Genomic DNA, 560,789 nt, shown 5'->3' with positions numbered 1-560,789 from the left:
AATTTTCTATAGGAGAAATAGATATCTTCTTTCCAGGGACAGATATGTTATCTGTTATCCTGTGCCCTTCCCAGTTTTGAGATACCCAGGAAACTAAGTCCTAGAGCCATTGGGATAAGTGCTCTGTGCTGGTGACGTGAGCATCTCACCCTGCAGTGAGTAGTGTTAGAAAACAGTATTCAACTGAGTAAACTTTGAAGATCTTGTTGGCTTTATTCAACAATTCATGGAGCAGGCAGCATCCCATGTAGCAGATAGAAAGGCATTCCAATGAGCTGTACAAAATGAAAAACATTTATAGGAGGGAATGGGGGCAAGGAAGTTATACTAGCAAAAAGTGGATTGGCTGTGGCAAGGACACTTTCCTTTAGGGGACGGCAGGGCTCTAATGAACAGATTACCTCACTAGTGCTGACCAAGTAGTTCCTGGTTGACTGGTTTAAGATTCCATTTCGGGGAGAGCTGAAACTATAATTAAGTTAAATATTAAGTCCCGGTTTGGTGATGTGTGGTTAGCATAAGTGACTCCATTTGGGGCCTGTTGTCTTGTTTTAAACAACTGGAACAAGGAAAAGGACTCGGGGCTTTACAAAGCAATCACCTGAGGGGAGGCCACAGTGCTATCTGTGGTTTCTAAAAAAAACCAAACAAACAAAATACTGAAAGAGTAGGGACATCTGTTTCCCCTTCATTCACACCTCTTTTTTTGTGTGAAAAAAAAATTCAAGACTGCCTTTGAGGGGCTTCCCTGGTGGCGCAGTGGTTAAGAATCCACCTGCCAATGCAGGGGACACAGGTTCAAGCCCTGGTCCGGGAAGATCCCACATGCCACGGAGCAACTAAGCCCATGTGCCACAACTACTGAGCCTGCGCTGCAGAGCCCACGAGCCACAACTACTGAAGGCTGCGTGCCTAGAGCCCGTGCTCTGCAACAAGAGAAGCCACTTTAGTGAGAAGCCCATGCACCACAACGAATAGCCCCTGCTCGGCACAACTAGAGAAAGCCCACGTGCAGCAACAAAGACCCAACACAGCCAAAAATAAATAAATAAATAAGTTAAAAAAAAAAAAATACAGGGCTTCCCTGGTGGCGCAGTGGTTGAGAGTCCGCAGGCTGATGCAGGGAACATGGGTTCGTGCCCCGGTCCGGGAGGATCCCACATGCTGCGGAGCGGCTGGGCCCGTGAGCCATGGCCGCTGAGCCTGCGCGTCTGGAGCCTGTGCTCCGCAACGGGAGAGGCCACAACGGTGAGAGGCCTGCGTACCGCAAAAAAAAAAAACAAAAAAAACAATATCTAACAAGATATTTTTTTAAAAAGACTGCCTTTGATATCCATTTTAAGTCGTTCACCTAGATATAACTTTGTTCCTGTATCTTCTTAAGAGATGGCCTTGAAGAAACCAAATTTGAAAACTCAAAAGGGTGTTGAAGTGTCTAAAATAAGGATAAAAAGGATTGCATGTTCATTTTCCCTTATCTCATATACATATAATACATGTTCATTGTGGGAAAATTAGAAGATAGTTATGCATAAAAATAAAAGCTATCCATGCTCCCACACCCAGAGATAAACACTTCACATTTAACATATATCCATTCAAATATCATGCACACATATAATAAAAATGGAACCACACTACAATGCTAATTTATAATTTATTTTATCCACTTAGTACAGTAAGAACACCTTTCCATGCAATTAAATATATTTCTACAGAAGCTTCTTAAAGGCTACACTTTTGTAAAAAATTGTAAAAAATTTTGTATTGTAAAAAATTACTATAACTTATTTAATCTTATAATCCTCAATAGTTATAATTTGATTCTAAGCTTGACTTTTACAAACAACACTGCAGTGACCATCCTTTTATATAACACCGTTGAGTACCCAACCAGTTATTTCCTTAGGCTAAATAGGCATTGGAAGATTTACAGAAAATTTCATTTAAGCTCTGATAGTACCTGAGGAATTATCTCTGCTCTATTACAAAATAATATATTTCTTAAAAATTGATATTTGTGGGACTTCCCTGGTGGTCCAGTGGTTGGGACTCCTCGCTCCCAATGCAGGGGGACCAGGTTCGATCCCTGGTCAGGGAACTAGATCCTGCATGCTGCAACTAAAAAAAAGAGATCCCAAACGCGGCAGCAAGGATCCCACATGCCGCAGCTAAGACCTGGCATAGGCAAATATTTTTTTTAATTATTAAAAAAATTGATATTTGTATCCACTAGATAATACATCTTACCCTTGGGGCTGCCTATAAGCTAACTTTTTTTTTTTTTTTCCTGGCCGGCTGCTCTGCCCAGCTTGCAGGATCTTAGTCCTCCGACCAGGGACTGAACCTGGGCCCCTGGCAGTGAGAGCACCAAGTCCTAATCACTGGACCACCATGGAATTCCCAAGAAATTCTTTTTAATAAAGAGACAAAACTAGTGTTTATGTTAAGAGCCTGGGGTGGGAGAAGAAATGGTATCTCGAGCTTTTTAATGGGTCCATCTTTTGGACACCCTATCTTGAAGTTTTTATGTGCTTGGCACTTTACATACATTTTCATGAAATGCCCCTGCAAGGCAGGCATTATTTTCCCCATTTCACAGAGGAAGAAGCAGGCTTGGGTAATATTTGACAAGGTCACATAGCCAGCAAAAAAGGGGAAGACCTGAGATTCAAACCCAGATTTACAGGATATCCAGTATCCAAGCTCTTGGGGCATGCTGCTCTGGATGGGGGAGAGGAAAAAGAGCGATTCTTCTGGAAAAGGAGGCAACTGGCAGAAATCGAGGGTTCATTCCTCACCTGAAAACCCAGAGAGAAGCACATTTCCTTGGATTATGAAGGCAAAGTCACTTCACTGGCTAAAGTCTGGGAAAGCCCAAAGCCAACTCCATGGGATTTCCAATACAGGTGCTCTCTGTTCTTCTGATTCAGACAGGAGAAGGATACCCACTCCAGCATCCCCCTGGGGGAGGGCCTCAATGGGAAAAATCTCAGGAGCAGGGGTGACCGGCCAGGGCGGCTCTAAGGCTGAGTCGCCTTCTGGGTGGACACTTTCCCCACCTCATCCAGCCAGAGGAACTTCAGTCTCTTATATCTGAATAGCATGATTTAGGCTTCCATTTTGTCATGAGTTTAACAAATATTTACTGAGCTCCTGTGTTAGCCTAGAAACTCCATGTAACACCCATTCTCTGCTCTCCATCACCCAGGTTCTGTCTCCCCTCCCCAGGATTCTCCTCCTGTGTCTGGCCGGCCCCCCAGGGTCTGGGAAGGTCACGTTCTTGCTCTGAAACTACACTCTTCGCCTTGACCAGCAACCAGCCCCAACCCCACCCCGTCTCTCATTTTAGTGTCGGTGTGGGTGACATCTGCTTCATGTATTTTGAAGATGTATATTAGGTACATACACATTCATGACTGTTAAGACTTTCTAATGGAATTGGTATTTTATCATTGTGAAGCGTCTCCGTCTGTCTGCTGATACTCTTTTTCTTAAAGCCCATTTTGTCTGATATCAATATGGCCACACCAGCTATATAGTGCTTATTGTTTTGTTCGTATGGTAGATCTTTTTCCATTTTGTTATCTTCAACCTATCTGTGTCTTTATTTAAAGTTTCTCTTATAGACAGTATAAGTGGAGGGGGGAGAGGAAGGCTGCATTTGTGAGAAAATTTAAATTACCATCAATCAGTTTAAAACATTTATGTCTTGCGTGGAATCTTCTACTTGGAACTTCTGGTATCATTTGCCCCACGCTGTGGACTGCCACACGGGAACACTTTGCTGTCACTTATCAGAGGCACAGCCCTCCTAAGGGGGATACTATTCTTCTTCAGCCAACTGGCCAACCACCCCTCAGAGAGCAGTGGTTCCCAGGGTAGCAAAGCAAGGGGAGGGGCATGGCTGTGAATGCGGACACTCAGGAGCAGAATTAAGGGAGGGCAGGACACAGGAGACAGGGAGCAGCATCTGGGATCTTCCCTCTGCCTGAGAAGCATCCTGTCCAACACACGTTCAGAAAGGTGAGCAAGAAACAGGCAAGAGATGTAAGCTTTTGTGACTGATGACCTTTGGGTAGCTTTTAAATTGTTTCTCCCCAAACTATTTTGCCCTTTTTATTGAATCTATAGAACAATAAAGGACCTTCCAAATACGAGAAATAATTGTAAGTAAGTAAATTTATACTGAATGTACTTTGCCCTGTGTTTAGACTGGTTGTTTTCTCGACTTGGGATTTTTCCATGACCTCCTTCCCACATACTCATTAACCCTCTTCAACGAAGGCTGTCTTTTTTCTGTTCTGGCACGTCTCATCTTGTTTACTAGCTCTGTCTCCTCTTCTGGGCTAATGAACTCAGCAGTAAGAATGGGGTGGGACATGCCTCACGTCTCTGTGTCCCCTGCACTCAGCATGTAGGTCTGCTGAACTAGTGAATGAGTGGGAGGGGCGCAGCATACAAGGCAAAACAAGCAAACAAATAATAGCCAAGCACACTTTTACTTATGAAAGCCAGCCAGGCCTGCCTACCCTAGCTCTCACTGTACCCAGCAGGCCAAAAGAAAGCCCATCCAGCTTCTGCAGGCAACTCCTCACACAGGAATTCTCCCTGAAACTGCAAGGAAGGGGGGAGGTAAGAATGGTAGAATGGTTACGGTGGAATGCTGGCCAGTGCTGTCTCCTCTTGCATCCCTTCCCCAATCCCAAGGTGGGCCCTCCTCCCTAGCCCCTTCCCCACGGGCTTGGTCCTGAGAATCATTTCCTTGAGATTGAGAGGCAAGCAGCAGGAGTCACTGTGTCCCTGTCTGCAGCTGGGCCCTAATCAGTCAGATCTCTGCTTCTACCAGGAGTGTCTCTGAGCCGCCCTACCATCCTCACCTCTCCCCTTTGTTAGGAAGGAAAAGCGCTGACACTGCAGAGATCTGAGTCAACTGATTAATCCCAGAAACCACCAACTTCAGCCCTGAGGGGAATGGCAGAGGAGGGTTTTTTTTTTTTCTTTTTTTTCTGTGTAAATAACCCAAACTGGAGATCATAGGTAAGATATTATCTCAGAGATCCTCTAATCCAACCCCATCATTTTTCTGATGAGGACAGAGAAGCCCAGAGAGGCAGTTCAACTTGCCCACAGTCACTGCTAACAACCAGTTAGTAGCAGAAGGTGGTTGGGACACAGCTCTGGTCCCAAACTCTGATTGAGGGGCAGAGAGTGCCTGGTTCAGCTTCTTCTGAAGGCCAGGTGAACTCTCTCACGGGAATAGCCATTTCCTTGCCTGGAGGGGGGAGTTTTTTCTTTTCCACTTGAGGAGGGATGAGGTGCTGGGGACACAGCCACAGGTATCTATCAGCCAGTGAATGAATGAACAAATTGTGGTATATTCCAAACAATGAATTCCTATTCAGCAATAAAAAAGAATAAACTATTGATACACGAATCAACATGGATAAATCGCAGAATAATTATATTGAATGGAATAAGCCAGACGCCCTCCCAAAAGACCATATTGTTTGATTGTTTATATAAAATTCTAGAAAACTCGAATTAATTTATGTGACATAAAGCAGATTAGTGAGGTAGTGGGTTGAATGGTGATCTCCAAAAATCACCACTGGTGATTGGTGACGTCCTAATTTCTGGAACCTGTGAATGTTACTTTACTTAGAAAAAGCGTCTTTGCAAATGTAATTAAGGATATTGAGATGAGATCATTGTCTTGGATTATCCTGGTGGGCCTTAAATCCAGTGTCAAGTGTCCTTATGAGAGGATACCAATACAAGTAGTCCCTGGAAATGGGAAAGAGGTGGAGAGAGGGGAGAGGTGGGAAGGAGAGATTACAAAGGTGTAAGAGTAAACTTTTGGGAATGATAAATATTTTCATTATCATGATTGTGATGATGTTTCATGGATGGAGACGTATGTCAAAACTTGTCAAATTGTATACTTTAAGTCCATTATACATTAACAAAACTGTTAAAAAGATGAAAGATCCATGGGTCTAAAACAAGATTCCACTCGCAATATTCTGGCTTTTTGGAAGTAGTCCACATAACGTTGATATGTGGTGCATTCTCAGAAAACTGATCATGAGATGAAACACCAACATATGAAGAACAGCTGAATAACCCCAGAATATTAAAATTCGGATAACTGATATATATATTAATATATAAAGTAATCAAATATATTAAGTATTGCAATGTACAAAACATTCTCATCTTATATGGACTTCATTAGAACTGAGACCAATTACATCCTTGTAGTGAGATAGATTTTGATGCCCCTCTTTGACTTCTTCTGTTGGATCTTCTGTTTTTCATGATATCTTATCTTCTCCAATTCCTGTTGTTGTTGCTTTTTTTCTCCCTCTTCTTATGTTTTGCTGGAGCATGTACTTTAATAGCTTCCAGAAAAGGAAATGCTGGCATAAACGTTTTTTGAAATCTTGCATGTCAGATTTGTCTTTTGGCTGGGGACAAAATGCTAGGCAAAATTGCTCTTTTGTCTTTTAGCTTTCAGGGATATTATTGAGAAGGCTGATGCCATTCTCTTTTTAGAATCTTCTCTTTATCTCTAGTGTTATGAAATTTCACCATGATGTGCTTTGGCTCGGGCTTTTATTTTTTCTCTGTTGTGCAGGGTATTCATGGCATTTCAAATGGATTCACATCATTTACTCTGGGAAATTTTCATAAATATATACATACACATCATACACACATATACATATATCAAAATAGTATCATCCCTTCCATTGGTTTTCTTTCCCTGGAATCCCCACTAGTTACATGTCAAGACTTCCTGGATTGCTTCTCTCATTTCCGTAGCATTTCTCTCCTTTCGTCCATTGTTCATTCTTTTGTTCTGTTTGCTGAGAGCTTTTTCTCACTTAACTTCTAGACCATGTATTGAGTATTTAATTTGAACTATCATATTTTAAATTTCCAAGACCTGTGCTTGTTCTCTGAACAGTCCATTTTAAAAATAGCATTTTGTTCATGTTTCGTGGAAACAATATCATCTCATCTGCCTGAAGATTTAATTTTTTCTGAAGTTACTTCCCCTGACTTCCTGAATTATCTGCTTCCTCTAATTTCTTTTCTCCTGTTTGTTTTGATCTCTCTTTTATTCATGTTGGAAGCTTTCCTCAAATGTCTGCTGATCCTTAGCTATTAAAACGAGCCATGATATGTTGTCTATATATACAGTGTGGTGGACGATGGATATGTGTAACGTATTGGTGAGAGGGTGGAGGAACTGCTGACTTGGCTGCTGACTTGGCTTTACTGTAAAGTACTTAACAGGGTTGTCAGCTGAGCTTTTTGCTGGTGGACCCTTCAAATATATTGTAGGACTTTTTTTTTTCTGGAGTTGTTCTCCTAAAAGGGATCTGTTAATCTCTCGCCTAAGGGTATAAGCCTGACTGCCAATATTTTGGGAATGGGATAGGGGAAGGGGCTGAAAGATCTGAATTGGTTCAATCAGAACCAATTTGTTCTGGTTCAATCTCTCCAGAGTCTCTTGTAGGGTGGAACAAGGGTTAGTCACCTGGATGCATTGTTTGGGGCTTCTTATGCAGACTTTGAACCAACCCTGTTGTTTTCAGCTCACTGCTCAACTCTGCCTTCCACATTACCTAGGTACACTGATGCTTTTCTGGGATTTGGAAAGACCAATAGCCTTGCCTGTGTCAACATCCCATTCTCAGGAATTAAGTTTTAGCTTCTTCCCTCATCCAAGTCTCTGAGGATAGGGAGAGTATTTGCCACATCAGAGTCCAATGCACCACCCAGCCCCAAAGGAATACTCAGCAGATATCTGTTGAATGAATGAAGGTCTAGCTAAGTGACTTGAAGTGAGCGCTAAACTTTCTGAGCAATAATTTCTTCATCTGTAAAGTTTGAACAGCCATCCGTGACTTTCCAATTTCACAGGGCTGTTGTGGAGTGAAGGGACTCAATACTTTTCTTCTTCTTCTTCTTATTTTTGGCGACAAGTAGGTATTAGAGGTGATGTTGGTTACAACTTGCAGAATTCAGTGAATCAATATGTAGATCCCATACCTTTCCCAAAACACAATCTAAAGGGCAGAATTTTCTCTCCTTTTCACTTCTAGTCTTGGACTTCTTAACATACAATTCCTAATAGCCAGAAGGAAAGTGTACATTTAAAACTTTGGCCCAAAAGAGAGAGATACAATTGCTACAAAGACTTGTTTCCCTGGCCAAATATTAACAAGGTGTAGATTAAAAAACAAAACGAAACAAAAACAAAAACAAAAACCAGAAAAGGCCTGTACCTTTTGTTAAGTGAATAAGCTGCAGCAGATGTCAAGAAGAGGACAAGGTAAAACAGTTACCCTAAAGTGGTATTATTTCACTCCTGTCAAGGGGGGGAGATTTCAATTACTCAGAAATGTACTTTTAATAAGAATTAAAAAAAATCATATTTCAGTAATTCTTAAAATGGTTCAAAAATTCAAAGAAATAAATGGGCATTCAAACGGTTCAAAGAACAAAACAAAAACCTCTAGTTTCATTTTATATTCTTGCTCTATTTCCAGTTTATTTAAAAGTCGTAAAATTATAACATTTTAATTTTAAAAAATTGTTATTAAATTTACTCCCTTATTTCCCTAAGAGATTCCTGAAGGTAAGGATTTAAAATCAATGTCCTTCTCGAATGAACAGGGCAATAACTCCGCTAAATATAAACTTTCTATTTCTCTCCATTCACAAAACAGACAAAGGCATCATTGTTCTCTAGTTTTATTATTTCTTAATCTTCCCAACACATGAACTATAACTCATTTTGAGATTTTTCAGTGCATTTCACAGCAAAAATGAACAGGGGAATCATTAAAATGGTTGTACATTAACCAATTATCTTCTTATAATTTACAATTTGTTGAAAAAAATTATTATTTTGCTGTTTTCATCCTATTAGCCCCCTTCAATAAAACACAGTTTATCAGAGCACAAAGCTTAAGCTTCTTATGATGATGCAACAGATACAGCCACTTACAATGGCTGATGAATAACAGGTATATGTTACACACACCGATTGGAAGACCACATCAGAAGAAACAGAGTAAGGCACCACTCTTGGAAAATTAAGGTAGCTTGAAGTAACAAGTGTTGAGCACCATAAGTAGGTGCTAAATAAATACTTGAATGAATGACGAAAGCCATAATTAGCACTATTCTTTTAATTGCCAGCAATTCTTCAACCTCAATAAAATACTTATTTAAAAAAAAGACTGTACCTGAATATAACTTCCTGATATCTTTTTTCCTGACACCTTTTTATTTCATACTGTTTCTTCAGCATTTGCGTTTCCTTGAAAAAACAAAACATACCATACATGCACTTAGTCACATATATAACTTCTGAATTACTGACAAATATGAATAGTTGTTTTAAATTTTGAGTGAACAGAGGTAAGATAAAGCATACTTATCCAGAGGGATAGCACGTAATATTGAATATTAACCTACAAGTGAAAAAAAGGTAAGGAAAACAGTAAGTCTTATTTTTTAATATTTGCTTGTTCTTTAATGCCTCAGTTCTTGAGAAGGGCCAAAATCTCATCATACTGACATGACCACATTTTAAAAAACTGTCTCTCAAGTATAATATTTAATAAAACTAGGTATTGAAAAATGCTCTGAAATTTTTCAAGTCAATGTTGTTTTCAAGTATATTAAAATGCTCAGAAGAAAAAATTCTCCATGGTTATAATTCTAATCAATTTATAAATATACTTTTTAAAAGAGAGTTCTAACAGAGGTGGATAATGGATAAGTTCCTCAGACACAGGCACACAGTCTCTTTGAAGGAACAGAATGCCTTGTTATGACAACCTGGTTGACTTTTTTTTTAACACTGATTTCAGGCACAATGGCTGAAGCCACTTCTGGGTCATCTTCTTCCTCCTCTTGATTTGTTGTAAGAGTAGTGAATACTTCAGTTACTGACAGAAAGCAAAGCACAAACTCTGAAAGAGACTTCAATTTTCACTACAAAGAAATCAAAATCACTGAGTTCTCACTGTTGTGTTTATCTGCTGCCCCCATGCAAAAAGAGGGGATTCAAACTTAGCTTTTGGAGAAGGAACTGGATAAAAGATTAATCATCTAATAATTCAGGTGAAAGGGCTTCAGATGATATTGCTCACATCACATGAACGGCTTGGTGAGAGGTCCATCGTGCTTCTTCAACACTTTGGTCTTGCTGCAGTTCTATGGTGTCCTAATTGGTACATTCGTGTGTAGTTAGTTTCAGTCTGTGCAATCAGGAAGCAGGTCACTCAGTGCAATGACTCCATTCTGAGAGAGTTTAGGGTAAATAGAGAAGTTCATTTGGTCGAGTCTTAGATAGTGTGTGTCACTCTGCGGGTTGTACTGTTGGAATTATTTTCCAAAGCGGTTTGTGATAAACCCAGGCATCTCCCTGAAACAAGTAGAAAAATAAATTACAGAACCATTCCTTTATTATTTTCAGAATCAGTAACCAAAACTAGATGCAATGCCTTCATTGAAATGGAATTCTGTTCTCACATTTAAAAACAAGAGTTTGTGAAGAAAAAGCCTCGGTGCTTAAGACACCAAAAAATATGTGTGGTTTAGCTAGGATTAGGTGAGAAGTTCTGGTCTGGGAAGACCTAGTTTGTGCTCCACGAATATTTTACTTTGCAGAAGTCATTTGTAGCAATTCTGCCAATTTTGCCAAGATGCTGCAGATTGAGCCCCACTGATGGAGTGACAGGCAGCAGGTGGAGCATAGGAAATGGTCACCAAGGTACGAACTGTTCTCTGCATCTCAGCTGGCATCTCTAGGATCTGAGTATTGTTTCCTAGTTCTTTTCTGACTCTACCCTATTAGTTTTCCCTGGTTCCTGTGAATAGAAGGATACCAAAAGGAGATAAAGTCAGTCAAAGAGTGAAAGAAAGACAGGAGAAGACCAAGTGAGGAAAAAAGTGCTGCAGCAAATGCATGAAGCAGCATACTGGGGTGAGATCTTGGCAGAGCTGAGGTCACAGTAGCTAAGACTGTAGTTCGGTGTTTATGTGACTAGGTGAAGGAAGTCAGATTTGAACCTCTGTCTGTAACCCCTATATCGCCCTCAATTTATTTGCATTAAAAAAATTTTTTTAGGGACTTCCCTGGTGGTCCAGTGGTTAAGACTTCACCTTCCAATGTAGGGGGTGTGGGTTCAATCCCTGGTCAGGGAGCTAAGATCCCACATGCTTCATGGCCAAAAAACCAAAACATAAAACAGAAGCAATATTGTAACAAATTCAATAAAGACTTTAAAAATGGTCCACATCAAAAAAAAAAAACTTCAAATAAATATTTAAAAATATATATTTACCCTACCTTACTCCAAAAATGGCTTACACCCAGCAATTATGTGGGTCATAGTGACGAGGACTCTCTCCTTGACCAAACTTTAAAAGTTAGACTCCTCTGTCTCTCTTCTTGACTAAGCCTCATCCTAGGCCTGCTAAACTCAGTTTTAGCAAAAAAAAATCCTGATGAACTAGTTTATCAAGAATTCTCTCATCTTTGATATCCAATGAAACTCTTCTCCTCACACTTTTGATCTAATCATGTGCCTCCCCCGACCCACCATCCTTGACATCTGACCAAGTTCCTCTTAGTAATCTTCCATCTACTCTCTCATCCTGCCCATTGGCTATAAATTCCCACTTATCAACACATTCAGAGTTGAATTCAATCTTTTTCCTCTACTGCAATATTCTTGAACAAAGTCTTCCTTTTCATTTTTAATAAGTGTCAGAATAATTTCTCTTTAACAACAGAAACCATTATGTTGTTTAAATTAAATCACCTGGTTGATAATTATCACAAAACACACAAGATGTCTCCTAACCACATTACAGAATGCTAGGTTTAGAAGTTAAGACGTGCCACCTGACCATCTCACTTCACAGATGAAGAAACTGAGGCTCCGAGAAGTGAAATGAGTTGTCCAACTTCACCCAGGAAGGGGCAGAGTTCTTTTCAGTGCACCTTCTATATAATTACCTACATTTTACAGATGAGGCAACCGAAGTTAGAAGTGGTACATAAACTATCCAAGGAATGACTGAGGTTCAGGCTTAGCACATCTGACTCCAATGTGGTCCACTATTCTGCAAGAGCCTTCCTGCTTGCATTTATACACATCTGAAGCAATTTTAAACATCCACTCAAGAGGATATGACCAATAGATCCTGATGGACCAATTATCCTGATGGATAATCGCAAAAGGGAGGAAATGGAAGATCTAATAAATTAAACGTCAATGAGAAATGGTCAGGAAAAGAAGGTAGGTATTATCAAATGATACTAGAAACACTTTAAGTTCATCTATACTTTCTCAGGTTACTCTACCTCCTCTTTTTATATCAAGTGACTCTACTCCTCCATCTAACTAAAGCCAACTCCAAACTGGTCTGTTGGTTTGACAGCAATAATGAAAGTACCAAACAAGTGGAAAAGCTCTTGTCACTCATAACAGTATGTATGAAATATCTACTAAGTGCCCAGCACTGTGTTTAGGACCACAGGGGAGACAAAATTGACTTTTCAATAACATATGATTCTTCTTAGCAAAGAGCCATACCTGATGGCAATAGCGCCAAAGTTGTTATGAACTTCGTGGTACCAGTGTCAGCTAACTACCATCCTCGTCAGCCTCACCTCTACTCTGTAGTGCTTCTTACAGCACAGTCCATGGTCCTGTCACATACAGGATGTGACGCGACAGCCCCATGGGCTTAGACAATCAGCATGTGACACAAACCCATCTATTGTTGTACCACTGTGTCATGGCACACCATTTAGAAAGCCATCTTACATCTTACCAACTAAAGAGGCCCAAACCTGAGCCAGCATCTCCAATCTACTGTTTCATCAGGCAGTTAGTGAAGACTATCTAGGCAGAAAGGAATTCACTACTTTATTAGACAACTGCTCTATCTTGCTATCACTTTCTACATCTGTCTATCCAACATCACAAAGTATAATAAAGGGATTAAGTGGTATGTTCTTAATAATATCTGTCAAATACATGAGAAGTAGCATGTTTACATGTCATGTTAATTGCAAGAACCAGGAGGCCTATCTTTTAAAATCGGTTGCATCTTTTACCCATTACAGCTTCTTGCTCTCAGCCCCTAGAGTTCATTTTTAATGATTTATAGAAGGCTTCCCTTAGAAAAATTCTCCTCGTTAGAATCTGCTTCTGGTATACTATCTTAGTGAGCTTGAAATGAAAAAAACCTAAGGTTACAAGACTATAATTTTGCATAGTAGTTACAAAGGTTTATCTTTTCATATAAAAATGAAGAGATGTAAAGTATTTTTCCTTGAATTCCTATCCATTTAAACATTTGGGGGACTTCCCTGGTGGTGCAGTGGTTAAGAATCCACCTGCCAATGCAGGCGACACGTGTTTAAGCCGTGGTCCGGGAAGATCCCACATGCCGCGGAGCAACTAAGCCCGTGCACCACAACTACTGAGCCTGTGCTCCAGAGCCCGTGAGCCACAACTACTGAAGCCCGTGCGCCTAGAGCCCATGCTCCACAACAAGAGAAGCCATCGCAATAAGAAGCCCATGCACCACAACAAAGAGTAGCCCCCACTCACTACAACTAGAGAAAGCCCGCATGCAGCAATGAAGACCCAATGCAGCCAAAAAGAAAGAAAGAAAGAAAGAAAGAAAGGAGGGAGGGAGGGAGGGAGGGAAGGAAGGAAGAAAGAAAACAGTTGGCATTTATATTTCATACCCAAAGATGAGAAAAATTAAAGCAATGAAACTACTACAATAAACTGTGGGCTTTTAAGAGTAATAACTATGCAAAATTCACAAACTGTTTTTCTAGATTCTTCCTGACAGACCAATATTAAAATTCAATGAGTTTCCTTAGACTTGGCTATGGACAAGAAAACTTTTCTTGGCATCAGCTCTGGTCCATTATTCACCTTACTCTGAATTCTACCAGAAATTAATAAACAAAATAAAACAAAACCTTTAAATTTAGAAAAGACTTTAGGAATCATTTTGTCTTACCTGCAAAACTAGTGAATTAAATGCTTCTACATAAGCCATGGTCTCTTACATGAGTCTAGCGATGGGGAACACATTACTATAAATGTACACTTGTCATTATTGGATTATTTATTTATTTATTTATTTATTTACAGTACGCAGGCCTCTGTTGTGGCCTCTTCCGTTGCAGAGCACAGGCTCTGGACGCGCAGGCTCAGCGGCCATGGCTCACGGGCCTAGCCGCTCCGTGGCATGTGGGATCTTCCCGGACCGGGGCACGAACCCGTGTCCCCTGCATCGGCCGGCGGACTCTCAACCACTGCGCCACCAGGGAAGCCCGATTATTGGATACTTTTTATTGTTATACATTCCTTCTTATGTTAAGCTCAAAATGCTTCCTGGTAGTCTGGGCCTAGCTCAAGTCTGCTATTGGAGCTGATAAGAAACTTCTATGTGATAAGCCTAACCTATATTTGAAGAAAGTTATAATGAATGGCTCCAATTATCTGTTTTCCAGCCTAAGTACCCCCCACATCACTCTTTTTTCCTTAAACAATGCAAAGATTCTAGTCACTTCTCACTATCCTCTGTGTAGCCATTTAAGTTTTTCATGCATCCTTAAAATGTGGTCTCTGGAAGTGAACAAAGAGTTTCACTGTGGTACAAAAACAACAAATTGTCAATTGCATATTCTGTTATTGAGATTAAAGATTAATGTCGGTATTTTGTGGCCAATCTAAATCCCCAAATCTATTTCATCTGAACTGCTGGTAAACTATTCTACTTTGACAAACTGTGAAAAGCTCATGAAAAAGCTCATGGTTAAGCTGGACTATTTTTAGAAATAAAGCTATATAAGTGATAATTCAAGAAAGCCTACTAAGCTAAAGTTCTCACTAAGTAGATAATGAGTTTTAGTCTGAAGACATGTAGGACATGTACCTCTTTAATAAAATATTTGGTTTTCCAAGGTGTGCCTGTTTCAGTACGATGCCTTTCTTCAGTCCTCTGGCGTTCTTCCAGGGTACGTTTATGCTCTGTGGCCTTATCAATATCAGATTCCCTCAGAGAGTCTGTCACATTTCTCCACAATCGCCTGAAATCCGAAAACCACACATTTTACATTCTTCAAAAAAGATAATTAAATAGAACTGATACCCTCAAAATTAACAGTAATCTTAATAAATTACATTTCCTGAATCAGATCTAGAATTTCATGCCTATGAGTTACAAGAATGCTGACACTATGTTGCTGATGTTAATGTCCAAGATGCTGCTGCTTCTACTTCTTTTTAAATTAAAAATAATTTATATTTTCCCAAGTTATATAACCAAGATTTTTATTTTTAAGAAACTTAGGAAACAATACGCAAAAGGAGAAATAAATTTTTTTAAAATAAATTTATTTATTTATTTTTGGCTGTGCTGGGTCTTCGTTTCTGTGCGAGGGCTTTCTCCAGTTGTGGCGAGCAGGGGCCACTCTTCATCGCAGTGAGCGGGGCTCTCACTGTCGTGGCCTCTCCCGTTGCGGAGCACAGGCTCCAGACGCACAGGCTCAGTAGTTGTGGCTCATGGGCTTAGTGGTTCCGCGGCATGTGGGATCTTCCCAGACCAGGGCTCAAACCCGTGTCCCCTGCATTGGCAGGCAGATTCCCAACCACTGCGCCACCAGGGAAGCCCGAGAAATAAATTTTTAAAAAGCTGAAATAGAAGAGACCACTTGTGCTTCTGGACGTGATTAAATAATGGGCACCAGATTTACCCTCCTGCTTTTAATCAACTATAGAACCAGACAAAATATAATGAAACAATGGTTTTCAGATGTCAAACAAAAGGCAGCACAGGACAGTGACTCCTGAGAGCAGGCAAACAAATGAGGGGGTACTATGAGTGCTCCAACTGATGAGTTAGAGAGCTTGCAGGCACAGCACGGGGGCAGGGTGGGGGGAGCTCAACAAACTCCAAGCCAAAGAAATCTGCCAAGACAATTCTTTGGGGGAAGTATAGTCTGTTCAACAAATGGTGCTGGGACAGCTGGATATCCACGTGCAAAAAGGTGACTTTAGGCTCTCACCTCACAATAAAACTTAGAAGATAAAAAAACACTGATAATCTCACCTCATCAAATAAAAACTGATCACTGAAATAAACACCATTAAGAAAATGAAAAGATGAGCAAGAGACCAGGAGACAATATTTACGAAACACATACCCAATAAAGGATCTGTGTCCAGAATTTACAAAGAACTCCTATAACACAATAAGACAACAAACAATTCAATTTAAAAAATGGGTGAAATTTATAAGCAAACATTTTAACAAAGAAGATATACAAATGGCTAATTAGAACATAAAAACATGCTCAACATCACTAGCCATTAGGGAAATGCAAATTAAAATCACAATGAGATACTATTTCACACCAGCTAGAATGGGCATACTAAATAAGACAGGCAATAACAAATGTTGATGAAGATGAAGAGAACTGGAACCTTCATAGGTTTCTGGCAGGAATGTAAAATGGTGCAGCCAGTTTTGAAAATAGTTTGGCAGTTTCTTGAAAAGTTAGACATAAAACTACCACACAAACCAGGAATTCCATTCGTAGGTATTTACCCAAGGGAAGTGAAAACATGTCCACACAAAGATCTGCACAAGAATGTTCACTGCAGTATTAATCATCATAGTCCAATACTGCAAATGTCCATCAGTTGGTGAAGGGATAGACAAAATGTAGTATCACATAATGGAGTACTATTCAGTAATAAAAAGGAATGAAATATTGATACATGTTGTACCACGAATGAACCTCAAAAACGTGCTAAGTGAAAAAAGCTAGGCATAAGAGATCACATACTGTATGATTCCATTTATCTGAAATGTCCAAAGTAAAATTATAGAGACAGAAAGTAGGTTCCCTGGGACTGGGGGCAGGAACAGGGATTAACTATCAATGGGCATGAAGGATCTTATGGGAAGATCAAAGGATTCTAAAACTAATTAATGGTAAAAACTGTACCACTAAGGAAAGCTACCAAAATCACTGAATTGTGATTTTAAAACAGGTGAATTTTATGATATGTAAAATATATCTCAATAATATTTTTAAGTGGCAATTTTAATATTAAAGTAGAATTCAAAGCAAGAACTATGACCACGGATGGAGGATCATCTCATAATGGCCAAGGGCTGGGGGCAATGCAGCAAGAGGATGTGCAATCTTTTCAGGGTCAGCATTCTGGAGAAACAGAGTGTGGTTCCTATTTGCCAGGAAGCTTGAGGATGTTTCCAACAACTGTGTTACCATTCCTGAGAAAAGGACATATAATCTTAAATGTGTATGGCCCAAACAACAGAGGTCCAAATAACATGGCACAAAAACTTATCGAACTATAAAGAGAAATATTCCATTAAAATTGGTAATTTCAGTAACTGATCTCAATACCTCTTCTCAACTGATAGAGTGCACAGAAAATCAGTAAAGATACAGAGGACTAGAAAAATATGATTAATCCACTTGATCTAATTGACATTTACAGAATACTCTCACCTAACATCAACAGAATACACATTCCTGTCAAGTGCACACAAAACATTTACCAAGATAGAATGCATTCAGTGCTATAAAACAGATCTCAATAAATTTAAAGGATTAAAACCACACAAAGCACATTCTTTTACCAAAATGAAATTAAATTAGAAATGAATACTGAGAAGATATCTGGAAAAGCTCCAAATATTTGGAAATTAAACAACACATTACTAAATAAGTTCAAGTCCAAAAAAAAAAAAAAGAGAGAGAAGAAAAACCCACAAGGGAAATCAGAAAACACATATCAAAAAGTTCAAAAGGTAGAGGCCAGATCAAGACGGCAGAATAGAAGGACATGGAGGTCACCTCCCCCAACAAAGACATCAAAAATACACCTATATGTGGAAAATTTCTCACAAAATACCTGCTGAATGCTGGCAGAGATCTCATACAACCAAAGCTGCAAAAAAGATCACTAAGTAGTTGGGATTGACATGTATACACTGATGTGTATAAAACTGATGACTAATAAGAAACTGCTGTATAAAAAAATAAAATTAAATTAAAAAATTAAAAAAAAAAAAGATCACTAAGTAACTGGGCAGGATGAAAGGAAAAAAAAAAAAAAAAGGAATCAGGACAAGACCTGTGCCCCTGGGAGGGAGTTGTGAAAGAGGAAATGTTCCCTCACCCTGGGAAACTTCTTCACTGGCAGGGAGATCAGCCGGGATGGAAAGAGTGTTTCAGAGGCTTGAAGGAGAGGGCAGTAGCCAGCTTGTGGCATGCAGAATAGAGAGAGACCTGCACAGAAGGTCCTGGCCAACTCCATGGACTCCCTAGCCCAAGACACATGGCTGCTGGTGTGTGCAGGGGCTGGGTGCTGAAACTCAGGCTTCAGAGGACAGACCGGGGGAGCGGATTGCGGATGGCTACACGGAGACAGCGTGAAGGGGCAGGAGTGAGGCCCAAGCCACAACCAGGGGTGTGCAGAGGAAAGAGCCTGGGTCTGCCACTGAAGCCCCATTGTTAACATATGCGTGCAAAGGAAGGGATGGGGCCTGTCATAGCAGCCTCATTCTCAGTGTGCTCACAGCAGGATGGATCTGCCTCTATGAGTCCTGGGAGCACATAACCACACAAGGAGGTGGGGCTGAAATCCGAGCCAATCCCCAGGGACTGCATGACTTTAGAAGCAGGGCTGAGATCTGAGCGCCCCAGCAGCTGTGCGATCTGCAGATTTACGTGCTATGGGTGGCTTTGTAAACTCAGTGCCTGTGGGACATCTGAGAAGATTACTGGTGCACCCATGGCCAGGGTAGGTCTGGTGATAGCAGTTGCAGGCTCTGCAGGTACACACCAGGGGTGGGGCCAGGGATCTGGGCTGACTCAGTAGCTCCCACGGTGGGTCTAGGTGTGCGACTATGGCAGTGCTGGTGCCTGACTTCAGCAGTTCTGCACCAATGGGTCTGTGCTAGTGGCTTTGTGAGCACAGAGCCTGAGGGACCGACTGGCCTGGATGGCCGACTGCCTGAATTCCCATGGTTGAGGCAGGGCTTGAGGGCAGTGCCAGAAACAGTGTACTCTGTGAGCCTGCACAATGGGTGACAGGCAACACCACAGAGCTCACTTCCTAGGGGACAGCTCCAACGGAGGAATACTCCGTGGCTCCTCTCCCAGAGGAAGCGCTCTAGTCCTTCCTACCTCATACCACAGATCAGAAACAGATCTGGGGGTGTCTACTCCAACAACTGGGGAGCAGGCTCTGCCCCCAACAGGGCTGTGACAAAGAGGAGACCCTGCTCAACATCCATTGCAGGCTCTGATCACCACAACAATCACACACCCTATCAATGGGAAACAGCCAACACACACTGAGGAAAGACGTGGCAGTCATACATACTAAAGACAGCCCTTATCCCCAAAATATTAGACTCACAGAGGCTACACCAGGACACTCCCACATAAAAACAGCCCTTCAAGACCACAGTTGATTAAGTGTTTCTCCTAAACTCACAGTCAGAGAAATACAAGTAAAATGAAGAAGCAGAGGAACCGCTCTCAATTAAAAGATCAAGGGAATTCCCCTAAAGATGACCGACATCTCCAGTATACCCGATTCTGAATTCAAAAAGGAGATAATGAAAATACTGAAGGAATTAAGAAAGGCTATAGATAGAAGTGCAGATTACTGTAAAAAGCAACTAGAAACTATTAAAGAGGTACCAATTAAAATTAGAAAACTCAAAAAAAAATTAGAAAACTCATTTGCCAAGACAAAAGTTGAGCTTAAAGGCAATAAATAGCAAACTGGATAACTCAGAAGAACGAATAAGTGATCTGGAGGGTAGAATAATGGAAATCACCCAATCAGGATAGCAGACAGAAAGACAAATTAAAAAAAAAATGAAAGCAATATACGAGACCTATAGGATAATATAAAGCATGCCAATCTACGCATAATAAGGATCCCAGAAGGAGAAGAAAGAGAAAAGGGGATCAAAAATGTACTTGAAGAAATTATGGGACTTCCCTGTTGGCGCAGTGGTTGAGAGTCCGCCTGCCGATGCAGGGGACGTGAGTTCGTGCCCTGATCTGGGAAGATCCCACATGCTGCGGAGCAGCTGGGCCCGTGAGCCATGGCCGCTAAGCCTGCACATCCGGAGACTGTGCTCCGCAACGGGAGAGGCCACAACAGTGAGAGGCCTGCGTACAGCAAAAAAAAAAAAAAAAGAAATTATGGCTGAAAACTTCCCTAATCTAAAGAAGGAAACAGTTGTCGAGGTACAGGAAGCACAGAGGGTCCCAAACAAGATGAACCCAATCAGACCTACACCAAGACATATTATAATTAAAATGGGAAAATTTAAAGAGAGGATTCTAAAGGCAGCAAGAGAAAAACAAACAGTTAAATTAACAAGGGAACCTCTATAAGGTTATCAGCTGATTTCTTTACAGAAACACTGCGCGCCAGAAGACAGTAGCAAGATATATTCAAAGTCTTGAAAGGGAAAAAGGTGCAACCTAGGATACTCTACCCAGAAAGATTATCATTTAGAATAGAAGGAGAGATAAAGAATTTCTTAGACAATCAAAAACAAAAAGAATACAGTAATATTAAACCTATCCTAAAATAACTATTGAAAGATCGTCTCCAAATAGAAAAGCAGCAAGAATCTACAGTAAAGAGAAAAGCACAATTGGAAAGTAAATCACTTAAATAAGCCAGTACACAGATTAAAAAAAATTTTTTTTGGAAAGCGATGACAACTACAATGAACAGCAAAAGGATAAACATGAAGATGTAAAAGAGGACATCAAAATCATAATATATGGGAGAGAAGAGTAAGAAAATGCAGACTTTTTTTTTTTAAAGACTGTGTTTGGGCCTATATGACTACCAGTCTAAAGCAAGCAGATATAGTAATAGGCTAACATACTTCAAAACCAGGGTAACCACAAATCAAAAACATACAATATATTCACAAAAGCCAAAAAGAAGAGAACACAAGCATAATACAAAAGAAAACCACCAAACCACAAAAATAAAAAGGAACAAAGAAGAAATACAACATCAACTGGAACACAAGGTTCAAAATGGCAATAAACACATATCTATCAATAATTATCTTGAATGTTAATGGACTAAATGCTCCAATTAAAAGACACAATGGGGATTTTGCTGTCGATCCAGTGGTTAAGACTCCGCACTCCCACTGCAGAGCGTGCGGGTTCAATCCCTGGTTAGGGAACTAATATCCCACAGGCTGCACAGTGCAGGAAAAAAAAAAAAAAAAAAAGGACAGAGTGGGGAAAAAAAAAGACAGAGTGGCAGATTGGATAAAAAAATAAGAGCCTATAATATGCTGCCTACAAGAGACCCCCTTTAGGGCAAAGGACACACATAGATTGAAAGTGAGGGGATGGAAAAAATAATTCATGTAAATGGAAATGACAAGAAAGCGGGGAGAGCAATACTCAGACAAAAAAGACTCGGACTTCCCTGGTGGAGCAGTGGTTAAGGATCCGCCTGCCAATGCAGGGAACATGGGTTCAAGCCCTGGTCCAGGAAGATCCCACATGCCGCGGAGCAACTAAGCCCGTGAACAACAACTACTGAGCCTACACTCTACAGCCTGCGAGCCACAACTACTGAGCCCATGGGCCACAACTACTGAAGCCCATTGCCTAGAGCCCGTGCTCCACAGCAAGAGAAGCCACCACAATGAGAAGCCTGCACACCACAACGAAGAGTAGCCCCCGCTCACCACAACTAGATAAAGCCCACACACAGCAACGAAGACCCAATGCAACCAAAAATAAATAAATAAATAAGTAAATTTATTTTTAAAAAAGAAGACTTTAAAACAAAGGCCATAAAAAAACAAAAAGGACACTATATAATGGTAAAATGATCAATACAAGAAGAGGATATTAAACTTGTTAACATATATGCACGTGACATAGGAGCACCTAAATACAAAAAACAAATATTAACAGAAATAAAGGGAGAAACTGATGGGAATAAAATAATAGTAGGAGACTTTAACACCTCATTCACATCAGTGGACAGATCTTCCAGACAGAAAATTAATAACGTAACAGAGATCCTAAATGATACAATAGAACGGTTAGACTTAATTGATATTTTCATCCAAAAAAAACCAGAATACACATTCTTTTCAAGTGCACATGGAACATTCTCTAGGATTGACCACATACTAGGAAACAAAACAAACCTCAACAAATTTGAGTAAAGAAATTATTTGAAGGACTTCGCTTGTGGCACAGTGGTTAAGAATCTGCCTACGAATGCAGAGGACACGGGTTCGAGCCCTGGTCCGGGAAGATCCCACATGCCGCAGAGCAACTAAGCCTGTGTGCCACAACTACTGAGCGTGTGCTCTAGAACCCAAGAGCCACAACTACTGAGCCCACGGGCCAGAACTACTGAAGCCCATGCACCTAGAGCCTGTGCTGTGCAACAAGAGAAGCCTGCACACTGCAACAAAGAGTAGCCCCGGCTTGCCATAACTAGAGAAAGCCCACGTGCAGCAACGAAGATCCAACGCAGCCAATAAATAAATAAATTTACAAGCAAATAAATAAATAATTTCAAGCATGTTTTCTCACCACAACATCATGAAACTAGAAATCAACCACAGAAAGAGAAATGAGAAAAAACAAGAGGTTACATGGAGATTAAATAACATGCTACTAAGAAACCAGTAAGTCAGGGCAGAGTCAAAGATGGTGGCAGGGGAGGATGCAGAGTTTGCATCTCCCCACAACTAGGGTGCCTGGCAGATGCTGGTGGGGGACCTCGACACCCAAGGACACGGGAGGAACCCGAGTGACCAGGTAGGATGAGGGGAGGAGTAAGGGGGGAGGAAAAGTGGAGGCTAGACAGCACCGGGCACCTGAGGGGTTCCTACTCCTGCAAGGACACTTGGGGGCTCGGAGGATCGGGGCAGGGAGCATGCCTAGCATGCTGCCCAATCAGGACCTGGGAAGCCTGCAGGGCTCCCAGGCAGGGTCCTCGGCCCTCCCAGGCCCCTTCCGGGCCGTGTTGGTCCTAGGGGTGCAGGAGAGAGGTGGGGGAGAAGAGGAGAGGTGGGTGGGAGGGGCCCTCCAAGACCGGAGGATCAGGGGAGGCGCAGAGGGTGTTTCCCCCACCCACTCTGGCCCTGGGAAGCCTGCTGGGCTCCCAGGCCTGGTCCTCTGCCCTCCAAGGCCCCTTCTGGCTGCAGGGGTCCTAGGGGCGTAGGAGAGAGGGAGGAGGGGGGAAGAGGAGAGGCAGATGTGGGGGACCATCTGACGCCAGGGGATTAGGGGAGGGGCCATGGGAGTTTCCCTGCCCAATTGGCCCTGGGAAGCCTGTTGGGCTTTCGGGTCTGGTCCCCTGCCTTCCAGGGTCCCCTCTGGCTGTGTGGGTCGCAGGGATATAGGAGGGAGGGAGGGGGGAGAAGAAGAAGAGATGCCAATGAGAAGGGGGCCACCTGGATTGGAGGATCAGGGGAAACACGCCTAGCATTTCCCCCACCCACTCAGGCCCAGTGAGCCTGCTGGGATCCTAGACCTGGTCCTCTGCCCTCCAAAGCCAGAGGCATGCCTAAGCCCCACCCCTATCCCCTCAGGGTCTTTTCCTAAGCACAGGCCCCACCTACCACCTAAACCCCACCCCTGCCTAAGCCCCACCCGCCTGAGCCAAGGCCTTCTTAGGCTTTTTTTTTCTTCTTTTTCTCCTCTTTTTTTTTTTTTACTATTGTGGTTCTTTTTTACGTTCAGTTCATTGTTTCATCTATATTTTTATTTTTTTATTCTTTCTAACATCTGTTAGTTTTCTAATCTAATTTTATTTTTTACTCTTTGTTATTGTTCTGCTCCATTTTTTCTTTTCTGTTTTTTTTCTTTTTCCTTTTTTTTGGCACCCCACATGGCTTGCAGGATCTTGGTTCATGAGCCGGGGGTTGGGACAGAGCTCCTGTGGTGGGAGCTCCGAGTCCAAACCACTGGAATAACAAAGAACCTCAGACCCCAGGGAATATGCATCGGAGTGAGGTCCCCCAGAGGTCCTCATCTCAACACCAAGACACAGCTGTACCCAACAGCATACAAACTCCAGTGCTGGAAGCCTCAGACCAAACAACCATTAAGACAGGAACACAATCCCACCCATCAAAAACAACAACAAAAAAAGAAAAGAGACAACAAAAAAAATATGTCACAGATGAAGGAGCAAGGTAAAAACCTACAAGACCAAATAAATGAAGAGGAAATAGGCAACCTACCTGAAAAAGAATTCAGAGTAATGATAGTAAAGATGATCCAGAATCTCGGAAATAGAATGGAGGCACAGACTGAGAAAATACAATAAATGTTTAACAGAGATCTAGAAGAACTAAAGAACAAACAAACAGAAATGAACAACACAATAACTGAAATGAAAAATACACTAGAAGAAGACAATAACAGAATAACTGAGGCAGAAGAATGAATAAGTGAGCTGGAAGACAGAAGGGTGGAAATAACTGCCGAGGAGCAGAAAAAAAGAAAAAAGAATGAAAAGAATTGAAGACACTCTCAGAGACCTCTGGGACAACACTGAACGCACCAACATTCGAAATATAGGGGTCCCAGAAGAAGAAAAGAAAAAGAAAGGGTCTGAGAAAATATTTGAAGAGATTATAGTGGAAAACTTCCCTAACATGGCAAAGGAAATAGTCACCCAAGTTCAGGAAGCACAGAGAGTCCCATACAGGATAAACCCTAGGAGAAACACACCAAATCACATATTAATCAAACTAACAAAAATTAAATTCAAAGAAAAAATATTAAAAGCAGCAAGGGAAAAGCAAAAAATAACATACAAAGGAACCCCATGAGGTTATCAGCTGATTTTTCAGCAGAAACTCTGCAGGCCAGAAGGGAGGGGCAGGATATAATTAAAGTGATGAAAGAGGGGCTTCCCTGGTGGCACAGTGGTTAAGAATCCGCCTGCCAATACAAGGGACACAGGATCGAGCTCTGGTCCAGGAAGATCCTACATGCCGTGGTGCAACTAAGCCCATGCGCCACAACTACTAAGCTTGTGCTCTAGAGCCTGCAAGCCACAACTACTGAAGCCTGCACACTTAGAGACCATGCTCCACAACAAGAGAAGGCACCACAATGAGAAGCCTGCACACCACAATGAAGAGTAGCCCCTACTCACTGCAACTAGAGAAAGCCTGCGCAGAGCAACAAAGACCCAACTCAGCCATAGACAAACAAACAAATAAATAAAACTAAAAACTGATGAAAGAGAAAGCCATAAAAGCAAGATTACTCTACCCAGCAAGGATCTCATTCAGATTCAAAAGAGAAATCAAAAGCTTTTCAGACAAGCAAAAGCTAAGAGAATTCAGCACCACCAAACCAGCTTTACAACAAATGTTAAAGGAAATTCTCTAGGCAGGAAACACAAGAGAAGAAAAAGACCCATAAAAGCAAACCCAAAACAATTAGAAAATGACAATAGGAACATACATGTCAATTATAACCTTGAATGTAAAAAGATTAAGTGCTCAAACCAAGACACAGACTGGCTAAACGGATATAAAAACAAGACCCATATACATGCTGTCTACAATAAAGACACTTCAGACCTAGGGACACATACAGACTGAAAGCGAAGGAATAGAAAAAGATATTCCATGCAAATGGAAATCAAAATAAAGGGAGAATAGCGATACTCATATCAGATAAAATAGACTTGAAAATAAAGACAGCTACAAGAGATAAGGAAGGACACTACATAATGATCAAGGGATCAATCCAAGAAGAAGATTATATAATTATAATAATAAATATTTATATTATAAATAATATTTATGCACCCAACAAAGGAGCACCTCAATACATAAGGCAAATGCTAACAACCATAAAAGTGGAAATCAACAGTAACACAATAAGAGTAGGTGACTTTAACACCCCACTTACACCAATGGACAGAGCATCCAAACAGAAAATAAATAAGGAAACACAAGCTTTAAATGACATAATAGACCAGATAGATTTAATGTATATATATAGGACACTCCACCCAAAAGTGGCAGAATACACTTTCTTCTCAAGTGCACACAGAACATTCTCCAGGCTAGATCACATCATGGGTCATAACTCAAGCCTTGGAAAATTTAAGAAAATTGAAATCATTCCAAGCATCTTTTCTGACCACAATGCTATGAGACTGGAAATGAATTACAGGAAAAAAAACTGTAAAAAACACAAATACATGGAGGCTAAACAGTGTACTACTACATAACCAAGAGATCACTGAAGAAATCAAAGAAGAAATTAAAAAATACATAGAAACAAATGACAACAAAAACAGGATGACCCAAAACCTATGAAACACAGCAAAAGCAGTTCTAAGAGGGAAGTTTATAGCAATTCAATCTCATCTCAAGAAGCAAGAAAAATCTCAAATAAACAATCTAAACTTACACCTAAAGCAACTGGAGAAAGAAGGACAAAGAAAACCCAAAGTCAGTAGAAGGAATGATATCATAAAGATCAGAGTAGAAATAAATGAAATAGAAATGAAGAAAACAATAGCAAAGATCAATACAACTAAAAGTTGGTTCTTTGAGAAGATAAACAAAATTGATAAACCTTTAGCTAGACTCATCAAGAAAAAAAGAGAGTGGATGCAAATTGATAGAATTAGAAATGAAAAAGGAGAAATCACAACAGACACCACAGAAATACAAAGGATTATAAGAGACTACTACAAACAACTATATGCCAATAAAATGGACAACCACGAAGAAATGGACAAATTCTAAGAAAGGTACAATTTTCTAAGACTGAACCAGGAAGAATTAGAAATATAAACAGGCCAATCACAAGTAATGAAATTGAAACTGTATTAAAAATCTTCCAACAAACAAAAGTCCAGGACCAAATGGCTTCACAGGCGAATTCTATCAAACATTTAGAGAAGAGCTAACAGCAATCCTTCTCAAACTCTTCCAAAAATTTGAAGGAGGAACACTCCCAAATTCATTCTATGAAGCCACCATCACCCTCATAGCAAAACCAGACAAAGATATTACAAAAAAAGAAAATTACAGACCAATATCACTGAAGAACATAGATGCAAAAATTCTCAACAAAATACTAGCAAACAGAATCCAACAACACATTAAAAGGATCATACACCATGATTAAGTGGGATTTATCCCAGGAATGCAAGGATTCTTCAGTATACACAAATCAATGTGATACACCATATTAACAAATTAAGGAATAAAAACCATATGATCACCTCAATAGATGCAGAAAAAGCTTTTCACACAATTCAACACCAAGTTACGATAAAAACTCTCCAGAAAATGGGCATAGAGGGGACCTACCTCAACATAATAAGGGCCATATATGACAAACGCACAGCAAACATCATACTCAATGGTGAAAAACCAAAATCATTTCCACTAAGATCAGGAACAGGACAAGGATGTTCACTCTCACAACTCTTATTCAACATAGTTTTGGAAGACCTAACCACGGCACTCAGAGAAGAAAAAGAAATAAAAGGAATACAAATTGGAAAAGAAGAAGTAAAACTGTCACTGTTTGCAGATGACATGATACTATGCATAGAAAATCCTAAAGATGCCACCAGAAAACTACTAGAACTAATCAATGAACTTGGTAAGGTTGCAGGATGCAAAATTAATGCACAGAAATCTCTGGCATTCCTATACACTAACAATGAAAAATCAGAAAGAGAAATTAAGGAAACAATCCCATTTACCACTGCAACAAAAAGAATAAAATACCTAGGAATAAATCTACCTATGGAGGCAAAAGACTTGTACTTAGGAAACTATAAAACACTGATGAAAGAAATCAAAGGTGACATAAACAGATGGAGAGATATACCATGTCCTTGGACTGGAAGAATCAATATTGTGAAAATGACTATACTACCCAAAGCAATCTACAGATTCAGTGCAATCCCTATCAAACTACCAATGGCATTTTTCACAGAACTAGAACAAAAAACTTTACAATTCGTATGGAAACACAAAAGACCCCAAATAGCCAAAGCAATTTTGAGAAAGAAAAACGGAGCTGGAGGAATCAGGCTACCTGACTTCAAACTATATTACAAAGCTACAGTAATCAAGACAATATGATATTGGCACAAAAACAGAAATATAGATCAATGGTACAGGATAGAAAGTCCAGAGATAAACCCATGCACATATGGTCACCTAATTTATGACAAATGAGGCAAGAACATACAATGGAGAAAAGACAGCCTCTTCAATAAGTGATGTTGGGGGACTTCCCTGGTGGCACAGTGGTTAAGAATCTGCCTGCCAATGCAGGGGACATGGGTTCGAGCCTTGGTCCGGGAAGATCCCACATGTCATGGAGCAACTAAGCCCGTGAGCCACAACTACTGAGCCTGCGCTCTAGAGCCCACGAGCCACAAGTACTGGGCCTGTGTGCTGCACCTACTGAAACCCGTGCGCCTAGAGCCCGTGCTCCACAACAAGACAAGCCACCGCAATGAGAAGCCTGTGCACTGCAATGAAGAGTAGGCCCTGCTTGCCACAACTAGATAAAGCCCGTGCACATAAATGAAGCCCCAACGCAGCCAAAAAAAAAAAAAAGTGGTGCTGGACAAGCTGGGCAGCTACATGTAAAAGAATGAAATTAGAACACCACTTAACACCACACACAAAAATAAACTCCAAATGGACTAAAGACCTAAATGTAAGACTGGACACTATAAAACTCTTAGAGGAAAACAGGAAAAATACTCGTTGACATAAACCACAGCAAGATCTTTTTTGACCCACCTCTTAATGAAAATAAAACCAAAAATAAACAAATGGGATCTAATTAAACTTAAAAGCTTTTGCAGAGCAAAGGAAACCATAAACAAGATGAAAAGACAGCCCTCAGAGTGGGAGAAAATATTTGCAAATAAAGCAATGGACAAAGGATTAATCTCCAAAATATACAAACAGCTCATGGAGCACAATATCAAAACAACAAACAACCCAATTAAAAAATGGGCAGAAGACCTAAATAGACATTTCACCAAAGAAGAAATACAGATGGCTAAGAAGCACATGAAAAGACGCTCAGCATCACTAATTATTAGAGAACTGTAAATCAAAACTACAACGAGGTATCACCTCACACTGGTCAGAATGCCCATCAAGAAAAAAATCTACAAACAGGACTTCCCTGGTGGAGCAGTGGTTAAAAATCTGCTTGCCAATGCAGGGGACATGGGTTTGATCCCTGGTCCGGGAATATCCCACATGCTGTGGAGCAGTCAAGTCTGTGCACCACAACTACCACGCCTGAGCTCTAGAGCCCACGAGCCAAAACTACTGAGCGCACATGTCACAACTACTGAAGCCCGCGCACCTAGAGCCCATGCTCCGCAACAAGAGAAGCCACTGCAATGAGAAGCCTGCACACTGCAACAAAGAGTAGCCCTTGCTCACTGCAACTAGAGAAAGCCTGCATGCAGCAACGAAGACCAAACGCAGCCAAAAATAAATAAATAAATTTCTTTAAAAAAAATCTACAAACAATAAATGCTGGAGAGGGTGTGGAGGAAAGTGAACCATTCTGCACTGTTGGAGGGAATATAAATTGATACAGCCATTATGGAGAACAGTATGGACGTTCCTTAAAAAACTACAAATAGAACTACCATATGACCCAGCAATCCCACTACTGGGCATATACCCTAAGAAAACCATAATTCAAAGGGACACATGTACCCCAATGTTCACTGCAGCACTATTTACAATAACCAGGACATGGAAACAACCTAAATGTCCAACAGTAGATGAATGGATAAAGAAGATGTGCTACATATATACAGTAGAGTATTACTCAGCCATAAAGAGGAGTGAAATTGGGTCATTTGTAGAGATGTGGATGGACAAAGAGTCTGTCATAGAGAGTGAAGTAAGCCAGAAAGAAAAACGAATGTTGTATATTAACACATATATGTGGAATCTAGAAAAATGGTACAGATGAACCTATTTTTAGGGCAGGAATAGAGACAGAGATGTAGAGAATGGACATGTGGACACAGTGGGGGAAGGGGAGGGTAGGACAAACTGGGAGATTAGGTTTGACATAAATACACTACCATGTGCAAAATAGATAGCTAGTGGGAACCTGCTGTAAAGCACAGGGAGCCCAGCTCAGTGCTCTGTGATGACCTAGATGTGGAGGAAGACGGGGACGGAGGTCCAAGAGGGAGGGGATATAGGTAGTACATATAGCTGATTCACTTCATTGTACAGCAGAAACTAACACAACATTGTAAAGCAATTTTACTCCAATAAAAAAGAAAAAGAAAAAAGAAACCACTGGGTCAATGATGAAATCAGAGAGGAAATTAAAAAACACCTTGAGACAAATGACAATAAAAACACAACCATACAAAATCTATGGGACGCAGCAAAAGCAGTTCTTAGAGGGAAGTTCACAGTAATAGAGGACTTCCTCAAAAAACAAGAAAAATCTCAAATAAATAACCTAACCTACTATCTAAAGAATTAGAAAAAGAACAAACAAAACCTAAAATCAGCAGAAGGAAGGAAATAATAAAGGTCAGAGCAGAAATAAACAAAATAGAGATTAAAAAAACAATAGAGAAAAATCAATAAAACCAAGAGCTGGCTCTTTGAAAGGGCAAACAAAATCGACAATCCTCTGGCCAGGCTCACCAAGAAGAAAAGAGAGAGGACCCAAATAAACAAAATAAGAAATGAAAGAGGAGAAATAACAACTGATACCACAGAAATAAAAAAAACCATAAGAGAATACCATAAATAATTATATGCCAACAAATTGGACAACCTAGAAAAAACAGACAAGTTTCTTTTTTTTTTATTCAAACAGAAAGTCACAAAAATTATAATCATCCTCATCAGTTCACTCAGTCCCATGTAATTAATTTTTTTTTCATTTTGATGTTTTGTTAGCACTTTTATGAATTCATCAGTTTTCCATTAGAGTTCTGAAAATGCTTATTCATTCAGTTCAGCAGTATCAGACAAGTTTCTAAAAACATTCAGCCCACCAAAACTGAATCGAGAAACAGATAATTTGAACACAGCAATCACTAGAAGTAAAATAGAGTCTGTAATTAAAAAAAAAAAATCCCAGCAAACGAAAGTCCAGGACCAGATGGCTTCACTAGGAAATTCCACCACACATACAAAGAAGAACTTATACTGATCCTTCGCAAACTCTTCCAAAAGACGGAAGAGGAGGGAACACTCCCAGTCATTCTATGAAGCCACCATCACCCTGATACCAAAACCAGACAAAAATAACAAAAAAGAAAATTACAAGTCAGGCCAGTATCTTTGATGAAGACCTAAACAGACATTTCTCCAAAGACAAACAGATGGCCAATAGGGACATGAAAAGATGCTCAACATCCCTAATTATTAGAGAAATGAAAATCAAAACTACAATGAGGTATCACCTCACACCGGTCAGAATGGCCATCATCAAAAAGTCTACAAATAATAAATGTTGGAGAGGGTGTAGAGAAAAGGGAACCCTCCTATACTGTTGGTCGGAATGTAAACTGGTGCTGCAACTATGGAAAACAATATCAAGGGTTTTTTTTATGTGGACCATTTTTAAAGTCTTTATTGAATTTGTTACAATATTGCTTCTGTTTTATGTTTTGGTTTTTTGGCCCCAAGGCACGTGGGATATTAGCTCCCTGACCAGGGATCGAACCTGTGCCCCCTGCATTGGAATGCGAAGTCTTACCACTAGACCACCAGGGAAGTCCCCTGAGATCTTAAAAAACAAAAAATAGAGTTGTCATATGTTCCAGCAATCTTACTCCTGGGCATATATCCAGAGAAAACTATAATTCAAAAATTGGATGCACTCCAATGTTCATAGCAGCACTATATACAGTAGCCAAGACATGGAAGCAGGGGACTTCCCTGGCGGTCCAGTGGTTAAGACTCCATGCTCCCAGTGCAGGGGGCACGGGTTCAATTCCTGGTCGGGGATCTAAGATCCCGCATGCCACAGGGCATGGCCAAAAAACAAAAAAACCCACAAGTGTGAATAAAAAAAAAAAAAAGACATGGAAGCAACTTAAATGTACATCTACAGATGAATGGATAAAGAAGATGTGGTATGTATATACAATGGAATACTACTTAGCCATAAAAAGAATGAAATAATGCCATTTGCAACAACATGGATGGGCCTAGAGATTATCATACTAAGTGAAACAAGTCAGAAAGAGAAAGACAAATATCACATGGTATCACTTATACATGGAATCTAAATAAAAAATGATACAAATGAACTTATTTACAAAACAGAAACAGACTCACAAACTTAGAGAACTACTTATGGTTACCAAAGGGGAAAAGGAATGGAGGAGGGATAAATTAAGAGTTTGGGATTAGCAGATGAAACTAATATATAGGGCTTCCCTGCTGGCACAGTGGTTGGGAGTCCGCCTGCCGATGCAGGGGACGCGGGTTTGTGCCCCGGTCCGGGAGGATCCCACATGACGCAGAGCCAGCCATGGCCGCTGGGCCTGTGCGTCCGGAGCCTGTGCTCCGCAGCGGGGGAGGCCACAGCGGTGAGAGGCCCGCGTACCGCAAAAAAAAAAAAAAACAAAAAAACAAAAAAACAGAAAAAACCCTAATATATATAAGATAGATACAAGGTCCTACTGTCTAGCACAGGGAACTATATTTGATATCCTGTAATAATCCATAATGGAGAAAAATATGAAAAACAATATGTATATACTATATGTATAAACTGAATCACTCTGCTGTACACCAGAAACTAACACAACACCGTATATCAACTATACTTCAATAAACAAATAAATAAATAAATGTTCAAAAGTTGCAGGATATAGATAAAGCAGACCTAGAGGGAAATATATAGCATTAAACATTTATATTATGAATGAAGAAAAATCAGTGATGTAAACCAGGGGTCAAACTATGGTCCGATGCTCATTTTTGTAAATAGGCTTTTATTTTAATATAGCAACATCTATCCGTTTCCTGTCTGGCTGTTTTCACATTACAAAGGCTGAATTGAGTAGCTGTGGTAGAGACTATCTGGCCCATTAAGCTTAAGATATTTATTCTCTGGCCTTTTACAAAAAGAAGTTTGCTGACCCTGACCTAACTTCTATTTTAAATTTGTTTATTTTGGGCTGTGTTGAGTCTTTGCTGCTGAGCGTGGGCTTTCTCTAGTTGCGATTAGCAGGGGCTACTCTTTGTTGTGTTGCACAGGCTTCTCATTGTGGTGGCTTCTCTTGTTGCGGAGCACGGGCTCTAGGTATGCAGGCTTCAGTAGTTGTGGCACGCGGGCTCAAGAGCACAGGCTCAGTAGTTGTGGCGCACAGGCTTAGTTGTTCTGCGGCATGTGGGATCTTCCCGGACCAGGAATCGAACCCGTGTCCCTGCACTGGCAGGCGGATTCTTAACCACTGTGCCACCAGGGAAGTCCCTAACTGCTATTTTAAGAAACTAGAGGAAGGAATAGCAAATGATGCAAAAAATAAGCAGAGAAAAGGAATTAAGAACAGAAATCAATGGAAAAGAAAACAGAAATATAGAGAAAAGTCAATGAAACCAAAAACTAGTTCTTTAAGTAAAATTAATAAACCTTTAATCACACTGATCAGGAAAAGAAGTTATCACCAATACAAGGAATGAGTGTGGGGCCACTACAGATCCTACACATATTAAAAGAATAAGGAAATATTATGAAATACACACCAATAAATTTGAAAAATTAAAGGAACCAACTCCTTGAAAGACACAAACTACCAAAACTTGCTCAAGAAGAAACGGATAGGGCTTCCCTGGTGGCACAGTGGTTAAGAATCTGCCTGCCAACGCAGGGGACACGGGTTCGAGCCCTGGTCCGGGAAGATCCCACATGCCGCGGAGCAATTAAGCCCATGTGCCACAACTACTGAGTCTGTGCTCTAGAGCCTGCGAGCCACAACTACTGAGCCTGTGTGCCAAGAGCCCGCACACTGCAACGAAGAGTAGCCCCCGCTCGCCGCAACTAGAGAAAGCCCGCGTGCAGCAACAAAGACCCAACGCAGCCAAAAATAAATAAATAAAATAAATAAATTTATTTAAAAAAAAAAGAAGAAGAAACCGATAACATCAATAGCCCTAGGTACTACAGATACTAAATTTGTGGTTAAAAACTTTCTTCCAAAGAAAACAAAAGACCAATAACCCCCAGGAATGTAGACAAAAATCTATAATAAAAGTTTAGCAAAGAGAATACAGCAGCATCTCTTAAACATCTGATTCAATAATAGCCAGATTCTTATATCTGCTTCTACATTCAATCTATTGTGATACATATTGTTTTAGTTAAAGTATATAAGGAAAATATGGCTTCACACAGACATACAGCTGGAAAATGGAAGAATATTTTAATAGATATTTCAAATAACTCAGTTCTTTGATACCATATTAAAACTCAGCAAATGGTAGTTTTTAAAAGACTAGCTGCAATGTGGAAACTGAAAAATGTCAATGAATTTTTCATGCTCTGCGACATGGAAATCCATTGGTCTAATTTGCACCTTGAATGGAATTTTTACCCATGCATAATTTTGTAATAACATGCATTGGTCATCTGAAAAATGATCTTCCAGATGTTGACATATTTTATCATATTTTAAAGATCACATTACAGATACAAGTTTTCCAAAATTTTGATTTCTGTCTTTAAACCTCCACTTTTTTCTCCAGTTTTTTTTTTTTTTGGGCCGCGTCAGGTGGCACTTGAGATCTTAGCTTCCCAACCGGGGATTGAACCCGCACCCCCTTGCATTGGAAGCGCAGAGTCCTAACCTCTGGACCTCTGGACCACCAGTGAAGTCTCTTTTTCTCCAGTTTTACTGAGATATAATCGACATACAGCTCTGTGTAAGTTTCAGGTGTACAGCATAATGACCTGACTTACATATATTGTGAAATGATTACCACAGTAAGTTTAGTTAATCATCATTCATCCTCTCATATAGATGCAAGATTAAAGAAATAGAAAAAAAACTTCTTTTCCTTGTGATGAGAACTCTTAAGATCTACTCCCTCAACAAATTTCAAACATACCATACAGTAGTGTTAACTACAATCATCATGTTGTACATTACAACCCCAGTACTTATTTATCTTATAACTGGAAGTTCATTCAATTCCTTCACTCCTTACCCCACACTTCTGGTAACCACATTCCGATCTCCTTTTCTGTGAATTTTTTAAATTAATTTTTTTGTTAAGGTATAGTTGACACGTAACATTATATTAGTTTCAGGTGTACAACATAATGATTTAATATTTGTATTACTGTGAAATGATCATCACAGTAAGACTAGTCAACATCCATCACCGTACGTAATTACCAAAAAAGTTCTTTTTCTTGTGATGAAGAATTTTAAGAACTACTCTCTGAGCAACTTTCAATTATGCAATACAGTAGTATTAACTATAGCCACCATGCTGTACATTACATCCCCATGACATTTATTTTAAAACTGGAAGTCTGCACCTTTTGACCTACTTCATTCATTTCACCCACTCCCCAGCTGCCCACCTCTGGCATTTCAGAAATACACCAATCTCTGTTCTCTGTATCTATGAGCTGTTTGGTTTTGGTTTTGGTTTTTTTAAGATTCCACATATAAGTGAGATCATACAGTATTTGTCTTTATCTGTCTGACTTAATTCACTTGGCATAATGCTCTCAAGGTCCATCCATGTTGTCTCAAATGGCAAGATTTCATTCTTTTTATGGCTGAGTAATATTCCATTGTGTGTGTGTATATATATATATATATGACATTTCCTTTATTCATTAATCCATTTATGGACACTTAGGTTGTTTCCATATCTTGGCTATTATAAATAATGCTGCAGTGAACATAGGAGTACATAGTTTTTTGAGGAACCTCCATACTATTTTCCATAGCAGCTGCACCAATTTATATTCCCATCAACAGTGCAGTGTTTTTTATTTTTCCCTTGGATTCCATATGTAAATGAGATCATACAGTATTTGTTCTTTCTCTGAGACTTGACTTCACATAAAGCATCCATCCATGTTATCACAAATGGCAGGATTTCCATCTTTTTTTTTTTTTTTTTTTGCGGTACGCGGGCCTCTCTCTGTTGTGGCCTTTCCCTTTGCGGAGCACAGGCTCCGGACGTGCAGGCCCAGCGGCCATGGCTCATGGGCCTAGCTGCTCCGCAGCATGTGGGATCTTCCCGGACCAGGGCACGAACCCGTGTCCCCTGCATCGGCAGGCGGACTCTCAACCACTGTGCCACCAGGGAAGCCCAGGATTTCCATCTTTTTAAGGACTGGATAATAGTCCATTATACATATATATATATATAAAATATATACCTCACAACTTCCTTATCCATTTATCTGTGAATGGGCACTTAGGTTGTTTCCGTTTAAATTTTATTATTAGCAAAAACTACTGCCAGGCTTCCCTGGTGACGCAGTGGTTGAGAATCTGCCTGCTAATGCAGGGGACACGGGTTCGAGCCCTGGTCTGGGAGGATCCCACATGCCGCGGAGCAACTAAGCCCGTGAGCCACAACGACTGAGCCTGCGCGTCTGGAGCCTGTGCTCTGCAACAAGAGAGGCCGCGATGGTGAGAGGACCGCGCACCACGATGAAGAGTGGTCCCTGCTTGCCACAACTAGAGAAAGCACTTGCACAGAAACGAAAGACGCAGCACAGCAAAAATAAATAAATTAATTAATAAACTCCTACCCCCAACATCTTAGAAAAAAAAAATACTGCCAATTGTTTTCCTTGAAGTGCCATGTTCACATCGTTCATTTATAAGGAAAATGTCTGCCCAATATTAAAATTAGGACAGCCTTACTTTGTCGATCATTTAAGTAAAAATAGTGTTTCAAGAAAGGGTAATTTGCTTGTAACTCAAACAACTGAACAAGTGCTCTTCCTCCAGATAACCACTGTACTTCTTTATTATCTAACACAAGTGCTTTATGTATACTCCAAATCTGTCATGCAGAATATTAAAAAAGACAGGTAATCAATGTTCCAGATTTAATAAAACTAATAATCTGTACTGCTTTTCAAGCAGATTTTTAAAAGAAAATGGTATTTAAAAAAATTGCAAGGCCGAAAAGAAAAAAATTGCATGGCAGTGAGGAATACCACGACTACTTGTACAGTTTGGTGCCACTGCTTGATTGGTGCTAAGGCCCAGCAGTGCCACCCACCATTGCTTTTGTATCACCAATGCACGTGCAAACAGAGAGAAAAAGACAAATAATATCTTAGCATTATTATGAAAGTTTTTTCAACTTGAAGACCCCCTGTACAGGTCTCAAGGGCCCCAGGGGTCCACAGACCAAACCTTGACAAACTCTCCTAAATAAATCCTAAATACACCCATAGAAGAATTTTTTTCAATCATTGCTGTTTTATTTCTTGACTGAACCTGAGTTTTTGGTTAAAAGGTATTAAATCCCTTTACACATCTACTTATAAATTGTTTGGTTTCATTTATGTGTTCTTAAGATGTTTAATGCTTCCTTGTATTTGATACAGTAATACTTCCATGTGACATAAAATTTAAACAGTACAAAAGGGCATTCTGTGAAGAGTAAGTCTCTTTGTTTTTTTTTTGCGGTACGCAGGCCTCTCACTGTTGTGGCCTCTCCCACTGCGGAGCACAGGCTCCGGACGCGCAGGCTCAGCGGCCATGGCTCATGGGCCCAGCTGCTCTGCGGCATGTGGGATCTTCCCGGACCGGGGCACGAACCCGTGTCCCCTGCATCGGCAGGCGGACTCTTAACCACTGCGCCACCAGGGAAGCCCGTTAAGTCTCTTTCTTATCCCAGACCCCAGTATTCCTCTCTGGAAGCAACCACTGCCAATACATTTTGGAGACTACCTTGTTAACACATATAGATCCACTTCATTTACTTTTAAAGACCTATGACATATATTGACAAAATACCCTCTAGGAAGGCTGTAGCAATTTACCTCTCTAACCAGCAATGTGAAAATGTCTATTCGCTCATACTTTTTCCAAAAGAGATACCATTTTAAAAAATGAATTTGTCTTATTGTTTAATTTACATTTCTTTAAATTCTAATTACACTAAACAATTTTTCATTTTCTTAGTGGGCATTTCTTTTTTTCTATTTTTGTGAACTACCTCTTTGTGTCTTTGCCTATTTTTCTACTGGGGTACCCATCTTTTTGTTAATAATTTGGAAGAGTTTTTATGATAAGGATAGTAATCCTTTGACTACAAAATGTTAATATTTTTGCCCAGTTAATGTTTTATTTTTACTAAAATGTGACTATGTATCACATAATGTCATAGCTGGTACGGGGTTTAAGAGCATCAGATCAGACCAATACTTTCAATTTATAGATGAGGAAGCTGATGCAAAGCAGTGAAGTGACTTGCCCAGGGCTGGAAGTTAGTGAAAAGGCTTAGATTAAGATCCAGAGTTTCTGACTCTTTCCTGGATGGATGCAAGGATGACATACCTGGATTCAAATGGGTCCTGCTTCTCCAGAGGTCTTACTCTTTTCTTTGTCACTGCCAATTTAGTCAAGTCCACACACTTTGTCTCTCCATTGCTGTAAGTGAACTCAAGAACACTATTCCATTCCCCTTGTACTCTGCATACAACAGTGTTGGTGATGTTGTGCTTTACTTCACCTGTAACCCTAGAAGCAGACAGAAAAAAAAAAAGATATGCTCTAGTAAGTAATATTGCTTATTTCTTAGGAATTCTGAAACCCAGAATGTACTTTGTGAATTCTGTTTAAATTAGTTACACATATCACTTCAATTTGTCAGCGCCAAATTCAGTTACAATTACAAGTCAATTTGTCAGTTACAAAGTCTTTGTAAATCCCTGGTAGTTTCTTAGATAATTTTTTCAAATAACATCAATTTAATCTGAGAAAGAATACTAGGAATCAAACTGGAGACTCAGTTACCATATGTGATCACAAAGTGTGGTATTTTAAATGCTTGCTATAAACAACCATTATAATATTAAAACTAGGAATATGAAAAATATTAACATTTCTTTTTTATTACAGAATAAAAATGTTACAACACTACAGTCTATTCAACTTTTTTTTCAAACTAGTCCTATTTAAAAGTTTAGAGTCCCTATATTTTAAATTCTGGATATACAGATTCTGTATAAAACCACATAAGCTTAATTTTAAATTAAATATAGAAACCAGACAAATCAGTAAGAGGTAGAAAAAAATAAAAGATACATTAAACATTTGTTAATTCTCTTGACAAAAAGAGCACTGGTATACAAAAATTATCACTATCTACACAAAACTCAGAGAACTCAAGCACTAATGTTGTTGAAAGTTTAATGAAGAGTTATCTGGCTGGACACAGACAGGATGCAGCTCAAATGAAGGCTGGAATAGAAACAGGTCTAATTATTTTTAATGAAGTACTTTATGTTCACTGTCGGACACAAGCAACAACAGGGTCAGATTCGACAGAGGTTCAGAACTCAAAGAATAGTGGGCAAATGTTAGGTTCTGGTCAGTGTGCCAGAGATTACGGTTTATCTGGATTCAAAAGAGAATCCAGGGACTTCCCTGGTAGTCCAGTGGGTAAGACTCCATGCTCTCAATGCAAGGGACCCAGGTTCGATACTTGGTCAGGGAACTAGATCCCACCCACATGCAAGCCGCAACTAAGAAGTCCGCATGCCACAACTAAAACGAGGCTCAGCCAAAATAAAAATGAATGAATGAATATTTAAAAAGCTGGGGGGGGAATCCAAAGGACCAAAGCCCAGGTTCAGGTGACAGCTCAGGAACCATAAATAGCATTTGCCAGATATAAGCCAAGGGCCTGGGAACCAGAAGGTTGTAGTTGAATTTAGGGAGTCCGTAGTTTTTAAGCAGGAGAAGTGAATGGTCTACAAATTCAGAGTTCAAGGCAGAGGTGTAGGAGCCAATAAGCAAATGAGCCAGATCTTAAAGATCAAGGTGTACGAGGGTTTGGAATCAAGAGCACACCAAACATCCCAAATTAAACATTAGGCATAATTGTAGCTCACTGGACACAAAGAACAGCGTGACTACAAGTCTGCTTGATTACAGCAGGAGTGGGAACTCTAGGTTATACCTCAAAGCGTTTGAACTTAAATAACTACACTGCTAAGGGTTTTTGCCTGACTGAATGTTTTTTGTGACATCCATGTTTCCTCTCTGATCCCACTTGCCAACATTGTTTCCTTCCTTGAAAATTTATCTGTAACCAAACATGATATGAAGAGATGACACTGAACACTTACCTCTTCCATCTTCCAACCACATATACCCAGAACTATATTCTGTGAACTGAGGAATAATAATCCGTTTCTCACTTGATCTTTCTTTTACTGCCACAATCTCTCAAGTTATCATTATCTCCTTCACAAGCCTTTCCACTTAAAAAGTAACAAACCCTAGGTCCCTGTCCATGCATGCTGGGTTACACGGGGTCTTTGCTGCTTAGTGCAGCTACACACAGCAAGAGCATCGTGATGAGAACTGGGGCAGGGAACAAGAATTGCACATGCTAGAGGCAGGCCATGAGGAACTTGCAAAAGGAGCATAAGGAGGAAGAAGGGCCTCGCCTCATTTGCTTATAACAATTCTTCTTAACAGTCTAATGCAGGGTTAGTGAACGTCTATAAAGGACCAGAAAGTAAATATCTTAGGATTCGTGGGCCAGGCTGTCTCTGTCACAACTTGACTCTTTCACTGTAGCAGGAAAGCAATCACAGACAATATGTAAATGAATATCTAAATATCTAAAGCATATAAATCTAGGTCTTGTATCAAATAATGATATGGAATACGCTGCCTTTAAAATACTTACCAAAGAGTTAAATTTTAAGTTGCCATCCTACTCATCTCTAAAGTGAGGATAACTGATAACCGATAAGGCATTTACTGTCTCACTTTCTAAGAATGACATCAAGTTTTTTTTTTTTCCATATTTACTTATTTATTTGGCTACGCAAAGTAAGTCCCAGTTGCAGCACGCAGGATCTTTGTTGCCGCGTGCAGGATCTTCGTTTCGACATGCAGGATCTAGTTCCCTGACTAGGGATCGAACCTGGGCCCCCTGCATAGGGAGCGTGGAGTCTATCCACTGGACCACGAGGGAAGTCCTCAAGTTGACTTTTTAGATTATCTAGACCCTGTCTCTATAGCTATTTAGAATACCAGAAAATCACTGGATATATTAACTTGGCTTCATACAGAAAAATTTTATTTAAAGATTGAAAGTTAAGACTTCAGCTTTGGATTTTACTGATGTATATGTAAGAAATACCACATGAAGGGAATTACATCTTATGCAGAACTAAAGACATTGTTCTATTATGTTACTCAATGCCACTACATAAGAATACTTGATACAAATCCCTTCAAAATTTAATACCAGGAAAGTAGTTTCTCTCTCCTGAAAAAAGTCATAGGCGTCCTTTATCAGACAATAAGAAGTACGTTGAGTATCATGTTGCTCTTTTTACTTTAGCAGAAGAGTATTTTCGGGTACAATAATTACCTAATCCCAGGTTCACAGCATTATTGTCCTTTTCCATCACTATGGTTACTATAATAACAGACTTTATTTTTAATTGTCTATTATACATGAGTTTTTCCTAAAAGCCTTATAAATGCTTTCCAAAGATAGGGTCCTGCATTCTAATATTAGACTAAAACCTTAGGCAGAGATCGTCTTTTTACTTTTCTATATCTTCAGTGTGCAGAAAAGTATGCCACTTAGCAGTTAGTTAACATAAATCTTAATGACATTATACTGCTACATATATTTAAAAAATCACCATCCTAAAGTGAGTGTGGAAAATGGGATCAGGAGATGGACAAGGACATGAGGAATAGTTAACTAGGCCTGTTTGGCTCCATCAGAGAGAGTTGTGGAAAATGAGGGAGTAAGGAAAGACAAGTGGAAGATAATATATTTATATCAAATGCAGACAGCAGATAATGTGTCTGGCTTGATTGCAGACAGCAGTGGAAAAACTAGGCTATGTCTGAGGAGGGAGGCATGGTTATTAATAAAGACATGAAAGAGAGTCTTAGTTAAAATATTCTGTAAAATTGAAAAAGAAAAGATATCAAAATAGAGAAGTCTGTTTCAAATATGAATCTTTTAAACGAGAAATTAGGTAAAACCATTGGTCTTAAGGGAAATCAGAGTGGAAAAAATGAGGAAACTTTGGAGTCAACCAAAAGTATACTTCCAAGTAACAAAAAGATCCAATACTTGTGGCCTTATGGATAGGTAAAAAAGTATGAAGGGAGAAAAGAAGCCAATTTAAATAAGAAATTCAAAGAAATAAGATGGCAAATATAATGACTGATCACTAACAAACCAAGGATATCTATCTAAAATTATTAGGAGTCTTAAAAAAGTCAAAGTATGAAAACCAAGAGAAAATTTCTATGCAGGATATTTGCAGCAAGGAACCATCTAAATGTCATGGCAACGGTAAGATTTGGAGGATGAATTTTGATTCTCTAAATTAAGGTAGTCCTGGCAGTATGATAAATTATAGCTTATATTTATTATTATAATTTAAGGCAAGATAAAGCACTGATTCAGGACAAAGGTTTGGATATTTTGCATTTGACAAAAAAATTAACCTGAGCTCAAAACTATAATGAGCTTTTATAAAAGGACATTTGAAACTTAATCAAGACTTAAAAATTAATCAGAATAGCTATCATATAGTTGAGCTGTTACAAAATTTGAAGAAAATTCTGAACATGCAAGTGAGGTAACATTATGTGTACTAGATACGAAATAGGTGTTAACTGAAAACTCAGAAAATTCATATGTAGAAATACAAATGAACGTTATGTGGGAAAGCCTTTAACAGCCTCTTATTTCCTTCTCGGTAGCAAAGATTTAATAATGGAAAGGAACCCACTGAATCATAATAAATATGGGAAAGTTCCCACTCATGGCTCAACATGTGATAACGCATATGGATAGAATAAATATGGGAAATCCTTAAAAGGGATTTTATCTCTTAATCAACCCAAGAAAGTTCACAGAGGAGAGGAACCTTATGATGAATAATAATGATTTCAAAAAAGTCCACAGTCGTGGACTTCCCTGGTGGCCCAGTGGGTAAGACTCCAAGCTCCCAATGCAGGGGGCCAAGGTTTGATCCCTGGTTGGGGAACTAGATCCTACGTGCATGCTGCAACTAAGAGTTTGCATGCCACAACTAAGAGTCTGCATGACGCAACGAAGATCCCACATGCCACAACTAAGACCCGGAGCAGCCAAATAAATAAATATATATATATATATTTTTTTTTTAAAAAAAAGATGTGATATATATCTTTAAAAAACAGAATATTACTCAGCCATAAAAAAGAATGAAATATTTCCATTTGCAACAACATGGATGGACCTAGAGAATATTACGCTTAGTGAAGTAAGTCAGATAAAGACCAATACTATATGATATCACTTATATGTGGAATCTAAGAAATAATATAAATGAATGTATATGCAAAACAGAAACAAGACTCACAGATATAGAAAACAAACTTGTAGTTAAAAGGGAGAAGGAGGGGGGAGGGGCAAATTAGGGGTATGGGATTAACAAACTATTGATACTACATATAAAATAGATAAGCAACAAAGATATATTATATAGCACAGGGAATTATACCCATTATCTTGTAATAACCTATAACGGAATATAATCTGCAAAAATACTGAATTACTATGCTATATAGCTGAAACACAATATTGTAAATCAAATATACTTCATTTAAAAAAAAGAAAAGAAATTCATCAATATCATTGTCAATAAAAAGTGCTGGACTTGGCAAATTTTTCACTGTAGTTGTGTCCCCTAAGCATTTGACTCAATTATATACTTTGAAGAATGGTTTCACCAATGCAGGAATGTTACAGGGATATAGATTTCAACTTTAACTTCATATAAATAAGGGGTGTCTGAAAATGGAATAGGCTGCCTCATGCATTATGAGTTCTGTACTAATGATAAGGTACCAACACAATGAACAAATCAGTTATCGGGTATGATGCAAAAGGATTTAGACACCTAGCAAATGTTGGTGTAGTGACTTCTAAAGTCCCTTCTAAATGTAAAGTTTGAATCCTGTGATCACTATGGTGAGAGGAGTAAGTAGAAGCACATATAACAAAGTGTGAACCATATTAAAACCTTCTCTAAGGATAAAAGGCGACTATTCTGACAATCTCCAGTGATTCTGTTTGGGTGATCTGTAATTTTTTTTTTAATTCTCTGCTTCAGTGTTTTTGAAATCTGTGTTTTTTAAGGCCATTCAATGCCTGGGAGCCAATAAATCTTTCTTTCCACTTCTATGATTGTTGAGTAGTTGTCCGGTGAAGAAGTAAAATAGCTATATGCACTGAAAGTCTCATACGTGACTGAAGAGAGTGCATTTTGGTATAACCACGTAAGAAAACTGTTTGGCAGTAATAAAGTTAAAGTTTCATTCCCTACAGCCCAGCAATTCCACTCCTAGGTATCTACCAAACAGAAATTCATACATACATTCACAATGTTCTAGCAGCGCTATTTGAAATGGCCCCAAATCAACTTCTATACTTTTGTATGTATGTTATTCTTCAATAAAAGCTCTGTAGAAAAAGAAAACTATCCCTACTTCAGGACAGACAGAATAGACATCAAAAGCTTAAGGAAAGAGTCAGTATCCTTTTGAGGATCCCATTAGAAAACTTATCTTCATGGAGTTGGGTGATCTGGACGAGTGCTGAAAAGACCAACAAGCCACTAAAGGGGTATAATAACTGGCCGATTCATAGATGGAATTAGAACAAAGCCACATTCAATACTGGTGCCTAAAGATATTGGCTTCCATCATTGTGCTTCTTGAACTATTTCTTAATGATTAGATGTATTTTCATCCTAACTTGTAGCGACACTACCTCTACTGAGGTCTGGATCCAAGTCTGAGTCCCTTTAAAGGCAGAAATTGGGCCAGAAGCTACATGTCCATTTGTTAGGAGTTCTAGTTTACAAGAGAAGATAGATCTGTCACTATTTTAAAACCAGATCGTGATTTCCAGAATGCCTTCAAAGATCAAATATATTAAACAAAAAATAAACATGAATAAAAATCCAATCCCATTTCACATAAAACAAAGCAGAAAAAGAATAAAGAGTTATAATACAAGATCAAACTGATAGAATAAGAGCCAGGTATCACTAAAATATTCTTACCGGTGCAGTTTGCCACCATAAAATGGCTTAGTATGAAAAGTGATGCTGGCTGAATACCCAGTTTTTGCACAGTTGACACTGACTTTGCCACCCAGTTCTACCCAAGGAACAGTTAAAATTGACCGGGCATATGCACAAGGTAGAGAAAACGTATACTCTTCTCCATGCTCTAGTAGACTGAGGATTCCTGAATGTGAAAACATAAAAGTGGTTAATATCTTTAAAAAAAAAAAAAAAGACAGCTATGAAAAATCCATATTAAGTTTTTCTCCTGCCTGGTAAATGAACATCATAATTTTGCTTAATTTTCTTTTAGCTTTGGATGAAATTGGCTTCATTTACAATTGTATTTGACAACAATTCCTAGTAATAGTGAATCGAGGGTACTTTCATTATGACTTTATTATCCCTTTGGGGTTCATGGGACCAGAAAATGTTGCAGTGGAAACTGTTTAAGAGTTCTCTCTAATGCTCCTAAAAGTAAAATAAAACCTTAAGTCAGAATTTAAGTCCATGCTATACTGTATCATCATAAGATCTGATCATTAGTTAGTACTAATAATTTAAGCAGTTTTTGGAATAACTAAATACCTAACATTATAGAGTCACAGACCTTAATCTCAGATGGTATGATGGGGGGGCGAGGGCGGGGAGAAAGTGTTCTTCATTCTATTCTATGCATATTAAGAAAGAAAAAAAGTAATTTTATGATATAAACTAAGGTCCTCATAATAATTTTGTTTGCCAAATTCTGAAGTATTTAAGGTGAAGCTACAAGAGTTAGAAGTGGTAGTTTTCAAACAAATATTATTCTAATGGGGCTTGTTCCACATTAAGTGATGCTATAAAGATGGCTTTAAAAAACATATAAAAAAGGGAATTACAAAAAAAAGGGGAATTACATAAATGAGTAATCAATCTATCCTAGATAATTAAGAGACATTAAGGAGACTTGAGCTACATTACTAACCTAACTAAGCTCATTACCTAGTTCACCATAAAAACAAATACCGAACTGGATGTGTACTACTAGTCTGAACTATGATGGCATGTCTCTCTTAATGAATGCTCGTTAACTACTGTGTTCTTAATGTTCACAAATAAGGGCAAAAATTATGATAAATATTTTAATATAGTCTACTTTTAGGATAAACAAATAGACAGACTGAGATTCTAAAGTAGTCTACTTTACATAAAGCAACGCCAACTATTAATTTGTATTGCCCTTAACAGTTTTCACAACGGGCAACAATTAATATTGAGCCATTTGAAAAGGAACATGGCTCTGTATGTGATATATTTATATATAATGGGAGCTGTCAGAAGACATACATAACATACTTGGTTATATTTCAAGTATTTAATAATAACTGTTGATTAATTCTAAGTTGGAAAGGATATCACATACTTTTCTAAAAACATTTGGCCTTATAAACTAGATTCATGATCTTTGATTTCTAGGAAGATAGTTAACATAAGTAATATTCACTATGGAATTTAACGTCTAATAAATATATAATCAGTTTCTACTGAATGGGAAAATAAGACTAGTTAGGATAACTGAGATTCAAAGTATTCTAAAATCTCATTTATCTGATAATTAAACAGAATTTTCCCCTACTTTTCAATAAAAACATGGCTGCTGAAAGAAGCAAAATAAACTCTCAGAAGTTCCATTCTCTGATTTAATTTACTTTCTGTTGAGAGTGTCAATAGCAATTTAATTTAAAAAAGACAAATCCATGAATATATAACTAGCAAATCAAAAAATAACTACCATATACATCCTTCTCAATGCATGGTTAAGATATTAATGCTTTTCCTCATTTCTTGAGGTATTTCCTTTCTTGGAGTGGGAGAGGATACTATCACCAGATATTCTCTGTTCCATGAACTGTTAAGAGTAACTGTCCTCAGGGAGAGTGTGTCAAAGAATGAGGGTCTAAATCCGACTATGCCTTAACCTCTATGATCCTGGACACATCCCATCACCTCTAGGCTTCAGGTTTTTCATTTCTAAAGTAAGTAAACTGATTTGTGAAGAGCCTAGGGTTAATGTGATGCAGCTTATAACTGGAGATAACAAACTTTTTTTTTTTAACTAATAAAATATCTTCTAATGTTATAAAAGTTTTGATTAGTTTGAAATATTTGGAAATTGGTAAGACAGCACAACAGGAGTTAAAGATGAGGAAAGCTTAAAAAGGGGATAATATATTTTCTTCAAGGCTAAAATAACACAATTTCAAAATGTTAGGGTCATAAGCTTAATTATGCCATGCTTACACTGTAAGTTTATATTTAGAACAAATTTTCCTATGCACGAGAGTGTTCCTTAACATTAAAATGGCAGACCATTATATTTTCATTAACTCTGCAATGATTTCTGTGGAGATATTTTTGTTATTGTTAATTTGTTTTTTCTATTCTTAGCCAAAAAATATTGTATTTCCTTAAATTGTTTTTTCATAATCATTTGCTGGAGTAGATATAAAGTTTGGCAATATATTTTAAAATATTCTATGAATATCTCCTATGAAATACAAAAGATGTAGATATAGATTTACCTAGAAAATATTTCTTGAGTGCTGTTTATAATAACAAAAACATGTTTTAAAGCATTATTAATAACTTGGGAAAATGAATATTCAGTGCAAAAAAGGAGGACAAAAAACTACATAGAGAGAATCCTAATTTTATAAAACTAAAAGTATGAACATACACACATAGAAAAAATACAAAATACTAGTTAAATTTATCTATCTCTGGATGAAGGGATTAGAGATACTTGTAGTTTCTCCTTGATACTTCTAAGTTTTCTAAATTTTCTATAATAAAAATAATTTACATTTAAAATCAGAAAAAAAAGTTAAAAAAAAAGAATTCATATTTGTTGACAGATATGCCCCCTCCCCCCGCCACCAGTATTCTGAAACATACTAGGAGTTGGGGAAAAAAAGTAGTACACATAGCAGTTCAAATTTATAACTAATATTTCTCTAGCTTCCCCAAATTTAAGGTTATAGTTTGATATTAAAAATTGGAGAATAATTTTTCTACTTACCTTCCCCAACCATTGTCACACCTATCGACATGCCTAAGAATTTGCTCTTAGTCCAGACGTGCACATTTACACACATCTTCTTCTCTGCACATTCTGCATAAAATCCTGAGACTGGAGGATGATGGGAAACCTGCTCAGCAACAAATCTGACTGTGTAACAGTCTGATCCCACCTGGCTCAAAGCCTCCTCTGATGGAGGAGCATGATTTGTGACAGCCTGGGTGGAAGAGCTGCTAATGACACTGGATGCTACATCGCGTTTTGGTATCCTCCAGGAACAGTGAAACGTTTCTCCAATGATAGGATTGTACGGTTTCTTAGCAATGGCTCCCTTACGGCCTTCATGAAATGAGGTAAGGTAGTATTCAACAAAACGAATCATTCTGTCCTCAGCTGTAGCTCCATTAGAGACGGCTATAAACAGGTCTGGATGAGACATAAAGTCTGCATACATTTCCAACAGGGAACGCTTCTCTAGGATAAATGTAGGCAGCACCACCTAAAACAACAACCACAACAACAACAACAAATCAACCAGAGAGAGCAATACAAAAAAACAGTAATTAGTATCTTCAGATAATTGAGGGGCTACTCTTTGTTTCGGTGCACAGGCTTCTCATTGCGGTGGCTTCTCTTGTGGTGGAGCACGGACTCTAGGCACACGGGCTTCAGTAGTTGTGGCACGTGGGCTCAGCAGTTGTGGCTCACAGGCTCTAGAGCGCAGGCTCAGTAGTTGCAGCACACGGGCTTTGTTGCTCCGCGGCATGTGGGATCTTCCCAGACCAGGGATTAAACCTGTGTCCCCTGCATTAACAGGGGAATTCTTAACCACTGCATCACCAGGGAAGTCCCTATAATATTACTTTTAAAAGAACAAAATAATGGGGAAAATGGCTATTACTTATTCACAACATGCAAGCCAGGACCACAATTACCTTCTTGGTTGCTGTAGCCCCAGCACCTAGCACAGTGTCTGGAATATAAGAGGGGCTTAATAAACATCTGTTGTATCAGTGTCATTGTTAGACAGGAGGTATATGTGACTGCAGTTTAGTCACCAGGTTCTTAAATGTTGCTCAGAAAGTACCATTCTTTTAAATGTTATACGGCTGTTCATAATTTGTGATCAGTTAATGCTAATGATTTTATATATAAACACAATACATATGTATTTCTTCAATTAACAATGCACAAATGTGGGGAAACGATATTAAATTCATTATTCATGTCAAGAGAGACTTTACCATCTGGATTATTATCACAGAACATTCTTTTCAAATGTTCTTATGCCTCATAAACCCCAACACTGTTCTTATGCCTTACAAACCTAAATCTACTAAGGGACAGCAAATACCATAATAACCAAATAAACTCCTTACCTGACTGCTCATTTTAACCTATTTTACAACTAATAGTCTTTTCTGAACCACTAATATAAAAAATATTTCTAGAATAAAAATGATACCTGGGCTTCCCTGGTGGCGTCCGCCTGCCGATGCAGGGGACACGGGTTCGTGTCCCAGTCTGGGAAGATCCCACATGCCACGGAGCGGCTGGGCCCATGAGCCATGGCCGCTAAGCCCGCGCATCCGGAGCCTGTGCTCCGCAACGGGAGAGGCCACAACAGTGAGAAGCCCACGTACCGCAAAAAAAAAAAAAAGATACCCAGTTGAATACTAAGTTTAGATGAAATATGAATGTTTAAATGGGTTTCTTTATTCCTAAAACGTCTGCTTCTTAGTAGGCTATTAATTCAATCAATTTACTTAAAAACCCTCCTATAATTACTATAAGTCAAAGTAAAGAAAGAACTGTGTTTTTGATTTTGAAATGCTTCAAAGTGAATGCTAAAGGAAAAATGCTTTCTATATTTAAGTTGCATTTTCAGGTGAGTAACTCACTGGAATCAAACAACCTTTTAATATACACTTCCACTACCTTCAAAAACCTCAATTTGAAATATACCTTGTGAAGTCAATTTTGAAATCCCACACTAATGCAAAGTAGTGTCAATAGTAACTCAAAGTATGTAATTCCACAGTAGTAAATGTTTGACATACATAGGTTTTAAACCTTACTGGCTTTTTAAATCAATGTCATAGATTAATTGTTAAAACAAATTAAGGCACACTAATTTGATAAACTGGGAATGGAGAGGATGGGCCTAAAATTAAAAACTATAGATCAGTGCTTCTCAAACTTTAATGTATATATACATATTACTGAAATGAAGATTCTGGTTCTCTAACTTTGAGATTGGGGGCCGAGATTATGCGTTTCTAACAAGTTCTCAGGTGATGGTGATGCTACTGATCTTCAGACCACACTTTTTTCTTCTTTCAGTTTTATTAAGGCATAATTGACAAATAAAACTAAGATATTTAAAGTGTACACTGTAGTGATTTGATATACACATATATAGTGAAAGGGCTCTCACTATCAAATTAATTCAGGCCACACTTTTAAAGTAGCAAGGCTGTAGACCAGGGGTTTGCAAACTATGGCCTTTGGGCCAAATCTGGCATCCTGTTTGTGTAAATAAACTTTTGCTGAAATACATCCATGCCCATCCAACATATTATCTATGGCTGCTTTCACACTACAAAGGCTGAGTTGAGTACTGCTGATCCTTAAACAATATGGGTTTGAACTGCAGGTCCACTTATACATGGATTTTTTCCAATAAATATACAAAAATATACATGTAGAACATCATGTGCAAGACTTGTATTGAAGTGGATAGTCTATTCTTACACAGGATTAAGGTGAGTAGTATGTAATATAAAATGAATAATATGTTAGTTTTCTTACTGTTTTATAACCTCGTTTTCTTACTGTTTTATAACCTCGCTCTCAAAGAATTACATTAAAGTACCGTACCTCTCTCACAATGAGAGAAAAACTGTGTATTATCACAGGTATGTGGGTTTTTTTAAAAAATGTAACAATGTTTCCAATATTGTTTTATGAATATGACTGCAATACTGTATGTCATAAAAATTTTATAACAATTCATTCATTAGTGTATAGGCTAGGCTACCATGAAGCTGATTACACTAGGCTACCATAAAGCAATCATATTGCTGCTTCTTCATTATCAATGCATGAATCATTATATCTGTAAAAAAATTTTTTTCACATTATCTTTTCATTTTTGATATCTAGTATATACTAATAATACATATACATAGAAACAAAAATTGCATTAATTGAGTGTTTATGTTATTGGTAAGGCTTCCAGTCAACAACAGGTTATTAGTAGTTAAGTTTTGGGGGAGTCAAAAGTAATATGCGGATTTTCAACTACATGGGGGGTTGGCTACCCTAACCCCTACATTGTTCAAGAGTCAAGTATAGTTCCAACAGAGATCTATGTCCACATAGCTAAAAATATCTACTATCTGGTCCTTTACAGAAAATGTTTGCTGATCTCTGTTATAGATTAATACCCAAAACACTATCCAAAATGGGAAGTAAGAATAAAGTAGAAGTATCAATGACTTTAATGGTTTTGTGGGATTATATCCTTTTCTTTAGATTTTCCAATTCTGTATCCCAATGGATCCCTTTTATTTTGTACAGAAACAAGACTATAGGTCTTTATTTGCCATGTGACTTAATGTTGCACAAAAAACCTATCACATTTTTTATGAAAATAAATGCTGATCAAGCAACTAAGAAACCAACTCATAAAGATTAAAAAGCCCTGACAACATTAACAATCATAGGTATAGTCCTAATCGAATGATCTCCTTAGACTGTTTATCCCATTACTTACTCTTGTTAAGTCCATGCCCAGCTTGAGCTGTGATAAGAGATGTAGAATAACACTGCGTTGCTCTTCCACAGCTCCCAGGTCATCCTCCTTGTTGTCACAAGTATCCTGCACCTCATCATCTGCATTTATTTCTTCAGGTTCCTTGATGCAAAATAAAGCAAAAGTCTATTGTTACTAGTACTTATTGAGAGAGTTGCATGGACATATATACACTACCAAATGTAAAATAGATAGCTAGTGGGAAGCAGCCACATAGCACAGGCAGATCAGCTCGGTGCTTTGTGACCACCTGGAGGGGTGGGATAGGGAGGGTGGGAGGGAGACGCAAGAGGGAAGAGATATGGGAACATATGTATATGTATAACTGATTCACTTTGTTATAAAGCAGAAACTAACACACCATTGTAAAGCAATTATACTCCAATAATGATGTTAAAAAAAGAATAAAAGTATGAACATCAGATGAAGACATTTATATTGGGCCTAAATGAATCTGAGAACAGACAAAAATCTTTCTGAAAATACAACTTCCATCACTTGGCCATGGAACAGATTTCCTTCAATGAACCCATTATCACTGACATTGAACATATTGTGGTTTTGTCATAAATATCACACATAAAACACACAATATTTTGTGAAAACAGGATTTTTCAGAAAGAGTGAAAATGTCTCACCTGAAACTTAGGCTTTGCAGGCTTTGACTACCTGCCAGGGGACCCTACCACTACCTATATTTAAGATGTTTTGAGAATTAAATATTTGCCCTATTTCTAAGCTAACACTATAAAAGTAAAATTTTAAAGTGACTATACATGTCAAGTCTAACTTCTGTAATCTATATTTAGATATTCACGCATCCTTGGAGTTGTCAGGAAGAAACTTTGGGGATGAAGAGAATTCTAGGTGCAGGTACAGAAAACTTGTAGTTGTTTATGCAGTCTTAATGCCACAAAATGTTCTCTGCATAGTTCTTCAATCAATAAAACAACTCCTTGATAAACCAAAAATGTTTACTCTCATCTCAATAGGGTCTTCGCTCCAAATAACTGGTTAAGAGAAACCTAATTTCTTATTTCTATTTAAGCAACAAATAAAAGTTTCAAATCCCAAGATTCTATAATCTTATCAGATGTCACTTTCTGGGCTTCCCTGGTGGCGCAGTGGTTGAGAGTCCACCCGCCGATGCAGGGGACGCGGGTTTGTGCCCCGGTCCGGGAGGATCCCACATGCCGTGGAGCGGCTGGGCCCGTGAGCCATGGCCGCTGAGCCTGCGCGTCCGGAGACTGCGCGTCCGAGCCTGTGCTCCGCGGCGGGAGAGGCCACAGCAGTGAGAGGCCCGCGTACCGCAAAAAAAAAAAAAAAAAAGATGTCACTTTCCATGTTTATGTGGGGATGGTGTCCCATCTCTCTCAGTGGTACCTCTTTTCATTACCTTTGTGCAAGACAGACTTCATGAGTATATTATCTTTGGTATTGTATTAAATTTTAAGTTATGAGGATTTTAAAAAGAAAATGATTCTTCTAATGTCTCTGCCTTTAACTTTCTCTTCCCATAACCAAATCCTGTCAAACAAGAAGCCCATCTGTTCTATATAGCTAGGCAAAGAAAACCAATCCTAATCAGGTATAAAATCAAGAACTTAATGTTCTCAAAATATTAAAAACAAAGTACAAAACTTGGTGACACAGTTAAAGAATAATGGGTTTCTGGTTATTCTTTTGCCTTTGTTTTTCTCCTTTTTCTTCTCTCTCCTTCGAACAAAGAAATCTTTACTAGCTCAAATTCTGATAAATCAATTAATGGTCTAGTTCATTTCTTCAGAGACCAAACACAACAACTGTGTATATCAGAATTATTTCTGTTTTTATGACCTTGAAGAAAGATCCCAAAGGCAAGTTTTTCAATTCCCCTTTTCAATGGCTAGTAAGTCTGTCAGGAACTATTTCCTGTTTTCTACCCTAAGTCAGATGCACAATATAGTTTAAGTATACCAGTGAATGTTTACTCATTATGAAACAGGGGAAAACCTGATCATCCCTCTTTATATATATGAATTCCAAATATAACAATTTTTCATTTGAGAAATGTTGAGGGGAAAAAAACTAACAGATCTTAATTAAATAATGTTCTCCAACCTTCTGAAAGGTACCATTACATTTGAGGTCAGAACCTAGGACACAGATTAATAATGCAAATACAGCCTTAAATATTATTATACACAAAGTTATACACAAAGTTTACTTTGTGGTTTCCTCTAATGAAAATAATATTAAACTAATGAGATAAAATATAATCTGGTATGGGGATGTATGTATATGTATAGCTGATTCACTTTGTTAAAAAGCAGAAACTAACACACCATTGTAAAGCAATTATACTCCAATAAAGATGTTAAAAAAAAATCTGGTAGAAAAACTGAAAGAATACAGTTTTTGTTGTTTTTATAAAAATAGTCAAACCACTTACTAAAATAGAAAAAAAAGGAATTCTATTCACGATTAAATACTGATTCTAAAGCATGATGTGAATGGAAGAATTTGGAAGCTCTCTTTTCTTTTTGAAATGGCCCTCCTTAGAGATTGTCATACCTTTCTTAAAGAAAAGCTTAAGGTTAGGGCTTCCCTGGTGGCGCAGTGGTTGAGAATCTGCCTGCTAATGCAGGGGACATGGGTTCAAGCCCTGGTCTGGGAGGATCTCACATGCCGCGGAGCAACTAGGCCCATGAGCCACAACTACTGAGCCTGCGCGTCTGGAGCCTGTGCTCCGCAACAAGAGAGGCCGCGATAGTGACAGGCCCGTGCCCCACGATGAAGAGTGGCCCCCGCATGCTACAACTAGAGAAAGCCCTCACACAGAAATGAAGACCCAACACAGCAGAAATTAAGTAATTAATTAATAAACTCCTACCCCCAACATCTTCTTAAAAAAAAAAAATCTGGCAGAAAAACTAAAAGAATAGTTTTTGTTGTTTTTATAAAAATAGTCAAACCACTTACTAAAATAGAAAAAAAAGGAATTCTATTCACGATTAAATACTGATTCTAAAGCATGATGTGAACGGAAGAATTTGGAAGCTCTCTTTTCTTTTTGAAATGGCCCTTCTTAGAGATTGTCATGCCTTTCTTAAAGAAAAGCTTAATAAGGTAGGGCTTCCCTGGCGGCGCAGTGGTTAAGAATCTGCCTGCCAATGCAGGGGACACAGGTTCGAGCCCTGATCTGGGAAGATCCCACATGCCGCAAAGCAACTAAGCCGGTGTGCCACAACTACTGAGCCTGCGCTCTAGAGCCCGTGAGCCACAACTACTGAGCCCACGTGCCACAACTACTGAAGCCCGCTCCTAGAGCCTGTGCTCCGCAACAAAAGAAGACACCGCAATGAGAAGCCTGTGCACCACAACGAAGAGTAGCCCCCGCTCACCACGACTATAGAAAGCCCATGTGCAGCAATGAAGACCCAATGCAGCCAAAAATAAATAAAATATAAAATAAAATAAGGAAAGCTTAAGGTTAAAAAAAAAGCATTACAAAAATTCAAATAAACATGCTCAAACATATAAAATCCCTAAAAACCCAGAATGGTTAGCAAATACAGTGGCAAGGCCTGTTGAATTTCTAGGAATTCATACTATTTGGAGATTGCATGGCAGAGGGAAACCCCAATATTCTGCAAAACTCATACTAATCCCATTTTTTTGTCTTCCTGATTTCTGACTTGGACACTAAGGAACTGTGAGCTTCATTCTAGCCTCACTGAGGTTTACCTCCTCTATCACTTGACAGCAAAATTTCCACTACTGTAATGTACGTTTCGAGCTTGCATTGACACTCATATTCCAAAGAAGGCATATGTGAAATTTTTGAAAAATTCAGGTCTTTTCTGGTATGCTTGAGTGGAGTCTAATGTCTTTTGTAATTTAAAAAATAAAAAAATCTATGCACTTATTTTTTTCTATTTACACTAGGTCATATACTTGGTCTACTCAACATTTCAAAAGATTTGGAAATTCAACGATCTTCTCCTCCCCACCTCTGTGCCCCATCTCTAACATATGCCTCTATCCTGACCTCCAACATGCTTTGTACTCTCATTTAGAAGTATGAAAATGTTGGAGTGTATGACCTATAGTTTATAACTTTTCACTTGTAAATTACATCTCTAGTCCTGATCTCTCTCCAAAGCTTTGGTTACATCATTTCCAGTTGCTTTTCATATACATTAACAATCATATGTCCTCTTCTCAAATAAAATTCAACATGTTCATAAACCATACTAAACCTTTTCTTGCAAAAAGCTCTTTCTTCCTAATTTTGCTAGCTTTGCGAATGGCACCACAATTTTAATCATTTAGTCTCAAAAACTTGGAGTCATCTTTGATCCAACCCTATATCCAGTCAATCACAAGCTCAATTGATTTTTCGTTTGAAATGCACATTACCTATTCATTTGTCTTCATTTCTACTTCCATAGCTTTCTATCCACACTTTAATTCCAAGTCATATCTATAACAATCTTTTTAAACATATCGCATCCCTCTCCATGCTCATGATCTCATTATGTATCACATTAAGACTAAATTCTTCTGCATGGGTTTTATGTTCCTTGGGGGCACAGTTTACACTGTATTCTATGGAGCAGTGCTCAGGGGATTATCATTCCACATAGCATGCAACATGAATGGTCATTTGGATTTGTAAAATCCAACAACCCTGGGGTCATTTTCCATAAACCCGGTACTCTGCTGAATTTATTTTATCTAAATAACAATCTTATAAGGTATTACTACCCCTGCTTTACAGATGAGGAAGCTAAGCATGGTTAATCAATTGGCCCACATGTTAGTAAATGACAGGACCTGGGTTCAAAATCATCAGGCAAGCCTTTTCTGCAATAAGTACACACGCCTTAGTATCCCTGCTTGTGTTACTCCCCCATCTTGAGATTCCCTTACTACTATTCTTCTCTTCAAACCTTGTCTCCTTTCAAAGCCCAGTTTCAATTCCACTTTCTCTCCAAAGCATTCCTCATCCACTCTACTCATATACCTCTCTTCTTTCCCTGAATGCCCACATCCCAAGAATCTAAGTGATATCTATTAAGATGAAAAAAAATAAAAAATACTGCTTTATGTTATCATCTCATTGTTTCAGTATATATGTGTTATGACTCTAAATAGATTTTAAGTCTCTTCAGTGAAAGAACTGTCTTCTATTTTTGTGTCTCCTCTAATTCTTAATGTTGGACTTGTCACATATTAGCTAACTTAATGAATACTTACTAACTTCTTGACTCCACAGATGAATTAGTCAAAAAGCTATAGGAAAAAAAGGATTTTTTTTCTTTCTTCTCCCCCACCCACCCTACTGCTACTGCCTGCCTCACTGAGTCAAGACCTTTGCCAGCTTTGGAAGTCCCTGTGTCATATGTTTCTCTTAAGAAGTAATTTGCTGTTATAAAAATAACCATAAACCGTGCATTACTCTTGACTCAGTAATTCTAGTTGGGAATATAACCTAAAGAAATAATCCAAATAAAGGGGAGAAAAAAAAATAAAGCAGTAGACAAAATGATAGAGCATTATTTATAAGAACAAAAAATAACAAACAACCTAGACATTCAATAGCCTACTTCAACCTAAAAACTTTTATTATATAGGCCAGAATAACATATAAGAATACCTATGAGAAGTAGCAAGTAAAAAGAGCTTAAAACAAAACTATCTATGTAATTATGATAACCATAAATATAACAGATGTAAACTCAAAAGGCAAAAAACCAGTATGATTTGTTACAGTGGTGGAACTATGAATAGAAGAAAACATTGTTTAGCTTCTGAGAAATGTGGACTTAATATTACTTTATAAAAATATTAAACCCTAAGACTGTGTGCTATTTTAAGTAGACTAACACTTTTAAAAATTGGTTTGGTAAAGTGCTTACTATCAACAAAACCTTAATGTTAAACTTTTAAACTTATGAACTTAATAGTAAACACCTAGTAAATAATGTTAAATTAAGAAATGTAAGAGATAAATATCATGCGAATAATTTTCTATTAGAAAAGCGATTTTCCAGAAAAAGAAAAACATGCAAATTTCATTTTTTAAATACATTTATATGAAGCAAAAGTAAACTACAACTAAAAAGGCCACATAATTTAACCTGGAAAACTATGTACAAGTTTTACACAATAGACCCCTTCCAAAGCCAGTGCAGTTTAAAGTAGAACAACGTCTAGAGTATGCTCTCATTATGTTGATTTACATGTCCTGACAATGAAAAGATGCTTTTCAGTGATTTCTAATTTTTACTCCAAAACTCTATGTTCATATTACCTTACCCTTGCTAATAGTCCAGATTCTGCAACGCACTGCTCTTCTGGGACTGCCACTGGTTTACTCTGCTCAGTTGCAAAGGGCTGGTCAGCTCCATTTTTATAGTGGTTTGATAAAGGTATCTTTGGTTCTAACCACTCGATTGTCGTTCCTGATGAAGTAAGAGAAAACTTTCGCTGAAACTTGCTCATAATCTGGAAAGTTCAGCAAATGTGGATTTTATTAAACAATTTTCTTTTGAGCCTACAAGACTAAAAGCAATTCAACCTGTTAAGAGACGCTGCAAGACAGTGACTTGTAGCTCATTAGCATGAGCATCACGATTGGGTATTTCACAACACAGCAACCTGCAACTTGAAATCAGATACCATTTAAATGAATCAACCCTGAATAGGACTAAACTCACTTCTTATGCAAATCTATGAATCATAAAGTGTATTCCTACCCTAACAGTTGATTTGCTGGCCTTTCTGCATGAACCCTGTCCCTCCAGTATGACTACGCAGTTAGGCTAAAGGAAGTCACAATTACAGGAGGAACCTGGGACTGTGAAACAATAAAATCTGCTTCAATTTGGGGTTGAACCTTACTCTCAGTAGCAATTTTCTAACTAATCAAGATCTTGATCTAATTTAAGAATTGCAAATACATGCCCATTATGTTTTTTCCAATCATATAAAAAAGCTCCATATACTTTTAAACTGAAAGGCTCTCCTACTGAATAAATAATAGCTGACCTAGTGAAAGATAGTGGTCACATTTAGAGACCTGTCATCTTCTCAATTAATGACTCAATGTCTCTTATTACCCTCAACTAGTTTAACAAAGTGGATTCTATGCCTAATCAATAATGGAAAATGTTCCATTTGATTTCAGAGGCTGATCTAGGTTTCACAGGAAACTTGGTTATATAGTGCTACATTAAGGGATGCTCAGACTACCACAGCAGAAATTAAAAGAAGTATGGAATTTACTTAGTCTATAACAAAATCCCAGACTTGAGTAGAGGAATTAATTACAAAGTACCTATCAGGCTACCAGAGCATCTTGCCTTGCCACTCAGTTCAGTTTCACTTGGCACTGGCGGGGGGATTCATAATTAGGGGAATGCCCTCATGGGGTCTCTTTCAAAATTCCAAAGAAATGAAACCACTTTGTTCCTACCTTGAAATGTTTTTTTTTTTTTTTTTTTTTTGCAGTATGCGGGCCTCTCACTGCTGTGGCCTCTCCCATTGCAGAGCATAGGCTCCGGACGCACAGGCTCAGTGGCCATGGCTCACGGGCCCAGCCGCTCCGCGGCACGTGGGATCCTCCCAGACCGGGGCACGAACCCGTGTCCCCTGCATCGGCAGGCGGACTCTCAACCACTACGCCACCAGGGAAGCCCGAAATGTTTATTTTTAATATCAATATCTAGATTTCCTTACTTCTCGAAATAAAATGCACACAAACACCAGACTTAAGAGATCTGTTTTAAGAGATCACTCAACTGATAAACCATAACAAAACTCTTAATCAAACCAATCATTTGGTCTCAGGACCCTTCTACATCAATAATCACTGCTGTGCTTTTGTATAATACACATTAAGACCTCATGGGACTAAACACTAATTTTTATTCAGATTTCATTGCTTGGATCATTTCAAAATTTGAGTGGGAAGGTAATTCAGTTTTTTTTCTTCACAGTTTTATCTTCATTCTCAACTGACAAGAATAAATTTCTACCTACTTAATTTGGAAAATATGACAATTTATGGTGAGAAATACCAGTATTAGTTAATTCTCTCAAATACCCATAAATCTGTGCTCCAAAAAATAGTGATATGGGAGAATACCTTTTACTTCAAACACTTCTATAAAGTTTACAGTGTGTTTCGCATTTTTAATTAAAAAAATACAAATTTATATTGGGCATGCTTCATTAATCACAAAGCAATCATTTAAAAAATAAGACTATTAATTTAAACTACACAAATGAAATTCTAAGAATTTTAAAAATTACACAGTATTTAATTAATCAAGTATTTATTTATTTTTTTAACTGAAGTATAGTTGATTTACAATATTATATTAGTTTCAGGTGTACAGCATAGTGATTCAGTATTTTTATAGCTTATACTCCATTAAGAGTCATTATAAGATAATGGCTATAATTCCCTGTGCTATACAATATATCCTTGTTGGTTATCTATTTTACAAACACCTACCTTCAAACAACTATGAGGTAAAACAAAAATTAAAAAGAAAGAAAGAAAAGCCTGGTGGGGAATGTACTAATATATTGACGGGGGCAACTTCTGCTTGGTAAGATAACATATGATTTTTCTTTCAATTGCATGGTAGTTTCTAAATTTTTTATAATGAGTGCTTTATAACAGGAGAAAATTTATATTAGACTGCTTAGAATTCCTCTAAGACAACAGTCCATGCTCACAATGCACAATTTAGGCTTTTCTATCTCTTTGGAATGCCCTCTCCCCTACCTCCCACTCCTGAACTAATTGGTTTTCTTAGCTTTTCTGTGCCTTTCCCAGACTTTTTTCCTACCAGAAGTGTTAGTCCATTCACATGTTCTCCCACAGTACTTTGTTCCCATTGTAAGTGGCACTTTACATATTATAGTTAACTATTTACATGTTTCTTCCCCAAGTGGACCATGACTTCCTTAAGTGGAACATACATAACTTATTGGCCTCTGTAATACTGCCCTGACCTATATCTATAATTGCCATTAGCTTGTTATTATTAGCTTGAAATATTGAATTTAGGCACACATGAGGATGGGATTCATACCCTATCCATATCAAGATCTGACTTGGTAAACTTTTTCCTGCACAAAGTCTCAACATCTTCCTCAAATATCTTTCTTCCACAAGCAAGGGGAGTTCCTTGGATAAGAAAACAATGAGTATTGGGAAATACTAAGTTACTACTATTAATACAATGTGATGGGAGTGGGGGAGTTGGGGAGATGTTGTTAAAAGGGTACAAACCTGCAACTAGAAGATGAATAAGTCCTGGAGATCTAATGCACAGCACAGAGAATGTAGTCAACAATATTATATTAAATATTTCAAAGCTGCTAAGAGACTAGATCCTAAATGTTCTCACTACAAAAATGACAGGAAATTCCCTGGTGGTCCAGTGGTTAGAACTTGGCACTTTTACTGCCCAGCCCTGGGAAACTAAGGTCCCGCAAGCTTCACAACATGGCCAAGGAAAAAAAGGAAGAAATAAATAACAATTATGCGATGTGACTGAGGCATTAGCTAACACTTTGGTGGTACACAAATATATAAATGTATTAAATCAACATTTTGGGGTTTTTTTGTTTGTTTGTTTTTGCGGTACGTGGGCCTCTCACTGTTGTGTTCTCTCCCTTTGCGGAGCACAGGCTCCGGACGCGCAGGCCCAGCGGCCATGGCTCATCAGACCAGCCGCTCTGCGGCATGTGGGATCCTCCCGGACCGGGGCACGAACCCGTGTCCCCTGCATCGGCAGGCGGACCCTCAACCACTGTGCCACCAGGGAAGCCCTAAATCAACATTTTAAATTTACACAATGTTATATGTCAATTATATCTCAATTTTTTAAATGATGAGCTTATTCATCTCATTTAATAGAAAAACTCATTTTTTGTTATTCCATGCAATAACATTCTTTTCCCCAGTAAATTAATTTCAACAAATAGGTGCTCTCAAATACTAGATGTACATCTTATTTTTCAAACTGAAAGGTAACTGATAGACTTTATTTTTAAAAATTATTTATTTATTTTTGGCTGCGTTGGGTCTTCGTTGCTGTGCGCAGGCTTCTCACTGCGGTGGTTTCTCTTGTTGCAGAGCATGGGCTCTAGGCGTGTGGGCTTCAGTAGTTGTGTCTCACAGGCTCTAGAGCGCAGGCTCAGTAGTTGTGGCACACGTGCTTAGCTGCTCTGCGGCATGTGGGATCTTCCCGGACCAGGGCTTGAACCCGTGTCCCCTGCATTGGCAGGTGGATTCTTAACCACTGTGCCACCAGGGAAGTTCTAGACTTTAATATATATATATCTCAATATGGAAATAATGAATAGTGGACTAAAGCAAAACTCAAGGAATCATTCCAACGTTTCTACTTTGATCGTCGAGAGAGAGTGATGCCACCAACTTTAACAGAAATATAGAAGACGTGAGTTTTGAGTTCAGTTTTTGACATGTTGAGTTTGAGGTTTCTAAAGGGATATGTAATTATATGAGACCTAAAATGGTTTTAGATTTGAAAAAGGACACAGTTAAAAAGACTTTGTATAACATTAGTGATAATTAAAAACCCAAGAGGCTTGCTGGTTTTCTATTCGTTTCGTTTTGATTAAGATTTTCTGGAGTAGAATTACAAAGGATACAGTTGGTCCTTTCCATGTTTTGACCTGCAATGTTAAGTCCTACCTTTAAGCAATAACTTACCTGAAGGCAATGAGCCCTTCTGATGTGATGCATGCTGCAACTGGAGAATATGAAAGCAGTCGTTTAAGCAGTTCATAGTTGCCATGGAAGTAGCCTTGAGCATTAAGAGATCCTGGTCCAAGGAACTAAGATGGCCAGAAGCAGGAAGGCATTCAATTCCTCTAATTAAGTCTCTTTGTTGTCCTTCCGCATGAGACATCATCTAAGGAAAACAACAATTCTGTGTGTCCCACTCAATTTCTGTGTAACATGTATACATACAGTTGCCATTTTAATAACAATATTCTGTATAACATGTAAACATACAGTTGCCATTTTTAGGGCATATTACGCCTAGAAATCTATTTTCAATTTGTTTGGCTATTCTCAATAAGCATTTAATAGTGCTTCTCAAAAGACGGTAACTTTTGTTGGCAGCTACACTTTTTCTTTGGCAGAAACAAAGATCAAAAGACTTCCACCTTTATATAAATTTCTTTAAGAGTATACATTTATATAAGTCATCAGAAAGAACATTCCAGATCATTTTTCATGGCAGCATTAGATATTTCACTCCAAAGTAAAAATAATTCCCAGTCTGGGCTCTCAACCACTTTATTCACAGCACATCTGGACAGGCTCAATTTGAACCTACAGTGAAATCATGATAGTTTACATGCTTCTGCTTTCCCAGTCTAACTTTCTGGTCCCATTAGGTTGATTTTAAGCAAATACTGGATATAAGCTTTTCAAGTTAAAAGAGTTCAATACGCTTTTTGATTAGGAGGCCTATCTATACAGTTCCTAACAGAGTCAGTGGAATAACAACGACGATGAGCAACCCAATTTTTAAAAATGAAAATTGAATTTAGGGGCTTCCCTGGTGGTCCAGTGGTTACGATTCCATGCTTCCACTGCAGGGGGTTCAGGTTTGATCCCTGGTGGGGGAACTAAGATCCCGCATGCTGCCACATGGTGCGGCAAAACAAACAAACAAAACCCCGGAATTTATTATGCTTAATTATTTTCAATTGTGAGCAGAAGGTTCTCAGATTATCCACCCTTTGGAAATTGTTTTAACTCACAAAGAAACTCAATAGTGGAGAGACTCCTTTAGATTTCAGAGACTCTGTTCCAGACAATTTTTAATACAGTTCATTGGAGGGCTAGTGAAAGAGAGATGTGAAATGATCCTACCAAGAATATTAAGTGTGTCATACATGAAACAGCCCCTGAAAACACATGCGTAATACTGGATCAAACAGTCACCCTTACCAGAAAAAAGGGTTGTTAAATGAAAAGTGTGGGTATGAAGGTATCTATACAGATCTTCCTCCACTTACAATGGCGTTACACCCCAATAAACCCATTATTAAGTTGAAAATATTGTAAGTTGAAAATATCTTAAGTCAAAAATACATTTAATACACTTAACCTACAGAACATCATAGCTTAGCCTCGCCTAGCCTACCTTAAGTATGCTCAGAACTTTTACATTAGTCTACAGTTGGGCAAAATCATCTAACATAAAGCCTATTTTATAATAAAGTCTTCAATATCTCATTTAATTTATTGACTATTGTGCTGAAAGTGAAAAACGAATGGCTGTATGGGTACAGGAAGGTTACAAGTGTATTAGTTATTTACCCTCATGATCACGTGGCTGATGGAGAGCTGTGGCTTGCTGCCTAGCATCAGGAGACAATATCGTACCACACATCACTAGCCCAAGAAAAGATCAAAATTCAAAGACCGGTTTCTACCGAATGTGTATCACTTTCGCACCATTGTAAAGTCAAAAAATCGTATGTTGAACTGTGGTAAGTTGGGGACTGTTTGTGTGTGTGTAAATGTTTTTGTATATAAATGCTAGGACTAACTCCCAATAATCCAAAATTATGAATAAGTACAAACACTTTGGAAAACAGTTTGGTAATATCTACTAGAGTTAAATATATAGAGCTAAATAAATATAATCCATGATCCAACATTCTTAGTTACATAACCAACAGATATGTATGTATATATGTTCATCAACTCAAATGTCTATCAACACTGGAACGAATTAAAAATATTAAAGTATATCCATATAATAAATACCGTGCAGCAGTGAAAAGAAAGGAACTGCTACACTCAATACGTAAGTAAATCTCCAACATATGCTGACTAAAAAGAAGTCATACCCAAAGGAGCACATACTTTTTTTTTTTCCATCTTTTTTTCATCTTTATTTTTCATCTTCATCATTTATTGGAGTACAATTGCCTTACAATGGTGTGCTAGTTTCTGCTTTATAACAAAGTGAATCAGCTATACATATACACATGTTCCCATATCTCTTCCCTCTTGCATCTCCCTCCCTCCCACCCTCCCCATCCCACACCTCCAGGCGGTCACAAAGCACCGAGCTGATCTCCCTGTGCCATGAGGAGCACATACTTTTTGATTCCAGTTTTAGAAATTACAAAAATGGGCAAAATAAATCTATGGTATTAGAAGTCAGGATAGTGAGGAGGATGTAATGATGGAGAGGCATGAGAGGGTCTTCTAGGGTGTTGGTAATATTTAATTTTTTGATCCAGGAGGTAGTTACATGAAAATTACAAGATGCACACTTGTGTGTCAGGTTCTTTTATACATGGATACATACTTAGAAGGTTAATTAAGAACTGGGATGAAGATCAAGGGAAGGGGGTCAAACAGATCCATTAGGTTTACCTCTGGTCTAATGAAAAGAACTTCTATGGCTAATTAAACAGAGCAGAGGGGCTTCCCTGGTGGCGCAGTGGTTGAGAGTCCGCCTGCCGATGCAGGGGACACGGGTTCGTGCCCCAGTCCGGGAAGATCCCACACGCCGCGGAGCGGCTGGGCCCGTGAGCCATGGCCGCTGAGCCTGCGCATCCGGAGCCTGTGCTCTGCAGCGGGAGAGGCCACAGCAGTGAGAGGCCCGCGTACCGCCAAAAAAAAAAACAGAGCAGAAAGCCAGATAAGAAACTGTAGACAAAATTCTATAATTAGTTGAGGCATAAGCTCCAAATTTCTAGAGACAGTCCTGGTTTATGCTTAGAGTCCGCTGTAATTATATCTAAACCTGTTCCAGTTTGAAGACCAAATTACATACTTACCCTATTTCTTCATTCTAAAAGAACTTCTTGGTATGTAATTAGAAATGGGAAGCTTGTATTATGCCTCTTTTGTATTTCTCATTGGTCTAGGGGTCTTTAATATAATTGCTCTTCCCCTCTGCTTCTAGCAATGTTATAAGCAAATACTAACTTTTACACTTGTCAGATTTCTTAAACAAGTCACAGTAAGAGCTAGTATTGCTGAGGGAAAAAAATACTGCTCAACTATATCTGAAACCAAACTGAATTTATTACTTTCCAGGCAAGGAAGAACTGTTCTTCCAGAACAAATCAAAGAGCTAATCTTATACAGGTTTTTTGGGGAATTACAACATTCAAGGATGGGTTGACTTTAAAAACAAAAGTAACAGAGTGGAGGAAGTATGGCCTTTAGGGATTAACATTTAGAAGTAAGTATACTAAAACAGGGCTGTTAATGACTGAATTGAGCTGGTTAAACAGGCTCCATGTTACTTGCTAAGAGCTTCAATCTAGAGCCAAACAAGAGGCTGTTTTTTGCTTTCTTTCTTTTTTTTAAAATTATTTATTTATTTTTGGCTGTGTTCGGTCCTCGTTGCTGCGTGTGGGCTTTCTCTAGTTGTGGTGAGTGGGGGCTACTCTTCATTGCAGTGTGTGGGCTTCTCATTGCGGTGGCTTCTCTTGTTGTGGAGCACAGGCTCTAGGCGTGTGGGCATCAGTAGTTGTGGCACGCGGGCTCAGTAGCTGTGGTGCACAGGCTTAGCTGCTCTGCAGCATGTAGGATCTTCCCAGACTAGGGATTGAACCCGTGTCCCCTGCATTGGTAGGCAGATTCTTTTTTTTTTTTTTTTTTTTGCGGTACATGGGCCTCTCACTGTTGTGGCCTCTCCCATTGCGGAGCACAGGCTCCAGACCTGCAGGCTCAGCGGCCATGGCTCACGGGCCTAGCCGCTCCGCAGCATGTGCGATCTTCCCGGACCGGGGCATGAACCTGTGTCCCCTGCATCGGCAGGCGGACTCTCAACCACTGCACCAACAGGGAAGCCCCAGGCAGATTCTTAATCACTGCGCCACCAGGGAAGTCCCCTCACTTTCTTTCTTGAACTTAGAGAATATAACTTCTTATTCTCACCATAAGAAAAACATTTGAAAAACTGGACATTTAAATTAAAAACACCTGTTCACTTGACTACACTCTTCAGAGAGCATAAAGGAAAAAAGAAAAGATGTACACTTATTATCTGTATACTTTTCTATATTATGTTATAAGCCAATAAAAGTTTAATAAAGGAAAAATCATAAGCAGGATACTGACAACATAAATAATCAGCTATCACAACATAACACTTAAGAGAAGAAAGTGTTTCCTTGTGCAAATGGCCCAAAAAAGCCACTTGCTAGTGCTATTAGAAGTCAAGATGCCTAAGAAAGTGATGTTCTCAACTAGAAAAAATAAACTTTAAATTATAATTATAGTGCAAATGTTAAAATTTGGTTATGGTTCTTTCCAAAGCAAACAAATGAGTTGATCATATATTTACAATGAAATAGAACTGACTGTGTGAAGCTGTTTTAGTGATTGTTCCTGACATTATGAAACCAGTTCCTCAAGAAAGAAAAAACGTCAGGAAAGCTGAAAACTTGTTTAATCTGTGTTTTGCAGCTAGATATGGCAAATATGGTGATAGTGTACATCACTTAAGTGCCATCTAGTTTGTCTGAAAACCAGATGAGAATCATGATTTTATTGCTTGTATTTTAAATGTCTGTCTCCCTTACTAGACTGATCATGTTAGCCCCTCCCAGGGTACAGCATAGTACCAGCATGAAGCATGCACTGATTAATGGAGTGATTGATAAACTGTACTAATAATAAACAGTAAATACTAAAATAGATCACTTTAACACTTTAGTAATAAATCTATGTTCAAGCACAAGATGACTCTATTCTCAATAGTCAGTTGCTTTTGCCAACTGTTACTTTAACTATTGCCGGACTTACCCATGGACTTTGATTAAAATACTCCTTTCAAACTCACTTTGAACTATATCTTTGCATTACAACCTCCTGGAGCTGGATCACTCTAGAACAGCATCTCAAACAGTGTTCTGCAGATTCTTGTCGGACTCTTTTCGGGCAGTCTATGGAGTCAAAACTATTTTCACAATAATTTTAGGAAATTAATTTGCCTTTTTCACTTGGTGGCATTTGCACTGATGGTGTGAAAGCAATGGTGGGTAAAACTGCTGGTGTCTTAGTTAGAATGAAGGCAGTGTCATCATCATCAACAGTACTAGTCATCATTGTGTTCTTCACTTCCATGCACTTAAGGGGGGGGCGGGGAGCTGGGGGTGAGCCAGTTTTACTTAAGAATGTTCTTGAAAAATTAGTAAAAATTATTAGTTTTACTATATCTTGACTCTTGAGTACACATTTTTTAATAGTCTATATGAAAAATGAGAAGTACACTTCCGTTGCATATCAAAAAAAGTGCACTTCTGCTGCATACCAAAGTACTGTGGTGGCCTAAGGAAATGCACTTATGAGACTGAGCTGCAAGCTGAACTAGCTGTTTTTTCCACAGATCACCATTCTGACATGAAAGAATCCCACCTCTTCCTGGCACACAGCTCTTAAAACTGTTGTAATTTCCTAAGTGATCAGAGCATAGGGGCATCTTCTGTTACAATATTTGGTTTCCTGTAATAGCTTCAGAGCATAAAGGTGAAACGTGTCCTTTGTTATTAATAACAAACCGCTTTCAACCACAGTAGAGTTAATGGAGTGATTTTTGCAGAATCCCTCGATGGGGGCTGATTGCCAGGGGACTCAACCCTGTAGATTAGAGGGTTGGAACTTTCAGCCCCACCCCCCAACCTCTAGGGAGGAGAGAGGAGCTGAGGTTGAATTAATCACCAATGGCCAGTGATGGAGTCAATCATGTCTAAGTAATAAAGCCTCCATAAAAACCCATAAGGAGGAGGTTCAGAGAGCTTCTGGTTGGTGAACACATGGAGGTACTGGGAGGGTGTGCAACCAGAGAGGGCATGGAAGCTCTGCATCCCCTCCCCAATATCTTGCCCTATGGATCTCCTCCTCTGGCTGTTCCTGAGTTACAGTCCTTTATAATATACTGGTAATATAGAAAGTACACTGTTTTCCCAAGTTCTGTGAGCTGTTTTAGCAAATGACCCAACCTGAAGAAGGGTTAATGGAAACCTCCCATTTATAGGTGGGGTTACAAACACAGGTGACAATCTGGACTTGCGAATAGCATCTGAAGTGGGGTCAGATACTATCTCAGATAAATAGTGTCAGAACTGAATTGAATTGTAGAACACCTAGGTGGAGTCTGCAGAGGGTCAGAGAACTGCTTAGTGTGGAGGAAGCCTCCACACATTTGGTGACTGGAGGACAGAAGTATAGGGTGTTGCAGTAGAAAAGAGGAGAAACACAGGGATGGTCCTCCTTGACATAAATAATGACTGTTAGAAACTATGGCTCTTCAGGCTTGGGGGTATGTGGTTGACATCTCAAATTAAACAAAATGACTTGCCACTTCAAGAAAAACAACTGACAGTATTTGTGGCCAATTATAAAATCTGAGCTTTAAAATGAAATTACAATCTTGGAAAACCTCTCAGTTACCATGAGCTTGACAGGTTTCCCATACTAAAAGCCTTTTCTGATGAGATTAGTGGGGATCTTAATGAATGTGAATTTTTGATATTGTATACCAACATCTGTAAGACCTGCATAACTCTGAACTAATATTTTCCAAATGACTAATGCGTAGTGTTACAAAATGGTGCATAGGTTAAAGATCCATTCAAAGTGCAAGACGAACCAATGTATTTTCATGAAACAGAATATGAAAAGTTCACTGATATATATTAGATTCCACACTGCATCTAACACTTAAGAAACTGCCACTGTCAAGTTTTGGTGGCGTATCAGAGAAGAATAGCCACAATTATCTTAAAAAGCTATTAAAATATTCCTCTTTTTTTCAAAACACGTATCTGTGTGAGGCCAAATTTTTTTTCATATATTTCAAAACTACATATGGCAATAAATTGAGTGCAATTATTTTGTTTGTTTTGGGAAAAAATAGTTGACATAAAAATATGTTATTTATATTAACATGTATGAATTTATTAATTTTTATTTTAAAATAAAACATTTAAAATAAAATTTTAAAACAAGTATTTTTGAAATACCTGTTTTTATGTATAGATAACTAATAAAAAATAATAATAAATAAAATACCTGTTTTAATTTCTAATAAGGTAAATATTGGTAAATTTAACCCATGTAAAACAAAAGCTCTTTGAGGTCCTCAACCATTTTTAAGACTGAAAGGGATCACAAGACCACAAAAAGCTTGAGAACTCTTACCTGGAACCATAGGTCAGCGTGGTATCAAAAGTTTTCTCAATGTCTTTGAAGAGAAAAAGGATCTGCATAGTCTCAAAGTACCTCCCCAAGATATTTATTAACTACAGAGGGAAAGACAGCAACTTTACAGTGGAGAAATCCAGTAGAAGCCACCCTAACGAAGTGATCAAGGCCAACATCACCAGTAATACAACATACTGACATCATGAACTCCTTGATATATGTACTAAGGATACATATCTTCTAGGGTATTTTTCCCAAAAATGTATAATCTCACTCAAATACTAAGAAAACATCAGATAAATGCAAATTTGGGAACATTAACTAAATATAACTGGATCTTCATAGGTGTCAAGGTCATGAAGGATAAGGAAAGACTGAGAAACAATTATAGACAGGAGACTAAGTAGTAATAACAACAACTAAATGCAACATTTTAGGACAGGATCCCAAAACAGAAAAAGAATGCCAGTGGAAAAACTGTTAAAATTTGAATAAGGGTTATAGTTAACAGTATTGTATCTATATAATTTCCTGGTTTTGATACTATGTTATGAAAGATGGTAACATTACAAAAAGTTAGGTGGGGGATATATAGAAACCCAGTACTACTTTTGCAACTTTTCTGTAAATTTAAAATTAGTCCAAAGTAAGCATTTAAAAAGTGTTCTTGGACTTCCCTGGTGGCCCAGTGATTAAGAATCCACCTGCCAATGCAGGGGACATGGGTTCCATCCCTGGTCCGGGAAGATCCCACGTGCTGCGGAGCAACTAAGCCCGTGCGCCACAACTACTGAGCCTGCACTCTAGAGCCCGCAAGCCACAAGTACTGAGCCTGAATGCCACAACTACTGAAGCCCACGCACCTAGAGCCGTGCTCCGCAACAAGAGAAGCCACCACAATGAGAAGCCCACGCAACGCAACGAAGAGTAGCCTCCACTCGCTGCAACTAGAGAAAGCCCGTGCATAGCAACAAAGACCCAATGCAGCCAAAAATAAATAAATAAATTTATTAAAAAATTTTGTCTGAAGGACAAAAAATGGTATAAACTCTCCAAATGCACTATTTTCTCACAAATAGAATTATTCCATTGGAATACAGAATGTTCCTAATAGAGTTATAATTTTATAATTTGACCTGTTGAGTTCTTAAAAGCAAAAACATCAACCTAGTGAAAACACAGACACTCAACTAAAACTTTTTTTTTTTTTTTTATATGTGGCATTGGCACAGAGATGGCCAAACAATGGTCAACCCTCAAATCCTAGGATAGTTACTGGTGCCATAATTCAGGAAATCTGCCATTAAATTAGTCAGTTCTGTAAGTAAATACCTGTCCTTCCTAAAGAGGTAGTTGTGAAAATTTGGGGACACACACTCTCTACATACAAGTGTCAGAGTTACATGCTAAACATTAACATGCTATCACAATGATATGAAAGGTATATTTAAAATCACAGAACATTATAGTGTGGGTACTGTAAGAAATTACCCGAGTGTGAGAATAACAAAAGAACCATTAGAGCAAGAAAGAGAAGCATGGGTGATTAAAGTCATCACAGTAGAAGAGAAGCTGAGATATGACAACAGTCTCAGTACAGCAGGTCCTAAAGATCCAAGCACAGACGAGCAGAGGTCTCCACAGATAGCTAAAATCTCAGATACAAAAAGGTTCCTTTTCCGTGAAAATGTGCACCAAAATTCATGACAACTTCAACTACATGCGTTTTGCTTGTTCTGAACTTTTTACTGAAGTATATATACTGATATACAGGATTACAGATAGAAAAGTACACTTCTCACAAGTATATAGGCTTGATGAATTTTCATAAACCAAACACACCCATGTAACCAACACCCAGATCAAGAAACAGAACATTATCAGCATCGCTGAAGAACCCTCAAGCTCCCATCACTAGCCATGATCAAAGATTTCCAAAAATTTCATGGCAGCCTAATTTTTAAGGGTTAAGGAACATACTATGATACAAGTCTGCCCCTAGATATTTTTCTTTATTCTATCCCTTATCTTAACCACTTTTAATATTTCCTTTTCTTTCACTGTAGATTAATATATCAGTACCTTGATTTCCTTAAGACACAAACACCAATATTTATCAACAGATTGAATATCATCAAAATAAATACTAAAAATGTATTGTTTTATGAAAAAAGGTATTTATAATTGTCACTTATTTATAACAGGACTAGAAAGTGAGTCAAAGCTATTGTTTGTTTATCTCAAGGATGTTACTTCATCTCTTTAAATCTCAATTTCTTCATCTATAAATACAAACCAAAATAACTTGATAGAGGGAACATCCTCCCCAGCTTCCTGCCTTAAATCATTTGGGTGTGATTTATAATATTATTTTCACAGTTCACTACACAGATATTTATAAGCTCTACCAAAATTAACTCAGTAAAATACACCTAGATTATTAAGAACCTAACAACTGCATTCTTTATTAACTAGAATTATTTGGTACTCAGTTTGAAAGAGAATGAAGAAAATGGTGAGATAAGGCAACATCAAGGATTTAACTATTCTATTTTTTTGTGTGTGTGGAATTCTCTATTTACATGTACCAGTTAAAGAAAATAGTCAGTTGCTTGACCATATAGTCTTTCCACTAGGCTTAATAACCCTTTTGATCATAAATTTTACATTAAAGGAGTCTGTACTCTTACTTGAGAAATGAAAGATGCAGACTTTTGAAAGATGACACTGTACACAGAAGCTAGTTGACAGACTTGAGGAAACTTAGGACACCTAAAGAATCAGGGACTCTTTAAGACTTAAACATTGAGGGCCCCAGAAGACACAGGATTTAAAATTTTTGTGTGTCAAAACCAAGCAGTTAAGATTATTTTATGCATTTTAACTTGATTTCAATTCATACTTACTTCTCTGACTTCCACAAGATGGTCTGGAGGTAAGTTAGTTCTTTTGTTCACTGATTGTAGTTTGGAATGTCCAACATTAAAAAAGGAAATGGCATTTTGACTGGGTCTCCTCTGGGATATAGGAGAATTACCACTAGATGCAAGTGAGAAGCTCCGTGATTTCAGAGGAGGATTATTCTATTAGACAAACAAAGAAAATCATTCCTTTTTTAAACTTCAGGTTAACCCTCAACCTATACTAAACTAGAGTCTTTTACACACAGACAGTTTTAAAAATAAATTAACCTCAAAATTCACTACAAGAATAGCTCTGAAGATGATAAAATTTAAATCCTTCAAAGTTTAAGTATTTCACACATCCCATAGTAAACTGGTAACGTAGTTAGAAAATTAATTCCAGGTCTGTGCTGTCAAGAACGTTTTTTATCCACGTTAGAATGTATTAGAATAACAAGAAATTTCTAATTTCAGATCTTTAAACATCACGATTGAAGCAAAAAATATACTCAGCAATACTCAATATAATGTTCTAATGTAACATTCAAGTATCTTTGAAACAAACTAGCACTTTCTGGTCACTGCCAATGCTTAGAATCTTGTAGCACAAATAAAGCTTTTATGCTGGATTTCAGACGATAGGCCTAAATCACAACTTTAAAAAATTTAGCTATGGGGAAAAACCACTAGGAAGAAAAAGAAAAGTAGGTATGGAATCCTTTAACTATGCTTCCCTATATTATCTTTTAGACATTTCTAACCTCAGATTTCAAGTACTGAGACCCTCCTTTTCATCTTAAAAAATAAAACACCCCAAAGGAGATGCACAAATGGTCTATAAGCACATGAAAAGATGCTCAACATTATTAGTCATTAGAGAAATGAAATCAAAACCACAATGAAATTCTACTTCACACTCATTAGGATGGCCATAATAATTGTAAAAAAGGACAGTAACAAGTATTGGTAAGGATGTGGAGAAACTGGAACCCTCATGTATTGCTGGTGAGAACATGAAATAGCTTGACCGCTTTGAAAACCAGTTTGGCAGTTCCTCAAATAGTTAAACAGAGAACTACCATATAACCCAGTAATTCTACTCCTGGGCATAACCTAGAGAACTGAAATCATGTGTTTACACAAAAACTTGAACACAAATGTTCACAGAAGTATTATTCATAACAGCCACAAAATGTAAGCAATCCAGGGAACTCCCTGGCGGTCCAGTGGTTAGGACTTGGCGCTTTCACTGCCATGGGCCCGGGTTCAATCCCTGGTTGGGGAACTAAGATCCCGCAAGCCACTGGGCACGGCCAAAAAAAAATAAAACAGGGCTTCCCTGGTGGCGCAGTGGTTGAGAGTCCACCTGCCGATGCAGGGGACACGGGTTTGTGCCCCAGTCCGGGAAGATCCCACATGACACGGAGCGGCTGGGCCCGTGAGCCATGGCCGCTGAGCCTGCACGTCTGGAGCCTGTGCTCCGCAACAGGAGAGGCCACAACAGTGAGAGGCCCACGTACCGCAAAAAAAATAAAATAAAATAAAATAAAACAATCCAAATGTCCATCAACTGATGCATAAACAAAATGTGGTACATCCATACAACAGAGTATTATTTGGCCTTAAAAAGGAATAAAGTATGATACATGCAATGACATGGATGAACCTTGAAAACATTGTGCTTATTGTAAGAAGCCAGACCAAAAAAGCACATATTGTATGATTCCACTTACATGAAATGTCCAGAATAAACAAATCCACTGAAACAGAAATTATATTAGTGTTTGTCAGGGGGCTGGGAAGAGGGGACTAGGGAGTGACTGTTGACGGATATGGGTTTTCTGGAAGGTGATGAAAACGTTCAGGAATCAGACAGTTGCAACAGTTGTACAATCTTATGAATATACTAAAAACCATGAAATTGTACACTTTAAAAGGATAAATTTTATGGTATGTGACTACTATCTCAATTTTAAAATGTAAAAAAATAAGTTAAAAATCTTTTCCCATTTTTGTGCATTAATATCATATATGAATCCACATACCTTGCCAATAGCTTCAGTGTGGTGTTGTGTACATATCTGAAGTCTGCTAACCCAATGCTGTCGCTCTTTAGCATCTGTGGCTGATAAAAAGTATCTACAAGTTATTCACTTTTATATTTATTTTTAGAATACAATTAATTGCCTATAGCATGAAGAACAGATCACTGAAAATCAGGGATTGGTCTTACTCTCCCGAGAGCAAATGTCCCTGACCAGAGGGAGGTAGGAAAGAGGTCAAAGCATCAACCTTGTTAGGTAACACCATAGCTGGATGTGGATACATTAGAGGATAAATTACATGCAGCTAGGTGGGCATATGACATGTCTTAACTTTCTCATAAAAATATGCTCTTCCTTAAAGAAATAACCTTTATTAAGCATTTAATGTATCCTCAGTATATTCCTTCAGATCTCTAGAAGCATGCTCAATTAGAGTTATCATTATACTTTATATGTATTAATTAAATAAAAACAGAAACTTTATATATACAAATTAAATGTATCTAAACAGAAGTTATACTTTATTTTAATGAATATGAGCATTTTAATAAATCTCAATTATGTACATTAGTCACTAAAAACCACAGAGCATACCAACCAAATCAAGAAAGGGGGTGAAATACAAATCCATGGAAGACATAAAAAAAAATTTAAAGAAGTCTATGTTTTTAGAGTTTTCAGTAATCAGGATTTCCTCTACACAAATTTCTTAGAGGGCCCAATTTTAAACAGACTTGTTCACTGTGCCACTTAAAAAAAGTCATAAATTAAAACAGATTTCATAAATCCTTAAAGCAATTCCAAGGTTTAAAATATTGTATCTATATCATCAATGACAGCAGTTTCTACTTCCAAAACCTAAATGAAAGCAGGGAAGTATACCAACTTCTCAAGGAAGAAGAAAATCACACTATTAATTCTCATATTTCAGTCATACCTCTGAGTTTATACTGTTCCCCACTGGCAGCATTTACAGTGAAGGTGTGAGAGTCCTCATCACTGGGTGATATTACAGCTCCTGCAAGCTGCAAAGTACCTCTGGGTTTTTGATTTCTAGACTGTTCATTCACAAAGTACTCCAATAGCCCAGCTTCATTGTTTAAAACAAAAAACCTGTAATGATTTTTAAAAAGGTCACAATTTTAAAATATTTCCCCTAGTCAAACTAAAGCAAACCAAATTTTAATCACACATTTTTGAGTTTTTGCTATAAATAAAATTCAAAAGCATCTCAAGAAGTACTTGGAAATACTAGATTGAATTTCCTAGCAGTAAATGTTATTGAAAAATTGAATGAGTTTAATAAAAGATATAAAACCTTCAGCTGTGAAAGAGGCATTTAATAGGGAAGAGGCATACTAGACAATGCAAAAAGGAAACAGAGATACAGTATCCTTTCAGAGGAAGATTTCTCTCCAGAATTCATTAACAGGGAGGGTAAGTTGCCCAAGACAAATGGTAGTGCAAATTTTTATTTAAAATTCACTGGAAACAAATCAAAGCCATGAGCTCTGAAGTTAACAAATGCTAGGTAAGAAATGAATCTGATTTAAGATTTAATCAGTGAAATAAACAATAAGAATAATGCCAAGGTATTAAGATTTTGTGAACATAACATTAAATAGGTCACAACTAAAGATTACTTATCCTCTTTAAAAATGAAAAAGCTGCAACTGGAGATGCAGAAACAAGGAACTTGAAACTAAATGATGAAATACTGATACACTTTGGAAAAGAATTTGATGTTCTGATTTGGTTTTAGATTAACTACTTTAGGAAATATGTTAATTCGGATTCCAATTTAAGTAGTGCAATAGTTCTTTTCTTTAGGGAAAAAAACCTAAAAAGTTTCTATTTCAAAAAGTTAATGTTTGGGTTTAGAGCAATTTGGCATTCGACATGTTAGTGTGTTCTGTAATAGAACCAGGTAGACAATTTAATCCAGTTCAAGTTCCTAGAAGATACTGTCTTAAGCAACATGGCAACCATATCAACCATACCAAACTGGAAGAGAATGGGATCAGCCTTTTATTCAGGGAAAGAAAAAGAAACAATGAGAAGAAAATACAAGTCGAAAGCGGATGCCTGAAAAGGGAGATGGGAAAGCAAGACTATTTCTCATTCGTCTTTTAGCATGCTTGTGATTTTAAAAATTATGTTCACATATTCTGATGATATTTGATAAATTAATTTTAATATTTTTGAGAGCTTTAAACCTCCATTTCTTTAATTACTAGAGGAGTGAAACATTTTTCAATGTGTTTATTGACCATCTGTAGTTCTACTTAGTGAACTGCCCCTCATATTTCTGCCTATTTTTAAAAGGGTTGTTTAACATTATTTTCCCTAAGAGTTGAAGAGATTATTTTAATTAACACAAAAATAGCCACTGAAATCATCTTAAATTCCTAAAACATATGAAGTGTCCTTAGTAATCTGCCATGGTCTGAATGTGTCCCTGCCAAAATTCACATGTGGAAATCCTAACTGCTAAGGTAATGATATTAAGAGATGGGGCCTTTGAGAAGAGATCAGGTCATAAGGGTGTAACACCCTCATGAATGGGATCAGTGCCTTTATAAAAGAGACCCAAGGGACTTCCCTGGTGGTCCAGCAGTTAGGACTCCGGTGCTTTCACTGCCATGGGCAGGGGTTCAGTCACTGGTTGGGGAACTAAGATCCCCACAAGCCACGCAGTGAGGCCAGAAAACAAGAAAAAGAGAGAGACCCAAGAGAGCTCCCTTGGCCCTTTACAGCCATGTGAGAATACAATGTGAAGTCTGCGATCCAAAAGAGGATCCTTTCCTGACCATGCTGGCACCATAATCATGGACTTCCAACCTCTGGAACTGTGAGAAATAAATTTCTGTTGTTTATAAGCTATCCAGTTGGTGACATTTTGTTATAGCAGCCTGAACAGACTAAGTCATGAATCTACTACAAAAAATTCAGCAAGCAAATGGAAGGGGTCTGTTAGCAAGAAAGCAGTCTCTTGAATATACTAAAAATCATTGAGTTGTACACTTCAAATGGACACTACATCTCAATAAAGCTGTGAACAAAGGAACAAATGAACAAACGAACAAGCAATAAGGAAAGGAACAAAGGAAGGAAACCAGAAAAGAAAGAAATCTCTTCTGACTGCTCTAAGCAATAAGCACAATTCATTTCAAACAGTCAAAGGAAAAAGACTGGTCTCTTCTCTTACAAGCAGTCACTTCAAAGAAAATTTAGAGAATAACATGTTTGGAAATCTCAAGTTTGCTGTGAACACATATTTCTTATCCCAAAAGCATTACCGTAAATTTACAACATGGGAGGTACTCACCTAGATATACAAAAGGAGAGATTGGTAAAATGATAGAAATGAGCCAATAACTGAATACCTTTCTAACACCAAGATGATGTTATGGACCCACTGGCAATAACAGAGCCCTTTGGGCTGTCTTTCATCATACATGAATTAATTCAAATGTTCTTCCTTCACCACTTCTCTGGAGATATTTTACAAGATGTATAGATTGGGGACAGAGAGACAATCCACATAGTGAGGAAACTTAATAAAGCTATTTTGCCCAGAAGGGTACGAGACTCTTGATTATAGTATTTTTATCAAGTTGGCCTAACCAAAAAGCTAAAGAAATGCAGAAACAAAGACTTAAGATTCAGCATCTATCTTTACATGCAGAAAAGTCACCTACGTTGTTAAAAGGAAAATTAAATAATTGTTTATTTTTTGCAACTTCAAAACAACAGACTGTCAGTTTGAGAAAATGACTAATCTTCAGAATAGCCCACAACTTAAGGTGAAGTATCATCAAACGGAACTTTAATCTAAAAAATATTCTGACTTGGAAGTATGTCTTATGATGGCAAAAATCAACTTTAGTGAAGATTCTGGATGGAAGGGCACCCATGTGCTTTGCTCTGACCATCCTAGACTTCAGTGCTGAGCATGTATAAAACTCCTAAGCCAACTGGGAAGTGATCTCATCTTCAGGAATTAGAGCTGAAAGTGAAAGGAAGTGGGTTCAAGAGAGGGTCTTGCTCATTCCTAGGGCACTACATTCCAAAGCAAGCAGTTATTTATAGAGTACGCCCATGCTGGATTTCTCCAAGCTGCTCTAAGTTGCCCTTAGTCAAACAGAAATGGATTGCAGGGAAACTGCCTTGAATATCTGGCACAGGTGCAGTGCTTTTGTTACTTAAGCTTTATCTGCAGCACAGGTACAAAGTGGCTAGGCCTGCCAAAGGAACTGAGCTCTAAGCCTAAGGCCCTTTAACATGGTCTTAAACTTTCTGTTCCTCTTTTATCATTCAATCTGCACATTCCAGCCTGAGAACCCAGTATATCTCTGCTGTGCCACAAGTCTCCAGCCAGGTTGGCAGAAAATGGAAGTTTTTTCTAAAGTGGTCTTGCAGCAATCAAGTTGACAAGCTGAGACCTCTCTGATGGGGCAAGTTGGTAAAAGATTCTGTGTTCTCAGTGGCAAACAGGGATGGGTTGTCTTCATCCCCACTTCCTGCTGCTGCTAAAACTGGCCTTTTAGACAGCTGGAGGGATCACATGGGCAGAGGCAGTGCCCCTCCCTAAACTGGAACTTTGGCTTGGATCTCTTAGCTAACTCCTCAGGCAACCAGTGGCCAATGGATCTTTTTGGAAGGCTCCCTCATGTAATGACACAAACATCTGCCCCTTCTCCCCATGGTCTCAAGTTGCCACTGACCTGAAATGCCATCATTAACATATATTAAATCTTATAAGCTTGGGTATATTTTGGAGCTTTCTTACTCTGTTCCACTTCTGAGACTTTCTCAATGATATAATATGAATGAAAGTTGTTGAATGTCATGGGGGAGAAAAGTTAACCTATTTCCCTTTTTAAAAAGAGAACAAAGAATAGTGCTAAAAGCAGAGTGACATAATTTTTTTAAAATATATATTTTATATGTCATTTAAATGTATAAGCTTTTAAAAAATTACATAAAAACTGAGGTGGGAAAATGCAAAATGAAAAGGCTCCCTTGACTTTGCTCTTTTTTAAAAAAAAAAAAAACTGAGAACCTTAGGGAACTACCCTTTTCACTTCAACAGGAATGATTCCCTTCTATGTGTTCACATCCAGCTTTGACCTCTCATATGACCTCCAACTTCCTGCATATCACTCCTATTTGAAAGCCCTACTGTTACTTCAAACTAAACATGGCCCAAACTGCCTTCTCTTTTAATAAATCACATGTTCATCACAGCGCTTCAACTATTTTTTTGAAAGTCTGAAAACCATTCTTTCATATACTATGTCCCATTTTCTAGTTGTTTAAGGTAAAATGCAAATTCAGCTCCAGTTATTCCATCATGCTTTTGACCTAGCCGAAAGCAGAGGTCTCCAAATGACATGTGAATAAGAAGCAGCATGTTATAATGCCAAGAACATAGACTTCAGAGTCAGAACTATTTGGGTTCAAATTCTAGCTTTAACATTTGTAAATTTAAAATCCACAATGAGATACCACTTAACACCCATTAGGATGGCTATTATTAAAAAAACAAAACAAAACAAAAAAACCCACAGAAAACAGAAAGTAACAAGTGTTGGGAAGATGTACAGAAATTGCAAGTCCTGTGCATTGCTGGTGGGAATGTAAAATGGTGCAGCTGCTATGGAAAACAACATGGAGATTCGCCAAAAAGTTAAACACAGAATTACCATGTGATCCAGCAATTCTATTTCTGGGTATATACACAAAAGAATGAGAGCAGGAACTCCAACAGATATTTTGTACACCAATGCTCACAGCAACATTATTCACGATTAGCCAAAAGGTAGAAGTAACCCAAATGTCCACTGACAGATAACTGGATAAACAAAATGTGGTATATACATACAAGGGACTACAATTCAGCCCTAAAAAGCTAGGAATCCTGACACACGCTACATAGGTGAAACTTGAGGACATTATACTAAGTGAAATAAGCCCATCACAAAAGGACAAATATTGTATGATTCCACTTTCATAAGGTACCTGGAGTAGTCAAATTCATAGAGAGAGAAAGTAGAATAATGGTTGCCAAGGACTCAGGGCAGGGGGAAATGTGGAATTATTGTTTAATGGATACAGAGTTTTAGTCTGAGAAGATGCAAAAAGTTCTGAGACGAATGAAAGTGATAGCTGCATAACAATGTGCATGTATTTAATGCCACTGAACTGTATACTAAAAAATGTTTAAAATGGTAAATTTTATGTTATGTTTATTTTACCACAATAAAAAAAAAGGTTTAATACCCTGCCCTACAACTACCAATTCCACACAGTATTTAAGATAGCTGGCTTTGCTACTTATTGAGTGCTTGTCTGACCTTCGGCTGGTTATTTAAACTCTCCAAGGTCCCAGAGGACTTTTGAGAATCCTGAACAGGCACCTAATACAAATCTCTTTGCCGTCTCCAAACCACCCTAAAAGCCTCACCACTGCAAGTATGCATAAGGCAAGTGGACAAATGATCCTAACTTCTGAGGCATTTGGAGGCTGCAATTTGGACAGATGTTAACTCCTCCTACCCCTTAAAAAGGAGAAGAAAGTCATTAGACTTTTAGAAAAAACATGGTAAATCTTTCTCTAACATGTTTCCCAGCCATATTTGTACTGAAGTAATATCAGAATATAAAATTATCAGCCCCATTTCTGGTCTCTTGGGAGAGAGATGTGACAGAATAATCACACTTACCTGTACTGCCACCCAGTGACAAGGTTGGTGTACTTCATTAAATAGCCATACACACTTTCCATGTGATCACTGTTTCAAAAATATCAGAAAGGGCCAAAGTCAGTGAAAATTAGAAGAAATTCCAGGAAGTTAACTGTACAGTTTAAAAAATAGCTGTAGGGACTTGCCTGGTGGCACAGTGGTTAAGAATCTGCCAGACAATGCAGGGGACATGGGTTTGAGCCCTGGTCTGGGAAGATCCCACATGCCATGGAGCAACTAAGCACGTGCGCCACAACTACTGAGCCTACGCTCTAGAGTCCGTGAGCCACAGCTACTGGGCCTCAGCGCCACAACTACTGAAGCCCACGTGCTTAGAGCCCATGCTCTGCAACAAGAGAAGCCACTGCAATGAGAAGCCCACGCACTGCAACCAAGAGTAGCCCCCGCTCACCGCAACTAGAGAAAGCCTGCGCGCAGCAACGAAGACCCAATGCAGCCAAAAGTAAATAAATAAATTAATTAATTAAAGAAAAAAAGCTGTAGACACATACTTTTCTACAAATACTTCAAACTTACTTCAGAAGTAAAATTTATAGGTTAACAAATAGAGCTATTTAATCCCCCATATTTCATACCCATAGGACTTTACCAGAGTTCTTCAAAGCAAGTGTAATCCCCCATAAATCACTATACAATATTCATATATAAAGTCATTATATACGTATAAAATTACATAAATATGAAACAAATCTACTATACATATAATTATAAATAAAAATATTTTATAACTTAATTCAATACTAAACAAAGAAAATCCAGTTTTATGGTTCTAGAATAAACTAAAGAAGGTTTCCAGGTTGAATAGTTCTTCCTCAATCTGGTGGGACATGTTATGTCTTTGATTCTTTGGGCTTTCAAAATGAAGATCCTGTTTTTGATGAGTATGACACCTCACTCCCACTCCCCCACCCCAGATAGGCATGTGGCAAAGTGCTCATTGCAAGTCTTACCACTGGAAAGATTTATTTGGGACCTGTATCGTTAGCCTTACTGAAAGTGAGTTTCTTTACCTCCTGCCCCCTTTTTCTATTTATCAGAAATGTTCTGTTACAGTGGTTCATAGAAAATGCAGTATCTTATTGATACTTTGTTTCCAATATTTTAAGGTTCCTTATACTTATGAAAAGATATTAAAGCTTCACCTACATTGATGTATCTTTTTGATATATGGGCTTCATTTTTCATTTTGTAACTTACATTAAGAATTCTTTTTAAACTCATCTAAAGTTTTAACTTTAAACTATAAGATGCAAACGATATTAAACATTTATTTTCTCTACTATCCCTGAATCACAGAGCTTACTTGGTAAAATTTCAGCTAACAAGCATCTAGGAAATGGAAAGTATAAGACAACTGGCAACCTTTAAAACATGGATATCAAAAGCAAAATCAAGAGAGAGCTGACACAACCAACAGAATAAAAATTTTTTAAGACTTAGGTTGATCTGAATGACAAATGAAAAGAGATGAAGATAAAGATACTCTCTTACACAAACACACAACAAATGCCCAAACTGACTATAAGATTCTAGTAGCTATTATTACTGGAGAGCAAGTAGGAGAATGCCTCAGGGATAAACTCAATGTTGGGTGCCCTTCTAATCTCATTTCTTCAAAGTGCTTGGAAGTTGGGTGCCCTTCTAATCTCATTTCTTAAAAGTGCTTGGAAATAAAGAACTGATCCCATGACTGAGTATATGTTACTTTTTTTTCTGTATTTTTCTTCCATTCTAAGGCTAGCAAACAACACTGTTTACTAATATTAAGTGAAACGGCTCATGTCCTTTTGGTTTCATACAGTCACTAATCTCAAGAAGACAAAGGCTGTCAACCTCTAAACTGCCAACCCAAAGTTATGATAATGATACATGTATTCTGTCATGTTAAAACTGACAGTACCATTTGAATTCTCATTTCAGTAATTTCTAAAACCCCCATCTAGAGGAAGATTCTTCTCTAGAAACCCAACTCATTGGATTTTTGCCCTACTTCCAGCCCTATGTCACAGCAAAGCTATTTCTTTCAGTTCCACTGGTACTTGAAAAGGCAGAGATTTCTAGTCTGGCACTCATGTTTTCCCCAGGCTTCAGGCTTAAACAGCTTTTGGGGGCCAGAGGAATCCCAATGCCCCTGGACTCTGCCCAAAAATAATTTCCCAAAGAGTTCCTCATCTGTTTTAGATATTTAACATAGAGCTTAGCTGTCTTGAACTGTTCTTGTCCTCAAAACTTATTCCTTCACTTATATATGGAATCTAAAAATAAAAACAAAAAACCCCCAAAACTCATAGAACAGATTAGTGGCTGCCAGTGGTGGGGGTGGGAGGTGAACAAAATGGGTGAAGGTGATCAAAAGACACAAACTTGCAGTTATAAAATAAGTCAGTCCTGGGAATGTTATTTATAGCATGGTGACTATAGTTGATAATATTGTATATTTGAAAGTTGCTAAGAGAATAGATCTTAAAAGTTCTCATCATAAGAAAAACAAAGTGTAACTGTGTAGTGATGAATGTTTTTTAAAATTTTTATTTATCTTTTATTTATTTGTTTTCGGCTACGTTGGGTCTTCATTGCTGTGCACAGGCTTTCTATAGTTGCGGCGAGCAGAGGCTATTCTTCGTTGCAGTGTGCGGCCCTCTCACTGCAGTGGCTTCTCTTGTTGCAGAGCACGGGCTCTAGGTGCGCAGGCTTCAGTAGCTGTGGCACGTGGTCTTGGTAGTTGTGGCTCGTGAGCTCTAGAGCGCAGGCTCAGTAGTTGTGGCGCATGGGCTTAGTTGCTCCACGGCATGTGGGATCTTCCGGGACCAGGGCTCGAACCCGTGTCCTCTGCATTGGCAGGCGGATTCTTAACCACTGCGCCACCAGAGAAGCCCAGTGATGCATGTTAACTAGACTTATTGTGATCATTTTGCAACATATAAAAAAAATTATATTGTGCACCTAAAACTAATGTTATATATCAATAATATCTAAATTTTTAAAAAACCTTATTCTTGGTCTATTTTGTCCTGTAGCTTCATAACCTGAATATTTATTTACACTCTGTACCAATCCACAAAAGGCCTAGGGTGCCACATAACCTAAATTAAATATTTCCCCAAAGTACCCAGATATTCCATAATTCAGCATTTTTAATTTTCCCCTTTAATCTAGGTTCTCTACACCAAGCTTTCATTCCTAGATAAGAATCATTTCATAGCTATTAGCATGCTATAAAAACATTACAACTCAGCTATAGTTCAATTCCTCTGGTTCTAGGACTGTATATATTCTTCAAATGGATATGTGAACTGTGCAGAGAATGTTTATTAAACTTCAAATAAACTATCTACAACTGAGAAAAACAAAATCTTCATTTCAAAGCAATCAAAGATTATGCCTCATGTCCCTTATTTTTGTTTAGTCCCTCATATTATTAAAGGTATTCCTCATTTTGGTCATATCTAAGTTATTTATATCAGTCATTTAATGACTATCAATGAATTTTTAAGAGTATAATTTCAGTAGTATCATTCATTAAATAAAATGAACGTGTATCCTCATATTCCACAGTACAGTAATGTTTTATGTTTAATTTTTAGTGTTTTAATATTTTTGATACTTGCATCTAAAGAGTTAACCTTCTCACAAAAATCACAAGAGGGATACTGACATGGTTCATTTGGTAGTAGCATAAAGCCAGCTTCAAAAGAAACAAATTCAAATATGTACTTATAAACTGCTGGCCTGCTTTTACTACAGAAAACAGACATCTGAGGTTACAAAGAACCAACTGAAGAGCAATCCATTCTTGGAACAGCTGGTTGCACTGTCCCTCTCTCATCCTTCCCCTTCTCTAGTCAGTGCAACCAGCTGATGTGGAACCACTGTGCCATCTGGTGGCCAGCATAAAAAGCTCTGTGAGTGAACATCTTTCGTTCCCTCTCCTTTCTTCTCTCTACTTCCTTATAGTTATTATGTAGTACTTCTAACACTCATGCTTTGCTCCTATTTAAAATGTGTAAATTCAATAGAAGATTTACCTGTTAATATGAATAAAACCTAGTTGTTAAAGTGGGAATATACCATATATCTGATTATATCATACTAATATTCTGTGTTCTATGAATTAGAGATGACGGTCCAAAAGACTAATACACAGAAAAATAAGCTATGAAAAAGCTAATTTCTTCTTCAGTCCTTCAGCAACTCCACCACTCAACAAATTGCGTATATTCTGATCTTGTTAACATTTTATTGAAATTAGCGGTAGAAACTGATAGTCTATAAATACAGTTGATTAACTGAACTATACGCCAAGTGGCATTATTCTGTTTAATTTGAGGTTCATCACCTCCTAGGTATCTTAACAGTGACTGCTTCAATTCCTAACTCTTCATTACTATAACACACATTTCTTAACCCTTCTTTATCAGACTTAAGGAAGATATGCAGAAGCTTTTAAAATTAAACTACTTTTTCACCAACATTGAATTCAGTTAAAAACGTCTGTTTCCATGGTTAGACCCCGGTAGACTAAACCCTGTATTTTGAGAACAGAGGTTCCAATCAATATTATATGTAGAGAAACGGCAAGAACCTTGGAAGCCACAGAGACTGTTCTATTCTTCACTGATTTTCTTTCTTCATTTATTTTTAAATGTTAAGCATTTATTTGTATTTTAATAAAAACAAAATTAAATAATATATAAAATTAAATATGTGAAAATTAAACATAGTTTTAAAATGAAAAAATAAAATAAAATTAAGCCACTTTTTTTTAACAGTTTCACATCCTTTTATTTCAGTTCAACACTATTGCTCAGTACCTTCTAAATGAAAAGCACTCTGAAAATCCACAGAAAAGGATGGGGAAGTAAAAAAGGCGATTCCTCTCCATCCCAAATCCATTACCTAATATAAAAAAAATGTACCTCCTTGAAGAAAAAGACAATGACCCACTGGGACTCTCTGCTTTTAGCTGTCATACAAATGAAAAGGGTAGTTTTTCATTTGTAGAAAGGGTAGAATCCTGTGTTAAAGACACAGGATTCATTAAACAAAGACACAGGATTCAATAGTGATTAGGTTGAAACGATGGACGGGACTTGACTTATCAGATGTGGAATGAGAGTGAGAGAGAAGGGACAAGGGGAACACCCAGATTTCCAGCTGGCACAACTGTGTAGATACGAACAAACGCCTTTATGGGGATCATAAAGGAAGTTTTGGATTTGTTCCAATTTAACATGTTGAATTTAAGGGACCTGTGGGACATAACACAGGGAGATATGCAATAAGGTAGCACAATTTGGACTGAACATACAGATTTTGGTAGTGATCAGCATATAAGCATGTAACTGGTATTTGAAACGATGAGAGTAAAGAAAATCACCTAGGAAATATTATAAAATGACAAGAGAAGGGACAGAGTCTAAGAGAGAACCCTAAGGAAAAGTTTTAAAGCAAGAGGAGTACAGAGAGGAGATAAGTAGATAAGTGGTAGAAAGAAAATCAGGAATATTTCAAGTAAGTTTTTGGTCAAGAATGTTTAATACTATTGAGGGGTGAAGGAAGATGAAGATTGAGAAGTTTCTATTAGAGTTAACAACCAAGGGAATCCCCTGGCAGTCCAGAGGTTGGGACTCAGTGCTTTCACTGCTGTGGCCCCTAGGACCCCACAAGCCGTGAGGCACAGCCAAAAAAAAAAAAAAAAAAAAGATTTAACAACCAAGAGATAACAGTTCCAATTTAATGATGAAGGCAGAGCCAGATGGCAATAACTGAAGAGAGACTGGGAGAAAGAGAAGTGGTTAAGGTGATATTATGGGCTTAAGGCAACGGTAGCTGTAAGTGCCTGACAGGCAGGATATAGTAACGAGAAAAAGGCTCACCACAACTCAGGAGAGTGATAGAGGGAAATGGGGGAGAGGTGGGCTCCAGAGACCAGGTAGAGGAATTAGAGATGGATACCTTAAGGCATTTAATTACAGGCAGAAATTTATGCAAGCTGTAGTAAAGGAGGTGCCAGTCAAGCCACAGTTCAAAATTCCTACTTTCTACTAGGCAAGAACTATCCTCCAAAAAGGCTTAGTTTTGGTTCATTACCTTGTAACATAAATAGCATGAAGGGAGGGAGCAGTCTGCTTAGCTGAGGAAAAAGCAACTGACAACAGATGGGAATGACTGCAACACATGTACCTCCTGGCGTTGTAAAAAGATATTCCACAGAGCAGTGACTGCTTCTTACTCATCCTAGCAGTCCACGCAGCACCTAGTGTATAGCCTGGGATATAAACAGGTGCTCAATACATCTCCACTGAATGAATTAGGCAATGGGAAGACAGAAGCAGAATTTTTCTATAAAACCACAAGACAACTGAGTAGCCTGCAAAAAAAACCAAAACAACAAAAAAACAAAAAACAGCAACAACAACTCAATTCACAGCCTGTATACTCAAATAAATCCCAGCTAAAACTAATTCTAATTTCAACTGTGTCTTAATCTATACCAAAAAGTATACAAGTCAAGGGAGACTCCCTCCCTTCTGCTAAGAGTCTTAAAAATGTTAATGCTCTTTGGTCCAAGAACTTCACTTCTAGGTATCCAGACAGACGATTAGAAATGTAGACAAACATAATATGCAAACATGTCCAATGTAGCACTATTTATAATAGTAAAAAAAATTAAGTGGAGAGACAAGGAAATGAATGGAGAGGAAAGGAAGAAAAACAAATAAGCTAAATGAATGGCATTAAGAAAATGATTAAGAAATATGATAGAATGGTATTCACCAATTAAAATGTTTATGAGTTTCTAACAACATAGGGAAACGCTTATTAATAGCACTAAAAGTACAGGTTACAGAATTTTATATAGTGTGTAAAATATATGCACAGAACAAAAGTACACAAAACAGTTAACTGTGGTTATCACTGGATGGAAGAATTATGAATGATTTAATTTGCTCCCTTTACTGTTTCACATTTTCCAATTTTAATATATTATTTTTATAATCAAAACATTTTTTAAATGTTCAATTACATTGACTAGGTGGGACAGTCCAGGCACAGAGCTATTTACACTTATTAATAGGTATGGATTAAATTTTTTAAAACTTTCCCATGTGACTATATGAGCATTGCTCTTTTGGGATGTAGAACTGTGTTTTCTAAAAACCCTTACTTCTCAAATTAGGTTACACATATCCAAAACTGGGCTAGATGGCTAGGAGAACAGGGTAAAACTAGACTATCTTTCTAAAGCAAATTTACTTGACTATAAGAAGTTAAAGGCTTTTTAATGTCAAAACTCACATAAATGTTAAGAAACTTGCTCCCTCCTCACATATTTCCATGAGGAGGACTTCTCCAGAGAGCTCCTGTCCTTCTCTCCCCAGCCTTCCCCTCACTCTTTCCATAGCTGGGTATGAATGAATGGCTCAGCCCGTTCTGGGCTCTCTTCTTTGTATCTGCCTGCCTACCCAGAGAAGATATTTTCATCTGCTCTGATGGAAATAAGACCTGAGTATTCCAAGCTGCTTGTGACGAGGTAGATAGGCATGACTAATTACAGGGTGAAATATTAGCTAACCTATTTAACCCATGTTAAAGGCACTTTCTTCAGTGAGTTTTTCCAGTAATAAAACAATTTCTTCACACCCATTAGTATGGCTATTATCAAAACCAAAACCAAACAAAACAAAACAAAACAGAAAATAACAAGTGTTGGTAAAGATGTAGAGAAATTAGAACTCTTGTGTATTGCCGGTGCAACTGTAAAATGGTGCTGCCACTGTGGAGAACAGCATCATGGTTCCTCAAAAAGTTAAACATAGAACTACTATATGATCCAGCAATTCCAATTCTGGGTATATACACAAAAGAATGAAAGCAAGAACTCCAACAGATAAAAATGTTCACAGAAACATTATTCACAACAGCCAAAAGGTAGAAACAACACTGGATAGTCCCATGTAAATCAATGAAGCTAGAACACACCCTCACACCATACACACAAATAAACTCAAAATGGCTTAAAGACTTAAATATAACACAAGACACCATAAAACTCCTAGAAGAGAACATAGGCTAAACATTCTGATATAAATTATACCAATGTTTCCTTAGGTCAGTCTCCCAAGGCAACAGAAATAAAAGCAAAAACAAACAAATGGGACCTAATCAAACTTACAAGCTTTTGCACAGCAAAGGAAACCATAAGCAGACTGCTCCCTCCCTTCATGCTATTTATGTTACAAGGTAAGGAACCCAAACTAAGCCTTTTTGGAGGATAGTTCTTGACTAGTAGACAACCTACGGACTGGGAGAAAATACTTGCAAATGACACAAATGACGAGGGCTTAATTTCCAAAATATACAAACAGCTCCTACAATTCAATAACAAAGAAATAAACAACCCAATCAAAAAATGGGCAGAAGACCTAAAAAGACATTTGTCCAAAGAAAACATACAGATGGCCAATAAGCACATGAAAAGATGCTCATCATCGCTAATTATTAGAGAAATGCAAATCAAAACACCACTTCATACCAGTCAGAACGGACATCAGCAAAAAGTCTACAAATAATAAATGCTGAAGAGGGTGTGGAGAAAAGGGAACCCTTTTACACTGTTAGTGGGAATGTAAATTGGTGCTGCCACTATGGAAAACAGTACAGTGGTTCCTCAAAAAACTAAAAATAGAGTTGTCATATGATCCAGCAATCCCACTCCTGGGCATATATCCAGAGAAAACTATAATTCGAAAAGATACATGCACCCCTTATGTTCTCTTTCTCAACTGGTCCTGAACTCATGATATTATTTATAGACCTCTGAAAAACCCAATAACAAATATATTACAGAGTAGAATATAAAATCCTCATGAATTTTGAAGATACTACAGATAACTCCCAAGAAAGTGATATCAGCCATGGACTGCTTTAAATCACAAACTGCATCCACTGGGGGTACCTACTGTCTTATGCAGTTAAGAGAGATTTCATGAAGAAAGTTCGAGAAGCACAGCTGTAAAATGGTTGCCTATACAGACCAAAAACAGAAGAAGTCCAATATATAATCTGATTGTTACAGACAACTAAATTTGAGAAATCTCTCATGCAGATAATTGGCCATGTGAAGATGGGACAGAAGAAACTTCTACATGGAAAAGCAGAAAGTCAATTCTAACGCTTCCAGAAAGTTAGGAAGTGGTTTATTATAATGGGAAAAGCATGAGCTTAACACACACACAGGTTTGAATCCCAGTGTGACTTTACGCAAGTAACACATCCGGTCCTATGTGTCTTTATCTGTAAATGCGGATAAGAACATCTAACTTCAGATTTATAATGAGGAAATAGGAAGAGATAATATATTTCAACCCAAATATATTTGAAGTATCTTTCAACATGGTAAATGCTCAGCAAGTATTGGTTTTCTCCCACTCCAGGGAGTCGATTCCTCTGTGGGGAAAGGGCTCATTTTCTAGATCAGTTCTTTAGATCTCTCTTACCTTGTCAGCCTGACATTTTCAAGTCAGAATGATGGGACCTAAAAAGCCCTGAGTCTCCCACTTCTTTATTTAAAAAAATAATTATTGTATTTTTCCAGTAAGTATTTTGTCAAGAACTATGAAGGGTCTGAGATGTCACCTATTTGTAAGCTAACAAGTTAGCTTGCCAGTTTCACGGATGCTGGCAGGATACATGAAACTCGTAAGTCAGAGACAAAAGACTTCAGTAGTCACAGCAATATCAGCAGACAGATCATAAGCCCAATCACACAGGGCAATGCAGAGAGGGCAGGAGATGCCTGCACATGTGGTAGGTTGTGGTACAGAAAAGGAACCCTGAGTGTAGGGAACCCAAATCTTTTAAGGACAGTAAGTCTACCTGACCTCCATGGCAAGGAGACATTATGTTTATTATATCGGACAGTAAACAAACTTGACTTTTGCCCAGGAGGGAAATACTATCTCTAACCTTCAAGACTGTTTGCTATACAAATATTTTGGAAAAAAACAGTAAAGAACAAAGGAGAGTCAGTACCTCTGCTAACAACACAGGCAGAAACATGAGAGACCCATTAAGAACTGTCTCCTAATGAGTATTACATACATATACTGAAAAGTTTCTTTCCTTTTTTTCCAATAAATTTATTTATTTATTTATTTTGGCTGCATTGGGTCTGAGTTGCTGTGCATGGATTTTCTCTCGTTGCAGCAAGTGGAGGCTACTCTTCGTTGTGGTGCACAGGCTTCTCACTGCGGTGGCTTCTCTTGTTGCAGAGCACAGGCTCTAGGTGCACAGGCTTCAGCAGTTGTGGCATGCAGGCTCAGTGGTTGTGGCTCGCAGGCTCTAGGCACGCGGGCTTCAGTAATTGTGGTGCACGGGCTTAGTTGCCAGGGAAGTCCCTACAGTCAAAAGTTTCTTATCCAACCTTGTCTTCCAGCCACCAGTTCCCCTCCTCAGAGACAAGCACTTCTCTCAACTTTTTATGTATCTCTTCAGAGATATTCTATGTACCTACAAGTGTGGACGTGCGCACACGAGCACACACACACACATTTTTTTTTTAATGGTTGTGATTAGGGACTTCCCTGGTGGTCCAGTGGCTAAGACTCCGTGCTCCCAAAGCAGGGGGCCCAGGTTTGATACCTGGTCAGGGAACTAGATCGCACATGCCGCAGTAAGAGTTCACATGCCTCAACTGAAGATCCTACACGCTTCAACAAAGATCCCACGTGCTGCAACTAAGACCCGGGTCAGCCAAAAAAAAAAAAATGGTTGAGATTACATACACTGTACCTTGCTTTTTTCAGTTTTCTTAGGGATGATTTCATTTTGGTCTAATTCATTCTAGCATCTGCATAGTAATCCACTGCAAAGCAGTATTACTAGTCCCCCTAGTGATGGACATTTGCTTCCAGGCTTTTATTATTACAAACAATACTGTAACAAAACAAGTTACACATATATCTTTGAGTACATCTGTGAAAAATGAAATTGCTAGGTGAAAAGTACATGCATTTTTAATATTTATAGATATTGCCAACCTGCTCTCCAAAGGCTACAACTAATATAACTCCCACCTTTCAATATAAAAAAAGGGCCAGTTTTCTCATACCAGCCTATAGGACCATTGTTGGCCAACAAAAATAGGGTGAATTTTTACCTATAAACAGGACTTCCAGACATTACTAGTGGACTTTTCAATACCGCTTATGTTCAAAATTAAGTTTCTAAAGCTTAAGTGTGAGGTAGTGTTATACTGTGGAATGCACACCTAAAAGGGATGGATAAAGGACCTAGTTCTGACTTTCCCACTGACTAACACCATGAATGAGGCTGACCAAATCACTTAATTTCTCTGGGCCTCAGTTTTCTCATGCTTTAGTTAGATGACCTTTTAAATCTAAAATGTGTGTACATTACTCATTACTCAAAATTCTAAAGGTTTTTTTCTCAAAAGAAAATTATTTCAAAAGGAAAGTTTGCAAATAAGAACAACATCATATTTCACATTTAAAATTTTTAGAGAAAAGTAGGACATTTTTTCTTGTTCACATAGCAGCATTTACTTATCCCCCATATACTCTCAGAAGGTCTTCGCAGTAAGCCATTTCAATGAGACCAAGACAGCACAGACCAAGCGAACAGCAGGGTACTAAAGTCCACTGCCACCCTCCCTATCTGTATGTCTGTTTTCTCTTTCTCTTTTTGTATGTACCTCTCTCTGGTTTTAAACCATACTTGGTTCCAAAAACACATTTAGAGTAACATTTAATTTCTGTATAATTCAAGAAAGAATGTTTTCTTCCCTTGTGCTAATTCTTTCAAAATTGAAAGTATAAAGAAAAAGCAGAAAACCATTTCCCTTCCTCCACATTTGAATAAAAAAGGGTGAAAAAAGGTGACAATCACACAAGAAGCACCAAGCAATGTTTATTTTCATATATATATACATATATATATATAACCTGACTAAAGAGTTGATTCTTCTTTTGAAAATTTTACACTTATTGCCTAAGTAACAACAAATTCAAACGCTCAAGTTTTTTTCCTTAAAGAACCTATAAATATTAATTATTCAAAAAACAACACAAAATTTTAAAAGTTCATTCTACTACTTAAATAAAAGAAAAATCTGGGCATTCCCTGGCAGTTCAGTGGTTAGGACTCTGCGCTCTCACTGCCAAGGGCCCAGGCTCGACCCCTGGTCAGGGATCTAAGATCCTGCATGTTGCCTGGTACAACCAAAAAGCTAAATAAATAATCTTTTTAAATAATAGTTTCATCGTAATTTTTGGTGGAGATACACACACATATATATATATAATCTTCAAACTCTCTATTACTACTAGGAAGTGGATTACCTCCCAATTACAAATCTGTATAATCAAATGATTCCATATCTTATATAACTATAAAATCACATGAAATTTTAAAAATATGACTTCAAAACATACAATGTATACTCTAAGATGAAGCCATGTCTCTGAGCTACCAAGAGTATAATAAGAAAAAAAATTTTAAAGGCATAAGTATATTTTGTATAGACTTTTCCCAATTGCTGATTTAAACTAATTCATGACTTACCATGATAGCAAAACAGGATAAAATCCCACTCAGAGGCCGTCGCTCTCCAACACCAGTGCCAGCTCTAGCTTGTTGAGCACCAGCCAAAGGAGAAGGTGGGTAAGTAAGAGGTCTCTATACCATGGCTCATACAAAGCTGCCTGCCTGCAAATCCAGCAGTGGTAAAGCACCCAGGAAGCAGGGCTACAAAAGCCGCTCGCAAGAGTGCGCCCTCTACTGGAGGTGTGAAGAAACCTCATCGTTACAAGCCTGGTACCGTGGCACTCAGTGAAATCAGACATTATCTGATGTCCAGTGAACTTCTGATGGGCAAACTTCCCTTCCAGCCTCTGGTGCGGGAAATTGCTCAGGACTTCAAAGCAGATCTGCACTTCCAGAGTGCAGCTACTGGTGCTTTGCAGGAGGCAAGTTAGGCCTATCTGGTTGGCCTTTTTGGAAACACAAACCTGTGTGCTATCCATGCCATAACGATTATGCCAAAAGACATCCAGGGCTTCCCTGGTGGCACAGTGGTTAAGAATCCACCTGCCAATGCAGGGGACATGGGTTCGAGCCCTGGTCCGGGAAGATCCCACATGCCCGGGAGCAACTAAGCCCGTGTGCCACAACTACTGAGCCTGCGCTCTAGAGCCTGTGAGCCACAACTACAGAACCTTGCGTGCATAGAGCCCATGCTCCGCAACAAGAGAAGCCACTGCAATGAGAAGCCCGCTCACAGCAAGGAAGACCCAACACAGTCAAAAATAAAATAAATTTATTTAAAAAAAAAAACTTAGCTGTTAATTGCAGAAAGGATTTATTCATTAAAAAAAAAAAAAGACATCCAGCTAGCATGCCGCATATATGGAGAATACATGCTTAAGAATTCACTATGATGGGAAACCTTTCATTCTTCTAAAAAAAAGAAATCTTCTTCTTCCTGTCACTGGTAGTTCTGAACATTAGATATTTTTTTCCCATGGGGTCCAAAGGTACTTAAGTATATGATTGCTAGTGGAAAAATAGGGGACAGTAATCAGGTATTGGCAGTTTTTCCATTTTCATTTGTGTGTGATTTTTTTTAATGATTTAATTTTATTTATTTCTGGCTGCATTGGGTCTTCGTTGCTGCACACAGGCTTTCTCTATTTGTGGCGACCAGGGGGGCTACTCTTTGTTGTGGTGGGCGGGCTTCTCCTTGCAGTGGCTTCTGTTGTGGAGCATGGGCTCTAGGCGTGTGGCCTTCAGTAGTTGTGGCACATGGGCACTAGAGTACAGGCTCAGTAGTTGTGGCACGAGGGCTCAATAGTCGTGGCTGACGGGCTCTAGAATGCAGGCTCAGTAGTTGCAGCGCATGGGCTTAGTTGCCCCACTGCATGTGGGATCTTCCCAGACCAGGGCTCGAACCCATGTACCCTGCATTGGCAGGCGGATTCTCATCCACTGAGCCACCAGGGAAGTCCCTGAATTTTTAATATAAATGTGGGGACATAAAAATGCAACTCAGAATGTTTCAGTGAACAAGTTTCAGCAGTTCAACTTTATTATAATCATAAATAAACCTGTTAAATTTTTCTGCAAAAAAAATCTCATTCAGAATTTAATACTAAAACCTCACTCATAATAAAAAAAAAGAATCAAAATAAAACTACACTGAAGTACCATTTTTTTTTTTTTCTTGTTGAATTTACTTTTTATTCCTTATCAGAGTAACTTTGATTACAATGTTGTATTTGTTCTAGGTGTACAGAATCTGGTTCATTCATACGTATACATATATCTAAACAGGTTTAGATTATTTCCCAGGTTGGTTATTAGAGAGAGTTGAGTAGACCTCCCTTGGCATCCAGTAGGTCCTTCTTGATTATATATTTTATATGAATTATTAAATGCATGTTAACCCCAACATCCTAATTTCTCCATTCCTTTCACCTTTTTCAAAGTCTGTATGGGTCATTCTCAGTGGAAATATGCTCATGGGTATCAGTTTTTAGATTACACTAGTAAATGACATCATCGGATATTTGTCTTTCTGTGACTTACTTTACATAGTATGATTACCCCCAGGTTCATCAGTGGTGCTGCAAAAGGCATTGTTTCATCTTTTCCATGGCTAATATTCGATTGTGTACATGTACCACTTCTTTGTCCATTCATCTGTACTTGGACATTTTGCTTGCATCCATATCTGGCTATTGTAAGTATCGCTGAAGAGCACTTTTGGTTACCTGTGTCTTTCTCAATTCTGGTGTTCTCGGGTTACAGGCCCATTAGTGGTTTGGCAGGATCACATAGTAGCTCAATTGTTAACTTTTTTTTTTTTTTTTTTGGTTTTGTGTGAGTTTTATTGAACTTTGAAGAACAATCACTCTCTAATATAAATTGTTTAAGAAGGAAAAAAAGTAAAGCTATCAAACTAACATTATTAGGATTGTGTAATCTTCATAATAAAATTGGAAAAGGGAAACATAAGATTAAAAAATTTCAGACTGATTTTACTTTTGAACATAGATACAAAATGCAAAAAAAAAAAAATGTTAGCTATCTTATTTTGGGATACCCCAGAAACAGACCCTAAGATAAGGATTGATGGGCAATGATTTATTTGGAAGGTGACTCTAGGAAACACCAGTAAGTGAGTGAAGTAAGAGAATGAAAGAAGGAAACAAGTACATTTTCAAGCAAGTTATCATTATGAGCAACTTGTGTTTAATCCATTAGGTTAGACTGGGAGCCAATGTAGAACACATGTCTCAGTTTTATCCTTCCCAAGGGGCATGGAAACTAGGTCCTTTATCCTCTCAATTTCATCAGTTATTGGCTGAGGGCTGCCCCTGGGATGGGAGAAGTGTTCATTCTCTGGTACTTGCAGCCTGACCTTTTTCCATCCCCTTACTTTCAGTCTGTATGTGTCTCTAGGTCTGAAGTGGGTCTCTTGTAGACAGCAAATATATGGGTCTTGTTTTTGTATCCATTCAGCCAATCTGTGTCTTTTGGTGGGAGCATTTAGTCCATTTACATTTAAGGTAATTATCGATATGTGTGTTCCCATTTTCTTAATTGTTTTGGGTTTGTTATTGTAGGTCTTTTCCTTCTTTTGTGTTTCTTGCCTAGAGAAGTTCCTTTAGCAGTTGTTGTAGAGCTGGTTTGGTGGTGCTGAACTCTCTCAGCTTTTGCTTGTCTGTAAAGGTTTTAATTTCTCCATCAAATCTGAATGAGATCCTTGCTGGGTAGAGTAATCTTGGTTGCAGGTTTTTCTCCTTCAACACTTTCAATATGTCCTGCCACTCCCTTCTGGCTTGCAGAGTTTCTGCTGAAAGATCAGCTGTTAACCTTATGGGGATTCCCTTGTGTGTTATTTGTTGTTTTTCCCTTGCTGCTTTTAATATGTTTTCTTTGTATTTAATTTTTGACAGTTTGATTAATATGTGTCTTGGCATATTTCTCCTTGGATTTATCCTGTATGGGACTCTCTGTGCTTCCTGGACTTGATTAACTATTTCCTTTCCCATATTAGGGAAGTTTTCAACTATAATCTCTTCAAATATTTTCTCAGTCCCTTTCTTTTTCTCTTCTTCTTCTGGAACCCCTATAATTCGAATGTTGGTGCGTTTAATGTTGTCCCAGAGGTCTCTGAGACTGTCCTCAGTTCTTTTCATTCTTTTTTCTTTATTCTGCTCTGCAGTAGTTATTTCCACTATTTTATCTTCCAGGTCACTTATCCGTTCTTCTGCCTCAGTTATTCTGCTATTGATCCCATCTAGAGTACTTTTAATTTCATTTATTGTGTTGTTCATCGTTGCTTGTTTCATCTTTAGTTCTTCTAGGTCCTTGTTAACTGATTCTTGCATTTTGTCCATTCTATTGTCCATTCTATCTCCAAGATTTCGGATCAACCTTACTATCATTATTCTGAATTCTTTTTCCAGTAGACTGCCTATTTCCTCTTCATTTGTTAGGTCTGGTGGGTTTTTATCTTGCTCCTTCATCTGCTGTGTGTTTTTCTGTCTTTTCATTTTGCTTATCTTACTGTGTTTGTGGTCTCCTTTTTTGCAGGCTGAAGGTTCGTAGTTCCTGTTGTTTTTTGTGTCTGTTCCCAGTGGCTAAGGTTGGTTCAGTGGGTTGTGTCGGCTTCCTGGTGGAGGGTACTAGTGCCTGTGTTCTGGTGGATGAGGCTGGATCTTGTCTTTCTGGTGGGCAGGTCCACGTCTGGTGGTGTGTTTTGGGGTGTCTGTAGACTTATTATGATTTTGGGCAGCCTCTCTGCTAATGGGTGGGGTTGTGTTCCTGTCTTGCTAGTTGTTTGGCATAGGATGTCCAGCACTGTAGCTTGCTGGTCGTTGAGTGAAGCTGGGTGCTGGCGTTGAGATGGAGATCTCTCGGAGATTTTTGCTGTTTGATATTATGTGCAGCTGGGAGGCCTCTTGTGGACCAGTGTCCTGAAGTTGGCTCTCCCACCTCAGAGGCACAGCACTGACTCCTGGCTGCAGCACCAAGAGCCTTTCATCCACAGGGCTCCTTAATTTGGGATGATTCGTTGACTATTCAGGTATTCCACAGATGCAGGGTATATCAAGTTGATTGTGGAGCTTTAATCCGCTGCTTCTGAGGCTGCTGGGAGAGATTTCCCTTTCTCTTCTTTGTTCTCACAGCTCCCAGGGGCTCAGCTTTGGATTTGGCCCCGCCTGTGCGTGTAGGTCGCCGGAGGGCGTCTGTTCTTTGCTCAGACAGGACGGGGTTAAAGGAGCCGCTGATTCGGAGGCTCTGGCTCACTCAGGCCGGGGGGTAGAGAGGGGCACGGAGTGTGGGGCGGGCCTGCAGCGGCAGAGGCCGGCGTGACGTTGCAGCCTGAGGCGCGCCGTGCGTTCTCCCGGGGGAGTTGTCCCTGGATCCCGGGACCCTGGCAGTGGCGGGTTGCACAGGCTCCCCGGAAGGGCGTGTGGCTAGTGACCCGTGTTCGCACACAGGCCTCCTGGTGGCGGCAGCAGCGGCCTTAGCGTCTCATGTCTGTCTCTGGGCTCCGCACTTTTAGCTGCGGCTCGCGCCCGTCCCTGGAGCTCTCTCAAGCAGCGTTCTTAATCCCCTCTCCTCGTGCACCAGGAAACAAAGAGGGACGTAAAAGTCTCTTGCCTCTTCGGCAGGTCCAGACTTTTCCCCGGACTCTCTCCCGGCTAGCCGCGGTGCACTAACGCCCTGCAGGCTGTGTTCAGGCCGCCAACCTCAGTCCTCTCCCGGCGCTCCGACAAAAGCCGGAGCCTCAGCTCCCAGTCCCGCCCGCCCCGGCGGGCGAGCAGACAAGCCTCTCGGCTGGTGAGTTCCGGTCGGCCCGATCCTCTGCGCTGGAATCTGTCCGCTTTGCCCTCTGCACCCCTGTTGCTGTGCTCTCCTCCGCGGCTCCCAAGCTCCCCCACTCCGCCTCCCGAAGTCTCCACCCACGAAGGGGCTTCCTAGTGTGTGGACACTTTTCCTCCTTCACAGCTCTCTCCCGCTGGTGCAGGACCCGTCCCTATCCTTTTGTCTCTGTTTAGTTTTTTCTTTTGCCCTAACCAGGTACGTGGGGGGTTCCTTGCCTTTTGGGAGGTCTGAGGTCTTCTGCCAGCGTTCAGTAGGTGCTCCGTAGGAGTTGTTCCACGCGTAGATGTATTTCTGGTGTATCTGTGGGGAGGAAGATGATCTCCGCGTCTTACTCTTCCACCATCTTCCCGGGAGTCTGAAGTACCATTTTTTAACCTATTAAACTTTTAGATTTTTGCCAATCTAATAACACATTACACTGAAGAGGCTGATGGGAAATAAGGACTCAATCATTGCCACTGTACACCCCAATGAGGAGAAATCTGATGATAACTACTATCAAAATTACAAATTGACTCAGTAATTCCAACGCCTGGGTATTTTTCCCACAGATATATTCATACGCTTGTGAAATGTGCAGAAGGTTATTCACTGCATCATTATTTATAATAGCAAAATTTTGGAAACAAATTAAATGTCCATAGATAGGGAACTTATTAAAGGTGGACTGAATTGTGTCCCTACAAAATTCATATGTTGAAGTCCTGACGCCCAATGTGATGGTATTTAGAGATGGGGCCTTTGGGAGATGCTTAGGTACAGACTGGGGCCCTTATGATGAGATGTGCCCTTACAAGAAAAACCAGAGAGCTCTCTCACACCTCTCTCTCAACCTCTCTCACACCTCTCTCTCAACCTCTCTCTCTCTCCCCCACGTTCCCCCCACCGCCGTGTGAGCCCACAGTGAGAAGCCCCCCCAGCCCACCCCTCTGCCATGTGAGGATACAGTGAAAAGAAGGTCATCTGCACACCTGGAAGACACCCTCATCAGAACCTGACAATGCTGGCACCCTGATCTCAAAACTTCCAGCCTCCACAACTGTTGAGAAAATAAATTTGTTGTTTAAGCCATCCAGAGTACAGTAGTTATGGCAGCCTGAACTAATATTACATACATATATGTGTGTGTGTATGTATGTATATACATACATACACACACACACATAGTATGATATCATTTGTGATATAGTTAAAAGTGGGGCAAATGTATACTGTATTTACTTAATTCTTTTTAAAAAAATCTCTGAAAGCACACACAGGAAGCCAAGAGTGTGTACCCTCTATTTTTAGGTGGAAGGAGTCCTGAGCAGGTGGAGGATCGGGTGGAAGGAAGATTTTCATTACACACCTTTTAATATTTTTTTGGATCAAGTGAACATATTACCTATTCCCCAAAATTAAATTAAAAATACTTTTCATTTATGTTGGTTATAATGTGAAACATCTACAAAATTGTTAAACAAGTAATTCTTTATAGAATTGAGGGTATAGGCTCAGGCAGTATATTAAAAAGGCCTCTATCAAGGTTAGGAAACCTGTTCCAGAAGCAACATTGGTGGCATTTCATCTCACCATTTATATCATTTTCATTCTGTCCCTTTCTTCCCTCCCTCACTCCCTCTCTCTCCCTCTGTCTCTCTTTGCTATGCCCTTTTTCTGTCCCTGTTTTCCCTCCTGTTCCTTTTCTTTTTCTCTCCCTTCGATCCCTCTGACTAAGGTTTCCAGCTACAGCCAGTAGCAACCATAGACTTCAGTCTACCCCTCCAGGGACCTTCCAGCCAACCTCAATAGTAGCAATGGAAGCAAACCGCAATGGCAGCCAAACTCAAGTACAGGGAAACTCCAGGTGGGAAATCATGTTTTGTTACAATACCTTATTAACCAAAAAGAAAATCCTTTCTTTCACCAGCAAACTAAACTACTCTATAAATTGTCCTAAAACCCAGATGGTAATGCCAAAACACTAATGTGACTGTTTAATCAGGCAATTTAGTTTTAAGTTAAACCTGAACAAGTCTGGACACAAATCATTTTATTAAACAAAATCAGTACAGTGGAAGATTCTTAGCTAGGAAAGATTTTCCCTCTCTCAAAGTAGTATAATTTACATCAAGAATATTCTCCACTATTTCCAGAGTTCAGAGTGCTAACCATTACACCATGGGCCCTGCTATCTCTACTATATTCAAAACCAAAAACAAAAGACATAATTTCCCACAAGTCTATTTGATGGACAATTACCTCTGGGACCTAAATTACGTGACTTATTCAGAAAATACTAAAAAAAACCCTAATTTGTATGTTCTAACATTAAGTTGTTTGCATAGTTTTTTGTTTTTTTAAATATTTATTTATTTAGGCTGCACATGGGATCTTCATTGCAGCATGTGGGATCTTTTAGTTGTGGGCATGCGGACTCCTTAGTTGCGACATGCATGTGGGACCTAGTTCCCCAACCAGGGATCGAACCCGGGCCCCATGGATTGGGAGCGCGGAGTCTTACCCACTGGACCACGAGGGACACCCCTCTTTGTATAGTTTTAATACAGTATCACTTCTAGGAAAATATGAACTCAAATGGATTATATTTAAACTCGTAAAGCAAAAATATAAGAAATCACAGTATACCATAACAAACCAAAATCTTGTTCAAGGCTTGGTAGAGTTCTCACTAGATTTCTGGAACAGTATTTTACTGTTTTCAGTTTCATGCCTGTAAGTTGTCTTTCCCTTGTTTTTATTATCATCTGTAGCAGATTTCAGATAGGAAAACAAAATCTAGGGTACAGAAATATATATCCAACTTCCCTTTAACCCCTACAGAGAAAAAAGCAAACATTTACGACTTTTTCTTCAAATCAACCTCAAAAGAAGTGGTAAAATCTCAAAGACAGCAAACATTAGGTTATATTTAGGCAAATGTCATTTCCCCATTTGCAAATGGGTACTTTTCCCTGTAACAGAGTATTTAGAGTGGAAGATACCAGGTCTGACCACAAAAATTATTTCTATACTATACATTTGCAGACTTCTACCCATTTACTGAAATGCATACTATCTGATGATGAGGAAAAGAGATCTGTCTGTTTGTTAACAGAGGTTAGCTAGCACAGAGCCCCAAACAGGAAAAAGCAGGCCCATCATACACCCCAATTTGCTTCCCGGTTCCTCCTCTGGGTAGTTCTCATCTGTCCATTTTAAATAAACAAGTGGCAGATTTGCAGATCTGAAAATTTTTCTGAAAGCTGACATGAAGAAAAATAATGGAAACACACACATTTTATAAACTTTGAACGTTACTATGAAAAAGGAAGGAAGGATCTAGAATTAAGGAATCTAAAAAGAAAAAGAAATCTTTTTTTTTTTTTTTTTTTTTTTTGCGGTATGTGGGCCTCTCACTGTTGTGGCCTCTCCCGTTGCGGAGCACAGGCTCTGGACCTGCAGGCTCAGCGGCCATGGCTCACAGGCCCAGCCGCTCCGCGGTATGTGGGATCTTCCCAGACCGGGGCACGAACCCGTGTCCCCTGCATCGGCAGGCGGACTCTCAACCACTGCGCCACCAGGGAAGCCCAAGAAATCTATTTTTATTTTAAACGGTGACTATAAATCGTATGAGTATAAATTAGTCTGGAAAGAAGAAAATGTAAGGCTAATCTAATAAATTCACATCTCAGCTTTGGTTTTTAAAAAGTCTGTCATGACATATTTTGTAAATGTAGTTGAGGCTCTTCCCTTTTCTGATTCTTTTTCATGACCCTCCCAAACCAAGCCTTGGGGTCCCTACTTTCATTGTTCTGAGAGCACACGTTAATTTGGAATTAACTAACAGAGGGCTTCACACATGGTAAACGCTCAAAAGTATTTGCTGCATGAGTTAAAACACTAGTAAATGATGAAACCACCATGTTCTAAACTAATTATTTATCAATAATTATTCATTCCTTTAGAGAGCTCATCTATTTTTAATACCTTTATGCAAATAACTACCTAGGAATAAAAGTTCTTTCACTTACTAGGTATATAACCCTGGCCAACTCATTTTGATTTCCATTTTCTTCAACTGTAAAATGGGGATAACAACACCCTAGATGCCCTGCCTTCGTCCAAGAGGATTAAATGTGATAACAGAAGTGAAAACATTCTGGATACTACAAAGGCAATTATCTACATTTCTAATGCACCATATCTCTAAGGTCACTTAAACATTCTGGCAACTTAAGCTGAACATACCTAAAAGCAAATGCATCATTTGACTCCCCCAAATCTGTTTCTCCTTCAGACTTTTCAAAGTTTTATATCTGGATAACTGAAGTCAATTTTTACTTCCTTCCCTCACTACTACCTTCTACCCAATCACCTAATCAACCACCAAGGTCTGTCACTCTTCCTCTAATGATTTCCTTCTTTTCCAGCCTACTAACACCTTCCCTTTATTAGCTCATGTCTAGGTCACTGCAACTAATCTCCAAGTAGCTCCTCTTATTCCCCAACAGTCAAATTCAGCCTCCAACTCTCAGCTTTACTTCCAACTGTGTACTTGTCAAATCTATCTCAATCATAGACGACAATCTTGAGTCCATTCATACTAACATTTACAACGGGCGCCTTCTTGCATGGCTTGCATTGATCCCTACCTGCTGGTATTCACACCTTTGTGTGGGCTGAACCTCATCTTTCTTCTAATGATTAGTGAAAAGTGATGTGACTTCACTTCCATGCCTAGGTTACGAAATACTGTGACTTCCTTCTTGCTAGCACTCTCTTCTCACTTCCTCACTCTGAGGAAGCAAGCTGCCAAGTAGTAAGATGCTATGTGGAGAGGCCCATGTGGCCAGGAACCAAAGGAGGCCACCAGTGGTCAGTTCATAAGGAACTGAGGTCTGTTTCCAACAGGCCAAAAGAACTGAATTGTGCCAAGAGCCACAAGAATGAGCCAGGAAGTGGATCCTTCCCAGCTGAGCCTCAAGATGACTGTAGCCTTGTGGAAGACCCAGAGCCAGACCACCCAGCAATGCTGCACAGACATTACTGACCCACAGACACTGTGAGACAAAAAAAAACGCTGCTGTTTAATTTGGGGATAATTTGTAACACAATAATAGATAACACACTATCGCATATATTTCTAAATAAACTCCAGGTGTATTAAAATTAAACATAATTAAACATAAATTAAACATAAAAACCACTAAATCATCTTAAAACTAAATGAAAACAAATATTCATAAAAATAATTTTCTATTATTTCTAATATTTTATATTATTCTGTGCTGAAAGTAATTTCATCAAGAAATTGAAAAGATGGGAGTTCCCTGGCAGCCCAGTGGTTAGGACTCAGTGCTTTCACTGCCATGGGCCCGGGTTCAATCCCTGGTTGGGGAACTAAGATCCGGCAAACCACGTGGCATGGCAAAAAAAAAAAAAAGTGAAAAGACAACCCACAGAACAGGAGAAAATATTTGCAAATCATATATCTGATAAGGAAATTGTATGCAGAATACATAAAGAACCCTTACAACTCAAAAAAAACCCCCAAAATCCAAATTAAACATGGCCAAAGGACATCAACAAAAAGTCTACAAATAATAAATGCTGGAGAGGGTGTGGAGAAAAGGGAACTACACTGTTGGTGGCAATGTACGTTGGTGTAGCAACTATGGAGTACAGTACAGAGGTTCCTTAAAAAACTGAAAATAGGGGCTTCCCTGGTAGCACGGTGGTTAAGAATCCACCTGCTGGGACTTCCCTGGTGGTGCAGTGGTTAAGAATCCATCTGCCTCCTGGGTTTCGGCACCAAAAAAACAAAAAAAGAATCCGCCTGCCAAGGCAGGGGACACGGGTTCGAGCCCTGGCCTGGGAAGATCCCACATACTATGGAGCAACTAAGCCCGTGTGCTACAACTACTGGGCCTGTGCTCTACAGCCCGCGAGCCACAACTACTGAACCCACATGCCACAACTACTGAAGTCCATGCACCTAGAGCCTGTGCTCCGCAACAAGAGAAGCCACCGCAATGAAAAGCCCGCGCACCACAACGAAGAGTAGCCCCCACTCGCCACAACTAGAGAAAGCCCGCGCACAACAACAAAGACCCAACACAGCCAAAAATAAATAAAAATAAAATAAAATAAATTTATTTTTTAAAAAACTAAAAGTAGAGTTATCATATGATCCAGCAATTTCACTCCTGTGCATATATCCGGAAAAGACAAAACTCTAACTCAAAAAGATACATGCATCCCAATGTTCACAGCAGCACTATTTACAATAGCCAAGACATGGATGCAACCTAAATGTTCATCAACAGATGAATGGATAAAGAAGATGTGGTATATATATGCAATGGAATACTACTCAGCCATAGCCATACAAAAAAATAATGCCATTTGCAGCAACATGGATGGACCTAGAGATTATCATACTAAGTGAAGTAAGTCAGGCAGAGAAGAACAAATATCATATGATATCACTTATATGTGAAATCTAAAAAAAGATACAAATTAACTTATTTACAAAACAGAAATAGACTCACAGACATAGAAAACAAATTTATGATTCTCAAAGGGGAAGTGGGTAGGGATAAATTAGGAGTTTGGGATTAACAGATACAAATTACTATATATAAAATAAACAACAAGGACCTACTGCATAGCACAGGGAACTATATTCAATGTTTTGTAATAACCTATAATGGAAAAGAATCTGATATATATATATATATATATGATATATATATATATATATGACATTTGCTGTATACCTGAAACTAGCACAATATTGTAAACCAACTATAGTTCAATTAAAAAAAAAATGGCTAAAACCTCTGAACAGACATTTCTCCAAAGAAGATAAGACAAATGACCAATAAGTACATGAAGATACTCAACATTATTATTCATCAGGGAAATGCAATTCAAAACCACAATGCACCACCACCACCATTTCATACCCACTAGGATGGCTAAAACCAAAAAGACAGACAATAACAAGTGTTGATGAGAAGGTGAAGAGATTAAAACCCTAACACACTGCTGATAAGAAGGTAAAATGGTGCAGCAGCTTTGGAAGATGGTCTGACAGTTCCTCAAAAAGTTAAACAGGGGCTTCCCTGGTGGCGCAGTGGTTGGGAATCCGCCTGCCAATGCAGGGGACACGGGTTTGAGCTCTGGTCCAGGAAGATCCCACATGTCATGGAGCGACTAAGCCTGTGCACCACAACTGCCAAGCCTACGCTCTAGAGCCCATCAGCCACGACTGCTGAGCCCATGTGCCACAACTACTGAGGCCTGCATACCTAGAGCCTATGCTCCACAACAAGAGAAGCCACCTCAATGAGAAGCCCGCGCACAGCAACGAAGAGTATCCCCCGCTCACCGCAACCAGAGAAAAGCCTGCGTGCAGCAACAAAGACCCCAAAATAAAATAAATTAAAAAAAAAAAAGTTAAACGGTTACCATATGACCCAGCAATTCCACTCCCAGGTATATATCCAAGAGAAATGAAAACACATGTCCACACAAAACTAGAACACAAATGTTCAAAGCAGCATTATTCATAATAACCACAAAATGGAAACAACCCAAATGTTCATCAACTGATGAAGAGATAAGCAAAACATGGTATATACATAAGTGGAGTATTATTCAGCCACAAAAAGGAATAAAGTAACGATATATGTGACATTTATAAACCTTGAAAACATTATGCTAATTAATTTTCTAAGTCTGCAAAGCCAAAGCCCAGGGTTTGAACCACAGTCGTTACTAAATTTCAACCACTCCCTAAGACATAACCTGAAATCTCCATTTTTTAAAACAGGATAGTAGAAAATTACAGGTAAGCAGTTGAATTTACAGCTCTCAAGTTCCAGAGAGAGCTGCTGAGGCCATGGAAAAGACTGAGATAACAAACAGAAAACATGAGCTTAAGAACAGAAGATGATGAAGTATCACACCAGCTTCTAAAGGAAAAGAGCCAACCAAAGAAATGAAAAAGGAGCAATTAGACGAAGAGCAATAAAGGAGAAACCAAGAGAAAGTAATGTCCAAAAAGTCAAGAAAAGAATAATAACAGATACACTTACAGAGGTATCAACTGGAATAGGAATCTAAAAACATTCATCATTTTTTACTCATATCCTTGGTAAGGACAGAGCCAACTGTCATGGGTTGAGCAATAAATGAGGGCTAAGGAAATGGAGGCAGTTTGAGTGTAAACTGTTTTTAAGGGGAAAGGATTTAGGTTAGTTTTCATTATTGTTGTTGCTTTTAAAGTCTAGAGCTTTGGGCCTCACAGGAAAAAGCCAGGGAAGAAGGAGCAATGCAGGACAATGGATAAAATTGTTTGATCAGTGTCATAGAGGACAAGGGGATAAATTCGATTGAGAGGTAGGCTGAAGGATTAGCTTCGAACAAGCCTCATTTAAGTAAAGAGATATGTCAGTATGTAAATGCAGTAATGCGTTATATATCTGCATCCTTGGGGAAGAGTTCCACATAACTGAATTTTCCAGATACTTAAGCATTTAAAAAAAACTTTTAGCTATTTTCCTTGAAATTGTTCACCACTGTATCTTACAGTTCTTTGCTTAAACAGACTGTGCTTTCCTGGATGACTTAAGGTCATTGTAACTATGATTATATTACTAGGAAGTAATACAGCTTAGTCTGCATGTTAACTTTTCAAACCTTTGACTGTCCTATGCTGTCAGTTGCCATTTCCTGTTACACTTCCCCTGATAACTTTTTTCATTTGTGCGTCCAACAGATTCTAGTTTGAAAATTATATAACCAGTAAATAATACCCTAAGTAAGGGATAATAGGGTCCTGAATCAAAGTATAGGAGTAAAGTATATGGCTTTATGACAGTGTTAAGAAACCTGTTTCACTTTTTAATTCAATTAAGACTGGGTTTCAAAGAGTTGAGGATGTCAGAAGACTCACCTCTGGCTACATGAAATATTATTTTATCTTGCTTCCTTAAGTCATATCAAAATAACCCTGCTAAGTTATTGATAATTTTATATGGTTAGTCTTAAACCACAAAAGAAAAAGCATCATGCATTCCAAAAGTGAGCCTAGACATCTCACAGTAACTAAATATACTTTCCTGTCATATAATCACTTATCAATAAAAAGTTATAATCTTCTACACTTTGTTTCTGTGTGTTAATATAGTCCTGCATATTTCACATATATGGATATTATTTGTGATAAATGTATATCCTTCATGAAATCTTGACTTTAATCCCTTTCAAATTTCACAACTACAAACAGCACAAAAGCTAAAAAGAACCGAGAGCTAAGCACACAGGCAGTCAGTTAACCAAAATTTAAGAATTCATTCCTATAGTTCCAATACCATGAGATATTCCAATTTCATTCATTCTTAAGATTCTGAATAATCCAGCAATTCCACTTCCAGGTATTTATCTGAAGGAAAGGAAAACACTAACTCAAAAAGATATCTGGACCCCCATGTTCATTGCAGTGTTATTTACAATAGCCAAAACATGGAAGCAACCTAAGTGTCCATCAGATGGACAGTGATCATTGGACAAAGAAAATGTGGTATATATACACAATGGAGTATTATCCAGTCATAAAAAAAGAAGGAAATCTAGCCATGTGCACCAACATGGATGAACTTTGAGAACATTATGCTAAGTGAAATAAGTCACAGAGAAGAGACAAATACTGTGTTATCTCTCTTACATATGGGATCTAAAAAACAAAACAAAACTCATAAATATAGAGAACAGATTGAGGGTAGCCAGAGGGAGGGGTGGGTGAAATGGGTGAAGGTGATGAAAAGGTACAAACTTCCAGTTATAAAATAAATAAGTCCTGGAAATGTAATGTACAGCATGGTGACTACAGATACCATATAGATACCGTATACTATATCAAACATTTGAAAGTTGCTGGGACTTCCTGGTGGTCCAGTGGTAAAGAATCCACCTTACAACGCAGGGGACGCGGGTTCGATTCCTGGTCAGGGAACTAAGATCCCACATGCCGTGTGGCAACTAAGCCCACATGCCACAACTACTGAGCTGGTGTGCCTCAACTAGAGAGCCTGCGTGCTGCAAACTACAGAGCCCACGCACTCTGGAACCCACACACCACAACTACAGAGCCCATGCGCCCTGGAGCCTGCGCACCACAACTAGAGAAAGGAAGCCCCACGCACCACAACTAGAGAGAAGCCTGTGTGCTGCAACGAAGAGCCCGCACGCCTCAATGAAGGCCCCGCGTGCTGCAACTAAGACCCGACGCAGACAAAAATAAATAAAATAATAAATAAATATTTTTTAAAAATAAGAAAGTTGCTAAGAGAATTCTCATTAAAAAAAAAATTAACTCCGTGTGGTGACAGATGTTAACTAGATCTATTGGGGTGATCATTCCACAATACATACAAATATCAAATATTTATGTTATACACCTGAACCTAATATGTTACATGTCAAATATTTCTCAATTTGGAAAAAAAGATTCTGGATGGTTATACCCACCTATCCTTTACATATCAAAAACAAAAAATAAAACTGCCATTGCTTCTCCAGTACTCACTTTCTGTTCCTTCAGTTTTTCATTCATATCAATAAAAATTAATAAACGTAGAATCTCTCAAAGACAGAGAGGTGTGAGTGGCCTGATCGAGTCAAACTGAAACATCTCACTAGTTTAGAGTTTCGGAGGCACTAGCAGTTGTACTTTTGCCTCTGTATTCAGATTATTTATGTACATCTCTCCTTCTAAATCGCAAACACCATGAGGGCAAGAATCTTTTCTGACTGAATGATTCCATCCATCACTGGATAAACATGTTTTGAGCACCTAGCATTTGCTAGCCTCCGGAGAGAGCTGAGTTCAACAGTCCCTACCCTCAACAAGCAAGGGAGGCAGACTTATTGTAAACAAATTACAATATAGGAAAAACAGAAGTGAGTATAGAATCAAATCAGAGAAAAAATTAGCTCTAGAGTCGTGGAGGAAGTTCAGGGATACATTTATGTGTTCTCCAAAAGGCCTTCAATAAATACCTGTTGAATGAATGGACAAATGAATGAATTAAATATTGCTAATAAAGATGAGACCACAGGTCCAAATGAAATGTTATTAGTTACTTCTGAAGTTAGTGAAAAAACGTCATCCTTCAGCAACTGTAGGAATGCAGACTCCAGCACACCCCGACCTCAGGCTATCACCGTGGAGAAAGAGCCGTACCTGTACTGCCAGCCTTTGGCACTGCCGCCTCGGCTGCTGCCGCTGCTGCTGTTTCCACCCCCACAGCTGCTGTTGCTGCTGCTCTTGTTCGGGGTCACCGCGGTGGCCAGGCCCTCCAGCCTTCCTTCGCTCTCGGAGACTTTCATTGTTGACACTGGTTCACCCCCCTGCATCTTAACTCCAAGGTCCATTTGCCCTTCTTGGGCGGGAGAGAACAACTCTGTAATTTTGTAAGTGATAAGATTTAAGATCTGATCTGAAGGTGATCCCAGTTGCTAAACCAGACGGCGGCTGGAGTAGTAATCATCAAATGGTCCAGGGGAGGAATGCAAGCATTCCCCCTGAAGGAAAACTTTTAAGAGGAGAAGGGTAGCGATGAGGACAGATGTCCTTTCAATATATATCTCCTTCCGGGCAAAAGCAAGGAGAAAAAAAATCACCCTGCCAGAGGATTTGGTGGCATGCTCAAAGGAGAAGCAGGAGCAGCGTGGGGAGGTCGCGGACTCTAGCCAGGAGTGCTGGGCGAAGGACGGACCACGGACGGGTACCCGCGGCCTGACCTCTGCGCTGACGGACTGACCCGCCGCGCTCCCTCTGCTCCTCCGGCCGGTCCTCAGCGGGAGGGTTCGGTGCAGCCCGCTCGGCGGTTCCCACCACAGCCCTCGAGAAAGAGCTGGAGCCGCCCGCGGGCAGCCCGGGAGGAGGGTCGGAGAAGGAGGCCGCCGAGGGCGGGACGCCGGCTCCCAGTGTCGCCTAGCCTCCAGGTAGAGGCGAGCTGCTCGGGGCGACTTCCTCCAACGCCCCCGGGCCTGGGCCCTCGACTGGGTTCCCGGGGTCGGGACGAGTCCCTTGCCCTCGCTCTAGCCCGAATGTGAAAGCCACAGCTGCAGCCACCACCCCACCCACTGCCCCCCGTCTGGTCACCCGCCCGGCTGCTCTCTCCCCCCCACTTCCCTTCCGGAGTAGCGTGAGCTCACTTCCCCCAGAGCAGAAGCCCCTGGCGCCATCTTGGAGCAGGGCACGGGGCCCTGAAGGGGGCGGAGCCTCGGCGATGGCTGTACTGGGGCGGCGGACTTCGAAGAAAGGGAGGCGGTGGGCAGCAGAGGGAGGAGGCGGTGGGACAACCAAGGAGGGAGAAACAAAGGAGTTAGTGCCCTACTGGAGGGTGACTTCCGGCCTTCCTAACCCGGGCCAGGCCGTCCATTTGAGGGCCCATTTCAGTCATTTTAGGAAGAAAGCTTAGTAAAATAATATCATTTCTATAAGGAATTACAAAACCATTTCTTCATTTTAGTTATTTCGAAAAAAAAAAAAAAGCATGATATTGGCATAAGGCAAATCAGTGTTATAAATGAAAAAGAAACTGTCCTGGAAATTAGAGCTCTCGGTATCAAAGTATCGAAGTATTCCTTCTAACCTCAGACAACTCATTCACCCTCCTTAGACCTAGATTTTTGCATTTGTAAAATAAGAGTGTTTAGGTGATTTCTAAAGTCCCTTCTAATTGTAAATAATAGTTTCTAACAATTGAATGTACACCATATGTGAAACACTATGGCAGAGGCAAAGAAGTATTACTCAAAGAAAGTAAATAAAGTAATAAAGTAGATACAGATATATAGGTAATTAAGGCCATGAGGAAAATAAAAGGAGATGATATAGAAAATAAGCAAGATGGAACAGAGAACTTACTTTAGAAAGAACAGTTGAGGAAAGTCATCTATGAGGAGATGGCATTTAAAGTGAGAGAATAAAGAAACGTGAGGAAGCTAAGGGAATAGCAAGCTTTACTTATTTTGGGAGATGAGAGACCTGGGACCTGGAGCATGGTGAATAAGAGAGTGGTGTGAAATGAAAGTGAAGAGATAGGCAGAGAAATTTGGATTTTATTGTAAGTGCAATGGAAAATCATTGAAAATTTTAATAAAGGAGAATTGTGATCTGACCTATTTTTTTTTTTTTTTTTTTGACCTATGTTTTTAAAAGATCTCTCTGTTCTTTTCAGCAGATGGTGCTGGGACACTGGCTATTCACATACAGAAGAATGAAATTGGACCCCTACCTCACACCATACACAAAAGTTAACTCCAAGTGTATGAAAGACATAAATGTAAGAGCTAAAACAATAAAACCCTTAAAAGAAAAACATAGGTGTAAATGTCCACAACCTGGGGTCAGGCAAAGCCTTTTGAATACAACATCAAAGCATAAAAGAAAAAATAGATTGGGTTTCATGAAAATTAAAAACATTTGTTCTGTAAACCATACCATCAAGGAAGTAAAAAGGCAATCCATAAAATGGGAGAAAAATATTTGCAAACCATATATTTGACAAGCGACTTATATCCAGAATATGTAAAGAGCTCTTACAACTCATTAATAAAAAGATAAATAACTAAATTTTAAAATGGACAATGGAACTGAATAAATATTTCTCCAAAGAAGATATAGCAAAGGTCAATAACTACATTAAGAAGTTCTTAACATAGTTACTAACCAAGGAAACAGAGGTCAAAACCACAATGAGGTCTTCCCTGGTGGCGCAGTGGTTGAGAGTCCGCCTGCCGATGAAGGGGACACGGGTTCGTGCCCCGGTCCAGGAAGATCCCACGTGCCGCAGAGCGGCTGGGCACGTGAGCCATGGCCGCTGAGACTGCACGTCCGGAGCCTGTGCTCCACAGCGGGAGAGCCCACAGCAGTGAGAGGCCTGCGTACCGCAAAACAAACAAACAAACAAACAAAAAAACCACAATGAAAGAGAGCTTCACACCCACTAGGATGGCTACAATCACAAAGGTAGAGAAGGGAATTCCCTGGCAGTCCCATGGTTAGGACTCGTGCTTTCACTGCCGAGGGTGCGGGTTCAATCCCTGGTCGGGGAATTAAGATCCTGTAAGCCATGTGCTGTGGCAAAAAAAAAAAAAAAAAATATATATATATATATATATATTATATGTGTGTGTGTGTGTGTATGTATATATACCTTTTACATATATAAATATATACCATTTATATATATAAATTTATATACATAAAAGGTAGAGAACAACCAAACCAATGTTGATGAGGGATGTGGAGAAATTGGACCCCTCATACACTGCTAGTGGAAATGTAAAATGCGGTTATATCCACACAATGGAATATTGGTTGGCTATAAAAGGAATGGAGTGCTAACATATGCTACAACAAAGATTGACTTCAAAAGCATTATGCTAAGTGAGAGAAGCAAGAAAGCAAAAGCCACATATTGTGTGATTCCATTTATATGAAATGTCCAGAATAGGCAAATCTGTAGAGGCAGAAGGTAGATTAGTGGTTGCCAGGCCTGGGAGGAAGGAGGAATTGGGAGTGACTGCTAATGTGTATGAGGTTTTTGAGGGGTAATAAAAATGTTTTAAAATTAGATTAGTGGTGATGGTTGCACAATCTTGTGAATATACTAAGACCCATTTAACTGTACACTTTATTTTTTTTAAATATTTATTTGGCTGCACTGGGTCTTAGTTGTGGCATGCGGGATCTTTAGTTGCAGCATGCGGACTCTTAGTTGCAGCATGTGGGATCTAGTTCCCTGACCAGGGATTGAACCTGGGCCCCCTGCATTGGGAGTCTTAGCCACTGGACCACCAGGGAAATCCCTAGCTGTATGCTTTAAACAGGTAAATTCATGGTAGGTGAATTAAATCAAAATAAAGGTATGTTTTAAAAAACAAACTCTCTGGGCTTCCCTGGTGGCGCAGTGGTTGAGAGTCCGCCTGCCGATGCAGGGGACACGGGTTCGTGCCCCGGTCCGGGAAGATCCCACATGCCGCGGAGCGGCTGGGCCCGTGAGCCATGGCCGCTGGGCCTGCGCGTCCGGAGCCTATGCTCCGCAACGGGAGAGGCCACAACAGTGAGAGGCCCGCGTACAGCAAAAAAAAAAAAAAAACAAACAAACTCTCTACCTGCCACATAAAGAATTAATTTTAGTGGGAGAAAAAGAGGAAGTAGGGAGACTAGTCAGGAGGCTATTACAGGAAATGAAGTGAGAAGCGATGCTAGTGATAAGACTAGGGTGATGGCAGTCAGGATAGAAAAAAGTAAGTCCATCTAAACTGTATGGAGGTAGGAGTGGCTACGGTGCTGTAAATAGATTGGATTTGCAAAGGTGCAGTAATATTCTTACAGGTCTTTCCAATTCTGGTCTTTTCTACACTTTTCACAGATCACAACTCTGATCATCCCCCTTTGAAACTCAGAACCTTCCAAAGACTTTTCATTATTTATGGAATAAATTCCAAACTCCTCTATCCAAGAAAAAAATAGCATGAAGGTTGTTGTAATAGCTATAGGATTTAAAGTTATCCTTTTATAGTCCAATACTGACTGAGATAAAGATGTCTAAATAAGAAATAAATTCAGCCAGCTATAGAAGTAAGCCACACTTGGACTCCCCTGGTGGCACAGTGGTTAAGAATCCACCTGTCAACGAAGGAACACGGTTCAATCCCTGGTCCGGGAAGAACCCACATGCCGCGGAGCAACTAAGCCCGTGCACCACAACTACTAAACCTGCGCCCTAGAGCCCGCATGCCGCAACTACTGAGCCTGCGTGCTGCAACTACTGAGTCCCATGTGCCTAGAGCCAGTGCTCTGCAACAAGAGAAGCTACCGCAATGAGAAGCCTGTGCACCGCAACGAAGAGGAGCCCCCGCTCGCCGCAACTAGAGAAAGCCCACGAGCAGCAACGAAGACCCAATGCAGCCAAAATTTAAAAAAATAAAAAAGAATTAACTAATTCCACTACTGATGAAATAAACAAATCCTGAAATAATTTATTAAAAAAAAAAAAAGTAAGCCACCCTCGACCAAGATCATCCAGGCTCCAATCAAGGAAAAGAATCCTTATGAGTGTTACACCTTCACTGGAGAAATGGCAGGTGTGAAGGATGAACATGCCAACCCAAGGATAAGGGACAACATAGAGTCTGGAAAAGGCCTCAGCTTTAGAGAACCAGAAACTATTTTGTCATTGCTCCCAGTGGTGATGAGACTTGGGGACTAGCCCATGCTAACCAAATGCACAACAGACTGATGTGTAGCAACTGCAAAGATAAGTGTTACTTAATATTGAAAAATACAGTACAGAGTACTCAAGTTTGGTGTCAGCACTTTCCATGCAAGAAACTCAACAGGATAAGCTAAATTATTACCAGAAGTTTACATGACGGTCATGGAATCAGAGCCAGGAGAGTTGATTGATAGATGGGGGTTTTTTTGTTTGTTTTGGTTTGGTTTTTTTGGCGGTACGCAGGCCTCTCACTGTTGTGGCTTCTTCCGTTGCAGAGCACAGGCTCCGGATGCGCAGGCTCGGCGGCCATGGCTCATGGGCCCAGCCGCTCCGCAGCATGTGGGATCTTCCCGGACCGGGGCACGAACCCGTGTCCCTTGCATCGGCAGGCGGACTCTCAACCACTGCGCCACCAGGGAAGCCCCCATTTAAAAAAAATTTTTTTTTAAGTAAAAACTTTTTGTTGTTGTACAGTAGGGTCTGAGTCTGACTTTCATTCAATGTCTAAGGAGAAAAGAGGGCATACAATTTGAACAAGGGAAATAAAGAAAGGCACTTTTTTTTAATGCCTTCAAAGAAGGATATGTTCATCTTTTTGAAGAGTTTAACGTGCATTCCCCGGTATTCCAGCTGGATGATGGATCAATGCATCCTTCCACATGGAAAGAAACTGCATAGCATAGTGGTCAAGAACATGGGCTTATGTGTCCATGCACATGGATACTGATTGCATGCATGTGACCTTAGGCAAGTTACCTAAACTCTTAGTACTTGTTTCCTTGCCTGAAAATGGGAGTAATAACATTTCTGCTATGGATTGAATTGTGTCTCCCGAAAATTCATCTAATCTCCAATCAATGTGATGATATTCAGAGATGGGACCTTAGGAGATAATTAGGTTTTGATGAGGTCATGAGCTTGGGGCCCCCATGATGAGATTAATACCCTTGTAAGAAGAGACACTAGAGTGCTCTCTCTCTCTCTCTCTCTCTCACAGCCCCCTGCCATGTGAGGACACAGGGAGAAAAAGGCCATCTGCAAGCCTAGAAGACAGTTCTCACCAGAAACTGGTGAGTTTGATCTTGGACTTCTAGCTTTCAGAACTGAGAAAATCAATGTCTGTTGTTTAAGCCATCCAGTCTATGGTATTTTGTTATGACAGCTGAAGGTAAGACAATCTCCCTTTTGAGTGATTATCAGCATTAAATGAAATGACACATGTAAAGTCTGACACATGACATGCTACGTGCTTAGCAAGTGTTAGCCATGTTTACTAGAAGAATAGGGTTTACCAAGTAAAATGAATGGTTGTGTTTGGTGAGGGCACCTTTCCCCTGGACATCTGAAGACATCCGACATATTTCTATGGTAGAATACCAGCTTTGCCTCCCAGATGAAATGGAGTTTTCCAGAGGTAACAAAAGAGATCTGTCAGGGTCAGGATACGTAAATGAAGAGTCCTAAGAACGTTGCCTGGAATCACCAGCTTGTGGGTGTCTGGGTGAAAACGCAGGTGCACAGGGTGATCCCTGCTTCAGTGTCACCCCCTCACAGAGGCCTTCCCTGACCACTCACTCTGTACAGAGTAGCAGCCCTCCCCATTTCTCCACACTTTTACCCTGCTTTAGTTTTCTTAAAAGCACCTGACATTATATGATTTGTTGTGTATTTTTTGTCTGCTCACTAGAATGTAAGCTGCACAAGGAAAGAGTCAATTCTTTTTTTTTTTTTTTGAAAGAGTCGATTCTTTTTTCCCCACCTCTGTCTGCCCAGTACTCAAACATCGCCTGGTACACGTGTTGAATGAATGAATGAATTTATGATAGTGGTTAAGGACACGAAACTTGGCATCAGTCTTCAAATCTTGGCTCTGTCACTTACGACATGTGATCTTGGGCAAGTTACTTACCTTGATGAACCTGAGTTTTCTCATCTGTAAAATGGAAATAGGATGAAATAAGAAAATATATAGAAAGTGCTTAGCACAGTGCCTGGCATCTAGTTAGCACTGAACCAATGCTGGCCACGTTTTCTCTTTCTCACCCTGATGGGCAGAGGAGGGAAGAGTAATTTATTTCCCTGAAGCACAGGAGACCTGCTTTCTCTATGAGCCTGCAGCTGTGGCAGCTGGAATGAAGAGCTGGACAGGCTGCAGAGAAACTGGAGACAGGAGGGGAGTGGGAAGCAGTACTTAATCCCATGAGAGCTGCTGTGAGAATAGGGCTGTGGACCCGCAATTTCTATTTTTTAAAAAATGAAGGAAGGAAAAGAGAAAAACAGAAATTCTGAGAAGACAAAATGTTCACATTCACAGCAGATGTTACTACTACTGTGGTGAAACAGAATTTCAATGAACCAGGAGCCCCATCCTCCCTGCTTCCAGCTTAGACTGAAATCCTTAGCCATTTCCCAGTCCAATGGGGTGATTCAGCCGAAGGGCTCTAAGCTAGCGAGTGTTTCACTGGAAACACTCCCCTGCCAAGCTCAAGGCTCCTTGTGGGAGTAAAAGAAGCAGACACTCTCAGGGCTTTTGTTTGAGAGGAGGAAGGAAACTTGACAAAGAGAGACTGGAGCTGTGCTCAGAGTTTGATAAAATGATTTTTTTCCCTCCCTTTCTTTGCCTCCCCCAGCACCTCTCCCCTGAATCCCTATTGAACCTGAAAGTATTTTGCTTAAATAAACAGTAGACAGTGACATTAGCTCTTCAAACTGTTACAAAATGAGAACACGTGTTCCTTCAATGTGATGTGCTCAGGCTGTCTGTTTTTAGACTCATTTGGCTATAGTGCAGGTAGTGTTTTGCTGACAGAAGCCCATAAAAATGCAAAGTCAATGGGAGCCACATGACCTTTCCATTATCAACTGGTGAATACCCTCGGAAAGGAGAGAAAGGAAAGCCAGCTAATGCTTTATCATGAAACCACATGGGTGTGAATTCTGGGGGTCAGCATGCGAATTTACTGTTCTCATCAAGTAAGTCAGCTGACAAGAGAACATTGATTTACTTCACAGGATATGTGCCAACGTCTCTTTTGAAAACACCACATCCCATCACCAAAACAACAACAACAAAGTAAATACTAGGGTAGCATTTTTCAATGTGTGCTCCATACAGTATTGCAGGATATTAATAGGTGTTACTTGATTTAAATTTTTTCTTGCTGTGATTAGATACATTTGAAAAACACTGATTTTTTTTTTTTTTTTACACCGGTTCCTTTATTGCAGGACTTCTTGGAGGATATAATATGCTGATGTACATCATATATCTTTCTAAGAGAGATAGAAGGTGCACTATTTCCCAAAATTATTTGACCACAGAACTCCTTTTACATAGAACATCTCCCAGGAAGAGTATCCACAAAGTTTATAGGTTGGGATACCCCTAGAAAGCAAGTAGAATCTTATGAGAAAAGCCATCCAGATTAAATTTACCTTATTTTGCAAGTTTTAGCATCATTTCTCTCCACAACCTCCCCTGATTCTGCATGGCTTAGAATTCTTAGCATGAGAATAGTTCCCCTGGGTGGTGATTTTAGGATCAAGGTCTCAGATGCAGCCATAAAGCCCCTGGCAGGGAAAGAGTTGCAACTTCAAGGCTCTAAGCATTGAAAAGATGGTGTTTCTCATATATAATTCCAAATAAAAATAATACTAACCTGTGAAACAAATGAAAAAGAGCCCAACAAAGTTTGGATTTCCCCCATCAAACTCTGGAAATACTTGGAAGGGCGGGGCTTTATGGTGTGCCAAGCAGCTAGCTACCTAGTCTGCTCATTGGGTGGCCCAGCACTGCCCTGGAGAGACGCCCTCCCGCCTGGGAGAAGGGAGATAGATCCTAAGGATCCTCTTACTGGTCTACCCTTGTACAAATGGACTTAATTCAATCTCTTTCCCATCTGTGAAAGGAGACTCAGGAAGGTGAAGTGGTAGAAAGCTTGTAACAGGAAGGGAGCTAGAGATATCAGCCCACTGACAGGCCTGGGGCAACAGGGAATTGGTCCTAGTTCAGCTAAGTGGATAGTGGATTGTGTATTGGATGGTTTTGCCTTGGGCCTTCTTTTTTTGTCTTTTTTAAAATTTTTTCGGTCTTTTTTTAGTCTTTTGGTCTGAATAACTACCATGGATTCTACACTTAAGGTCTCTGTGGGGCTATGTTTGCATTTACATGAAGTCTTTAATGTAAATCTTTGATAAGCAAGAACAGACATAATCTCTTTCATATAAGAACTCCTCCATTCCCACCCCCCCCCCAGACTGTGAGCACCTCGAGGGCAGATTGCTAGATCCTGAGCACTTATGGTATATTAACGAATATATGTGGAATCTAGAAAAATGGTACAGATGAACTGGTTTGCAAGGCAGAAATAGAGACACAGATGTAGAGAACAAGCGTATGGATGCCAAGGGGGGAAAGCAGGGGTGTGGGGTGGTGGTGGGATGAATTGGGAGATTGGGACTGACATATATACACTAATATGTATAAAATAGATAACTAATAAGAACCTGCTGTATAAAAAAATAAAATAAAATTCAAAAAAAAATAGTGATGGTTTCTCTTTTTCCTCATCTTCTTGACCTAAAATGAGGCCTGCCTAGAGAAAAGGAGATTAAATGGTCTCAGATTTTCAAAGCCAATGAATATTGTTTCTTATTTCTTCTCTGAAAGCCTTCATTATAGTCACTAATTGAACAAATATTCATTGCACATGAATTATATACCAGGTACTCTGCTAATTGCAAAGGTAACAACCATAAATAAGACATAGTTTCTGCCCCCAAAGTCTATGTATAGAACTGGGAAGGCAGATCTTAAACAAGAAATTTAAAATAAGTGAGAAGTGTCAAGATAGATGTATCAGGACTTCCCTGGTGGCACAGTGGTTAAGAATCCGCCTGCCAATGCAGGGGACACGTGTTCAAGCCCTGGTCCGGGAAGATCTCACATGCCATGGAGCAACTAAGCCCGTGCGCCACAACTACTGAGCCTGTGCTCTAGAGCCTGTGAGCCACAACTACTGAGCCCGTGTGCCACAACTACTGAAGCCTGTGCGCCTAGAGCCCGTGCTCCGCAACAAAAGACGCCACTGCAATGAGAAGCCCACGCACCGCAACAAAGAGTAGCCCCCGCTCACCGTAACTAGAGAAAGCCCGTGTGCAGCAATGAAGACCCAAAGCAGCCAAAAAATAAATTTAAAAAAAAAAACAACTCACTTACTTAACAACAACAACAACAAAAAAAGATAGATGTATCAATAGTATGGAGTCTGAGGAGAAATAGATTGGTGGGTGGGTGGGTTTTTTTTTAACCTAATGTAGCAATCAGAGAACGGCTTCTTTTTTTTTTTTTTAATATATTTATTTATTTATTTAATTTTTGGCTGTGTTGGGTCTTCGTTGCTGCGTGCAGGCTTTCTCTACCTGCGGCGATCGGGGGCTACTCTTTGTTGCAGTGCGCGGGCTTCTCATTGCGGTGGCTTCTCTTGTTGCAGAGCATGGGCTCTAGGTGCGTGGGCTTCAGTAGTTGTGGCACATGGGATTAGTTGCTCCGCAGCCTGTGGGATCTTCCCAGACCAGGGCTCGAACCCGTGTCCCCTGTATTGGCAGGAGGATTCTTAACCACTGTGCCACCAGGGAAGTCCCAGAGAAGGCTTTCTTGAGAAAAGTGATATGTAAGCTTATAACTGGAAGGATGAATTGAAGACAGAGTGAAGCAATATGCCGGGTAGAGAGAAGAACATGTTCAAAGATGAGAGGGAAGAGATATAAGAGGAACTTAAAGGCCAGGATGGCCAGGTATCAAAAGGAATATAACAGAAGATGAGTCTAGGGAGGTAGTGAAGGATCAGATGCCAGGCCAAGGAGAAATCTGGACTTTTTCTAAAACACAAGAGGAGCCATTGAATGATTCCAAGCAAAAGAATTAATTACATGATGAGATTTAGATTGTTTAATATAGAATAACATTCTTCCTAGACCTATCTTCTACTTGGACCTAAGTACACCCTTGCCCTGAATTAGGTTCTTAGGAAGGCTTCTGTTCCCATTCATTGCTGGATTTTAAGTAGAAAAATGACACCTGGCTCCACTGCCAGGTCTTGCAAGCCATAAGATACAAAAATTCCAGCAAGGAAGTCTTCTTCCCCAGATGACTGTGAGAGAGGTAAGTGATGGATCTTTACTACCTGTTTGCATTTCTCTATTTTCTGACTCTCATTTGGCCAGAAAAAAGGCATGAGAATTCTCTCCTAATTGTCCCTTTCCTTTCCTCCTACCATCGCTATAGATTTTCAAGTGGTATTGGGCAACCATACAACCCTGTGAAAAGTTGCTCAACAGCATCAAGGGACATTCTGCTCCTTCTTTCCATCTTTCAAAACAACTCTGGCTTTGTCATAAGCCGTACTTTTTATGGCAATTATAGTTGTTGATGACACTTTCACCGGCAACAAAACCTATTTTAGCTTTTCTGAACCATTCCAAATGTTTTAGAATTTAACTGATCAGATCTTAAACCAAGTTCTCATCTGTTCTCAGAACAGAACAGGTTGAAGGCATTTCACACAGACCGCAGTCCAATAGTATCAATTCATCTCAAAGAAGCATAGCAGAGAGACAGTGTCCTCAGCCATGCAAGATGTCTGATTCAATGTGCTTTCAATCCTGCAGAGCTTGTGGCAACAATTTCCTTGTTGTTCTCGGCAATTTAAGTTACCCTTTGTGAAATCAGTAGTGTTGGTAGGCCACGCTGCTAATTATTTGGAGTGCCTGGTCAGGCTTCCAGAGGCCAAGATCAGCTAGTTCTCTAATCTGTCTCCAGCCCTCCCTAAGCCTGAGCTCTTCAGGCTTCTATGATCCTTTCTCACTGCACCATGTTATTTCATGCTCAGCTTTTTTTTTTTTTTTTTTTTGCGGTACGCAGGCTCCGGACACGCAGGCTTAGCGGCCATGGCTCACGGGCCCAGTCGCTCTGCGGCATGTGGGATCTTCCCGGACCGGGGCACGAATCCATGTCCCCTGCATCGGCAGGCAGACTCTCAACCACTGCACCACCAGGGAAGCCCTCGTGCTCAGCTTTTAATCAAGATCCAAAGAGCCAAACATGATATAGGTTTTGCTAGTTGAACAAAAGGCAAAGAAAATATCACACTTGGAATTGTATGTATCTTGCTATTGAGGGCAAATTCTGTGATGATTCTCTGCAGGGTAGAGAGTAACAGATTTTTTTTTTTTTTTTTTTTGGCCTTTTTAGTTAACAAGAGTCACAGACACAGATGCTGAACAGGGTCAGATAAATGAATTCAGTAGGCCAGGTGGAGACTGTAGTAAGTGGGGAGTGTGTGCCCCACCTAAGGAGAGGAGCACTACTTCATTCCAACAGACTGTTGCCAGAAAGGCCCAGTGAAGCAAAATCTTCTGATTTTCTAAGAGAAGCCAGAAATATGAGCTTTAATGTGAAAGCCCCTCAAGTTTTACATGTTCACCACTATTTCAAAAAATTGTTTAATATGTAGGAATCAAAACAAAAAGTGTTTGTGACCAGATTCGACCCATAGGCCACCAGTTTGGCTTCATGTCCTTTGCAGATTCATCAGGTTGTCACCTGTACTCATTCAAGTCATGGGCAAAATTTTGACCAGGACAGAGCCTGGTAGAGTCTTCCCTCTGGATTCACATGTATCCAATCAATCAGAACCGTTTGGTGTGGTGGAGTCCCTCCATTCTCACCCAGCTTATATTTCTCCACCTAATTTGAAAGGCTGTTATAAAAGAGATTTGGCTGAAATCCTGTGGCTACAGCATTTCTCTATCCTATGTTCTAGCAGCCTTAATCTTAAAGAATTACCCAAATTAAAAAAGAAAAAAAGGGCTTCCCTGGTGGCGCAGTGGTTGAGAGTCTGCCTGCCGATGCAGGGGACACGGGTTCGTGCCCTGGTCCGGGAGGATCCCACATGCCGCGGAGTGGCTGGGCCCGTGGGCCATGGCCGCTGAGCCTGCGCATCCGGAGCCTGTGCTCCGCAACGGGAGAGGCCACAACAGTGAGAGGCCCGCGTACCGCAAAAAAAAAAAAATTATCCAACAAGTTAGTGGCTGAGCTGAAACAGTGTGGTCTCTGCTATCCCAAATCTCCCAATCTATTTGGAGACATGAGAACACACACCTGAAACACAGTCAAGAGGACTGGGCTCTTCTCTTCTCCAACAGTAGAGAGAAAATGGGATAAGACAAGGGAGGGCCTTAGAGGGACCCATCCACGACCCAAACTTAATAACAGAGCTGCAGGTAGGTAAAAACCTCTTTGGCTGAATCTACTTTGACCATGTCATGTGCTTTCCTGTGACTTTTCCCTTCTGCAAATTGGAGGAAATGAAATTTTCTTTAAGTGTGGGCTGTTAGTCATTTGAAACAGTTTTCCTCAGCGTTTGTGGAAACTCCTTCTTACAAAAGGTTGTTATAGTTGGCACAGACTGGCTGTAAGGAAGATCTGGCAGGAGATCTGGGCCAGATGGTAATTATAGTCCCTATAGCCATAATTCTTTAGCAATGAGGACCAAGAAGGAAGGCATTTGTTTCAAGTATCCATGACGAGGAAAATTTCATACTTAAGTGTTGCTTGGTCCCAGGTCAAAGAGGTTCCAGCCACATCTCCCCAACTTATGCCTGTGTCGTGCTTTCACATCACTTGTGTGTAGCTTAAGAAGTGAGGAAAGGGACGTCCCTGGCAGTCCAGTGGTTGGGACTTCACCTTCCAGTGTGGGGGGGTGAGGGTTGGATGCCTGGTTGGGGAGCTGGGAGCCTCAGGGTCAAGGAACCAAGGCATAGAACAGGAGCAATATTGTGACAAATTCAATAAAGACTTTGAAGATGGTCTACAACAAAAAAAATCTTTAAAAAAAAAAAGGGCAGAAAAGAGAATTCAAAAATGGATCCACCACTACAGTTTTAAGACACTTCTTAGGAATCCTTTGTTCTCTCGAGTGAAATAATTTTTTACTATATGACTAAAGAACTAACCATTATTAAATCTGCACATACTCAGAGCTTCAGATAGTTTAGCCTAGAGCAGTGCTCAAAAGCTTCTCTGCCCATCTTGAGTTCCAGCCTCCTGTGATGCCATAACTCTAATATCACAACTGACCTCCTGTCCTCATCCTTGTTTCTAAAATCTCAACAAAGAACCCTGAGCTCGGCTTTAGGTGGGAGACATGGGGTGTCTCCCTGACTATGAAAGTATGGGAGACCCTGAGATGAGTCTACAGGGAAGATACTGGGAAATTTTGATCCTTGCAGGGCTTTCAGCAAAGAATTAACACCGATCTGTTAGGTACAGAAACTGAGGAAGATGTGACCCCAAACAAACCTGACCCAGACCTTGGAAGGGTTTCAGTTGTTTCGAGTGTTAACAAGAAGCCACTAGGAAGAGAGTTGCCACAGAGAGGGAAAAGTGGAGAGTACTTGTTTTAAGCCTCAAATGTCCAAATGACCTTCCAGGACCCAGTGGGACACTACCTCCTGGGTGCTGCGTGGTCCATCAGCTTCATGTGTGAGCTCTGAAAAGTCTCTTCCATTCAGCCCAATTTCTCCCCTTTGTCACCAGCTTCTTCTTTAGGTCCAGGCCTCAGAGGAAAAATAAATCACATTTTCATCCTATTCACCTTTGCTTCCCAAGCATGTCCATGAGAGCTGTCTTAGTCTGTCTGGACTGCTATAACAAAAATACCATAGACTGGGTGGCTTAAACAACAAACATTTATTTCTCACAGTTCTAGAGGCTGGAAGTCCAAGATTCAGTGTCTGGTGAGAGCTCTCTTCCTGGTTCATAGACACCAGCTTCTTTCTTGGTGTGCCCTCACATGGTGGAAAGGGCAAGAGAGCTCTGCAGTCCCTTTTATAAAGACACTAATCCCATTCATGAGGGCTCCATCCTCAAGACCTAATCACCTCCCAAAGGCCCAGCCTCCTAATATCATCACAGTGGGGGTCAGGATTTAAACATATGAATTTGAGGAAGACACAAGCATTCAGACCAGAATCAGAGCTGTGAGAGTTCTTCCCTACATCAAACTGGATTCTGATGGACTGAGTATTGTTCTCCATAATCCTGGTCTCAGTCCTGAAGTAATCTTAAAGAGTTACCTTACCATCTTAAACATCCCTTAACTCCTGGAAAAATCAATTTAGCCATGACAAGATGATGGTTATCTAGCTTTTTAAAGACACAGTGTTTTTCATAAGCAATTTATTGAACAACTATCTGTACAAGCATGTTCATAGTTTATAATAAGAAAATTAGTAACAGCCTAAATATCCATTAGTAGGATAATGTGTTGTTCCTGGAAGAGCTTCTGTATCATTTAAATTTTTGAGAATGAAAATGCTTTCATATTACTTGTGTCAAGTCATTGCTTTAGCCTTCTAAGTGGTCCCCTACCTTTGTTCTTGCCCTTTGTAATCGTTCTCACTGCTTCTTCAGTGATCTATTAAAATGCAAATGTGACTGTGGAACTCCTGGGCTTAAACATTTCTTACGGTTTGTGCCTCTTTGTCTACCCATCACGTGCCGAGCTCCTCAGTGTAAGAGCCCTCATGATCTGTCCCTGCTCTCCTCTGCAGCCTTGGCTCCTGTGCCTGTGCTCTGCTTTTCCTACCACACATGACTTGTCGCCATCCCTGAACGCATCAGTTTCTTTCACAGCTACATGGCTTTGCACTTACTCTTGCTCTTTTTTAAAAAATAAATTTATTTATTTTATTTATTTATTTTTTTGGCTGTGTTGGGTCTTCGTTGCTGTGCATGGGCTTTCTCTAGTTGCCGCGAGCGGGTGCCACTCTTCGTTGCGGTGCGTGTGCTTCTCATTGCGGTGGCTTCTCTTGCTGCGGAGCACGGGCTCTAGGCGCGCAGACTTCAGTAGTTGTGGTGCACGGGCTTAGTTGCTCCGTGGCGTGTGGGATCTTCCCGGACCAGGGGTCTAACCCATGTCCCCTGCCTTGGCAGGCAGATTCTTAACCACTGTGCCACCAGGGAAGTCCCTCTGCTCTCTGCTTTTAGTACCTTCCTCCTCCTTCTCCAAAATCAAATTCTAACATAACGTCCTGCTCTACTCTCAGAAAAAGAAGCCCACCTGTTCCAACAGCCACTATGGGCTCTTAGCTCGCTCTGCACAAAGTGTCCGTGTTCACGATTCGCCTGCCCCTCTAGAGTGCGTGCTCTTGGGAGCTGAGAGGTGTGTTCATCTCATATTCCCCACTGAAGCACAGGCCCTGTTGGACGCTAAATATTGAATGAATGAAGACATTAATGAATGAACAAGTGTATGATTCTTCTAGTGCTTATATCTATTAATTCCTGGTGTTTGTTTTAGGCTATACCCAATTATTTAAATCATGTTCACATATATAAAAGTATTGGGCTGGGGAAAGAGAGGTCCCATGCAAAGTGTTCATTCTCAGCCTCAAACCCTCTGACAGATGGCCCTGCTCACAACAAGAAAGCTCATTTGTGATCCTTAGCTACCCAAAATCTTCTGTGACACTTGGAACACATCTGGGGACTTAGCTGGGATACACTATGTCTTTGGGGGGATCAGAATCATCTTAGGATTTGAGCCAAACTTAGCCTACGCCACTCATTTGGTTTTTTTGTGCCAGGACAGCACAGGTATGGGGGTCCTTTTTTTTCTTTGGCCACGCCTTGAGGCTTGCAGGATCTTAGTTCCCAGACTAGGATTGAACCCGTACCCTCAGCAGTGAAAGTGTGGAGTCCTAACCATTGGACCTCCAGGGAATTCCCTAGGGGTGTTTATTGTCTAAACCTGTTGCCAGAACAATTTTGAAGTCTGAAAGTATTCCAAACATAGTTAAAATGAATTCCCCAAGATGGCTTATTTGCATATGTGTGTGAATTTGCCTTAGGAATAATTGCTGACACTGACAAAAGCACTGACCTCTCAAAGCACCCCACGCTTGTAGTACAGCACTTATAGTGCACTTAACGATTGGTCCTCTACAGCCTCACTGGAAAGGAAGTTCCACAGGGCAAGTAGGTTCATTTTTTCCATAATTATTGATACACAGAAAAGAATATATATAACATACATGTAAGTTATGGAGCATAGCACTATTTCTTATCTTTCTATCCCTACTGCCTAGAAAAATGCTTGGTACAATAAATGTATGTTGCATAAACAAATGATTCTTCTATGAATAAGTGAACCAGATAGAACAGCATCTCCCAGATTAAATACCCATCAGTTGTCAGATAGCTAAAGGCATTATTCCAAGGTGGACTTAACTCCCTACTATATGTATGAGAACCAAATTTTACTTTCCAGACTGATCCTCTTCCTGTCTACCGTTGGCAAGTTCGGTAGTGTGAGATCTCTATCATAGGGCTACACGGTGGAGACAACATAGCATGATTAAAAGACCACTGACTAAAGGCAGACAATTCTTTAGCCAGAGCTCTACCATTTTATAGTTGTATGACCTTGGGCAAACTATACACCATCCCTAGGAATCAGTTCTTTAACCTATTAACAGTGGGTTATTAATACTTACCTGCTGGAGTTTCAGGGAGTGTAAATGAAATAACATCTGATGTTAATTACCTTCTCACATTATTTCAGGTAAAGAAACCTGTCTAAATATTTCTAGACAGAAATCATTGACCTCTGCTATTGATGGTGTACTGGAAAGTAGCTTAAAAGCTGTATTTACAGAGTTGCCATCAACCTGGGGGTTTCTGCTTCCCTCTTAAATTCATGGGCCATATCGGACTTCCTCCTTATTACCTTGCAGTTGCATCTTTCCTTGGTGGCTTTATATTGCTTTTTGCCCTTCGTGGTAGCTAAATCCTACACACGGCATCCATGGAGTTTTTGTCTTTCACATATTCTTGAGGAGTCACTTTGGTTTTTTTCCCCTTGATTTAACCTTAGAGACAAATCAATAGGTAACTATGGTTCTCTCCTGAACAGTAAAAGAAAATGGAAAAAAAAAAAAAAAAAAAAGAGAGAGAGAGCGAGAGAGAAAGAAAAGGGAATTTTCTGTGCGGTAATTCTCACAGTTTATGGTAATGCCATGGCTTTGTACTTTTTTTTGATGGACACACCATAGTTCAAGCAGTTCGATTTGGTTCTGCATAAGCAGTCCCCTCTTCTGGAATAGGTTATGTATTGTGAAGTGTAATTACAAAGCCAGTCATTTAAAACTCACAATGCCAGTGCCCACAGGAATGAGGTTACCCTGGGTCACTGGGTTCTCAGGGCAGTCCACAAAAGTCTATCTAACCCTGAATGTTGCTGGCCTGGAGCACAAGATGCAGCTACTCCCAATAACTCTGTACGTCCTTGGCTCTGCAAGAGGAGAGAGGGCACTCTGTGTTCCAGCCCCAGGTGCCAGGGACACAGCTCTCCCTTACTCCCTACTTGGCTGGGCCCTCAGCTAGGGGTTGGGCTGTGCCAGGGAGCGGGCTGGGGAGAAGGGCAGAAAACCCTGGGCACCAGCGCCAGAAATTTGACTCTCTTAGAACCTCATTCTAGTCCTTCAATAATAGTAATAATAATGACATTTGTATGGTGCTTTATGATTTACAAACGACATATTTTCATCCTTATATCTCACTGGTCTCATTTGGTTCTTACAAGTCTGTTGAATTTGTAATTGTTATAATTTCATTTAACAAGCAAGAAAACTGAGGTTCAGAAGTGAAAGATTTTTTCTAAGGTCAGTGGGGAAGGGTGTGAAAAAAAGACCAATTGCCAACCAAGCATGGGTGCTTTTGACTAGGTCTTCCTCCACGCCCACGTTTGTATTTCATTTATTTACAAAACACTTCATGTTTACTAGGTGCCAGGCACTGTTCTAGAGTTCTACAAATATCAGCCCACTTAATATGGCTCAGTCCTGAGTTAAGTTTTGCCTTATTTTCTTTTTTACTTTTAAACTTGTGCCTTGATCACCGTGGATTCGTCTTAGAAATGGGTGGTGACTTTAACAATGTTCCCCAGAGGCACATGTTTTAGTCAGATGGGCTTGGACTACTGTGTCAAGTGATCTCTGACTCTCATATTTCTGTTATCAGGTGAATTGTTTTCAAGAGTCAGACTCTGGCACATAGTTTAAATATGACGTGAGCCTTTATATTCGCAAATCCAGCAGGTCTCTCCATCATAGTCTTTTTTATTTGAAGACAAAAGAAGCTGTCTCCAACCAGAGCTAATGTCTCAGCCAATGCAATATTGCCCTTAATAAACCCTCTACTGAATATTTCATCCGAGTCTGGCAGTTCTGTGCTTCTTGGCACCTAGAGAGTATTTGCCCAGCCTAAGAGGAGAGTAGCCCAGCAGCTACCAGAACAGGATCTGAAATAGACCTCTGGCTTTGAATTCTGGCTCTCCTTCTTTCTATTTTTGATCTTCGGCAAGTTATTTACCCTATCTGTGCCTCAGTTTTCTCATCTTTAAAATGGGGACAGTAATAGTGCCAATCTCACAGTGTTGTTGTGAAGCCTGTCCCATTCTACAGATGAGAAAATTGAAGCTCAAGGAACAGTAAGGAATTTTCCCAAGACCACACAATTAGTATGTGCTGGAGCTGGGGTTTGAATTTAGAGTAGCCTGTTTCCAAAGCACATACTTTACCAGCTGTAGGGACAGATTCAACTCCTGGCCAGGTGGTCAATCAGATGTGCTATGTTGAGAACAATTCTGAGACTGCATTGGAGCTGAATGGGAATGAGTGTAGGCACAGGAGGGGAGATGGCATATGTCATTCCCACTCGGCACATCCACTGATAGACCTGGATATCATTTAGGAAGGGGGCCCGAGCCTGGGAGCTCCTGTAGGGCAGGTGCCACATCTTATTGGTATCTGTCTCCCCAGCTCTTAGCACAGTGCCTGGCCCAAAGTAGGTAGCAAATATGCGTTGAATTACATTGAATCAAGCTGTCCAAAGACTTGCACCCTGAGGATAGGTCCTCTGCACTCTGGATTTGGGCAGCTTCCTTCTGTTTGCCTTAAAAAAGGCAAACTTCTAGTCCTAAATGAGACTTGGGGAGGCTCATACGTCCATATGTTAAGACCTTCTATAGCCTCCACCCTTATTTCAAGGGCAAATTTAAGTGTAAAAGTGATACAAACAAGATATGTTGATTTTATTTTACTTCAGTCACTACAGTGAAACAACAGCCAGTTTATCCAGCCAATTTATCTTCCTCTCCACTATGCCTACTCACTCTTCCTCCACTCCCAATTACAAAGGCAAATGGATGCTATCTTAAGTGTGGGAAGTAAGAAGGACTGATGGGTTAGAGTTTGGAAGTAACATCCTATCTGTGGAACATAGTCGGCCTGGGACCATTGATTCTGTTTCATTTTTCCTTCCTGATTTAAAGAGTAGTGGAAGTCTGGAATGTTTATTGTCTCATGAGAGTCTGGGTAAAAGGAGTATTTGACTTGGTTTCATGTGCAAACCCTGCTCATCTACTTAGGTGTGACCCAGGCACAGTGCAGTCTGGAAAACTTGCCCTTCAGAGTGTTGTTCTTTGAAACCCAATCTTGTGTGTATCCCTAGAAGGAGGCATGTGGTTACCATCTTCTTCCTTTAAACTAAAATGGTATTTAGATCCTGCAGCATGAGGAGACAGGCTTAATGAAAGCAAGAAGCTGGAACAGATGACTTCTTCAATCTTCTTTTAGCTTAAAAAATATTATTGGTCACTTCCTCTTAGCCAGGTGCTATGCTAAATGCTTTTATGTACATTATCTCACTTAATTCTCATAACAGCTGTAGGGGGGAGGTATCATTACCTTACTGTACAGATAAAATCTTAGACTCCAGAAGGTTAAGTGATTTGCTAAGATTGCATAGTTCCCAAGTGGTTAAACCTCATTTATTCAGTAAATGTTTGTTGAGCCCCTGCTTGTTGCCAGGCACTGGAATAAACTCTAGAAATACTGAAATGAATAAGAAGTAGCCCTGCACTCAAGAGCTCCCAGTCCAAAGACAAAGATGGATCTCCAAATGGATTATATAATCAAATGTAGTAAAGGAGTGATAACTGTATGGAAAGGGCATCACGGGAGCATAGACAGAGGAACTCGACCAGCCTGGTAGTCAGGAGGGTCTTAGATGATGAAAGAGTAAGCACTGAACTGGTGAAGGAGGGTTAAAAAGGGACAGACTGCATCCCAGGCATTGGGAGGGGGCAGCACAAGCAAAAGCATGGAGATGAGAAACAGCAGTAAGTGTGAGATCCACAAGTGTGGGGATTGCTGGACTAGTGTAGGTGTGGAGATGGGGCTGGCATGGTAAGCAGGGGCCAAGTCAAGGTTGTCCCTGTAGTTTTGCTTTTCCAATGACCTATACTCTTCCCCTTGAAACTTATGCTCTGTGAAGAAGCCTGTCCCCTGCTGAGAATCCAGAAATGGCCCCAGGGACTTCCCTGGCGGTCCAGTGGTTAAAACTCCACACTTCCACTGCAGGGGGCACGGGTTCGATCTCTGGTTGGGGAACTAAGATCCTGCGTGCCGCGCGGTGCAGCCAAAATAAATAAATTAAATTAAGTTAAATTAAAATGGCCCCAAACAGTTACTCTTAGGTGAAAGTTTAAATCAGATAGTCTACTGGGAGGGAGGGTGTTGCTGCAACCCAGAGAATCATTTCTCCTCTAGGAGGCTCCTGGACCATCTCTTAGCAGATCATGTATCTAGCCAGATGAGCAATTGAAGAGCTAGGGACAGAGATTAGAGTCACTGTGTAACAGTGGGTGACTCCTCTGAAGCCCACACCCTCAGTGAATTGTTGCGATGCAGCAGTTAACTTCGACCTCTCCCCTCCCACCCTGGCTTTCTCTTGGTCTCCATCCTCCTACAAACTATCTATACACCTCTGCCCTTTTCCTGTGTTTGTCTTTGCTGTTCCTTCTTTGAGCTTGCATGGGATGCTTGTCATCACTGACATGAACTGAATGTATAAGGCTTGGCCTCCACAACAGCGTTTCCTAACTGAACTGCAGTGCAGTCAAATCAGCGGCATGAATCCTCTGGGACCCAAGATTAAGAGGATGAGATGAAAGCTTCTAAGTGGGAAAAACAACAGCTAGATCAGAGTTTCCCAAAGTGTGGTCTGTGGACCACCTGCATCAGAAGTGTTTCTGTTGAGTGGAGATTAAAGGGTCCCAACCCAGGCCTATCGATTCCAAATACCTTGGAATATAGCCAAGAATTCTGTATTTTTAACAAGCCCACTGGAAGATCCTTTATATATATATGTGTGTGTGTGTGTGTGTGTGTGTGTATGCATATATATATGTGTGTGTGTATATATATAAAACAATTGCCTAGAACAGGAATCACAAAATGGCAGCCATAGATCAAACTCACTTGCAGATCTATCTTGTTTGGCCCTTACCGTGTTTTAAAAATCAGAACATTTTACTCAAAAATCTAGATTTCTGGCTTCTCTCTATAGAGGCAACCTGGAGCCTATATTCACACAATGATCATCTGAAGCTAGCTACGTAAGGACCATCCTGTTTCACTCACCATGCTGTCAGTCCCCAGAGCCACCAGGGCCTCCCATGGCCTAATATCCTCACCTTTGACTTGGGCTCCTCCAGGACAGGTACCAGGTTTTTGTCATCCATGAATCCTCAGTCTCTAAAACCAAATTTACAGAAGAGAGTGAATAAATGATGTTGACTAAATGAATGGGCACAAGCTTGATGAGAAACTCCTCTTGGTTTGGATAACTTAACTGCAAGCTAAAAAAAAAAGCCCTGATCTTGGGTGCAGGACACACAAGTTCTCATCCTGGTTCTACTGCTGATATCTTTGGCTATATCACCTCACTTCTCAGAGTCTAAGTTATCTTAACCATAAAAAGAGCTATAAGGATAGATTTGACTCTAAATTCTTCAATCTCGAACAGCATCTCTAAGTTGTGGGTAGTTTCCGTTTTAAAACTGAGCGTGGTAGAAGAGGATATTGTGAAACTCAGCCCCAGCCAGCGTCTCTCTCTGAAGCTCCACACTCACAATGCCATCTGTTCACAAGGCAGTTTGGAATCTTAGTCTGACCTGAGGAGGTAGCTGACTCTCTGCATAGTCACAGAATGGTCGGTATTTATGGAGAGAGACTGGGCTAACGCCTTCAGTTATGCACAGATGAAGTCCAAACACCTCAGCACAGTGCAGAAGGCTCTTCATACTCAGCTCCCTGCCAGATATCCCTGTGACGCCCCTCCTTTCACCAGCAATACTCAGTTACCTAGCTGCCCCCAAACCCATGTTGTTTCTCCCCTCTCTGCCTTTGTATATAGTCTTTTCCTCACCCCATTCAGCCATCTAGTGAATTCTACTTGGCCTTTAACACCCGGTGGAAAGACCCCTCTGGGAAGTTTTCTAGCCACTGCCCCTGAACCCCATCTCCAGGCCTAACTTCACTCTCTCTCCTCAGTACCTTTAACTTTGCCTTGTACATGTCCCTGTCATTACATCATCACAGTTCTCCTTTATGTGCTGGCTCCCCTACTAGACTGTGATCTCCTTGACAGCAAGGATCTAGGACATGTCTCAGAAGCACAACCAATGCATGTTGAATGGAGGCTCACCAGCCCTAAATCCCATATGCTGGAAGGACTGCACCTCGGTGAAGAGCTGACCATTAGCCCTGGTCTTGCCCACATTCCCCCTCCCCCAACACACACACTTACGCATTTTCAGATGCACAGCTCATGGCTGAGCTTTAGAATGACAGGTGATGTTTGCCACGGGTTGATTATCCTGTGTTTCAGCATCAGTGCTGCATAATGTTAATTGTAGGGATTATGTGTAAATAATTACTTTCTGTAGCACTTAGCAATAACGGCATGGCATAGGTAGCATTTCCTAAATTGTTATGAGGAATCCTCTAATCCTCTTTTGGAGAATGTAAATAGACACTGTATTAAAACAGTAATCCTGGGCTTCCCTGGTGGCGCAGTGGTTGAGAGTCCGCCTGCCGATGCAGGGAACGCGGTTCGTGCCCTGGTCCAGGAAGATCCCACATGCCGCGGAGCGGCTGGGCCCGTGAGCCATGGCTGCTGAGCCTGCGCGTCCTGTGCTCTGCAAAGGGAGAGGCCACAACAGTGAGAGGCCCTGTGTACTGTTGGGAAAGTCTGAAGACTTTATTAGCATATTAAAGGCTCAGATGTCTGGCGATAAAGAACGAAGTTTAATTTTGTTTCACTCAGTGTTTCCAAAGCTCAGTGTTGAGGAATTAATACTGAATTAGAAGTCAGAAGACTTGAGTTCTTATTTCCCCTCTGCCAATAATGCAAACGTGTGATCTTGAACCAGACACTTCCCCTTTTGGAGCCTCAAATTCCTCGTTTGTAAATTGAATGGATTGAAAAAAAAATCTAAAATGACATGTCTGGATTAGATTATTTCTAGCAGCGCTTCTAATCCCCATTTTCTATCCTGCTCAGAAGGGATGAACAACTCTGGTTTTGATACCTTTGCTGGGCTAAAAGGCTTACACAATGAGTACTTAGCTACATGCTTTCAGTTCTGCTCTGCCCCACCCCCCGGAACAGCTGGGCAGGACCTAGGATGTTCCCTTAATGCAGCTGTTTCCTGTGGAAGGCCAGATCTGATGGGAAATTATCTGGCAATTCTGAGCTGGCTGTGCCAACTCCGGGATGACCTTTTTATTTATTTTTTTTCTGGGACAATCTTTAACATTGTAAGAATCAGCCATCCACTTTTCTTCTGCTTTGCAAGGAATTCCCCATTGCAGGAATCATTGCCCCGAATATCCAGAAAACAATAAATTTGATAGTAAAGTGAAACTCTGGGTTAAGGAGGAGCTGGTGGGTAGGAGAGATTTGATAGCAATCATCAACCAGGACCCTAAAAACCCCAAGTACCTGCCAGGAGACCAGATCCCCGAGAATGTAGTGAGGAGAGTAAGGCCCAAAGTTCCCCTGGTCTTGAGAGAAAATATAGCCAAACTGGTTCCGTTTAAAAGTACATCTGGCTGGGCTTCCCTGGTGGTGCAGTAGTTAAGAATCCACCTGCCAGTGCAGGGGACATGGGTTCAAGCCCTGGTCCGGAAAGATCCCACATGCCGCGGAGCAACTAAGCCTGTGCACCACAACTACTGAGCCTGTGCTCTAGAGCCCACGAGCCACAACTACTGAGCCCATGTGCCACAACTACTGAAGCCCGTGTGCCTAGAGCCCGTGCTCCGTAACAAAGAGTAGCCCCCACTTGCCACAACTAGAGAAAGCCCACATGCAGCAGCAAAGACCCAACGCAGCCAAAAATAAATTAATTAAATAAATTTAAAAATAAATAAATAAAAGTACATCTGGCTGAAGTCAGATTTTGGAATCACAGAGTTCATGTGGACAGGGGTCATTGGTATTTCCTGCTGATGGAGGCCCTATTAGCGTGACGTCATGTTCAGAACAGAAAGCCCGCACTTGCTGCTCTGAAGGGTAGCCCCCAAATGGCCACTGTTTAAGACTCACATTACACATAAGCAGAATGGTGGTTCCCTCTGGATATCATCTCGGCAAAGTCAGAAATACCATTACTCAGAATAATCTGTAGCCAGGATTTTCTTCTTTCGTAAGGTACCACCACTCCAAGATCGTTCCTTCTTTCCTTTCCTCTGTCCTAAAAAGTTACAGAGCATTCATCCTAGAGTCATATGACAAAACTAAAACAATTTAGTGTGATGCTCTTTATTCCAGGGAAAGCATGGACTGGGGAAGTACAGGGCCTCACCAGCAGTGGACTGCTCTTCCCAGGGATTTTGGGCAAGAGCAAGTTTTGCATTAGAAGTGGCAACACGAAACAGGGCATGACTGGCTAGGAGGCCCTATTTTCTAGGGTCAGGTAAACCAGCTAAAGCTGAGCTGGAGGACTGAGATTGGTGTTAGGCTTCCTTGACAGTGAGGCATTTCCCGTAAGTGCTGCTGACTTAGGTTTAGATTTGGCGGTGAGGGGCTGGGGTGGGGGTGGGGCGGGCACTGGGCTGCCTCCATTTTGTGGGTCCCGATAGAGGAATTAACTTTATGGCTGTATTACAGATTTTGCACTGGGCACCATGGTATGTCACGGAGCCCGCGTGGGTGTATGTAGTACAACTCTTACAGGGATTGGGTCCAAAAGTTAATGTCTAAGGCACAAATCAAGTATTATCAGAAATACCCTTGAAAATATTTAAAATCATCCCCAAGGGTGGTGAAATGGTCACACTACGAGAAGCACCAGGACAGCTGAGGGACCTGAGTTTAACTGAGGGATTCTGTCATTCATCCCACACTTCTCCAGGCCATTGACTCAGTGTGTGGAATGGTACTAGTTAAATCACAATGTCTCTCTCAGAGTTTTATTTGTTTTGTTCTGTTTTGGCTGAAATTGAACTTGTGTAAGCTACATATGTGTATGTCACTCATTCGGTGAAATACATAGAAAAATACCTACACTCATCCTGCTAAGTAAGGTTACTCCCCAGGAGAGGACTGGGATTGGGGATGCTAAACAAAAAGAGGGTCAAAGAGGACCTCAGGCTTCTCTATAATGTTTTTATTTTTATGTAACACAGAAAATGCATTCACATTTTTCTTGTGTAACATGAAAAGATCCCTGACTACAAGTTGCTCACTATCAGAGGGAGACAGGCATGAAAATAAACAATAAGATAGATAGTTATAAGTGCTATAATAGCATTTATGGGAGGCCACAGGGGAGGGGAGCAATTAATTTTTCCCTGCTACTTAATCTCATCCCTGTCCTTTTATTCTGTGTTCAAGGAAATACAGTTGAAGCCCTGCTTGTCTTGCTTCAAGGTGACCTAGATAAGGCTTGGACATTTTTGCTTGTCTTGCTAGGTCCCTCCCCTGCCCCAGGGAAGGGCAGCTCTTATAGTATGTAGGGCTAGGAGAAGCACATAGACATTAGAGGAGGCATCTGCTTGAGTTTTCTAATCTGCCACGTTTTTTTCTGCCATCACAGGGATCTTGCTAAGGGTGAGAGGGGACCTTGGACATTGGATCTCAGTGTGTTGGCCCACTGGTGGGCTCACTCTTGGCAGTGACTTCTCCTCCTCTTTGTCCTTTGTGAGGTAGAATGGACAAGAATTATTATTTCCTCGTTATGGACTTGGAATCAAAGGCACAGGAATCAGAAGCAGAGATGAGAACCCCACACTGGGTTGCTCCCCAGCCCAAGGCCTTGTCCATCTAACCCTTCACGCTCTCACTGACCACTAAAGAAGGCAGTTATAATAAGCTCTGAAAGTAGAACCCTTGTGAGAATTAATAAAGGGGAACCTCAATAAAATGGAGTTGGGAGGCCAGAAAGGGGAGCTCTTGTGCATGTTCCACTCGACATCAACACAGATCCTAACAGGAAGAGACGTACCTTGCATCTCAGGCAGGAAGTTACACTACTTTAGTACCACCATTAGGAGGAAGATTTTCTCCTTGCATGGCAACAAGTCAGCCAATGAAAAGCCACTATACTTAGAACACCAAGTTTCTTCCAATGGGCTTTTTGTTTTTAATAGTCCCTCTCAACTTCCCTTCTCCTCTATAAAAGAGTTTCCTCTCCTTCGCTTTACAAGACTTACATGTGGTTCACCATAGTTGCATTTCCCAAATTGCAATTCTTTGCTGTTCCTGAATAAACTTGTTTTGCTGGTAAAATAACCAGCGGTTTTATTGTTTTAGGTTAACACCTAGAATCCATAGCAACAGAACCATAGGAAGTCCATTGGATATATGTTCAGAGTACTTTCCTGACACAGGCTATATAGCGTGAGCTCTGTTCCAGACCTAGTGGGAAAACTCTACAACTCTTTTCCTGGGAATGAGGTCCTTCTCAAGTTGTGCTTAGTATACTAAGAATTGCAGACCTGCCACAACTAGGACCTGATGCAATCAAATAAATAAATACATATATATTAAAAAAAATTTTGCAGGCCCTAGACTGAGATGGAATTCACCACATTTTATCTGTGAGATCCTGAACAGATTACTTGACCACCCTGAACCTCAGCTCTCTACCTGTAATATGGGAAAAAACACCACCCTCCTCACTGGATAACTGTGAGGAATGAATAGAAGTCAGATGCCTGGCCCAAGGCAGGCATTCAGCATATTCCCACTCAATCTTTGGATCTTTCCTACAGGGGGTATTGGCTGCACAAACACACGGTAGGACTTGCCTGGTTTGGTGAGTTAGCTTCGTGTGAAAAATCAAACCTAAAAGGTATTTGAAACATTAATGTCTGCACCCATGGAGAGGATCTTCGTTCAAAAGTGCCTCTTTTCAGACTAACTTGGGCCTGAAAGAATAGAGAAAGAAAGAAAGAAGGAAAGAAGGAAAGAAAGAAGGAAGGGAGGAAGGGAAAGAAAGAAAGAAGGAAACTTTGAATGCGTCATTTTTATTGCTTCTTTTTCTTCCACACACAGAGAAATTGAGATCAGTTGGCCAGGGCTGTGGACATCCTGAACTCATCTTATCTCTTTATACATTTCAAGAAGCGATAAAATGCTTTTATCAGTGTTCGATGTTGGTAATGACTGCATTGTGTGGTTTTCCAAAGACTTTCTCTTGGATGAAGGCATTTGATGATGGAGGACATTGGCCATTAAAGTTTTTAGGCTTCTGTCTCAGCAATAAAATAAGATGAGGATGTATGGCAGCATTTATACATGGTTTTCCTCTAGGATTAATTCTAGAGCTCACTGTCCCCAAAGATCTTTACTTTTAAATTAGCTGAAACACTTTGGTTGCCATAACAGAATTCATTTAAAGTTGGCTGAAGGGAAAAGTGAGAAATATATATTAAAAATGATTAAAGAAGACAATTTAGGTGATACAAACAAACCTTATTTAACACTTCATGAAGCAGGCAGCCTCCATTCCCAAGGGTCCAGAGAACTGCAAAACGGGGCAGAAGGCAGATAACTTTCATAGGATAAAGAACAAAGAAGAGAAAAATAGAAAATATCTGATGAACTGGGGCCACACAGTCAACCTTGTTTGGGGTGAGAAGGAAGAAGGAAATAAGTATAGAGCCCAGAGCTGGATTGGCACTTGGGGGTTGGCTGACTGGATATGCTGCATCTGATCACATGGAGCATTCACGGGGCCATGAAAGTTATCTAAATTTCCATTTGCTGACATGGTACCCTGGGAAGCAGTGGCCTAGAAATTTATTTCAATATGTATTTGTATATGCTATATACATGTTCATGGATATGCATATTTATGTATATGTATATTCTATGCATGTACACTATGTATAATGTATAAGGATATGTATAGTCCTTTCTTATGGAATCTGAAGACAGAAATACAGTAAAGCTGTAGAAGACGAAACTGCAGAGGCATTGGGCCATCTTGCATGTCTGTTGAGCTCTTCTCCCCTCCCCCTCCCCTGGTGTTATATAGCTGTTACCACTCTCCTGAGAGAGTGATTGATAGATATGGTTCCAATTAGTTCTGAGTCAGGGCTGATTAGATCACAAATTCTAATTCCTGGCTTGGGTAAGGTGTCCATCCTGGCCAATGAGCTACTACAGGCAGAGAAAATGAGATACCCAGTGCAGAACTGGCTGCTGGAGCCTGTCCTTTATGAGAAGGAAGACACACTCATTACAATTTATGACCAAGGACTGGAGATCAATCTGGACTGTGTATCAACACGGCATAAAGAAAGCAAACATGACCAAATATGAACAAATATAACCAAAATGACCTGAATCATGACTGAGAAGGATAAACAAAACAAGGGCCTGCCTTGTGGGTGGGTTTAGATGGAGAAAAGGAAGCAGGGTTTGATGGCAGTAAAAAAAAAAAAAAAGGGATGAAGAGAATCCTTGTGTATGATACCTGGAGGCAGAGCAGCAGGATAGTGTCACTAAGAGAGAGGAAAAGTGAGCAGGAAGGGCAGCTGGGGCCACTGCCTTGCTCCCTAGAAGAGAATCTCCCCTAATTACCCCCACGTAAGCATTTTGTAATCCCTTCCCCTTCCAACATCCTAATTCTAAATAAGGTCCATGTCTTTGATTTCCCATCTTCTTCCCTAATTAAAGGAAAGCATTTGGGGCTTCCCTGGTGGCACAGTGGTTAAGAGTCCGCCTGCCGATGCAGGGGACACGGGTTCGTGCCCCGGTCTGGGAAGATCCCACATGCCGCGGAGCGGCTGGGCCCGTGAGCCATGGCCGCTGAGACTGCGCGTCCGGAGCCTGTGCTCCGCAACGGGAGAGGCCACAACAGTGAGAGGCCCGCGTACCGCAAAAAAAAAAAAAAAAGGAAAGCATTTAAAAGAAAATAAACAGTGATGGCAAAAATAATAGCTTCCGCTTACTAAGAGCCTACTAAATGCCCACTGTTTTACATAACTTATCTCTACTTCTTACAACAACTTTGTGAGGCAGACATTGCTATCCCCATTTTATAGACATGGAAAATGAGTCTCAGTGTGATAAAGGAACTTTCCCCCAAGTCACACGGCTACTAGACACTGACACGAGTCAGACCCAGGTGTGCTGATTGCTGCCCACCACACCTCAGTGTCCTGTATGGGGGGGGGGGGATGAGGAACTGTGTCAGCTTCCTACTGCTGCTATAACAAATTATCACAAACTTAGTGCCTAGAAAAAGGCAAATCCATTATCTTACAGTTCTAGAAGTCAGAAGTCCTAAAGTCAAGGGGTTGGCAGGACTGCATTCCTTCCAGAGGCTCTGGGAGAATGTGCTTCCTTGCCTTTTCCAGCTTTGATAAGCTACCTTGCATTCCTTGGCTCATGGCCTCTTCTTCCATCTTCAAAGCCAGCAGCATTGTGTCTTCGAATCTCTAACTCTGCTTCCATCTTCTCTCACTCTGATCCTCCTGCCTCTCTCTTCTAAGGACACTTATAATTACACTGGGCCCACCAAGATAATTCAGAATAACCTCTCCACCTCAAAGTCCTTAACTTAATCACATCTGCAAAGTCCCTTTTGCCATGTAAGGTGACATATTTCACAGGTTCCAGGATTAGGATGTGGACAGCTTTGGGGACCATTATCTTGCCTCCCACATGACCCACATCTGTGTCACTGACCACTGTACCCCCAGTACCTAGCACAGTGCTTGTTGCTTATAAAGTGCTCAAGAAATATTTGTTAAACTGATGAATGAGGAACAGTAAAATAGACTAATTTCAAATCCTATCCTCTGCTTCTGTCTGCTTTTATATTTTATTTTTATTTATTTATTTATTTATTGGCCATGCCATGCTGCTTGCAGGATCTTAGTTCCCCGACCAGGGATTGAACCCGGGCCCCCGGCAGTGTAAGCAGAGTCCTAACCACTGGACCACCAGGGAATTCCCTGTTTGTTTTTATTTTAATTTTACTTTTGGTTCATCTATCTTATGATATGATAGGACCAGAGGGACAAACTCTATGGCTGAGTGATCAGTTCCTCCAGTGAGCCCCGAATTTAAAAATGGACAAACCTTGATACCAGAGTCTATCTTCTTAGGTTGCGAGTAACTCTAGGTTGTAAATAAACTCTTCAAAGTGCAGACTGACTGCCTGTGACCTACAGCGGTGAGACCTTCAAAACCCTTAAGTTCAAAATAAACCACAAACAAACAACCCGATTTTAAAATGATCAAAGGACTTGAATAGACATTTCTACAAAGAAGATAGACAAATGACCAATAAATATATGAAAAGATGCTCAACATCATTAGCCATCAAGAAATACAAATCAAAATGTCAATGAGATATCACTTTACACCCATTAGAAGAGCTACAATAAAATTAAAAAAAATAGGGCTTCCCTGGTGGCGCAGTGGTTGAGAGTCCGCCTGCTGATGCAGGGGACATGGGTTCATGCCCCGGTCTGGGAAGATCCCACATGCCGCGGAGCGGCTGGGCCCGTGAGCCATGGCCGCTGAGCCTGCGCGTCCGGAGCCTGTGCTCCGCAACGGGAGAGGCCATGACAGTGAGAGGCCCGCGTACCGCAAAAAAAAAAAAAAATTATAAAAAATAAATGTCAGGGAAGATGTGGAGAAAGTGGAAACCTCATGTATTGCTGGGAATGTAAAATGGTACAGCTGCTGTGGAAAACAGTTTGGCGATTCCTTGAAAAGTTAAACATAGAAGTATCATATGGCCCAGTAATTCCATTCCTAAGTATAAACCCATAAGAATTGAAATCAGGGACTCAGTGCCAATGTTCATAGCAGCATTATTCACAATAGTCAAAACGTAGAAACAATCCAAATGTTCATTAACAAACGAATGGATTAACAAAATGTGATATATACATTTAATGTGATATACAATTAAATATCTTACAGCCATAAAAACGAATGAACTTCTGACACATGCCACAGTATTGGTGAACCTTGAAAACATTATACTAAGTGAAATAAGCCAGACACAAAATAACATATATTGTATGATTTCACTTATATGAAATAACTAGAATAGGCAAATTCATAGAGACAGAAAGTAGATTAGAAGTTACCAGGGGCTGGGGGAGTAGGGAAAGGGAATTACTGTTTAATGGGTACAGAATTTCTTTTTGGAGAGATGAAAAATTTTGGAAACAGATAGTGGTGATGGTTGCACAACATTGTGAATACACTTAATGCCACTGAACTGTACACATAAAAATATTTAAAATGACAAAACTGAGGATATACATATTTTACCACAATTTTTAAAAAAAATAGTAAAAAGGGCTTCCCTGGTGGCACAGTGGTTGGGAGTCTGCCTGCCAATGCAGGGGACACGGGTTCGTGCCCCGGTCTGGGAAGATCCCACATGCCACGGAGCGGCTGGGCCCGTGAGCCATGGCCGCTGAGCTTGCGCGTCCGGAGCCTGTGCTCCGCAACGGGAGAGGCCATGACAGTGAGAGGCCCGCGTACCGCAAAAAAAAAAAAAAAAAGTAAAAAGTAAATACATGAAGAAACCATGAACATTTTCTGTCAGGGAAAGAAGAGCTTTCAGTGAAACAACACTGCCACAGTGTAAAAAGCATCAGTCCTCAGACTTAGAAAACAAAATTATGGTTACCAAAGGGGAAAGGTGACGGGGGAGGGATAAATTAGGAGGTTGTCATTAACATATACACACTACTGTATATAAAATAGATAATCAACAAGGACCTACTGTATAGCACAGGAAACTCTACTCAATACTCTGTAATAACCTATATGGGAAAAGAATCTGAAAAAGAATAGATATATTTATATGTATAACTGAATCACTTTGCTGTACACCTGAAACTAACACAACATTGGAAATCAACTATACTTCAATATAAAATAAAAATTAAAAAAAAGTATAAGGGGACTCCCCTAGTGGTGCAGTGGTTAAGAATCTGCCTGCCAATGCAGGGGACACAGGTTTGATCCCTGGTCTGGGAAAATCCCACACACCGCGGAACAACTAAGCCCGTGCACCTCAACTACTGAGCCTGCACTCTAGAGCCCGTGTGCCACAACTACTGAAGCCTGCACGCCACAACTACTGAAGCCCACACGCCTATAGCCCGTGCTCCGCAACAAGAGAAGCCACCCCAATGAGAAGCACGCGTACTGCAACGAAGAGTAGTCCCTGCTCACCGCAACTAGAGAAAGCCTGCGGGCCACAATGAAGACCTAACGCAGCAACGAAGACCTAATGCAGTCAAAAATAAATAAATTAATTAAAAAGAAAAAAGCATAAGTCCCAAGATTCATAAAGGACAAATGTTTAATTACCGGGGCTTGGGGGAGACAAATACTCTGAGGCCTTTGTAGTATAACATAGGGTGCAGCTAAACTAGTTTTATCAAATCTTATCAGCCTTAGGGAAAGACCTGGGACTGATATATGTGAAGTTGTTTAACAATATGCTGATTTTAGGGTTTAACGAAACAAAGCAGGAAAGACAAGAATTGGCAGGTGTTGTATCTTCCATCTGCCTGGGATTTAAGACAGTGGGAACAGAGTGTACTTGTGATGATAGGACATATTAGAAAGTACAAAGGGGGAATTTTGATGAGGATGTGGCAAAAAGAATCGCAAAGGTCTTTAAGGCAAGCAATAGAACCAATTATATACAGAAAATTTTAATATGTAATCATAAAAGAGTTCAAAGCCATGGAACCACCAGATATATTTGGTCTATGCAGTGTTTAAATTAGTTGCTAATGGGAATTCCCTGGAGGTCCAGTGGTTAGGACTCAGTGCTTTCACTGCCATGGCCCGAGTTCAATCCCCCGTCAGGGAACTAAGGTCCTGCAAGCCACGCGGTGTGGCCAAAAAAAAAAAAGTTGCTAATATTTAAAAATAAAAAGATTTTATATCAAATTATGTTTTATAGCTTCTCTTGAAAAATTGGAAGATCTGTCAAAACTGGGTCCACAGTCTTTCCTGGAAACAGGACTGGTGCTGAGAGGCAGCTGTGCCCTTAGAAGGGTGGGGTGGTCTCCATTTTGTCCCCGGAGCTTCAGCCATACCATGGGCATTGGAATACCACACTGCCTCCAGGACCAGTCCTTTCTGAAATATCTGGTTCTTTAAAATGGAAACTGTGTTTTTGCTCTTATTTCTTTTGCCTTAGGAGATAGAGCCAAAAAAGATCTTGCTGTGATTTATGTCAAAAAGTGTTCTGCCTACGTTTTCTTCTAGGAGTTTTATGGTTTCAGGTCTTACACTTAGATCTTTAATCCATTTTGAGTTTATTTTTGTATATGGTGTGAGGAAATGTTCTGATTTCTTTATTTTTTTTCCTACTCTTATTTTTTTTAATTTTTATTTATTTTTTATACAGCAGGTTCTTATTAGTTATCCATTTTACACACATCAGTGTATACATGTCAATCACAGTCTCCCAATTCATCCCACCACCACCACCCCTCCCACCACTATCCCCCTTTGGTGTCCATACGTTTGTTCTCTACATCTGTGTCTCTATTTATGCTCTGCAAACTGGTTCATCTGTACCATTTTTCTAGGTTCCACATATATGCGTTAATATATAATATGTTTTTCTCTTTCTGACTTACTTCACTCTGTATGACAGTCTCTAGATCCATCCACGTCTCTACAAATGGCCCAATTTCGTTCCTTTTTATGGCTGAGTAATATTCCATTGTATATATGTACCACAACTTCTTTATCCATTCGTCTGTTGATGGGCATGTAGGTTGCTTCCATGACCTGGCTATTGTAAGTAGTGCTGCAATGAACATTGGGGTGCATATGTCTTTTTGAATTATGGTTTTCTCTGGGTATATGCCCAGTAGTGGGATTGCTGGGTCATATGGTAATTCTATTTTTAGGTTTCTTTTGGCTGCGTTGGGTCTTTGTTGCTGCGCGTGGGCTTTCTCTAGTTGCGGCAAGCGGGGGCTACTCATCATTGCAGTACGTGGGCTTCTCATCGTGGTGGCTTCTCTTGTTGTGGAGCACAGGCTCTAGGCATGTGGGCTTCAGTAGTTGTGGCTTAGGGCTCTAGAGCGCGGGCTTAGTAGTTGTGGCGCGTGGGCTTAGTTGCTTCACAGCATGTGGGATCTGACCAGGGCTTGAACCCTTGTCCCCTGCATTGGCAGGCGGATTCTTAACCACTGCGCCACCGGGGATGTCCTTATTTTTAGTTTTTTAAGCAACCACCATACTGTCTTCCATAGTGGCTGTATCAATTTACATTCCTACCAACAGTGCAAGAGGGTTCCCTTTTCTCCTCACCCTCTCCAGCTTTTGTTGTTTGCAGATTTTCTGATGATGTCCATTCTAACTGGTGTGAGGTGATACCTCATTGTAGTTTTGATTTGCATTTCTCTAATAATTAGTGATGTTGAGCAGCTTTTCATGTGCTGCTTGGCCATCTGTATGTCTTCTTTGGAGAAATGCCTATTTAGGTCTTCTGCCCATTTTTGGATTGAGTTGTTTGTTTTTTTAATATTGAGCTGCTTGAGCTGTTTATATATTTTGGAGATTAATCCTTTGTCCATTGATTCATTTGCAAATATTTTCTCCCATTCTGAGGGTTGTCTTTTCATCTTATTTGTAGTTTCCTTTGCTTTACAAAAGCTTTTAAGTTTCATTAGGTCCCATTTGTTTATTTTTGTTTTTAGTTCCATTACTCTAGGAGGTGGACCAAAAAAGATCTTGCTGTGATTTATGTCAAAGAGTGTTCTTCCTACATTTTCCTCTAAGAGTTTTATAGTGTCCGGTCTTACATTTAGGTCTCTAATCCATTTTGAGTTTATTTTTGTATATGGTGTGAGGAAATGTTCTAATTTCATTGTTTTACATGTGGCTGTCCAGTTTTCCCATCACCATTTGTTGAAGAGACTGTCTTTTCTCCATTGTATATCCTTGCCTCCTTTGTCGTAGATTAATTGACCATAGGTGCATGCGTTTTTTTCTGTTCCATTGATCTACATGTGTGTTTCTGTGCCAGTACCATGTGGTTGTTGTTGTTGTTTTTAAATATTTATTTCTTTATTTATCTTTGGCTGCATTGGGTCTTTGTTGCTGTGCTCAGGCTTTCTCTAGTTGCGGCGAGGGGGGGCTACAGGCCACAAATGCTGGCGAGGATGTGGAGGAAAGGGAACATTTGTAAACTGTTGGTGGGAATATAAATCGGTGCAGCCACTATAGAAAATAGTATGGAGTTTCCTCAAAAAACTAGAAATAGAACTACCTTATTACCCAGCAATTCCACTCCTGAGTATATATCTGAAAAAAATGAAAACACTAATTCAAAAAGATATAACCACCTCAATGTTCATAGCAGCATTATTTACAATAGTCAAGATATGGAAGCAACCTAAGTGATGCCCATTAATACAGGAGGAGGGAATGAAAGTACACTGTGGCATGCACTGACTAACCAAAACATTCGTAGGCAAAAGAGAGAAAGCTTGCCCTGAGGGGAAGATGTGTGAAGAAAGAAAAAATTCAGAAGCACTAGGCTTTATGATGGATGCCACTGATTTGGGGGCAGAAGCAAGCAGAGATGAGAAAATTGGGCAGCAATCATGATAGAAACATGTCGGACAAAGAGGTGAACTTTTTGTCTGTGAGACAAGGGGGATTCAGAGATGTGTGACACTCTTACCCAGAGATGAAGTACTTGGAGAAGCAGACTAAAAACAAAAGGGAAAAACTGAAACTCTGAGCTGGACCTAGAACTCACTGCTGACTAAAGAACTGTGGCGAATAATAAGATTTAGTTTTTCCAAGAGGAATTTTGTTTATGTGGGATAAAAAATATAAATCAGTAAAATGATTCCATAAGCTTGTATGTTGTATAAAATATCTCTGGGGATCTCTGGTAATGGAGATATCTAAATGTTTCTCTTGGATTATTTAGCAGTGAGCTGCCAGGAGGTAAGGGGCTGAATGCAATGAGCTTGGAATGGGTTCTGTGATTAAGAACCCTCATAGAGAAGCTGAGGCAGAAGCTCAGTCAATTGAGCACAGTGTACCTGTGACCCTGGCAAGTGAGGAGGTGGGTTCCCAATCCCTAGCCCAACTTCACAGTACCAAGGAAATACTTCCAGCCAGGTTTCATATTGGGGGGCAGGGGGGGATGGGGAAGGGTAACCTGGCAGAAGTCACAGGTAAAGCCTGCTTTTTCTGATTCCAGGAAGCAGGTCCATATGTGTACAAGAACATAGCCGACAGCTATATGCCTGTGTGAATTACATCTGGGCTGTATGCACAGAGCTGAATGATGACTCATGTGAGGCCTGGAGCCTTTGGCAGTCAAGATTTGCTCTTGCTTTGCTAAACTGAGTGGTAACTGTGATTGCACACAATTTTGGTGAGGTGTGTTTTTGGGGACTAGGGAGAGAATGCTGCTTTGCAAACCTTAAGACAACATCAACCCTTCTCCAAAGACTGTTAAGTAAATCCCCATGCCAATTTCTATGTACTTGGTTAGTACCTGCTTTTTGAGCTTCTCAGTGAGATCAGAGGGGAAAATTCCAATGAGAAATCAAAAGACTCTTGGGTAAAAGCATCCTTGGGCAGCTAGGGTGAAACTCTTCATGTCCTCATGCTGGTGCCTTGCCCCTATTCCTAGCTGGTTTATCAAGTCTTACGCTACTGCTTCAGGCCTCGAAACTCAGCCTCCCATGGTTAAGAGAAGATTAAGGAGCTTCCCTGGGGATTAAGGTCTTGGGCACCAGGCTCAGACACAAACAGAATCCTAGGTTCACAGTGGAGTCTTTCCTAGCACCCAGGATGCTCTCAAAAGACTGGACAAGGGGGGTAGATCAATTCTAGAAGGTATTGGTCGTTGAGAACAGGCATCACAAAACAAGAGCATCTTGCTCATTTTTTTTTCCCCCAAAAGTTCAAGACTTATTTATTGAGTATTTACTATTGGCTAGAAATGTTTTCAGCTCTGGAAGACATCAATGAGAATAAAAGAAATCTGTGCCTCAGAGAGCTTACATTCTAATAGGAAGGGGTGAGCCCCATGACATTCTTCACAATGTTTCTGTCTCTGCCTGTCCTGCTACAGAGGTAGAGTGGGAAAAAACATTTGAGACTTGTCATATACTCATTTTGAGCTACCTTGCAGAGCAGGCATATGATGGGGAAGGGCTACTGCGGGTTTGAGATTATCCACAATTGTCTAGCATCCTTTTTTTTTTTTTTTTTACTGCTTGCTGTTCTCATTGACTGAATAGTACTGTTATCACCAAGACTATAACACAAGTTTCACTTTGACTGAGATTAGGGTTTGAGGCATAATATGGCCAACCTTTTACAAGCCTATAGGCCAACTATCACTCCCAGACTTTTTCAGATCACCCTCCTTGCACTTGCAAAGTTGAACCAAGAAATCAGTTCCACAGGGGGCCTTCCTTTCCACACCCACAAGACTCACCCTTGTAATGTTAATAGTTGCCAGAGTCCACCCTGAGAGTCTGCTGCTCACTCCAGAGTGAAGACACAGAACTTAAGGAGAAGAGTTTGGTTAATTTCTGAACTTTCTTGAATAATTATTTATTAATCACTCACTCTGTGCCAAATGCTCTCTAGGTACTAGGGGTGTAAGGGTGAGTTTAAATGGGTAAAGGGTCTGTTGTCATAGAGCTGATAATGCTATTGAGGGTGGAGAGAGGGAGAAAAAAATTAACAATGTCCGTCAATGTCTTCTACACATAGCACTTTTAAAATTTTAATGTGCATTCCCTAAAGGGAAGTTTCTCAGCAAATGGGAATGAGAAGGCATTAACCAATATAAAAATGAAAAGAGGGCTTCCCTGGTGGCGCAGTGGAAGCCAGGTTTCAAACAGGCCCCAAATGGGTAGCATATGATGCCAGTGTGTCTAAAATCATTCAGCAGAGGTGCTGGTATGCACATACTTGAAACTTAGCAAGCTCTTTCCGTAAGATTCTTACAGCAGAAGGTGACTATGTCTTTTTTGCTTAAATCTTCCTCCTCCCCACAGAGAATGGAAGGAGCAAGCAGATGAAACAGAGACAGAGAACCCCAAATGGCCATAACCCACCTCAGTGGCAGAGACTCAAGTCCTCAAAATTTCCTTGTGTTGAGCAGAAATTCACTTCCTATGGATCAGGTCTGTACTTTGAAGCCCACAGAGAAAGAACTTTCTCTTCCCAATGACAACCCTTAGGCTTCTGTTCTAACGGAGGAAGCTCCCTATTTCCTTGATATACATATGTTCATTCTAGTATGCCAGTTTCCAGGCCCCCATCATCATGATCATTTTGTTCTGATTTACTCAAGTTTGCCAATGTACTTTTTTTCATAGTATGATTTTTTAAATGAGGTATAATTGACATATAACATTATATTAGTTTCAGATGATAAAATAATGATTTGATATTTGTATATATTGTGAAATGATCACCACAATAAGTCTAGTTAACATCTGTCACCATACATAGTTACAAAAACATTTTTTTTCTTGTGATAAGAACTTTTAAGATCTACCCTCTTGGCAACAATCAAACATAATTTGCTAATATACTTTTTAAAATATGGCACTAGGAGTTGAAATATTTTTTCTTGGGAAAGAGTAGTTATGCTGCACACGTAATGTCTGACAAGGTAGAAGGAGAGAGAGATGGAGGTAATTTTAAAGAAGTGAGCTCAAGGACCAGAAAGATGGTATTGAAGATGGCACTGATGGTATTTGGTATTGAAAAACTGGGAATAATTGCTCAAGTGTAAGATGATTTGGAGTTGGTTATGCTTCCCGGTGGGAAACAGGAAATACAGATCTAGAGGAAGAATAAGAGATTAGGATTGAAGGTATAGATTAAAAGGTCTTTAGCCTAGACATAGGCAATAGTAGCTAGTCCATTGAGAAAGGTGGAGAACTCCCATTTGGGCATGAAGGCAGAGATGAAGGCGGAGACTCCCATTTGTCTAGGATGATCAGGCTGTGCCAGATGTTCTCCTAGTATTAGCATTACCTAGCTTTACAGTTTTGTAAGGTGGGAATTATTGCCTTCATGGGGAGAGTAAAAGGTGAAGTAACTTGCCCAAGGCCACCCAATTACTAAGTGAAAGGGCTGGGAATCCAACTCAGGTGACTTCTCAGGGAGTGTGATGAGTGCCTCAGGAACTTTTCCCCAAACTAGTGGTGTCAAGGATCAGTCACTGAGCACTAGGGCATGAAGGTTTCCCAGGTGGTCTGTAGACTGAGTGCAGATTTAGTGCTTATGAAATAACAAAGTCCACAGTTTATTGGGAGGCTGGGTAGCACAGAACTTAATGGTTAGGAACACAGGCTTTAGAGAGATCTGGCTTCAATCAAGCTCTGCCCCTTGCTTGATGTATGTTCATGGGAAAATGTCTCCAACCTTAGTTTCTTCACCTATGAAATGGTATTAGTAATACCAATTTTATAGCATTGTTATAAGGACTAAATGAGATCATGTTTGTAATGGATGTATTCACATATCCATGTAAGTAAAATGTGTATAAGGAGTAGTTATAGTGGAATCTAAAAAATAAAACAAACACATGAATATAACAAAACAGAAACAGACTCACAGATATAGACAATAAACTAGTGGTTACCAGATGGGGGAGGGGCAAAATGGGGTAGGGGATTTAGAGGTACAACCTACTAGGTATAAAATAAATAAGATACAAGGGGGCTTCCCTGGTGGTGCAGTGGTTGAGAGTCCGCCTGCTGATGCAGGGGACACGGGTTCGTGCCCCGGTCCGGGAAGATCCCACATGCCGCGGAGCGGCTGGGCCCGTGAGCCATGGCCGCTGAGCCTGCGCGTCCGGAGCCTGTGGTCCGCAACGGGAGAAGCCACAACAGTGAGAGGCCCGCGTAACGCAAAAAAAAAAAAAAAAAAAAAAGATACAAGGATGCATTGTACAACAGAGGGAATATAGCCAATATTGCATAATGACTTTAAATGGAGTATAATCTATAAAAATATCGAATCACTATGTCGCACACCTGAAACTAATATAATATTGTAAATCAACTGTACTTTAATAAAAAAGAGTATGAGAAGTGCTAAAATAGCAAGCATTCGACAAAATGTAGCTATTTCTTTTCTTTTTTTTGGTCTTCTCTTGTACTTTATTATATGTCTTTTCATGATTTTTTATATTTTATGGAGGTAACACTGGTTTATAGCATTACATATTTCATGTATACAACACTGCATTTCGACTTCTGTATTCACTACAGCATGCTCACCACCAAAAATTCAGTTTGCTTCCATCACCATACAGTTGATCCCCTTTATTCATTTTACCTTCCCCCTGGCCTCTTCCTCTCTGGTAACCACTACTTTGTTCTCTATATTCTGTGTGTATTTTTGTTTGGTTTGGTTATTTATTTTTATATTTTAAATATTCCATTTATGAATGAAATCACATGATATTTGTCTTTCTCTATGTGACTTATTTCACTTAGCATAATGCTCTCAAGGTCCCTCCATGTTGTCACAAATGGCAAGATTTCACCTTTCTTAAGCCTGGGTAATATTCCATTTTATATACATCTATATATCACATATTCTTTACCCATTCATCCATTGATGGGTACTTAGGTTGTTTCCATATCTTGGTTATTGTAAATAATGCTGCAATGAACATAAGAGTGCATATATCTTTTCAAATTAGTGTTTTCATATTCTTTGGATAAATACCCAGAAGTGCGATAGCTAGATCATATGGTAGTTCTAGTCTTCGGTTTTTGAGGAGCTTCCATTCTGTACTCCACAGTAGCTGTGCCAATTTATATCCCTACCACCAGTATATGTCACCAATGTCCTTGGGATATTGATAGAGACTACAATGAATCTGTGGATTGCTTTAGGTAATACAGACATTTTAACAATGTTAATTCTTTCAATCTATGAGCACGAAATATTTTTCCATTTATATGTAAGTTGCCTTTTCTCCACATCCTCACCAACACTTGTTATTTCTTGCCTTTTTGATAATAACCATTCTGACAGGTGTGAGGAGATATCTCATTGTGGTTCTGATTTGCATTTGCCTAATGATTAGTGACGTTAAACATCTTTTCATGTTCGTGTTGGTTGTCTGCATGTGTTCTTTGGGAAAATGTCTATTCAGCCCCTCTGCCAGTGCATGTGAAACAGGGAGCACCTTTCTATTTGATTCTAACAATTCAACAGATTAGAAATTAGAGGCCTTTCTTTTCTTTTCCAGTAGGTGGCGCCATAGCACAAGTTTTTGGTTTCTCTTGTCTGAGCTGCCTCAGGTAAGAGACAGAACTTTTCACCCTCCACTGCCTCCATCAGAGGTGTGGGCCCATGTGGTCCTTATCCCTGCTTTTGCCTCCAGGGTTGTTGGTGCCTTTGCTGCTGCCAGTGACCACCTGAAGCACCAGGATGGTGGGTGCTTCCTCTGCAACTCATAAGTTGCAGGCTCTGTGGTTCTCAGCGGAGGGGCAGGGTGGAGAGGGGAGCCAAGGTCATTAAGGCACCTCTGCTGTGTCTGGTGTTAGGTTCCTGGGCTCTGCCACTGCCACTGTGGTGTAGGGTGCTGGAGTCATGGGTGCTTCCACAGCTGGAGGGACAGGGTCCGAGGCCCCACTATCACTGCTGCCCAGTTACCTGTGGCCATGAGTGCCACTGTGGCCAAGAGGCTGGAGTGGTGTGCACTGCCTCTCCTGCTGCTAATGGGTTCTCTGGGGCTTTGGGCTCAACTGCCACAGCCAGAGGGCCAGGACTGTAGGCACTGCCTCTGCTGTTCCCCCAGTTCTACCTCCTCTATGTGTTCCAGTCCACCCACCCTTAGTTGTACAGATGTGTGGAATTCTCTGGCACCCTGGTATGTTGAACAGAGGCACCTTGTTGACTTGTGGATGTTTTACTGGTTGTAGATTGAAGGGGAATGACAAAGACGGTATCTTCTTCTACCATGTTGCTCTCCCAAAGGGTAGCTATTTCTTCCTGGGCAAATTTTCATCTGTCCCTGGCACTTAATATCAAGCCTCTTTCTAAACTGGAGAATGGGCGTGGTGGATTGTAATGTGTCACCTTGGCTAGGTTAAGCTACTTTTCCCAAAATTCCCTTCCCTGTGTATTTCCAGTTAGGATTGTTCACAGAGACATTCTTGCTGGACATTGAGGGCAGAAGTAAAGCAATAGCCATTTTGCAGTTCACATACACTGTTATTTATTTGCTGGCTCACCTTGCTGGTGTGAGGCATCAGCCAGGCCTACAACTGCGCTATCTTCCTTTGGATCCTCCTACAGAATCTCTGGCTTTTGGACCAGGTGTGTGTGTTTAGTTCTGTGATGAAGGGTCCCAGCTTCTCCAGGACATCTGTACCATCAAGGTCAGAGGCAACAAGGACTGACATGGTTTTATTGTGGGCTCCATCCTGTGTTTGCTCTCTTCCACTTTACATCCAGGCTCTCTTTCCAACTACCTGTCTATTGACTATATATATCTCCTAGTTAGGGTTGATAGATTTAGCAAATAAAAATACAAGTTGCTCAGTGAAATGTGAATTTCAGATAAACAACAAATAATTTCTTAGTATATCATTATTTGAAATTAAAATTTGTGTGTCCTGTTTTTGGTTTTTCTTTGCTAATTCTGGCAACCCTAAGGGTGGGAGAGAAAGTGACTAGAGAAAGATAAGATTGCTGTGCAGAACCCACTTGAGTGTACACACATTCAACTGAGTACTTTACCCTAGCAGGGCTCAACTGCCCAGGTATAAGTTAAGGCCAAGGCTGATAACTGAGTTCATCCAAAGTTGGAATTTTACCAAGTGGATCTTGGTAAGAAGCACAAGACAGTTTAGGGCAGTAGTTTGCAAATTTGAGTTTCCAAGAGCATCACTTAGAGGACTTGATAGAACACAGATTGCAGGGCCCTACCCCTAGAGTTGTGGTTTTTTTAAAAAATTAATTTACTAATTTATTTATTTTTGGCTGCGCTGGGTCTTTTTTGCTGCTCATGGGCTTTCTCTAGTTGCACTGAGCAGGGGCTACTCTTCGTGGTAGTGAGCGGGCTTCTCATTGTGGTGGCTTCTTTTGTTTCAGAGTACGGGCTCTAGGCACGTAGGCTTCAGCAGTTGTGGCTCATGGGCTCTAGAGTGCAGGCTCAGTAGTTGCGGCACACAGGCTTAGTTGCACTGCGGCATGTGGGATCTTCCCGGACCAGGGCTCAAACCCGTGTCCCCTACATTGGTAGGCGGATTCTTAACCACTGCGCCACCAGGGAAGCCCCACCCCTAGAGTTTTTGATTCAGGAGATCTAGAATGGGGCCCAAGAATCTGCATTTCTATGGGAATTCCCTGGTGGTCCAGTGGTTAGGATTCCAGGCTTTCACTGCCAGGGGGCCAGGTTTCATCCCTAGTCAGGGAACTATGATCTCCAAGCTGTGAGGCGTGGCCAGAAAAAAAAAAAAAGAATTGCATTTCTCATGAATGCATCTGGTCCAGGGGACCATACTTTGAGATCCACTGCAGTAGACTGAAATGGGAGAACATGAGATCTAATGTAGATAAGGGGGGAGGGTAAGGATGGAGGAGGCTGAGGGGGCACAGAGGGTATAAGAAAGAAAATTTGTATTCCTTGGCTTCACAGTGAGCAGAAGACTGTGATGGCTCCCTCCAAACGGTTAGCTGTTCTACTTCCTTCTAGCTTTTCTTTCCTCTAATTTTGGACTATGTATTGTTCCTGTCTTTCCTCTAATGCTGGCATCTGCCTCCTTTTAACCAGGGAATTTCTGAAAACTCTGGTGTCCAGTCTGATCTATGGGAAGCTGGGCATGAAAACAAATGCACTGATGGAGGCAACACTGCCACAGAGGTGCAGAAGTGAAGGGGAAAAGCCTGTGACTGGTAAAAACTGTTCCAGGGAAAGCATCCAAATTAACTAGTTTTTCTTCCCTCTGAGAAGGTTAGGAATTGGGAAAATCCAAAGAAGGAAAGCTGGGTGAAATGAGGAAAGTAGCTAAGATTTTGTTTCCAGGTGAAGCTCTTCAGGAGCCAAAATATTCCCCACAGGAATCTTCACTACCAAGTCCTTTCTAAATCCTTAGCTATGTCATGGAATAACACATTTTAACCAGCTCTTCAAGGAATGTGGCCTTTAATGAAAAGGATCTAGATTTTAGTAAGTATATACATATATGTAACATGCTGGACTTACAATTTCCAAAATTTACAAATAGCTCATACAACGCAACAACAACAAAATAACCCAATCAAAAAATGGACAGAAGACCCAACTAGACATTTCTCCAAAGAAGATGTACAGATGGCCAACAGGCACATGAAAAGATGCTCAATACTCCTAATTATTAGAGAAATGCAAATCAAAACTACACTGAGACATTCACAGAAAGATAGACAAAATGAAAAGGCAAAAGACTTTGTACCAGATGAAGGAACAAGATAAAACCCCAGAAAAACAACTAAATGAAGTGGAGATAGGCAACCTTCCACAAAAAGAATTCAGAATAATGATAGTGAAGATGATCCAGGACCTCGGAAAAAGAATGGAAGCAAACATCGAGAAAATGCAAGAAATGTTTAACAAAGATCTAGAAGAATTAAAGAACAAACAGAGATAACAATACAATAACTAAAATGAAAAATACACTAGAAGGAATCAATAGCAGAATAACTGAGGCAAAAGAACAGATAAGTGACCTGGAAGACAGAATGGTGGAATTCACTGCTGTGGAACAGAATAAAGAAAAAAGAATGAAAAGAAATGAAGACAGCCTAAGGGACCTCTGGGACAACATTAAACGCAACAACATTCACATTATAGGGGTTCCAGAAGGAGAAGAGAGAGAGAAAGGACTCGAGAAAATATTTGAAGAGATTATAGTCAAAAACTTCCCTAACATGGGTAAGGAAATAGCCACCCAAGTCCAGGAAGTGCAGAGAGTCCCAGGCAGGATAAACCAAAGGAGAAACACGCTGAGACACAAAGTAATCAAACTGACAAAAATTAAAGACAAAGAAAAATTACTGAAAGCAGCCAGGGAAAAATGACAAGTAACATACAAGAGAACTCCCATAAGGTTAACAGCTGATTTCTCAGCAGAAACTCTACAAGTCAGAAGGGAGTGGCACCATATATTTAAAGTGATGAAAGGGAAGAACCTACAACCAAGATTACGCTACCCGGCAAGGATCTCATTTGGATTCGCCAGAAATCAAAAGCTTTACAGACAAGCAAAAGCTAAGAGAAGTGAGCACCACCAAACCAGCTCTACAACAAATGCTAAAGGAACTTCTCTAAGTGGGAAACACAAGAGAAGAAAAAGTCCTACCAAAAACAAACCTATAACAATGAAGAAAATGGTAATAGGAACATAAATATCGATAATTGCCTTACACATGAATGGATTAAATGCTCCAACCAAAAGACACAGGCTTGCTGAATGCATACAGAAACAAGACCCATATGCTGTCTACAAGAGACCCACTTCAGACCAAGGGACACATACAGACTGAAAGCGAGGGGATGGAAAAAGATATTCCATGTAAATGGAAATCAAAAGAAAGCTGGAGTAGCAATACTCGTATCAGATAAAATAGACTTTAAAATAAAGAATGTTACAAGAGACAAGGAAGGACACTACATAATGATCAAGGGAACAATCCAAGAAGAAGATATAACAATTATAAATATATATGCACCCAACATAGGAGCACCTCAATACATAAGGCAACTGCTAACAGCTATAAAAGAGGAAATCAACAGTAACACAATAATAGTGGGGGACATTAACACTTCACTTATACCAATGGACAGATCATCCACACAGAAAATTAATAAGGAAACACAAGCTATAAATGACACAATAGACCAGAGAGATTTAATTGAGATTTACAGTACATTCCATCCAAAAACAGCAGATTACACTTTCTTCTCAAGTGCACACAGAACATTCTCCAGGATAGATCACACCTTGGGTCACAAATCAAGCCTTGGTGAATTTAAGAAAACTGAAATCATATCAAGCATCTTTTCCGACAACAACACTATGAGATTAGAAATCAATTACAGGGAAAAAACCATAAAAAACACAAACACATGGAGGCTAAACAATACGTTACTAAATAACCAAGAGATCACTGAAGAAATCAAAGAGGAAATCAAAAAATACCTAGAGACAAATTACAATGAAAACACAATGATCCAAAACGTATGGAATGCAGCAAAAACAGTCCTAAGAAGGAAGTTTATAGCAAAACAAGCCTACCTCAAGAAACAAGAAAAATCTCAAATAAATAATCTAACCTTACACCTAAAGGAACTAGAGAAAGAAGAACAAACAAAACCCAAAGTTAGCAGAAGGAAAGAAATCATATACATCAGAGCAGAAATAAATGAAATAGAAACAAAGAAAACAATAGCAAAGATCAATAAAACAAAAAGGTAGTTCTGGGCTTCCCTGGTGGCGCAGTGGTTGAGAGTCCGCCTGCCGATGCGGGGGACACGGGTTCGTGCCCCAGTCCGGGAGGATCCCACCTGCCGCGGAGCGGCTGGGCCCGTGAGCCATGGCCGCTGAGCCTGCGCGTCCGGAGCCTGTGCTCCGCAGCGGGAGAGGCCACAACAGTGAGAGGCCCGTGTACCGCAAAAAAAAAAAAAAAAAAAAGGTAGTTCTTTGAGAAGATAAACAAAATTGATAAATCTCTAGCCAGACTCATCAAGAAAAAGAGGGAGAGGACTCGAATCAATAAAATTAGAAATGAAAAAGGAGAAGTTACAGTGGACACCGCATCATAAACAAAGCATCATAACAGACTACTACAAGCAACTCTATGCCAATAAAATGCACAATCTGGAAGAAATGGACAAATTCTTAGAAAGGTATAACCTTCCAAGACTGAACCAGGAAGAAACAGATAATATGAACAGACCAATCACAAGTAATGAAATTGAGACTGTGATTAAAAATCTTCCAACAAACAAAAGTCCAGGACCAAATGGCTTCACAGGTGAATTCTATCAAACATTTAGAGAAGAGCTAATACCCATCCTTCTCAAACTCTTCCAAAAAATTGCTGAGGAAGGAACGCTCCCAAACTCATTCTATGAGGCCATCATCACCCTGATACCGAAACCAGACAAAGATACTACAAAAAAGAAAATTACAGACCAATATCACTGATGAATATAGATGCAAAGATCCTCAACAAAATACTAGCAAATAGAATCCAACAACACATTAAAAGGATCATACACCATGACCAGGTGGGATTTATTCCAGGGATGCAAGGATTCTTCAATATATGCAAATCAATCAATGTGATACACCATTTTAACAAACTAAAGAATAAAAACCATATGATCATCTCAATAGATGCAGAAAAAGCTTTCGACAAAATTCAACACCCGTTTATGATAAAAAACTCTCCAGAAAATGGGAATAGAGGGAAGCTACCTCAACATAATAAAGGCCATATATGACAAACCCACAGCAAACATCATTCTCAATGGTGAAAAACTGAAAGTATTTCCTCTAAGAGCAGGAACAAGACAAGGATGTCCACTCTCACCATTATTATTCAACACATTTTTGGAAGTCCTAGCCACGGCAATCAGAGAAGAAAAAGAAATAAGAGGAATACAAACTGGAAAAGAAGAAGTAAAACTGTCACTGTTTGTAGGTGACATGCTACTATACATAGAGAATCCTAAAGATGCCAACAGAAAACTACTAGAGCTAATCAATGAATTTGGCAGAGTAGAAGGATACAAGATTAATGCACAGAAATCTCTTGCATTCCTATACACTAACAACAAAAGATAAGAAAGAGAAATTAAAGAAACAATCCCATTCACCACTGCAACAGAAAGAATAAAATACCTAGGAATAAACCTACCCAAGGAGACAAAAGACCTGTATAGAAAACTATAAGACACTGATGAAAGAAATTAAAGATGACACAAACAGACAGACAGATATACCATGTTCTTGGATTTGAAGAATCAATATTGTGAAAATGACTCTAGTACCCAAAGCAATCTACAGATTCAATGCAATCCCTATCAAATTACCTGTAGCATATTTTACAGAACTAGAACAAAAAATCATAAAATTTGTATGGAGACACAAAAGACCCTGAATAGCCAAAGCAGTCTTGAGGGAATAAAACAGAGCTGGAGGAATCAGACTCCCTGACTTCAGACTATACTACAAAGCTACAGTAATCAAGACAATATGGTACTGGCACAAAAACAGAAATATAGATCAATGGAACAGGATAGAAAGCTCAGAGAGAAACCCATGCACCTATGGTCAACTAATCTACAACAAAGGAGGCAAGGATAATACAATGGAGAAAAGACAGTCTCTTCAATAAATGGTGATGGGAAAACCAGACAGCTACATGTAAAAGAATGAAATGAGAACACTCCCTAACACCATACACAAAAATAAACTCAAAATGGATTAGAGACCTAAATGTAAGACTGGACACTATAAAACTCTTAGAGGAAAACATAGGAGGAACACTCTTTGACATAAATCACAGCAAGATCTTTTTTGTTCCACCTCCTAGAGTAATGGAAATAAAAACAAAAATAAACAAATGGGACCTAATGAAACTTAAAAGCTTTTGCAAAGCAAAGGAAACTACAAAGAAGATGAAAAGACAACCCTCAGAATGGGAGAAAATATTTGCAAACGAATCAATGGACAAAGGATTAACCTCAAAAATATATAAACAGCTCATGCACCTCAATATTAAGAAAACAAACAACCCAATCCAAAAATGGGCAGAAGACCTAAATAGACATTTCTCCAAAGAAGACATACAAATGGCCAAGCAGCACATGAAAATCTGCTCAACATCACTAATCATTAGAGAAATGCAAATCAAAACTACAATGAGGTATCACCTTACACCTCGGATGGGCATCATCAGAAAATCTACAAGGAAGAAATGCTGGAGAGGGTGTGGAGAAAAGGGAACCCTTTTGCACTGTTGGTGGGAATGTAAATTGATACAGCCACTATGGAGGACAGTATGGAGGTTCCTTAAAAAACTAAAAATAGAATTACCCTATGACCCAGCAATCCCACCATTGGGCATGTACCCTCAGAAAACCATAATTCAAAAAGACACATGCACCCCAATATTCATTGCAGCACTATTTACAATAGCCAGGTCATGGAAGCAACCTAAATGTCCATCGACAGACGAATGGATAAAGAAGATGTGGCATATATATACAATGGAATATTACTCAGACATAAAAAGGAACGAAATTGGGTCATTTGTAGAGATGTGGATGGATCTAGAGACTGTCATACAGAATGAAGTAAGTCAGAAAGAGAAAGACAAATATCGTATATTAACACATATATGTGGAACCTAGAAAAATGGTACAGATGAACCAGCTTGCAGAGCAGAAATAGAGACACAGATGTACAGAAAAAACGTATGGACACCAAGGGGGGAAAGTGGCGGTGAGGGGGTGGTGGTCGGATGAATTGGGAAATTGGGATTGATATGTATACACTAATATGTATAAAATGGACAACTAATAAGAAACTGCTATATAAAATATAAATAAAATTTAAAATTATTTTTAAAAAGAATGTCTCTGTGTATAACTGAGTCACTTTGCTGTACAGCAGAGACTGGCACAACACTGTAAATCAACTACACTTCAATAAAAAAAGGTAATAATAAAATATGGAAACAGAATGCAGTGCTAAAACTGGCCTGAACTCTTACAAAATATAATCAGACAAAAAGGCTGAGCACGGGGCAGAGAATACTCTTCTATATTAAAAGAGGCTAAAAAGACCTAGCAACCAAACATGTGAACCTTGCCTCTGAACTGAAATAAAAATGCTGTAAAGACATTCTTGAGACCAGTAGGGATGACACGACTGAATGGCTGTTTATTTCCTTGGATGTGATGTGGTGCTCTAATGGTGTAGAGTGGGGTCTCTCAGCCTCAACACTTTGGGAGACAGATAATTCTCTCTTCTGGGACTTTAGCAGCATTTCTGGCCCCTGCCCACTAGGTGTTAGGAGCACCACACCTGTTCAGGTGCAACAAGCTGAAAAGTCTGAGACGGTTTAGAATTAGAAACGAAGGGTTGCATCACATCATGAATTTACTAAAGAAACACCTTCAAATGGTTAAATGGTGAATTTTATGCTAGGTGTATTTTTTCTCAATAAAAAAAGTAATTTAAGAAAAAAGGAAACTACAATGAGATACCATTTCACACTGGCCATCATTCAATAATGGCCATCATTAAAAAGTCTACAAATAACAAATGCTAGAGAGGGTTTGGAGAAAAGGGAATGCTCCTACACTGTTGGTGGGAATGTAAATTGGTGCAGCCACTATGGAAAACAATATGGAGGTTCCTCAGGAAACTAAAAATAGAGTTGCCACGTTACTCAGCAATCCCACTCCTGGGCATACACCCGGAGAAAACTATAATTTGAAAAGATACATGCACCCCAATGTTCATTGCAGCGGTTTACAGTAGCCAAGACAAGGAAGCAACCTACATGTCCATCGATGGAGGAATGGATAAACAAGATGTGGTATATATATACAATGAAATATTACTCAACCCTAAAAAAAGAAAAAATAATGCCGCTTGCAGCAACATGGATGGGCCTAGAGTTTATCATACTAAGTGAAGTAAGTCAGACAGAAAGACAAATATATCACTTATATGTGGAATCTAATAAAAAATGATACAAATGAACTTATTTACAAAACAGAAACAGACTCACAGCTCTCGAAATCAAACTTTTGGTTTGATTTCCAAAGGGGAAACATGAGGAGAAGTGATAAATTAGGAAATTAGGATTAACATATACACACTACTATATATAAAATAGATAACTAACAAGGACCAACTGTATGGCACAGGGAACTCTACTCAATATTCTGTAATAACCTATATGGGAAAAGAATCTGAAAAAGAATGGATGGATATATATGACTGATTCACTTTGCTGTACACCTGAAACTAACACAACATTGTAAATCAACTATAACCCAATAAAAATTTTAAAAAAATAAAGGATTAGAGAAAAAGTGATAGTAATTGAGGACAAGCTTATACATAACTGACATTCCTAAAGAGTAAAACTGAAAATAGTAAATTAAGGTAAAATTCGAAAAAATTATTTGAAATGTTTAGACTTGGATCTATGGAATAAAAAGGTACACACTGCCTTCCAGGAAAAATAGACCCAGAACAGTCGTCACCAAAACATATCTGTTTACAGAAGCTTAAACCTTTAATACATTCATCCCTCAGAATCCGCAGGAGGATTGGTTCCAGGATCCCCTGCAGATACCACAATCTGTGGAGGCTCAAGTCCTTTATATAAAATGGCAGAATACAGTAGGCTGTCTGCATCTGCAGTTCCATATCTGCCATTCAACCAACTGGGGATAGAATTTATGCAAATATGGAGGGTCAGGGCCAACTGTGCTCTTCAGATCTCAGACCCTATTCACCTCAGACAATGGTGACTTCCCTTTCAGGACTGGGAACTCAGCGACAGCCACCAAACCTAACAAACGTGCTCCCGCTTCCCTCCATGTCCTACTCACAGTGGAAGGTGCAGTGCATTCCTCGTGCTCTGCTCCCACCTTCTAACCTCTCAGAGCCTGACTTGATTGGGCATCTGTCTTTTATCTTAAGCCTTTGTTCTCTCCACTCTTTCTTATCAGCATGCTATATGTATTATCCCACCAATTTCAAGTCTAAACTTTACTGTAAATAATCGCTTAATTGTCCTCCTCCTTCACTGACTCCAGGACAAAGACCATATCTGTCTGTTTCTTGTGTTCCTATGGCCCAGCAGAGTCCCTGCCACAGATGGTGCTAAATACACGTTGAATATAGTAAGTACGCAACAAATACTTCTTCAGTGTTCAGTCACTAGATTCAGTAGCTCCACTGTGCTAAGTGTCAGAAGGCACTCTGAAGTGCACTTACACCCTGGAGGCAAGTACAAAAGGCAGCCCCTCCCCATCTAGCATTACAAGGTCTGGTCATTCTGCATGCACACTCTTGCTCCCCTGGCCCTTTCTGTCTCCCTCATCTTTGACTCATTTCTTAGTACCCAATTCTTAGGCCTTCATTCTCCCTTGTATTTAGACTTACCTTCACTATCTGTTTCTTCCTCTGGGCACTAATAAGTTCTGGATCTATGCCTTTGGCTTACTTTTAGCAGCTGAATGCCACACCTGGACCGGTGCCTGCCCTCCCTGGAGCTGAACTGCTGCGGTTCCTCAGCTCAACAGACTCCAGTCTGCTCATTTTCACCACCATGCTCCTGGGCCACAGTGCATGGCAGCCACACCAGGCATTGTCATTCCCGACCTGGAATTGAATGGTGGTATGAAAATTATAAAACAGCAGGAGCTGTTATGTAGGGGGAGGGGAGGGGAGTTTCTGTATATGTAGGGGGAGGGGAGTTTCTGCCAAATTAATAAATTAGTGAGAACTACTGGCTCCCTCCCTCCAAATCAATCCTTGAGAAATGGAGGGGTAAGACCCCCTCACCACCACCCCCAGTTAATAATACCACCAAATGGATATGCATATATACTTCAGAAAACTGGGCTGTTTTGAAATGGTAATGGGGAGACAGGAGGAGGAATGGTCAGAGCCTGGGGTGGAGGGCAGCTGTGAGAGGATAAGTTAGAAAAAAAAAAGGAGGAAAAAAACCCATCTATGGAGATCCAGCATGGGGCACACTGCTGGTGCCGGGGTTCTGGGGCAAAATCCCAGAGTGGCAAAGCCACAGACTCACCTCAATCAGGCTGAGGACTGATTTGCCTCAGATATTTCCCTTCTTCACTTTTCTCTTCATCACCATGATGCTTATCCCTAAAGATTATTTAACACCTATATAGCACTTACAGCCTCCCTCTTTACTCCTCTGTCAAACCTATTGTAAGAAATGCAGATTTTACACATTTTATTTACTTAGTAACAAGCATAAAGCTTTACAACTAACCAAATCATTTTAGAACAGTGGCATAACCTGTTTTATCTGACCTCTGTTAAGATTCAAGGCTCTGGGGCTGGTCTGGCAAGCTGTGCTGAGGCGCGCGACATTTGCTCTATTCTCTGTAGCTACCTCACTTCCATTAAATTTTCAGACCCTCAACCAAATATATCAAAGTCTTCACTATGTAAACACTAATGAGCACTCGTGTGTAAGCACATGTGAAATCTCTTTCAGTCAACCTGTAGCCTTCTTAAAATGTCACTAGGAGACCTAATGGGGTGGGGTGAGGGGGGAGCCAGGAGACGTTCAGATATTGTGATTTGAATATTTTCAAATGAGACAATGTCAGAAAGTTGAGTTACTGTTTCTGTTGAAATTGAAAAAATTGTTAGTGGCACTGAGTGTTAAAATGGCATCGAATCTAAGATATACTAATGTCTATAGGCAGAAAAAAATATTTCTATACATATAAAATGAGAATGGGGACTTTCTGGGTGGCACAGTGGTTAAGAATCCACCTGCCAATGCAGTGGACACGGGCTCGAGCCCTGGTCTGGGAGATCACACATGCCACGGAGCAACTAAGCCCGTGTGCCACAACTACTGAGCCTGCACTCTAGAACTCGCAAGCCACAACTATTGAGCCCGCGTGCCACAACTACTGAAGCCCACGCACCTACAGCCCATGCTCCGCAACAAGAGAAATCACCACAATAAGAAGCCCACGTGCCACAACAAAGAGTAGCTCCCGCTCGCTGCAACTAGAGAAAGACCATGCACAGCAATGAAAACCCAACACAGCCTAAAATAAATAAATAAATTTATTAAAAGAAAAAAAAAATGAGAATGGTATTGGTCATCTACCAGAACATCAGATGGTGTATTTGGACTTCTACCTCCAAACAAGTCCAGTTTATTTCAAACATTAAGGAACAAACTTCTGGCAGAACACTAACAAGCTGACTTAAATAAACCGCTCCATTTCAACGTATCTACCAGAGAGTTGTTGACAAAAGACTCGTTTATGTATTGACGCCTATTAAATAAGATATATTCTATGAACATACCAAAAGGTAGTATAAACAGGTAATGTATGAGACATAGACACTTTGTCTTCAGTACAGCGTACAAATAATATTGAATTTATTCAACTACTTGAAGTAATTTATTGTACATAGTTTTAGCTACTTACATGAAATATTTAAAATGTTAAAAAATATAAATATTATCATTAAAATTTCCCACAAAGATCTCAGCTCAGCAAGTAGGTCACAGAAGCTGTGCTCAGTCCATTTCACAGTGCTTGGCTCCAGGCCACAGGGCAGGATGGCTCTGAGTGCACATGGTGAAGGCACGCCCCAGGTACGTTCTCTCAAACTACAGTCAGTTTATGAGGAAGAATCACGCTCCACACTCCACAGCCACAATTTACTTGCTGCTACCAAATGGAGTGTGGTACTTGAATGTGCAGAGCGGTCCTGCGGTGAGACTCCTGGCCCACAGCACAGAACAAATGGGACAGGAATAATCTCCAGCCAGAGACGGCTGCCCTAAATTGTTTTAGTCGGCTGTCTTTCCTGCTTAACTATTTGAGGAGGGTTATTCCCTGTAGCTTTACATAAGACCTGTCCCTATTCTTTAAGTAGGACAATTTTACTCCACTTAAAGTAAAAATTGAATTATGTTTCATAATAAACACCTCATCGTCCCCATATAGAGTGCATGGCTGTGTTTGTATCCCTCATCCAGGTTTAAAAAAATTGATGGTGTTAATTAAGTAAAGAAAAGATGCAGATTAGTTTCCATTTTTATTAAAGCTGTGTTTTTTCTAAGTAATATATTACACTTAAAGTTAAATACCATAAATAAAGATTAGTTCTTAAATCTATTTTATTTATTAAAAATGTAAACAAAAAGAAAATAATTCACCACTCCCTCCCCAATCCTGACTAAATGTGTCAAAAAAAAAAAAAGGTCATCCTTTCAGGTAAGTTCTTTCTTCAGAACGAGTAGCACAGACTTTATTAAAATATGTTAGTCCTCTTGGGCTGCAGGGACATGGCACGGATGACTGGTGCCAACTGTGAAACAGGTCTGTGGGGCTGTGACTGAAGTCCATCTCCTCCTGCCAGGACTACTCAAATGCCCGCAGAAACGGGCTCTTCTCTCTCCATTCAGTGTCCAAGGACAAGGACAGCGCTAAGGCACTGAGCACAGGACACTGTGATGAACATGGTGTGTAAGCTGGCATACTCCAGGAGGTGGGTCAGAGCCAGCAGTGACCTAGAAATTCTGCATGAATTAGTCATGCAGAATATTAGAATATTCTGAATATTCATGAACATTAGTCACAGAATATTAGAGCTGGAAAGATTCTGAGACAGCATCTAGTCATTTTACAGATGGTCTCAATCAGTGAGTCTTCTAATACTAAAGAGAATATTGATAAAATTTTATGGAATACTCTGGTATAATTATGTATGTATCTTCCTAAAACTATTTAAACTTCATTAATGTTTCACTTTCAAATATTGATAAACTCTAAACCAACATATTAGGCTGAAACTAATTTTAAGCATAATTTATAACATTTTTAGAATGCCTAGTTGATCTTAACAAAAATAAGTATCCTTAAGAAATAAGTAAGGGAAAAGGATGTTTTTCAGGAGAATACAGACGGATCTACATTAAGACTACCTAACTGCTTTCCAGTTTCTTTAAAGCTATCAGCTCAAGTCTAGTGACAAGGCTTTTGCTTCCTTCCTGTAAATTCTGTTCTTGAAAACCTGAGAGACAAATTCACTTGTTAATTTTGACATTGGGGGGGGAGGAGGAAGGGTGAGCTGTGACAAAGCGAGAGAGAGGCATGGACATATATACACTACCAAATGTAAGGTAGATAGCTAGTGGGAAGCAGCCGCATAGCACAGGGAGATCAGCTCGGTGCTTTGTGACCACCTGGAGGGGTGGGATAGGGAGGGTGAGAGGGAGGGAGGCGCAAGAGGGAAGAGATATGGGAACATATGTATAACTGATTCACTTTTTTATAAAGCAGAAACTAACACACCATTGTAAAGCCATAGAGATGTTAAAAAAAATAAAATTGATATACTATTTAAATTGAAAAAAATTACTATCAAAATGAACCTAAGTCTGAACTGAAAACTGAGGTAGTCAGTTTTTATAAGGACTTGACCCTTTTGAGTCAGAAAGGGACTTCAGTCTACTATCCTCAAATCAGCTATCCCCATTCCCCTTCCCTGCCCCACCTCACTCCCACCATGGCTGCAGTCTGCATGGTCTCTTTCTCAGTGAACTGGTTTTGTGAACATAAAGAGCATTACCTGCCACAGGATATTGAAATTTAGGTCATCTCAAGTTCTTCAGTTCAAAACTTAATTCTAGCCTGCTAATTCTGCATTGAAATTTCAGATTTTAAAAATCCTTCTTTTTAGAAATTTAGAATTTTATCAGTGGCCTTCTAAATCCTCACTGAGTATACTATGCAGAATCAGTGATAAGCAACCACTTTCAAGACTTGTTGAAGAGGAAGGAAGACACCAGCACTGTTAGTTACCCTCAAAAACTCAAGATTTCTTAACACCATACTTTACCAGGTTCTACGTTTGTGCCGAGAAAACACTGGGCTACCAGATTCCAAGCTTAACAAATATATATATATATAGAAAAAATGTCATCTATAATATTTTCTTCAGAAAGTTATTAGTGCAAATATAATTATATCAATAAAAAGTAAAGCAAAAATATATTTCAAGTATAAAAAGCACCATGCTCAGAAACAATACTACCTAAATGGCATTACTGCACAACAGTCAAAATATAATTGAACCTATCACTGTGAGTCTTAAATATATTATGAATCCATATTATTTTTCGTGAAATTCTTTGTACAACTTTGCAGGATGATTCATAATCACATTGGGTATATAAGTTTAGATTTTTATAACTTTCTTTAAAAATATACTCTACATTTTTCTCTGACTTTTCATGATTTAAAGTATGCAGAACGTAGGCAGAAACACCATTGGTATTAGATTTTCTTCAGCTGAGGCTGGCTATGCTAGAGACCCCCAGCTTTTCACAATGACAAATACCTCCAATTTAAAATTGTAGGCAAATAAGTATTTTAAATGTATGCATTTTTTTTAAAAAAGGTGACTCTCCTCTATGCTGGAGTTGCTGTTTGGCTCCAGTGCCAAACAATAATTTGGAATTACTCCTTAGTAATTATGCTGTTTGTTCACTTAGCAGTTTCTTAAACTGAGTGCTCAATAACTGTATGCTGAATTAAAGGGCCAACCAGTGAATGAATGAATGCATGTCCAAGGGCTATGTTTCTAATGCCACAGGACTTCATTAGCTTTAGAGAGAAAAACTGGGCATCATTCATCATTAAAGATTTTCTAATTGGGTTTACTAAGTAGGGTTGGTCAGCTCTAGTACAAGAGCAGAATTGCTTCTGGGGACCAGAATCTATGGGTGACAGAAAGAGTGTCAAATACAAGAGGTAAAAGACATTACCTCCTTTTAAAGCAAAGGCAACCTTCTGACTTCTGTGGACTAAGCCATACCCTGTGTGGTAAAGTGGACCCTATTGGATAGGCCCTACACGAAACCTACACTTTGCTATAAACAATTCAGATCATCTTGTTTTGACTTATATCTTTTCTTCTTACACATAAAATAATTTTCAGATAGTCAAATTCTTCTGTAACAACTCCTAAGCCCACTTGAAAATACTGCATACCTGTCTATACCAGAATTTCTTTTTATCTTCATTGGTCAAAAAGGAAAGTTCTATTTTTGTTGGATTGCAGTTGTCATAACTATTATCTGGAAAACATACAATTAGGTTTTCTTTTATTTGCATGTCTTCAATGTTTTCACAGGGCAGAGTATTTTTCTCTCTCTGCTTCCCAGTTTTTCAAGTCATTATTAAACTAATAGAGAATACAACTGGAAGCTACTCTCTGAAGATCAATGAGTACAGATACAGCTACCAACACCTAATGGTTCAGCAGGAAACTGCCACACAGCTGGTTTGAAAAGGCTAGCATGGTTAAATCATAAGATTTAGCAAAACATAATTTTAAAAAAAAACAATGAGAACAATGATTTAGGTGTACCATATACAGTCATTAAACTCAAAATAGGTATAACAGTGATGTAGAAATCCCAATTCAAGTTATTTTCTGTAAGTCAAAGGACAATTTATACTTTTGAGGACAGGGTCCACAACTTATAACCTTGCAATGATTAGCTGTTCTTTAAATTATTGCAGCAGTGATGAACCTTCCCATTGTTTTAGGTTAATGAAGATGCTGAGGTATGCAATAACTGAATTTTTCACCTATTATCCCATTTTCAAAGGAAAACTTCAAGAAGAGTATTTATCCTGAAAAATAAAGAGACTTGGTGATTTGGAATTCCTCCTCCTTCTCCAAACTTTGAGGCTGTTGGGTTGCTGATGAGGCGTGATTGCTGTGAAGCTCTGCTTCAAGATCTGATTATGGTCAACACTTCCAAGCCAAAGTCAGGAATGCCACTTCTGCCATCTGTATAGGCTGGCACTCGCCCAGATTTTGTGCTTTGTTCAGAGGAACATGACACAAAGGAATGTCTTCAGAATTCACTTTTCCATTCCTAATGCCATACGCACAGAAGAAATCCAGCCAGCAGAGGAAATAGATTGCCTAGCAGAAGCCAAAGTGTAACCACTGGGCTAGAGGAACAGGAACAGAGATCTAGGGTTGAAAACAAAAAATTGACTTTCCACAGACATTTTTGGAAAAAATTATACCAACAAAATGTTGACAGATGAGTAGAGGTAATTATTAAAAGGTGAGGAAGGACTACCTTGAAGAGTAGAATCAAGAGTGACTTCCTGAAATCCATATATGCAAAGTCTTTTTTTATATTTATAGAAAAAGAACAAAATATTTATGTAGGAGAAAAGAAGATGTACCTACCGTATCAAGGTTCAAAATCAGCACCCAAGAAAAGACAGGGTAGTATCCTGGCAAAGCTAAAGATGCTACACAGGAAAGTAAATGAAATTCTTGGCTATTCTGACATGGGATGCTGGACTCTCTTCTATTCTACCTTGTCCCTTCTAAGTAGGGTGACCCTATAATTTATCATCCCATATCAGGACATTTTGAGATAAGCGTTGAAATAAATTTCTAGTCTTAAGATGGAGCCTCTCCTGCCCATGGCGTCACATCAGCAAATTAAAACTTAGATAACTTTCATGTTTGTGTAAATGCTCCACTTGACCAGAACCACAGAATATCCAGTCAGCCAATCTCCAACCACCGAGCCAGTGTGGGCTGTATACTTATTTCTTTGTTCCTTGATCTTTCTAAATAAGGTTAGATACTTAACCCCGGCCCATCAACCTAAGCTGAGTACTTCTTCCTTGTTTCCTGCTTGTAGCCCTTTTCCCTTATTTTACAGCTCTCTGGACTCCTGAGAGTAGAGACTGCCTGTGTGAAATAAAATTTGCTTTGATCAACTAAATTGTTCTCTTTGATAATTTTAACACAAGGGAATTATTAGTAATCATACCAGGACAATAGGCACGTGGACTGTCCCAGGCAAAACAGGACATACGTTCCCCAATCTCTAAATATCTACCCATCTATCCATATCACCCCAGGCTTGATTTGGAAACAGCAGAAGATTCTATGAGTTTTGGGCAGTAGGAGTATATTTTAATTTATCTAAGAGTTGTTCTAACAGCTAAAACTATTTCCCCCAAACAATTCTCAGAATGGAGTACATTTTTTAGCAGTCAAGAGACCAGGTCAACCTGACTTTATTTCAGGATGAGTTGTCCTTTCTACTATTTTGACCAATAAAGAACCAACCAAGCTTCAAGTCTGACTTGCTTAAAAGGTAAGAAAAAAAGGACTGGTTTTTCAGCTATAGAATTAATAAAATGATAATGTTAAGGCACTGGAGCTTGTTCTTCTGAGAACTATACAGTGTAGAATAAGTATTTTAAAAAATTATTTCACTGTATGTAATACAAGTAAACCATGGAGAACTTATATTGTTCCCCAATGGAACCAGCTGGCAATCGTTAAATGTTAGAAAAATCAATCCTTCTCAAAGTATGGTACCTGAGTCAACAACATCAGCATCACCTGGGAACTTCTCAGGCTCCAACCCAGATCTTCTGAATCAGAAACTCTGGGGGTGAGTCGTAGCAATCTGTGTTTTAACATGATTCTGATGCATGCTAAAGTTTGAGAACTTCTGAGCTCAAGCTGCAATGTCCAATATGGCAGCCATTAGCTATATGTGCTATTTAAATTTAAATTAACCAAAATGAGATGAAATATTTAGTTCCTCTGTCACAGTAGCCACATTTCACATGTTTAATAGTCACATGTGGCTAATGACTATTGTATGGGACAGCACAGATTATACAACATTTCCATCACCCCAGAAAGGTCTACTGGATACGTTCTGGCCTACAACATCAGGTAGAGTGGTCTTGGCTGGAATAAGGAATAGACCCTGGAGTCACTAGTAACACAGGCATATCCCTTTATCTCCCAATTCTCAATTTGGCACAAAGGAAATAGGAGGGGAACTGAACTAACTGTTGTTTATCTACTGTTGGTACTAACATTTAACAAGCTATTAAAATATTAATGGCCGCTCTAGAACATTTGTTGTCCTTCAAAAACACTGCACTTTCTGTGACAGTACTCTTTAAAAAGGAAAGATACAAAGAGCGTGTTTCAAAATGAATCAGAGACGATCAGATCTGGGTTTTGATCTGAACCTCATTAGCTGTGACAGTGAATATATCACTTAATCTCTTTATACCTTAGTTTTCTCATGTGTAAAATGATAATTCCTACCTCATTAGGTTTTGTGATGATTAAATACAATGATATAGACATAAAACACTCAGCAAAGTGTCTAGCATTTAATAAATAGAAACAAAATAACCTCCACAATCTGAAGAGATCAGAAAATTTAGAAATAAATCTTTCATATTCACTAATGGAAATTATGCCTAAAAGGTATCTATTCCTTTTTTTTTTTTTCTAAAAGGCATCTATTCTTGTAATATTTTATACATTTTTCAAAAGTGTGGTAGTGATTCGGAGGTTACAATCCTTTTTTGAGCATGCTTCCTCATAGAACTGGTTAATGGGGAAGAAATCACAACATAGTACCACAGTATCAGAAGGGTGACTACAAAGAGGGAGCTGGATAAGAAGTCAAGTCTAGGGCACAGGTTGGTGGAGGGGGTGGGGTCATTTGCAATCTCTACTCCCACCTCCTTTCAACAGATTCACTTGTCTTTGCCATGCTCCAAGGACAGGAACTAATCCCTTCACAGATCCTTGAACTAGTCTGGCTTTCTCCTCATTTCTACACATTTTTTTACTGTACTCCTAAGATTCTTACCCCTGAACCAGCTGGAGTAACTCTCTCTTTAACTCAACTCTAACTGCTAATGGCTGAATCAATGCTCATCTCTTGGACATTGAAATGATGATATTTCTTATAGTTAACTCTGAGATTAGGCCTGAGCATGGGAACTCCATCAGAACCACCTATTTGTAGACTAGCAGCCCTTTAATTCTAGCCAAAGCAATTTAACAATAACAAAATCAAGTCATCCTATCACTTCATATGAAAGTTAACTAAGAATATTTAACACTACATTTATTATATACCATATCAAAAGGACCTAAGATCTTTTAATTCATTGTGCATTACTATTATAACTGCAGAAAACTCAGCTGGCTCACAGAAGTTAAGTGAAAAGAGTTAACACAGCAGGCCTGAGATGGTCATCATTTGAAAGTCCTGTTTGCAAGGACGGCCTTTAGCTGGTGTCTGGGAAGTGGTTTCTTCCAGACTTCACCTACTGTCCCCTTTCCCTTTGCTGATTCTGCTTTGTATCTTTTTGCTCTAACAAAGCTTAGCCGTAAGTACAACTAGAGGCTGAGTCCTTTGAGTCCTAGAGAGTCATGAAATCTGCGGGTGGTCTTAGGCACCCCTAACACAAGTATTAATCTCCCCAAATTCACCCTCTACTTATAGCCCATGTCTTGATAAAGGACCCAGAATGTGGGAAAGAAAGGGAATTAAATTTTAGAGGTGAAGAAACTTTGAGCTATAAAGTGAATGTAGCCCTTTGTTTTCAACCAGACCGTGGAGCAAGCAAAGGGCTATACAGTTCCATTTAAAAAATACCTCCAGTTGAGAAAATAAAACATGGCCTATTCCAAAATATCAAACTGTCATAAAATCTCATAGGTCATTTAATTAAAATATCATGGACCATAGGTCAAAGCTTTCATTGAGAGTTCATGAGTTCTGCTTTTAAAACTTAGAAATGGGTCATCAGCCTCAGTTTGCACATCTTCATCAACAGGGAATGCACTCTTCTCCTGGTTCTAAAGGATTTTACTGGAATCTGTCTCCCTACAACTTTAATTCATTGTTCTCAGTCCTACTCTCTGGAGTCTCACAGAATGAGTAATATATCTCTCAGTGAAAACCACTGTCTTTGCCAGCCTGTCTTTCTATCTCACTGTGTATATTTGCATCTCCCTGCACCTTTCTCTTCTTTGTGGGCATGTCAATCCCTTCTTTGAGCATCTTTTCCAGTGACTTTCCCGCTCTTTCGCCTCACCTAGTTATAATATAACTAAAATATATTTAATTGCTTTTTGTATTCATGAACAGAATTTTTACTCTTACTTTCAAAATGAATGGCTGAAACATTAACTTTTTGTAACCTTCAATGAATGTTTTTGTGCAAGTCAGAGGTTCTTCACATATCGAAAGTTTCCTCACCCTCACTCTTACTGAAGAGAGGTGTCAAGTCTACCTACCTTCAATTTCTAACCATGGAGGGAAGGCGATCTTCCCATAAAACTGCAATTAGAAGAGAAGATGCGCAACCTGTTTTAGAGCTTCCTTGCAGGGCATTTTCAACATCTTGTAAGAAAAGTGCTTCTCTGTACTCCAACCACAGAGGCTACTCACCTAGGGGTAGAGCTCGGGTCAAGTTAGTAGTTGGAGGATCTGTTTCTGGGGGACAGAGCTCACAGAAGTCCCAACATGATGGGCAGAGCAAGTTTCCATCGTGAATCCAGCCATTCATCTGAATACTGACGGGGAGGACCTGCCCGGCCCGACTACACAAATATGAAGTATCCTGAACCCAAACCTTCAGACCTTGTGGAGAACAAGAAACCTTCAAAAAGTGAAAAAAAAAAAAAAAATCAGATCAGTAAGATTCTAGTATGTGAGCCTTCTCCCTCAACTGTAGGAAAATATGGCAGAATTTACTAAAAATGCTGGCTATAAAAGACAATTTGGAATGTGGGCCTATTTTAATTTCATATAAAGAGGGTTAAGTTATCCATGTTCTAAAAGAATTTCACTCTGTGGTAGTAGTAGTTCTTAGACTTTTTGTCTAGAACCTTTTAAAAAATCTAATGAAAGCTATGGACCCTTCCTGAAAAAAACAAGGTAACATACAGCTTTACATACAATTTGGATTCACAGACCCCTGAAGCCAAGTTATCAATAATAACATTTCTGTAGATTCTAGTATCCTCCTAAAATTCAGGTTAAATGTCTGTCAAAGAGCCATGAATCATGTCACTTTTTCTACAAGTTGCTAAATTTTGTAACTCAAATTTTTTTAGTTGTTTTAAATTATAAAAATAGGGCTTCCCTGGTGGTGCAGTGGTTAAGAATCCGCCTGCTGATGCAAGCGACACAGGTTCGAGTTGTGGTCCGGGAAGATCCCACATGCCGCACCCAACTAAGTGCATCCAACTAAGCCTGCATGCCACAACTACTGAGCCTGCGCTCTAGAGCCCGCGAGCCACAACTACTGAAGCCTGTGTGCCTAGAGTCCGTGCTCTGCAACAAGAGAAGCCACCACAATGAGAAGCCCACACACTGCAACGAAGAGCAGCCTCCGCTCTCCGCAACTAGAAAAAGCCCATGTGTAGCAACGAAGACCCAACGCAGCCAAAAATAAATAAAATAAATTATAAAACAATATATGCTCATTGTAAAAAAAAAAAAGCACACTGTATAGAAATGACATAGTAAAAGTTTGTTATTCATTATCTCTATCCCAGATCCTCTGCTCAGAGATGAAAATGGTCACAGTGATTTTATACAACTGGTAACATCTTTAAAAGCAGGATTCATATCTCATATACAAGGGGTAACTAATGAAATCAATTTTAAAAAACAAACATATTAAAGTTAACTTTAAGAAAATTTATAATGACTGTGTTGTCTTCAAAGTTGTTTTCTTTTTTTAAATAAATTTTATTTATTTATTTATTCATTCATTCATTCATTCTGGCTGAGTTGGGTCCTCGCTCCTGCGCACAGGCTTTCTCTAGTTGCTGAGAATGGGGGCCACTCCTCATCGCAGTGCACAGGCGTCTCATTGTAGTAGCCGCTCCCATTGTGGAACACAGGCTCTAGGTGTGCAGGCCTCAGTAGCTGTGGCATGCGGGCGCAGCAGTTCTGGCTCGTGGGCTCCAGAGTGCAAGCTCAGCAGCTGTGGCGCACAGGCTTAGCCACTCCGTGGCATGTGGGATCCTCCCAGACCAGGGCTTGAACTCTCATCCCTTGCATTGGCAGGTAGACTCCCAACCACTGTGCCACCAGGGAAGCCCTCAAAGTTGTTTTCTAAAAAGACTTTACATTATGCTACTTCACCTTAAATATTTCTGGATCTTCTCTCCTGGAACTATCTTCAAAGAAAGTGCATGGTTCTGAGTATGTTTGATGGTGGCAAATTTTTACTTTGCAAGTAGATGTAATTTTTGGAAATACCCAAAACTTGCCCAGATCCAAGTCTGGTAAAGGCAGTTGACTACACTGGTTAAGACTAGGTCAACACAGGTATGATGTAAAATACTGAAATTGACTGCTTAGATGGCTATTAAACTATCTCTAAAAGTAATTTAAAAAGGAGTTCCAAAAGTGTTTTTCAACGATGGAGTCATTTTAAAAACAACTCTTTTCATCAATTAAGTTTAAATATAACATTCATTTGGAAATTTAAGTTATAATAAGCTATCAAGAAAATAAACAACAAAGTGTAAACTCTTCTATAAGTCTGTCATTCAATGACCCACACCCAGTAAGCATTACCACAGCTGCAATGCAATGTAATCATTCTTTTAAGTGAGAATTGACTGGGTATTGTGCTTGGTGCTGAAAAGGATACCAAAGAAGTCCATGACACAGTGCCTGACCTCTAGCAGCTTTAATTGAGGAGAGAAGGGTAGGATATACAAATTTCCCCCCAAAATTAACAGTGTCAGACTGTTTTATGATAAAGAGGCAATAAATAAGAAAAAGAACAACAAAGATTAGAAAGTTTCATGGAAGAAAGCATTTATATTCTAAAGATGTGCACAGGGTTTGCATCACAGTGAGGGAGACATGTTGTGAGCTGGTGGGCTGTGTCAGAGTCCAAGTAGGTGAGGAGAGTAACCGCGTAGGGGTGGATGAAGATAGAAAGGAGTGGACAGATCAAATAACAAGCATATTAAGGACAAAGAGAGCCAGATTTCTCACTGCTACTGCTTGAAAGAAGAGTTACAAATATGGGAAGGGAGAAAACTAAAATGAATTATTTGGTGTTAAACTGGAATCAAAGATACTGGTACAAACTCATGGTTATATATATGCACATGTACGAGTATATATAAAATTACATACACACATATATTTCCTAGCTCTGTTCACCAAGAAGGCCTGGGGAGCAGCTGTATCCCAACAGCAATGAACAATACATCTAGCACCCAGACTTTATTTTTTAAATAAATTTATTTATTTATTTTTGGCTGCGTTGGGTCTTTGTTGCTGTGCACAGGCTGTCTCTAGATGCGGCAGGTGGGGGCTACTCTTTGTTGTGGTGCTTGGGCTTCTCGTTGAGGTGGGTTCTCTTGTTGCAGAGCATGGGATCTAGGAGCGTGGGCTCCAGTAGTTATGGCATGCAGGCTCAGTAGTTGTGGCTTGTGGCCTCCAGAGCACAGGCTCAGTGGTTGTGGCACAGGGGCTCAGTTGCTCTGCAGCAATGTGGGGTCTTCCCGGACCACGGTTCAAACCCCTGTCCCCTGCATTGGCAGGCGGATTCTTAACCACTGTGCCACGAGGGAAGTCCCTAGCACCCAGACTTTAGTCTCTAAATACCTCACTCCACTAAAAGAAACAAGAGTTCCTTGGAGAAATGATTAATTCCAGGGCTGGGGCAAAGAAAGTGAAGATGAGCCTAGAATATCTTGTGCTAGAAAGCAAGGAAATAGTTAAAAAGATAGGACAGCCAAAAGGACACAGGAACCAACCTGAAGGGCTCCCTCCCTTTGGCTAAATCTGGGGCAACTTAAATATCCAAATAAATAATGATAGTAATGGTAATACCCACTGAATAAAATGCAATCTGTGAGTCAATACAGATTTAAATGCATAAATTAATAAAATGAAGGTATGATAAGAAATAAGTTATCGATATAGTACTTTTCCCCCCAGATACTTACTAATTAAAAAGGGAATTAATTAAAAGAGAAAAACAGTAACTTGACAGTGGAGAAGCCTGGTAGATATCAGCAAGTTAACATGACCAGCAAAGGGACAAATCAAGAGTGCACCACCAGGGACTTCCCTAGTGGTCCAGGGGTTAAGAATTGTCTTGCAATGCAGAGGATGCTGGTTTGATCTCTAGCTGGGGAACTGGGATCCCACATGCCATGGGGCAACTAAGCCCGTGCACCACAACTAGAGAGCCCACGTGCCGCAACTAATGAGCCCGCACACCACAACTAGAGAGAAGCCCATGCACTGCAACGAAAGGTCCTGCGTGCCAAAACTAAGACCTGATGCAGCCAAAATAAATAAATATTAAAAAAAAAAAAAGTGTACCACCAAAAAAACACAAGCATCACTTCTGTGATATTACTGCCCAAAACATATTACATGAATTTAATCATGAGGAAACATCAGACAAACCCAAATGGAGACACATCATAGATAAGAACTGGCTTGTAATCTTTAAAAGTGTCAAGGTTATGAAAGTCAAGAAAAGACTGAGGAACTGTTCCAGATTGAAGGAGACCAGAGATGTGACAACTACTCAATATGTGATATCAGTGCAGATCCTATTACTACACGGACATTATTGGGACAATTGGCAAAACTTGAACGGGGTCCAAGAATTAGATGTATCAGTGTTATTTCCTGATTTTTTTGGTAGTAGTGTGGTCATATAGGAGGATGTCCTTGTTTATAAGGAATAGACATTAAAGTATTTAGGGGTGAAGGGGCAGACTGTCAGCAATTTGCACTTAAATGACCCATATTTTTGTACCATTCTTGCAACTTCTCTGTCAAAATAAGTAAAACAAAGAACAACAGAAAACAAAACAGCTAATCCAAATGCTAATTGTTTGGAAATCATGCACATTTTCCCATATAAATGGTTGTGAGTATTAAATTAGCAAAATTAACTGACAACACTAGGTACTACAGGGAAGCCAAGTACATTCAGTCTTTGTAGATGGTATTACAAATCTACGTAATCCCTTTGTGGTGGTGGTGGCGGTATAGAGAAGACATTAAAACAGGCTGAAATGGTTATCCTCCTATTATAGTTCACACTGTTCCAGCTTTATCCCCTTTATTCTAATAAAAAGGTAAAGGATGTAAATATACTTACAAAAGCATTTTTATATAGTGAAAAGTGAAAATTAATTCAATATCTCACAGGAAAATGACTTCCCTAATTATGATACTTTAAAATGATGCAATGTTCTACAGCTATGAAGAACAGTAAGTATTATTATTGGGAGAACTTGGAAAAGGTATCTTGGTCTGTATAAAAAGTACTAAGTTGGGGCTTCCCTGGTGGTGCAGTGGTTGAGAGTCCGCCTGCCGATGCAGGGGACGCGGGTTCATGCCCCGGTCCGGGAGGATCCCACATGCCATGGAGCGGCTGGGCCCGTGAGCCGTGGCCACTGAGCCTGCGCGTCCAGAGCCTGTACTCCGCAACGGGAGAGGCCACAGCAGTGAGAGGCCCACGTACCGCAAAAAAAAAAAAAAAAAAAGTACTAAGTAAAGTCACTAAAACAAAATTATGTATTCTGATTACAACTAGATCAAAACTATGTATTTAAGTAATACATAATCTTTAATGGAATGAATTCATCAGAAAACGGTTGCTGGATTATAGTTGTCAGATTATAGGATTATAGCTGGAAAGTGTTTATTTTTCATTGTCTTTTATAAGGTTTCAAAGGTAATTTTACATGAATTGTATGGTGTGTGAGTTATACCTCAATAAAGCAGTTACCAAAAACAAGAGTTAATTTTAAAGAAACTTTAAAAATAGTAAGTTAAATTGTCAGCTACATTAGTCCATTTAGCTCTTGTAGGTGAGATGGCACAACAAATTCTTATGTTTCAGTTTTCAGGATCACACTCTCCTCCCTGATGCCCGTTAGTAGGGTATGGAATATTCATTAGGTTTGATGCTCCTAAGTTACAGAATGCCTGTATCTTAGTAAGTTCTATGGTGATGCAGTCATTTAATATCAGACATGCAAATAATAAATTAAGAAAATAGTAGTTTGCTCTCTTTGGATTTCTAATTTCAAAGGAAAAAAATCTACTATTAATCAGTAGTTGATTTATTAATTCTTAAATACATGCTTTCTTCAGATTTTACAAAATAAATTATAGTTTTTTTTCCATTACAAAGTAGTTTTAAAGAACAAAATTACAGAACTTCCCTGGTGGCACAGTGGTTAAGAAACCGCCTGCAATGCAGGGGACATGGGTTTGATCCCTGGTCCGGGAAGATCCCACATGCCGTGGAGCAACTAAGCCTGTGCACCACAACTACTGAACCTGTGTGTCACAACTACTGAAGCCCACTTTGCAACAAGGAGAAGCCACCGCAATAAGAAGCCCACGCACAAGCAGCGAAGACCCAATGCAACCAAAAATAAATAAATAAATAAATGTAAAAAAAAAAGAACAAAATTACATGTTTCCTAACATTTCCTTAGGATCTATGCCCAGAAGCAAAATTGTTATAAAACTTGCTGATATATAGCAACTATATATCATTTTTAAACAGAGAAAGGCAATTTCTCTCAAAGAAATGACAATATTTTGACAAAACACAAATATACAAACTAATATTTACAATGAATAAGTTAAAGTATTAATCAGTAGAAATAAAAGATATAAAATGTATTTGAAAATATAAAAACCATATAATGAGATACAATTATGTAATATTTGGTACAGTTATTAACAATCATATGGTTTACCTGATAGCATCCACTCCCCCAGTCTGGGTAACTCAGCTTCCTTTCACACTTTTCCATGACAAATGCTGATTTCTGAATTAGACAAACTGAATGAGGTCCATACTTTTCAGCACCATAGTTTTTAAAAAGGTCTGAAGCAAACCAGAAAAGTTTTCTTTATTAAAAATTGACTTTGGGCTCAAAGAATAAGAAATTGAAGTATTCCACTCTTATAATTAAAAGTTGCTTTAAAAATAAAACATGTTTCATGGAAATTTTCAATTAAAAAAAATCAAGAGAGAGGGTTCCAAACTCAAACTGGATTCTCAATAAAGCAATTGGTAGGAGAATTATTATATCAGAAACAAGAGATAAAATTGGGCTTAAAGCAACCAAGTTAAATATATAGAGGAAATGGCACTAAGAATCACCTTCAATGGTGTCCTAAATAGGAGTCACTTCCCAAGTGACCCAGATAGATGAGGTCAAGTGATTTATATAATGAAGATTTTTTTGGAGTGCTGCAACTTTTGCAAGACGTTCTTGTATTTTCAACTTATGCCATCTCCTGGAAGTCAATAAATGACAGGTTGAGCTAGTCTTAGACTAAGCACAAACCTGCAGAGGTATGGGGCAAACTAAATGACCCCTAACTAGCTAATGGACAAAGGAGTGAAATCCTTAAAGCCTAGGAATTAAAAAAAAAAAAAAAGCCTAGGAATAATTTCTCTCTACACTTAATACAAGTTTCACCTTTTGAAAGCAGAGTTCAATTAGCCCATTTTGAAATATTATAAAGATAAAAATTTTATGTCAGTTTAAAAAATCTTAATTGTATAAGCTAAGAAAGAAAATGTAAAACAATAAAACAGAACTTTATGTTTCTTTATTTATTAATATTTCAAAGTCTTCAAAACACATAGTGATCATTGTCCAGAAAAAGAAAAGAGGGGTCAGCCAATCCCTCAGGTCAAATCCTGAGAAATACCTGTTTTTATAAAGAAATTTTTATTGGAACACAGCTATACTCATTCACTTACATATTATCTGTAACTGCTTTCACACTTAACAGCAGAGCTGAAAAGTTGCAACAGAGACTGCATGACCCATAAAGCCTAAAATATTTACTATCTTGCTTTTTATAATAAATATTTGCCAACTCCAGCTCTAAAACATTAAAATGTGATATCTTTGGCAAACCCATAATTGACAAATATGTGCATTTCTTTTGCTGTAACATGCAACTGCTGCGTAGTTATGTCATTAGACATTTATTAAGTAGGTAAGTGATGGGGAAAAAAATGACTGTACAAATCCAGTTACATCTGCCAGGTTTAAGAATAAAAGGAAAAAAATTATGGAAATTTTAATTTTAAATGATTTAGTCTGAAATAAAGTATGGAATGGGGGCGAGGAGGAAAGGACCAGGTTGAAAATTTTGATGACCACAGGCAGAAAAACTACTTATTGCTCTTGATTAACAAATCAGATGTGAGAACATTTTGTTTACAAAGGTGGTTAGTATGAGCTATAACTACTATTGCTGAATATCCAATTGCCATACTGTTTATTTCCTTGATGGCCTGTTCATTTAAATATACTAAATGGGAATAAATAAGATGGCAATACATCTTACTAGCCATGGGACAATAGTATTATTCTGATATCTGGAGAATGACACGTTATGTCTAAATTACATAAAATGCACACTCCTCAGGAGAGGAAAGAATAGGATACCTAATACGATTTAATAAAAAGAGTTCTGCATTGGAGGATCTTGCACTGACATCAATTAAACATATTACTTAGTAGCTCTTCCCTCATCTGTGAAATTCGATAATATCTTCTCTATGTCTCTTGTCAGGTTTTTAGAAGAACAAAATGAAATTGATAAAAGTGAAATTGTTTTGCAAATGAAAAGTGTCATGCAAATATAAGGTATTACTAAACGGTAGTGTGTGTACACACATGTGCAAGTGTATCTAATAGCTAACAATCCTTTCTATGTGTCGTAATTCTAAGCACTTACTGTCACAACTCTATGAGACAGGTATTATCTCTTTTGTACAGAGGAGAAAACTGAGGCACAGAGAAGTTACTTTGAACAGGTGGATAGCAGTGGAACCACAACATAAACTCAGACAATCTGGCTCCAGGGTCTGTATCCTTAACCACTATTTTGTATTGCTGATACATACTTTTAATATGTATATAACATTTAATTTCACTAAACTACTAACCTGGTTGATTTTCCAATACTCTACAATCTGAGCTGCGCTGATATTCACCACTTAAATGCCAACTGAATTCCTGACTGAAAGGGCAGTAGTCAGCAATTTCTACTGAACCACCGTAATAAGGCAGATCTTCTGCAGGTACTCCACTGAGTTCATCAAAGTACTACAAAGAAAAAAATATTAGGCAGGCAGGAGAGTAAGAAACATTCTATATAATCAAAACAAAGCCCACAGGCAATTTATAGCAACCAATTAATGCTGTATAACACAAAGAAGATATTAATCTATTTTTTTCATACATAGTACAACACAAAGATAGTTAATATACTACCTGAGGGGTATTTTGCGGTTGTTGTAGTTTTAGAAATAAGCAAGGTAAGTAAATTAGTCTGTTTTTTATTAGATGACAAATTTGACTAATGTTTTAAAAGCACGAATAGGAAGAGTTTTAAGAGCTGACAAAATACAAAACTAATGCATAGAATTAAGATGTTTTAAATTTAATGTACTTCAAGTGTTTTTAGGAGAATTTATATGTTGTTTTGACAAACTTGAAAAAACCATAAGAAAATGAATGAGATCATATATATAAAATACTTTGAACACCAAAGAAACAAGGTACCAGATAAATTTTAAAGATTTCACATTTTAAATTATATTACTAAGAGTAGAAATATACAGTCGCCATCTTCTAGTGTTGAAAGCACTCAGTGTGGTCATAAACGTATGTAGGAAGCTCAAAATTTAGCAACAGTCACTTTAAATTCACTTCTGAGATATCGTTTCTGACTAATGGATCCTTTGTCAATGGCAGGCAGAGCTGAGGCTTTTTTTTAGAAATAGCCACTTCAACAAAAAACTTAAAGGTCAAATCAGAGATTCAGACTGGACACACGGGACCATTTCCTTCACCTTTCAGATCTCATTAGGCAAACTTTTCTAAAGCAGAATTTCCAAGTCTTCTAATTAACTGGACTACAGTACCTTAGTTACTCTATTTTATTTCCTTTTTAAAAATTTTTTTTATTTTATAATGGGTGTAGTTGATTAATAATGTAGTGTTAGTTTCAGGTGTACAGCAAAGTGATTCAGTTATACATGTATCTATTGTTTTTCAAATTCTTTTTCCATTTAGGTCATTACAGAGTATTCAGCAGACTTCCCTGTGATATACAGTATAGGTCTTTATTGGTTATCTATTTTAAATATATCAGTGTGTACATGTCAATCCCAAACTCCCAATCTATCCCTCCCCCTCCCCCTTCCCCCCTGGTAACCATAAGTTCGTTCTCTAAGTCTGTGAGTCTGTTTCTGTTTTGTAAATAAGTTTAGTTATATCATTTTTTAAAGATTCCACATATAAGTGATATATTTGTCTTCTTCGGTTAGTTTCTTTCTTTAAAGAACCTTGTTTTTGATATAAATTAAAGACGAAGACTTTGGAAATAATTAAAAAGAAAATACAAACAATTTATAAAAAATAGATCAAAATAGGAACTTCCCCAGTGGTCTAGTGGTTAAGACTCCACGCTCCCAATGCAGGGAGCCCGAGTTCGAACCCTGGTCAGATCCCACAAGCCACAACTAAGACCCGGTGCAGACAAATAAAAAAAAAAAATATATATATATATATATTTTTAAAATAGATCAAAATAAATATTCTAAATGTCTCTTACCATTACTACAAGACATTGCTAGATATTAATTAATTGCTATCAATTAACACGTTGGTTATAAAGAAATGGAAGAATTCTTTGGTTTTTTCTAACTTACAGAAAACAAATGGGGGCTTATAAATTGAAAAACTTAAGAGAATTCACTCTTGTAATTCAAAATGGAGACTTCTTTTTAAAAGGTTGATTCCTGAAACTGTGCCCCAAACAAGTGTTACCTGGTACTCCTGAGGTAAAGGTTTCGGAAACTTCTGCAAATTACACACTGCAACTGCTCTCTGGTCCTGTCTGCAAGTTAACTGCAATGGATTACTTCTGAGCGTGTTACAGTAAGGGCTCAGCATTTGTCTCCTGTATACAAAGATAAAACACCATGGTATCAAACTCTGAAGAAGATATTATAAGTCTATTCTAGAGTTGTTTTTTCCATTACAATTTCAATATGTTTTAATACCTTAAAACTAATTGCTAAACCAGTTGTAAATTATAAACTTACTTTTCAAAGCATAAAGGAAATGCTTAATGTAGGTGTGAGGATTAATGCTAGATATATGACTATTTCACTGTTATTAAATAAGGTCCTATTTATCTCTTTCTCCACTTTTGCCATAAAATGGAGTCCCAAGGTCCCTAACCAGTCTCCCTTCTTCTCTCTACCTTTCAGAGTCTTCTTACGTTTGCTTTATTTATAATGTCTAGGGGTTTTAGTTGTACTTAGAAGGAGGAATAGGAAAGAGTACATCTACATCTTCCCAGAAATGGAAGCGGGACTTGTATTTTTATATTATTTTAAAAAAAAGTTTTCCCGGGGGAGTTCCCTGATGGCCTAGTGGTTAGGATTCTGGGTTTTCACTGCCATGGTCCGGGTTCAATCCCTGGTCGGGGAACTGAGATCCTGCAAGCTGCACATGGCACCATAAAAAAATTCCCCAGGTGATTGTGATGCATTCAGACTAAGGAAGTATGTTGGGGAATAACATGATGTTGTATCCCGCAGGCTTGCAAGCCTGGTAGATGCCCAGCCTCCAGACTGAAGAAAGAGCGCAGAGACAGTGACAAAGACATCAATGGTTTATTCTTACACATCTGAAACAAAAGCATCCTGGTGTGATACCCCACTGTGCATGGCAGACTGCAGGCGGGACATGGCAGCAATCTTCCCTACTCAGGGGAGAAAGGGGCTACCATTTATGGGGGAACTGATGTCAGGTGGGCTCATCAGTTACCAGGGAAGCCAGCAGCTGGGGTGGGGGCAAGCACGTAGGCAGTTACTGATTAAGCCCTATAATTCAGAGAATTGGATAGTCATGTGAATGAAGCAGGGACTGGTCGAGCAGATGAACAGAGAGCAAGAGGACAGCCATCTTGAGTGGCCTGACCATACACCTTTTATTTGGCATTTTATGATTAATAGAACTTTCAAATAGTATATAATCTCATTATTTCTAAAAGGAACCCTCCAAAGTAGACGTAGTATCTTCATTTTACTGATAAGTAAAAAGTTTGAGACAATTAGCTTGCCCAAGATCATACAGCTGGTGAAGGACAGAGCTGAGACTTCAATCTCTCTCTCCAAGGCCAATGCCTTGCTCATCACAGAAGTACCTGGTGATGGGTACTTGTGTTAAAGATGTTATTCTTATCTTTTGTCATCTGGGCTAGGCCTCAAAGCAGTTTAAATCACTCAGAGTTTCTACTAAGGAGTCTGACGTCTGAGTTATAAGCCTGCTGTGAGAAAAGCTGCTCCTAAGCAGTAGCAGGAAGCACTGCAGTTACTTTGGGGACAGCTGGTTAACTCCAGCACTACAACCTGATCTGCCAGTGTAGCTGTTCCCAAATTTTGCTGCACATTAGAATCATCTAGAGAGATTTTTAAAGTCTCCATGCCCACCTTGCACCCCATACCAATTGAATCAGAATGTCTGAAGGCAGGAATCAGGCATTAGTATGACTCATAAAAGGACAAACTGATAATTTGAAATTCATCAAAATTAAAAAACTTCTGCTCCACAAAAACCATATTAAGAGAACTAAAAGTCATATTGGCATAAGACACGAAGAGACATCTCACCAAAGAGGATACGTAGATAGCAAATAAGTACATGAAAAGATGTTCAACATCATTAGCCATTAGGGAAATGCAAATTAAAACCACAATGATATATCACACTACCTTTCAGAATAGCTTAAATAAAAAACGGTGACGGGGGCAGAGTCAAGATGGCGTACTAGGAGGATGCGGAATTTTCGTCTCCTCTCAACTAGGGCACCTACCAGGCTCCCGTGGGGCACCATGGAGACCTAAGGGTATGGGAAGAAACCCCAGTGACTGGGTAGGATGTGGGGCGTGGGGGGAGTGACGGGGGAGGAGAAGTGGAGGTGGGATGGGACTGGCACCCCTGACGGGCGGCTGGGGAAGGGGAAGGGATTCCCACGCCCCAAGGGGGAAACGGGAACCACTGGGAGGGCAGAGGATCAAAAGGGAGCGTGGCCAGGTTTCCCCTGCCCACCTGGACCCCCAGGAACCTGTTGAGAACCCAGGCCTGATCCTCTGCCCACCTAGGCCCCCTCCAGCCACAAGGGTCCTGAGGGAGTGGGAGGGAGGGAAGGGGGAGCAAAAGTAAAGGCTGGACCTACGGGACGGGCAGCCCTGAGGGGTGGATGGGGGAGGGGAAGGAGTTCCTACACCCAGCGGGACCCACCCACAGTTAGGGGTCCAGCCCGATGGTGGACAGCCTGGGGGAGACAGTGGGGAAGGGGTGCAAAGGAACAGAAGGAACGGGGCCAGTGCTTTCCCTGTCCACTTAGGCACCGGGAAGCCTGCTGGGCTCCCAGGCCTAATCCTCTGCCCTTGGAGCGTCCCTCCTGCCACACAGAGCCCAAGCCCTGCCCCTACACCCCCACCCAGGGCCCCACCTCTACACTCGGAGACCCCCTCTGAGACCCCCTCCAACGGCACTGGGCCTAAACTCCACCCACACACCCTCACGCAGGGCCCGACGTCCAAACTCCGTAACCCCACACTCCAGAGGTCCTCCTTTCGACGTGCTGCCTCTCCCCTTCTGGGCAGGTCCTAAGCAGAGGCCCCGCCCCATGCTCAAATTTCACCCCCCACCTGCCTAGGTCCTGCCCCACTCTAAACCCCGCCTCTGCCTAAGTTCCACCTCCACCCCCCAGCCTAAACTGTGCCCCCATAGCCAAGGCTTTTTTTTTTTCCTCTTTTAGATTGGGGTTCTGTTTTACCTTGTTGATTCACTGTTGTTGATTCTTTTATATTTTTCCTAATAAAGCTTTTATTTTTCTAATTTTATTTTATTCTTTATACTTTGTTAGTGACCTCTCCTTTTGGCTTGTTGCCCCCCTCCCTTTTTCTTCTTTTTTTTTGCTATGTTTTTATTTTACCTTGTTGCAGTTGTTTCAATTATAGTTTTATTTTTCCTGATGTATTTTTATCTTTCTAATTTTATTTTGTATTTTATTCTTTAATATTGTACTGTTCCTTTTTTTCTTTCTTTCTTCCTTTTTTTTTTACTGTGCCATGAAGCTTGCGGGATCTTGGTTCCCAGGCCAGAGGTCGGGTGGGAGCTCTGAGTCCAAACTGCTGGACTAACAGAGAACCTCAGACCCCAGGGAATATCAATCAGAGTGAGGCCTCCAGAAGGTCCTCATCTCAGCACCAAGACCCAGCTCTGTCTAACTGCCTGCAAACTCCAGTGCTGAATGTCTCAGGCCAAACAACCAGTAAGACAGGAATAAGCGCCACCCATCAAAAAAAAAAAGAAACGACAAAAAAAATATGTTACAGACGAAGGAGCAAGGTGAAAACCTACAAGACCAAATAAACGAAGAAGAAATAGGAAACCTACCTGAAAAAGAATTCAGAGTAATGACAGTAAAGATAATCCAAAATCTCAGAAACAGAATGGAGAAAACACAAGAAACATTTATCAAGGATCTAAAAGAACTAAAGAGCAAGCAAACAGTGATGAACAACACAATTACCAAAACTACAAATACTCTAGAAGGAATCAGTAACAGAATAACTGAGGCAGAAGAACGGATAAGTGAGCTGGAAGATAAAATGGTGGAAATAACTGCCAGGGAGCAGAATAAAGAAAACAGAATGAAAAGAATTGAGGACAGTCTCAGAGACCTCTGGGACAACATTAAATGCACCAACATTTGAATTATAGGGGTCCCAGAAGAAGAAGAGAAAAAGAAATGGTCTGAGAAAATATTTGAAGAGATTATAGTCAAAAACTTCCCTAACATGGCAAAGAAATAGTCAATCAAGTCCAGGAAGCACAGAGAGTCCCATACAGGATAAATCCAAGGAGAAACATCCAAGACACATATTAACCAAACTATCAAAAATTAAATACAAAGAAAATATATTAAAAGCAGCAAGGGAAAAGCAACAAATAACATACAAGGGAATCCCCATAAGGTTAACAACTGCTTTTTCAGCAGAAAGTCTGCAAACCAGAAGGGAGTGGCAGGACATATTTAAAGTGATGAAAGGGAAAAACCTACAACCAAGATTACTCTACCCAGCAAGGATCTCATTCAGATTCGATGGAGAAATTAAAACCTTTACAGATAAGCAAAAGTTAAGAGAATTCAGCACCACCAAACGAGCTTTACAACAAGTGTTAAAGGAACTTCTCTAGGCAGGAAACACAAGAGAAGGAAAAGGCCTACAATAACAAACCCAAAACAGTTAAGAAAATGGTAATAGGAACATACATATCGATAATTACCTTAAATGTAAATGGATTATATGCTCCAATGAAAAGACATAGACTGGCTGAATGGATACAAAAACAAGACCCATATATATGCTGTCTACAAGAGACGCACTTCAGACCTAGGGACACATACAGACTGAAAGTGAGGGGATGGAAAAAGATATTCCATGTAAATGGAAATCAAAAGAAAGCTGGAGTAGCAATACTCATATCAGACAAAATAAACTTTAAAATAAAGACTATTACAAGAGACAAAGAAGGACACTACACAATGATCAAGGGATCAATCCAAGAAGAAGCTATAACAATTGTAAATATTTATGCACCCAACATAGGAGCACCTCAATACATAAGGCAAATGCTAACAGCCATAAAAGGGGAAATCGACAGTAACACAATCATAGTAGGGGACTTTAACACCCCACTTTCACCAATGGACAGATCATCCAAAATGAAAATAAATAAGGAAACACAAACTTTAAATGACACATTAAACAAGATGGATTTAATTGATATTTATAGGACATTCCATCCAAAAACAACAGAATACACTTTCTTCTCAAGTGCACATGGAACATTCTCCAGGACAGATCATATCTTGGGTCACAAATCAAGCCTTGGTAAATTTAAGAAAATTGAAATCATATCAAGTATCTTTTCTGACCACAACAATATGAGACTAGACATCAATTACAGGAAAAAAACTGTAAAATATATAAACACATGGAGGCTAAACAATACACTACTAAATAACCAAGTGATCACTGAAGAAATCAAAGAGGAAATCAAAAAATACCTAGAAACAAATGACAATGAAAACACGACAACCCAAAACCTATGGGATGCAGCAAAAGCAGTTCTAAGAGGGGAGTTTATAGCAATACAATCCTACCTTAAGAAACAGGAAACATCTCAAATAAACAACCTAACATTACACCTAAAGCAATTAGAGAAAGAAGAACAAAAAAACCCCAAAGTTAGCAGAAGGAAAGAAATCATAAAGATCAGATCAGAAATAAATGAAAAAGAAATGAAGAAAACGATAGCAAAGATCAACAAAACTAAAAGCTGGTTCTTTGAGAAGATAAACAAAATTGATAAACCATTAGCCAGACTCAGCAAGAAAAAAAGGGGGAAGACTCAAATCAACACAATTAGAAATGAAAAAGAAGTAACAACTGACACTGCAGAAATACAAAGGATCATGAGAGATTATTAAAAGCATATGCCAATAAAATGGACAACCTGGAAGAAATGGACAAATTCTTAGAAAGGTATAACCTTGTAAGACTGAACCAGGAAGAAATAGAAAATATAAAGAGGCCAATCACAAGCACTGAAATTGAGACTGCGATTAAAAATCTTCCAACAAACAAAAGTCCAGGAACAGATGGCTTCACAGGCAAATTCTATCAAACATTCAGAGAAGAGCTAACACCTATCCTTCTCAAACTCTTCCAAAATATAGCAGAGGGAGGAACAGTACCAAACTCATTCTATGAGGCCACCATCACCCTGATACCAAAACCAGCAAAGATGTCACAAAAAAAGAAAACTACAGGGCTTCCCTGGTGGCGCAGTTGTTGAGAGTCTGCCTGCCGATGCAGGGGACACGGGTTCGTGCCCCGGTCCAGGGGGATCCTGTATGCCGCAGAACGGCTGGGCCCGTGAGCCATGGCTGCTCAGCCTGCGCGTCTGGAGCCTATGCTCCGCAACGGGAGAGGCCACAGCAGTGAGAGGCCCGCGTACTGCGAAGAAAAAAAAGAAAAGAAAACTACAGGCCAATACATCGATGCAAAAATCCTCAACAAAATACTAGCAAACAGAATCCAACAGTACATTAATAGGATCATACATCATGATCAAGTGGGGTTTATCCCCGCAATGCAAGGACTCTTCAAGATATGCAAATCAATTAATGTGATATACCATATTAACAAATTGAAGGATAAAAACCATATGATCATCTCAATAGATGCAGAAAAAGCTGTCAACAAAATTCAACACCCATTTATGATAAAAAATCTCCAGAAAGTAGGCATAGAGGGAACCTACTTCAACATAATAAAGGCCATATATGACAGACCCACAGCCAACATCGTTGTCAGTGGTGAAAAACTAAAACCATTTCCTCTAAGATCAGGAAAAAGACAAGGTTGCCTACTCTCACCACTATTATTCAACATAGTTTTGGAAGTTTTAGCCACGGCAATCAGAGAAGAAAAAGAAATAAAAGGAATCCAAATCGGAAAAGAAGAAGTAAAACTGTCACTGTTTGCAGATGACAGGATACCATACACAGAGAATCCTAAAGATGCTACCAGAAAACTACTAGAGCTAATCAATGAATTTGGTAGAGTAGAAGGATACAAAATTAATGCACAGAAATCTTTTGCATTCCTATACACTAATGATGAAAAATCTGAAAGAGAAATTAAGGAAACACTCCTATTTACCACTGCAACAAAAAGAATAAAATACCTAGGAATAAACCTACCAAAGGAGACAAAAGACCTGTATGCAGAAAACTATAAGACACTGATGAAAGAAATTAAAGATGATACAAACAGATGGAGAGATATACTATGTGCCTGGATTGTAAGAATCAATATTGTGAAAATGACTCTACTACCCAAAGCAATCGACAGATTCAATGCAATCCCTATCAAACTACCAATGGCATTTTTCACAGAACTAGAATAAAAAATTACAAAATTTGTATGGAAACACAAAAGACCCCAAATAGCCAAAGCAATCTTGAGAACGAAAAATGGAGCTGGAGGAATCAGGCTCCCTGACTTCAGACTATACTACAAAGCTATAGTAATCAAGACAATATGGTACTGGCACAAAAACAGAAAGATAGATCAATGGAACAGGATAGAAAGCCCAGAGATAAACCCATGCACATATGGTCACCTTATCTTTGATAAAGGAGGCAGGAATGTACAGTGGAGAAAGGACAGCCTCTTCAATAAGTGGTGCTGGGAACCTGGACAGGTACATGTAAAAGTATGAGATTAGATCACTCCCTAACACCATACACAAAAATAAGCTCAAAATGAATTAAAGACCTAAATGTAAGGCCAGAAACTATCAAACTCTTAGAGGAAAACATAGGCAGGACACTATGACATAAATCACAGCAAGATCCTTTTCGACCACCTCCTAGAGAAATGGAAATAAAAACAAAAATAAACAAATGGGACCTAATGAATCTTCAAAGCTTTTGCACAGCAAAGGAAACCATAAACAAGACCAAAAGACAACCCTCAGAATGGCAGAAAATATTTGCAAATGAAGCAACTGAAAAAGGATTAATCTCCAAAATTTATAAGCAGCTCATGCAGCTTAAAAACAAACAACCCAATCCAAAAATGGGCAGAAGACCTAAATAGACATTTCTCTAAAGAAGATATACAGACTGCCAACAAACACATGAAAGAATGCTCAACATCACTAATCATTAGAGAAATGCAAGTCAAAACTACAATGAGATATCATCTCACACCAGTCAGAATGTCCGTCATCAAAAAATCTAGAAACAATAAATGCTGGAGAGGGTGTGGAGAAAAGGGAACCCTCTTGCACTGTTGGTGGGAATGTAAATTGATACAGCCACAGTGGAGAACAGTATGGAGGTTCCTTAAAAAACTACAAATAGAACTACCATATGACCCAGCAATCCCACTACTGGGCATATACCCTGAGAAAACCATAATTCAAAAAGAGTCATGTACCAAAATGTTCATTGCAGCTCTATTTACAATAGCCCGGAGATGGAAACAACCTAAGTGTCCATCATCGGATGAATGGATAAAGAAGATGTGGCACATATATACAATGGAATATTACTCAGCCATAAAAAGAAATGAAATTGAGCTATTTGTAATGAGGTGGAGAGACCTAGAGTCTGTCATACAGAGTGAAGTAAGTCAGAAAGAGAGAGACAAATACCATATGCTAACACATACGTATGGAATTTAAGAAAAAAAAATGTCATGAAGAACCTAGGGGTAAGACAGGAATAAAGACACAGACCTACTAGAGAATGACTTGAGGACATGGGGAGGGGGAAGGGTAAGCTGTGACAAAGCGAGAGAGAGGCATGGACATATGTACACTACCAAATGTAAGGTAGATAGCTAGTGGGAAGCAGCCGCATAGCACAGGGAGATCAGCTCGGTGCTTTGTGATCGCCTGGAGGGGTGGGATAGGGAGGGTGGGAGGGAGGGAGACGCAAGAGGGAAGAGATATGGGAACATATGTATATATATAACTGATTCATTTTGTTGTAAAGCAGAAACTAACACACCACTGTAAAGCAATTATACTCCAATAAAGATGTTAAAAAAAAAACAGAAATATAGATCAGTGGAACAAGATAGAAAGCACAGAGATAAACCCACACACATATGGTCACCTTATTTTTGATAAAGGAGGTAAGAATACACAATGGAGAAAAGACAGTCTCTTCAATAAGTGGTGCTGGGAAAACTGGACAGCTACATGTAAAAGAATGAAATTAGAACACTTCCTAACACCATACACAAAAATAAACTCAAAATGGATTAAAGACCTAAATGTAAGGCCAGACACTGTAAAATTCTTAGAGGAAAACACAGGCAGAACACTCTATGACATAAATCACAGCAAGATCCTTTTTGACCCACCTCCTAGAGAAATGGAAATAAAACCCAAAATAAACAAATGGGACCTAATGAAACTTAAAAGCTTTTGCACAGCAAAGGAAACCATAAACAAGATGAAAGACAACTCTCAGAATGGGAGGAAATATTTGCAAATGAATCAACTGACAAAGGATTAATCTCCAAAATATATAAGCAGCTCATGCAGCTCAATATCCAAAAGCAAACAACCCAATCCAAAAATGGGCAGAAGACCTAAATAGACATTTCTCCAAAGAAGATATACAGATTGCCAACAAACAAGTGAAAAGCTGCTCAACATCACTAATCATTAGAGAAATGCACATCAAAACTACAATGAGGTATCACCTCACACCAGTCAGAATGGCCATCATCAAAAAATCTACAAACAATAAATGCTGGAGAGGGTGTGGAGAAAAGGGAACACTCTTGCACTCTTGGTGGGAATGTAAATTGATACAGCCACTATGGAGAACAATATGGAGGTCCTTAAAAAACTAAAAATAGAACTACCAAATGTCCTAGAAAACCCACTACTGGGCATATACCCTGAGAAAAGCATAATTCAAAAGGAGTCATGTACCACAATGTTCACTGCAGCTCTATTTACAATAGCCAGGACATGGAAGCAACCTAAGTGTCCATCAACAGGTGAATGGATAAAAAGATGTGGCACATATATATAATGGAATATTACTCAAGCCATAAAAAGAAACAAAATTGAGTTATTTGTAGTGAGGTGGACAGACCTAGAGTCTGTCATACAGAGTGAGTCAGAAAGAGAAAAACTAATACCGTATGCTAATACATATATATGGAATCTAAAAAAAAAATGGTTCTGAAGAACCTAGGGGCAGGACAGGAATAAAGACACAGACATAGAGAATGGACTTGAGGACATGGGGAGGGGGAAGGGTAAGCTGGGACGAAGTGAGAGAGCAGCACTGACATATATACACTACCAAATGTAAAACAGATAGCTAGTGGGAAGCAGCCGCATAGCACAGGGAGATCAGCTCGGTGCTTTGTGACCACCTAGAGGGGTGGGATAAGGAGGGTGGGAGGGAGACGCAAGAGGAAGGGAATATGCGGATATATGTATACATATAGCTGATTCACTTTGTTATACAGCAGAAACTAACACAACATTGTAAAGCAATTATACTCCAATAAAGATGTTAAAAAAAAAAAAGACAATACCAAATGCTGGTGAGCATGTGGAGAAACTGTTATTCCTCATACATCGCTGGTTGGAATATAAAATGGTATAGCCATTCTGGAAAAGAGTTTGGCAGTTTCTTACAGCACTAAACTTGCAACTACCGTATTACACAGTGATTGCACTCCTAGGCACTTATTCTAGAAAAATGAAGATTTATGTTCACACAAAACCCTGTACACAAAAGTTTATATCAGCTTTATTCACAATAGCCAAAAACTAGAAACAACCCAGATGTCAACATGTGAATGGTTAAACAAACTGTGGTATATCCATATCATGGAATATTATTCTGACATAAAAATGAGCAAAGTTTTTATATACACAACAACTGGGTGAATCCTCAGAAAATTATGCTGAGTGAAAAAAGCCAGTCTTAAAAGGGTATATACTGTTATGAGTCCATTTATATAACATACTTCGAATGACAAAATTACAGAAATGCAGAACAGATCAGCAGTTTCCAGTGGTGGGAGGGAAGTGGGTATGGTTACAAAAGGTCAATAGGAGGGATCCCGGTGGTGATCCAAATATTTTGTATCTGACTGTATCAATGTCAATATCCTGGGTGTGATATGTACTACAGTTTTGCAAGATGTTACCAATCAAGGAAACTGGATAAAGTACACATGAGATCTCTATTTTTTTCTACAACTGTATATGAATCTACAATTACCTCAAAAAGTTTAAAAATATATACATTTGTAAATAAATGAGTGCATGTGTGTGTGCGTTTCCCCCAAAATTGGAGACTGTATTTTTTAAAAAGCTTGCTAGGTAATTATGAGATGGATCCAGATTAGAGAACCACTATTCAAATGTTGCTTTATGTTTTTGATACTGAATCAATAGTTGCATCTATGTTTATGAGTGCATTCTCTGAAGAAAACAAATAAGAATGCTAGAGTATGCAAAATTTTGCAATATATATATTTATGAATTACAAGGTAAACAGAAATGTTTTATGGCTCTGGCGCTCACACTGTAGATTCTTTTGGTATACACTTTAAAACAATACTGTGGCTACTTATTATGATATTACCATAAAAAACTGTAGATGGTTTTCTACACATTTTGAAATTGAACTGTTTAGACCACATTTTGAAAATAGGGACACTATAGGCTCTGGATAGAGAACAAAATCAGGAATAAACTGTGTCATCAAAGACATTAGGAGGAAATGCATCCTTACTTTTGTCTCTGCTGATCAATCCAGAATTTACAGCTCCTCCTGACAAAGTCACAGCCCAGTCCTCGGCCCCAGTCTAACTTCTCAGCCATGCTGTAATTAGCTTTATACCAGCTGTGGAAATAATTGAAACAAAGCACTTTATATTACTGTCATTTAAAAAACAACTCCAGCATACCAATTACAAATCTCAACAATAAGCAAACTAGAACCTCAAAAACGACTTTGGTGACCATCCCCACAGATGAGCATTTATAAACAAAGTCCTTGCTGCACAGGATCACTGCAGCAGGGACTGTGAAATTTTAGTCTTGAGGAAAACATGAGTACTCGAGGGTGCTTTTACATTTGAAAAAAACCAAACCAAACCAAACCGTGTTCCCATTGTAATTTTCAAAGATGATATAAGTCACAGAGGAGAAAATGATTAAGGTGTGAGACAAGGAGAATAAAGGGCAAAGAAACAAAGAGAATGAGAGAAAAAGAGAAGGGAGTAAATTGAAGAAGAAAAGTAGAATTACTAGTTGTCTAGCCTTTACCTAATCTGATCCAGTTGGCCCTAGTTTCTTGCTTCCCTGGCCTTGAATTTGTGATATTCTATCAATATGGCTCCTGCTTGTGACTAAACATTACACCATTATAATAAGACAAATGAATACTATGGCCAATACATTAAAAATGTTCCAATTTCAGAGAAAAACCACAGTGATTTATCGATACTTTCCTGGCAAAATTAATCAAAGGCAATGAACCTACTTTTAGTTTTTCTTCTTTATTCTTAATGACAAGATTAGTTTACAAGTTATAAAGCTATACAAAATAGCTTCTTTCATGCTTGTATTATATCTTCTCCCCTTAGAATTACCAAAACAGTAATAAATACACAGGCTCAAAAGTTGAGGGAATGATAAGAATCATCCCCTCCACTCTAGCACTTCCCACAAAATCTAACAACAGCAGAAATATGCAACATAGCATCTTTCAAAACCTTCTCCCCTTTCAAAGAACAGAACACTGAGAGAGAAACTGAAGAAATAAAGCCTGGCACTCCAATACCAAAATGCCTGAAACCTCTGCAGCTACAGTGTAAGTCACCTTAATTAGCTAACTTGGTATCACAGCAGGTCAAGCTGCCCGGATAGTAACAGGTGCCCTCAATCTTGCACACTAGCAAGTATTTTAGCAGTGCCTAGGTAAGGAAGTCTTTCTCCCAAAGGATAAAATATAATGTAATTAGATTCCCTTAGGAATTACCATATCTAGTATAGGTTGATGAGTGCAAAGCATAGTATCAACACTGTCATTAAATCATTTGCTAGGCACTCCAGCTACATTTCTTGAAACCTCCTTCATGTTTTCTTTGCAGTTCTTCCTGTACTATTAGTCAACAGTTATTAAGCACTTCTTATGTGCTAGGCACTTTGCTAAGTGTAGCTAAGGCTACAGCAGTGAATAAACACTTTCTGCCCTTGTGAACAATATAATCTAGTGGGGAAGGCAGATACCAAAAAGAAAATTACAAGTGTGATAAGTAGGACAGGGGTTAAGTACAAGGTGATAATAGGAGCACATTGATAGGGAAACCTAAGCTAGTCTGGGGAATTAGGAAAGGTTTTTCTGAGGAAGCAACTTTAAGCTAAACCTAGAAGGGTGAGCACAAGTTAGCTGAGGGAGCAATTAGAAACAAGATTTCTTGGTGGCATTAGTGGGTTGTGAAATCAATTTAGTGGATCTTAATCAACGTTTCTTTCTCTCTCTCTTTTAAAATCAATAGAATACATCTGTAAAAAAAATTACATATTAAAATAAAAGATTAAAAAATAAAATCAATAGAAAAGAGGACTACATTGTAGATAGTAAGGGTAAATATTGTTTCGTGAAACTTTGAATGATTCAGTTTTTGTTGTTTTTAATTAATTAATTTTGGGCTACACTGGGTCTTTCTTGCTACCCGCGGGCTTTCTCTAGTTGTGGTGAGTGGGGGCTACTCTTCATCGTGGTGTGAGGACTTCTCACGGCAGTGGCTTCTCTTGTTGTGGAGCACGGGCTCTAGGCGTGCGGGCTTCAGTAGTTGTGGCGTGCGGGCTTCAGTAGTTGTGGCCTGTGGGCTCAGTAGCTGTGGCTCACGAGCTCTCGAGCGCTAGTTGTGGCGCACAGGCTTAGTTGCTCTGCGGCATGTAGGATCTTCCCGGACCACGGATTGAACCCATGTCCCCTGCATTGGCAGGCAGATTCTCAACCACTGTGCCACCAGGGAAGTCCTGAATGATTCAGTTTTACATGTAATACCTAATACTTAATTGACCCTTATAATGTGCCAAGTACTCTATTAAGGAGTTTACATGTATCAACTCATTCAAGGCTCATAAAACTCTATGAGGTAGATATCACTTTTTATCCCTATTTTATAGAGGAAAGAACTGAGGCAAGGATACAACTAGTAAATGGCAGAGCTGGGATTTGAATCTAGGGTTCTGGCTTCAATGTTTTTGAGCTTTAAAAAAAAATGGAAATATAATTCACATATCATAAAATTTACCCTCATAACGTGTACAATTCAATGTTTTTAGTATATTCACAAGGTTGTGCAACCATTACCACGATCTAATTTCAGAACATTTTCATCACCCCCAAAAAAACTATGTACCCATTAGCAGTCACTCCTTAGTCCCTGGCAACCACTAGTCTATTGCCTGTCTTTGTAGATTAGCGTATTGTGGACCTTTCATAGAAATGGAGTGTGGTCCTTTGCGTCTGGCTTCTTTCACCTGGCATAATATTTTCAAGGTTCATACATCTCGTAGCATGTATTAGTACTTCATTCCTTTTTTAAAACATTTTTAGAGCAGTTTTAGGTACACAGCAAAACTGAGTGGCCAGTACAGAGTTCCCATACACCCCCTGCCCTGCAACACACATACCCTCCCCCTACCATCAATATACTGCAACAGAGTGCTACATTTGTTACAATCAATAAACCTACATTGACACGTCATCATCACCTAAAATCCATAGTTTATATTAGGGTTTACTGTTGGTGTTGTACATTCAATGAGTTTGGACAAATGTATAATGACATGTAGCCATCATTATTCTGTAAAGTATCATACAGAATAATTTCATTGCCCTTAAAACCCTCTGTGGTCTGCTTGTTCATCCCTCCTTTCCCTTAACCCCTGGCAAACACTGATCTTTTTACTCACTCCATAGTTTTGCCTTTTCCAGGATGTCGTATAGTTGGAATCATACAGTATGTAGCCTTTTCAGATTGGCTTCTTTCACTTAGCAATATGCATTTAAGGTTCCTTCATGTCCTTTTATGGCTCGACAGCTCATTTCTTTTTAGCTCTGAATAATATTCCATTGTCTGGATGTACCACAATTTATTTATCCATTCACATATTGAAGGACAACTTGGTTGCTTCCACCTTTTGGCAATTATGAATAAAGCTGCTATAAACCTCTGTATAGAGGTTTTTTTGTAGGCATAAGTTTTTAATCCGTTTGATTAAATACCAAGTAGCATAATTGCTGGGTTGCTATGGTATGAGTATGTCTGGTTTTGTAAATCAATGCCAAACTATTTTCCAAAGTGGCTGTATCATTTTACATTCCCATCAGCAGTGTATGAGGGTTCCAATTTTCCCACATCAATATTTGCCATTGTCTTTTTTTTTTTTTCTTTTTTTGGGCTTGCTGCATGGCTTGTAGGATCTCAGTTCCCTCACCAGGGACTGAACCTGCACCCTCAGCAGTGAAAGCGCGGAGTCCTAACCACTGAATTCCCTGCCATTGTCTTTTTTATTATAGCCATCCTAGTGGGTGTGAAGTAGCACTGTGGTTTTCATTTGCATTTCCCCAATGATGCTGAGAATCATTTCATGTGCTTATTAATCATTTGTATATCTTTAGAGAAATATCTATTGAAATCCCTCACCAATTTTATTTATTTATTTATTTGTTTGTTTGTACGCGGGCCTCTCACTGTTGTGGCCTCTCCCATTGCGGAGCACAGGCTCCAGACGCGCAGGCTCAGCGGCCATGGCTCACGGGCCCAGCCGCTCCACGGCATGTGGGATCTTCCCGGACCGGGGCACGAACCCGTGTCCCCTGCATCGGCAGGTGGACTCTCAACCACTGCACCACCAGGGAAGCCCCCTCACCAATTTTTAAATTGAGTTGTCTTTTTATTTCGAGTTGTAAGAGTTCTTTATATATTCTGGGTACTAGATCCTTATCAGATAGATAATTGGCAAATATTTTCTCCTTTTGTGAGTTCTTTCCACTTTCTTGATAGTGCCCTTTGAAGTACAAGTATTTAATTTTGATGAAGTCCAATTTATCTATTTTTTCTTTGGTTGCTTGTGCTTTTGGTGTCATATCTAAGAAATCACTGCCTAATCTAGTATCATGAAGATTTACACCAATATTTCCTTCTAAGAGTTGTATAGTTTTAGCCTTATATTTAGGTCTTCAATCCATTTTGAGTTAATTTTTATATATCATGTGTGATAGGGGTTCATTCTTTTGTATATGGATATCCAGTTGTCCCAACACCATTTGTTGAAAAAACTATTCTTTCCCCATTAAATGGTTTTGGCACCCTCGTCAACATCTTTACTCTTAACCATTATATATGTATGTGTGTACTTTGGTCGTGATGCATTTCTCACTGTGTGAGACACCATGCCTAAAAAACTTCTAAACAACATTTTGCAGAATGTGTGAAGGGCTTTGGGCAGTAGAAAGGACCACCTGAGATGCAGGGAGACATTAAAAAAAGGCAACTATAGTAATCCAAGGAAAAGATAATGGTGGCCTTGATAAATGTGACCCAAAAAGTAGACAGACTCCTGGGATACTGAAGAGCTGAAAATTAAGCAAGATTTATGATTGATTAGATGTGAGAGGTAGGGAGAGGGAGGTGTCAAGGATGATTCCCAGGTTTCTGGATGGAAACATGATAATGTCTTTTACTGGGAGAAGAAACTTAGCTAATCTACACTGAAGTCTTATGGATTTATGAAAATTAATTTCCACATCTACAATTTAAAAATACTGCCAGATACTTAGAAACATCTGGCTGATTTTTCTCTTGCAACAGAAAAAGGAAGAAATGCTTTAAAATTCACCAGTGCCATGGTTTCACTAGTCACTCACACACTCCACAGTGCTTTTATATCCTACTGGTATCTTAAAGAAACTAGCATTATTTACAGAAGGGCTATAAATAGGTTGTTAAACAGAGCAGCAGGACCACTTTTGTTGGCCATTGCTTGTTAGAGATAAATGGGAAAGAGCTATAATGGCACTAAAAGGAATCCAGCATTTTTTTTTTTCTTTTCAAAACTACTAATTTCCCGGGCTTCCCTGGTGGCGCAGTGGTTGAGAGTCCGCCTGCCGATGCAGGGGACACGAGTTCGTGCCCTGGTCTGGGAAGATCCCACATGCCGCGGAGCGGCTGGGCCCATGAGCCGTGGCCGTTGAGCCTGCGTGTCCGGAGCCTGTGCCCCGCGGCGGGGGAGGCCACGACAGTGGGAGGCCCACATACTGCAAAAAAAAAAAAAAAAAAAATGAATTTCCCTACTTGGTCCACTGAAAATGACGAGAAGCAATGACAACCCAGTAGAAATGAACACAGTCCCTAGACTGTGGTTTCTAAAAGCTATTCTCCATCAAAAGGAACATTCCAGTGCTCCTTGGAAGACTGGCTAATGCCAGATGTAGGATGATACAGGGTATGTGCAGATCAGCCTGGTACATCCTGCTATACCAAAAAGCAAGGAAGCTATCAAAAACTGAGACTTGTTAAAAAAAAAAACCCAGGAACCCACAGTGAAAAAGACTCCCACCGGAGTCATTTAAAAACGGTATTCTATTGCTTTACAAGAAAGTTCTACTGCCTTAAAAACCAGGAATCTATACATAAACCAATTTCACTTACAATTAAAAAAAATTGTTTAGGTAAGCTTTTCCTTCATATCCGCATGGCCTCTACTTATTAAAAAATCTCATTATGCCAGGGATTTATTTCTATTCATTACTATACACCTCAGGGTCTCAAACATTTACTGAATGAATGAATGGAGGTGGTACAGGTAATGGATAGCTAACTGCACAAAATTTTAAAAATAGGTACATTTTACTTCAGTGTAAAATGTCAGTATTTTCTTAAGCTAATGTTTATTTCATCTTAATAGTAATCTTAATATTCATTTCATTTTAATAAACAATTCATATAAAATTCTCACAGCTGTCTTACCCAGTGTCCTCCATTAACGCCAGAGTGATTCGAGAGAGGACTCGGTTCTGGGTGTGAGAACCAGTCATTGCTTCATTCTGAAAATCACCAACAGATTTTAATTAGAAGACTGGACTCCTTGCAAGTCCCAATAATTTCCGTGAGTGCTTTGATGTATATTTAAAATGTTGCAAGTGTGAGGGCTGACAAAATATTGACTTAAAATAGTGGAATACATAAGTCGTCTTTAAGATGACAAGACTGAAGCTTAAAGCAAAATCTACTTTCTGCCTCAAATGTCTATAGTGTATACAATTTCCCTGTAATGATAGATAACTAGCATTTAGAACTCTGTGATAAAAATGAAGATAAATATATGGAAACAGAAATACTGTAAAAACATTACACTATTCAGGCAAAGTAAAGTGGGTGGTTGAGACAGATGCCCAGATAATGGAGTGGGGAATGGAATACTTGCCTGAATTACAAAGAAAATGCTTTTATAACCAACTTTCTATACTTTGCGATCACATATTAATATGCAAAACAAGTATCACAGAATCATAGGATCAAAGGAGTTGCCTGAGGGAACCAAAATATCAAGGTCTACTAACTACCCAATGTCTTTTTTTTTTTTTTTCCAGTGTCTTAATTTCTATAATAAAATTCCTACCAGGAGGTCACCTAATGGTAAGGACTTCACTGTCTCTCAAGGAAGCATATTCTATCTTTGGGAAGCTCTGATTATTCCTTTTTTTGGGCAGGGGGGCGCCTGTACGGCTTGCAGGATCTAAGTTCCCAGACCAGGGATCAAACCCATGATTTGATCAGCAGCGAAAGCACGGAGTCCTAACCACTGGACTCCAGGGAATTCCCGTATTCTGCTAATCTTTATGTTGAACACTGGATGGCCATCTCAAGTACTTTAATATCATCTTTTAAAAAAAATAGTTCAAGGACACAAAGTTGATTTCAGAGGAAAGGCAGCGGTTAATGAAACTAATAAAATGACTACTCTCAAGTTTTCTATTGAAAACTAAGTAAATTTTCATTTCTGGACAATCTACAGCTTTCTAAAGGGAATCACTTGAGAAAACTGCTTAAGGAAAATAAACTTATTCCCATGTGAGAAATAAGTGTACGTGTCTTCCGTAAGTTTTTATCACTGTTACTTTGTGGTCACCTAGATAAGAACAGTCAGCACAAGCATTAATTTCACTCTTTTCATAATTTTGCTAACTTGGATCATGGTGTATGTAACCTGCAACCATTTAATTATTTAAACAGACGTCTAAAAAAAAAATACACACACACACATACACACACACACATATACACCCTTTGACCCAGAAATTCCATTTCCAGGGATTTATCCTTCCTTTTTCTATATAAACAAATCTGATCTTGCATTAACTTTCTAGTTCTGCTCCCCTGGAAACCTAATAAGGGTGGAATGTCAACTGTGCTACTAGGCAACGGGACTTAAGGAAAAAACACCACCTGTTATGCCTCTAGACTTGGGATTACTATAAATGAACATGAATACCTGTTGGTAAACCACAGTTTTGGACTTCTCTGTGTGCAGTGATTCTTATGGGTATGTCCCTTACAGGCATCTGGAAGTTATGTCTATGAAACTGTTAAAAAAAGATGTTGGTTCTTATTTGGGACATGGTACTTCTAAACCAGGCTGGTTCTTGCACCCCTCTATTATGGTCTTATGCTTATGGTATTTGAGTTGGAGGGAGAGGGAGAGAGGCATGGATGACAGCTGTTAGACTACTGTGTAGAGCACTAGAGAAATGCCTGACTCTGACATGCTGGCATGCTGTACTTTCTTTCTTGTATCCTTCTAATGGTTTTTGAATGTGACCTGTTTAGGTCTTATAGGTTTGACTGACTGTTTAGTTGAACCAAAGAACACCTACTGGAATGCCACTCCTGTAAGGCACTGAAGATATAAATAAATTGCTCATTACAACATTTTTAAGACAAAAAATTTAAAACATAATTATTCATTAAAAAGGACTGTTTTTACATTCATATAATATTATGTAGCTGTTTAAAAATAAGTAGATCCATGTATACAGTCTATTCTACTAATGCATGTATTTTTGTAATGTAAATGAGCTCATGTGAGACTAGTAAATAAGGGAATGACATCAGTATAAGATGGAATCATGTTGGTTCATAATGATTCCTCTCTGGATTTTAATGTTTTGTGCAATGGAGCAATAGCAGCTAAATTAATCACTTTGCTGTACACCTGAAACTAATACAACATTGTTAATCAACTATGTTCCAATATAAAATAAAAAACAAACAAAAAACCAAAATACACTAAGAGAGCAGAACACAGCAACAGAGGAGTGCTGTGCTGTGTATGATGCTCATTCACTCCATGTTCTTCCAACTGGCTCAGTATGGCCAGAGGCTTTGTCTTCGAAGTGTTTGTTGCATTGTTCTCTTACCTTTGTACATTTTACTCTTGTCCCCATTATTCAGATTTATAGTCTCCCATCTATCTACCATTGCCTTTTGCTATTGTTTAAGGTAAAGAAATACTAGAGTAAATACAGGAGTTTATTTATTGGAAATATGATGTCTTTTCAGACTGAGCTAGTACTTTTATTACGACTTATTGCTTTTGTTAATAACCTGGTATTTGTGTTTCCTACAATCCTTGTTACTTTTAGTGTTCGATTTTGAAGAAAGAGGTTCCTTAGGAAAGCATACATTGTATGATAGCAGAAGCACTTATACTGCCTTGGAAAGATGTCTAAGATATATTGTTAAATGAAAAAAGTTGCATAAATGTATGAACCTATTAAAAAAAAAACTGTGTGTCAGTGTTTCTGTCTATCTATCTAACATTTCTGGAAGGATATTTAAAAAACTTAAATAGTGATTACATCTGGAAAGTGGATCTGGAAAGCTAAAGGGGAAAGGGACTTTTTAAATTTTTTTACTTTATAACCTATTATATATTTGAATAAGTTGAGTACGAATTCTTTTATTAAAGAAAAAATATGTCTAGTAAAATTCTAAAATAAACTGACCTCTAATAATCGCTTTTCCCAATGGTTGAGCTCAGTGCCCATACCACCTTGATTTTCAAGTTCCATTCCCTCCAGAATTGGACAGTTAAAATGTTTTCGTGCTTCATCCTAATAATCAGAAAAAAATAAGTAAATAAACCCTACAAAAGTACAACATAACGGCAAACTCCTTACCACACTGGATATAATAAAGTAGTCTTTAAAGAATTACTTTGGTGAGAAGAGAGAATGTCTTCTAAAAATATAGTTTTTTTTTGTTTGTTTTTGTTTTTTGCGGTACGCGGGCCTCTCACTGTTGTGGCCTCTCCTGTTGCAGAGCATAGGCTCCGGACACGCAGGCTCAGCGGCCAGGGCTCACGGGCCCAGCCGCTCCACGGCATGTGGGATCTTCCCAGACCGGGGCACGAACCCGTGTCCCCTGCATCGGCAGGCGGACTCTCAACCACTGCGCCACCAGGGAAGCCCTAAAAATATAGTTTTTAATATAATTAAATATTTTGATACTGTCACACTTTTCTTTGCTATTGAACTACTATTTCTCTTAATATTTTTTCCTCTATTTGAAGATTTTGGCTTTAAGTCATATATTTCAAAAAAGTTATAGACTGGTATGATTGCCATTTGTAACTGTTGTGTCAACAATGATTTTAATGCAGGTATAAACTGCTCTTATTATGGATATAGTTTTTGTAAGAAAAATAAGTTGTTCATTAGAAAACAATTTTGTTCATTTGGTTTTGTCTGTCCTTCAGTTAGAGATTTCCAGGGATGGGAAATATCCCAAGAGCAGTGCAAAAGTTCAGAGGTCAGAAGGAGCTGTGTGTAGTCAAGGAAGGGGGAGAAGGGAGAATAGGTTTCTGTCATTAAACAAGAGGGTGTGATGATTAATTTTATGTGTCAACTTGGCTGGGCCACAGATAGCTGATCAAACATTATTCTGAATGTTTCTGTGAAGGTGTTTTTGGATGAGATTAACATTTAAATTAGTGGGCTTTAAGTAAAGCCGATCACTCTGTAACATAAATGGGCCACTCAGTTGAAGGCCTTCATAGAACAAAGGCTGACTTTACCCCTGAGCAAGAAGGAATTTTGCCAGCCGACTTCTTCTGGACTCAAACTACAACTGTTCCCTGAGTCTTCAGGTTGCCAGCCCACCTCATCAGATTTTGGACCAGCCAATTACTTAAAATAAATCTCTTTATCTTTTTCTCTCTCAACACATCCTGTTGGTTCTGTTTTTCTGGAGAACCCTGACTAAAACAGACTCCAAATGAAACGACCAGCAATTATGCATATAGTACCAGGGATCCTAAGAGGTATCACAACAGACCACTGGTATCACAACTTAAAGCAGTGGGTAGAATGCAGCCATAAGAGTCATCGCCAAATTTCTGTTTCCTCAGATTGTGCTTGGCCTGTAGCTTTACTGTACTGCCTTTATATTATGTTTCCTACTACAGGCTTTGAAATTTAATCATTAGATCTTAAACAATAATGATTAGTAAAGAAGGGACTATAATGAACGAAAAGAGCAGATGGCTCATGAGACATGAAGTTCAGTGATACTCACAACAACACGAGGTGTTACTAGAAGATACACAGTGTGAGGAACTCTCTTATTATCTCGAATATCCCACAATCTCTCCACTTTTCGAACTACTTTATCACTCCATTGATATAATCCAAGACTGCAATTAAAGAATAAAAAGACAGTCCTTTTTGCAAATTCACCACCACTTTAAGTGTAAAAGTGTTTATGAATATCAATATGAAATTAAAATATTTGAGCTTACTATACACCAAGTGCAAGCAAAGACTTGATAGCATTTTCTAATTTAATCTTTTCAATAACTTTATGAGATTATCATCACTATTTTGCAGGTAAAGAGACAGAAGCTTAGAGAGATGAAGTAACTTGCTCAAATTCAAATAGCTAATTTTTGGCTAAGATGACAATGAATTACTTCCTCTTAACAAATTTACTGGATAAAACAAAAGCATGTCTAGAGACATATCCTAGTACTGCACATAACAAAACTTAACAAAAGGTGACATTTTAATTTAGTGGGAAAGCATAATTTACTTAATAACTGTGCTGTAAAACTGCTTATCCTACTAGGAAAAACAAAGTTAAATCCCTATTTTACTCCATATACAGAAATAAATTCCAGACAAATGTCAGTAAAAACGGCAGAGTAAGGACCCCTGAACTTTGTGAAAGCAATGGGGAAAGTATCAAAATTGGCCAAATGAACTTTTTCAGAACTCTGGAAATTAACCAAAGGCTTGTAGTAATCCAGGAAGCACTTCTTTAAGAAAAATGGATGAATCTCAGTAAGAATAGCAAGCTTTGTGGCGTTTTCCCATGCCCTCTCTCCAGCTTTGTGGCAGCTTTGAAAACCAACAGCCCACAATCATGGTGAAAATCAGCAATCTGGCAGCCAGAGGGAACAGAAGGGGGTTGACTGGCAGAATGCATTAAAAAAAAAACATGATCCAACTATGTCTACAAGAGACATGGTTCAGAGTCAAGGATACAAATAGGTTGAACGTAAAAGGATTAAATGCCTTTTATGCCCATGCCTTAGAAAGATTATTAATTCCTTTCCTTTTTCTGTGGCAAGGCAATGTTTAAACATAAATAGTGAACAAAGCCAACAAGAAAATAATCAGTTTTTACCTCATTAATAACTCCAATATCCTCTTCATCATTCACATTTCAAGATTAATGGTTTCTCCAAATAAATAGGTTAGGGCCAAATCTGACTCTTTCTATGTCTAACACCTGAATTTCATATTATTATATTATGTCCATTTATACTGTAAGATTTCCTGCTTTTGAGGAATATCCCGAATGTAAGAAAGCACTGCAAATTATCAGCTTAACAATGGTTCTTGTGTGTAGTAATCTCTCTCCTCCTTACCTACATCACTGTGTAGATGTTGCCTATCTCACTATTTATGTGTTTCCCATAAAGACCACAATTCTTAGGAAAGACCAGACTTCTCCCATACCACCAAACGAACACAATCTAGGAAGTAAAACATGTATTTCTACATTAGAGTTGTTTCTTCACATGTACTCTAAAAAAATACTATGATGAATAAAGTACTATCTGTTTTAATATTTACTTCTAGCTACCTAAATGGAGATCTTTGTGTGAGAATTAATTTTGTATTCTACATCCATATACCACTACTCTGATAAAGAGATGAAACAGTGTCAGCACCCCGAGAAGGTTTCTTTATGCCCCCTCTCAATCTGTTCAACTTGTATGGCATTTAATAGCCTGCGGCTTCAAGTAAAACTACTAATCTGTCTTTTACCGTTGACTGTTTTTAAACTCCATACAACTGAACTATGACTTTTTTTTTTTTTTTGGCTGCGTTGGGTCTTTGTTGCTGTGCACGGGCTTTCTCCAGTTGCTACGAATGGGGGCTACTCGTCATTGCGGTGCGCAGGCTTCTCACTGTGGTGGCTTCTCTTGTTGTGGAGCATGGGCTCTAGGTGCGTGGGCTTCAGTAGTTGTGGCACACGGGCTCAGTAGTTGTGGCTCACGGGCTTTAGAGCACAGGCTCAGTAGTTGTGGCACACTGGCTTAGTTGCTCTGCAGCATGAGGGATCTTCCCAGACCAGGGATCGAACCTGTGTCCCCTGCATTAGCAGGTGGATTCTTTTTTTTTTTTTTTTTTGCGGTACGCGGGCCTTTCACTGTTGTGGCCTCTCCCGCTGCGGAGCACAGGCTCCGGACGCGCAGGCTCAGCGGCCATGGCTCACGGGTCTAGCCGCTCCGCGGCATGTGGGATCTTCCCGTACTGGGGCACGAACCCGTGTCCCCTGCATCGGCAGGCGGACTCTCAACCACTGCGCCACCAGGGAAGCCCATGCAGGTGGATTCTTAACCACCGCGCCACCAGGGAAGTCCCTGGACTACGACTTCTTTTATTGAAACTTGTAACTGTGATATTCATGCACTTTACTGCATGCAGCAATAATGTGTTCTTTTTAGTGCCTTGTAGTTTTTGGTTATAGGAATATATCACGATTTATTTATCCATTCTTCTATTGATGGACCTTTGGGTGGTTTCCATTTTTTGTTTATTAATAACAAAACTGCCATGAACATTCATTTTCATGTCTTTTTGTGGACATGTGCTCTTAATTTAGAGATTCATTTTTTATATAAATGCATGCAAATGGTTATAGTTCTGTGACTGATATTCTATATAAAATTCTTGATAATTTTTTTTTAGTAATTCTTGGTATTATTTCTTTTAGGCCCTGAACCTCTAGGTCACTGTTAATATGATGAGCTAAATAAAATACCAGTTAACATGTAAATATTGCCATGTACCGGCAATAATTATTAAAAAACCAAACTATAACCAACCCATATTTTCCCATGGCCTGACTCTCCTATAAAGTAATACAAGCTACAGAGTGGTGGAAAAGAGCTCTGCCTGGCAAAGAGTCCTGGCTCTTTGGATAAATCACTTAAGTTTTCTCCATCTCAATTGTTTCATCTGTAAAATGAAAAGGTGAAGCTAAATGAACTCTTTTTTTTTATTGGAGTATAATTGTTTTATAATGTTGTATTAGTTTCTGCTGTACAATGAAGTGAATCAGCTATGTGTATACATATATCCCATCCCTCTTGGACCTCCCTCCCACCCTGCACCCCCATCCCATCCATCTAGGTCATCACAGAGCACTAAGCTGACCTCCCTGTGCTATACAGCAGGTTCCCACTAGCTAGCTATTTTACACATGGTAGTGTATACATGTCAATCCTAATCTCCCGATTCATCCCACCCTTATATCCTATCTTGTTTTAATAAGATAGGACATACAATCTTCTTAGGCTAGCCATAAAGCCACTATTATTTATGGAACTTAACATGCTATGATTCTCAGCTGCTAGTCTTAGCACTCTCCTAAAAGAGAAGAACAAGAACAAAAAAAACCAAATACCTATAGTTAAAAGGTGGGAGACCATCTGCAAATCTTGAAGTTAGAGGATTTCCATCTTTATCATGGTAGAATGCAAATAGCCCAGCAGAGAAACCCTGTAAGAAAAAGTTCAAAATGTCTTACAGTGAAAAATATCAAATCTGACTATAGATATCACAACATGCCACTATCAAAAGAGAACACTGATACAACCACATAAAAGTGTCAGGCCAATATTTCTACAGGAACTTGCCATATACTGGAATTGGACTGAAATTAAGTGTTTCATATTATGAATTTTAAATTTCAATTACTTGAGATAATTCTAAGTGAGGAAACCAAAAGTAATAGTAACAAAGACATTCTTTGGTTGGTATAGACAATGCATTTATTTGTTTAAAGACGTGTTTATAATAGTTGGTCCTCTTCACATGAACTTACTAACAAACTCTACAATTGCAACCAGGGAAATGTTACTATTAACAACAATTAACAATACAGTTTAGAGCAGGGGGGTGTGCTAGTAAGATCACTCATAAAAATTCAAAGTCTTTGATACCAAAGTCCATATTTAATATATATCTATATCTAAAATAAAAAAGACTATAAATGTGTGTTTATGTGCGGGGGTGTATACTTCGGAAAAAAGATTGGAAACATATATCGAAATGTTAGCTGTGGTTCTTTTGGTGGTAGAGTAATGTGTAAAATCATCTGTATTTCTAAAAGTTTTTTACAATGTGAATTTGTGTGTTTATAATCACATTTTTAGACAGTATTTTAAAGAAGTCTTCAATTTTAATAAGATAGTAGCTACTTCACATAAAGGTATTCAAATTCCCATTCTCTATCCCCTCTCCCAAATAAGATGAGAAAATGGGCAAAAAAAAAAAATTATTGACATTTGATATCTCCTATTTCATTAGTGAGATTTCTTTTCTTACTTTCTTTCCTAACCTAATAACTAAAACAAAGTGCTTTTGTAACTACTAATTTAAGTATGGTTTTTTTTTTTCTTTCTTTTTTTTTTTTGCGGTATACGGGCCTCTCACTGTCGTGGCCTCTCCCGCTGCTGAGCACAGGCTCCGGATGCGCAGGCTCAGCGGCCATGGCTCAGGGGCCCAGCAGCTCCGCGGCATGTGGGATCTTCCCGGATGGGGCACGAACCCGTGTCCCCTGCATCGGCAGGCGGACTCTCAACCACTGTGCCACCAGGGAAGCCCTTAAGCATGTTTTATACACTGAGACTATGCTATAGTTTATATCCAAATAACTAACAATCACAAATGATCACTTAATTAATCTATTTCTTTGGCAAATGTCTTTGCTTACATAACTGTGGCCTGTGTCATTCAAGGCTTGCCAAAATGATTAATGGAATCCAGAGTATTCTTTTATTCCTACATTTCTTCTTTTTTAATCTCTGAAGATGCAAAGAACATTTAATGGAGTCAGGTAAGAAAATCTAAACAGTTTTTAATATACAATTCACTGAAGTTATATAAAGCTTAAAATAGTATGCTGTGCCTCATCTTTCATAATATTCTAAATACACATTTTTTTCCACAATATCAATTTGAAAATTTTTCTAAGCACTCACATTTCAGAAGGCTTATCTCGTATTGAAAGAACCAGGAATGACTGTATTTGATAGCTAGAGCAATATATAACTTTATAGGGAATAAGTGTATTTGTTAAACATTTAATTCTTAGCATCCTCCAGGATGGTTTTTGAGACAAACTAATATTTTAAATTTCCTAGGTTTTTACAATTTTTTAAATAATTCAAATACACAAAAAAGTTTAACAATCTAATAGAAACTTAGGTATACTCCTTAAGAGGATTTAAGATATTCGTTTTGCCAGGTCTTCTTCAGACTTTTTTTTAAGAAATAAAACACTGCAGAATAAATACCGTTGAAGGCCCATTACCTTCACCCTTTCTCTTCCCACTTTTCCCAGGGGTAATCACTACCTTAAAGTCAATGTACATAGTAACTCTCACACATGTTTTTATATTCAATGGTGTCTGACTTTAATTTGAGATTCCCTGATTGCTAAAGTAAATCTGAGTATGTTCTCATATACTTCTTGGCCAATTGGACCTTTTCTTTTGTGACCTGCCTGTTCATAACCTAATTTACCTCATATCTGGGACCTCTGCATTCATGTTCACTTATATACTAGACTTAAAACCTGCTGTTTTTTTCTGGTTCTCTCAACATCAAGTATCTATTGTTTTTGGAGCTTAAAGCTTAAAATGTTACTTAGAATGATGCTTATCTTTCATCACAATAGCAGGTTTAACTTACTTTTTTAATAAAAGGAAAAGAGATGATTCATTTTAGAATCTCCTTACTTGAAGACCAGAAGTGCTATCTGGATACACTAGAGTTTCACTGAATTATCCAAGGTATTTGCTGATTTAAAGACTGAGGTCATACATAATAGCTCATGAAATAAGACTAATAAATGATAGTCACTAATTTTATTATACCTTACTATGTAGAGCATGGTGCTAAGCCATTTATGTTTCGTCTTATTTAATCTTCAAGAAAAAAATCCATTGTAGTATGTACTACTATATTCATTTTATAGATGAAACAGAGGCTTACAAAGGCTAAATAATTTGTAATAGATCCCAAAGATTTTTAGCAGTAAAGCTAAGGAGATTCACACCTAGATCTGCGTGATCCATTCTCTCCCTCTCTCTTTTTTTAAATAATGTACTCTATAGTGGGTGCTACCATTTTAAAAAAAATTTTGTTTTTTATAAATTTATTTATTTATTTTTGGCTGCGTTGGGTCTTCGTTGCTGCATGAGGGCTTTCTCTAGTTGCGGTGAGCGGGGGCTACTCTTCGTTGGGGTGTGCAGGCTTCTCATTGCGGTGGCTTATCTTGTTGTGGAGCACCTGCTCTAGGCACGTGGGCTTCAGTAGTTGTGGCATGTGGGCTCAATAGTTGTGGCTCGCGGGCTCTAGGGCACAGGCTCAGTAGTTGTGGTGCACAGGCTTAGTTGCTCCGTGGCATGTGGGATCTTCCCAGACCAGGGATTGAACCTGTGCCCCCTGCACTGGCAGGCAGATTCTTAACCACTGCACCACCAGGGAAGTCCCATTCTCTCTCTTAATCACTGCATTTTACTCCCATCTATTTTCTAAACACATGAATGACATCAGGAGGACATTTCCTAGGTTTTAGGCAACTTTATTTAATTCCCCAGACATACTGTAAAAGTTTACTACTTTGGACCAATTGGGGAAAAGCAAAGTTCTGAATCAGTTAATATATATAAAATTCAGAAAGTCTAAATAGACCAAGAACACTTTTAGAAATGAGATCTCTGTAAGAGATAAGAAAGATCTATAATTAACATATCAGCTATCATTTTAGATGAAAGTGAATTTTTTTTAATTACTAAGTTTCTTCTTAAGAAGTTTAATCATTTTTTCAAAACTCCTATTTGCCCAATGGATTTACTTGTTTCATTATTTTAGGTAGTATAAGTCAACCGAGCTGCTATCCTCATCATTAAAAACTGTCTACTGGCAGAGGTCTATTCAACTAGGTTTTACTGAACACGATCTAAGAAGCCACAAAATCTTAAATTTTAACATATACATCAAAATGAGAGTATAATCAGAAAATCAAGGCATGAAGGAGAGAACAATAGTTAACAGCAAAATTTACCAGGGCATGAATAATCTCATGTTTCACTGTAGACAGCATCCCAACAAACTCCTGAGGCTGGGTAGAGATCATATTTGGACACAGGTTAGCATATCCTGCAATTGGCCTGTTAAAACAGACATTAAATTTTTAATTATATTCCAGGACAATATGTATTATACTTATTAACCTATATTTTTCTATCAAAAACTGATCAAGGTCAGAAAAATCTTTGTGAAATATCAAATGTCATTTTACAACATAACATCTAACTTTCACTGTCTTTTACTTTCCAGACATATACCTGTGTTCTCCTATGACATTGCTAATCAGCAGCTGTTCCCTCAAGAGGATAGAGTCAGTTAATTATACTTCAGTGTGAATTTGTAAAGTATGTCAATATGTACCAAAAAAGGGAATGAACTAAAAAATTTTAATTATAACACTATTTTTCTTGCAAAATTCATTTCTGACTTCAGCATTTCACTATATATATAGGCACAGGGACAGACAAGTAGGTAGAGAGGCAAAGTAGGTACAAAAGAGGACAATAAGCAAATCATTCAGGTTGCTGCAAGTTGCTGAACCTTCTGATTTCCATTTCACTATTCCCTTTCTCCTGTCCCAATAATGCCTTCATTAACATAATTTTTTTTTAAATTTATTTATTTTTGGCTGTGTTGGGTCTTTGTTGCTGCACATGGGCTTTCTTCTAGTGTCGTGAGCGGGGGTTACTCTTCGCTGCGGTGCGCAGGCTTCTCACTGCGGTGGCTTCTCTTGTTGCAGAGCACGGGCTCTAGGCACGCGGGCTTCAGTAGTTGTGGCTCGTGGGCTCTAGAGCGCAGGCTCAGTAGTTGTGGCGCATGGGTTTAGTCGCTCTGCGGCATGTGGGATCTTCCCGGACCAGGGCTCGAACCCATGTCCCCTGCATTGGCAGGTGGATTCTTAACCACTGCCACCAGGGAAGCCCAACATAAAGTTTTTTATCTTCCTATTATCTTCTTTCATACAGTATTCTATACCTTCTAGAATCTACAGAATTCTATATCTCTTTCTGAGCCTAGAACTTGAGAGTCCAAGAGCTCACGAGGACCCACAGTAATTCAATCAGTTTCACCACGCACCCACCTGCCTTTCAAAAGCTGTGACAAACAGTAAGGAACCCCAAGGTATTTCTCCCAACACTACCTCAACATTTTACCATAGAAATACCACAAACCTCCCCAAATGGTGATGGCCTATTTACAGAGTAACATTTGCCTTATTTAGTTAAAAAAACATACAGTGCACTTTCTTCATACTTGAAAACAACATACTTGCACTTAGAAAAGTATGAGTATAATTCACTCACCAAAATATTGTCACGGTGACCTCTAAGATATAAAATAAACGTCACTATCAGGCTTAAACCCTGTCAGGAACTTCCTACTGCATTTATTATTTTTTTTATTTTTTCCACGGTACGTGGGCCTCTCACCACTGTGGCCTCTCCCGCCGCGGAGCACAGGCTCCGGACGCGCAGGCTCAGTGGCCATGGCTCATGGGCCCAGCCGCTCCGCGGCATGTGGGATCTTCCCGGACCGGGGCACGAACCCGCGTCCCCTGCATCGGCAGGCGGACTCACAACCACTGAGCCACCAGGGAAGCCCCCTACTGCATTTAGAATGAAACAGCCCTGTCTACTTCTCCCTCCAACGCATCCCCTAAAGCTCTCATCCTCAAGCACAGTTTCCACTGGAGTGGCTTCTAAGAGCAACAGGTAGACACAGCATTTTCCTAACATAAGCTCTTTCTCCAGCTCTTTATTTGGCTGAAGCCTATCGATTTTCAGGTTATATCTAAAGTTTCACTTTTTCAAAGAGGCCTTTTTTGCCCAGTTGATCTAAATTATGTTTCCCCCTTTTGTTCTCTTTTATGGTGCAACACCCTGTCTTTTTCTACAAAGTATTTATCATATTTGAAGTCACATGTCTATTTGTATCAGTATTTAACTAACATCTGACTCCCTCTGTAATTTGTAAGTTCCATGAGACAGGTACACGTGTCTATTTTGTTCACCTAGTCTGCTGGCAACATATTAAGCACTCAAATATTTATGGAATGAATTAATGCAATATAGCAGTTTTGAAGGAAAGTTTCACTACTACTAAAAAGATTCAAAAAGAACAACTTAAGATATTGCTCTTCTAACATCAACATTCTCCTCATAAGCAACCAAAATTTTCCCCATGTATGAGAATACATACATGAGTAGCTTCAGATTCACTGACACGAGGAACATTTATTCTTTCAGCTAGTCATTCACACCTAAAGTGAACCAAATGTTCAAGTGCCTTAAAGAAATATAATAGCAGTGAAAAGAAAGTGAGATGCATCTCTGGGCTATGGGATTCTCATCTGTGTGATAACTCCTATGTTGGATTCTCTCCCCAAAAGACAATTAGATACTTTAAGTACCTTCAGTATTATCAGATGCTGAAAGGAGCTGAACTAATCCAGACCCATCTCAGCATGGGATTTTATATCCCTCTCCCTACTTCCCCAGGGAAGCCATTCTGTTCCTAATACATAAGGTTCACTTTAACATGTCTTTTGTTTAAAAAAGTAATTAAAGCTCATTGGAAAAAGCTATATATCCAAACATATAGAAATGTATGAAGAAAAAGGTAAAAATTCCCTATTTTACAAACTACCACCACTAAATTCCACTATCACAGGTAACTGCTATCAACAATTGGGGTGCTTTATTTTTTAGAGTGACCAGCCATCCTGGTTTGCCTAGGACTGAGGGATTTCCCGAGATATGGGACTTTCAGGGCTAAACCAAGGGTACTCCCGAGAAAATTGGGATAGTGGGTAATCCTAATTATTTTTGACTTTTACCTTAGCACATTCAAGTCCATACACAGAATTTTTGTTTGTTTTTTTTGTTTGTTTTTTGCGGTACGCGGGCCTCTCACTGATGTGGCCTCTCCCGTTGCAGAGCACAGGCTCAGGACGCGCAGGCTCAGCTGCCATGGCTCACGGGCCCAGCTGCTCCGCGGCATGTGGGATCCTCCCGGACCGGGGCACGAACCCGTGTCCCCTGCATCGGCAGGCGGACTCACAACCACTGCGCCACCAGGGAAGCCCCATACACAGATTTTTAAAACAAGTATGAAATCGTATTATGTACACTGTTTTGCAATGTTCTTCTGACACTCAACAGTATATTAAAAATGAGATTGTGTGTGTGCACAATCCATATGGTTTAGGTCAAATTAAGATAAAGAGCCATGATTCTGCAGCACTGCTATTATGAAGGTATATTTCTCAAAGACACCTACTTTAAGAAGTATCTCATTTTATCAAGTAACTTGTCATTCATTTAGCACTTCAAATACCATATTTCCTTGATATTGAGACACCAGTAATTATAAAATTTCATAAATTTAATGACAGCGTCTCAGGAAAAAAGGAACAATCTATTAAATACATATATCCTTTTTACTAAACAACAGTACATATACATCTTCAAAACCATATAGCACTTCCTTCTTCAGTAATAAATATTTGACTCGATGCATTCTCAACATTCAGAAGCTAAAGATTTTTGAGTTTATTTCATGGATCAATAATTATATAGTAACATGCTAACAGACTGCTTTCATAATCCATGATGCTGATTTTGACCTCCTTACCACCTTCAGTATTGACAGTATAATTCTGAAGCATATATTAGTGTTTCCTTTGTATTGGATACTTGGTCCTACTAATAATTTCATTTTTTCCTTAAATTAATTAGCTATCAATAGAACTGAAACAGCTCTTTAAAGTCAGCTAGTATTTTGATAGGTAGATGAATGTTCAGGAACTCGGCAACGGTCCTTACATTCACTGGACCATTGAATGTGCTCACATTAACTCTCCTAGATTTGAGAACGTCACATACAAACTATACTGAGACATACCAGTTTCTACTGCCTTTAACTGATTTGTCTGGTGTGTAACAGGCAATCTTCTGTATGCATAACAACTTTATTTCAAGGCTGCTTCACTGAGAAAAAATTTTTGAAATATTTTTTAAATAAAAAAGAGGGAGCGGCTAGGCCTGTGACCCATGGCCGCTGAGCCTGCATGTCCGGAGCCTGTGCTCCGCAACAGGAGAGGTCACAACAGTGAGAGGCCCGCGTACCACAAAAAAAAAAAAAAAAAAAAAAAAAAAGAGTCCTTTTTTTTTTTTTTTTTTGGCCAAGCAACATGTGGGATCTTAGTCCAACCGAGGACTGAAGTGGCTCCTCCTGCAGTGGAAGTGTGGAGACTTAACCACTGGACCGCCAGGGAAGTTCCGGGACTCTAAATTTTTTAGAGATAATTAAGCTAAGTGAAGGACATAATGATATGACAATTAGATGAACAGTTATTTTGAACATCTTACAGTTCAGCACAGAAGTGCTAAAATTAAGGTTCAAATTGTTTCCTTAGAGAGGTGTCATCACTTTCAAAGAAAATTCTATTGACAGTAGACTTTTCCTTTGGAATTGGTACTTATATTACCATATGCATAGCAGTTGTATAACCTGGTTCCCCCACCACACCCCAATCCAGGCAGTATGCCATTTCTTACTACTGGAGGTAATCTCGCAAATGCAAACTTCTTGTACTCTCAACACTTAGAATATGTTTTAAGAGTTCTTATTTTAGATCTTGGGAAATAAGTCTCAGGGGAAAGTTTACCTGTCCATTTTTGCTTCCTGCTGACAATAGGCTGCATAAGAGATGATGTTTTCATGGCTGCACCTCTCAGTGGCCAGAGCACCAACATAAAGAACAAAGTCTGCATCCCGGACTCCCTCTTGGTCTGGCACACCCACTGCTCCACAGGGCCACTTACCCCCACAGCAGACTCTGCATTGCTATGCCCATGGGGGACAACAACGGAAAAACAGACCAGAGATGAGGTTAGCTATCAGGACTTTTAATTTATAATGAATCCAGACTCTAAATATGTATGATTTAATTTTTATTTATTATCCTTCAGCTTTTATCAAAATCCATACCTCTCTCTACTCAATTCCTATCTCTAATTTTAAATTTATTTTATTAAAATTTCTACTTTATATACTATAATCATAAATGTATAATATTAATTAAAACAAACAATTGCTATTTATAAAGGGCATGCAACCAGGGTACAAAAAAGACAGCAATAGAAAAGGTTTTATTAAACCCTGAAACTAGGTGAAAATTACAAGGGACCTTCTTGTACACATTTTTTTTAGCAATTTCCCGTGAATCTATAGTTACTTCAAAACTAATTAATAAAAAACTTTATTTACTGGAAGTATTTTCCTATTATAAGTAATTCATGTATCTTGTTAAAAATTCAGATAATACGAAAGTATATAAGGTAAAAAGTTAAAGTCATCTTGTAATATTACCTTTGTTTCTAGTTTTCTAAGCAAACTTTGCCCTTTTAACATACGTTTTTTAGAGAACTTCTTCTATCAAAGTTCCTAAACAATCATAATCTCCAAATTATAAATAGGAAAATCAGTAAATGGTGTTTTTTTTAAGGCATAGGTGATGCTTGCAGAGAGAGAAAAGACAGAAATTCTCATTTCATTACATTGTTTACTCTTGCTTCTCTAATACATGTATTTATAATTTTAAAATTCAATTACTTTAATCTGTTAATAGTTGATATTAAGAAAAGCTGTGATTTAATAGCATTCTTTACATGATCTCTCATTTATTTAAAAAAAAAAATCAGGACCCCCAAGAAGATAAGTAGAAAGCAGAATTTGAAAAAGCCAAAAGAATTAAAAACAAAAATACCTTAGAAAAAAAAGCAAAGAAATATGCCTTAAAATGTCTACGAAATATCTCTAAATGTCTCAGGAAAAGAGATAAATATGTAATTAACAGGTTGTTTCAATTTTTAAACATGTTCCCCAAACCCTCTATGCTTTCAAGAAATTTGATAAAAGAAATGGAAGCTGAGTAAGTTAGCTGTATTAGTGCCAAAAGCCTTTAGTGAGCTTCAGATACTCTGAGAAAAAAATTATAAAGTAAACTTCAACTATATGCTTAATTTTGCTGACAAAGTCAATGTTTAATAATGTATTCATTTTCTAAAAGTAATGAGAGAACACAGCTCAATAGAGAAAAGCAGCTAAAGCAATAATCATATTTTCCAAAATATAGGTATAAATAAATTGGCTTTCTGGTTTACACATTTAAACTTTTTATATTTTTTCTGATACAAATAATAGATGCTTAATATGAAAAATCAGAACATTACAAAAATGTATAAGTTAACAAATAAAAGCCCTCCATAATCCAACTCAATGAAAACCATTAAAATTTTATGTGTCTCCAGATTTTTTATATATGTATACCTCCAGATTACTTCATAATTTTTTATATGTGTGTATACACTTCTTATTTTTTATGCTTTTATTTCAGCTTTACTGAAAGCTGAATAATTGATGATAATTTTTAATTTTTAAATGAAATAGACTAACTACCCATACTGATTTACAACTTTTTTTTCCATTTAAAAGCTTAACTATCTTTCCAAATCAGTATATAAAGATCTATTTTGTTCTTTTTTTTTTTTAATATTGTTCATTTATTTTGGCTGCACCGGATCTTAGTTGTGGCATGCAGACTCTTAATTGCGGCATGCATGTGGGATCTAGTTCCCCAACCAGGGATTGAACCTGGGCCCCGTGCATTGGGAGCAAAGAGTCTTACCCGCTGGACCACCAGGGAAGTCCTTCTACTTCATTCTTTAACAGCTGTGTAGTGCTCCATTATGTGGTTATGCCATAACTTAAGTAATATTAATATAGGCATATTTATAGTTTTGCAAAGAATATCCTTGAACATATATTACATAGTTATAAGTATTTTTATGGAATACATTTCCAGGTTGGGTTAAAGCATACACATTATTTTTATTTGAAGAGATAATGTTAAATTGCCCTTTAAAAATTCTGAGGTATATAGCTGCTAAAAGATGTTTTGGAGGGCAAAGATAAAGTCCTAAGCAGAAACGATTCAGCAGCCTCAGAGATAAATTGAAAAAAGAAAAAAATAATTAAATTCACTTGAAAACCAATGAAAGAATAAAATCAGCACACCTAACTGTGATTACTTTTGGTAGAGAATGAAGCTTTTGAACTTAAGTCTGTAAAATCTTCTTAGTGACAATCACAGATTGAAAATCTGTCATAAGTTTATCCTAAAGAATAAGAACATTGCTAAGAGCAGGGTGAAATACCTGGAGGTGCTCCTCAGGCACTATAACGGGGCCACATCTTGTATGCTCTGCACATTCCCCAGTACAGCATCTATGGTGATCATTTTCCTTCCGAAGGTATTGGTATTGGTTTGTTGCACATTGTCTTCAGTTCATTCGTACATCAAAGTTTAATTACAAAAAAAAAATAAAGATGAGTTCACAGCAGTTAAAACATTGTAAAAAACTAGTAGCTGCTATGTTTATTTCATTTATAATAGTTACTATTTTAGTTAGAAAAGTAGTCTAATAAAGAATTTTGGTTCCATGGCAAATTCTTCTGATCTGGGTTTTCAAACACTCAAATACTTCAAAAGCCAATACTGTACACATGAAGGAAGGGGATATGGGAAAAAGGGATATGGGAAAAAGCCAATACTGTACACATGAAGGAAGGGGATATGGGAAAAAGGGTACAACTATACCCAAGGAAAAGATCCAGTGGGTCACCTCATAATGGAAAATCGGGAAAAGAATGATTACCCAACAGATGCTCTTTTATTCTTTTTAAATATCTTACAGTTTGGTCTCCAGGAACCAGCATAATAAAATACTCCAGTATAAAACTCACAATTTGCCATACTGACAGAATGGGGTGGGCAGAGTACTAAATACTAAACAACTGAAGAAAATGACCTGTGTGTAATGTGACATACCTACTAAGTAATATGGTGCCCGCAGGTCTACGAACCTGAAAAGTCTTCTCTAAATAAGAAACAGCTTGTGGAAAAAGTTTGGTCTAAATAAAAGTTGGAAAAAAAAAACCAGTCAGAATTACAGCTAAAAGATAAACTATATTTAAAACAAGTAAGCATAGGATATTAATGACTAAGGGGAAAGAAGGAAAAAGCCTTATAATTCTGGAATATAGGTACTAGTCAAAAGTTGTGTGACTAGGGCTAGGGAAAGATTGAGTCTAGGAGCAAAGGAATTTCCTCATTTACTAGTTTAGTTTGGAGGAAAGAACACCAGAAAGTTCCTTCCCTACCCCATTTAAATAGAATATTATAAAACATAAATCACAACTATTAATATTACTTTAAATTTGAGACTGATTTAGATTATTCCAACATGAAGGTAGTTTATGTTAAGAAAATCATATATTTAGAAGATCTACTTTAGCCTCACCCATTTCTGTGACCCCATAATGAAGTGGCTTAATGTGTGTGTGTGCCTCTGTAACAGTTAAAAAACTTATGAGGCTAGCACCTCTATAAATGACCTTGGCATTTCATACTATCAGGCCAATTAATCTTCATGAGAATGAGCATTTCCACCAAGAGAATAGTGTTCTCAATGTTTTTAAAACATCATCTTTTTCATCCTATCTGAAGCATGCTCTGCTCCCCTAAAACTTAAGAGGACAAGTAAAAATATGAGAATGATTTAATATCAAATTATAAAATGAGAAGACTAACTTAATATCAAATATGAACAAAGTTTTGGTGAGTGCATCATAAAAACACCTTGGTGATAATAGAAATACATTCACTACCAACACCTTTTATTCAGTCATTCACAGAATAGTTATGTGTATGTTTTTCATTACTGAAGTAAAATTTACATACAATAAAATGCACCATTTTAAGTGTCCAATTCAAGCTATGAGTATTTATTACATACCTTTACAAGGTGTCTTTTCTCAGGGAGCAACCTGAAAATGATGACATAAAACATAAAGATTGCCATGCTGAGGGCAAACCACTATCTCATTTTTGTTCAGAATACAACTGGCAGGAGTCCCAAGGAATGTTTTGTGGAAGCATGCCATATCAGTCCCTCTAAATCTCAATGAGCATTTAAGAGTTGATCACATACTGTTTCATTCATTTGGGAAGTTAAAGATAGGGAAAGACATCACCTACTCCCAATAGCTCTTCATAAACTACTACAGATTCATAATTTATCTCTTTTCTGGACGCCCTCTTACTCTAAATTAAAAATTAGGCTATATCATCTCTCTGGTTAATAATTTTGTAAATGTTCTTACTATTGTATTAGTATTTTGTCTTATTGTTCCTCCAAGTACTTAAGTGCCTTCCAGGTCTGTTATTGACCACATAAGTAGACATACACTGGTGTGCTTAAATTATTCATGATGTATAGATTTAAATCATATCCCATGGCCTTCATCTTTCTAAACTAAAAAGCATATTTAGCTTAATTCCATTTTGAGGGTACACTAGCATCTACTTCCATTTATAGAACTCCAGGTAACAGATGAAAATATTTTCAATAGTTTGATTCTTAATAAAAAAAGATGACAGGGGCTTCCCTGGTGGCGCAGTGGTTGGGAGTCCGCCTGCCAATGCAGGGGACACGGGTTCGTGCCCCGGTCCGGGAGGATCCCACATGCCGCGGAGCGGCTGGGCCCGTGAGCCATGGCTGCTGGGCCTAAACGTCTGGAGCCTGTGCTCCGCAACAGGAGAGGCCACAACAGTGAGAGGCCTGCGTACTGCAAAAAAAAAAAAAAAAAAAGATGACAAATAATGATGTACTTACTCTTCAATACTTTTATCGTAGACAGTCTTGATTCTTAAATGTTCATTAACATCTCTCTTTATAATATGATTTGCCTTAAGATGGACCTTATTTATGACCTAAAAAAAAGGAACAGATTTGAAAAAAATGTATAGATTAGTTAATTGAGGTCCCAACTTAAAATTAGTAAACTAAATTTCAAGTGTAATACCCAGAAAAAATACAAGAACTAAATAAATTGACAGACAGTTCATGCTCATGGATAGGAAGACTCAAAATTATCAAGATGTCAGTTCTTCCCAACTTCATCTATAGATTCAATGCAATCCCAATCAAAATCCCAGCAAGTTACATTGTGCATATCAACAAACTAATTCCAAAGTTTATATAGATGGCAAAAGACCAAGAATAGCCAACAAAATGTTGAAGAAAAAAACAAAGTTGGAGGACTGACACTACCTGACTTCAAGATTTACTATAAAGTTACATTATCAAGACAGTGTGGTACTGGCAAAAGAAGAAACAAATAGACCAATGGAACAGAATAGAGAGCCCAGAAATAGGCCCACATAAGTATATTCAACAGATCTTTGACAAAGGAAAAAAAGCAATACAATGGAACAAAGATGGTCTTTTCAACAAATGGTGCTGGAACAACTGGATATTCACATGGGAAAAAAAAATGAATCTGGAGACAGACCTTACATCTTTCAGAAAAATTAACTCAAAATGGAATATAGACCTAAAATGTAAAACACGAAACTATATAAAACTCTTAGAAGATACCATAGGAGAAAAACCAGATGTCCTTGGATATAGTGATGACTTTTTAGATATAACACTAAAGGTACGATCCATGAATGAAATAACTGATAATTTCAACTTTATTAAAATTAAAAACTTCTGCTCAATGAGGGTTAACATCAAGAGAATAAGAAGACAAGCCATAGACTGGGAGAAAATATTTGCAAAAGACAAATCTGATAAAGGACTATTATCCAAAATATACAAAGAACTCTTAAAACTCAACAGTAAGAAAATGAGAGACTTCCCTGGCGGTCCAGTGGTTAAGACTCTGCGCTTCCAATGCAGAGGGCCCGGGTTCGATCCCTTTTCGGGGAACTAAGATCCCACATGCCATGCCCAGCGCGGCCAAAAGAAAGAAAAAGAAAATGAACAATCCAAGTAAAACATGGGCCAAAAACCTTAATAGACACCTCACCAAAGAAGGTATATAGACGGCCAATAAACATACAGAGAGACGTTTCACATTATACGTCATCAGGGAAATGCAAATTAAAACAACAAAATATCACTATACACCTATTAGAATGGCCCAAATCTGGAACACATACTATACCAAATGCTGCCAAGGATGTGGAGCAACAGAACTCTCATTCATTGCTGGTGGGAATGCAAAATGTACAGCTACCTTGGAAGACAGTTTGGCAGTTTCTTACAAAACTAAACATACTTTTACCATAACCACCCAGCAATCATGCTCTTTGGTATTTACACAAATGAGTTACAAACTTATATCCAAACAAAAACCTGTTCATGGATGTTTATAGCAGCTTTATTCATAATTGTTACAACTTAGAAGCAGCCAGGATGTTCTTCAAGAGGTGAGTGGATAAATAAACAGTGGTACATCCAGACAATGGAATATTATTCAGAGCTAAAAAGATGAGCTATTAAGCCAGGAAAAGACATGGAGGAACCTTAAATGCATATCAGTAAGTGAAATAAGCCAATCTGAAAAGGTTACATACTATATGATTCCAACTATATGACATTCTGGAAAAGGCAAAACTATGGACACTGTAAAAAGTTCACTGTTTGCCAGGGATAGAGGGGTGAGGGATTAATAGAGCACAGAGGATTTTGAGGGCAGTGGACCTGTATGATACTGTAATGATGGCTACATGTCGTTATACATTTGTATTATACATTTGTCCAAACACATAGAATGTACAACACAAAGAGTAAATCCTAATGTAAACTATGGACTTTGGGTGACTATGATATGTCAATATAGTTTCATCAATTATGACAAACATACCACTCTGGTTGGGGATGTTGATAATAGGGGAGCCTATGCACGTGAGGAGGAACAGAGTATTTGGGAAATCTCTTTACCTTCTTCACAATTTTGCAGTGAATCTAAAACTGCTTTTAAAAAATAGTCTTTAAGGGCTTCCCTGGTGGTGCAGTGGTTAAGAATCTGCCTGCCAATGCAGGGGACACAGGTTCGAGCCCTGGTCCAGGAAGATCCCACATGCTGCGGAGCAACTAAGTCCGTGAGCCACAACTACTGAGCTTGCACTCTAGAGCCCGCAAGCCACAACTACTGAACCCACATGCCACAACTACTGAAGCCCATGTGCCCAGAACCCCTGCTCCACGACAAGAGAAGCCACCACAATGAGAAGCCTGCGCACCTCAATGAAGAGTAGCCCCCACTCGCCACAACTACAGAAAGCCTGTGTGCAGCAACGAAGACCCAACACAGCCAAAATAAATAAATAAATAATAGTCTTTAATTTAAAAAAATGAAGATGAGAAGACAATGGAACAAATAGTTAAAGCACTAAAAGAAAGATATTCAATACTGAAGTGTATCTCCAATGAAACTACCCTTCAAAAATGAAGAGGAAATAAAGATATTTCAGATAAACAAAAATTGAGAGAATTCATCACCAGCAGACCTCCACTACAGGAAACACTAAAGGAAGTTCTTCATGGTAATGGAAATGACACTAGAGGGTAACTTGGATCTTGTCTGCTTCTATAACAGAATACCATAAACTGGGTGGCTAACAAACAACAGAAATTTACTTCTCACAGTTCTGGAGGCTGACAAGTCCAAGATCAAGGCGCCAGAAGACTGGGTGCCTGGTGAAGGCTCACTTCTTGTTTCTTAAGGCCATAGTCTGGTTGTATCCTCTGGCAGAAGGGGCAAGGAGCTCTTTCATAAGGGTATTAATCTCATTCATAAGGGCTCTGCCCTCATGACCTAATCATCTACCAAAGACCCCATCTCCTAACCATTATATTGAGAGTTAGCCTTTCAACATATGAATTTTGAGGGAACACATTCACTATATACAAGATCTGTAGGAAGGAATGTAAAGTGATAAGTGAATGATAAGTAAATATAAAAGTCTATTGTGTAGAAAACAGTTAACATAGCAGGCCTAAGACTACTATCTTTAGAAAGACCTGCTTGCAAGTTTGACTTTTCACTGGTCCCAGAATTTGAATGGTAAACTGTCCCTACACTGACATAAAACTTCCCATAAAAAGCAATAAGGCAGTCTCATTGTGCCCAAACTGTTAACAGAAATACAGTTTATGCTGAACATCTGTTTACTTCTCAGAGTCAGGAATGTTAGTGACTGAAATTGTGCCTACATGAACCGTCTCCAATAAAAACCCTGGACTCCTAGACTCAGACGAGCTTCCCTGTAGACAACAATTTGTGCTTGTTCTTACAAGTTACTGCTAAACGGATTAAGCATGTCCTATGTGACTCCACTAGGAGAGGATTCTTGGAAATGTCAAGAAAAATTCAACTAACAATCAAGTTAAGAAGAGAAAAGGGTATTTAATTTGGGCCAAACTGAGGATTATAACCTGGGAGATAGACTCTCAGAAGTTCTGAGAACTGTTATGCCCGTTAGAAGTCAAAGGCACAGTCATATACATTCTCAAGACAAAGAATCATACATCAAAGTGACATACTGATATTTTACATAAAGTTCACCAAAGATATATAGTCCAGGTAAGCACATACAAAGGCAGAGAACAACAGTAAGTCACTATGGCTCGCTACAGAGTTGGGAAAGAATGGTATTCTTTTAAAAAATTACATTGCTAGTGCCAGAAAAAAGGGGGAAAAAATCGATCTTTATGATCCAGCAGGCATTCCCATCTTTGAGGAGGTCTGGTTAATGTGTAATTCAGATGCACACAAGGAGGGAGGGAGGAGGCCCAAACGGACACAGAGACAGAACTTTATGTTTAAATTTTCTTGTCCTGCCTTAAAATACACATTTTATTTCATCAGAAGCTTGTGTCCGGTTTCCTTCAGTTTTTGCTCCGGGAGCCATTTCTTTTTACTGATTGTGCTTGATATGTATCCTTTCACTGTAATAAATCTTAGCTGTGAGTACAACTATATGCTGAGTCCTATGAGTCCTTCCAGCAAATCACCAAACCTGGGGTGGTTTGGAGACCTTCAACACAATTATACACATATTTCTTTTCTTCTTTTCATTTCTTTAGAGACATTAACTGTTTAAAACTAAAATTATAAAATTGCAATTGTGAGAGTTATATGTAGAGTTATTATATATTATGGTAATAGCAAAAGGACAAGGAAATAGTGACACTATACTGTTGAAAAGTTCCCGTATTTAACATGACTATAAACTTTAAGTAGATGTCATAAATTCAAGATACATATTATAATCAATAGAGCAAACATTCAAAAATATATTGCATTTTACTGTTGGTTAATTACACCTCAATTTAAAAAGTAAAGCAAAGAGATACAGCTAAAAAGTAAACAAAGGAATTAAAATAGAATACTAAAAAACAGAAGGCACAGTCAAGTGAAACAAAGAGAAAAAAATAGCTAAACTGCCAATCCAAACTCAACCATGTCAAAAATCACATTAAATGTAAACATTAAATGTAAAAGGACTGAACATTCTTGTTAGAAAGCAGAGACTGTCAGACTAGAGAGAGCAAGATGCAACTATTTGCTATCTATAAGAAGCCCATTTTAACGATAAAGACACAGAGAAATAGAGAGTATAAGGATGGAAAAACACACATCATGTAAACACTAATCAAAAGAAAGCCAGAGTGGCTATATTAGTATTAGACAAAGTATATTTCAAAACAAGGAGTATTAATTACCAGGAATAAAGAGAGGGGCAGTATGTAATGCTAAATGGGTCAATTCACAAAAAAATAACAATGTAAAATGTGTAAACACCTAACAGCAGAGCTGCAAAATACGTGAAGCAAAAACTGAAAACTGAAAGGAGAAGTAAACAAATCCACAATTATAGCTGGTGACTTCAACATTCCTACTCAGTAATCAACACAAGTAGACAGAAAATCAGTAAGGACATGGGAGACCTGAGCAGCACTATAACTAACTTGACCTAAATGACATTTATAGAACCACCTGCCCCAACATCAGCAGAATGTACATTCTTCTCAAGTACACACAGAACATTAACCTGGTTAGATTTTTGGCTATAAAACATATTTTACTATAAAACAATCCTTAAGAAATACAAAAAACTGAAATCATACAAAGGATGTTTGCTATCCATAACTAAATTAAACTAAAATGCAATTAGGTAAAGATAACTGGGAAATCTCCAAATATTAGAAAATCAAACTTTTTTTTTTTTTTTTGTGCCGCACCATGAGACCTTCGGGACCTTAGTTCCCTGACAAGGGATTCACTGTGCCCCCTGTAGTGAAAACTCAGAGCCATAACCGCCAGGGAATTCCTGAACAACAAACTTTTAAATTATCCTTAGGTTGAAGATGAAGTCACAAAGGAGATCAGAAAATATTTTTAATTGAATGATGATAAGATTATAAGCAATTAATATTTTTTAAAATAAATTTATTTATTTATTTTTGGCTGTGTTGGGTCTTTGTTGCTGCGCGCGGGCTTCCTCTAGTTGCAGCGAGCAGGAGCTACTCTTCTTTGCGGTGCAGGCTTCTCAATGCTGTGGCTTCTCTCATTGTGGAGCATGGGCTCTAGGCACGCGGGCTTCAGTAGTTGCGGCACAAGGGCTCAGTAGTTGTGGCTCATGGGCTCTAGAGCACAGGTTCAGTAGTTGTGGCGCATGGGCTTAGTTGCTCCGCGGCATGTGGGATCTTCCCAGACCAGGGATTGAACCCGTGTCCCCTGCATTGGCAGGCAGATTCTCAACCACTGGGCCACCAGAGAAGCCCAGCAATTAATATTTGTGTAATGTAATTAGTGTTTAGAAATTTATAACTTTAAATACTTATATTAGAAAAAATAATCTCAAATTAATGACTTAAGCTTCCATCTTAAGAAATTAGAAAATGAAGGGCAAATTAAACTCAAAGAAAGCAGAAGAAAGTAAATAATAAAGAACAGAAATCAATTAAAAGGAAAACAGAAAAATGATAGAGAAAAATCAATGAAACCCAGTGGCGGTTCTTTGAGAAGATCAATACAATTGATATATCTCTAAGCAGACTAAGAGAGCAGATACCAATTACCAATATCAAGAATGAAACAGGGCATATCACTATAGACTTTACAGACAGTGATATTGTGATTTATAATAAAAATATATATATTTGGTCTTTGTCGCATTTTTGGAATTTCCTAAGACCTCTGGAATTTCCTAAATGATAAAAGTGATCAGGTGTCTTTTGTCACGTTAATGAGGTAACTTTTGGAAGCACCTAAGGGTGGAGACTGGTTACCAGTGGAGCCAAGTATGTGAATAAAAGATTGGAACTTTCAGTCCTTTCCACCCCCTCTAACCTCTGAGGAGAGGAGAGGGGCTGGAGATCAAGTTCAACCACCAATGCCCAATGATTTAATCAATTATATCTATGTAATGCCTACCTAAAACCCAAAATGATGGGGTTTGGAGAGCTTCCAGGGTGGTGAACACATGGAGATTCCGGGAGAGTGACATGTTCAGAAAGCACAGAAGCTCTGTGCCCTTTCTCCATACGTTGCCCTATACATCTCTTCCACCTGACTGTTCTTGAGCTACATTCTCTTATAATAAACCAGTAATCTAGTAAGTAAACATTTTCTCTGAGCTCTGTGAGCCTCTTTAGCAAATTAATCAGAACCAAAGAGGGAGTTGTTGGAACTTCCGATAGCTGGTTGGTCAGAAGCACAGGTAACCCCCTGGACTCACATTGGATCAAACGGGGGAGAAGGGGCAATGCTGTAGGTCTGAACTCTTAACCTGTGGAATCTGATGCTATCTCTGGGTAGACAGTGTCAGAATTGAGTTGAATTGTGGGACACTCACCTGATGTTGGAGAGTGGCTTGGTGATGTATGGAAAACCCTTGACACATTAGAATTGGTAACTCAGAACCCTTTACAGACATTTAAAAGATCAAATGGGAACATTAAGAAAACTGTATTTCCATAAATTTGACAACTTTGATGAAATGAAATTCTTTGAAAGATATGACTTACCAAAACACAATCAAGAAGAAATAGATAACCTCAATAGTCCAATATCTATTAAAGAAAATAAGTTCATAGTTTATAACACTCCAATAAAGAAAATTCCAGGCTGAGATATCTCCATTCACGAATTCTACTAAACATTTAAGGAAGAAACAATACTGCTTGTACACAAACTCTTTCTGAAAGTAGAAGAGGAAGAAATATTTCCCAATTCATTCTATAAGGCCAGCATTACCCTAATACCAATCCCAACAAAGCTACAGAAGGAAAAAAAAACCAACTACAAACCAATATCCTTAATGAATACATATGCAAAATCATCAAAAAAACACTAGCAAATGAAATCCAGCAAAATGTAAAAAGGGTAATACATCATGATCAAGTGGGGTTTTATCTCAGGGGGATGCAAGCCTAGTTCATCATTCAAAAAATCAATCAATGTAACTCACAATATCAAAAGAATAAAGAAGAAAAGCTACATGATTATAACAATTGATACAGAAAAGACATTTAATAAAATTAAACACCCATTCATGACAAAAACTGTCAGCAGACTAGAAACAAAAAGTAATTTTCTTAACCTGATAAGGCACATCTACCAAAAATCTACAAACTAATACTTTTCTTTGCATTAAAATTTTTTATAGGGACTTCCCTGTGGCGCAGTGGTTAAGAATCCACCTGCCAATACAGGGGACACAGGTTCGATCCCTGGTCCAGGAAGATCCCACATGCTGCGAAGCAACTAAGCCCACGTGCCACAACTACTGAAGCTCATGTGCTGCAACTACTGAACCCACATGCTGCAACTACTGAAGCCCGCGTGCTCTAGGACCCGTGTGCCACAACTACTGAAGCCCGTGCAACTAGAGCCCATGCTCCACAACAAGAGAAGTCACCTCAATGAGAAGCCCGCATACTGCAACGAAGAGTAGTCCCTGCTCACCGCAACTAGAGAAAGCCCACGCGCAGCAGTGAAGACCCAACGCAGCAAAAAAGAAAAAAAAATTTTTAACACAATTTTGAAAGGTTACTTTCAATTTACAATTATTATAAAATATTGGCTATAGTCCCTGTGTTGTACAATACATCCTTAAGCCAATCTTATACTCAGTAGTTTGTAGTTCTCCCCTCTCACCCCCATCACTGGTAACCACTAGTTTGTTCTCTGTATCTGTGAGTCTGTTTTCTTTTTGTTATATTCACTAGTTTGTTGCATTTTCTAGATTCCACATATAAGTGATATCATACAGTATTTGCCTTTCTCTGTCTGACTTATTTCTCTTACCATAATGCCCTCCAAGTTCCTCCATGTTGCTGATAATGAAAAAATTTTGTTCTTTTTTAAAGTGGAGTAGTGTTCCATGCAACTAATACTCTTAATAGTGAAAGACTGAATGTTTTCCCCCTAAGATCAAGAACAATGGAAAGATGTCTACTCTCACCACTTGTATTCAATATTATAATGAAGGTCCTAGTCAGTATGATAAGGCAATATTAACATTAAATATTTGTAATAAGCAAAAGATACATATTGTAATCCCTAAAGCAAACACACACACACACACGCAGCATGCGCACTAACCCCACAGACAAGTGAAATGTATCGATAAAAGGATGGAAAATTCTAATCGTAAGCAAGGTGAAATGGCTATACTAATATCAGCAAAGCAGACTTCAAGACAGAGAGTATCACCAGAAATAAAGAGTAATATTTTATAATAATAAGGGGTTAATACCTCAGAAATACATAATTACAACTGTGAATGTACCTAACAATAGATTCAAAATCCATGAAGCAAAAGCTGACAGAACTAAAGGAAGAAAAAAGACATTTATAATCTTAGAAATTTTTAAAGACTCTCTTAGACAAAACATTTTAAGAATATACAAATCTGTAGCCAATATTTTGTAATAACTGTAAATGGAATATAACCTTTAAAAATTGTATAAAAAAAGAATATAGAAATCTGAAGTGTACCATCAATCGCCTCACCTTTTTGACATGTATAGAAAGCTATACTCAATACCTATAGAATATATATTCTTTACTAGTACACAGAAAAGTTTAGCAGGATAGAGCGTATGCTGAGGTATAAATAAAACAATCTCAAATTTCAAAGAACTGAAATCTTACAGAAGGTACCTCTAAATTAGAAATCGATAACTATAAGATATCTAGAAAAGGACCACATATTTAGAAATTATATTTTAAACATTTTTAATAATCCAGGGATCAAAGAAAAAATTACCAGGGAAAATAAAAATGAATTATCACTTTGAATGAAGTGTTAATTAAAATACAATGTGTCAAAATCTGTGGAATGTAGCTACAGTTGTACTTTGAGAGAAATACAGGTCATTAAATGTTTATGGTAGAGAAGAAAGAAAAGGCTAAAAAACAATGATCTGGGACTTCCCTTGTGGCACAGTGGATAAGACTCCATGCTCCCAATGCAGGGGGCCCAGGTTCGATCCCTCGTCGGGGAACTAGATCCTACATGCATGCTGCAACTAAGAGTTCACCTGCCGTAACTAAGGAGACTGCAAGCTGCAACTAAGAAGCCCACGTGCCACAACTAAGGATCCCAGGAGCCGCAACTAAGGATCCCATGAGTCACAACTAAGGAGCCTGCCTGCCACAACAAAGATCTGGTGCAACCAAATAAATGAATAAATAAATAAACATTAAAAACAAAAAAGACAAACAATGATCTAAGTTTCCACCTAACAATATGAACAAAGTAAATCCACAGTAAGTAGAAAGGAAAAATAATAAAAGAACAGGAAACAATGAAATAGAAAACAATAATTAAAGAAAACTACCAAAGCTAACAGTTGGCTATTTAAAATGATTAATAGGGACTTCCCTGGTGGTGCACAGTGGTTAAGAATCTGCCTGCCAATGCAGAGGACACGGGTTCGAGCCCTGGTCCAGGAATATCCCACATATCGCGGAGCAACTAAGCCCATGAGCCACAACTACTGAGCCCGCGTGCCACAACTACTGAAGCCCGCATGCCTCAAGCCCGTGCTCCACAATAAGAGAGGCCACCGCAATGAGAAGCCCACACACTGCAACAAAGAGTAGCCCCCAGTCACCGCAACTACAGAAAGCCCATGTGCAGAAACGAAGACCCAATGCAGTCAAAAATAAATAAATAAATAAATTTGTAAATAAAATAAAATGATTAATAAACTTAATAAGCCCTTAGAAAGAATGGACTACAATAAAACAGAATAAACCCAAATTACCACATTAGAAATGAAAGCATGCCTATCACTCAGATTCTACAGACAACAAAAGGATAAATTATTATGAACAATTTTATGTCAATACATTTAACAATTCAGATGAAATAAAGTCCTTCAAAAACACAAGTTACCAAGACTGACATAAGATCAAATGGATACTATGAATAGACTTGTATGAGAGAAACTGGATTTATCTATCCCTACACAGTGGTTTCTTGGGGCCAGAGTGAAAGCATGGGTTTTCTGCAAATGAGCACAAGGGATCTTTCTGGGGTGATGGAAATGTTCTAAAACTGGACTGTGGTGATGGTTCTGTAGACTTGTAAATTTATAAAAATCACTTAATTGGACACTTAAGTGGGTGAATTTTATGGCATATAAATTATAGCTCAATAAAAGTATTTAAAAAACAACTCTCTACAAAGCAAACACTAGATCCAGACAGTTTCAGTTATGAATTATACCAGACATTTAAGGAAGAAATTTTCTTTTAGAAAATACATGATAGAATTTCCCAACTCATTATGTAAGACCAGTATAATTCTGCTATTAAAAGTTAACAAAGGGACTTCCCTGGTGGCGCAGTGGTTAAGAACCTGCCTGCCAATGCAGGGGACACGGGTTCAAGCCCTGGTCTGGGAAGATCCCACATGCCGCAGAGCAACTAAGCCCATGAGCCACAACTACTGAGCCTGCGCTCTAGAGCCCGCGAACCACAACTACTGAGGCCCGCATGCCTAGAGCCTGTGCTCTGCAACAGAGAAGCCACAGCAACGATAAGCCCACGCACCACAACGAAAAGTAGCCCCCACTCACAGCAACTAGAGAAAGACTGTGCTCAGTAACAAAGACCCATTCTAGCCAGAGATAGATAGATAGATAGATAGATAAATATTTTTAAAAGCTAACAAAGAAGATGGCAGAGTAGAAGGACGAGCACTCACTCCCTCTTGTGAGAGCACCGGAATCACAAGTAACCACTGAACAATCATCGACAGGAAGACACTGGAACTCACCAAAAAAGATACCCCACATCCGAAGACAAAGGAGAAGCTGCAATGAGACGGTAGGAGGGGCATAATCACAAAAAAAATCAAACCCCATAACTGTTGGGTGGGTGACTCACAAACTGGAGAACACTTATGCCACAGAAGCCCACCAAGTGGAGTGAAGGTTCTGAGCCCTATGTCAGGTTTCCCAACCTGGGGGTACGGCAATGGGAGGAGGAATTCCTAGAGAATCAGACTTTGAAGGCTAGCGGAACTTGACTGCGGGACTTTGACAGGACTGGGGTAAACAAAGACTCCACTCTTGGAGGGCACACACAAAGTAGTGTGTGCATCAGGACCCAGGGGAAGGAGCAGTGACGCCATGGGAGACTAAATGAGACCTACCAGCTAGTGTTGGAGGGTCTCCTGCAGAGGCGGGGTGTGGCTGTGGCTCACCATGGGGACAAGGACACTGGCAGCAGAAGTTCTGGGAAGTACTACTTGGGGTGAGCCCTCCCAGAGTCTGCCATTAGCCCCACCAAAGAGCCGGGTAGGCTCCAGTGCTAGATCGCCTCAGGCCAAACAACCAACAGGGAGGGAACCCAACCCCACCCATCAGCAGACAAGTGGATTAAAGTTTTACTAAGCTCTGCCCACCAGAGCAACAACCAGCTCTACCCACCACCAGTCCCTCCCATCAGGAAGCTTGCACAAGCCTCTTAGATAGGCTCATCCACCAGAGGGCAGACAGCAGAAGCAAGAAGAACTACAATTCTGCAACCTATGGAAGGAAAACCACATTCACAGAAAGATATACAAAATGAAAAGGCAGAGGACTTTGTACCAGATGAAGGAACAAGATAAAACCCCAGAAAAACAACTAAATGAAGTGGAGATAGGCAACCTTCCACAAAAAGAATTCAGAATAATGATAGTGAAGATGATCCAGGACCTTGGAAAAAGAACGGAGGCAAAGATCGAGAAGATGCAGGAAATGTTTAATAAAGACCTAGAAGAATTAAAGAACAAACACCTAGAAGAATTAAAGAACAAACAATCAGAGATGAACAATACAATAACTGAAATGAAAAATACACTAGAAGTAATCGATAGCAAAATAACTGGGGCAGAAGAATGGATAAGTGACCTGGAAGACAGAAGGGTAGAATTCGCTACCGTAGAACAGAATAAAGAAAGAAGAATGAAGACAGCCTAAGACATCTCTGGGACAACATTAAATGCAACAACATTTGCATTATAGGGGTCCCAGAAGGAGAAGAGAGAGAGTAAAGGACCCGAGAAAATATCTGAAGAGATTATAGTTGAAAACATCCCTAACATGGGAAAGGAAATAGCCACCCAAGTCCAGGAAGCACAGAGAGTCCCAGGCAGGGTAAACCCAAGGAGAAACACACAGAGACACACAGTAATCAAACTGACAAAAATTAAAGACAAAGAAAAATTACTGAAAGCAACAAGGGAAAAATGACAAATAACATACAAGGGAACTCCCATAAGGTTAACAGCTGATTTCTTAGCAGAAACTCTACAAGCCAGAAGGGAGTGGCATGATATATTTAAAGTGATGAAAGGGAAGAAACGACAACCAAGATTACGCTACCCGGCAAGGATCTCATTCAGATTCGATGGAGAAATCAAAAGTTTTACAGACAAGCAAAAACTAAGGGAATTCAGCACCACCAAACCAGCTGTACAACAAATGCTAAAGGAACTTCTCTAAGTGGGAAACACAAGAGAAGAAAAGGATCTAAAAAAACAAACCCAAAACAATTAAGAAAATGGTCACAGGAACATACATATCGATAATTACCTTAAACGTAAATGGATTAAATGCTCTGACTAAAAGACACAGGCTCACTGAATGGATACAAATAAGACCCATGTATATGCTGTCTACAAGAGACCCACTTCAGACCCAGGGACACATACAGACTGAAAGTGAGGGGATGGAAAAAGATATTCCATACAAATGGGAATCAAAAGAAAGCTGGGGTAGTAATAGCCATATCATATAAAATTGACTTTAAAATAAAGAATGTTACAAGAGACAAGGAAGGATGCTACATAACGATCAAGGGAACAATCCAAGAAGAAGATATAAGAATTATCAATATATATGCACCCAACATAGGAGCACCTCAATACATAAGGCAACTGCTAACAGCTATAAAAGAGGAAATAGACAGTAACAGAATAATAGTGGGGGACTGTAACACTTCACTTACACCAATGGACAGATCATCCACACAGAAAATTAATAAGGAAACACAAGCTGTAAATGACACAATAGACCAGATAAATTTAATTGATATTTATAGGACATTCCATCCAAAAACAGCAGATTACACTTTCTTCTCAAGTGCACACGGAACATTCTCCAGGATAGATCACACCTTGGGTCACAAATAAAGCCTCAGTAAATTTAAGAAAACTGAAATCATGTCAAGCATCTTTTCTGACAACGCTATGAGATTAGAAATCAATTATAGGGAAAAAAACGTAAAAAACAGAAACACATGGAGGCTAAACAATACGTTACTAAGTAACCAAGAGATCACTGAAGAAATCAAAGAGGAAATCAAAAAATACTTAGAGACAAATGACAATGAAAACACAATGATCCAAAACCTATGGGATGCAGCAAAAGCAGTTCTAAGAGGGAGGTTTATAGCAATACAAGCCTACCTCAAGAAACAAGAACAATCTCAAATAAACAATCTAACCTTACACCTAAAGGAAATAGAGAAAGAAGAACAAACAAAACCCAAAGTTAGTAGAAAGAAAGAAATCATAAACATCAGAGCAGAAATAAATGAAAGAGAAACAAAGAAAACAAGAGCAAAGGTCAAGGAAACTAAAAGCTGGTTCTTTGAGAAGATAAACAAAACTGATAAACCTTTAGCCAGACTCATCAAGAAAAAGAGGGAGAGGACTCATATCAATAAAATTAGAAATGAAAAAGAAGAAGTTACAGTGGACACCGCAGAAATACAAAGCATCATAACAGACTACTACAAGCAACTCTATGCCAATAAAATGCACAATCTGGAAGAAATGGACAAATTGTTAGAAAGATATAACCTTCCAAGACTGAACCAGGAAGAAATAGAAAATATGAACAGACCAATCACAAGTAATGAAATTGAAACTGTGATTAAAAATCTTCCAACAAACAAAAGTCCAGGATCAGATGGCTTCACAGGTGAATTCTATGAAACATTTAGAGAAGAGCTAATACCCATCCTTCTCAAACTCTTCCAAAAAATTGCAGAGGAAGGACCACTCCCAAACTCATTGTATGAGGCCACCACCACCCTGATACCAAAACCAGACAAAGATACTACAAAAAAAGAAAATTTACAGACCAATATCACTGATGAATATAGATGCAAAAATCCTCAATAAAATATAGCACAGAATCTAACAACACATTAAAAGGATCAAACACCATGATCAAGTGGCATTTATCCCAGGGATGCAAGGCATCTTCAATATACGCAAATCAATCAATGTGATACACCATTTTAACAAACTGAAGAATAAAAACCATATGATCACCTCAATAGATGCAGAAAAAGCTTTTGACAAAATTCAACACCATTTATGATAAAAACTCTCCCGAAAGTGGGCATAGAGGCAACCTACCTCAACATCATTAAGGCCATATACGACAAACCCACATCAAACATCATTCTCAATGGTGAAAAACTGAAAGCATTTCCTCTAAGATCAGGAACATGACAAGGATGGCCGCTCTTGTCACTATTATTCAACATAGTTTTGGAAGTCCTAGCCACAGCAATCAGAGAAGAAAAAGAAATAAAAGGAATACAAACTGGAAAAGAAGTAAAACTGTCACTGTTTGCAGGTGACATGATACTATACATAGAGAATCCTAAAGATGCCACCAGAAAACTACTAGAGCTAATCAATGAATTTGGTAAAGTTGCAAGATACAAGATTAATGCACAGAAATCTCTTGCATTTTTATACACTATCAACGAAAGCTCAGAAAGAGAAATTAAAGAAACAGTCCCATTCACCACTGCAACAAAAAGAATAAAATACCTAGGAATAAACCTACCTAAGAAGGTAAAAGACCTGTACTCAGAAACTGCAAGACACTGATGAAAGAAATCAAAGATGACACAAACAAATGGACAGATACACCATGTTCTTGGATTGGAAGAATCAATATTGTGAAGAAGACTATACTACTCAAAGCAATCTACAGATTCAATGCAATTCCTATCAAATTACCAGTGGCATCTTTTACAGAACTAGAACAAAAAATCTTAAAATCTGTATGGAGACACAAAAGACCCTGAATAGCCAAAGTAGTCTTGAGGGAAAAAAACAGAGCTGGAGGAATCAGACTCCCTGACTTCAAACTATAATACAAAGCTACAGTAATCAAGACAATATGGTACTGGCACAAAAACAGAAATATAGATCAATGGAACAGGATAGAAAGCCCAGAGATAAACCCACACACCAATGGTCAACTAATCTATGACAAAGGAGGCAAGGATATACAATAAAGAAAAGACAGTCTCTTCAATAAGTGGTGCTGGGAAAAGTGGACAGCTACATGTAAAAGAATGAAATGAGAACTCTCCCTAACACCATACACAAAAATAAACTCAAAATGGATTAGAGACCTAAATGTAAGACTGGACACTATAAAACTCTTAGAGGGAAACAGGAAGAACACTGACATAAATCACAGCAAGATCTTTTCAGATCCACCTCCTAGAGTAAAGGAAATAAAAATAAACAAATGGGACCTTATGAAACTTAAAAGCTTTTGCAAAGCAAAGGAAACAGCAAACAAGATGAAAAGACAACCCTCAGAATGGGAGAAAATATCTGCAAACAAATCAATGGACAAAGGATTACTCTCCAAAATATATAAACAGGTCAAGCAGCTCAATAATAAAAAAACAAACAACCCAATCCAAAAATGGGCAGAAGACCTAAATAGACATTTCTCCAAAGAAGACATACACATGGCCAAGAAGCTCAACATCACTAATCATTAGAGAAATGCAAATCAAAACTACAATGAGGTATCACCTTACACCAGTCAGAATGGGTACCATCAGAAAATCTACAAACAACAAATGCTGGAGAGGGTGTGGAGAAAAGGGAACCCTCTTGCACTGTTGGTGGGAATGTAAATTAGTACAGCCACTATGGAGAACAGTACGGAGGTTCCTTAAAAAACTAAAATTAGAATTACCATATGACCCAGCAATCCCACTACTGGGCATATACCCAGAGAAAAACATAATTCAAAAAGACACATGCACCCCAGTGTTCATTGCAGCACTATTTACAATAGCCAGGTTATGCAAGCAACCTAAGTGTCCATCAACAGATGAATGAATAAAGAAGATATGGTACATATATACAATGGAATATTACTCAGCCATAAAAAGGAATGGAATTGGGTCATTTGTTGAGATGTGGATGGATCTACAGACTGTTTTACAGAGTGAAGTAAGTCAGAAAGAGAAAACAAATATCGTATATCAATGCGTATATATGGAACCTCGAAAAATGGTACAGATGAACCAGTTTGCAGGGCAGAAATAGAGACACAGATGTAGAGAACAAACGTATGGACACCAAGGGGGGAAAGTGGCAGGGGGTGGGGTGGTGGGATGAATTAGGAGATTGGGATTGACATATATACACTAATATGTATAAAATAGATAACTAATAAGAACCTGCTGTATAAATAAATAAATAAAATTCAAAAATTCAAAAAAAAACTAACAAAAACTTCACTAAGAAAGGAAACTATAAACCAACATCATTCATAAACATAGATGCAAAAGTCCTTAATCTATGAGCAAATTGAATTCGTAAGTGTATTAAAAGGATAATACATAATAACCAAGTAGCGTCTATTCCAAAAATGCAAGATTGATTTACTATTGGAAAATCCAATGTGATATACCATATCACACTACATATTATATAATTCCATTGATATAAGCTTAGTTCTAGAATAGGCAAAACTAATTTGATATGAAATCTAAATCTAATACCAAAAGGAAAAAGGAACAATAGTAGCCTTGGGTGGATGGGAGAGACTGACTGGCACAGGACAGGAAGGAACTTTCTGGAGACTTGAAAATGTTCTATATTGTGATAGAGTTGTGGGTTTTACATGAATATACATGATTGCATTTGCTACATTTCAGTATATATAAACCTTACAAAAAAAATTTTTTAAGTAACAATAACAGTGGGAAGATGGGGAATGGGTAGAAGTATATAAAACAGAATTAAGAGAATACTGGTAAGTGCTGAAGCTGGGTGAAGGGTCATGGGAGTTCATTATACTATTCTGTTTGGGGGTTTGCTTTAATTTACATAATAAAAACAAAACAAAACGTAGAGTTTTTAGTTGAGAAGAAGATATATGAGTCAAAATGTTTCGTAGTTCCTCACCATTACCAATAAAAAGTTACTGTAATTTCCTGTTGCAATTAACAGAGGTACAGTCACTAGTAGTACAATGAATAGTACTTGCTTATACTTTGTGTCCAAGCTAAAGCAAAGAGATTGGTTAGGAGGACTTGCTACTACATACTCTATGAATAACTAGTAAAATTTATTAGGAATATGAACTCTCAAGAACTTAATAGCTTGCTTTGAATATCTGAAGCACTACCACTATTTAGTTTGTTCAATCAAGAGCCATAAATAAAAACAGTGGATGGAAGTTTCAGGAACAGTTATCAGCTCTATATTGTTATCATATCTGGCCGTGTCATGCGGCATGCGGGATCTTAGTTCCCCGCCAGGGACTGAACCCGTGCCCCCTGCAGTGGAAGCTCGGAGTCTTAACCACTGGACCAGCAGGAACGTCTGTATTTTCAGCTCTATAGAAAGAACAATGATCTCTCCAAAAAGCAAAGGGGCTGCCTTTGGAGATAACTTCCCTATTTGTGGAAATGTTCAAATATTAGTAGGAGATTTGTACACTGGCAACAATCACAAGAAGAAAACAGCTATTAAGGTTCCTTCTAGTACAGAGATTTTGCAGTTCTCTGAACTATTTTCTCTTCTTTTGATCTAAATTCAAAGAGAGAAGTGCAGGGCTTTGTGGGAATGTCTTTTAAAAAGAATTCACTAGGTGGGTGGGGGGAACTGAGGAGATGCTTAAGGGTACAAACTTGCAACTAGTAGATAAGTCCCAGATATCTAACGTACAACACAGTGATTATAGACAACAATACTGTATTATAAACTTACAAGTTGCTAAGAGACTAAATAAAATAAAATAAAATAATTCAGCCAGAATGCAGTGTCATGATAAAAGCTGTAATACAGCCACAAACCCCAAACTTAGTATTCTGGCATATATGGTTATGAACAGCATGCATAAAAATTTTTGGAAATTATCACAAAAATGAATGGTCTTAGATTTCTGGGCTGATCTGAAAATTTCTAGATTAATCTTTCTTGTTAAAGTAATAAGACAAATTATAAAATCAATCACAACATGCAGCCCTGACCCAGGTACTGTGTCTTCTTTCCTCAAAGAATACTGATTATTGTGGGCCCTTCTCTGATTTAAGTACTGTGGAGAAATTAAAGTATAAGACACAAACCTTATCCCAAAGAAAATTACAATTTAACTACAAAGGTACAAACCATCACCACACAGCGATACTTGGTTAAGTGCCAGAAGAGAGTACAGATAAGACGTACTGTGAAATGGAAAGAACATTCTACTGGGGGTGGTTTCAGCAGGCTGCCTTGAGGTTAAGGAACTCAGAATGAAAGAATTTAGACAGGAATAAAAATGTAATGGGAGGGAGGCAGGCACTTCCAGGACAGGAGAACAGGGTAAAGCAAGCAATGTGATGAAGTAACTTGAAAATCAACCTGAATTTTGTCTCCAGAGAATCCCCAGTATCCTCTCAATGCCTTTGTCTAGCTCTCCTATCAATTTCTTCTCAAACCTTTAGATCAGTGGTTCCCAAAGTGAGGTCCTTGGACAAGCAGCATCATCAACTATCTGGGAACTTCAACTGCAAATTCTGAGGCCCCATCCCAGATCTAATGAGTCAGAAGTGGGCAGAGGGAGGGAATGGAGCGGCAATCTGTGTTTGAACAAGTCTTTCAGGTGATTCTGACGGCCCGTTCAAGTTTGAAAACGATTGCTCTAGGACTACCTGATAAGCACAACCCTCCGCGCAGGACCTGATGACGTTCTGAGCGCCTAACTGAGCCACTTTGCTGGGTGCAGGAAGGGAGTTGATACCAGGTCCCAGCCCTCTAAGAGTTCAGTCTCTGGCCCAATCTCGCTTTCTCCTCCAGTACCGCTTGTTCCAATCACCATCCTCTATGCCATCGCCTCCCGTATTACTTTACCCTCACAGGGCCCCTCTGTCGCCCTACCTCAGACTCAGAGGGGACGTGGTGCCGGCAGGGAGAAGAACTGCCCAAGGAGACAGGAATAGATGTAGCGCTTGCCCAGAGCCCGCCCAACAGGAGTAAAACGCCTCGGACCCATAAAGAACCGCTCCAGTGCCACCGGCTCGGGCCCCGGCCTGAAGCTGCGGAGCCCGCTCTTCCACCCGTCTCGGCCGCCATCTTCAGGCCGAGCGTCGTTACCATGGAGTACGTGACGCCTCCGCGCCCAGCGCCAGCCCCGCCCCTCGCCTCTCGAGGCAGGTGGAGGGACTTGGCGGTGGAAAGGTGCTTTTTGATTGGCTAGCGTCACCCATAAGAAGTTCACCGCGGAAGACGCTGAGTTGCATCACGTCCATCGCGTCTCATTCGCGCGAAACCAGCCAATAAAAGCCACTTGGCGGCCCACGTGAGCTGAGCTGTGGGAAGACTAGTGGGTGCTGTTGGTAATGGGATGTTGATACGTCGGTGTCCTTACTGAGGCAGTTTTTCACTTTTTAATTCAGTTATTCACCGAAAAGATATGCACTTACTAGGTGCCAGGTGCTTAGACACATGCAAAATCTTTTATGGTTAGCTCTCTGTATAAAAGGTAAGTGGAATGTAATTTTCATTTTTACTTATCCTGAGTCACCAATTCTAGACCTACTTTTTAAAAAAATTTTAGTTGATTTACAATATCGTGTTAGACCCACTTAATGAAAGTCATTTTCTGTAAAATCAAATGTGTTCTTTACTATTCAAGCCCATCCCTTAACTTCTATGAATGTAAGAATTGCAACTGCATTAACCCCGGAGACTAGGTAGATCTTTGCCATTAAGGCAACTACCTTAAAAATTGAGCCGTGAGGAACTATAAGAAATTGTTAAGTTGGGACAAATCTTGTGGCCCACAAAACAAAGAATTAAAACCAGGGACTCAAAGCACCGAGCTGTAACAGTCATTTCAGGAACTGAATATTGTAAATTACTATGCTAGGAACTGTAGTAGAAAAAAAAAAGGACAGAAAATCCCCAGGAATTTACAATTCATTGGTGAAGACAATGTACTTTAAAGAAAAAATGGTTGGGGCATTTTACCAGTAGACTCATTAGATGTGTCTACATTCCAAAACTAGTGGAAGCTGGGATTTCAAACAAAATATATCACTTTATAACGTACTCTCTACACAAAACCACAAAGAAATTGCGGATTGTGAGTAAAGAATGATACCGGTCATCTCAGTTTCCTAGCGGTAAAGGCAGTGTCATGCTGGTGGAGGGGCAGTTTCAATAGTCTAAAGGACAAGCTGCTCGCCGTTTTAAGTTCATTTCTGTGAAACATTCAACTCCTCCAATGTAGCTTTGGCTTGAGGACTGCCTTTGCACTGACCAAACCTCGCCATGGGTTCAGAAAAGCGTAATACAGGCTCTCACTCCCCGCCCCCAACCGTCTCCTAGTCCCCCAACTTTGTAAATGCACTGTTACCCGCTCAGCAACCAAAGCTAGGAAGTTAGTTTTGAAGACTCCTCTCTACAATCAATTGGTTTTAACATTCGGTTAATGTTTAGTCTGCTCTATTAAAGTACTCAAATATCTCAGTTAAGACTGCAAAGCCTACCTGGTTTTCCCTTCCTTCAGTTTATGCTGGGTTGCCACAGGGATATGAAAAATATGAATCTTGTCACCTGTCACTCAAGCTCTCCAGTGACACTCTAATACAAGAATATTGTTAGAACTTCCCTGGCAGTACAGTGGTTAAGACTCAGTGTTTCCAATGCAGGGGGGAAGGGTTCCATCCCTGGTCGGGGAACTAAGATCCCCGACATGTCATGGGCAGTGTAGCCAAAAAAATAAAAATAAAGACTAGGGCTTCCCTGGTGGCGCAGTGGTTGAGAATCTGCCTGCCGATGCAGGGGATGCGGGTTCGTGCCCCGGTCCGGGAAGATCCCACATGCCGCGGAGCGGCTGGGCCCGTGAGCCATGGCCACTGAGCCTGTGCATCCGGAGCCTGTGCTCCGCAATGGGAGAGGCCACAACAGTGAGAGGCCCACGTACTGCTAAAAAGAAAAAAAGACTATTGTCTAAAATCCTGGCACCTGGTAGTTTTCTAGACTTACCTTCCAATTACTTCCAATTGGTTTCAGTCACACTACATAACCCAGTTAAATTGTTCAAGTGCCTTCTGGTTTCGCAATGTTTGTGCCATTTCCCTTTTCTGAAGTACCACCCCCAAGCATCTCTTCCTCTATTCGAAGATTCCCAAGAGTACAGCTATTTAACTGGCACAACAAAGTAGTTAACCTTTAGTTTATGTTGGCTGTTTTTTTTTAAATTATGTTTTGGCTCCGTTGGGTCTTTGTTGCTGCTCACAGTCTTTCTCTAGTTGCAGTGTGCGGTCTTCTCATTGTGGTGGCTTCTCTTGTTGCGGAGCATGAGCTCTAGGCGCACGGGCTTCAGCAGTTGTGGCTCATGGGCTCTAGAGCGCAGGCTCAGTAGTTGTGGCACACGGGCTTAGTTGCTCCGCAGCATATGGGATCTTCCCGATCCAGGGCTTGAACCCATGTCCCCTGCACAGGTAGTCTTAACCACTGTGCAACCAGAGAAGCACCACCACCCCCCTTATTTTTTAATATGTCTTTTGGTTGTGTCGGGTCTTAATGCAGGCTCTTCCTTGTGGTGCACAGGCTTCTCTCTAGTTGTGGCACGCGAGCTTACTTGCCCCGCGGCATGTGTGATCTTAGTTCCGCAACCAGGGATCAAACCTGCATCCCCTGCATTGGTAGGCGTATTCCTTACCACTGGACCATCAGGGAAGTCCCCTAACCAAATTTCAAGTTGTGGGGCCATGAAATGAACTGCTTAGATCCCACGAAGAGAGCATAATTGACCAATGACTCCAAGCTGCTTCTCCTTACCATCCACCTCGTTTGTCTTGAGGCCATGGCTCCTGAGGGTTGCTGCCAGACAAATAAGACTGGCAGTACAAACACAAGCCCCTTTTCGGTGACTTCCAACAGCAATTTTGGCTTCAGGGCCACCATTAAACTAAGCAAACCGTAGAACTGCTGCACGCCTTCATGCTAATAATTTTTTAGAATCTGCTTCTTAGAGAAAACAAATACAATTAAAATCTGTTAAAAGGGGTGCTGTTTGGTAAACTCCCAGTTTTCTGTTGGTATTTTCAGTGGAATGTCAAGATCTGTTGGTTAATAAAAGGAGTACCTGCTACTGCATCAAACACCTAAATCCACCATACTCGAACTGATGCCTTGGTTCAAACTTGTATTCAGCACATTCTGAGATTTAAAAATATTCTGCAGCCCTGCTTAGTTGCCTTTGTATCATGCCAAAACGTCTCAATCCTGCACTTTACTATTAAAACATGGAGTAAAGGACAGCAACCCTGTCCAGGCAATCCTGACCACCCCCCACCAAGATTTTTTAAGGTATGTGGCAATTTAGGGACACTTTCAACTGAGACATTATTTCCAGTCAAGTGTTATATACTGGATGCTTTGTCCAGTCACAAATCCCAAGGATATCTCATCTAAATGAGCTGCCAAATACCATCAATATAATCCTCATTCAAATTTCTCCCAACTACCATTTTTAAGCCCCAAGTTTCCCAACCAATCTATATTAAGCAAGTGCATGCTACTACAAGGTACTTTAGGAAGTTAAGATATTTTCAGTTTCTTTCAATTTAATGAGGGAGGCAGTTACCAGTACCATAGCTGAAATAAGGGGAAAAGTTATAGATCCATTTGATGTGGAAATCTGGAAAAATTTCATGGTGTATATCAATACTGGCTAAAAACTGACTTCTATCCTTCCTGCAGGTATCTCTACTTGTCCAAAAACTTTTCATAGGCTAGGTTCCAGCACTCCATCACTGTAAACCTTCCAAGATACTCCTTTCCACCGTCCCCAAATAAAGCTTACTTGTAACCTTCCCCCCAACATTTAAGGTCTTATATTCAGATACATCCTATCCTCATCAAAACCCTCCTGTTGTCTAAATCTCTGTAATTGCCATATTCTCTGGGCTCCCGTATACTCTGAAAATGCCCGATAACCACCACCATTTAAGCACTTCGCAACTGAATTCAGGGCAAAGAATTTTTCAAGCCGTGTTAACAAAAATACAAGGGAACAAATCCACACTTTTATTTATTTACTTTTCAGTAAGTTTAAATCCTTGAAGGGTACAGCATCTGGTGTGGGGGGAAAGAACATAATGTCATTAAGTGCATGTTATATACAAACAGTTATTGAATACCACAACATGAATAAATCTCCCATTGTCCCATTACCCATCTCTGAAAGGCACCCAATGACTTATAGCCTACTGGGAAGGGAACTAAATTTTTAGAGCCTTCAGTTTCTAGGTGAACATTCTTTAACTAAGAACCAGTACTGGGAACCTGAGAGTCCATTTAATTTTGCTTCCTCTAATGATAGTAAAAACCTCCTCTGATGAGAAATCTCAACTGCTCAGCAGGGTTCAAAAGTACCCTGTGACCCCAAGGATGTAGCCATGTCTATTAAAAATAGATCCTAGGGCTTCCCTGGTGGCGCAGTGGTTGAGAGTCCGCCTGCCGATGCAGGGGACACGGGTTTGTGCCCCGGTGCGGGAAGATCCCACATGCCGCGGAGCGGCTGGGCCCGTGAGCCATGGCCGCTGAGCCTGCGCGTCAGGAGCCTGTGCTCCGCAAAGGGAGAGGCCACAACAGTGAGAGGCCCGCGTACCGCAAAATAAAATAAAATAAAATAGAATAAAAATGGATCCTAACTGAAGAAAACAGGAGCTATCCTGTTAAAAATATCACAGAATCTGTAGTTGAAGTCCTGGGACATGAGCATTGGTTTTCCTCTATAAAATAAAACTAATACCTATTTGAACAAGACTGTCATGATGAAGAGATCGGAAATATTAATTATGCCAGGAAAAGGTATGCTGAATTTTTATTTTCTAGCGATTACTTCAGAGCCCAATAAATATATTTGCCATAAAATTGTTCATTTAAATAGGTGACCCTCGAACAACACAAGTTTGAATTGTGCGGGTCCACTTATATACAGATTTTTCAGTAAATGCATACTGCACAATCCGCAGTTGACTGAATCCACAGATGAAGAGGCCAACTGTAAAGTTGTACGTGGATTTCTCACAGTGCCCCTAACCTCTGCGTTGTTCAAGGGTCAACTGTGCTATTCCCCACCACCCCCAGGCAGCTTTAGCAATTACCTGAAATCTAGGCATAATCCATTTGAACCCTTTGCCTTCACTTTTCTTATAATGCCAAGAAAATGTTCCATAATACACTTACACAGTAGCCCCTAATTTTACAGCATGATCTATTGGTGACATTTTATAATCACAATAGTCCTTAGTAGTCAAAGCCAAACACCGTGAGCTTAGTTTGATTCAAAAGGTGCCACATTGCTAATAATGTACTTACCACACGGATTCTGTGTCCAATGGCCTTAGCAGGAAGGTTGCTTCGGAATTTGGCACGAACCATGCCACTGTTTCCATGAGCACGAGTTATCTTTCCCCAGATTACTCTGGTTTTGTTAGGTTTTCCACCAGGAGTTACTGTATTGCTGATTTTAAAAGAAGATTAAAAAAGGCATGAGAACCCAGACAACCAGTATAGTGTGGTACAAAATCAAGGTGACTTATAGACCAGTTGCCCTCAACCCTAGCTTAAACGGTAATAGCTGTAATATGCGGAGGGGGCAGGGAAGGGGGGGACAAGAAATGTGAGGACATTTTGAGTGTAGGGAGAGAGGAACTTGTTTGTAATTTTAAATAGCCAGGGAAGGCCTTACTAAGAAGCTAACACCAGAAAAAAGACTCGAAGGTAAGGGAACAGCTTGTGTTAAAAACGGAGGTTGTGTCCCTGGCTTGTGGAAAGGCAAACGATGCCAAGAGATGAATCCTAGCTGGGTTAAGAGAGGACAGAGGGAGCCCTGAATGCATAGGGTCTTAGAAGCTCCTTAATGACTTTAGCTTTTACTAAATGAGATGGGGAAGAGTTGGAATTTGAGCAATGTACAGATGATTTGACTTATAATTTTAAAGGATTGGGAAATCCCTGGTGGTCCAGTGATTAAGACTCCACGCTTTCACTGCCAAGGGCCCGGGTTCAATCCCTGGTCAGGGAACTAAAGATCCTGCAAACCACGAGTGGGAAAAAAATTAAAAAATTTAAAGGATCACTCTGGTTGCAGGAGGAAAGGGGGATGGGGGAGATGAAAACATGTTCCCAAAGATCTTTTTAAAACCAATTTAAATACACAATAGTCCACCCATTGCTTCCACCCCCGCCCCCACCTCTATCCCAGAGATTTTAATTGATCTGGAATGGGTTTAAGAACCAATGCTCTAGAGATAACATCTTTAAACATCTATAAAAATTGTAACTTCAAGAGATCAACAAAATGAATTAAGCGATATGAAAAATGCTCTATAAAACCTTAAGATCATAATACAAGGACCTGATGCCATCCTTAAAACAATAGCTGTAATTTTTCTAAGTGCAGAAGACACCTATATCCAACACTAACCATGAATTTCCTTGAACTCCCAAAGTAGAAACCACAACAGTACCATTTACTTAACTAACTTCAAATGAGACCAATCAAGTGAAAATTCAAAAAGCACAATACTATCAACTTACTTCTTTGCTTTGTACACGTAAGCACATCTCTTGCCTAGATAGAATTCAGTTTCATCTCGAGCATATACACCTTCAATTTTCAGGAGAGCTGTGTGCTCCCTCTGGTTCCGTAGACCCCGCTTATAGCCAGCAAAAATGGCCTTGGACCACAGCCTAAGACAAAATATACTGTTAATCATAAGCTGTTAAAAGATCTCACTTAACTTCAACAAACCACAGGTATGATTTGGCTTGTAATGACAACCACCTAGAAGTTACCTATATAGCAAACATCTAAATTTTTTCCCCACCAGTTTTAAACTCACATGTAGGCTCACGCCTAATAAACAAACTACAAGTACAAAGCAATGATATTTAAAACGCATACCTTCCAGACATATTTGTCGTTTTAGAAGTCCTGTTCCCAGCAGGCCTTAAAACAAAAATAAATCAGTTTAAAATCTTGCAACGCTCGTTTCCCACCTAGTCTCCTCTGGAATAGCGCCCCAAACTCAGAGAATACCTGATAACTAAGCAAATTCCAAAAGGAAGACAAAACCTAAAGTAGCAAGACAGTACACTACAGGAAGTAACTCCTAGAAACCCCAAAAGAAAGCCTTAATAAACTTCACGCCACGATCATGGGAAAAAAAAAGATCAAGGAGCCAGAGAAGCACGCAGAGAACAAGACTTTTAAAGACTGAATGGGAAAGAAAAGCTAAGGAAAGACATAGTAAACAGGCAAAGCCAGGTTTGAGGTGGGAGTAAATGAACAAAGAACCCTGCCTAAAAGTGCCACTGCTGCCAGACAAAATGCATCTATTTTATTTTATTCCGCTAGGGACCGCAAGCAACTCCAGTTACCGGAGCACCCATTCTCGGAGGTCAGGGGACCAGCACCATCAGTCCCGTATCTCCTCCATCCTGTCCTCCCTGTTGCTGGAATCCATAGAAATCATTAGCTGGTAGAGCCTCGGAGCCGCACCAGCATCTCATGAGAGGCATATAGCCGAGCCGACCCCACTTATTTGCGCCCAAAGTTCAGCCGCGGAAACGCCACACACCTCCACAGCGTCCAAGATGGCTGAAAAAGAAACAGAAGGCCCCGCCGCGTGGCCTCGTGGGTAAACACCTCTCCGCCCCCCCATTTAGGTATCTCCCGCCACCGCCAAAAAAATAAGCTTCAGAAATCGTCTTCTGACTGAAATAAGCCACGTTCAAGAGCACTCGTACAATTATTTCCCTAAGTCCTTTTATCTTTGTAAACTGCAACATGTACTATATACTTTGGAACAGAGGGAGGCAAAATGGTAGCCAGCTAAAGGAGAAGAACAGGTCCTCCAAAGCTCTGCGTTGCCATAGAAACACCTTAGCTTGGTTCCGGCGGCGTCGGGTGCCGTAGCGGGAAAAGTGAAGCCCGACTGGAGGACTACCCCCGCCTCGAATACCCCAGATTTGATTCGCCAACAAGTGGGTATCTTTCCTTCTTACCACATAGCAGTAGGGCGAACGGAAACTCTCGGATCCTAGCCAGGAAGAGAAAGACTGCGAACACAAAGGCAGGAGAAGAGAGCTCTTCCTTCTCTTTATCTTTTGTCCCCCACCACCCCCATACTCCTTTCCTCCTTCTACTCCTTTCCAGAAATGACTTAAGTTCTTACCGCCAGTCTTCATTTTGACTCCGAGGGTGAACAGCACTGTCCTGAAAAGGCTTTGTTGCCTTCTAAGGAGAAGTCATTCAGCTGCCAAACTCTGGCGGCGCGCAGCACCGTGGTCACGTGCCATAGGTCTTCAGTAAATATTCGTAGACTAGAATGGGATAGCTTAGTGGACGTGAGAGATTTACATTTCCTAACTATTGCACATTTATGTGTTGCCCTATGGATTCATTCCTTTTGTCAGCACTTTGTTGAATGACTGACTACCATGTACGAAATTTTGTTCTTGGCTCGGAGGAGGCTGCAGTAAACAGAACAACAGAAAGCTCTGCCCTCATGGAGCTTACATCCTAGTAGGCGGAGCAAGACAATGAGCGAGTAAAATATATGGCACATTAGAAGGTAATGTGAGAAAAAATTTTCTCTCTGGAGATTGGCTCCAGATGGGGCAAATGGCAGATACCTAGAAATATGCCACTGATTTAAGCTAGTACCTGATGGACCAGTGGTGAAGAGGTAAGGGGAAGAGTCGTTCAACTTGAAAGAATAGCATATGCAAAGACCCTGAGTTGGAAGGGAGCATGATTCCATAGGAGAAAGAAGCCCATTGAAGCTGGATCCATGAGAGCAATAAAAGTGCAGTGCCAGATGGATCTGGAGAGGAAGAGGAGCCCAGATCATGCAGGCCCTATGGTCCAAGTTAAGAATTTTACTTTTTTTCGCAAGTTAGTGAGAAACCATTGAAGGGTTCTAAGGAGAGACATGATGAAATTTTCAACTTTAAAAGATGAGTTCTTCATTTCAAAAAGATCACTTTTAATTTGGAAGCTGTGGGGCTTCCCTGGTGGCGCAGTGGTTAAGATCGGCCTGCCAATGCAGGGGACACGGGTTTGAGCCCTGGTCTGGGAAGATCCCACATGCCACAGAGCAACTAAGCCCATGCGCCGCAACTAGTGAGCCTGCACACCACAACAACTGAAGCCCGTGCACCTAGCGCCCATGCTCTGCAACAAGAGAAGCCACTGCAATGAGAAGCCCACACACTGCAATGAAAACTAGGCCCTGCTCTCTGCAACTAGAGAAAGACCCAATGCAGCCAAAAATAATTAATTAATTTTAAAAAATTTGGAAGCTGTTAGAGTAGTTCAGGCAAGAAACAACAGCTATATTCAGCATGGTGTTGGGGGAGATGGAAATTGAAGGTAAAATCCACAGGACCTCATGGTGGTTTGAATTGGGGGAATGCTGATGTCAGGATGGCAGCAGAAATGACTCCTGAGTTTCTAGTATTGAGGAATGAGAAGCCATAACAGAACGAAAGCACTGGATTCTACATAAGCATAGTCCCATCTTACCTATGTGAGGCACACTTACCTATGCCCCAGGCCTAAAATATGGAAAAATAAAGAAACAACACCACAGCAAAAAACCAAAATCTTAATACCGTGCTATTTCCTCCTAAGACTGTCCTTGAACCAGAAAATTTGGCTAGTTTGGAGTATCTTTTTTTTAGTTTACATAAAGATTCTTTAATTTTTGCATATAAGATGTTTGTTGCATGAGACATACTTGTAACCGCCCTCCTCAGGATCACTTTACTGTGGACAAAATCACACTGGAAACTTACCATTCATTATTCATTCAGTATAGAGCAAGAATCTCCATAGGGTGTTCTCATTGTAAAGCTTATTTAAGCAGAAAGGACTTTGGTTTACTGAGGAAGGGTAACATCTTAACAGCAGTGTTAAACTGATTTTCAGGATAAATACAGTTTTTCTAAGTGCGATATCAGTTGTTTTTCTAAGTCTGGGTGCAATAAATTCTGTTAATCTGGCAGATCAGGGAAATGGAGCCATCAAATTAAATATTTTAGTAATCAGAATAACAAAAGTAAATTTGTTATATAAAGATTACCAATTAATACTCAGAATATAATTAAAAAACATACAAAAGCCATGCTGGACACTAATTTACCTTAAGAAACTCGAAGATTATATTTATCTGCCAATAATTAAGCTGACTACTTAATACACCTGTGCCACACGGTGGCAGTGGTTCTTCCATCTCCGGGACTGCTCTGCTAAGCCAAAAGGGGGGATAAGCCACAGCACTTGTAATTCTTTTTCTCTTAATGGAAGAGTATAGAAATAACTTAAATGTCATTCAACATTCCCTTAAACTAATCTCAATGTTTTCTTCCCACTTTAGGTGACTGCATTTTTGTGAGATTATAAATGTACCAAGGAGGTTAACAAAACTAACTCAAGAAGAATGGAAGAGTATGTTCCAAATTCCAATTTATTATATATTCATATGTATATATATAAAAAATATATATATATATGAAATGCCTTATGTTAAATTTCCGTGTATTGTTTACCTATGGCTGTGTAACAAATTACCCCAAAACTTAGTGATTTAAAATATAAACATTTATTATTTCACACAATTTCTGTGGGTCAGGAATTTAGGCGTAGCTTGGTTGGATGGTTTAAGAATTTGGGAGCAGCTTAACTGTATGGTTCTGTCTGGGGATTTCTCATAAGTCAAAGTTGGCCAATCATCTGAAGAGTTGACTGGGGCTAGAGGATCCACTTCCAAGATGGCTCATTTACAGAGCTGGCAAGTTGATGCTGGCTGTTGGCAAGAGGCCTTAGTTCCTCACCCTCATGAACCTTTTCACAGGGCTCCTTAAGTGTCCTTGTGACAAGGCATCTGGATCCCCACAGAGTGAGAGATATGAGAGAATAATGGAGAAGCTTTAATGTCTCAAATTCACCTAGCCTTGGAAACCACAATATTCTTTTGGTTACATAGGTTAGTCCTATTCAATGTGGGGAAGACTACCAAAGGGCAAGAGTACAAGAAGGTGAGAATCATATGGTCCATCTTGGAGAATGGCTACTACGTTCTATTTTTCACTAACCATGAGACAGTTTTGGTTGGCATCTAAAGATGTTGCTAGAAAAAAGTTTATTTTAGCCCAAGTTCAAATTGGTTAAGCATAGCCAAATAGCCCAGGCTACATATCTTTATTAACCAGTAAGTTGCTTTTCTTTGGAAGGTCAGAATGTTACTGGGAGGTATTTAGCAGAATCATCTGCAAACTACTTTTGTTCATTATCTTGGTTATATTATATGACAAAATGGACTTTGTAGGAGCCAATCTACATGCTGCCTCTGCTTCTGAGTTTAAGTAATTTTTAAACATTTGGTGGCTGACTTATTTTTTCCTCCATTCTTAGAGGTCAGCTGGAAGCCTCAAATCTTCCTCCAAAAATCTGGCATTCTGAGGTGACAGTGTCAGTGACAGGTGAACCACCTACTGCTGTAGAAGAAAATGAAGAAACAGCCAAAGAAACAGCCGTAGAAATCATCCCAGAAGTCATGGAGCCACTCTCCCTTCTAGATGTACTGAGGATCTCTGCAGTTCTGGAGGACACCATAGACCAGCTCTCTATTCTAAACTATATCATGCCAGTTCAGTATGAAAAAAGAAAAAATATCAGCGTGGTATATACATTCAGCATTACTTAATTTTTGCTTTCTTTTCTTTTTATTTCTCCATCATTGTCAGTACCTATGCCATTCAATTTAACTTGGGAAATAGCACCTTCATATCAGATAAAAGGCTACAATAATTATGAGATATGTACTCTCAATTAATGGAGTGAAATAGACATAGCTCAAGGTACATTACCAATCAGAATATCCTTTTCTTCCAATATATTGGCATTATTCTAAAAGGCCTTTAGATAAATCAGTATAAATACAATATATATACTGAGGAGATGGAACAAGTAATTGTGTTGTCTTACCTATCTTGTATTTCTCAGCTGCTAAAAGCTAACTGAACACTAGAGGGAGGAAATTCAACTGGACCCTGTCAATATTGCTTTCATCTAAAATGACTTTGTTATTGCTAAATATCTTGCAATCTGCCTTTTTAAATATCCAGCCACATCATTGTGTCAGCCATTACATTTTCAATGATGTTATGGACTCCTCCTCAAAGGACCACTGAGTTATCAAAAAACTCAGCTTGGTAGTGGGCAAAATCTTTATGAATTCTTAAGCTCTTGTAAGTTTTAATAACTTGGGTTGTAGATATAAAATAGAAACAATTTATAAATACAAATACATATTTATTACGTTTAACAAAATTACATTATATAATTTGTACAGAATATATTCTTATTTCTGATTCTATGATAAATGAAAATTGCTATAAAAATGAGAGGGTAAATTGATTTTCATGTCTAACAGAAAAGAAGTCCATATGTATTGTGATTAGAAAATTAAATTTCCCTTTAATTGCCCCTTACGATTTTAAATTGATTTTATTTTTATTTATTTTTGGCTGTATTGGGTCTTTGTTGCTGCGCGCAGGCTTTCTCTAGTTGCGGCAAGCGGTGGCTACTCTTCGTTGTAGTGCGTGGGCTTTTCATTGCGGTGGCTTCTCTTGTTGCGGAGCATGGGCTCAGGCGTGCGTGCTTCAGTAGTTGTGGCTTGCGGGCTCTAGAGCGCAGGCTCAGCAGTTGTGGCGCACGGGCTTTGCTGCTCCGTGGCATGTGGGATCTTCCCGGACCAGGGCTCAAACCTGTGTCCCCTGCATTGGCTGGCGGATTCTTAACCACTGCGCCACCAGGGAAGCCCGGCCCTTACGATTTTAAAGTTATTATTATTATTATATGTATAACCTGGGTTTATACAGCTTTTATAAAAGTTTATACAAAATTTTAATAGAACACTGGATTTGGAGTTGGGGACCTTTATGGTTTAATTGTGTGCTATGGGCAATTCATTTCGCTTTCTTGGTCTTAGTTTTCTCATTTGTAAATTGTGATAGAGTTTTTTTTTTAATTTTATTTATTTTTTGGCTGTGTTGGATCTTCGTTGCTGTGAGTGGGCTTTCTCTAGTTGCAGCCAGCAGCAAGCAGGGGCTATTTTTTGTTGCAGTGCATGGGCTTCTCATTGCAGTGGCTTCTCTTGTGGAGCACAGGCTCTAGGCACACGGGCTTCAGTAGTGTGATGGAGTTTTAACTAAATGATCCCTTCTAATACTAACATTCTATGAGTTTTGAGGTACTTTTAAGACATTAATGGGTATTATAGGAATTAGTTTCCTTATTAACTTATGAAAAGCAAAGATATTGGAAACCCAAGAACTAAGCCTTTCAATGCTTTTAAAATGAGTCTAATTTTTAAATTAAACTAGTTAACAAATAGTACAAAAGAGACTAGTGTTTCCTTTCTATTGTCTCCTTCAGTAAGAATCAAAAATAAAGAGGGAAGATATTCAGTTAACAAGATAAAGTTTTATCAATGATATTTACTGTCAGGCTTTAAAAAAGGGTAATTTTCCATCATAGAAACTCAACAGAGAAGGAAAAACCCAAATTTATAAACAACATTCAGTAGTGGTCACCACTCCAGTAAACAAAAGAACAAAACTTTTGCAGTTTTATTCTGGTTTATGATCTTCACCCACAAAATTTTCTGACTTAACAGAGGCCCTACTTATGATTTTATAGAAGTATAAAGAGTAATGGTTTGTACTCTTATGTTGATTAATAGCAGCTTAAAAGCCCCTTTCTCAATGTTAGTTCTATAACTTTTAAAAATTGTGACCCTTAAAATAACTTTTTGTTTTTTTACTTTATAGTACTATAGTTGTTCTAACTCATAAATTTTTATAGTACCATTGCCCTATAGGGCATAGGATATATAATTAAAAACCTTAGTATGAATGTGAATGCTTTCTTTCTCCAAAAGCTTCACATTGTTGAGCCTTACAATAACGACCCTGGGATGAAAGTTTAGTTAGCATTATCCCTCTTTCACAACCATTTTTATAGCTAAAGATATTTCCAAAGAGTTTTTCATTCATTAGAATCATGGAATGGAATGATGAAAAATATACTAATGTACCAAGTTCTACCAGAAGTGGGAGTAATTGGTCCAAAGTTTGGAAAGAGCTCCCTTGCCCGGAATACTGTTTTTCTTATCTTTTCCCTTAGGATCTAATACCCTACTGTACAAGGAAGTGAATGGACCAGAATATTTAGCCAGTTCCTTTAAGTTCTCTTCTGAAAATTCATATTTATTTCTGGTAATCAGTACATCAAGCTGTTTAACACGTTTGCTTCCTTTTCCAGATGCCCAAGCACAAAGGTAGAGGAACAATGGTTAGGGTGATCAGAAAAAACAAGCTTTCCAGGCCTTACATTTCCCATTCCCTCCCTAGACAAGCTCTAGAGTAATAACCATCCACGTACTTAACATTTTCCTTATGTACAGATAAGTTTCAGTTTAACTGTTGAAATTCTATGGCGTCTGTTCTCTTTGTAGTCAATCATATAAATTTTAATTTAAAGGAGTATTTTAAAATTTAATTCTTATTTAAGGCAGCATTTTGTTTTGTACTTGCCTACAAATGTTTTCCTCAGATCTGAATCTTTGCTTATGGTTGATATAAGGAAAAATGCTGTTGAGTCTGTGTTTATTAACTTTTATGGATAGTTTTTTCTTTTTTTTTTTTAACATTTCTGGTCTAATTGAAGTTTAGCTAAGGAAGACCTAGGCTTTTTTTTTTTTTGCAGTACGTGGGCCTCTCACTGTTGTGGCCTCTCCCGTTGTGGAGCACAGGCTCCGGACGCACAGGCTCAGCAGCCATGGCTCACGGGGCTAGCCACTCTGTGGCATGTGGGATCTTCCCGGACCGGGGCACGAACCCGTGTCCCCTGCATCAGCAGGCAGACTCTCAACCACTGTGCCACCAGGGAAGCCCAGACCTAGGCTTTTAAGTATCAATATACATATGAATCTCTTCTGTGCATAGGATCAGCACAAGAATTTAAGTAATCATATCAAATGCTGAACTTGCATAGTTCTGTGTACTGTTCTAAATACTTTCTTTGTTTCTTTGTTTCTTTCTTTTCTTTCTTTCTTTCTTTCTTTCTTTCTTTTTCTTTCTCCCTTTCTCTCTTATTTCTCTCCTCCCTCCCTCCCTCCCTCCCTCCCTCCCTTCCTTCCTTCCTCCCTCCCTCCCTTCCTTCCTTCCTTCCATCCTTCCATCCTCATAATAACTACTGGAGGGCAAGTACTATTATTATCCCTATTTTATCAATGGGAAGATGGAGGCATAGAGATGTTAAATAGTTGCCTAAAGTCAATGTGGTTTATCTGTTTAAAGTAACAGATAGGGCCAGGATTTAAACAAGGAAGTCTGGTTTCAGAGTCCATATGCACAGCATAATTGCTGTGTTATATGGCTTCCCATTGGCTCAAGATTTTAGCCACAGATTAAATAGGAATCATCAATTGAAAGACATATCCTGTTCCTATGGTAATGCTTACCCCTTAGTATTCAAGTTTGGGTTTGAAAATTCCCCACATGAACTTCGAAATCTGTATCACACCACTAAATATACTATCAACTCCTACTCTTTGGTATGATTCTCCTTTCATTCTTTATACAGTGGGCCCTCCATATCCGCGGGTTCCACATCTGCGGATTCAAGCAACCATGGATCGAAAATATTCAGAAAAAAATTCCGGAAAGTTCCAAAAAGCAAAACTTGAATTTGCTGTGTGCTGGCAGCTATTTACATAGTATTTACATTGTATTAGTTATTATAAGTAACCTAGAGATGATTTAAAGTACATGAGAGGATGTGCATAGGTTATAAACAAATACTATGCCATTTTATATAAGGGCCATCAGCATCTGTGGATTTTGGTCTCCTTGAGGGGCGGGGGGTATCTGTCCTCCACAGATACCAAGGGACAACTGTATTTAAAATTCATGTGTTCAGTGAACATTTGAGTCTTTACTGTACTGTAGACATTCTTCTAAACAATGGGATTATAAAGATGGCCACATTTATTTAATATCCAATCTTGTTCGAAAAAGAATTTGAGGTGCCCCAAGATCTCTAAGACACTGTCCCTTCCCTCATAGAATTTACAATCTAATGGAGATATTTATACAAATAATTACAAATGGTAAATGTCTGCTAATAGAGATGTTTCACAGAGAACTTTACCTTTGGTCATAAAGTTTACCAGGTTGGGGAATGACAGAGAGTGGGAACGTATAAAGTCAGGAGGACACAAAACAGCAGAGCATGTAGTTTGATGTGGCTGAAGAAAAGGGTAATTTTCTGGTGGTAATATTATAAGAGGTTCAAAATGTAGGCAGAGGCCCTCATATAGCGTTGTTTCTTTATGTTTTAAAAATCTGTCTTAACGTGAAACATCATTTATTGCTTTTAGAAGAATAACAAAGCAATAAATTTAGAAGGAAAAAGCTTAGAAAAACTTTCACCGGTCTCAAAACCCTCAAAACTATCCGGTCCATTCGTACATGAAGAAGAGCCCAAGTTACCAGAAATCAGACAAGGAGGCCAGTTTAACAAAGTGCAAGATCTTATCTTCAAAGAGCCTACAAGGCAGATCATAATGAATACAGAGACACTGAAGAAAATTCAGATTGATAGGTAAGGAACGAGAGCATATTTGGAAATGTGATAATGTATTTCTAGATGGCTGAAGAGTGGGTCAGGGGTGGCTCACTGCTCTCTTCTTTTATGGGTTGGTCATTGTATCCGAGTGACTGCAGATAATAGGATTAGCCAGACTACCTAGGGCAAGTGTGGTACAGTTGAAAGTATGGTGGCTGTGTGGTTGGGCAAGTTATTGAGCCTTTGTTTACAGTTTTTAAAAATGAGAATAATGGGGCTTCCCTGGTGGCGCAGTGGTTAGGAATCTGCCTGCCAGTGCAGGGGACCTGGGTTTGAGCCTGGTCTGGGAAGATCCCACATGCCGCGGAGCAACTAAGCCTGCAAGCCACAACTACTGAGCCCGTGTGCCACAGCTACTGAAGCCCGCGCTCCAAGAGCCCGTGCTCCACAACAAGAGAAGCCACTGCCATGAGAAGCCTTCTGGTGAGGGCCTAAAGCAGGGGTCAGCAAGTTTTTCTGTAAGGGGACAAATAGTAAATATTTTTGGTTTTGCAGGACATAAACTCTCTGTTGAAACCACTCAACTCTGCTGTTATCCCATGAAAACAGCCATAGATGATATGTAAACAAACGGGCAACGTTGTATTCCAATAAAACTTATTTTCAAAAATAGACTACAGGCTGGATTTGGCTAATGGCTCTGGGTAATTGCTACAAACCCTTATTTACCAAAAATTCTTACTGTAAGGTTATACCCTCTCTTAACTTAACAGGCTTCTTTGTCAGCAAGCCAGTTGACAGCAAAAAACTGAATAATGAGACAATGAAAATTGAGACTGCTTTTAAGAAACCCTCAGGATTAAAGCAGTTTAAAATTTGGCTACTTTGACAGTGTCTGTCTCTTACTAATGGATAAAGTACCACAATAGCTACCAATTTGTGTCAAGCATTTGGCTGAACCTTCCTGCTAATACTTACATTAATGTTTTAAAGTTGCTATCATTATTCTCATTTATTTATTTAATAAATTTATTTATTTATTTATTTTTGGCTGTGTTGGGTCTTTGTTGCTGCACACCGTCTTTCTCTAGTTGTGGTGAGCAGGGGCTACTCTTTGTTGCAGTGCATGGGCTTCTCATTGCAGTGGCTTCTCCTTGTGGAGCACAGGCTCTAGGTACGCAGGCTTCAGTAGCTGTGGCATGTGGGCTCAGTAGTTGTGGCTCGTGGGCTCTAGAGCGCAGGCTCAGTAGTTGTGGCGCATGGGCTTAGTTGCTCTGTGGCGTGTGGAATCTTCCCAGACCAGGGCTCAAACCCGTGTCCCCTGCATTGGCAGGCAGATTCTTAACCACTGCGCCACCAGGGAAGTCCCTGTTGTTTGTTTTTAAATGATGTGATGATCATATGGCTTTTTTCTCCTTTTGTCTTTATTAATGTGATGAATTCCATTAGTAGATTTTCTAATACTAAACTATTTTTGCATTCCAAGAATAATTCCATAACTTAGTTATGATGTTCCTTCTGGGTCTTAACTTGTGTGATTTCTGTAGCCCTTTGGGAATGTAGGGAAATATATCTTATTGATTCATCTTTTTTGTTTCTCTTTACAGGCAATTTTTCAGTGATGTAATTACAGAAACCATGCAGGAGTTGCAAGATTCAGGCACTTTCACCAATCTCCTGAAAGCTTTGGGCAAAGAGAGGGAAAACAAAATGCATTTCTATAATATCATTGCCAGGTCAGAGTAATTTTAGTTTTATTTGCTTTGCTGCATTTTAAAATTCGATAAAATTCTTACTGGAAGTCTTAGATTTCTAAAGCAAATCAAATTTTTGCTTTTGAATGAAGATAACTAGAAGTCAGAAATTTGGGTTTTATTCCTAGTTCTGCTGGTAACATAACTCAATTTCTGGGCTTCAGTTATCTGTGTCTACAATACATAAAGTACAATATATGTACTATAAATGGGTAGTGCATAATCTATGGTTTGTTTTGGCAATGACAATCTCAAGATTCTAGTTAAGTTCATGCTTTCTTTTTTTATAAATTTATTTATTTTAGTTATTTATTTTTGACTGCGTTGGGTCTTCATTGCTGCTCACGGGCTTTCTCTAGTTGCGTTGAGCAGGAGCTACTCTTCATTGCAGTACATGGGCTTCTCATTGCAGTGGCTTCTCTTGTTCTAGCACACACAGTGAAGGAGTTCAGAGCCTAGAGCTGGGACCCTTACTTGCTTACATTGCCTGTACTTGGAGGTCGGTGAGGAACATTCTCATGTCCTCCACAGCAAGTTACCTCAGCATTCTACATGCATTTTCCTCATCTGTAAAATAGGGGTAATGATAAAGACTACCACATAAGGTTATTGAGAAGTGCTCAGAATAGAAAGGAGTCTTCTTTTTCCTCTTCTTCTTCCTCTTCTTAGCCTTTTCTCAGCAGCAGCTATTTTAGATATAACACGGTCTTTTTTTAAAGTGTTACTGAAAGTTTGCTCCATGGACCAGCACCATTAGCATCACCTGGGAACTTGGTAGAGAAACAAATTCCAGGGCCCCCAACCCAGACCAAATGAATGAGAATCTCTGGGGTAGAGCCCAGGAATCTCTTTCTTAGCTTCTAGGCGAACCCTGGGCACACTAAAGTTTGAGAAGCACTACTCTAAACACAAATTATTCTTATTTCTCCTAGGGAGAAAAATGGAAGAAAAAAGATAAAATCTCTTCAAAAACAGCTGCTTAATGTCAAAAGAGAAAGGCAAGCTGAAGTACAGGTACGAACTACCCGGGCAACACCAAAAGTTACTGAGCTAAAACAGCTAAACAGAAGTCATCTTTCTCAAGCAAAAAAAAAGAAAGAAGTTATGTGTAGGAAATTGTTGTTTCTCCTGGGGTGCCTAAACTATGAAAAATATAAAGACAGTAATTAGATGTTTGGCCTGGAATGTACAATTATGTCCAGAATCAACCTCTGGGAGACCCTAACCCTCTGGAGCTCTAAGCCTGTTCTTACCCCTCCCAACCGATCCAACCACATGACCCACTCCTTCCCTCCAGGAGACCATGTCTCAGGCAGTCTCTTGTATGCCAAGATCCCAGATGGGAGACTATAGTCCTAGGTAGGACATTAAGCACATTACATACCTCCTTACACCTGATGGTTAGGGTTAATAATGTCATTTGCATTATATTTCAAGTACAGAGTGGATTTATTGAGCTTCTGTGGTCATTAGGGCCTAACCTTATGTCTAATCTCTATAAGAAAATGCATCCTGAGTTTTAAGCAAGTGACTTGCAAAACACTGATTGGGCTACAACCTAGACAGTTAGCAATTAGTACCATTAGGATGACTAACACTATTAGCAGTTTAGAAAGTTACAAAGTACGGCTTAATATCAGCTTTTCACTGCCTAGCTAATTGGACAAGTTTATGCTTCCGATCAGGGAATCTTCATCATTCTCTACATAGAAGTTAGAATAATATTTGAAAAATATATTCGGAAGAATTGTCTAAAAAAGGTCACTAGCCTTTCTTCTGAGATACTATCTTTAGGTCTTCTGACCTAAAGGTCCGTTTATTTGTTCTATTATCTCTCATTTTCTACTATCAATTTTAAACTACCTTTGGTATTGATTTTCACTTCATTATCCTACATTTATAGCCTACATTTTTAGAAAGCCATTTCTTTTTTAATTTTTATTTATTTATTTTTGGCTGCATTGGGTCTTAGTTGCAGCACGAGGGATCTTTGTTGCAGTGCATGGGCTTCTCTCTAATTGTGGTATGTGGGTTTTCTCTTTCTAGTTGTGGGGTGAGGGCTCCAGAGTGCGTGGGCTCTGTAGTTTGCAGCACGTGGGCTCTCTAGTTGTGGCACGCAGGCTCAGTAGTTCTGGCGCACGGGCTTAGTTGCCCTGCGGCATGTGACAACCCGCGTCCTCTGCTTTGGAAGGTGGATTCTTTACCACTGGACCACTGGGGAAGTCCCCTGAAAACCATTTCTGTGCCACCCTCCCCCACAAAGGCTTCATTAAAACTGGTGTGCACTTAGGTTTTCTCTCTAATGAATAGACTTTTTCAGAGGTTTCCTGGCCTTTTTTCCCTCAAAAGTTCTACCATTATTTAAAACTTCCTCTTTTATTTCTTAACTATTAAAAAAGAAGATATTTGTATCAATGTCCTTTTAAGGCTCCAAACCAAATAGTATCAAAAGAGACCTCAGCGTTGGCACTCTGCCAATCAACTCCCCTTTGCTACTATCACAGCCACTGTTTTTCTCTTTCTTTAAACATTTTAAATTATATTGTTGGGGACTTCCCTGGTCGTCCAGTGGTTAAGACTTCCCCTGTGAATGCAGGGGGTGCAGGTTTGATCCCTGGTGGCAGAGCTAGGATCCCACATGCCTCACAGCCAAAAAAACCATGAAACAGAAGCAATATTGTAACAAATTCAATAAAGGCTTTAAAAAATCAATATATTGTTGACAGTATAATTTTCCAGACAACAGGTAGTACTAGGTTGTGAAACTTACCTTCTTGGATTACAGTCCCAGCTGTTACATTCAGACACAGTAAAACTAAAGTAGAATATCACTCAGCTATTTTGATCATCAGAAAAGGAGTAGATAAACCAGAACTAGAAGATGCAAGGCAAACCTTGAATAAAAACCAGCTATCAAGTGCTTCCCTGGTGGCGCAGTGGTTGAGAGTCCGCCTGCTGATGCAGGGGACACGGGTTTGTGCCCCGGTCCGGGGAGATCCCACATGCCGCGGAGCGGCTGGGCCCATGAGCCATGGCCGCTGAGCCTGCACATCTGGAGCCTGTGCTCCGCAACGGGGGAGGCCACAACAGTGAGAGGCCCGCATACCGCCAAAAAAAAAGCTATCAAGATGAAATCAAGTTAAATCCCTAGAGTTACTAAAAAACCAGTGGTCAAGTCAAGATTGGAAAACAAGAAGACAGTTAGGAAGTACATGGATATTAGAGACCTGTGGGTCAGAAAATGATGACAGTAATTAGGATGGCAGGTTTGAGTGTGTGAAAGTATGTCTGGAGATCACTGGAATGTGAGGGAGCAATTGCCTTACGAAGCTTCCTACTGGGTCCCCAGGCAAAACGACAAAGTCACAAAGGAAAAAAATCAGGTTGCTGTTAGACTTCTGAACATCGGTACACGAAGCCAGATAAATGGAGCAGTGTTTTCATGAAACTAAAGGGGAGAAAAGAGAGACCCAAGGTCAATATATAAAAATTAATGTATCTTTTCCATATATCAGCAGCAGACTTAGAAAAAGAGATTGAAATATATATATTTACAATATCATCAAAAATATCAAATATCTAGCAATGAATCCAGTGGCAACAACAAAACGTGCAGGACTTCTTTGCAGAAAACTATAAAACAGTACTGAAAAATTAAATAATATTTAAATAATTGGAGGGATATACTATGTTTATGTTTATGGATTGGAAGACTCCATATTAAAAAGATGTGGATTCTTCCAAAATTGATTGATACATTGAATTCAATCCCAATCAGAATCTTGATTGGATTTAATTTAATTACTTATTTACTCATTTTTGTGAGACTTGACAAACTGATTCTAAAATTTATATTGAAATGCCAAGGACCAAAAATAGTCAAGACACCATTAAAGAGAACTCGCGGGACTTCCCTGGTGGCGCAGCAGCTAAGAGTCTGCCTGCTGGTGCGGGGGACGCTGGTTCAACCCCTGGGCCGGGAGGATCCCACATGCCGCGGAGCAACTGGGCCCATGCGCCACAACTACTGAGCCTGCGCTCTAGAGCCCACATAACACAACTACTGAAGCCCGCACGCCTAGAGCCCGTGCTCTGCAACAAGAGAAGCCACCGCAATGAGAAGCCCGCGCACCACAACCAAGAGTAGCCCCCGCTTGCCGCAACTAGAGAAAGCCTGCGCGCAGCAATGAAGACCCAACGCAACTTAAAAATAATAATAAAAAATAAATAAGTAAAAGAAAAAAGAAGTTATTATATTATGTAACTATTTAAAAGGTTATATAACATTTGTCTTCAATTACCCTGTGCCAAGTCAAAGGCATCTAGTTTTAACGCTATTGCCATGGGCCTCTGATTACTCTGGTTCTTCTCTGTACAGCTGTTCTGCACAAACTTACGGCCTTCCATGTTGACGGTATGGAAACAGAGGAAGATATAAAATGCTTACAGGCTATGATTGTAAAACCATGATTAAGTCATACTAATAAGTGAACCCAAGTGTCATGCCGTTTCTTCATCTTCCAATATGCAACAAAGATCCAGCATAGAAATACTGAGTTATAGGCCAAGGATCTTCAGTTGTATGAATTCCTTTTAAGATTCTCACTAAGAGGAGATCTGCCTTCACCATAACCCATTATCATAACCCTGGTTGTCCATAGTGTCTAGAGCTTTCTCCATGACCAATCATGGACTGATGCAGCATATTTGTGGGTTTTCAAAGCAGACCAAACTTGACTTCCAAATCCCCAAACTGCCTTCAGATCTAGACTTCTGGACTTGTTATTTGAATTCAGAGAAGCTTTAGTAATGGAAAGAAGCTGTCAGCCAATTAGAGTTAATAACGCTCCGATGGCTGCCACAATATTGTGAGCAGAAGTCTTTTTTTTCCCCCAGCCACAGCGTGGGGCTTGTGGGATCTTAGTTCCTCGACCAGGGATCATTGAACCCAGGCCCATGGCAGTTAAAGCACTGAGTCCTAACCACTGGACAGCCAGGGAATTCCCCCAGAGGCTTTTAATGGTAGTGTCTGTTTTCATAATTGAACACAAAGTAGGGAGGAGAGTACTTGGTTCCTGAAATTTTGGGGAGCTGGAGAAGATGGAACTTGTCTTATACCTCAGGCTGCCTCTTTGGTTGGATGGAAAAAGGAAAATAGAAATGTGGTCTATTAAAGTGATAAAAGCCACGGGAAAAAAATAGAGTTCTGTATTAAATTAACATTTATATTTGCCTGTCCGTCTGTAACTAAGAATACTGGCTGATTCTATGAGAGTCTATGAATAAACTGAGTCAAATAGTCTCCCGTTCTAAAATGCAGATGAAGCATGATCCAGTCAGAACTTCTAAAGTTTCAGGCTCCAATTCCACCCACTGCTTTCATTTCCATTTGAACTATTACCTTTCCAATCACACCAATTTCCTCTTTTCTTTCCTTTTGTACTAAAATTTTCGCACACTTCACTGTCTTGGATAATCTCTTCTGAGTAAACTTCTTAAATGTGATAACTATATACTCCAATAAAGATGTTAAAAAAAATGTGATGCCTAAAACTGTACACACTATTATAGATGTCTAACCACAACAGAGGATAGGGGAGAATTTTTTCCCTGTTATATAAACAGTATACAGTGCCACAAATTGCGGTAATATAAACAAAGAGGAAGCACTCCAAATGCTTTTCACAATATTGTATGGCAATATTCTTTCATGATTGTGAAGATTCTGATGACAAACCATTAGAAGAAGCACAGTGAAAGGAAGACTCTGAGAAATCTAAAGAATACAAGGGAAGGGAGGCACCTTTTTACAGTGCTGCTATTACAACAACCAGTGGTGGGGCCCTAACCTCAGGTTCTCATGTTAGAAGCTGGGTAAGCCTCTAATGAAAGTGTTGGAAGACAAGTTAGGTCTTCACAATTCTCAACTTACAAGATTCTTCTGACCAAAATCAGGACTTTACTTTCATCTTTGCTTCTTCTTGGAGTCAGTCCAGAGTTCTAATAATCAACAGGGTTTTGAATTCTAATGTCTCTTATGTATCATATACCAGCTTTGAGTTGTTTGCAAATTTAACAAGCATGTTTTCTATATCTGTATTTAATTCTTTAATCCATTTTGGAGCCTAGAGTTCATCATCATCATGTCAACCTATTCTCTTTGGTACTCTTTCTGGCCCCCCAAAAGGAAATTAGTCATTAAAGAATGCAAAAAGCTGAGGGGATGAGTGAAGAAAAGAGCGAGGTAACATGTGAAAATTAGTAATAGTGTGGCCAGAGAAAACACAAAGTATGGCTTGGAGTGTGGAGCAGTTCAGGGATGTTTTAAGATATCATGCAAAGCTTCCAAGATAGCACAGAGCTTTCCAAAGTGCAGTCAGTGACCATGGATGGCAATGGGGTTGCTGAGTGAAGAACAAAAGGATGAGAAATCGGTAGGACTGTAGTTGATGTCGGGCTACCCAATCTAGACATTCGTGTGAACCCAGGTGTAAGAAACAAATTTTCATGATTAACTCCTGCTAAGGAAGAGGTACAAAATGCTCTTCATCCAGCCGTAGAATAGATGGTCACTATGAGGGTCAAAGGCAAGAGTTTGTACTCAAAATAACTGAGCACCATTAAGAAGATCCCTCTCAATATTGCCGTTAAGATTTTAGGGTTCTAGGACATCCAGCTTGTGGCTTTTGACTCCTTTTATAACCGTTCAAAATGAGTAGGGGCGGGTTCATATCCTTCATGGTTACGGCATCTAACCTCAATAATCATGGCAAAGCTGAGGTAAGTGAAGGACTCTTCTTTAACAGCCGACCTTCTCCTTGAAGGCTCAGGCTTCTAGCTTACATAAGATGTATCTCTATATGTATGTATGTTATCTACCTATCTCTACTTCCAGTTTTCCAGCACTCAAAATTTAAGGGAAATGAGAATCCCTAGGCCCAGTGGGGAAATAACTCCTTCTTGGAATCCTATTCTGAGAACATCTCCCCAGTGCTATATACCTCCGTGGCAGCTCCAGCATTGGAAATGTTTATTATACATGCTGGAGTCAATAGGATGAGGTAAGGGCAAACTGCTTTAAGAAACTCTAGATCAGCATAAAATCAGGCATTATTGCTGCCTCAGGACTTTGGCATACATTTTTCCTTTTTCTTAGAATTCCCCTCGACCCCATTTTTTTTTTTTTAATTTTACTTTATTTTTGGCTGTGTTGGGTCTTCATTGCTGTACGCGGGCTTTCTCTAGTTGCAGCGAGCAGGGGCTACTCTTTTTTTTTCCCATAAGAATTGCCATTTATTCCCGAAGTTGCCAAAATCATCACCAAGGATTCACCGAGGGGTGCATGAGGGGACGAGGAGGCTCAAACACTGACTGAGGGGCCAGTCAGGAGTTGGGAGGGAGGGAGATGGGTGGGGAGACCCCCCCCCATTGTCCCTCCCCCTTCTAATGCCGTGGGCAGGGGTCCCCCTCCGGCCGCATCCCTCCCCATCCCCAGGTCCAGTTTCTCTCCGGGGAGGGAAGCAGGGTCGGGGATGGTGGGGAGAGGGTGTAGTGTGAGTGGGCCCCAGCAGGGGAAAGGACGCTGGGGTGGGGGCAGGGGTCCCCCGCTTCACATGCACTCACAACACTGGTCGCCCAGGGAGCAGGAATGGGGGAAGCCCCCTCCGGCCCTGGATTATAGGAGGAAGGGTTTAGTGTTGGGGGCCAGAGATCCCTGGGGCATCATGGGGGGGCAGGCCAGGGCCCCTGCCAAGGGGAGAGATGTACGTCGGCAGCGCTCCAGTGACCGGGGGCACAGGGCTGAGCCGGAGCTGGTTCAGGGTGAGTGTCGCCGGGGGCGCAGGCTGGAAGGGGTTGGTGATGGAGGGGCCGGTGGCCGGGCCTCCGCTCGGCAGGAAGGGGTTGGAGGCCTTGGCTCCTGGCGGCGTGGGGCCTGGCCGGCTCACCAGCGAGTCCAGGTCCACCAGGGCGGCATTGGGCCCCAGGAACGACTCAGGGGTCTTCCGCGTGGGCGGCATGGGCGTCGGGGAGGCTGCAGGCGGGGGCGCTCCCCACAGCCTCGGCCAGAGAGCCCCCGACCCCGCTCATGTCAAAGGCACCGGGACTGCAAGTGGGTACCTCTCCGGCGAGCAGCTCCAGCTCCCCTCCTCCTGGCCCACGGTCTCCCTCTTGCTCTCCTCTATGGCCATCTGCAGCTGCAGGTCGTCCCCACGGGGGATCCGCTCCTCCTTTTCGTGCTCCTCACGGCTCAAACTAAGGGCCAGCTGGACGTCATGCTCAGGGCCGCAGGACGGGGGCTGGTCAGCCTCCTCCTTGCTCATGGCCAGGGCCAGCTGGAGGTGCAGCTCCTCCTCCCTGCTGCTCTGCGGCCAGGCCTGCTCTGCGTCGGGCGGGGGCCCAGAGCCCACGGCTGCGGAGGAGGCCGTGGCGGTCTGCGCCAGCTTCTCCTTGGTCTTGAGCGTGTGGGCACGCTCCTCCCACAGCAAGTCCTCGTGGCACAGCAGGGCCACCAGCTGCTTGGCCTTCTCGTGCACGTTCACACCCTGGTCCTTGCCATCACGGTCCACGTACTGGAAGTCCTTCAGCGTCTGCACGGTGTACATGTTCTCCTTGCACTGCTCTGACACGCGCTCTGAGCCCGTCTTGATGAGGTACTCCATCAGCGTCATGGCCTTGTAGACGTGCAGCCAGTTCTTGCCGTGGTCGTTGAGCCGCTTCCAGATCATGCTCATGATCTCTGAGAAGGCGACGACATTGTAGGTGAGGTCGGCAATCTCAGACATGAGGGAGCTGGACGGGCCCCAGGGGTCGTTGCTCGTGGCCTCGCGAACCTTGATCTCAGCCTCCGAGTAGTTGTGGACGATGTTCTTCATTTGGCGCCGCAGTGAGGAGGTCGACATGGTGGCTGGCGGTGGGGAGGGGGGGCTGGCCCCCCGGGGCATGCAGAGACGGGGTGGCGGGAGGAGGGAGGCCGCGGCAGGGACTGGCAGGTCACCGCATCTCCGGAGCAGCCCGGTTGCACAGCAGGCTCTGACCACACCGTCTACAACCTTTCCAGCACGCTAGCCACAGGCAGAGACCTACGGAGATCTCCTACAACCTGAGTCCCCGGGGAGGTGGTTGCCTTGAACACAGGAGAGCACGCACTTGGAGACAGATGTGAACAGCTGAAAAGAGATGGCATGGGTGCCAAGACAGACCCAGCCAGACACACTAAGACGAAGAGCTGATCTGACAACTAACAGTAGGAGACTGAAAGGAAAGGGAAAGAGAGAGAAGAAGAAAAAGAGGCACAGAGAGCTGGGCAGACAAAGACAAGAGAAACAGATAAAGAACCATGGGAAGAGAGTGAGGCAGGTGGGCAACGAGAAAAGACGGCAACCCTGAAACGAAAAGAGGCAGTAAAATGGGACAGGGAAATAAGAGACAAGAAAAATGGAGAAGAACACGAAATCTGGGTTTGAGATTCAGTTTGCTCAACTCCGAAATGAAGGAAAAGATTCCACCCGGCACTGTGATTAAATACAATACAACAGTTCCACCCGGAACTGTTGATTAAATACAATGGATACATAAAGTTCTTGGCACTGCCCTCCTTGGGTAGTAGTTCAATAACGTTGGCTACTATTATTGTCAGAGAAAAAACAGAACTATTTCTAAAAGGGTGGCCATCAGAAAATGTGCTATCTTAACACCGTGTGTTTATATTAATGGGCATTAGAGGATATATTCAACCTTCACAGCAAAACTAAAACTTCACAGATACTGCTTAAAACAAGACTACGTTTTTCAAAATTGCTTAGCCCAAAGAGAATTACTAGATCGAATAAAAGACAAATCATACGGCAAAATTTTCCAAGGGGTAGTCAGATATCAAATGATATCAAAGGTCATCTGTGTGGAACAAAAAAATCTACAAATAATAATGGAAACCAGAGCTCCCAGCAGTTAACTACACACTTACTACGCGCCAGGGTTAGGCACTTAAAAGCATCACCTCTGTTATTAGGCAAAGCTGCCCTATTACGCAGGAAACATAAACACACTAATTTTAAAGACTAGGAAACTAAGGTTTGGTGATAAATCACCTGACAAATCTTACAGGCTCGCAAAAAGTGGGCCTCTGATTCCAGAGCCGGGTTCTTCACCAAAACTAACTCAAGAACCTGGGGTAAGGGCAGACCCTAGACCAAGCGACAGACCCGCGGAGAGGGACTCGGGCTTGGAGGACACGGGTACCAGGACAAAAATGAGATGGGAAGACGGCAGGGAGAGATGCACAGAGACTAGAGACACCTGGCGAACGGAGACACCAACATTAATCCTGACGCTCTGACGCCGAAACGTGACAGAAAGGCAGAACGAGACTGGGACAGACACGCGGTGACAAATGCTTTGCAAAAACGCCGAAAGAGACACGGACACGAGCAGAAGGTAGGCCCGCGGGAGGCAGCGGCGCTGACACGCAGACGCGGGAGAGACGGAGAGCCGGGGGCGGCCCAGGCCGGCCGGGAGCAGACACACAAAGGCCGCGGAGACGCCCGAGCGCGCCCGCCTGCCGCGCCCCTGCCAGCGCTCACCTCGGTCCCCTCACGCCGCGCTCCAGGGGGTCATGGCGGGCAGCCCCCTGCTCCCGCTCGGCCTCCGTGTCGCGCGCCGAGCCGCGAGCGGCGGACGCGGGGCCGCCCTCGGGCGCACGCGCGAACGCACTGAGGGCCACAGGCCGACGGCCCTGACGCCCCGGCGCCCGGGAGGGGCGCGGAGAGCAGGGCGGGGGCGGGGGCTACTGTTCATTGCGGTGTGTGGGCTTCTCATTGTGGTGGCCTCTTTTGTTGCGGAGTACAGGCTCTAGGTGCGTGGGCTTCAGTAGTTGTGGCACACGGGCTCAGTAGTTGTGGCTCACGTGCTCAGTAGTTGTGGCACACGGGCTTAGTTGTTCCGCAGCATGTGGGATCTTCCTCGACCAGGGCTCGAACCCGTGTCCCCTGCATTGTCAGGCAGATTCTTATCCACTGCACCACCAGGGAAGCGCAACCCACTTTTCTTACCCTTCAGGTGTCAGAGTAAACATTCCTTTCTCAGAGAATCCTTTCTTGGACTATCCAATCTAACATAGGTCTCTCTTGTTATTTTCTCTCATAACCTTTTCTTTCATAGCATATTGCACATTTTAAAAAGTTTAAAACTAAAAGTTTCCTTTTAGTTACATCTTTCCCACTAGATTGTAAGCTCTATGAGGGCAAGGACCATGTCTATTTAGGCCTTTACTATTTACCTAGAGTCTAGTCCAATGCCTGATACATAATAAATATTTTAAAAATGAATACCAAGGCCATTAAATTGCCAAGCACTTATTATCAAAAAGGCCTGATATTACAAGTGTTGGCAAGGATGTGGAGAAAAGGGAACCCTCGTGTACTGTTTGTGGGAAAGTAAATTGGTGCAGTCACTATGGAAAACAGTATGGAGATTCCTCAAAGAATTAAGAATAAAACTACCATATCATTCATTTATTCCACTTCTGGGTATTTATCCAAAGAACATGAAAACACTAATTCAGAAAGATATACGTACCCCTATGTTCATTGCAGCATTGTCCACAATAGCCAAGATAAGAAAACAACCTAAGTGCCCACTGACAGATGAATGGATAAAGAAGATATGGTGTATATATATATATATATATATATATACACAGTATATATACAATGGAATATTACTCAGCCATAAAAGGATGAAGTCTTGCTATTTGTGACAACATGGATGGACACTGAGATTATCATGATAAGTGAAATAAGTCAGACAGAGAAAGATAAATAACATATAATTTCACTCATGTGGAATCTAAAACAAACAAACAAAACAAAAATACATGAACAAACCAAACAAAAACAAACATGTAGAACAGAGTAGTGGTTACCAGAAGGGGAAAGGATTAGGGGTGGGAAATGGGTAAAGGGGGTCAACTGTATGGTGACAGATGGAAACTAAACTTTTGGTGGTGAGCACATTGTAATGTATACAGAAGTTGAGATATAATGTACACATGAATCTTACATAATATTATAAACCAATGTTAACTCAATTAAAGAAAGAAAAGAAATTGCCAAGCACTTTGGAACCTGTGAAGACTTTTCACACATATTGTCAATTAATCCTTATAATTACTTGCTAAGATATTGCAGGCAGGGTAGATATTAATGTTTCTATTTTAAAGAAGGTAAGACTTAGAGAGTTTAACTGACGCGGCCAAATTCACACAGCTGGTGGGACTTGGGTGGGAAGTTAGGTCTTTTGATCATTTAGTTCAGTGCTCTTTCCACCAAAATGAGATAGTGATGGGAAATTTGTGTGGATACAGAGTACCCAGATAGTGTGCCTAGGAAAGAATCTCACCGTCCTGATGCTGATTATCAATTATACCATCCATGATTATTGGGTAAATTTCCCATAGTGTGATAGCAGAAAAATAGATCCAGTTCCTTGTTGAAATATAAGAACAAAAGGTAGGTTCTCTGTCTAGCTGTGACCGGCTGAGGCTGCACAGCAGCATAGGGCCGGTAGCCTTGCCCGGCTACTGCAGCGCAAGGGTGTCAATTGGTCCCGCCCAGAACACTTCAGTTCTGCCCTGCAAAGATATATTAAATAACTGATTGGTGTGCCCCTTTAATACAAGAAAATGGAAATTGAACAGCCAGAGGAAACCTTTCCCAACACCAAAACCAATGGTGAATTAGGTAAACGCCCCGCTGAAGATATGGAAGACGAACAAGCTTTTAAAAGATCTAGAAACAGGGCTTCCCTGGTGGCGCAGTGGTTGAGAGTCCGCCTGCCGATGCAGGGGACACGGGTTCGTGCCCCGGTCCGGGAAGATCTCACATGCCGCGGAGCGGCTGGGCCCGTGAGCCATGGCCGCTGAGCCTGCGCGTCCGGAGCCTGTGCTCCGCAACGGGAGAGGCCACAACAGTGAGAGGCCCGCGTACCGCAAAAAAAAACAAACAAACCCCCCCCCCCCAAAAAAAAAAAGATCTAGAAACACTGATGTGATGGTTGAATTACGCCTTCTGCTTCAGAGCAAGAATGCTGGGGCAGTGATTGGAAAAGGAGGCAAGAATATTAAGGCTCTCCGTACAGACTACAATGAGTGTTTCAGTTCCAGACAGCAGTGGCCCCGAGTGCATATTGAGTAACAGTGCCGGTACTGAAACAATTGGAGAAATTCTGAAGAAAATCATCCCTATCTTGGAAGAGGGCCTGCAGTTGCCATTACCCACTGCAACCAGCCAGCTCCCACTCGAATCTGATGCTGTGGAATGCTTAAATTACCAACACTATAAAGGAAGCGACTTTGACTGCGAGTTGAGACTGTTGATTCATCAGAGTCTGGCTGGAGGAATTATTGGGGTCAAAGGTGCTAAAATCAAAGAACTTTGAGAGAACACTCAGACAACAATCAAGCTTTTCCAGGAATGTTGTCCTCAATCCACTCTGACAGAGTTGTTCTTATTGGAGGAAAACCTGATAGGGTTGTAGAGTGCATAAAGATCATCCTTGATCTTATATCAGAGTCTCCCATCAAAGGACATGCTCAGCATTATGATCCTAATGTTTACGATGAAACCTATGATTATGGTGGTTTTACAATGATATTTGATGACCGCCGTGGACGTCCCATGGGATTTCCCATGCCGGGAAGAGGTGGTTTGGACAGAATGCCCCCTGGTCGGGGTGGGTGTCCCATGCCTCCATCCAGAAGGGATTATGATGATATGAGCCCTCGTCGAGGACCTCCTCCACCTCCTCCTGGACGAGGGGGCCCGGGTGGTGGCAGAGTTCGGAATCTTCCTCTTCCTCCACCACCACCACCTAGAGGAGGAGAGCTAATGGCCTATGACAGAAGAGGGAGACCTGGAGACCGTTATGATGGTTTGGTTAGTTTCAGTGCTGATGAAATCTGGGACTCTGCAGTAGATACATGGAGCCCGTCAGAGTGGCAGATGGCTTATGAACCACAGGGTGGCTCTGGATATGATTATTCCTATGCAGGGGGTCGTGGCTCATACGGTGATCTTGGTGGACCTATTATTACTACACAAGTAACTATTCCCAAAGATCTGGCTGGATCTATTATTGGCAAAGGTGGTCAGCAGATTAAACAAATCCATCATGAGTCAGGAGCTTCGATCAAAATTGATGAGCCTTTAGAAGGGTCCGAAGATCAGATTATTACCATTACAGGAACACAGGCCCAGATACAGAATGCTCAGTATTTGCTGCAGAACAGTGTGAAGCAGTATTCTGGAAAGTTTTTCTAAGTCTAGTGAAGAACTGAAGGGGTCCTGCATCTTTTTTTCTTTTTTTATCTGCTACTGTTTAAAAAGCCAACATTCCTCTGCTTCATAGGTGTTCTGCATTTGAGGTGTAGTGAAATCTTTGCTGTTCACCAGATGTAATGTTTTAGTTCCTTACAAACAGGCTTGGGGGTTGGGGGAGGGTGTGCAAAAACGAACATTGAAATTTTGAAACAGCAGCAGAGTGAGTGACTTTTTTTTTTTTTTGCGGTACGCAGGCCCCTCACTGTTGTGGCCGCTCGCGTTGCGGAGCACAGGCTCCGGAGGCGCAGGCTCAGCTGCCATAGCTCACGGGCCTAGCCGCTCCGCGGCATGTGGGATCTTCCCGGACCGGGGCACGAACCCGCGTCCCCTGCATCGGCAGGCGGACTCTCAACCACTGCGCCACCAGGGAAGCTCGGTGGTCATTTTTTTTTAAGATGGTCATTTTTTAAATGGCTGAATTCCCCCAACCTGCCCCCAAACTAAACACTAAGTTTAATTTTCACTCCTCTTTTGGATATAAATAAATGCATCTCTTCTTGGACTTAGGCAGATATCTTGACACATTCAGTTCTGGTGATTTCTTAAGTGATTTGAAAGTCCATTGCTTGGGAGGAAATTCCACCACACATTCATGCTTCTAATAAGCTGGAGATTTTTCTTTGTTTTTGCAAATGCTTGCCCCTACTTTGCAACGATTTTCTGTTTGTAGTTGTGAAGAACCAAGGTGGGAAGCAATACAACAGATGGAGTAGTTGGTATAAGTATATACCAGAAGCCTAATGGTGGCAAGTTTTATTAATCAGAATAATACTTGGTTATATAAGTGACTGATGCTAAATAAATTCTGATTATTTTTTATTAGATAATTTCTCACTTATAGACTTAAACTGTCAGCTTGGTAGTGTCTATTAGTTAAACTTTGTAAAAAATATATATATATATTCTTGTTTTTCCATTGTATGCAAATTGAAAGAAAAAATGTACCATTTCTCTGTTGTATGTTGGATTATGTAGGAAATGTTTGTGAACAATTCAAAAAAAGATGAAAAAAGTTCCTGTGGATGTTTTGTGTAGTATCTTGGCATTTGTATTGATAGTTAAAAGTTCACTTCCAAATAAAACTCCCATAATGCTAGATTTGATGTGTGCCCAATTTGAACAAGGGTTGACTGACACCTGTAAAATTTGTTAAAACGTTCCTCTTGTAAGGAAATACAAAATCTTAAATTATATATATAAAAAAAAAGAACAAAAGGTAAGCTTAAGCCACTGACTGAGCTGAATGGAGGTAGAATGTATTTTAATTTAGAAACCTGGTCTTACCTTTACAGAGTCGGCATGAATATATTGCTCACCTTAAGAACGAGTTGCAAGAGATGAAGGCAAAAACCAACATGGAGAATCGCTATATGAAGAGAAACACTGAGCTGCAGATTTCCCAGACCCAGAAAAAATGTAGCAAAACAGAGGAGCTCTTGCTGGAAGAGATTGAGGTAATCACTGTTAATTAGAAATGAATCAGGTAGCTGGCAGTCAAGCTGTCGCTCCTGATTTGCCTCAGCTGACAAAGGAGGAGAGCGAGGGAGACTTTCCCAATCTTTGCTCTCTCTCTCCAGCAACCCTAACATTTGAGGTTAAAAACAAAAAAGGAATGAGGACTTGCTTTTTTGCAGGCAGAGATTCTGATGGGCTGTAGCTTACATCTCCTGGCTTTTTGTAATGACTTTGAAAATTGGTTGTACTTTCTTCTCTTGGTCACTTTATCCTTACTCTATAAAACCACTTGCCATTTCTCCTGGTAATTATAGGGAGAGGGCAAAACAAGATGTTCAGTAACTGCAGGTTTTTGCTACTACTTTTCTCACTCAACCAGTATCTTTCATCCCTCCATTAAGAAATACAAAATCTAGAGGGCTGAACTTCATGCAAACCTACATTTATAGAAATGAGAAGTCACAGTGAAAAATGTCAGGAGAAAGAAACAAGGGTAGACCCTCATTAGAGGAGGAAGACTAAATGGCTAAAAGAACAAGTGGTCGGCGAGAAGGAGCAAACATCAGTAGAGCGTATCACCTGTGTGCAGGAGGCGACTCCTTCCTCTGACTCACTTGAAAGCTTACTTCCCAAGTGTGGCTTAAGACTATGACAGCAAACTTTTTTCTTGCACTCTGGAATTTCCTTCTGTAGGCCTGAGAAGCTTGTGCCCTTGAAGCATTGTTTCTCTCCTTAAATGGACACCAGTTTCCAGGCCACAGGATTATGGCCCTTTTGCTCTGGGCAGCTGCCTGTGTCTAGCACAGTGCCAGACATGGCTCAGCCATGTTGTGAACACGAATTGAGTTGAAGGGAACGGAATTGCTGCTCTGGAGCAATATCTCGGAATCTTAGGATCCCAGCTGGTAGAGAAGACCCGTACTACTGTCACAGCTACACCCCTGATCTTGAGAACTCACTTCCAGCCCCATTGGGAAGAATTCCTGACATTGGTTTGTTGTTCTCACAGAAACTAAGACTGAAAACTGAAGAAGAGAACCGGATTCATGCAGAGATTGAAATATTCCTTAGAAAGGAGCAGCAGGTGGGTCCCCAAAACTTTCTTATCCTCTGACATGTTTGTGTCCTGCTTATAAAATACCAAGGACAGCAAAAAAAATTTAAGGAACGAAAAATCAACCATGATTCTACCAGCCTAATAAATGAGCTGTATAGCCCACTTTTCTTTAAAAGTTATCCATCTGGATAAATATTTTATAAAGCTGTAATTTGAGTACAGGTAAAATTTTGTCTTCTACCTTTATCATTTGGCACTATATAAGAAATTTTTCTTGTTCCTATATTGCTTCATAGTCATAATTTAAAACTAAAATTTCCTGATTTCTTAAAATTATAAAAATAGCATATTCTTAGTTGAGGGAAGATTTTTTAAAAAATTGCCAATTGGGGACTTCCCTGGTGGTGCAGTGGTTAAGAGTCCGCCTGCTAATGCAGGGGACACGGGTTCAAACCCTGGTCTGGGAAGATCCTACGTGCCATGGAGCAACTAAGCCCATGCACCACAACTACTGAACCCACATGCCACAACTACTGAAGCCCGCACGCCTAGAGCCCATGCTCCGCAACAAGAGAAGCCACTGAAATGAGAAGCTTGTGCACTGCAATGAAGAGTAGCCCCCACTCACCACAACTAGAGAAAGCCTGCATGTAGCAATGAAGACCCAACACAGCCAAAAATAAATTAATTAATTTTTTAAAATTTGCCAGTTGGTTTTTTACTCATTTTTCCATTTTATTGCAGTCTCTTCATAAAATAATTTTAAGTGGTTTTATAATGTTCCATTGAATGGTTATTCCATAATTTGTTACTCTTTTGTTTTGGATATTTAGATTATTTCCGAAGTTTCATTATTATAAATAATTCAGTAATGAAAGCTTTGTCCAAATAACTGTTTTATTCATTGCGATTACTTACTAAAAGTAAATCTCAAGCATGAGATTATTAATTCAGAGAGTCTGTTATTTTGTGACTTTTGATAAATAATGCTAGTACTTTCTGTTTTACACTGACATCAGCAATTTATGCAAGCACTAATTTCAAGGTAACCTCAATAGAACTAGCTGTTTTCGATTTTTTTTTTTTTTGTACTTGCAGGATCTGGCTTTAATGAACACAAGGCACAGTCTTCCAGGTGTATGTAAATATATGTCCATTTTAAAATTGCTTTTTGCTTCTTCCATCTCTAATTCTTTTGGACAGGAATGAAAGAATGTTTAAATTCTTTCTTATTCAAGCAAGAACTTCTTTAGCCTAATAGTCTTTTGTTGCCTCCTAGATCTTGGTGAGTTTTCTGTGGTTAAATGATGCTTTTAATTTCTGTATCAACACAAACTGTCTTTGTTGCTTTCTCCAAAATAGTATTTTCTTCCTCTAGTGTGTCATTACAGTCCCTTTTGGCTTTTGTTTCTTCCTCAGGGGATAAATGTGGGTGCTCCGTGCATCCCCTACATACAAAATGCTGGATCCGGGATTCTAATCCTTGGCATTTAGGACGATCCATTATGGGCGTATAAATGCGCATTTTCACTCCTTCTACAAAGGCACTGGTCTGCTTTATGACAGAGGGCTTAACATTCCTCAATTCTATCACTCCATCCATCTTTGGTCCTGTCCCACAGGGTACCGCAATGTTTTAGATATTTTTAAAAGTCTACTAATTTAATGAATTGTCTTATTTTGCATTTTTGCTTACTAATAGAATTGACCATTTTTCCATGTATTTGTTTACTTATTTCATTTCTTCTTGTCTGAATTATATATGACTGAATGGTTTTAATTAGTATTTCCAATACTAATAACAAACCAAGCTGAATGGAACCTTTCAAAATATCCCTGTTGGATGAATAAGGAAAAAATTTCCAGCTTACTCATGATATAGCCTGCCTTTGAGAAACTGGATGAATTTTCAGCAAATAATTCTAAATCTGTGGTTAAAGAAAATAATTTCTAGATGCTATCTCACAGGCCTTTACTGAAAAATACATCAGTAGGCTATTAGAACCTGTACTCCTGTAATTTCAGGATTATGTATCATGTTACCTGTTTCAGATGTTAGAAGTATAGCAGGTATTTGATGACGATCAGATGAGTGGGTGGATAAATGGATGTTGGATGCATGAAGTTAGTGTTCCTCACATCTTCAGCCTAATAACACAAGTGATACACAAATACTTTTTAATGAAAAATTGGAAACAGTACAGAAATACATAGATTTTCAAAAAGCGAAAGCTTTCTTAATCACTTCCTTTTCCAAAGAGTTCTTCCATATTCTTTTCCTTTCATGTACATATTTGTGTATGTACCTAAATACTTGTTTTTAGTATTTATTTATATTTGTTTTTGACATAAATGGGATCATACTATATATGTTTTTCCAGACTCAGTTTTTTAAAAGAATTTACTTTGTCTTTAATGTTTTCTTTTTTTAAAAAATAGATTTATTTATTTATTTTTGGCTGTGTTGGGTCTTCATTGCTACTCATGGGCTTTCTCTAGTTATGGCGAGCGGGGGGCTACTCTTCGTTGCGGTGCACGGGCTTCTCATTGTGGTGGCTTCTCTTGTTGTGGAGCACAAGCTCTAGGCATGTGGGCTTCAGTAGTTGTGGTACGTGGGCTCAGTAGTTGTGGTTCGCAGGCTCTAGAGATCAGGCTTAGTAGTTGTGGCGCACGGGCTTAGTTGCTCTGCGGCATGTGGGATCTTCCCCGGCCAGGGCTCGAACCTGTGTCCCTTGCATTGGCAGGCAGATTCTTTTTTTTTTTTTTTTTGCGGTACGCAGGCCTCTCACTGCCGTGGCCTCTCCCGCCGCGGAGCACAGGTTCTGGACACGCAGGCCCAGAGGCCATGGCCCACGGGCCCAGACGCTCCGCAGCATGCGGGATCCTCCCAGACCAGGGCACGAACCCAAGTCCCCTGCATCGGCAGGCGGACCCCCAACCACTGCTCCACCAGGGAAGCCTGGCAGGCAGATTCTTAACCACTGTACCACCAGGGAAGTCCCTGTCTTTAATGTTTTCTAAGGCAGTACAATTGCTATATAACATGCCATGAGGGGGTTATACCAAAATTTAGGTAACCATCCTTCTGTCAGTGGACATGTCTCTAAGTGCATGGTATATGGAAATTCTATTCATTTTTGTAACATTGTTCTAGATTCCTTATGTCCTCTCATATTAGTTTTAATGGTTTTTCAGTTGATTCATTTGGATATTCTAGGTAGAAAATCTTATTGACTGTAGATAATAACAATTTTATATTTTCCCTTTCATTATTTATATGTCTATTTCCATTTTGTGGCTTATTGTACAGATAGAGTGGCAAGTGTAATGTTTTGTAGTAGTAGTAATAATAATGTGGCACTGTTTTTCTATTCTTGGTTTTAATGATGTTTCAGTCAGTATTACACATGAATTCATAGTCATGCCAAGTTTCTCATGTGCAAGTTAGGGCTCCTTGGGGAAGAATAAGACCCTGCAACTTAGAATGGGAATACCTGGTTGGACTCAGATTTATGTAATTGACAGTCTTGAACCCCCAAGTCACTGTAAGCCTCTCTTGCCAGTGGAATTAGCCTGCCCTCCTATGTCTGAGATTAGTCTTCCTTTTCCTGAAAACCCTGTGATAATAATTTCATCTGAGGCAGATGCCTTGAAAAGGGATGCTCATTCTCAAGACCGACTGCAATCACCCCTTTTGTCCCTGGATCCATCACTAGGGTCAAATCTCAGCAGATTTCAGGTTGATAGGTAACTCAGAAGGAAATAGCTTACACTGCAAAAGAATTACAAGACTTTACTGATATATATTGACGGAAACCCAGGGGATATGTATGGGAATGGATTCTAAGGGTGTTAGACCAAGGAAGGTGGAGCATAGCACTATTACACATGAATTCATAGTCATGCCAAGTTTCTCATGTGCAGGTTAGGGTTCCTTGGTAAAGAATAGGACCCTGCAACTTAGAATGGGAACACCTGGTGGGGATGATGGGCTCATGGAGTGCCAGAGGACATGTGGCAGCACTTAACTACCAAAGCGAAGGTGGACACGATTGCCATGGAGTGCAGCAGAGAGGTACTGGTAATCAGAAAGCCTTTGCCCACAGGGATGTTTGGCAATGACTAATTAATTGTGGTATCTCTAGGAACAAAATTGATGGGCAGCCTGATAAAGCATTACTTGATCTATATAACAGAAAAGGGTCCAAGTCTAGTTGCCAAAAACCTGATTTGAGTCACCACAATGAAGAGTCAAGACCTCTCATCCACTTTACAGACTAAGTAAATTCACAGACCCAGAGCACCTTGATTGAAGGGAGCAGGTCCCCCTGAGGATGAACTCTGCAGCACTGCTGCAAATAATACAAGTGAATCTTCCTCCAAGCCTTACCCAAGGGACATGTGGCTACTTATTAGAGTGACTATGCACTGGAAAAAAGGAAATATCCAGACCTTTTGAGATTACTAAACATTGGCTCTGAATTGATGCTAATTCCTAGGGACTCAAAACAACACTGTGGCCCCTCTTCAAAATGGGGGATTATAGTGGTCAGGTGATAGATGGCGACTTAAGTCTGATTGGCTCTGGGCCCACCTGTTCTGTGGATACACTCTGTGGTTATTTTCCCCAGTTACTGAACATAGGATTGGAATAGACATACTTGATAACAGACAAAATTTCTACATTGGCTCTCCGATTCATGGAGTGAGGGCCTTTATGGTAGTAAGGACCTAGTAGAAGTCTCTGGAACTTCCCATCCCTACCAAGATAGTAAATCATAAGCAGTGCTGTACCACTGGTGTAACTGTAGAAATTAGTGCCAACATCAAAGGCTTCAAGGTGGAGGTAGTGACACTTGTCAGATCCCCTTTTAACTCAGCTGTTTGGCCTGTGCAGTTGAATGATCTTGAAGAGTGACTGTGGACTAATGTAAATGTAATCAGATGGTGATTCAAATTGCAGCTACTGTTCGAGATGTAGTATCTTTACTGGAGAAAATCTTCAATGGCCACTGGCACTTGGTAGGCAGCTATTAACTTGACTAAGGTCCCTGTCTCCAAACTAGTTTCGAAAAAAACTGCAGAAGCAGTTTGCTTTTACCTGACAGGGCCAACAGTACACACTTACAGTCTCGCATCAGGGCTATGTCATTTCTCCTTTCTCTGCCATATTATGGTCTGCAGAGATATTGCCTGCTTTGACTTTCCACAAAACATCATATGTTTCACTGCATTATGCAGTGAAACATATGTTCACTACATTATGTTCACTGCATTATGGTGATTGTATCTGATGAACAGAAGAAGCAAGGATTTTAGATGCCTTAGTCAGACGTGAATTAGAAGGTGGGAAGACAAACTCTATTTTTGGTACTAACTCTATATCATTATGGTCCAGTTAGGTGACAGAAGCCACATCAGTAATTTGAGCAGAGAACACTTAACAAAAGAATTATTAACTGGTAATAAGGAATTGGCTACAAAGGAGGGATAAAAGAGAACTCTAGGGCTAAAGGACAGTATGCAAGGAAGGATGTTTGCTTTGTTGCCCTGGGTCAGAGCTGGTTTACAGCTAGTAGGGTAAAGCTGGCAAGCAGGGAACTGTGGACTGTGTTTGGCAAGCAAGAATCCTTCTGCTGTGTCAGCAAAACTTGGTGAACAAGTGCCACTGAATGTCCCACACCCATGCCACAGTGAGCTGTGCCCCTGAAACAAAAGAGGAAGCACACTGGAACCAAGGAGAGAAGCTCTTCTGTCATGTCCCTCTGGCGCCCTCCACTGACAAAGCTTCACATTTTGCAAGCTTGCAAAACAAATGTTTACTGCAAGCACCAAGTTTCACAAAGTGGGTCAGTGAAGGATGATTTGGAGCTGAGAGGATGGTGATTTGATAATTGGCACAAATGGGGATCGTATGACGTTTGCACTGTAGGTTTATGGGAGGTAAACCTTATCAAGTTAATAAAGTTTCCTTTTAGTTATATATTAAGTTTTTTTTCTCTTCTTAATCGGGAATGAGCATTCAGATTTATGAGATAGATTTTTTTTAATCCATTGAGATGATATGATCTTTTTCTCTTTTAATATGTTAATAAATTAAAACACATTAATACATTTGTTGATGTTGACTCATCTTAAATTTGGGGGATAAATCCTACTTGTTCATAATTTATTATTCTTTTACTAGGCAGTTAGAATTGTAGATTTTTATTTTGTATTTATATATTCTATAAATGAGATTAACCTATAGATTCATTTTTTGGTGCTTCTTTGTTGTATTGTGATCAGTTATGCTAGCTTGGCAGTTTGAATTGGGAAGCTTTTCATCTTTTTATACTCTGAAACCTACAAAATAAAAATAGAACAAAATAGATTACTATTTGTTCCTTGAAACTGGTAAATTCAGTCATAAACAATCTTGCTGGGTATCATTTTAAAGGAGATATTTGGCTCCCTTTTCAATTTTTTTAAATGATTACTGATGTTTTTACTTTAAAAAAAAACCTCTTTTTGAGTCATTTTTCGTAACATATCTTCCTAGAAAATCCATTTCATTAAAACATTCATTTTAAATTTATTAGTATAAATGTGATCTATAGTCTCTTACAATTTAAAATTTTCTCTTATTTCTGAAGTTATCTTTTCCATCCTTTACTTTCAAAAATTTGTGTCTTGTCTCCCATTTTCTTGCTGAGCTTTGTCAAAGGTTTGACCATTTTATTGGTCTTCATAAAATCCATCTTTTGGTTTTATTGAGCAAATCTGTTTTTTTCCCTGTCACATTGGTTTTTGCTTTAATTTTGAGTAATTATGTTCATGTATTATTTATAATTATTTAATTATATAATTCCTATAATTATGTATAATTATTTTCTTTGAGCTTATATTGCTAATCTTTGTCTAGTTTCTTAAATACTCAATTCGTTTATTTTCAAATTTTATTATTTTCTTTTTAAAAATTTTTTGTTTGCGTTGGGTCTTTGTTGCTGCGCACGGGCTTTCTGTAGTTGCAGTGAGCAGGGCTACTCTTCATTGCGGTGCGTGGGCGTCTCATTGCAGTGGCTTCTCTTGTTGTGGAGCACGGGCTGTCGGTGCATGGCTTCAGTAGTTGCAGCACGCAGGCTCAGTAGTTGTGGCTTGCGGGCTTAGTTGCTCCACGGCATATGAGACCTTCCTGGACCAGAGATTGAACCCATGTCCCCTGCATTTGGCAGGCAGATTCTTAACCACTGAGCCACCAGGGAAGTCCCTTATTTTCTTGTAAATGTATATAAACCAACACTTTTCTGAGTACAGTCTGAAGTTTTAATAAATAATGCTTACATTGTCATTCCTTTCCAAATAATTTGAAATTTATTTATTTTTCCCCAACATTTTATTATGAGTGTTTCCAAATATACACAAAGTTGAAAGAATTTTACAGTGAATGCCCCAAAGCCCATCTTCTAGTTATGATTCTACCATTCACATTTTATTATTCTTGCTTTATCACGTCTATACATCCTTCCTCCATTAATCCATCTTACCTTTTTTGGGCCTTTAAAAGTAAATTGTAGGCATCATAATTTTTAGTTTACAATTTGTTATTTCCTTTGGTTGTTGTTATTATTATTTTTTTTGTTATTTCCTTTTTAACCCTATTTAATAGAGTTTTTTTTTTAACATCTTTATTGGAGTATAATGGCTTTACAATGGTGTGTTACTTTCTGCTTTGTAACAAAGTGAATCAGTTATACATATACATATGTCCCCATATCTCTTCCCTCTTGTATCTCCCTCCCTCCCACCCTCCCTATCCCACCCCTCTAGGTGGTCACTAAGCACCGAGCTGATCTCCCTGTGCTATGCGGCTGCTTCCCACTAGCTATCTATTTTACGTTTGGTAGTGTATATATGTCCATGCCACTCTCTCACTTTGTCACAGCTTACCCTTACCCTGACCCCTCCCCTTATTAATAGGGTGTTTTTTAAATGTCCAAGTAGTTAAGGTTGGAGAGGAAAGAGTGTAGGCTGTCTTTCTATTGCTCACAGCAATGCTTTGACCTTTACACTCTTACTGTCTTCCATTATGGTCTAGGAATGTGAAATATAAGATTTATGCTTATTGGAATTTGTAGAGTTCTTACTTGCTTCATATATGCTCACATTATATGAATATTTCATGGGTATTTTAAAAGAATGTTTTCTCTGTTAGGTACAAAGTTGTGGAATTGTCTATTAGTCTATCTGTCAAATTCTTCATATTGTTATATATTTTGGTCTACCTGAGCTATTAATTTCAGAGAGCTGTGATAGTCTCCTAAGATGATTGTGGATCTGTCAATTTCTTACATTTCTAATTTTTTGCTTTATATATTCCAAAAATATGTTATTAGAACACAAAAGTTTATAACTGTAATAGTTTCTTAATAAAGCTTGCCTTTTATCAGTTTAAAATATCCTTTTTTGTCTCATTTAATTATTCTTGGCTTGAGTTCTGTTTTGCCAGATATTAATTGCCAAACCTGCTTGCTTTTTGCTTTGATTTTATTAACTGTGGTTTTTATAAATAGCTCATAGTTGGATTAAAAAATCTGAGAGGTATGTTTTTTGATAGGGGAATTTACTCCAGTTAATTTTATTGTGATTTTTCATTTGTTTATACTTAATGTTTCCATATATATATATATATATATATATTTTTTTTTTTTTTTTTTTTTTTTTTTTTTTGCGGTACGTGGGCCTCTCACTGTTGTGGCCTCTCCTGTTGCGGAGCACAGGCTCTGGATGCGCAGGCTCAGCGGCCATGGCTCACGGGCCTAGCCGCTCCGCGGCATGGGGGATCCTCCCGGACCGGGGCACGAACCCGTGTCCCCCGCATCGACAGGTGGACTTCCAACCACTGCGCCACCAGGGAAGCCCTGTTTCCATATTATTTTATGTTTCCTGCTTTTCAAGCTTTCTAGTTGTTGCTCTCCTTTTTTTAAGTATTATTTTATTTTATTTATTATTTTTTTTGGCTGTGCTGGGTCTTTGTTGTGGCACTTGGGTTCTTCTTGTGTCGTGAGGGCTTCTCTAGTTGTGGTGCATGAGCTACAGAGTACGCGGGCTCAGTAGTTGTGGTGCGCAGGTTTATTTGCCCCACGGCATGTGGGATCTTAGTCCCCCAACCAGGGATCGAACCCGTGTCCCCTACATTGAAAGGCAGATTCTCATCCAATAGTGGAATTGATCGAATTTTTATTTCTTGATTTCCAGCTTTCTAGTGCAGACTTCAATTATTTGCATACCACTTTCCTGGTTTTGTAATATCTGCATACCACCTGTATTACTACTATTTTCTAGTTAGTTATTCACCTAAACAACTATATCAATTTATTTTCAGTTAAGATAATATTATTGCTATAAAAGGAAAGCCAGTATCATTTGCTGTAAATAGAAATTAATGTAAATAGAAGTGCAAGAAATATCAGATGATGTTATTACATTTCAGCCAGCTCCTCTTGCCTGCCTGGAGCCTGTTTCCTTTTTTGATTAAAAGAAAACGAAAGTGTTAAGATTTAGAAAGATGTTAAAGACATGATTGCAGCAAACGGACAGGCTCTAAGTTAATCAGAATCATGGATTGTGATTGATTTTTTTAAAATATCATGTTTACGTACCATATAAAGGCTCCTCTTGATGTCTCATTCTTGAGGTACATGCTTCAGGAGTTTGTCATACATTCTTTTCTTGCAGTGGTAACCCTTAAACATTTAGCTTTGTTCTTTCTATTAAATGTAATCAATATCTCTATCTACTTGCCTTTATTAAGGCAAAGATTTTACTTACCTCTTCTCTTCCTCTCCTACATCCCATGTTGAAATCATTCACTATATACTTCTATTTTACAGATGATAGAACTGAGGCTTTGGAGAGTTGAGTAAACTTGTTTGAGTGCCAAGGTTGGGAGTTGAGCCTAGGCAATCTGCCTTCAGAGCCTGTGTTCTTTCCACTAGACTATACTGCCTAATTTGGGATTTAGTTCCAGATTATGATTTGTTACTAAAAATTTATGACATATAGCTTAAATATACATTTTACTATTTCTTATTCATATCTCTTTCATTTTATTTTGCTAAAATATATCCTTGAGGGACTTCCCTGGTGGTGCAGTGGATAAGCCTGCTTGCTCCCAATGCAGGGGGCCCAGGTTTGATCCCTGGTCAGGGAACTAGATCCCACATGCATGCTACAACTAAGAGTTCACATGCCACAACTAAGGAGCCGGTGAGCTGCAACTAAGCAGGTGGCGAACCTCAACTAAAGAGCCCACAAGCCACAACTAAGACCCGGAGCAACCAAATAAATTATTTAAATAAATATATTTAAAAAATAAAGTATATCCTTGAGTAACTCTTTCAGAAAGACAAGGTATATTTCTTTCTTCCCCTCACATTTGAATGTGAGGCTGGCTAGGAATAGAATCTTAGATTCACTTTTATTGTCTTTTAGAATTTTGAAAACATTGTACACTTCTCGACTATTATTTAGTCTTGGCAATCAAAGAGATGACTGATGCCATTCCTATCCTTCAGAATTTCTACCTACCCTTTATTCCTTTCCTCTTCACTGCAACTTCTCTTATCCAGACACGTGGTAGGCCCTTTTCCCCCGTTTTATTTATTTATTTATTTTATTTTAAAAAATATTTAAATATTTATTTATTTTGCGGCATGCGGGATCTTTAGTTGTGGCATGTGGACTTCTTAGTTGCAGCATGTGCTCTTAGTTGCAGCATGCAAACTCTTAGTTGCGGCATGCATGCAGGATCTAGTTCCTTGGCCAGGTATCAAACCCAGGCCCCCTGCATTAGGAGTGTAGAGTCTTACCCACTGGACCACCAGGGAAGTCCCCTCACCTGTTTTAAAATTGATAATAGCACACACAAAGTACACAAATATTAAGTATATAGTTTGATGAATATGGCTAAGCACCCCTGTAACCACCATCCAGAGAGAGACATAGAGCACATTTACAGCATCCCAGAAGTCTCCCTCCTGCCCCATTCCCAATCAATAAACTAACCCTCCCCCCAAAAGTAACCATTATTCTGACTTCTATCACTATAGAAAAGTTGTGCTTGTTCTTCTACCTTATATAAATGACTTCATACAGTATATACTGTTTTGTGTCTGGTAGAGCCATATTTTAATGTTTTTTTCCAAGTAGAGACTTGAGGAGAAGCTGGAGTTCTGGATGGAGAAATTTGATAAGGACACAGAAATGAAACAGAATGAACTAAATGCTCTCAAAGCTGCTAAGGCCAGTGACTTAGCACACCTTCAAGAACTTGCAAAGACGGTAAGGAAGCAGAGACTTAATACTGTAAGGCAGAGAGCACTGAGGAGTGGGTGGTAGCTAAGCAACAGTACCTGGGGGATACTCTTTTTGGTCACAACGTGGTATGCCTGTAAACCACTAGGATTCTTTCTTGATGATGATGATGACGTCCTCATTGATGGGGACAATAATAGCAGCAGCCGACACTTTATATTGCTTAATGTGTCCCGGGCACTTTTCTAGTATTTTACATGTATAACTTATTTAACCCTCCCCAAACTCCTTGAGCTAGATACTGTTTTTATTTCTACTTTATGACCTCTGAAGATAATTTATAAATGATGATTTATAAAAAGCTTCTGATTGTGGTTTCATCATTGAACAAATGTAGAACTTCTCAAATTTCTCTTTTGAAAGATGGGTGCTATTTGTAGGTATACATTCTATTAGTTTTTTTTAATTAATTGTTTTGATGTCATTAGCCACACATCAAGTTAGTATTTCTTTTTTTTTAAAGAAGAGGGCAATTTTTAAAATTAATTAATTAATTAATTGTTTGTTGCATTGGTCTTCATTGCTGCGTGTGGGCTTTCTCTAGTTGCGGCGAGCAGGGTCCACTCTTCATTGTGGTGCGTGGGTTTCTCATTGCGGTGGCTTCTCTTGTTACACAGCACGGGCTCTAGGCGCGCGGTCTTCAGTAGTTGTGGCGTGCGGACTTCAGTAGTTGTGGCTCATGGGCTGTAGAGCGCAGGCTCAGTAGTTGTGGTGCACGGGCTTAGTTGCTCCGCAGCATGTGGGATCTTCCCCGACCAGGGCTCGAACCTGTGTCCCCTGCATTGGCAGGTGGATTCTTAACAATTATGCCACCAGGGAAGTCCTGGTATGGTTCATTTTAAAGTTTTATATTAAAAATGCAGGGCTGGGGAGTTCCCTGGTGGTCTAGTGGTTAAAATTCCAGGCTTTCACTGCCATGGCTGGGGTTCAATCCCTGGTTGGGAAACAGAGATCCCACAAGTCATGTGGTGCAGACAAAAAAAAGAACACAAAACAACTGGGCTGGCTGGGCCACAGCTTAGTGAGCAAGTCCTGTAACATATGATTGATGTCTACTTTTGCAGATAAGGGAATATGAACAAGTCATCATTGAAGATCGTATAGAAAAGGAGAAGACCCGGAAGAAGATAGAACGGGATCACTTGGAATTAGAGAGCAGCATAAAGGTAGAAAACTGGCACCTTAGTAATTGGCATCTTGGGGCTTTTTCAATTCTGTAGCTGGCCAAACACTGAGGAATGCAGAGCATCTCTCGTTTATTCTCACACGTGGAACAGGAAATCTGTGAGGAAGCATGGCCTAAAAATTGGGCTTTGCCAACACATGGCCTGTGGTGCAGGGAGACAGTTAAGAGAAAAGGACATGCCCCCAATTTTTAATCCAGGAAGGAAGAGGTGGTTAGCAGTGGAAGCAAAACCTATAACTTGCGCCCAGAGGTCAAACTTATGAATACTAGTTCTAACCAAAACATCTCCTAAAGGAATTCTTTTTAATATACTACTACTTCTTAAAATCCTATTTATAAGTCAGTCCAGGCTACCTGCTAGGTTCAGATCAAGAGCTGTTTTCAAAAAAGGTGAAGGTGATTAAGTAGCAGTTCAGAAAAAAAGAGAGAGCGTTTTATATGAACTTGTGTATATTAGTGATGATGAAACTGGCAAGTCAGATTCTGGGAAATATTTTCAAGCAAGAATAACATCAGCTGGACTAAAACTGTAGTTTTGACAATTGCTCTTCTCTCTGAAAGAGGAGTATCTGCTGAGACCCTACAGTGTGCAAGCTGTGGTTTGGGATGTATATTAGGGGGTGTATTAAGACAGTAAACTTTGAAGTACATTCGGGACCAGGTATTTAAACCCAAACTTGAGCTTTCCATTAGGAGTCAGATGTATAGTTAGCAAGTATTTATTGAGCTTCTCTGGTGTTTTCTATTTGTCAGGATTCCTCGATTTAGAGCACAACGGTAAGAGGTAGCTGAAGACCATTTTTGTTTTCTTTTTATTAGTGGATTTGCTCCCAGTCTTTGAAGCTTAATCTGATTTGAAAGTAGACCAGACTGTATTTAGAACGGTTGTGTCTAATGACTAAGATATTCAAGGGAGCTAACTAAATCCTTTTTGAAGGGGAGTTTTGATCCTTTCATCAATCATTAGAGATTGAAATGCACCAGGAAACCTACTGAAATCACTAGATTATCTGCACATTTTTGACTGAGTGCTTGCTTTTGCCTGTGGTCCCGGTAACTAGCATTGCTTTTGGATCAAATGGTTGTTAGATTTGGGGAACTTGGAAGTTCATAAAGAGCAGCAGTATAAGGGACTCAGGTTTCTAAGTGTAAAGGAAAGATAGGCCTAAGCAGATCCCTTTTCTTTAGTTTTACTCCTTGAAAACTTTAGAGTCCAGGGCTTAAGCTCTGAGTCCTGCACAACAGGCAAGCACTGCTCAAGGATAGCATGCTTGGCCACTTCTGTGTCTCAGAGACCATCTTCACAGAAGTTAGTTTATGAAGAAACAATCCCCTTATGTAGAAAGAATGCAGCTTGTCAGGCATACTACAAATTGTACCCCCTTCCCTGTCCTCTTCCAGCTCCAGGCCTGGTGGCGAGGCACTGTGGTGCGGAAGGAAATTGGTGGTTTCAAAATGCCCAAGAAGGGCAAAGATGATGGCAAGGATTCAAAAGGTAAAGGTAAAGGCAAAGACAAGGACAAGCGGAGAGGCAAGAAGTGACCAAGTTATCTTCTGTGTTTTCTGCTGGTGTTTTGGAGGTCGGAAGGAGGACCTGAAGGGAGTAAGAAACATCTTTTACCATCACAGATAACTCATCTACAGGTTGTTTCTTATTTGGACATTCTCAGGTGAGGCCTAGTTATACTAGGTCACCTTGACGGTTATACTAGTTTTCAAACCCCGAATTAGGATTATACTGTGGATTCAGAGCTTCTTCATAACTTGAAAAAAAAATTCCTGGGAAGAAATATTTCTAGAAGTCTTGTGAAGATTCCTCTCACTCTTTCTCACCAGAAAAAAAGTACATAATCCTAGTTATAGTGATACATTAAAACTTCAGTAGTTCCTGTAATGTCTCTGATTCTGACTTTATTCAACTTGCCTATAGTGAAAAATGGCACTTAGGAGCAAAGAGTGTCATAAATGACACTTTTTTTGGCATCTCATTTATTTTTTTATACAGCATGTTCTTATTACTTATCTATTATATATATATTAGTGTATACATGTCAATCCCAACCTCCCAATTCATCACACCACCACCCCCTGCCACTCTCTCCCCTTGGTGTCCATATGTTTGTGCTCTACATCTGTTTCTCTATTTCTGCCCTGCAAACCGGTTCATCTGTACCATTTTTCTAGGTTCCACATATATGCGTTAATATACAATATTTGTTTTTCTCTTTCTGACTTCACTCTGTATGACAGTCTCTAGGTCCATCCACGTCTCCAAAAATGACCCAATTTCATTTCTTTTTATGTCTGAATAATATTCCATTGTATATATGTACCACATCTTCTTTATCCATTTGTCTGTCGATGGGCATTTAGGTTGCTTCCATGTCCTGGCTATTGAAAGTAGTGCTGCAGTGAACACTGGGGTGCATGTGTCTTTTTGAATTATGGTTTTCTCTGGGTATATGCCCAGTAGTGGGATTGCTGGGTCATATGGTAATTCTATTTTTAGTTTTTTAAGGAACCTCCATCCTGTTCTCCATAGTGGCTGTATCAATTTACATTCCCACCAACAGTGCAAGAGTGTTCCCTTTTCTCCACACCCTCTCCAGCATTTGTTGTCTGTAGATTTTCTGATGATGCCCATTCTAACCGGTGTGAGGTGATACCTCACTGTAGTTTTGATTTGCGTTTCTCTAATAATTAGTGATGTTGGGCAGCTTTTCATGTGTTTGTTGGCAATCTGTGTACCTTCTTTGGAGAAATGTCTATTTAGGTCTTCTGCCCATTTTTTGATTTTTTTTTTGTGGTACGCGGGCCTCTCACTGTCATGGCCTCTCCCGTTGCGGAGCAGAGGCTCCAGACGTGCAGGCTCAGTGGCCATGGCTCACGGGCCCAGCCGCTCCTCAGCATGTGGGATCTTCCCAGACCGGGGCACGAACCCGTGTCCCCTGCATTGGCAGGCAGACTCTCAACCACTGTGCCACCAGGGAAGCCCCTGTTTTTTTAATACTGAGCTGCACGAGCTGTTTATACATTTTGGAGATTAATCCTTTGTCCGTTGATTCGTTTTGCAAATATTTTCTCCCATTCTGAGGGTTATCTTTTCTTCTTGTTTATAGTTTCCTTTGCTGTGCAAAAGCTTTTAAGTTTCATTAGGTCCCATTTGTTTATTTGTTTTTATTTCCATTACTCTAGGAGGTGGGTCAAAAAAGATCTTGCTGTGATTTATGTCAAAGAGTGTTCTTCCTATGTTTTCCTCTAAGAGTTTTGTAGTGTCCGGTCTTACATTTAGATCTTTAATCCATTTTGAGTTTATTTTTGTGTATGGTGTTAGGGAGTGTTCTAACTTCATTCTTTTACATGTAGCTGTCCAGTTTTCCCATCACCATTTATTGAAGAGGCTGTTTTCTCTCCACTGTATATCCTTGCCTCCTTTGTCATAGATTAGGTAACCATAGGTGTGTGGGTTTATCTCTGGGCTTTCTATCCTGTTCCATTGATCTATATTTCTGTTTTTGTGCCAGTACCATATGGTCTTAATTACTGTAACTTTGTAGTATAGCCCAAAGTCAGGGAGTCTGATTCCTCCAGCTCCGTTTTTTCCCCTCAAGATTGCTTTAGCTATTCGGGGTTTTTTGTGTCTCCATACAAATTTTAAGATTTTTTGTTCTAGTTCTGTAAAAAATGCCATTGGTAATTTGATAGGGAATCCACTGAATCTGTAGATTGCTTTGAGTAGTATAGTCATTTTCACAATATTGATTCTTCCAATCCGAGAACATGGTATATCTCTCCACCTGTTTGTGTCATCTTTGATTTCTTTCATCAGTGTACAGTTTTCTGAGTACAGGTCTTTTACCTCCTTTGTAGGTTTATTCCTAGATATTTTATTCTTTTTGTTGCAGTGGTGAATGGGATTGTTCCCTTACTTTCTCTTTCTGATCTTTCGTTGTTAGTGTATAGGAATGCAAGAGATTTCTGTGCATTAATTTTGTATCCTGCAACTTTACCAAATTCATTGATTAGCTCTAGTAGTTTTCTAGTGGCATCTTTAGGATTCTCTATGTATGGTATCATGTCATCTGCAGTGACAGTTTTACTTCTTCTTTTCTGACTTGGATTCCTTTTATTTCTTTTTCTTCTCTGATTGCTGTGGCTAAAACTTCCAAAAACTATGTTGAATAATAGTGGTGAGAGTGGACAACCTTGTCTTGTTCCTGATCTTAGTGGAAATGGTTTCAGTTTTTCACCATTGAGAGTGATGTTTGCTGTGGGTTTGTCATATATGGCCTTTATTATGTTCAGGTAGGTTCCCTCTATGCCCACTTTTTGGATAGTTATCATAAATGGGTGTTGAATTTTGTCAAAAGCTTTTTCTGCATCTGTTGAGATGATCATATGGTTTTTATTCTTCAATATGTTAATATGGTGTATCACATTGATTGTGTATATTGAAGAATCCTTGCATCACTGGGATAAATCCCAGTTGGCCATGGTGTATGATCCTTTTAATGTGTTGCTGGACTCTGTTTGCTAGTATTTATTGAGGATTTTTGCATCTATACTCCTCAGTGATATTGGTCTATAATTTTCTCTTTTTGTAGTAGCTTTGTCTGGTTTTGGTATCAGGGTGATGGTAGCTTCATAGAATGAGTTTGGGAGTGTTCCTTCCTTTGCAATTTTTTGGAAGATGGGTGTTAGCTCTTTTCTAAATCTTTGATAGAATTCACCTGTGAAGCCATCTGGTCCTGGACTTCTGTTTGTTGGAGGATTTTTAATCAGAGTTTAAACTTCATTACTTGTGATTGGTCTGTTCATATTTTCTATTTCTTCCTGGTTCAGTCTTGGAAGGTTATACCGTTCTAAGCATTTGTCCATTTCTTCCAGGTTGTCTATTTTATTGGCATAGAGTTGCTTGTAGTAGTCTCTTATGATGCTTTGTATTTCTGCGGTGTCCGTTGTAACTTCTCCTTTTTCATTTCTAATTTTTATTGAGTCCTCTCCCTCTTTTTCTTGATGAGTCTGGCTAAAGCTTTATCAATTTTGTTTATCTTCTCAAAGAACCAGCTTTTAGTTTCATTGATCTTTGCTATTGTTTTGTTTCTATTTCATTTGTTTCTGCTCTGATGTTTATGATTTCTTTCCTTCTACTTACTTTGGGTTTTGTTTGTCCTTCTTTCTCTAGTTCCTTTAGGTGTAAGGTTAGATTATTTTTCTTGTTTATTGAGGTAGGATTGTATTACTATAAACGTACCTCTTATAACTGCTTTTGCTGCATCCCATAGGTTTTGGATTGTGTTTTTGTTGTCATTTGTCTCTAGGTATTTTTTGATTTCCTCTGATTTCTTCAGTGATCTCTTGGTTATTTAGTAACGTATTGTTTAGCCTCCATGTGTTTGTGTTTTTATTGTTTTTTCCCTGTAATTGATTTCTAATCTCATAGCGTTGTGGTCGGAAAAGATGCTTGATATGATTTGTTTTCTTAAATTTACCGAGGCTTGATTTGTGACACAAGGTGTGATCTATCCTGGAGAATGTTCCGTGTGCACTTGAGAAGAAAGTGTAATCTGCTGTTTTTGGATGGAATGTCCTGTAAATATCAATTAAATTTCTCTTGTCTATTGTGTCATTTACAGCTTGTGTTTCCTTATTAATTTTCTGTGTGGATGATCTGTCCATTGGTGTAAGTGAAGTGTTAATGTCCCCCACTATTATTGTGTTACTGTTGATTTCCTCTTTTATAGCTGTTAGCAGTTGCCTTATGTATTGAGGTGCTCCTATGTTGGGTGCATATATATTTGTAATTGTTGTATCTTCTTCTTACATTGATCCCTTGATCATTATATAGTGTCCCTCCTTGTCTCTTGTAACATTCTTTATTTTAAAGTCTATTTTATCTGATACGAGTATTGCTACTCCAGCTTTCTTTTGATTTCCATTTGCATGGAATATCTTTTTCCATCCCCTCGCTTTCAGTCTGTATGTGTCCCTTGGCCTGAAGTGGGTCTCTTGTAGACAGCATATATATGGGTCTTGTTTCTGTATCCATTCAGTGAGCCTGTGTCTTTTGGTTGGAGCATTTAATCCATTCATGTGTAAGGTAATTATCGGTATTTATGTTTCTATTACCATTTTCTTCATTGTTATGGGTTTGTTTTTGGTAGGACATTTTCTTCTCTTGTGTTTCCCACTTAGAGAAGTTTCTTTATCATTTGTTGTAGAGCTGGGTTGGTGGTGCCGAATTCTCTTAGATTTTGCTTGTATGTAAAGCTTTTGCTTTCTCCATCAAATCTGAATGAGATCCTTGCCAGGTAGAGTGATCTTGGTTGTAGGTTCTTCCCTTTCATCACTTTATCATACCACTCCCTTCTGCCTTGTAGTTTCTGCTGAGACATCACCTGTTAACCTTATGGGATTTCCCTTGTTTGTTGTTTTCCCCTTGGTGCTTTTAATAATTTTTGTCAATTTGATTACTGTATGTCCCAGCATGTTTCTCCTTGGGTTTATGCTGCCTGGGACTCTCTGCACTTCCTGGACTTGGGTGGCTATTTCCTTTCCCGTGTTAGGGAAGGTTCCAACTATAATGTCTTCAAATATTTTCTTGGGTCCCTTCTCTCTTTTCTTTCTGGGACTTCTATAATGTGAATTTTGGTGTGTTTAATGTTGTCCCAGAGGTCTCTTAGGCTGTCTTCATTTCTTTTCATTCTTTTTTCTTTATTCTGTTCCATGGCAGTGAATTCCACCATCCTGTTTTCCAGGGCACTTATCCATTCTTCTGTCTCAGTTATTCTGCTATTGATTCCTTCTAGTGTAATAAATGACACTCTTATGAGCAAAAGTAGTGTTCAGTAGGAACTACAAGATGATGTTTATCAAGTGTCTAGAATATTACATACACAATAAAGTTTTAATAAAGGTTGGTTCCTGCCTGCCTTTTAAATTTATTATCACTTTACTGTTTTTATGGGGGGAGGGGGTGTCACATGGAACATGTATCTTATTATAAGCTGCTTCAGCTCCTTTTCTGGGAAGTAGGTAGGGATATAAATGATAAATACAAGATAGAAGTGAGATGTCAGAACATACAGCCCACACATAGGAAAGACAGGGGACACAGGTCACTGGGGAGATGAGTCTGGAGATATTGCTGAGATGTGAGACAGTAGGGCCTATACCTGCTTTGCTTACTCAATAACTCTCACCTTATGGGGTATTAAGACTAAAAGAGGTAAAGCATGTGAAAATACCTAATCTGTGACTGGCACATAAAGCTGATTGTCATTCTCTCTCTCCCGCTAAAAGAGAATGAGCCCATTGGGTCATTCTTGCCTTGATTGATCAGGATAGAATGTCTTGGAATGCTAAAGCTCTCCCTATAGCATAGTTGGTAATTTCTGAGAAAAGTCTTTCAAATGGGTCACATATATTTCAAAATTAAGCCTTATATCTAACTCCAAATACAGGACACTACTGATATGTATACTTCCTTAAAAAAGTATATTTTGATCTCAAGGGACCATTATGAGGACCCAGTTTCTACTGATATTCCATCAAAGAATTTACCCTTTTGTTTTTGCCAAGGAAACCATGCTTTAGGTATGAACATTTTCAAATCAGCCTTTATTTCATGCTATTGAAGTGCTGTCTTTTATTTTAATGTCAATGTGTAAAGTGGCATACAGGCAATTTAAAATTACATGATACTGACATATTTATTCTTAGAACTTATGCATTATATTTACAGACATACAAATATAGGACAATGTTTTACAAAATCTTTTACTAATTACATGTTTACAACATTTTCAGAAATAAAATGAAATCTGCTGTAAACCACCTTACTGCAATATGTATATAAAAACGTTTCTGAATATCCATGTTCTCCTTCATTTCTATAACCATTTAAGCGCTTAGTTTTAAAAAATTCATCATACTCATCAGCGTAGTCATACATCATTAGTCACTGCTGGACTTTTATCAAGTAGAGAAATCAGACTCCTTGATTAGCTCTGAGGCTGTATTTTCAAAAGCTATTAAGGAAAGTGACCTACTACTACTAAGTGTCCTATTCTATTCTAGCCAAATACAAAGGCCCTTTCTCCCATGAGTTGTTTCCAGAGAAAATTGGTTTGGAGTGCTAAACAAGTATGAGATTGAAAGCCCAGAAACCTGCTGACTTAAAATCTCCACCGTTAGCAGGGGCCCTGGTGGGCGGGCACTTAGCCTTTTCTTCATTCACTCTTCAGCGCTGGGAAGGTCACTGCTTCAGTAGGAAGTTCATAAATGGTCAGGTGGAACTGTAACAAAATCATCTTTATCTTATGTTAGAGTCTAGCAAGGCTAAATATTAAATTTTCTTTCCAGTTAAAAAAAAAAAAGGTACATACAAAACACTGAGTACAAAAATTTTCCAACAAAAACATCATGACTTGTTTTGCATCTTGACATAGAAAAGACATTCAATATATTTTTCTTTCATTATCAACCAAAACTGTAAACAAATATTTTCTAACTATTCAAATATAAATTTGAATTAGTCTGATAAAAATATATGAATAAAGTTTCATGCTATGTATAAAATTTGAAATACGTTGAAAATTCCAATTATTCCTACGGGAAAATTAGTCACAAATGTTCCAAATGTTGCATTATGTATGCTGACTGGGATTATTCCTTGCAACTATGTGACAAACAGTCCTGTCCTTTGCTGAGTTTCATTTCAAATGGCTGTCTATAATTTGGAGATTGTACTGAGGTTTAATGTTGACTAGAAGTAAAAATACCTAGAGTTTAAAAATATACACAGCTAAATTCTAAACAAGTCCTATGACTGGTGGGTCTGTTTGGAACTGTAAATATAATGGGGTCTGGCTCTAAGCAGTTTAAACACATTTTACTTTTGTTTCATAAGGACCCTGAAGGATTGGGCTTTGAGCTCAGATGTTTTGTGTTATATAAGTTTAAACCTGTGACAACAAGGAGAAAACATTATTTTGGCCAGATACTCAACATGATTTTATCCAGAGTTACTTTTAGATGCTGCTACATGATAAAACAAGAGAACATTATTCTTAAATGTATGTACTGGTAAAGAAACCCTAGAACAGTTAACAACAGGAAAAAACCTAGATAACTAGTATCTTCACTTACTCTCTTTACTTGGTTTACAAAGGCAGTGAATACCAGAAGGTATCACTGACAACTAAAAAGGTCTCAAAATATAGGGGAAGAAAGACCCAAGTGGCTTAGACTTGAATTAGGGCTCCTGGTTTTGTGCTGTCTGAGCCCTTGGGCCCTTTTACTGCACCCATAATTGAGTAAGTAAGGCACTGGTGGGGGAGCTAGATGGCTAGATGAAAAGACAGCAAGCTGTTTTTAAAATGCCACAAGTGCTTTAACTCAGCTACAGAAATTGGCAGTTAGCTGAAAGAATGTAAGAAGCTTGGCTCTTCCTTTATTTTCATAATGTTCAGTTATTTGGGGAGCTGGAAGTGCATCTGCTGTGACTGGAAGGTGTTCACAGGTGCAGGTATCCCGGGAGCAGCTTGCAGGGGAGAAGGGGTGAGCTCAGTGAAGTCAACACACAGGATGCAGAGTGTCACAAGCTACCAGCCTAAAGATCTGGACCCTGTGTGTAGAGTGCTTGATTATAATATTTAGATAACAGTGGGATGATACATAGAACCATCCTCTAAGTGGTGGTGGACTGGAGCTGGGGGGAGGTCTAGGACACTGGCCTTAAATGCAACAGTATCTGTTTCATTGTTTTACTATGCAAAATCTAGACCTTCTACATTATTTTTATTTTACCTTGGACAGAACAGTCCAAGTAGTCATAATAGAGCTGAAAAACATGGTGAAGTCATTACTCTCCCCAAATTATACAAATATCTAGCTTGGAACAATGGTCTCCACTATATGAAACACCTGGAATGTTTGTTGAAATGCAGATACCCAGGCCTCACTCTAGACCAACCGAGTGAGAATCTGTACTTTAACAAATTCTCCAGGAGCTTCTAATGAACAACCACGTTTAGAAACTAGTGGATTCCAGAGGGCTTGGAAACAGGGAAAGATAACAGCATGGCGGTGCCTTCAAGAGAGACAAATATCCTTCTGAGAAGATAGTCTTCAGTATGTGAAAGAGCCTACTCTCTAGACAAGCACAGCCAGGTTAGGCTTCAGTGTTGGGTTCTCAATAATGACAGAATTAATTTTTATTTGTGAAAACCAACCATGTCTTCATAAACAATTCAATGCAAATGGATATAACCTCCCCTAAAATGGAGAAATGAAGCAAAATATTCCTGTTAGGAATCATGGAAACAGTCCCTTTCAAGAACACATAAGCGCTTTGTTAAGCAGACGGCTCACAGCAGCAGTCACGCTGTCCTGTTTCGTTTTGGCCAGGCCAACGCCCACGGTGCTGGGAGTCCTTACACAGCAGATAACTGGTGCTGCTGCTGCTTGGGCGGGGCAAGTTCCAGGAGAGCCTGGACCGTCAGCGCAACCTGGCTCAAACCTTTCTCTTCTAAAATGTGGAGAGGCAAACATAATTGCTCCTGAAATGGGACAATGTAACATAAAAACAAACAGAAGAGAAAAGAGGATGAACATCACAGAACTGAAAAGAAAAAACAAGCATCTCTTCTCTCCCTCATAATAATGAACTGAGATAAGAGAAGTCAGTACCTGAGAATCTGACCTCTGTTAATATGAGTTACACAGAGATGGTACCTGACACTCGTCACTTTTTTTTTTATTAATACATCTAAAAGTACATCCAGATCATTTTGAATATGAGAAAATGGACAAGTTACATACACTTTTACATACAACAGAAGATAAACATACTACTATGGAGTAAGAGCAGCATCCTTCACCCCTGATAAATAAAAGAGCAACGCAGATCAGTAAAATGAGGCAGGTGAAAATAGAAAAACAGTTCCAAGTTACCGGATGGCTGAAGCCTAAAGATATAACATTGTAGGAGAAAGTGCTTTGGAAATTACAAACCATAAGAATGCAAGATAGTTTCATGCCATAACTCAGACTGCATGAGAGAGGAATGCTCTCTACGTTATAGTCCTGACTATGAAAATCAGGGTTCTCAGACCAGGCAGGGATCATGGGAAGAAACTGAAGTATATCCTTGAGATTTAGAAGTATTTGAGAAAATGTCCCCTACACTGGATAATTCACGGAAGGCCCAGTTTGAATTACTTAAAAACTTGAATTACAGAACTTAAATAAAGAAATCATATTTGAAAAAGTATTTTATATCCTGGTATTTAAGGTATTTAATGGATTAAATTATGCTGGAGAACTATGATGTGAGCTTAGTCAGGAACACATTAATTAACATATATTTGAAAAGCATTTACATGTTTGCTTAAGCAAGTTAAATTACTTCTATCTTGTTTATTACCTCATTAATGTGTTTGGTTAATCCTTTCTTTTAAGACAAAAAGGCATATCATAAGAATAACATCTATCATTGATTAGATGAAAGAAAGAAGAGGTTACTCTTGAATGAAAGTGGAATTCTGGTTCTACTGAAAAAGACTATACATACTTATTAAAGAAGATAACTGGATTTTTCTCAGCTTTTCATTGGCACTTAATTATATTATTAGGAAGTTTTACAAAACCAGTTGCAATAAAAAATATAACAAGTATGTTTTATGAACCGTTATTGGTACTTGTGCTTCTTAATCACTTTCTTTTTAATACTTACCTTGATAAAACAAGGTAAATGGAATCTTTTGATCTTAAGAAACTAGCAACTTTGTATAAATCTTCTGAGTACAACTGAAGTACAGATTAACTATACTTAAAATGAACCTGCAGGGTGTTTTACTCTGGAGGGAGACATATTTCCTCTGAGGCCGATTCCTTGATCTCCGTTTCCAGGGGTGCCCTGCGACCCGTAAGCCCGTGGCTTACACATTCCCTCAGTGGCTTATGCTTTCCAGATGCACATTTACTTTCTAGCTGGCTTAGAGCAAACTCTGTTCTGAAGAGAATGCACCATTACTCCCCCAAAACCACACAAAACACCATGTGTTTTTTTAAAGGGACAGAACTTCACAAAACTGAATGATCTCTGACTCAGAGACATCTTAAAAACAAAAAAAAACCTCCCCCCAACTCCAAAAGGCACTACTGCTGTTTTCAACACAGTGTTCAATGTTTCAGCATTAAAAATAAAAGGTTTTTAATGTGTTAAATAATTTTCCCATTTAATATGAAAGAAAACCAAAGCAATCAGATCCTCAGATTGACTTCTACAACATGATATGGTTCCTCACAATCTTCCTTCATACATGAGTTCAGTTGTCCAATTTTCTTAACAGAGTTCAGAGATTCCTGAATGTTCAGAAACACTATTTATGAGAACCAGAATCTGAATGCAATTATAAAGTACTTTCAAGCATTAAGGCTAGCAGCTAATATACTAAGCATTCTGAAAGAGGCATTCATCACCTTGGGTACAGAACAGAGATTGCTGCCTAATTCTTTACCTGCTACTGTTCAGATAAAATCTCCTCAACAGCCTATCAAATATAAGTTCACCTATTAAGATGGTTCAAATATACTGGAAATTATATAAATTCCAATTTTAAATTCTAAATAGGATTCTAGAAGTGAAGTTAAAGATAACAAACATAATAAATGTGCAGACAGGTGCCTACCCCTGAAAGGTCAGCTCCAGATAATTTGCTGTGTACTGTTTCCAATGTACACAATGGGCTCAGAATAGCAATCTAGGGAACCTACATTATCTTTGGACTGAACATTCTGATCAAATTAAAATTATTAAGATTAAATGGCCAGTGCCTTCCAGATGTCCAGAGAGCAGATGCTTATTAGGTGGACTTGTGCCTACCAATAAAGACAGATTTCAGGATTTCAGGGCACAGCTCAATGCAGAGATCTAAGTGACCAGGTGCTCCCCAGAACAGAAGGGGTGCAACTGTTTCCTCATGAACAGCTGTTGAAAAGTTCAGCAACTCATAATTTTAATACTTCTCACAATTTCAACACTTAAGTTGTATTGAGGCATGGAAAGAAGGCCAGATGGAAATTTTATTATGCCATTTGGAAATAAAGTCCTAAGTCATATTCTAACAACAGGCTCAGGATTGTATTAGTAGACCCTGCTCAGCATTTATGATAAGAGAAACAAGGCCACATATAGGCCAGGAGAATGGACAAATGAGCAGAAGAAAATATACTGGTCTTTCTGCTCTTTGTTAGCAATCATAAATGCTTCCTAATGTGATGAGCTGCTCATCTGGACACACGAGGAAAGAAGTTATCTACTTTATTGGTTAGCTCTTTGATGGCTAACCAATTAAAAAAAAAGCACATATGTAAATACTTTTGAATGAGAAACAAACCTCCTTTACCAAGCACAGGAATGAGGTGGAAAAATCACTGGAATGCACTTTCGGCTAGAGGGGGAAGATCCAGTAATAAAGCATACAGAGAGTTAACATTAGAGTACAATAAAATGCCACAAAACCCAAAAGCTGGATAGATAGAGAGACAAAACTGGATTCTTCTGAATGTGCCCCAAGAGAAAGTAGTGTTTCAACAGTTCTTTTTACGCTGAGGTTTAGCTGAAGGATGTCAGAAGGGGAACAAAGATTGTCCTGTCCAAAGTGTGAGCAGGAAAGGAAAACAGAAAAATAAAGTCAGTGGATCAGAAACACAGATTTGAGTATAGAATTCAATATGATCATCTCAGTCATATTCAAAGAAACATATCCCATAACATTTTTTATTATGATGAATCAAAATGCTGAAAAACAAAACCACAAAGAATCCTCTATGTTCTCAGCTTGATTTTACTACTAAATAGCAGAATAAAATTGTTGGTGATTAGTATGAACATTCAGGATAAAATGAACAGAGGTGGATGCTGACTTAGGGTTATGTGAGGCCTGAGAGTGGTTGAGTGGGTGAGGCAACCTCTTTCTCGACTCATTCTTCTCTATTAACAAAAAATAGGCCAGAAAGCAAGGACAAAACCTGGGGGTGGGCTGAGGAGAGGGAATTTTTTGGAGAAAGCCAGGTGAGTCAAGGAGGTTCAAAGAATGAAGAAAGCATAATAATCAGGGGAAATTTATTACCTGGAAGTCAGGTGTACTGAATGACTTGGTGTTCCTCTAAAAATCAAGTCCATCTTAACTAAGTCTTGTTTACTAATTGTACAAAATAAATCTAAAGTTGTAATGGGCCTTAGAAATCATCCAAACCCTCCAGTTCACAGATTAAGAAATTAAATAAAAGCATTACTGGACTTGATAACAGGAAAATATTCTTTCACACGTAACATATAATAACTCCAGAACATAAGATATTGGATTCAGAAGTTTTTATCACCAACTATAGTTTTTTGACTGTAACATGTATTTAATAAAAGCATAATAATAAAGAGACTATCCATATGCCCAACCTTATTGGAGGTTTTTAACAATCACTTTATTCTTCAGTGTTTCATTCATAATTTAACTTGTAAACATTTAAAAAGTTATACTGAGAAGGGAAATCATTCACCTTTATATATGTTTTCTGGACAGAAGATCTGACAAATTTTTCAATATTAAGTTTTATGTTATCTGTTTTCAAAAGTGATCATTATTACATCCCTGATTTTATTTACAAGTGAAACATAGCAGGTGGTCATGTTTAGGTAAAGGTCATAATGCCCAGAAGTAGGGGAGAACAAAGGAAGAAGAGGTATAGGTTTCTTCTTCCCTTCCATGGCAGAGGGACCTGAGAATGCTAGTTTAAACCTACGAGTTTGTATTTATTCATTTTTCCTTCATTTTGTTTTAGGCAAATGATCAACTGTTTTAGCAGAAGTAGCAGCATAACAGGAACGCATCTAAAAGTGTTAGTGATGGTGGTGGTGAGACTTGGGTGGAAGGCAGGAGTGGAGAAGGAAGAGGTGGCCCACGTGGAATGTCCATTTACTCTTTCTGGTAGGGGGAAAGGGAGGGGAAGGAGGATGTGTCAAGAACTCCAGTCTAAAGCCACCCTGGAAAAATACCCAGTCTTTTTTTTTTTAGTACCTAGTCTTTTAAAATTGTATTTTTTCTATCTCCTGCCTTCAAATAAATACTGTTAACCATTGCTTGGCAAATGGTGGAATAAAATGCATGCTTTAAAAGGCGCACTGTTTTTGATTTTGTTGACTGATGGCGGTTATATTCTAAAAGAATTTCAGTGTATAGACTTTAAATCTGAGACAGATGACAGTTCTGTAAAGCCCAGAGTACATGTACAATGACTGTAAGAAGTCCTTTACAGGTTTGACATAGGCTAAGTGTGCCAGCACGTCTTGCCGTGTGGGGCCGTTTTCAGCACTCTTCTCTCTAGGTATGTGGTGCCTCTTTTTAATCACTCATATTTTTCCTCTGGTCCCATTACCTGCACCAACCCATGCCACATTCTCTTGTTCAAAGACACTGTTATGGAACTGGGGCAGGTACTGGGCATGCTTGTGATGGTCAGGTAGGATCATCTCAAGTAGGCATAAGGGAAACACTGAATGTTAGAGTGTACATGTGAATATTAGAACCTGCCTGTTTAATATGAGAAATGTATGCTATTTATCTAGAAACCTTATTAATGCTCTCAATATGTTTAAAAATGGTTAGTTCTAAAAGAGATGATGAGCCTTCAGAAAACAATATGATATAAAGGCAATACATTTGCTTTGAATTTGTCCACAGGAACAAAAAAGATCCTTGCTAACTACCACTAAATGTAAATTTCAGTTATTTTATAACTCAGCTTAAAAAATGCAAAAGAAAAAAGTAAAAAATAAGTAGTAGAATCACAATCTACTTAATAAAAGGAGAAAAAACACTCATGGGAATTAACACTGGCTAGTGCAGCTGCTCTGTGGAGCTGGGCTCCCTTCCACTTTGTGAAAGAGCTGAAAGGGAAAGGTGTTCATTGGACAAATGATGCTTTGACCTTCTCAACTCATGTTAGCTAAAGAGAGGAATGGTGAACTGGGTAAAATGAGTCATTGTCAGGAAAAGCCCTTGGGACAAGGGCTTAACTTTGAGAGAAATAGTGGACTTGTTGAGTCCAGGGGCCAGTACCGGGTTTCTGACAGCTAATTAAGAAGGTGATAGAAAAGTATCATGTTTTTCTCCTTGAACGCTGGACAGAATATGGTGACAAGAACTGTAATGGTTGTAGTTAATGAAAAAAGTATCAAATGGCACCAGTTTTTATCTCTTTACATTTATCTATATATGTCACTATATATAATATTTTTTAAGAGTGCCACACTTAACATAATTGTTTTTTAAAGGGTAAAAGTTTAACTATTTGTACTATTAAAGGGCAATAAAGCTCTAACTGAGGAATCTGGAGGCAAAAAATCTCAAGAGCGGGACAAGTGACTAGAAATGGCCTCTTGTGTGTTCAGTTCCAAAGAGCTTAGTGGAAAACTGGTAAAGTCTGAATAAAGTCTGCAATTTAGTCAACAGCACTGTCTATGTGTTTATTAGTTTGGATGACATACTATGTTTACATTTATGTTAGATGTTAACAGTCCAGGAACCTAGGTGAAGTGTATACAGTATCTCTCTATGATATTTTTGCAACATTTCTCAAAGCCTAAAATTATTTCAAAATAAACATTTTTTAAAAGTATTAAAGCAAGTGTTAAAAAACTGAAGCCAACTGAAGCATTCTTAGTCTGAGATGCACTTGTTCTGAAGCACAGACTCTACTGTGTATGAAGTTGTACACAAGTCAATCAGCAAGTGGGGATATTTAGGAAAATATCAGAATAACTATTTCTGATTACTTAGCATTAATTACTTACTACAACATATTGAAATTCATGTGTATATGATTTCTTTGCTTGGTCCTTGGAAATAATTAAGGGAAACTGCTCAAAATATAATGACTGACTCTAGTAACACAAAATCATGTTAGTAATTATCAACTTAGCTCAGAACTACCCTGTAAGATTTTAGATACCTGCATTTCTAAAAGATTTTAAGAAAATAATACCCACATTTATTTAGCAACATAAAATATGATAAATTTATTACCTGAGGTACACCAATTTTTCTGCAGGCTTCGAGGAAATTCTCCACATTTCGTCTGCATTTTGCCATTGTTAATTTAGGCTGCAAAGGAGAGAAAACATGGTGTTATTAGCAAAGTTTAAAAAAATTTGCTAACTAAAAACACTCTTGCCAACTGCTTCATAAACTGAATGTTTTAGACCAGAGGGTCAGCAAACTTTTTCTTAAAGAATCAGATAATAAAGATGTTAGGCCTCACGGCCATATGATCTGTTGCAAGTACTCAAACCTGCTAAGAGCTTGAAAGCAACCACAGACAATATATAAACAAATAAGAGTGACTGTGTTCTAATAAAACTTTATTTACAAAAATAGGTACTGGCCTGTGGCCCATAGTTTGCCACCCCCTACTTTAGACATTGGGCTTTGATTTTTGTAAGGCAAGTGCTAAACAGAGAAATTTTAGGAGGATGATTTAATTTTTTTCCACTTTAAAGCAATATACACCAAAGAAAATTTGGAGGAATAACAAGAAAATTAATTACCCACAGCTCAGTCATTCAAATATAATCATAGGTATTAACACTTTGGTTCATTTCCTTTCAGCCTTTTTAAAGAAAACAGTAATAATAATTAAAAAAACAATGGCCTTTGCTCATAAATATGTTGCAGATGCATCATGTCTCTACTCAATGGTTATATTTAAAATTTTTTAAACATCTGAATTTTAAAAGATTGGATTAAAGAACCATTTTCCAAAGGGTGAAAATTTCCCATAGGAAATTTCCCTAGTCACTAACTAGTAAGCTTGCTTTTCTGAAAAGATCTCTGATGACTAGAACATAGTTGTATCACATGACCTAAAGTGATAAAATTTTTTGCCAAGTGGGTTATCATGTAAGAAAGAAATCTGAATCTCATTTCCCAAAGTGATTAACAAACTCAATTGTTCAAATTCATCTGTTGGTTTAAGTATCAGGCATGGAAGCCAAACATTTGCAGGAAATCTGACCTATGGTTTTTACAAAGCAGATGAAAGCCTGTACCATCTCTAGAAAAAAACGGTTTCACTTGTGAATATCTGGGTTTTCTTCAAAGACGGAATATCATACTGTTGCCAAGAAGACGGGAAACAAGATAACTACATAGTAATGGTTGAACGTACTATAATCTTGGCCTGAGAAACCTAGCAGACACTAGGATTGGCTTTATCATAAAAGTTTTATAAAAGGTGACAACTGAGATGGAAGGAGAGTAATAATAATTTTAAAATTTGAAAGTGAAAAGCTTTCAAAATTAAGTCCAGAAAGAAGATAACAGGTTTCCATGGAGAACACCCCTTCTTGCCTATGCCAAGTTCTTCTATAACTGAGGTAAAAAAGTAAAAAAAAAACAAAAAAAAAACCCAAATGTGAAACATAAATAGAATCAGAATCTTCTTAACAGAAGGAGAAGAACAATCATAGGGGTTCACACTTGCTAATTCACGCTGGAGCTGGGCTCCTTCTCTTAGACTTTTTACATGTGAAAGAGCGGGTGTTCACGGTAGGATTGATGCTGTGGTTTTAACTCCTTGCTAGTTAAGAGGGAGGTAAGGTGAATTGAGGCGTAATAGGAAAGTCACTGTGGTGAAGGCTATTGGGACATGGGCTTAACTTTAAGACAAACTGGGCAAAGAAAACACAGGACAACTGCTTTTCACTTAGAAGAATTTTTCATTAGCTAGAAACTCCCTCTCCATATACCAGTAGAAATGGAAGCAGAATCAATGCAACTAGCTTCCCTTATTCTGAAGGGACCTTAGCTAAGCAGACCAGGATCTTGATCTGAGTTTGGGAGAGAAGGCTAGGGGCATCGTGTGCACAGGTGGATCATGAATGTGAGACTCTAACAAAAGAAGGGGACCTGGGCATTTTGTTCTATAAAAGAAGGACCTCTACATTTCTGAAACATCTCCCTTAGATGTTAGAAGGACAGAGTGAAATAGGTCTTACTGCATAGGCAGAAAAACAAGTTTCCTTCTGTGCAAAAGAAAGGATAAAAAGATAGAGTTCGTGTTGCTAAGTAAGAAACTGGTCCAAGAGTCACCACCATCTCAGACAAAAAGAAAAGAAAGCTCAGAAGAGTGATCCTGGTGTCCAACTCAGCATTATCTCTATGAGGAGTACTAGCACCCTAAATGTGTGTGGGTCAGGGGTTAAGGAGTAGAATAAAAAGATTCCTTTGAGATTTCCCCTACAAAGAGCAGATTTCTGACTGATGAAGGGGAAATGGAGTGGGGAACCATCATCTGTCTCCAGTTATTCCTTCTCTTAGCATTTGTCTAAATCCCAGGGATGTAGGTCAGTGTTTCATAATTGGGATACAACTCCTTCTTCCAGTCTGATGAAAGCTGTGAATCTACTCTTTGGAAGAATACACATGCATACAATTTTAGGGAGTTCAACGAGTGCTGGAAGCCCTAGGAGTGCATGAATCCCAGGCTACACATCCCCGCTCTGTATGTGTCCAATGGAATGGCTAGTTAAAAGGACCCAGGGGTGTAGACTCCCTATCACTCTGGAGTGTAGAAGGACTCATGATTTTGCCTTAAGTCAAATATCAGAGGAACCTGCTATCCCCAAAAGCTTTTCCAGAACTTCGGATGACATAAAACATGGTTTTGGATAGCCATGTAGAGCCTGTTTCATTTCTGTAATGTACAGCCCGATCTGAATAAGAAATCTTATGTGGGTTTTTGGGGAAGAAAGTAAATAATTTCAGCAAGAGGAAAGGAACTAGACTGAAAGGAACAAGAAATAAATGATTTTGCTATTTGAAAATTGAAATGATTCAGCATTTTTTCAGGTCATCTTCCTTGGTGATATGGTTCTTTCAATGAGTTGTCACATCACAATATTTGTAATGATTTTTTTATATGATTCAATAGTGCACTTCTAACAATGTGAACTGTACTACTTAAAACCTATGCCTATTGAACAACCAAACAGCAGTTTATCATACATCATAGATCCTCCCCCAATAACAAAGAAAGATGAATTATAACCTAATGGTTACAAGCACAAGTGCCCTTCTGAGTTTCTTTCGAAATACCTGGACTTATGACCTCCCCTTACAATGAGGGACCATTTCTTGAACTGGGGGGGGAAAAAGCCTGGTTCATACAGTACATCATGAAAGTGTTTTTTAAGTTACACTCAGATCTAATTAGCAGGTTTTCAAAGAATTACAATAAATCACTGTGTGTTAATGTAGCCACAAAGAAACTGCTACGGTTTTTCATTTGTATTTGGCTTTAATTTTATATTCTCATCAGGAAAAATCTCTAAGAAAGTAAGTTACAAAGCTCTCTGTATGGGCAGAAGAACAAAATAAGGGGAGAAATAGTCTAATATGAGGGAGAGCAATTCAGTATGAAGGAAAAATAGATAATAAATATTTATACTGAAATCTAGTACTGTAACAGTATCCCCATTAAAGCAATATTGACTTATTCATAATAATCAGTATCATAATTTAAAAGCGAGGGTTTTTTTTTTTTTTGCTTTTAATTAAAATAGTGGATGGTTTTCATCTGGTTGACTCAAAGTCCATTTTTCCACCCCCAAATGTTATAATTTGGGAATTTTTACATACTGAGGTGTTTCTCAACTTTATAGGTCATTTATTAACCCAAAAGATATCCTCTTAAACAATTTTATTTAGTAGGCCTACTTGCTTTTTTTTTTTGCGGTACACGGGCCTCTCACTGTTGTGGCCTCTCCCGTTGTGGAGCACAGGCTCCGGATGCGCAGGCTCAGCGGCCATGGCTCACGGGCCCAGCCACTCCGCGGCATGTGGGATCTTCCCGGACCGGGGCACGAACCCGTGTCCCCTGCATCATCAGGCAGACTCTCAACCACTGCACCACCAGGGAAGCCCCAGGCCTACTTGCTTTTAAGTGTCGAGGATACTATTTCAGGAAAGACCTCTTTTATTTATTTTACTTTTTAAGAGGAATTCATGTTCTTGAGAGAATGGACCACTTGTAACTCATCTCTGTACCTTTCATCCTATTCAGAATGCCCACCACTGACTAGCTGCTCAATAAATATGACTAAATGTTGTTGTTGATTTCATTAGCAAGTTTTAAATGCTCTAATTTCATGTTATATCATGTTTCTTTGACAAGAAGGTCCATGTGTTTTATGTCTCTAAGTGGTTTAACATTGATAAAATAGTTCTATTTTTCCTGTATGTAAATATTTTACATTCTTAAATGAAAGGCACTATGTTTGGTTGATGAAGATAAAGAACCTCAGTCACCCTTGGTCTCATATTCCACTTTCTACATGAGCTCCTTGCTACTTCCTAAGTATTTCCCCTGAAAATGAAGAATGATAGATTTGTCTTTTTTATTACTAAAAAAATTTATTTTTCTTAATTCAGTTGACAGAAACTGGGAAGAATGCAAAGTATGAATAAGCCCTTCCCCTTCTGGCATTGCCAAATAGCATGTCAATTCCTGTTCTCTTAATCACCACCTTTAGGAGCAAAACAAAGTCTTTCAAGTCTTTGGGGGCATAGTTGATTTGGTAGTGCTACTGTTCCTCTCTGCCTTTTCTACACAAAGCTGAATGCCTGCTTTCTGAGGTCACTAAATAAAAAATGGCTACCTATTTTCTTTAGAAGCAAATGCATGACTCTGTTTTTGGATATGCTAGAGGGGAAAGGGCCATATCAGCCTCTTGGGACCTTGGTAACAAAGCAGCTTTTATAATTAGAATCAAAGGTCCTTGGGAGGCTTAAATGATTTGCATCTGGGGAGGCAGCAAGATGAATGTCCAGAGTGGCAATCTATAGGTCTAGATACAACTGCAATTTGAGTGAAGGATTTGCATAGGAAGTATGTGCTAAATAACAACAAATGACCAGAAAATAACATGAGGGCAAAACCTTTGAAAAGGTTAGACACTGCTAAGCATGTTACAGATGCACAATATCCATTCAGACTCATCAAAAGAGCTGTCAGAACATCAGATAATAATCAAATGCAATGTGGAAACCTTGATTACATCCTGTTGTGTGTGCATACGAGCGAGGGGAGAGGAGCAGAGCAGCCATGAAAGATATTCTTGGAACAACTGGGGAAATCTGAATATAACTTGTGGATGCTATTGGCGCCTCACCCAATGTCTCTTTACTTAGCCTGTGCATCCATGCTCATTTCCTACCCTGACTCCCTGCTGGCTGCTAAGGGCTCAGAGCTGTCCCTTCTCAGTTTCAGCCCGATCCCATAGGGAGCCCTGTGAATGAATCACATCACACTCCCACCTTGAGGAACAGGGCTCAGCCACCACATTGTTCCTCCCTGGCTTCAGGCTACGGGTAAGAGCAAGGTGGCCTAGGAAAATTCTCAGAAATATTTAGGGGGTAAGGTGTTATAATATCTCCAACTTTTAAATGGTGCAATTAAAATACACACACACATGAACACGCATAAATATAGACAAAGCAAGATGGCAAGATGCAATGAATGTCAGCTCTAGGTGGAGGCTTTAAGGGTATTCTTTGTGTTATTCTTTCAGTTTTTCTGAAGGTTTGAAATCTTAATAAAAACTTGAAGGTGTGTGCCGCAACTACTGAGCCCACACGCCACAACTAGAAAGAAGCCTGCAATGAAGAGAACCCCTGCCACGATGAAAGAGCTGCCTGCTGCAATAAAGATCTTGCGTGCTGCAACGAAGACCTGATGCAGCCAAATAAATGAATAAAAAAGAATGGAAAAAATATTAAAAATTTTTGAAGAAAGAAAAAGGAGAGTTGTGTCAATCTAAAACTTGCTCTTTCTCTTGTGGGTTGCCATCCTGATACTGATGTCCATATCTAACCAGCAGTCTAAAAAAAACCTGCCAGTCATCTTGAATGCATATTCTGCCTCATTTTCCACCTGAGGTTGGTCCCTCAATCATGTCACTTCTACCCCTGAAATATTCATCATTCTAAACTGCAATTATAATCACATTATTCCTCTCAAATTCTTTCTGTGTTTCCTGATTGTCTACACTAAGATAAACTTCTATCTCCCTGACATGGGACATGAGGCCCTTGTCACATGGCCCTTAGCTTACCTCTCTAGCTACATCCTTTGCCATTTACACCAACACCTTGTGAATGATCTATTCTGAACAACTTAAGAAATCCTTGAATATGCCATGATCTTCCTTAGCTTTTTAGTCTAGAAATACTATGCCCAGAATGCTGTTCTCCCTGTCTGTACTGCTGGCAAATTCCTACTCATACATCAAGAATTAGTTCAAATTTTACCTCCTCTGGGAAGGCTTTCCTGAACTTTCCAGGCACAGTTGAAGTGGCCCCTTTTTCGTATTCCCATAGCACACTTCTTACATACCTCTTTTATAACATCACACACAGCTGTAAGTTATTGTTTACATGCCTACTTTTTCTCTAGTATAAGTGAGACCCGGAAGGCAGGGGCTGGACTCTATTCATATTTGTACCCTTAGCATTCTGCACAGTGCCTGCCTCTGTACTTAACAAATGTCTGATGAAGAGCCAACTTTTTTTTAAGCATTATAAACTTACTACAGCTGGTGAGGGAACGTGAATGCTTGGGACAGATCGAGGCCGCACATGATTGGCCAAATGGCAAAGAACAACACCATCGGTTAGAGCTGCTCCAAGATCACAAGGCAGAGATACTTTTAACCGGTACTCAATATGCTAAAAGAACAGGAAAATGTGAAATATATTAATTCAAGAGTGGCTGACACACAGGACATAATGGAGTCACAATGGAATATTTTTAATTAGAAATCAAGTTAAAAAGCAAATAACTTAAGTACCACAATCTCTATTTTATCTTTCTATCCTAAGTCAATAACTTAAGGAGATCATATATATATATACATATGTATGGCAGCCAGGCGACAGTGCTGCAAAGTTCCACAACAGAATTCATTTACAATTTTCTGACTAAAAAACAAAAACAACTAGATCCAATTTTAAAATAAACACTACGTATGATGTAAGTGTGGTATGTATCAATATATGTATATGTGTACATACATATGAATTATTATTACTCTAACAAGATTTCTTTAAATCATGAGGCAGAAAAAAATTTTAAATGAGTAGGGTCAGGGGTTGAGCTTTATGGAATAACCCATCTCATTTTCCTAGTAAACAAGTGAAAAAATTCATCACACAACGGGCATCACAGCACACAATGGACACTTGTTGATTCTATTAAAAATTATAAGTCAAATGAACAAGTGATGCCAGGATTATGGGCTACACCAGTATCACTGAAAAATGTAATTCAAAGGCAATGTACATACTTTCCGTAGTTGATCTATTAATTCCAGCTCTTCTTCTCTCTGTCTTGAATTCTGTCTTGTTACCGGATCTTTAAAATCAGTTGTAGGTGCAGAAGATGAAAGAAGGGGTGACGCATGACCTAAAAAATATTGGTACGTAAGATAGAAAGTGACTGCCAGTGCTGCAAAAATACTCAGATCCACCTGATCACAGTTTCCTTGAAAGTACAGCACTTTCTACTTCTGGAGTGACCTTTTAAAAAAAGTTTTTATTATGGAAATTTTAAAATATGCACAATAATAGGGAGAATAGTATGAAAAACTACCAAATGTCCATTACCCATTTGGCTCAACTACTTTGTGTGTTTGATTACATCCATTTAAAAACGTTTCTATTGAAAAATATTGCATGCAAAAAATTAGACAAATCATAAGCAAACAGCTGAATAAATTATCATCACAAAGCAGACACAAGCAAGTCAATAAATGCAACATTACCAACACCCAGGAGACCCTCTCATGTTCCCTACCCATCAGTATCAGTACCCAACAGTTATTTCTAGTACCATAGGTTCTAACTATGTACCTCCTGGCTTCTAACACCACAGATTAGTTTTGTCCATTTTTAAACTTTCTACATATAAAACCGTATTATATGTGTGTATGTTTTTATGTTTGGCTTCTTTTGATCAACATTATAAGATTTATCCACGTTGTTATGTATATTAATGTGTTCATTTTCATTGCTTATTTAGTATCCCATTGTACAAATATACACAATTATTTATCCATTCTATTGTTGATGGACATTCAGTTTGGGGCTATTATGAATAATGTTGCTATGAATAATTTGGACATATCTTTTGGTACAGATGTGTACATATTTCAGAAAGCAAAATTACTAGTTATAGGATATACAAGGGTTCACCATTAGCAGATAATGTAAACAGTTTTCCATGCTAATTAACAATCCCACCAGCAGTGCATCTCTGGTTTGAGTTTAAATCTCACTGTGAGTGTATCTATCAGTTATGTTAAAAATAGTTATTTTCGGAGTGAAATGTCTGTTTCCACTTCTAGGTAACTTCTTTGGGGGTCAGGCAGAAATTTGCCACATTAACTAAAAACCATGAGACTAAATAGTTTGGTTTTTTTAAAATTACTGATTCATTTCTTTAACAACACAGAAAACAGCTTTTACCAACAGAAAAATCTGAAAAAGAGCACACTACAGAGAGAAGGGACATTCCCTGAAGCCCTGAAAGAGTAATTTTTTTGTTCAAACACTATAACCTGCTTTTAGGTGGTACTGAGAAACTTTCTGACCAAAATGATTTCAAACAAGATTAAGATTCTCTTCCTTTAATATCAGTGAGATCACAGACAAACGCAGAGTTTAAAACTTTTGCCTTGGTGACATCTCAGGGTAGAAGTTTATTTATTTATTTATTTGTTTGTCTGGCCTCACCGCGCGCGGCTTGCGGGATCTTAGTTCCCTGACTCAGGGTTGAACCAGGGCCCTGGCAGTGACCGCGCAGGGTCCTAACCACTGGCCTGCCAGGGAATTCCCAGGGTAGAAGTTTAAAAGCATGTAATGTATAATGTCATTGTATAACCACCATCCCCCAACCCCCCCCAATGCCCCTTTTAGCACTGCCACCTACCTTTATTTGTTTCTGCCCTGACAGCTCCTCTGAAAAGGAAACTTTCAGGGCGCTGGGCCTGGTTTCTCTGAATAGCAGCAGGAAAAGAATATGCAGGGGAATGATGAACTGAATCAGCATGGAAAAGCAAAATAAGATTAAAGAAGATGGAAAAAATTAAATATAATAACAGACACATGACAAAAGTTCAATAAATGGCAAATGAAGAAAAAAGTTAAATACTGCAATGATATAAAATGATAATTTTGTTTATTAATAGAAAATCTGGTATAGGAAAGTAACCTCCAGGACTTCCCTCTTGAGCTAAAGGTTAAGACTCCACGCTCCCAATGCAGGGGGCCCAGGTTCGATCCCTGGTCAGGGAACTACATCCCGCATGCCACAACTAAAATATCCTGCATACCCCAACTAAAAATCCCACATGCCGCAACTCAGACCCGGAGCAGCCAAATAAATAAATACTTAAAAAAAGAAGAAAAGAAAAGTAACCCTGAAAGTGGGAGGGCTGCTTGTATGTATTTTTATTTTTTTGGGGGCTGGGCTGCACAGCTTGTGGGATCTCAGTTTCCCAACAAGGGATTGAACCTAGGCCATGGCAGTAAAAGCCTGGAATCCTAACCACTACACTACCAGGGAAATCCCTGTTTGTATGTATTTTTAATTGTCATGTTACTTTTGGTATTCAATAAAGGCAAAATGAATGTTAATATATTAAATATAGTCTCTTGCAAACATACAGCCCTGCTAGCTCTTGCTCATTTTTTCATATCAAATGGCTGAGTGGTTGAACGACTAGTTGAATTAAAAAGTGAAAAATGTGCAGAGTTCCCAATTTTGTGCCTGATTTCTCATTTCAGAAAAGGAAGCCACAGCCATCTAAGGAGCAATTTATCAGGAAAATCCTGGTAAAGAATTATAATTGGGAAGTGGTTAATTGCACTTTTGTGTCTATTACCTGTTTCTGTTGTAGGTGAACTTGATATAGCATTAGATCTGTGATCATTCTGTGGAGAAACATAGATACATCAATAATTATTATTCAAGAAGAGGTACTTTCCACATTTATGGAAAGTACATCTTTCCACATTTGGGATTATATCAATAAAAGAAAAAAAACATGCAACTCTCCTCCAAAATTAAGTCTAGAAATGAGAATTTGTATAATAATTCTGAATATTTTTTAAGGCCAAAGTTTTTTTTAAATTAATTTTTATTGGAGTACAGTTACTTTACAATGTCGTGTTAGTTTCTACTGTACAGCAAAGTAAATCAACTATATGTATACATATATCCCCTCTTTTTTGGATTTCCTTCTCATTTAGGTCACCACAAAGCATTGAGTAGAGTTCCCTGTGCTATACAGTAGGTTCTCATTAGTTATCTATTTTATACATAGTATCAATAGTGTATATATGTCAATCCCAATCTCCCAATTCATCCCACCACCCCCCCAAGGCCAAACTTTATTTAGTTCTAGAGAATATAAGATCTATGTAATGCATTCTCTAAAGATAGTCCTATTATATAACAGGCCTTTCCTATGACTGTGAAAAATGAAATCATCCTAAGGCAGAAAATTTTATTGGGGAATGTATAGAAGAGAATAAAATTTTATTTTATAATAGTATTTTTCTGACATACTTTCTAAAGTATTCCTACCCCCCTCCTTGAGTAATGTTTTAAGAAAGAGTGATGAAGGTTTCTTCATTTCAGTTAGGAAATGAGGTATTTAAAGATGATAGTTGTATTTCGAGACTAGTATTTGAATCCAAGATGTTTTTAATTTATTGACCGAAGGAACTGTAAAGAAGGAGGAAGAACTAGCTCAACTGGTATAGAGTGTACCTAAAAAAAGGGAACAGAGTTAAGCTAATTTAAGAGGAAGCGTTGGTTAGCTGGGTTAAAAATATTGAAGACTTGGCAGAGGAGTAGAATCAAGAAAAGCTAGAATAACAACAGGTTTTCAGGCCTTGATAGCTAGTTATATTCAATAACCATTGAGTTGTACTCAATAATTTATGATAACTGAGACACATTTTTGAACAGAATGACTTTAAAACACACACACAAGTACACACACACATACACACTCCCATGTTTTTTTCTCCCTTTTGGTTTTCAATATTTTCAGAAATCTTTTATCTGAAGCTGGAGTTGGGTCAGGTGAGATTAATGATGACAGGAAATTTTAACTGCTATAAATAAGTAAATAAACAGAAGCCATGCTGTTGAGAAAATTCTTGGACTGATCTGAAAGACAATTCTGTGGTAATGTTTCCTTGGTTTGATACTCTTAGACCGAGAATTAAGACTTAAAAAGTAAGCTGCGCTCCTGAGTGAAGCAATGTATTACATCTTCATTAGTGAAAAAGACAACATGTTCATCAAGTTTAAAGATGCCAATAAACTAAGTTTAGGATGCTGAGAAGAAATGAAAATTTAAATAACAAACTTAATTTAAAATAAGAACAACAGGCACTAGTAAAAGGAATAAATGGGCCAATGAGGCAAAAGCTGGATATCTTTTTAAGGAAACAAAATACTATCCTTATTTTCAAGGAAGATGAGGTAGAAGGAGAAAGCTAGGACCAATGGTACAAACAGAAAAACATAAAAAGTAGAGATTATTCCAGATACAGAGGAAAAAAATTTTAAATTTAAAAAGGCCTATTACAGTGAGATAGACTAGAAACTTTAACATATTTAGGAATAAACAATAAAGTTATTAGACAACTCTATTAGATTAGAAGGAAGAGCTGAAACACATTCTACTGAATGGCAGCAAATGTTCTCTACCTCCAGAAATACCAAAAGATAACATACAGTTGGGTGTAATGAAAAACAAAGCCAGAAAACAGGGGACTTACAAAATGGTGATTTTAAAAATATATTTTTATTCAAACTATAAATCTAACTGCTTACATTCTAGGATACTGAAATAATTAGTTCAAATCACGCTGAGGCCATTGACTGGTATATCTGAGAACTTTTGGAGAACTGGAGAGCAAAAAATGGAAACTGATACAAAGTCAACTTTTAGTGCCTAGTTAAGCAACAAAAGAAATAAAATCATGCCTAAATATAGTATATACCTGCTGCAGAGTAACTGAGATACCAAAAAATAAAGAATAAATATTTTTAAACTAATCATTTGACAGTGCAGCAGGTCTGACAGGAAGAATGTTAGACATTACACAACTTCTGGCACATTCAGATTTGGCCTTACTCAACTAAAATTCTAGGGGAGGATAAGCCCCAATGCCCTAAGGTATCCATTGAGTGTAACGAATTAACTTTTCTCCTATATACCTAGAATGGTACTAGTTATATACCTTCCTTGAAAAAATTTTGATAACAGTCCCTCAAATAATTTTCTTTGTAGTTCAAATAACGAACCTAGCTGAGAAAGGCTAGCAAAAGGTTAATATAGAAGAGAATTATAAAGTTTTATCAGGTGTCATCCAGGTATGTGTAGCTTCAATAATAACCAGAGAGAAGGTTTATCAGGTTTACAGATGTTATAAAGTTGGAGTCAGCATTTAGAAGGACATGATGCAAGAATTTGAAAATATTCCGGGAAATCAGAAAATTTTAAATGTTCGAAAAGCAAAATTAAATATTTAGGAAAACAAAAGATACAAAGTTTAGAAATTAATTATCATTTAGGAATATAACTAAAACATCTGAGAATTACAATGGATACACAGCAAAATGAATACCAAAATGGAAAAAGCCAACCTAATGCTCAGCATAAGACGTGAATAACCCTTGTTTCATGCTCAGTACTACGTGGGCTCTAATGAGGGATATATTTCTAGTTGGGAACTGTGAAGCCAAAATGGAGGGCAGAGAACTTGTGAAAGTTCATAAGGACAAACAGGCTAGGAAAGGCACATAAAAGGGCCAAAGCTTATTTACGGAGAAGACACGGGTGGCATCATAACAGTTTTCAAATATAAAGATTCTCCACATAAGGACTGCTAAGTAACTAGAAAATCTCCACTCTGGAAAGAAAAGAAGAAATAGGTGTAAACCACAGGAGGACAGATATAAGTTAGACAAGGAGAGGACCTTGTTGACAGTCAGGATTATGAATCATTTCTTAGGTATCATATGATAATAAGTATGGAATTACCATCCCTAGAGGTCTTTAAAAAATAAAATACCACAGGTTTTTAATTTAGACTTCCAGGCCATGTGATCTCCATTGTAACTATTCCTACTCTGCTTTTAAGTGCAAAAGCAGCCATAGACAAATGGGCGTGGCTGTATGTCACTAAAACTATTTACAGAAACAGGTGGCCTAGGGACCATAGCTTGCTGACCTCTACTGTAATAGGGTTTTGGCAGTGACACTTTGGGGGACTGATACTCAAATTATTTTGCATGCACATTAGACAACAGAGTTAACTCAATATCATATATTAACCAAAGTAACATAGTAACTCATGACAAAAAAACCCCAACCCTTTGATAAGAAAATTAGAAGGACATTTCAAACAAAAATCTCAATATAAAGAATTAACAAAGGCTCTATGTTTCTGGCATAATAAAAGTTCCAAAAAATTTCAAGTGAAATTAATGTTAAACTTAGCTTCATAAGCTTAGTTATATTTCATACAATTCTAGATTTCAGACTGTTGTTAGACCAATCCATTGGGAAATTTAAGATCTCCCGGGCAAATCCCCTCCTCAAAGTTCCTGGTAAATTACAATAACAAGATATACCTTAAGAGGCCTGAAGGCAGAAGAATGAGGCAGGGTAGCAGCACAGCCCACTTGATTCACACCTGACAGCGACTAAATGGCAAAAGAGAAAGAGAAGAAACAGAAGGCAGCATTTATGTTAGCAAAACGTCAGACAGGCAGGCAGGCAGATCTTGTCAGTAAAATTAGCAAAGGAAAGGTCACTGACAAACTTTCAAATGGTTTACTAAGATATTGATTGGGCAGAAAGAGAATAGTTGGGGGGAAAAACCCTATAATTTATTAAACACAGTTTTCCACCTGTTTAATTCAAATTATTTCAATACCTCATACCACATTAATCAAGAAATGAAAGGCATGACTTATTAAACATGATTTTATATAGAAATAAAACTGAGTACATCAAATTTTTTTTAGCAAAATAGCCTTAGAAACAAATGAGTCCTGTGCTGTTCCTATGACAGGGGAAACAAATCCAGTCAAAGAGCTCATTTTAACTGATCAGAATTGGCATAAATAAGAGCAACATCTTTTCAATATTAATCCAAATTAGATTTATTATAATTCAGTTTAATGGCTCTGATGTGAGAAGCCAGGACATGAGGATTTTGCATCACACCTTAAGGATGAACCAGCATTTCATTTCTGCTTCTGTAAAAGTCCAAATGACCTCTGAGAAGTTAAGTACAATTTTCCTTTTCTTTGAATCCTTTATCCTTTCACCAGCCTACATAAAACTAGTTAGATATATTAGAGATACAATTAGAGACAGTAAGTGTTAGAATCCATTGTACAGAATTTTTATTACAGATAAAAGCTGCTCAAAACATGACAATTTTTTCATTTGGTGGGGAGTGGAAATCAGAGAAGACAGAACTTTCACAAAGGGCGTTGAGTAAGATTGTATCTATTAAAAATGCCAAAGGCTTAAAGATATTAAAGTCTTTATAAGTTAAATAATTTTTAAAAATTTAAACTACAATCACAAATATCTGAATCATGGGATAAATGAACAAGAACACATGTGGTGTTTAGGAAAAGGTGAGTAGGATGGTCAATATGATAAATACAACTATATTTTTAATGAGTTGATAGATAGCAATGTCTTTTTCGTGTGTGCAAAACAAAGCATGTAACACACACTGCAACATTATCTTAAGGCAGAAGAAAGTGAGGAAAGAAATGTACCAAAGAACAAGGCTGTGACAGCAGTCTTACATTGTATATGCCTTCACCTGTTTAGATTTCCTGGGCCTCCTTACGATCAAATGGACTTGAATTACAGTCAATCTCAAATATAAAAAGGCTAGGGCTTCCCTGGTGGCGCAGTGGTTGAGAGTCCACCTGCCGATGCAGGGGACACGGGTTCGTGCCCCGGTGTGGGAGGATACCACATGCCGCGAAGCGGCTGGGCCTGTGAGCCATGGCCACTGAGCCTGCGCGCCCGGAACCTGTGCTCCGCAACGGGAGAGGCCACAACAGTGAGAGGCCCACGTACCGCAAAAAAAAAAAAAAAAAAAGGCTAAAAGCCACTATGCTGGCAAAGAAGGAAAAAAGGATGGAAGGAAGAGGAAGTGAAATGAGCCTTTCTAGTGTCTAGAGATGGGATGTAGATACATGTGGGACATATATGAAAGCAACAGAAGCCTGAAGGGCAATCCTAAGAGAATGTTAGTGTAACTGATATTAAACATTACCAACAGTTATTTCAAATCCCATATTTCAAGGTCTTTAAATCAAATCCAACATTTACTTGCTATATCATCAGAACTTATCTTGAAACAATTTTTTTTGAGATTTTTTTTTCTGATTGTGATTTTATTTTTTATTTTTTTATTTTGGCCACACCATACAGCTTGTGGGATCTCAGCTCCCCAACCAGGGATTGAACTGGGGCCACTGCAGTGAAAACGCCGAATCCTAACCACTAGACCACCAGGGAACTCCCCTAATGAGCAATTATTAGATGTACAGAATACATCAGGAATTATTCACTCTCAGGAATTATTTATTAAGCAACTAATATATCCCAGGAATTATGGTAGGGATTGAGTATACATAGGTAAGTGCAACAGAGAATATCCCTGTGCCCATGAAGCTTACGGTCTAGTAGTCTATTGGGGGTGGGGGAGAGGGGGAGATACAAAACAATAAACACCCACCTAAAAGTGCTATGAAGAAAAAAAAAGAACAGTGGAGACAAATTTGATTTGGGGGTAGGGGTGTTGCAGAAAAGCCATTTTAAGGGTGTGATATTTAAGTTGATACCAGATAGATCAGTAGGAATTAACCAACGGGTATATGCAGGGAATGAGAGGCATTGCATGCAGAGGGAGGAGCATTTGCAAAGATCCTGAGGTGGGAAAGGGCTTGCCATATTTTCAGAGCTGAAAAAATGCTGATATAGCATGACCCCAGAGATGAGAGATACATAGTACCCAGAGTACACAGGAGCTTATGGGCCATGTTAAGAAGTTTGGAACCTACTCTAAAGGGTTTGTAGGCTGTGTTAAGAAGTATATGGATTTTGGAACTTCCCTGGTGGTCCAGTGGTAAAGAATCTGCCTTCCAGTGCAGGGGACACTAGTTCAATCCCTGGTCGGGGAACTAAGATCCCACATGCCGCAGGGCAACTAAATCTGCACGCCACAGCTACTGAGCTCACGCACCTCAACAAGAGAGCCTGTGTGCTGCAAACCACAGAGTCCACAGGCTCTGGAACCTGTGCACCACAACTACAGAGCCCATGTGCTCTGGAGTCTGCGCACCACAACTAGAGAAAACGCTCACGCCACAACTAGAGAGAAGCTCACATGCTGCAACTAACACCTGACGCAGCCAAAAAAATAAATAAAATAAATAATACATCTAGAAAAAAAAGTATATGGACTTTATTCTACTATATGAAGCCACTGAAAAGTAGTTTTGAGAAGATCAGAGGTATGATTTAAAAAATGACTATTTTTGTAATACATGTTGGACACTATTTGGCAGGCAAAAATATGTGAGACATGGTTCTTGTTTTTAAAGGCCATCTAATTTAGGCCAGACATGAATACTGTTAAGTAAAATATAAGTGTATGTATTTTGAAAATGGCTGAAATTACAAATTTCACGCTAAGGGGATTTTATTGTTTTTCCAAATTCCACTTTTTCCTTGACAAAAACGCCTGGGCATTCAGCACTTACTATATGTGTTATTAAATCTCATCTTCAGTTTCCTAAAGTGTTTCAAAGTATTTTCAATTACAGTACAGGAGGCAATATAGCACAGTGTTCATGCACGTTCTCAAGTCACTTGGATCTAGATTTGAACCCAGCCTTGTACTTACTAGCTGTGACCTTGGAGAAGTCACATTCTGGACAAAACATTTGGTGCCTCAGTAATCATTTGTAAAATGGTGATAAGTTTAACCTTAACTCTTAAGGCTGCTGTGAGGAGTGAATGAGATAATTCTGGTAAAGTGTCTGGATCACCATAGGCTCTCAATATTTTTCTACATTAAATTGTTATTTGCTTCTCATGCCAATTAACTTTGACTAAAACTCCAGAGGCTTATTTCTTTATAAGACTGCCAGTTAAAATGTGCTATAGCCATCTTAAAGGAAATGATGATTACAGAACACAGAAATTCTGACAATGAAAGTTTATGTAATAGAAATCTCATGCTCAAGTATGCAGTTCATGCAGTAGTATGCACAATGGCGGCAGTTACTAGCTCCTAAGACAGGAATTGCTACAGACAATAGGCTTTTGAATTGCTAGTCTTCAATACTATGGTGAAAAAAATAACATAAAACATGATGGGAAAAGCAATTATGTACATGGTTAGAATTCTCCTGCAAAGCTGACAAAGTAAGACTCTCAATAAAGCTCTGAAGTTATACTCATTTTCAGCTGATGAAACAGGCAATAAAAGTAAACCAGTGTGTTTTAATGTATCTTCTAAATTTGCATGTGTCCAATAAAATCAAATACAAAATTAAAAAAAAAAGTAAACCAATATTAAAAATGATCAGTAGTGGGGCTTCCTTGGTGGTGCAGTGGTTGAGAGTCTGCCTGCCGATGCAGGGGACACGGGTTCGTGCCCTGGTCCGGGAAGATCCCACATGCCGCAGAGTGGCTGGGCCTGTGAGCCGTGGCCGCTGAGCCTGCGCGTCCGGAGCCTCTGCTCCGCAGCGGGAGAGGCCACAACAGTGAGAGGCCCGCGCAAAAAAAAAAAAAAAAAAGATCAGTAGACAGCATTCCAAGTTAATGTTTCCCTGAGTTTAAGATATAAAATGGGTATGGAGGGATAATCTTGAGATCTCAAAGTCTGGGATTTTCAGTAGGTTAAAACAGATAATAAAATAGGATGCCAAATATACATTTGTATAATTAGCATCATGAAGTAAGGGAACCATTCATCATACAGGTGACTTATAAGACAAAACAGTGATTAATAAAGTTCACCTGGAATTAGAAACATTTCAAAAACGAATATATTATTCCCTCTCCTCCAAACACACATACAAAGCCAATATGGTTCTCAATGCAAATGTTTTACTTTTGGAAACACTAACAAAGATATTTGAATCACATCTGCAGAACACTTGGAACACTGGGTAAATCATTAAAAGTAATGTAGGGAGACAGTTCTAGCTATTTGTAAAGCATTTAGTAATGATGCTCATCATGTTTTATGGTATTTAGATCAATTCAGAATGAAAAGTACAGTAGCTATTCCCCAAATCTCTAGACAAAGCAATGTAAAATTCCATTTTGTGCAAGGTTCTTACCACTAACAAGGCACTATCATCAGTGTGCTGAGACCTTCTGGATGGGAAGGGACACTGGAGAGGTGGAGAAAAATGAAGCAATGTCAAAAACAAGCTATGCACACACATGACGAGTTTCACAAATACACAAGCAAAGAGACATATTAACACATACTTGTGAAGATGCTGACATACAGGACCACATTCACAATCATTCAGAGTTCATGCATTAAAATAGCTAATAAGTTGTTTCTGAGTAACGATTTTCTCCCAAAGAACTTAAACAACTGCAAATATGATCTTATTGCATAAAAACTTTCTAAAGCAAGGAGGGGAATAGGAATTATTCTCTGTTCTGAGAAGAGAAAGCTGAAGATGTAGCAGTAACATAAAGAATTTGTGGTCATTTAGTGAGCCAGTGACAAATTTAAAACAATAAACCCAAGAGTCATGATTTCTAGTCTAGGCATCTCTTCATTACCTTTCTCAGACAAAACAAGGGTACAACTGGAAATTTTAAAACTATACATGTTATTTTCCTGAGGAGCTTTAGTTTTCAGATAATGAATTACTCCAGAATGACCAGTAAGGAAATGTTGGGTAAAAAAGAAAGAGTGTATTAACTTATCAAACTTTGACTGCCAAAGGTTTGTACAGAGTTATTACCATGTGAAGAAAAGACAACTGGAAAGTGCTTGAGTGAATCTTTCAGGTACTACACCAATGCATAAGCTCTCAAATAAATAACCAAAAATAGTTATTATATGTCCAATAAGATTAAAAAAAACTTTATAATGGATAATTTAAAACATTTCAAACAATACATCTTACCATTCCAGAAACACTTGTGCTTTGAAAACATTGTGCTGAAGATTGATGCTTGTAAAGCCCCATGTATTAGGTTTTCAAATAACTTATTTTACAAAAATCAAAGTCAACACTCACATGAAATAATGCCTTTATGCATTTTTTAAGGAAGTAATGATCATAAATTGAAAAAATAAGAAGGCAAAGATAAGGGAAAATAGCTAATGAAAAAGCCAAGTACAATAAAATATTCATTTAGTAATAAGCTTCATTTTAACAGGTCAAAATTAGGTACACAGATTTTTAAAAAAATAATGAATCATAAATTTTATTTCAAAATGTAAATGTCACTAAACGTGCACACATGTTAAAACAATAAAATTTACAATCTAGTTTATTTTTTTCTTTTTGCATAGGACATCATTATAATACAGAATCTAGGTGCATAGATTTTTAAAAGGTTAATAATTAATCTTACATGTTACATGTTACTTTGAAACGAAAATGTACTATTTAATATTATAAAACTAATGTGTACAAAGTATAATCAATAATATACACACTTAGGAAATGAGCACTGAAGCTGAAATACTATGTAGAGTTTTTTGTTTAATACCGACACCATTCACGTGTGCCAGATACAGCTCTCAGGACCATCTCTCATTACACAGTAGCTCTGAAAATGGATGAGGGAGATGGTAACTCTGCTGGGGATGGGAGGAGGGAAATAATCTCCAGACGGATGTGTATAGATTTAAAAAACCCCAATCTATAGATTCTGATAAACTTCCTGGCCTGTGTCTTTTTCTCCCTAGTAAGAATTTTGTGAGGGGAAAAAAGAAAATGGCAACATTTTGATCACTGAAAACATATGATAATCACATGCAAAACATTTCATTTTCATTGCAATAATAAAAAGTTCCAAAGAAAGGTGATTATATAAACTTACCTCACCGTCTAAGGGGGAGTGTTGTTTTTGTGGACTTTGTGACGCTTTTTGCTATATAACCCCACACCCCCCAAAAAAGGGAAGCTGGTCAGAATCTAGAACACTGGGAATGAAAAACGCTATTTACTAAAATGATCACTCACATTAATCTCTGTATCTCTCGCGTATGGTGTTTTTCTAGATCTACTGGTTAGAAGACGCTGCCCTTTCCCTTAAATAGCTTACAATTTAAATGAGGAAAAGCAAAAATAAGCTGACAAACAGTATTTTCCTGTGTCTATAAGCATCTATAGAAACAGAAATTTTAAAAAACTATGTTTTTTATATGTACATGGATATAAACACATTCATAGAGAGGTAATCTCTCACTAAATTCTCTCAATGAAATCATCCTCTTTCTTTAATGGCTTCAAATACCACTCTAATGCTAACAGCTTTAGCTCTCTCCTATCAGCCAAATTCCAGGCTCGCATTTTCAAATGCCTGTGGACCCTCTCTACTTAGAAACCCCACTGTCATCTCCTGTTCAACGTAACCAAAAAAACCCCTCAATTTCCCATACTAACTGGGTATTTCTCCCCAATTTGCTAATTTCTGTTATTATGTCAATTAATAATATCACAGTATCTGTATAGTGAGTGTTTTACAATGTGTTCTTATACACAGTATCTCAAGTGATTCTTCTTACTCTGTGAGATAAACAAACATCATAATCATATTCTTTTAAAGATGAGAAACTTGAGGATAGAGAGGTTATATGATATGTGCAAGGTTACAAAGTTAGTAAGTAGCATAATTGAGATCTGCACCTATGCCTTCTGAACCCAAATCCAACATTCTTTCCACAAAGCTAACTCCCATTAAAACCATTCTTTTAGCCTCAAACCCTTGCTTTGGAACCTTTTTTTTTCACTCATTTTCAGTGATTTATTTAACATTCACTACACATCTATGTAAGACATAATGATGCTTCTCTTGAAATCTCTCTTATAGTTAATTTATAAAACCCTTTGTGGTAGTAGGGGGTGCAGCATACACCATACTAGTAAATAGGTGAAGCCATAATAATTCTGAAATAATTAATACTTAATAGTTAAACATTAAACATATGAAGAAAATAAAGGCACAGAATGGCTCAGTAACTTTCCAAAAGTCAAGCACATACCAAGTAGCAAAGCTGGATTCAAATTCAGATATTTCCGATTCTAAGCCCTTACCACAGGACGACACTGCCTTTCCTTAGGAAAATTAGAAATCATCTAGTCTTATGCCTTCATTTTGTACCCTAATCTAATTATTGCAATTACTCTCTATTTCATTTTCCTTCTTTCCTCATCTCGTTCTAACATATTCTAACATGAGTAGATTAGTTTTTCAGAAGTACCTTCCCTGTCTTTTCTCCTGCTTAAGAACTAAAATTGTTCTTTTCTGCCTAATTATTCAAGATCAAACTCTAATTTGACATTTAATCAAGGCTATCTACAATGTAATTATCTCTTACTAGTTATATGACTTCTACAGAAGGCAAGCTAAATGAGTTAATTTATGTAAAATGTATAGAACAACACTTAGGACATAGTATGTGTTAGCCATTATCGTTTACTGAGAGTCAGTATAGCATTCTGGTCATAGACCAGGGTTTGGAGCCAGCCTGTCCTTTTTTTTTTTTTCTTTCCAGTTTTATTGAAATGTAATTGACATACAGCACTGTATAAGTTTAAGGTGTAATAGCATAATGATCTGACTTACATACATGATGAAATGATTACCACAATAAGTTTAGTGAACATCCACCATCTCATAAAGATAACAAAAGAAAAAGAAAAAAAATGATGAAATGATGCGAACTCTTAGGATTTTCTCTCTTAACAACTTTCACATTTAACATATATTTTGTACATTGCATCCCTAACTCTTATTTATCTTATAACTGGAAGTTTGTACCTTTTGGCCACCTTCAGCCAATTCTCCTTCCCCCATGCCCTGTCTCTGGTAACCACAATTCTGACCTCTTTTTCTATTAGCTTGTCTGTTTGTTTGTTTTTGAAGTATAACTGACCTACAACACTATGTTAGTTCCTGGTGCAAAAGACAGTGATTTGATATTTCTATATATTACAAGGTGATCACCATGATAAGTCTAGTTACCATCTAGACTTTTTTTTTTTAAAGAAACTGTTTATTTTCCATCAGCTTTATTTCCATTTTCTGTTCAGCCTGTCTTGATTAGAATCTTTGCTCTGCCACTTACTAGCTGAGTATTTAACCTTAGGAAAATTGTTATCCTCCCTGAGCATCAGAGATCATCATCACAGGCTTGATACATTTGAAAAAATATAAGAGAATTTATTATGTGTATGGTACTTAAAGAAGATATACTTTGGCTAGAGTTATGAAACAAGAGAGAAAGCAGCTAGAAGATGAGTGATTCATTTGTTCAATCATTCATTTAAAAAATATTTATTGAGCTTTACTAGGGGCTAAGACCTGCTTAAATCTAGCGATATAGCAGTGAATAAACATGACAGACATGGTCCCTGTCTTCATGGAGTTTACGGATAAATGGGAGAGACAGATATGTCGTGTGTGTGTGTGTGTGTGTGTGCGTGCGCGCGGGCGCGTGCGTGTGTGTGTATGTTTTTGGCCACACCACGTGGCTTGTGGGATTTTAGTTCCCCGACCAGCGATCAAACCCAGGCCCTTCGCAGTGAGAACGTGGAGTCCTAACCATTGGACCACCAGATAATTCCTGGGAGAGACAGATATTAAACAAGCAAAAATATAAATAATTATTTAACTATAAAGAAAAAATTCCCAAGGTGATTTCAGAACAAAAAGACAAGTAACACAGGCAAAAAATTGAACCAGGTTTAGAGGCAACTACAGAGGCTGATTAAAAAAAGAAGTGTTAACAGGGGTTGTTAATTGAGTAGATGTGGAGAAAACAGAAAGTAAAGAATCAAAGATGACTGAAGTATTAAACCTGTGAGCCTTGCAAATTTTTGGTATTCCCTAGAGGTAAGGAAGTCAGTGATAGGTTCAGATAACAATAGTTTATATTTGCATGGCACTTTACAGTTTACATAAAGCATTTTCACTTTCCTGATACACTAGAGATTTAGGAAATGGCAGCTGGATAGTAAAGTGATATGTCTAATGACAGATAGGTAGTTAAGAGTAGAGACTATCACTGTCCTAAAAGCAAGATCAATCACTTCTGATTGTCCTCAAGCCTATCTACATATGAGGACAATTAATCTAATCACAAGCAGGAGACAGTTATACTATTTACTCGAGAATTCATATAATTAAGATATCAACTCTTTTTTTTTTATTAAGACAATAAAATCTGACATCCTCAGGAAAGCAAATAAGCACTTACTTCTAAGAAACGTTAGGAATATCATTCAATGAATCCAAAGGGCTCACCTTGACAAAGTCCAGGACAGCATCTCTTTGAATCTGCCTGGTCCTTATTTTCTCTTCCTCATACTGTAGGGCAGCAAGTTGTGCCTCTCTCCGAGTACGTTCTATTAATTGTTCTCTTCTCCGATGAAGTTCCAAGTCTGCATGTGAAAACTAGAACAAAAGTATCATTTTGCATATGCAAGTAGCGATAAAGATCAACTTACCAATATTCTTTATCAATTTGGGAAACTACTGTTGACCCAAGCAACTGTTACTTTGCAGTCACCAAGCATTTCTTCAGATGTGTTTATTGCTAATCTTTTCCCATCTTTGCACTGTGTTCTTACATGTATTATAAAGACTTATGTTCTGTCTGGTGTCTAAACACACTGTTACCAGCATAAGTTGCACATATTATATTAACTGTAGACTGAAGAGACAGGTAATGAAATTTACAGATATTTGGCAATTAACTGTAATTTAAGTATTATAAAAGAAGAAAACCATCTTAATTTAAAAAACCCCACAAACTAAAACTGAAAAAAATGTTTTTACCTGATTATGACTTGGTGATAGTGATAAGAGGGAAGATGGCTCAGCTGGAACCCTGACCCAAAAAAGAAAAAAAGGAAAGAAAAAACTCTTTGATAAGACAGACAGATAGATAAAAGACAAGTGGAATTTTATTGTTAATGCAGCTTTCTATTAATCAGCAGGCAAACTGTCTGGTCAGCACTGAAAGACCAACTGCATTTTGTAAACTTGAGCCCAAGTCACTAAATTAAGCTACAGGAACACCTGATGTCTCCAACTCACATTTCACGTGATGATATCACTGATGAAGCTACAGATAGCTAACAACTGTCTATGTCAGTCAGTGCTGACAATACGGTTATTTGAGATCACTTCTCAAACAATATCGTTTCTTTACAGCACACTAAGTACTACAATCTTCTTTACTATCATGACTGAAACAAGATACGTGTAAATGGAGATGGTTTATACACAAAGCCATTTTATCAGCAGAAATCTGGAATACTACAGAACCTGTAACTGCACGTTTAAAGCACTCCTACTCCCATTTTAATTGAAGGAGCAATTTTAACAACAAAAGTAAAGATTTTGTTGATTTTTATCTTTTAGAAAAACATGAAACCTGATTTGATGCTTAAAAAAAAACAGTAAAACTTGCTTCTCAGTTTTATCAGTGCTAACTCTTATACTTTGATATATATTCCCTGTTGTAATTCCTGAATTTTAAAAATATAATATGTAAGAAACCAAAAACTTAAGCTATTCTACTATACTCTTTCATGCCACGATTTTTTCTTATATTCGTTCCAAATCTTTGAAGTTTTCACAAAATTCTTTTTTAAAAAAAATTTCTAGCCATTAAAAAACTTTTGACAGAATAAATTATGTTTATAATTTTTAAAAGGAACAGAATAAATAACTACCAAATAAATTACTTAATAATAACTTCCTATACAAGGTTTAAAATAACGTTAAAGCTAGGGAAAAGCTTCTTTAACTTTCTACTAATCCTTGTCAACCTTTATCCTAGCACTCCTAATCAGTGCGTCCTCAGTCACAAGTCTGACAAGATAAGAGGAGGAGAGTGGGTTGGTAGGGAAGACTTTTAACTGGGATATAACCACTAATGTGAGATGAGTGACTCCAGTACTATATACTAGTCTGGGAGAAAAATAACTGGCATTAACTGCAAATTTGTCCCAAACTACTAATTTCACTGTTAACATTTCCTATAGCTTTTATTGGCCATCTGTAGATAAACTATACCAAAAAACCCAGAAAGGACCATGTAAACCCATCTCAAATGGGTTTATGTGCCCTGATTTGAACACTATGTTTTAATAATGTTTTTCAAGCAAAACCTTTTAATATACACCTTCTTTCTACTCCCATTTCTTTACTCTCTTTTTATACCAAAACCTCTTTAAAAAGCTGGTTAAATCCATTGTTTCTACTTCATTTCATCCCATTTTATTTTGAACCCATACCAATCTGGATCTGTCCTCACAACTTCACTGAAAACTGCTCTCTTCAAGTCTGAGGCTTTACATGTCCAAATCCAATAGTTAATTTCTTAGCCCTCACCTTACTGAACCTACCAGCAGTATGTGTGACACTAACTGCATCAGTCAATAACTGCATGGAACTGAATTCTGCCAGCAACCTATATAAGCCGGGAAGTGGATTCTCCTCCAGGGTTCTCCAGATAAGAATCCAGGCCATCCAAAACCTTGACTTTGGCCTTGTGAAGCCGTAAGCAGAGAAACAAGAGAAGCCTGCCCAGACTTCTATCTCTCACAACTGTAATATAATAAATAGGTATGTTTTAAGCTACTAAATTTGTGGTAATTTGTTATACCAGCACTAGAAAACTAATATATAAGGCAACTGAGCAAAAAGCTGGCTTTCAGTCAGTAAATTTAAGAAAACAGAAATCGTATCAAGTATCTCATCTGACCACAACGCTATGAGACTAGATAGCAATTACAGGAAAAAACTGTAAAAAATACAAACATGTGGAGGCTAAACAATATGCTACTAAATAACCAAGAGATCGCTGAAGAAATCAAAGAGGAAATCAAAAAATACCTAGAAACAAATGACAATGAAAGCACGACGACCCAAAACCTATGGGGTGCAGCAAAAGCAGTTCTAAGAGGGAAGTTTATAGCAATACAATCCTACCTCAAGAAACAAGAAAAATCTCAAATAAACAAACTAACCTTACACCTAAAGCAATTAGAGAAAGAAGAACGAAAAAAACCCAAAGTTAACAGAAGGAAAGAAATCATAAAGATCAGATCAGAAATAAATGAAAAAGAAATGAAGGAAACAATAGCAAAGATCAATAAAACTAAAAGCTGTTCTTTGAGAAGATAAACAAAACTGATAAACCATTAGACAGACTCATCAAGAAAACAAGGAAGACTCAATCAACAGAATCAGAAATGAAAAAGAAGTAACGACACTGCAGAAATACAAAGGATCATGAGAGATGACTACAAACAACTATATGCCAATAAAAATAGGACAACCTGGAAGAAATGGACAAATTCTTAGAAAAGTACAACCTTCCAAGACTGAACAGGAAGAAACAGAAAATATGAAAAGACCAATCACAAACACTAAAATTGAAACTGTGATTAAAAATCTTCCAACAAACAAAAGCTCAGGATGAGATGGCTTCACAGGTGAATTCTATCAAACATTTAGAGAAGAGCTAACACCTATCCTTCTCAAACTCTTCCAAAATATAGCAGAGGGAAGAACACTCTCAGACTCATTCTACGAGGCCACCACCACCCTGATACCAAAACCAGACAAAGATACTACAAAAAAAGAAAATTACAGACCAATAACACTGATGAATATAGATGCAAAAATCCTCAACAAAATACTAGCAAACAGAATCCAACAGCACATTAAAAGGATCATACACCATGATCAAGTGGGGTTTATCCCAGGAATGTAAGGATTCTTCAGTATACACAAATAAATCAATGTGATACACCACATTAACAAATTGATGGATAAAAACCATATGATAAACTCAACAGATGCAGAAAAAGCTTTTCACAAAATTCAACACCCATTTATGATAAAAACTCTCCAGAAGGTGGGCATAGAGGGAAACTACCTCAACATAATACAGGCCATATATGACTAACCCACAGTCAACATCATTCTCAATGGTGAAAAACAAACCATTTCCTCTAAGATCAGGAACAAGACAAGGGTGCCCACTCTCACCACTATTATTCAACATAGCTTGGGAAGTTTTAGCCATGGCAATTAGAGAAGAAAAAGAAATAAAAGTAAAAGTAATCCAAATCAGAAAAGAAGAAGTAAAACTGTCACTTTTGCAGATGACATGATGCTATACATAGAGAATCCTAAAGATGCTACCAGAAAACTACTAGAGCTAATCAATGAATTTGGTAAAGTAGCAGGATACAAAATTAATGCACAGAAATCTCTTGCATTCCTATACACTAACAATGAAAAATCTGAAAGAGAAACTAAGGAAACACTCCAATTTACCATTGCAACAAAAAGAGTAAAATACCTAGGAATAAACCTACCTAAGGAGACAAAAGACGTGTATGCAGAAAACTATAAGACACTGATGAAAGAAATCAAAGACAATACAAACAGTTGGAGAGATATACCATGTTATTGGATTGGAAGAATCAATACTGTGAAAATGACTATACTACCCAAGGCAATCTACAGATTCAGTGCAATCCCTATCAAACTACCAATGGCATTTTTCACAGAACTAGAACAGAAAATTTTACAATTTGTATGGAAACACAAAAGACCCCGAATAGCCAAAGCAATCTTAAGAAAGAAAAACAGAGCTGGAAGAATCAGGCTCCCTGATTTCAGACTATACTACAAAGCTACATTAATTAAGACAGTATGGTAACCAGCACAAAAACAGAAATATAGATCAATGGAACAGGAAAGAAGGCCGAGAGATAAACCCACGCACATATGGTCACCTTATCTTTGACAAAGGAGGAAAGAATATACAATGGAGAAAAGACAGTCTCTTCAATAAATTGTGCTGGGAAAACTGGACAGCTACATGTAAAAGAATGAAATTAGAACACTTCCTAACACCATACACAAAAATAAACTCAAAATGGATTAAAGACCTAAATGTAAGGCCAGACACTATAAAACTCTTAGAGGAAAACATAGGCAGAAGACTCTATGACATAAATCACAGCAAGATCTTTTTTGACCCACATCCTAGAGTAATGGAAATAAAAACAAAAATAAACAAATGGGACCTAATGAAACTTAAAACCTTTTGCAAAGCAAAGGAAACTACAAACAAGACGAAAAGACAACCTTCAGAATGGGAGAAAATATTTGCAAATGAAGCAACTGACAAAAGATTAATCTCCCAAACATACAAGCAGGTCATACAGCTCAATTTCATAAAAACAAAAAGCCCAGTCCAAACATATGCGGAAGACCTAAATAGACATTTCTCCAAAGAAGATATACAGGTTGCCAACAAACACATGAAAGGATGCTCAACATCACTAATCATTAGAGAAATGCAAATCAAAACTACAATGAGGTATCACCTCACACCAGTCAGAATGGCCATTATCAAAAAAAACTACAGGGGCTTCCCTGGTGGTGCAGTGGTTAAGAATACACCTGCCAATGCAGGGGACACGGGTTCGAGCCCTGGTCCAGGAAGATCCCACATGCCGCGGAGAAACTAAGCCCGTGCATCACAACTACTGAGCCTGTGCTCTACAGCGTGCAAGCCACAACTACTGAGCCTGCGTGCCACAACTACTGAAGCCTGCACGCCTATAGCCTGTGCTCTGCAACAAGAGAAGCCATTGCCATGAGAAGCCCACACACTGCAACAAAGAGTAGCCCACACTCGCTGCAACTAGAGAAAGCCCACGTGTAGCAACGAAGACCCAATGCAGCCAAAAATAAATAAATTAAAAAAAAAAAACTACAAACAATAAATGCTGGACAGGGTGTAGAGAAAAGGGAACCCTCTTGCACTGTTGGTGGGAATGTAAATTGATACAGCCACTATGGAGAACAGTAAGGAGGTTCCTTAAAAAACTAAAAAACAGGAATAAAGACGCAGACGTAGAGAATGGACTTGAGGACATGGGGGTTGGGGGGTGGGAAGGGGAAGATGGGACAAAGTGAGAGAGTAGCATTGACACTGACATATATACACTACCAAATGTAAAACAGGTAGCTAGTGGGAAGCAGCTGCATAGCACAGGGAGATCAGCTTGCTGCTTTGTGACCACCTAGAGGGGTGGGATAGGGAGAATGGCAGGGAGATGCAAGAGGGAGGGTATATGGGGATATATGTATATATATAACTGATTCACTTTGTTATATAGCAGAAACTAACACAAAATTGTAAAGCAATTATACTCCAATAAAGATGTTAAAAAAAAAAAGCTGGCTTTCACCTTGAGGGTGGGTGTATCATATCCTGGGAATCTTGGGCTTTACTTATGATGGATACAGGAGGCAGGAAGGACAAAAGATAAAGCTGAGGTCCCCCCACTACAGGGAAATGTAACAAGAAGTCCTTGCGTGACACTGGAATCTCAAATGACCACACTTTCAATATAAGGACACATGGTAACTAAAAAGCTATTTTGAGATAAATTTCAAAGATATGAAATGTAACTAAATCGCCATGAACTAACCAATAAGACTAAAAAGTCCAAGTTATAAGACTTCTTTCATTATTCTCCCTACATTTTCTTTATCCATCTATATTTCAGTCTCCTAAAGAACTTCAATATCCTGTCAAGTGTAAGTAAAGAATGATGTATGACACTATCTACACGGTAAATTTACTGTTGTTTAAGAATAGGCATATCAAGTCTACCACTTTAAGATTTCATAAAAACAGAAAGGAAGCAATAAAACCAAAGGCTGGGAATTTTTCAACTATTGTCATGCAGTTTATGACAAGAAACTTTGGAATTCAAGGATAAGAAGCAGTACTCTTGAAAAAAAAAAGAAGAAGCAGTACTCTAAATGGCCAAGCTAAGTCTAGAAATATTGTGTAAGGCACTAATTGTAGATAAAAGATCACTTCAATTGAGATAGGAATGAGGAATATATTGCTGTCTCTGTCTGTGGCTCTGTTTCTAATCAAAAGTTTAAGTAAAATAATTGCAGGACTCTGGAAATTCACTTAGCCCTCTTTATGCATAAATCCAGACATATCACTACAAAATCTCACTGCTATTAAGTATCTTCAAATCAAATAATTATACAGGTAATGGTTTAGGTGATCTGAATTTAGAATGAATAAATCAATTTTACTTCTTTTTCTATTACATAAGCACAAAGGTATATTTCACTTAGCTCTAAATACACCATATTTAAAACACATAGTATCTAAACATCTTCATTATACATAGATCTACACAAAACCAAAATCATTTCATTACCTAATTACTGAGTTTTAAGACAGAAAGAAATAAGTAGAATTGGTTTTTCAAACCTGTTTTGATGTGAATATCTTCTCGTGTCTTCTGTTTTTTGAAATTCCCTCATGGGTACTGGCTTTACTGGTGAACCCTAGGCCAAAAAAAGAAAAACAGATCAATTTAACACATGTATCCACATGTATCCAGAAAAGTGTAATTACACAGCTCATATTCAACTTGGCATTTAGGGATCTGTATATTACACTAAAAATATTTTAACAGAAACTTCAAATGTGAATTTTCATGTTTAAAAGCATTATAGGCTGTATTACTGCTTTGGTGAAGCACAAAACTGTTCACAATCCAAAAACATTTATTTTAAAAAGAGCAGATTTTCTTCACACTGTATTTTATGAATTATAATGACCACATAGTAATATTTACTAGATGATAAGATGTGAAAGTTGAAAAGGATCTTAGAGATCATCTAGTACAAACTTCCATCTAGAACAGGAATTCCTACCAACCCTACCGTGACTTTTGCTCAGCCTCTCTTGAATATTTCTAGTAATAGGAAGTTCACTGGGGAGATTACATTTCTTTACTTCTTCATCATCATAAATTGTTACTTATGTTAGTCAGACAAATAGTCCTGGGGATGCTGGTGGAATACCAAGATAAAGCAAAAAGTAATTTCTATTTATGGTAAAATATGATATTAAAAGAGAAATAGTGGCAATTTATTTATAAACTGAAGGGTAAAGGTCATTTCAAAAAACATTACCAAAGAAAATTAAACTGGCTTAAGTTATATGGACTATATACTGAAAAGTAAAATTATAAATCAAAGGTAGAGGCTCATGGGATATCACACCACCTATTTTGTCAAATGAGAATCTATAAAAATAATATAATCTTACTTCAACACCAAAAATAATCATCAAAATGGGTATTCTGGAAGGGGGAAAAAAAAACTTATCCAAAAAAAAAAAAACCCTAAAAATCAAATGTAAAACTATTTATAGTCTATCTCCAAGGAATAGGTACATCACAAATAACTAGAAAATCTTCTTTGGTGACTTACTCCAAAGGGCTAAAGCTGACTCCCGTAAAGTCTGGGCATAATGATCGTATTAAATGAGATACAATTCTAGAATCTTGATGAGAGAATAATTACTCTAATTTCAGTGAATATGACTTTTTAAGTGAACAAAAATCTCTCCTAGTATGTTAACATCAGTGACTTATCACCCTGGTTTTACAATACTGCAATCACCTAAAATTATTGCAAGGGGTACATGAAATTTTCATGACAAAATGAATGTAACATTGGTTTAATTTAAAAAATAAATATGTCATAGTCTATAAATATAAGTCATACCTTATTTATCACAGTATCACTGTGTATGTGACAGGCATTATGATAAAATTAAACAATAGCAGAGTGTTTAAAATCTCAAATTGTTTTTAACAACCCATGTTTAGGTAGTATCCAAGAATATAAAAAAGTATTTCTTCACTGGTTATTAAACCATTTAAAATAATACTGCTTTATTTTATTTTTATAGGTGCCAAACTTTAGAAAGCCTTATGACACAGAAGTCATAAAGAGCCTTATGACAGAATCATAAAAACTACTATATATAGTAGGTAGATGGAATCAAAAAACTTATTACAAATTAGCCAATGGATTAAAGAAATGATACTACAATTTTTCATCAGTAGCATAACGTGCATTTTCACTTTTAGTAGAAACACCTCATCTACACAGCCTAATTAACAATAAAATGGTCAAAGAGAAAGACCACAAGAAAAAGGATTCCCTTTTAGATTATAATGTGCATTGTTAACTTAAGCTTTATTGCAAAGTAGTTGCCCTCTGCTCTAGCAGAAGTGCTTATAGCCTGAACCACAAGTAGTTTCATTAATCATAGGTACACACTGCTATCTGTAGGCTGCAGGACTTTGATTTACAGTAGTTCACTTTATCTTCTGGTTTCACTTTTCGAGGTTTCAGTCACCCGCAGTCAACCATGTTCCAAAAATATTAAACGGATAACTTCAGAAATAAACAATTCATAAGTTTTAAATTGCATGCTGTTCTGATGAAATCTCAAGCTGTCCTGCTCCATCCCACCTGGGCTGTAAAGCGTCTCTTTGTCCAGAGTATCCTGCCTGTTAGTCCGTTAGTAGCCGGCTCAGTTAGTCTCTCTTGGTTAACAGATTGACTGTCGCAGTATAGCAGTGCCTATTTTACTAAATAATGGCCCCAAGTGCAAAAGTAGTGATGTTGGCAATTCGAATATGCCAAAGAGAAGTCATAAAGTGCCTCCTTTAAGTGAAAAGGTGAAAGTTCTTGAATTAATAAGGAAAGAAAAGAAATTGTATGCTGAGGTAAGATCTATAGTAAGAAGAAATCTTCTATCTGTGAAATTGTGAAGGAAAAAGACATACATGCTAGTTTTTTTTTTATATAATGTATTTTAATTAATAGTGTAGTACAGTTTTGTTTTTGTTTTTTTGTTTTGTTTTGCGGTACGCGGGCCTCTCACTGTTGTGGCCTCTCCCGTTGCGGAGCACAGGCTCCGGACGCGCAGGCTCAGTGGCTGTGGCTCACGGGCCCAGCCACTCCGCGGCATGTGGGATCTTCCTGGACCGGGGCACGAACCCTTGTCCCCTGTATCGGCAGGCGGACTCTCAACCACTGCACCACCAGGGAAGCCCTATATGCTAGTTTTGCTGTTGCAGCTCAAACTGCAAAAGTTACAGTCACAGCATGTGATAAATGAATGCTTAGTTAGGATGGAAAAGGCATTAAATTTGTACAATGAAATATTTCGAGAGAAACAACATTCATATAACTTGTTACAGTATATTGTTATAATTTTTCTATTTTATTATTAGTTATTATTCTTAATCTCTTACTGTGACTAATTTATAAACTAAACTTTATCATAGGTGTGTATGTATAAGAAAAAAACATAGTACATATAGGGCTCAGTACCATCCGTGGTTTCAGGCAACCATCCACTAGGGGTCTTAGAATGTACACCCTCTGGATATGGAGTGGGGGGAATACTTACTGTACATAACTTTATCCAGCTTTAAATACAAGAATGTCATTTGAACACCAACAAAAAATACTGTGTTCAAAAGCCTTCAGACAGGAAGACCAAGGGTTTTTTTTTTTTTTTTTAAAGAATGATAATAACACTCTATAACATGTCCCACTTGAAGTGACTATTCGCTATTTCTAAAAGACTAAATACATCATTCTCCAAAAAGGCCCCAAGTGTTTCTCAAATAATCCCTGCTCAAAGCCTGGGACCAACTCCAGACATTAACATCACACACACTGAAGTGCAGCCATTTTATTATGCTGACTAGATACACTGAAGAATGCTATTTCTACTTGAGACCCTTGGGGAATTGGCAGAGATTTTGCAGTGGGCTGAATGCTCATTTGTTTTCTAAGGCAACTCAATGCTCCACTATAAGAGACATCCAAGAATTTTAATGGCAAACAATTTATATTCTGTGTGACTTCACATAAAAGCGCCAATATAATTAAGCTCATCATAAAAATTCTATGGTTAAGTTTGTATGTTGCCCCAAAAGTCAGCAGTTTGGTTCAGTTCTTAATTACTGATCAAACTATGATTTACCAGTTAATAACAATAAAAAAACAATAAGAACAACAATGAAAAGCATCATATTCCTCTGCATTTTCTTCCAAGGCATAGGATACTCTTAGGACTTCTTTTATTCCTTCTTCAAAATTCTGAAATCTGTATTTTTATTTGAAAAATAAACCTAAACTTTACTTGAGAGTATTGTCTGATTTTAAGAATAAAGCTGAAAAACTCAGTAATAAAATTAGAACTAAATATAATAAAACAAATAATTAATCCTAAACCAACAAATCACTGACATGACAGAAATTTATACTGTCATAAACTGTTTTTACTAGGGGACAGCAAAAAATTTAAGCTTAAGTGTGTATACTACCTCATGAGAGATTCGCCGTTGTTCAATATATGCCATAAACTGTGAACTGAGGCTGTCTGAGTCCAGGCCCTTGGGTGGTCTCACTTCTTCCTCTTCTTCCTCTGCAGTACAGCTGTCAATATAGTCAATCTGATCCAGATCATGTTCCACTGTTCATACGACACATACACACACAGACATCAGAAAAAACATTCAAATTAGATAGCCAACAAAAACAATGAATTGCATTCTTTCCTTTTCTGTAACATTTTCTATTCTGAAACTGGGAGGAATAAGTTTAAATTTAATAAGCCTTTATTATTTAGTCCATGGCCACTCACAAAAATAGGCTAAAGAAAAAATCTTAGTCCTAATTCACTATAAAGAATGCAGTAATTGATGGTAATTATTGGAAAACAGACCTCTAATATTTCTCTTTTCTTTGGACAGCTCTTGACTATTTTAAACAAGACAGTTTGAGTTTGTGAGACCGATAAGAAGAATAATTTTTTAAAATCGGAAAATATATATTCTTTTATTTATTTTTTTTTTGCATGTTTTAGGTTTGGGGCTTAATCATACCTCTTTAAAGAGCTGGGAGGCAGAAAACCTAACACAATCAACTCAAAATAAAAGTGAAAAGACAGGAGGAAAGTGGACTTGGTGATAAAGAAGTAGATACTGACGACTGTTCCCTGTCCTGTAACTGTTGTCCATAACTAGAAAAAGATTTATTTTCCTATTTAGAAAATTATTTTCTAGAGGTCAGTATTGCAGATATTTTGTAGCAGTTTGTGGATGGAAGGAAATCATTTGAGGAATTTTTGCTTCTCAAAATGCTCTGGGGTGAGGAGAACATAAATAACATATAGCCACATCATTATTTCTTCTAACACAGTTGGGTGCACCCCATTAATTTGTTTTTAAGTTTAAAAAGTAACTTTTTAAAAGCCACTTTAAATGGCACACTAGAAAAAAAAAAAAAAAACTACTAAGACGGTTTCTCCAGAGATGTATTAACTCCCAGCCATTATTGTATGGTGGTCTACAGGCTGCCTAAAAATTGCAGTTGCTGGGAATAGTAAATTTGAAGAAGTCTATTTCTTAATTTAGTTTTCTGACTCAATTATTTCTAAATAATTCCATAACAGCAGTTAATATAAAAATGAATTGACTTACCATAATTATGTAAATAGATAAAAGGCTGAAAAGGTTTTAAGTCTACATCCATGTTAGAAACCAGGTACATAAATGCATTTTTCGAATGTGCTACAACTTGTGTGACTAAATCAACAGTTCATTTTATAACTATCTCCCAAGAAAGCAGCATCACTTTTTCATACTGTCTAGAGCAGTGCTATCCAAGAGAAATAGAATGTAAGCTATGAAAGTGAACCACACATGTAATTTTAAATTATCTAGTAGCCACATAAAAAAGTCAAAAGAAAAGGTGACATTAATTTTAATAATATATTTTACTTTGTTCAATATATTTAAAATATTATTATAACATATAATCAATATAAAGTATTATTGATGTTTTACATTATCTTTCTCATGCAATGGCTTCAAAATCTGATGTGTGTTTTATATTTATAGTACAGCTCAATTCAGAAAAACCACATTTCAAATGCTCAATAACCACATGTGGCTACTGGCACAGATCTAGAGATTATTTTAAGTCCGAAATGAACCAATGGGAAAGATATCTCATACAAAAGCAAGATTAAAATGAAAAGTACTGAAATGGTAAGTGACAGGAGTAAAAAAAGAATATAAGATGGTAAGGAAAAAAAGGCGGGGCAAACCATTTAATTGAACTCATCATTCAGAGATGAAAGGTCTTCTTAGATAATATAATAGATTTCTGGAAAATCAAAGTCATTTCTCCCTTATAGCTGGCCCTTAAAATTTAAACATTAGGATTTGGTAATTCAAACTAAAGCAATATTGAATGGAATGCTAAAATCAAGAGTCTGCTTCAGAAGCACAAGAAAGCAGAAAGAGCTCCGTTTGTTAATGAACTATAAAAATAAATTAAAAAAAATTTTTTTATTTAAATTACAAAATTTAAAATACCAGAATAAGGAAAACTTGGATTCAGATGCCCATGAAGAACACAATTCCAGATGAAAGAAAAGGTAGACATCAAGGAATGCACTGAATTCCTAAAAGAGGACAAATAATGACCACAAAAAGAATCTTTAAAAAGGAGAATAGTAGGGCTTCCCTGGTGGCACAGTGGTTGAGAGTCCGCCTGCCGATGTAAGGGACACGGGTTTGTGCCCCGGTCCGGTAAGATCCCACATGCCGCGGAGCAGCTGGGCCCGTGAGCCATGGCCGCTGAGCCTGCGCGTGCGGAGCCTGTGCTCCGCAATGGGAGAGGCCACAACAGTGAGAGGCCCGCGTACCGCAAAAAAAAAAAAAGAATAGTACTTCAAAGAAGATCATGGTTAAATCAAGATTAAAAAAGATCTATTCCAGGTAAACTGTCTTTAGTAAAGTTTCCTCCCAAAATAAGAATAAGGGAAAAACACTGTATTTTAATTGCAAGTCTGAAACAGAGAAACTGAAATTTAACCCTAATAGAAAACTTTTTTTTTCTAATCAGATGGGAAGAGGAGGGAGGTCTTTAAAGAAAGACTGGAAGAAGCTACAGATACACAGATAAAAGGAGTGGATGTGAAAAGGCCACTTAAAAAGTCAGAGAGATTATAAGGACTTTGGATGTCGTCAGGAATCATGTTTACCTCCACCATTTGTTACTATTATACTGCTGCGATTCTCCTGGTACTGGCTTTCTCTTCGCAGTCTTTGTTCTTTAGTAATTTCTGCTACTCGAAGAGGCAGATCTGAAAATTCATCTGTAGGCTTAAATAAATAGCAGAAACATTAAAATAAATCATTTCAAGTTTTAAGACAACATGGTACTTAAAGCACAGATATAATATAAATTCATTAGAACTTACATTTAAGAAGAAATAGCAAAGTAGTTTTACAGATGCATCTAGAGATGCACATATTATCCAACAATATGAATGTACTTAATGCCACTGAAACCACTCTTAAAAATGGTTAAAATGGTAAATTTTATATGTATTTCACCACAATTTTAAAAAAGAATAGGGTATATATGACTCTATATACATACACATATGAATTTAAAGTATTGACATAAATGTATCTGTATTGATATAGCCACAATCATGTACACACCCACCCACGCACAAATACCAAGCAATTACAAATAACAAATGGGCTGTATTCCAAAATTAATTTGCTTTAGACTCCCAATAAAACAATGTTACAAATGGTACATTACTAGTCTTGCTAAACAAAACCTTAATCATTTAACCTAATTTATAACTAAAATATTATACCTTAGTAATTTAAAAAGAAGAGAGAAAACATAATGCTGATGATTAAAAGAGAAAAATGAGGGACTTCCCTGGTGGTGCAGTGGTTAAGAATCCACCTGCCAATGCAGGGGACATGGGTTCGATCCCTGGTCTGGGAAGATCCCACATGCTGAGGAGCAACTAAGCCCGTGCACCCTAAAGCCTGCATGTCACAACTACTGAGCCCACGTGCTGCAACTACTGAAGCCTGCATGCTGTAGGGCCTGCACACTGCAACTACTGAGCCCGTGTGCTGCAACCACGGAAGCCCGCGCGCCTAGAGCCCGGGCTCTGCAACAAGAGAAGCCACCGCAATAAGAAGCCCATGCACCACAACGAAAACCCAAACACAGCCAAAAAAAAAAGAGAGAGAGAAAAATGATATAATTAGCTGAGAAAGTTACTTATTTATCTTGAGCATGTGGATACTCTTCATTAAGGTTCCCATCTCATTACCCATCAGCCTACAGTTCTACTTTCTCACCTTACAGTACCCTTTCTACCACCTCTGCTCAAGATTATACAGGCCCTCAAGGTTCAGGTCTCAGTTGTAACTGGCTCAGTTCCCATTTGACCGTCCAGGATATAAAATTATTTATACAACACAATGAGGTAACAAACATGTAAAACACACATGGTAAAAGATGGTAAAGAAACATAATATCATTTCTGATGGTAGGACTATGTGGGATTTTTACTCCTCCCTTGGCTATTCTGTATTTTATATAACAAGAAATTGAGTCCAGTTAAGACACTTAACCATTTTCATCATTTTATTTTTCCTTAAGTTATAACATGCAGAATAGAAGAAACACTTACTTCATTCCCTGACCATCTCTTATCACCACTGTCCACACTATTGAAACCTGAATCAAGGGCTCCATAGGGGCGACCTGAGTATAATTCTTCATGGCTGCCAAAAAGAAACTTTAGTTGTTAATGTAAAGTTTGAGATTTTAAAAATTAACATTTGAAATAAATCAGATGCAATTTTACTAATAAACATTTTCATGGCATTCAGGGACTTAACTATTCAGAATGAAATGAATATTCGTTTAACTTTTTAATATGAAAAATTCCAAATTCAAAGAAAGTAGATAGAATAGTATAATGAACTCCCATGTACTCATTATCCAGCTCTAAAAATATCCACATTCTGACTTCATCTATTCCTCCAGCCATTCCCAATGCCCCCCTCAATTATTTTTAACAGTACTCTTTTTCTTAAAGTGAAATTTACATACATTTAAATGCACAAACCTTTGACAAATGAAAACATCTTTGTAACATACATACCTCTCATGATATAGGACATTTCTACTTTGCCAGAAAATTCCCACACATCCCTTCCCAGTCAACTTCCTTTACCTCACCACTATGTGCTCCTAAGAGGCAACTACCATTCAAATTTTTTTCACCTGAATTAGTATAGAACATCCTCAAAGCTGTCCAAGATCTAATTCCTGGAACCCATAAATATGTTACTTTACATTGCAAATGGGAATTAAGGTTGCGGATAGAAGTAAGGTTGCTAATCAGGGGACCTTAAATTAGGGAGATTTTCCTGAATTATCTGAATGGGCTCGATGTAATCACAAGGTTCCTTAAACATGGAAGAGGAAAATAGAAGAGGAGGATTCAATGCTGGCTTGAAGATGGAGGGAGGGGACCAAGAACCAAGGTAAGAAGACAGCCTCTAGAAGTTGAAAAAGGCAAGGAAATACATCCTACTCAAAACCTACAGAAAAGAATGCAGCTCTGCCATCATCTTAATTTTAGCTCAATGAGACCACGATTTAGACTTCTGACCTACACAACCATAAAATAATAAATCTGTGTTGTTTAGGCCTCTAAGTTTGGGGTGGTAACAATAGAAAAGTAATACAATTAGTTCTGCTTATTCCAGAATGCATAAAAATGGTATATGTACTCTTTTTCTACTCAGCATCATGTCAGTGAAATTCTTGATGTTTTTAATACCTTGGAGTAGAATGGATGAATTGTATGGTAAGCATAGGTTTAACTTAAAAAACAAAAACAAAAAAACCCTGCCAACTTGTTTTTGAAAGTAGCTGTATCATTTTGCATCCCCACCAGCAATGTATTGGAGTTCCAGCTGCCAACACTGTATTCCCAGTCATTAATTTTAGTTATTATTCTGATGGGTATAAAATGTGGTGTTAATTTGTATTTCTCTGATGACTAGTGATAATTAACATCAGTGATATTTAATACCTTTGTATGTGCTTATTGGCCGTTCATTTATCTTCTTTTGAGAAATGTCTGTTCAAATCTTTTGCCCATTAAAAAATGCAACATCAATAACCTTAAAAATATTTTGCTAAGTAAAAGAGGCCAGACAAAATGCTACATAATGTTCGATTTCATTTCTATGAAATTCTAGAAAATGCAAAACTATACTGACAGAAAGCAGATCAGTGATTGCCTGGGGCTGAGGGTGATAAAAAAATACATATCGTGATTGTGTTGGTAGTTTTGTGACTGTATTCATGTACTAAAACTCACTGAATTGCACATTAAAATGGGTAAATTTTATTATTTGTAAATTTTATCTCAATAAAGCTGTTAAAAAAAATGTGCCAATCCATTTTTCCAAAATGGATGTTCCAGTTTTACTTTTTACATATTGTATTACATAAGCAATATGAGAGCACTGGTTGTTCCACATTCTAACATTTGGTGTTCTCAGTCTTAATTTTATTCCTTCTTGTAGATGTGCAGTGGTATCTCATTACATTTCGATGATGACTAGTGATAAGCACCTTTTTGTGTGCTTATTAGTTATTTATATATCTTTCTTCGTAAAGTCTATTCAAGCCTTTTGTCCATTTTTCAACGGGGTTGTCTTTTTTTTAAATTAACATCTTTATTGGAATAATTGCTTTACAATGTTGTGTTTCTGCTTTATAACAAAGTGAATCCGTTATACATATACATATATTCCCATATCTTTTCCCTCTTGAGTCTCCCTCCCTCCCACCCTCCCTATCCCACCACTCTAGGTAGTCACAAACCACTGAGCTGATCTCCCTGTGCTATGTGGCTGCTTCTCACTAGCTATATATTTTACGTTTGGTAGTGTATATATGTGATGCCACTCTCTCACTTTATCCCAGCTTACCCTTCCCCCTCCCCATACCCCCAAGTCCATGCTCTAGTAGGTCTGTGTCTTTATTCCCGTCTTACCCATAGGTTCTTCATGACCTTTTTTTTTTTTCTTAGATTCCATATATATGTGTTATCATACGGTATTTGCTTTTCTTTCTGACTGACTTCATTCTGTATGACAGACTCTAGGTCCATCCATCACACTACAAATAACTCAATTTCATTTCTTTTTATGGCTTGAGTAATATTCCACTGTATATATGTGCCACACTTCTTTATCCACTCATCCGTCGATGGACACTTAGGTTGCTTCCATGTCCTGGCTATTGTAAATAGAGCTGCAAAGAATATTTTGGTACATGACTCTTTTTGAATTATGGTTTTCTCAGGGTATATGCCCAGCAGTGGGATTGCTGGGTCGTATGGTAGTTCTATTTTTAGGTTTTTAAGGAACCTCCATACTGTTCTCCATAGTGGCTGTATCAATTTGCATTCCCAACAACAGTGCAAGAGGGTTCCCTTTTCTCCATACCCTCTCCAGCATTTATTGTTTCTAGATTTTTTGATGATGGCCATTCTGACCGGTGTGAGATGATATCTCATTGTAGTTTTGATTTGCATTTCTCTAATGATTAATGATGTCGAGCATTCTTTCATGTGTTTGTTGGCAATCTGTATATCTTCACTGGAGAAATGTCTATTTAGGTCTTCTGCCCATTTTTGGATTGGGTTGTTTGTTTTTCTGTTATTGAGTTGCATGAGCTGCTTGTAAATTTTGGAGATTAATCCTTTGTCAGTTGCTTCATCTGCAAATATTTTCTGCCATTCTGAGGATTGTCTTTTGGTCTTGTTTATGGTTTCCTCTGCTGTGCAAAAGCTCTGAAGTTTAATTAGGTCCCATTTGTTTATTTTTGTTTTTATTTCCATTTCTCTAGGAGGTGGGTCAAAAAGGATCTTGCTGTGATTTATGTCATAGTGTTCTGCCTATGTTTTCCTCTAAAAGTGCGATAGTGTCTGACCTTACATTTAGGTCTTTAATCCATTTTGAGTTTATTTTTGTGTATGGTGTTAGGGAGTGTTCTAATTTCATACTTTTACAAGTACCTGTCCAGTTTTCCCAGCACCACTTATTGAAGAGGCTGTCTTTTCTCCATTGTATATTCTTGCCTCCGTTATCAAAGATAAGGTGTCCATATGTGCGTGGGTTTATCTCTGGGCTTTCTATCCTGTTCCATTGATCTATATTTGTTTTTGTGCCTGTACCATACTGCCTTGATTACTGTAGCTTTGTAGTATAGTCTGAAGTCAGAGAACCTGATTCCTCCAGCTCTGTTTTTCATTCTCAAGATTGCTTTGGCAATTCAGGTTCTTCTGTGTTGCCATACAAATTGTGAAATTTTTTGTTCTAGTTCTGTGAAAAATGCCAGTGGTAGTTTGACAGGGATTGCATTGAATCTGTAGATTGCTTTGGGTAGTGGAGTCATTTTCACAATGTTGATTCTTCCAATCCAAGAACATGGTATATCTCTCCATCTATTTGTATCATCTTTAATTTCTTTCATCAGTGTCTTAGAATTTTCTGCATACAGGTAGGTTTATTCCTAGATATTTTATTCTTTTTTTGCAATGGTAAATGGGAGTGTTTTCTTAATTTCACTTTCAGATTTTTCATCATTAGTGTATAGGATGCCAGAGATTTCTGTGCATTAATTTTGTATCCTGCTACTTTACCAAATTCATTAATTAGCTCTAGTAGTTTTCTGGTAGCATCTTTAGGATTCTCTATGTATAGTATCGTGTCATCTGCAAACAGTGACAGCTTTACTTCTTCTTTGCCGATTTGGATTCCTTTTATTTTTCTTCTCAGACTGCTGTGGCTAAAACTTCCAAAACTATGTGGAATACTAGTGGTAAGAGTGGGCAACCTTATCTTGTTCCTGATCTTAGTGGAAATGGTTACAATTTTTCAACATTGAGGACGATATTGGCTGTGGGTTTGTCATATATGGCCTTTATTATGTTGAGGAAAGTTCCCTCTATGCCTACTCTCTGCAGGGTTTTTATCATAAATGGGTGTTGAATTTTGTTGAAAGCTTTCTCTGCATCTATTGAGATGATCATATGGTTTTTCTCCTTCAATTTGTTATTATGGTGTATCACGTTGATTGATTTGCGTATATTGAAGAATCCTTGCATTCCTGGAATAAACCCCACTTGATCATGGTGTATGATCCTTTTAATGTGCTGTTGGATTCTGTTTGCTAGCATTTTGTTGAGTATTTTTGCATCTATGTTCATCAGTGATATTGGCCTGTAGTTTTCTTTCTTTGTGACATCTTTGTCTGGTTTTGGTATCAGGATGATGGTGGCCTCATAGAATGAGTTTGGGAGTGTTCCTCTGTCTGCTATATTTTGGAAGAGTTTGAGAAGGATAGGTGTTAACTCTTCTCTAAATGTTTGATAGAATTCTCCTGTGAAGCCATCAGGTCCTGGGTTTTTGTTTGCTGGAAGACTTTTAACCACAGTTTCAATTTTAGTGTTTCTGATTGGCCTGTTCATATTTTCTATTTCTTCCTGGTTCAGTCTTGGCAGATTGTGCATTTCTAAGAATTTGTCCATTTTTTCCAGGTTGTCCATTTTATTGGCATAGAGTTGTTTTTAGTAATCTCTCACAATCCTTTGTATTTCTGCAGTGTCAGTTGTTACTTCTTTTTCATTTCTAATTCTATTGATTTGAGCCTTCTCTCTTTTTTTCCTGATGTGTCTGGCTAATGGTTTATCAATTTTGTTTATCTTCTCAAAGAACCAGCTGTTAGTTTTACTGATCTTTGCTATCGTTTCCTTCATTTCTTTTCCATTTATTTCTCATCTGATCTTTATGATTTCTTTCCTTCTGCTAACTTTGGAGTTTTTTTGTTCTTCTTTCTCTAATTGCTTTAGGTGTAAGGTTAGGTTGTTTATTTGAGATGTTTCCTGTTTCTTAAGGTAGGATTGTATTGCTATAAACTTCCCTCTTAGAACTGCTTTTGCTGCATCCCATAGGTTTTGGGTCATCGTGATTTCATTGTCATTTGTTTCTAGGTATTTTTTTATTTCCTCTTTGATTTCTTCAGTGATCTCTTGGTTATTAATGTATTGTTTAGCCTCCATTTGTTTGTATTTTTTACAGATCTTTTCCTGTAATTGATGTCTAGTCTCATAGTGTTGTGGTCGGAAAAGATACTTGATAAGATTTCAATTTTCTTAAATTTACCAAGGCTTGATTTGTAACCCAAGATACGATCTATCCCAGAGAATGTTCCATGAGCACTTGAGAAAAATGTGTATTCTGTTGTTTTTGGATGCAATGTCCTATAAATATCAATTAAGTCCATCTTGTTTAATGTATCATTTAAAGCTTGTGTTTCCTTATTTATTTTCATTTTGGATGATCTGTCCATTGGTGAAAGTGGGGTGTTAAAGTCCCCTACTATGATTGTGTTACTGTCTATTTCCCCTTTTATGGCTGTTAGTATTTTCCTTATGTATTGAGGTGCTCCTATGTTGGGTGCATAAATATTTACAATTGTTATATCTTCTTCTTGGATCGATCCCTTGATCGTTATGTAGTGTCCTTCTTTGTCTCTTGTAATAGTGTTTATTTTAAAGTCTATTTCGTCTGATATGAGAATTGCTACTCCAGCTTTCTTTTGATTTCCATTTGCATGGAATATCTTTTTCCATCCCCTCACTTTCAGTCTGTATGTGTCCCTAGGTCTGAAGTGGGTCTCTTGTAGACAGCATATATACGGTCTTGTTTTTGTATCCGTTCAGCCAGTCTGTGTCTTTTGGTGGGAGCATTTAATCCATTTACATTTAAGGTAATTATCGATATGTATGTTCCTATTCCCATTTTCTTAATTGTTTTGGGTTTGTTATTGTAAGTCTTTTCCTTCTCTTGTGTTTCTTGCCTAGAGAAGTTCCTTTAGCATTTGTTGTAAAGCTGGTTTGGTGGTGCTGAACTCTCTCAGCTTTTGCTTGTCTGTAAAGGTTTTAATTTCTCCATCAAATCTGAATGAGATCCTTGCTGGGTAGAGTAATCTTGGTTGCAGGTTTTTCTCCTTCATCACTTTAAATATGTGCTGCCACTCCCTTCTGGCTTGCAGAGTTTCTGCTGGAAGATCAGCTGTTAACCTTATGGTGATTCCCTTGTGTGTTATGTGTTGTTTTTCCCTTGCTGCTTTTAATATATTTTCTTTGTATTTAATTTTTGATAGTTTGATTAATATGTGTCTTGGCGTGTTTTTCCTTGGATTTATCCTGTATGGGACTCTCTGTGCTTCCTGGACTTGATTAAGTATTTCCTTTCCCATATTAGGGAAGTTTTCAACTATAATCTCTTCAAATATTTTCTCAGTCCGTTTCTTTTTCTCTTCTTCTTCTGGGACCCTTATAATTCGAATGTTGGTTAATGTTGTCCCAGAGGTCTCTGAGACTGTCCTCAGTTCTTTTCATTCTTTTTTCTTTATTCTGCTCTGCAGTAGTTATTTCCACTATTTTATCTTCCAGGTCACTTATCCATTCTTCTGCCTCAGTTATTCTGCTATTGATCCCTTCTAGAGTATTTTTAATTTCATTTATTGTGTTGTTCATCATTGCTTGTTTCCTCTTTAGTTCTTCTAGGTCCTTGTTAAATGTTTCTTGCATCTTCTCTATTCTATTTCCAAGATTTTGGATCATCTTTACTATCATTATTCTAAGTTCTTTTTCAGGTAGACTGCCTACTTCCTCTTCATTTGTTAGGTCTGGTGGGTTTTTATCTTGCTCCTTCATCTGCTGTGTGTTTTCTGTCTTCTCATTTTGCTTAATTTATTGGGTTTGGGGTCTCCTTTTCGCAGGCTGCAGGTTCGTAGTTCCCGTTGTTTTTGGTGTCTGTCCCCAGTGGCTAAGGTTCGTTCAGTGGGCTGTGTAGGCTTCCTGGTGGAGGGGACTAGTGCCTGTGTTCCGGTGGATGAGGCTGGATCTTGTCTTTCTGGTGGACAGGTCCACGTCTAGTGGTGTGTTTTCGGGTGTCTGTGGTCTTATTATGATTTTAGGCAGCCTCTCTCTAATGGATGGGGCTGTGTTCCTGTCTTGCTAGTTGTTTGGCATAGGGTGTCCAGCACTGTAGCTTGCTGGTCGTTGAGGGAAGCTGGGTCTTGGTGTTGAGATGGAGATCTCTGGGAGATTTTCGCTGTTTGATATTACGTGGAGCTGGGAGGTCTCTTGTGGACCAGTGTCCTGAAGTTGGCTCTCCCACCTCAGAGGCACAGCACTGACTCCTGGCTGGAGCACCAAGAGCCTTTCATGCACACAGCTCAGAATAAAAGGGAGAAAAAATGGAAAGAAAGAAAGAGGATAAAATCAAATCAAATACAGTAGGATAAAATAAAATAAAGTTATTGAAATAAAAAATAATTATTATGAAAAAAAATTAAAACTAAAAAAGTAAAAAAAAAAAAGAACAGATGGACTGAATCCTGGACAAATGGTGAAAGCAAAGCTATACAGACAATATCTCACACAGAAGCACACACATACACACTCACAAAAAGAGGAAAAGGGGAAAGAATAATATATCTTGCTCCCAAAGTCCACCTCCTCAATTTGGGATGATTCGTTGTGTATTCAGGTATTCCACAGATGCAGGGTACAACAAATTGATTGTGGAGCTTTAATCCACTGCTTCTGAGGCTGCTGGGAGAGATTTCCCTTTCTCTTCTTTGTTTGCACAGCTCCCGGGGTTCAGCTTTGGATTTGGCCCCACCTCTGCGTGTAGGTCGCCTGAGGGCGTCTGTTCTTCGCTCAGACAGGATGGGGTTAAAGGAGCAGTGGATTCAGGGGCTCTGGCTCACTCAGGCTGGGGGGAGGGAAGGCTACGGATGCGGGGTGAGCCTGTGGCGGCAGAGGCCAGTGTGATGTTTCACCAGCCTGAGGCGCGCCGTGCGTTCTCCCGTGGAAGTTGTCCCTGGATCCCTGGATCACGGGACCCTGGCAGTGGCGGGCTGCACAGGCTCCCGGGAGGGGAGGTGGGAACAGTGACCTATGCTCGCACACAGGCTTCTTGGTGGCTGCAGCAGCAGCCTTAGAATCTCATGCCCGTCTCTGGGGTCCATGCTGATAGCTGCGGCTCGCGCCCGTCTCTGGAGCTCCTTTACACAGCGCTTTTAATCCCCTCTCCTCATGCACCAGGAAACAAAGAGGGAAGAAAAAGTCTCTTGCCTCTTCGGCAGGTCCAGACTTTTTCTTGGACTCCCTGCCAGCTAGCTGTGGTGCACTAGCCCCCTTCAGGCTGTGTTCACGCCACCAACCCCAGGCCTCTCCCTGCGATCCGAGCGAAGCCCAAGCCTCAGCTCCCAGTCCCCACCCGCCCCGGCGGGTGAGCAGAGAAGCCTCTCGAGCTGGTGAGTGCTGGTCGGCGCCGATCCTCTTTGCAGGAATCTCTCTGCTTTGCCCTCCGCACCCCTGTTGCTGTGCTCTCCTCTGCGGCTCCGAAGCTCCCCACCCCGCCACCCACAGTCTCCGCCCGCGAAGGGGCTTCCTAGTGTGTGGAAACCTTTCCTCCTTCACAGCTCCCTCCCACTGGTGCAGGTCCCATCCCTATTCTTTTGTCTCTGTTTTTTCTTTTTTCTTTTGCCCTACCCAGGTACGTGGGGAGTTTCTTGCCTTTTGGGAGGTCTGAGGTCTTCTGCCAGTGCTCAGTATGTGTTCTATAGGAGCAGTTCCACGTGTAGATGTATTTCTAATATATCTGTGGGGAGGAAGGTGATCTCCGCGTCTTACTCTTCCACCATCTTCTCCCAGATCTGGGTTGTTTGTCTTTTTAACATTAAGTATAAGCAGGTATTCTTTAGATATTCTGGATAGAAGTCTTTTGTCATATATGTATTTTGTAAATATCTTCCCCCAGTCTTTGGTTTGCCTATTTGTTTGCTTAATATTTTCTTTTCGTAAATAGATGTATTTAATTTTCATTAAATTTAGTTTATCATTTTTTTAATGGTTATTCGTTTCTGTGTCCTCAGAAATCCTTGCCCACCCCAAGTCACAAAGATATTCTTCCATATTTTCCTCTAAAAGTTTTATAGCTTTAGTTTTTACTTGTTTATAGCTTTAGTTTTTACTTGTTTTTAAACATAGTTTTAAAAGTTAGCTTAATTTGAAGTCTAAAACATGATAAGGACTCTTGTTAAAAATTGGTCTATTAGCATTTCATTTAGTAAGACTGCCTAGGTTGAAAACAACTTTCAATGGTACAAATTTAAAATATGTAGTGTTCTTCTGGTATCGGATTTTTTATTCCATGTATTCTAAGTTTGTGTACATAACTTTAAAAAAATTATTGTGTCATGCTGTCACAATGAATCAGAACCTAAGGTACAGGGAAGGAGCAATGTATTTGGACTTCACAGATAATCCAACCAACTATTAGCTCAAAGAAGTCACTTAACCTTTGTAAAATGAGGTTAAACATTCTTACTCATATGCCTTCACATAAAGTAAAAGGTGTTAAGTAAAAACAAAAGAACAGAAACAAAACCCTATGTGAATGTAAGACATTTTTATAATTTGTCATTTATTTTTACTGATAAAGATCTTACTTTTTATGTGTTTAGTAATATACAGACCTATTTGTCCAATGTGCTAAACATGCTCTGATTATAAAGATCCAAAAATATAGGTATTTTCCAGCTATCTAACTCATTTTCCTACCCTCCACTACAAAGATCATTTAGCAAAATAAGTGTCTCAGTATAATTCCAAAATTACTTCTCTCCAAAAAAAAGTAGTGAATTTCCCCCAACTTCTTATCTTGAAAACATTCATATCTACACAAGAGTTGGGAGAGTAATACAATGATATCTATTTGCCCTTCATCTAGATCTCCCAATTGTTAGCATTTAAGTAAAATGTTTTATGTGTACTGTCTACGTGACATGTCTGCTTTTATGCCTGTTTTAGAGTCCAGATCTTAAGGACAGGTACTGTGTGTGTTTTATCACAGCAAAGTCAGGCCAAGGTACCTAATTTTAAAAGCTTTCTGATGAAATATATATTTAAGTCATACTTAAAGAATTCTTTTTTGCAGATGCCAAAAGAAATACATGTATTTCAGGATTTACTGAACAGTACTTTTTAATATTATGTAAAATTTTCAAGTAAAGATTTTCAGATTTCTAGAGGATACTGTTCTATATAATGTATTTTCTGTGAAGTGACCAATCAAGGTAAGCCTAATTTTACTGTGCTATTTTATAAGTGGGCAACATAAAGAGAATAGAATCTTTGCCTTAAGCTATTATTTTATCTTCTTTATTCAGTTACCTTTAGCTTCTCCACATATTTGCTCTTTCTCAGAGATTAGACTGATAAGATTAAAGTGAGACATAGGTTAACCAACCCTCCAGGTTTCTTCAGGATTTTCCTGGTTTTAGCACTAAAGTCCTATGTCCCAGAAAACTCCTTAGTCACAGGTAAACTAGGACAGATGGTCACCCTATGTATAAATATGGCCTTTGTGAGGCCAGGAAGAGTTGTGCCAGCCAGGCTCCAGCTATGTCCTATTAGAAAGTCCAGTCTCTTTAGTAAACTACCTAGCATAAAATGGATTCAAATGCTTATGTTACTCTGTGTGGCAGGGAGATGAACTGTGAATCAGTATAGTGCAGTAAGGAGTTTAAAATATGGCTTTTTTCAAATAATTTAACAGATCTGGACTGATAACTTGGCACCATCATTTCTTAGCTATGTGACTTTAATTAACCTGTTTTACCTCTTTCAACCTTTGTTTTCTCAAAAGTTTAAAAAAAAAAAGATTAACAACACCTATCTCACAGAGTTGCTATAAAGATTACTTGAGAAAATATAAGCTAAGGACCTGCACAAAGCATTAAATAAAAGTTATCATTCTATGAAGAATGTGTTCTTAAGAGAGAGTCACCAAATCTGCTTCATTTGAGTTTAGTTCACCAAACATTTATTGAATGCCAGGCAGTTTTCCAGCTGCTTAGAATATAAATATGAATAAAGGATGGCCACTGCTTTCACAAGCTCAGGCTTGTTGTAGAGAATTAATTCCACTACCGGGGATACAGAGGCAGGACTTTTCTTACCAGTGGCTTAGTTGTTCCTTAGTTTTGGCTCACTGCCACGTCATCATAAATAAATATATTTAGTCTAAAGCTGCTTAAAATCATCACAGCAAAAAAGCATAGTTCACTTTAGATCACTATTTTAAAAAATGTGTGCCATTGTATAAAATAAGAAAGTTATCACAACAGTGTAAATTGCTAAAGGAGTTGGAAACATTTACAACTGAAAATGAGTAAAAACATTTGTGACCTTTATAAAATGATTTAAGAAAGACTGTGTGTTGTTTTTATGCTACACAAAAGTAGTCAGAAAGTTGCAACTAAGGATTGAAATTACCACAGCAGTAACTTGTACTGAATACCTGAAGAGCTACAGGATTAATAAAAATTCTCTTTAGCAAAACAGAACTCTTAGACTAAATTTGTCCAAGATCACAGTAGACAGCTAATAACTCTAATGCCTAATATTCATATAGGGCTTTATGGTCAGCAAAGCACTTTCAAACACAGATCATTTGATCCTCACAACTACTATTAGAAATATAAACAGGGTAAAGATCACATTGAAGAAACCAAGGGTCAGAGAGGTTAAGTGAACTGCCTAATAGTACAGAGATCCAGAGCTAGAACTAAGGCCTTCTGACTCCATGACTGCATTTTGAATAAATGCACTGCTAACTACAATGCAGTCTTACTAATCTGTACCTTAGTGAGAAAGACATGAAAGTATGATGTCTCATTTGCTGGTGCATGAGGAGTTGAAGGAAATATTTTTGTTTTATATATATATATATATATATATATATATATATATATATATATAAATAAATAAAGTAACATAACTCTGGAAAAAATGGAAAATGCATAAGACAGATTAACCTAGGGAGCATAATTAGGGATTATTATAGGGAATGGAATATATTAGATCTATAATTACTAATTCCTTTGGAGAAACATGACATGTTTATGCTATTTAGACTTCCTATTTAGGAAAGGTTTCTCTATTGACTCAAGCCTTCCTGTATCTCTTAGCAAATACACACAAGTCTCTTCCCAGGATTTCTTGATATGTTTTTAAAGTAAAATAATGAAGTTGCTATATTTAAAAAAAAATTAGGCCAAGACTAATTAGTCTTCAAAACTAAGGATAGAGTCACAGAGAGAAATAGGTTCTGCAATTAGCACTGCAGCCCTCAACCAAAGCTCACTGTTCATACAGGTAATGATGCTTCCTCCTTGGTTTCTTCAGGCATACCCTCATATACACATACCCAGTAATCATTATTCATATCTTACACACAAACCTCAAAGGCAACAGTAGCAGTTTAATGTTCCTACTCTGCTATTTCTGGAGAGGAATACTTTTCCTTCCCAAGGATTACTAACTCCAAGGGAGAAAATAAATTAGTATATATATAAAAGAAAACCTACTTTTATTTATTGTACATCTATTTTAAGAGTACAGGAGTAGAAACTTTTAGAAATATTTAAATAGGAAAAACAAAACTTTCTATAAATAAGAAACAAGAGTTCCATATTATAAGTAATGAACTGAGGTAGGAGGAAAAAGAAATGAAAAGGAGATAATGGAGAAAATTTTAAATTCTTGGTATTAGTGGTCTGGGTCTCCTCATATCCACCCCCACTGCCAAAATCCTTCCTCTAAGAGAGGTCTAGATTAGCACATTGTGTAAGACCTAATCCCTACCATCTGGCAAAACCTTTTATGTCCTCCTTAACACCACATATGTGCTTTCAGTCCTCTCAGAGTTAAAAGGGTTTATCTATCTATCTATCTATCTATCGGCTGTGTTGGGTCTTCGTTGCTGTGCGTGGGCTTTCTCCAGTTGCGGCTGAGCCCGTGCACTGCAACTACTGAAGCCTGTGCGCCTAGAGCACCTGCTGCGCAACGAGAAGCCACTCCAATGAGAAGCCCCCTTATGCCTCATTCACACAGAATCTTCCTCCCTTTCAGAGTTTATCACTAACTTGAATATGCATCTGCTTTTTTGTTTTGTTTTTGTTTTTTTTTGGCTGTGCCACACAGCTTGCAGGATCTCAGTTCCCTGACCAGGGATCAAACCCAGGCCCCCTGCACTAGAAGTGAGAAGTCCTAACTACTGGACCACCAGGGAATTCCCTATGCATCTGCTTTTTACAGTTTTTTTTTCCTTCAAATTATTTTTGTATTTTTAATGCCTGCTTTTAGAAACTCTACCAAAATAGAAGTTTGTTAACTTAACTCTACCAAAATAGAAGTTTGTTAATCTGTTTTAGACTAGGACACTGAGAAGGTTAGGACTGTGCTTTTACGTAAATGTGACAAGTTCCAAGAGAAGGCCTAAAGCGTTCTCTTTTGAGTAAAGTCTATGAATATTACTGCACCTTCACTGAGACATCAATTTTGCCTGTTAAAAGGCTTTTTGAATTTAATTCCTGCTACTTAAGATTGTTCCATTGGTTGGGAATGCCAAAAAGTAACTTTGTAAAAGTCAGGTGTTATATGTAGCTGAGGGATTCACAGACTTAAAAGATCGTGAAGTGACATTAAAGGTCATCAAATCCAACCCCTTCACTCCCTCTGGGAAAAATGAAGCCCAAAAAGTTTGAATGACTTGCCTTAAGTCACAGAGCTAGTTAACAGGAGAGCCAAAGTTAGTATTCAAGTCATTTAGACCAGTAGTTTTCAACTGGGGACCCCTCAGAGGATATTTGGCAATTACTGGAGACAGTTTTGTTTGTCACTTTGGAAGGTGCTACAGATGCCAGGGATGCTGTTAAACACCTTCCAATGTATAGGACAGCTCACCACAAAGAATTGTCTAGTTCAAAATATCAACAGTGCTGAGGCTGAGAAACCCTGACTTAGGACTACACTTTGTCACATCTATGTAATCAACTTTTACTTAATATAAGCATTCTGAGAAAAATTGTGTCAGACTAGGATATTTCCCTTTGGTCAAACAAAGAGTCAGGTAAATTTAAAGGTTCAGTTTATTTGATTCTCTGTGAGATGGAATATAATAATAAAAGAATACAACATACTCACCAGGAGCCAAAACCCATGGGTCTTCTATCATAATCTGGCAGATCTGGAGCAATCTTACAAGCCTGTATGTTCAGGTATTTAAATATGTGGATTTTGCCTTTTATACATATCTAAACAAAGTAACATATAAATACAACCAAATTATTACTCATCTGAAATATATGTGTCCCCTAGCATTTTAAAATAAAAACACATTTTTACTTAATGTATATTGGAAATAGAAGGCATTTCTATCAAGTATATACAGTAATATTAAAAAATGTACTGATTATAACATTATATCATTTGTTACTTTAGGCGTTTAAGTGATATAAATGTAGGTTTTTGTTTTCTAGTCACTAATAAGTTTCAGTAACATATAAAATAAATAATTTATGATTATAAACACTGTTAGAATACCAAGTAAACTTATATTGATTGGTTAGGCATAGTCAGGGATTTAAAGCATTGCTCCCCATGGATTATATTGGTAACTTTTGTTTTTAGGAATCCAACAATCATGCACAATTACGTTTTCAATCTTACTTCCTGTAAGAGAGAAAAGCAGGAAATGATTAAAAATGTTATATACACTTCTGTTGCTACCTACTGACTTCCGTCCCACAGTCAACACACAAATTCTTTAGGATTATGAGGCCTTTCTATAGTTATGAAGTTTACTCATAAAGTTTAACAGTTGCCATACAGAGGCTTGTACAAGACCATCAATTAATTGCAGAGTAAGGAAAGCTACAGTGAAAAATATAAGCTGGTCAACACTTTTTAGACTACAGAATGTCTAGAATCTATTTGTAAAGCTACCTTATAATAACTTTATTAAGTAGTTTCATTTCAGTCACTGATAAATGACCAAACTGACTAAACGAGGAACTTAAGATTTTAGAAAATAGGAAAGTACAAAAACAATGGTCATGAGAGATACATTGATGATCTTTAGTTCTGTAAGCTGAGTATTTTGTCTTTAGCATTTACATTGTCTACATTTAAGTTTTACTAGAAAGAAATAACTCAAATTTTATTAGAAAAAAACTTTAAGACTCCTTCAAATTAAAAAGAAGTCAATTTAGTGAAAGGAAAAACATTTTTGGAATATTACCTATCTTCCATCCCATTTATTCAAGGCTTCTAAAGAATACATATAAGTTGTGAATTTATTTTAAAAGAACTTAATTTCTAAAAAAAAAGATAAATACATATAACTTATAACTTTTAAACTTCATCTTTTGTCAAAAAAGTTCATAACATACTTCAAGTCAACTATGGTTTACCTGTGCAGGAGGAGATTGTAGTGGATTATTATCTAAGGTGATCATCTGTAGGTGCCTGAGATTCCGATAACAAACAGGGATTGTTGTAATTTTATTGCAGGAAAAGTCTAACCGTATCAAAGGCAACTCTGCTAGCTCTGCAGGGAGATAAGGTGGAAATAAACAGTTAATGATAATTTCAAAACTAGACAACTTTTTTCAGGAGCTTCTAGCTAAATATAATGGATTTAACATAAGTATTCACTTCCATTCTTTCTTAGTGATTAACTGATATACAGCAAAGTGGCATAAAATGAAATCTAGTTGCTTCGGGATGGTAATATTAATGAAAAGCAAACTATTTGACCCCTTATAGAACAACAGAAAGTCTTAGAAACTAGGTCTGATACCACAGAAAGGTGTGAATAACACAAGGATTACATGATAATCTGTATAAAGAACAGGTTAGATGCCTAGATCTTCAATCCCAACTCATGCAGCTAGGTAACTACTCCTTTCCAATCATGACAGGAGCTGAATTGAAAGGCTCTGAACTCAAGGACCGCAGGCACAATGGAAAGTCAGGATGAGTTCCCTGCTGAAAATGGAGGATTTAAGTAAAAGTCTACAAACTTGACCACAAGACCTTAGCACTTTCCTCCCCAACCTTACCCCATCCCCAGCTCCTGACTGGCAGTAGTTAGGAACATACACAACACTGTAGAAGAAGGAAAACATCTTTCTCTGGAGAAACTATATTGTTCCATATAAAAGGCCTTTAGATATTGATAGGGAGTTTCCCCCAATAAAATATCCAGCTTACTGCTTAACTACTATTATACAATTCCTGCTCAGTATACTTGGAATTTCTAATTAGCTCTATACAGACAGTACATGATCCACAATTAGAAGAGCCTCCAACATGTAAGACAGAAATCAAAACACGCAAGCCAATCGATAAAAAGAGCTCTGAAAAAATAGGTAATATATAGAAAATAAAAGAAAACTTTTAAAAATTAGAATTGGGCTTCCCTGGTGGCACAGTGGTTGAGAGTCTGCCTGCCGATGCAGGAGACACGGGTTGTGCCCCAGTCCGGGAAGATACCACATGCTGCAGAGCGGCTGGGCCCGTGAGCCATGGCCACTGAGCCTGCGCATCTGGAGCCTGTGCTCCGCAACGGGAGAGGCCACAACAGTGAGAGGCCCGCGTACCACACACACACAAAAAAAACTAGAATTAATGTCTCTAATTTCAGAGAGATAAAATACTAAATTACTGAAACAAGAAAGGAATGTTTTTTTAAAAAATCAGAGAAAGGGCTTCCCTGGTAGCGCAGTGGTTGAGAGTCCGCCTGCCGATGCAGGGGACATGGGTTCGTGCCCCGGGCCGGGAAGATCCCACATGCCGCGGAACGGCTGTGCCCGTGAGCCATGGCCGCTGAGCCTGCGCATCCAGAGCCTGTTGCTCCGCAGCGGGAGAGGCCACAACAGTGAGAGGCCCGCGTTCCGCAAATAAATAAATAAATAAATAAAAATAAAAAATCTGAGAAAAACAAGGGTTCTTAGAGATGAAAAATACGATGGCAGAAATTAAAAATTCAGAAGAATGGTTAGAGTATAAACGGTTGGAACTGTTTACCACCTGGTTAAACAAAATGATGAAGAAATGGACAATAAAAAAGATAAGAAAACCATAGGATCAATTAAAGGAGTCCAATATCTAATTCACAAAAATTCTAGAAAGAGAAAACAGAGAAATCGGAAGATAGGAAATTATCAAAAAAGAGATATAAGACAATTTCTTATATCTTATATCAAAGGATGTAAATCGAAGGATGTGAATCTCTGGTTTAGAACGAAGGATGTGAATCTCTGGTTTAGATAGAAGCCCACCAAGTATCTATTTTATTGAATTAAAACAACTCATACTATGGCACATCATCATAAAACTTCAGAGCGGTAGGGAAAAAAAAGGGAAGACCTTAAAATATTCCAGAGGAAAAAACTGGTAACAAACAATGGACTGGAATTAGGAATGGCATCAAATTTTCCACCATTTTTTTTTGTTTTGTTTTTGAGCCGTGCCATGCAGCATGTGGGATCTTAGTGCCCTGACCAGGGATTGAACCCATGCCTCCTGCAGTGTTAAGTCTTAACCCCTGCACTGCCAGGGAAGTCCTTCAACCATTAATTTTTAAAATTGAAAGCTAAAAGCGAAAAAAGACTTGAAAATCATTTGACACAATAATTTTCAACCGAGAATTTATAACCAAATTATTAATCAACAGTGAGCACAGAATAGAGATATTTCTTTTCAAGTGAAATCTCAAAAAATGTTTTCCTATGACATGTTCTCAGGAAATTACTAGAAGATGCCCTTTTAGCAAAACAAGGGCGTAAAGTAAGAAAGAGGAATTATTTGTCAGTTATACCTCAATAAAGCTGAAATTAAAAAAAAAAAAAGTAAGAAAGAAGACATGAAGTCCAGGAATAAGAGGAATAAGAGTTCAGCAAAGAAGAAGAAAAGCTAGGCAGAAAATAACAGAGAACAACCAGTCCAGACTGGAAGAGAAAGAAAAAAGGTTCAATGAGGGAGATATTCAGGGGAAAAAAAGAAAGATACATAATCTGATTGGTTTGACTAATAAGGCTGCTGGAAAAAGAGGGAGGAATTAGCCACAGGTACATAAAAAGCTAAGTAAATTTTTTTAAAAAGGACTTACTAACTCTAGAAAAACAACAATAAAAACAAAATGTCAAAGTTGATAAATCCAGCAATAGCTGTAAAAGCAGATCACTTAGAAATGTGTCAGCAAATAGTAGTGGAAAGAGTCAAAGGACTTGAAGGTATATGCTTCTGGCCATTGAAACTGGAGAGAGGAATGACTGAGGCAGGAGAATGCTATTATTTATTTTAAGCTTTTTATTACTATTTGACTTTTTGAATAATGTATTTGATAAAAATTAAAATTAATTTAAAATCAAAATGACAATATAACAAAAGATGTAATATCTTTATCTACCAAACTGTAATATGTTAGAGATCACCAAGGAACATGAACTTCCACACTAACTTGTGTGGGTGTTGGATGAAGCTTTCCTGTCATCTCAGTTTAACTGAGTATGCTGAGATTACAAGATAAGTCTACAAAAAAAATTTGAAACTATCTGTGTGACAATTTTCTTGGTAATATGCATTCAAAATAAGATAGAGAAATAAATTAGATGATAAAACTATCAGACTGCAATCATCATCTGAAATCCCGGATTTTCATTTTCACCAAAACCTCAATTGTTTTGATTATTTAATTTCATATTAAGTCAGTATTATTGTATTAGTAAGCCTTTAAAGATCAACCACAGTAGGTGGGTCCTGAGTAGAGGGGTAATCCTGATAGAAATTTTGAGTTATATGTCAGTCATGATTTTGGTCGGTCCTGCTAATGGCCTGCATTCCCCCTGCTGAGGTGGTAGAAGGCAGAACCAGGAGGAAATGAGGAAGGCTCTGAAGATAAAAGGTATAAAGGTTACTGGACAAGCCTACTGAGGGGAAAGATATGCAGGATTTTGGGTAGCATGGTTGCAGTAAATGTATAAAAGTGGAATGAAAATCACTTTCTGAGACGCTTACTCGGGATCAAAAAATGTCAAAGCTACACACACTAGTATATTAGAACTCAGTATCATACAGGATCAAATTGGTATAAACATCTGGATTCTACAATGCAGCAAAAGCATCATTAGTTAATTCAATATTTACTGTACATTAAAAGTCGTATTTTGTAGAAGAACCTAGATAATCACTGTCACGAAAACATCTTCTAAAGATTCCTTATCTTTGAGACAGACATTCTGAAATGTTTATAGATGAATTTTTGGAAGTTGTTTCAAGTTAATGTAGAGGACAGAGCAAGAGAAAGAGGACGGGAGTAGAGCTGAAACAAGAACTTCCATGAGCTAATGACTGATGTAGTTGGGTGATTCATTGCTCTCATTTAGATATGAAATTTTACATAATAAAATTAAAGAAATATATATTCTGATTTAATAAAATAATGATTTTCACCATTTTCACTTTCTCTTGTAGCTTTCTCTTTCATGAATTTATATTTTTGAACGATTGATCAATTATACCTAATTAATTTGTTTAATCATTTTTATCATTCAAATACATGTACCAGAACTTATAGTCAGCCTAAGACAACCAGTCTCCTAGTGCAGTCTCTCACTCCATTCATTATTCATTTTACACATCACCTCCACACAGTTAATTAGCCTCTATCTGAACATTTCCAGTGAAGGATAAAATTATTAAATTCAAATCAAGTCCATTTTAAGTCAGTCAGTGCTAACTGCAGGAATATTTTCATTATACTAAACTATTCCCTTATCAAAAACATGTTATGTTTCTCCTAAGTAGTTATGCCAACTGAAATTTCCAGTGATCTTACCCTGAGTTATTGATTATATCAGTTAACAGGATCTAAAATTACAATCACTGTTAAATAGTTATTGGAGCTCTTCACTGAAGAGTCTAGCTTTTAAAATCCACAACGGAACAGATAGCACATATTAAAGAAACCATTACATTTCAAATACTGGCTGTAACTTTTATACATTTTTGAAGTGCCCATCAGTCTGAGAGATCTTTAAAATAAAAAGGCAAGAAACAAAACAAAACAAAAAAAACTATTTCACAATTTCTTACCTTCAGGCAAACGTACTAAGTGATTTCTTCTTACATTAAGGTCTCGCAAGGCCTCCAAATTACCAATTTGGGAAGGGATTGTTTGAATTTCATTGCAGCTCACATCCTATTTCAAAAAGATACAAAGTAAAGAATTGTACTAATATTACAAACTTGCATGCTTTAAACTATCTGTAAAATGAGGTTGGACAAGATAATACCCCTCTTGTTGTAAAAAATACTATGATTCTGTGTCCAAGAATAATCCCATAGTTTGCAATAGCATTTAATTTTTAAAATGTATAGACTTTTGACAGACTCTATACACTGTATATAGATCTACATTAATTTTGTGAGCAGAACTAAAATTAAATGACTTAAGATGTGGACAGGAGGCCTAGAATATCAGATCAAATGAAAATGTTGGTGAAAAGGTTAAAAATAAAGGTATTAAAACAGATCTTTAGGACAATATTTTTATTTTATATTGTTCTAAAGAAACTAGAAGAAAAAACAAAACTATGATAAAAATTATAATGATAAAATTATTTGAAAGGAAATCCCATTCTCAAAATACAAGTTCAACTATTCAAGAATATAAAATAAAAATGCACTGAAGATGACTCAAATCATTCTTTATCAAACTGAACATGAGGGAAAAATAATAAAGTACATATAACTCAAAGGCTATGGAAAAAGTAGATACTATTCTATTAGCAGCTCATCAACCTGATTCTAATACATATATTAGGTAGGCCTTCTGGTATCTTGGCAAATAGCTTGATTCCACTGGTTCTGAAAAGAGACTGACTCCAAGGTTCCAAGATTGATAATTTCAGGATTCCATAATTCTGAGACAAGCCAGAATTTGTAAACCCATGCATAGCAACAAGAAGCTGTCTAGGTTAATAAAAGCTCTAAGATGCCACAGTAACACTTAAAATTCCTCCAATATATAAATAAAAAGAAAATACTGAGACTTGTTATTAGAAAAGACCACTTACAAAAAACTTCAATAAGCTTCAGACATTATTTTTAAATTTTCCCAAAATATTCTCAGAAAGAAATAATACTATTTTTACCTTTCCTACCCATTCATGATTGAAGTAGAATCAGAAGCTAGACTTCTTAGCCCAATGCTCTAGGTATCAAAGCTAAAAGGGTTCTAAAAGAAGTCAAGGGATCACTGGTTAAGAATCCACCTGCCAATGTATGGGACATGGGTTCGAGCCCTGGTCCAGGAAGATCCCACATGCCACGAAGCAACTAAGCCCGTGCACCACAACTACTGAGCCTGTGCTCTAGAGCCCGCAAGCCACAACTACTGAAGCCCGCATGCCTAGAGCCCGTGCTCCACAACAAGAGACTGCACTGCAATGAAGCGTAGCCCCTGCTTGCTGCAACTAGAGAAAGCCCGTGTGCAGCAACAAAGACCCAATGCAGCCAAAAAATAAATAAATAAAGAAGTCGAAAGGATAGGAAGATTGAGTCTGAACCAGAAGGGAATAGCAATCTATAATATCTCTCTCAGAAATTATGTATGTTGAAAGACAGCACTTTACTTCCACTAAAAAAAAAAAATGAAGGGAAAAAAAAGGAAAAGAAGCAATAAGGATGCTGCAGAAAGACCCACGAGGGAATCAGGAGCATTACGATTATTAATTTTTACTCTGCCACAAGCTGTTTTTTATGACTGAAGTAACAACTCACTTCTTTCATAGAAAGCTAAAAGCACCTTCTGTGAGACATATCTATCTTTAAAGCATTTAGGATTCAATAACTAGAAACAGAAAGTTTAAATAGTGGTCTAGTATCTAGACTCTAAATTTAATATATTTGTGAGTTCTTATATGTGACCTTTTATATTCATAATCCACCTGAAAAAAAAAAAGTGACCCAACATGTGGTCCAATTAGACTTTTATGTGTACAGTCAGTTGTCCCTCAGTATCTGCAAGGGATTGGCTCCGAGGATACCAAAATCCATGGATGCTCGAGTGTCATATAAAATGGTGCATAATTTGCATATAACCTACATACATCCTCCTGTATGCTTTCAACCATCTCTAGATTACTTATAATACCTGATACAAGGTAAACACTATGTAAATAATTGTCACACACGGCAAATTCAAATTTTCCTTTGTAGAGACTTCTGGAAAAAAAATTTTATTTCTTTTTTTTGGCCATGCTGCATGGCTTGTGGGATCTTAGTTCCCCGACCAGGGATCGAACCCACGCCCTTGGCAGTGAAAGTGCAGAGTTCTAACCACTGGACCACCATGGAATTCCCAGAAAATTTTTTAAAAAAATATTTTGATTCACCGTTGGTTGAATCCACAGATGCAGAACCTACAAAAACAGAAGGCCAACTGTATTTATTTTTTGTTTATGATGTACATACATCTTTGTTAATAAACCTACATGGAATTATACTCCCAAATCTCAATGGACATAATTGTATTTGACCATTTCAGAAATAGGAATCATAGGTTCTGGAGTTAAGGTAGACTGGTTTCAAATTCTACTTCAGTTATGGAACCTTTGGAACCTTTGGCAAATTACTTAACCTATCTTGAGTGCTGGTTTCCTCAGCTATAATATGATGATAACAATTCATAATGTTATTGTGGTGATTAAATAAGAAAAGTCTTATTCCCATGCCCAGAACAAAAGCACTCAAGAATAACAAGAAGTGGTAGGTGAAGGTTAAGCTTCTTAGAAAATATAAAGAATAGCTCACTTTAGAGTGGGAGCTAGGTTCTAAAGATAGCCTATAAGGTAAAAAAGTAAACCTGACCTTTGTACTGCCCATTCCCTATAGGCACTAACCAAAAATCAGAATATTGATGCTATTAACAAGATTTAATTTAAAAAATTCAAACCCTTTATTAAATTATGTCTCAAAAGTTTAATAACATAGAAATCACTTAATATTCATTAGAACCTGATTAGACTTTGATAAGACTTGTACTTTCAGTTCTTTCCTAATTCTGTGTTGAAGCACTTGAGAGCTCATCAATCAGTAAAACTTCATTATCAGTACTTGAAAATAACTCAAAAACACAAAAGAGTGTGTGTGTGTGTGTGTGTGTGTGTGTGTGTGTATATATATACACACACACACACACACATATATACAAAACAATCAAAAAATGAAATATTAACTTACAAGTTCTGTTAAATGTCTGAGATGTCCAATTTCTTCTGGAAGTGAGACCAATTTGTTATTACTAGCAATTAAGACTTTCAATGGTAAATCACACAAGTGTACTGGCAATGTTGATAGCTGGTTTCGACTAAATGGGTAAGTAGAAAAAGAAAAGTCAGAGTCCACCACTCAAGGAAAAAAACTGCCATCTTTCTCATTCTATACTAAGTATACTAACAAAGTTAAGTCTTGCAAGGAACAAACAGGATATTAGATTTGAGTTCAAGTCTTCATTTCCTCACTTGTCAGCTTTTGTGTTTTTAGGCACAGCATTTAATTTATCTGCATCCTACACAGATTCCTCATCTGTAAATCACAGGGCTTACAGGACTCTTGCACCACAAAACTCCTTTGTAAATAATGAAGTGCCATATAAATAAAACATATTATTATTTTATTAAATTTATATAGGAAAAAATGATTTTAAAATAGGGTAGATAACTAACATCCTCTCCTCTTCCTTCCAAAGAGTTATATACAAAGTGTCTGTAATTTACTTCCCTCATCATTACATTATTATAACCAAATGTACATAAACGACCCAAATATAATTCTATGGGAAATAAGGGACAGATTGTGATTTCAAATATATCATATTAACTGAAGGATAGGTAAGGAATTTTTATTTATACAAAAATATACAAATCAGAACTGAAAGTAAAAAACACATCTATCATTAGGATAAAAATAAGTTAAAATTTTACTTATGCAGATTTAACATCTTAATCCTTAGTAACAATTGCCCCCCCCTTTTCAAGATCTTTGATGATTTTACTAACACAGATCATAAGCCTTTAAAACTTTTAAAATCTAATAATTAGACATTCACATACAAAACTGTCTACTAGTGCTACTTTGATCATGGGAAAAAACTGAGAGAATAAATATCCGAGAGGGAAAATGAGTTTCAGAAATATATAAACTGTGCATTAAAATGATTACATATAAAAATATTTCCAAAGGATATTTAATGAGAAGGGGAAAAACTCATTTAAAAATTTGACTAAAAGCCTACAAAAAAGTAAAAGTTCACCTATAATTATATAACTCAGACACAACATTTTGATGAATTTCCTTTACTTTTCTACATTTGTTTATCTTCTCCAGTCAACATTTATAACTTTTATAATGAAATAAAATAACAAAAGAATTCTTGTAAGATGTGAAAAAATGGAGTAGGTGAGTTGAATAAATGCATTTATATATTCAGAACTTAGTACACAAAAATACGTAATCACAAAAACCAAACAAAGTAATTTCAGATGTACTATTCTCATTTGATGAAGCTTACTCGAAAATGTAATCGGAAAACCACTGCTACAAGACTGCTCCAAGTCTATTAGGCTAATGTCTCTTAGAGTTTGTTAATTATTACAAACACAAAGACAAAGGGAGAAACTAGAGGGATATAGAAAATACTGCTAATTTAGTCTAAGAATATGTCGAGATACTGCTGATATAAACAGACAATATAAATTTTTTTTTAATTATTATTTTTATTTTTTGGCCGCATGGCATGTGGGATCTTAGTTTCCCAACCAGGGATTGAACCCGTGCCCTCTGCAGTGGAAGCATGGAGTCCTAACCACTGGACCGCCACGGAATTCCCCAGATAATGTAAATTTTAGTGAAAGGGAAGAGGAAAATTGAAAAGATCACACAAAACTAAAAATTAAAAAGAAAAAATCCTTACCTAATATTTAAGAACGTTAGAGCTTGCAAGTTTAGAATTGCCTCTGGTATATACCGAATACAATTTTGGTATAAATTGAGATTCTCAAGAGAAACGAAGTGACATGCTTCTATGGGAATTTCTGAGAGGCGATTCCGTGACAGATCTGAAAGAAAAAATAAATTAAGTTTAAAATCAATCCTTGGAACTTATTTTACTGAAATTTTAAATAAAAAAGCAGGTTTCATAATTGTTTGAATTTCCTAGAGCTCCTATTGTGGAGACTGGTCCAGATTAAATATTCAAATATTAAATGATTGAATAAACCATTTTAACATATGCCTCTATACCTGTTGCTGGGAAACGCTGATTCCTTTTGGGTCTCTACACATACTAAAAAATAAAACCATTATTCTTTGCAAGTAACATAAATTGCAAGGAATACCAGCTTAAAAATTACATCACAGATCATGCTAAGTACCAAATATCCTAGAAAACAAATGGATCCGTAAAATCCACCTTCCCAAAAGCTCAGACAACATTCTAAGGTTTTCAGAAAAGCGAAGCAAAACGAAACAAAAAAAAATATTGCCCCTTTCTTTACAGAGCAGCTAGGCCCGTGAGCCATGGCCGCTGAGCCTGCGCGTCCGGAGCCGGTGCTCCGCAACGGGAGAGGCCGCAACAGTGAGAGGCCCGCGTACCGCAAAAACAAAAAAGTATCACTGTCATGTCAAAAGCACTCAGGAACCATCTTTGCTCCCACTGGCTAAAGATGAGATAATCTGAGCTTCAATAAAGATAATAGTTGCAGCGAAAAACAATAATAATAATTGCAGCGAATTGAAATCTATCACATATTACTGAATTTATCCTCCCCAAAAGATGATAAAGAACCAATTAATTACCTTGTAAGCTGATAAAGGCGGGGGGGAAGCAAACATTTACCTTGCCTTCCCTATGTGAACTGTATCACTGAGTAACCAAATAGATAAAGGAAAGCATCTTTATATAAGTGTTCTAGCTATAAATGAAAAATAATGCTAGAATATAGCATTTTGCAACTCTCAATGAATTAATGGATCCAGAATTGAGTATTAATGACTGTTTTCTTTACAAAAAGATAATCAGAAAGTATATGCCCCCCATTAGAAGAACAGAACATCATTTATGGTCTTGCCAAAGGGACAGAACCTGAGTCAAATCAAGCTTTTCCATCAGCTGCAAACTTTCAGAAAATGAAGAGGACAAAGATGTATGCTGAAATACAGTCACTCTATCATTAACCATTTAGATTTAATTAAATACACTGTGAGATTCATTTGATCTCTACTGTTTTCTCTCTTCTTCTGCCTCTTAAATTCTCTGTTGAGAATTATTTGGTGAGAATCCTTTAACTTTCCCTAGATGGAGGATCTGAATTCCTGCACATCTGCAAGTACCTTGCTTTCACCATAACAAGTGAATGATATTTCAGCTAGGTATATATAGACAATTCTTTTCTTGGTAATCTGTAGACGTTATTTTACTATCTTCTAGTTTCCAGTGTCACACTGAGTAGTCCAGCACATATCTGATTATTTTTCCTTTGTAAGCAGCTTGTTCTTTGTCTCCCTCCACCCTTAAATTAACACTCTGGTCCAGAACTCAGTTGGTTCTTTCAATCCTTCTTTAAACCAGAGAAATTCTCCTCTATTATACCTTTAGTTGTTGCATCTCCTCCATTTGCTCCTTCTCCTTCTTTATATTTTTTTTCTGTTTTGATGTACTCTTCCACTTAATGTTCCAAACCACGAATCTGAGTCTCAACAGTAATCATTCTCTCCTTAAATTAATATATAGAAAAGTTTTTCCCCTCACTTTTTAATTCTTTCATGCTATGATTAGAAGCATGTCACCCTGTTTCTCTTGAGAATCTCAGGATAATTTAGTTTTGTTTTGTTTTGTTTTAATTGAAGCATAGTTGATTTACAATGTTGTGTTAGTTTCTGGTGAATAGAAAAGTGATTCATAAAACTTGATATATATATACTTTTTCAGATTCTTTTCCATTAGAGTTTGTTACAGGATATTGAATATAGTTCCCTGTGCTATATAGTAAGACCTTGCTGTTCGTATCTGCTAATCTCAAACTCCTAATTTATCCCTTCTCTCCCCTTTCTCCTTCGGTAACCATAAGTTTGTTTTCTACGTTTGTGAGTCTGTTTCTGTTTTGTAAGCAAGTTCATTTGTATCACTTTTTTAGATTCCACATATAAGTGATATCATATGATATTTGTCTTTCTCTGTCTTACTTCACTTAGTATGATAATCTCTAGGTCCATCCATGTTGTTGCAATGGCATTATTTCATTCTTTTTTACGGCCGAGTAATATTCCACTGTGTGTGTGTGTGTGTGTGTGTGTACACACACACGCACACATACATACACACACACACACCACATCTTTATCCAGTCATCTGTCAATAGACATTTATGTTGCTTCCATGTCTTGGCTATTATAAATAGTGTTGCTATGCACACTGGGGTGCATGCATGTATCTTTTCGAATTAGAGTTTTCTCTGGATATATGCCCAGGAGCGGGATTACTGGAACATTCTGTTTTGTTTTATTTGTTAAACTTGTCATCTATCTCTTCGAATAGTTCTATTTCATTGAAGTCACTTCTTCTAGATGTAATCCGTGTTCATCCTCTCTGGCTGCTGGAGTTCCTTTAAATGAATTATCTTCCTTTGCCAATTCATGGCTTGCCTCATCTTTGGAGCTCAGATCAAGCTGCTAGAGTACCATGAATGGCATTCAACATCAAAACAGTGGAAGCAAGCTCCATGATGCACTGGAACTAAGCTTCCCCTCTGGGGCACAGTTCTTCCTGAGAACTCAAAAGTTTTGATAACTGCCATAGGTTTTTGTCTCTTATTTTCATTTGGATCCCAGTATATCCCCCAGACTCACATATTCCCTACAGGTCCCACCAGCCTGTGAGCCTCCAAGTTGCTTCACTCTGAAGTAGTAGTTAGTAATTGAAGTTGGGAAAGACCACCATCTTACCAAAATGCCTCCCCATATTGTATTCATTAGGAAAAAGTTAAAGCCCAGGTAACAGAGGGCATCAAATATTTACAAATAAAAATTTCCTACAGGGCTTCTCTGGTGGCGCAGTGGTTGAGAATCTGCCTGCCAATGCAGGGGACACGGGTTTGAGCCCTGGTCTGGGAAGATCCCACATGCCGCAGAGCAACTGGGCCCGTGAGCCACAATTACTGAGCCTGCGCGTCTGGAGCCTGTGCTCCGCAACAGGAGAGGCCGTGATAGTAAGAGGCCCGTGCACCGCAATGAAGAGTGGCCCCTCCTTGCCACAACTAAAGAAAGCTGTCGCACAGAAATGAAGACCCAACACAGCCATAAATAAATAAATAAATAAATTTAAATCATATGGGCTTCTAAGAAGACCTCTGCTTAGAAAAAAAAGATGCAGCTGTAAACTGTCACCCACGCTTGCTGCCCTCCCTTAAAAAAAAAAAGTTTCCTACAGAATCACATGGTAAATAACTTATTTAATACAAAATACAACAAAAATTATTTTATAAATTCCTATTTAAATTGTTAGTATGATTTTAAAAACTGAAGAAATGAAAGAAATTAATTTCAATTACAAACTGCTCCTTAGGGACTTCCCTGGTGGCACAGTGGTTGAGAATCTGCTTGCCAATGCACGGGACACGGGTTTGATCTCTGGTCTGGGAAGATCCCACATGCCAAGGAGCAACTAAGCCTGTGCGCCACAACTACTGAGCCTGTGCGCCACAACTACTGAGCCTTGCGCCACAACTACTGACCCTGTGTGCCACAACTACTGAGCCTGTGTGCCACAACTACTGAAGCCCAGGCGCCTAGAGCCCGTGCTCCACAAGCGAAGCCACCGCAATGAGAAGCCTACGCACCGCAATGAAGAGTAGCCCCCACTCGCCGCAACTAGAGAAAGCCCACACACAGCAATGAACATCCAATGAGGCCAAAAATAAATAATAAAATAAAATAAATAAATTTATTAAAAAAAAGTGTCAGCAGAACTTCATTCTTTCTGGAGCTTCTAGGAGAAAATCTGTCTTCTTCTTTTTCCCAGCTTCTAGAGTCTGTCCACATTCTTTGGCTCATAGCCCCATTCCTCCATGTTCAAGTCAGCAATATCAGGTGGAGTCCTTCTGATGCTGCCATCTCTGTGGGTCTCCTTCTTCTGCCTCCTTCTTCCACTTTTAAGGATCCTTTGATTTGCTCATCTCTCCCTGCTCCCAAATAATCAACGATAATCTTCCTATTTGAAGAACAGCTGATGAACAACCTTAATTCCCCTTTGCCATGTAGTGCAACATATTCATAGGTTATAGGGATTAGGATGTAGACTAATCCCTACACCCTACATCCTAAGGTGGGGGGAACATAATTCTGCCTAGCACACCTCTCAACTTTCTAAAAGTAGAAGCATACTTTATGTGTTTTCTTTTGTGACCTTCTCTCAACATTTGAGATTCATTCATGTAGTTGCATACTGCAGTAGTTCCTTCATTTTCACTGTCTTCATACTATTCTATATGAATGTGCTACAATTTATTTACTCATTCTACTACTGATGAACATTTCGATTACACACTGAACTAGGAGAGAAAATGCTGTGTAATAAGATTTATGTATCATCAACTTCAAAAGAGCATGCCAAATTGTTTTCCAAAGAGGTTGTACCAATTTACACATTTACCAGCAATGTACAAAGAGTTCTTGTGGCTTCATATCCTTGCTAATACTTGTTATTGAGATGTTTTAATATTTATTATGTTTTAAAGATTTTTATACAGTGGCATTTCATTGTGATTTTCATTTCCCTGATTATTAATGAGGTACAACAGCTTTTCATATGTTTATTAGCCATCTAGATTTCTCTTTTTGTAAAGTACCAGCTCAAGTCTTTTGGTTTGTTGGACATCTTTATAAATTCTGAATATGAGACTGTTATCAGTTATATGTGTTGCAAATATGTTCTCCCACTCTGTAGTTTGAAGTTTCACAGTCTTTGTGGTGTCTTCTGATGAAAGTCTTTAATTTTAATAGAGTAAAATGTTTCATTAATCCTTTCCTTTATGGTTAGTGGTATTTGCAGTTTTAAAAGAAATCATTCCCTACTCCAAGGTCACAAAGATATTCTTTTCTAAAGGTTTTAGAGTCTGACATTTAATCTACCAGGAATTTATTTTCTAGTATGATGTGAGGTAGGAGGCCAATTTCATGTTTTCCTACAGGGATACCCATTTATCCCAGTGACAGTTATTGAAAAGATCATCACCTCCCCCCGCCCAACTATTTCCCTATAACACCTGTCATATATCAGGTGCCTACATTTGTATGGGCCTGTTTGGGGGCTTCTCTAATCTGTTCCATTGCACTACTTATATATTCTTATGTCAATATTACACAATCTTAATTACTATAGCTTACAATGATTCCTGAAATCTAGTAGAGTGATGTACTCCTACATCACTTCTAGTAGGACAGGTATTCCTTCCTTTTTGTAGTTCTTCAAGTGTGTCTTGGCTTTCTAGGTCCTTTGCATTTCCTTGTAAGTTTTAGAATGAGCCTGTTATATCTCATAAAAACACTTGTTCGAACTTTTACTGAGATTGCACTGAATCAAACATCAATTTGGGAAAAAATGACACCTTTACTTGATTTATTCACAGGTCTTTAAGATTTTATAAATGATATATATTTTTCAAGTTTTATTTTCTAACCATTAGTTACTCATAGAAATAAAATTGATTTCAATATATTGATTTTGTACCTGGCAACTTTGATAAATCTTTTTATTAGTCTATAAAATTTATCTGTAGATTCATTTGGATAGCTCCAAATCCACGATTACCTAGTTCTGTGAATAATGAAAGCTTGTTTCTTCCTTTCTGATATGTACGTACGTACGTACGTATGTACGTACGTACGTACCTATCTATCTATCTATCTATCTATCTATCTACCATCTAATTCCCTTACAGTGCTGGCTAGGACCTCTAGTATAATGTTGAATAAAAGCAGTAATTGAAGGTATTCTTGTCTTGTTCCCAATTTCAAAGGTTTTCTGTAGATATTGTTTATCAGATTAAGGAAATTTCTTTCTATTCCTAGTTTGCTAGGAGTTTTTTATCAGTAACAAATGTCATATTTATCAATCTCTTTTTCTCCATCTATTGAGATGATCATAGGATTTTAATCTTTTACTACATTAATATCGAATTTTACTCTTTATTCCACTATTATTTATTCCATTCGTGTAGAACTGATTTTTTTCCTTATTAAAACTTTATTCTATCAGTATGATATTAAATTTACTTTCTAATGTTAAATCTTGTATTCCTGGGATAAAATAAATTTAGTCATGATGTATTAGTTTGGGGGTATTCCCTCTTTTTCTATTGACTGAAAGGATTTATACAGCTTTCAAATGATTTCATTTTAAAAGCTTCTTAGAATTCACTGGTGAAGCCACCTGGGCCTATGTTTTCCCTAAAGGAAGATTTTTCACTATTGACTGAATTTCTTTAATATTAATAAGACTATTAAAGTTTTATATATATTTTCTTGAACCAGTTTTCAGTTATTACAGTCTAGGAGTTTGCTATTTTCATCAGAATTTTCCATTTTATTAGCATAAAGTTGTTCATAATATCTTCTTTATTTTTTTAATGTTTACAGCATCTGTGGGGATGGCTCTATTTTCATTTCTGACTTCGGTTTTTGTACCTTATTTCTTTCTTGAGCAATCTCATCAGAGATTTGAAAATATCATTAGTGTTTTCAAAGTATCCATTCTGGCTTTGTTAACCCTATTCATTGTACAGTTTTTATTTTGTTAATTTCTGTTCTTACCTTTATCATCTTCCTTTCATTGGGGGAGAGGGGTTGTGCTATTCTTTTCCTAATTTATAGAGATGGAGGCTTAGCTCAATAATTTTTAGACTTATTTCTTTCCAAAAATATGCACTTCAAGCTTTTATAAAATTCCCTTTAAGTGCTGCCTTAGCTGTATCTCATGAGTCTTTATATACATTTTTTAATTAGAATATTCAATTAGAAAATATTTCCTAATTTCCGTTATGATTTCATCTCATTCTGTTAGAAATGAATTCCTTAATTTCTGAACATATAATGATATTCTACTTATCTTTTTTGTTAATGATTTCTAACAACTGTATACGGTAAAAGAACATGCTTTATGTGATTTCAATCCTCTCATTTGTTTATTTTCTTTACGGTCCAGCACATGGTCCATTTTTATACATATTCCATGTGAGTCTGACAAGAATATTTATTCTACATTGGCATAATGTTCTAGTTATGTCTACTAGGTCACATTTGTTTAACTGCATTGTTCAAGGCTCGTCCTTACTGATTTTTTTTTGGTCAGTTTTTTCTATCAACTGCTGAGAGAGAGGGGTATATTAGTCTTTCATTTTTATTGCTATGTGGAGAGGGGTATATTAGTCTTTCATTTTTATTGCTATGTATCTATTTCTCTCTTTAATTCTTTAACCCTTTCTTTATGTATTTTGGACTTTTGTTATTAGGTACCTACAAAATTTTAAATTATTATTATTATTATCAATTTTTTTTTTTGGCCATGCCGTGTGGCATGTGGGATCTTAGTTCCCCCACCAGGGATCAAATCCGTGCCCCCTGCAGTGGAAGCATGGAGTCTTAACCACTGGACCGCCAGGGAAGTCCCCCAAATTTTAAATTATTACCTTCCTGATAAATCAAACTTTTTATAATTCTTAAGTTACTTCTTCCATTCCCAGTACTGTAATTTGCTTTGAGATCTCTTCTTTTGGTTGGTTTGGTGGACTTACTTTAATGTGACTCCCATGATCCCTTTTTACACCCTTGTATAATACCCCCTCCTCCACTTGAGTGTAGGTGGGACTTCAAAAGTAACTAACTTGCTCCTAACCAATAGAATACTGCAAAGATGATGTGATGTCATTCCTGTGGTTAGGACTGTCTATCTGATCTGTCCTATCTCTGTTGCCAAATTTGAAGAAATAAGCTGCTGTGAATTCTACAGTTGCAAGGAAATAAATTCTGCCAACAACCTGAGGGAGACTGGAAGCAGATCCTTCCCCCGTCACACCTCGAGATGAGGACTCAGGCCTGATCAACACCTTGACTGAAGCCTTGCAGCAGACTAAACTGTGCCTAGACTCCTGATTCAAAGAAACCATGAAGTTCCTTAAGCTGCTAAGTTTGTGTAACTTGTTATACAGCATAGAAAACTAACACAGTCAATATTTCTACAGAGTACCTTTTCCTATTCTTTAATTTCGACCTTTCTGGATCATTACACTTTGAATGTGTTTCTTATAAACAGCACATAGGTAGATTTTGCTTTCTTTTCATTGTCTGACAATCTTAATCTTTTAACTGAAGCACTCTATATTTAACATAATTACCCAATATATTTGGACTTTTTAAAAGGTCATGTTATTTATGACAAATGTAGTTCATTGCCCTTTGAATATCTATGCTCTTTCCTTCCTTCTTACTATCAGAATCTCAATTGTGTTGAAAACAGCAAAGGGCTCAGCTAGACCACTGACTGATATTTCCAATTTTATTAATCATTAAAGTTCAAACAAAGGAAATAAAGACTGATATAAAATTTAACCATATTTGTCCTGGTAACTAAATTGATGTAGGAAATTCTCATTTATAGCCAGTGTCCTGAGTTTGTATGTAAACTGAATGCTTTGAAACTACCTCATGTTTTTCCATAGAGGGAAAAAAGACTTTTTAGCTGTTGAGGGCTAACTTCACACACAATGCCAATGCCAATGCCAATGTTATATATTTGCAAATATATTCTTTTTCCAGTATTTCCTATCTCAGTACATGATGCTTTTGTCTATCCAGTTGCTTAAGTCAGAATTCTGGAAGCATCCTGACACCTTTCTTTTTTTCCCCTAATCTAATTCTATTAACAAACATTGTCAGTTTCTTGGTCCAAATATATCTTGGGCCTCTCCGTTTCTCTTCATCTCTTTGTCACTGCCTCTTAGAATTGTTCTAAGAATCAAATCAAACAATGCATGGAAAATTACTTCATATACTGTAAAATGCAAAGAGGCACACACGCATAAAGCCAGTTTCAAAAGGCTGACAGCCATACAGCAAAAACAAATAACACCCATCCCCCTAATTTCAGGGTATTGGACTCTGCAATAAAATATTACAGAGTACAATACAATAATTTATGATCTTTGGTCACCAAAAAGAATATTGTTTTCAGTATACTCTACTTTTAAAAGGCAAAGAAGGTAGAAAACATTTATTTAAAGATTTACATTAAAATGTTTAAAATAGTTTCCTTATCTTTCAGTGAGGTTAAATAAGCAGAGAGGTTACTGTATCTTTGTGTCACTAGAGTAAACTTGCTTTCACACATACAGATAAGACTAGTTATTGCCACAGAAGCCCCCTAAATTTCCATCTCTGTGTCAGTGTAGTCAGTTGTAGGCTGTTTTCCAGATTGCAAGCTCAACTGAGATTTGCCAAGTATTGTAACCAGCCACAAACTGGATAATAAGCAACTATGCAATTAAGCTATTAAGTTACTTCTATGTATCATATCCTGAATGTGGCCTTGGTCTTGCACCAGCCATTATCTTTTCTGCTAATGCTAGTAATATGAGCCAACAACTATACCACTCTGGCATAGCCCTTGGATGTATTATTCAGTTGAACAAAGCAGAAAAAGCCTATTTTGGCCTGATAAAAATATGAGAAAAATTTTCGCTAAAAAATGTACCATGGAAGTTTCAATTAACTAAAAGAAATATTTCAATGGAAAAAGTTTTAAGACATTTTGTTTGCAATCAAATGCCTGATTATTTTCCTAATTTACAAAAAAGTTACCCTCAAAGTTAAACTCATCTCAGATCTAGTTTAAGTTTAAAAATAATATGTCTAAAGAGAAAAGTCTAAAAAAATAGTAAAAAGAATCTTTAATATTAATGGGGGGTGCACAAGAATGATCACTCTAGATTCACATAGCAAATATTCACTGAGTAGGGACTATGTCTGTTTTGTTCAACCCTGTATAGTTGGCACTTAGTAGTGCCATGGTACATAGCACATAGTAGGTACTCAATAAAATATTTATTTAAAAAAAAGATCAAATAAATGAATGAAACAAAAACTCCAGAATCAGAAATGAGTAAGAATCCTGTCCTCCATCTTATACAGCTTCATCTATGGTAAGACTAATAACGTAATTAATATACTGATAAAGGACCAAATCACAATTTTACCTTTATGATTTTTTTAAAAATACTACATAACTTGGATTGAAAATTTATTTCCAAAAAAGAAAGCGTTAGATAAAATGAATCAAAGCCAACTCTTGAGGGAAAAACTATTATGTGTATCAAACCATAGATAAGTATTTATAATTTAAAAAAAAGCTGAGATAGGTTACAACCATAAGAAAGAGTGGTTAAGGTATATAAAAAATGACATCGGGAGGCTTCCCTGGTGGCGCAGTGGTTAGGAATCTGCCTGTCAATGCAGGGGACACGGGTTCGAGTCCTGGTCTGGGAAGATCCCACATGCCACGGAGCAACTAAGCCCATGCACCGCAACTACTAAGCCTGCGCTCTAGAGCCTGCGAGCCACAACTACTGAGCCTGTGTGCCACAACTACTGAAGCCCGTGCTCCTAGAGCCCGTGCTCTGCAACAGGAGGGGCCACCACAATGAGAATCCTGTGCACCACAACAAAGAATAGCCCTCACTCACCACAACTAGAGAAAGCCCGTGCACAGCAATGAAGACCCAACGCAGACAAAAATCAAAAAAATAAATTTATTAAAAACAAAAATGACATTGAAACTTTTTTCCATTTTGAAGCACAAAATGTTTTTAATTTATACCTTCCTATTTTAAAAAATAGATGTACATTGATTTATTGACTTGTTTGCTGCATAGACTCATGGATTTTCATTTTATTCAATGTTATAATCCATTATGACCCAGACCTGATTAGGAGATCTCCCCTTTAAACTAGCTCCTATAGCTTTTTGATACGCCATCTTCATTTTTTTTCACATTTCGTTTTTTTTTTAAATTTTATTTATTTATTTTTTGGCTGCACTGGGTCTTTGGTGCTGTGCATGGGCTTTCTCTAGTTGTGGTGAGTGGGGGCTACTCTTCATTGCAGTGCATGGGCTTCTCATTGCAGTGGCTTTTCTTTGTTGCAGAGCATGGGCTCTAGGCATGTGGGCTTCAGTAGTTGTGGCATGCGGGCTCAGCAGTTGTGGCTCACGGGCTCTAGAGCGCAGGTTCAGTAGTTGTGGTACACGGGCTTAGTTGCCCAGCAGCATGTGGGATCTTCCCGGACCAGGGCTTGAACCCATGTCCCCTGCATTGGCAGGCGGATTCTTAACCACTGAGACACCAGGGAAGTCCCTAGCATTTCCTTATATTCTGACACAGCAAGATGTTCCAGGCTTATCTTGCAACTTCTGTGCCCCAGTTCTAGAATCAGCTATTTTTCACCCTCGTGTAACAGCAACATCTGTAGCATTAGATTTGTGGGGTAGGGGGCAAAAGGGAAAACCACCAATCCCAAGGGAAGTTTCAGAATTAATGACCGTTGGGTTTTTTTTGTAAGCCACTAAGCTTTGTAGCCGTCTGTTATACAGCAACTGAAAAACAAAACAGAAATTGGTACCTGGAAGTGGTGTGTAACAATAAAACATCTGGCACTGGCTTAAAATGAGGCAGCAGGCAGTGGCCCTAAGGGGCCTCCCAGTGCCTGTTAGTGGAGGCTGGAGGGCAGTGGAAAAAAAAATGCTATTGAAGGCTGGAGAAAAGGGCACCCTAGTTCTGCTCTGGCAGAACAATTAAAGAAAACTATAACCTGCCATATCATGATAGGTACAGAGGTTATCTAAAGGATTTAAATCACCATAAATACATGTGGCTATCTGTAGTGAAACATGTTAGTTGAAGAGGTATATGACAATAAAGATCACTAAGTATTAATCTTAAATCTTGATAAGAAAGGGCATATATATATTTACACACATACATATGTGTATATATTCCTGTAATTTTCTAATTAAATTTTTCTCCCCTCACTTATTTTTACATATCATTCAAATGTATTACATATTTTTCCTTTTCAAATAATGCAGAGAAGATTAAAAAAGTCAACCAACTTAAAAGACTCTCTTTGCTCACACAGGAAAGAACATGAATGGATGGATGCCTAGAATGGATTCTGGTTTTAGATAATATTGGAAAATAAACTCAATTTTAGAGTTTACAAAGACCATCCTTAAAAGTGTTATCCAATTCTCATAATATTTTCTTTCATCTTGAAATATGGCTCATTACATACCCTGCCAATAAAAGTTTTCAAAACTACACCCCAAAACAATGCAATTTAGAGAAAAACTATTATCTTAAATGAGACCTAAGATATAGCCAGACTTCAGCCCTAGCTCTACCATTTATTATATATATCTTAAGCTCTAGAACATTTCAGAATCTTTTTCTCTAACACTTTCACTGAGATGTTTTCAATTATTTTACTTTTTTTTTTTTCAGGTAAGAAGCATGTTAAAAGGTACTTTTTTCTTAAGTCTATTTCTCCCATTAACTGCTCAATAACTTTATGATTTTATGAATTAGGAGTAGTTGATTCCTACTTTCGGGGGACAAACCTGGAGCCCAAAGATGACAGTAATGTAGCTTCTTAAACTTGAAAAAAGTTTTTGGGAAACACTTATTTAACTGATGTGACATTTTCCTCCCAGCTAACTTTCTGACTTCCTATTTCTGTTTGAGGCTGTGAAGGTCACAAGGTCCAGAAAAATAATATAATTATTTTACTAATATGATATTGCTCACTCCTCATAAGCTGGCAAAAAGAAAAAAAAAAACCCTAATTCTTTATAACACAAAAACTTGTCAATAACTTAAATAATTTTATAAATTAAATCTCTTAAAAGAAAATAATTATAAATATCTAAGTAGTGTTTCTGTGTTTAGTTCAACAAATTCATTCTTTGCTCTTAAAGAAGTCTGCTCAATTTTGCCCCTTCTTTCAGATACAGTCAAACTGTTACAATCACCATTCTTCTTTTTTTTTTTTTTTGCGGTACGCGGGCCTCTCACTGTTGTGGCCTCTCCTGTTGCGGAGCACAGGCTCTGGACGCGCAGGCTTAAAGGCCATGGCTCACGGGCCCAGCCGCTCCACGGCATGTGGGTTCTTCCCGGACCGGGGCACGAACCCGTGTCCCCTGCATCGGCAGGCGGACTCTCAACCGCTGTGCCACCAGGGAAGCCCAATCACCATTCTTGATTCTCCTTAGTGCTGCAGGAGGCACCCTTCTTTTTTTTCAGACCAGTGTCTGACTTTTATAATAAGGTGCCTGAGATCATTTCCTTTGACCCATCAGATCTAATATCGTACTCTCCTCTACCTGTCTATTCTTCTCCCTATTCTCATGTAAGCTATCAGAAGAAAAAATGTGGTGACATTTCCATTAAAAGGAACCACCTGTTTGAATCACACCCAAAATAAGTTAAATTTATTCAACCAATTAATGCAAATATTTTAAATTAAAACTTAAATAACTGTACTTATTCATTTCTACTGACATATAGTGTTCTTCAGTGTTTCCAGCTCTTATGCATGTGCAGGTTACCTAAAGCACACAGGAAAAAGGGGCCAAATCTCTCATTTAAAAAAATAGATGTTTTAGCCATTGTGTATTGCTTATTATCATAAATGTACATATATAGTGAGACATCTTTAGGATGTTTGCTCAGCTCACAATGTTCTTAATTTCTCCCTTTCATCCACAGGGGCTGGCTCTCCTTCCCTCCCAGCTTTTCAGAGTCATATATACCAGTAACATCTACCCTGGGAACCCTCTCAAAGGAAGTAACACTGAACTCCAGGGCTCTCCTCATTCTTGATACCCTGGTAAACTCCTGCCCCTCCTTTAAGAGCCATCTCAAGCATAATCTCATACTTCCCTTGACTTGTCTAGGCACTCAAAGGATTTGCCCACTGTGTTTCTATTACTCTAGTGTAGCAATTATCACACAGCAGGGTAATTCTTCATTAGATTTTAAGTTCCTTGAGACCAAGAGCTTTGTGTCTTTAGCATCTAACACAATATCTGACTTATTAAAAGGTCAAGTTTATTTGCTAGAATTAAGTTAATTCAGTGTGCCAACACTGTATATATCATGCTGATCAACTCTCTAATCAGCTATTTTTAAATTAAAAATTGGAAAATTAATTATTTCTGAATAAACAAAGTTTGGTAGATAATTAATTAATTAATCTTTAAAATGCGGGCTCCATGAAGGAAATCATAAGAAAAGATCCGTAATAGCAGTAGAGGAAATATAGGAGAGATACCTACAGACCAGGTCAGATTACACCCACACCACCACCAATCCTCTGCAACATGAATTAAAAATAAAATGGGTAAATCAATGATAGAATAATATCCAGAATGAATATTATACACACACACACACACATATATATATATCTAACACTCAACACCAAAAAACAAACAACCCAATTAAAAAATGGGCAAAGGACTTGAACAGACATTTTTCCGGAGAAGATATACAAATGGCTAAAAGGAACATGGAAAAACACTCAACATCACTAATCACTAAGGAAATGCAAATCAAAACCACAATGAGATACCACTTCATATCAATGAGGATGGCCATTATTTTTTTTTTTTAAATAAATTTTATTTATTTATTTTTTACTGCGTGGGGTCTTTGTTGCTGTGCGTGGGCTTTCTCTAGTTGCGTCGAGCAGGGGCTATTCTTTGTTGCAGTGCGAGGGGTTCTCATTGCGGTGGCTTCTCTTGTTGCAGAGCATGGACTCTAGGTGCGCGGGCTTCAGTAGTTGTGGCGCATGGGCTTAGTTGCTCCGCAGCATATGGAATCTTCCCCAACCAGGGCTCGAACCTGTGTCCCCTGCATTGGCAGGCAGATTCTTAACCACTGTGCCACCAGGGAAGCCCGAGGATGGCCATTATTAAAAGCAAAAGCCAGAAAATAACAAGAGTTGGTGAGGATATAGAATAATGGAACCCCTGTGCATTGCTGGTGAGAATGTAAAGTGGTACAATTGCTATAGAAAACAGTAGAGTGGTTCTTCAAAAAATTAAACATGAAATTATGTTTATGATCCAACAACTACACTTCTGAGTATATACCCAAAAGAACTGAAAGTAGGGACTCGAACAGGTATTTGTCGACCAATATTACAGCTACGTTATTCACAATAGGCAAAAGGTGGAAACAACCCAATGAACAGTCCAAACGTCCATTAACAGATGAATGGATAAACAAAATGTGGTATATGTATAAAACAAAATACTCTTCAGCCTTAAAATGTAATGAAATTCTGATACATGCTACAACACGGATGAACCTTGAAAACACTATGTTAAGTGAAACAAAACAGACACAAAAGGATAAATATTGTATGATTCCACTTATATGAGACACCTAGAATACTCAAATTCAGAGACAGAAAGTAGAATGGTTACCGGTCGTAGAGAGAAGAGGTAATGGAGAGATACTGTTTAATATAGTTTCACTCTGGGATGATGAAAAGGTTATGCAGATGGATACAGTGGTGATGGTTGCACAACAATGTGAATCTACTCAATGCCACTGAACAGTACGCTTAAAAATGATTTAAATGGTAAATTTTGTTACCTATATTTTATCACAATAAAAAATGTATAGTACTCAAAGTAGAAAATAAATGTAATCTGCCTCTTTTTAGTGATATGTACGTTAAAAATCTTCCTCCAAAATTACGGACTTTTCTAAGAGCCGTTTCTTATACCTTGGCAATAAACCAAATAATACAGAAATTAAAGAAACAAAAATTCAAAGTATTCTGGGGACTTCCCTGGTGGTCCAATGGTAAAGAACCCACCTTACAATGCAGGGGGCGCAGGTTCAATTCCTGGTCAGGGAACTAAGATACCACATGCCATGGGGCAACTAGGCCCATGTGCTGTAACTACTGAGCTTGCACACCTCAACTGGAGAGCCTGCATACCACAAGACTACAGAGCTCATGCACTCTGGAACCCACACGCCACAACTACAGGGCCCATGAGCCCTGGAGCCTGCACATCACAACTAGAGAGAGAAAACCCACACGCCACAACTAGAGAGAAGCCCGTGCGTTGCAACAAAAGATCCTGCATGCCTCAATGAAGATCCTGTGTGCCGCAACTAAGACCCGGAGCAGCCAAAAATAAAGAAAAATAAATAATAAATAAATCTTAAAAAAAACCCCAAAACTACAGAAAGTATTCTGTAATCCCAAATCTCAAAAAGTTAGCTTCATAACTGTGTAAAAAAAAATGTAAATTGTTTATTATCTCTTTCCTTCCTAACTCCATTTCTCTTTCCCAGGGAAAAAAAAAGTGTTTGATATTTCATTCTATTCAGCTTTGTAATTATAACAGTAGAACTTATTTCTTTAAATCTCTAAAGCTAAGCCAGTCCAAACACAAATTAATGTTTTCAACTGTATGGCATTTATTAAGAAATGCTAGTAGTTAAAAGTTAAAAGTCTTATGTTCTTCTAATAACTCCTTCAGGCCATCCCACGCAATGACATCATCCTTACCAAACAAAGCCCATTATGCAATACCCACATATACAGTACTATCACTTTGTATGAGAACAGTCACTGTTGTGACTGTTAAAAGGGCCTGAGATTATGACAAATATTCTGTATAAGAGATTTTTAACACTAAGCTATACAAACTTCAGAAGAATATTATAGGGATAATATCCTTTAACACATAAAGAAATGGTAAATACAAATTATTATAAGTTTCTAAAATACACATTCAATATGAAATAATACAGTAAGAAATAAAAACTAAAATTCTTAAGGAAGATCAAGTCCCTAAAGAATTATATAAAAGTAATAACTTAAAATATGATTTGGTAACTATTTAACAAATCCCAATGATACTGTTTAGGGTGCTTCCCACAGGCTAACAAATACCAAGGAGAAAGAACATAAACATTTGCCCATTAAATGAAGATACTGTGATGGCTGATAAAAGTTTGTTACACTTTTTAAACTTTCTCTTTAAATTTGCTCCAAAATTTTAAATCCAAAAAACACTCTATATTTAGTTATTTCCTTTATGCTTTCAACCACTATGCCATTGACATGAAAATTTTGTTGAGAATGCAATAAAAATCATTTTATTTTAGCTATTAATTATACAACCCAGAAAGGTCAGAAATGAGAATACTAGATCTAATGCTTTTCATTTTAAAGTCATATTACTTATATATGGATATTCTTTTTAAATTGTTTTTAACTAAAGGTAGTAAATTTATATAATTTTAAATGCCAATCAGTGACTTCTGCTTCCAGGAAGATGAAGCAGATGTACTTTTCCGTATTACTAAACTAAAAACCCTGGCAATCACATCTAAAACAAACATAAGATTCTAGGGCTTCCCTGGTGGTGCAGTGGTTGAGAGTCCGTCTGCCGATGCAGGGGGGCACGGGTTTGTGCCCTGGCCCGGGAAGATCCCACATGCCACGGAGCAGCTGGGCCCGTGAGCCATGGCCGCTGAGCCTGCGCGTCTGGGGCCTGTGCTCCGCAACGGGAGAGGCCACAACAGTAAGAGGCCCGCATACCTCAAAAAAAAAAAACCCAAAAAACATAAGATTCTAAAGGGTTAAAACAAGACAACTAAGGACTTCAAGACCCAAGGAATGACATGGTGATCAGTTCCCTGGGTTTTCTTTTTGCCTCATGTATCCTAGACTTGGAGCTGACATCTCCAAGTTGGCAATCCAGAAACACCAATGGGAAGAGACAAAAACAAACAAACAAACCAACAAAAGCCTGCTTTCTCTGTCCAAAGGACCAGGAAAGGGGCAACTTAACAAGACAGAAAACTTTTAGACAGTAACCACTCTACTTCAGCCAAACATCTCACAAAAAAATTGTGGCCTCATCCCACCCATGGAACAAAGGCTAACTGGGAGCCTAAACTTCCACCCTTGCAGAACTGTAACTTAACATTTTAGTGGCTCCCCACCAGTCACTGGTGTGGTGTCAAAGAGGGTCAAGGAAGGAGCCGGGACTTATATGCCTACTAGAAGGTAATGTGGCCCCGCTCCCCATCATGTGGGATCAGTGGAGACATTATGGGGAGCCTGGACTTCCACCTCTAACCAGCAGTAACGAGGAGCCCTCTGCCTTCCTGCTGGCGTGAGGTCAGAGGAGGACTAGGAGAGTCAGGACTCTGACCACTGCCCACCTGTTGGAGAGGCAGAAAGAAAAAAACAAATGGTCTGTCATAAGATTGCTCTTCCTTTTCAGAAAGCAAGGACCTTGAAGAAATCTCTTGATTCCTTAGAGGCAGAAAATAATGGGAAGTGTATAGGGTATGTAGCAAAAACTTCAAGGACTGAAAAAATTTCAAAATCTCAACACGATGCTAATTTTAATTTCTTCATTAGAGTATAAAAATTCAGACCACCATGAATGGTGTCATTACTAAGAAAAAAAGATTAGGCACGTTTTAAGAGGGAGTGCCACTGACCTATCTGACTTCTGAGTGAAGCAAATACTTTAATAAGATCCAATCTCTATAATTAACAATCCCCAAAGTCAAAAGCAATGTGAACTAGAAGGGCCCAGGAATTCAATAATAGGGATGTTGATAATCAGCAAAAATGAAGTAGACTGTTAAAAATAAGTAGAGAAAATCCATTAATGTCTTATTTTTGTTTATAACATTGGAATTCATACTGAATGATGACCACCTGATATGACTAATTCAGGGAATACATATTTTTTAATGAAAGTTATGAATGTGACTATCACAACTTATTTTCCTTATTTTTACTTTCACACAGCAGCATTTACAGAGATGCCAAAATGAGCCTTATTATGAGGCAGATCTTGGTTTTAATCAGTTATAAAATTGAAAGTATAGATTATGATCAAAACAGTCAAATTTTTAGATGATACAGTGGTATCTTTTTATGTTTCTCTCTAGCACCTTAAAAGTTAAAACTTCATAAACTCTTTGAACAAATTTATTATAATCTCATCACAACAAACTTTAACTGCAGCATGTCTGGCCTTCCCTAAAATTAGGAAATCTGGCCATGGTACTATAAAGAATTTCTTTACAATAAGGTTTAATTTGTTGTTAATAGAAGATCACCAGGTTAAATGAATGCACTGTCAAATCTTTTTAACATAGTAACATGCTACTAGAAAAAAAAATTGTTAGAAGTAACTTGTTTTCCCATCTTAAAATATATGACTATTAATATAAGACTTGCATATATAAACCTGAAAAGGTAAAATATAGAAATCTAAGAGTTTCTATGTATTCCAAAACCTAAGGGTTTCTATATATTATTCCTTTTTCATTAAAAGATTAATGCCTATTTTTTTTTGTTGTAGTTATACAGATTGACCAACTGTCTAGATTAAAATACTGAGACCAGTAACTTGTTACTAGTACAAGTGAGAAAGGGAAGAATTCCTAATAAACTGCTAATATTTTTAAAGTGTATGGGGTTTAATTTTTGATCTCTATTGAAATGTTTAAACCTACTTCCAGGCCCATATTTATATTTAATTTCACAGAAACGTCTTATTAGGTATATTATATCCTCAACAAATATCATAAAATGAAAATATTCAGTTGACTGTTTATTCAAAAATTTTTGACAACTTCAGTGTAATGAAAGAATTTCAACTTTGAATTTATAATTTACTACGGTGGGGTTAATTTCTGTCAGTACTTGAGATGTATCATCAGCCTTCTTTCACAATGGAATCCCTTTACTGACTTAGTATTTACTTTGAACATGTATTTGTCTTTCTTTTTTTAAGTGCTTAGCCTAAATTTATTTTTAAAAGCATGAAATAGCACTTGTTTAAAACTTAACATTCTTGTAAAATTCTCTGCAAAATGTATGCAGAATTTAAATTATGGCCAAGTGTATTATCATTACTCTATTTAAAATTTTAATCAGCTTTCCAGAAATGGTTTCTTCATAGTGTAATTGTTAAATCAAATTGAGGATTTACTGGTAAAAATAACAGGTTATTTTATTCACCAAAAGGATGAAGACAAAGTGATACTCAAACAACCTTTTTATTCTCCAGTTCAATCATTCCATAAAACCAATTATAGTCTTAATGCAGTTTTTAAATATCGTACTGGCAATCTTTTTCTTTTTCAGGTGTGCAAAATTAGAACTTTATTTCTCTTTAACTGAACTTAACACTTGTTGTGGATTGAATTTTGTCTTTCCAAAAAGATATGTTACAGTTCTAATCACCCAGTACCTCAGAATATGACCTTATTTGAAGACAGGCTCTTTACAGAGGGAATCAAGTTGAAATGAGGTCATTAGGGTGAATCCTAATCCAATTGATCCATGTTGTTACCTCAAGGGGAAAATTGGACACTGACATGCACTCTCTGGGAAAACACCACATGCCAATGAAGGCAGAGATCAAAGTGATGCTTCTAAAGCTAAGGAACACTAAAGACTGCCAGCAAACCAGCAGAAGCTAGGGCAGAGGCATGTAACAGTTTCTCTCTTGACCCTCAGAAGGAAGCAACCATGTTGATACCTTGATCCTGGACTTCTTCGCACTGGTAATCTTCTATACTTTAGCTCACTAATGATGACCAAAGTTTCCTAGCCTCCTACTGGATAGCAATTTGGTCTCATTGTTAATACTTGAATGTTCAAATCCCAAACTTTTGTTTTACAGAATATGTGTAAAATTGCTAAATACCGATTTTATGTAAATGCTTTTGTTGATCATTATTTCTTCACAACTTAAAACAAGATGTTTCTAGCAACTGTCTGAGATTTTTTTTTTTTTTTTTTTTTTTTTTTGCGGTACGCGGGCCTCTTACTGTTGTGGCCTCTCCCGTTGCGGAGCACAGGCTCCGGAAGCGCAGGCTCAGTGGCCATGGCTCACGGGCCCAGCTGCTCTGCGGCACGTGGGATCTTCCCGGACCGGGGCACGAACCCATGTCCCCTGCCTCAGCAGGCGGACTCTCAACCACTGCGCCACCAGGGAAGCCCTGAGATTTTTTTTTTTTACTATCTCAAGAGGCTCCCCCTAACCCCAAATTAGTACTTAACTTTTAATTACTGACAAGAGCAATGCCATCTATTTTTAGCACAACTAAATCTAGGTAAATGGATTTTTAGTTTTCATTGCAACACTCTATATTTTCATTTAAACTATGATACAGTTGCCCCTTTACTCTCCTGCTTGGAATGCTGTCTCCCAACACATTTTAAAGAAGAGAACTAATTCAAAAATAACCAACTACATACTTTGCTTATTAATATGAAAGGCTATTTAGAGCAAAAACAAATTTTGTTTTAGAAATGGCCAAGTTTTAAAAAAGCAGCAACTATTTCTGCATTCTCATAAAGTCTTTTAGATGAGCTTGACAATCATCAGCTTTTGAAACGTGAATTCCTATTGCCAGAGTAAAGGTCTCATTTCTATAACACCATGATACATTGAATTTTTTCCAGCCCTTCTATCCACCCTCTGTCCACTGCCTGGAGAGGCTCCAGGGCAGTCAGTTTGGAACTGAGCACTGAATAAACCAAAAAAAAAAAGTCTTACTGGAAAAGCTATCAAGGATGCTGAAGTCTAAGAAGGCCTACACACCATGCTTTACCACTTTGCATACATATTACCCAGGAAAAGCAATAATGTATACTGAATGATTTGGAAAAATAGCTCCCCCCGCCATTTTTGTTTTCCACATATCCTAGGAGTGTGGGATGCTGAAAAATGTATGTAGGTTGATAAAATTTTGGTACATATTTCTAAAGCTGGGCTATGATAAAAATATTAAAGAAATTTAACAAGAAGGGTGAAAAATTAAATCAAACTTAGAACTCTAATTTAACTTAGTTAAGAGAATTATCTTTGTAGTCTGGAGACCTGGGTTCTAATCTTCTTTTGTTGGTGACATATGCTGCACTGGGATGATAAAGTCACCTTATTTTGAAATGTGAAAATTGTGTAATGAAAAAGGATGAGAACTCTGTTTTTTGAAAAAGGACATTGTATATATTTTACAAATATAATTATTAATGATGGAAAATTTGCAGCCAAACATAATATTTTTATTTGATAGCTTCTTACTTTAAGTAATATAAAATCTAAAGATAACTAAAATAAAGAATTTCTCCAGAAATTTTAAAAGAAATCCTTAAAATGATAATCTAAAAAGTAAAATGAAACTTTTAAAGTACAATCAGAAGGAAACTAAATCATACATTAAAAAAATGACTTCAACAAAAAACTCTGGGAAAACATGATACCAATTACCAGTAGTAACCAATCAACCATCTTTATCTTCTATATTGGGAGCCACATGTCCATTTAGAACCATGGCAGTACAATGTATCAATTTAATCCTGTTATATATATTTTATGACTCCATAATGAAATGTAAAATAAGACTGAAAAAATTGAAAACATTTTGTAACAAACTGGGGTTGGTTTATTTTAGATTCAATATATATTTAAAAAACAATATATATTTTAAAAAACTAGGGACTTCCCTGGTGGTCCAATGATTAAGACTCCGTGCTCTCAATGCAGGGGGCCCAGGTTTGACCCCCGGTTGGGGAACTAGATCCCGCATGCCACAACTAAGAGATCCCGCATGCTGCAACTAAAAAGATCCCGCATGCTGCAATGAATATCTTGCAAGTGGCAATGAATATCCAGCGCGCCGCAAATAAGACCTGGTGCAGCCAAATAAATATTAAAACAAACAAAAAAACACGGGGAAAAAAACCTATATCCATTCCTAAAAGAGTGCCTGAGACATAGGCACAAAATACATTCTTATCAAATAAATATGGCACTGAATTAAACAGGGGAAAGAAAGGAGAAAAAGAAAGGAAGCTAACTTTTGCTGAGCACATATAAGCACTAGAACATTTGTTAATTGTTCCATATGGCTATAATCTTGTTTAATCCACAAAAATATCCTTACAGAGGCAGGCATTGTCCTGATGAGGAAACTGCCATTAGGAAGGTTAGGAAACATGCCTATGGGTCACACAAAGTTAGTAAGTGAATGAATTGAAATTCAAACCTAGATATCTCTGAATTCAAAGCCCATGCATAAATATACTTACACAAAACATTATCATACTATAAATTACTATTTTAAAATGCTGAAAAACAGGCATACGATTAATAGGCAACACCATTAAGCTAGTGAAAATCAGGATTTTTAAAGAGATACCATTTAATACATAAAAGATATCATACAGCACCATTAAATTACTTCTTCAGACAGAGACTCTTACTAAATATTACCTTTAAGATCCATAGGGATTATAGATTATATAACTACAGTACACTTATACCCTGCTGTGTCACTGGACTGGATTTTCCCTCACATCTTAAAATAGGAAGGCTGAAAATTATAACGGGAAGCGATAGGGGTTACTTTTCTAAGTCTTACTCATGCTCCCTGGCCTGCTTTTCAGTATCTGTTGGAATTTTTATTCCTTTACATTGGGGGGGAAGGGATTATTATAAATTTTAAGAGGTATTTAATAAAACTTTTAATAAAATGTTTTTATATTGTGATCAAAGCTTTACTCCTCCCCCACCACTCAATGGTTTCTAAAAAGCAAAAGGCAGTTTTCCAGTTTTAACAATAAGTATGGTGGGGGAATGATATAACAAAGTTTCCATATAGCAGCAAGCAATGCACTAGGACTTCCTATGCAGAGTTGTAACCACAAAGATTTTAAAATATTGGCCCTTCAAAATTGGAACTTTAGAATTTAGATAAATTCTTTAGTTTGTGAACTGTTAAAAATAACTGATGCTCTGAATTTAATAGAGAAGTTTTAGAAATAATTATATAATTACTATGAGATTTTCTATGTTCCATGGCAATGCCTATCAAACTTTAGCATGCATCAGGTTGACGTGGAGGGTACGTTATGACACAGATTGCAAGGCCCTATCCCAAGAATTTCTGATACTATAGGTCTGGGGTGAGACACAATAATATGTATTTCTAACAATTTCCCATGTGATGCTGTTGCTGCTAGTCTAGGAACCACACTTTGACAACCGGCGCTCTATGGGAAGCTAGGGTAAATCCAACAGACTTGTGTATTGGTAGAGCAGGGCTAGGATTTCTAGTCCAAGACAATAATTTGAATGTTTGCAACTAAGAGCAATATGATTTTTCTTCTTTCTATTTTCTCAGAGAAGCTAAATGATTGGTATTCTGTAATTATCTCTGTTTCTGTGTTTGTCCGCATTTGGAAAATATACTAAGAAACTTGAACACTATATTACTATGAAGTTGCAACTGCGATATATTTATGTTGCTGTAAGGTTTCTTCCTCCAGAAGAAACTGGAGGAAGAAATAACTCAAACTTTTGATACGTACTCTAAGGATAATAGTTGATACGTACTCTAATGATAATAGTAACACAACAAGTTAAAGAAAAATGGAAAGTTCTGAGTCATACCAAGAACCTTGGCAAAGTAAAAAATTATCTTTTTGACAAGGCAGCATAATGTAAGACAGCAAAGAATATACTGTATTCCGCAAAAACCATCACTTGCTGAGGCACAGAATACATGAAATAATTCAATACTATTTATTCTTGATCATAATATTATTTTACATTGAACTTAAGTAATGGTTGTTAAATTACTTAGTATGTTAGTTTAAATACATTTTGCTAGAAAGTCATTACGCATATGAAATATTCCTTTGTTTAAAGAAAGAAAATAAATCTTTGGTGAAATTGGTCCTGATTAATCTACTGGATACACATAGGAAATCAGATTAACTACACTGAGGACACTAAGGAAGTTAAATTCAGGAGCCTTCAAAAATATGGGTTCAGTGGCACCATATACATGAGATTTATTGAAAATGAGCAGTCACAAGGTGACATTTAAATGTCAATATTTCTGAAGCTTTTGATAGTACTTTCACTCAAAATATAGCTTGGTATAACAATATATAGTAACACGGTACATAAAATATGACTATACTGGTATGAAGGAAAGGAAAAGCTGGTAACTCAGATTAGAACATAAGTGAGACTCAACTGAAGAGCTTTAATACTAGAGTAAGAAAAGAATTTGGTCAAATAGGAGTTAAAATTATCCACATTCATGACTTTGAAAGGTTCCTACTCCTTCACATAAAGTATCTAAGTTGTTCCTGATGCCATCCTGTCTGGTATCAGCTGTCATGTGAAATGATATAAAAGGAGGCTCCAGTAGACAGATCGTAATCTTGTATCCTATTGCTCACTAGAAGGAACCAAGACTGCTTAAAGATAACAAATGCTTTATTTGGGGGAAGGGGGGAAACAAGATGGATCTAGAAAATCTTTTTGTTCTTGGAATGCAATTTTCAAGTTCTCAGCAGCTATGCTGGGATGGGGAAAGGCTTGCTCAAGAGGAGGGCTCCCACATGGGAAGGGTTTAGGCAGTGACATGCGAGTATGGAACACAACAGATAGAGCCAGTTATAAACTTCTTGAATCTCTAAGAAATCCTTAAGTCCAGAAGGATCCTAAAAAGCAGAGATAACATAAAGGGTGCTGTGAAGAAATCTATACCTATTATGAAAAACTGTCTTTCTTTTGTGACAAAAGGAGAGGATAATCAAGATACAGATTCTTACAGAAAGTAAGTCTTTAAGCTGTGTTTGTCATTATGTTATGTTGGAAAATAAAGAAGTGTTTACAAATTGCAAGCACTATGATAAGACAGCAAAATTAATAAACTTATGCTGGTTGCTGTTGATCTGACCTCAAGAATATTGTTTCTATTGTTACTAAACAGTGTCTTCATAAGCAAGATAAACAACTGAACCAGTAATAATTAGGCTTCTAAAAGCAAATACGAGAAACAAATATCCAATGAGAAATAAAAACCTGCTTACGGTATAACAATTTTGGGTAGAAAGCCCCAATCCTCATAATAGAAGTGGGGACCAAAAAACACAAGAAGATTGAGCTGTGGACACAGGTTGGGGTTTCTGCACAAGCTGGCATCCTTACTACACCTATAGGATGACATACTAAGGCTTTTTTTTACCTTTTGAGCATAACTTTGGCAGTGGCCCAGCTGAGCCAAGGCACAGTCCAAAAGGACTTGTTAACATCACATTTAATTCTAGCCATATACATATCCATGATATGTCCAGATCATGAGCATTATCATATCCTGGAACAAAGTAACTGGTGGCATAACTTTCTTCTTTGCCTAGTGCACCTTTCCCCTTTTTTTTTTTAACAGACTGGTGTTGAGGGTGCTCAATTTGGTTGACCTCTGTGGCATGGGGTTAGAATAACTGGGGTCAACTACTTACTAAGCTCAGAGACCCTCTGGGAAAAGAAGAGCAACCTCAATTACCTGATTACCTGTAGAGCAGTGCTTCTCAAAACTGTAATGTTCTCATAAGCACCTGGGGGTCTTATTAAGATGCAGACTCTATTTCTGGGATGGAGCCTGAAATTCTGCATTTCTCATAAAATCCTAAGTCAGGGGTCCCCATCTCCCGGGCTGCGAACCGGTACTGGTCTGTGACCTGTTAGGAATCAGGCTGCACAGCAGGAGGCGAGTAGAGAGCAAACAAAGGTTCATCTGCTGCTCCCCATGGTTCCCCATGGCTCACATTACCACCTAAACCACCCCCACCCCCCACACCCCCACACCCCACCCCCCGGTCTATGGAAAAATTGTCTTCCATGAAACTGGTCCCTGGTGCCAAAAAGGTTGGGGACCACGGTCCTAAGTGATGCCACACTGCTGGCCCATAAACCACACTCTGAATAACAAAACTTTATAGACCCATAGATCATACCTGAAAATTTCAAAAGAAGATACTATGTAATAATAGTACCCTAGGAAAAGCAAGTCATAACAAAAAGAGTAATTATGACTTTGAATAGTATTTGTCAACCAAGAAAACAGAAAAACTTGTGTTACTGAAACCAAATAACAACCAAGAATTTTTCAATCCACATATGCAAGAGGCTCTGCAAACCTCAAGTAGGACACATAAGGAAAGCCACATCAGGGACTTCCCTGGTGGTCCAGTGGTTAAGAATCCGCCTTCTGATGCAGGGGATGCAAGTTCGATTTCTGATTGGGGAACTAAGATCCCACATGCTGCGGGGCAACTAAGCCCGCGCACCGCAACTACTGAGCCTGCACACTCTACAGCCCACGTGCCACAACTAGAGAGAAGCCCCCATTCCACAATGAAGAGCCTGTGCGCGGCAACGAAAGATCCCGCGTGCTGCGACTAAAGACCCAACGCAGCCAAATAAATATTAAAAAAAAAAGAAAGCCACATCATAATCAAGCTGCAGAAAATCAAAGACAAAGGGAAAACAATCTTAAAAGCAGTCAGAGGAGAAACATCTTCTTACTCCCAAAGTAACATTGCCCCTACCCTACTCAACCCCACCCCTTCAACTCCATGGGAGCAGCTCAGCCCACTTCATATACACAATGGTTTGTTTTGTACATGCTATAAAAGGAATCCCTCGTCATCTATAGCATCGCTTCAAGAAATTCCTTAAGTCTCTGTCTTCTAATATCCTTCCTTTTCAAGAGGTCACAGCTCTCTACCCTTGGGTTCCATACTTCAGACGGTCTCTTATTTCCCATATTGCCTCAAAGTAGGGCCTAGAGTGCTTTCGGATATTTAACATTAAATTCCCTTTCTCCAGGACTTCCCTGGTGGATCAGTGGTTAAGAATCTGCCTACCAATGCAGGGGACACGGGTTCAAGCCCTGGTCCGGGAAGATCCCACATACCGCGGAGCAACTAAGCCCATGCGCCACAACTACTGAGCCTGTGCTCTAGAGCCCGTGAGCCACAACTACTGAAGCCCGCACGCCTAGAGCCCGTGCTCCGCAACAAGAGAAGCCCATGCAATGAGAAGACTGCTCGCCGCAACTAGAGAAAGGCTGCGCGCAGTAACGAAAACCCAACACAGCCAAAAATTAAAAAAAAAAAAAAATTCCCTTTCTCCTACTGAAAGATCATGAAGAGGCTAATCACTGTCTGAATCACAGCAGTCTTCAAAGGAGGAATGTGAGCCTACTAGCCAGGGGCTACATCAAATGATCCACTGGAGTGTAGAAGAAAAACATTAGAACTTTTATTTCTATTTATGCTTAAGTTCTCCTTTAAATTTTATGTTTCATGTCTATTTTATAATACATATAATTTTAGTATATTAGTATATGCACATAATACATAAATAAACATTTGTTGTCAAAAATTTCTTACTATGGGGCGAAAATGACAATAGAATACTGTCCCTAGGTACTGGGATTTGGGACACAGCAGACAATTGAAAGGACAGGAGGTAGGCAACACTGTTCATCCTTCTTCTGAAATTAATGCAGCCTTCAGATCTTAAAAAGACACTGAGGGTACTCTCAGAATTAAAAAAAAAAAAAAAAGGAAAACTGAAGGTACCCCTTGAAAAGAGTCAATTAATAATCTTTTCCTCCTCTCCCAACTGAACCAAGCAATAGAACGTTTAGTTGTAGAAAAGTTACACTAATTACAATCGGTAAACTACCTATCGTCACATCATATATATTGCTTACTGTGCATTATGATAATTATACACTCCACTAAAGGCCTGACTGGTTACCTGATTTTAGTATTAAATACAACTTGTAGTTAGACACATGCCATTTTTTTAGGCTGCCCAGGATCTAAACACTATTCCTTTTCTGAAACAGAGTTCTTACCTCAACAGAAGCTGAAAAATGCCACACAGTATGCTTGCTTTCCCAAACTCTCTTGCAGCTAGAGGCACAGGCACATGATCTAGGTTCCCCCAAGTAGACACATCCTCCCCTAACCTTGAACTGAAAGCAGAATGGAAACAATACATCCCAATTTTCACAGGTAGTGGTGGCAAATGCTCCAGTGCTGGTATAGAGTTATCCATTATCATTCACTGGTGCTAGTGGTGCAAGTTGAGGTATCTGTCCCCAGGTGGCAATGCTTGTGGTGTCTTCACAGGATAAGTTCTGGCACATGATTTTGGGCATTATTCCTGGTTACTTATCCTTCCAGCCTGGTTCTCCAGTCCTCCCAGAGATTTCGTGGGCTACTCATAACCACAGCTGGTTTCTGCTGCTCGTAACTAAGACCCTGACTAACCATACATGCTCAATTTTCATAGTTTATTTCTTCATGTAAATTGGTTATCTATTTGTAACAACACAGTTCTTCAGTGACACTACCTTTAAAACAAATAAACCAACCTTTCAAGTGTTTATTCTACATCAAAGTACCCAGTTTTGCAAAATAAAGTCTGTATTTTATACTTAAAAAAATTTGTTTTCAATTGAATAAAAACTTTGGCTTACCTAATCAAGATATCTTTAGGAAGTGAAAAATTACTATTTTCCTAAATGAATTTTAGAGTAAAGTAGCAGAGTCTATAGAAGAATTTCTTAAGTGGTAGCTCTTAGGCCAACTGCACCTAGAACTAACAGGTTGCTTGTTAAAAATGCAGCTTAATGGACCCCACCCCAGGTCTCCTGAATCAAGACTCTCTAGGGTCTGGACTCAGGAATGTACATGTTTTTAAAATTGCAATGGGGGATTTTATGCACACTGAAGTTTGAGTATGGTCTGTCACTTGATAATAGATGACCAGAAATCACAATGTTATTGATCTAGAAAAAGGATCACATATTTACCAGGCTAAGAGTCTCCTTGGATATCTGAGCCTTACAAAAACTTGTAATTATCAAAGTTATAAATACTGAATATACATGGAAAGCCTACTTCACTGTAAGGAGTTTAAAATTTGTTTTACTTCTTTTATTACCAAATCAAGGTCCTATTTTGAAAATTTTCAAACACCTAAAAATTCTCAATTGCTACTGGTTATATTTTGGGGTACTTACTCTTAGCACATGTATCAATAACATCATCACTCTTATCCTCTAGACACCAATTAAAGAGGGTCTGAATTCCTGACTTTTGACATAAAAGGGAAGTATATTCACTGGTATTATGCTTGAGAATGTTTTGATTGAATCCTACTGTATCACTGAAGCGCCAAGGGTCCTCATTAAACCCAGTCACACAGTAGTCAGTTGTCACTCTTTCCTAAACTAAGAAACAGAATAGGCTCTTCATTTCCCATTTTTGCCCTCTCATTCACTCACCCTCCCATCCATCCATCCACGCATCCAAACAATAAACACTCAAAGGATATTTGGTATTGTACTAAGTGATGTACAATAAAAAGAAAGTGAGACAAAACCGTCTATGGTGGGAAGAATCCTAAATTGGCCCCCAAGATCTCCTACCCTAATCCCTGGGACTGTTAATATGAAATATACACTGATTACATTCCTTATGTGGCAGAAGGGATTTTGCAGATATGATTAAGTAATTACTAATCAACTGACTCTGAATTAAACAAAAGAGAGATAATCTGGCTAGACCCAATCTCATCAAATAAGTCCTCTGGCTGATAGCAGAAGTCAGAGATTCCAAGCAGGACATACCACTGTTGGCTTGAAGGTGGAGGCGGCCATGTTGTAGGAATGTGGATAGCTTCCAGAACCTCAGAGCAGCCCCAAAACAACCAGCAAGGAAATGGGGACCTCAATTTTATAACTGCAAGGAACTGAATTCTGCCAATATCTGAATGATCCGGAAAATTCTTCCCCTAAGACTCCAGATGAGAGTTCAGCCTGGCCAACACATTGATTTTGGTCTTGTAAGACCATGAGTAGATAACTCAGCTAAGTGCAGTCTTCTGACCTAAAGAGATGTAAGGTAATAAATGAATGTTGTTTTAAGCTGCTAAGTCTATAATGGTTTTTTTATTCAGCAAGAGAAAACTAATATACCTTCTTTAAGAAGCTCCCAATCTAGTATGAAAAAAGACAGTATTGTTCATTGTGACAGTAAAAAATACTGTTCTTTGTGAAGCAAGAAAAGTGCCTGACTGGGGAAGGGGGATGGTAAAGAGAGGAGATGGAAAAAGAGAAGGTAAAAAAGAAGAGGTGCTATGAGTAATACACGAGTTAAGAATGAATAAGTAAGCCTAAATAAAGAAGTACATGAAAAAAGTAAATAAACCATAAATATACAATTTTTAACATAAGTATACAGTGAACAACCATATAGGTGATGAATGTAGGTTAAAGAAGAGAGTATTTTCGGGCTTCCCTGGTGGCACAGTGGTTAAGAATCTGCCTGCCAATGCAGGGGACACAGGTTCAAGCCCTGGTCGCGGAAGATCCCACGTGCCGCAGAGCAACTAACCCCGTGCGCCACAACTACTGAGCCTGTGCTCTAGGGAGCCCATGAGCCACAACTACTGAGCCCACGAGCCACAACTACTGAAGCCCACGTGCCACAACTACTGAAGCCCACGTACCTAGAACCCGTGCTCTGCAACAAGAGAAGCCATCGCAAATGAGAAGCCCGTGTACCCCAACGAAGAGTAGCCCTCGTTAGCTGCAACTAGAGAAAAGCCCTCATGCAGCAACAAAAACCCAATGCAGCCAAAAATAAATTTATAATAAAAAAAAGCAACAAGTAAATGGCATAGAAAAAATGTTATAAAGGAAAAAAAAAGAATATTTTCAGTACTTCAGAAATACACGCACCTTTAACCCACTGCCTCCTTTCCTCTAACGTTTTCCCTTTCACCTACAAGTAACCATTATCCTAACTTTTATGGCAATCATTTCCTTGCGCTTTTAGTTTTAGCACTTATGAATGATTATGCTTGTTTTTGAACTTTATTTAAATATATTTGTGCTGCATATATAGTGTCATATACTTCACTTGCTCAACATGTTTCCAAGGTTCATCTATGTAATTACATGCAGTTGTAGCTTATTCATTTTCACTGCTGTGAAATCACATAAATATACCATAACTGATTTACCCATTCTATTGATGATCATTTGGGTTGTTTCTATTTTGTCAAATACGAACAATGTTATGAACATTCTTATACATATGTCCTGGTGTACTTCTACAAGTTTCTCTGGGGTATGTACCTCAGAGCCTGGAATTTCTGGCTTACAAAGTATGTGTATTTTCAACTTTACTAAGTATGTTTCAACTCCCACTGGCACTGTATGAGTGCCCCCAATTCTCTATACTCGGCCCTCAGTAACTGTGGGTTCTGCATCTGCAGATTCAACCAACCTCGGATTGAAAATATTTGGGGAAAAAATTCCAGAAAGTTCCAAAAAGCAAAACTTGAATCTGCTATGCACCAGCGACTATTTACACAGCATTTACATTGTATTAAATCTTACAAGTAACCTAGAGATGAATTAAAGTATATGGGAGAATGTGCATAGGTTATATACAAATACTATGCCTTCTTTATATAAGAGAATTGAGCATCCGTAGATTTTGGTATCTGTGGAGGGTCCTGGAACCATTCCCCTGAGGATACTGAGGGACAACTCTACTTTCTTTCTAGTACTTGGTACTGTCAATCTGTGAGAAGTACCTCAGTTTGGTTTTATTTTCCATTCCCTTGATTACTAATGAGATTGAGCAGGTTTTCACATATTTATCGGTCATTTGTAATTCCTCTTTAGTGAAGTACCAGTTGAAGTGTTTTCTCAGTTTTCTATTGTGTTATCTTCTTGTTTGTAGAAATTCTATACATATTCTGGATAGCATTTGTTTTTTGTATTTATTAGAAATCTCTTACTCTGTGGCTTATATTTTCACTCTCTATGATTGTAGGTCATTTTTAAAAACCCGTTTTTAATGAAAAAACTCAATTACCTAGTTTTTGTAAGAAATATGTTTAACCAGTTAAAATCCTTGGTTTAACATTTCCTTCAAATAATAAAAATCTACAAATTTACAGGAGCAAGGGAGAAAGTTAAAAGTAAGGAAATGCCTTAAATTTTTAGGACTGGTTTTATGATTCTAAAATTAGTAGCATTGCATTTGATATCACTGGCTACTTTAGGAACTCAAAATAATGTTCCTTTTGTGAATTACCATATTAACCATATATTTTCTTCCGAGCTTCAGTGGAATAACTGCTTCATAAATGAACTGAAAAAATAATGAACACGTATGTTACTACTTAAAAGTCCTATTTCACGTTATAATATGCGATAATATTAACCATCTAGCCCCCAAATACAGCCACGGTAAAAGGAAATGAACCCTAGGAAACAAATCCTTGGCCCCAACACTGCTGCCATTCTTCTAGTCTCAACATTGATTTTGTGATGATCTATAACACATCTTCTCACCCCTCCTAAAGGCACCATCCTACTATTTACCCTTCCTATTTAAAAAACAATGCCAGTACAGTTGAGGTCAGATTTTTCCCCAAAGATAAATTTAAATCTTATTTCAGATGGCTTTATACCCAACAGCCATGATCTTCCCCATGGTCTCTGCTTCTCTTTATAAAACATGTGTCTGTTGCAGGAGGGGAGGGGAGTGGGGGTGGGGAAGGACACAAGTAATCTTTTTAAGTCTCTTCCATTGTGTCAGTACAATATAAAAATTGTGCTGTTCCTCAAGCAGAAGAGAAAGGAAGAAGCATGTGGATGAGACTATATTAGAGCTTTAGGATTTCTCATTCCAAACAGGAGGTAAAGCTGTAAGAGGGGAGTTATAAATGTTGTTTCCTGAGATGTGTTCTTAGCATCCCACATTGCAATTCAATATGTGTATTTCCACAGAAACCCTGTTATAAAGAGTAGTAGTATATACAATATTATATCTATACTTGTGGAACTAGCATACTGGGGGTGGTGGGGGGAGAGGTGGATTACAGAAAGCAACAGAATAACATAATAGAAACTTACTTGGTTTGGTCTTCCTTAATGGTGGGTAATTTGAAGCCACAGATTTGTATTAAAACAAGCATGAACATATAATATAGGGTAGAATTCTTAATAAAATTCCAAGCCTTCAAATTTCAAGTTCCCTATTAAGGCAACTTCAAGTTCTATACCCCAGATCTTCTCTGAGATTAGAGGTACTTCAATAAAAATTTGTGTCATTAACACACACTCTTCATAGACAGAGAGAGAGAGAGAGAGACATGTGGGAGATCACCGTTTTTAGGTATAAAGAGGTATGAAATGTGAGTTAAGCTGACTTTCGTGTTTAGAAAAAAATTACTTTTTTTGTGGGTGGCCTATAAACCTAGTTGAATTACATATAATATGCAACACTGTTTCTATGAGTAACTGCTTTTGTAATTTTGTTTGTAAATTATGTTTACTTAACATTTTAAAAGTTGCATATAATTTGTTAGAACAATTTCACTTCTAGGAATTTATCCAATAAGAGATAATAATGAGAGATGTAAGCAAAGAGTTATATATATAAAGTGGTCATAGTATTATTTACAACAATAAAAAATTAGAAATAGTCTAAATGCCCAATAAAAGGGATCTGGTTAAGTACAAAGATACAATTAAATACTCTGCAACCATTACAATTCTATGATAAGAAAATGTTAATAGATATGACATAATATTTCTAATATACTATGAAGTGGAAATAAGCAAACCACAAAAAGCTGATACCAGGTTTTTCAATATATACATACATGCATTAAAAAAAAAACTTGGAAGAATATGTCAAAATGTTCACAGTGATTTATCTATGCAGTAGTATTATTCCTTTTTTCCTTTCTCTACCTTGTGTATTTTGTTTTTCTAAATTTTCTATAATAAATATGTGTTACTCTTACAATTACAAAGGAATTCAAATTAAATATACAGGAGTTTATATACTTGCACAAAGAGCTTCTGATCGTTTGTCATCAGCTGGTTCTATGACAAAAGGACATAGAAAAAAATAGAATATTTTCCCCTTGTATTTATATACTACTTTCTTATTGTAGTAAAAATTACACTCCTCAAGATGCACTGAATACAGAACAAGGAGAAATTATCTCTCATCTATCAGACGGACACAGATCAAAAAGAATAAAATCAGTGGGTGCAAAGTAAAGACAACTCATGTACTACTGGTATAAATCTAAGCTGAACAACCCTTTTGGAAGCACAATTTTACAATCTGTATTAAAAAAAACCCTAAAACTATGCATCTTTTAACCAATCAGTTATATTTCTAGGAATTTATCCTAAGGAAATAATTAAACAAGTCTGCAAAGACATACGCACTAAGTTACTCTCAGCAATATCATTTGTAATGGTGAGAGTCGAAACAATCCCGAAGTGTGTCACGAGGGTCAATTAAAAGACAGTATAGGGCTTCCCTGGTGGCGCAGTGGTTGAGAGTCCGCCTGCCAATGCAGGGGACACGGGTTCGTGCCCCGGTCCGGGAAGATCCCACATGCCGCGGAGCGGCTGGGCCCGTGAGCCATGGCCGCTGAGCCTGCGCGTCCGGAGCCTGTGCTCCGCAACGGGAGAGGCCACAACAGTGAGAGGCCCGCATACTGCAAAAAAAAAAAGAAAAAAAAAAAAAGACAGTATATCTATAGTGGACTACTATTAAAAATTATGCTACAGATCTATATTTTCTGATATTGTATCTCATGTAGTGAAAAAATATTAGATGATAAAACAGCCTTTGTATGATCCCATTTTTAGTTTTTAAAAAGTGAGAATGTGTGTGTGTGTGTGTGTGTGTGTATATATATACATTTTTTTTTTTTTGGCTGTACGCGGGCCTCTCACTGTTGTGGCCTCTCCCGTTGCGGAGCACAGGCTCCGGACGCACAGGCTCAGCGGCCATGGCTCATGGTCCCAGCCGCTCCGCGGCATGTGAGATCTTCCCGGACCGGGGCACGAACCCGTGGTCCCCTGCATTGGCAGGTGGACTCTCAACCACTGCGCCACCAGGGAAGCCCCGAGAATGTATATTTCATGAAGAAAAAGTTTGAAGACTTCAAACCAGGCTTCATTACCAGTTGTCTCTGGTAAGTGGAATTACAAATGATCTTTAGTGTCTTCTTTATAACTTTTTGTACTACAATGAGCATGTACAACTCTTAATATCGGAAGGAATGATTTTTAAGTATACTAAATTGAAAGTCTGATTAATCAAATAAAATTAGCTTTGGTGTTTTCTACTCTTCTCTTATTGCTAAGGCTCTTAGAAGCTTCCTGATTTGAACACATAATACTCAGTGGATGATAAATGTGTCAGATATATAGTTAATGCCCCTATTAACAAAGATGACATGCTTTAACAGCAGCCTTTAACAAGATATTTCTAAAAGAAAAAATTATATATCCCCTCCCAGCCCTGAGATGCTAGCAAAGATCTTGTAATTATGATTGAGCCCCCATTTGCTGCTACCTCCTCCCTTTGCCTCTGGCCTTCTCAAACATATTTAGGTGTTTTCATTTCTAGTGACCATGGTGGCTTATTGTATTCACGGATATAGAAAGACACTGCCCAAAGAAGTATGACTTATAAAATAAATAATGCAGAAGAAAATTTCAATTCTATTCAGGGCAGTATGCCCCAACATCACTGTCCAATATAACTTTCTGTGATGAAAAAATTCTATTATTTGTGCTGTCCAACATAACAGACAATAGGTCTGTCTAATGTGCTGTCCAATATGACACATGTGGCTACTAAGCACCTGAAATGTGGCTAGTACAACTAAGGAACCAAATTTTTTTTTAATTTTTAAAAATTTATTTTATTTATTTATTTATTTTTGGCTACGTTGGGTCTTCATTGTTGCGCACAGGCTTTCTCTAGTTGCGGTGAGTGGGGGCTATTCTTCGTTGCGGTGCGCGGGCTTCTCATTGCGGTGGCTTCTCATTGCAGAGCGTGGGCTCTAGGTGCGTGGGCTTCAGTGGTTGTAGCACGCAGGCTCAGTAGTTGTGGCTCACGGGCTCTAGAGCGCAGGCTCAGTAGTTGTGGCACACGGGCTTAGTTGCCCTGCGGCAAGTGGGATCTTCCTGGACCAGGGCCTGATCCCATGTCTCCTGCATTGGCAGCCAGATTCTTAACCACTGCGCCACCAGGGAAGCCCAGGAACAAAATTTTTTAATTTTAACTTATTTTAATTTTAATAACCACTTACGGCTAGTAGCTACCATATTGGACAGCACTGTTGTAGAAAAATTCACAGTACATATACTGTGGTTGATACAAAATATACATAAATAAGGATCCAAGAAAAATATGATTTCCACTTAAGACCTGGCATTCCAGTGCATATTTCCAAGACTAACAAAACCATAATTTTGTGGTTTACAGATTGTTTTTTTGAAAAATTAAATGGCCTTCAGGCACTCCTCATTCTTCTTTACATGGGAAATAAGTACCCAGTTCTTTTTTTCTGCCCCCACCCCCACCCCCACCCCCCGCAATTCTTTAAAGCCTTAACGCTCACTGCTTCAATAAGACTGTGTTACCCTGGCTCACCCACTACATCTCAATTTGTTTCCTTTTTTTGTGTAATCTTAGTCTTCCCCGTCTGCCATCAACCACAGGCTTTTTCCCAAAGCTGAATCCTTGATTCCTTGTTTTCGATCTTCCATTCAGAAAAGATTTCTTACACCTTCGACTATGACCCTATTTGCCTTCTGTAAAACAGCACCACTTCACTACATATAATCTTAAACAAAGTCTTAATCTTTGAGACTGCTTCTCATCTGTAAAATAACTTAAGATGGTTACTACGGTTCCTTTGGCTTTAGGATTCTCCTAATTCTAGTACAGGCCTGGTTACAAAACTTTGTTTATGGTTTTTTCTCAGGCTGATTCCTCTTCTTGCCTTTTTAAATGCTGGTGTACCCCATGGTTACCAGTGACCCTCTTTCTCCAAGAATCAGATAAACTCTTCATTATGACTGTCTCAAATTTATGCTATAGTTCTAACTTCACTCTTAAAAGTTCCAGATTTACATTTCTATTTGCTGCTAAAGATTAACTAGATGCGCTACCAGACACTTAAAGGTATCAGGCAAACTAAAGAAACTGTGTAGCAAACTTCTTTGTCAGTGGCTTAGTTATCAAAAACAGAAGTTTCAGGATCAGATGTATCTGAATTTGAATCCCAGTTCTGTCATTTATTAGCTGTGTAACCTTGATCAGATTAATCTCAAGTCTACATTTTTTCATATGTAAAATGGGGTTAAAAGTAGTACTTACAACTCATGGTTTTTGTATGTGCATTTTACATATACAGCTTAGTACAATACCTGGAATATGCTAACAGCTCAATAAATGTTCACTATTATTATTATCAGTAGCATTACCACCTTCCTAGTCCTACAGGTTTAATAGCTCAGTCAACTTGATGCATTCTGTCTCTTTAAAAAAAATAAATTCAGTCAGCATTTGTACACTTTTATTTTCCAATGTGATCTCTGTTTTTCATTCCTGAATTGTTATTGCAGCCGGCCAAACAAATTACTAGATTTTTAATGCTTACAGGTTAGAGTCTCTTCTTGTTTTTGTTTCCACTGTATCATCTAGCATAATGCCTTACACATAAAGTTTTGCTATTATTAGACAATTCAAATAATCTTTACATCTATTTATTCTTTCATTAGATCCCTTAAGTTCTTCGAGGACAGGGAGTGTCTTGGTCCTCTTTGTATATCTACACCTGAAAATCCCTTAGTCAATAAATGTTTGTTGAATGAATGACTGTTGACTACTCTCCCTCTCTCCAAACCTATCATCAATCTAGCTGCCTCAAATGCAAAAGGTAGCTCTCATATTCTCTAATCCAACCATTTATTCTGATCAAGCTGACCTCCCCACAACTTCATCAAGAGCAGTCTCACTGTATCAGTCAGGACTCCTATTTTGTTTCAAAAAGTCTACTCAGAATAAGCAATAAAAGAATTTTATTAGCTTGCATAATTTGAAAGTCCAAGGATACCGCTAACTTAAGGCCTGGCTATTGATCCAAAAGTTCAAAGGTTACCATCAGAACTTGGCCTCACTCTTTCCATCTTTTGGCTCTGCTTTCAATTTATTGGCAACTCCAGGTTCACATTCTATTCTCTCAGCAACCCCAGAGTTCAAAGCATGCCTCTTTCTCAATAGTTCCAATAAAAAATTAACTCTCTCATGTGCTGACAGGAAAATGTGCCTATCTCTGAACCATCACTGTTGCCAGAGGAATGGACTACATTGACTGGCTAGCCCTGACTTATGTGCACACCCTTGTGTCGGGGTGGGACCCATTCCACTGCCTGGAATGGCCTTCCTTCTCATTTCTGCCTCCCCAAATCCAAGCTACAACCTTTCTGCCCCCAAAAGTCTTTCATGATTTCTTTTAAGATTTTCCTTGTTCACTGGATCAAGTAACTCATTCCCAAATAAATATTTCCCTTTTTCTAAAGATCTACCTTTTAAAACAAACAGAAGGGGAAAACCTCAAAAAAATGCTGCATGATGAATTCTAATCATGTCAAGTTATAAATGGTATGGGTAATATGTGCTGTTTCTTAAAATGTAAGGACAGCAGCTCTACCAGATACATTCTATACATTAGGAAAGAACAGACCGTGTGGCAAGTTTAATGTAACATTCAAATAATTTTTTTGGCTTTAAATTTTCTATAGGGCCAAACAAAACATTTTAGCTAACAAAAGTTGGGTCTGAATTCAAAGTACCCTGTGTAACAGGTAGTCTATGGTTTTGGAGTTACCTCAAACAGGATTTCAGTTAGGCTCAAATCCCGGCTAACAACACCTTCCTTGGCCTTTAGCTACAGGTCTTTGAGCAAATTATCTTTCTCTCCCAACCTTGGTTTCACTATCTGTAAAAACAGGAATGGTAATATCTATCTGTACGTAAAAAGGCCGTGTGGCTTGGTGGAGAGAAAAGAGTAAGATGGAACTGGGCTGAAATTCTGCCACTAATATTATTTATATGATTCTTTCTGAGTGACTCATCTGTAAATTCTGAGTGATTCCTCATGTGTAAATGAGGGATAATAATATTTAATCCATTGGTTGTTAAGCATTTAACAAGGCAATGTATTTTAAACACCTACCAATGAATAGTAAACAGTGAAAACTCAATCAATGATGTTATCCACATCAAATCACCTCTTTAAAATAATTCAGAGAATATTTCAGTATTTTTGTACTCACCAAGGTCTGCCAAAAATTTCTTACACTTAATAAGTGATATTTCTAACATGCTAGAAATTAATCTAGTCTAATAGGTTATAAAGTACCTTGTAATCTTTTTCTTCCCCTCTACACTTTTTCTGGCCAGATAAAATGTCAGCCAACAAAAAATTTGGTTTATAAAGAAACTATTAAAGTAATAAAAATAAGTGTGGATAATAACAAATTAAAAATTCAGGGCATAGTAAGGAAAAAAATTCATTGAGATTACTTATTATTCTTCATAAATGCCTTTGGGTTTTGTTAGTTAAAAAAATATTTCTTAAAGGCGAAACACACTGGTCCTAGAACTATTTAAAAGCAGGTAAGATAGTGAGCCAGATAAACTCCTGTGATCAACGTATTCTTTAACTCCATGCTTAATGTACTAATACTGAAATGACTCATGCCCATATGAAATCACTATGCTATCCATCTCCTGAACAGTCATATGCCATATAGCCATCTCCTGAACAAAATCGCGAAATCTGGGGTATGAATGACAATTTTAGATGTTGTCTCTCAGAATACATGCAAAAGCCAAGTGGCTGCTCATATTTACATCAGCAAGAAAATTTAATCGTAATGTCATTCACTAAAAAATACAAACTATATTCAGTACAACTGTTTCCAAAAAGATTAAACAAATAGGTATTTGATTCCTTCCATTTTACACTAGAGCAAAAGTTTCTTTGGAAAGAATAGTTTCTTGAAGTAGTGTAACAGTTTTGCTTATCTTTCTAAAATAAGTGAATCATATGTAATACTTAGCAATCTTTAATGAGTGCACAAACATAGAAGTTAACACCTTAGGAAAGGTATATGAAAATAATTACATCATACCACACTACATATAAGGGGATTGACTGTTTTTAATCTACTCCCCGAGAAAGCTATATTTTAAACACAAGAGAAACATATTATATTGAACACCTCAGTAACCAGACACTGTTCTCTACAACTAAGAAAACCAAATACTACCTAATTTATTTTCTTTTCTGTGTTAAAAAAATATGTATAAGGCAAACTGATGTTTGTTTTTAAAAAGCAGTAAATACAGATACGGTAGGCAACCTATGCATCTTTTCTAAACAGTTTTCTTCCTTCAACTTTTTTTAAGGGGGCCTGAGGAAAGAGGAAAGGAGTGAGAGTCTGAAGGTGGGCTCTCGTTATTTTTGCAAGTACATTTGGTAAGTCACCTAGACGAAGGGGAGAAAGAAAAGTTAAAGCGTTCGGGTTCACACTAAAAACAACAACTCTTGAAAAAAAACGCCTATGCGGGAGTCATGCTTTCCTGACAATGCAGCGACCAATGCGACTCCGATTAAGAGCGTGCTACAAACCTAAATCTTAGTAAAGTCAATTTGGCATCCCCAATACGAAAGGGCCTGCAAAAACCGGGGCGGAGCAAGGGTCTACCTCAGCAGCGGCACAAGTTAATTTTCTAAGAGAGTAAAACACTCCCCATCAGTCCCCTATGGCCCTCCTTCTCAAGAGATGCTGCTGTCCGCCTCGCCCCAGGCTCGGGGTCTGGCCCGCAGGCCCCAGGGCTGGGTGGGTTGGGGCAGTCGGCTTCTCCCCGGTACCTGGGTCCAGACCAGGAGTAATGGGACCAGTTAACGTAACGACCCGCGATTCTCCGCATCGGCTGCGGCGGCCTCCGACCGCGCCCCGGGCCTCCTGTTGGCAGGGATACCCCCCACCCCACTCACCCGCCCGGGTGGTGTCCGTCAGGTCGTGGTTGGCCGCTCCCCGGGGAAACTCCCTCAGTTTCCGGCCGCTCAGGCTCAGCACCCCGGTTACCGCCGCCTCCTCCAGCGCTCGGTCGAGGGAGCGGCTCCATGAGCCCGGGCCAGGACCTGGGCCTGCCCCGGAGTTCGGGCCGCAGTTAACAACGGAGAGGTTACCTCCCGACGCTACTGGGCCAGAGTACTCTGCAGCAGTAGCCACAGCGACCAAGCCCGCGGCCGCCATTTCCCAGCCGACAACTCTCCGGCCCGCCGGCTCAGCGCATGCGCGGCCAGATGATGGGTGGGCGGGGAAAGGGGCTTACAGACCCCGGACGGGTCCCTTGATGGGCAGGGCTTCAGTGCAGCCCCGCACATCCAGGCGCTGGCCTCCGCCCACGTGAGGTTTCCAAGGGAAATTAAAACGGAACTCACAAATCTGGAGCAGTTCCCTACTTTAGGCTCCCAGCAGCCTTTCTAACATGCCTCAACAAAAAATCTTCCAGACGACTGTTCTCACCAGAATTTCTCTACCTGCCTTCCTCAACACTGGAGGATTAGAGTAAATATTAAGGCTTAACACCGTTGCTGCCAGAAACTTTGGCAGTGAGAGGAGAAACGTTCGACTTCTGTCATTCTATAAGCCAAATGATCCTAATGGAGACTTGTGGATTTATTAACTATTATTGCCTGAGGGAAAAAGAAGTGTTAACCTGGGTCCCAAACTTCATAATTCTCATTGAAAGGGTTGTATAAACCTTCTTCCTTGTACAAAATAGCTTCTTAAGGAAAATAAAACAAACACCCTAAATAGTACCTGTTCTTTAAGCAAAATTTTGTTGAACAAAGCTGGGTGAACGGCATTGAAGTCTAAAATTTTAGTCTGGAACCAAAATTAAGGAAGAGAAAATGATCTGATCATAATCTACATGTGGGAAATATAGAACTGAAGTTTTTTTTTTAATCATTGTTACTGAAAAAGTAGAAAATACCACTCCATTTGATTAAAAAATTTAAAAAAATTTTTTGCCCACGCCACGTGGCTTGCAGGATTTTAGCTCCTCGATCAGGGATTGAACCCGCACCCTCTGCAGTGAAACAGTGGAGTCCTAACCACTGGACCACCAGGGAATTCCCACCACTTCATTTTAAACCAATTAGACCTTACATATACTGCAACCAGTCTTCAGCATATTCTTGTTTCTTTCACACATTTAAGCCATTCCTGCTAAATGATGTAAATTTCCCCTACAATCAACTAGTATTTTCTGTGGGAAATAGACTGTCAGTTTTTCCTAGATTATTATGTAATTATGAAATCCAGACAAATAAGCCAATTAGAGATTAAAACCACAAAAAGGGCTAAGTTGAAGTGGTGGGTATTAGCCATCAGAATTCAGAGAAAAGCAATCTTGTACGTCGAATGAGGTTTTGAAACAAACCTGAAGAAAGGCTGGAAGGTGAGAGCAATACTCTAAATTTAAAGGAATATCAGCATGAACACATCCAGGTATGATTTATAATGGTTCTTGTGGAGAACATTGCCACAGGCCAAAAAGTTCATGTCAGAGAGTGAAAGAAAATAAGGTTAGAGAGATCCGGTCCATTATTCAAGGTCGGGCTCTTCAATGAAACCTTCATTAGCACTTACCCAACTCCTACATGGAAAAGATTGTAAAAATGTTTAATCTCGGTGCCAAAGCTGATTAGTATTGGTTGCTCGGAGAGTTGTTCTGTGAAATTTTTTTTTTAATTAATTAATTTTTGGCTGCGTTGGGTCTTTGTTGCTGTGCGTGGTCTTTCTCTAGTTGTGGCGAGCAGGGGCTACTCTTTGTTGCCATGTGCAGGCTTCTCATTGCGGTGGCTTCTCTTGTTGTGGAGCACAGGCTCTAGGCGCATGGGCTTCAGTAGTTGTGGCATGCGGGCTCAGCAGTTGTGGCTCACGTGCTCTAGAGCACAGGTCTCAGTAGTTGTGGCGCACAGGCTTAGTTGCTCCGCGGCATGTGAGATCTTCCGGATCAGGGCTCGAACCCGTGTCCCCTGCATTGGCGGGCAGATTCTTAACCACGGCGCCACCAGGGAAGCCCTGTTCTGTGAATTCTTGATACTCTGCTCTAGTTTCCTCATCGACAAGTTCCTCATTCAATGTCTCTTATGAACATGGTCATCCCTGGCAAGTAACATTTATCCAATGCATGAGTTGGTTTCTGTTATTCTGGACTCCTAAAATTGTTCTTTTACTCTTAGAAAGACTTTAGGCTATTTAAAGAGCAGGTCCTCATTTTATATTTTTTTAGAGCTATTTCAACCACAATAATTAAAAGCATAACCATATATTCCATATTAATGTTACAATGCTATAGAAAGTTGCCAGATATTTAAAATGCACAGATGTCATCTATATTTGATTACCTATTACCTTCCACATTTACACCAAATTCTTCAGACAAATTCTCTATAATATGGCCTCATTCTTCCTATCTACCTGCACATCTCATTGTAATTACAACATACCATGCTAATCCTGGTCTCTGAACTTCTGACCAAGTTTATAGACTTTTGTCACTTTGTCTAGCCAATTAGATTTTAAGGTTCTTAATATGTTTAACTCTATATAATTATCTTCCATATCCTAGACTGAGTGTATCAATAGGAGTTTATGTGCTAATACAGCAGAGGAGGTTAGGAGAAAAAAGAATTACAATTTTTGAGAACAGGGTCTCATTAAGGCCAAAATATCTGTAGACATTAAGTGTGTAGATATTTGAAGGCCAAAACAGAGGCCTGTGGATACAAGAAAAATGAAGATGCTATATATATACTATTATTAATATATGAGAAATAGTCCTACATAAAGGCTGGAAGAAAAGATAGATCAAGAAGTTAATTTTGAGCCTTCTAAGGATTTGTAGTTTCATCTACAAAGTAAAGGTAGAATATGAAGGAATTCTCATCCTACTCCCTCAATATTCTACATAAAGCAAGGGACAAGATCATCTTGTGAGAATGAGGTAAAGGAAATGGAGTCATTGTAGGGCATTCACCAGAGTCTAGTGATGAATAAAAGAAGTGATGAGAAACAGGTGCAAAAGGGCTGTGAGGGGGTTTCCCTGGTGGCGCAGTGGTTGAGAGTCCGCCTGCCGATGCAGGGGACACGGGTTCGTGCCCCGGTCCGGGAAGATCCCACATGCCGCAGAGCGGCTGGGCCCGTGAGCCATGGCCGCTGAGCCTGCGCGTCCGGAGCCTGTACTCTGCAACGGGAGAGGCCACAACAGTGAGAGGCCCGCGTACCGCAAAAAAAAAAAAGGGCTGTGAGCAAAAGGGATACAAGGATTTATAACTTATTCCACTACTGCTCTGTGGTCTGGAAGCAGGAGATGAAAAAATAGGCAATGGGGGTTACTGAATGTTAGGAATAATATAGAGAACTTCCCTGCTTCTTCTTGTGTATTTTACAGGCTGAAAGTTTACTCATTGAACACTAGGGACAAGAGTTTCACTCCAATCTCAGTAACTCTCTCCAGCTCTGCATCTCCCATCATGCAGAAATAAAGTCCTTTCCCTACCTTCACTCACTAGAAATATATTATGGCTACTCCTTTAAGGTCTCACTTCATAAACTCAAAGCAGTAGGATTAAAATCTTGGTCAATCCCATTCTCTTCAAATATAAAGCACAGAAACTGGTTTGTTGAATATATTCAATAAATGTTTGGTCTTACCCTTTCTGACTCCTTTAATAAGAATCACTAATAGTTGACTTTTTAAAACTTTATACAAGAAAATTTAGACAATGTGGTTTTCTTCTTAGAGGAAAACAGAAGTGGAAGTAGAAATTAAACACATACACACTAGGGAAACAGTTTTCCTGTTCATCTTTAAACAATAGTAAACCTCATCCAAATACATTGAGAAAAAGGAATTTCAGTTCCAGAATGGTATCACATTTCCTTGTTTTATCAAGCTTTTAGCTGAATAGATTTCAGATAGAAAGTAAACTGTAATGGCAGGGAAAAAAAGAAACATTCGAAGCCAACAATTTATAAACAAATCTTTAAATCCCTATTAATGGTCTGCAATAGTCCAAAATTCTTGTTGTAAATGCTTTGGGTTTTTTGTTATCATTTCTAAAAAGGGGCTAACTCCAAACTGATTATGCAAAAAGAACCTGATTTTAAGGAAAGCTTAAATCACATGCTTCATTTTTTTTACAGTGGCAATAAACAAGTAATCATGTAATTCTGATGAAACTTTGAAGGTAGACTGATCACAAATAAAGGAATCATTTTCTGCTCTAATACTGCCTGCATTCAGAATGTATGGTATTCATTCTCTGTAGTGCAAAGTCAGCTATTTCCTCTCCTCTTATCTCCTTAGAGTAATATAAATCAGAACAAAAGTAACCCTGACACTGTGTATGCTGTGTGAATTACAAAGCTATTGACAGCAAAATATGATATACGTATCTATTATAACAAAAAATAACCACTGGGCAATAAAGTCTAAGTTTCTTCATACTTAGAAGTGTTTTTTTGTTTTCGGTACGCGGGCCTCTCACTGTTGTGGCCTCTCCCGTTGCGGAGCACAGGCTCCGGACGCGCAGGCTCCGCGGCATGTGGGATCTTCCCGGACTGGGGCACGAACCCGTGTCCCCTGCATCGGCAGGCGGACTCTCAACCGCTGCGCCACCAGGGATGCCCAGAAGTATTTTATGATTATAATTAATCATATAATTTATAATAAAAATTGTGGCAAAGTTTATGCCTATTAGAAAAAAATACATAATGTTTGATTAGGAGCACTGGCCTTTTCTAATAGGTCTACCTAACTGGAATACCAAAGTGATGAAATCTCATAATCATCACTGGCGAGTGTATTTACTTACAGTGCTACAAAGGCTAAAGCATGGCTACTACCAATTCTTAGGTATCTGACAAGCCGCACACAATTCCACTACTTTCTGTGGGTGTTCAATTCACAGGAAGTTTATTATGAACTGATAATTAAAAGATCTGAGCTTAAAAAGTGACTCTACCACACACAAGTCTTGAAAAGTTGGGTCTCACTGAACCAAGATGTAAAGAGAGGGGTTAAGCTGGATGATCTCTAAAGGCTCATTCAGCCTAATATACTGCATTCTAAGTAAATTCAATTCTCTATTCTAACTCCTCCTGGCTACTTCCTGTTGGAGCTATGAATGAAATAGTCAAAAGGTAGTCAGTGGGAGGTCAATATGAGTCTAGATTGATTTACCAATTTAATTGGTAGGTAGCTTTTCAAACCCTAAAAATTATAGTCATTACAAACTTCTTTGTAACACAGAACAATCTAAAAACCACAACTCAATCTTTATAGCTAAGAATAAACCATGTAAGACCTGTAATATTTTATTTGTTAAAAATGAACAGCTTCAGAATAAATCTAAATGCAACTTTTCCAAAAAATGCCAAAAAGTACAGTGTAAAGCATCTCCTTATTAAATATAAACTTTCATTTTGTGATGCACTGCATCAATGTTTTGGATACACCTTGATGCAAAGGGAAATTTAAGTTGCATCCTGTTAAAAAAACAAAAAAAAGCTTTAAGAACTGAAAAAGGATAATTATAACCACATTCCAAGAAGGGAAAATTTTCCTCCAAAAAAGCATATTCTTTTGTTTATATACAACATGTTAGCACTCAAGAATTTTAATTTGGCTGTAACAAAGGCAAGATTCTGTATTTAAAAAGAAAATGAATTACAGATGCATGAAGAGCAAAAGTTTAATATACCAAAGACACTTTGTTTGATACACTTAATATCAATATTTGGGGCAATTTTTAAGATTAAAAAAAGGCATTAATAATAGCTCTGTACAATAATATTTAAAATAACAAGAAAACGAAAACATCTTTATACCATATTTTCACAAACTGTTCTAAAGACAGCAAACTCGTGCTCAGTTGTTTTTCCTTTGCTTCAAAATAAGTTACCAGTAATTCTCAACCAGTCTAAAATGTATTGTTCATAGATCGAATCTAAGCATTCATACTTGCACAAACGTTTTGCACTGAGTCCTCAGCCTATGGAGAGACTACAGTTTACTTTCAAATTGTATGACTGGCTTCCAATAATCCCTTATCAGTAGACTTACAAGCGAAATACCAGATATTAAGGATCAGATTTAATTCTTTGGTATAAGCAGGAAACTGTTATTGATAGCTTTCCGTGGCTAGCATAAACCAAGTAACCCAAGGAGCATGAGAGACAACAATGAAGTCTAGTACACACCGCAAAGCAGGCAGGAGCCATGACTTAATGTTTCGTGTTTTTTTAACAGGGAAAATCAACACTAATAATACACTGTTTGGAAACTAACACCTACTTAGAGGTTTCAACATTATAGCAAACCAAAAAGTTAAGCTTCAAAATGACCAAACTTGTAACGTGTAGTCTATTTTGCTGCGTTTTGGCATTATACCCTAACTTATAATTTACAACCATCTAAGGACGTTTAGCACTAGCTTGGCACAACGAACTAACTCCTCCTAACCCTCCAGAGTGTGGGGGGAAAACCCTCTTCTCACCCTAAATACCTGAACTTTATACAAGAAATCAAAAGCAAAGGTACAAAACAAGGTTATAATGTAACTCTATTATCATTTTGCACTTTTTACCTGGTGACATATACATTTTTATTTTTAGAGCTGTATACTGTTTAATTTAGCAAACTTAAAGTTCAACTTCTCTAAAAAGAAGTCTAGGGCTTTATGGCTAATTTTACTATCAAAATATTTAAGGGACTCAATCCATTTTAAAATTATAATTATAAATATCATTTGAAGAATTCTTTGTGGACACTAGACTCAAGACTACACTAAATCCAAACAGTATACCTGTGACCTAGGTTTTAAAGTTTTTCTCCTCAGTTACCTGTCTTCCACCTGCTACTTCCTCTCATGCTTTCTTCATTTCCTAAACACAAATTATCAGATTTTTACACTAGACTTTCCTCAGAGGAGGCTCTCTATCAGATAACCTTGTAAACACCCATTTATAGCTTTCAAACACTAAAAACACTAACATTTTAAACTGAGCCTATGCCTAGAGTCACATTTCTTGTTAAAAGTTCAGCATTAAGGATTTACTTAATCCTTAATTTACTTAATCCTTAAACTCTGGAGGATTAACCTAACATTTGAAAAATGAACCAAGTTCAGATATTCCCATAAACCTTAAACCCCCAAACTGGAATTCTAATAATTTTTTTATATCCCTAATGAAGAAAAGTCAATTGCACTTATTACATCAACACTATTAAAGAATAAGTGACAGCAACAAAGGGACCTACTTCAAATCCTGAAGACCAAGATTTACCATGGCAAAGTGTAAAACAATGGGCAAAGGTGATGAGATCCTAAATACCACTATCATAAAAATAATCAACTTCTATCTTTCCGCCTTCTTTCTGCTGCATGAGAAACCAAAGAAGTCAAATAGAGAATTGTTCTGTCTGGGCCAACCATGAAATCTTTAAGAACATATAGGTATAGTCCCTGTTTTTCTTTCAGGGCATTATTTATACATGTTAAAAAAAAACAACAACTTCAAAAATAAAAAATAAGAGTTATTTAGCCTTGTGAATATTTTGAAATAAAGTTTCTTGAATTTCTGTGATGCACTCTTCAAAGAATTCGATTTTTAAAAGAGTCATCACTCAAAAGTCCCTTTGACATGGGACCTATCCCACAGTTACAAAGCGGCTTCCTCCTTTGTTGAAAGTGAGAGTGGCTCTTTGTTCCTTCAGGATCCCAAATCGCTCATTTAAAGTCATCCCTGTCTAGAGAAAACGAAACAAAACAAAAATTAACAACTTGCCTGTAAGCCACATTTGCTTTGGAACAATAATGTGATCATAATGGTGATTCATAGTAAAAACAGCTAACATTTCCTGAATATTTATATGTATGAACTCCTTTAATTCTAACAAACACCATATGAAATAGGTGAATTTAGTGAAGTTTAGAGAAGTTAGTTAAGTTGCCTACTTGCAGCTTTAGAATTGAAACTGACTCAGAAACCCTATCTCCTAACCATTATAATATTATGTACTATATAAAACACATACGCTGTAATGCTTACAAGTATATACCCAAAGATTTCTCTATTTGAATTATTTTTAGGGTCTGCAAACACTGCCACCAACTCTAGTGATGCCTCTGATAAAAGTTATTTAGATTTGTGAATATTTTGAAACAAATTTTCTTTAATTTCTGAGTTCATTACAAATACTTAAATCAAATTCAAATCAAAATCTGGTTTTGATTAATAGCAGAAAAAGCACCCCAATTATACTTCATTTCTGAAAGGAAAGTAACAAGTGACAAAATAAAATAAAAATCAGCAAAATAAATTTGGTCGAATTTCCTTCCATACAGAAATTCTTATCTTCAGTTCCAAAGATTCTTATGTCAATGACAAAATGCAACAAATAAAAATTCTCAGCAAATTACAAATAGAAGGGAACTTCCTCAATCTGATTAAAAACAACCTACTGCTAACATCATGCTTAATGGTGAAAAACTTAATGCTTTCTCCTCAAGCCTGGGAACAAGGCAAGCAAACATGCTCTCAACACAGAACTGAAGGTCTTAGCCATTATAATAAAGAAGAAAAAGAAAAGGTTTAAAGACTGGAAAGAAACTCTAAAATCCTAAGTAATCTATAAAATTACTAAAAGTAGTAAGTGAATTTTAGCAAGATTACGAGATACAAGGTTAATACAAAAACTGTCAAAACCATGGTGAGATATACCACTTCACCTGCATCTGAATGTCTAAAATCAAATGATAGATAATAACAAATGTTGGCAAGGACATGGAAATATTTAGAACCCTCTTACATGCTGGTAGGAATGGTTCTGCAGCTACTTCTCCAGAAAACAATCTGGTACTTCCTCAAAGGTTAAACACAGAATTACAATATGAACTAGCAATCCACTCTTAGGTATTTACCAAGGAGAAATAAAAACATATACTCATATACAAACACACAAATGTATGTGAATGTACAGGTTTTTGTGTGAGCATATGTACATGAATGTTCAGAGGAGCATTATTCACAATAGACAAAGAATGGAAACAATCCAAATGTCCATCAACTGATAAATAAATAAAACACAGTATATCCATATGGTGGAATGTTATTCAGCAATAAAAAAAAAACACAACTGATATTCATTATGGATAAACCATGAAAAAAGCCCATCACAAAAGTTCACATATTATATGATCCCATTCACATGAAACGTCTGAAATAGGCAAATCTAGAGACAGAAAACAGATAGACCAGTGGTTTCCTGGGGTTGAGGAGCATTAGGATATCCTATTTAATTCATTATACAACATTTGTTTTGTTAATTAAAATGTTTTCAGTGAACAGCCCAGAGAAATACAGGGAAAAAAAATTTACCTGTTTTCCAACACTATTTATGTCAAATTGAAGGGGGACACCTTTAGGAACTTTCTTTACATCAGATTGCTCCCGTTTTGTCAAGAATGAGGGCACAGCAGTACGAGTTAATCGTGGTTTCTGAGTTCTACCAGAAAAAAATTAAAAAGAGACCAGTTTAACAATCAAAAGAAGAAAAATAAATCATTTGGTACATAAGACATCTTGACTTGTACACATGTTCAAATGTATGAAGGCTATTTTATTTACATTCTCAAAAGAAAAAAAAAACCAAAAACCTGGTTCTTTTTATTTTTGAAAGTATAGTTATTTACAATATTGTGTTAGTTTCAGGTATAGAGCATAGTGATTCAGTATTTGCAGATTATATTCCATTATAGGTTGTTACAAGATAATGGGTATAATTCCCTGTGCTACATAGTAAATCCTCATTGCTTATCTATTTTATATATAGTAATTTGTACATTAATCCCAAACACCTAATTTTTTCCTTCTCCCTTCTCTCTCCCCTTTTGAGTCTGTTTCTGCATTGTATATACATTCATTTGTATTATTTTTTTATAATAGATTCCACATATAAATGATATCATATAGTATTTGTCTTTCTCTGACTTATTTCACTAAGCATAACATTCTCTAGGTCCATCCAGGTTGCTGCAAATAACAGCATTTCATTCTTTTTTATGGCTAATATTCCATTGTATACATATATACATACATACATACATGTATGTAGATATATATACATACATACATATATATATATATACACACCACATCTTCTTTATCCATTCATGTCTTGACTACTGTAAATAGTGCTGTTATGAACATTGGGATGCACATATCTTTTTGATTTAGTGTTTTCGTTTTTTCCAGCTATCTACCCAGGATTGGAACTGCTGGATATGGTAGTTCTATTTTTAGTTTTTTTTTTTTAATTTACTTTATTTTTGGCTACATCGGGTCTTAGTTGCAACATGTGGGATCTTCACTGCGGCACATGGGATCTTTTGTTGCAGTGTGTGGGCTTCTCTCTCTAGTTGTGGTGCGTGGGCTCCAGAGTGGGTGAGCTTTCTAGTTGCGGCATGTGGGCTCTCTAGTTGTGGCTCACGTGCTCAGCAGTTGCACTGTGCTCGGGCTTAGTTGCCCCACAGCATGTGGGATCTTAGTTCCCTGACCAGGGATCGAACCCACGTCCCCTGCATTGGAAGGCAGATTCTTAACCACTGGCCCACGGGGGAAGTTCCTATTTTTAGTTTTTAAGAAACCTCTATACTGTTTTCCACAGTGGATGCACCAATTTACATTCTCACCAACAATATCCCAACCGTTTCCTTTTCTCCACATCCTTCCCGACATTTGTTATTTGTAGACTTTTTGATGACAGCCATTCTGACAGGTGAAGTGATACCTCACTGTAGTTCTGATTTGCATCTAACAATTAGCACTGCTGAGCATCTTTTCATGTGCCTGCTAGCCATCTGTATACCTTCTTTAGAAAAATGTCTACTCAGGTCTTCTGCCCACCTTTTGACTGGATTGTTTGTTTTCTTGGTATTGAGTTGTATGAACTGTTTGTATATTTTGAATATTAACCTGTTGTCAGTCACATCATTTGCAAATATTTTCTTGCATTCTGTAGGTTGTCTTTTGATTTTGTTGATGGTTTCCTTTGCTGTGCAAAAGCTTTTAAGTTAAACTAGGTCCCATATGTTTATTTTTGTTCTTATTTATTTAGGCTTGGAAGACTGATCCAAGAAAATACTGCGATGATTTATGTCAGGGTGTTTTCCCTTTTTTCTCTTCTAGGAGTTTTATTGTTTCATGTCTTAAATTTAGGTCTTTAGACCATTATGTGTGTTTTTTTTTAAACATCTTTATTAGAGTATAATTGCTTTACAATGGTGTGTTAGTTTCTGCGTTATAACAAAGTGAATCAGCTATGCATATACATATATCCCCTTATGTCCTCCACCTTGCGTCTCCCTCCCAGCCTCCCTATCCCACCCCTCTAGGTGGACACAAAGCACAGAGCTGATCTCCCTGTGCTATGTGGTTGCTTCCCACTAGCCATCTATTTTACATTTGGTAGTATATATATATATCAATGCCACTCTCTCACTTCATCCCAGCTTACCCTTCCCCCTCTCCATGTTCTCCAGTCCATTCTCTAGGTCTGCATCTTTATTCCTGCCCTGCCCCTAGGTTCTTCAGAACCACTTTTTTTTTTTTAAGATTCCATATATATGTGTTAGCATACGGTATTTGTTTTTCTCTTTCTGACTTACTTCACTCTGTATGACAGTCTCTAGGTCCAACCACCTCACTACAAATAACTCAATTTCGTTTCTTTTTATGGCTGAGTAATATTCCATTGTATGTATGTGCCACATCTTCTTTATCCATTCACCTGTCGATGGACATTTAGGTGGCTTCCATGTCCTGGCTATTGTAAATAGAGCTGCAATGAACATTGTGGCACATGACTCTTTTGGAATTATGGTTTTCTCAGGGTATATGCCCAGTAGTGGGATTGCTGGGTCGTATGGTAGTTCTATTTTTAGTTTTTTAAGGAACCTCCATACTGTTCTCCATAGTGGCTGTAACAATTTACATTCCCACCAATAGTGCAAGAGGGTTTCCTTTTCTCCACACCCTCTCCAGCATTTATTGTTTGTAGATTTTTTGATGATGGTCATTCTAACTGGTGTGAGGTGATACCTCATTGTAGTTTTGATTTGCATTTCTCTAATGATTAGTGATCTTGAGCATCCTTTCATGTGTTTGTTGGCAACCTGTATATCTTCTTTGGAGAAATGTCTGTTTAGGTCTTCTAGCCATTTTTGGATTGGGCTGTTTTTTTCATATTGAGCTGCATGAGCTGCTTGTATATTTTGGACATTAATCCTTTGTCAGTTGCTTCGTTTGCAAATACTTTCTCCCATTCTGAGGGTTGTCCTTCGGTCTTGTTTATGGTTTCATTTGCTGTGCAAAAGCTTTTAAGTTTAATTAGGTCCCATCTGTTTACTTTTGTTCTTATTTCTTTTGGCTTGGGAGACTGATCCAAGAAAATACTGCTGTGATTTATGTCAGGGTGTTTCCCCTTTTTTCTCTTCTAGGATTTTTATTGTTTCATGTCTTACATTTAGGTCTTTAGACCATTATGAGTTTATTTTTGTATATGGTGTGAGGGAATGTTCTAATTTCATTGTTTTACATGTGGCTGTCCAGTTTTCCCAGCACCACTTGTTGAAAAGACTGTCTTTTCTCCATTGCACATTCTTACCTCCTTTCTCATAGATTAATGGACCATAGGTACATGGCTTTTATTTCTCTATTCTGATCCATTGATCTATGTGTCCTTTTTTGTGCCAATATCATGCTGTTTTGACTATTGTAGTATAGTCTGAAGTCTGGTAGGGTCGTACCTCCAACTTTGTTCTTTTTTCCTCAGCAGGTGCTTTGGTAATTTGGGGTCTTTCGGGGTTCCATATAAATTTTAAGATTGTTTGTTTTAGTTCTGTGAAAAATGTCCTGGGTATTTTGATAGGGATTGCATTAAACCTGTAGATTGCTTTTGGTAATATGGTCATTTTAACAATATTAATTCTTCCAATCCAAGAGCATGGGATTATCTTTCCATTTCTTTGAATAATCTTCAATTTCCTTCATCAACGTTTTATAGTTTTCAGCATATAGGTCCTTCACCTCCTTGGTTAAGTTTATTCCTAGGTATTTTTTAAATGTAATTTTAAATGGGATTTTTTTTTCTTTAACTTTCTCTTTCTGCTTTTCATTATAGTGTATAGAAACACAACAGATTTCTGAATATTGATCTTGTATCCCGCAACCTTGCTGAATTCAAAAAAATACTTGGTTCTTGACTGACTAATCTAGAGACTAAAATTTATAAATCGCTCACAGAATACCTCTGTAAGTAGAACTACAAACTTTTCAACAATTTGGAAGGATTGGCGATGTCCAAGTCTTGATCTTCTACTAAAATAAAGCAACCTCTAAAATCGTAGAGAATCATCCTAGGTTTTCATTTCAATCATTAAAATGGCTAGATAGTTAAAAACAAAACTCCATAAACCTAGAAAGTTGAAAAAAAATTTTATTATTTTATTTTATTTTTACAATATGTTCATCACATCTCACAGAACTGATTTCATAACCTACTAATGGGTCACACACATAATGTGAAAAATATCAACAAAGAGATATTTTCCTCTGCTGTGTTAGAAGCCTGAGTACGTCTGCAAGAATTTCCAAGAAACTAGCCAATCTGCTAGACTACTGGCTGATACAGGACTTTAAATTTTAAGTATAGAGCTTAGATTTTCATTCCTGATACTTTTTGATGTGAAAAATTTAAGAGTGCCAGTTATGGTCTGGTCTATGGCTAGGTCAACTATCAGGCTGAATTTGATGATATGGTTTTAGAACTTTCTTGAAATGCATCCTTGACCTCCGGCCCTGTGCTTTAAGTCTCACATCTTGCCTGTCAAATCGGGGTTCAGTTCACCCCCCATCCCTAGGCAACATCACTTCCGGCTTCAACCTAGAAAGTTTATAATGCAATACATATAATGGAATGGTTAACTAAATTAAGGTCATCTAGATAAAAGAATACATTATGAAGCCTTTAAAAAGAAGGTAGATCTGTTTGTAATGAAAAGTACAGAAGTCCAAAGCATACTGGGGGGAGGGGGAGAAGGGAGCAAGTATGCATGGTATTATCTCATTTATGATTATACACAAGAAATAGATGTACATAGTATGTTATATGGGCACCAATTTTTAAATAAATATATGAAATTGTTAAAAGTGGTTACTTTGGGGCTGTAGAACCAGGAATCAGGGAGCTTTTACTTTTAACTTTTTTTGCTATTTTTGATTTTTTTGTTTGTTGTTTTGGGGGGCCATGCTGTGCAGCTTGAGGGATCTTAGTTCTCCACCTGACCAAGGATTGAACCTGGGCCTCAGCAGTGAAAGCGCCTGCCAAGCCCTAACCTCTGGACCACTAGGGAATCCCCTACCTTTAATTTTATATTATACTATTTCCACTTTATACCACAAGTATTACTTTTTACCCTTGTCTCAGTTTATCCTAACATAACCATCATACTCTGAAGAAAAGTCAAATATTTCTCTATTATCTTATATAGAGAAGTTATAATTTTTGCAAAATCTAAAAAAGACTTACACTGGGCACTGCACTGCTCCTGGATTATCAATGGATACAGTCAAAATTCCTCCATTTGTGGTGGAAGTCCGCCACCTAGTTTCAAAAAACCAAAAATTTCATTAAAATGACAGTTTATGAATCCTATAGTGTATTCCACATTAAAACATACATTTTAAAGTAGCCATTACTTTTTCTTAGTTTTTTAGGATATACAGACACCTGGGCCCCACCATGATATAATTAATCAGCATCCTGGGTGTAAGAACTAGACACCTGAATTTATTAAATATTTTTCAGTGTAACAAATATATGCACATAAAAAAATCAAATAATACAGAAAGGCTTCTAATAAGAAACAACAGTCCTTTACCCCACTATTCTCCCTTTCTGCTCCCCAGAGGCAGCACTTTTAACCTTTCCTGTTTTTCCTGCTTGCTAGTTAGTTACTTCCAGTTCACTAAACAAAATGCATATGTAATACTATCTTGCTATGGTAAGGATTCAGCTCATTACACTATCCTCTAGTTTCTCTTCCTACCTCTAAACGTTTTGATGGCTATATCACTATTTTACTTCCATTATAACTTTAAATATACTAAAATCTCTTTTTTTAGTAGTGTCTCTTGACATTATCCCCTACCCACTTTGTATAAACGGACAGTAGCATCTCTAATTCCTTCCCTCCAGCTCTTCACCCATTTTGTACCTCTCACTTTTTATCAGCTTTACTTTTATATTTATGTTGGTCAAAATCTGACATTTATATCACACTGTTACCAAATTAAGTATTTTGTGCTTTCTTCTACAGATTGATTCTTAAAGTTCAAAACAAATAAGCTGCATTTACATTATTACAATTATGTAAATACTGTTTATTGCAGAAGCAAATATGTCATGATCATTATTTCCTTTCTTTTGGTTTCCAATGTCTGACTCCTGTGCAAAAGAATATTGCCAGCGTCAAGTTCAAATAGTTGCCTTTCTGACACGCCAATTGCTCAAAATCATGCCCATTATAGATGGCATCATATCTGGACAATGATCATGTTTTATATGCTCTGTTTTCACAGAAGTAGCCATAATTTTAAATGATTTAATTTTAAAACCTGATCATATTGATGGAGTGTTACAACTCACACTTGGGGAGTGCAATTCTAACAGACAAAAATACATTCTTGAAAAAAACCTTCACGGGGTTGGGAGGAAAAAACAATATGTGAAAAGAAAACATCCTATTGTTTTTAAAAATCTATAAATTTTCTAAAAGCGCTACTGGATTTTATTCTATTTATTCCCTGAATTGGTTCATTTGTATGAAAGTAGTTATAAAAAAATAAAGAGCTGTTTCATTAAAAAGGAATAAACAGGCGAGAAAAAAATTAAAATACAGAGTAATGTATTTGGTGCTAAAACTTACAATACTGACATGTGAAAATGAAAAAGGTTTTGGGGGAAAAACCAAAAACAACATAGGATTTATTTATTTCAGGCTCAATGGTTAATTCACTTTGGGTCTCATTTAATTTCTTTTCGACTGGGGTACAAAGTAATTTGGGTCACTACTATTCTGGGAGTTTTGAAATGACATCTTGAAAAACAAATTGAAACTTACTGACGAGTTCTCTTTGCTACTACATCGTCTAGCAGTTGTTCTGAGTTCAACTGGGCCTGAACCTGAAGGGAAAAAAAAAGCAGTAGATCCCATAGAAAGCAGAGGATCCCATAGAAAGCAGAGGATTTGAATCCAAAGAGCTACCCTGCTCTGTAACTTTATAACCCAGTGTGGTGTGTGAATGCAGGAGAGGGGCATGTGCCTATTCTAACAACACCTCTTTGTTCAGGTTCCTGTATCAGAACAAGTAGTAAAAAGTTTATTCCTAAATAACATGTTAAATTCTTATAAGACACTGCCACTGAGGACAACAAAAGAGAAAATAGAAACAAAAAAAGGAATTAATCTAATGTCATGTTCTCCATATTCTAAACCCAAACCCTACCTCAATCATGGGCCATGTCTATGATTGAGGATTACTAAAGGTGGATGTTCAGGATCCTTTGTTTGGGTAAAAAGAAAACACTACCAAGGGTTTTTTATACCTTCAGGCCTCTCCTGAAAAGAAAAGTTGCCTGACGAGTGTCTTTCTGATGACTTAATTTATTTCCACTCCTGGTAAAATTGGCTGGAATGTTATTTCTGCAACAAAAACACGTACACCATGAATAGTGTGGGCCACTTAACAACTTTCAAACATCTTGAAAAGATAAACAAAAATATTTAAATTCATAGGATGAAAATCTGAGGTACGCTAAACACAAAGACTCTGAATTATACCCTTGTTTACATGAAGCTATTGAGATCTGATTTACAAATACCTCCCTCTGTAGCAGACTACATAACAATGTGGTTAATTCTGACCTAATTTTTCTTACAAATATTCAACTGTCTAATATTCTGACATGTAAGGTCTCTTCTGAAGACACTGAAATAACATTTTTAATGCTACTTTCTAAATTTGGTAAAAGACATAAATGTACAGATTTATGAACAGGATTAGTACAAAGAAAAGCACACCTAGGCACATCATGGTCAAACCGCTGAAAACAAAAAATGAAGAGAAAATCTTGAAATATAACATCTTTTCCAATTTTCTCTCCTTCACTCAGAAACCTTCATATATTAATATAAATCACAAGAAACTTACACTATTCCACTGTTTGCTCTCTCCTGCTTAGAACATTGTAATCTTAATTATATGTTTGACTTGACTTTCACCAATTCCTTTCTAGTTTCTATAGAAAGTTGGTAAAACATGAGAAAACAAATTTTGTCTACTTATTTATTTTTATAAATAAATGTTTAACAGGTCACCTAATCTTACCTCCAAACTTATAGAAGCTCAAATGCAAAATTTCCCTGCCAGCCCAATTAACATGGGCTCATTAATGGTTCATGTAATTGACAAGCTCTTATTTGAGAAGTTTCCCTTTTCCAAAAAAGTACTCCGAAATGATTCCCAAAAGAAAAAGAGATGACAGTTGAATAAAGCTGCAATTGTAGCCATTCCACTTATACAAAAACTTCATTTCAGGGTTTTTTGCTTTGAATTATCTTCTATAAAAGATGAATAAAAGGCATTTGAAACTGAAATAATAAGAAAACTTTGCAGCCTGTCAACTACTTTATCCTCACAGAGAACAGAATACCATAACGATAGGCCACAATTTTTAAGTTTTGTTATACTTTTTTTTTTTTAATTTATTTATTTGGTTGTGCCAGGTCTTAGTTGGGCAGGTGGGCTCCTTAGTTGCAGCAGGCGGGCTCCTTAGTTGTGGCATGCAAACTCTGAGTTGCAGCATGCATATGGGATCTAGTTCCCTGACCAGGGATCAAACCCGGGTCCCATGCATTGACAGCGTGGAGTCTTAACCACTAAGCCACCAGGGAAGCCCTGTTATATCTTTTTTAAATTAATAGAAAAATAATTTCAGCTTACGAAGCATTCATGCAAAATTCTTTCAGGTTTGCTTTTCCCACAAATAACATACACTGCTTTATTAAGAGCCACTGAGACTATATAACAAATTCAGCTTTCAGAATTCTCAATTTTGAATAATTCTGGAAGAGGTGTTTTTACCAAAACGATCACCTTTTGCAATTTTACTCTATATGTCAAGAAAGAGAAAGACACAGAGTTATGCTTTTTTAAAACGTTTATAATCAGTTAAATTCATCAATAACACTGGTTCCAAGAGATAATGAAGCTATTACTGAATACTTCCATATTGGATTTTCAAACAGACATCCCAAATATCTGTCTTGAAAATGACTAGATACCTACAAACATCACTACAAATTCATTTCTTTGAACTCTCAGGGCAAGAAGTCCATCTTTATTTATGATGTATAACATAACACTGTCTTATATTTGAGTACTTACTTTCTATTTAACTGGTTAGGTCTCTTGAGAGCTGCAACTGGTTTTCTCTGTACTTCATTTTGTCTCAGAAGGTTTGCCTTCCTTTTTAACGCTGGAAAATATCGCTCTATATTCTTTCAGAAAGCAAGAAACTATGTTAATTAGATTGCTTTTTGCTCTATACCGTACTATAATAAACATTTCTGAGGCAGAATGGACAGGGACTGACCACTGCTTAGATGTACAGGTTGTGCTAAAACAACTTGAATATTTCCTGTCTAAGTGACGAAAAAGATAACTACATTACACTTAAAATACTTGCAACAAAAGAAGAATTCAAGCAGAAGAATGAATTTTTTTCTATTTTGGTTATGTTCAGTTTGAGGTATTCTGAGGGATGCACAGGTGGTGAGGAAACATGGCTCTGGAGCTCAAGAGAAGAACCCTCTAAAGAGCCAGAAATGTAAATTAGGGAATCTTTTATATAAATATGATTTTGATATCAAGTGAAGAGATAAGAGAGCCAAGATCCAAAACAAATGTGTGAGAAGGAAAAAGGGAGGTTGTGATAGCAAAGAAGTCTGAGTAGAAAAACAAGAATTAAGAAAACTCAATGTCATAGAAAATAAGCACAGGAAATGTCCACTTTTTCTCCCTCTACATATATAAATTCAGTCCATCATTAAAGCCTAATTCAGGTTTCCATATTTCCCATGAAGTCTTTTCTAAAGTCTCTGACAATATGGACTATATCTTTTATTTAATCTAGATTCTCTTATATTTTGAGAATCTGACAAGGGATTAATCTCCAAAATATACAAACAGCTCATGTAGCTCAATATCAAAAAAATAACCCAATCAATAACTGGGGGGAAGATCTAAATAGACATTCTCCAAAGAAGACATACAGATGGCCAAAAAGCACATGAAAAGATGCTCAACATCGCAAATTATTAGAGAAATGCAAATCAAAACTACAATGAGGTATCACCTCACACCAGTCAGAATGGCCATCATCAAAAAATCTACAAACAATAAATGCTGGAGCAGGTGTGGAGAAAAGGGAACCCTCCTGCACTGTTCGTGGGAATGTAAATTGATACAGCCACTATGGAGAACAGTATGGAGATTCCTTAAAAAACAAAAAATAAAACTACCATACGACCCAGCAATCCCACTACTGGGTATATAACCTGAGAAAACCATAATTCAAAAAGAGTCATGTACCACAATGTTCACTGCAGCTCTATTTACAATAGCCAGGACATGGAAGCAACGTAAATGTCCACTGACAGAGGAATGGATAAAGAAGATGTGGTATATATATACAATAGAATATTACTCAGCCATAAAAAGGAACAAAATAGTGCCATTTGCAGAGACATGGGTAGACCCAGAGACTGTCATACAGAGTGAAGTGAATCAGAAAAAGAAAAACAAACATCGTATAATATCCCTTATATGTGGAATCTAGAAGAATGGTACAGATGAACTTATCAGCAAAGCAGAAATAGAGTCCAGATGTAGAGAACAAACTTATGGTTACCAAGGAGGGGAAGGGGGGAATGGGACAAATTGGGAGATTGGGATTGACATATATACACCACTAAGTATAAAATAGATAACTAATGAGAACCTACTGTTTAGCACAGGGGACCTCTACTCAATGATCTGTGGTGACCTAAATGGGAAGGAAATCTAAAAAACAGTGGAGATATGTATACCTGTAACTGATTCACTTTACTGTACAGCAGAAACTAACACAACGTTGTAATGCAACTATACTCCAATAAAAGTTAAAAAAAAAAAGAATATGAGAAGTATCACATAAATATTGATTGACTAAAACCCACAAAAATTACAATAGTCTTCATTTTCATGAATGTTTGGAAAAGAAGTAAATGGAGGAATAAAGAATATTAAGAGTACAGAAGAAATGCTATGAAATCAAACTAATGATGGTCCATTCCGAGCTTTGTATTTTGTCTTTAATAAAAATACCAAGGCTCATTTTATAGGTAAATGTAAAAGTTCCTTCTATGATACTACTGTCACATGTTGTTTTCCTTCAAAATACCTGCCATATTATAATCATATAGTTATTTGTGTGATAAATTATTTAATATTTGAGTTCTCCATGAAGACAGGGATTTTCTATTGGGTTACTGCAGAATCCCTTGCGTCTAGGACATACTGAGTATTCAGTCAACATGAAGTAAATGATGAATACATGGACAAGAACTTTAACAATCCATTAATATATGGGGAATTTGTGTTCCATGAATCTAAGGTTTGTACATGTGTATAAAAGTGTTTATAAAAAATATCTAAGGATAAGTTTTTCTTACAGAATTTTGAGATAAAAATTATTCCTTGAAGGAAAGAAATTAAGGTAGTTTATTTTTAATGCTATTTATTAAAGTAATATTTACATACAATAAAATTTTAAGTGTACAGTTTGATGAAGTTGGGTAATTACATGTAATCATGGAACCACATCATAGTCAAGATATAAAACAGTACCCTTACCCTTAAAAGTTTCCCTGTGCCCCTTTCCAGTCAATTTCCTTCCCCCACCTGACTCTAACCCCAGGCAATGACTGATCTGTCACTATAGTTTAGCCTTTTCTACAATTTCAAATAAACAGAATCATAGTACATAGTGTTTTGTGTTTGTGTTCTTTTGCTTAGCATGATGTTTTGAGATGTACCCACACTGTCTTGCACATTAACATTTATTCCTTTTTTATTGCTGAACAGAATTCCATAGTATGAAGATAAGGTATTTATAAACTGTCAAAATCAGACAAAAGATCAAAACTACCCATTAGCAGAAGATAACTGCTATATATGCAGCAACAACAAAAATTTTTTAAGTTCACAGAAGTACTAAATGGTTTAGTATTATTAGTCAAGTTAAAAGTTCTACAAAACATAACATACCCTCAGTTTTAGGAAACTGTGAACCTAAAACAGAAAAGTTACAGTATTGACATTGACAAGGTTATATATTCCAGTAGAAGAATCCCTTACAAACTTTTACTTGGCAGATATTTTAAGCTGACTTTCTCTAAACAAAAGAAAATTCATTCTTAGAGACAACCGTTCCTCTCCAGGCATAGCCATTTGCTCTCTCAGTAATTACTAGTAATGTAAATGAGTATGCTATCTTTCCCACTTAGTAATTCACTTCATAGGTAAGAAAATGTACATTTTTATTGAAATAAAATCTCACTAATTCATATAAACTGTGGAAAGGAAGAGAAAAAGTAACAAAAAGTCTAATTGTGGTCAGGACTTTTTTTATGGTATAAAATTTCTAAGTATATGCAGCAATTCAAGGACAATTAACTTACTTAGGTAATTTCTTTAATGAATAGAAGAGGATGGTTTAAGTTACTTATATGTAAAAAAAAATTTTCTAAACTGCTAGAAAATGATCTGCTTCACAAGTACCACAGTCGATTCTGTTGAGACATTAATCTGTATTCAGGTTGAGAGAAAGGTTCTTAAGAAACAGCAAATTTCAAACCATACCTTTTCCAAAATCATTCAAACTTTAAATAAAAGGATCTCACAATTCAGCACATTCTCTTTCAATTTTCACTATTTTTAAACAACTCAAAAGACTACCACATGTGGTAACTTAAAATTTTTACTGGAGCAAGTTCTGTAATAAAGTTTTAGAGAATAGCTGCTGGTGATAGCAGAATTGAAAAGTTAAGGGGTGAAGACAGTTGTGGTTAACCAGAATACAGATACTTAAGACAATTTAAGAAATGAATGTCCTGAATTTTTGTATTAAAATATGTATTACTTTCATAATCAGAGAAACAAAAGGGGTTAAAAAACAGCAGGGTGGAACATTAAATTCCTTGGTGGCTCAGACTTACTAAACGTAAGAAGTTAAAGAAAAACCATTTGTGAAACTATTTTAAGTAATGCTTTATACAGCCAATTCAAAAATTACTCATTGAGATGTAATTAAAAATTCAGTTAAGATTTGAAAAGTAGTTAATTTATGGTGGGTAAATAATTGTAACTCTAATTAAAAGTATCAACTAGGGGAGATAGGTATCCACCCAAGAGAAATGAAAACCTGTGTCCATACAGACTTACAGGCAATGTTCACAGCAACATATTCACAATACCCAAAAAAGTGGAAAAAACCAAAATGTTGTCCATCAACTGGTGAATGGGTAAACAAAATATTCATACAATGAAATATTATTCACTAATAAAAAGAGATGAAGTACTGAGACATGCTACAACATGATGAACCTCAAAAGTATTATGGCTAAATGCCAGCCTACATACTATTGTATGACTCCATTTACAGGCATACCTCGGAGTTACTGGGGATTTGGTTCCAGACCACTGCAATAAAGCAAATATCACAATAAAGTGAGTCACATGAATTTTTGGTTTCCCACCATATATAAAAATTTATATTTATGCTATACTGTAGTCTATTAAGTGTGCCACAGCATTATGCCTAAAAAAACAACGTACATACCTTAATCTAAAAATGCTTTATTGCTAAAAATGCTACGCATCATCTCAGACTTCAGCGAGTTGTGATCTTTTTGCAATAGTACCATCAAAGATCACTGATCACCATAACAAATGTAATGATGAAAGAGTTTGAAATATTGCGAGAATTACCAAAATGTGACACAGAGACACAAAGTGAGCAAATGCTGTTGGAACAACGGCACCAACAGACTTGCTCAGTGCAGGGTTGCCAAAAATCTTCAATTTGTAAAAAGACGCAGTATCTGTGAAGCACAATAAAGTGAAGTACAATAAAACAAGGTATGCCTGTATATGAAATATGCCAGAAAGGCAAATTTATAAAATATCTACAGCAAGTAGATTAGTGGTTGCCTGGGGCATATCACAGGGTATGACTGTGAATGGACTTGAGATTTCTTTTTAGAGTGATAGAAATGTTCTAAAATTAATTATTGTGATGATTGTTCAACTCTATAAATTTTCTAAAATTCACTGAATTGTACACTTAAAACAAATGAATTTTATAGTATAAAATTATACGTCAATAACCTGTTAAAAACTGCAGACACACACTATCCCGTTAAAAACTGCACACACACACACACACACACACACACACACACAGGGAAAGTCAAGAACCTCTAAAAAAACTTATATTTGAGAATGTGGAAATTTAGGTATTCTTCATGAATGACAATAATTATTATTTAATTATTGAATTTTTTATATAAGCCCCAAAGTACTATATTAAAAAAACCCAAAATATTCAAATAAAATGCTCTCTCAAGCTCATTCACAGAAATATTAGTACGAATAAAGGAAAAGGGTTTCTTTCTCTTTTTTTAATTGAAGTATGGTTGATTTACATATTGTGTTCGTTTCAGGTGTAGAGCAAAGTGATTCAGTCATAAATATATATATATTTCAGATTATTTTCCATTATAGGTTATTATAAGATGCTGAATATAGTTCCCTGTGATAATACAGTAAATCCTTGTTGCTTATCTATTTTACGTATAGTAATTTGTATCTGTCAATCCCATACTCCTAATTTATCCCTCCCCCCTCTCCATCCCCTTTGGTAACTGTAAGTTTGTTTTCTATGTCTGTTGAGTCTGTTTCTGTTTTGAATACAGACTCATTTGTAAGGAAAAGAGTTTCTGACTCAGGATTAGCCATCATCCTACCTTGTCACTTAGAGGTGGTCGATTCATAGGACTAATTCCTTTTCGAATTCCAGTTGCTTTCCTAGCTGCAAGGCCAGTGATAACTCCATAAGGACGTCTCTTTCCAGGCATCACTCTTCCTCTACGGCTCAGACTATTCTTACCAAAACCTGGAGGAGAGGAGGAAAAAAAAAAAAATCAATCTAAGACTGCAACTGAGTGACACACAGGTCACAGGATATTCTATTTCTTAAGTAGGGTGGAGGATATGAGAGTTTTTTTCATTTATTATTATTCATATAATATTTCTTATATTATTATTATATTACTATTTATATAACTTCTTTAAAATTACATAAAATATTTCATTTTTAAAGAGGCAATAAGCTATTGGAAAGGGTTCTGCTGCTGTAATGGACTGCAAAGGACTAGAGGATTCTCACATTTCCCCCCAGCTATCCTCTCTTTGGCATTACTTTCTCAACAAACAGAACAGTCTCAACTTTCCCTGTGCAGCATGGTAGCCACTAACCACATGTGGTTATTGAGTACTTGAAATATGACTAGTCTGAATTGAGATGTAACAAAAGAATGTATAATATTTCATTAATAATTTTATATTAATCATATGTTAGAATGATATTTTAGATGTACTGGGTTAAATAAAATATATTATTAATATGTGGCTCATATTTTATTTGTTGGATGGCACTGATCCAGAGTGGAATCACTATCTCATCTCCTATTTTCTTACGATGTTGCAATCTGGCTTCTTTGTTTTCAGTCTTATTATATTCAAACTGCTTTTGCTAAAGTCTGCAGTAAACTCCAATGGATATATATTTTAATCTCTGCGGCATATGATATTACTGACTTTGCTTTTCCATTATGTATCTTACCTATTTAAATACTTATTTTCTAATTATGAAAAAGTAAACGTGCTCAGTACAGAAATCTTAAAAACATATAAAGTACAAATAAGAATATAAAAGCCACCACCATTAGCCCACCACTTAGAGACAACAACTACTAACATTTTATATTTTTCTAGTCTTTTACTTGTATACATACATCTCAAATTAACACTTTTAGTTTCAACTGTCTTTAAGCAACTCAAAAGACTATCACATGAGGTAATTCACAATTTTGTAGTACCATGTGCCCAGAAAATGGACTGAGTCAATCTTCCAGCAACCACATTTCACTACTCCATATACTACTTTGTAGTCTACATTAACACTGTATTGTGAATATTAATCCTATGTCTTTAATATTCATACTAATCATTTTAGTTACTTCTAATGTTACACTATTATAAATAACATTGCAATAACACTACAGATAACATTTTTATACACATCCATGATATTTCCTCAATATATAAATTTCCAAAGATCAAAATGCTGTATCAAAGAGTAAAGCAAATTCTAAAGGATTTTGATTCATATTGTAAAAAATCCCCTCCAGAATAACTATATTTATTTATATTCCCAGGAACATAAGGGTGCCACTTTTTCCGTATCATTGACAACTTTAAATATTATTGTTTTTAATCTTTATCATTTAGCGTTTGAGATTAAAAAAAAACAACTTGTATTTGGTAGTTTACTAGTAATAATGAACACTTTCCATGGGTTTTTTGACTATCTGTATTCTTCCATTCACAAACTATCATGTTCATAAACCAGTTTTCTAGGGTCAAGTTCTAATTTCCTTTGATGCTTTGATAGAAGAATTACTTTAAATTTATAATTAATTTATCAAGAATCGACATTTTACAATATTCAGGAACACGTTACATCTTTCCACTTATTCAAGTCTTCTTCTGTCACTAAATTGGCTCAGTAAAGTTTCAAGCTTTTCCTCCCATAGGTCCTGCACATTTCTTGTTAAGCTTATTACTAGGTATTTTATACATTTGTTGTCAATCACAAAAAAAGATCCCTTATCTATTAATAATCTTCATATTGTCATTCCTGGGATTACAGAAAGCTACTGAGGTTTTAATTAATAGCTTTTAATCAGCCATTCCACTGAATTCACTTATTAGTTCTAATAGTCTTTCAAATTATTTTCTTGGGATTTCTGAGTGACAATCATATTACCCACAAATGATACTACCTTCTTCCTTCCAATAATTATACCTCAAATTCTTTTACTTCTTAATGCAATGGCCAGAAATTCCAGAGAACTATGCTAAGTAACAATTGTGATATTGGGCATGCTTATCTTAATTCTAATTTGGGGGGGAATGTCTTTAGAATGGAATCCTGTATAATACTATACACCTGCAATGTGGTAACAGGTCTACCAACCTGTTTCATAGTCAAACTAAACAAAGTTAAAATAGTTTACTGTAGGATTTCTCAGGACTGTGTGTGATGAATCTCTTAAGCCATAATCATGTATATGTCACTGTCGAATTTATCTAATTCCATAATGCTTTTTTATGGTGTACCTACTTTGAGACCAGAATTCAACTAGACAGTTAGAAAAACCTGTTATGTTATGATGGTTGAACCATTTACCAATTTATTGCCTTTCAGCTCTCAATTCACTCTTTACTGTCCCACTTCTGTTACTGGAACATCTCTTACCAGCTGGCACGATGTTAAGCTTTGTCAGCAGAGGGCACTGGAGGGACTCTAGAAGAAGAAGGAGCTTCTCTTCTAAGTTCCAGTGTGCACCTCAAGGCTTGCTCCTGTGGCATAGGACACCCAGTGGCACTCATTATCCCTCCCCTGAAAGCTGAGACTATGGTGAGGCAAGAGAGGCGCCTAGGGCATAAAATCTGAGAATGAGTGACACCTTAAATATTAGGCCCTCGGTATCTATCTAGATCTAGTCCTAGGCATCACTCTAATTCTGGCCCTGCTCATCCTCCAGTGAATTAAAGCTGCATCACCCCTATAGATCACTTCCCAGTGAATTCCACCAGCACGGCAACTCAGTGTGGTAAGGAGTTCTTGTAGATTTGTTCCCTTTTTGGGTGCTCTGCCTCAGTACTAAAGGTGCTGATTTTACTTTTATAATCAGCAAAAAAGCAATAAAGATACAATTTTTTTAAATATTAGGATGAAATTATTGCTGTTCTATGTGTGATTCCCTTCTAGAATTGCAACCAAACAAAGATTAAGCATGTTGGGGAAACCTGTATATTCAAATTAAATCTACAACTACTTGCTATTTTTATTTGTATTAAATAATGAAGCAGCTACCACTGTGCTAGGCACTGTTCTGAGTACCTTAATTTAAATGAGTACTTGATGAAATTGACGCTAACATCTCAATTTTGCAAGTGAGCAAAGTGAGGCGAAGAACAGTGACTACCCAGAGGGCACAGTTAGAAAATGGCAGAGCCATGATCTAAGTGCAAGTCTGTGGCTCGAAAAATTGAGCATTTTCCAAACTGTTATATATAAAAATTAAAGAATAATAAAAGGTAGAATATAATCTATGGTACATTTCCAAAGAGAAAAACACAGCTATGACAGAAAAAGCAGGCTCTGAGCTAGGTATTACAAAACAGGCAAGATGTGAATAGGGAGAGAGGCATAAAGTGACAAGTACAAAGACATGGGCAACCACAGTGATTTGAGAGACAGTCTAGAGAAAAGGATAAGAAGTGAATGGAAAACTACAATGAGGTATCACCTCACACCAGTCAGAATCGCCATCATCAAAAAATCTACAAACAATAAATGCTGGAGAGGGTGTGGAGAAAAGGGAACCCTCTTGCACTGTTGGTGGGAATGTAAATCGATACAGCCACTATGGAGAACAGTATGAAGGTTCCTTAAAAAACTAAAAATAGAACTACCATACGATCCAGCAATCCCACTACTGGGCATATACTCTGAGAAAACCATAATTCAAAAAGCGTCATGTACCAAAATGTTCATTGCAGCTCTATTTACAATAGCCAGGACATAGAAGAAACCTAAATGTCCATCGACAGATGAATGGATAAAGAAGATATGGCACATATATACAATGGAATATTACTCAGCCATAAAAAGAAACTGAGTTATTTGTAGTGAGGTGGATGGACCTAGAGTCTGTCATACAGAGTGAAGTAAGTCAGAAAGAAGAAAACAAATACTGTATGCTAACACATATATATGGAATCTAAAAAAAATGGTCATGAAGAACCTAGGGGCAGGATGGGAATAAAGAAGCAGACCTACTAGAGAATGGACTTGAGGTCACGGGGAGGGGGAAGGTTAAGCTGGGACAAAGTGAGAGAGTGGCATGGACATATATACACTACCAAATGTAAAACCGATAGCTAGTGGGAAGCAGCCGCATAGCACAGGAGGATCAGCTTGGTGCTTTGTGACCACCTAGAGGGGTGGGATAGGGAGTGTGTGAGGGAGGGAGATGCAAGAGGGAAGAGATATGGGGATATATGTATATGCATAGCTGATTCACTTTGTTATAAAGCAGAAACTAACACACCATTGTAAACCAATTATATGCCAATAAAGATGAAAAAAAAAAAGACTATACTTGAAAGGGAACTGAGGGGGGGCTCGCCGAATTCATGATCAGATTATAACAGTCTAGAAGCGGTATGTTATACTGAATGGAAGAAAGAGAGAGAAGGCAGTGAAACCATTTCAGATGCTATCGCAACACTCAAACACAACATGATAAGGGACTGGGAAAGGAACAAAGAAATTTGAACGTATTCCAAAAGAATGAATGAATTAGTAGAACAAAGAGAAAGTTTAAAGAGAGGAGGAGTCCATTATTATACCAAAGTTGGAGGCATAGACGAAAAAGACTCATGAGAAAATCTCATTAACAAGAATAAAAGGGGAGGGAGAGGGAAGGATTGGGAGTTTGGGATTAGCAGATACAAACTAGTATATATATAGGATGGATAAACAACAAGGTCCTACTGTATAGCACAGGGAACTATATTCAATATCCTATAATAAACCATAATGGAAAGAATATGAAAAAGAATTTATCCATCTATAACTGAGTCACTTTGCTGTACAGAAGCAATTAACACAGCCTTGTAAATCAACTATACTTCAATAAAATTAAAAAAAAAAACAAGAATAAAAGGAGACAAGTATGGGATAGAATTCTATTCCTGGGCGCCTTCTATTTCTGACTGTTATAGTCATTGTTCCCATACTCATCACCCGTTCTACCATCTTTTTTTTTTTTTTTGCGGTACGCGGGCCTCTCACTGTTGTGGTCTCTCCCATCGCGGAGCACAGGCTCCGGACGCGCAGGCTCAGCGGCCATGGCTCACAGGCCCAGCCACTCCACGGCATGTGGGATCTTCCTGCACCGGGGCACGAACCCGTGTCCCCTGCATCGGCAGGCAGACTCTCAACCACTGCGCCACCAGGGAAGCCCTGTTCTACCATCTTTTCTTTCTTTCCTTCCAGTGGCTTCTTATCCTCTACCTTCTAACAAGCCTAGATCATCCCTTCCTCCTTCCTCCTTTTCTATCTTTGAACAAACTTCACTAGCTCTATCTCAGTTTTAGCAATGGTTGTATTTTTCACGCTGTCACTGTCATGTTTCATGCAATAGTCTTTTCTTGGTTTTCATCCAATCAGCCCCTTTAGAAAGTTCTCGTCTTTCTAGAGTACCTTCATTCTCATTACTTCAACTACTACCTCTATGAAGGTCCTTTCACATTTTCAGCTCCACCAGAGCAGCAGTTTAACACTACTAGCCATGTATGAGAAGGACATATGGAGCTTAAAAGAAAAAAAACCCAAACAAACCCAGGCCCTACTTCTGCAGATTCTGGTTCAGTAGCAATGGAGTGCAGCCAGAGCATCAGTCTAATTTATAAAGCTCCACAGATGCAACCAATGTTGAGAACAACTAAAACTAGACACATGAATTTTCATCTTTCCTTTGAATCGTTAGCCCAATCCCTTCATGAATTTCTTTCACACACACATCAAGCTGCCTAAATAATTTCTGTAGTCTGATCACTTACACGAAGGTTTGAGGGATTTTCTGGGAAATATCATATCACAGAGTGTATGCAATCATATTACTGGCTCCTTTTAAAGAAGCATACAACTATTTCTCTGTCTCCTCTACCTCTAAAAGAAATAGCATCCTCAAACTTTTTGGTCTCAGGACCTCTTTATACTCTTAAAAATTATTGAGGACCCCAAAGAGTTTTTGTTTCTGGTATTTCTGATATATAGGGTTTATGTTTACTGCTATTTACCACACTACAAATGAAAACTAAGACATTTAAAAACTATTTGTTATTTTATTAAAACAACAATAAACTCACAACATGTAGGGCAAATAACATTTTTAATGAAAAATAATTACTGTATTCCTAAACAAACAAAAATATCTAATAGGAAGAGTAGCATTGATTTGCATTTTTGCAAATCTCTTTAGTGTGTGGCTTAATAGGAGATAGCTAGATTCGCATTTCTGCTTCTGCTTCCAATATGTTTTATTTATCACATGTCATGTAGACTTTGGAAAGTCCACTGTACATTTATGAGAGAATAAGACTGAAAACACAATGTCTTAGTATTATAGAAATAGTTTTGACCATGTGAACCCCTTGAGTCTTGGGGATTCCCCAGGATCTCTGGACTTTGAGAACTGCTGTTGTATAGTATTCCATCCCTGAAAGACATTTAGGTTGTTTGTACAACTATGTATTGAATGACTAAATTATATTTCAGGTACAGAATTAGGAAGACTTTATTCACTTGTCTGTTCAGCCGTCAAAAATAAATTATTGAGGGACTCCTCTGGTGGTCCAGCAGTTAAAGTTCTACACTCCCAATGCAGGGGGCCCGGATTCGACTCCTGGTCAGGGAAACTGGATCTCGCATGCCACAAGTACAAGCCCGCATGCCACGACTAAAGATCCTGCACACGGCAAAGAAGATCCCGTGGGCCGCAACTAAGAACCGGTGCAGCCAAATAAATAAATAATTTTAAAATAAATAAATAAATAAATATTATTTGCTAAGGGCTCTCTGTGCTACTTATTCCCTTACCTCAAGCTAACATCCTCACTGACATTATAACGTGGAAATCTTAACTTTTACAAACCAATTAGAGCTTAAGAAAATCCCATACCTCTCTGAACATTCAGTGACAGCAGCAGCTGTTCTATTTTAGGCCCTGACACATGTAAGTGGAGAACATACAAGCGCAATTTCAATCTTAGAAAATCCTAAGCTGCCACTGGGTATCCTTTAACTCAAGGCTCAGATTATAACCCCTGTAAAAGGAAAGCTTTTCTGATCCTTCATGAATCAGATCCTATTTCACCTTATGCATTAAATCACCACTAATTTTCTTAGGACAAAATCCCTATCTAAAATCCTGTAGTACAATCAGAATTTCTCTTATGATATGTCTTAACTCTATGTTTTCTACCTTATCTCTGTTACTAGAAATTCCTTGAAGTAAAAGAGTGCATCTTTACATACCCTGACAACCTGGTCAGTTCAGAGCATTTATCAGGTATTTAACAAACGATTAGCATAAATAAATATATTTCTGGCTTCTATGAACTCTGAAATTATTTTAAAACAAATCATATATAAAATATGGTATGTTGAGCAACATTTATAAGAAACCTTTAAATATAAATCACTGGAATTAAATATTAATTTTCTATAGCTAAATACCTATTACAAGATTTACTTACTTGGGTTCAGCTATCCCAGGAATTACTAGGGAAGAATAAATTCTTCTGCAGGGTCTATTCTTAGTTACAGGCATATGTTAAGGATATGTTGGTATATTAGCTGTTAAACATAGGATTAATTATGTTCAACCTATTGGAGATTATTTTCTATGGTTTTTAACATATAGGATAAAAATCAACTTAGGAATTAGTTTATCAAACATTTTTTCACATGTGTAAAAAAGATCTAGAGTTTAAAAAATCTGAACAAATGTTTATTCTAAAATGCTGATGTGGGCTTCCCTGGTGGCGCAGTGGTTGAGAGTCCACCTGCTGATGCAGGGGACACGGGTTCGTGCCCCAGTCCGGGAAGATCCCACATGCCGCGGAGCGGCTAGGCCCGTAAACCATGGGCGCTGAGCCTGCGCGTCCGGAGCCTGCGCTCCGCAACAAGAGAGGCCACAACAGTGAGAGGCCCGCGTACCGCAAAAAAATAAATAAATAAATTAATTAATTAAATGCTGATGTAACTGCTAAAAAAGTTAATGAGTCACATATAATTAATAGTATTCAGTTACTGCCTTAAGTCTATTTTGGAACAAAATGTTATAAATAAATAACCTTCCAGATTACCAAAAATAACTATATATGTGGAGTTCCAAGATCATTAGACCATATCTAAACCATTCAATTCTGTGTTACCTCTGGAGGATTTAACAAATCCTAAAGGTCCTGGATGATAAGATAAATAATCTAGAGGTCATTTTCTATGCAGAATAGTAGTCTCCACATATTTATAAAAGGTTTTCATACAGAAACCTGTTTCCTATAACTCTATAGAATTAACAGGAAGGCATGATTTAATTCAAATTAAGAGAATTTTCTAGTAAACAGTGCTGTCTCCAATAATGGAATAAGTTATGTTGTGGTATGCTCTTTCACTGAATATATTTAAGCTGGAGTTACATAGTCATCCATCAGACAAAACTCTAACTGTGAAGGAGATTAAGACTTCATGATATGTAAGATCCTTTATAAATCTATAGTCCTAAATATAATAAAGACTTTATATACTGAGGTTACTTTAAAATGACTTAATGTTTTTAAGAAATAGTGTTATCACCTATTTAAGGAAACCTGAATTTTTACCAGATTGTAAGATTAAACAAAACTCTGAGAGAAGGAAAAATACACATCACAAAGGGTACTGATATACTTCCTCCACGCTTTAAGTATGTATCAAAGGTAGTATACTATGAACCCAAAAATAACGGCTCTTTATTAAAGCTTACTTGCAAAACTTACCAGAGTTCTGTTGAATTCCCCATCTTACTCTCATCCTGAATTGCCGGGCACCACTTTGCTGGAGTCTTCTATTTAGTCTTGGGAAATTCTGTTTCTTTCCTTCCTTTCGATTCAATTTGATGATATCATCTGTGATAGACGAAATGTGATGATTACCTTCATTTTAACGTAATGACTCAATTACTCAGTCTCATTTTCTAGTTGATAAGATTTCCTATGTCCCTAACTTCTTTTCTACTTTGAAAGCACTTTGATAAGTGGATAATAATGATATGAACATAAAAGCTCAAATCAGCCAATATATTTGGAGCAATGAACAATGGTTTTGTAGGAAAAGTTGAAGTCAATAGCCCAAAGCAGAGCTACCAACTAATGAAGATTTCTGTTATTCATAGTATTTCTTTCCCTAATAAATATAAATGAGCAAAAACCTGTTTACAAAAATTACTCATACTTACTTTCCATAATCACAGAAGTCTCCAGTTTTTAAAGATGACCACCTTTCAATAAAACCATTGGCAGTCAAAAAATAAATCATTCAAAGACTAAATTTCTAAGTTCACCTAAATTCAGCAAATATTTATTGAGTATATACTATGTGCAGTGAATATATGTGGTAGGCTGTGCTGTAACAGAAACAAACAAAAGTAAAATATGATCCCTATTCTCAGTAAGTTTAAAATTAATGATGGAAACAGTCATGTAACTAGTAAACAAAAAATTAAACAAGTACCATAATAAAGGTATAGTGCAAAAAGAAAATACTGTTGGTTCTTTGCTCATTTAGCAAAGCAATTCAGGGTTACCTTAATTTTCTTTCTACACTGTTCTCTCTCTCTCTCTCCCTTTTTTTGGCCGTGCTGCACGGCACGCAGGATTGTAGGATCTTAGTTCCCCAATGACCAGGGATCAAACCCGTGCCCTCTGCAGTGGAAGCGTGGAGTCCTAACCACTGGACCACCAGGGAATTCCCTCTACACTGTTCTAAGTCTTATTATTTCCCAAAACACTTCCAGACTGTCCCAAGGTAATTCACAAACATCACATTGCTCTGATACCACAACAGAACAATGTCAAGATCAGAAAACTAAGTGTACTCCAGATCCCTATTTACATCTGTTTAAAGGAGATTACTAGAAGACAAAAAATACTCATTTAAGAATATCCAAACACTTTCTCCAAAGTTCCAACTCCAATATTAATTTTGCTGACTGAAAACACAGTAAACCAAATAAATTGAACATCAACAACTTCTTAATAAAATTAACAAAACTAACCTCAGTTTTTTTTTCCAAACTACTCTAAATACAAATAATCTAACAACTATATCAATGTAACTAGTCTTTTCTGAAGTCAAAGAAGGAAATATAGATTACAGGGATCCTTTCTTATATATTACTACTCTACCTCACTAATCTCTAATCTTTTAAAAAATTTATTTATTTATTTATTTATGTCTGCAGTGGGTCTTCGTTGCTGCTTGTGGGCTTTTTCTAGTTGCTGCAAGTGGGGGCTACTCTTCGTTGAGGTGCACCAATCTCTAATCTTTAAGACTCTAAACTACATTTAAATATTCATAGAAAATAATTCAAATCCCTTCAAAGTAGTTTGTTATCTTGAGATCCATCATTCAGCTACAAAAAAGTTCATCAAAGTTAGACACTCAAGAACAGTTTTTTACAAAATACAAAGATTTCACAAATATCAGAGCCATGAACATGTTAAATTCTCAGTAAGCAGAAAGGGAATAGTTAGACACCACTTTCAAAACACTACTTTCCTCTAACAGGGTGCTACTTATTCTTCACCAGAAGTCTGAGATCTCAGAGCCATTAGAGTACCCCCCAAAAATGAACTTGGTCTGGGGAACCACAAAATAAAAAAAGGCAGAGTATAATTTTGACTAACCAGGCTGATTTAAAAACAGAGCATTATAGAGTATAAACATAACTAAAAATTAAAAGTAGAAAAGCATATCAAACATAATATTATGTTTTCTATTTAAACATTTTATTATCTAAATCCTCAAGTTAAAAGGAGCTACCATGACAGAGAGGATTCTTCCAATCTAAAAGAAGATAATGGCTTTCTCCTAATCAAGGAGTAGACAGGGTAGGTAGGCATCAGAAATTAAAAAAAAAATCCACTATGAGCTACTTTTATAAAAAACTAGGGGTATACACGTGATAACAGTAACAGTAATAGTAGTAACTGAGTACTAATAGGATTGTTCTGAAAACATGTATTCATTCAATTCTCACAATAATTCTATGAAATAACTATTATAATACCCATTTTCAAACTAAGATACTGAGGGACTTCCCTGGTGGTCCAGCGGTTAAGACTCTGTGTTCCCAAGGCAGGGAACCCGGGCTCCATCCTTGGTCAGGGAACTAGATCCCTCACACCGCAACTAAGAGCCCGCATGCCGCAACTAAAGGATCCCCGCATGCTGCAACTAAAGATCTGGCACACAGCAACGAAGACCCCGTGTGCCACAACTAAGACCTGGCACAGCCAAAGAAAGAAAGAAAGAAATTTCTTTTTTTTAAATTAAGAAATTGAGCCACAATGAGGCCAGCTATTGGTAACCTTGGTAGATAATTCCATATGAATATTCACATAAACCTGATAGAGTCACAATTAAAAACAAAACAAAAAATTAGATTCTAAAACCTATGCACACTGGATAAAATGAGATATTCACAAAGCATAATAATTGCCTAAAATACCTCTCTCTTCATCACATCTCTGTAAAATTCTCACTAAAACAAAACAAAGCACCTAAAAAAAAAAGGGCACCTGACAGAATGCTGTATGTTCTTAAGGGAGAAGAGAGACCAATCTCTTTTAGCTATCCGCTGCACTTCACTTCTATCTTCAAAGAGAATTATCCCTCAGTTTTCTTCATTTGAACATCCTAATCACTGAACAAAATACATACAAAATCTTAGAAACTTAAGAAATGTAATGCTTATGACACTACATGGTTAACACTTCCTACATCTAGAGCTTGGTGCTCTAGAACCAGACTGAAATCCTGACTCCATCACTTACTTGCTGTATGACTGTGGGCAAGTTACTTAATTTCTCTATGCCTCAGGTTTTGTAAAATGGGAATAACAACAACGGCTTATACAGTCTGTGTGTGTATATATGTAAATATGGTGCTTACTGTGTACCAGGTACTGTTCTGAGCAGTTTACATTTGCGTATTGACTTATTTAATACTTACAGCAACCCTCTGAGGTAATATCTCACCTTTTTACAGATGAGGCACTGAGAAGCAATTTGCCCAAGATCAAATGGCTAATAAGTGTCTGAAGCACGATTTGAACTGAGACAGTCTGGGATTCAGGATTCCATGCATGCTCATTATCATTAGGAGTAAGTACCTCATAGGGTTATTATCGGGATAATTTAACACATATAAAATGCTTAGTCCAGTGCTTGGCAAGTAGTAAGCACTCAATAAATATTCATTATTATATTTTTTCTTGGCTTTAATTCAAAAGATTTCTCATTTCTCATTTCTTTAGAGGTCACTACTGACTAGCAGTAGTAGGCAAGACTTGAGGCCAAACCTATGATTTCTGATGATTTGCTTAATTCACATCTTGGGTTCTAACTTAAGACAAACACAGAAACCAAGAGGTCTTGACTTTTGACTACGAACTTTGCAGAAAAACCACAACAAGAAAGAAAAATATCGTCCTCGGAAAAGTTACACCTCTGTATCCCCTAGTCGGGTACTTTTCAAATATCCGAAAAATTGTAGGCCTGAGGCAGAGCTAACCACATTTAATACCAAAACCTGAATCCCGACAAAAACGGAATTACTTTTAAACCAACCAAGCCAAACAGAGACTAGTCCCTCAGTGGTGTTAGGTCTGAATTTTTAATTGAATCGCCAATCTCCCTGCTTTTTACCTAATCGTCACCAAACCACCCCACTCTTTTAGATCCTATGCTTTACTTGGCTTCCCATCAAACCCTCCTTCGGTTTTCGCTTCGTTTTTTTCTAATTTGCTACCTTGAAGGACTCGATGAGGAGACTGTGCTTTTCTAGGCACCGCCTAATACACCACCATCCCACGAAGTCCTTCCTAACTATCTTTTCTTTCTGTCAAGCGCCCCGGCCCCGCGGTGGCCCGGCCGTCTGGAGCCCGTCAGAAACAGCCAACTCTCGGGGCGCCTTGACGCTTCTGTGCGGCGCCAGGCGCAGGCCCGGGCGCATAAAACGCCCAACCAGCCCTTCTCGGGAACCACGGATTTAACCGAACCCGCCGGGCTCTCAAAGAGCTTCCTCAGAAAGGACGGCTCCGTCCGACCCTCGCCCTCGCCCCACGATAACGCCCACCGCGCACAAGCCTGAGGTGAAACCCGCGGAGTTTTCCTCACAAAGAGCCGGGGTCACCCGCGAGCACTGGCTACACTTTGGGGGGGGGGCGGAAACAGGATCCGCACTCCTCTGCCTTCCCAACCTCCCGGCCCGAAGCGCCCCCCGTCCCCTCAGACACAGCCCCGCCGAGGAGACGCCCGAGGCCCTCGGGCTCGATCCTGACTCCAGAAAGCGCTCCCCCCGTCCCCACCGGCCCCCACTTGGTTCCGCCCACCCGTAAGAAAACTCTATCGACAACTGCGGCCAACCGCCCCTTCCCCCACAAACCGCGGTACTTGGTTCCACCCACACCTCCTCCCACTCCAACTCGGTGCGACTCGGCTCCTCACCCAAAGACATATCAATTTTGTCCAGGTTTTCATTGCTGCGGGCTTTCGGCGGCGGCGGCGGTGTCGCGGTGGCTCCCATTAACCGGGTACCAAACCGGTTCATAGCTGGAAACGTCGCGCTGGAACAGTCAGCGAAGAAGGCCAGGGGCTGAGGCCTGCCACCTCCCACTCACGCACGCAGACTAGCCGCACCGACGGAACGCGCACGCGTGCTGGCTGCGTCCTCTCCCACCCGCGGCGGAGGGCTGGAGGAGGAACCAAGAGACGAGCGGCTGGCGAGAGTGGCCCCAGGCCCCGGACTCGCCCCTAGCGCCTCTTGCCGGACCGGAGGAAACATTGCACCCGCTGCTCTGGCCGCTCTCGAGGGGCCGCTGTTTTAGCAGTTAGCCTTTCCGCCCAAATTATGCTGGACCCTGAACACATCAGAATCACATGCCTTAAATGAGATCATGTTCCTCCGTGCCCTTCGAGTCCCTCCTGCTCCAGAAAGGCCCCCTAAGCTTTGGTACACACGAACATTTCACACCCCACTGCAGCGCAGCCCCAGAGGCTGCGAGCGTGGACTGCAGAATCTGCGCCCCAGCTCCCCTCTTCATCGCCAGCACGCGGAGCGACACGTCCGGACGCAAAGCAGAGGCTGCACTGATACTTCTTGCGTCAGCATACTAATAAAAGTAAATGTTAACGTTTCCCGTATCTGTACCACTTCTCAGCCGGCGCTCTCAAAACATTTTGCACGGTACCTTATTAAGACATCACCTTCCCTCGGGAGAGCGGTAAGTACCTCTGCTTATTTGGCTGCATTTTTCTCTAATTCACTTGCGTTGGGAATTGATAAGGGGATTCATTTTCTTTCTAATCATCCCTATGGGAAAACTTATTAATATTTGATGAATTCCTGCATAGTAACTTTTTTTTCCTGTTAACAAAACCTGATATTCTCTCTTTCTGACCTCCTTCTGCTCCAGATAACTGCGCTTGTGTGGAAGCATTTAGGTTATATTATCCTCATAGCAGCTTAAACTAAGACATTTGCATCTAAGAAAAAATTAGGGGCAGGTATTCTGTTCATTTAGAAATCTCTGCCACCTTCCCCCTCTGCACTTCCTAAAATTTCTCTTTGCATAGAAACGAACTAGTGACCGAAAGTATCTCAAACCCACAATAGCCTATACTTTATTTTTTTCCCCAAGACAAAAATACAACCATATGAGAAGAGTGAATCAGCTGAAGAGGCACCTATGAAGGGATGCAAGAAACTTAAATGGTGGAGGAAGTTTTGGACTCAAAAAGACCCATGAACAATATTCAGCATGTCAAGGAGAGTATCATGCATGCTCTTAGCACAAAGTGCTTGATTTTATTACTGTTCCACTCTGCAGCTGCCACCCCTTTCCCAACTGCTAAGAACGAGGGAACTGGATTGTAGAGAAGTACAAGAGAGACCTAGGTTTTATTGAGTGAGTGGTTTCACTCACTTCAGTCATTCACCTTGTGAACTTGGGAGAGTGTCTGGGCCTCATAATCATTTTCAAAACAAGAAGTAGTTATACTAAATATATATTACACTTAATTATTTCTAAGATTCCTTACAGTTCTAAAATCTTCTAAGCACAAAACATTTCTCTACATACTATCCTTCTCTCACTAGAAATAACTTCTGCAATCTCTACTTATTTGAAGGAGCAAACTACAGGGAGGAACATTGGATTAAGTTCTTAATTTTATGGAAGAAAATTAATGCATTTAGAGTTTGGATACATTTTATACTTCAGGCAGTATAGGACAGATAATAAAAATCCCAAATGTGCAAAATCCTTCCCACATCAATTTATAAAAATTCCCTTTTATCCTGGTCTTCTCCCCAAAACTGAAGCCCCATACCAAATCTCCTTAGCTCTAGAGGGAACATGCTCCAAGGTTTCATGAAACAATCCTAGCTGTTGTATTTCAGACTTTCAGATTTCTCCAAGGGCTGAGGGTCTCAGAGTCTAAGAGCACCCTGATTCCAAAGGGAAAAACAAGAAAACAAAGAGGCACTGGAGTTAAGGATAGGTCAGCCACACACAAAACAATACAAAGCAAAAGAGCAACCTGAGACACACAGCAACAGTGAAGAGGGAGAAAAGCCAAGAAATCAGAACTGGGGCTTGTCCAAGAAGTTGACCAGTCAGCTACAGGGCTGGAGTTAAAAGGTCAACCCTGCAATTTTCCGGGGCACGAGAGGCAGCTATTCATTTAATCCTATATTCATTGAGCACCAGGCATTGTAATAGGCCCTGGGGATAAAATGGTGAGCAAGATGGATGCTGTCCCTATCTTCACATAGCCTGCAAAGCAAAAAACGTTTTCTGAGCGTGTACTGTGAATAAGGTACTGTGCTGGACACTGAGTGGACAGCCTTTGTCTTCAATTCATCAGCTTCGTCTAAGTCAAAATAAACATAGAATTCAAGCAGCTGCCCTTTCTGGAGGCTTGATTTCATACAATGTAGATCAGACAACATCTAGGATTGCCAGATAAAATACAGGACCAGTTAAATATGAATTTCAGATAAACAATGAACAATTGTTTAGTATAAGTTTTGTCCCAGGTTTCAGATAAACAGGAATTTTTTTTTTTTTTTTTTTGCCACAGAATATCGCATGTAATTTTTTTTTTTTTTTTGCAGTATGCGGGCCTCTCACTGTTGTGGCCTCTCCCGCTGTGGAGCACAGGCTCCGGATGCGCAGGCTCAGCAGCCATGGCTCACGGGCCCAGCCGCTCCGCGGCATGTGGGATCTTCCTGGACCGGGGCACGAACCCGTGTCCCCTGCATCGACAGGCAGACTCTCAACCACTGCGCCACCAGGGAAGCCCCACATGTAATATTTAGGATGTATTTATACTAAACAATTATTTGTTGTTTATCTGAAAGTAAAATTTAACTGGAGTCATATTTTTATTTGCTAAATCTGGCAACCTTAACAACACCATACTTTTCTATTAACGTGTTCCAGCTCTCTTTTCACAGTGTGCATAGAGATCTATATTCTCTTCAAAGGTAAGCACAACTCATATATTTAACCCTTAACTTGATTAGTTTGATATATCTTTTAAGTCCCCCCCTTTTTTCAGCTTTATTGAGGTATAAATGACAGACAATAAAAGACACATACTTAAAGTGTGCAGTTTATACAGGTGTGAAATATATACCTGTGAAAATACCGCCATAATCAGGATAATAAATATTATCATCCCCAAAAGTTTTCCTGTGCTCCTGTGTAATTCCTCCCCCCAACCTCAACCTAAGTAAGCAACCACTGATGTTTTCTGTCACTATAGATTAATTTGCATTTTTTAGAATTTTATATAAATGGAATCATACAGTATATACTCTTTTTTGTATCTGGATTGTTTCACTCAGCATAATTGTTTCAAATCTGTATGCCTTGTATTATTTTTCTTGCCTTATTACACCGACTGGGGACTCCAGTACCATGTTAAACAGGAATGGTGAAAGTGGACATCTTTGACTAGTTCCCAACCCCAGGGGGAAAGCATTCAGTCTTTCACCATTAAGTATGATGTTAGATTTTTTTGTTGATGCCCTTTATCAGGTTGAGGAAGTTCCCTTCTACTGGTTTGCTGAGAGTTTTAGTTATGAGTGAATGTTGAATTTTATCTAATGCTTTTTCTGCATCTGAGATGACCAAATGGTTTTTCTTTTTAAATTTATTAATATGGTAAATTATACTGGCTGGTTTTCAAATGTTGAACCACCCTTGCATTTCTAGGATAAACCTACTTGGTCATGGTATATTATCCTTTTTATATATTATTGGATTTGGTTTGCTAATATTTTGTCAAGGATATTGTTTCTTTTTTCATGAGTGATATTGATGTGTGATTTCCTTTTCTTGTAATGTCTGTGCCTGATTTTGGTATCAGCTCTTATGCTTTTCAGAAGAGTATTTTTAGAATTCGTATGTTGATGTAATTTGTATTACAGTGGAATAGTAAGGGAGCTAGGTATAATTTGTATTATATGTGGTTATAGTATGTATTAGGTATGACTACTATTATTATACCTAACTCCCTTAAGCTACTTGTATGTACAGTACAGTTTTTCTTCTATTTTCTGCTCAATTCTTTTCATTACCCCCTTTGCCACTGTTTTCTGCTGTGGTAGCTTTTCTTGCCACCTTGCTACAGCTTCCTCTTTCTCTTTTATGTTGCCCTTTTCTTTTGTTTTAAGTGTTTATAGCTGTTCTAGTCTTCTGCCTTTTAATCTCAGGATTCATTCATTCATGTATTGAAACAGAGTTTGAGTCCCTACTCTGGGCAAGACACTGTGCTACACAGTACAGTGTTACAGCCGAGGACATGACACGCAGGATAGCAGGCATAGCTGGAGGCATTACTAGTCTCCAGGTCCCTGGCCCTCAGTTTTCTCTGACTAGCAGGTAACCTGCTTGGATAGACAGGGGAGCTTGAAGGGGAATTCTTCCTGGGCTCAGAGGTTGGACCTCTAGCCCACTCCTTATTAGGCCTTGTCTTCTCTGGGCAGGGCAGGGGTCCTGTCAACCAAAGGTTCTAGGTCAATTCACTGAATGACTAATTGTGGAATTTTCTAAAGCTACACAAATTTACATAAATCACACAATTTCCCCCTAGTTATGTAAAGACTGTTTCTTTTAAAAAATATATCTTCAGACTTCGCTGGTGGCATAGTGGTTAAGAATCCACCTGCTAATGCAGGGGACATGGGTTCGAGCCCTGGTCCGGGAAGATCCCACATGCTGCAGAGCAACTAAGCCCGTGTGCCACAACTACTGAGCCCACGTGCCACAACTACTGCAGCCTGCTGACCTAGAGCCCATGCTCCGCAACAAGAGAAACCACCACAAAGAGAAGCCCGTGCACCGCAATGAAAAGTAGACCCTGCTTGCCACAACTAGAGAAAGCCTGCATGCAGCAATGAAGACCCATCGCAACCAAAAATAAATAAATACAAAAAATTACACAAAATATATATATATATATATATATATATATATATATCTTCAATTTCCTCAACTTGCAATAGATAGATTGGTAGTCTAGGAAGGCTCTGAAGAGCCAGGATTCTAGGCTCCTCATGCTGTTGGACAATCTGAGAGTAAGTTGCATACATCATGATTCTATAGAATATATCTCTAAGTATATCCTTTTATATAACCAAGGTAAAATGATCAAATTCAGGAATTTAACATTGATGCAATTCTATTCTCTGACGTATAGTCAATATTCAAATTTTGCCAACTATCCTAATAAATATCCTTTGTAACAATTTTTTTTCCAATCTAGGATCCAGTCCAGTTTCATATGTTGCATTTCTTTGTCCTCTTTTGTCTCCTTTCATCATAAAAAGTTTGTCAGCCTTTCTTAGTCTTTTATGATATTTACATTTTTGAAGATTGAAGGCACTTGGTGCATAGCTTGTCCTTCAATTTGGTTTTGTCTTATTGTCAGCCTCTGATTAGATTTGAGTTATTCATTTTTGTCAAGGATACTACATAAGTGATGTTGGCTCATTCTCAGTACTTAACATCAGAAGGCACATGATGTCATTTTCTCTTATTGGTGACCTTTAGTCACTTGGTTAAGGTGATGTCTGCCAGATCTCTTCATTGTAAAGATACTTTTCCCTCCATATATAATGAATAAGTAATCTTTGGGGAGATGGTTTGAGACTGTGTAAATATTCTGTTTTGGAAGAAATTTCACTGACAGCTTTAGCATCCATTGATGATTCTTGCCTGAATCAATTATTATGATGGTGGCTACAAAATAGTGATTTTCTAACACTATCATTCCTCTACATTCATAAGCTGGCATTCTACTGTGAAAAGAGCTTTACCTCCCTGCCCCCTTTCTTCCTTCCTTTTTCTATTTATTTATTTATTTGCATACTTGTTTATATATACATATACGTTTCCGTAGAAATTCACAGACTCATTTCATGTTCAAAAATTCTCTTCTGAAAAGCAAAGGGGTGCAGAGTGTAAGGGTCATGCTTACCTTTGAAAAGAATGTAGATATGTAGACATATCATGAATTAACTCATTTTGATGCTCAAATTGCTTTTGACTTGGCAAGTGGGTGACATCCCTTAGCTTTAAAATTTTTAATATTTTAAAAAATGCTGCTAAGAATAATTTTAGTGAATATAATAAAAAGAAAATATTCATGACTATAATTGATATTTGTTGAATATATTCAAGAAGATTATTTCTTAAAACCAAACTTTTGGCAAATAAGTGTCATGAGCTTTAAAAATCTGTTATTTGAATAAATGACTATTGAGTGAAATTTGCTTTCTGCCAGTGGTACTCTAGGACCAACTACCATTTGTATAAAAATTGCATCCTGGTAAATCTTGAAAACAAACAGATTAATCAAGATCAATAAAGTTCTTTAGATTTTTTGACTTTTAAAATATTAATTCAGCAAGCAGTTGCTAAGTAAGGCCATTATTTTTATGTGACACTATTGAACCCTGATGCTACATATTCTTGCATTTTTGACCTTTTGCATTTGGATCCCAGATGCACAAAATTGGGTTAATCACAATCCTTGGTTCATGATACACTGTCATCATTTTCCAAGCATGACCCATTTTCATTTGTTAGTTATTTTAAATAACTGATTATAATTAGTTATGGTTTCATAACTAATTTTTTATAACTTTTAATATTTATTCATTTATTATTTATTTATTTTGGCTGCTCCGGGTCTTAGTTGTGGCACGCATGCAGGATCTAGTTCCCTGACCGGGGATTGAACCCAGGCCCCCTGTATTGGTAGTGTGGAGTCTTACCCACTGGACCACCAGGGAAGTCCCCTAGTTATTTTTAAAATTGTGCACCTACAAACCCATCACTCAAAACAAAAGCTAGAACAGACAATAACCCTATGACCTGGCAATTCCACTTCTAGGTATGTACCCAGGAGAAACCCTTGCTTATGTACAAGAGGTGACATGTAAAAGAATATTCATAGCAGTGCTGTTTACAATAGCAAAAACCTGGAAACATCCCAAATGCTCATCAGTGGAAAGCAACATGAATAAACTGGTGTATTCACACAATGAACTATTATATACCAGTCAAAATCAATGAATTATAGTGATACACAATATAAATAAATCTTGGGACTTCCCTGGTGGCACAGTGGTTAAAAATCCGCCTGCCAATGCAGGGGACATGGGTTTGATCCCTGGTCTGGGATGATCCCACATGCCGCGGAGCAAATAAGCCCATGTGCCACATCTACTGAGCCTGCAGTCTACAGCCCACACACCGCAACTGTTGAGCCCACACTCTGCAACTACTGAAGCCTGCTCACCTAGAGCCTGTGCTCCGCAACAAGAGAAGCCACCGCAATGAGAAGCCTGTGCACTGCAATGAAGAGTAGCCCCCGCTCGCCACAACTAGAGAAAGCCCATGCGCAGCGATGAAGACCCAACGCAGCCAAAAATAAATAAATAAAAATAAATAAAAATAAATCTTACTGTAATATTAAGCAAAAAAAGGCCTCAAAGAATAAATACAGCTTAATAGCATTTTTAATAAAGTTAGAACACAAAAATTACTTAAATAATAATTTTTAGGAATATGGATAGATGCAAAGAAACTATATTAAAAGAGAAACAGTGGAATTATAAACAAGGGATTTAGGATATGGCTACCTGGGGTGAGGGAAAGCAGAGGGATAGGATGGGGGAGTGGGCACATGGCTAGTGTAGGTTATTGTCATGCTTATTAACTGACTGCTTTAAAGAAAATAAGTGTAGGGAATTCCCCAGTGGTCCAGTGGTTGGGACTCCTCGCTTTCACTGCTGAGGGCCCAGGTTCAGTCCCTGGTCGGGAAACTAAGATCCCCACAAGCCACACAGCATGGCCAAAAAAATAAAAATGAAAAAAAAAAAGTGTAAACCCAGTCTTGGACATATGAGGAAGTTCCTGTTTTCTAGAACTTTTACTACAATTTTAATTCTAGAATTTCCTGATACAGCTGAGTTCATGTAAATATATGTTAAAATCATGTGGCATTAATTTGGGATTATACTGTATGCCAAAAAATGAAGTTCATACATTTGTAGAAACAGAAGCTACTGAAATCCCAATAACTAACACTGCCCCTTTCTTAAAAAGTATAACACTTTGGTAGGAAAATATGAGAAAGTTTGAATAAGAATATTTTTTATATAAATGGAAATTGGAAATCATAATTTAATTAAAAGGCTCTTTCACTTTTAATTCACAAAAAATGTTTTCTCAAGTTTGAACATTTCTGAAAGTCATGTATTATTTTTAACAGAGTAACTAGTTTTTATGGAGTTAACCTAGATCTCTCCCTAACAGAGTAGTGCTGATTCTGTTGCCTTACCATGGCTCTAATCCCAATCTCCTTGTTCCCTACAGCCACTACCCAAGTTTAGGCCTGGACTTGCAAACCCAAAGTCCACATTTAGCCTACAGAATTTTTTTTTTTTGGCCCATGTAATGTTTACCTTAAAATTGTTGCCAATATTTTAAAAATTGGAAATTGTACTTAAAAATGCAGATTCCAGCTTTATTAAAAAATCAGAATATTTGGCAACATTCAACTATAGCTAAGATGAGACTTTCCTTTTTGGATGAGGCATGGGGGTTCAAGTTCAGAGAGTTTCTGCCATTCTCCTACAACTGGCTGACTTCACTCATTGGCATTACACTTGGCCTTTATAGGGACTTCCAACCTCTTCCCATATCCATTCTTTTGACCTTCCCTCCAACATAGTACATACCCCATTACCTCTCCACATTGTCAAAAGTAGCTTTCTAAGCAAGTTTGATCAAATCACTTCTTGATTTGTATATCCTTGATTTGCTCCTAATTGTTCTTAGGATAAAATCCAAACTCACATGGCGTCATGATCTGGTCTGCCTGTTTCTCACCTCTTCCCAGCTCTAATTACTACTCAGAACAAGCTGTTCCCAGACCCGCTTCCTCATGTCTGTGTTACTCTCTTCGCCTTCTCTTCCCTTCTTCTCCAGGCTAACTCATACTCATCCTAAAAGACTCTGCTCTGACATCAGTCCTCCAGGAAACCTTTCCCCAAAGCTTTTGCCTCCTCCCCTTCCTTTGTGATCCCAAAGCGACATGAGCTCTTGCGAGTTTGTGAGTTCTTCATTAAAATTTTTGAGGTCTCCAAACACCACCACCAAGTGTTAAACCCGGGTAGGCTAAAGTGGGGTTAATCGTACTTGGATTAAGACCAGCGTTATTTTCGAGTCTAGACCTCTGACCGAGTATGGTTTCAAGGGTGAAGTGTGACAGACTTGTGTGAAGGTCCACACCAGTACGAACTCCGGAGACTAGGGTTGGTAAGCGTTTCAGACCCCGGCTCCCCGCCGGGTGCACTACCGCAAGCTCGCCGCCAGGGTCTGAAGTCGCTGCGAGCGCAGCCTCTGATTGGATAGGGCGGTGCATGCCGGTAGCGGCCGGGCCTTCGAAGTGCTTGCTGGGAGTTGTAGTTCTTGGAGCCGGAAGCGGGGGTGGCTAGAAACAGCAGCTGAGGCAGCAGTCACTGCCTTTGCTGTCACCCGGCTGTAGTGCATCACTCTGAGCCCACCGGCCGTGGGTGCCTCCTCGGTTCCCGGGGGACTCTGGGAGCCCTGAGGGGCGAAGCGACGGGGACGCTTCTCAAGAGAAGAGGCGACGTCGCAGCCCCGGATGCGGGCAGAGGGCGCGGGAATGGAGCTTGGCGGCTGCGAGGAGGGCTTGCCGGAGGAGAGCAGGTGGGCTGGGAAGGGGCCGGAGAGTCGCGGGCGGATTGATGCGTTGAAGTCCCGGGAGGCTTGAGAGAGCTCGGAGAGCACGGGGAGACCTGCCGGGCGCGACAGACATGAGGGCAACTGTTGTGGGCAACTTGTTTGGGAAAAAATTCTGAAAGGAGGGACGCGCAGGGCGTGGATAGGGCGGACGAGGGAACGGGCTTAGTGAGGGTGAAGGAGGGGGGTAGGGTATGTTGAGGGCGGGGGCTTGGGGGGTGGGCAGAAGTGGGTGAAGCTCAGATCCAAGGCTGCTGGGGAGGAGGTGGATATTGAGAGGTGCTGTAGTGAGATTTCATAGGCCAGAGTCTATAGATAGCAGTAGGGGACAAGGTGGGTGCCCCGACTGAAACTTACGGTGACAGCAATTCGGGCCAATATTAAGAAGGTTGAAGTAAGAATTTCTGGGAGTAAAGGTTAGGCATTATGAGTTGCCTAGAAAGAAGCTTAGGAAAAATGAGTGTGAGGAAGGAGTGAAGGAGGGCCTGCAGATGAAAGTGGGCGGTTGTAATGGCAGTGGAATGGGGATGGGGGCTTGCTAGTGGGACTAGAAATTGCGTGCGTGCCCTTTGTCAAAGCTGGATCCCTGTCAGAGAGTAACAGGACCTCCCTGTCGTTCCCTTTCCATCCTTAAACCCTTCACTCCTTCCCCAGAATGCAGCTAAGCCATTTCCCATTTATTTATATGAAACTGTTGTTATCAAGTTCATACCTTCTAGAAATTAGAGAATTTAAGATTTTAAAAACTACTTTGACCGAATGGTGGCTTGGACTCTGGAGAGGTACTACCCCTATGTAGGGGTTGCTTCGTTAATAACTCTGGTCTTAACCTCTTAAGAATCTGGAATGTACATCATAGAGCAGGAATGTGGGTTAAGGAAGTTTTTTTTTTAACATCTTTGTTGAATTATAATTGCTTTACATTGTTGTGTTAGTTTCTGCTGTATAACAAAGTGAATAAGCTATACATATACATATATCCCCATATCCCCTCCCTCTTGCATCTCCCTCCCACCCGCCCTATCCCACTCCTCTAGTGGGTCGCAAAGCACGGAGCTGATCTCCCTGTGCTATACTGATCTCCCTGTACTCTGTGGCTGCTTCCCACTAGCTATCTATTTTACATTTGGTAGTGTGTATATGTCCATGCCTCTCTCTCACTTCGTCCCAGCTTACCCTTCTCCTTCCCCTTCCCCGTGTCCTCAAGTCCACTCTCTACGTCTGCATCTTTATTCCTGTCCTGCCCCTAGGTTCGTCAGAACCATTTTTTTTTTTAGGTTCCATATATATGTGTTAGCATATGGCATTTGTTTTTTTCTTTCTGACTTCCTTTATTCTGTATGACAGACTCTGGGTCCATCCACCTCACTACAAATAACTCAATTTCATTTCTTTTTATGGCTGAGTAATATTCCATTGTATATATGTGACACATCTTCTTTATCCATTCATCTGTCAATGGACACTTAGGTTGCTTCCATGTCCTGGCTATTGTAAATAGAGCTGCAGTGAACATTTTGGTACATGACTCTTTTTGAATTATGGTTTTCTCAGGTTATATGCCCAGTAGTGGGATTGCTGGGTCATATGGTGGTTCTATTTTTAGTTTTTTAAGGAACCTCCATACTGTTCTCCATAGTGGCTGTATCCATTTACTTTCCCACCAACAGTGAGAGAGGGTTCCCTTTTCTCCACACCCTCTCCAGCATTTATTGTTTGTAGATTTTTGATGATGGCCATTCTGACTGGTGTGAGGTGATACCTCATTGTAGTTTTGACTTGCATTCCTCTAGTGATTAGTTGAGAATCCTTTCATATGTTTGTTGGCAATCTATATCTTCTTTGGAGAAATGTCTGTTTAGGTCTTCTGCCCATTTTTGGATTGGGTTGTTTGTTTTTTTGATATTGAGCTGCATGAGCTGCTTGTATACTTTGGAGATTAATCCTTTGTCAGTTGCTTTGTTGGAAAATATTTTCTCCCATTGTGAGTGTTGTCTTTTGGTCTTGTTTATGGTTTCATTTGCTGTGCAAAAGCTTTTAAGTTTCATTAGGTCCCATTTGTTTATTTTTGTTTTTATTTCCACTTCTCTAGGAGGTGGGTCAAAAAGGATCTTGCTGTGATTTATGTCATAGAGTGTTCTGCCTTTGTTTTCCTCTAAGAGTTTTATAGTGTCTGGCCTTACATTTAAGGAAGTCTTTCTTGACTTTTAAAAATATTCAGGTATAATTAGAGTCTCAGGAGCAGCTGGGATCCAAAGACTGGAGGTGGAATATTTACCTCTGAGAAAATATCAACAGGGGAAAATTAATGAGATGTTGTACCTGGGTGAAGACCTGGCTGTTTTAAAGGGTGAGACTCCTCTTTTATGTGCACAGTTAGCCTGTGGCCTGCTGTACAAAACCTGGGCCGACAGGACCTTGGCGTTCCTGCCCGAGACTTGTGAATGATGTGTTCAGTGAAACTGAACATCTTACTTCCCTTTTCCATGTTTCAGTTTCTGCTTATGTATATTTGGCTACTTATTCTTCCTCCAGATGTCTGTGAAATGCTTCATGTAAAAGGTCCTATATACATTCTAAACAAATTTTAGGATTGTTTTTATTTTCCTCTACCAGTTCATGTGGGAGAGGCTGGGTCGGAAATTCAAATTTCCTCCCCATCTTGCTGAGTTTTTTATTTATTTAATATATTTAACAAACACCTATTTACTACATGCCAGGCATTGCTTAAGAGCCTTACAAGTATTATTTAATCCCCATAACAACTGGGTGAGATAGGTACTATTCAATATATTATCACCATTTGACAGGTGAGGGAGCTGAGACACAGACAGGATAAATAACTTGCCAAGGTCATACAGTAAATCCTTGGTGGAACTGGGATTCAAACCCAGGCAATCTGGCTCTACTTTTTTTTTTTTTTTTTTTTTTTTTTGCGGTACTTGGGCTTCTCACAGCTGTGGCCTCTCCCGTCGCGGAGCACAGGCTCCGGACGCGCAGGCTCAGCGGCCATGGCTCACGGGCCCAGCTGCTCCGAGGCATGTGGGATCCTCCCGAACCGGGGCACGAACCCGTGCCCCCTGCATCGCCAGGCGGACTCTCAACCACTGCGCCACCAGGGCAGCCCTGGCTCTACTTTTAATACCTACACTATACTACCTTTCACTATGCTAATATACTGGGACGAAGAAATGTATAAGGTAATGAATTTTATAGCATTCTTTGCCTGTCATTTTAAGGCTATTAGGACCGCTCCTTTGCAGGTATCTTTTTCTGTTATTCTTTCCATGCTTGCCTCTTAATCAAGGAACTTTAGTCAAAACTTAATTTCAGTAGTGGGATTATCCACACAAAATCACTCATACTGTTGCCATAGCCAACTCTCTGTGGGTGGCTAGTTAACTCAGAATGTTTTATTTAATGGGACTTCATGGCACTGATGGCCTCCTTAGTTCCAGATAGTCAAATGGTAAATAAAATACATGCCTTGTGCCTGAGAATTGAGGCACTGTGGCTGGGTCACTGCAAACCTAACCCTTCTATGGCCGGTAAAACACCCAATTCAGAGGACATCTTGATGAGATGGCATCATTTTTTTTTTTAATATATAATGAAGGATAAAACTGCTCAGTTATTTCCTGAAAGCAGTTGATGTAGTGAAATGTGCATAAGCTTTATATCCAGGTAGATCTGCATTTGAATTCTAGCTCTACGGCTTAACTTGGCTTATCCTGTTTGAGTGGGAAGAATGATGCCTTCCTGACTGGTAAGTTGTGAGGATTCAATAACGTAATGTGCATAAAGCTCCTCACAGAGTGCCTGATATGTAGTGAATGCAAAAAATGTCTACTTCCATCTCCTCCCCAGTTTTCTTAAAATAAGGTTAGTGGGTGCTCTTCCAGTTGCTGTTTTCAATGGTATCATTGCTCGCTCTTCCTCCTTCTGTGGCTCCTCTATCCGAGTTGAACACACTGGGGACTGGGGTGTTGGCCTAGCTTTTAACTTCATCCTTGGAGTGGAATGTCATAGATACCCCTATTGTTTTCCATGTAGCTAGTCACCACTAGCAAAATGCTGTAATGCTTAGGGATGATACTTCACTTTTCCTAGGGTTTCCTAAATGCCAATTATTTGGAGTTTGTCTGGTGAAACTACTAAACAATTAAAGGAATGATTCTTCTTGCATTGCTGTCACCCTCAGCTGCCTTGGGCTATGCAATCTACTTCTGAGCTTGGAACCCGGCTACTTCCACAGTTTTCGTGGTACAGTGAGTCAGATAGAGTCAGAATTCAAGGATTAAGGTACTTTTTTGTGTCTCCAAACTGAGCTCATTCTATTGACCAAAACCTTTTCCTCCTCTGTTCTCTATCTCAGTTAATAGTGTTTTACATTCAGTCAACCAAGTCAGAAACCTCAGTGAAATTTGATACTTCCCTCTTCTTCGTTTCCCATACCCAGGCAGTCACAGGTCCAATGAGTTCTCTTTCTGATTTTTCTCTTGAAGCCTTTTTTTTTCCCTCCATTTCCAAATATATTGGCTTATATTACCGAAAAATCCAGGGAGTGGTATTGCTTCAGGAATGGCCAAATGTAGGTGCTTAAACAAAAGTTTGTCCCTCAGAGTGAGAGAGTGGCATGGACATATATACACCACCAAATGTAAAACCAATAACTAGTGGGAAGCAGCTGCATAGCACAGAGAGATCAGCTCGGTGCTTTGTGACCCCCCTAGAGGGGTGGGAGGGAGGGAGATGCAAGAGGGAACAGATATGGGGATATAAGTATATGTATAACTGATTCACTTTGTTATAAAGCAGAAACTAACACACCATTGTAAAGCAATTATACTCCAATAAAGATGTTAAAAAAAAAAAAGAAAGTTTGTCCCTGTCTGTGTGCTCTTTTTCTCGATGTGTTGGCTTTATTCTCAGGCAGATTTTTCTTTTTTTTATCTTTTTTAAAAAATTGATTTATTTTATTTTATTTATTTATTTTTGGCTGCGTTGGGTCTTGTTGCTACGCATGGGCTTTCTCTAGTTGCAGCGAGTGAGGGCTACTCTTTGTTGCAACATGCAGACTTCTCATTGCGGTGGCTTCTCTTGTTGCAGACCACGGGCTCTAGGCGCGCGGGCTTCAGTAGTTGTGTCTCGTGGGCTCTAGAGCACAGGCTCAGTAATTGTGGCGCATGGACTTAGTTGCTCTGCGGCCTGTGGGATCTTCCTGGGCCAGGGATTGAACCCGTGTCCCCTGCATTGGCAGGCGGACTCTTAACCACTGCACCACCAGGGAAGTCGCAGATTTTTCTACAGGATAACCCTTGGCGACTTCAAGTTTAGCAATCCAACCAAAAAGAAGACAAAATCAATCCCCATAGGTATAGCAAAAGTGAAAATTCTGGGGCTGACTCTTTTTGGACTGACTTATGTTCCTGTTCTTGTAATCAGGGTATGGAATATGTTGCTCAGTCAGGCCTAAGTTATATGCCCAACCCTGGATCCTAGGGTAGGGTGATATTTTCTTGGGACTTCATGGACCAGATTAAGTGCCAGAGGTTCCCCTGCGAAGAATCATTATTCTGTTACCAAAAGAAAGGGACATGAATTCTGGGCAGCTATAAACAAAATTATTCACTAAAGCCTTTATTATTTCTCATTGTGGATTCTCTCAGTAGCCTCCTGACTAAGCTCCCAATCTGAGCCCAGTCCCCCTATTCCAAGCAGCTTCCACATTGCTACCAGCTTAATTTTTCAGAAACAAAGTTACTCTAGTATTTTGCTCAGAAATGTTCAGTGATTTCTCATTGAAAATAGAAAGTCAAAACTTCTGTGGTATTCAGTGCGAAGTTTCCAGTTACAAAACCATGGCATTCACTCACTCACATCTCCTTCCTCACCATTCTGATACTTGCTCCTCTAAATTCCCTGCATTGCCTCCTTCTTTGCCTAGAGAGCTCTTAGTCGTCCTTTAAATAATGCTCCTTTAGAAGTCATCATTGACCTGCCCTTTTCTATCTCTCTTATTACAGCACTTCTCACTCTATAGCATTTTTTAAATGTATGTGCCCCTTTCCCCCACTGCATTCTGAATATCCGGAGAGGTAGGGACTCTCCCTCTTTAACCACCATAAGCCCGGTGCCTAGCACAGTGCCTGACATATGGTTGGTGTTCACTGAATATTTATTTGCTCAAGGAATGAAAATGGTAAAATTTGGTCATGCTTCTTATGGTTGGACAGGTGTCATTGGTTCTGTTGCTATTGAAAGGGCCTCTGTTTTTCCCTTTCTGTTTATTCATTTTTCACTTTTTCACGTAATTTTCATTTTCTTCCCTTTTGTTCCCTTTTTCCTTTGACCATGCTCTGGCAGCACTGGTAGCAAAGCACGAGGATCACATGATTTTTGAGCAATCCAAACTGCTACTCCAATTATTAGTACAATTCTTCCTCCCCCCGCCCCCTGCTGCCCCCCCACCCCTCCCCCCACAAACATACTCTTGAAGCTTTTGGGGAAAATGCTATTGTCAGAACCCAGAAGCCGGAGGTGTATCAGCTGATAGCAGGAACCATAAGCTGAAGCTTTCTCAGTATCTACCCTCCCCACAGCTGTTTCTGCTTTTTTATACTTGCTTTATCACTTCTTCCATAAATGGAATTTTTTTCCTGTTTTTTATTTTGTTTTGTAATCTTTCCTCCTTAAACAACCTGCCTTGGTATTTATAGACCAGCTCTGTCCAACATGATAGCCACTTAGCCACCTGTGGTAATTTAAGTCTCAATTAATTAAAATTAAATAAAATTTTAAAATTTCAGTTCTTTAGTCACACTGCACAGACTTCAAGTGCTTAATGGCCACAGTGGCTAGTGGCTGCCATATTGGACAGCACAGATACAGAACATTTCCAGCATCACAGAAAGTTCAATTGAACAATGCTGCTGTAGATGTAAATCTGCATTTTTCAGGAAAGAACTGCAGCATGCTTACATGTTTTTAGTTCCTCTGGATCAGGCTCACTTGAAGTGTAAACTACACTTGATTAGGAAGGAGGAGAGAAGATTATTAAAGGAAGTCATCAATAGTAGTGAGTAAATAGGAACTTGGCAAACTATCTCTCAAAGTTTGTGGGGCCATATCCTTTGCCAGTGAAACTCACAGGAACCCTGCTGGTTTGTAGGACTGAGAGATGATTGATTTTTTACTAGAAAACAGCAGAATCCCATAATTTCTTAAGGGTTCTCAGACAGTCTCCCGGTGAGCTCTCTCATTTGGATAGTTTTGAGAAGAAAGCAGTAATAGTCATATTGCCATTCCTCTTCACCCACCTCCCTCCAAGACCATGAATTTATTTTTGCCTCCTAACCTCCTAAGGAGTCCTTTGAGAGTTTTAGATTTTCCAAGGGTGTTTTTTTTTTTTTCTACCTACTTTTGTTATTTGCTCGCTGTTTTATTGCTTTCTGGCTGGAGAATATGTCTGTACTACTTCTACTTTTGAGGATCTATTGACTTTTCTTATGCGTGTGCCTTAGTACAAGGCCAATTTTCGTGACTGTTCTATGGTGCTTTAAAAAAGTGTCCTTCAGGGTATAGTTTTCTAGATGTTATAGAACAACCTTATTAATTATATATTATTCAGCTCTTCTAATCACTTTTTTACTTTTGGTTTTCGTGATCTCCCATTACCATTGTTTTTTCTTTTCCATTTCCATTTTTCTTTTTATTATTTATTTATTTATTTTGGCTGTGCTGGGTCTTCGTTGTGGCACATGGGATCTTTAGTTGTGGCATGTGGACTTCTTAGTTGCGGCATGCAGGATCTAGTTCCCCGACCGTGGATCGAACCCGGGCCTCCTGTGTTGGGAGCGTGGAGTCTTACCCACTGGACCACCAGGGAAGTCCCCGTTTTTCTTTTTGTTTTCTGCAGTTTTTGTTTCCCCTGTGTGTGTGTGTGTGTGTGTGTGTGTGTGTGTGTTGTTTTGTTTGATATATTTTGAGGCCATGTTATTAGATACATAAAAACTAATGAGAGCTATATCTTCGTTATTCCCTCTTTGTCTTTTTAAATGATTCTTGCCTTGAATACAACCTTGATATTAGTATAGTTTCCTCCTGCTTTTTTGTTTGATTGGCTGTTTTGTTTTAAATAGTTGAGTTTATTCCATTGACACTTATTTTTATCTCGTATCTGTTGAGTCTTAATTCTATCTCTTTTAAAAATGATTTCTATAATGTTCTCTTGCTGTTTTCTTTCCTCAGCAGTTTTTGAGATAGTTTAGTTTTAGTTCTAATGATGGTTATCTTTTACTTTAAAATAGTGTCCCTAAAACTGAGGCAACTGAGGCAGTGTCTTTCCTCCTTTGCCTTTGCTATTGGAGTGGTGGTGTATGCCTCCTTTACCTTGCTTGTAAAGCACTCTTCTACCCAGACAACATAAGGTGTGACTCTAAGGTAATGAGATTGGCTTTCTTATATGACTCACAAAATCAACCTTATTTTTTTGCAGTAAAACCTTATAAGTTTCTTTCATTCTATCCAGAAAGCAAATTTGATTCTCTGTTATATACAAGGTCGTCCAATATTGAGGAAGTCTTTCCAGCTATCCTGCTTCAGTGAGAGTACCATGAACATAAACAGGGCCTTGGAACCTGTGCTAAGAAGAAATTTGACCCTAGTTTAAATTCAGTGAAGATATTCTTTGTAGGTGGAACACTGTTACTAGTCTTAATTATGTCACAAACTGTCCAATCCCAAATTTTCTCTGAAGCAGAATGGGTAAGAAGGCTTTATACTAGGTACTCCTTCTGATTTAACTGGATTTATTAGATTTATGCAATGGAAGTTCAAAGGAAAAGGACAGAGAAAAGGGAAGTAATACTACTATTATTTGCTTGATGGTGGTGCTTTCTGTAGATTATCAATTACACTCCTTTATGAAGTAGTTGTTCTCTCCATTTTGCAGATGAGGGAACTGAAGCTTAAAGAGTTTAATGGCTTGCCCAAGGATGCACAGCTAGTTTGTGCAGAGCTAGGATTCAAATTCAGGTTGGCCTGACCGTGAAGCTTGTTCTCTTTCCACTGAATGACATTTTCTCTCTGCTTATTAAAATATAAAATACAAAAGAAATAGAGGGACTTCCCTGGTGGCGCAGAGGTTAAGACTCCACACTCCCAATGCTGGGGACCCGGGTTCGATCCCTGGTCAGGGAACTAGATCCCACATGCATGCCACAATTAGGAGTTCACACGCCACAACTAAGGAGCTGGCGAGCTGCAACTAAAGAGCCTGCCTGCCACAACTAAGACCTGGCACAACCAAATAAATAAATAAATAAATATTTTTTAAAAAAAGGAAATAGAAAAACCATGGTCCTTCTCCTTAAGGAAATCAACCACATACTGGTAAATAACAATGTTTTGGTTTTTTTTTTTTTTAAAGATTATTACTAAGAGGAATGGTGTATTGACAGCATGTGTTATGGAGTTTCTAACAAAAAAGTTGTTGCAGGTCAGATTATTTAGAACTTCTTGGGAGAAAATTGTACTAGAGCTGAACTTTAATCCCTGAATGGGACAAGAAGAGAATCATTCCAAGTGGAAAGGTCTCCATGGATACAGTCATGAGAGTAGGTATGAGGTTAGCATGTTTGCATGTGGTAGACAGAGAGAGAGAGAGAGACTGTATTCAAATTGAGGAGTACTGAGCAGGATGGAGAATTTTTGAACTCTGTACTAAGGAGTTTGCATATCACCAGTGGTAAGGTTTCTGACATAAGGGATTTTCCTACCTTTTGTTAAATCTACCCATTGTTGAAATTCAAGAAATTTAGTATCATTAAAATTTAGTATGATTGGTGAAGCATTTGTTGAATAGGTATAAAGTTACAAAGCCTGCCTTCTAGACGTTGAGATTCCTAGACATTGAGGTTCCCTCCTAGACTTTTGAGATTCTGCTGTCAACCGCTAAAGGGATGGAACTGCCAATGGTTAGGTTCTCCTAAGTGCCCCAGAACTGAGAGCTGAATAATAGAGTCAAGTATGTTTTTTCTATAAGCATATTGTTTATTTGAAAAGCGTCATAAATATACTACATACTCTACAAGTTAAAAACTGTATAACTAAAAACAGAAAATATGGAGCCAGGTAAGAAGAAAGCTAAACGCAAATTAAACGTGGTAGTTTCTTGCTACCTCAGTGTTACCAATAATTATTTCCCGGGACTTCCCTGGTGGCGTAGTGGTTAAAAATCTGCCTGCTAATGCAGGGGACATGGGTTCGATCCCTAGTCCAGGAAGATCCTACATGCCGTGAAGTAACTGGGCCTGTGCGCCACAACTACTGAGCCTGCACTCTAAAGCCCATGAGCCACAACTACTGAGCCCGCATGCCACAACTACTGAAGGCTGTGTGCCTAGAACCCGTGCTCTGCGACAAGAGAAGCCACCGCAATGAGAAGCACCCACACTGCAAGGAAGAGTAGCCCCTGCTCGCCACAACTGGAGAAAGCCCGTGCAGAGCAATGAAGACCCAACACAAACAAAAATAAATAAATAAATTTATTTAAGAAAATTATTTCCCTAATTAGGTTTTTCCCTACTTTAGGAATGAACCCATTACTTCTTTCCAGGAAGTGCTTTCTGGCATTAAAAGTCCTAGGTGCTTGCCTGACCACAATCTTTCAGCATAAGATGCCTTTGATACTTGAGTATTTAAAAAATCCTTTATGGTATTTTCCAGCTTCTGGTTCACTAACTCTGTTCATATTATTGACCTTTCTTTAATTGCTAGCCTCAAGGAAGGTCGAAATAGTTCCTCTCTTCTCTACATTCCCCTTATATAACCAAAAGTAACCACTATTAACATATTACTATTTCTCTCAGTATATTTATGTTAAGATCATAAATATAATTTTACATTCTGTTTTTTATACTTTTACATACTTTCATTAGCTTTGGAAATTGTTCCTAATCAAAAATTCTATTGGTTTCATGATATTCCACATATGGGTATCACATACCTCTCCTCACATTTCAGGGATCAAATCATTACCTGACTTGGAACAACCTGACCTTCAACTCTGGTCTCAGGTAGATGCAGATAACTGGCATACTGTAGATGGGATATGCTAATAAGTTGAAGCTGTTTCCTTTTATTACTAAAAAGAGTCTTGGGGGTGGAAGATATGCCAATATATATTTCTTGCATTGAATCTCATTTTACAATTGCACAGTATTTACTATTTATTTACTATTGATTTCACTTATTTTTAGTTATTAGTTTTATATTAGTTATATGGTATAACACTTCTTTAAAAAATAACATTTGCTTATAACTTTACTGTTTTAACCTGAGTGTTACTTCTAATTGTGATTTGGCAAGCTTAAGACTGAGTTGGCATTTAGGGAAACTTTTTCCTTGGGTATGCTTATTTGAGTTGCTTAAGCAATGCCTGTTCCTCTTCAAAGAATGTAGTCAAAACCCTCCCAAAAGAAAATTGGCAGGACTTTATTCTGAGATTGGCTTTGCTGTTTGTTGATAAATATGATTCAAGTAGAGATGGATTATGCTGTCCCTTGCCACTCAAGCCTAGTTCTTCCTTGACATAGGGTAATATGCTTAGAAAGACTTGCTTTTAATTTATGGTGATTAAAGAAGAGCACTCTGTATACTTGCAGAAGTGGCCATACAAAGGGCTGCTTTGAGCCTAATATAGTCCTTGCCTGTGCCCAGATGAAGATTACATGTGAATGCAAGATGATACAATCCAGATAATTATTACCAAACAGGTTTAGCCTAGGAAAGACTGACCTCACTTGCTAACAATCTGGGTAAAGAATGAGGAGGGTTATTTTATTTCTCATGGTGATCTATTTATTTGCATCTAAGATTCAGGTATGATTGGATTAATCCAACCATTGTGTATGGGCTTCAGTTGAACTTAGTATTTCAGCTCTCTGAAAATGATAACAGTATCATTAGGGTAAAGGATCCTAAAAAGTAAAGACACTAAACAAACTAGCTATGTAAATCAAAAAATTTTTAGGACTTCCCTGGTGGCACAGTGGTTAAGACTCCACCTGCCAGTGCAGGGGACACGGGTTCAAGCCCTGGTCCGGGAAGATCCCACGTGCCGTGGAGCAACTAAGCCTGTGTGTCACAACTACTGAGCCTGTGCTCTAGAGCCCGCGAGCCACAACTACTGAGTCTGCGTGCCACAACTACTGAAGCTCGTGCGCCTAGAGCCTGTGCTCTGCAACAAGAGAAGCCACTGCGATGAGAAGCCCGTGCACCGCAATGTAGAGTAGCCCCTGCTCACCGCAGCTAGGGAAAAGCCCACGCGCAGCAACGAATACCCAACGCAGCCAAAAATAAATAAATTAATTAATTAATTTAAAAAAACTTTTTTAAGTTTACTTTTCATCTATATGAGCATATACCAAATATAGACGGTTTGGTGCATCTTAGAGTAAGAGCCACCTTCTTTTGTAGCTGTGGTATCTCAAGGGCACTTCATTTTGGGGAAGAAAATTTCTTTAGTTTGTACAGAAGTTGTTAATAGATCTGAATGCTCAAGGTTTCTAGGGTTTCAATGCTCTTTGTAAAATTTTGGAATCAAAGCCCTAGGATGATAGGGTACTTGGTGTCTACTTTCAGGATTTATTATGATGTTCTTTGTGTCTTTTTTTTTTTTTTTTTTTTTGCGGTACGTGGGCCTCTCACTGTTGTGGCCTCTCCTGTTGTGGAGCACAGGCTCTGGACGTGCAGGCTCAGCGGCCATGGCTCACGGGCCCAGCCGCTCCACGGCATGCAGGATCCTCCTGGATCGGGGCACAAACCCATGTCCCCTGCATCAGCAGGTGGACTCCCAACCACTGCGCCACCAGGGAAGCCCTATTATGATGTTCTTTGACAGTTAACCTTGTAAGATCAATACAGAATGAATCAGAACACAGATATGCAGAGTCACTTGAGGAACCAGACTGGCTCTCAGGCCTGCACCACTTGATTGTAACCTGTTGGAATGTAAAACTGTATCAGTCAGAACAGGCCAGATGCTTCCTGAGGAAGCATAGGAGATGGAGAATCCCTGAAGCAAAAGCTGGCAGTCAGTTGGCCTCTGTGATGGCAGTTTCACAGTACAACAATAAATGGCCTTTTAATGACCACCTCAGTCCTGTGTACCTCTTAGTTATCTTGAAATATCTCCCAGGACTGGGTTAGAAATAGAACAGGGGAATGGCCAACAGGTATATGAAAAAGTGCTTCACGTGACCAATCATGAGGGAAGTGCAAATCAAAACCCCAATGAGATATCATCTCACACCTGTTAGAAGGGCTAGCATCAAAAAGACAAGAGGCGGGCTTCCCTGGTGGCGCAGTGGTTGAGAGTCCGCCTGCCGATGCAGGGGACACGGGTTCGTGCCCCGGTCCAGGAAGATCCCACATGCCGCGGAGCGGCTGGGCCCGTGAGCCATGGCAGCTGGGCCTGCGCGTCCGGAGCCTGTGCTGCACAGCGGGAGAGGCTGCAGTGGTGAGAGGCCTGCGTACCGCAAAAAAAAAAAAAAAGACAAAAGGCAACAAGTGTTGGCGAGGGTGTGGAGAAAAAGGGACTCTTGGTGGTATTGTAAATTGGGGCAGCCATTATAGAAAACGGTATAGAGATTTCCTCAGGATACTAAAAATAGAATTACCGTATGATCCAGCAATTCTCCTTCTGGATATATATCCAAGGGAAACAAAATCACTCTCTTGAAAAGATATCTGCACCCCCATGTTCATTGCAGCATTATTTAAAATAGCCAAGACATGGAAACAACCTAAGTGTCCATTGACACATGAATGGATAAAGAAAATGTCACACACACACACACACACACACACACACACACACACACACGAATATTATTTAGCCATAAAGAAGGAAATCTTGCCATTTGTAGCAACATGGATGGACCTTGAGGGCATTATGCTAAGTGAAATAAATCAGATAGAGAAAGACAAATACTGTATTATCTCACATATGTAGAATCCAAAACACCCAAACTCATAGAAATAGAGAACAGATTGATGATTACCAGAGGCAGGGGATGAGGGGTTGGGGGAGATGGGTGAAGGTGGTCCAAAGGTACAAACTTATAAGTCACTTTGGGGGTGTAATGTACAGCATGGTGATTATAGTTAACAGTACTGTATTGTATATTTGAAAGTTGCCAAGAGAGTAGATCTTAAAAGTTCTCATCACAAGGAACAAAATTTATAACTGTGTGAGGTGATAGATGTTAACTAAACTTACTCTGGTAATCATTTCACAATGTATACATATATCAAATCATTATGTTGTATGCCTTAAACTAATATAATATTATATGTCAATTATTTCTCAATAAAACTGGGGGGAAAAAAGAAATAGACTCAAATGTTTAATGATGTAAGGTTAAAAAAGCCTGGTGTCTCCCAGTTTGAATAAATTCTTGGTCTCAAAGCCTTCAGAGGAGAAAACCAGAGTGAGATCCATTTGGCTTTCCCCTTTTAGATAATACTCCTGTACCAGACCTAGCTTCATTCATTTTATTTTATTTGTCTGCCTTTACTCTCTTCATCCACTTTTTAAAAGTGGCTCAGAAAGTGTACAAAATGTATGAGAGTTACAAAGGATTCCAGTTCAGAGCCTTCCTACCCTAATAGGTATTTAAATGATATTAAAATAGTTATAGTGAAAGTTCCTTGAAGAAATTATAACCATTCCCAGGACTGTCCTTGAAGAGGAAAGAGTAGTATTCTAATAAGAAATGAAAGAGCTAGATAAAGTGTACAACGTAACAATTGGGGGCCCAAGAGAAGGAGTTTGACACCTCATCTCCTCATGTTTTCCTTATCCAGTTTGATTCTGTGTATCCAGTTCTTTTCACTCAATTGCAGCTGGTTTTGAATTTTTATTGTGTTGGAAGCTGTGTTGAGAAAATGCTGGTAATTGGAGAGGAACCTTGACAATCATCTAGGGCAATAATTTTCAAACTTTTACACTAAAGTACTTCACATGGTCCAAGGGAATAAGCCAATAGTTGATTGATTTGGGGACATGTCCTAAGTGGCTCAGTGCAAGCTTAAAACATTTTGCCTCAATTTTAGGTTAAAAAATTAAGGGGGAAAATCATGGGCAATTTGTATTCTTATCCATAATATTTGTGTACAGATATATGTACTTAGTACTGGAAATATAGTTAATAAAAAGTTGTTTTTGGCTTTTTTTTTTTGACAAAAGGTTTCTGGTTTTCAGCAAATGCCCTTATCTCTTTATATATTGCCCATGTAATGTCATTGTCCAGAAACGGATCTTAATGGGTCACACTCCTAGAAACAGGGTTATAGGCTACTTACATGAGGATGGAATGATAGTAGATGAAGATCACAAAGCACAATATGCCATGTAAATATGAGGGCTTTATATATATATATATATATATATATGTTTGTTTGTTTATTTATTTTGGCTGCACCGTCTCTTTGTTGCAGCATGTGGAATCTTTAGTTGCGGCATGTGGACTTCTTAGTTGCAGCATGCAGACTCTTAGTTGCGGCATGTGGGCTTTTTCGTTGTGGCATGCAAACTCTTAGTTGCAACATGCATGCAGGGATCAAACCCAGGCCCCCTGCATTGGGAGCGCAGAGTCTTACCCACTGGACCACCAGGGAAGTCCCAATATGAGGGTTTTAAAACAAAATCTTAGTGTTCTTTACAACTTCGGTCTTCTCAGAATTGGGTCTTATACTCAAGTAAAAAATTAATAGGGGAGAGAATGTTAGGATGTGGGGCAGGAGGCTTCTTGTCTTAGACTTTCTTTGACGTGGTCAGGATCAGGTACAACAAAGTAACTAACCATTGGTATAATTGATGCCCTTGCAGGAGGGAGCACTGGCAGTTGCTGGGTAATTTGAAGACTACTGTGGAGGGTTTAGTATCAGCTAACAGCCCCAATGTCTGGTCCAAGTATGGTGGCCTGGAGCGGCTTTGCAGGGACATGCAGAGCATCCTCTATCATGGGCTCATCCATGACCAGGTATGTAGATCCCTTCTTTTCTTTTTGTGCCAGATTGGCTGAATCACTTGTTGGAAAGAAATAGTTGCATTAAGTTGTTGGCAGGGAGGAGATGAAGGCAACTAGTCTCTGAGCCCTTGAGAGCAAGACTATAATACATGATAACAAGGAGGAGGATAAGGACAATGATGATGAATCATTGAGATATTCCTCTTAAGAGTATCCTAGGACGCATCTGAGAAATATTTACAGGATATTGTCATTTTTAGACTATCCTGTGAGCATCACTTTGTTGATAACTTGTAGATGCTTGTGAGTGATAGTTTTAGTTATAGCTTACGTTTTCTTCTATGTAAACTTTATTGATGTTGTTTCTTTTCCTAAGTATCCTCAAACACTCTAATAAGCTTTGAGTATTAAAAATGAGTGAAATCTACTAACACTTGATGGTTTCTGCTTTAATTCTCAATGGCAGTTACTCCATTTGCAATGTTTTAAATAAGGTTTGGTTCTGGATAAAATTGTCAAGTGGGTCATTGGATCTGATCCTCCTACTTTTTAAAAATCAAACCTCTCAACTATGTGCATAATTTGTGTTCCCAAACACTCATGCTGTTCCCATGTAAGGCCTTAGTATTCTTTCCTGAAACTCTTTTTTTCTAAGCCAGGCTTGTCTTTCTTTTTTAATCAGAATTTATTCTCAACTAGCAGTCACACTGGAAAAAATTAATTGGTATTAAGATATTCATAGTTGATAGGATTTAATGTGGTACCTTCCCTTCTAAAAATATGTAGATATCACCTCTGAACAAACTCTTTAAACCAGTGTTCTTGTTGAGTTTTTTCAGAATTCAATGGAAAGTTGGCTTAGGTTAGATTTTCTTTATTCAGAGTAAGTTCTAAAAATGAGGCCCTCTTTCTAAAGAATTTTGAAGATATGGGGGAAATTTTTATCCTTTAAAGAGCTGAATCTTAATGGTCATCATTATTAAAACCTCATTCCAGGAATTTGGAGGCAACATTGTATAGTAGACTGACAGAAGTCTTTGGAATCAGACAGAACCTGGATTGAAATTGCTCAGGTCCTTGGGGGAAAAAATGACATAGTAGTAATAATTATGGATTTTTGAGTCAGACTGCTCTTATTTTATCTCAGCTTCACCACTCTGTGGTATTGGGTAAGTTACATAACTGTTAGTGCTTCTGTTTCCTCATTTGTAAAATGAGGTGGTAACACTGGTATGTACTTCATAGGATTGTTGTGAGAATTAAATGAGATAATACCTGAAAAAGCTTTAGAAAGTGTAGTAAGTTGTCTGTCAGTCTTAACTATTAGGTGATATTAACTTTTTTGAGCCTTTTCTCATCATTATAAATGTTGATAACATTATTTATATCATAATGTTTGATGGAAAGGTTAAATGAAATGGCATACAAATTTGCCTAGCACAGTTCGTGGTACATAGGAAATAATTAATAAATGTTCCCCTCATTTTTTTTTAAGCTTCAAGTTACATGTTGTCCTATGAAAAAAATATGACCATTGGAATTTACAAAACAAATAATTTAACCCACTGCAATCTGGTTTCTGCCCTTACCACTGTTGTTCTTGCTACTGAAGTTTAAGTAAGTCCATGTTACCAAATCCAGTGAACATTTCTCCTTTGAGCACTGTCTTGTGTTCTTCACTGTTGAACATCATCAGACCTTGCTTCGTACTGCATTATTCCAATGTTATGGAGACCTTCTCCTACCTCTGTGATCACTCTTTCTTAGTTTATGTCCATGGAATCTCTTCCTCTCGGATTTTAGTTTTTAATACAGTCCAGTCCTATGTCCTTATCTCTTATTACATTGTACATTTTCTGAAACAGTCTCCTTCACTTGCGTTGTTTTAACTTCACCTATACACTACCTACCCCCAGCTCAGACATCTCTGCTGAACTTCAGATCCACAAGACTAGCTGTCTGGCTATCTGCTATACATTATCATCTGGCTGGCTGTCCTATAGGCCAAGTACAACATGACCCAAAACAAACGTACTTTCTCTCATAAGGTTACCCTTCCTCCTGATATTTTTAATACTGATCTGTGGCATTGCCAGCTACTCAGTCTCCCAAGCCGATTGGGAACCACGCCAACATGTTTTACAAAAACCCAATACAAGTTTCCCAGACTGATGACCAAGATAGCTACCAGATTAGAGGCACTGTCATTTAGTGGTTAAAGTACTTTCATCTTGATAGCAAAAAAGTTCTTTTCTTGGCTCTATTACTCATCTTACATTGTCATCTGGAGTAATCATTTTACTATATTTGAAGACAGTTTTACCATCTGTGCCAGAAACAGAATATGTGTCATGATGAAATAGTAAAGTCAGTGGAATTCCCAAGTGGAAGATGCTTGGTAAATGCAACACAATATTATTAGTAAGTTATAAGATCTGTGAAGGTACCTGGTCAGCAGAATGAAAACTGTTAAAGGGTACGGTCACCTACAAAACAGCAGTAGTGTTAGTAAGAGCAAGCAGAGCAAACCAGACAAATCTGTCATACACACACACATTTAGCAACTACAGGCTCTAGTGGGAAGAATTAAAGACCAAAGATCCATACCAACTTCACTGCTGCTCAGTTCTGCCTTGTAAAGTCCTAAAAATTAAAGTCTGTACTAAGGACTTGTTTTTCCTTTTCATTTCCTCCCTAAAGATTAAGGCTTTCAAAGGTTTCTGGCTGCTGTGTCATCAGGAAGCTATTCTGGGTGTTGTGCTCTTGGAGGGGGGAAGGGATACAATGATTCATGCTGGCCATGTCTCTTCCGTGCTTTCCTAAGGATGTGTTATGGAATGTGAAGTGTATTTTTTTAAATCACTCAGGGCCTTAGGAAACTCTAACATCGTGACCATATTCTTAGAGGGATCTCGTTTTCCTTGACATCCTGCATCTGGGCTACCTTTTAGTCTTTCCATAACGCAAGGTATATTTGATAACCCCTTCTCTGCTGCTTAGAAACATGGAGACGCTTAATCCCTGAGATTTCTCAGCTGACTAGAAGTGCAAAGTTTCCCCCCACCTTTTCCAGCACTACGAAGAAACCTGTACTTTGCAGTACAGATGGCCCAATTTAAAAAATAGCAATAATAACAAAAAAAAACCTCTGGGTATGTATATATATATATATATATATTTTTTTTTTTTTTTTTTTTTTTTGGCCACGCCGTGTGGCATGCAGGATCTTAGTTCCCCGACGAGGGATCAAGCCGGTGCCCCCTGCATTGGGAGCATGGAGTTCTAACCACTGGACCGCCAGGAAAGTCCCTGTGTATTTCTTTTCTGAATATATAAGTAATATACATGTTTTTATTTGCTGAACATTTGGGAAATACCAAAAAGAGTTTAGAAGAAAGTAAGTTATTACCCATAATCTCAACATCAAGTAATAACAATCACTCTTTAACATTTTGGTAGATTCTCTTATATTTTTCTATGCATGTCCATGCTTTTTAAAATATTAAGATTATACTGTATCCATTACTCTGTAACTTGCTTTAAAATATTTAATTAAAATAGACAATACAGGGAATTCCCTGGCCGTCCAGTGGTTACGACTCCACGCTTTCACTGCTGAGGACCCGGGTTCAATCCCTGGTCTGGGAACTAGGATCCCACAAGCCACACTGCGTGGCCAAAAAAAAAAAAAAGAGAAAATAGACAATACATTTATATGGTTAAAAAAACAAAATGTATAAAACCACATGCAGTAAATATCTTGTTTCCTTCCAATCCCATTGGTAACACTGTATTCTAGTTTCCTTCCAGAGAATTTTTATGCTTATTAGAGCAAATATGAATAATTTTCTTTGCTACACCTTTTGATTTTTCATACCAATAAAAGCATACTATAAACACTACTCTACACCTTGCGTTTTTCACTTGATGGGATTGTAATTCATCCCAATCCATTACATAAAGAGGTTCTTCATTCTTTTTCGCAGCTGTCATTTTATAATATTCCATTCTATGTATGTACCATAATTTATTTAATCAGTCTCCTGGTAATAAACAGTTAGATTCCTTCCAAGCATTTGCTCTTAGTAACAATGTTACAGTGAATAACCTTGAGTATAGGTCATTTTGCCCTTTACCATAGGATACTCCTAGAGGTAGAATTCTTAGGCTAAAGGGTATATGCATTTCAGTTTTGATAGCTATGGCGAAATTGCCCTCCAGAAAGTTATGTCTGTTTACGCCCTCAGCAGCATTGTATAAGAGGATCTGATTCTTCATACCCTTGACAATATAGGGTGTTATTAAACTTTAAACTGTCGCCAACATAATAGGTGAAAAGTTACATTTCTTTTACTCTGAAAGATGTTTATAAGAGCCATTGAAGTATTTTTCTGGGACTTCCCTGGTGGCGCAGTGGTTAAGAATCCGCCTGCCAATGCAGGGGACACGGATTCGAACCCTGGTCCGGGAAGATCCCACATACCGCAGAGCACCTAAGCCCATGTGCCACAACTACTGAGCCTGCGCTCTAGAGCCAGTGAGCCACAACTACTGAACCCACGTGCCACAACTAGTAAGTCCACATGCCACAACTACTGAAGCCCGTACGCCTAGAGCCTGTGCTCTGCAAGAGAAGCCACCGCAGTGAGAAGCCCGCACACTGCATTGAAGAGTGGCCCCTGCTCGCTGCAACTAGAGAAAGCCCATGTGCAACAATGAAGACCCAACACAGCCAAAAATAAATTAATTTTTTTAAAAAAAGTATTTTTCTGTGAACTTTTCCCTGTATTAACCCCATTTCCTTAGATTGTCAATCTTTTCCTACAGATTTGTAGAATCTCTTTATTTATTAAGGGAATTAGTTATTTGTCTGTAATGTGTATTGCAAATATTTTTTCCTAGCTTGTCTTTTGACATTTCTTTTTTTTGTTGTTTTCTTTGAATTTTTGTATTTTATTTTATTTGTTTTTTTATACAGCAGGTTCTTATTAGGTATCCATTTTATACATATTAGTGTATATATGTCAATCCCAATCTCCCAATTCATCCCACCAGGACCACCCCCCCCCCGCCCCGCCACTTTCCCCACTTGGTGTTCATACATTTGTTATGGTGGCTTTTACTATACAGAAATATCGGATTTTTAGTGAGTCAAATTAATCGTTTCTCTTAGGGCTTCTGGGCTCTGTTTGATGCTCTGAAGGGGCTTTCCCACTATACGATTATTAAAAATGTTTCTCCATGGTTTCTTCTATTACTTTTATGGGTTAATGTTTTACATTTAAACCATTCTATCTGTAATTTATTTTGAATATACTTAATTTCCTTGGCACATGGATCTATTTCTGGATTTCTGTTATGGTCTGTTTTCTATTTGTGTGCTATCACCACTCAGTTTTAATTATTGTAGCTTTTCATTATGGTAGGAGTAGTCCCTCACTCATATAGCATCTTTTGTTGTTGATTTTTTCCCCAACATTCACCTATTTATCATTTTATTTTCTTGTTAACTACCATATCATTTTTTGATAAGGACAGGAAAAGCCTTACACATGACCTGGATCATTAGCTGATTGATTGAGGGAAATTAAACATTGTGAAAATACATCACTCAAACATTTTATTTTAATTTAAAACATCCTAAATTTACATTTAATTAACAGTCTTTGGGTATAGGGTCAAACCTCTTCTGTGAGAATGAATCCACTGATGGAGTTCCATATCATCTTTCTTGTATAAATTATACCCATAATACATCATACAGGACTTCCAGCTTCCATTTCTTTATGTTGGACTAGCAATTTAAAGATCCTATAATATGAATATAAAACGTTCTACATTTTTAGGCTTTCTCCCCCCAACTTTGAAATTGTCTTGTCCCTACTTAATTGACATCAAGTTTTTATTCAGGTTTTTGTGTGTACATAAGTAAATTGCTGGATCATGTGGTAAGAGAATCTTTAGTTTGAAAGAAACTGCCAAACTGGTTTCCAAAGTGGCCATACTATTTTGCATTGCCACTAGCAATGAATGAGAGTTCCTGTTGCTCCACATTCTCACCAGCATTTGATATAGGCATTGTTCTGGATTTGGGCCATTCCTTTTTTTTTTTCCTCCCCTTTGGGCCAATTTAATAGATGTGTATTGTGTTGTTTTAATTTGCATTTCCCTGATGACATATGATGTGGTGCCTTTTTTCACATGCTTACTTGTCATCTGTATATCTTCTTTGGTGAATTGTCTGTTAAGGTCCATTTTTTTTTTTTTTTTTTTTTTTTTTTGCGGTACGCGGGCCTCTCACTGTTGTGGCCTGTCCCATTGCGGAGCACAGGCTCCGGACGCGCAGGCTCAGTGGCCATGGCTCACGGGCCCAGCCGCTCCGCGGCATGTGAGATCTTCCCGGACCGGGGCACGAACCCGTGTCCCCTGCATCGGCAGGTGGACTCTCAACCACTGCGCCACCAGGGAAGCCCAAGGCCCATTTTTTTAATTGGATTGCTTGTTTTCTTATTGCTAACTTTTAAGAGTCCTTTGTATATTTTGGATAACAATCCTTTATCAGTTTTGTCTTCTGCAAATATTTTCTCCCTGTCTGTGGCTTATCTTCTCATTCTCTTGACACTGTTTGTCAGAAAGCAGAAGTTTTAAATTTTAGTGAAGTCCAGCTTACCAGTTCTTTCTTTCATGGATCGTGCCTTTGGTCTTGTATCTAAAAAGTCACCACCATACCCAATATAGGTTTTCTCCTATGTTATCTTCTTGGAGGGTTATAGTTTTCCATTTTACATTTAGATCTGTGATTCATTTTGAGTTAATTTTTGTGATGGGTATAAGTGATGTCCAGTGTTTCAGCACCATTTGTTGAAAAGACTATCTTTGCTCCATTGTATTGCCTTTTGCTCCTTTGTCAAAGATATTTACATTGGTCTATTTTGGGGCTCTCTAGTCTGTTTCACTGATCTTTCTGTCTGTTCTTTTGCCAATACCACACTGTCTTGATTATTGTAGCTTTATAGTAAGTCTTGAAGTCAGATAGTATCAGTCCTTTTTGAAGAAAAACATTGTTCTTCTCCTTCAGTATTGATTGGCTATTCTGGGTCTTTTCCCTCTCCGTATAAACTTTAGAATAGTTTGTAGATATCTACAAAATAACTTGCTAGGATTTTGAATCAGATTGCATTGAATCTATACATAAAGTTGGGAAGAACTGACATCTTGACAATATTGAGTCTTCATATCTATGAACATGGGTTATCTCTGTAACTTAGTTCTTTAATAGCTTTCAGCAAAGTTTTATAGTTTTCATCATAGAGATCTTGTATATATTTTGTTAGATTTATACCTAAGTATTTCAATTTGGGCAGTACTAATGTGTATGGTATTATTGTGTTTTTAATTTCAAATTCCACTTGTTTATTGCTGGTATATAGGAAAGCAGTTGACTTTTATATATTAACCATATATCCTGTGACCTTGCTATAATAACACTTACTAGTTCCAGGAATTTTTTTGTTGTTGATTCTTTCGAACTTTCGAATTTTGTGCATAGGCAACCATGTCATGTGTGAACAAAGACAGTTTTATTTCTTCCTTCCCAATCTGTATTCCTTTTATTTCCCTTTTTTTTTTTTTTTGTCTTATTGCATTACTGGCAAGGTATTTCCTGACTTCAGGGACAAAGCATTGATGGAACCAATCCAGAAAAAGGGTTCTTGTTGTACGACCAAAAGACTGGCAGCTGGTGTTTTATCTTTTCGCTTCAAGGCTTGAGGGTTAGCAGCTTCATAGATAAGGGCAATTCTGATCATAAACCCAACTACATTTACACAAAACAGTGGAGTAAGCCTGTCCCTTCCTTCTTAAATCCTGGTGCTTGCTTCCCTTCCTTACTAGTAAATGTCCTTTGTGGCATTTTTTTCCCAGAATAGGGCACTTTCATCTGCATTAAAAACCTGTTCAAGCGAGAGAGAGGCATGGACATATATACACTACCAAACGTAAGGTAGATAGCTAGTGGGAAGCAGCCGCATAGCACAGGGAGATCAGCTCGGTGGTTTGTGACCACCTAGAGGGGTAGGATAGGGAGGGTGGGAGGGAAGGAGACACAAGAGGGAAGAGATATGGGAACATATGTATATATATATAACTGATTCACTTTGTTATAAAGCAGAAACTAACACACCATTGTAAAGCAGTTATACTCCAATAAAGATGTTAAAACAAACAAACAAACAAAAAAAAACCTGTTCAGGCAGATATCCTTTCTCCTCAGTTATTTTCTTAATGGTGTCTGTGAATTTGTCTGCTGCCTCTTGGTCAGCAGAAGCTGCTTCTCCAAACCTCTTTCTGAAATTTTCAAACCATCCTTTTCAGGCATTGAATTCCCTAGCTTTAGATCCTCCACCTTCTTTTTGCTTTCAGTTGTCACATAATGACTTTGCTTTTTCTTGAATCATATTAGAGTCCATAGGTATGCCTTCCCTATAGCAATCCTGTACCCACATAAAAGCTGAATTTTTCAATATGAGATTAAAAGGTATTTCTCAAAAAGTACAAGGTTTTTGTGCCTGCTGGAGTAGCTGCAGGCACAGCTTCACGAATTTCCTTTTCTTTTTTTACCATGGTCCTTACACTGGATTCACTTATCTTGAAATGGTGGGTAACTGCAGCTGCAGGCCTCAATCTACGGTGCATATCAAGCAGTTCAGCTTTTTCTTATAACGTCATGACTTCTCTCTGCTTCTTGGGAGCACTCCCACCATCACTAGTAGCACTTCGTATGGGTCCCCTGGTGTTATTCAGGGTCTTTGGTATTACACTAAACACAATGGAAAATACACAAGAGCTGGGCAAGGTCACTTTTTACTGCAGTATGTAATTTACTGGAGAGACGAACCGCTCATACAGAGATGATTAGTGTCACACGGCATTTTGAGTGGACACTCACAGCACTTGAGCTCACAACAATAACAACAGGAGGTGGCTACAAAATTATTATAGGAGTACATAATTGCATAAAACTAACTACAGTTAGTTTTATGCAATTATTTAATACCGCTTCTTAACGTTTGTTTATATTTCTCTTGACTGCACATGGCACCGTCTATGGTCCATAAGTGTTTGTGTGTGTAAGTTTTGATAAACTTTAACTTTTTATAATGTTTGTATATATTTTATGGTAGTAAATGATAAAATAGGATAACATCTACCTATATTTTATGCATTCATGAGATCTCTAACTTTCCTAATTTTTTCAATATTTCTAGGCTGTGCAGTTCATCTGCAAGTTATTTTCAAATTGTTGCGAATCTCCAATAAATTTTCCTATATACTTATTTTAAAAATCCACTTATAAGAGGACCCACCATTCAAACCCGTGTTGTTCAAGGGTCACCTATATAGCCTTCTATATCATATGCATTGTATTACCTCCTCAAAAGAACAATTAAAATAATTTTTAACAATTATTCTTTAAAAGGGTGAATATCTGTATATATTCCTTTTATTGCTGCTGAGAACCTTTGTTGAGGCAAGGGAAGGTTAGGCTTTGGTTTTTTTTGGCCATGCCGCACGGCATGTGGGATCTTAGTTCCCTGACCAGGGATCGAACCCACGCCCCCTGCATTGGAAGTGTGTGAAGTCTTGACCACTGGACCGCCAGGGAAGTCCCAAGTTAGGCTTTTCTTTTTCCTCTCTTTGAATGTCAGTACGAGAACTAGATGTGGTCCAAAATGGTAACAATTTGTTTACCTTCTGTGTCCCTGAAACAGGTGTATTGCCGCCAGACTGATTACTGGCAGTTTGTGAAAGACATCCGCTGGCTCAGTCCCCACTCGGCCCTTCATGTGGAGAAGGTAAGAGGTGAAGGTAACCACAAGGCTTTGATGTTTGATGTTCTGTATGAAGAGTCTCCTAGGCTAGAAGGATGGCATATGTCAAATTTCCTATTAACTGAGGAGAGGAAATTATCCCTGTAGGACTGATTTGGAGGGGAGGATGATTTACTTTAAAACATAAGCTTTGCACACCCATTGTTCTAGGCCACTTTCCCTCCTCTGGGGAAGACCTGAAAAAATTTTGTTATTTTCAAAAGATTTGCAAATATGGGACCAGAGTGAAGCTTTTCAAAATCTAGGACAAATGGCAAGAAGTTTCCTGAATGGTTGGGGGTAAGTAGGACTGATATGCTGATGACTGTTTAAGGAGAAGAGGATGCACCAAATAGAAAAAAAATGTGAGGTTTCTGGAGACCAGTGTCAAATGGAGCCTAACATGTTCCCTACAGCATTTGAGAGTAGAGTAGCACTGTACTCTTCCGTCCTCTCAGCTCAGCATGATACCCCTGATTCCCAACCAGGGACACAGAGCTCCAGGAGGTTAGGTGACTTGGCCAGAGTTACACAGCTAGTTCCACATCAATCACAGCCAAATTTATATATTTATTTATTTAACCCTTGCCTATGGAAATTTTCAAATACATTCAAAATTAGAAGAGTGTAATGAACCCCAAAATATCACCCATCTTCAATACTTACTGATTCATGACCAGTCTTGTTTCATGTATATCACACCCACTGACAGATTCATTGCCAAGGTGATGTCTGGAAAAGTAACTTATTTTTAAATGATCAGGGAACCAAATCACAAGGTGTCACTCTGGCCTTTTTTGTGAGAAAAGCCCAGAGCCCAGTGATTTTCTTACATGGATTTCTTTGTCCTTATCACTTTATTTTTCCCACCAAACCCCCCTCTAACTTTTTTTCTCTAAAATATATCATGGGACCTCCCTGGTGGTGCTGTGGTTAAGAATATGCCTGCCAATGCAGGTGACACAGTTTCGAGCCCTGGTGCAGGAAGATCTCATATGCTGCGGAGCAACTAAGCCCATGTGCCACAACTGCTGAGCCCATGTGACACAACTACTGAAGCCCACGCACCTAGAGCCTGTGCTTCTAAACAAGAGGAGCCACCGCAATGAGAAGCCCGTGCACCGCAACAAAAAGTAGTCACTGCTCATCGCAACTAGAGAAAGCCCGCGCACAGCAACAAAGACCCAACGCAGCCATAGATAAATAATTTAAAAAAATAAAATAAAATATATTGCTTATATATATATATATATAAAATAAAATAAAATATAGTCATTTCCTCTTAGAAGCTGCCTGAAATTGCCATCCATACATTTTTTGCAGTGATCCTGAACTATGAGACTTAGCTTTTAGAAACAGCCAATAGAAGGAAGTTCCAAATAGAGAAATGCTGTGGCGAAAGCCAACAAGACGTGCTCAGCTGATTTCTCTTTGGTGAAGAATGTTTGGGGGCATTTTTCCTAGATTTTTTTACCCCAGGTTTTTCTTGCATTCTTTTCTGGAGGCTACCTGAAATAGAGGACTCTGTGAGAGAAGGCGAGATGTCAAGTTCATTCTTCCTCTGAATACCCGGAGAATAGATGCCTCTTTGGAGTTACAACATAAAGAGACAGACGCAGCAGCTTTGTCCTCTCCAGGAGCTGCATATCACGTCTTAACTGCTTAGTCCCTTTCTAGTGGCCCAAACCAGCAGCGGAGACATTAATCCTTTCCTTCCCTCTCCTTCCTCTATAACCTGTAGATGTTAGCTGGAGGGCAAATATCTCTGATTACCTCCTCTTACCTGTCTCAATTTAGTTCTCAGGTCATTAGGCCTCAATCTTGCTGGATTTACGAGGAAGTATATATTTTTAAATTTTATTTATTTATTTTTGGCTGCGTTGGGTCTTCGTTGCCGCGCGTGGGCTTTCTCTAGTTGCAGCAAGCGGGCTATTCTTTGCTGTGGTGCGCGGGCTTCTCATTGCAGTGGCTTCTCTTGTTGCGGAGCACAGGCTCTAGGTGTGCGGGCTTCAGTAGTTGTGGCACCTGGGCTCAGTAGTTGTGGTTCACGGGCTCTAGAGCACAGGCTCAGTAGTTGTGGCACACGGGCTTAGTTGCTCCACGGCATGTGGGATCTTCCTGGACCAGGGCTCGAACCCATGTCCCCTGCATTGGCAGGCGGATTCTTAACCACTGCACCACCAGGGAAGCCCTGGATGTATATTTTGACTCATGCTTCTTTGCCTCCTAGTTCATCAACTTGCAGGAGAACGGCCAGAGCAGCACTGACGGCATGAGTGAGCGTGCCGTTGCGGAGCTGTGGCTGCAGCATAGCTTGCAGTGCCACTGTCTCTCAGCCCAGCTCCGACCTCTGCTGGGGGATAGACAGTATATCAGAAAATTCTACACAGGTGGGTAGAGGTCACATAGCCAGTACTGGTACATGTACTTCCTCATTCTCTTCTACTTTACTCTTTCTTTATAGACCCACTGTTACCTCAGGGTCTCATACTTTTACTTGATGCCATAGAGATTCTAATCAGAAACATGTATCTAGTCTTCTCTCTAACTTGCTATGTAAAATGCAGTCAAGCTTTATGCTAAGGTATTTCCCTACTCCCATATACGCAAATCAGTAAGAGTCACTACTATTTACTGAGAGTTTCCTATATTCCAATCACTGTTATATATTTTTTATACATATATACCTAACGGCAGCCCTGAGAGTTGGGTATTGATACCCCTGTTTTCCAATCAGGGAAGCAGAGCTCAAGGAGGTTAGGTGACTTGGCCAAAGTCACCCAGAACCAGAGTTCAAATCTGAGTCTTTCTGATTTTGAAGCCTCTTGTCATGGCCTCTGCTATACTGCACATGATTTAGCCTCTTCTGTACATTATTTGTCCCTAGTTCCCCTCTGTCCACAGTGGTATAATTCTCCTCAAGTCATCTTTGCCTTTTCCCTCTTTCCTTCCCTGAGCTTCTCCCAGGGCCATGCAGGGAGGCTGAAGTTCTCCCTAATGGGCTCCATCATTGCGGTAGTTTTCTCTCCCCAGATACTGCTTTCCTGCTAAGCGACTCCCATGTCACGGCCATGCTCCAATGCCTAGAAGCAGTGGAACAGAACAACCCTCGTCTCCTGGCTCAGATTGATGCATCTATGGTAAAGTGGCCAAAGAATTATCTGTGTCTTATGTTCTGGCCTCCTAGACCTCACCATGATGTAACCGTATGTAGCAAACTACTCCACTTAGGCAATTGTGAACTGAAAGACTTTCATTAAAAACAAAAACAAAAACAAAAAATCTTAGAAGAGGAGGTACCATTAAGTACCTATTTAAGTAAAATGTCTATTTGTGAGTAAGCTTAAGTCTATTTGAGGAGGGAGGTGTCTATTTGTTTAAATCCTTAAAGAAATCTGTAGTCTGAGTAAGCACCTCCTTAAGGGCAGGCTTGGTAAAATGCTAGGGAGAGGAGGGATGATTTTGAGTCAGGCTGGCTATAGATAGGGTGTCAGATGTAGTGTGGCCTGATGTTACACAGGATCATTTTTGTCCAAGAAAATTTTGTTGTTTTATGTTGCTTATTATTAACTCTCTAATTCACTCATCCCGTCACTAATATCAGTGCCTCCACTAGAAAGGAATCACAATCCCTGTTTCTTTTGTGAGGGATCCCCTATCTCTCCTGGTTTTTCAATTTCGATTCTTGCTTACCATCTATTGAATACTTTCTACGTGCCAATCATGGTGCTATGCACAGTACATGCATCATCTCATTTAATCCTCAGAACTCTATAAAGTAGGCATTAATCTCATTTTATAAAGGTGGCCACTGAGGGACAGAGTAGATAAGTCACTTGCCCAAAGTTTGGACCAAAGAACTTGTAAGTGATAGGGCCTGGATTTGAGCCCCAGCGTATCTGACTTCTAAGTGCATAGTCTTAAGCACTTTGCTGTACTGCCTCCATGATAAGCATTTCTGGTCTGACCACCTAGGATTCCAGTGCAGAAGTTGTGGTGTATGGCAGGACTTTGAAGTTTCAAAGCTGTATGCTCTAATAGAGGATACCTATGCTGTATCTACTGGCCCTGGCTGCAGTTCAGGCCTGCTGCCAAAGGCCAGTTCCTACCAGCGTTTCTGTAGTGCTAAGTGCTCCTCTTCTGAGGGCCTCTATCCTTGACTCTGACACGTGTTTTTTTTTGTAGTTTGCCAGAAAGCATGAGAGCCCGCTGCTGGTGACAAAGAGCCAGAGCCTGACAGCTCTGCCTGGTTCCACGTACACCCCTTCAACCAGTTATGCTCAGCATTCCTATTTTGGGTCCTTCTCTAGCCTCCACCAATCCATACCCCATCATGGCTCAGGTATGGGGGCAGCAAGGGGTAGTCAAGACATGTATCCCCAGGCCTGGAAAGCAGAGGACTTAGTGGGTGCTCACAGGCTGGCTATAGATGGAGCCTTGGGTTGATGCAGTTTGTCAAACTTCATGTCTTAATATGGAAATCTTAAAGAGGTATATAGCAACTAGCCTAAGATAATTCAGTAGCATCATTAAAGTAACAGAGGCAAGAGATGTTTTTATTTTCCCCTGGGTTTCTGATCCGCATTGCCAGAAGGCATTTCAATGATAATAGCTAACATTTATTCAGTGCCTGCCATGTGCGAGGCTCTGTTGTAATCAATTTGTATATATTATCTCGTTTGACCCTCAAAACAGTCCTACGAGGTAGGTGTTATTATTATTGCTCATGTTATAGATGGGCAATGCATACGAATAAGCAATGAAGCCATTCTCCCAAGAGCTTATGCTTTTGACTTAGCTGCTTCTAAGTAATTTTTTGCTTACCTTGAACGATTTAGCCTTTTCTGACGTGACACCATGTGTCCTGGGCACCCAGTAACAACAGGGAGTTTGTTCCTTAGTTGTGGAGAAGCCCTTCACAGGTACCAAAGGCTTCCACCTCACCTTTCCTTTCCCTTTCTTTTTATATCCTAGAAAGAAGATCTACTTCCTTTTCACTCTGTGGCCCATGCCAGAAACCTCAAGAAAGCAGAGGACATGTCTCGCCAGCAGAGGATCAAACCGTCCAAGCCCCTCTGCTTCCAATCTCTGCATTAGCCGGGGACTCCCCCTCGACCCCAAATGAGATGAGCTCCAGCACTCTGACCAGCCCCTTAGAAGCACCCTGGGTCAGCAGCCAGAATGATTCCCCAAGTGATGCCAGTGAGGGGCCTGAGTACTTGGCCATTGGCAACCAGGACCCCCGAGGCCGGACCGCCAGCTGTCAGAGTCACAGCAGCAATGCTGAGAGCAACAGCTCCAATTTGTTCTCCTCCAGCAGCTCCCAGAAGCGAGATTCTGCTGCTTCCTCTCTAGGGGACCAAGAGGGAGGTGGGAAGAGCCAGTTGTCCAATGTCCTTCGCAGGTCTAGCTTCTCCGAGGGGCAAACACTCACTGTCACCGGTGGAACAAAGAGGAGCCATACTCGCTCCCATTCGGATACCAACATTGCCTCCAGAGGAGCCCCAGGTAATGATAACCACCAGCCCGTAGTCAGTAAGGCGGCCTCCTGAAGTTCAGGTGGAAGGGCGAGTTTGTTCTTAAGGGTCTTCAGATGGCAGAAAGAGAAGTTATGTTTCTGATGATATGAAGAGTATATTGCTTATAATGAAAAAGAGAAGTTTGTAATATAATGTGGATACCTAAGAAATCTCTCTGAGAATATTTATGTTTGTTCCTTTCTACATTGCTAAATAGTAAATGCTTTCCTGGATTCTTTCACTGGTTCTTTAGCACCAGAGGAGAGTGTGACTAATCACAGTCCAAGTTTTAAATGCATCTCTCAGACAGAGGGAAAGTACTAATGAGCTTTAAAAATAATCCCGTTAAATTCCGTCCCTTCCTGTGATTCCTGAGAAGTTTGGTCAATAAGAGAGAGGCAAACTGATGTTAGGGTTTCCTTATTAACACTAGAGATGTAGTGAGTATGGGGTGATGGGACCTAGTAAACAAGTAAGTGGGGTTGACTGCTCCATCACTAGTTCAGGTTGAAAGGCAGTTGGGTAAGGAGGCCTTGGCTACTAGGACCTCCTTCACACAGACGCCAGCTGCTAGCAGAGAGCACCTTAGGCATGGCCAAGGTGGTGTCATTGCTTTTGCCATTTCCCTACTATCATCTTTCCTAGGTTGTTGGTGTCTGGCAGGCTTTGGTTGGGTTTCATTCGTAAGAGCATCTCCATAAAAGCAAGTAGAAGGCCGATTTGTGCTCAAGGCCAGTTCTGGGTGGAAAAGCCTCAGAAATAAAATATAAAAGTAAAGTATAAAAAATTAAGAGCAAAAAAGGAAGATTTCCTTTTACAACTAGAGCTGCTATTGATTTCTCTTTATAATTTCTAAAAGGTGAGAGCTAAGGCCTTCATCTGAAACTTCTGAATTGCAAACTTTTGTCTCTGTTTTCCCCTCAAGAATGTGGTTTGGCTCATTGGAACTCGTTAGAACAAAAGTCTCCAATCAAAGCCTGTCTTCCCATGAGCCTTCGTAGATGTGAAGAGTACTTGGGTTAGACCCTTACTTCACATCTCCTGGAGCAGACCTGGAGATGTGAAGACCTTACTTCACATCTCCTGGAGCAGTCTACTGTACTCCAGGCTACTAGTGTTTGAGCATGTAAAACTCCCCTGCCCCCATTCTTGCATCCATGCGGATTCCAGAAACTGCGGGAACCTGCATTGGAAAAGGGAGCCAGAGAAAACCTAAGCAGAAGGATCTGAGGGAGTGTGGGTCATGTGCAGCTTCTCGTACGAGTCATCTTTCCCTCTGCACTAGGGTTCCCTCTCAGGAGTTAAGCCCCAACCTTTGCTAGATAAGAAGACGCTCTTTTTCTCACTCTCTATTCTCGTGTTCTGGACTTTCCTCTGCACCTGTCTGTCTACATACAGGAGGCCCCAGGAGTATCACCATTATAGTTGAAGATCCCATTGCAGGTTTGGGAGCCAGTCCTGTCTGTCCAGCCCCCACCCCCACCTCCTCGTGTTCCTCTGTGACCATCTTGCTTAGTTTCGAACTTCCTTTTCCATTCTGGTGTCAAATCAAGTCTGGCTGGCCTGGTCCTGTAGTTATGGTTAGACCTGTTGGTAAAATAATACCGTTGTTTTGCATGATACGTTTTTTGCCCACGACTTCCAAATGCCTCATTCAGTCTCTCAGCAGCATCCAGGAGATAGAATCAAGACTTGTCAAGCCTGTATTGCCCAAAGGTGAATCTGAGGTCTGCTGTTTGTCTAAGACATCATGATGAATCAGTGGCAGAATTTTTCTTATAACTGAATACTTACTACAAATTACTTTATTTTCCATGATTTAACACCAGAATGTGTTTTCTCCTCTTTCTGTGGTCTTGGATGTGAGTGCATGTTTTTGCCTCTCCTGGAGTCCCCTGTTTCCTTTTTCTTTCACCTGTCTTCCTTCCCCTGTAAATTTCTCCCCCACCCCCTCATTCCAGCCATTGCACAAGGTTTTTCTGTTGACTTAAGCCTGTTTCTTTGGTTTTCACAGTGTTGTTCAAACTGCATATTGTGTTACATTCTGGGTACATCATGCATGGAGATATTGATGCTAGAATGTGTCTGCAAGACTGAGCGGTAAGGGAGAACTGAAAATTATGGCCTCCTGGTAATGGGTGAAGCCACTGGCTGTGTTAGCTTGGCAAAGAGGTTAAAGAGGAACAAGTCTGCGAGACCTTTGTTTAGAAGAGTCTTGCTGTTCTTGAGGAGATAAGAAATTGTAAGACGACAGATTTCAAGTCAGTATGAGGAAATTCTAAGAATTAGAGCTGATCAGTTGAATGGGTAGCATCAGGAGGTAGTGAGCTCAGTGAGCAAAGGCTGGATGGCCTTTACATGCTGTAAAGGAATAAGGTTCTGGTGTTGGAGTTTGTGTTGTGCACTGAGTTTGACTGGGGACCTCAAAGTTTGCCTCCAAATCATGGTTTCTTACCAAGGCATCATGGTGACTGCTGGTTTGTTGTGAGGAGCAGAGCCCACTGCCAGGACCACCAAGGGAACACAGAGTTATCACTTACCACGTAGTAGCATTTTTTGTGAGAGGAGCAGCTGACAAATTGGCACCATCTGTCAAGGAAATGGGTTGGATGCTGCTCAATCATTAGTCCTCCCAGCGCATCCTGTTCACTTCTCAGGCACCCACCTGCTTTGCTGCCTGCTCTTCTTTCTGTGGCACTGGGGATTTTGTGTTTCCCTTTGGAGAATATCAGTTTCCATTTCCTGTGAACCATGCCTGCTGCTATTCCTCCACTCTCAACTCTCAATGTTCCTTGAAAACTGCTACCCAGACACTTCCTACTTTGCCAGGCTTCTCATGAAACCTCTCCCTTCCTTCTCCAGGAAGGCTGGGTCTACAGCCCTGTGGCTGAGCCCTTTGGTTACAAGGCCATCATCCTTGGCTTCTCTAACATTGTCTTGATGCTGCTTTTAAGGACATTGCTGGGTGTTATTTTGTTCTGCCAGTTCAGAAGTGGGTTAAATTTGTAGGCATGACAAATTTACATTTCAGGTGCAAGAGAGGCCATATCCTAGTGTTTGTTTAGTGAGTTTAACCCTTCTGATATTGTTTTAAAATCTAGTGTCAAGTTATCAGAAAAGTTTCAGTGTGCTTGTCTCCATGTGAGGACTGTTTTCTAAATTGGTTTGTCAAGAGGGTAGAAATTGGCTGATATTCCTGGAACATTTGGTAAGAAGATGGAAGAAGAGAGAACTAAATTCATGAATCCACTTTGATTTGATTCTTTTTCACCTCTGTGTTGCCACATTCCAGGTCATGTTTTCTCTTTTCCCCTTAGAATATACCGACTTCCCACCTCCCTTCCTCCATATGTTCCTGCATTCTTGGACTGTTCCCTGTTGGTGTGCCACCTCTCTCCTGTTCGGGAGGGCATTGGGAATGGGAGCAGTTAAATATTGAAACTCCAAAGTTGGGAATGTATGTGTCGCTCACCTCGCATGTGTGTTTTTACTCCCTGGTGGCCACTGACACTAGAATCCTGCAGTGATAAGTCGAAGTTGAGAGGCCCCTTGTCCTACTCTGGTCAAAGCAGTGAAGTCAGCACACCCAGCTCTCTGTACATGGAGTATGGTAAGTGAGTACTAGGAAGGCCAGTGCTGCAATCATGTCTTTGCTCTGGTCCCCCCATGCCTGCCACACTCTGAGCTGTGTAGCTCATCTTAGCTCTGTGGAGGGTACACACCATACAGTCTCACCCTCCCTTTCATTATTTTCAACCCCTGTGCCAGAAATCACACTACCCTGCCATTTCTCTTGCTCCTCTCTGCCTTAGGGGTCCCACTGTCTCGTGCTATGGGTGTTATCACCGTGAATGTCTGGTGAGCCAGCTGGAATGGCTCTCTGAGTGGGTGAGAGAGACCTTGAAAAGAGGCCTTTGAGTGTCTAGGCTTAACTACCGAAGATAGGCTCCACATGGAAATCATCCACAGGGAGAGCCATTTCTTTCCTTGTCTGACTCACAGCACAGGTTTTTTGGTTTCTTTGTTTGTGGGTAGGAGGACGAGTATGTCATCTTTAACTTTAGGTGGTCAAAGGGTTGTCTCCAGGCTCTCTCCATTTATTCCACCATTCTCTAACCCAGGGGCTTAGTGCTCTGGGATTCCGAGATTCAGAGAAATTCCTGTAGAAGGTAGACATCTTTCCAACCTGTTATCCGGGAAGACTTGGGAGCATCTTCAGTGTTAAAATCATCAGACTTCTTAAAGAAGCTTGTCTGTAAAGAAGATTTGCTTTTCAAAGCAGGGCTTTTCACATCCACATTCCATTTTCCCACAGAGGGCAGTCAGTACCTGTGCTCAGGAGAAGGCATGTTCCGAAGACCATCAGAGGGACAGTCCCTCATCAGCTACCTGTCTGAGCAAGACTTTGGCAGCTGTGCAGACCTGGAAAAGGTGAGGACTCTAAGGAGCCACTGAAAAGCCCATGAGTTGGGAGATCTGGTCTGAGGGCTCCAGTGCCATTTGTCCTAAAGAGGTTTTGGGTACACAGCAATAACATGGGTGTAGACTACAATACAGGTAAGTCACAGTAAAGATAAGCTCAACAAGTTCTGTCTCTGGAAAGCTCTTCTGGGAGCCTATGCGCCTCACTGAGTCCAGAGATATTACTGATTTTGTCTTAGAAGCTACCCTGGACAGAGAAACATTGAATTTTAGTCACATGATTACTGTTTCCTTGACCCTGGAACCTTAGGTAAAGACTGTCTCCAGAATCAACTTCTATATTTTGTTCTAAGGCTCAGATATGTGATAAATGATGTCCCTGTAGCATTTTATAGCTTACAAAGCACTTTATCTTGAGACATCACATTTGCCTTAATACTTTGTATATAAGTGTATGGTTTTAGGAAAGACCTGACCTCTTCTCTGTCATATTTTTATGTGGAAAGTGGGACAGGAAGGCCAGGCATGGCCAGATACGAGAGCAAAGAGAATATGCAACAGGTTTTCTGGCCATCAGCTTTCATTATAGGAGCATTTCCCCTGGGTGTTTTGAGTGAAAGCAATGCGCATTCTGGAAGCTACTTTCCAAGAGTATAATCAGTGAGATGTCCCCTTTTTGGTGCTCTTCTTCCCCAGGAAAATGCCCACTTCAGCATCTCAGAATCCTTGATTGCTGCCATTGAGCTGATGAAGTGCAACATGATGAGCCAGTGCCTAGAAGAGGAGGAAGGGGAGGAGGACAGTGACAGGGAGATCCAGGAACTGAAGCAGAAGATCCGCCTTCGTCGCCAGCAGATCCGCACCAAGAATCTGCTCCCTGTGTACCAGGAGACTGAGAATGGAAGTGAGTGAGGCTGTGAACGCCTGTTCCTGCCTCTTCAGGCTTCGGGATAAGACTTAGTACCTCGTGGGCTTTCTTTTTTGTCTTCGTATGTTCATGTGAGATGTTATACACAAGCCAAGGGTTCCTCTGCTGTCAGAAAGATTTTCTATGTTGTTCTAATTTTTCTTTTTTTCTACCAGACCAGAGTCCTAGAGCTCATCCATTTCCTACCTCTACATGTATATTATAAATTATCTTATTTGTGTTATACTCTTACATGTTATTATCTTTTCTAAGAAAACAAAGTCCCTATTATTCCTATTGCAAAGCACAGGAATTAAGAAAGTACAGTAATTTTTAAAAAGAAAAATCTAGTAAATGTAGTATTCTTAACTTGTTCTATATTATACCTATTGTTTATATAGCTTTAATTTATAGCTGTCAGTTTAACATCGGCATGTCTGGCAAAGAAAATTAAACTTTAAGAGTTTTATAAACTTTCTAGGTTGCTAAAGAATTTATTTTTCTACTATATATGGTATAGACAAAGCTCAAAACTATGCATAGGAAAAAAGCCTGGCTATTTCTTCTGGAAGTAGGCCGAAAAGAGAATTTTGAGAACTGTTCATGTCTTCAGTTCATTTGGTCATAACTTTGTTATTGTAATATGTGAATCCCAGCTTATTTAAGCTATTCTCTTCTATACTGTGTTAATTTAACTTTCATGTACATTTAGTACAACTTTTGTTATTAAAATTAGCATTTACCATTTTCAAAAAAAAAAATATGTGTATATATATATATATATATATATATATATATATATATATCAGAAATATCTTCCAAAAAATAGGTTTCTGATATGAGGAGAACTAAGGCCACTGGTTCCAGATTCACTTTCCAGAGAGTGGTACTTTCTGCTCACATGAAACTTTTTAGGGGATCAATCAAGAAGGGGAAACTAGCAAGAAGAGCTAGTTTCCATTTCCCCAGGATAACTCCCAGCCAAGGTTCTATTTACTTCTATGTTCAAGTCATACCAGGTCCCTTTTGTTGTGACCCTAAAAAGAGTAGGAGACCTCTTCTGTCCTATTTATTACTTTTTTTTTTTTTTTAATGTAACAGGCTTTCGGATCACTTCCAGCAGCTCCCAGTTCAGTTCACGTGATTCAGCACAGTTCTCTGACTCTGGCTCTGCTGATGAGGTTGATGAATTTGAAATCCAAGGTATGAATTAACACTTTGCAAGGGAACTTTCATTAATTGTTTCTTTTAATTTGGAATCATAGGCTGAGAAGCTTTCCCTAAGCAGGGGGTCTTCATTATGCTTCATTATGGTATGTTGTCGGCTGTTGTAAGAGATAACTTCTCTTGTTAAAAACAAAGCCTATTTAAAATTTAAGCAGAAAAGAACACTAAAAGGAAGTATTCCATTGGAGTGGGATGGCTATTGATGTCACCATGATGCTTCTTCCTCAGTTGCACCTTTCTCTCAGATTCTCACTCTAATTCCTCCTACTAGCAGTCCAGAGTTAGCCCACATCTACATGAAATTAGAATTCTATTCTCTTGTGTCCTATAACACAACTGAAATTGTTTCAAAGTGTTTAAAAGGAGCTTTATTATAATCCAAAGAGAAAATGACAGAAAGAGTCACTGGGAGGGAAAAAGCAAAAAGGAAAAAAAAATCAGGTTTACAAAGTGGAGCTTTATTTTCTGTCCTACCAGCGCTAATTTGCATAGCAGAATCACACTCTTGTTGTGAGCTTCTTCTTAGAGAAGGGGAGGGGCTCTTATCTGGAAAGGCAGTTGTGTTAAATCAGGTTAACCCATGATTAATGGGTTAATCCATTCCTGAAAATCATAAATTTCTTCAACTTCCTGTCAGTGCAATCAACAAATGAACAGATGGAAAACCAAACAGACAGTTCAGGGATGTAAATTCTTCCCCCATGGCTGGAAGCAAGACTAATTTTCTTATAGAGATGACTTGTGTCTAGTTTTCCATTGTAACATGATGGTAAATAGATCTTTTACTGCATGAGTCTCTGATTTCCTGTTTACGCCAATCTCGAGAACCCATTCAGCTCCAGGTATGGTAGCTGAGTTTCTTCCCCATTCAGAAATACAATTTTTACACATATTTTTCCAGGTCTCCAGGAAGTCTTCCTTCTGTGTTCTCCTCAATGCATCTGATTTCTATTTATAACAATGATAGTCACTTAAAACTCCATTTTTTCCTTTGTATGTGGTTTTCCAACAGTTCTCCAGTTCTCTGACACCAAATGAGTGTCCTACATTTCAATTCTGACACTAATTCCTGGAGTCAGCACAGACCCTACAGCTTTAGGATTCAGTCCCACGAGATGGCTCCCTCTTCAGATGCCAGCTGCCAATGGGGTTCCCAGGATGCCTGTACTTCTCCCTGGCCAACTACCAACCCAGGGGTTCCCACAACTCCCTGCTCACGTTTCATAATTCACTAGAATGACTCACAGAACTCAGGGAAGCGCTATACTTATGATTACAGTTTATTATAAAGGATACAAATGAGTAGTCACATGAAGAGGAGGTACATAGGGCAAGGTCCCAAAGTATCCTGAGCACAGGAACCTCCGTCTCCATGGAGTCAGGGTGTGCCACTCTCCCAGTACATCGATATGTTCACCAACCAGGAAGCCCTTCCAAACCTCATCTTTATCAAGGTTCATTCAGTAAGCATGAGTGATTAAATCATTGGCCAGTGGCAACTGAGTTCCTGAGGTGGGGCTAAAAGGTCTGATCTTCTAAATAGCTTTTTCTTCTGGCAGCCAACGCCATCCTGAAGCTATCTGGGTGTCCCCATGAGTCATTTCATTAACTTAAGCTCGGATATAATGGAAAGGGGCTCATTATGAATAACAGACATTCTTATCACTCAGGAAATTCCAAAGGTTATAGGAACTCTGTGCCAGAAACTGGACAGAGACCAAATATATATATATATATATATTTTTATTATACCACAGTCTGTGATTGACTTGATCTCCAAATTAGAAGAAAATAGGAGGGCTCTGCCCTTTCTCTCAGGATCAGCAGTTGGAATTTCATGTGGGTAATAATAAGGTAAATCTAAAACATGCTACTTCACTGAGTGTGGAACAGTCCACTTGACTATAAAGTCTGTTCCTTGCAGCAAAGCAAGGAGCCAGGGGGAGTTGTTCAGACTGAAAGGAGCCAAATTTGAAATAGCCTGCCTGGGGGTGGCATGAGGTGTACTCCCATTGGAAACTGTTGCTGCATTTGTGGCCCCAGAGGAGGTGTTTAATCAACTAACTCTCTAGTCAGTTCAGACGGAAATCCTTAAAGGAAAAGACCTTAGACATGGCTTGTCAACCTCTAGGCCAGATATTTCTCTGCTGTGATAGACTGTCTTGTGTATTGTACAGTGTTAAGCATCATTCCTGGCTTCTCTACCCACTAGATGCCAGTAGCATACCACCCTTCTCCCCAGTTGTGACAACCAGAAATGTCGTCAGACATTGCCAAATATCTGCAGTGGGTACAATATCCTCCCTGGTTGATAACCACTGCCTTATGAGGTCTTTAAGGCTAGGCTGGTTTGGGGAGGCAGCAGTAACTGTCTCCCAAGCCAACGTGAGAACCTAACTATGGATGTAGGTTTCTAAAAGCAGTGCCATCTTTTGGAGCAAAAGTCAAGTCCTGATTCCAGGAACATGTGGTATAGAACTGTCATTCTCATCAGTTTACTTCCTGTCTGAATACTAAAGGGCACCCTTTTATAATCATTATTATACAGATGGTAGTGAAGGATCTAACCTGACTCACATGTCAAAGAATGGACTCTCAGTATCAGTGGCCTCGCTGTTTTCAGGTAGCCTGTGTTGGAAGCGTGGGTGTGCTCATACATGCATGTGTGTGAATGTTTGCACCAGCTTTTGTACATACCTGTGATACCTGTCAGGGTTATGAGGACTATAGCGTCTGGAGAACTATCTGGGGAAAACTGGACTTAAGCTAACTGGGAACAAATTAGATACTAATTTTCTTTCTTTCTTTCTTTCTTTTATTATTTTTTATTTTTTAATTAAAAATTTTTTATTGGAGTATAGTTGATTTAAAGTGTTAGTTTCCACTGTACAGCGAAGTGAATCAGCTATACATATACACATATCCACTCTTTTTTAGATTCTTTTCCCATACAGGTCATTACAGAGTACTGAGTAGAGTTCCCTGTGCTATACAGTAGGTCCTTATTAGCTATCTGTTTTATGTATAGTACTGTGTATATGTCAATCCCAATCTCCCAATTTATCCCTCCTCGCCTTTCCCCCCTGGTAACCGTAAGTTTGTTTTTTAGATCTGTGGCTCTATTTTTTTTTTTAAGTAAGTTCATTTGTACCATTTTTTCAGATACTCATTTTCTTCTTCCTCATAATACCCCAGCAATCCTCACTGAGATTATCCTTGTTAATCCTTCTCTACAGTGATACTTTTAGATTAAGTGGTCATTGTGGCTGATGGAGATAGTGGACAGTTTAAGAAAGGAGTGGTCAGGTGAAGAAATTACAGTTCAAACCTATAGCTAAATACTGCCACACATTCAGACAGCAAAAGTCCGATAGAATGGTATGAAGCTTAGAGTCTCTTTAGAGTTTTGAATTTGCAGAGCCAACTTTCAGAAAGCTATCTCTTCTAGGTACTTTGTATACAATTAGGATTTATTGCTGCAAATGTTTGGTCTTAGTAACTGCTTTGTGATCCAAGCAAGTAGACTTTCTGTAGGTGGAATTGACTAAAAGTAGTAGTTTTCTGTTCACAGTGGCTTTAAAACACACAAACAACAAAATTCAGGACATTTATTAATTTGATTAATAGTTAATTATTTTATTAATTTAAAATTTTAATTAACAGTTAATTTTAACGGTTAATATTTTCAGCCACTAGAGTTTGAAATAATTACATGTGTAAGATTAAATTAAGATTTAGAGAAATAAAAGTAATTAGGTACCTTTTATTCCTGAACTGTTGTAATTTATTCTAACAGTCTTCTCTTGCTTGAGAAGTAACAATCATAAGTCATTTTTTTTTAGTTTGGTTTTTTTTTGGCCATGCCACATGGCTTGAGGGATCTTAGTTCCCTGACCGGGGATTGAACCCAGGCAGTGAAAGCGCTGAGTCCTAACCACTGGACTGCTAGGGAATTCCCCTAAGTCACTTTTAAGCTGGTTTCTGATGTGTTTACAACCAGAATCGTTTGCATGTGCATTTACTGACTGTCAGGTACTTCTTGGTTAGAGCATAGTCGTCAGTCTGCTTTAACCATAAGGCATACTTTTATTTGGTCTTCCTAGCATCCTTTCTTCACCCATTTTGGGAGCTTTAAAGCATTTTTTATACACCAAGAATTTGAAATATTTTTCAACTAAAATACTGTTTTTTCTCATGATCCACAATCCCAACACATTTTGAGGGCTTGGAGGGAAAGCAATCAGAACAACCCTCTCTCCAAAGTAGTGACTTGTTTGACTTTCTACACACAGATTCTCGATTATGAAAGCATAATTTTTTTAACATCTTTATTTGAGTATAATTGCTTTACAATGGTGTGTTAATTTCAGCTTTATAACAAAGTGAATCAGTTATACATATACATATATCCCCATATCTCTTCCTTCTTGCGTCTCCCTCCCTCCCACCCTCCCTGTCCCACCCCTCTAGGTGGTCACAAAGCACTGGCTGCTTCCCACTAGCTATCTGTTTTACATTTGGTAGTGTATATATGTCCATGCCACTCTCTCACTTTGTCCCAGCTTACCCTTCCGCCTCCCCGTGTCCTCAAGTCCATTCTCTAGTAGGTCTGTGTCTTTTTTTTTTTTTTTTTTTAGATTCCATATATATGTGTTAGCATACGGTATTTGTTTTTCTCTGAAAGCATAATTTACAATTCATCTTTCTCTACTGTAGGTTTCTTTATTGCTTTCTGTTCTTTTTCATTTGTTTCTGGTCTTTAATCAAGTTTATTACTGGGGACCAAATTCCTTCTAACAAGGGTCGGTATACTTCTCATTAGCAGTCTTCTTGATCATGTCCAGAGGCTTACAGATGCTTTTCTTTTTGATCACCTTAAGTAATATATGCTATTGAAGAATCTCTTGGGATTCTATCAGAGGAAGGTTATCAGAATCCATAACACCCGTGGAAAAATTACTTAAGCATCGTAGTATAGACATCATCTGTGATAAATACTCTGCATAATTGTAATACTTTGCTTAATGTAATCATTTTTCTTAGATCCTAATTCAGCAAGTAGACCTTATGGAGCAGAAGTGTTTATGAAGGAAATAGTTTTGAAAGTTACTTCCTCCTCACAGTAAAGTGGATGTAAACTTGTGATCATAGCTTATTCATAGAAAGCTTTGTATTCGTTAACATCTATTCCCTTTTTAAAAAACCATTTTACGGAGGAATAATTACACTTCAAAATCTACCCACTTTAAGTGTACAACTCACTAAATTTGAGTAAATTTACCAAGTTGTCAACCATCACCGTAATCTAGTTTCAGAACATCTTCATCAGATCCCTCACGCCCATTTATAGTTAATTTACATTCCCACCCCAAGTCCCAGTCCACCACTAATCTTTATATCTCTATAGATTTGTCTTTTCTGGACATTTCATGTAAATGCAGTCACACAGTATGTGATCTTTTGTGTCTGCCTTCTTTCACTTCATCTGTATCTTCTGATGGTGTCTGCCAAATTGATATGATATCATTCATGGGCTCCCAATTCCAGACAGTCTTTTCAGCGTCTTTGGTTTTAGGATTTTGTTGTTGTTTTTTTCCTCCCTTCATCCTTTTCCACTACAACTTCATCAATTCTTCTTTATCCTCCTTCTTTTAGAATTTCAATCTCTGCATATATGTACCTAGTCAGGGTCCAGTCAGGAGACAGAAACCACATGATAACTTGAATGGGGAAAATTTAATATAAAGAATTATTAACTCTGATGGGGGATTGAAGTAATGGGAGACTGGCTCATAAGGAGTAAAGAGAACTCTAAGGAATACAGGAATAGCAGATATAGGCAGCAGTCACCATCCCTAGGGCTGAGATAGAGCCCCCAGGGGAGGAACAAAGGTAGAAGAAGGCCATACCCCGAGGCTGCGATCCAGACCTCCTTGCTCACTGGATGGTGGAGTTTTCTGAAGGTGCAGAACTGCCCTGAGAGAATGTCCGGGCATGTTGTCCATGAGGGGTGCCATGGCAACAGCCCTTTTCAGGAAACCATTTTCTGGGGTGCAGGAGGAGGCTGCCCCCAGGGGGTGCTGTGCCTCAGAACTCAAGGGGTGCTGGGGGAAGTGGTTCATGGGAGGGGCCAGGCCTGCAGCACCGGCTCGGAAGCTTTCCCAGGGGTCCAAGGGAAGCCACTTATGAAAAGTACCATCAGTGGCGCCCTGCTGCAAAGCCTCCTGAAGCCATGCTTACCCTGGGGAAAGTCACTTGCACCACAGGAGTCCTCTTACGGGAGCGCACCAGCAGCCAGAGAAACCCCTTCCTCCTCCAGTGTCCCTCCAGCGCCCTCTACTGCCGAAGGTGAACATTGTGCCAGCTGGCAAAAGATCAGTGTTTTCAAGTCCAGCTCCATTATCACAGAGCAGACAAAAAGAAGGGCAGGTTGGGAGCTGAAAGGCAATAAATTGAAAACTGGCACAATATATAAAGAGGAAAGTTCATGAACTATATTTTGGGTAATCTGTTGTTCCTCCCCACCTTCCCTCTTTTAATAAGTTGTTTTCTCCTTCTAAGGCAAGAGTAATTGTGGCTCTCCGTTTTAAAGTGTTTCCTCTTGAGTCAGCAGTTACAGAACATTCATTAGAGTTGGATTTCTGGATGTGTTGGGTATCCCCTTATGTGCTAAAAGGAAAACAGGATGCAAACCAACATCAGATTGGCCAGTAAATTCTGAAGTTGACTCTATTCTTGTGCCTCACTTATTTTGTTTAAAAATGTGCAGATTTTGCTAGGGTACCAAGGTTTTAACCAGTTCTTCCTTGATCATCCCAATACCGGTATCTGGACATGCAAAAATTCTTCTTATAACCTGTCATTATTTTTGTTGTTGTTTGTCTTTATATTTTTGAACTTTTTCCAGTCAGTAGTAATAGCTTTATCCTATCTAAAACATCAGGCGCATATGAAATCAGTTCTTGTTAAAGAATTGATAAAAAGTTTCATAATTACGTTAACTTCCATTTGGAAGGAGTGCTTCTCAGACTTCTTTCTCAAGTGCTCTCATTTGGGGTATGTTTAATCCATTCAGTTGAGTAGCTTTCTTCTGTCTCTTTACTCCTTAATTATCCTAGACCCTGGTCTACTTTTATCCAGATCCTCAACTAGTGTTCCAACCACATTAACCTAATCATCTGCTTGTACTGACTAGAGAGTGAGCAGGATACAACAGAGAGGTCTAGTACCCACGAGGCCTTCATGGTACTGACCAGTGACAGGTGTAATGTCCCTTTTGATATCAGGCGCTGCCTCTCCCTCTCCGCTCTTGGGGTAAGATCCTTGCTTCCAAACCCGTGTAGTCTTCTGCACTCTTGGAAATATTCATGATTAGCTAGGACATCACTGCACCTCTGGTAAAAAAGAAGAAACATGATAAAGTGTGACTTGACTTTATTTTCCAAAGAGGAGAGAGTGTTATTTTTTCTCTCAAAGAAAAGAAGGCTTCCTTTCTGTGAGGCTGAAGAACTGCTGAATAGTTTTTATGAAGACAGCGGTTTTCAGCAACCATGAATTGTCAACCGCCTCTCCTCTCTGGCGTGCCATGTTTTCTTTCGTAGCCTGGCCCTCAAGTAACCATGTTGGTTAGCTCTTTATTCAAGATATCTGTCTAAGATTTTTGTCTGGTTTTTCCTTTTCTATCACTCGTAAACAGGCTGAAATTTGCCTTTTGCTTTTAGACAATTTTTTATTTAGGAAATATTTTTTGGAAACCTATTATGTACAAAGCTCTTTGAGGATTTTAAGGACAAGGCAAGACTTACATATGATCCAAGGCAGTTTAGTGTTACTCAAATCAACGTTGCAAACCCAATGGTCTATGAAGGTCTACTATTGCCTAGAGTTTTTTCTTCTCTTCTAGCACTATTTAGAATGGAATACAGAGCTAGCCAGTGTATTGGGAACTGGATTTGAGTGGCACAAATTCAGACAGAGTATATGATATACATGAACTTCTTTGTTAAATGAAGTAGGATTTGTTATTTGCTAGTCAAAGATTTTGTTGCTATCTTAAGTTTTTCTATGCTTAGAGAGCATATGAAAACTGAGAGATTTCAATTCTTTTCTCTTATTTGTGTTTATAGCTTTGAAGACATTGATTTTTCAGGAATATTATTTGAGAATATGCTGTTATACAGAGCACTGTGTTAAGTATTTCAGGGCCAAACAGAAGAATTAGACACGATCTCATTTCCTCACACCGAGATATTATAATCTAGTGGTACATACAAACGTATATGTATACAGAGGAAACATGAAGAACAATTGAGCTACTCATGGCCAACTGCAGAATGATGTCATGTAAGCTTAGCGCTCTATTGAGGGGCTTAAATGCAGTAGATTGATCATTGTGTAGGTTTAATTAGGAAAAGGTCTTTCACTAGGCATCAAAGGAAGTGAGGGATGAGACTTATCAGAACAGTCTTGTTTTCATGACTTAAATAGGCAGTATCTGCTTTTCTTGAACATGACTGTTATGTTTCACATTCTCCCCATTAAAATTATTTGGGTAGATGAGGTCTCTAGAGAGTTAGGCATATCATTATTAGAAATTCTTTTCAAAATTCTTTCTTGGGAATAGACTTTGGAAAGTCTGCCGTAGGTTCCTAAAATTATGTTTGAGAGTTCTTTAGTAAAGATCATGTTGAATAGCTCCATGAAAATTTGTTGTTTACCAGGCATCTTCAGGGAGTTGCCAAACCATAGAGAAGTTCTTTTTTTCCTCTGTGCCACCGGACAGGAAGGGAGTCTTTCCGTGAAACTTTGTTAAGGACGTGGAAGACTTCTCACATTCAGTGGTTAATAGCAATAGTGGTCAGATGTTAGAAGCAAAGTTTCAATTCCACATACATTTAATGAGTAACCTCTGTGACCTAAATTCTGTGTTAGGTACTGATTCTGGTATAAAACAAAGAGCTAGATAGAGTTCTTGACTCTGAGAGTTTATCATTTAAGAGCACTTGAGATTTAGAGAATGAGAGAAATTGGAGTCATTTGTTGCTGCTTGGTAGAGAGTGTGTCCCTGTTTGCCTTAGGATGCTTCATTTTCTCCTTCACTGCTTTGCACTAAATGTGAATTTGTGTTTCCACCTGGAGTTGTAGCCACTTTGACCTTCTCAATGCTATGCATAATGTCACCAATTCAGTCTGTTGTGACTTGAACAGAGCCAAACTATAAATTGGATGTAAAGCTTCACCTGGACTCTGCTCCGTATCCTGCATAGAATGTAGCACCTAGCTGCTGCCCTGAGTGCTTAGCTGCCAATAGCTTGGACTGCTTTCCATTATTATCCCTTACCTCCTCCCTTTCCATTTCCTGCTCCCCTTAACTCTTGTTTGCATTTAGATGCTGACATCAGAAGGAGCACACTCTCAAACAACAAATCATGTGTTTCCTCCCAGTCCTTGTAAGTACTTTTTTTTTTTTTTAAATAAAACTTTGGGATATGTCGAGAAACAAACCCAGGTCTTGGCATATGGATGGGAAGGCCATGGGATGAAGCCATCTGAATTCACAAAGAGGCAAGTTTAATGTGACAGGCCTGCCTGATGGTGGTGAGTCCAGGGAAGAGAGCAGAAGATCATGGGATCAAACAGGCTGGGCTCCGGTGGAGGCAAAGCTCGCAGTGTGGATTATTTCTTCTCTGCTAACTCTGATTATACCAGAGGCTCCCAGAAGATCAGTTCTCAAAAGAGAGAACAGTGATCGTGATTTCTGATTATGAAATCAGATTGAACAGGTTCCACGTAGACTCAACTAGAGGAAATAGTAGTTCATGCGGGAGTGACAATAGTCTTCATAGTCCACAAAGCAGTTTGACTCACTCTGTTTTGTAAACAGGTGTTGTCATCTCCATTTTGCAATTAAAGAAAGTGAAGTTTAGGGCTTCCCTGGTGGCGCAGTGGCTAAGAATCCGCCTGCCAATGCAGGGGACATGGGTTCGAGCCCTGGTCCGAGAAGATCCCACATGCCGCGGAGCAACTAAGCCCGTGCACCACAACTACTAAGCCTGTGCTCTAGAGCTCGTGAGCCATAACTACTGAAGCCCGTGCACCTAGAGCCCATGCTCCACAACAAGAGAAGCCACTGTGATGAGAAGCCCGCGCACCGCGACGAAGAGTAACCCCCACTTGCTGCAACTAGAGAAAGCCCGCATGCAGCAACGAAGACCCGACACAGCCAACAAATAAATAAATTAATTAATTAATTAATTACTTAAAAAAAAAAAGAAAGTGAAGTTTAGAGAAAGGATTTGACAGAATTCTTAACCAGCAGTGCCATGAATGCTAGTAAGTGGGATTTGAGCCTAAGTCTTAAAACTATGTGTGGACCTGTGTAATTTGCTCTATACTCACATGTCTGAGGATGATGAGAAAGGAAGCTGAGTGGACTGGGGGTGCTGTGAGTGTTCTCTCAGTCCATAAATCACTGTGTATGATATCGGGTCCTGAAGTTAGGGCTCCCATCCTCCTGTCTTCTCTCTATGCTCAGTCTTCCTTGACTCTCTGTTTCAGCTCTCACTGCTTCCTACACTCCACGTCTGCTGAGGCAGTGGCCATGGGGCTCCTGAAGCAGTTTGAGGGGATGCAGCTCCCAGCCGCCTCAGAGCTAGAGTGGCTTGTTCCAGAGCACGATGCCCCTCAGAAGGTAGATTCTTCAAGTCTTTTTCTCCACCCAGCGTCGAGCCCCAGGAGGCTGTGAGCCTTTCTGATATTGTTCTCCTTTATTACACGTCTCCAGTTTAGAATGAGCCTCCATGTTTCCCTCCTTACTTTTAGAAGCCATTCATTACAAATGTATGTCGGATAAATGAAGGAATGCGTGCACGCTTGCCTAGGTTTCCCCTAGCCATTGTCAGGATAGGAGATAACGGCTCCTCCAGTGTCCTTATTCCACATGACTGCTCACTAGATCCGGGGGCAGCACTCCTGTGTTGTGACCACCTTGAGACACTGGAAAAGTGAACTATTCAGGTTCTTCTTTGCTCTGCAGTTGAATAAGGCATGAAGCACCCTGGCACACCAAGGGTCCCGGGCTGGGTTCAGGGACAGCATTATCAAGGGGTGCCACCCCACTGGGAGGCCGTTTCTGTTCGTTTTGATTCTTGGAGCCCAAGACCCTCACTTCTAGTAGCCTGGTGCCTTATCATTTATTTCGAGGGCCAAGGTTCCCTGAAGCCCTTGCTTATGGTGTTCCTGAAACGGCTTTCATTAATTATGCTTCTGCCATGGCCAGAAGGGTCAGGCATATGTATTCCCCCAGATTGTCCGTGGTGGATCACCCTGTGCTTTTCTCCTGCAGCTCCTGCCCATCCCTGACTCACTGCCCATCTCACCAGATGACGGGCAGCATGCTGACATCTACAAGCTACGTATTCGTGTTCGAGGCAACCTGGAGTGGGCCCCACCCCGGCCTCAGATAATTTTTAATGTTCATCCAGCCCCAACGTGAGTAGTCAGTGGCCGTGCCCTTTGACAAACAGATACATTCTCTTTGGATTGTCAGAGCCTTCTCTTCACCCTATTGTCCCTACCTGCTGCTGTACCTCCCATACAATTCTAAAAGGCAGAGGGAGAGAGTTACCTACTTGCCTGCGAGTTTTTTTTTTTTTTAATATTTATTCATTTATTTATTTTGGCTGCACCGAGTCTTAGTTGCAGCATGCGGACTCTTAGTTGCGGCATGCATGTGGGATCTAGTTCCCCGACCAGGGATTGAACCTGGGCCCCCTGCATTGGGAGCACAGAGTCTTACCCACTTGACCACCAGGGAAGTCCCTTGTCTGCGAGTTTTACTCTTAGTCCTTCCATTCCTTCCCAGAGCTAACCAGAAATGAGGTCTTTTTTTTTTTGGCGGTACGTGGGCTTTTCACTGTTGTGGCCTCTCCCGTTGCGGAGCACAGGCTCCAGACGCGCAGGCTCAGCGGCCATGGCTCACGGGCCCAGCCGCTCCGTGGCATGTGGGATCTTCCCGGACCGGGGCACGAACCCATGTCCCCTGCATCAGCAGGCGGACTCTCAACCACTGCGCCACCAGGGAAGCCCCAGAAATGAGCTCTTTTATCACTGGCCTCCCAACCTATTGCTTTCCTCCCAATAGTTTTATGAGCTTTTTTTTTTTCCTCAAGAGGGATGGATGCTTTTCTTTCCTTTTGTGCTCTCCTCTTTACTATTTCTCACCTCTTACATTTGTACAGAAAGTGTGGTTCATTACTGGGGAGAGTCACTGCCTAGACCTAAATTCTAACCTTACAATCCTTGGTTTAAATTGGTTCTCCCAATAGGTTCATTTTGTCCAACTCTAAAAAAATAGGTGAATTCCCCTCTCTTCCTATCCTTATGGGAGCCCTGTATTTGTATCCCCATCCTTTACGTCTCAGAGACCTCATGCAGCTGGTATCTGCCAATCCCCTCTCCTTCCCGTTTCCTCAGGAGGAAAATCGCTGTGGCCAAGCAGAATTACCGCTGTGCAGGATGTGGCATCCGGAGTGACCCTGGTGAGCGTGTTCTCTGGCCTCCCCTGCTGCCTCCAAGGGCTTTACCCTGTCACACACCTGGGCGAGGGAGCTGGTCAGAGAAGTAGTAAGAGGAGGTGACGAGCAGAACTGGGGAAAGGGAAAGAAGAGGCCTGGAGGACGGAAAGGGGTACTACTAGGCAACAGTACTGGTAATCAGAGGGAAATGATTTCCAGGAGCCCATTACCAGGATTGCGTACTGGAGAACGTTGTGTACCCTCAGCCAGGTCCTTGGAGGCTGGATCTTACCAACTCTGGCAGCACTTGTTTCCTCAGCGGCCTCCAGGCTGGGACACAGAAACCACAGGCCCCACTATGTCGGTTTCTGGCAGCTTTGGGAGCTCAAACAGAGGTGGCTGGAGCCCACTGGCCATCCCTTCCTCCTCTTTCAAAAGGAACAGCAGGGCTGCCTCACCAGCTTATAGATGGGAAAGCCACCTCTGACCTTCTGACTTTCCGTCTTTTTCAGATTACATCAAGCGGCTGCGGTACTGCGAGTACTTGGGCAAGTACTTCTGTCAGTGCTGCCACGAGAATGCCCAGATGGTTATCCCCAGCCGAGTTCTGCGCAAGTGGGACTTCAGCAAGTACTACGTCAGCAATTTCTCCAAGGACCTGCTCATTAAGATCTGGAACGATCCTCTCTTCAATGTGCAGGACATCAACAGTGCCCTCTATAGGAAGGTCAAGCTGCTCAATCAAGTCCGGGTAAGACCCTTGAAAAGGTCACGTGGTAGATTACCCTCTGTTCATAGAGGTTGCCCAATATCACCACACTCCTCTTTGTCGCTATGGTAGCGCTGTGACCATCTCATCATTCTCACTTTCTCTACGTACTTCTTCATGCCATTTTCGAGGTATCTGTCTAGTTAGAGTCTCGAACCTGGCAAGGCAGCTTGAAAGCTATAGATAACGATGGCAAAAGCAGGATTTCTCCCTTCCCTGAAAATGTTACTGAACGGAGAATGGGGTGTCGGGTTGGAAGTTCAGATTCTGGACTTCTCAGCAGCTCCCAGCTGTGTATGTGATCTGGGCAGACTGACCTAGCAGAGGGCCCTGCCCTGACTGGGGGTGCCTTTGAAGCGAGTTGTTGAGTTACAGGTATAGAGAACAGTCTGGCTCTGGCTGCCTCGTGCAAAGCCTCCAGACACGCAGGGTTTAAAGGTACTGGCCTTTCTAACAGTGGTTTCTCTCCTCTTTACACCCCTCTGACTCCCCACCTACCACCACAATGCCGTTCTCTTCAGCTGCTGCGGGTCCAGCTGTGTCACATGAAGAACATGTTCAAGACGTGCCGACTGGCCAAAGAGTAAGTCTTGTGTGGAGGCCAGAGGCCTCTGGCTGAGCTAATGTCTCTGAAAGAAACATGTCCCAGCATTTGGCCCTTGTTATGTGAAGCAGGAGAGTAGGGGGATCTTGCAGAAAATTCCAGAAATGGTCAATGAGAAGCCTACAGCAGTAACTGTGTCTGTGTCCCTCTCTCTGGAAGGGGAGATCTGGTTATTCTACCCAGGGCAGGCCCACCACTCTTTGCAGGCTGACATGCATCACTACAGAAGGGCCTAAAAGTCACTTCTGCCCTCCAGACACCTGGTGGTATGGAGGGTTGAGGTGGCCTGGGCTGGCTGAATGTTACCCACCCTCATTACTCTGCCTAGGACGCTTTTCTTCCCTGTCCTGCTTCTGGATAGAAATCCTTCTGCCCTGATGTGCCACACACAGTGTTCGTTCTCCGCTCCCACCCACTTCCCCTCATTTCCTGCAGGCTTCTGGACTCCTTTGACACAGTTCCAGGCCACCTGACAGAGGATCTCCACCTGTACTCGCTGAATGACCTGACTGCAGCCAGGAAGGGAGAGCTGGGGCCCCGGCTCGCTGACCTCACCAGGGCGGGGGCTGCCCACGTAGAGCGATGCATGGTAAGAAACTCTCACTTTAACGTGCTGCTGGGCCCTTGCTTCGGGACACCGAGAGTAGCGTGCATCCAGGGTTCTTGGCATTTAGTTCCAGGAAGTTGAATTGGCTTGTCAACACTGTGAGAAATACTGTACAGGATTGCTCTTCCCTGGGTTGTTGAACAGCTAAATCATCCAGCTCTAAGGAACCTAGAATTAGAAGACGATCTGGTGCTGGCATTTCTCCTGGGAAACGGGCAGGACTAAGCAGGCCTTCACTAAAGAATTGTCATGATGTGAGAAGAGGACCCTAGATTAGATTCTGGAGAGGGACTGGGTCTTGGCTTTATCATTTTCAATCACTGTGATCAAAGGAAATACTTTGCCCTCTCTGAGGTAAGCCTCAATTTTCTTGTCTCTAAAATGGAGATAATGATTAATACCCACTGTCCTTTCCTCTCAGTATTTTTGAGGACTGATGAAATAATTTATGTGAAAGCATTGTGTAAACTTAAGTATTCTGTAGATGCAAGTTATCATTGTTCTTGATGTATCCAACATACCAGAAATTCATAAATTCCATATTTAGAATTTCCCATCTTAGAATATGTCCAGTTTGTGTTCCTGTAACGGTCCCAGAATTAGAGCTTAAAATGGGGCATATGTAGAAGTCCCATGTAGCAGGGGGCATTGGAAAGACTTCACCGTAACCTGACTCAAGGCTGGGTGTTATTTTGGAGAACTGTACTTGCCTTTACATTTTACCTTAATTGGTTGTGTTTCCTATTTCAAAATAAAATCATTACCCAGGCTGGAATTTTGACTTTAGGAAGCCCTTTGTGGCATCGTTCCTTCCTTCTTTTCATCTCTTCTTTGAGAACCACTCTCACGGCTGGAGTTTCTCAAACTCATGCCTCTCTTGTCTTCACCTTAAAGCTTTGTCTAACACTGCCCGGCAACACTGCCCAGCCCTGGCCCCAGTTTGGCTATCATGCTAAGTCCAGCCTGGGTCTCTTTCCTGAAGGTGGGAGGACACGTTCGAGTCCCTCAAGACTTATTTATATCTTGCTCCTCCCCTCGCTTGTGTTCACCCTCTTGGCCAGTTCCTGTGGTGTGCTTTGCCTCATTTTGCTGCCTGTGTCTTTCCTCTCCAGCTTTGCCAAGCCAAGGGCTTCATCTGTGAGTTCTGTCAGAATGCGGATGACATCATCTTTCCCTTTGAGCTCCATAAGTGCCGGACCTGTGAAGGTGAGGGCTGGTGCCCGGTGGGGTGGGCAAACAAGACAGAACACAAGGCTCATTTATTTCCCATCAGCCACCCCTATTAGTAAGAGTTTGGTTTGGTTCAGCAGCTCCCTGTGTTTCCCCACAGGTGCACCAAGCCGTGGTGTGAGAAGGGTTACGGCAGCGACTTGCTTCCAGTTCGAGATAATACAAATTGTTCTTTTCTCTCTCCCCTTCCCAACTTGAATAGAGTGTAAAGCGTGTTACCATAAAGCTTGTTTCAAGTCTGGAAGCTGTCCCCGCTGTGAGCGGCTGCAGGCCCGGCGGGAGTTGCTGGCCAAGCAGAGCCTGGAGTCCTACATGTCAGACTCTGAGGAAGAACCCACCGAGGCCTTGGCCCTGGAGGCCGCCATCCTGGAGACCACCTGAAGAAAGCACGTAAAGCGCTCTTCCTAGGGGCTAGGGTCACACATAGTGCAGAACTGAGCCACCTTTTTAAGGACTTTCCCCACTTTTTTTTTTTTTTAATTATCATCATCATTATTAATTTTTACGACCTGTCTAATGTCCATGTACAGTCAACCTTATTTAGGTTGGTGGGGTCCAGTCTGTTGTGACAATTTATAGGTACCAAGTATTTCCATCAGAACTGACACATGGGTCCCTAAGTGAAGCTTCTAGTGCCTCTGTCAGGAAAATGGACAGGGAGACCCAGTTCTTCCGACATCCATGGCCTTCTCCACTTGGACCAGATCTGGTTTCAGCTGCATCTCAAGTATCATTTCCAGTTTTATTTTGTTGTAATTCTGGAGCTTCTGAGCCAGGCCTTTCTCAGCGAACTCACTTCTCCTTTGCTGCTGAAACAGGAGGTTGGAGTTTTCTCTCTCCCAGTCCTGGAATAGGGTCAGACTGCCCTGAGGAGAAGCAGCAGAGAATGGGACTACATCATGGGCATTCTTATTTAGGTGTTTTTGAGGCCATAAAAACAGCGTTATTGCTACCTTAGAATTTTCAGAGACCTCAAGGAGGCAGTGATGACTTCCTTGTTTGAAATATTCTAGGCATAGATGATGTCACAGGCTGACTTTCTTTATCTACCCTGGGGGACTTGACACGAAGAACAGAACTGATACTTAGACCAGGCCCATTTCTAGCATAAGTGACGCTACAACTCTATTGTTTAAGGAGCATTTATTCAGTCAGAGGGGCTGTTGGCCTCCTCTTAGGTGATCAGGTCCCTTTCAGTCAACATAGCTCTGGTGCAGGTTTGATCTTTCAAGCTCAGGCAAGTTCCTGACACCATCCTAAACTGAGGACAGAAACCCCATCCACCATTTTATCAGTGGGTCTCTTGCCACTGTGTCCTCTGTTAGGTGGTCAGTGTGGTTCTGAGTAGAAGCCTGGCCCAACTCCGTGCTCTCCCTCCGCTCCTGAAGCACAGCTGGGACCCTCCCTGGTGGCTGATCTCTTGCGTTAGTTTCTTTTGTCAAAGTTGAGGAAAAAGCTTCTTGCTGTTAGTGGTGTCAGACAACTTGGCAGTTTGTGGATGTGAGCGCGAATGTTCCCGTGTTCTTGGGATAACAAGAGCCTTTATGCCAATTATGCACTTAACTCTTTAGCCTGGTGATATTCATATGTTCACTCATCCTTTTCTTATTACTAACTTTAACACACACACACACACACACACACACACCCTTTTTTAATGTGTGTTTTGATGGGAAAAGTTTTTGCTGGGACCGAGTATATGTTTGTCATATTCTTTAAGTTGCTGTACTTCCTGACCTGTGTGTAAAACACTGGTCAGGATCACTGCTCTGAGGGCTGGCAGCTCTGTGAACTAAAGCCCAGAGCATTTTTGTTTTGGGACTGACTTCTTCCTGGATGCCTGTCTTTCCGTAGCTGGTTGCTTGTAAGAAAAACTTGCTGTGGGTGCTACCCCAGGAAGCTGAACAGAAAGTTGCACATGGTTGGTGGAAGCTGATGAATGCCTGAGTTGGAGGCAACCAGGAGTCTCACAGGAAGTCGAAGGGGCAGTAAAGTAACAGCCAGAGCTGAGGCTCCACCAGGACAAGAGGGAGCAGGGAGGAATTGACTTCTGGTGTTGGTCCCTCTGCTTCAGACTTGCGATCTAAAGGCTACTTCAGGCTGTTCTCCCTTCAGTTCACGGGTGGGGCGGAGGGGCTGTGAAAGCCAAGGCCTCCAGCCCAGCCCAGTTTTGAAGGGCGGACTAGAAGCTCCCTTGTCCTCAAGGAGCTTTGGGAATGACCCTATGAGACTCAAGTCTCACTGAGGATTAGGCCTCGGATTCAGACTAAGGGCTTTGTGAAGATGGTGAGCTTTACTTCCACTTTCGGTTTAAATTACAAGTCTAGCTCCTTACTCCAAGTCACTACACTGGAGGAGAGATATACTCTTATTATTGTCGTGCGTGTTTCATATAGCATAGGATCAAAGGATGGAAGATGCTGACACTGTTTCTAAAGCTGAGCTCAACAATCTCACCCTCCTGGTTTTTCACTTATTTTTCTCCACCTCTCTCACCTCATCCCTTTAGGTTGCATATCTGTTTTAGTGACCCTGACACTGTGCTGTCATCACTGTCCAAATACCCATTTATTTATTTATTTGAGAGTGGGGGGGGGGAGAGGAAAGAGGATGAGATTTTTTGAAAGCACTTTGCAACTTATCAGTATCTGAAAATCCCTGCTGTTGTGGGGAGAAGCTTTGAATGCACTGAAGAGAGTTCCTTCTGAATGAAATGGGAAGGAAGAAGTGTTTTTTTCTATAAATAAAGGGAAAAAGAAGTTTGCTTACAAGGTGGAGACAAGATTTAAGACATAGCAGAAGAGTGGAAGGCAAATACTTTCCACTTAAATGAGGCTGTTATTGACTTTCTCTACCAAAGCTTTAGAGCTTCTGTTGAATTAACATAAAAGGAGCAAGAGTCTAAATGGAGATGTTCTGGGGTGTGTACAACTCGTGTTCCGAACTAGGTTTCTACTTGTTATAATTCATACACAGCCTGACAGTTCATTGTCGTCATTAATAAACTAAGGAAATGAAATTCTGCCTTTTATTTGCCTGCCTTGACTATCAGGAACTGGTATGGAGTGTCCACTATAAAGCAGGCGTGTCTGAAAATTCAGGAAGTTTCTGTGTATTCATGCAAAGAAAACTGGACCTTACAAGTCAGGAAACATAGATTGGAATGCTTTGTCACTGACTTGCTGTGTGACCTTGAGCAGATCACTTCACCTCTCTAGATTTCTATGTCTTCGTGTACGAAGCACTTTGTGGCACTTTCCAATGCACGGGGTGTGCCCCGTACCTGTCCCCTTGGTGTAGCTGTCGCTTAAAGTGAGGTAAATCTTCCTCTCCACAACACATGAATTGTCTTAGATACTTCAGTTCCCACTTCTGTGAACAACCAGCTCTGAGTTTCTCTTTTATGCTCCTGGCCCGCTGGAGCTCCCGCTTTACCCTGCAACTTTCTGAACACTTCCCCCTTCGATGTCCCTTGCTTAGCTCCAACCAGTATGTCTAAAACCAACGTAAGTATCATATTTCCCCAAACCTAACCATTAGTCACCCCGGTTTGAAATTTTAGTTTCTTCCTCTCTGAGTCAGGTGGCACTTTTGGCTGGGAAAGCATTATCTCCTTCCCCACCCCCTGTCGTCAAGTTATGTTGATTTTTCTCTTTAAAGTAAATGTATCTCATTCCTTTTCTACCACTAGCACGAAATTTCAGCTTCTTATCTTAAATCTCAACCATCGCCAGCCACTCCCGTCTCTTCCTATTTAATCATCCGTCTAATACTTGGGTACCTACTGTATGCTGGTTTCTGTGCTAGGCTCTGGGGCTATCGCATGGAGCAAAACAGAGACAGTCCCTGCCCCTTAAGGCACTCAGGGTCTTGTGGGGGAGACAGACATTGCCCAAAGTTACCAAAATGAATATGTAATTACAAGCTGTAATAGCTATGAAGGAAAAGAGTCAATGCAGTTAAAAAAATAAATAACAAGGATACCTAATTTAGATTGGAGAGAAATAAGGCCCCTGAGAAGGTGATACTTCCACCAAGACCCCCAAAATGAGGCTCAGGGTAGGGAGAAAAGGGCTCCAGACTGGGACTAGCATATACTGATGGTCCTAAGACAGGAGTTTGGGCAAGGAACTGCAAGAAGGACTTACTAAGAATTTCAGATTGTATTGTAAGAACATGGGGCACCAAAGATTTTAGATTTTATTCTGAGAACATTGGAAAGCCATTGAAGAGTTTTAATCAGAGGAGTGAGTGATCTGGTTAAAATGTCAGCAGCCGCTTTGCAGAAAATAGAGTAAAACAAGAGTGGAAGTGGTAGATATCCTAAGGAGATGGCTGCAGTAGTTCAGGAGAGAAATTATGTTCGTTTGGATGAGGGTGTGGCGTAGCATTGTCACTGTCACCTCATTAGCCCAAAACCTCTAGAAACAAGATAAATTCCAAATGTTTTGTTCTGACTCTGACATTTTTAAGCAGGGATCAAAAGGCTGGGGGTGGGGGAGTGGGGCAAGATATTAGAAAGATGCTGGGATACATTACAGAATCCAAGGAAAGTTAACAACTAAGTTTCAGGAAGGGCAGAGATCAGAGCAGCTCTGGAACCTCAGCTGCAGGATTTGCCGTCCTCTTGAGTCTGCTGCCAGCGAGGCAGGCCAGACAGTAGACTTATGGCTGTGTTGGGGACTCCCTACTGAGGATTGGGGGTACACCACAAAGAAAGGGGAACTGTGAGCTGGGCACTCATCCTTTCCGGCATTGACTTTGTTATTCTTCATTTTCTGTGGCCCCAAATGTTTGTAGGTTTACTATACCCTCTAATGGTGTAAAGAGTAGGCATAATTTTTATAGCATCCTGGTTAAAGTGAGGCGCAACCCTACTTCCTTTTTCCTTTGAACGTTTGGCCTAGAGGATGGGAGAAGGGGATCAATATGCCCACCACCATATCCTGCTGGCTCTTCTGCCTGATCAACTATAGTCCTCTCCCATTTCTGATCTCCAGGGTATCAAACTGTTTGCTTTTAAAGCTTTAGTGAAGCAGCTGCCAGATGGTCCAAGCATTCCAATTGTGAGCTTGACGTTCTTGGGATCAGAGATGAATGTGATAAAAAGGAAAAAGAATCTACCTAGCACTAGTATCCTAAAAGCGTGGAGAACACGAGGATGTGCTTTGCATATACCCTTGCCTCCCTCAATTCTGTGGACTGCTTCTGAGGGAGGAACGGAAAACAGAGAGCTGTGCTCTGGTTTTGGATGTACACTTAATACCAGACCAGCGAGGTGAGAGTTCCTGTGTTAAAAGAAACCTTGCATGGTCAGAAGGTTCTTAGGATGTAGGTGGGAGTTTTAGTGACGAGCCCTCCAAGAGGCTACAGCAGACCAGTAAGACTCAAGCCTGAAACATAGCACAGCACAGATGTCCTGTAACCATTAGGCAACAAGCCCTAGGAAAGTCCTGTCCTTTTCTCTCACGGCTCCTGCAATTTCTCACCTGTCTTCCTTTTAAACAGTGATGCCTGTAGTTCCCAAATGGTTTTATTTTCCCACTGGCCCACTGCAGGAACAGCCAGACTCCTGGCTTCGCCTTCAAGCTCCTGTTTCCACAGCAAGCACAAAACAGCACTAGCAGTGGTAAGGGGCAAACAGGGAAGTAAAAGGCACCTCTCTCTCCTCTGTCCCTCACTTCCCAGCCTCTTTCTACTTAGAAACTGAAGAAAGAAATTCAACCTAGATGCCAACAATGGGTCTGTCTACACATAGGTCTAAAAGAAGAGTTGTATGTGTCTCTCTTAACCACTGGAAGCCCTCAACCACAGAGCTAACCAAAAGAAACTCCTGACAAGGTGAAAAGCAAGAATGAGGCCTGCAGAGGTAAAGGGAAAAACAGAACTTCCCCTTTCTCTCTCTCTACCTCCCTCTCTCTTTCTTTCTTCCTTATTTAATATTTAAATGTAGTTTTCTGATACATTCAACATGCTTAAAATCCACAGAAAGATATACAATGAAAAGTCCCTCCCATTTCTGTAGCCATGTGCCCTGTTTCTGCCTCACCCCCTTCGGTAGCCACTCGTGACTTTCCTTTTTACCCTTACAGAGTTTCTTTATGCAAATACAAGCAAATTATTTATATATATATATATATCCTATTCTTCACACTTCTTTAAAAACTAGCATACTGTATACACATTTCTGTCTCTTGTTTTTTTTCTCCCTAACAGTATATCTTAGAGAATTTTCTTTATCACTACATGAAGAGTTTCTATATTCTTTTTTATAGCTGTACATTTTCTATTATATGGATAGATTATAATTGATTCAACCATTTACCTATTGAGGGACATTTAAGTTGTTTCCAATCTTTTACTAATACAAACAACGCTACAGTGAAAAACCTGGTCATATGTCATTTCACATGGGTGCAAGCATATCCGTAGGATAAATTATCCAAAGTGGAATGGCTGGCACAAAAGATTCGTGCATTTGTAATTTTGATAAATGTTCCAGATTGCCCTCCATAGTGGGAATAAGGAGATTGGAGCAGTGGGAAGGACAGAAAGCATTACTGTGGAGTCATACTCCCCTGCCTAAAACTCACCAGTATTTCTCTCCCCATAAGATAAAGTTTGGTTTCTTCTCCTGGCATGTAAAGGACCTTCAATACATGACCACACTTTAGCTTCATGGCCTGATCTCCTGCCATTCCCTGAACTACTAGCGGTTTCCTAAATACACCTTGATCTTTCCTCTTTTAAAAAACTAACTCAGCTATATCACAGCGTTCCCTGCCTGCATTCTACTGTACCCACCCACTGTGAGCCCTTGGCACTCTCTCTAAACCTCCTGTTAGAGCACTTCTCACACAATCTTGTTATTTAGTATTTTCCCAAATAGAACAAACAAACAAGTAAATGAATGGAGTGAATGAATGAATGTAAGGAATTGCCTGTTCTATGTGGAGGCAAGTGGACAGATGAAATGACCCTTCGGGGGTCTTTCCTGACAAGGATTGCCTTTGCTACAGCAGTGGTCTTTCCTGTCCTCTTTAATCACCCTAAGCTCATTAGTGTTCCCTCTGCAAAATCCCAATGATATCCCCAAAGACCCCACACGAGCCCTTCCAAATTAAGCCAGAAGAACCCATGCTGAGGTCTTAGGCAGAAAGGAGGCCCTGACAGGGTCAACCCATATTGGGGTCCTGTAGTCAGATGAATTTAGTCAGTTTTCCTCTTTGCCACATGGATCTCTGTAATGACTGTTCTTCACCTTTTTACTACCAGCAGGAGCAGGTCTGATTTCTTCCAACCAAAAGAGCCTGAACTCACACAAATCTGAGATGAATATGAAGCCAACTGACCCTGGGGCTCTCCAGTCTCACTGCACAATTTGTCTTTAGGGTGTCCCTGCTCTTTTTCCCCAGATCAGGGATCCACAGAGGACTCTACTACAGACCATTCTGTGGGTACCCATGCCTTCAGAATCTGTGTGGGTTCAGCTATTCATAACAGTTGGGTTCAACAAATAGACATGACCCTTCCTGGAGAGTGAGAAAACCACTTGGGAAACATTCTGTTCTTGATAGTTTTTCCCTCTCTGCCTGTCAGTGGGAACCAGAATGATCAGAAGTACATTGTAGGACATGGGACAGGATTGTTCTGACCTTGCCTCTGATTACCTCCCGTCTTAGCTTTCTTATCTCTTTTCTTGCCAGCAAATATCTACAGTGATTACTTTCCCAAATCTTGAAGTGATGAAGATGTCCTCATCTCCCTTCTCCTCCCTCAGCTTTGTCTGCGACTGTTTGTGTTTTGTTTTGTCCAGCAGCCATGATTAGAGTAGATAACATTCCAAATGTACTTCACTCACTTTATTATTAAACTGCCAACTTTTCCTTGCCAGGGACTAAACCAGGAGATACAAAGATATTTCTATGTCCTAAAGATACCCTAGGTATTTAAAAATTGTTATGTCTACAAGGTAAGCTTAGAGAAGAGTGATAAAGCTGTGTGAAAGACTGCTGAAGTTGATAGAATATCCAAATGTTTTCCAATCAGAGATTAAAAAAAAAAATAGCTTACAGTACAGAATCTTTACTTGTTCTGAGGTTCTTTGTTTATTACAAACTAGGTGTGTTTCACAGGAAGCCAAAGCTTGATTTCCAGCAAGTTCTCAAACCTCTCTTCTCAACATTTAACTTAGACTTGAAATCTTCATAGGCCAAGAGTGAGAAGACTGTTCAGCAGGGGAAAAAAAAAGGGCTACTGAGTTACATTGCCAGCCCAGCATTCATTCATTCATTTATTTATTCATTCGTCTGTCCATCCATCCATCCCAAATAAACATCTATTGAATATATACTATGTTTCTGTATTCCAGACACCAGGCCAGATCTGGAATACAAAGAATCATAGAACATTGTTTCAAAAGATGTTTACAGAAGCATAATTTATGAGAGTACAAAGTTAATGGAAAATATCCAAAAGTAGATGCGATCATTAAAATGATGGTTATAAAGACCAGGATGGTAACATGAAAAAAAACCTTATAACACAATGTTATATGAAACAAAAGAGAAAAAGTTTATGTCAAATATTTATGAGTCCATACTAATAAATAAAGAATTGAATAAATAAATAAATTGGGAAGAAGAGACAAATCTTCCTGACAGAATTCCAAACAACATATGTAAATCCTATGCCCCTCCAGGAGGTGGAACTTAATCCCCTCTCCCCATGAGGGTGGACTGGAATTAGTGATTTGCTTTTAAAAGAAGAGCATGGAAATGGAGAAATAGCAGCTGTACAGTGGACAAAGCTGGCCAACATTACCTTAACCAAGTGATCAAGGTTAACATCACCAGGGGTGCCGTTTGGATATTATGCACCCCTGTGATGAGATGGGCACATTGCCACGTGGTATTCTTTCCAAAAATCCATTGCCCCAGTCTAATCATGAGAAAAACATAACACAAACCCAATTTGAGGGACGTTCTACAAAATACCTGAACAGTACTCCTCAAAACTATCAAGGTCATGAAAAACAAGAGACTGAGTAACTATCACAGACCAAAAGAGCCTAAGGAGACATGACGACTAAATGCAATGTGCTATCCTAGATTGGATCCTGGAACAGAAAAAAGGACATTACTGGCAAAACCGGTAAAATCTGAATAAAGTCTAGAGTTTAGTTAAAAGCAAGGTACTATGTTGGTTTCTTAGTCTTGAAAGATGTAAGATGGTGACATTAGCGAAAACAAATTGGATGAGGGGTATATAAGAACTCACTGTCTTTGCAACTTTCCTATAAATCTAAAATTGTTCCAAAATAAGTTTACACATAGGCAAGTATATATACCCCCTTATTGCAATTATAGAAAAACATTCATGGAAAGAAAAATACACATGGGAAGAGAAGGAGATACATAAAAGTAAGTGTAGCTCTGCAGAAATGATGGAACTATGGAGTGATTTTTTTCCTTTTATCTGCCTATTGAAATATCTGTAAAGTGGTCATATTATTTTTTATAATTTAAAGAGTTCACTTTGGTTTGGTTTTAGGGAAAAAATTCTTTCCCTTGAAATGCAGAGGGAATGTACAAAAGTATATAGACACTGGAGGGGGGGGTCAAGATAGCTATTGCTTTAAAATACCCCCAAATATTATTCTGCACAAGATGTGCTGACCCACGTTGGCCCAGAAAACATGGAGAGCTCCTTCCTTCTTTCTTTTTCTTTTTTTCCTTCCAGTTTTGTCCTTCCTTCTTTATCTCCCCACCTCATGTGCAGTTCCTCTGAGAACTGGTGCCTCTGTCCAGCCCTTCTGTCCTGAGAGCACACAGGGAGAGGATACCTTGGAGTTTCTATAAGAGCCAGGGACAGAGACAAGGCTAGTGGGAATCAGGAAAACCCTCTTGAGGTTTTAGAATGGAAGGTCCAGATAATGACCATCTGGACAGTTCTCCAGAGGCTTCTAGGATTCCAGCTATTCCAGAGACTACAAACAGCACTATTTGACTCTGGCATGGAGCTCCCATCAGCACCCGTGAGCAGAAGCCATTCCTTCATTTGCACTTACTTGCCCATACCTTACCCCTTTTGGACCCAAGTAGAAGTAAAGTCTTTAAAGGCAAAGAGTTTACCAGCCAGACAGAAATACTTATCCAGCTTGCCTTCTTTCCATAATATGCCAGTCAAAGATCCCAGAGAACAGATAGATAGAGCAAGTCTTCTTTTTAGTTCTTAATTAACATCACCCACCCACCCCCAAAAAATGACCAGAAATAAGTTCATTTTTTTAAACCTCTGACCAAGGAGTGGGCACATGGATCAAGCTGGATTGCCTGAACTCTTTCCCTAGTCTTGGAACCTTGAGCAAATAAGACAATGACCAAAAAAGTGAGTGGGCTGGCGCTTTCTCATTCTAGCATGGTGAAGAGACTGTCATTCCCCTCTCCTGGATTCCGGGGCCGCCAGTTTCCTATCCTGTTCTGAGTCCAGTTTTTTAGCTTAACCTTCAAATCTTTTTAGTACATTCCTTTTTCTTAAGTTAGCAGGAGCCAGATTCTGTTGCTGGCAAGCAAAGAACCTTGGTATAGGCAGTGAAAGGGCCACAGTGACAAATTATGCAATTAAATATTGGCTTTACTTGTCTGACTTAAACTGATCCAGATCATGGATGTGTGATTCTTTTCATCTACCATGTAAATGACTCAGTGCTTGGATGCAGTTCCTGCCCTTTAGGAATTTACAGTTTCGTTATAACATAGGACGTACACAAATGAAATCATTACATATGGATTTTTTACTGTGTGCTGAACACTATTCTAAAGTTTTTACATGTATGACTCATTTAATCCTCCCAACTACACTATGAAGTAGATACCATTATCATTTCCATTCTATAAAGAAGTAATTGAGGCACAGAGAGTTAAATAACTTGCCCAAAGTGACAAAGCAGTAAACAATGGAGCCTGGATCCAAATACAGCCAGTCTAATTCCAAAAGTCCCACTCTTAACAACTATGTTATACGGGAATGAATGTTAAAGACAGAGTTCTGGAAGGTCAGAGAAGGGGGAGATCAATGTGGCCAGACTGATCAGGGGAGGCCTCAAGGGCCTCTTGGTTCTGGAGCTGGGTGGGAGGCAGCGTGGGATTTAATCTGAGAGGAGGGAGAAGGGCCTTTGGGGACAGAGAGGAGGGTCAGTGCAGCAGGAGCAAAAACAAAGCTGAAACTGAAAACGTTGTTTAGACAACTATGAGACATACAGAGAAGGGGGTCTTTTGGAAAGCATTCAAAGAACAACTGGATAGTTAGCAGGGAGGTCAGACCATAAAGGGCCTTGAATGACAGGTCAACCACTATGACTTTACCCTACAATGAGGGCCCCTACAGCTTTTACAGGGAATAACATTTGGGAACATTTTTTTGTTATAGAAAATTGAAAGCATACACAAAGATATTGAGAGTAGAATACCGAACCCCCGTGTATCCTTTATGCAGCTTCAGCAATTACCAGCTCACAGTCAATTGTGTTTCATCTATATCCCCACCCTCTACCCCTATCAAGATTATTTTGAAGCAAATCTCAGACATATTAATTGATCTGTAAATACTTCAGTATATGTAGAAAATCCCAAGGAATCTATTTTTTAAAACCCTCCTAAAACTAATGAGTTTAGCAATGTAGCAGGATATAAGATAAACATACAAAAGTCAATTGCATTTCTGTATACTAGCAATGAACACGTGGACACCAAAATTAAAAATACCATACCACTTACTAAAAAAAGAAAGAAAAAGAAACACTTAGGTGTAAATCAAACAAAATATGTACAGGATTTGTACGCAGCAAGCACGAATTTTGGATGAAAGATATCAAAGAAGATCTAAATGAATGGAGAGGTATATTATGTTCATGGATTGGAAGAGTCAACATAGTAAAGATGTCAGTTATCTCCAAATTTATATACAGACTTAATGCAAGTCCTATCAAAATTTCAGCAAGATTTTTTTGTTTTATGGACAAGGTTATTCTAAAATTTATATGAAAAGACAAAGGACAAGAATAACAAACTATTTTGAAAAAGAAGAAGAAAGTAAGAGGAATCAGCCTACCCAATTTCAAGACATTATATGGTTACAGTAATGAAGAACTGTGTGGTAGGGGCTTCCCTGGTGATGCAGTGGTTAAGAATTCGCCTGCCAATGCAGGAGACACGGGTTCGAGCACTGGTCTGGGAAGATCACACATGCTGCGGAGCAGCTAAGCCCGTGTGCCACAACTACTGAGCCTGCGCTCTAGAGCCCGCGAGCCACAACTACTGAGCCCATGAGCCTAGAGCCTGTGCTCTGCAACAAGAGAAGCCACCGCAATGAGAAGCCCACACACCGCAACGAAGAGTAGCCCCTGCTTGCCGCCACTAGAGAAAGCCCATGCGCAGCAACGAAGACCCAATGCAGCCAAAAATAAAAATAAATTTATTTTTTAAAAAAAGAACTGTGTGGTACTGGTGGAGGTATAGACACAGATCAGTGAAACAGAATAGAGAGCCCAGCAATAGACCAACGCAAATTATGCCCACCTGATTTTTGACAAAGAAGCAAAAGTAGTTTGATGGAAGAAAGATAGCCCTTTCAACAAATGTTGCTGGAACAATTGGAAATCCACAGACAAAAAAAAATGAACCTTGACTTAGTATCACAGCTATACAAAAATTAACTCAAAATGGATCACAGACTTAAATGTAAAAGGTAAAATTACAGAACTTTTAGGAAAAAAAAAAAAATCTCAGGATCTATGGCTAAGCAAAGAATTCTTAGACTTGACACCAAAAGCATGATTTATATAAGGACAGATCAAAATAAAAACTTCTTCTCTGCAAAAGACCCTGTTAGGAGGACAAAAACACAAGCTACAAACTGGGAGAAGATATTGCAAACCACACATGCAGTAAAGAGCTAGTACCTAAAATACATAAGGAACTCTCAAAACTCAACAGTAAATGTATGTCAATTATACCTCAATTTTTAATAATTAAATTAAAAACTCAACAGTAATAAACAATCCAACTAGAATATGAGCAAAAGATATGAAGAGACATTTCACTGAAAAAGATACACAGATCGCAAATAAGCACATGAAAACATGGTCAATATTACTAGCCATTAGGGAAATGCAAATTTAAACCACAAAATATAACTACATAGCTATCAGAATCACAGAAATTAAAAATAGTAACAATATTAAATGTTGGCAAGGATGCAGAGAGCCTGTATCACTTGTTTATTGCAGGTGGGAGTATAAAATCATATAGCCACCCTGGAAAACAGTTTGTCAGTTTCTTATAAGACTAAGCATGCAACTATCCTACAACCCACCAATTTCACTGTTGCACATTTATCTCCAAGAAATGAAAATACATATTCACACAAAAATCCGTGTGTGATGCTAATAACAGCTTTATTAGTCAAAAACTGGAAACAACCCAGGTATCATTCTACAGCTGAATAATTAAAAAACTATAGTACATCCGTACCTTAAAACATTACTCAGAATTAAAAGGAACAAACTACTGATACATGCAACAACCTGGATGAATCCCCAGAGTGTTATGCTGAGTGAAAAAAAGTCAATCCCCAAACATTCTGCATGATTCCATTTATATAACGTACTTGAAATGACAAAAGTATAGAAACGGAGAAGAGTAGTGGTTTCCAGAGGTTAAGGAGAGGGTGGGGGCAGGAGGGAAGTGAATGTGGCTATAAAAGGGCAGCAGGAGGGATCCTTGGCAATATTCTGTATCTTCACTCTTTCAATGTTAACATCCTGTTTGTGATGTTGTATTATAGTTTTGCAAGCTGTTACCATTGGGGGAAATGGGGTAAAAGGTATGTGGACTGTCTCTGTATTATTTCTTATAATTGCATGTGTGTCTACAATTATTTCAAATTAAAAGTTTAATTTTAAAAATTGATGTTATAAATTGCCATGAGAAAGAATCAGCAGATGTAATAGGAAAATCTCTAGGAACCACAGAATTTAGAGCAATATGAAAGGGAATTTAAAATAAATATATTAATATACATGGAAATGGAAAGGGCTAAAAATAGACAAGCAAATGCTAAGAAGAATAATCTTGCTCTAACAGAGATCAAAATGTGTTCTAAAGCTATCATAATTAAGATAGTGTGGCACTTGTGTAGGAAAAGACAAATTAGAACAACAAAACAAAATGGAAAGTCCATAAATAGATCTATACATATAAGGAAGCTTGATATGCCAGAGAGGTGGTATCACAAGTCAATAGAGCAGTGATAGATTATTTTTAAATGATTATTTAATACTGGTTATCCATATGAATAAATATTATTTTAGATCCACACCTCAAGTCAACACACAAAAAAATTCTAGGTAAAGACCTAAATGTGAAAAATAAAATTTTATTACTGTTGTGGCATAAACTGTGTCCCCCCAAAAGATCTGTTCAAGTCCTAATCCTTGGTACCTGTGAATGTGACCTTTATGAAAATAGGGTCTTTGCAGATGAAATCAAGGTAAGATGAGGTTGCAATCCCTGACAGCAGTCACTCTGGTTTCTCTGATTCTGCTCTTCCCAAAGGCTTGGAAACCCCAGGAGATGGGAGAATTGTTTTTTTGCTGTGTTACCTCTGCTTGGGCAAGCTATTCCAAGCAACTGGGACACCTGTGCCCCTGTCTTGGTGCCACCTCTGCCCCTGCCAGTGACTGCCCAGGTGCCAGCTGGCTCCTCCCTGGGGGTGCAGATACCAAATGAACTTACTGGGATGGGTGGGTATTAAAAGTCCTGGCCTCGGTCCCTGAAACACTGTCTCTGCTTGATGCCTGCAGCCATGTGGCTGGTTCTCCTCCTCCTGCTGTGGCTGAGCCCTGCAGCCCCAAACCAGGAGACAGGTGAGAAGCCAGGCTAGCAGGTCGAAGGGACCTGGCCTCTAGTCTCTTTTATTTATTCATTCATTCGTTTAATCAACCATTTTTGTCCCTGGCATGATCCGCCTCCTTATGTTCACTAATTCATTCATTAAATAATTCATTTATTCAGACATCTACCAGTGCTTAAGGTGGCTTCTCTGTGTACCCACATTCATATTTATAAGTTGTCCTTGGATGATTCTCTTGGGAAGGTCTGTTTTGGTTGGGAAATCAAGAGGAATGTCCAGAAGAGGTGCCTATGAGTAGAGGCAGCAGGGGGCTCTGGAATGTGCACTGTCGGGGGATGGGAGTGGTACAAGATGGAAGGTGGTATGACAAGCCCAGATCCAGATTAATAGGCAGACTCCCTGGGCAACTACCAGGCACCAACCCATTCAGTTTGCTTAAATATTCCTGGAAATCCAATGGGATGGAGAAAGCTGTATCTACCAGAACTTCTTTTGGGAGAAAACTAGATGTCATTGCTAGGAATACTTTTTGTAGGGGTGGGAGCCTCAAGGTGTGTGCTTAAGTAATAACAGATGTGTTAATAAATTGCTTGTAAAAAGGACTTCTGAGGAAGGGCGGGGCTTCAAATTTGCTGAGTGGGGTTCGCAATTTGGGGGCTGGAGCAGTATCACTGGGAACTGTACAGGGGAGGGGGAGGCTGCCCAGTGCCCCCTTTCCACACCCTGCCCCAGCAGTGCTCACCCTCTTCTCTATAAAACTGTCAAACAGGTTTAAAGAGTGTTGTTCTGGAGGGGTGCCAACTATTAGCATGGGGTTCTTCACCCAGCCTTGTTTGGGGCTGTTCCTGGCCTCACAGCTTGTCACTTCTACAAGTCTTTTAGTCTGAAGCCAACGAGATGGTCACACAGGAGTCCCTGATCTACTGCCTCTTCACCAGGAGTCTGCTTCCTGGTGGGCTCACTGCCCCTCCACCAACCCTGCGGCTGTCTCCTCTTACCTGTGGTGCAGCACTTACCATACAGTATGATGACATTCTGGTTACTTGTAGTATGATGACGCTCTGTTCACTAGACTGAGCTCTTGGAAGGTGTTTCTTTGGAGGGTTGGGTTGGACAGGGCAGTGGAATGTATGTCCATGATCCACCATGGTACTTGGCTCAGAGAGTCACTCAATAGACTAAAATGAATAAATGAATGAATGAATGAGTGAGTGAATGGGTGCTTGGTCACCTTGGGGTGGCCTTCCTTTCCCTTATTGCGCTGCCATTTTTCTGATGGGACCAGTCAGCGCTGTCAGGAACTGTAAATCTGTCCTGGCCTATGGACACCCTGGGAGCTCAAGTGTGAGCCCAAGTCCAATTCAGCTCTTTTAAATTAAATTAAGTATAAATATTTGACACCAGAACTACAGAGATACATTTCCTGCCTTCCACCAATTGGTAGGAAGGCAGATAAACACACCTTCAGGAAGAAGATCGTAACAATAATGGAGACAGGGATTAATGCTATGTTAGAAATCGAAATCAATAGATTTTTAAAGTAAGAGGAAAAAGTTAATCCCAGTAAATGTAGTTAATACCTACGTCCCAGCTGGGGGGATGTAGGAAGGCCTCTCAGGATAGATCAAATTTATTTAAAAAAAATTTTTATTATGGAAAATTTGAAACACACAAATGTAGAGGGGATAGTTAAATGAACCCAATGGACCTATTGGCTAGCGTGAAAATTATCAACACCAAATTCTTATCCACCATATTAAAAAATATATATAACCACAATACCTTATCAGAGCTGAAATAATTAAAATAATTACTACCATTTAATACCTATTAGTGTGCATACTTCTCCAACTATCAAAAAGTCCTTTTTGCAACTGGCTTATTCGAATCAGGATCCAAACAAGGTCCACACATACATTTAGCTGTTATATTCTTAAGTCTCTTTAAATCTATATCAGCTCTTCCTTTTTTTTTCATGCTGTTTATTTGTTGAAGAAACCAGGTCATTTGTCCTGTAGACTGTCCTGAATTCTGGATTTGTCTGACTGGATCCTTGTGGGTGCCCTTCTGTCCCTTGCATTTCCTGAAATCTGGTAGTTAAGGTTCATTTCTTTTGGTAAGTATATTCTGTAGGTGAGGCTATGTACTACCTATTGCATGGAGAAGGAGACAGGCAATGTCTAGTCATCTCACTTCTACTGGTGTTAAACTTGATCAGCCAGACGCATCCGTTTGTAGGTCCATTATAAAAGTTCCCCCTCGACCTTTCTCTAATGGTTTTAGCTTCCACTGATGATTGTTACCTAGATCCAGTTTTTCATTAAGGATTGCCATATGGTGGTTTTCTAATTCTCCCATTGATTCTGCATTTGTTAGCTGGAGTTCTTCTATAAAGAAGACCTTTCCCTTGTCAACTATTTGGTTTGTGTGGAAAGACTGGATAAATGATTCTTCATTTATCACTCTCAAAATAACAAGCTGGTTCGTTAGCAACCCTGGGAAGGTTGAATTTAATCATGACCTTGAAGGATAAGAATGTTTTCTTTTAGTGGCTATGAGAGGGAAGGGCCTTCCAATCAGAGGAAACAGCTTGACTAAAGGCTCAAAAGCAGGAATATGCAGGATCTTTAGAGAATGGCCCAGAGCAGTGGCAAGTGCAACCAAAGGCTTTTTGAAAGAAAAAGCCCTGATCCTGATGTGGTGGAAAAAGCAAGGGGAAAGTCAAAATTGCTGGTTCCACTCCCAGCTCTGTCACCCAATCACTGCTTGTGAACACTGCTTTTCCATTTTTAGATCAGTGTCTTTCAAACTTTTCTGGCCACAGTCCACATTAATAGAGATATTTTACACTGTGATCCAATACTTACATACATATACGGAAAAACACAAAAATTTCAGAAAGAACCCCAAGCAACTTACACTTCTATATACAATATACAATATATGTAGATATTTTGTATCCTATCCTATCCTATGCTATCCTATCCTATTCCACTCCACTCCATTCCACTCCATCCCAAACTGAAAATAAATGCTGGTCATGACCACTGACTTGATCTCTGACCCCCAAATGGGGTACAGCCCTCATTTGGATGGTCCCTGGGGCTCTTTGCCGGCTCCAATCCTTTGATCGTTTCCTGGTCTTGGTGACAACCTGACACTGAACCAGGCACTTGGGAAGGGGGATGATATGAGAATGGAAACTGATCATTTGCAGGAGGCTCCTGAGTAGAACATGCAGAAGCCAGACCAAACTCAGAGGCCACCATTCCAGCCCAGCCCACCATCACCTTGAGAGATCTGACCTCCCTGGGCCGCTGCCCGCCTTTCACCAGACACCTACCTGCTGGCCCCTGTTTCCACAACAGGCTGGGTTAGCCACACCTGGCCCCGCATCCCCTCAGAGGCCCGCTCCCTACTGACCCTTTCAACTTTGGAAGGTCGTCAGGCTTATGCCTAAACAAAGCCCCAGGCAGGTGCTAACCTAACAGAGGCAATTGGGAAGGTCAAGGTAAAGTAAAGGGAAAACAACATTGAGAGTGCTGGGCATGAGAGTACCTGGGGCCCCTTCTGACCTGAGCCAAAAACTCACCAGGTTACCTGGGCCACCGTCCCTATCTGCCAATGTCTTGTTTTCCTAATGTCTTAAAGAAGATGAACCCCTTCATCTTGTAGTGGATAAGGAATGATCAGATAATAACTGAGTTGAGGGCTGCCCTGGTGGCGCAGTGGTTGAGAATCTGCCTGCCAATGCAGGGGACACGGGTTTGAGCCCTGGTCCGGGAAGATCCCACATGCTGTGGGGCAACTAAGCCCGTGCACCACAACTACTGAGCCTGCGCTCTAGAGCCCGGAAGCCACAACTACTGAAGCCTGTGCACCTAGAGTCTGTGCTCCGCAACAAGAGAAGCCACCGCAATGAGAAGCCCAGGCACCGCAACGAAGAGTAGCCCCATCTCACTGCAACTAGAGAAAGCCCACACGCAGCAACAAAGACCCAGTGCACCCAAAAATAAAATAAGATAAATAAATTGAAAAAACAAATAATAATAATTGAGTTGAGCACCTTGGGGAAATGGTAGGAATTGGGGTTGGTGAAACTGTTTTGTGAATAGCGACCTTGGAGGACTTCCTCTAACTTTGTGGGATTTTTCTACGTCCCTCTTCTCACAACTCTTCTGTCGTTTTCTCTATTGCCTCTGTGTCTTCCTTGCTGTCACTCCCCTGTCACACTCTTCTTTTTGTCTCTCTTCTTGCTCACTCTTCTCTCTTAGCTCTGTCTCTCTCCTTTTTTTTTTTTTTTTTTTTTTTTTGCGGTACATGGGCCTCTCACTGTTGAGGCCTCTCCCGTTGCGGAGCACGGGCTCCGGATGTGCAGGTTCAGTGGCCATGGCTCACAGGCCCAGCCACTCTGCGGCATGCGGGATCCTCCCAGACCGGGGCACGAACCCGTGTCCCCTGCATCGGCAGGCGGACTCCCAACCACTGCGCCACCAGGGAAGTCCTGTCTCTCTCCTTTTAATAGCAACTTTATTGAGATACAATTCACATAATGTAAAAGTCATCCTTTTAAAATATACAATTCATGGTTTTTACTATATTTACGGAGTTGTGCAACCAACACTATTACCTAAGTTTAGAACATTTCATCACCTCCCAAAGAAACATCGTACCCATTAACAGTCACACCCTTATTCACCACACCTCCCACCCCTGGCAGCCATTAATCTACTTTCTATGGATTTGCCTGCTCTAGACATTTCACAGAAATAGAATCATATAATACATGGCCTTTTGTGGCTGACTTCTTTCGTCTAGCATAACATTTTCAAGGTTCATCCATGTCGTAGCATGTATCAGCATTTCATTCATTTTTATGGCTGAATGATATTCCATTGTATAGAAATTCCATATTTTGTTTTATCCTCTCATCAGTTAATGGACATTTGAATTATTTCCACTTTTTTGCTATTATGAATAATGTTTCTATGAACATTTATGTACAGGATTTTATGTGAACATATATTTTCAATTCTTTTAAGTATATACCCAGAAGTGGATTTGCTGGGTCATATGGTAACTCTACATTTAACGTTCTGAGGAACTGCCAAACAATTTTTCAAAGTGGCTGCACCATTTTACACTTCTGCTAGCCATGTGTGGGGTTCCAATTTCTCCACATCCTCACCAACACTTGTTTTTGTTTTTAGCCATCCTAGTGGATGTGGAGTGGTAACTCATTGTGATTTTAATTTGCATTTTCCTGATGATTAGTGATGTTGAGCACCCTTTTATGTGTTTATTGGCCATTTGTGTATCTTCTTTGGATATATTCTTTGCTCATTTTAAAATGGGGTTATTTGTCTTTTTATGTTGTTGAGTTTGTGAGAGTTCTTTACATATTCTGAATAAAATTCTCTTATTGCATATATGATTTGCAGATGTTTTCCCATCCCATGGGTTGTCTTTTCACTTTCTTGATAGTATCCTTAGAAGCCCAAAACTTTGATCAAGTCTACTTTATCTATTCTTTCTTTTGTCACTTATGCTTTTGGTGTCATACCTGAAAAACTACTGCTTAATCCAAGGTCATGACAATATCTAGAGTTTTACAGTTTTAACTCTTACATTTAGATTTGTGATCCATTTTCAGTATTTTTATATATGGTGTGAGGTAGAGGTCCAAATTCATTCTTTTGCATGTGGATATCTAGTTGTCCCAGCACCATTTGTTAAATCTGTCTCTCTCTTTTTTTTTTTTGCGGTACGCGGGCCTCTCACTGTTGTGGCCTCTGCCGTTGCAGAGCACAGGCTTTTCTCACGGGCCCAGCTGCTCCGTGGCATGTGGGATCTTCCCGGACCGGGGCATGAACCTGCATCCCCTGCATCGGCAGGCGGACTCTCAACCACTGCGCCACCAGGGAAGCCCTGTCTCTTTTTAATGTCCCTTTTTCTCCAGGCAGCTGCTCCCAACCCCAGCCCCTCTGCTGCCTTGGAATGGATCACCACTGCAGGAGAGGAAGCTGCTACTGTGATGAATTCTGCCATGTGGTACCAGACCGCTGCCTGGATCACCGTGCCCTCTGCAACACTGGTAACTCACATGCAAGCTCCGTTCCACCCCCAGCAGAGCTGGGTGCTGTGATTGACAGAGGCAAGCCCCTTGCATGTACTTTAGGCCAAAGCCAGGGTGTGGACTGGATGGCTTCTAAGGTCCCTGACATTCCCAAGATCCTGGCATTCTGTCCATTTCATATCAAAAGTGCCTACACATTCCTCCGCGCTTTCTTTCCCCACTGCTCCTTGCCACCTGCTGCTCCCCTCTGAGCCACTTTTGCAGGTCCCACAAGGAGAGGTTCAGCTGTTGGTGACTGGGGAATAGGGTGGGGAAATAGGGTGGCTGTGTTGCACCTAACTGTCCCCTCTTCTCTTGCAGTACAGATGCCTCTTGACCTGTCCCATGTAGACTTCTGAGGGCAGACAGGAGTCTGCAGAGAGGTGCTGGGGGTATTGGGCAGCAGCAGGGGGTGGGGGGCAGGGATGAGGACAGGATCTTTCACCTGTGTTTTTCTGCTCCTCAAACTATCAGCATGGTGCTGCAGGTGGTGCTGAGGAAGGAGAACCCGCCCAAGCCCTGCCAGAAGCAATCTAGACTGGATGCAAAGCATGGTGAGTGCCCTGGAGATGCTCCTAGAAGGGGTGGCTGGCAACCTGCTCCTGCCTCCCTGGCCTCCAAGCCCCAAAGTCAAGGAGCAAATACCAAAGCGGGCAAAGAGCCTGAGCTGGGCGCAGCACTGTTGCAGCCACGGTTTTAGGGTAGAAGCCAGGGTTCCTGCCCATGAACACTGACACTGAATTTCATATAATTCTCATGTGTCATGAAGTAATATTCTTCTTTTGACTTTTTTCAACCGTATAAAAATGTAAAAAACATTCTTAACTTGTGATCTATACCAAAAACCGGCAGCAAGACAGATTTGGTCCACAGACTGTGGTTTGCTGCTCTCTGCCCTAAATCATCCTCTGTTCTTTATTTTCCTTTTGTGTCCCGGCTTCAGCCCTGACCTGTCCAGCTCTCTGCGCAGCACTGGAGGAGAGCTCTCAGCCCCCACCCTAGCCTATTACAACGTTGGGCAGAAAGAAAGGCAGTATAGCGCGATGGAAAGAGCTTGGACTTGGGAGCCAGATAGACCTGGGTTCAAATCCTGGCTGACCTCAAGCCTTCAGTCTTCTGAGCCTTTCCGCGCCTCCCTTTCCTCATCTGTGTCCTAGAGCTTGCCTTGCAGGGCCGCTGTGGAAGGGCCTGGTTCTTGGTGGATGAACAAGAGAGAGCGGTTATTTGGGGAAATGTAAATTAGCTGGAGAGGCAACAGGCCTTCGCTTACTGCTCATTAGGTCTGGCAGCTTCTCCAAACCAGCCCCTCTCCATCTCCATGAAGGGACTCAAGAAGACGGCCTGACGCCTCCTTGAAGCTCCTCCCCGACTCGGTGCCAGCAGGGCCCTGGAACAAAGCTCAGCCTCCCCTCCTGGGGCCATGATCACTGGGCCCAGGGGTGCTTGTCTCCCAGCTGCCACCCTGTGTGCTTCCCCATTGGTTCAACCAGAGGAAAAACGGAAACCTGCTGCTGTCGTAAACACAGTTAAATGTGCATAGAATCAGCCATAGAGGTTTCTATGCTACAACCCAAGGAAATAGGGGCTAGGGTATGGAGGGGTCCATTCTCAGGGCTTTGCAGACTTAAATGATTCCCACCATCTCTCCTTATCTACACATTTTGAACCTGTGGGGACCCACTCAGACCCCCAGAGTTGGTATAAAGATTGTTTTAAAGAGGAAACATTTGACCTACAGAAGATGCAGAAAGAAATGTTATCTGAACTTCCGTTATCTGACTAAAACAGAGCCTTCTAAAAATACAGCTGCCATAAATCTCCCTCCAAGGGATTTTCCGGCCAATTTTAGCTGCCGTGGAGACAGACTGCCAATAGAACCTTCCACATTTTCCCACAGAGGTCCTAAGCCCCATGCCTTTGTTAAGTGTGGTGGAGAAACCTTTGTCTCTGGTTATTCAGTGAGTTACTCATTACTAAGCAACTCCCTGGTGCACGTGTAAATAAACTTTGTCTTTTCTCCTGTTCATCTGTCTTTTCTTAGTTAAGTTGCAGGCCTCCAGTCACTGGACCCAGGTTGGAAGAGGAAAAAGTTTTTCCTCCCAACAAACACAGACCCAAATGGCGCTGGTGACAACTCCATCCTTCCATTTGTTCAGGCTGAGAAGTCTGTAGTTTTCTTGACTTTTCTCTTCCTTTGACAGCCCACACCGATCTGGTAGGAAGTCATGTTGGCTCTACGTTCAAAATATATCTAGAATCTGACCAACTCCAACCTCCTCTGGTACTACTATGGTCAGAGCCACCCTCATCTCTTACCTGGACTAGGGCAAAATCCTCCCAACTCTATTCCAGTTTCTATTCCAGCCCACAGCTGCCAGAGTGGTCCTTCTAAAACCCAAGTTAGAACTCGTCACTCCTCCGCTCAAAACTCCCCAGGGGCTGCTCCCACCTCACTCCAAGAACCCAGCGCCCAAGGCTGGCAAGGCCCTTTGTCACCTATGCCTTATCACCCTGCTCCCCTGCCCCCCAACTCTGCCCTCTCACGTGGCTCCAGCCACACGCCCTCTTTTGTGCTTCTTGAACTAGGTCCTGCCTTAGGTCTCTGGATCTTGCTCTAGCACTTCCGCTGCCTGGAGTGTTCTTCCCCACGTATCCACTTGGCTAACTTTCTCACCAGCTTGGAATCATTGCTCAGATCCCATGGTGCTATTTGATACTTTAATCTGTCCCTCACCTCTCCACGCCACACACACCAGGTTCTTCTTACCTGTCTTTTTTTTTTCTTTTTTCCATAATATTCATCCCTGTATTGTTCACGTATTAATGTTTGCCATCTCCTTTCACTGGGAAGTTAGTTCCGTGAGGGCAGGGATCTGTTTTACTCAGTGCTGTATCCTGGGTGCCTAGAACAGTGTCTGGCATCTAGTAGGTGCTCCTTATATGTCTGCTAAATTAATCAAACTAGCCTCCTATGCTCATTCAGGGTGAGAGCTGAGTTGGGCTGAACAAAATGTCCAGGAACTTTCTGGATAAGACTATTATGCCCCCAGGAACAACAGTCATGTGTCCAGGCTTGGAAATTCCCCAGATACAGGGGAAGATGGACCAGACAAAATTCAGCAAAACCCAGGAAAGCACTCAGCCAGGATTCCCTTCTAGCAGGTTCCTGGTTAGATCTCATCGTAGACAACTGGGCTAGAGCTGAGCTGTTGATCACTTAGAGGATGAAAAGAGAAAGGAAATGGAGAAAGGAAGTCTGTGGTGGGGGTGCAAGGGCACCTGGAGTACCTCGGTCTGTAGATTAAGCCACTGGCCGCTAGAATGAGGAAGTCCCTTTCCCCGCTAGGGTGGGGCTGACAGGTGGGCCAGGAGGGGAGGGAGGCAGCTCAAAGGAGTTGCATTCTTTCTGGATTTCTCCTCTGTCTTCTCAAGGGTGAAGAGTCACACCAGATCACTCATTACTAGATCGGGTCAAACAGAATTCAGGTCACTGCTATGGCCCTGGGGCCTCCTCTCCCCACCTACCCACCCCCCAAGGGGAAATCCATTCTCCCATTTTATAAAGTGAAGGACTGAGGTTGAATGGGAGGGTGGAAGGGCTCAGCCTGGCAGGAGTACTATACAGATTAACAGTGTGGCTGGAACTGGGGTCCAAAATCCTTGACCCCAAGTGCTGGGCTGTGTCCCAGATGGACCCCTCAGTCTCCTCTCATAGAGTCTTCCTCCCCTCATCCCACCCCCGTGCCCTAGAATGACTCCCTTCTCCTTCCAGACCACAGAGCCCTTTATCCCAACGGAGGGTGAAGTTCTAGAAGACAGTGGCTCACACCAAACGCAGGACCTCAGACTTCATGGCCAAGAGGACCTCAGAGGTCTTATTGACAGAGGCCCAGAGAAGGCAAATAACTTGTCCAAGATTGCACAGAGTTCTTGGGCCACTACCAAGGAAGGAGCTGGAAACAGAACCTAGACCTTTTTTTTTTAAATTTATTTATTTTTGGCTTTGTTGGGTCTTTGTTGCTGTACGCGGGCTTTCTCTAGTTGCAGTGAGCTGGAGCTACTCTTCGTTGTGGCGCACGGGCTTCTCACTGCGGTGACTTCTCTTTTTGCGGAGCACAGGCTCCAGGCGCGCGGGCTTCAGTAGTTGTGGCATGCGGGCTCAGTAGCCGTGGCTCGCGGACTCTAGAGCACAGGCTCAGTAGTTGTGGTGCACGGGCTTAGTTGCTACGCGGCATGTGGGATCTTCCCGGACTAGGGCTCGAACCTGTGTTACCCTGCATTGGCAGGCGGATTCCTAACCACTGCACCACCAGGGAAGTCCCAAACCTAGACCTTCTGATTCCACTTTAAATTTCCTTCCAGCTGTGAGATTTTGTGATTTTTCTGACACCTGTTCAGCAAGCTTTCCTCTACTCTGGAGCTGCTTTATTCACAAAACTCTTGCCCTGAAATCCCCAAGATACCTTGTCTGGCCACTGGCTGTGGCCATAACAGCTTATGTCCTTGACCCTTTGAGGGGATAAGATTCTTTACTAGGGCATTTGGAAATACATTCTGCAACCTCATTCCCCGTCTTGTGGCCAAATCCCCAAGGTTCCCTAAGTAATCACCCTCAGTGTCCCTCCTCCCAGGCCTGGGGACTCAGACCAGCACACTTACACTTTCCCTTCTCCCAGCTGTGCTCTTCCTACCCCACACCTCCAGTCTGGCCCAAGACATGATCCTGCCTCTGGCTGGGATGCAGGATCACAGGATGTAAAGATGGAAGGATGTTAGGGATCAGAGTCCTGCCCCACACTGGAGAGCTGTCTCCTGCAGACCTCAGGGGGCTGTTCCTTCTCTCTGTTGCTTGAGGATCTGAGTGGACATCAGAGCCTTCACTCATTTATTGAGCACCTAAAATGTATATGTTTTCAACAAGCACCAAGTATGTAGCAGGCACTGTTAGAGCCTTTTTATCTCATGTGAGCCTCATGAAACAGCCCAGTGAGGTAAGGATTATGCCCATTTTACAGATCAGGAGGTTGAGGTTCAGAAAGTTCTTCAATTTGCTCTAGATTATAGAGCTAGTAAGTCTAGAATTAGGAATAAAACCCATGTTTCTCTAAGTAGAAGTCAAAGCCCCATGCACAGGGGGAGAGGGAGGGGGGAAAGGCTATGGGAAGGGGGAAATGTGTGTGAAACACCATCTTCCATGGCCTCCCTGCCTACAGGACCCAGGGGATGAATATCACTGTGGAAATGATTCCATAGCTTCAAACCAAACTTCAGAGAGGGGGGTGTCAGTGGGCAAGGGGGGCAGGAGGGTTAGCTCCCTGTCAGCCCTGACACACAACCTGCCAGCTCTCACCCTGTGCACTTGTGATCACCTGGTTACCTCCTGGAAACTACCCAGCCACACCTAAGCAGGTGGCCCGCCCCTGCTCCACGGGTTGAGCAAGCAGGAAAAGGTGGCAGCAAGAGGCAGTGGGCAGATCTGCTGGGCAATGGTGGCCGGAGCCCCAGCTAGGATGGGCTTTCTCTGGGGCCTGGCTCTGCCCCTTTTCTTCTTCTGCTGGGTGGCTGGGGCTCCTAGGAGTTCTGCAGGTAAGGAGGCCAGAGGGTGCCTGTGGGCTTCTCTCCTGACTCTGGGTGGGAGCTTCTGTACTGCAGCCCTTTGTGGGTGAGGGTAGCTCTCTCGGGTTAGTTTTCATCAACCATAAAGCTATACATGAAGTATTACTATGGCTGATAGTATGCAACGGCACTGGGTCAGCTTAAGCACGTGGGACTCTGCGGTCCATACAAACGTGAGGTTGCTGTGGGTTTGTCTTTATGCCTGTGAGGGTGTGAGTACGTGGGGCGGGGAGACTGTGGGGGTCAGGGAGGTGCAGGCTGGAGATAAATCTGATTAAAGCCTAAGAATGTGGCTTGACAAGATTCTTTCTCCTCCAAGTTTATTTTCTAGCATGGATTTCCTTCAAAAACCCATTTTTGTGTGAAAAGTCTGACTGTCACAGGCTGCTTGTGGAGGGTGGATTCTGAGAGAGGCAGGGCTTTTATGAAAGAAGAGAATGAACATTGATCTGTAATAGGAACTGTGCGAGGCTTGTCACTTGCATTATCTCTTGTAAAAATAGACTTTATTTTTTAGAGCAGTTTTAAGTTCACAGCAAAATTGAGCAGAAAGTACAGAGATTCCTGTGTATCTTCTGCCCACCTCCCCACAGCCTCCTCTGCTATTAACATCCCTCACAAGAGAGGTACATGTATTACAATTGAGGAAGCTACACTGACACATCATTACCATGCGTTATCTTTTAAGACTTTATTTTTCAGAGCAGTTTTAGCTTCACTGCAAAATTGAGAGGAAGGTACAGGGATTTCCCATATACTCCCACCACTATCTTTTTTTTTTTTTCTTTGTGATCATCACTTTTTTTTTTTTGACATGGATATACCCATAACGTTTTATTGAATGAAAACAGTTGTAACACAATATATACAGTTTGATGACATTTTGACATATATACACTACTGATACTATGTATAAAATAGCTAACTAATGAGAACCCACTGTATAGCACAGGCAACTCTACTCAGCCATCACTATCCTTTTCATCCTCACAGTTAACCCTGTGAGAGAGATACAATTCTCATTCTTACTCTCGTCCAGCCCCCCACCCACCGAGAGGAGACTGAGGCTTCTTACTGGGATTAAGTAACTTGTCTGCAGAGCCAGGCTTTTATTCCACACATACATAACCCCTAGACCACACTGCCTCCTGCATGCACTCATGATCTACCAGGCTTGCGTTGCACATTTTTTTTTCTAACATTTTTTTTTTTCTTTCTGCGTTGGGTCTTCGTTGCTGTGCGCGGGCTTCTCATTGTGGTGGCTTCTCTTGTTGCGGAGCACGGGCTCTAGACGTGTGGGCTTCAGTAGTTGCAGCACGTGGGCTCAGTAGTTGTGGCTTGCGGGCTTAGCTGCTTCACAGCATGTAGGATCTTCCCAGACCAGGGCTCGAAACCACGTCCCCTGCATTGGCAGGCGGATTCTTAACCACTGCGCCACCAGGGAAGTCCTGTGCTGCACATTTGACATTTAATTTAATGTAATGTTCACAATCCTATGAAATAGGTACCCCAGCTCCATTCCACAGATGGGAAAATGTAGGCTTGGAGCTGGGAGAATTGGCCGGGTCACAAGGTTGGTAAGCAGCAGAGCAAGCAGCAGAGACAGGACTCGAACTCAGAGTCCAAAGTCCAGATGTTTTCCTCTCTACCAGTTTGATTTGAGGAATGGGTCAGGAGAGCTGCAGCATTCTAGAGCTGTAAAGAGCCAGGGTGGGCTTTGCTCTGTTTGAGAAGACTGCCAGTGGGTAAGAGAGTTGGGTGGGGGGTTGTGAGGGCCCCAGAGATTAAGAGGCTATGGGTTTGGGAAGCATGAGGAGGTTTCACCGCAAGATGACCCCACAAGACTCCCAAGAAAGGAAGAAAATGTGTGAGGGGAGGTCAGTGGTCAGACCCCACAGCTTGAACTTCAGGCTGTGTGGGCAGCCGCAGCAGGGCTCTGCCTCCACCTGTGGGGACTGAGAGGCTCAGAGAACTATCTCGGGCTTTGAAGTGGAGAGAAGCAAGTATATTTCTGTAAAAGCGTGGTTTGTGTGTGTAGGTAGACCGCACTGAACAGGTAATGAGAGCGAGTGCCATGACCACCTAATCCTCATGTGGGTACAGCCTGAAACTCTCACTATATGAAAGTAGGTTGTGTGCTCTCAGGTGACTCCTTGAAAGGACGTGGTCAGGGAGGGATGCTTAATAACCCCCTGCAGGCTTTGGAATGTAAGGGCTTCCCCATTCCCCTCTCAACACAAAACCACAGACGTTTCTTGTGGTTGAAGTGTTTTACTTCCATAGGGAAACAGTCACTGGATGAGAAAAGGATTGATAGGAAAGTGACAAGGGGGTGGTGGTGTGATGAATTGGGAGATTGGGATTAACATGTATACACCGATGTGTATAAAATGGATGACTAATAAGAAAATAAATAAACATTAAAAAAAAAAGTGACAAGATTCTTCCAGAAAGTTCTAAGAGTCATGGTCCCTGCTCTGCAGTTCTTGGCTCACTTGGGTCTTCTGCCTTTTTTGCTCCCCCTTGAAGCTGGATCCTGGCCCTACACATTCACTCGGATGGTTTCAGACCAATAATCAACTAGATTCTGGGGATTGCTTGCCTCATGTGGGCCATCAGAGGACATCAGTCAGGGCAATCCCAGTACCGTGGCTGCCACATGGGCCTGATCTTCCCAATAGTGCCTCCTCTTCCTTGAATATATAGATGAAAAATAGGGTAAAAGCAGTCTCCCTCCCCACCTTCCTCCCAGCAGTGCCCAGGGCATAAGCACAAGAGCTTGTATGAAGTCAGTGCCCTGGGACTCATAGCTCACAAAGTTGGTCTTACCCAATACAGGCCCCAGCACCAGTGAACCAGGCCACACGGAAGTGCCTGCTGTGACTCCAGGGGTCAGGATGAGCTCAGAGGGAGTCTTCCAGACCACTGACCTCACTGAGACCTCTATGTCAAACCATATCTCTTTGGAAACTCAAACCCTAAGCACCCAGACCTCTGGTATGACCTTCCTCCCAGGCAGCACCATTTCAGTAGCAGAGAACAGGGAAAACAAGACCATGGCCCTCATAAAAATAATGCCTTCCAAGTCCTCGGCTGTGATCACCACTCCTATGGAGACATCAGCCACAAGCGGCAGCCCCACGGGACGTGGAATGACCACAGTTGAGACCGTCACAGGCACTGAGCTCTCGAAAGCCGCCTTTGACACCCTTTGCAATTTCGACAGCTCTGAAGAGGCAAAGAGAATCACGGTAGACTTCTTGAAATTAGCTCACACCGCTACAGAAGCCGAGGCCTTGTCCTCGGAGAGCAGCGCTTCCTCTGACAGCTCAGTTCCAGCCATCACCGCCTCACAAGCCCTGTCACCTGACATCGCTGCTCTGGCTAAAGCCTTGGTTACCTACAACATCAGCAACATCGAGGTGATCGACTGCAGTGTTACAGAAATGGAAGCAACTGCCAGCATCCCTGGGACCTCAGACACAGATCGCAGCCCCACGAGAGGAAAGGCCCTGTCTACCCCCGAGACATCCGCTTTGCCTGACTCCACTGAAGCAAAATCACACCTCGCCAGGACCACAGCCTCTGCTGAGACCTTGTCAGCAGCCAGCGCCACAGAATCAGCCACACCTGACATCACACTCACCATCAGTAGCACCACAGAAATGGAAACAACAGCCGCCAGGGCCACGGCCCCCAGTGGAACCTTGGTGACAGTTAGCGTGAACCTGTTGGAAGAAAACTCATCCCTCTCTGTTGAGACAACAAGCCACACCGAGGTCTCAGGAGCAGTGACAATCTCCACAGGGACTGCGTCAACAGTAGGCGAGGTGATTTCCCCTGCTGGGTTCTCAGCTACGGTCTACAGCCTGTCTGAAGTGACTACCATCATGAGCTCTACCCCCTCAGAGACTTCTACCACTGACATCACATTCAGTGTGCCCGCCCCCAACAGCAGGAGCCCTCTTCCTTCTGTCCATCCGGCTACGGCCAACAGCAGTCAAGAAACAAACATCACCTTAGCCAAGACCACAGCCTCAGCAAAGACCTTGAAGATAGCCAGCACAGCTGGAGGGAAGCCCTCAACAGTCACGCCCACCAGTGCTCAGACAAGTCTGACAGATGTTAGTGCAGGTGAGCAGCTTCCCCCATGTGTGATTTTTGGGGATTTGGGGTTTGGAGTCTGCATGTTTAGGGAGTAGGGAGAAAGGAAGGCTCTGGGGGCCTATTCTGAGCCCTGTCTCTGATGTCACCTCTTCATGATCTTCTAGTGGTTCTTGCCAAAATCAGTAACGAGCAGAATTAAGGTGGTGTATGGAAAAAGTGTGGAGAAATGGTTTGGGATCTTGTCTCTGCCCTTAACAACCTGAGTGACCTAGGACAGTTCCCTCTCCCTCTCTGGGCCTCAGTTACTCCACCAGTTGCTGGAGGAGGTTGCAGTGAAGTCCTTTCCATCTCTGCTGTTCTACGGAGTTGACTGTTAAGTAACTACTGTGCACCAGGCAAGGACCCAAATTTTACTTAAAAGACACAGCCCTCATTATCTGAATGCTTCTGGTTCAGCCAGGGCCATACCATATGGGCATCTGGCCCAAATTGCTGCCCTCTGAGCAGCTGGGACCCCATGAAAATGGAGCTCACTGGATGCACTTGCTGGGATTGGTGCCGTAAATGGTGACTTAAAATAAATAAATAAATTGGGCAAAGGTTTGGGAGTCTAAAGCTACATGTCTGGGCAGGACAGGAATAAAGACGCAGACCTAGAGAATGGACTAGAGGACACAGGGAGGGGGAAAGGTAAGCTGAGACAAAGTGAGAGACTGGCGTGGACATGTATACGCTACCAGCTGTAAAATAGATAGCTAGTGGGAAGCAGCCGCATAGCACAGGGAGATCAGCTCGGTGCTTTGTGACCACCTAGAGGGCTGGGATAGGGAGGGTGGGAGGGAGGGAGACACAAGAGGGAGGGGATATGGGGATATATGTATATGTATAGCTGATTCACTTTGTTATAAAGCAGAAACTAACACACCATTTTAAAGCAATTATACTCCAATAAAGATGTTAAAAAAAAAAAAGGAAGAAAGCTACATCTCTAAGACAACAGATATTTCTTGGGGAAGAGGTGCCTTGTCAGCCCAGCTCCCAGTCAGCCTATAGCCTTCACCTCCACTTCCCATCACTCTTTCCTCGTGCCTCATCCCTGCAGTATCCTCAACTTGCACTGCCTTTTTGGGGAGGTGAAATAAAAATATTAATCACAACTACCTTACTGAATATCTTTTGTATTCCAGGCAGAGGTGATATAAAAATATTTCATAGCTACTGAGCATTGGCACCAGCTGAAGTTTCTCTCTGATTCCAGGCAGTAAACTACTGTATGAGCTTTGCATGTTATCTCCTCTAACTAAACCTTCAAAACTACCTTATGAGGTGGGTATTCTTACACCCCACCTGACAGATGAGGAAATAGATTTAAAGATGGTAAAAAAGTAACAGTGGAATTCCAAGTCTGTTTGATTCCAAAACTCAGTCTCCTGTTGTGCTTTTATTTTTAAAGTCTTAATTTATTAATATATTTTTATTTTAAAAAGCTTTTATTTGATGATTCACATGATTTGAAATTGAGTAAGTACAAAAGAGTACACCATAAAATGTCTTTCTCCCATTGCTGTCCCCCAGCTCCCCAATTTCCCTTACATACATAACTGATGGTATCACTTTCTTGTGAATCCTCTTCTGGACATGAAATATGCATATGGAAGCATAAGAAGGAAGATGAAAGATATCTACATATTATATCGATATAATATAGACATAGATACTATATCATATAGATATAGAATAATATCTCTCGTCTTCCTTTTCATGCAAATGGAGCATGTGTTAAACACAGATCTCTGAGACAAGGCCATTCTTTTTTATGGCTTCTCAGTATTTTGTTTTACCATAATTTATTTAACCAGTGTTTTATGGATGGACATTTAGGTCTTTTTTTTTTTTTAACATCTTTATTGGAGTATAATTGCTTTCCAATGGTGTGTTAATTTCTGCCTTATAACAAAATGAATCAGTTATACATATACATATATCCCCATATCTCTTCCCTCTCGCGTCTCCCTCCCTCCCACTCTCCCTATCCCACCCCTATAGGTGGTCACAAAGCACCGAGCTGATCTCCCTGTGCTATGCGGCTGCTTCCCACTAGCTATCTATTTTACATTTGGTAGTATATATATGTCCATGCCACTCTCTCACTTTGTCCCAGCTTACCCTTCCCCCTCCCCATGTCCTCAAGTCCATTCTCTAGTAGGTCTGCATCTGTATTCCCGTCTTGCCCCTAGGTTCTTCATGACCTTTTTTTTAGATTCCATACATATGTGTTAGCATACGGTATTTGTTTTTCTCTTTCTGACTTACTTCACTCTGTATGACAGACTCTAGGTCCATCCACCTCACTACAAATAACTCAATTTCATTTCTTTTTATGGCTGAGTAATATTCCATTGTATATATGTGCCACACCTTCTTTATCCATTCATCTGTCGATGGACACTTAGGTTGCTTCTATGTTCTGGCTATTGTAAACAGAGCTGCAATGAATATTGTGGTACATGACTCTTTTTGGACATTTAGGTCTTTTCCAGTATTTTGTTATGACAAACAGCACTGCAGTAAATAGCACATTTTTCACATGTGTGTCATTTTCTGTAGGATAAACTTCTAGGAGTGCAATTGCTGGATCAATTCTAATAGTATTCTAATAGGAAGAAATGACTGAAATGTGGCAGGTAAAGGCAGGCATATTAGGGCTCAAGAAAAGATGGAAGTTGCCTACAAGCTGCTAAGTCAGGAAGGCTGGATTGAAAGACCTCTGCCAACCTGGAGATGGAAGCACTGGCTGAGGACATCCCCTCAGAGACCAGCCTCTCTGCAGCCTTCTCCCCGGCTGGCCCCTTTCCCAACAGCCCCATCCGGGCCTCCAGGCCTTGAGAACATTCTAGATCCACTTTCATTTCTCCTTCCTCACACTACTCTTTTGACTTCTCCAAATGTGGATGGGGCCTCTAGCCATCATTTCCTTCCCTCTTGTTGGGAAGACACTACAATGGGTCCAGTTACTGGAGAGAAGGAATCCTTTCTCTTTGCAGTGAATAGAGGTAAGATCCTATGTGAACACAGACTCATTTACACATGAGTGTGAGCACACATATGCAGCGTGGGGACAGAGACTGGGTAGCACAGTTCACATCTTGATTCCTGAAATGACTTACCCATATTTTCATCTTCCTACTGTTCTCAACTTGCAGGTGAGGATGGAGGCTTCCTCCTCCTGAGGCTGAGCGTGGCCTCCTCAGAAGACCTCACTGCCCGCAGAGTGGCAGAGAGGTTGATGCAGCAGGTGAGTGGCACTTTCTGTGCCGGGGAGTAGAGGAGAGTGAGAGGTTCTCGGAGACCCTGGGGAAGATCTCCAGGATACAGAAGATACTGTACACTTGGGAGGGGCTAGCTTCTTATGGAGTATTAGGAGTGAGATCTAAAAATCCCTGTCTGGCTTTGCTTCTGCCTGTTTTTCCTGAGTTCTGAATTCCCCTTCTCTGCTATGTAAAAAAAGATTCTTTCCCTCATCCCAATTTCCTCAGGCTTTAGGAAGATCAGGCTTTCAGGCCCCTGAGAGAAGGTCAATGTTATAAATGGGCAGTTAGGCAGGACTTTAGTTGCAAGTGGCGGCAACCCAACTCATCGTAGCTTATACAAAAGGCAAGGTATTGGCTGAGAAACCTAGAGGTGGCTGTCCAGCTTCAGTTATGGCTGGATCCAGAAGCTCAAACAGGATCATCAGGATTTTCTCTTTCTCTCCCCCTCTTAGCTCTGCTCCCTTCATTCCTCAGAGTCTCTTCATATGTAAGGAAAGATGGCTGTGACAGCCCTAGATTCACAAGGCACTTACCTCTCCCAAGGTCTGCATATCGTACTAGGGAAGGATGGATCTCATTGACCTGGAAGGGCCACCATGACTGACAGCCCAACCTGAACCACATGGAATGGGAAGGAAAGGCTCTAAAGGAGATAGGGATATTAGACAGAAAACAAAAAACACCATAGATGTACGCTCTAGATGGGGACCCAGATTATATTTGTAGAAGTTGGGAAAATTCTAAAACCCAGATCCCTGGACAAAGCTTCTAGTGGTGGAATTCTAGGTTTAGGGTTTTGGGGGATGGTGTGAGTCATTGGAAGGTTAGAATGAGTCAGCTCAGCCTAACTCTTGTGTCCCCATCTTGCTTCCAGGGGATGATGGGAAGAGGGAATATTTGGGCCCTAGAAGTTCTCTTAGTGGAAGGGGGGCCTATCAGGACTCCCATAATAAGGAGGTCCCTGAACATGGCATGGGACTTTGAAGTGGGAGAGCCAAATAAGTGACAAATTCCCACTGCACATGATAATCCAAGTAGCAAGTGTGAATCCTGGTTGAAGAAGGAAGCCAAGGATATGTCAGATCTGAGCCCCTCAAACTGGAAACTATTTCAGGGGTCAGAAAGAAGCCAGGGAGATAGGAGCAGATCAGGAGCAGAGGTGCAGGAACCAGGCCATGCAGGTGTTGGGTGTCAGTTCTTGTTGGGAGCTGGCCACTGGCGAAAGGCTCAGGGGTCAGACAAACAACAAGCGTTGGCGCCACGTAGACCTGAGTGTGAATTCCAGTTCCTAACTGTGTGACCTTCGGTGAGGTACTCCATATTACTTTCCTTCCTTGTAAAATGAGGCTGGTACTACCTGCTTTCTAAGGTTACTGTGAGGTTTAAATGGCATGAAGGACCTAGCCTATGCCCAGCCTGCAAGAGGTTCAGAAAGTGCTGCTGGCCTCCTAATATGTTCCCTTTTGCCCACCAGCTCGACCGTAAACTGCATATGTTTATGTCTCCCATCCAAGTCTCCCTGCTGCGTGTCAGGAGGGGCTGAAGAACATCAGCTGTGATCAGGCACTGCCACGTGTGGAAGGAGGCAGTGCCGCCTGCAGCCTGGGCCTCAGCACGACTGGAGCCATGTTACCTGGAAGGTTCCCATGTAGATCAGCAAGCCACGGCCTTACCCGGTCATGGCAGTGGGACCCTGGCTCACATATGCCTGGGTGTACGTGTGTAGGGAGCGGGTGGGGTCTTCGCCTGTTCCAGAGATGTCCTTGGACTTCCCCTGGCATGTGTGTTGTGTTTCAGTAAAGAGTGACCTGATCACCCATCTGTCACCTGCTGTGTGCTTCCATCCTACATTAAAATTACACTCAGTGTGGCCCAGGGTCACGGTTTTATGGTACAGGAATTTTGTGCACCCTCACTGCTACCTCCCTCCTTCATGCTCCCCAGGTTGTCAGTTTGGACCTTGATTACAGCACTGACTGAGGCTGGCCCTAGAGCCTCTTGAACTGTGAGCTCCTTCAGAGCAGGAACCACATCTGTTTATCTCGGTATCCCTGGAACCTAGCAGAACACCTGGCCTGTAGTAGGATCACAGAGAATGCTTGTTGAATGGACTTGAATTTCAAGTTTTTGATACAAACAATCCTCAATTATTCCTCCCCCATAGCTCATAAGTCATGTTGTTTTTAAAAATTAAACTTGGCTTATTTTTTTTCTATTGTAGAAGTAAAACTTGCATTTAAATTTTTGAGACATTCTTAAGAACCAAGGAGAGGGGGGAAAGGAAATGAGAAGTGGGGGAAGAGAAAGAAAGAAATGTCTAAAATCCCACCTCTAGTTGTCTGGAGTTGTCTAGTTGTATGTAATACAACCATTGTTAATGTATATGTTCAGCCTCTCCACGTGGGCGGCTCTGAGTGGATCTCCACCAAGAGGTACCTTACATTCAACATTTCCAAGATCAGAGTACTAACCTTACCCCTAAACGTGCTCTGCCTGCACCTTCCTCATCTCAGTTAATGTCAGTTGCATCCTTCAGTTTGTCGAGCCCGAATCCTTGGAACTATTTCTTATTCCTCTGTTTCTTTTTTTTTTTCTCACATGTTATATCCAATTCATGAGGAAATTCTGTTGGCTCTATTGTCATCAAAATATGCCCAGCCCATGAGCCCACCTCACCATCTCTACTGACTGCTCTCACCCTGGTCCAAGCTGCCATCCTCTCACCTGGATGACTAGTATCTTCTTATCAAGCCTCCCTGTCTCTACCTTTTCCCCCCACTCCCTATCTAGTCCCAGTACATCAGCCAGAGCTGTCTTTTTATAATGTAAGACAGACTGTACCACTCCTTTGCTCCAAACCCTCCCATTTCATTCAGAGAAAAAGACACGTTCCTACAATGCTGCAAAACTGTCCACGATCTGCACCCCTACACCAGCCTCTTGAACTTGCTCACTGCACACGAGCCGCACTGACTTCCTTGCTGTTCCCTGAATGCATGCTGCTGCTTCAGGACCTTTGCATGCACTGCTCAGTCTGCTTAGAATTCTTCTCCTCCAGATATCCTCTTGGCTAACTCCTGCACCTCCTTCACCTTCTCAGTGGGCCTACCTAACCACTCTCCTCTGCTTTGATTTTCTTCATAACACTGATCACAACCTAACATAATACATGTTTTATTTGTCTTGTTTATTATCTGTCTCCCTCATCTAGAATGGAAGAGTTTGCACACTGCAGCATCCCTAGCATCTAGGATAGTGCCTGGTACAAAAAAGGCTCTCAGTAAATATTTGTTGAATAAAAGAAGGAAACAACAAGACAACTTGGATATTGCTCTGAATAAGGGGAGTGTGTGTTTTCAATTGACTCCCTTCCTCTTGCAGAGTGGGGCAGAATGAGTTTTATAAAGTAGATTGGACAAAAATAATTCAAACATTCATCTCGGCATATTTGTTCAACACCTACAACAGAAGAAAGACTATGTTGTGTGCCTTGGGGGATTCAAAGATGTCTCTTCCCACATGGATTAAAGTTAGTAGGGGGAGGAAAACTCCTACTCATGCTTAGAAGCCCAGATCATCCACTACTTCCTCATGGTGGTTTTTCTCAAATTCCCTAAAGGGGAGCTAACATGCTATGTCATGATTTATTTATTATAAGTTTGTTAAATCAGGACAGAGCATCATATATTATCCATCCTTGTAGCCACAGAACCTAGCACAGAGTCACGGAGGGCACTCAAATGTTTACTGAATGACTTAGAGGACGGGCCGTGTGAGCAGATGACCATGAAATATGGGCACTGAGCTCCGAAAGGTAAGAAAATGACATTCAGTGTTGGAGTAACAGAAGATAAATTTAATGATATAACTATTAAGCTGCACTATAGTTAGGCATGAATAGAGAGCAGTTTATATAACACTGCTGTTACAGAAACCCAATTTTTAAATAGTTTTTCTTGTTTTGCACTTATTCAAACAGATGATACCTAATAAAGTGGATAATTTAATCTTAATTACATACCTATAAAGACATACATGTACATATAGTGCTGATTACTGTTATTATTGGAAGCCAAAAAAATCTGTAAAATATGGGATACACCAATTAAAAGCATTTAGGAATTAAAGTGTATAATTATGCTTGTGTGTGTGTGTGTGTGAGAGAGAGAGAGAGAGAGAGAGAGAGAGAATTACTGGAAATGACCAAAGTTAGCAGAAGTAATGTTCTCAAACATTACTAGCAGAACATTACTACAGAAGTAATGTTACCAAACCAGCAAGAACCAGAAGTGCCCGGAGAAAATTCTCCAGTTATTTAAGATTCAAACGTGTATATATATGAGATGAAAATGCCACATATTTCATAAAGACAAAGGTGGTCATGGACCTAAACAAGACACCCTGTCTAAAATCTCCCGTGACTCAGCCCAGACTCAGAAGGCAACAACGCAAGGCCATGATGAGGACAGCTTGAGGTGGAACTTTTCTGACAAGAGGCTTCAACTGAAGCTTCTGCACAGCCCGTCCTTCCTTCATCCCTTGTGAGCGGGACTGGCCACCAGTTAGTGGAAAGCAGTGAATGGTAACTAATCCCGTGGGTGCACCACAAATTGAAGTGAGTGGGCACGCTTTTTGATATCAATAAATAAGTACGTTGGTATATCATACCAGTGATCGATTAGGCATCATCCTGGTCATTAAAAGCTGGCCCAAGGGTGTTTCTGAAAGGTTCCTTTGAGAGCAGGGAAGGTTGGGCAGGGGAATCTGTGTCTCTGGCCAAGCATCTTCCCAGACAGCTCCCTTCGCTCCCCCAGTGCCCACTGAGGGTGTCTCAGCTGCTTGCCACCAACCGGGGGTAGGGATGTGTGGTCTCTCTTTCCTCTCTGCTAAGCCAACACGTGCCTGGAGCCCTGAAGCAGAGCCCATCAGTTCTTTATTCCAGGTGCATAAGTGACAGAATCACAGAGCCGGGGAGTTGATGAAAATGTGCAGCTGTGTCCTTGATCTAAACGTACCATTCAGAAGCCTTTCCTTCCCAGCCAGGAGGCTGTCCCCCTCAGGCAGTCCTCCTTTCTCCTTTCTCATGACTCCCTCTCTCTACATGCCCAGCGCCTCAGCCGTTCTGACCAGGTTGCCAGATAAAATAAAGTACACCCAGTTAAATTAGAGTTTCAGATACACAATGAATGCTTTTTAAAATATATGGATATCCCAAATATTTCATGGGACATTCTTATAGTAAAAAATTGTGGTTTATCTGAAATTCAAATTTAACTGGGCTTTCTGTATTTTTATTGTTAAATCTGTATTTTTATTGTTAAACCCTACTTTTAATGCCTCCACTTCCACCAGTGTCCCCATCTCTTCCCTTTTCCCAGTCTGTGGGTTTCCTTCTGCTGTGGCAAGCCCCCAGCCTTTTCTTAGGCTTACGGACAGCTCCACTGCCTCTGGCAGGAATGTCCGTGACACACATTCTGTCTTTCTGCTCCACCTCCATTTCTCAGTGGGAGGAGAAGAAGCTTAGTGTCTGAACATGGATGGGGGGGGAGAAAGGACTTTGGGTTTGGGTGCCTTGCTCCCTGTTTCCACCTTGCTTTTGTTCTATCAGGTTTCCCTTTAGCAGGTTTGATGACACAAAGTATCTATAATAATCATGTCTTGCACAGCATGGGTAAATCCCTTACCAAGGTCCTGACTGGGTTGAGGATGAGACGTAAATTTTGTACCTTACCCTAAAAGAGAGCCTTCCCCTACCTGACCTCAAGTCACGTTACAAAGTCCTCATCGCATAGCTTAGTTTTGGGATTGCAATGGTCAAGGCACGGCAGTCTCGCCAGTCCAGCACGCTTCCGTCATCCCTCCCTCCTTGTTTTACATTCCCTTCTTTCTAACTGTTGGACAACTCCCCATGCCCCATGCTGTCTGTCCTCAGTGCCATATGTGTTTAATTCTTTTGGTTTAAATTTGTATTATTTTTTAAGTTAATAAAATTTATTTTCAGAGTAGTTTACATTCACAGTAAAATTGAGCCAAAAGTACAGAGAAGTCCCACATAGCCCCTTCCCCCCACACACAATCTCCCCCACTATTGACATCCCCCATCGGAGAGCATCTGTTACATCTGTTACAGTCAATGAACCTATGTTGGTTGACACATCGTTAGCATCCAAAGTCCATAGTTTACGTTAAGGTTCACTCTTGGTGTTGTATGGGTTTTGACAAATGTATTATAACATGCATTTGCCATCATAGTGATGTACAGAATAATTTTACTGCCCTCAATATCCTCTGTGTTCTGCCAATTCATCCTTCCCTCCCTCTTAAGCCCCTAGAAACCACTGATCTTTTTACTATCTCCATAGTTTTGCCTTTTCCGGAATGTCATATACTTGGAATCGTAAGCTATGTAACCTTTTCACATTGGCTTCTTTCATGCAATAATACGAATTTAAGTTTCCTTCATGTCTTCTCATGGCTTGATATCTCATATCTTTTTAGTGCTCTGTAGTATTCCATTGTCCAGATGTACCATAGTTTATTTACCTATTCATCGACTGAAAATCATCTTGGTGACTTCCAAATTTTGGCAATTATGAATAAAGTTATTATAGACATACATGTATAGGTTTTTATGTGGATATAAGTTTTCATCTCTTTTAGGTAAATACCGAGGAGTGCAATCGCTGGATCATATGGTAAGAGTATGTTTAGTTCTGTAAGAAATTGTCAAACTGCCTTCCAAAGTGGCTGCACCATTTTGGAATTCCCAGGAGCAGGGAATGAGAATCGCTTTTGCTCCACATCCTTATAGCATTTGGTGTTGTCAGTGTTCTGGGTTTTGGCCATTCTCATAGGTGTGTAGTGGAATCTTATTGTTTTAATTTGCAATTCCCTAATGATGTATGATGTTGAACATTTTTTCATATGCTTACTTGCCATCTGTATATCTTATTTGGTGAGGTCTATTGCCTATTTTTTAATCAGGTTGTTTGTTTTCTTGTTGTTGAGTTTTAAGAGTCCTTTGTATATTTTGGATAACAGTCCTTTATCAGATGCATCTTTTGCAAATATTTTCCCCCAGGCTTGTCTTCTCATTCTCTTGAAAGAAGTTTTTAATTTTAATGATGTCCAGCTTATCAATTCTTTCTTTCATGGATCATGACTTTGGTGTTGTATCTGAAAAGTCATTACCATACCCAAGGTCATCTAAGTTTTCTCCTATGTTATCTTTTCGGAGTTTTATAGTTTTGTATTTTACATTTATGTCTTGTTCCATTTTGAGTTAGTTTTTGTGAGGAGTGTAAAGTCTGTGTCTAGAGTCATATTTTTGCATGTGGATGTTCAGTTGTTCTAGTACCATTTGTTGAAAAAGCTGTCTTTGTTTCATTATGTTGCCTTTGCTCCTTGGTCAAAGATCAGTTGACTATATTTATGTGAGTCTATTTCTGGGCTCTTTATTCTGTTCCACTGATCTATTTGTTTATTCTTTTAATAACACCACACTGTCTTGATTACTATAGTTTATAAAGTACTTAGCTTAAAAGTAAGTCTTGAATTAGGTAGTATAGGTCTTCTGACTTTGTTCTTCTCCTTCAATATTGAATTGACTATTCTAGGTCTTTTGCCTCTCCACAGAAACTTTAGAATCAGTTTGTGAATATCTATAAAAAATCTTGCTGGGGTTTTGATTGGGTTTGCATTGAATCTGTAGATCAAGCTGGGAAGAATTAACTTCTTAACAGTATTGAGTCTTCCTATCCATGGACATGGAGTATCTCTCCATTTATTTAGTTCTATGATATCTTTCATCCGAGTCTTGTGGTTTTCCATATATAGACCTTGTATATATTTTTTTAGATTTATACCTAAGTATTTAATTCTATTGGTTGGTTGATAATGGACATGGTAACGTGCTTTTAATTTCAAATTCTATTTGTTCATTGCTGGTATACAGGAAAACAATTGATTTTTGTACATTAACCTTGTATCCTATAACCTTGATATAATTGCTTAATAGTTTCAGGAGGGTTTTTTAGAATCAATTCTTTCAGATTTTCTACATAGACAATCATGTCATTTGTGAACAATGACAGTTTCATTTCTTCCTTCCCAATCTTTATACCTTAAAAAGAATTTTTTGTGTGTCTTATTGAATTAGTTAGGACTTCCAGTACAAATGTTGAAAAGCAGTGGTAAGAGGGGACATCCTTGCCTTATTCCTAATCTTAGCTGGAAAGCTTTGAGTTTCTCACCATTAAGTATGATGTTAGCTGTAGGATTTTTTTGTAGAGTGTGTGTGTGTGTGTGTGTGTGTATGTGTGTGTGTGTGTGTGTTTTATCAAGCTAAGGAAGTTCCCCTCTATTCCTAGTCTGTTGAGAGTTTTCATCAAAAAAGGGTGTTGAATTTTGTCAAATGCTTTTTCTGCATCTATGGA

At 39.2% G+C, this 560,789-nt stretch overlaps 8 protein-coding genes and 3 pseudogenes across 35 annotated transcripts; 4 read left to right on the top strand and 7 right to left on the bottom strand.

Moving 5' to 3' along the window:
• Positions 1 to 8,753: 8,753 nt before the first annotated feature.
• Positions 8,754 to 112,400, bottom strand: OSBPL11 (oxysterol binding protein like 11). 2 transcript variants are annotated; one of them, XM_067738628.1, is made up of 13 exons: positions 111,459 to 112,400; positions 82,265 to 82,333; positions 76,474 to 76,649; positions 75,537 to 75,610; positions 73,495 to 73,671; positions 63,104 to 63,305; positions 58,666 to 58,811; positions 52,324 to 52,464; positions 48,546 to 49,044; positions 45,482 to 45,668; positions 38,712 to 38,894; positions 15,004 to 15,157; positions 8,754 to 10,453 (listed from the first exon to the last, which is right to left on the bottom strand). In XM_067738628.1, the coding sequence occupies exons 1-13, from the start codon at positions 111,647 to 111,649 to the stop codon at positions 10,388 to 10,390; spliced, it is 2,265 nt and encodes a 754-aa protein (XP_067594729.1). In that variant the 5' UTR covers positions 111,650 to 112,400; the 3' UTR covers positions 8,754 to 10,387. The 2 variants fall into 2 exon arrangements, with proteins under 2 accessions (XP_067594729.1, XP_067594728.1); XM_067738627.1 differs by having other exon boundaries at positions 75,537 to 75,616; positions 111,459 to 112,399.
• A 55,383-nt stretch (positions 112,401 to 167,783) lies between these two features.
• On the bottom strand, positions 167,784 to 245,913 carry LMLN (leishmanolysin like peptidase). Of its 2 annotated transcripts, XM_067738617.1 has the most exons (17): positions 245,676 to 245,911; positions 225,784 to 225,881; positions 224,905 to 224,935; positions 223,938 to 224,020; positions 223,264 to 223,387; positions 220,713 to 220,891; positions 216,018 to 216,123; positions 212,349 to 212,443; positions 208,947 to 209,064; positions 207,377 to 207,484; positions 204,339 to 204,415; positions 198,080 to 198,190; positions 186,469 to 186,601; positions 184,581 to 184,740; positions 182,362 to 182,492; positions 176,033 to 176,243; positions 167,784 to 171,753 (listed from the first exon to the last, which is right to left on the bottom strand). In XM_067738617.1, exons 1-17 carry the CDS (start codon positions 245,892 to 245,894, stop codon positions 171,653 to 171,655), a joined length of 2,085 nt encoding a protein of 694 aa, XP_067594718.1. In that variant the 5' UTR covers positions 245,895 to 245,911; the 3' UTR covers positions 167,784 to 171,652. The 2 variants fall into 2 exon arrangements, with proteins under 2 accessions (XP_067594718.1, XP_067594719.1); XM_067738618.1 differs by lacking the exons at positions 204,339 to 204,415; positions 207,377 to 207,484; positions 208,947 to 209,064 and having other exon boundaries at positions 245,676 to 245,913.
• Positions 245,914 to 249,813: 3,900 nt separating this feature from the next.
• On the bottom strand, positions 249,814 to 253,469 carry RPL35A (ribosomal protein L35a). Of its 2 annotated transcripts, none has more exons than XM_067738626.1 (5): positions 253,400 to 253,469; positions 252,724 to 252,768; positions 252,357 to 252,509; positions 251,133 to 251,277; positions 249,814 to 249,884 (listed from the first exon to the last, which is right to left on the bottom strand). In XM_067738626.1, the coding sequence occupies exons 2-5, from the start codon at positions 252,732 to 252,734 to the stop codon at positions 249,861 to 249,863; spliced, it is 333 nt and encodes a 110-aa protein (XP_067594727.1). In that variant the 5' UTR covers positions 252,735 to 252,768; positions 253,400 to 253,469; the 3' UTR covers positions 249,814 to 249,860. The 2 variants fall into 2 exon arrangements, with proteins under 2 accessions (XP_067594727.1, XP_067594726.1); XM_067738625.1 differs by lacking the exon at positions 253,400 to 253,469 and adding an exon at positions 253,200 to 253,389.
• Positions 253,470 to 253,673: 204 nt separating this feature from the next.
• IQCG (IQ motif containing G) lies at positions 253,674 to 302,076 on the top strand. Of its 3 annotated transcripts, XM_067738620.1 has the most exons (11): positions 253,674 to 253,805; positions 256,202 to 256,272; positions 257,239 to 257,506; positions 262,271 to 262,494; positions 264,066 to 264,194; positions 265,145 to 265,226; positions 279,880 to 280,041; positions 281,052 to 281,126; positions 292,290 to 292,421; positions 293,519 to 293,620; positions 295,042 to 302,076. In XM_067738620.1, the coding sequence occupies exons 2-11, from the start codon at positions 256,265 to 256,267 to the stop codon at positions 295,180 to 295,182; spliced, it is 1,323 nt and encodes a 440-aa protein (XP_067594721.1). In that variant the 5' UTR covers positions 253,674 to 253,805; positions 256,202 to 256,264; the 3' UTR covers positions 295,183 to 302,076. The 3 variants fall into 3 exon arrangements, with proteins under 3 accessions (XP_067594721.1, XP_067594722.1, XP_067594723.1); XM_067738621.1 differs by lacking the exon at positions 292,290 to 292,421; XM_067738622.1 differs by lacking the exon at positions 256,202 to 256,272 and having other exon boundaries at positions 253,699 to 253,805.
• Positions 271,494 to 273,236, bottom strand: LOC137225106 (epsin-1 pseudogene; annotated as a pseudogene).
• Positions 277,241 to 278,740, top strand: LOC137225103 (heterogeneous nuclear ribonucleoprotein K pseudogene; annotated as a pseudogene).
• LRCH3 (leucine rich repeats and calponin homology domain containing 3) lies at positions 301,242 to 417,110 on the bottom strand. Of its 12 annotated transcripts, none has more exons than XM_067738605.1 (21): positions 416,806 to 417,110; positions 374,812 to 374,956; positions 373,080 to 373,206; positions 369,930 to 370,035; positions 365,243 to 365,379; positions 363,975 to 364,084; positions 349,506 to 349,599; positions 348,039 to 348,159; positions 345,310 to 345,458; positions 341,376 to 341,452; positions 334,874 to 334,925; positions 334,340 to 334,489; positions 330,911 to 330,961; positions 329,176 to 329,229; positions 324,418 to 324,489; positions 320,645 to 320,693; positions 319,690 to 319,797; positions 318,047 to 318,165; positions 317,292 to 317,429; positions 310,731 to 310,808; positions 301,242 to 307,298 (listed from the first exon to the last, which is right to left on the bottom strand). In XM_067738605.1, the coding sequence occupies exons 1-21, from the start codon at positions 417,065 to 417,067 to the stop codon at positions 307,098 to 307,100; spliced, it is 2,400 nt and encodes a 799-aa protein (XP_067594706.1). In that variant the 5' UTR covers positions 417,068 to 417,110; the 3' UTR covers positions 301,242 to 307,097. The 12 variants fall into 12 exon arrangements, with proteins under 12 accessions (XP_067594706.1, XP_067594709.1, XP_067594711.1 ...); XM_067738608.1 differs by having other exon boundaries at positions 301,242 to 304,202; XM_067738610.1 differs by lacking the exon at positions 319,690 to 319,797.
• Positions 417,111 to 422,567: 5,457 nt separating this feature from the next.
• On the bottom strand, positions 422,568 to 454,960 carry FYTTD1 (forty-two-three domain containing 1). 2 transcript variants are annotated; one of them, XM_067738623.1, is made up of 9 exons: positions 454,748 to 454,960; positions 450,017 to 450,145; positions 441,082 to 441,230; positions 435,401 to 435,513; positions 433,560 to 433,656; positions 433,075 to 433,136; positions 431,481 to 431,555; positions 426,272 to 426,398; positions 422,568 to 424,640 (listed from the first exon to the last, which is right to left on the bottom strand). In XM_067738623.1, the coding sequence occupies exons 1-9, from the start codon at positions 454,848 to 454,850 to the stop codon at positions 424,542 to 424,544; spliced, it is 954 nt and encodes a 317-aa protein (XP_067594724.1). In that variant the 5' UTR covers positions 454,851 to 454,960; the 3' UTR covers positions 422,568 to 424,541. The 2 variants fall into 2 exon arrangements, with proteins under 2 accessions (XP_067594724.1, XP_067594725.1); XM_067738624.1 differs by lacking the exons at positions 433,075 to 433,136; positions 433,560 to 433,656.
• A 127-nt stretch (positions 454,961 to 455,087) lies between these two features.
• On the top strand, positions 455,088 to 521,311 carry RUBCN (rubicon autophagy regulator). Of its 11 annotated transcripts, XM_067738601.1 has the most exons (24): positions 455,385 to 455,523; positions 455,941 to 457,790; positions 475,612 to 475,664; positions 480,482 to 480,635; positions 490,394 to 490,477; positions 492,723 to 492,882; positions 493,526 to 493,632; positions 494,678 to 494,834; positions 495,467 to 496,000; positions 497,410 to 497,454; positions 499,526 to 499,621; positions 500,327 to 500,442; positions 501,130 to 501,337; positions 502,442 to 502,543; positions 505,116 to 505,190; positions 511,956 to 512,016; positions 513,125 to 513,257; positions 513,912 to 514,057; positions 515,042 to 515,106; positions 515,595 to 515,833; positions 516,373 to 516,434; positions 516,891 to 517,044; positions 518,175 to 518,268; positions 518,495 to 521,311. In XM_067738601.1, the coding sequence occupies exons 4-24, from the start codon at positions 480,597 to 480,599 to the stop codon at positions 518,671 to 518,673; spliced, it is 2,856 nt and encodes a 951-aa protein (XP_067594702.1). In that variant the 5' UTR covers positions 455,385 to 455,523; positions 455,941 to 457,790; positions 475,612 to 475,664; positions 480,482 to 480,596; the 3' UTR covers positions 518,674 to 521,311. The 11 variants fall into 11 exon arrangements, with proteins under 11 accessions (XP_067594694.1, XP_067594698.1, XP_067594695.1 ...); XM_067738593.1 differs by lacking the exon at positions 455,941 to 457,790 and having other exon boundaries at positions 455,088 to 455,523; XM_067738602.1 differs by lacking the exon at positions 475,612 to 475,664.
• Positions 508,842 to 509,811, bottom strand: LOC137225473 (endoplasmin pseudogene; annotated as a pseudogene).
• A 17,773-nt stretch (positions 521,312 to 539,084) lies between the features above and the next one.
• On the top strand, positions 539,085 to 554,156 carry MUC20 (mucin 20, cell surface associated). Its single transcript, XM_067738619.1, has 4 exons — positions 539,085 to 539,874; positions 547,775 to 549,070; positions 552,247 to 552,338; positions 553,829 to 554,156. The coding sequence occupies exons 1-4, from the start codon at positions 539,796 to 539,798 to the stop codon at positions 553,895 to 553,897; spliced, it is 1,536 nt and encodes a 511-aa protein (XP_067594720.1). The 5' UTR covers positions 539,085 to 539,795; the 3' UTR covers positions 553,898 to 554,156.
• Positions 554,157 to 560,789: the final 6,633 nt, after the last annotated feature.

This window comes from Pseudorca crassidens, chromosome 5 (assembly GCF_039906515.1).
Source record: "Pseudorca crassidens isolate mPseCra1 chromosome 5, mPseCra1.hap1, whole genome shotgun sequence".
NCBI classification, from domain to species: Eukaryota; Metazoa; Chordata; class Mammalia; order Artiodactyla; family Delphinidae; genus Pseudorca; species Pseudorca crassidens.
This window is presented reverse-complemented; position numbering and strand designations above follow the sequence as displayed.

Bases quoted from the DNA above. Each gene is read 5' to 3' on its own strand.
- LRCH3 (XM_067738605.1), bottom strand. From the start codon at position 417,067: ATGGCGGCCGCGGGCTTGGTCGCTGTGGCTACTGCTGCAGAGTACTCT. The intron at 365,380-369,929 runs GTAAGAAATTGT...ATCTCCCTGCAG, and splicing joins CTTAGTACGTTTGCCTGAAG to AGCTAGCAGAGTTGCCTTTG. The intron at 334,926-341,375 runs GTTTGAAAAACC...TTTTTGGGTCAG, and splicing joins AGATATTCACATCAAAACAG to GGTTCCAGCTGAGCCATCTT.
- LMLN (XM_067738617.1), bottom strand. From the start codon at position 245,894: ATGGTAACGACGCTCGGCCTGAAGATGGCGGCCGAGACGGGTGGAAGA. The intron at 212,444-216,017 runs GTAAATTTTGCT...TTTTTCTTACAG, and splicing joins ATGAGATTATTCATGCCCTG to GGTTTCTCTGCTGGGCTATT. The intron at 176,244-182,361 runs GTAAACCATATG...CACTTTTTGAAG, and splicing joins GGGGGAGTGGATGCTATCAG to GTTTCTTGTTCTCCACAAGG.
- FYTTD1 (XM_067738623.1), bottom strand. From the start codon at position 454,850: ATGAACCGGTTTGGTACCCGGTTAATGGGAGCCACCGCGACACCGCCG. The intron at 441,231-450,016 runs GTAAGTTTTGCA...CCTCTCCTCCAG, and splicing joins GGGAATTCAACAGAACTCTG to GTTTTGGTAAGAATAGTCTG. The intron at 433,657-435,400 runs GTAAGTACTCAA...TTTTTGTTGCAG, and splicing joins CCTAACCAGTTAAATAGAAA to AAATAACATTCCAGCCAATT.
- RPL35A (XM_067738626.1), bottom strand. The intron at 251,278-252,356 runs GTAAGTTGATAG...TTTTAAAATCAG, and splicing joins TACGTGTACAAAGCAAAGAA to CAATACAGTAACTCCTGGTG. The intron at 249,885-251,132 runs GTAAGTACATTA...CCCCCACACCAG, and splicing joins TTGGACACAGAATCCGTGTG to ATGCTGTACCCTTCAAGGAT.
- MUC20 (XM_067738619.1), top strand. From the start codon at position 539,796: ATGGTGCTGCAGGTGGTGCTGAGGAAGGAGAACCCGCCCAAGCCCTGC. The intron at 539,875-547,774 runs GTGAGTGCCCTG...TACCCAATACAG, and splicing joins TAGACTGGATGCAAAGCATG to GCCCCAGCACCAGTGAACCA. The intron at 552,339-553,828 runs GTGAGTGGCACT...TTTGCCCACCAG, and splicing joins CAGAGAGGTTGATGCAGCAG to CTCGACCGTAAACTGCATAT.
- OSBPL11 (XM_067738627.1), bottom strand. From the start codon at position 111,649: ATGGACCTTGGAGTTAAGATGCAGGGGGGTGAACCAGTGTCAACAATG. The intron at 73,672-75,536 runs GTATGTGGATTC...TTTGTCTAATAG, and splicing joins ACACTGAAGCTATTGGCAAG to AATAATCCTCCTCTGAAATC. The intron at 49,045-52,323 runs GTAAGTAATGGG...TTGTTGTTTTAG, and splicing joins TGGGCATGGACTTAACAAGA to GTGGTGCTGCCTACATTTAT.
- RUBCN (XM_067738593.1), top strand. From the start codon at position 455,197: ATGTTCCTCCGTGCCCTTCGAGTCCCTCCTGCTCCAGAAAGGCCCCCT. The intron at 490,478-492,722 runs GTAAGAGGTGAA...TTTGCCTCCTAG, and splicing joins CGGCCCTTCATGTGGAGAAG to TTCATCAACTTGCAGGAGAA. The intron at 492,883-493,525 runs GTGGGTAGAGGT...TTCTCTCCCCAG, and splicing joins TATCAGAAAATTCTACACAG to ATACTGCTTTCCTGCTAAGC.
- IQCG (XM_067738620.1), top strand. The intron at 257,507-262,270 runs GTATATACATTC...TATTGCTTTTAG, and splicing joins AAAGAAAAAATATCAGCGTG to AAGAATAACAAAGCAATAAA. The intron at 280,042-281,051 runs GTAATCACTGTT...TTGTTCTCACAG, and splicing joins TCTTGCTGGAAGAGATTGAG to AAACTAAGACTGAAAACTGA.